The sequence below is a fragment of the Eretmochelys imbricata genome, chromosome 13, assembly GCF_965152235.1.
Source record: "Eretmochelys imbricata isolate rEreImb1 chromosome 13, rEreImb1.hap1, whole genome shotgun sequence".
NCBI classification, from domain to species: Eukaryota; Metazoa; Chordata; order Testudines; family Cheloniidae; genus Eretmochelys; species Eretmochelys imbricata.
The window spans coordinates 18,328,953-18,905,668 of NC_135584.1; the positions used below are offsets into that span (position 1 = coordinate 18,328,953).

At 41.5% G+C, this 576,716-nt stretch overlaps 5 protein-coding genes and 1 long non-coding RNA gene across 26 annotated transcripts; 3 read left to right on the plus strand and 3 right to left on the minus strand.

Annotated features, from left to right (window-relative positions):
• The first annotated feature begins 10,467 nt into the window (after window positions 1-10,467).
• On the plus strand, window positions 10,468-100,992 carry SULF2 (sulfatase 2). The gene is made up of 20 exons (XM_077831859.1): window positions 10,468-10,712; window positions 21,677-21,916; window positions 40,094-40,245; window positions 44,571-44,740; window positions 49,388-49,538; window positions 52,572-52,747; window positions 59,054-59,182; window positions 60,139-60,195; window positions 61,196-61,325; window positions 72,370-72,577; window positions 81,937-82,180; window positions 84,712-84,808; window positions 86,227-86,321; window positions 90,425-90,484; window positions 92,182-92,351; window positions 94,575-94,717; window positions 95,554-95,677; window positions 98,092-98,122; window positions 98,396-98,452; window positions 100,208-100,992. Exons 1-20 carry the CDS (start codon window positions 10,520-10,522, stop codon window positions 100,236-100,238), a joined length of 2,658 nt encoding a protein of 885 aa, XP_077687985.1. The 5' UTR covers window positions 10,468-10,519; the 3' UTR covers window positions 100,239-100,992.
• A 1,661-nt stretch (window positions 100,993-102,653) lies between these two features.
• NCOA3 (nuclear receptor coactivator 3) lies at window positions 102,654-272,291 on the minus strand. 7 transcript variants are annotated; one of them, XM_077831628.1, is made up of 25 exons: window positions 272,165-272,291; window positions 257,510-257,583; window positions 212,588-212,680; window positions 164,670-164,745; window positions 142,249-142,375; window positions 140,206-140,378; window positions 138,180-138,280; window positions 134,586-134,760; window positions 132,727-132,915; window positions 132,390-132,491; window positions 131,453-131,593; window positions 127,014-127,161; window positions 125,942-126,330; window positions 124,687-125,567; window positions 122,731-122,866; window positions 120,921-121,115; window positions 120,154-120,390; window positions 116,742-116,868; window positions 115,758-115,929; window positions 114,301-114,597; window positions 112,617-112,721; window positions 111,889-112,117; window positions 109,867-110,041; window positions 107,164-107,305; window positions 102,654-105,830 (listed from the first exon to the last, which is right to left on the minus strand). In XM_077831628.1, exons 5-25 carry the CDS (start codon window positions 142,335-142,337, stop codon window positions 105,819-105,821), a joined length of 4,215 nt encoding a protein of 1,404 aa, XP_077687754.1. In that variant the 5' UTR covers window positions 142,338-142,375; window positions 164,670-164,745; window positions 212,588-212,680; window positions 257,510-257,583; window positions 272,165-272,291; the 3' UTR covers window positions 102,654-105,818. The 7 variants fall into 7 exon arrangements, 6 of the variants coding, with proteins under 6 accessions (XP_077687754.1, XP_077687757.1, XP_077687753.1 ...); XM_077831631.1 differs by lacking the exon at window positions 212,588-212,680 and having other exon boundaries at window positions 111,889-112,114; XM_077831627.1 differs by lacking the exon at window positions 212,588-212,680.
• Window positions 272,292-272,780: 489 nt separating this feature from the next.
• Window positions 272,781-291,279, plus strand: LOC144273878 (uncharacterized). 3 transcript variants are annotated; one of them, XR_013347805.1, is made up of 4 exons: window positions 272,781-273,180; window positions 288,666-289,097; window positions 289,984-290,096; window positions 290,961-291,279. It is a non-coding gene; the product is annotated as an uncharacterized LOC144273878 (long non-coding RNA). The 3 variants fall into 3 exon arrangements; XR_013347804.1 differs by having other exon boundaries at window positions 288,666-289,092; XR_013347806.1 differs by lacking the exon at window positions 288,666-289,097.
• LOC144273877 (translocating chain-associated membrane protein 1-like) lies at window positions 278,134-331,283 on the minus strand. 4 transcript variants are annotated; one of them, XM_077832580.1, is made up of 11 exons: window positions 331,066-331,283; window positions 311,753-311,813; window positions 304,297-304,415; window positions 303,043-303,159; window positions 302,895-302,953; window positions 302,188-302,272; window positions 301,880-301,950; window positions 297,383-297,487; window positions 294,278-294,421; window positions 286,799-286,959; window positions 278,134-284,869 (listed from the first exon to the last, which is right to left on the minus strand). In XM_077832580.1, the coding sequence occupies exons 1-11, from the start codon at window positions 331,183-331,185 to the stop codon at window positions 284,796-284,798; spliced, it is 1,116 nt and encodes a 371-aa protein (XP_077688706.1). In that variant the 5' UTR covers window positions 331,186-331,283; the 3' UTR covers window positions 278,134-284,795. The 4 variants fall into 4 exon arrangements, with proteins under 4 accessions (XP_077688706.1, XP_077688707.1, XP_077688708.1 ...); XM_077832581.1 differs by lacking the exon at window positions 294,278-294,421; XM_077832582.1 differs by lacking the exon at window positions 311,753-311,813 and having other exon boundaries at window positions 331,066-331,071.
• Window positions 331,284-331,616: 333 nt separating this feature from the next.
• Window positions 331,617-457,266, plus strand: ZMYND8 (zinc finger MYND-type containing 8). 9 transcript variants are annotated; one of them, XM_077831660.1, is made up of 23 exons: window positions 331,617-332,636; window positions 335,690-335,781; window positions 368,419-368,489; window positions 394,565-394,713; window positions 399,729-399,947; window positions 400,835-400,948; window positions 404,016-404,108; window positions 405,205-405,292; window positions 405,976-406,031; window positions 407,062-407,139; window positions 408,362-408,477; window positions 409,771-410,249; window positions 425,411-425,551; window positions 431,832-431,984; window positions 432,934-433,440; window positions 435,921-436,292; window positions 440,349-440,539; window positions 442,741-442,821; window positions 444,510-444,588; window positions 449,985-450,224; window positions 450,384-450,541; window positions 451,881-451,970; window positions 455,809-457,266. In XM_077831660.1, exons 1-23 carry the CDS (start codon window positions 332,574-332,576, stop codon window positions 455,908-455,910), a joined length of 3,732 nt encoding a protein of 1,243 aa, XP_077687786.1. In that variant the 5' UTR covers window positions 331,617-332,573; the 3' UTR covers window positions 455,911-457,266. The 9 variants fall into 9 exon arrangements, with proteins under 9 accessions (XP_077687786.1, XP_077687788.1, XP_077687787.1 ...); XM_077831661.1 differs by having other exon boundaries at window positions 331,618-332,636; window positions 399,804-399,947; XM_077831665.1 differs by lacking the exons at window positions 331,617-332,636; window positions 335,690-335,781 and adding exons at window positions 357,641-357,842; window positions 358,024-358,246.
• A 10,058-nt stretch (window positions 457,267-467,324) lies between these two features.
• EYA2 (EYA transcriptional coactivator and phosphatase 2) lies at window positions 467,325-563,692 on the minus strand. 2 transcript variants are annotated; one of them, XM_077831851.1, is made up of 16 exons: window positions 563,584-563,692; window positions 561,587-561,628; window positions 558,027-558,072; window positions 556,898-557,040; window positions 553,100-553,216; window positions 530,938-531,005; window positions 527,378-527,555; window positions 525,462-525,589; window positions 524,864-524,947; window positions 493,958-494,047; window positions 484,676-484,734; window positions 480,707-480,867; window positions 478,379-478,493; window positions 477,634-477,755; window positions 474,520-474,620; window positions 467,325-467,405 (listed from the first exon to the last, which is right to left on the minus strand). In XM_077831851.1, the coding sequence occupies exons 1-16, from the start codon at window positions 563,690-563,692 to the stop codon at window positions 467,325-467,327; spliced, it is 1,644 nt and encodes a 547-aa protein (XP_077687977.1). The 2 variants fall into 2 exon arrangements, with proteins under 2 accessions (XP_077687977.1, XP_077687978.1); XM_077831852.1 differs by lacking the exon at window positions 561,587-561,628.
• Between the last annotated feature and the right edge of the window lie 13,024 nt (window positions 563,693-576,716).

Here is a 576,716-nt window from a genome sequence, read left to right on the forward strand (position 1 = left end):
AACTACATCTACAGGAGGAGGATTGTACCGCTTTAACTGTACCAATATAGGAAAATGATATCCTGTCCATTTTCAGCTCTACTGGTATAGCTTAAAGCAGATCAACATCCTGTAACAGAAGGGGCGTGTATCTATTAAGCCTACCAAATAAAGTCTGAGTTAAGGCTGTCACCAGGTTAGTGGGTTGGTGTTTGGGGTTGTGGGAGGCAATGCATTCGGTTTATGTACGGTTTGAACATGAATCTCTTGTTAAAACCCTACATGGCTTTAAAAATATTTGATCATCTCAGTCTCTAGTTCTTTCTGTGTCTCAGGGTTTTGAATTGCCGGCTATCACCATAGTGTTTTGAGCACTTTCTATATAGAATAGATTGGCACTAGTGAAGTTCTTGGTAGACTTCATGGAATGTATGGGTTAGTACTAGCTAGACATTTTCTTTGAGACATTTGTAGGAAATATCACTGTTTTCTCTCAGCTTGATCCTGCTTCCATTAAATTAATGCATGTTTTGCCATTGATTCAGTGGGAATAAGATAGGGTCGTCTTGCTCTAACCTGTTGCTTATTCCTGTTCTTTCATTAATTGTTCTCTTTGAACAGGAAAATTATATCATGCCCATTTTCAACCACATATAAATCGCAAATGTAGCACTATTTTATGGGAAAAGTATGGTAGCATGTTAAAAATGAACACAGAATGTCATTTTATTTTCAGATGCATATATTTGATGCAGTTTTCAGCTATGAATGCCAGTTTAAGATAGTGAAAATTTATTCACATATAGGTTTGAGTTTCAGGTCTGGTCTCATTTGCAGTGAGTTCAGGATGAGATTAAGTAGCAAATGCTATATTGTTTTGAGATAAACATATAACTGTATACATTGCAGCATAGGGATGCTTGAAGGCCACTTTGAAAACAGATTAAAAGAACATTTATTAACACAGCGGATCTATAGTTAAGAACCACTCATCATGGGATATACAGCATATCCAGTAAAAACTATTTAATATTTGTCACAGTAGTGTCCAGATATTCTTATCAGAATAGTGTTTTCAGTGTTCGTACAGTGCCTGGTGCATATACTATCCTACCTGAACTATCTTACTCAGGATTTTTAAAAATTTACAAACATTGTTGGGTACCTTAATTTTTACATTCCTAAAATGAGACACTCCAGAAAGGCCTGAATTTCAGAAGGTACTCTTTGAAAATCAGGCCTCTTTCAAAGGGCAATTTAGGCATCCTGAAGTGCTAGTCATTTTGGAATATTTTAGACTAAGGGTTCTGATCTGGGAAATACTTACTCCTGTGGGTATACCGACGTGAGCAGTCCACTGAACTTAACTACTCACGTGAGTAAAATTAGACGCATGGCTGTTTGCGGGATCAAACCGTACCTAGTACATTTTTGAAACACAAAGCAGATAAAAGCAGGGCAACGGCTTTAAATAGCCTCTATCTTTTTTGTGCAGTGCCATTATCCCTGGGTGCCAGACCCAATAAACTCCATCAGTGCTTCGACTACTCAACTTGTTCTAAAGGCTTTGTCTGTTCTGCTGCATTAACGCCCTCCCACCTCTCTCCTTCCGAATGGAAAACGTCTCTGTTTAAACTCTAATTCGGCCGCGTGGGTGGGTGTCCGTGCAGAGAAACGGAGACTGAGCGAGCAATCTTGTCTGTTGGGTGAGACGAAGCCAAGTCCGACAGAGCTGTGAGCGGCTGGACTTTGAACAAGTGCTGGTGGAACAGGTTTCCTCCCCCTCTGAGCCGCTTGGCGATTGCGTCAGTGCGGGGAGGAGGATTCTGGAGCTAAATGAACTTTTTAAATAATTTAAAAAACAAAACAAAACACCCCACCCACACCTCTTCCCCTCAAAGGTTGGTTTGGAAATGGGCTCCAGCTGCTGCCCTGTGCCGGGGTTAATCACCTTCTCCTTAGCCCTGCTCAGCACCGCCAGGGCCGTGGCAGGAGGACAGAGCTGGCTGCCGCGCCGGGGACCTGGCTCTGCTGCGTGTGATATTTAAAGCCGGCTCTGTGCAGCAGCCTGGAGCATAGCTCAGCCGAGCTCCGGCGGCCGAGCAGCCGCCCAGCATCCGGCGCAGCGCGTGTGTGTGCGCGCGGTGTGGGGGGAGCAGGCAGGAGGCAGCACCGGCGTGGGGGGTGGAAGGAGCCTAACCCTCCGGCGGCTGGGGGAGGCCATGCCCGGCACTGGGGGCTCCTGGCGGCCGAGCCCAGCTGCTGCGGCGGGGGGGCTGAGCTGCTCCTGAGGCGGAGGAGGCGCCGGAAGGGAAGGGGACATGCAGCACCCAGCCGCCAGCTGCTGCGGCGTTTTCACTGCCCGGGTAAGTGGGGCAGGGGGGTGGGTGAGGGGGAGCTGCCCAGAGCCTCCCTTCAGAGCCGGGGAGGGGGCGAGCCCAAAGTTTAGCGGAGCTGCGGGGGAGGTGGGGGAGTAGAGGGTTGGAGGATGGAATGGGGAGCTTGGGGACAGGGAGGAGATGAGAGCAGGGGTTGGGTGGGGGATAGGGGAGGAGATGGGAGGGTTGGAGAATGGGGCAGGGCGGAGATGGGAGCAAGGGGTCAGGGTGGGGAAGGAAATGGAAGCAGTTGTGGGGTGAAGGGACGGGAGGGGGGAGGCTGGGAGGTACTGCCAACCCTCCAGGATTGTCCTGGAGTCTCCAGAAATTTAAGATTAATCTTTTAATTAAAGATTATGTCCTGTTGAAAGCTCCAGGAATATATCCAGTCTATATTGGCAACCTTAAGGGGGAAGATGAGATATAGGGGTAGGGTGATGACAGATGGGCTAGAAGACAGGTAGGGGCTGGCAGGTGGGTCAGACTGGGTAGGCAGGGAGCAGCCTGGGCACTTGGCCCCAGCCTAATGGGGGCAAGAAGAGATGCTGCTCTGCCTCCTTCGGCAGGGTGCATCGGCTTCCCAAGGGCTGGGGGTCTTGTGCCCTGTAGAGCAGGGGTCTGGAGCTGTGGGCTTTCTGCACAGCCGGAGGGCACCTGGCTAGCGCTGTTGGGGTGCCTGTCACCCTGCTCAGTGCTGGTGGAGTGTGGTTAGCTGCATGTGGCAGTGGTGGGACATACTTAATCTGATCTGCCCTTGATATAGCCCGGCTGGGCTTTTATAAAAGCCTAGTGTCCTCAGTGATTAAAACTTGTACTGAAAGGGGGCTGCACAGCGTGCAGGTCTGCACCCTCAACACTGGGGAACGGCTGGGGCGGCAGGAAGCCGGGCAGTTTGTTTGTGCTGTATTTATCTAAAGATTCCATGTTTAAACCTTCCCTGGTTTGGGATGAAATACCAGATGTTGGGAGGTATCTGTGCAAGAAACAGTTGTTTGTAAAACAGCTGATGCCTTGACACTTAGTTTTTCATTTAATAAATTCACATGTGCCTTGGGGTTTAAAAAACCAACCTTGCATTGAAAATCTAATTTTTCTGTATACAGTAATATAAAATCTTTAGTCACTGAATAGATTTGTCTCTGTATGTTTGTTTAGTTTTTTTAGACTATCTTTTTTGTGGCATACTGGTTCTATATTCGTTCACTCTTCCCTTGTGGTATTTTCAAATCTCCCGTTAGCTGCAGTAAATATTAATTTTTTAAATTTATTCTTAAAAATCAGCCTAAAGTTGTACTTAATAAATATGCAAATATGGGTGTATTTAGGGGAAAAATAATACTCGTCCTCTCTGTTAATTTGTTCTTGGGACAGAAGTGAATGTGCTGTAGAAAAATGTTTATTATAATGGACTTCAGTGGACAGGGGAGCAAAATAAAACTCTAACCTTATATGAGGACTAGCTCATAACAGAGAACCTTAGTGTGAGTTCTTTATATTGTAGCTCTACTGAATACTAATATAGAATAATGTGGTATTTAACAGTAAAGCACTTCTTACAAAAAATGTAACTGAACATTAGAGTCACAGGAAATTTTTATTTAAAATAAAGGTTAGTGTGTGGAGAAAGATTTCCCCTTGTTAAATGCTTAGCAGTTTGAGCCCTGGTTGCCATGCTCACCAGCAGAACAAAAGTAATTCAAAACAATCTGTTTAAATATGTAATTTAATGTTCTAATAAGCATTTGGAGCTGTGACAATGTCCTGGCTCTCTAAGGAAATGTTTTCACAGAGAGGTCAGATATAGAGCGATCAATCAGTCCTCATCCTCAAAGTAAACCTGCACAAAACTTTCAAAAGCCGAGCCTGGGAGCTTAAATTCATAACTTTGCTAGACACTAAAAATCATGGTCTTAATAAAAAGAAAAGGGGGACTTGTGGCACCTTAGACTAACCAATTCATTTCAGCATAAACTTTTGTGAGCTACAGCTCGCTTCGTTGGATGCATCCAATGAAGTGAGCTGTAGCTCATGAAAGCTTATGCTCAAATAAATTGGTTAGTCTCTAAGGTGCCACAAGTCCTCCTTTTCTTTTTGCGGATACAGACTAACACGGCTGCTACTCTGAAACCGGTCTTAATAAAGAGATGATTTATAGTTTATTACAACAATCTGCAACCCACTAACCCCCCTGTTTGTCCTATGACTACAGGTGTGTTAGTGGGCCACTTCACCTTGAGTGGTCCCTTAGTTTAGAATATGTGTTAAGGACTTACGCTATCTGTTCAACCTTGTATTTAGCTGCATTTCCTTTCCCAGACCTCTGTGTAACTCAAAAGCTTGTCTGTCTCATGAACAGAAGTTACCTCACCCACCTTGTCTCAGGAAATGTTAGACATGTAGCCATAGTTCATGCATGTGCTATTGATGTAACCTTCAACGGTCAAGGTTAGCACTGGGTTTGGGCTTTGGCTTTTTGTATCCTCTTTTAAATTTAAATTCATGACTTTTTGAAAAAATATTTAGAAAATGTGAATAAAAAAAAAAAAAAAAGTAGTCTGATGTGTTGTGAGATTACAGCACAAATCATGATTCGGTAGGATTTTTTTTTTTCCGTGAGCCTATTTGAATGCAAACAAGAATCCTCCCTGTCTAAGTGTAAAATGGAATTTTATATGTAGGTGATATAACTTGCAAAACATGGTCTTAAATAAAAATTGTAGCTGATTGAAGGCATCAGTGAGAAAGAGTTGTTCTGCATGAATGCAAGGATCTGCAACAGTGGTCCAAGAGTTAATAGACCAGAGGTACAGTTGAAACCATTTAAATGGCAACCTGATAAACAACATGCTTATTTAATTGGGAAGGCAGGTAGGGAATGGATCCCACACAATGCATTTCCATGACTCTAAACACTGAATAAGGGAACACCTAAGTCTGCTTAAATAACATACCTGGTGTTGGCTCCAGACACATTCAGAACAGTTATCAAGTGTAAGTTACTGTTTGCTAGCATATTTTTCCCATTATGCAGCTACTCTTTGTTCCTTACACGCTGTTTCCCTGTTTATGGCTGCTAAATGAGTCAAACATGCCTTAGCTGCTTTTTTTTTAATTACTGTTTTGCATTATGCTCATTTTTAAAGCAGTCTAATAAATAAAAGTGAATCTGAGATGCAGTTACTTTATAAATCTGCTTCTAGTTATATGTCAAATTAATGGCATTATAAGCTCAAAGAATGGTTGACATGTATTGTTTCTTTTTTCATAACAAAATAATTTGTTCCATGTTGTATATTATGTCTTTGGCAGTACAACATGAGCCAGATTCTGTTCTTAGTTGTGATGGGGGTAAATCCAGATTTGTGTTTGGTTTTTTTGTGGGGTGTTTTTGGTTTTTACTTTACTGGAGTTACAATAGTGTAATAGAGTATTTATGCTAGGTACAGTTGAAATATTTCCCCACTGTCTCTAAGGCTGGTTCAGTTGCACCATTGGTAACTGCATAGAGAGTGCTAGGTGCATATAGCCCAGCATTATCCACTACAGTTTTCAGCAGAGTAGCTGTTAGACTTTTGCAAAGTAATTTTAGTCAACGTGGTGTAAAAAAACCAGCATTTGAAGTCAGAGTTAATACTGGTGCTCTCAGGACTGCCGGGTTGATGATTGTGGTGGAGGGACATTTTTCAGAAATTTCTCTAGTGGAGGCAGCCCTCAAGAGCAGAATTTGGATCTGTGTTCTGTTAATAGAATAAACACACTAAAAGAGCCCCTTCCTGTCAACATTTATAAATGTGACTTAGTGCAGGTTCTCAACCTTTTTCTTTTTGAGGCTCCCACAACATGCTATAAAAACTCCTGGGCCCACCTGTGCCACAATAACTGGTTTTCTGGATGTAAAAGCGAGGATCGGTAGCAAGCTGGGCAATTGCTGGGGCCCCATGCCACAGGGACCCCCACAAAGCTACATTGCTCAGGCTTAAGCTTCAGCCTGGGTAGCAGGACTCTGGGCCCTGGGCTTCAGTCCTATGCAGTGGGGCTTCAACTTTCTACTCTGGGCCCCAGTGAGTCTAATGCTGGCCGTGCTTGGTGGCCCCCTGAAACCTGCTCGCGGCCCCCCAGGGGGTCCCGGACATCTGGTTAAGAATCACTGACTTAGTGGTAACATTCTGCATTTCCAGACGGGAGAACTGAGTTTGCCTGTAATCTTGCTCCCCAACTGGCAGGATCTTAAGAACAAGGGAGGCATCTGTATCCAATTCAGTCTATGAAGGGAGGGAGTGATTTGTTACTGCAAATAGGGTGGTGGTGAGGGGAGAACATTCTTCTTCTTTTCTTTTCTTTTTTTTCCCCCCTGGGCCTCTCTGTGTTGGAGATGCTCACAGACTTACAACAGCTCAGTTAGCTGTCTCTTCTGAAAGAAAAACTTCTAGGATTTTGATGGTACTTGCCTATAAACAGGGCTGATCAAACTTTGCTACATTTGGATGGGTAATTTAGGAGAAACTAGGAGGCACACCTAATTTCATAAGAAACAACACAGATTAGAGCTGTCCCCATCTGTTACCTGGAAATGTGGCCTGCAGCGGCTACAGGTCTCAGCACATAGAGAACCAGAACACCTGGGCCGTTGAAATAAAAATGAATCGCTACACATAGATGCACCATATTAACGATGAAGGCAGACATGGCAGATGAAGGCAGACATTGTAGAATTCCGTGGGCCCCTCTTTGGCCAACATTGATACACACAGTAAACCAAACCTCCAAACAGGAATGGGAAAGAATTTTAATAACTTGCCTTTGCCTTTGACATATTGTTTCTTTCACCAAGTTCACTAATAATTGAAGAGACATTCTCAACTGTGACACTTTGCTAAGTATTGTCACAACTCAAAGACTACATCTGACCACTATGAATGTGAGACACTTCTGCTGCCATTTTATAAGCTACTTAAAGCTGTTCACTCCACACTTTCTGTGAAATCTAATTAGCAGTGGCCTATCTGTCTTGTATGAATACACACATTTCAGAAAATAGAGGATTATTTTGTAAATTGCTTTAATTTTTTTACCCTGTTATGAATATGAGTTTTGGACATAATGGTATACTTTGAGTTGGTTCCAGGGGGTATCTATGAGGAATTCTTATCCTGATAACAACAGGGACATAACCTATGATAATAGTTTAAACATCTGGAGCAGAGAGGGGCAAATATGAAAAGAATTATTTTGGTAGAGATTGCCTGCTGAACTTAATATGCAGTATTTTTCATATCTTCTTGGAGATAAGGGTAACTTTATAACTGTCAATACATTTTTGTAGCTAGAAAAGTTGTGGAGACACCTCTGTATTGGTTTTTTTTCTCCCAGGATCCCAAAATATACTAAGAATTTTATAGGAAGACATAGTTCCTGGCCCAAAGGGCTTACTGTCTCATTTTAGAGGTGATGCAATGAATGAGGGTAATAAATAGTAGGGAGGAAATGGGCTGGGGAGTGGAGGAGGGAAGAGGGTACAACAACGAGGTCATATGGTTATTCCCATGCTTTTGTTTTAACGAAGAAAGAAAATGCAAGATACACTTGTGTATAAATCCCATATCCAGTTAGGGGGGAAAGGGAAGCATGGTCAGATACAATAGTAACAGACAGCCTTCAGTTGGCTAGTCCCAAGGAAAAAATGAAATGATCCCTTGTAAATCCCATGTCTTCAGAAAAACACTAGCTGTATAATGGGAATGGACAGATCATCAGTTTTGTTGGGGGGGTTTTAATACACATTTCTGTTTATGTGTCTTCAGGAGGGAATATCTCTACTAATGTGCACCTCCCAACCTTTTGATTCCTCCTCCCCAGTGAACAGCTCTAGGGTCTGCCTCTATCACTGCTCTTGACTTTCCCAAGTAGTAGCTGCACAGTGAAACTGGCATGATTCTTGCCTGTTTCACTGCTGCAGCAGAATTCTGAACATGAGCAAGGAAAACTGACAAGAATGGTCAGTGTGTACTCTCATAGCTTGGCAAAGCTCTGCGCGGAGCCAAGGTACTAGAGCTGTCAGCCTGCAGTTTTAGAAGACTTCCCCCTCCCCCCCCCCCCCACCACATGGGCTAGAATTTGTTCTTTTAAATAAAATCTTAGATTCTGCAGAAATTGATTTTAATTCACTCATAAATCCGTAAAGAAACTTGCTGGAGTGAATAATTAGGTTGACTTTTCAATCCTGGTCTATGTATATGAATTGGGAAATAGCCCTTGCTAAATATTGCATCAAAGTACAACTAGATATCTGCTGGTTTAAATATAAGAATCTTGTGCTTTCTCTCCCCCACCCCCCGAATATAGAAACTGTGTGTAATTTCTCAGACCAGTGGTTTTGTCATGGCTTGAGAACAGTCTTAATCAAGGTTTATCCCAAGAAACAAATTCTGGTAGTGATGATCTGATGATATTGCTATGCAATAATCTGCTCGGAGGGACAATTTCTAACTTGCTTTATGGACAGAACATTAAGCTTCTTTCATTGAGTAAAGCATACTGTGCTGGGCTTTCTCTACTCAGCCACTTCTGGTCTTTACAAAAGGCAGATAGTTTCTCATGTGTTACTTTTAATTGATTTCCACTGCATTATGTGAACTCACTGGCACAAGTCCAGAGAAAGCCAGTACATAGGGAATTAATCAAAAATTGACTCATTGATCACTTGATGGGATGAAATAATTAGCTCTTAATATTCTCTGTATAGTTTCTTACGGGTGCTTTGACTTCCATTAGCAAAAGAAAATTCCTTTAGGCCAGAAGATTATCAACCAGCATTGAAATTTAAGAAATGTCTCAATGTTCATTCATCTAGGGCAGTGATTCTCAAAGCCAGTCCGCTGCTTGTTCAGGGAAAGCCCGCTTCCCGCAGCCCCCACTGGCCTGGAGCGGCAAACCACGGCCAGTGGGAGCCGCGATCGGCTGAACCTGAGGACGCGGCAGGTAAACAAACCCGTCCGGCGTGCCAGGGGCTTTCCCTGAACAAGTGGCGGACCAGCTTTGAGAGCCAGTGATCTAGGGCATGCCCCTGCTTGCTTAGAAATCAATGGGAACTGTGCTGTTGATTCCAGTGGGAGCAGGATCAGGGTCTTAGGAACCAATCCTGTAAACAGTTTACCTCTGGGCATAATCCTTACTGCGTGCCATGAACAGTTCTAGGCAATAGGACAATTCTCAGTGTGTCTAGTGATAAGAGTTTGCGGGACTAGGCCCTTAAATTGTAAATACAGAACATGCTTGTTTAGTACTTTAACAGAAAAACAACAACGGCAACAAATTTCTGTAAAACCTCCATATCCATTTTGAAATAACATGATTGCCACCCACAAAGCCAGGAAGTTCAGAGTTAGTGCTGAAACACTAGCCTGAAATCATCCTGTCATTTCTAGGCACCTGCAGCCAAATTCAGCCCTGGTATAAAGGGACATGCTTTCCAGTTGAAATCTGTGAGTTGCAGCAACTTTTGGCAGATCTGAATTTGGCTTGTAGATCATGACTTCACAAGACAAACTTATTGTTCACTCAATAGGTTTTACTACAATCTTGGTAAAAATCTCTATTTAGATAAATTGTTCCTTTAAAGGTGATTTTTTTTGACTCAGTAAATAAAATTACATCAGTCAAAAGTACCCAGAGGGCCTTAAATTTACATTATGGATAAGTACCCTGCGCTGTTGTAGCTCCCAGATCCAGTACTCTCTGTATATCGTTTTAATTTCTGATTAGTTGCACCTGGCTAAAACATTTTTAAATGATTTTGTTTAAAAAAAAAAAAGTTCTTTCCCTTCTGGGTTCCTTGAACTTTTTGCCAACTTTCAGCACTCAGCAAAATGTCTCAAGAAATTTAGATAAACTCTTGAAAATTGTGAATGTTTCTACTTCTAACAGGTACCAAGGTGAAAAACTGCAAGTAACTTGTTTCTCATTTAGAGGGTTTAGGGTATTTTAGGTATATGTGGCTTAGCCTTTTAAAAGGAACCTCCTTGTTCATTTGAAAGATTTTGATAAATGGGAACATTTTTTTTATTTTATTTTTTGCATAAATGCTTACCTGCTTTCCCTCTTCCCATGTTAGATCTGCAAGTAAAGAGGAAATAGAAGACATTAACCCACCTTGTTTGGAGAGAATGCAAAATCAGCACAATATGGCACAGTCTAGCATTGTCCTTGGATTATTCATAATGACTGTTTTATCAATGCTGGATGGAAGTTCAGCTTTCCTATTAAATCAGCGTCTGAAGGGAAGATTTCAAAGGGACCGCAGAAACATCCGTCCAAACATCATTCTCATTCTTACTGATGATCAGGATGTAGAACTTGGTAAGAGCCAAACAAAGGGTATTTTAGTTCACAAATATGGCATTGCTTTTGCTTGGGGCTAGATTCTGCTCTCAGACACTCTAGTGTAAATAGAAAAGGAGTACTTGTGGCACCTTAGAGACTAACCAATTTATTTGAGCATAAGCTTTTGTGAGCTATAGCATCCGATGAAGTGAGCTGTAGCTCATGAAAGCTTATGCTCAAATAAATTGGTTAGTCTCTAAGGTGCCACAAGTACTCCTTTTCTTTTTGCGGATACAGACTAACACGGCTGTTGCTCTGAAACCTGTCTAGTGTAAATGTACATTTTGACCAGTGCAGCAGAGAACAGGATATAATCCCTAACCTGCAGATGAATTTTTTTCTCTGTGAAATGTACAATAGAAGGAACAAGTGGTGAAATATTGTGAAAATGTGTGTGTACATGTAATATGCTAACTCATTGACAGCAAATGTAACATCAGTTTAAGATTTGATACATTCTGTCTCTGGGGTTATATCCTGCTTTGGTGGGGAAACAAATCTCTGATTTTTAATGTTTATCTTCAGTTTGCTTATTACAGTTCTGTGCACAAGCTGGGAAGTTGCACACAAAGATGGTAGGTTTAAATACATAACTGGCTATTCATGTAATTACCCAATTTCCTTGTGAAACTGCAGTATTTGGAGTTTTTTTAAATCTCTAAATTCCATTATTAAATAGTATTACAAGAAATTAAAACTAATTTAGGGATTTTTCCCATGAAGATAAAGTATTTGATTACTGCCAAGATCATTTAGAATCATAAGAGTCTACTCTCTTATTCAGCTCTGATCATCTGTTCCACTAGTTGAAGTTGCAATTGTTGAGGAAAGAAGATTAAGCAAAGAAAGTTTGTTTAATCTTAATGATTTGGCATAACGATTAAGTTGAGAAGCTTGCTGAAAAATTAACCTATATCTTTGCAGAATCTTGTGTATAGTGAGAAGCAATTACCAGAAAGGAGTTTTATATGAGTAGTTTTTTAGGTACATTTAAAAAAGGGTTTATGAAGCCCATATTTGTTTAAAAATTGAGGGGATAGAATCTGTTTTATGTTTCTTTTGAGCACCATTAAAGCAAATTTCCAGTATAGTAGACTAGAAAACAAATTATGGGGAAAAGGTGGAGCATCATAGTAAAATGAAGGAGCTTTGATTTATGCAGGGACAGCTGCTGTTCTAAACCAAAAGCGTATGATGGCATAATGACAATGCTTTTATAGATACTTTCTTTTTATCTGTGTTTCTGCATGTCATAAGCTATATTCCCAATTGTCACTTGGTTCGAAAGGTAACTAGAAAGTTTTCCGGTGTGACAGGATAAGAAATAAAATATTAGTTTTAAGTGAGGCAGGTTCAGAAGTTTGTTTGTTTGTTTGGAGTGATGGTTATGTTTTTCACAATTAGACAGACCAGTTTCAATAATGCATATCCAAAAAAGCCAAGTACATTATCTCTCAGTCTCATGTGACCAAAATCCAGAGGGTCGTCCTAAAAAATTTATCACTTTCTATTTTATGCTCGCCTGCCCGTCTCTGATGCAATTGTTAATGTCCTCTGGGCAGTATACTTCTTTTCTCAGGTAATCTGATGTCTCTTTCCAATTTCAAGCACAGTGGGCAACTGTCCACACAAATTAGGGTTGGGCTGGAGAAAATGCATTTGATGAAGCTGAGATTTGATATTTATCATATTCCAGATAATGGCTTCATGAGACCAAATGTTTGTTTGAGGTCATTTCTTATTCTTAAATTGGCCAACTTTATCTATCCAAACTGCTGTTTGTGAGTATTGGAGTTAATGCATTCAGGAACATGGAAACAAGATGTCAATTGCAGTTTGGTCTACAGATTGCAAATGCAAGCTAACAAAAATTTGAAAATTTTTAGAAGTGCAGTTTAGAAAACTGAGCACCGCAAAAATTACCAGTATTTCTGAGGAAATTCAGAAGGAAGCTGTGCTTTTGGTGGGCAGAGCTGGCATGTGACTTCTCATTTTGTTTTTCTGCTGAGATTGTTTTGTGGCTATTTCTGATGTGAAAGGAGAGAGGATACAATCTCAAGCTCTCTAACAGCCCCCCCCTTATTTTAACCTAAGGTGAGTTTAACAATATAGCAATAACAGGTGTGGATGCATAGCATTCAGGAAAGAGGCTTAACTTCCCTTTTATTTGTTCTGCTGTTAATCATGAATTTTACTCAGGAAACCAAACCCTAACCATGGATTGAAACAAGGGAGGATCTGATAAAAAGACTGCCCGATGCTTGGGTCAAAGGAGTTGGAGTGTGCTGTGCTGGATATAAACGAGGAAAGATAACTGCTTTCTTCTGACCTCTCTTTACCTGAAGACCAAGAAGAAGTTTAGTCAGCTATTGGAACAGGCATGCTTAGTGGCTTGTCTTCCTAATTATGAGAATTGTACAGAGTAGTGAACAAGTTCGTACATGAGTAAGAAGAGGCAAAATATACTGATGGTAGAAAAGACTTAAATTACACCCAGAGATTATTTTTCCAGTTAGATTAATGAGAATCCAAGCTGTCCTAGTGCTGATGTCCAATGCATTATAAATCCCAGCATCTCCAGTTTAAATTGGACTGAAGTTTGGATATCCTATTACTGTAGTTACAGTAGGTCAGCGGTTCTCAACCTGCGGGCTGCTTGTGGCCCAATTAGCACACAGCGGTGGCCCATGTGATATCCTCAGGGCCATAAATGGGGTGGGGCAGGAGGCCAGGGTGATTAGCACCTTCCACCCTGCAGGATCATGGATCTAGTGACCTCCACTGGAGCAGGCTCCCCGGCACTAGGACTGCAGGCAGGCAGGCAGGGTAGGTTGCATAGCTGAGCTACCTGCAGCCGAGGTAGGAAGCCATGGCAAAGGGGGTGCAGCCAGTGCATGGGGGACAGACTCTAGGTGGATGGCTGGGGGCAGTGCCTGGATGGGGAGCTAGGTACTGGGGCATAATCCCTGGATGGGGGGGAGGGGTTGAATGCTGGAGGGGGGGCTGTTATTGGAGTAGGCTGGGCGGGGAGGGGGGGACCAGTCCCTCCAGGAAGGGAGTTCTGATCTGGACAGAGCACCCTGTCTCTGCAGGACAGGCACCATGAGCGATATGTAGTGGAAGCGGCAGGAGGCTCAGGGGGAGCCGAAATAGGGTGGGGCTGCTGGGAAAGGGCAGAATGGGGAGGGGCCATGGGCGGAACAGGGGAGAGGTTCCGGGTTCACCGCTCCAGCCAGGGCCACACTCCACATGGCCTTGGGTGTGGCCGGAAGAGGTGGGACAGGAGGCTAGCCTCACTAAGAGGAAGCTTCATGTGCCGCCCATGGCAGGCACGTGTGCTTACCCAGTGTTGGGGTGGTCTGGATGCTGCAGGGGACAGTGCCAGCGGGGTTGGGTGATGGGGGGGACATTTCCTGGCCGGGGGACAGTCTGGGGAGACGCTTGGGGGCAGCCCCTGGGTGCAGATGCTGAGTGCATGGGGGACGGTCCCTAGCTGGGTGCATGGTGGGGCTGAGTGCATGTGGGATAGTTCCTGGCTGGGGGGCACCCCACACCAGGCAGGGCTTCCCATCTTTTCAGGCAGGCTCCATAGCCACGTTCTCTGGGCGCTCAGCCCAGCTGCACTGCCAGCAGCAACGCGGAAGTGATGGTGGCAATACACCATGCCAATCCACCCTTACAGTAAATTAATTAATTTTAACAGTAATGTTAAATGACTTATTTTGCTAATTTAAAATGCTCTTGGTAGACATTTGCTAGTGTTGAAATGAAAGGTAGTATATTGATTTGAATCATATTGCTGCCGTATAACAAATACTAAACCTTATTTTTGTGTGTGTGTGTGTGTGTAGAGTGTGGCTATGGCCCACGTAACACATAGCTCCATATGTGGCTCACAATGGTAAATAGGTTGAGAACTAGAGCCCTGCACAGATACAGATTTATATCTGTGGTTATAAATCGGTATCCGTGGGACTGCAGCAGTGAAAGGAGAGAAACGTGGGGCCGTCTCTCCCGGGAGCCAGCACTGTACCGCCCCAAGCCCTGCTCCATCCCTTCCATGTAGCTGTCTGGGTCTCCTGTCTGGGGAGCGGTGTCGCTGGAACACAAGAGAACAACCAGGGACAACTGCCAGTGATCCTGGTGCATGCCCCGTGGGCAGGGCTGGGGGCGGTACAGCCGCGCTGGAGGAGCTGCCGGCGTGGGATGCTGGCTCCTGGAAGCTGCGGCCCCACGTTCTGCTCCTTTCGCCACTGCAGTACCACAGCTATGGATTTATATCCACGGATATAAATTTGTATTCACGCAGGACTCTGTTGAGAACCACTACAGTAAGTCATTCGGGTCAGCTTACATAACTATCTCATTCATAGACAGAAGTGACCTAGCTGCCTGGGAGATGCTTCATTTACGTTAGTGAGATCGGAGTAACCTGTTGATGTATGATCCATTGAATAAGTACAAATCTGGAGCAAGAAGACAATGTGCTTGGCAGTTTTCCTACATAGAGAGGTGACCTGTTAGCAGCTTTTAAAAGAAAGAAGTACAAAGAGGGAAAATTGGGGAAAAATAGTATGTAAGATAGAAATAGAAAGCAAGCATAGTGTTTATGAGAGCATTCATTAACATTCCAGAGGTTGAATAGACATGTCCACCTACAGGTATCTCTCAAATTTAACTTCAAAACAGGTGAAGTCACTTGGGGATTAATTCAAGCTCTTTAACAAGTGGAACTGCCAAAAACTGATGTTAACTGCATGATCTCTGACAATAAAATGCTAGTTAATGAAACATTCAATATTAGCAAAAAGAAAAGGAGTACTTGTGGCACCTTAGAGACTAACCAATTTATTTGGTTAGTCTCTAAGGTGCCACAAGTACTCCTTTTCTTTTTGCGAATACAGACTAACACGGCTGTTACTCTGAAACCATTCAATATTAGATCTTCAAACAGCTGCTATAAGTTATTTATTTAAGTTGAGCAAGTTTCTACTATTGACTTATACTGAAGAATTCACAATAAATCCTGCTCCTGCAGACAACTATTTAAATTCACAACCAGGATTTTTATATTTCTCTTTTCAATATTTATATATTTTAAAGATGTTAATGTATTTTAACAAGTAAAGGGAAATCTAATCTTTAACATTACACACCATTATTGTTTAGCTGGAGAGACTTGACAGGATCTCACTATCATAGTACAGGAAAATAGTTTCTCATGCACTAATATTTGAATTCTTGTATGACATACTCTGTGTTTTTGTACGGTGATCAGATCTTTTGCAAAATGTGATCACAGAGATAAACTTTGCAATCGGTATGTAATAGTGAATGTACTTGGACAAGTCTCTAGAAGATGGTCCAGTCATAGTGTGAATATTTAATAAATACAAGCAAGCAGGGGATGTGTGGGAAACAGTATGCAGTGGGGCATATTTTTAAGGCGTGGCAAAAGGTGTTCACAAAAACGTATGCAGTTGTATGCACAAAAAGCCTGCATTTGCGTGTTTTAATCTCTTATAACTACCTGTCTTTTCTGTAGTCTTCAGGCTTGTGCACAAATGCCAGTTGTCATAGGAAATGTGAGGTTTTAAGAAGCACCTGTTACAGCCTGCTCAGTTATTGTTTCAATACAACAAAGCACTCTTTCTTAATATGCTGTGTCATGGAGTAGTGTTTGAAGAACTTTTGATAAATGTCCTACATGCACACTCCTGGGATTTAGTGCTTCTGTCGGCTTTACCCTATATACTTCCTTTGCACTTTTCCTCATAATCTTTGGATGGATAATAGAGCCCTTCTGTGACATGCATTTCTCAGATTCATTATATCCCTGAAAGATGCTGCAGGGCTCATCATAAGACCACCATCTACTCTGAATGTTAAATTGTGCTGCTGAAAATTCCTACAACTGTCATCTTAACATATACGTTTCCTGGTGCCTGGGATGTCTGCATCTCTGTTCTGACCACAATAGCTCTTCTGTCCTCCATTTACAGTGGAGGAGAAGATAAGGGACTCTGACACACAATGCAGGGAAAGCTTCCTTCTCAGATGGTAGGGGATAATTATTAGTACACAAACAGAGTTGTAAAAACGAATGACTTCTCAGTGTTTGCCACAGAGCTTGCACAGTTTCACAGTGTTTCCTCAATGTCAAGGCCTCACTCAAAGTCTGTAGAGAGTTTGTCTGTGAATTTTCCACATTATAATATCAGTCTAAACAGTGACAGCAGCAGTAGAATAAACTCTGAAGAGAGATCAAGCAAAACAACTTGTTGCAGCTGATGTCACATGAAGTCCAAACAGAACTTCAGCTTAGTGCTATATATCTTTTATGCTTCTCTTTGTCTACCGAACAGCTGAATGCATCAAACAGATGACTCTCAGCAAATCTTCACCATAGATTTTCTTACAGTTCTCCAAAAAGCACAGAGTTACAAATAAGGCAACTTTATTATCTATGATTTTAGACTTGTAACAGAGATCTTTTTCTGAATAAAATGTTAACACTTCCAAGTATAACCTCTCTTAGCACATCAGAATCTAACTAATAAAATCCTGGAAGGTTTTCCCACTTGAGAGAAGATGGTTTGCAGAGATTCAAATCCCTGATTAACACATAAGTGATGTTCTGCCATAGAAGAATATAATTTCTATTTTCCTTTAATGTCTCCAAGTTTGTGTTGGAGGCAGGATGAAGAAAATAAGTTTTGGTTGGCTGGCTCAGTGTTGTTCTAAAATATTTAAAGCTGGCCTACTTAAGATTGCATGGAAGGGTATGCTTGGTTTTTGCCTTCCACTGATCTGTCACTCTGCATTAGTTCTCAAGCTGGGGAAGCAGATTAGATCATATGTTTTTGTATTAAAGACTGTTGATATATAGGCTCTTGTCATTACAGCAGTTTTATTAAAGAAGGTTACTGTCCCCAAGGGGAGACTTAACATGTAGGGTTATTTATGCACATATGCCTCTGTCATTTAAAGGGGTTGTTAAAATTGTATTTTAATAGTGGAATGACAAAACGTTCCTTCAGCCTGCTTTATTTATTTTTGAATTAGCTCATAAGACAGAGCGGTGCTAACATTTGCAATTTTTGAGTCCACCTACAGTAAAATTGGCTGTAATAATTGTAAGTGAAGTTAGAGGCTTTGAAGAGGGATGCTGCTCCCAAAGTACAAACTTTTCTATTTTGTGATTGTAAAAAAGGTCTTGTCTATTTTTTTTACGATACTACTTTTTAGTATGTGCGATATAACAGGTTCTTTTACAGGGGAGTCAGTCTTACAAATGGCGTTTCGTTCCTGTGATGAAGAATTACAAAGAGGAGTTCTGATTAGCTTAAAAGGTTCCTAGCAAAATGATCTCAAGAAATCTAATGCCATGGTAATTTTAACATGAAAAGACTTGCAGTAGAAATTCTCCTTCAGGAACCAGGGAGTCCGATTTCCTACATGGATTTCAACCATTCTCACCACCCTGTAGATTTTGAGTCATGGTTGTATCAATGTGCCCTGTATCAAATCAACTCACTGTTGCAATTTCATAATGAAGTCCATTCCTAAAGAGCTTAGAAGAAACCTAAACCCATTATTGACAGAAACAACGTACAGTTTGTGCCAGATGGTTGCAGCATACATTGATTAAAGCTGAACTATTAATCCAACTCAACCTTGGGTAAGTTAGTCCCAGCTCCACTCCAGCATGAAACCTTATGCTAATCCTGATACTATCTGTAAGGTACTTTGCTCCCATTCATAACAGGATGGGTTTGATGATATGTAAAGTTTTGTATTTATGTGGGATTTTTTTAAATGCATGTCATGCTAGTGGCAGGTGCTAATTAAACTTCCTTCTAGATCAGGTATAGTCCAAGCAGTTTTACAAGTTTTCCCCATCAATATGCTTTAATTCTAATCTAGAGGGACCACCTTTACGAGTCAGAGGGAAACTCATTCTCCATGTCTTTTCAATCCTTGATTTCTCTGCACAGAGAGACGATGAGTGCCAATTGTGATGGTGGCTTCTTCGAAGTGGATGCCTCCCCACCAGGAACTGGGTTGAGTCCAGAGGAATATGTCACCTAGGAAACAGGGTAGCCATTGATAACAGTGGCTTTTGGTCATTGTTGACCTTGGTTGTATTTGAACCATTGAAGGAAGGAATGAGAGCAGCAGAATAAGGACAATTGACTTCAAAAAAACAGACTTTAACAAACTCTGAGAACTGGTAGGTAAGGTCCCATGAGAACAAAATCTAAGGGAAAAAAAGAGTTCAGGAGAGTTGACAGTTTCTTAAAGAGACTATATAAAAGGCAAAAATGCAAACTATCCCCGTGTGAAGGAAAGATAGGAAAAATAGTAAGAGTCCAATAGTAAGGCTCCATCAGGAGTTCTTTAATGACCTCGAAAAGGAATACTACCAAAAAGTGGAAACATGGATGAATTGCTAAGGAGGAATACAAAAGAATAGCTCAAGAATATAGGGACAAAATCAGAAAGGCTAAAGCATAAAATGAGTTACCCCTAGGAAGGAACATAAAAGAGGTAATAAGAGGTTCTTTAAATACATTAGGAGAAAGAGAAAAACAAGGGGAAGCGTAGGTCCTCTACTTAGCAGAAAAGGAGAACCAATAAGTGATGACATCAAGAATGCTGAGGTGTTTAATATCTGATTTGCTTCAGTCTTCACTAAAAAGATTAATGGTGGCCAGATGCTTAACACAATTAATATTAACAACAAAGGAAAAGGAGTGCAAGTCAAAATAGGGCAAGAACAGATTGAAGATAATTTAGTTAAATTAGATATATTCAAGGTGGCAGGACTTGCTGAAATTCATCCTAGGCTATTTAAGGAACTAGCTGAAGCAATCTCAGAACCATTAGCAATTCTCTTCGAGACCTCATGGAGGTAAGGTAAAGTCCTAGAGGACTGGAGAAGGGCAAACATAGTACCTGTCTTTAAAAAGGGGAACAAAGAGGGTCTGGGGAACTATAGACCAGTCAGCCTAACTTTGATACCTGGAAAAATACTGGAACAAATTATTAAACAATCAGTTTGAAAGCACCTAAAGGACAATAGGGTTATAAGGAATAGCCAGCATGGATTTGTCAAGAACAAATCATGCTGAACCAACCTATTTTCTTTCTTTGACAGGGTTACAGGCTTAGTGGATGGGGGGGAAGGGGTAGATGTGATGTTTTTTGTTACAGTCCCACATGACATTCTCATAAGCAAACTAGGGAAATGTAATCTAGATGTAATTAGTATAAGGTGGCTGCATAACTGGTTGAAGGAACATACTCAAAAAGTAGCTATCAATGGTTCATTGTCAGACTGGGTGTCCCACAGAGGTTGGTCCTAGGTCTGATACTAGTCAATAATTTCATTAATGACTTGGATTAGTGAAGTGAGCTGGGTGGGGTAGCAAGCACTTTGGATGAGAGGATTGGAATTCAAAATGACCTTGACGAATTGGAGAATTGGTCTGAAACCAACAATACAAAATTCAATTGTACGTGCGAAGTACTTCACTTAGGAAGGAAAAATTGAATGCACAACTACAAATGGAGAATAACTGGCTAGGCGGTAATGCTGCTGAAAAGGATATAGATTACTGTGGTCCCAAATTGAATAGGAGTCAACAATATGGTGTAGTTGCGAAAAAGGTTATCATCATTCAGAGGTGGATTAACAGGAGTGTCACGTAAGACGCAGGAGTAGGTTATCCCACTTTACTCGTCATTGATGAGCTCTCACCTGGAGTTCTGTGTTCAGTTCTGGGCACAATGTTTTAGAAAATTGGAGAGAGTGCAGTAGAGAGCAATAAAAATGATCAAAAGTTTAGAGAAACTGACCTATGAGAGGTTTCAGAGTAGCAGCTGTGTTAGTCTGTATTCACAAAAAGAAAAGGAGTACTTGTGGCACCTTAGAGACTAACAAATTTATTTGAGCAAAGCTTTCGTGATCTACAGCTCACTTCATTGGACTGAATGCATCCGATGAAGTGAGCTGTAGCTCATGAAAGCTTATGCTCAAATAAATTTGTTAGTCTCTAAGGTGCCACAAGTACTCCTTTTCTTTTGACCTATGAGAAAAGGTTAAAAAAAACCTGGGCATGATTTAGTTTTTAGAAAAGACTGATAACAGTCTTCAAATGTGTTAAAGGGTTGCTATAAAGAAGACCGTGATAAGTTGTTCTCCACGGTCACTGAAGGTAGGACAAGAAGTAATTGGCTTAATCTGCAGCAAGGGAGATTTAGGTTAGATATTAGGAAAGTTTTTCTAACTATAAGGATAGTTGAGCTCTGGAATAGGCTTCCAAGGGAGGTTGTGGATTCCCCGTCATTAAGAACATAAGAACAGCCATACTAGGTCGGACCAAAGATCCATCTATCACAGTATCCTGTCTTCCAACAGTGGCCAATGCCAGGTGCCCCTGAGGGAATGAACAGAACAGGTAATCATCAAGTGATCCATCCCGTCGCCCATTCCCAGCTTCTAGCAAACAGAGGCTAGGAACACCATCCCTGTCCATCCTGGCTAATAGCCATTGATGGACCTATCCTCCATGAACTTATTTAGTTCTTTTTTGAAGGTCTTTAAGAACAGATTGAACAAACACCTGCCAGGGATGGTCTAGGTCTATTTGGTCCTGCCTCAGTGCAAGGGGCTGGACTTGATGACTTCTCAAGGTCCCTTCCAGCCCTACGTTTATAATCTTCTAGTAAGAATCTATAATCTGTAATATTGTATTCAGAAATCTTGCATTCCTTATTGGGCTTGTTTTGTCTAATAGATGTCCTTGCCCACTTGCAATTTGTTTTCTCCTCCTCTGCCTGACACTGGTAGACTTAGCACGTGAGCTTGTGGCTTCTTCTTTTAACTGAAAACAAGAAAACCCTTTTGTAAGCTGCTGATGTTTTTCTTCTTTTAGGTTCTATGCAAGTGATGAATAAGACGAGGCGGATCATGGAACAGGGAGGCGCTCACTTCATCAATGCCTTTGTGACAACCCCAATGTGCTGCCCATCCCGCTCCTCTATTCTCACAGGGAAATATGTTCACAACCACAACACCTACACCAACAATGAGAACTGCTCCTCTCCATCCTGGCAAGCTCAGCATGAAATACGTACCTTTGCAATATACCTGAATAACACAGGATACAGGACAGGTAAGACCCATGTACCTAACCATCTCTCCGGCTGCTGACTTGTGAACAAAAAACACCAAGCACAGACCTCACAGCAAATAGAGAACCCAATGTCCTATCTCTTAGTTTATTCTTGCAAAAAGCCACAGTTTAGCAGGTTGGGGAGTTAGAAATAGGAGGACTCACTCCAGGAACAGCATATCTTTTGGCATGGAACTGCACCCAGGACATGACATACCACATACAGCGCTTACTTACTGTACTGGTAAATGATACTTTGCTCCTAAGGTGGATAAGGCAGAACCTTCAGTGAAGAGGAAAGAAACTGTGAGAGCGCCAGGGCCTAGACTGAGGGAAGATGGAGTTCCTCTTAAAACAGATAAGTTATTTTAGTAAAACTAGGGAAAGAAGAGAAGAAACATCACCTTGGTCAGTGTGTGTGTGTGTGGATTAGGGTGGGGTGACTGGTTACTATGGAGATGATTTTCCAAATAGAGGATTAAGAAAAAATTTGAGCTGAGGACTAGGCAGCAGGAGCAGATGAGCTCTTGAGAAACAAAAGATCCTGTTTGCATGCAAATTTAAAGAGCCTGGGAAGAGGAATGCAGAAAGTATGAGATGTTGCATCCAGCCCATTTCCTTCTGGTGTCCCCAAACCCTGCAGTGCAAGACCTCGCCTATTACTTTGAGTTTACTAGCACTGAGCTGCTCATTAGCATCTTGTAGGTCAGGAAGCATGATTTCATACAAAATCCTAGGCCAGCATACATTAACGTAGCTCTTTGGGGCAGGGACTGTTGTTTACCGTACGTATGTATAGTACCTAGCACAGTAGATTCTTGATCTGGTTGACGCTGCTAGGCACTTCTGCAATATTAATGTTAAATAGTAGCCATGATATTTTCTAACCACTCACATGGGCACTTGGTGCTCAGACAGCAGGGAGCGGTCTTCAAACAAACTGGGTATTTCCTTGCTTTGTTTTGCTCAGATAAAGGCTTGAATTAGTCTTGAAATTGGGGAAGTGTGGCTGCCTAATTACTCGATAGAATTTCCTTTTATTTATCACTCCTGGCATTAACATCTATGACCCTACAAAATGCACATGAAGCTAAGGTCATGCTTTTCTCTTTATAATGCATTTGTCCTTTGTTTGCTGCTATTAGATCATTGTAATTGTTGTTGTAATATTCAACGGCCAAATCATGAACACTTGCCATTCTTATTGACTTCAGTAAGAATCACAGATATTCATCTCTGAGGATTTGGACTCACATTTAAATAGGAAGCTCAAGTAAAAATAGTCAGTTTTAAAATACAGTAGACCTAGACACAGTTTTCAACCTGTCCCAGTTTCAAGCTGTTCCCTGGTACAAGCCAAATTTATTGTAACATCTGTTGACAAGCAAAACTTACCACTTTTGTGAATGCAAATAGAACAACTGTGTGGCTGACTTTCTGGTATGAATGAAATCCCCATTTATGCAGATAAATGCAGGGTTTTGTTCATAGAAGCAAATTCGACAGTGGCCACTAACGAAGGCTGGCTGAAACTCTAGACCATGCTGTTCATTTATGATTGCTGGCTTGAATTTACTGATAAGGAGGTGTATCTGCTGTGTGGCAGTGCATTTTACCTGCTTCTTCCAGAGATCTTACCAGATTTATCTGCTTCACTAACTCATCTCAAGGATTCACATTTTAGAAGCTTTGCTATCACGCTCATTATCTCACATTTCAAGAAGAAGCTGCTTAGGAGGGTATTTTCAGCTGTGACGAGTAAAATTTTACTGCTGAAATGTGAGGTCCTGTTTGAAAATGGCTGCAGCCCTGAACAAAGGCCCTGATTCAGGAAAGGCTCCCTGTTAAAGAAATCATGTAAGCACATGCATAAATCTCATTGAAGTCAAAGGCAGTAACACTGATTTGCTCTGAGACTATATGATTTTCGTTTCATGTTAGACTTTTCATTTGAGGGGGGACCTTAAGGAAGGAAGCTCTCGTACATTCACTTTCAAATGGGGAGATTCAAAACTTTAAGGGGAGGTTTTATTTTAAATATTTTATTTATTTTGTAGTTCCTTTTAGCTCCCAGTCCAGTCTTTCTCTCTTTTCTTTATAATTTCTTCCCTCCTTTCTCTTCTTCACCCTCTTCTCTCCTTTACCTTCCTTCATTTCCCTGCCTCTCCCCTTTTCCACCTCTCTAGTTTCTGTATGACTTTGGCCCTCCCCATTGTGGTTTCAGTGTCTGTCCCTGCATTATGTCCCTGTTGCAGACTAGGGTTCTCACCATTCTGTGGGATCTTCTCTGACCTGCACTGTGGTATTTTCCAGTGGCAATAGAAGCAGTGGTTTGGAATTGTTCAGACTCATGCAGTTCCGGACAGATTTATGCAGCTGCTGCCGACACCCCTGGAACAGTGCCACTTAAGTGCAGACAGGAGAACCAGCATGACGCAGGATTCTCCCACACTAGATCGAGTGAAAAAAGTGTAGGAGGGCAAGAGAACAGCATGATAGTCCCACAATCACTTCCTGAGGTTCAGTCTTTGTTTGTAGTTTTTAAACTCTCTCTACCAATCTATCGTATTTATAGAGCACCAATCAACATTGCTTGAACGCCATAAACAAGACAGTGAAATCCAGGCTGTATTGAAGTCAATGGGTGGGTGTTTTGTTACCGAATTCAGTAGAGGCAGATTTCACTCAGAGTGATAAGATTCAGGACTGAGCTGTGTTTCACCCTTCTGTGAATCAGTTAAAATAAGCACTGGGACGGTACAGAGCTTGGCTTTTCCTTTCCTTTCCTTCTGCCACCAAGCATGTAGCAACTAAGAGAATATATGTGTGTCATCATGAGCATTAATTTGGCTTGCAGTCTGGAAAATGCTGGTGTCGTGAGGGGTAACTATAAAGGCTGCCTTGTTCTGTCTGTGCATCTCATCCATGCAGACAGTGAGTTCCTGCTCTCTGTACATCAAACAGTCCAACTCAAGAGCTTCTCATATCATTGCCTTATTACACATTGTGGGAAATTATACAGGAAGGACAATTTAGGTAAACACATTAAGTCAGTTGAAGATTCATTTGTGGAAAAGCATGGTGAAAGCTGTGGTGCCTGAATCATCATGATGTGAAATAGTGGGCACTGAGGCTCAGACCCTGAGCAGGAGACGTCTAGAATGGAGGGAAAACAAAGAGATCTTGTGATAAACATTTCTGAGTGTCTGAGAATTGACTGCCAAAGATTCCGTGTATAAACATTTACAGAAAGAAGGTTCTGTTTTCCATGAATACACACATCTCTTTCAAGGAAGCGGCACTTAAAATGCAGGATCCACTGTTGTGGAGGTGTTTTTTTTCCTAGTAACAAATACCAAGATATTTGATTGTAACACTAACCTAAACTTTTTCTCTAGACATTAATGAAAAAACTTTTTGTTTTTGTTTGTTTGTTTTGTCTTACCGATTAGGTCTTAACATTGGTGACTCATTCCAGAATATTGTAGGTTTTTTCAGTCTCATCTACAGCCAGGAAATGAAAAGGCTTGTGCATCTAATTAAATTCATCAGAGATAGGGACAGTGGGCCAAATTCAGCTCTGGTGGAAGTGGGTATTGGCTTCAGTGGGAGTTACGTTCACTTACATCAGCATTTAACTTGGTCCAAAATGCAGCAGGTGCAACAGACATTTATATATATGGGCCAGATTAGGGTATCCTCATTCATGTTAAGTAGTAAACTACTGCACATATAGCCCAGTGTTTTAAGTGGGGCTATTCACACAATAAAAGGATACTCATTTTGAGTCAGGATGGCAGAATCTGGCCTAGTGACATTAGGCTCATACTTGAATTCTACAAAAAAATTAATAAATACCAGTTTACATCATTCATTTTTTATGAACTTAGAGAAATATCATTTTAGGAGGCCTAGCTCTGCTATTATTTGAGGTTTCCTGGGAATAAAAGTAATAATCATACTTAGCACTTTCGCAGGCCTTTACAATAATTAACTAATTAATTCATTAAAATTCAGTCACAATGTTCCATTTCCTCCTGTTAGTATTAGACTAAACAGATACAGTAACTGACTGCATTCAAATAATTATTTTTATGCATCACTATCTGAGGCTTTGACATTTCAAAATAACTTTAACATAAATTTAATTCTTAGAAATAGAAGAAATGCTATTGGTAAATGTTTATTATGGGAGGAATGAACCCAGAAAAAATGACTGGATTATAACGGCAAAATTTTCAGATTCTCAGCTCATCCCTGCAGCATCCTGCTTTCCAGTATTGTTATTTATTACTTCTATTATAGTAATACTTGGAGACCCCAACTGAGATTATACAGTGCCTGGCACAGTGGGGTCACAAATGCGTAGTAAGAGACAGCCTGTGCCTTGAGGAGCTTATAGACAAGACAGACAAAGTTGGGAGGAAAAACAGATGTCAAGTGATGATGTGACCATCCCAAGGTCACTCAGCAGGTCACTGGCAAAGCTGAGAACAGAAGCAAGGTTTTCTAGCTTGCAGTCTGGTGCCCTAGCCACTAGACCATGCTTCCTCCCACTGGGAGTTCTGTGCATGTTGGGAAAGAATGTATCCCAACTCAGATAACTCCCTGAACCCAGGAAAGCAGAATTTTGTACTAGATGAGGAACTTGGATTAAAATTTTCAATAGTGCCTAAATCACGTAGGTGCCTAAATTCCATTCTCAGATGTCACTTAGGCACTTAAGTTCCTAAGTCCATTGACTTTCAATGACTTTCAACTACTATTTGCCTAAGTCACATTACTCTCTGTTTTGAAACATCCTAGCAGGGGCTGTCAGACCAATAATACCCCATTTGTAGGCAGTTTTGGAGACCTCTATGCTTGAAAATAACTTGGATGGAGGATTTTTGCGTATAAAATTTACTATGGTAGCAGTTATTGCAGGGAGCAACTGGGTGCCATGTTAAAAGGAACAGAAGTGAAGGGCAGATCTATAGCCCATAATCCACTGCCTCTAACTACGTTATCTTCTCTGGCAGGCAGGGCCTGTAGCAGTGCAGTATAGGGAGAAATTTCTGCAGGGAAGTTAGGGAGAACAAAATCTTCTGGGAACAGGCTCTTGGATTTCTGGTCTTCTGTGTATTGGAGTCAGGAGAGTGGCTCCAACTCTCGCCTTATGTAACTGACTAGTGCGGAATCTGGCCTCCTCCACAATGTATATCAACAGGGCTCTGAGCATTTGTAACTTATTATGTAAATGTACTGTGAGCTCTTATGGAATTAAGAGGGAACATGCTATCTGGAACTCTGTTTCCCTGGCTCCTCCCCCTGACTGAATGTCCGAACCACAGCTGGGCTTCATGCAGAGGCTGCAGAAATGAGGCATCTGTACACTAGAGAGGATTCCACTGCATAGCCACCTGTCCCCTCTGGCTACCTCCTATGACTAAGTCCTACAGGCTTCCCTAAGCATTCTGTAGAAGAGAGGAGCATATGCCCTTCTATATATATCTTTCTAACTTAGATCCACAGTGTAGTCAGGGTCCAACAATGCTTGTCTCTGTACCTGACATGAAAACATCCATGGCTGTAGAAGTAAACCAAAAAAAGTATCTGTGGTTTCCTTTTGCCTAGCCACATATCACTGGCACCTCTCCCTTTCCCTTTTGCCTGACTGTATCTGTTTTCAGCATTAGATATTTTAGATTGTCAGAAACACCTCATCTTTTTTCCAGTAATTTACTCTTATGATAGGATGCCAATTCTAGCATTTAAAGTATAATGGCTTTGTCATATTGATTTATCATTTCTGCCAAGTAGCAATTTTTTGTGTGTTATTTCTTAAAAATAGGATTCTTATCTCATAGCCTTCAAAACAGCAAAATGCTAAATAGAATATTTGCACATTATCAAAATGCTTTCAAAATCCATGTTACATCATTTAGGACCATAGTATTTACAGATTGAAAAGACCTATCAGATTGTTGTGTCTAACAGAGCATGCACCAGATATTAGGCAGGATCTTAGCCAAAAGATTGAGCAGAGATTTTCCCTGTATTGCTTAGGATCTCTGTCCATCTAGGCATGTATTTCGCACCCCTCATTATGATAACTGAGTACTTTCTTTCTAATGGTATTCTCCAGAACTCTGTCTTTTGCAGAACTGTCATTCAGCTTTTCAAAATCATATTGATGCACAACATCTCTAAGACACCCTTATTTTTTATGACTGCAGAGGCTAATCCACAGAGTGGTAAGGTTACAATCAAACTCCAAGCAACAACTCTAATGCAGCTTCTAAAGACGGCTTTTCTAAGTGCTCAGACTGATTGTATGTGGCCCATACTGTTTACAGACTCATCTAGCGCAGCAGCAACATGTGGTTTGGTAGGGTAGTGGGAAAGTTTGACTTGTTGTATCCAGCTCAAAGACAAAGCAATAGATTTTTTTGAAATCTCTTAATGGAAGAGTCTAGCAGAACAGAACATGGTACAGTAACTCCTCACTTAAAGTCGTCCCGGTTAACCTAGTTTTGTTGTTAGGTTGCTGATCAATTAGGGAACATGCTCGTTTAAAGTTGTGCAATGCTCCCTTATAACGTTATTTGCCAGCTGCCTGCTTTGTTCACTGCTTGCAGGAAGGGCAGCCTGTTGGAGCGAGCTGGTAGGGGCTTGGAAACAGAGTGGACCAGCAGCCCCACTATCAGCTCCCCACTCCCCTAAGTTCCCTGTACGGCAGCCGCCCAGCAGGCTATCAATTGCCAGCAGTTCAGCTGTCCTTCCCCCCACTGCCATGTGCTGCTCCTGCCCTCTGCCTTGGAGCTGCTTCCGGGAGCCTCCTGCTTGCTGTGAAGGGGAGGGGAGAAGAGGGGGGGCTAATTTCAGGGTGTCCCCTTGCCCCCTACTCCTGCCTGCCCCTCCCCCCCACTTATCCCTTCTCCATATAGAGCAAGATGGGCACAGGACAGAGAGAGATTGCTGGTGCAGCTGGTATCTCAACTTCCTGATCTTTTTAAAGGCAATGTACTTAGAATGGTGTCAGGGGCAATGTGCATCTCTCTCTCTCTCCCACTATTTCACATCATGATGATTCAGGCATCACAGCTTTCACCATGCAAAGAGGAAATGTTACATCTGAAGACTGGAGGATAAATCCTAAGAATGTGATTCTTTTTGGGCTTGTGTTGCAAAAAGAGGTAGTAATGCCATGTGGTCAGTTTCTAATGTACTATGCTTTGAGGAGTTTGGGGAGGAGGGCAGAGGGGGAAGCATTCTGGGAAAGTAGCAAACTAGAATAGGCATAGCTGGCCGTCAAGATCTGTAAAGGTTTGAGTGGACTGACCTAGTGGCAGGGCATTGCATTGCTAAATTGAGTTCTGAATTACATTTCCAATGTTACTGCTTTTCACCTCTGGCATCAACTGAGGGAAACAATGTAGTCATGTTTCAGAGTAACAGCCGTGTTAGTCTGTATTCGCAAAAAGAAAAGGTGTACTTGTGGCACCTTAGAGACTAACCAATTTATTTGAGCATAAGCTTTCGTGAGCTTATGCTCAAATAAATTGGTTAGTCTCTAAGGTGCCACAAGTACTCCTTTTCTTTTTGCGAATGTAGTCATGACATTCTTGGCAGTCTCCTATCTAATTTTAAAACAAACCATTTTGAGAATATGGCTGATAGGGCTTTTCTCCATTCAGCATGTGCTGGCTTATTTCAGGAAAAGGGATCTGGGCCTTACAAATGTAATCTTGCTTCCTTTACTTGAATAGTCCCATTGGTTTTAATGGGAGCACACTCTGTCCTATTGTTTCCATTGGGCCTACCTACCTGAGAAAGACAAACAGGAGTTGGCTTATTATCTGCATTCTTCTGTTTTAATTCCTTATTGACCACTTCAAAATATTTTGGTAAAATTCTTCTCTTTTAGTTGGCTCCACTCACCGCCCCCATCAGCCAGCCTGAGCCAGTAAATAACCACTGGGACTGAGCCTTGGCTGCAGCTGAGGAATGTGCATTACAGACTCAGGAGGGTGCACAAAGATATTGTAAAACGTACCTTTATGTTCCCTTAGGTGTGTACCAGACCCATCCCCTGGCATAAATTAGAGCAGTCTAGTGGCTGCTGTAATTGCACTGGCTGCCGATGGCCCCCTAGGTTTTTTAGAGCAATCAGGAATCAGCGGATCATCGGGATATCCTTTTTCACTCCAGCCCCAAATTCTAAATCAACTTCTGGGAGAAGGGGATGGGTATGGGCCCTGACCCCTACTCAAACTCTAAGCCAGTAGAGGTTTCTCTGCAGTGATGGGCGGGGTACACAAGCTTTAGGGCGGCTTTGTGCCGACAGCATACTGTAATGCACAGTGTGCAACAGACTTTTTAAAGAATGCACCTAATACTTCTCTTTCTTTAATTCTAGCTGACTGTTAAGTTCCTCAAAGATTTCATCATTTTCAAGGACTATGTGGCAGATGCACTAAATCTCTGATTTCCAGCAAACATTTCCTGGTTTTAAAAAAAAATCCCTGTGAGCCAAACTGTGCCATTGCTTGTACCCAAGAATCAATGGAGTTGGATGGGGTTTGAGGTGCAAAATGTGGCCCTAAACTCTCCTTTTCATCTTTCAAAAAGGATTTTGTGTATAAGAACCTATTGTATATTTTCTATGGCTCATAAGATTTATAACTATTACTGAGCTAATAATACTTATGGCCAATATTTTAACTTTTTGCGGCAGAGCTACAATTCCTATTATTGCTAAATGCTAAGGGTCAGATTTTCAACTGGTCAGTTCAACACAATTTTCAGAAGAGCTCAGGAGCTCAGCTTCCATTTAGGCACCTAATTGAAGGCCAGATTTTCAGTAGCGCTACCTAATGTACTGAGGTCTTTTGAAAATCTGGCCTTTTATTTTGGTGCCTAACAGAGCTGAGCTCTTCTGAAAAACTGTCCCTGAGGGACAGATTTTATACTGACTACCATTGGAGTAAATGGCCACATTCTTAACTGAGATCTATCAATGTTACACCACTTTAAATCCATTCACTTTGTTGGACTTAATCCTAGAGCACACTACCAGTGTGAGTGCAGAATTCGGTCCGATGTGAGTTCTGAACTTGACCTTGAGAGTTTGTGCTTGTTAGTCCACATAAATACCCTGCCTTGCTGAAAACTCTCTCACTTAGAATCATAGAATATCAGGGTTGGAAGGGACCTCAGGAGGTCATCTAGTCCAACCCCCTGCTCAAAAGCAGGACCCATACCCAATTAAATCTTGCACGTGATTTTGTCTGAATGCATTTTACAAAGCAAGAAAGTATTACAAAATAATTTTGGCTAGATACATAATAGGAATCGGAGCAGAAATGCTGCTTTTCCATTCAAAATTGAATAGTTGCAAATTTTAGTTCAAACACTTGACCTGGAAAAATTAGAAAAAGAAACAGAAATTCAGAGGAATAAACAAACTCATATGGCAAACTTTCAGATTGGCAGCTAAAAACCTTAACAAATGGTTGGAAAGACGGCTAGTAAAAATATATCAGAATGAACACAAAGTTCTACAAAGTACTTGACACATGATATCCGATTTGGAATGTAGAAGGTTAATGGTTATGGCACAGAGGTTTGAAGTTAATTACTGCAGGTGTATGCAGTTTAACAGGGTGTTAACTGGGTAGCAGGTGGATATAAATAAGTAGCACAGGGGGTATATAAAGAGTTTTGAGGGGAAGAAGTAATAGTATAAACTCTTAGCTCTTGTACCCCGTAATAAGGAGAAACCTGACTTTGCTTTTCTGAGGTTCAATCTTCATTGCACTATTTTGTTAACAAAACTATTTAGAAATATAAATCTGTATGCTAAAATTTGGGAATCATGTAAATTAAATTGGAGATGAGAGAGCCCTATTAGGCTGTTTCTAGGTCATTCAACCCAGGGCAAGAATGCTGCTTATAATATATTTTTCTAGTGCATAATCCCACTGTAGGCTTAAATATCATAAGAGATTTAGCTTCCACTGCTTCTCATGGGGGAAACTATTCCATAATGTAACATATCACCGTCAGGATGTTATTAATGATATTCCCCCTGTGCATTTGTTTCTTAATTTCATCCTGTTTTAAAGGAACATAAGCACTCTGATTTTATTGTTAAACTGAAGTGCATAAAGATTCTTGATCCCTAGTTAACAAAAACTTATCTAAATAAAAAAGAAACTATGATTATATAGCACTAAATATGACTTGAACTCCATTGTCAAGGCGAATGAGTGAAGAGAAGTAACTGTGGCCTTGATTCTGTCTCTCACCAATTTTACATTCATGAAACTCCATTGATGTCTGCAGAATTACTCCCAATCTAAACTGGAATAAGTGAGATTAGACTCAGGGTAAATCTACACTACGAAATTAGGTCGATATTATAGAAGTTGATTTTTAGAAATCGATTTTGTACAGTCGATTGCGTATGTCCACACTAAGCGCATTAAGTCGGCGGAATGCATCCTCACTACTGTGGTTAGCATTGACTTACGGAGCGGTGCTCTGTGGGTAGCTATCCCACAGTTCCCGCAGTCTCTGCCACCCATTGGAATTCTGGGTTAAGCTCCCAATGCCTGATGGGGCAAAAACATTGTCGCAGGTGGTTTTGGGTACATGTCGTCAGTCTCCTCTCGCTCCATGAAAACAACAGCAGACAATCGTTTCGCGACTTTTTTCTGCGCAGACACCATACCATGGCAAACGTGCAGCCCGCTCAGCTCAGCTCACCGACACAGCCGCTGTTGTGTCCTGGGTGCTGCTGGCAGCAGACGGTGCAGTAGGTCTGCTAACCATCGTCATTCACCGCTTCCGCTGCAACTCTGCTCTCCTGTAGTTCTGGTCCTCCTGGGTACTGCTAACCGTCATCATACGCTGCTTCCGCTGCAACTCTGCTCTCCTGCAGACGCCATAACACAGCAAGCATGGAGCCCATTCAGATCATCGTGGCAGTTATGAGCTTTGTAAACACCTTGCACATTATCCTGCAGTATATGCAGAATCAGAACCTGAAAAAGCAGGTGAGGAGGCGACAGCAGCGTGGTGACAAGAGTGATGAGGACACGGACACAGACTTCTCTCAAAGCACGGGCCCCGGCAGTTTGGCCATCCTGGTGGCAATGGGGCAGGCTCATGCCATGGAATGCCGATTCTGGGCCCGTGAAACAAGCACAGACTGGTGGGACCGCATAGTGTTGCAGGTCTGGGATGATTCCCAGTGGCTACGAAAATTTCGCATGCGTAAGGGCACTTTCATGGAACTTTGTGACTTGCTTTCCCCTGCCATGAAGCACAAAAATAAATAAACACGCTTGCTTTTAAACCATGTATTATATTTACAAAGGCACACTCACCAGAGGTGCCTTCTCTGGCTTCATGGTCCAGGAGCCCGTGTTGGGAGGGTATTGGCTCCAGGGTGATAAACAGTTCCTGGCTGTCGGGAAGAATGGTTTCTCCACTTGCCTGCTATGCGCTATCATCGTTGTCCTCCTCCTTCTCATCCCCAAAATCCTCATGCCTGCTGCGTGAGAGTCCCTGCTTGCAGGTGTCCACAGAAAGGGTGAGGTAATAGTAGGAGTTGCATGCAGTTCATCATAGAAGCGGCATGTGTGGGGCTCTGACCCAGAGCGGCCATTTGCCTCTTTGGTTTTTTGGTAGGCTTGCCTGAGCTCCTTAATTTTCATACAGCATTGCTGCGGATCCCTGTTGTAGCCTCTGTCTATCATACCCTTGGAGATTTTGGCAAATATATTGGCCTTTCGTCTTTTGGAACGGAGTTCTGATAGCACGAATTTGTCTCCCCGTACAGTGATCAGATCCAGTACCTCCCGTTCGGTCCATGCTGGAGCTCTTTTGCGATTCTGGGACTGCATGGTCACCTGTGCTGATGAGCTCGCCACACTGGCCAAACAGGAAATGAAATTCAAAAGTTCCCAGGACTTTTCCTCTGTACCTGGCTAGTGCATCTGAGTTGAAAGTGCTGTCCAGAGTAGTCACAGTGGAGCACTCTGGGATAGCTCCCGGAGGCCAATACCATCGAATTGCATCCACACTACCCCCAAACTTGACCCGGCGATGTCGATTTCAGTGCTAATCCCCTCATTGGGGAGGAGTACAGAAATCGATTTTAAGAGCCCTTTAAGTCGACAAAAATGGCTTCGTCTTGTGGACGGGTACAGGGATAAATCGATCTAACGCTGCTAAATTGGACCTAAACTTGTAGTGTAGACCAGGGCTAAGTCCCTTTATCCTTAACTCCCAGTGTTGCGCCTTGGCATCACAGCCCAGGTGGGATGAAATGAGATGAATAATTTCCCCCATCATTCTAATGATCCGGCTAGGAACAGCCTCTTAATTTCCACTTGAATTTAGAGCCATGGAAAGAGATTTGAATATCCTTTCTGTTGTAACATTTCATTTTTTGGAAATGTATCCTTAAAATCTAAAAATGATCATAAAAAAGCCTTGTAAGAATGGGTAGGGAGGAGCATTGACTTGAGAGTTTGCCATGATCGTAAATGCACTCTTTTAGATCATTTTCAAACTGAGAAGTCTGTTCTTTTGGTTTTGCTCTGTAGACTGCTTGTTGTCAGGCCAGATTAACTTTTTAAACCATGAATTTGGGGACCTAATATATTTATAAATTAATTGTTATCAAAAGAAATCTTTATATCCATCCACAACAAGCAGCAAATTATTATGTGCTCTGTTCTTGTTTTTTATCCTTCAGCAAAATGTTTCTTCAAACTCTTGCTGCAACTCCAACATGCACTGAAAGCTGTTCCAGGTGGTTGGGAGTGGCGGAAACTTTGGGGAGCCGAGAACTTGGTGGGGTCATAAAATCTGGCAGGAGAGGTTACCTTGTATACAGGACTTGTCATTTAGTTTCATCCTATCTGCCGTAGACCCTGCTTCACCTATTCATGGGAGAGACTATGTTGTGTAGTCGTTTTTTTAAACCCACTTTATTATTACATGTATAAAAAGCATTTAAAACCATCTGGATATATTTTTACAGTTACTTCATAGACTGGATGTTGGAACACAGCTGTGCATATATAGCTGTGGTCCCTGAAAATGTTTGCTAATGAAATCCTGGAGCAGTCTTGAGCTGGATGCACTGAAGGCTTGCATTCTCCACTGAGCAGCTGTCTATTTTGATGGGCTGGACTGAAGCAGAAAAAGAAAATTGTGTTAGACAGAAGCTTTACGCTATGAAAGCAAAATCTTCCCCAGCAGAAAAAGAGCTTTACTGTAGCTCCATATTCTGTAGCACAAAGGAGCAACGTTCGGAAGAGTTTAAATAATGAGCTTTTTAAGGTTCTTGAGAAGAAGGAACGGAGAAAGAGAGATGTGAAATGGAAGGTTAGAAACAGTAGAGAAAATTACTTTGACATCCATGAAAGATTATAAAGCCGTCCTGAACATACAATGGTGGATATGCAAAAGGTGCTGGAAGGAACTTCCCTCCGACTTTCCTTTAATGCCTCTGCTGAATGACAATGAAGTAATTCTTTGCAGAGTCCTGCTTTCCTGCGTTCTTTAGCTGGCTCAGCCAAAGGCTTGAGGAACTGACTGGTAAACTGGAAACTGGGATTCCATGAATGGGGTGAGGAGCGGTGCCAAATTTAACTCTGTTTGGATATAATATATGGGTGAGGCACAAAAGCCTTTAGACTGCCTTGTACATACCTGTCACGGTAGACAACAGTCAATATCTCAATCCATTATCCCCTGATACTGGGCCAAAACAAAACAAAATCTCCTGCTCTGTTTAGTTACCCACATATCATTGTGGTTTGCCTTTCACTTTCTAAATATTGGATGTTGCTCAGAAAGCAAAGTCATTTGAGAAAGTATTTGTGCTGTACAACCCTCTAAAACAGAGGTGGGCTTAACTAAGGCCCTCAGGCCCCATCTGGCCTGCGGGAACATCCTGCCTGGCCCCTAAGCTCCCAGCCAAGGAGGCTAGCCCTCGGCCCCTTCCCTGTTGTCCTCCCTCCCCCGCAGTCACGCTGCCGTGTGGGCAGCACTTTGGGCAGCGGGGCTGTGCGCTGCTGCAGGGCAGCGTGGCAGCATGTCTGGCTCCAGCTGGGTGGCGCAGCTGCCAGACATGCTGCTCTGAGCAGCATGGTGAGGGGGCCGGGATGGGGAGTCCCAGGGGACAGTCGGGACGGGGACCGGGGGGATTGGATAAGCATGGGAGTTCCGGGGGGCCTGTCGGGGGCGGGGGTGTGGATAGGGGTGGGGAGGGGCAGTCAGGGGACATGGAATGGGGGGTTGGAGAGGGGGTGGAGTCCTGGGGGGGCCGGTTTGGGGAGTGGGGTACCGGGAGGGGGCGGTCAGGGGACAAGGAGCAGGGTGGGTTGGATGGGTCAGAAGTTCTGAGGGGGGCAGTCAGGTCAGGAAGTCGGAGGGGTTGAATAGGGGGCGGGGGCCAGGCTGTTTGGGGAGGCACAGCCTTCCCTACCTGGCCCTCCATACAGTTTTGCAACCCCAATGTGGCCCTTGGGTCAAAAAGTTTGCCCACCCCTGCTCTAAGAGGACGTGACAATTTTTATCCATTTACAGTAAAGTGGATTTTGCTTTGCTAGTTGCTGTCATCTTAGTTTGTCTGATTTTGGTGACTGTGGTCTCATTAAAGTGGGAAGTGTCATCTGTTAATTAGAACAGGGGAACTAGAATTCTTCACAATGCTGCTGACTCGGTCACAGACTTACAAGAGAGAAGGTGGGTGAGGTAATATCTTTCACTGGAGCAACTTCTGTTGGTGAGGGAGACGAGCTTTTGAGTTTATACAGCCCTCTTCGGCAGTTCTGGGAAACATAGGGCTTGTATTCACCTACAGAACTACAGCAGTGCAGCTGCACCACTGTAGCACTTTAGGGACGACACATTTATGCCAGCAGGAGAGCTTCTCCCGTTGGTGTAGTTAATCCACCTCCCTCAGAGGTGGTAGGTATGTCGACAGGAGAAGCTATCCCATTGATGTAGCTCTGTTTACACAGCGGGTTAGGTTGGTATAACTGAGTTGCTCAGGGGTGTGGATTTTTCACACCCCTGAATGATGTGTGTATATGTACCTATACAGATCTATGGTGTAGACCAGGCCTCACTCATGTCAGCTAAATACAAAATAGAACAGATTGTTTAGCATAAATAACTAACACACATTTCAAGGGCCCATTCAAGGTGAAGTGGCCCATTAACACCCTCGGAGAGAAGAGGAAGTGGGGAGGAAAAGCAGAGGGGCATGGTGGGGTTGTTGTAATAAGGCATGAATCCAGAGTCACTATTCAGTCCATGATTTCTAGTGTCTAGCAAAGTTATGGATTTAAGCTCCCAGGCTTGCCTTTTGAAAGTGTTGTGCTGGTTTCCTTTGAGGATGACAACTTATAAGTCTGATATAGAGTGATCGCTTTGTGAAAAGTGTTTTTTTTGTCTTTTATCATTTTCCTGTGTGAGTTCATTCAAGAGCTCAGTGATTGTCTGGTTTCACCCACATAGTTGCTATCGGGGGAGGAGATGGATAGCTCAGTGGTTTGAGCATTGGCCTGCTAAACCCAGGGTTGTGAGTTCAATCCTTGAGGGGGCCATTCGGGATCTGGGGCAAAAATTGGGGATTGATCCTGCTTTGAGCAGGGGGTTGGACTAGATGACCTCCTGAGGTCCCTTCCAACCCTGGTATTCTATGATTCTATGATTTAGTGCACTGGATGAGGTACACTGCGTGTTGTGATAGGCATGTGTAGGACCCATGGATCTTGAAAAATGTGTTGTGGAAGTTGTTGATCACTGTAGTAGTGGAGATATGACTGCAGGTTTTGTGCTGTATCTGGTACTGCATTGAGTTGGTGTGTCTTGGTCTGTGAGGAGCTTGCTTCTGATGATGAGCTTGGAGAGGCTGGGGGGTTGTTTGAAGGCAAGAAGAGGGGAGTCAGAAAAGATTTCTTTCAGGATGGGGTCACCCACCTTTCCTGTAATATTCTGGGATCAACATGGCTACGACACTGCATACAGACTTACAAATCAGTTAACCCACCTGTGGCTCAGTTATTCATCTGTAAAATAACAAAAACGATGTTAACCCACGTTTGAAAAGTTGTTTAAGCTCCTAGGATGACTTGCAAAATATTTACTATATTTATTCATTCATGTCTCTTCAATGGATCTTCTATCTCCACATACTGTCTTCTGTATATTAGACCATAATTCTTTCAGCACTTACATCTGTTTTAAAAGATCTCAGATTTTGACTCCATTAGTCATGGCTAGGGAGACACATTACTTGACCACCTTAATTTTCTGTTGAAGAGGATGATGGATAAGCTTTTTCCAATTACATTTTGAAATTCTGCTGTAGCTCTTCAGGTCAGTCCTTATTCACTAAATGTCCCTGGGAAGTTGTCCATTTATTCACTGCTTTGAAATATTTCCATCTTTATTGCTAGTCCCGTGTTCCCCATCGTGCTAGTTCCACTGAGCTTTTGGGTCAGATTCTCAGCTGGTGAAGTCAGTGGAGCAATGTCAACTTACGCCACCTGATGATCTGTCCCTTTGTCCTCGGGTACATCTTTTACCCATTATTTTTTTTATCATATCTAGATTGTGCACTTTAACTTCTGTGTCTTATCCAGTAGGAACTGTGCTATTGGTGGATGATAAGGGGATCTCTCTCACATTGACTTAATTCACTTTGGGAGAAATCCTTAGATGGTGCAAAAAAGCATATTTCCATTGACTTCATTGTAGCTGTAGCCATTTGCACCAGCTGAGAATCTGGCCCACCAATTTCATGAAAATCCTCCTGATATGCACAAATATAAGGGAGGTCAGAATCAGGCACTATTGCTAAGATTTTCAAAACTGCCTGAGGAATAGGGAATCCAATTCCCAACAAAAATGTATGGGAATTGTGTGTCCAAATCCCTTAGTCTCCTTTGAAAATCTCAATCTATAGCTTTAGGGGAAAATGCTGATCTCAGATCACTCCACTGCAATCTTCTGCTCTCTCTGCATACACATACATGTCAATTGACAAGAGCATCATCATGAGTTGCCACATTCATTGTTGAATTCTGGGTTAAAAATCTGTAGACTCTAAAGAGGAATGAGTGTGATAGTCTCTGCTTAGCCCACTGTGGGTGTCTTTATTCATATAGCAAAGCATTAACAGTTGAGATCCATGGGAATTGAATATGAAAAGTGAGTGGGACGTCATTGTCAAGATCCACTCTGCAGATTTGACAGCAGAATATTGCCATAGACCTTATCAGAGTGGATAGAACATTCGTGCATTTCAGTACAGGAACCTTACATCTGTGCAGTAATTAGACAATATGTAAATTATTTAGTGAAAATTGTGTGCTGTTAACTTTTAACATATAAAAACTGCTGTACCAGGATAGCATCACTGGGGGTATTATAACATCCTGGTGAATTTGTGCTTTTTCTGTATAATATTAATATTTTGTATTTTTCTCCTCCATTTTCTGTTAAGTAATTTGTGTCAGTGCATCTGAGGCTTACAGGAGACTGGTCAGTCTAAATAGCCATTCCAGGAGGAAGACTCTCACACCTGCATAGCTTTCTTTAGTGTCTCTTATACTCTTCATTTCTTCTGCCAAACAGGCTGCTGGTCCATTTCTTTTAAGCCTTTGGTTTGAAATTTCATCACTTTGTGAACCGCCTCATTTGTTGTTGGGTCTCCCACACCAGCCTGATGCTGCTGAGCGCTCCCTTAGCTGGAGATTGCTTAAATGTGTGTAACCAATAAGAAGAGGGCAGCTAAATTGGGTTGTTCAGGATAGGATGAGGTAAAGTGGCAATTGACATTATTTGAGACATGTTATGCTCAGTTTCACTGACCCTGAATGTGTCAACCACTGTTATAGGTACTTTAAATGCAGTTTCAGTTATTCGTTTGGTCTGGTTTATTTCTTATACAAGTGGTGTGTAAATGCAAATGACCTATAATGTTAGAGAGCTCTGAAATTCAGGGAAGGCTGTACAGAGAATTTTGTAAGACATCTCACTATGTGCAGTCCATGTTAAACGTACCTGGATGAAGACAAAAACTGAAGTGCGTGGTAAAATGTGGTCTCTGAGGTGTTTGTATTATACCTACTTATTCTAGCTCTCCTTTCTCTCCTCCAGCTTTCTTTGGGAAGTACCTTAATGAATACAATGGTTCCTATGTGCCTCCTGGCTGGAAAGAATGGGTTGGATTACTTAAAAACTCTCGCTTTTACAACTACACACTCTGTAGAAATGGCGTGAAGGAGAAGCATGGATTTGACTACTCTAGGGTAGGTCCTATTGATTTATTTTGAATTTTTTCCTTTTGGACATGATTGCAAGAAGAATACAAACACTTTATGGATTCAGTCTAAATTAAAGTATTCTTTTCATAATTGAAAGACAGTGCTAGTAAAATCTGCTTCAGCCCCTAAGGCAGTTCCTTTGGACCATACATTATCTCTTCACTTCTGGTGGACAAGTTATTTAAAATGTTCTTAGCAACTACAAGAATATAAGTTACACGTCCTAAGGCTGTAAAAACTTCTATATGTCTTACAAGCTGAGAAATGGATTTAATTGCATCAAGACTGGTAAATTCCACTGCTCTGCACTTCAGTTAACACTCATGGGGCCGGCCTCTGGCCTGTTAGTGGTGTACAGCTGGAGAAATAAAACTGACTTCAGTGGGGTTTCACAAGTGTAAATGAAATTAGTATCTGTTTCCTTCTGCTTAGGGTGGGTGGGTGGATTGGTTTGTTTGCAGGGGTGAAAGTAAGTCGAGTGACTGACTTACCGGTACTCTGGGGCCAGCGCCTAGGGCGGAAGGGGCGGTGTTGAGGGGGTCAGAGCCAGCCCCAGCCCACCCTGTAAGGTAAGTCCCCCCCCCCCCCCCCGCCCCACCGGGGTAGCAGCAACTGCCCGGGACTCCGGGGGCTATTTAAAGGGCCCAGGGCTCCCCTCTTCTACCGCCCTGGCCCTTTAAATTGTCGCCGGAGCCCTGGGGAATTGGTGGGGTTCCAGCGGCTATTTAAAGGACCGGGGCAGCAGAGGCAGCTGGAGCCCCGGCCCTTTAAATAGCCCCCGGAGCCCCCGCTACCCCAGGGCTCTGGGGGTTATTTAAAGGGCCCGCGGCTCCCCTGCTTCTACCGCCCCGGTCCTTTAAATAGCCGTCGGAGCCCTGGAGTAGCGGCGGTGGGGCTCCAGCGGCTATTTAAAGGGCCTGGGCGGTAGAAGCAGGGGAGCCCCAGGCCCTTTAAATAGCTGCCGGAGCCCTGCAGTCGCTACCCCAGAGCTCCAGCAGCGGGGCTCTGGAGGCAATTTAAACGGCCTGGGGCTCCAGCCACCGGGGTGTACCGGCTTACTTTCACCTCTGTTTGTATGTGTGTATTTATTAAGTGAAAGCCTGTTTCATGGTCACAGTATGATAATTTTGGGGAGTCCATAGTGCATCACACATTAAAACTGTCCTTGCTATGTGAATGCTGTGGATGTGTAACTGTTACATATATCTCTTTCTAAAGTACTTGAGGATACTCTACCTTGACTTAGCTCACTAAAATGTTCAGCACCCATCTCCCCAGCACAGGCCCCACCACTTCCCTTTCTCATCTCACGCTGTATAATGTCTACTAACAAGGAGAATGTTTACTTGAGCAAAATGCATGCATTTGTCAAAGCCGCCAGCTTGTGTGATTTCCTAAAGTGGATTGCAGAATCTCTGATTTATGGCTGTAAATAATTTATTGGTAAACTCCTTTGGTTAGAAAAACTGGAACCTGAAGGAAACAGTTCAAGAGTGAAACAGGGCATTGTTTGAAGGAGGGGGGAAAAGCAAATGGTTGCTAAGTGACATCATGTGGTTCTGGATTTAGAAGTAAAAGGTTATAATTATAGTTAACTATAACTATAATTAATTCTCTCTGTAAGATCATAATCATTTGTAAGATAGTGGTGGATTGATCAGTATTGGAAACATGCTACTGTATGTTTCCTTCCCTCCTTTTATGTTTTTCTTTTAATAACTAAATTGTCCACTAAGAGACAAGTTGAAGTATCGTGACTTCAGAGAGATTGTTTTAATGACTCTTCCACATCATAAAACAAATACCTTTTTGTTTCTAACATCTCTGCTCCACTGGCACATAAGTTAGCAAAGCCCAGTTTGGTGCTTCCTTGAGCTATTGACCTCTTAGTTGTACAAATTAAATATTTGAGATCCTAATTTAATACAAAGTTCATATTAAAGGATAACTGTCATGTTAAGAATTATATTTTTAAAACAGATATCCTTATTAAAAATACCGTTAAAGAAAAAATCCCATTTTTAATATTATTATGTTAGTTTACTTTTTGTTAACTCTTATTTTAGACAATTAAGACCACGATTTTCAAAAGTGAGTATTGGGCACTGTTCCCTCTAAGCTGTGTGCGTGTGTGCACACGCACACAGATCCTAAACCCCGCGCACATGGCGAAACACCGTGCGCACAAAAATTTACACAGAAGCATAACAATTTGCACAGAAGAAATTTTTTGCGCACACAGCCTGTCAAAAATTAGAGGGAACATTGGTAGTGGGTACATGCTCTCTGAAAATCAGGCCCATTAAAAATATTTCAAGCTTGGCACCCTACAAATTGATGCAAACAAAATCATTATTCACTTTTTACAATCTAAATATTAGCCAGAAAATGTACTAGTCAGTTACACTTTTCCTATCAGTTTCTTATCTATTTAACTTTGTATGCATTAGCATAATTTCCCATATTTAGGTTTTTTAAAACATTGCATTTAATTTTTGAAATCTCTCTTAAGTGGAGGCTTAAATAAAAAATAAATTCATGGCAATATTTCCATTTGGTCTTAGGTTTTGCAAATGCTTATTTTTACAAAATTTTAATTTGAGGGCAATTTTCCATATTCTCTTCACAGGCCAGACCCAAGAACAAAAGGTCTTTCTGTCTTCATTATGTCTTACAGCAGGCTTAGAAAACACATATATGTTTTAGTTAAATGTGAGTATATTATTACTCCAGGGTTCCCTTTTAGAATGTTGACTTTCAGTTCCTTAATGGACATAAAGAAGAGTTTTTCAGATATAGAGGGTCAGGTCCTCAGCAGATAGGCCTGTGGTTTTTTTGGTGGAGTTATGCTTATCTACACAGGCTTTCATAATTGAAATGAGTTGGTGGTGTCTGCTTTGTTCTCTGTAGATAGTTACTCATATCACGAATACACCACATAATTCAGAACAGAAGGCAGACTTGGATAGGGTACACCAAGGATTGGAATAGCAGGAATGCTTCAAGTCAGGACTGATATGCAAAGGTATATATTGGAGACTGGTCAGCCTGGTTCTGGGAGAGGCAGCAAGCAGTTGTGCTAAGTTTGAACAAAGAAATCAAGTGAGAGAGGCCCCTTTTGAGTAATGAAAGCTGACTTTCTCTTGCACCTCCATGGCAGGGGTGAAGAAGATTGAGAAGGCACTGACTGTACTATACTTGATTTGTTATATAGCAAAACAGAGTAGTTCAGTCTCCAGGACTGTCAGTCTGACGCCTTTGCATTTCCTTTACTCTATAAAAGGGAGGTGCACTGGGAAGCAAGGGACTGGGCTGATGAAAGAAGGCTGTGCTTGAAGGGAAAACCAGGGAGGTATTCCATCCTCTGTGATGTGAACCACACTCATACTTGGTGACTTGACAAAAGCAAGACACTGCATGTGGTTTTATTTTGGAGGTGAAAAGCCAGTCTCTTTTGTGCTTGTGTTGTTTTACAATAAATAATACCATGCAGGTGTCTGAAACTTATGTTGGTGTATAGAGTTTTCTTGATATGCAGGGAGTGTCACAAAGACGCTGTCTTCAATCCACATGCTTCCAGTATCACAACATGTACTTGATATTTTATAGGATTACCAAGGATGTTCAGTTTGTTTTCCCAGGGGACTCTACTGAGTTTTCAGATTTGTTTTTTAATGGAGACGTCTACCTACCTACCTTTACATTCTTATGCTGCACCCATCATTATGGTATCTGAGTACCGCTCTTATATCTGCCATGCTGAGTCAGACTATTGGTCCAACTAGTCCAGTATCTGGCTGCTAGCCTTAGTAACTGCCTGATGCTTCAGAGGAAGGCAAAAAAGAACCCCCACAAATCAGTTGAGATTTCCAGAGCATTCTTTCAATAGACAATGTGCCTAAATCCTCTTGCATGCTTTGAAAATCTCAACCTCAGAACACAAACAATCCTGTAATTATACATTACCTTTAAAAAATCTAGCCATGCTATTTGACTGACCCTCTGAACTAGTGAGTTCCCCAGTTTGGTTAGACAAGTGTGAAGAAGCTTTCCTAGTTTTTCTAAATTTAGCTGCCCTTAATATCTTGGAGGGGCCTGTTGTTTTTTCCATACCATTGGATAGAGAGGAAGGAATGATCTGTTTTTTTTATTTATTGTTCATAATTTTAACAACCTAAACTTAGTCTCTCATTACTCTTCCTTTCCAGACTAAATAAGCTGGTTTCCCCTGTCTCTGGTGATACCCAAGACTATCTAGGACTCTAATTGGCTGTTGGAATATTTTATTCAACTTTTTTCTTCTCTTCCAGGATTATCTGACTGACCTGATCACCAATGACAGTATCAGCTTCTTCAGAATCTCAAAGAAGATGTATCCCCATAGGCCAGTATTGATGGTTCTCAGCCACGCTGCTCCTCATGGTCCTGAAGATTCAGCTCCTCAGTATTCACAACTCTTTCCCAACGCTTCACAACATATGTAAGGAAAAATAAAATCCCTGTATTTCCAGGCACAAGAAAAAAGAACTGGGTACATCTGCTGGAAAAACATACTTTGGAGTCCTTAGACTCTTGGCATGCGTTTATCACAGTTAGTAAGAACAGAAGAGTTGGGAATTTTTATATGCATATTCAGAATACTGTAAGCACCTTCAGAGTAGAGACCGTATCAGTGGGCCTGAACCAAAGCTCCTTGAAGTCAGTTGAAAGATTCACATTGATGTCATTGAGCTTTGTGTCAAATTCTGTGGCCCTGATTCTCTAAAGTCCTTTTACACTGCTCTGGCCGTGTGTATCTACACAGCCTGTGACAGTGAGCATCCCATCCTGGGTCGAGAGACTCAGGTTTGCAGGGCTTGCACTAGCAGTCTAAAAATAGCTCTGTAAACCATGCTTTGGAGTTGCAGCTGGGGCTGGAGCTTAGGTTCTGAAACTTAAGGAAGGGGGTGGGCTTCAGAGCACTATCATCAACCCCGCAAGCTCAAGTCAGTTGACCCAGGCTGGGAGGCTCGCTGCTGTGGCTGTGTAGACATACCCCAAGTGGGTGTAAATTTGACTTCAGTGAGACTACTTGGGAGGTACGGTGCTATTCAGTGTGTTTTAAGGTGAATCAGAACATGTCCCTTAAATTGTAAGCTCTTCAGGGCTTCAGACTTTACCTCTCTGTGTACATGTGCAGTGCCTAGCATTTTGTGGGTGTTACCATAATACAAATAATAAGTAATGTTTATTATTATCCCCGTTTAACATTCATACTGTCAGCATCTCAGTTTCCCCGTATGACTTGCCAAAGTCACACAGGAAGTTTTCAGCAAAGCTGACAAATAATTTAGGTCTCTTGATCTCTAGCCTTGTGCTGTAAACAAAATTCAGCTTTCTTCCTGTGTGGTCAGATAACATAGTGATTTTAGATTAAAACTAGTTTGGCCCACTTAGCTTTTAGGGGCAGAGTAGTTCATTTCAGCTTTGTAGAGGAGGCAAGGATTGACTCTGTAAGCTGATCATCAAACAGTAGTGGAGGATACCTACCTCCTTGCAGGATTGGGCTTTGGAACAGACTCTGTGAGAGACAGGGTTTTCTTTATTTTAGTTTCTGGTTATTAGAAAGCTAAGAATTGTATATTTCGTTCTGCCGCACTGTGCCACTAAAGAGAATCTCTCTCTCGGGCCTGAAGCAACACAGTATTTCATGTTTAAGTTGTTTGCAATCCCATGCTCAATGTTTTTCCTTTGAAATGAAAATTACATAAGCTCAAAATGAATAGTGTCTGCTATTGCTCGTACACAGAGTTGACCTCAACCTTATTAGGAATGCTTATGGAAGACACTCTTATCTCAAAGATATAATCATTTTCCACACAATCCTGTACAGCAATTTAATTATGATGATGCAAAAGAGAAAGGGGTGAAGGGATCTGGGGAAGGAAGGGGATGAAATGCATCTCTGTATGGTTTTTTCTCTTTCACATTGTTTACTTTTTCCCCCCACCCCAGTCTAGTTTATTTTCCTGACTGGAAGATCTTTTTTATGGAAATTGCTGCAGGATTTTATATCAGCAGTGAATTTCATTATTACTATTATTAATAATAATAATCTATTAATTTATAGACAATAGTACTTTGCAAGAAATTTATTAGTTCATAAAAGATTACATTATCTCAATAAATTAAGCATTTTTTTCTTGTTTTAGATGTGCATATTAAGTAGCCTGCATTATGTGTATTTATACAGAGAAACTGTCTTCGGTTATTTTAAACACTTTTTATAGCACAATATGAAACTTAAGCTGTTAATAAAAAGGAACACCAAGCAAAGTGTTGCTTTCAGAAATGCATCAGTATCTCAACAGAGCCAATCTGCTATTAATGCATTTACATTTATTAAATTTTTAGATATTTATAGAATATCTGTGTATTGTATTGAGTATGTATGGTCTGATTTCCAAATTAAAGTTACATACATTTGCTTGTCTAATTGGAGTGCACAGTCCCCACAGCTGCACATGCAAATCAGGTAACTGCACATACAAATTAGTCATCTTGTTTCACATTCCCTCCCTCTGACCTCCCAAGCTACCTGGGAGTTCGCAATCCCTGGGTATTGTAGTGTCATCATAGCTGTTCCTGTGCCATCCCTAGGGCACGGTCAGTGAAAAGGTGAGATATGGCTGGAGCACTACTGTGCAGCTTGAACCAGCCTCGAAGCCGCTTTAAGTTGCACTGGGGATTGAACTCAGTCCTTCTCTAGTCCCAGAGCAGGAGCAACATATGCCCCCAGCTTCCTCCTGCAGCTGTGTCAGCTGAAACACTAGAACAGCTGAGGATCTGGCTCTTAGTGTGCAGTTGCAGTCTTATTTTAATTGAAAATCTGTCCCATAATTTCCCCCCGCCCCATCTTCCCAGCAAATCACTGAACTACATTAATAGTTTCCCTTTTCTTCTCCTAGACTGATAGTTAAACAGGATGGAACAGCTGGGCAATTTCATATTGGCCTCTAATTTTATTTCTGTAAAGAGTACATGTTTTATCATGACTGTTTTCCAAGGTCAAATACAATCAGGATTTGTAGAGCAATCAAGGTAGCTTTCCCCCCATCCCTGACCCCCCTCCTTTTGAATGGAATGTGAAGGGGTTATTTTGTCCAGCTTCCAAGGATGTTATATCTTGTGTATTTGGCTAGGAGAGAAATAAATCTGTTAAGTGTAAGAGGGTTACATTTGTAGTAATCAAAGAAAATCATGGGCTTCAGGTGGATTAAACAGCAGGAGATTTCAAATCAGCCAGGAGATCACAAAGCAAGCTGAAAAGGAGTTTGCCATTCTAGGCATTACATAGCAACAGTTTCCATAACTGTCAGCATATTCATAGGAGCAATGTCATTATTTCAGCCACAACAACATTCTGAAATTCAAGAGACTATTAGCAATGCACAGAGAATAAACAGAGCAGCCTCTCTTCCCCAAACAGAGAAGCTCGCTTCCCTGTCTAAGTGCATTTTTCAAATAGGCTCCCACATAAAACGTTCAATTGAAAAAATTGTGGAAATTCAGTTATTATTTTCATGTTTATTTCAAACGTGAATTAAACTTTTAGGAGCATTTAGCACCAATGACATTCAAAGATACGCTGGGTACATTTCAAGGAGCAAAGTTTTCAATTTATGTTACTATTATTTATCCTAATGATTTAAGTTACCCTGCTGCTCTGTTGTGTGCACAAGGCTAGTAGTGGCTTTTGTCAAGACGTAGGTATAATTAGCTGGAGATTGAATATTGGGATTTAGAAAGTAACTTGAGCAAAGTCTGCAGCTCTTTGCTGTCACAAGGCCACCATCTTGGGTTTTACAGGAAACTTGTGACGTGTTAAACATTAGCACTGATCTAATATTTTGAACAGAAAGAAAAATCTGAAGAAATCTTTCATTTGGGTGAAAAAAATCTCTATTTGTGAAACTATGCATGGTTTGTACCAAGCCAATGTACCAGCTAATGCTTAAAAACAATAAAAAAGGGCCCTTAGTCTTAAATGGTGGTAAGATAGATAAATAAAACAATAGCTTCTCTTGAAAATGTAAGACAAAGACATATGTAAAGCGTACCAACCATATTATAATATAGAAAAGCAAGTCCATTGTGGGCTTTAGCTCTAGTTAGCGTGGAGCAATGTAGTTATGAACAAAAAAGCAAGCTCCATAACTCCCAAACAAAATGAAATAAAGGACCATCAATGATGTCCCTGCTCATTGTTAACACTGATACTTTAATGGAACTACAAGATCATTAGGAATTAAAGGGGCACTAATGCTCTCGCAAGGTCATCAAATCCAGCTCTTGACTTCTTTGTCAGGGTCCTAAATTCTCTTTCCATAATGTGCATTCATCAGAGTGTAATGTGAAGGTTTCTAATGCTCTCAGAAGAGTTAAGGCTAGAAAGTACCCAAGTCCCATTTCCCCCCACCTCTGCTTTTTTTTTTTTTTTTTTGGGCAGGTCTTTAAAATGCAGCTTTGTATCCATTTCTGCTTGCCATGAGCTCACATGCAATTTAATACCACCAGGTAGGGTACCTGTGCTCTCCTGGGTATGTGAGTGCTGCAATATTAACGTGGCCGGTCATGCTGAATTCAACACAATTGTTAAATAATCTAGTGGAATCTTTTCAGCAAGCTGGACATTTATTATTAAGAGCCTGATCACGCTGTAAGAGCCTGTGTTAGTATGAGCAAAATGAAAGTGGAGCAGTTACATCAGTGGAAACTCAAGGGCATATGTTCTTGGTTCAAATAATGCTTCCCAATTATGGTGGTAGACTTCTAAGGCTAATCTGGTGGCATTGAAATGTATCCCTACTAGTCTGGAGGATACCGTTAAACTAACACGGCTGCTACTCTGAAACCTGTTAAAAACAATGTATATTTACTCTTTCAAATAAGATTTTACTTCTAACAGAGTTATTTCCATGCTCCCACCTTTCATATAAAGCATAAATGAAATTACAAATGTAATTTTTCCTACATACCACAGAAAGTTAGTCTTGCAGTGGTGGTCAAATAAAGTTTATTGGCATGCACTAGTTTATTATTTTTTCATAATAATGTGGTGGTCTCCGTTTCCCTTATTGCTCCTTAGCACTCCCAGTTATAACTACGCTCCCAACCCAGACAAGCACTGGATAATGAGGTATACGGGTCCCATGAAACCTATTCACATGGAGTTCACGAACATGCTACAGAGAAAGCGCCTACAGACACTCATGTCTGTGGATGACTCCATGGAGACGGTAAGATTGGTGGTCCTTTTTTCAAGCCAAACAGGTACTTGTTTCTTGAGTTAAACTCCAAAATGTTTGCGCATTTAAAAAAAAATAGTATATTCCTACTCTGCATATAAGTTAAGCACTGCCAAGCTAAACATGGCTTCTTTTTACCACTACCTCCGAACTGACAGCTCTCCCAGATTCTCTGGGTTTGTGGCATTGTTGTTCCAAGTGAAAAAGGAACATAATGTAAATTCCAAAAGCTAGCAGAATGTTTCCAGATACCTACTGTTGTCCAGTTAAAGAAAGAAAAATGAAACATGGGGGAAAAAAATTGTAAAGCATGAATTTGATTTGAATTAAAAAGCGTCAACTCTCACCATGTACTAGTTGGAAATTAATAATCCGAACTGCAGGCATAGTGCACTTCTGCGTTATTGCCTCTTTGTCCAAAAAGTTCCAGTGAAATTAATGGGGTTACATCGGTGGGGAACCTGAGTAACTAGAGTATCTCAAAAGGACTTAGGTGCCCAGCTGCCACTTTAGGTGCATAAACCCAGAATCAGGCCCCACTGAGATTCAGAAAGACCCCTCTCAGCTGGCAGCAAACCTCAGATGTGGGGCTTCTTCAATCGCTCATGTTGAATTGTTTCATTGTGAATAAATCATGAACAAGTCACTGGGCCAGAGAGAGTAGGCAAGCCTGAGACTGATTCTGCAGCCTTATGGTTAGAGCACTCACTTGGGAGGTGGGAGACACCCAGAATCTAGCCCCCCTCCTTCAATGACTTTTTAAATTGTTTATCCAAAGTGGAACAGTTTTTACTTCCAAGACTGAAGGAGCCCCACATCAGAATATCCTGCAGCTCAATGGGTAGGGCACTCAAATGAGAGGTGGTACAGCCCTGTTCAAATCCCTTCTTCCCCTCAGGCAGAGGGAGGCTTTGAGCTGGATCCCAGGTGAGTACCCTAACCACTGGGCTGAAAGTTATGGGGGAGCTCGTCTTCCTCCTCTCCCCTCCACCCCCCATTTAGGTACTGAACGCTCTGAGAGGGGTGTGGCTTATGCATTCCTCCCTCCCCCTCTTGGCATCTTTCGTTGACTAGCTTAGGTGGGGAGCTGCCTAGCATGCTGGCTTTTGTGAATCCCATTCTGAGGTGCCTGTTTCTCCGCATTCATTGTACAGGGAACCTAAGTGCTTAACTCAGGCTTTGTGATTTTTTTAAGTGCCTAAAAGTTAGGCATGGTGACACAGCATTTCCACAGCCAAGTTCCTTTGTGAGTCTAGCCCACAGTGGCACATTGATTACACATATTTTAAAAAACACAGGCAGACTGTCTAGATTGCCTGCATTGTGTAACAATAAGATTCCAGAAACCTCACAGTGCAAGCTGTGTGACAGTGGGCCTCGAAAAGGAACCCATGGATCAGCTGGCTGCTACTGTGAGAAAAGGATGGGTTTATTTCAAAGTGCAGAAGGGCTAATCTTGAAGCAACTGCTTCATGTCACCTGGAAATCTTATCCACAAAAGATAACAATAAGGGGAGTCCAATAAGGCAAGGATGAGACTTATCTGTTAGTAATGTATTATAATTACTAATACTTAATTGGGCATAATAACCCAGGAAAATATGCTCGCTCCTGGTTGCTAACAAATATGCTTTGGTGGGTCAGACACCAGTTTTAGAGAAGCCATGTCACAGAGTCACCTGCTAGCACCAATGCATTCAGGGTGTGCTAGTTAGCAAGGTGGTTTCACTCCTGATGATTTTACTGGGTGTACATTTCACTCCAGACTGAAACTTAATCTTTTGTAGTTTTAACCACAATTTTTAATGAAATTGTACGTACCTAACATCCCTTAAAATGTCTGTTCGTATTTTGAGCGCATGGCAGATACCAGTGGCTCTAAGAGGTCACTGTGGCTTATTTAAACAGATTGCAGTCCAAACGTTTATATGAATTTGTCATTATGTGAGTCTATACCATTTCCTCATGGAACATCAGACACATTGATTCAGGCTACATCTCAAAAAGGGAGTCACATTTTATCTTTAACATTTTGTCCATATTATCACATACTATACTGGTCTGACTTCATTTACTCTGGGTTCACACTGATGAAACTACCTTGACTCCAGTGCAATTTTTCCTGATACACACAAGTTTGAGAACAGAATCCGGCCCATATTTTCTAATAACAGATCTCACGTGCGGGACAGGGAGTGATATTACCATACAGAAAATCTGCTGTAGAACCACATTGCTAAATCCGCATGAGATGATAGAAACTGACTAAACCTTGAAGATGAAACATCAGGTGATAACCGGTCATTAGTGCTGTGCATTGATACACTTCCGTATTCACTTAAAGAGGCCCATTTAACCCCCCTAAGAACAATAGGATTCAGAGTTAAGGTTGAAACACCTACTTTACCAGATAGCAAGAGTGAATGGCAGTATCTGCTGTTTAGTTGGGAGAGTTTGCAAACATTCTATGTAAATGGGACTCATTTGAATGGTCGAGTGGCATTTAACCAAGTATTAAATAGGTGTGAAATTCTAAATGGTGTCATTTTGTTAAGAGAGGTTGCCAAATACAAATTTAAAGAAGATAAAGGGCTAGAATTTCAAAAGAACTCAGTATGCAACAGCTCCCAATTAGGCACCTAAATAAGTGGCCAGAGTTTGAAATTTCCAATGGAAAATGTCGGGTGCAAAGTACTTTTGAAAATCTGTCAACTCAAATTAGATCCCTACATAGGAGCTGAGCTTTTTGAAAGTCTGTCCTGAAATGTGTAGTCGCTATTTTCATTCAGTAAAGTATTATTCTATTGCATTTTAAGTATTTATAGATGGTTCTTTCAAAGAAAATGGCCTCTTCTTTTAATCAGGATAGTTGCTTAGTGAGGGTGCTTGGATGTCTATTGGGATTTCCTAGTTAAGAACATCCAACTCTGTTATACAGTATATATGTGTACACTTTTATGCACAGAATTATTTCAAATATTATTTATACTGTTATTTAGTGCAAAAATGTTCTTTTTTTTTCAGATTTATAATACATTGGTTGAAACAGGTGAACTAGACAATACCTATATAATATATACAGCAGACCATGGCTATCATATTGGGCAGTTTGGACTGGTGAAAGGGAAGTCCATGCCTTATGAGTTTGATATCCGAGTTCCTTTTTATGTGCGAGGTCCGAATGTGGAGGCCGGCTCCTTGTAAGTCTTTGTTTTTCAGCTCCTGAATTGCTTTTGGTTTATTGGTCTGATAATCATGATTGATATGCACAGGAATGTGAGGTCAGTGGCCATGTACCAGGGGCTTAAAAACACATGCAATGAAGTACAACTGTGCAATCAGATTTAAAAATGTGCTGAATTTGAGACAAAGAAAGATAGAACCTTTGTTTTTTGTCAGCTCATTGGGCTTGATAGTTAGGGGAGTGTGTAGTTCACTTCCTTTGAGTACACCAATGCGAGCTTTGAATGGACATAAGAGATTGTGACATTAGGCACATCCCTGAGCATTGGGTAGCTCAGAAACTGCACTGCCCAAGGAGGCATTGTGACTCAACGGCTAGGTCTCCATTTCTGCAGGCATAGCTATGTCAGTCAGTCAGGTGTGATCCTGAAGGCACAGTTGTGCCAACAAAAGCCCCAAGTATTGATGCAGCCATACCAGCGAAACTGTACACTTTTACTAGTATAACTTATAATACTGTCTACTGGCAAAGCGCTCCTAGTGTAGACCTGGCCTAAGAGAAATTCCTGCATCACAGTCCCTCTCCTGCTTCCTTCTTGCCCTGTGGGTGTAGTAATTTGCTGTTGTCTGTACCAACTGTGAATTGACATCCCCTGCACTCTCTCAGCTGCACTGGCCTGTGAGTGGGGAGATGGAAGGTTCTGCCCTTCCTCATCCACTCCCTGGTCACCTCCTACATGATTCAAGGACCGGTAGCCCATTCTAGTATATAACTGGGTTTTTACAAACTCTGGTCCCTTGCCCAGGTGAGTGGTCCAAGTCGCTGTGCAGCCCTTTGGCTGGCATCCAGTCCAAGTTCGGTGTGATATTGCATGGAAATGCCTAGTCATTTCTTCTGTTCATTTCAGTCAGTTTCTAGGCCATGATATTTGCCAGGTAGCCTTACTTTATATGTTCACTGCCACTGTAGATAGTTATCAGAGATTAATTAATTGATAGAATAGAATCACTATGCTCTCCTGTTGCAGCTTGTAAAGAAAAATGAACGTAATATTTTCCATATATGACCTCTACAGAAAGTTTTCCTTTGTTTATCCTTTGGGATTACACAGTTAAGCTGTTTGTCCGTGACACACGAGAATGCAGAATATGACTGTTAATTAAAAAGGTAGCTTTGATCAGCTAAGAAATTATGTAAATATACTTTCTAAGCAATTATTTTAATAGCAGATATTTTCACTGAAGTAATATTTTGGGACAGAGTGTCATAATTTTCTGCCTTTTATTTATATCAATGTGCATGTTTTAGCATAATTACCACATATAAAATCTTCCTCCCACAAGTTTTTTTCCCTTCTTCTACAGAGGAAATGCTATAAGCAACTAATATTAAGAATGTAATAGAGTAGCAAGTCTCTTTAAAAATATCTTAAAGGTTTTATTTAGTTTGCTGATTAATTCATAGTATGAGAAAAAAGGTAAGAAAGTTTTAAATATTCTAGGTGTCATGCCAAAATTCCTTGACATGGAATTATTACTTATTTCTGCAGTAGTTGTGCGTGGTCCCTGTCCCAAAGAGCTCCTAGTATAATTTAGAGATTATTTGAAAGCTAGTACTTCAATAGCAACACAGTGGCCTGATTTTCAGAGGTTCTGGGCAAACAACTCTGTGAAAGAAATGGGTTTTAAGAAGAGATCTGGTGGAGTGATGTGTCTGTGGAGCAGGGTCACAACCACAATTTGCATAAGGAAGGGGACCAGAGCTCTTCCCCACCACACCCTTTCCCCATGCCCAGTCTTTAGTGTTCCCCCTTTTGCTCCCAGGCCTAAGCTCTTGCACGTTGCTTCCACTCTCAGCCACATGCTCTTCTCTCCCCACCACCACTGCCCCGCACCCGGCTCTGAGCTCTCCTCCCTGTACAGAGCATTTACCCAAGGAGCTGTTCAGACTGAAGAGCACCATCCCCACCAGGGGCCAGGCTGTTCTGGGAGCCCCAGGTCCTATTCGCCTTCTACATCTCTGCTCCCCCAGGAATCACCAAAAGCCCAAATCCAATCTCCGCTCCCCTCCCCCTGCTGACTGGGCATTCTGGTGCCCCCGCTCCACTTCTCTCTGGGGATACTGGAAGGACTGCAAAGGTGGAGGGCATTTGGACCAGCTGCCCTTCCATCAGGGTGGGGTGGCTGTATCAAATTTCCAGCTCCGGTCAGTAGCTAAGGTGGGGTTCTCCCTTCCCTCCTCCCAGTTGTTCCCCTGCTGTAACGAAGGAGGGGAGGATGAATGGGGAAATAGAAAGCTCTTCCAAGCTTTTGAGATGGTATGAAGGAAGAGGTGTGAGGCCATGAGTGTGGGGAGGAGACCAAAGGAGCAGTTAGGGGAGACAGGCTTGAGAAGAATGTAAAGCACAGGAAGAAGAGTGGATCCTCATCTCTCATTTCATACCCAGAGACTCCATGAAGTGCATTAGGGACTTTGCTGTTGATTATATGTGTAAGGTGCTTAGATAGTACAGTGCTGGAGGACGGGGTGTAAAAACCATAAGATAGATAGAGGAAGCCAAGCCCTGTATCACTTAGAGCATTGACTGGAGAGTTGGCTGTGTTAAGATTGTGCAGCCTTTTTCCACATTAAACAGGGCAGGCCTCAGCACACTGCTGCTTACATACATTGGGATGTTAGCTGGCACCACTTCCTCTCTACTATTAAGCCCTTTCCTTACCATTCCAGGGGAGGACCCTTTATTGTGTTATACTGGGCTCCACAATAGATTATCTAGGTAGTAGGGTTAGTATGTCTTGAAGCTGCCTTTTGGCTCTGATAATTAGGTAGGAAGGGGGGAGGATATGTGGCTTGCCTCAGTCTTAATACTGCTATTTCCTTTTGAACTTCCTTTTAGTCTGGTGATACAGATGCATTTTAAATCACCAGTGAATGACACCTCACAGAACCTTCTTCCCATTGGGTTTTCTGTTTGAATACCTTTTGATGATGGAAAATGTTTTTATTAGGAACACAGGAATCAGACACTGAAAAGACTTAATAGAGCAGAGTTCATCCCCCTAAAAGAGAAAAATGAAGTCCCATGGAGAGAGGCTGTATTAGATAGGAAATTGATGCTGTCATTGAGCCTGTATTTCCATATATAGTAGAACTTTTTTAATCTACACTTTGCTAATGAATACATATTATTTTTTTACAACATAATTGCATTCTCTCCCCTCCCTTATCAGCAAAGTTTAATAGCAGTCACTGTAGCAAGGTGTCATTACTAAGCCTTCATTACTACCACCAAGTATCCTACACAATATTTACTAGTAATTAATATAAAATGACATGTATCAAGAAAATGAACAAATGCAACATCCTTACTCTTGTCATTGTCTTTTCTTTTGCTAACTCTCAAAATTCAGTAATTCTCAAGTGGTCTCATTCACTCGTGTGAATTAGCAAGGTTCTGCTGTCCTTTATTTTAAGCTAGAAATCTACTCCAAGCCTTGTAGCTGCCTTTATGGTACTATCCTTATTGTATTTTGTCTGCAAAGCATGGGGACAGTAATTCCTGGTCCTCAAAGCCACAAAAATAAATTTTCTGCATAAAAGCATTTTTGCTTTTTTTCCACTTTTTTGTAGTCTCTCCATTTATTTTTTTAAAGTGATGCCAAGTGTACATAAGAATAAGAAATGATGGGAAAGCAGCAAACAGTACATGCTTTCATGATATTGTAATTATAACAAAAGTGGGTCTTAAATGTATTTAAAATAAAAGTTTATTTTCTGAGGTGTGGCACCATTCAGTTAGTGAGAAGCACTCTAGTGATGCCTACAGAACCAGGTTGAAAGTAAGAACCTAAGAACGGCTATACTGGATCTAGCCCAGTACATGGTCTTCCGACCGTGGTCAGTGCCAGCTGCTTCAGAGGAAATGATCAGAACAGCACGATTATCGAGTGATGCATCCCCTGTTGGCCACTCCCAGCTTCTGGAAGTTTGAGGCTTAGGACACCCAGAGCATGGGGCTGTGTCCCTGCCCATGTTAGCTAATAGCCATTGATGGACCTCTCCTCCATGAACTTACCTAATTCTTTTTTGAACCCGGTTATAGTTTTGACCTTCGCAACATCCTCTGGTAACGAGTACCACAGGTTGACTGTGCAGTTTGTGAACTAGTAGTTCCTTTTGTTTGTTTTAAACCCGCTGCCTATTAATTTCACTGGGTGACCCCTGGTTCTTGTGTTATGTGAAGGGGTAAATAGCACATCCCAATTCACTTTCTCCACTCCAGTCATGATTTTTAGACCTTGATCACATCCCCCCTTAATAGTCTCTTTTCCAAGCTGAACACTCCCAGTCTTTTTAATCTCTCCTCACACGGAAGCTGTTCCATCCCCCTTGTCATTTTTGTTGCCCTTCTCTGGACCTTTTCCAATTCTAAGATACATTTTTTTGAAATGGGGCAACCAGAACTAAATGCAGTATTCAAGGTGTAGGCGTACCATGGATTTATATAATGGCATTATGATATTTTTTGTCTTATCTATCTGTTTTCTAATAGTTCCTAACTTTATTAGCTTTTTGGACTGCCACTGCACGTTGAGCAGGTGTTTTCAGAGAACTATCCACAGTTATTCAAAGATCTCTTTCTTGAGTGGTAACAGCTAATTTAGACCCCATCATCTTGTATGAACAATTGGGATTGTTTTCCAGTTGTTAGCCAGGGTTTTCAGAACCCACAGCAGTGGTATCTTAACTGTTTCACTCCAAGGGATGTCAGGAATGACTTAATGGGAACAAGTAAGCGTGCTCTTATCTAAAACTACAGTTTATTAGATTTAAGCACACACAGATGCATGCAGTAGGTTTAGAACATCCCATATATTTATCTAAATTCTGGGACGGTATTGAGTAATTGACAGCAGGTGTGCAATGGCCAGTTGCTTACCCGCCGGGGAGAAAAGGTGTCGAAAAAAGTGTCTCTTAGGATAGCTTCAGAGGACTTCTCCAAAGCACACTATATTATCTAGTCCTTTTTATAACTAACTATTACAAAACACAAAAATCATAGTGACCCCTACTGGGTCATCACTTTTCCTACCTTTCAATAAACTATTTATCAACAAACATTCCTAACAATCTTAGTCATAATAAACTTTTATATCAAAGGCACCCAAATTCAAGGTTCTTGTCCACTTATCCTCTTTCAGTCTCAATTGTTGACTTTTTTTCTCTTCCCTCCTCCCAGTCTGTTGAGCGGAAACTGCAGCTGGTTTTGACCTTGCCTCCAGAAACCCTGCTTTTAAATTAACCATTAACTATGTGGTGTTCTATTTTATTAATTCATGGTGGCTGAGTGTACATAATATGATTGCAATTGGCTTAATCACATTCTGGGGTACATGCACCCCTCAAATCCAGGGTGAACACAATATGCTTTACTTTGCATTTATCAACATTGAATTTCATCTGCTGGTTTGTTGCCCAGTCTCCCAGTTTAGTGAGATCCCTTTGTAACTCTTTTCAATCTGCTTTTGGAGTGAGATGAAGGGGTACATTACTAAATAGTTTAACTGCCCTAGTGACACTGAATGCCTGGCTGTATCAGTACTTTGCGGAATGGAGAGGCTGGTATATAGGATGACTCTGTTATTACATTTCACAGTTGGAGTTATTCTGCTGTATTTTCCTTTTGCCTCCATCTTATCTATCTTTTGTCTCTCCCTCCCTCTCACACACTCTTAATTATAATAACCAACCCTTTAGCTGTTCCTTTTGGGTAGTGAGACAGGATATTTCTTCTCTCCACTCTTTCTGTGTAACAAACAGTTTGGCGCCATAGGCCCAGATATTTGTTTTTGTGATATATGTTGAAATAGACAAAGTGTGTTCTATTTGCCAGGCTTTATTTTTAATAAAATCATCACCTTAGACAACTTACACATTAATTCTCTAAGACACCACAGGAATTATGTGCTTTTTCACATTTCAGAATAGTGTTGAACCCTTCCTTTTACTCATTAACTTATTTTGCCTTATAAACCTTTTTTCATATTCAGTCTGAAATGCTTTTGCTTTAGAACTAAATCTTCACATTAGCCTCTCTTGGGGTTATGCATCTGGGGATCATTTAAATATTGTAATATTGTATATGTTAATCCGTTTCAATACCCCGACTTGATTGGATAATATTTCCCTTTGTTCTGTGCTGATGTCACAGATTAAGCTTTTTTTCAGATCCCATATCCTCTGTGGAGGGGCTGGGGTTAAGATGGTAGTTCACAATTTCCACAAAGATTCTCTAAGCAGGGTCTTTATATATTTCTTTCAGGAATCCTCACATTGTATTGAACATTGATCTTGCTCCTACAATTCTAGATATTGCAGGCTTGGACATTCCACCTGACATGGATGGTAAATCCATTCTAAAACTTCTGGATTCTGACAGACCAGTTAATAGGTAAAGAAAAGAAGTTTGTGTCTCTGTGTGTATCTGTGTGTCTGTGTTCAGCCATCTGCAGATAAATTTAAGGGGAAACCAAATGAATTACAGATATAGACTAGACACGTTTCACAGAAAAATCTACAGACCTGTTCAGCGCTATTTAACTGACTTCAATTTTTTAGTTGGCCAGATCAATCTATTAGCTATATAGTATTTGCCTTTCTGATAGCAAAATATAATGTGTGTGAGTGTGAACTGGCCTTTGGTCATGGGGATATTTCTGTTTTGCATGAGTTACAGATTTTAAATGTGTCTGTGGCATCATTTATAGCTATGTCTTTTAAACAAAGCCTTTATTATTGTTTAAACTGTAAAAAGTAATCATACATTGATGCTTTATATAAAGTCAGATTCTGTGTTGTTTATATCGTTATATTGGAAATACATAATTATTTTCTGAGACATACCCTCAACACCTCCACCTGAAAAAGCTGGGGGAGAAGATTCACATGGGTGCTTGTGACAGACAATAGTCTGAGGAAAAAGCAACTGGAGGAGGAGGAGAGAGGGAGTGGGGAAATGTGCGCTTGTGGTGGAGGAGAGCATTTGGATAAGGAAAGGGCTTTCGTCAGGGCAGGAGGTTGGTTTTGCAAGTAAGGCACTGACCTGGGATCCAGAAAATCTAAATTTAATTACACACTTCCTTTGTGACCTTGGGCAAATCACTTAATCTGTCAGTGCCTCAGTGGTTTTTGTATAGAAACTGTGACAATAGTCTGTGGCTCCATTGTGGATTTTGTTCCCATGAGAACAAATCCGTCCCACATTCCTTCGTGATTAGCACTGATGACACACATCTGTCTGTTTTGTACAGTTACACGTTCCTGCGGGAGAAGTGGGTTGTGTTTCTGGAGGAGCAATGGGGAGGAAGGGAGGAGAGGCTGGTTTTCATGAGAATTTTGTTTTTATAGGTTCCATTTTAAAAAAAAGATGAAGGTGTGGAGAGACTCATTCCTTGTGGAGAGAGGGTAAGGAAAGAGTTAATCACAGAGCCAAGTTGCTCTAAATAGGAGAATCCTGCATGGCTGGAGCCTCCTGTGAAAGCCCATAGCTATGATCACATCCCTGCAATGTTAGTGGCATTGCTGTCATACACCTAATGCCAATGAGTCTATGATAGGAGAGACTGTATGGTGGCTTTGTGCTAGCCCTGGTCCCTGCACACAGCCGGCATAAGTGTGCTGTGCATAGAGGGGTTTGGTGCCAGTTCTGGGGTGAAAAAGAATGAATCCTTGCCCTCCTCCCTCCCTGCAAGCCACAGAGTGGGAGCAGCTCCATGACTGATATCCCACACCCTGCATGCAAAGAGGGTGTAAGATGATTGATCTTCCTAGTTGCAGATCGACTAGCCCTGCCCCCACATCGGTCCTGCCCCCAACTTCTGTGTTCACGTACAAGGATGTACACCTAGCACTTGCAGAGTGTAGCTCCATGGTACCCAGGAGGGTATGGTCGCCTTGTATGGATTCCCTGCACCCACCTTGCAGTGAAACAGTACCTCTGCAGATCAGGCTTTTGTGGTCAGCTGGGTGTTTGAAAGGACTGCATCATTTTATTAACACTCCTAGCTAGAGAGAGGCATGAACCAAGCTTCTGCTCTGCGTTTGGGGTCTGGATTTTGAAACTCCTCCTTCCACAAAGTGTGGGGATGTTCTGATTTTAGGGTTCTTCCATGCACCCAGCTCTGTTAACTCTTGTAGTTATGTATGCTCTTACTGGGTTAATCAAATCTCCCACTTGAGGAGGCAGCATGGTCTCACCTTCCCACATTTGCAGGGTAGCTCTAGTAGCCTGGTGCATTTTCAAAGCAAATGGGAGAAGTGGAGTGGATTCAGTTTCTTCTGGAGCATTAGATTTTGGCCACTGGGAGACGCAGGACACTGACAGGGATGGTCTGAGCCACTCCGGCAGACCCTGTGTAGTATTTCAAATGAGTCTTAATGGAATGCACTGTTTCTTCCCCTCCAGTAAATTACTGCATAAGAGAGAGAATGAGAAGGTGGATGCTCAGGAAGAAAACTTCCTGCCCAAATATCAGCGTGTGAAAGACCTCTGCCAGCGAGCCGAGTATCAGACCGCCTGTGAACAGCTTGGGCAGGTGAGGCATATTTAGCACACAGTGCAAGAAGTTAGATCAAGAGCTAAGTTTAACACCACTTGCAAACTGTGATAACGTCCTTCACCTCATTCTCAATGCCGGCTTATAAATCAAGTGACTCATTTTTGTGGCCTTTGCTCAGAACTGTATTACAGCATTTATGAGATTGACTGGCAGTCAGGAAATTGCTTATTCAGGTGCCTATGTATCGATTCCCAGCTACTGTAAAAGAACGGCCTTGATTATTTTAACGTTCTGTTCCCCAAACGGAATGAAGTTCAAGATACATTAGTGTTGAGAATTCACATTGAGCACCACAGGAAAAATTATTCCAAATGTACATAGTTCCCTTTGCTATGATCTCGTATGTATTTTTCTAATTATTTGAATTTGAATTTAAATATACTAACATAAATTCTAATCTGGGCTCCATGTGCCCCTGTCACTAATACAAATATACAATGAAAACCATAGTTTGCATACACAGTTACCATGACTGCATGTGTTAACTGTGTGTGAGAATGAACGCTTAGCTGTCTGATTGGTCAATTGTGTCTGTGGTTTCTATGACTGTTACGTAGCTCTGCTATACAAATATGAAAATGTTTTCATGTCACGGCCCAGACCCAAATTACATAGGAGAAGCTCGGCAAATGATTATAGTACACCACTAGGAACAGAAGGCATATCCTCAGCCCCATATAAAGTTGCTTTGTGCCCACAGAGTGGTGCAAAGGTACCACAAGCCTGTCCTAAATAGGATTCCTCCTGGTGTAGAAGCCAGAAGGGGGTGCTCCCAGGGCTAGGATGCACTGTTTCTAGTAACAGGTTTAGTAAGTTTCACCCGAGTAATGGCCACTAGGGGGCCAGTATGAGTTGGTACATGTTACATCAGCCCTGTGGATGCTTTAACTTGTGCCAGGGGGCAGTCCTAGGATCAGGAAGGACAGTAAAATGTAGTGTAAAGCCACCCTTAGCCACCTCCTGCCCTACTGCCAGCTGCACCAATCTTGTGCTCAGTGCACCTGTGAATTGACCCACAGTTTCTCAGCTGTTTGGATCTGACTCAGATGATCAGACACGTTCAGTAAGAACCTTTCCCAGAGCTGATTTTCCAGGCTTCCTTTTCCTCCTGTGGCTTCATTTTTAGGTCTAACTGCACGAGAGGTCATATTCCTCTCTTTTTCAAAGTCCAAAGTACTGAAGTCTCACTGGTATGAACTTTGGTGCAGCGGATTATTGCCATCATTTCTTTTGAGCTGGCACTCCACATGAATAGGAACAAACAGTAGATATTTAAAGTTGTCAGGCTCTTGAAGAAGTCAGAGGGAATGTTAGCTATTTCTGTTACAAAGTTTCTGGGGAAACTTATCTGTTCTGTTCCCATCACTATGTATCCTACGAGGGCTGTTTCAACTTCTTTCTTATACTATTCTCTTCCCTGTGGCTTGGAACTTTGTAGTAGGGATTGAAGGGTCAAGATTTTTCACATAGGTTCAGATAGACACTGGAACTGTCTCCTTGTAAGAGGTTACATAGCTGTATGCAGGGCTTTTTTCCCTGAAATTACTGCATGTCACGGTCCTTGGTGGGGAGGGGGGGGGTCAGTCTCTGTACGGTAACACATATGCATGTGCACACACTTACATTTTTGTGAATAGTAAAATACTTCTGACATCAAGCAAAGTGAGAAAAGGGGTCAGATCTCTACCCAGAATTCTTGGTAAATTGAGAGGAGAGGTGTGATACTGGGAGATGGAAGGAAAATAATTGTTTTCTGCATTTCAGTAAGATGTAATTGGAAGTAATGGGATGATATTGAGCAAAAGAGAAATTAAGTTGGACATCAGGAAAAATTGCCTGACAGCCAAGTCTTTTAGACCCTGGGATGCTTTCCCCAGGGAATTTCAATCCAGTTAGCCCTTGCTATAGAGAACACGCCCTAGTGCTCTGTCTAGACAGAAAGTGCAATGGGAGATGAATGTGTTGTCTATGGGCAGAATTTGTCCCTAAATATGGGTGCATCTAAATGACTTCAGAATGAAGCAAGACAAACCTTGAAGGGGGCATATTATTATTTGTTTGGGGCTGTTGATCTAGACAGCCCTACACGATAGGTAAAATATGCCAAATGCTTAACAAATCCCAGTCCTGAGAAGTTTAAAGTGTAGGTGCAGTAGTTACAGTACAAACACAGGGCTCTTCTACACAAACAATTAGTTTTCAGCAAGCTGGGGTATGAATCTACCCAGTACTAGCTTGCTGCAGACCAGCTGTCCATGTGGACCCTGCTGCCGTGCATTAACCATTCATTTAGTTTGCTTTGATCCAGTCGTCTTTGATCTGGGACTAGATCAAAGTGAAGAGGACTAGATCAAAGCAAACTAATGAATTGTTAGTGTGTGGCAGCAGGGTCCACATGGACAGTGAGTCCACAGCAGGCTAGTGCTGGATAGATTCACACCCCAGCTTGCTGTGAACTAAATGCTCATGTAGACACGCCCATGGTCCTGGTCCCATAAGGTGGATTCCCAACGAGAGGTTGAGGGCATTTAATACTAAGCAGCTCCTAGTAGCCAGAGTACTTCATAGAATAGGTGGATTTTTTCAGATCCTATTATAAAGGATGGAGGGATATAGCTTGGTCAGGATTAGGGCCTTGGCCAAAGCCCACTGAAGTCGTTGGGAGTCTTTCACTGAGTTTTGGACCAGGCTGTTAATAAGAGAGATGCTCCAAGCACAGAGGATAGTAGGAAAGGTGGTAGGAAGTCTTGAGTAGGAGAAGAAGACAAAAGAAAAGCTAGAAGAGAGGCACAAGCAGATCATCAGGACCAGGCAGGAGGCGTACAAGAGGAGGAGGATGGAGTTCTGGATGGAGGGGAGGTAAGGAGAGTGTTGAATGCAAAGTGGAAAGCTTATAATTCTCCTTTGTATACACAGCTACCATCACTACAAACAGCACTTCCCGCCAGTCCCTGCAACCCTGAACTGTTAAAGGGTTGTCATTTTTGTCAAAAAACTGTTAAAACTGTCATTTCTCCCCCTTACAAAATTCTCCTTGAACTGTAATCAGGTTAATAAGAGGGCACTGAGACCATTTGTGCTGTTAAAACCCTTGATACAAAGTCTCTCTTGGGGGTGGGTCAGGTTGGGTTGGGTTGGGTTGACTTGACACTATTGAATGCAAATACCCACAGAGTGTTATGGGAACGTGTGTAGCAGCCTTCCAGGTTTTCTTTTGCAGCTAGTGTTGCATTAGTTACATCCAACAAAGGACAACTGTAGCCCCAGATGAAAGAACAATTCAGAATTCATATTCAGAGATCTAAAGGGGGGATGAGCTCTTCCTTCCCGCATGAAATAAAAAACATTTATCCTAACACCTAATGGCTTGCACACAATTTCTTTCTCTTCTTTGCAATTTGGCCTTACGTTCTATATTGACTTGGTAAGCGGAAGCTGACCCACTTTTATCTACCGGCCTGCATTAATATGCTTTTGTGGAAGCCAATTATGATATCAGCATTGCTCTGTGGAGTAATCACAGCAACTCCTCAGTATCATCATAACAGTTGCACAAAGGACTCCATTTGAGTAATTACACACATTTGCTTAGCGTGTTTCACCCACTCAGCTAGAAGATCACTAGAGTGAATCTAGTCCATGCCTTTAAAAAATAGCACATTTCCTTTTTAAATAATGTGATGTGGGATAATTGTGTTTAGCCATTTGCTAAGAAAAACAGATGTCTGAGTTGGCAGTATTTCCTCTTCATCCCCTGCTCTTTCTTTGTTGTGCTACTTGTTATGGCTCAAAATGTCTTTGTGTAGGGTTAAAAAGCTTCCTTTTGCACTGCCGTTTTCTCCAGGAGAATTTAAAGTCCATCTCCAGTTCCCTCCCACATAACAGTTCTGCATGTGGAAGGCTAGTTGCTCATCCCTCCCTCTGGCTGTTTTGTGCTATGCAGTGGGTGCTTTAGATTCCCCTCTTGCAGAGGTTCTCAAACTTCATTGCACCGTGACCGCCTTCTAACAACAAAAATTACTATACGACCCCACGAGGGGGGACTGAAGTCTGAGCCCAAGGGTTTCAGCCCCAGTCAGTGGGCTTTGACCCGGGCAGTGGGGCTTGGGCTTCAGCTTGGCCCCAGGCTTTGGCTTCAGCCCTGGGCCCCAGAAAGTCTAAGGTAGCCCATTAAAATGGGGTCCCGACCCACAGCTTGAGAACCGTTGCCTATTGTAAGGAAATACTCAGGTGGCATAAAGGTGACCAGAACATGCTGTAGTAAGATGATCCATGGCTGGCAGAGCACTCCCTAGGGTTTTATTCCTGTCAGCATAATTATTATGTTGGAAGCTGAACTGGCCCTTGACTGGCCCCAGGATTAGGGAAGTAGAAAGGTGGCTTAGACCTCCCTTTTTCCCTCTGTCCGGTGGTTCCTGCACCCTGGGCAGAGCACATCTTGGCTAGACTTGGGAACTGGACCATAGTGCACAACACTCTCCTTCAGTAGCTGGAAAGAGTATACACAGTAAGGCATCTATTTGTCTGCCTTTGTGGTGCTCTGGCTCGCGGAGATGAATCCTGGAAGTTACTCAGGAATCTAGCATCTGTAGCAGTATGGCATTTGCGACCAAGTGAGCTATCAAGCCATCCGGAATCTCCTCTGAAGAGTTTCCGAGATCCATGGTGCTCAATGCCTCATAGGATCTGGACCTTAATATGTGATTAAAACAAGAAATAATTTGTTCAGACATTAAAAATAATGAGGCATTGTTGATTGTTTCCAGTCCCTTATTGAAAATTAAAATCACAGAGATTTCCTAAATGTTGTTTTCAAGGATTATCTATCTATTTCTTATTGCAGTATATGATTAGTGGGGTTGGGAGGAATTATCCCCTGGGTCAGATTGGCAGAGACCCTGGAGGTTTATCGCCTTCCTCTGCAGCATGGGGCACGGGTCACTTGCAGGTTTAAACTAGTGTAAATGATGAATTCTCTGTAACTCCAAGTCTTTAAACCATGATTTGAGGACTTCACTAACTTAGCTGGAGGTTAGGGGTCTATTACAGGAGTCGGTAGGTGAGGTTCTATGGTCTGCAATGTGCAGGAGGTCAGACTAGACGGTCATGATGGTCCCTTCTGACCTTAAAGTCTATGAATCTTTTCTGTTTAGCCAGAAATAGCCCATAATGATATATCCTCTGTTGATAACCATTATATTACTTGTGTTGGGTTTTATTGTTGAGCTTAACTGCTTCATGGAACCTAGATAACGTTTGTACCTCCTGTTAATTATGGGATGTGTTTTTGAATCCCTTTCAGTAAAGATAACAGGAGCAAGTTACTGGCTGAAGTCAATATAATTCAGCAACAACAAAACCCAAATACCCTGACACAAATAGCAGTGTGGTGCAGTGGACAGCACGTTGAGCTTGAAAGTCAGGCGATGAGGGTTCTAACCTCAGCTCCATCACTTGCCTGCTGTGTGACCTGAGACATGCCACCTCACCTCCCTCTGCCTGTTTCCTCTCCTACCCTTGGTCTTGTCTATTTAGATGGTAAGGTCTTTTGCTTAGGGGTTCTCCTTCATTGTGTTTGTCCAGCACCTAGTTCAATGGGAGCCAGTTGCATTTGGGGCTTCTTGAGATTACCATAGTACAAATACTAATAGTCTTAATAAATTAATTATAGAACGACAATATTTAAATTCAGACAGAGTTAAATTTTCATTCATGGTCATGTGTTGATATAGCTGACTGTAGCTAACGGCTGTTTCATTGTTATGCCAAGAAGCATCCTAAATTTCATCTTCCTATCTGTAAGTTTCCCTTCATTCATCTTGTAATTTTAAAGTTTGAATTATATGCAGTGCTTGATGAAGCTGAATTTGAGCTCAGAGGCTACTGGTCAGGAGTTTCACAAGTTGTCAACCAGTGTAAGGGAATAGAAGCCAAACGGAATGAAGAGCAGGAAGTATTATTTCTGTACTGATGATTTGGAGGAAAGGAAACTCAATTCATCCTTTGCTGATAGAGAAACTGGTGGGAGTGCACAGGAGAGCAACAGAGATAAAAGGTTTGGAAAATAAGACCTGTGAGGAAAGGTTAAGGAACTGGACGTGTTCAGTCTAGAGAAAAGATGGCTGAGGGAAGAGATAACTGTCAACAAGTATCTAAATAGATGCTGTACACAAGACAGACCAATTATTTTCAATCAGCAAGCACAGAAGAAGAGATAATGGGTATGAGATAGAGCAGGAAAAATTCATTTTAAGTATTAGGGGAAGCTTGGTAGCACTTGGGCAACAGAACAAAGTGCCAGTAGAGGCTGTAGAATTACTTACATTGGAGATATTCAAGTGAAAACTAGAGCTGTACGGATTGTGCATGATTTAGGAATCATTAAATCAGTCCTGCACAGGAGGGTGGACTAGGTGACTCATTCCCGTCTAGCCAGAGGATTTTGCCATATTATCCTGATTAGTCCAACCAACCAGGGCGGAAGGCTTGTGGCTATCTAACTGATCAGAGCTGGAGCTGCACTTTTCACTTTACTGCCTACTGGGATTTCATCCCTTCCTTCAGCAAAAGAAGAAACCCCTGAGACACACAATGCTGACTTGAGGCTTAGTCCTGGAATCCATGGGCTTCAGGGAGAGTCTCACCTGATAAGGATTGTGTGATCAGCCCCTTTTTCCAAAATAAAAACATTGTAAATTGAAAGAGAGATTCACTGAGGAAATAAGCAAGCTGCATGAAAAAACCTACTGTGAAGGTCACAGCTATTTATTTCTGATTGGAGCCCCAAGTAATGACTTTGAATTAACACCTGTAATTGCTCTAGTGGCAGGAAAGCTCTGAAGCACAATAATGCAAAACCACTTGATGGTGGTAGGGAATGGGATGGAAATTAAGAGTTCTTGATATGAATACAAAATACAACATGCATCTGCCACTAGGGGTTACGTACATGTTAAAAGAGGATAGCTTCACTGAAGAAATCCAAGACATTATTGTCTGCATGCGTCAAGGAAAAGTATCTGTTCCTTATACATCTGCTGCTAGATTTGTGTTTTAGTGCCCAGCTATTTCTACATGTAGGAGATACTTTGGGCCTTTGTGAAGGGATATTCTAGGATCACTTTTCCATAACACTGAAGTTGCCCATTCAACTGTGGGCTCGGTTTCTCCAAATCATGACTGCTGTGATTAGTACATGTCGGGGAGGGGCTGAGAGCACTTGAGTATGCCTACCTAAATAGGTGGCAGTGGGCACCGGCGGAGCTGGTTAACTGGCACTGTTGCCCAATGTGGGCAATAGGAATTCCTCTACTAGAGCAATATGAAATGAGAAGTATGAAGAGTTGTTAACTTGATGGCTTCCAGGCCACACTGCAAAAGCCTCTTATTTGAATGTGTGTTCTGTGGGAGTGCACCCTCACTGACCTCACGTTAACTAACTCCTAGTAAGTAACGTGAGCTTAAAATCCTAGTGAAGACAGGTCAGTTTGCAGGGTTAACAAGTATCAGGTCATTGTAAACCTTAGGCTCCTGCACAGCAGGTTGGGATAGACTGTAGGGGAGCCTAGTGTTCACAATGACCTGCTAATGTTGGTTAAAACTACAAACTGCCCATCTTCAGTAAGGTTTTTAAGATGTTAGTTACCATGAGTTAGGTCATATGAGTTAAGAACATGCCGGCTTTTTCCTCGTGAAGACAAAAAAGAGGGAGTGGTAAAAGGAGGTGTTTTGCTGCTTGGATTTATTGGCTAGCTGCATTAACCCATTATTTGTAAATGATTATATTTTGTTGCTGGGTGGTCATCATTTGTGACTGTGAGCCTAATTAATTGTCAGGGCACCTGGTGCTCTTTGGGTAGTTTGAATTGTTTAAATCGCCCTCCACTCAAATACAGAAAGTTGTACTCATTTCCCTCAGTATGAATGTGCTCTACAGCAGACAGGAATGATGGCAGCTGCTATTATTCCTTGACAAAATGGGTGTTAATGCTTAGAAGCAGGCTCAGGGTGCATTGCAGGATCCATGGGGAGCATGCCACTGAGTACGCACACACATCTCTGGAAAAAATAGAAGCAAACTATTTCTGAGCATTTCTGGTTTGTTCTGAACTTCTCTCTTTGGTGCAATTGTCCAATGTATGTTTCTAAAGAGTTTTGCTCAGTATCTTTGTGCATTTATTCAGCAGATAGGCCTATTGATTACAAACATGCTTTTGTAACAAAGCCTTCCAGTGACTTTCACAACAGCTCAGAACTCCTCTGTGAAGATTTTTAAATGCACCAAATTAATGTAATTCTCCCAGTTCACATGGAAGGAGAAAGTTGGGCATTTCTTGCTTTCTTGATGAGAGATGAAGGAAGAAGAGAATAAATTGTATTGGGGTACACATTGGGGCACTTATATACAGCAGTTACCATCTTGTCATATTAACTTCCTCATTGCTGAATCTATGAAAAAGGCTCTCTTTACTGATACATCATTTTTCTATAGCTGAGTTCTACTAAGCAGGAAATGTAGCTGGTCTGTATATTTTCCAAAACAAGGTTCAGATGAATCAAAATTATTCAAAAATATAGCTTTCTCCAATATAAGAGCTGGTATTAAGCAAACAGATTTCTTAATTTAAACTCGGGTAGTTACATTTTATCACATTAAGTAATTTTAAAAATACTTACCTGGCGATTTAATCTTCAGAGCTTTTTTCCTCACACACCCTGGGAGGTAAATTTATCCCACTTTAACAGAGGAGGAAACTAAGGACCCAACCCTGCAAATGCCTAACTTTACAAATCTGAGGAGTCCCATGGGATTCTACATGTACTTAATGCTAAGCAGGTGCGTAAATCTGAGTAAGACTGGGGCCTAGGACACACACACAACTTGTCCAAATCCACAAAAGGTGTCTGTGTCCAGGCCATAATTACAATTCAGGAGTCCGTAGCTCCCAGTCCACCAGACATGCAACAAAGTCTTGAACTCTTAAAAAAAAAAAAAAAAAAAATTAAAGCATATGTTGAATGTGGAGAAACAAGCTCTGGTTGGCCAGGACTGTGCAAGATCTCTAAACTAAGGTGCCACAAGTACTCCTTTTCTTTAAACTGCCTCTGTAATACAAGCACTGGGTTGCTGTTTTCTGCTTCGCTGTTGTGCAAATAGTGGTATAAATTTCAAAGGAAAATGAAAGCTTTGTTCCCAAGCTCCAGAAGCATCTCTCTGTGGGAACTGAGTTATTCTTCCTCATAGAGCGGCAAGTTGGTTGTAGAATATTCTTTCACTTGAGAGCTGCTGCTGGTTTGTGGGTTGTTTTTTGTTTGTTGTTCCTTTTGAAAATGTCCCAAAGATCTGGTGAGGCCTGGAGGCTCAGATCTAGAGAGCCTGTAACAGAGAAAAAGTGGAATTTTTCTCAAGAAAAACTACAAGATGAATGGGGGTTTTCCAGTGATGGTAGATTTGGGACAGTAACAGACACCTTTACATGTTTTAAAAATGAGCCCTTTTCTTTTGCTTTATTGCAAGTTTGTTGTATTCCCCCCCCCCCCCCCCCCCCCCCGATACCTAATTCAGTGGTACCAAAAGGCTCTACAGGTCAATTTTTTACAATTTGAAAATACACAAGGGCTTAAATAGAGATTGGATGGCATGAGATTGTATCCGTCTTGGGTGGAAATTATGACTCTCACTTTATGGTTGTCCAGCCCAGCTCCATTGACTTCAGTGGGAGGTAGATCAAGCCTAAAAGGTGCAGTTGAACACGTTTTCATGATCTTCCTCCAGTGCCAGAGGTCTGAGAGAAGTATTCCTTAAAAAGCTACTGAGATACATGCTTGGTCAGGGTGTGCCTACACTGCAAAGAAAAACCCTCGGTGTCCTATCTCAGTTGACTTGGGTTCAGGGGGCTTTGGCTGCGGAACTAAAAATAGCAGTGTAAATGACGGATTCAGAGCCCAAGCAGGAACAAACTTGGAATCTAGGCTGTAGCCCAAGCGGGAACATCTACATTGATATTTTAAGCCCTACAAGCCCAAGACTATTGGCCTAGGCTCTGAGATTTCGGTGCCTCAGGTTTTTTTTTTTTTTTTTTGTAGTGTAGACATATCCACAGGTGCATAGACTGTGGGAAGGGAGGTGGAGGTCTCAAATAAGTTGCTTCTCTTGTATTGTGTGGGGTGGGGCTATGATTACACACAGGTTGCCCTCCTGGACTGATGAAGTAGTATTCTGTCAGGCTGGAGAATGCTGTGATTCGTAGGAAGGGAGAGCATTAAAGGAAATAACTTGCCAGTCTTTTAAAGTTGGGACTAAACTTCGCTCCTCCATTGCCACGGTCCCAAGATTTGTTCTCTCATTTCTGGGACTGGTCTCCCTGTTGTGGGTTATTTTGTGTAAAGTCCACAAGGAAACGGGCAGCAGGCTAGAAATTAGGGAGTCCCTCTGCCAGACCTGATAGACTGTGCATTCCAGGTGTAAAGGACAATCGTATGGAAGGCAACTGGCCAGTTAAAAAAGCCTTCTAAATCTTTGATTTATAACTGTGATTGTTTTGTTACATTACAGTAATAAGCCAACTGTCCTCAAGCTAAATAAAGTGCATAGAAAATATGGCAACTCCCTTCATTCTACTCACCCAAAAAAGCTTGCCTACAAGCAAAATCAAATGCAAAAACAGAATAAAGAAGATATGCGTTGAAAATGAGAAGGTTGCAACAACCAGTGTATTTTGAGTGTAGATAATTTAACGAAGTGGCGATTTATCCTGGGCTGTTTTTAGCTTTTTGGTGAGTCTGGTAAACCTGTGTTGCAGACATGTTGTACTTTTGCATTTGTTCAGATGTTGCTACAGACCCAGCCTTTTGCAGATACACTTATATGGAGCTTTATACTTTTGGTAAGACCCTCAGCGACTGCAGTAATGGGCACAGTATTGAAAGATAGTTTTCGCTAATGACTAGCTCTGTCTGTCTCTTTGTATCCTGTCTGTGGCATGGTGGCAGTGTTCTAACAACCAAATGTAACTTACAGAAATGGCAGTGTATAGAAGATGCCAGCGGGAAGCTCAAGCTGCACAAGTGCAAAGGGATGGCTCACCTGGCAGCTGCGAGCAGCAGCAAGGGGCTCTCCAATCTCATGCCCAAGTATTACAGCAGGAAAAGTGAAGACTGCAACTGTGAGGAAAACGAATACAAGCTGAGCCCTATTGGACAGAGAACGAAACTCTTCTCTAAGAAACGTAAGTGACCGCGCTGCCTCTTCTGTCTCTGTGTCATAGAAAAAAGGCTTGCTCTTTGCTCATAGAACATTCTCAAGCTTGGGTGCCTGATGTTAAAGAGCCTGGATCTGTATGTAGGCACCCGAATAAGTGATCTGATTTTCAGAGGTGCTGAGTTCCTGCAGCTGTCACTGAAAATCAGGCCACTGATCTGTACAAATACAGATTTAGGTGTTTAACATTAGACACCCAAATTTGAAAATGTCCTCAACCTGTGGAACACAAGGATTCTTTGGGAGTAGAATGTTTTGATGCTTTGCCATCCAAAGCAGGGCAATACGGTGTCTTCAGTGGGACCAGGAATTGCCCCTCAGCATTTAGTGACTGTGAATTTGTTTGATCATCCTGTCTGGGTGGAGCATGTATTTTATGTACATCCAGAAGCTTCTCTTAGGGATGTGGTTATGGCTATCCGCTCCTTGGATACATATTGTGGCATGAGAGAAGCCTAATGGGTCTGATTCCCCACTGCCTTCAACTTGTTTAGTCACTTACACCCATACAAATGGAGTGTAAAGCACAGCCATTTGGATTCAGCAGGGTTTGTACCTTGTTTGCTCAGGTGCAAAGCCTATACGAGGTGTAAGTCTGTGATGATTCAGGCCCATTGCCTGTAGCCTGTACATTTACACTTCAGAAAAAACCTTCAAAAAAAGACCAAGACTGAGCCTGGGTCAACTGCTCACAGAGCATGTATTATGGGACTAAAAATAGTGGTGTAGATGTTCCTGCTCAGGTTGAAGCCAGGGCTATGAAACCTGGCGAGGAGGGTGGGTCTCAGAGCCCAGGTTTTGGCCCGAGTGGGAATGTCTACACTGCTGTCTTTAGCCCCATAGTGCAAGCCACCAGCCCGGGTTTACAATGGTGCCATGGAGCCAGGCTCATGCTCAGAAAGGGCCTTGGTCTGCTCCAGTTGGATTGCGCGCCCCCCCCCCCCCCATCACTTGCTCCTCTCTTCCTGCCAGCCTGCCAATGACTCCTCCGACCCCTGGCTGGACCCCAGTGCACCTCCAGCTCCAGGCAGTCTCTGCTTCCCACCACCTGTGGGGCCCTGCCTGTCTCCCCAGAGCTGAGCCACTTGGGACTGGTGCAGAAGCCTGGCCAGTCTCACCAGTTGGGGTGGGGCTGGGAGGGCTTAGCTGGGCCCCTCCAGGCAAGTGGGTCCTAAGGAAGCCCAGCTGGGGCAGGCTCTGGCCTGGCTGACCGTGCCACTCCCAAGGGGCTGGAGCGATTCCCCGCCCCGGGACCAGCCCTGGCTGCGCTGCTGGTGTAGTATATTAAACTGCTCACCGTAGGAATGTGCTCTACTGGTAGCAGATGCTGATACACGAGATTGTAAGAAACTGCTATTGTACAAAACTGCTGCCTGAAGTAGCGAATGCAGGTAGCAGTTTCTTGCACTATAGTATGTGTGAAATTGCTACACTAGCTCAGCCCGGCAGATACAGCAGGGCAGGTGAGTGCAGCCGGGGGGCAAGGTGTGGGGGAGTGGGTCTCTGAGGGGTCTGGGGGGGTGCTGGGCTGTGAGGGGGCAGAGAAGATGTGTGCTGGGGCACTAGGGATTAGGGGGCTCTGTATGGGGTGCTGGGCAGTTGTGAGCTGGGGGGCGGTGGGCAGGGGTGGTGTTGTGCAGGGCACTGTGCATTTGTGGAGGGGGTGGGATGGGCATAGCAGGTCTGGGGGGGGCTCTGACCATAGGGACTCGGGGGGGTGTTCGTGTTGGGCAGGGGGGAGCTGTGTGGCACAGCAGGGGCCCACCCCTGAGGGGAACGGGCATGCTGGCAGCAGAGGGTCAGGTGGGCCACTGTGTATCTGGCAATTGCCAGTTTGTAAATAGTGCCCTTGCACTGGGTTGGGTGGAGTGGGACTGCCCGTGCCATGTCATGCACCATTGCCCCTGGCTGGCTCCTCACTCTGGGGCCTGGCCTCCCCGTGCCATGGTCCATTGCCTCCATGGGGGCACACAAATATGTTTGGAGCCAGGCCCACAAAAGGTAAATCCGTCTATGCAAGCCACGTGAGCCTAAGTCAGTTGACTTGAGCTCTGAGATGTAGAGCTGTGGGTAGTTTTTGGCAATGTAGGCGTACCCTCAGAATGACAGTCAGTAATACACCCACCATTGTGTCTCCTTTTGATGCCTGAGCTGGTGCTGCGGGGAAAATATCTGTTTTTAATCCATTTTTTAAAAAGAATTGTAGTACTAGTGAAGGCACTGTCCTCACAGCTATGGGGAATAAAATTCTTTATTTATGCACCAGCCAAGAAAGGCACTCGACGCTCATGTGCCTGAGGACCAGCAGGGAGAACTGCTTTGTGCTTCTCTGCAGTCAGGCCTCCTGACCCTACTCTGATGAGAGCACCTCCAGGTCCTGTCCCCTCTTGATCTCTCTGCAGCCACTGCTAATTAGTTCTAATTGTTTGTGCTTTTAGTGATGAGGACACGTGTCCCAGTGGAGATTTGCACTGCAACCAGTTTGTTGATTTTTATCATTCTTTTGAAAAATACAGTAGTATAAAAAAGAAAAAATAGAAAAGAAAAGAAAACGTTCAGCTAATCCATTGAACATCAGAGCGACTGTGCCTCAGGGCCTATGCATTTTCAAATGGCATCCATGATGCTGTACCATATGTTTTCTTTACTACATAAACTTTTTCAGGGAAAAAGTATGTGTAATGACCCCCACTCTCTTCTACCTCTGCCATGGGTTACCAACAGAGAATGAACCTGGGACCTTCAGCATTAAAAGCCTGGGCCTTTACCACTTGAACTAAAGGAGTAACTCTGTTAGCAGTAGTAGGTTTTTATCCTCTTCTGTACAATAGTTACTGCAGTAATTTATTTTTAATAAGGGTGTGTATCTTCTTCGTTCCAGAAGCTGCTTGCTTCTAATGTCTTTTCCTCACGCTCAACCAGTGGTGCCAGGGTTGACTCTTAACCAGAAATTGAATCCAAAGGGGGTGATTCCATTTCTGGTTTCTTTGGCACAGATCAGGTGCTTTTCCACAAAGCCCATTCACTGGCTCTGGTTTAAACCTGAGTCAGACTAATATATATATTTGAAGTACATAGTCTAATTATAGATTAGAGGGAAACGGCAGCTCAGAATTATTATTCGTCTGTAATGTTGCTTTTGTCTCACTCCACAAATGCAGTGCCTTAATTATTTAGCAGATTAGTCTTTCTGTATAATGACCTGCTTCAAACAGAGAGTTTGAATTGATTTTCTCCCATTATATTTGGCTTGCAAGATAGTTAGTAACTACTAAGCTGATTTTTAGGTGAATGAAATTATTGGTTCCAGGATGAAATTACATAGCTACACTTGCTGTTTAAGTATGTGGCACAGCAGATAATCTTTAAATAATACTAGAAGTTGCAGCTCAATTAACTTTTTAAAGGCACAGAAAAGAAAGAGTTCAGTTACAGGGACAGGTTGAAGGCTCTTAATATGGAGAACAAAACAATTCTATTTAAGTGGGGACAACATAATACTATTAAGTACATCTGCACAGTACTTCATAGACATTAACTAATCTTCACAACATCCCTATATGCTGGTTAAGTGTATAATTATATCTCTTTTACCGATGAGAAAGACAAAGGCAAACAAGTTAAGTAAGGTTAGGGTAGAAGGGAAGTTGGTGTTAGCCCTGGGATTAGAACACTGGAGTTCTGGTTCCCAATGATATGCTCAGAAGAGGGAGAGTTTTTACTAGATGTTGAGTGATAAGACATGAAATTAAAGTTAAAAAAGGAGAAATTTTAGCTTGCTAACAGAAAACACACTTACCGACACAGGTCTGGAAAATGTATTACAGTTCTTAGGAGGTGCTCAGAATGAGATGGATAAACTCATAGAAGGAGTAGAGTACAATCTCCCTAGTGCAAATGAGATGATGGACAAGTTGAAGCTAATTAGATCACCTCTGAGTCAAGAGGACATATTGAACTTCTTTGTTAGCCCAGTGTGTCCAGGCATAGGATATAGAATCCAAGTTTAGGAACATAGGCCCCAAGGCAGCAAAGCACTTTAGTATCTGCTTAGGGCAATAATTCGTGATTCCCCCCACCCCCCCCAATCCTTCTCTTTATTTAAAAAAAGAAACCCCACATGACTTTAAGTTCAGGTATAGTCATAGTCCGGTATAGTCATTGTTTGAAAAATGAATTGTTAATACAAAGGATTTTTTTTTTAAAAAGTGGAGTGGGATTGTGGAAGTGGAGACTCTAGTGACTTCTCAAGTAAATGGGATCATTTGCAATTGTAAGGCCATTTACATTACTGTAGGCCTCAGTAGGGAAGCACAGTGACTATGTTTTCAAAATAATCAGCCTAGGGAGACTAACTGGAGTATAATGATCAAGTTATCACTTCTTGTTTCTTGAGTAAAACAACCGGGCTCCGATGCTTTACATTTCCCACAGCCAGTCTTAGCAGGGCATGATGTTCAATGGAACGGGTGAGCTAGGGTCAGTTGACATGGACTGTCTGGAATGGCATCAGGAATTCTTGCACATGCTGTCACAGTGTGATTTATTAGGTAATTAATGTGTGAGCGGGCACAAAGTGACACAGGCCAATGTAACTTTCCAGTTTGTTATTTTAAACAGCCCAAGTGGAAAGCTGGCTCATTGGATTGAAAATGGTTAGGGCAGGAGAAAATGGTATAATCGAAAATTGAGCCTTTCTCTCCTCCAAATTGGTAAAATGCTGCAAAAAGTGTGATCCAGATGCTGGTGTTGGGTACTTGGATTTTTATGGCATATTTCATGTTTCTTAGGATGGGAACTGGAAAGAATATGTACTCTTTGACACACTGGGCTGGGTAGAACGTTAAATCATGAGGAACAATTTCATCTGATGAAGAACATGTACAGAACTATTGGGTGCCCAGGGCATGCAGGATCAGGCTCCAAGCCCATTCCAGTGCCTAGCAAATGCTGCTCACTAAAACAGAGAACACAAGTTAAAAATTAAAACAACAATTCCAAACTGAATTAGACACCTGACTTACCCTGTCATCAAGAGCGAGTATATTCTGGGTTGGTGATACTCAGCTGCTAGGCCTAAAATCAGTCTGGGGGCACCTATACATTTATAGCTAACCTGAAATTCCTTCATATATTGGGAGCAAGGAAAAAGGACTTTCAGCAGGGTGTGCTCTCTGAGTGTACCTGCTTTTTAGTGTAAGTCGGGATGTTCTTTGAATAATTTGTATTTCTCTGTCCTCTTAATTTCCTTTGAGTTTTAGATGGCTTGTGATTTTGTATTAAGAAATATGAAACAAAGCTTTCTGGAAGTAAGAACATTTAAACAATAGTGAGACTATAATAAGCAATATTACACAATTGTCTTGTGATGTATAATGTTACTCTGTATAACAAATGTGGTATAGATCTGTCCCTACTGTGATGCTGAAATGCATATGAATAATGGCAGTTACAAATATGCATGGTCTACTTCCACTTTTCTGCCTATAACTTACTAAACAGGAAGGAAAGAGCGTTGTACAAAACATTAGTGTATTTTCATTGTAACTTCCATGAGATTTGTTTTGCTTAAAGGTCAGATTCCACTGCTGTGGCAAAATCCCAGTGTTTTAAGACAGTCTGATATTATTAGGAAAAAAAAACACCTGAACATCAATTACTTAGAGACAAAAGATTTGGGGTAAAATTTTCAAAAGCACCTAAGTCACTCGGGGCCAGATTTTAAGATATTTTGGCCCTTAAAGATGCAAATAGATGCTTTTGAAAATTCTACTAAGCACCTAATTTCCCATGGAAAATCTCAGTAGGCATCTAACTACAACTTTAGATACCTAAATAGTTTTAAAAATCTGGCTCTAAGAGTCTAAGGCACTTTGACAGGTTTCAGAGTAGTAGCGTGTTAGTCTGTATCCGCAAAAAGAAAAGGACTCCTTGTGGCACCTTAGAGACTAACAAAGTTGTTTGAGCATAAGCTTTCCTGAGCTACAGCTCACTTCATCGGATGCATGTAGTGGATCCGATGAAGTGAGCTGTAGCGTACGAAAGCTTATGCTCAAATAACTTTGTTAGTCTCTAAGGTGCCACAAGTCCTCCTTTTCTTTTTAAGGCACTCTGGTACTTTTGAAAATTGTACCTTTCTCCAAAACTCTGTTAAAATATATTGATAGTAATAGGAAACATTGAGCTGGCATCAGATTTTTTTTTTCCTTATGGGCCATTCAAATAAAATAAATTCCCCATGGTTAGAATCCATTAGCAGAATACTTGCTCATAGTAATAACCTAAAAGACTTTTTCCATGGTCATTTAGGAAATGGAAAATACATCAGATCCAAACTACCGATGCAGAACGGGTAGCAGCAGGGAAGTGCAAGTGCTTTCGCCCTTTCACTAATGCCTCTGCTATGTAGCTGGGCTTCTGCTTTGGAGAAGTTGCCACATACAGCAGATACAGTACGCAGTTATCCTTGAGAGAACTATCATTCCGAAGTGATCTCAGTGCTAAATCATGACTTTGGCAGGTGGAAACTAGTAATAAGGCTTGAATGATGGCTTGAGGGAAGATAATATAAAGCTGAAGGCTGTGCGTGCTTATGCCAGATATGAAGTTTATGGTTTTATAATAAAACATTACCTCATTTCTTTATGTAATTGAATAATTATTCCAGGTGCTGCAGTGCATGCTCACCACCCATTGCTGAAACCTTAGGTGCTGCTACTTTTTGCTACCAAAAAATAACTCATGAAAGAGTCGACTGGTTTAGTCTTCAGTCTGGCTGAGGCAGACCTAGCTGGAGTTTTGTACCTGCCCCCGAGAGAGAGAGACAGACCTATGCTGAGGGACACAAGAAGAGAAGGATAGCTGTTGTGGAGAGATGGTGCAATGATGAGGGATTAGCTTCCTTTAGCATAGATCGATTTTCTCCAAACTCAGTTTCTAGATTCAGCTTTGAGGATGTAGCCATATAATAATACAGGCAAGATATCAGCCAGCTTCTGAGGAACAGAGAAGGAGAAAGAGGTGTGAGATTCCTGGGCCTTCCTGGAGCAGAGGCTGCAAAACCTGGTAAGAAAATTATGATGACAAGGGATTGTAGGCATTTAAGGACTAATAGTCAGAGGCCCTGCACTCACGTGTGTGTGTATACAGGCAAATGAATTGGAGAGCAAAACTTGGAAGTTGTGGGAGCAAATCAGGTGGTTAGACATGTAACTATCAGAATTTGTGCTCACAATTTGCTTTGCAAACAGGGAGGCCCAGCTGAAAATTCCTCACTTAAAATATTTTAACCATTCCTCTTGGAATAGATGGCGTTTGGGACAAATCACAGTATTAAATGCTCTGGTCCAGCACTGTGGATAGTGAATGACAAAAACATGACTTGATTTGTGAGCTCTCTCATACCAGATTGATGAAGAATGACTCAGGTGAGACTGGGAATGGCTGCAATGGAGAAGTTCTCTCCTGCATTCTGAGTGTAAGAGGATTCTTCAGGGATATGTGTAGGCTGTGGTTCCCTGCAACTGCATGCTAAAGGCCAGTGCACCAGGTTGGGTACATGAAGTTCACAGGGACTAGAAACTCTTGACTGGCAGAGAATAACAAGATGAAATAAGAGAGCAACTAAAAAAAGAAGAGTTTGCATTTTGAGTCTAATCATTAGGGTGTAGCTTTTTGGAACATCCTTCTGGTACTGAAAAGATGGGAGTTTCCTCCTCTTATTCAAACATTTCCTGAATTAGAGCCTAAAATGTTTTTTTTTCTTCTGCTATGATTCACCTGGCTCAATATCAGCAATACATTTTGAGCCCCAGGTGTAAAAAAGTGCAGAGCTAGATCATCCAGCTGGTATTCTGCTTTCTGTAGCACATCAACTGGAATTAAATGCCAGAAACCAAAGGTTAGCACTGGGAGGAGAGAGACGTTTCTCTTGCTGTTGAATGCCCACCAAGATTCGTGAATGGGTCCTGAACCTCCTGACCAACTTCACCAGGAAATCCAAGATGGGCCCCCAAAACAGGTCCTGTGTCAATTATAGGACATAACTCATTTGAACAGTCCACCTTTTTGGTGAGACAACACACTGGTTAATGTTTCCCGTTTTTTTTTTCTCCTCTTCTGTATGGGGGTTTCCCCTGTTGAAAGGTCTGTTTTGAGCATGTGGGGCTAGTTTCTTTTCATGCCACAGCAGCATATCTCTCTTCATCAGACTGAAAAACAAAAGTCTCATTCTTGTGGGGCGCACTCTGCTAGCCTTCAGCTTTGGACAGAGAGGAGGAATCCAGAAGAGACTTGATTCCGGTGAGTCCTGAGACAACCATGAGTCCCTTGATGCTCAGGAAAGGATCAGGCACCAGCAAGGAGAGGGGCCATTCCGTGGTGGCTTCCAGTCAGGTTGTGCTTCTGTCATCCTTTTTTCTGCAAGGGCAGGATCTGGATGTAAAACTTGGATCCATCTCTAGAATCCCTTGGGTTTTGAGCAGGGAAGAAGAATCTTGGAAAGCAGCAGTACCAAACAGACTGACGAGTGATTGTGGGCAGTTCATAGTGCTCAATGGTAACCGTGTGAGTTTGCGCTGCGTACGGAAAGACAGTGTGGTATAAGGGACTGCGTGGCACTGGAGAGACTGTAGAAGAGGCAGTCAGCTGTGGGCACCTCAGCATCAGAAAGATATTGGCAAACAAGGGAATTTAGGGACAAGGAATAGAAATGAGGAAGGGCCAGGCAGGATTGATTTGCAGGGAGAGGTTAAAAACTAAAATAGCTTGTCTGGGAGGGAAAAAGGTGAAATTGAGACAAAGGGTCAGTCTGAATGCTGGGAAACCTTTCTGAGCTCCGTCAAAATAGTCTCTGTGGGATGTAATGGGAGTTCAGTTGTCTGGGAACTTTAACGTAGACCGGACAAAGCCCAGGAGCGCATGCTGAAGGGAAAAGCTGTCGTGGCCTGCGCAGGAATGACCTAGTACAGTGCAGCTCTTCCATTTCTACTGATCCGGGTTATTTTTTGAGCTTTTGCTGCCACCTGGTGACTCTCCCAGTAAAAACAATTTTAAAAAATGAACTATGTTCTCGCTAAACCATATTGCAGATCTTCCTCCCCCCGCCTTCTCTGTGCCCATCTGCCCTCACTCTCTCCTGCTCCCAGTTACCCATCTGCCCATGAAAGTGCTAGTGAGACAACAGCTCTGAGGACAGCTGCAGCAAACACCAAACCTGGAAGATGGGCCAGTTAATTCCAAATGTCACAGTCTGGCTGGTGTCTGAGGAAGGACCCTGGCTCAAGCAAGATCAGATTATAGCACACATTCTCTCTCCCTGTCTTCCAGAATACAAGCCAAGCTATGTCCGGAATCGCTCTGTTCGCTCTGTGTCCATTGAGCTGGATGGAGAGGTTTATAATTTGGGCTTAGAAGATGGCTACCATCCTGTCTTACCAAGGAATATCACCAAAAGACACAAGACAGAGGGGGAGGCTGCAGGAGCAGAGGAGGATAAGGACATCGGAGAATACAGTGGCACGGGCGGCATCGCAGAGTATATGGCCCCTAATTTAATCAAAGTGACTCACAGGTGAGTGTGTACAGTGTGTGACATTTGCCCTTGTCACCCATGGGCAGGTTGAGAAAGAATGGGTGCATTTCTTTTGGTGAACTAGTAATTTGGATGCTGACACCTGGCCTCCGACTTTCCAGCTTGGCAGAGTGAAACTGCTGCAGAAACCGTTTATTTGGGGAGGAGGGAAAGAGCAGGAGAGGAAATCTGCCTGGGTTCAGCCAGTGTCCCTGCAGAGTGAGGGCTCGGAGGTGGGAATTTTCCAAAACTCTCAACATTAGCCTAGCTTTGCTCCCATTGAAGTCAGTGGTATAACTCACATTGATTTCAGTGGGCATTGAGTTACACCTTTTGAAAATCCCATTCTGATTGTACATTTAAGTCCCTCTTTCTCCCTTCTCTGAAGTCCCCATCCTTACCCTTAGTAGCATTAGCTTTTCACAGTGGATGATTTGCCATCACACAGGGAATGGTGTGTGGCTGCAGAGGGCTGTCCCATGCTCTAAGCTTTGTCTGCACTGGAGACTTGCCGCCATTTCACTCATCAGTGATTAGCCAATTCAGACCTCTAGTGTAAACAAGCACAACTACTGTTTGCACCAGGAATGCTCATCCTTATTTGAGACCAGGATAAGCTGTACAGTGGAACTCATAGTGATTCACCTGGTCTGTGAAAGGGGGTTGGCTGTAACTGGGGCAAGGCCCTAGTTGAGTGTAACTGCTTATTCCAAGAACGCAATTGGAGTTCTAGGGGAAGCAGCCGCCTTTCGCACCTCCCTCTTGCCAATTTTGGGAACGTGAATGCTGGACTGAGGGAAGAGAAGCATTGTGAGGTGGAGCCTTGGAGGGTGGGGAGAGGGAATTATCTGGGCTGTGAAGACACCGTAACACCGCTGGGAAGAAAGAAATCTACTCCTGTGTGTGTAAACTCTAGAGCTGTTTGCAGCTAAATTTGTGTTTGATTAGCTTAGTCACGGTCTTCTTATGAACTTTCCTCAGACAGACATCCGTTATCAATATGTTCGTTATTTTGAATTGTTCACTGATTAGCTCATGTAAACACGCTTTAGTTCCTGCTTCTAGGGCTAGCTCCTCCGCTGGTGTAAGGTGGCATGGCTCCATTGAAGGTAGTGCAGTTGAGGATCCCTATCTTTGTGGTCCTGAGTCAGAATGCGCTGTGTGAGTGGCCTCCTGAATCAAAGGGTGTTCATCCTGCTCCCTGATTAGGTGGCTCCCAAGTCCACGCGAATTGCTGGTTGTGCAACCACTGCTGCAGACATGTACCTTCCTGAGGAGTCCTACTGCTTCCTTATCCACAAACTTTCCTGTGAAAGCCGTGGCAGGGAGTTCACAGCTTTTTGTCAAATGACATTTCAAAAATACCCATCTGTGGTATTTACTAAGCTCCTAGTGTAAAATTTTCAAAAATGCCTAAATCCCATTTTTAACAGTGACTTGGGATTCTAAATCTCATTAAAAGTCAATGGGACTTAGAAGCCTAAGTCACTCCTGAAAATGAGACTTAGGCTCATAAGTCACTTACGTGTTTTTGAATTTTATCCCGTTGTAAAAGCTGTAAACGTTTCTTCTCTTTGAAGCCTGACAGTTTTTCTGGGGAATCTCTCATGTCTCTTTCATAGATCATTCAGTTAAGTGTTAACGGATTACTGCTTCCGAGAAGCTTTTAGAATTCGTTACATGCTTGATAAGTAATGTAATGACATGCTACATGCTTGATAAGTAACTTAGAAGTCTGTGTAGCCCAGTCTAAGAGCAGCAATAGGAAATAGCCAGTATATGATAGTTTACAAGCAGGGCTGGCTCTAGGCACCAGGTAAGCAAGCTGGTGCCTGGGGCGGTGCTGTTGAGGGGGCGACACTCCGGCAGCAGCCCCAGCGGCAATTTGGCAGCAGCTCCTCTTCATTGTTTCCCGCAGCAGCAATTCGGCGGCGACTCTTTTGACTTGGGTTTTGCCATCGGCGGCAATTCGGCAGGTGTTTTTTTGCTGTGTGGGGCAGCAAAAAACGTAGAGCCGGCCCTGTTTACAAGGATATTCAAAGTGATTGATTGTTTATTACCCTCCAGTTAGTTTTCACATTGGCTGTGTGTTATCATGGTAAATTTGTAACAAATCCCCCCCACCCCCAGTAGATTATTTAATGTTGTTGAATTGGTATCATTTGCTTTTTGGAGCTTTAGAACTCAGGCCTTGTCTACACTACCGCGGTAAGTCGACCTAAGTTACGCTACTCCTGCTACATGAATAATGTAGCTGGAGTCTACGTAGCTTAGGTGGATTTACTGCAGTGTCTATACTGCGCTGTGTTGATGGGAGATGTCTCCCATTGACTTACCTTACTCCTCTCATTCTAATGGAGTACTGGAGTCCATGGGAGAGTGCTCTTCATTAGACTTGCTAAATCGACTCCCACTGAATCAATTGCAGCAGCATCGAACCCGGTAAGTGTAGAGATGGCCTCAGAGTTATCAAAAGCAGATGTTTCTGTTGCTGGCTCCTCTGTAATAAAATTTTATTTTCCTGTGGACAGATGCTATATCCTGGAGAATGATACTGTTCAGTGTGACACAGATCTGTACAAGTCACTGCAGGCTTGGAAGGACCATAAACTTCATATTGACCATGAGGTTAGTGATCTTGACAGCTGTATGTATGTAATATGCTGCTTTATTTTGTTATTTTTAACTTTTGCATTTGGGAATTGGATTAGTTTTTCCTTGGTTTGTGGAGATGAGGGATTTGGAAGAGAAGTTGTCATATGAGGTCTCCCTGCAGGCCCATGCATTCAGGCCAGTGAATATTTAGCCAGTCATTGGGGCACAGGGAGATGTTGGGGAGAAAAAGCTGAAACCCAAAAACATCGCAGAGAACAGGAAAAGGAGCTTTTGTAATCACTCAGCAAATCATATCTAGGAATGCTTTTACACTGCAAATCTTGCACAGGCCATGGGAGATACTGAAGACCATATTAGCTTTGGTAGTACACTAAGGGGCAAGCTAAAGTCAAGCTTCTTCAGTATCGTCTTGTTCCAGCTCTGTTTTTTAACAAGCATGTGCAGTATGGAATGCAGAAGAAAATTGCCTCGTCTCATCTCTCTCCTGTCTCCTCTATTTCTTGTATAGGGTCACAGGGCAGGATCCTTTGTGTACTCCTCTTGAGTTCTGGGTCCACCACATGTATGCCAGCCTGTCATGATGCAGCTGCTATTTAGTGGTGGTGGGGTAGTAACCTTTTGCTCAATCCTGGATGATATGTTTACATTGTCTCCCCATGTAAAGAGCCAAGGTGGGAGCCCTAGACCCATCTCTTGAGCATGTATGTGCACTGCCAGCTAGAGTGAACAGTACCAACATACTAGCAACGTTACTGCCTTCAATTACAGGGAAAGAAGCAGATAATGGTCTGGCACTTCGCTCCTCTCCCACAAATGCATATGCCAACGTAATCAAACTAACCACTGTCCTGTGCTCCATGCAGCCAGAGGTTTCAAATGATTGTAATGTAAAATGGTGGAGACCTGTCACTTCCTCTTGCAATCCTAAAAGGAGGGAAATCTGTTCCTGTTTCAAATTCACAATGGGCCATACCTCTCCAAAAGGCTTCAGTTGGACTTTTTCCTTTTGCTAGGTAACATCCAGCCTTTTTCAAATCTGAATGATGGGAGGAAGTTGTATGCAAATCAGAACATAGCCATATCTTTCCCCTACCAGAGCTCAGTATGGTGGTTAAGACCTGCCCTAAGTAGGTCATGGCTGGTATTTTGGGAATAGAAAGACTGACTTTCCTATAGCTCCACGCTCAGGTTTCCATCCTAGGCAGCCAGAAGAAGGTTTGCTCCTGGGCTGTAGCGGGGGGAGTAGTTTTGATAATTTTGATCCTTTGGCAGAAGCCTAGAAAAGTATGTACAGGTGCATCAGAGGAGCTACTGCAGTCTGCGTGGGGTAGGAGCAAGGTAAGAGTGGGGAAAGAAAATTTTTTATTGGACTAGAATGGATGGGAGAAGATAGGAACCCAACCAATTCATTCTGTGATTTTTGTTGTTAGATTGAAACACTGCAAAATAAAATAAAAAACTTAAGGGAGGTCAGAGGTCATCTAAAGAAGAAGCGACCAGAGGAGTGTGACTGTAACAAGATAAGGTATCTCCACACATACATTAAAGTAGCAAGTTGTAATATGCAACGGTGGCTGATATGAGTCTTGGCAGGCAGGGTAAGAATCTGTTTTACCAGAGTTTATGCTGATGATGCTAACAGGAGCTCTTAATCCAGTGCCCAGTTTAGCAGAGGCTTCCCTCCCACCTTTCTGTTACACAGGAATGGTTATGAATCTGAGATAGTCAAAGTGACGCTCAGAGAAGCACATTTTAAAGCTGGTCACTAAAGCAAAAGGTGGGGACTTGTTTTACAAGGCGATAGGTCTTGTCTCTGGCCTCCTTCTGTCCCTTTACTCCAACACTTGTAGTGTTCGACTGGGGATGTCCTGCTCGTAAGAACTCACTTCTCTTACAGTGCAGAGCTAGCAGAACTCAGGCATCTCTGTTTCTCATGAATTAATTCAGGACTAATTAATGCCATTTAAAATGATGGACAAGGTCAAGCTTCTAACTAGCTTTTAAACTGCCCCTGTGGTCTAGTGTTGGTGACCTAAGGTCATGGGTGAGGCTCCGTGTTTGTCACAGATTCTGTGACTTCGTGTGACCTCCGTGACTTCTGCAGTGGCTGGTGTGGCTGACCCCAGGGCTGCGCGAGCAGCTGCCCTGGGGTCAGCCACACTGGCTGTTGCCGGAGCAGCTCTGCAGCCAGCCACTTGGACAGCCCCATTAGTCACTGCTCTGCCAGCCCGCCCCAGGGACCGCCTGAGCAGCGGCTGATGTGGCTGGCCCCGGGGACCGCTTGAGCAGCAGCCCTGTGGGTGGTGGGAGCAGCCACAGCTCAGCGGCTCCCAACAGTGATCCGGGGCGGCTGAGCAACGCCTGGCCATGGGCTCCCCGCCCCCACCCCATGGCAGCTGGAGCAGCCGCTGGCCTCCTGGGGTTTCCCTCCCTGCCCAGCAGGGGCGGTGGGAGCAGCAGTGGGCCCCCAGGCACCCCCCACCCCAATTCAATCAGAGTAAAAGTCATGGACAGGTCACGGGCCCCTGATTTTTTGTTTCTTGCCCGTGACCTGTCCATGACTTTTACTAAAAATACCCATGATTAAATCTTAGCCTTCGTCATGGGTTCAAATCCAGCTGATCAGATATAACTCTGTGCTCAGATGCAGTGGTGGTGGGGTCATCTGAGAACAGAGATGATTTATTAAGCACATTGTTCTTACTTTAGACTTGCTTTTCCAAAGGGAAGCAGTGTCACTTTCTCTGCTTTCAATAAGTATACTGCACAAATGGAATAATACAAAGGTCAGATGAGAGCAAATTGCTCCCCCTTCAGTTTAATCATGGGCATCGTAATCCATTTCCTCAGACACCAGCAGTAAAACATACAGCAACTGACAGGTTTCAGAGTAACAGCCGTGTTAGTCTGTATTTGCAAAAAGAAAAGGAGTACTTGTGGCACCTTAGAGACTAACCAGTTTATTTGAGCATGAGCTTTCGTGAGGTACAGCTCACTTCATCGGATGCATTCTGTGGAAAGTGTTTGTGCTGGAAATGGCCCACCTGGATTATCGTACACATTGTAAAGAGAGTGATCACTTTAGATAAGCTATTACCAGCAGGAGAGTGGGGTTGGGGGAGGTATTTTTTCATGCTTTGTGTGTATAAAAAGATCTTCTACACTTTCCACAGTATGCATCCGATGAAGTGAGCTGTAGCTCACGAAAGCTTATGCTCAGATAAATGGGTTAGTCTCTAAGGTGCCACAAGTACTCCTTTTCATATAGCCGCTGCTAGCTGGAAGAAACAGGCATTTTCCAGCTAGTCGGGAGCACCTGTAGCTGTATAGCCAGCGCTGGTTTAAACGTACCCAAACTTTTCTTACTAACTGAATTCTAAGTGCAGTAGTTCAATGTCAAAACCTTGATTGTGCGTCAGGGACTCTGCACAGTTAGCTTTCAGTGTGCCCAAGAATTTCCAAAAGAATTGTAAGGCAGCACACACCTTGCATAGGGAGAGCATTTAAGAGCTTCCTGAGGGCTTCAGGCAAACAAGCATAGCAGAGAATCTTGTAAAATCAGTTGTTAAAGTACTTGAATAAAATTTGCTTTCAAGAAAGCTGCTCAGCAAAGCAACTTAAGAGTGCCAGAAACAGCTGATAATACGGCTACTGTTGAGTTTGCCAATGAGCCAGGTGTCACCATGGGAATATCAGCCATAGATCTGCGGTGGTATTGTGTGTGCTCTACAGAGCAGATGGAGCAGGCCTGTATATTTAGAGAAACCAGACAGCAATCCCACCTCCCATTAATTAAAGTAGCTCAAAAAAGGTTTTTCAAAGGTTATTAAAAGAAAAAATACTGTGAGATGTGCCCTATAGAGGCCTTCGGGGAGCGGGGGGGAGTTCTTGCTATTATGATAAACAGGCATCTCTGCCCGAAGAGATGGGCAGGTTTGACACATCCCCTCTCTCAGTTGCCTCTACAGGATGAGCTGTTCAGAATACACCCTTCAGCTCCCTGGGTTCACATTACCTGCTAGCTAACAACTGTGAAGTGCACAGTCTGCATAGCGTTTGTTAGCTGGTGACTCTGCCGTGCAGTGGCTTGTAGCTGAAACTATACAACAAATGTAGCACCGTTGTTTAATATTCCCTGGTGTCGCCAAATAGTACGTACAAGTGTGGCATACAGTAGGAACCTATGTAATGCTGAATGAAGAATGAGATTTGTGTGTAATCTGATATATAGTGATGTAATTCTAAGCGGTACAAACACTCCCTCTTATATGTGTAATATTTTCCAAAACACAGTATGAGTCCGTGAAAGCTTACATAGCCCTATAAAATCACTGGTTTCAAAGAGTTACATTTTAAAAACTACTGTGAAGGACAGATTTTCTTTTAACATTTACGGATGAACTTGTTTAAGTGCAGAATGTTCACACACTTCTGCTCTGCAAGCATTTACACAAGTGCATATGTGATCCCACTGAAGTCAGTGGGACTACCCGTATGAGTAAAGTTTCAATTATGTAAAGCTACAATTCTACAATAAGAAAATTTATCGATTAAGAATTAGATACATACTTTGTGTGTGAAACGTAAGCTTGCAGAATCAGACTAGTTATTTGATAGTAATAGTTACCTTATGTTGACAATTAGCCTTTTTAAAGCTCTGTGGCACTCAAAGATATATTCTAACATTTTATTTGAATTACATTACTTTTTTTCTTTGTCTGTTGAAGAGTCTATTAGAACCTGCACAAGTCTGACAGAATTCAGTCTGCTACACTATTTAGATTAAATTGCAAAACTTTTTAAATTAGCTTCTGATTTGCAAGGCTGCTAATGGAGGGCATGACAATCGCCAATAGTGTTACAATTAACTGAGCTTTTATTCATTTTAAAAAATTGTTTTATTTTGTAATTTGTGTATGCAAAAATCACAAAGATCACCTTGCAAAAACTTGAATAGCCCTAATTTTTTATAACACAGGAAAGGGAGTTCCAAAAAGAGATCTAAACAGTAGACTAACTTGTTTAAAACCCAACACACACTTGCCAGAATCCTGTTGAGTACACAGAGCTCCAGAATAAATTAGACACTGGTAGAAGCCAGAATGTTTGTCACAACACTACCTTTTATCTATTTCCCAGGCACTGCTAGTCCGTAACAAAACAGCAGGCACCTACCAGTCCATTTATATTGATATATATTTTTAACTACAAGGGAGGAAAGATTATAGGCATCTGGCAACTCTTCTATTATCAAAATAAGTTCATAAAAATTTACATGAAGAAAGTACTAAAAGTGGAAATCTAATTGTTTTAGCTGACATGTATAATTTTGGCTCTCATATGCACAGAACAGGTAACGTTGAAGCTGCAGTATCTGAAATCACTTGCAGATACATGTTGCAACACACCACAAGATGTCCCTGTCCTCCCATGATTTTGTGGAGACAGCAGAAAATGCAGAAAAATGCTTAGAAGGGTAGATTCCAGTCCAGCTAGGTTGCACATTGATAGTGAATAACTCAGCAGAAGAGGTGACATTTTCTATTTGAATGCAGTGTGCAAATTCTGTATAAACAGAAGCAATTGTCTTTTGATGTTCTTGATTGTGAATGTGTGGTTTTTTCCCAGTTACCATTCCAAACACAAGGGCAAACTGAGGCACAAAGGATCTAGTCTCCATCCTTTCAAGTAAGTGCAGGCCTCCTTCTTTGGAAGAAAAATGCAAGATGCTCACAGGTTAAACTTCGATGAACACACACTAGCCAAGAAGCAGTCAAACACAACAATACTGCATCTCTTCTGTATTTAAAAAACATTTTACATCTAAAGAAAGGGCGGTGAATAAGAGAGTGGGGGTCTAGTGGATCAAGCATGGGACTAGGAGCTAGCAGATTCTGAGATCTAATTCCCGCTCTGAAAAGGACTCTGAGACTTTAGGCCAGGCAATTAACCTCACTGGCTGTTTCGTCTTCAGTAAAATGAAATATTCTTGCCAGCAAGTTAAAGAAGTATGGGCTAGATGAATGGACTATAAGGTGGATAGAAAGTTGGCTAGATTGTCGGGCTCAACAGGTAGTGATCAATGGCTCCATGTCTAGTTGGCAGCTGGTATCAAGTGGAGTGCCCCAAGGGTTGGTCCTCGGGCCGGTTTTGTTCAATAACTTCATAAATGATCTGGAGGATGGTGTGGATTGCACCCTCAGCAAGTTTGCAGATGAAACTAAACTGGGAGGAGAGGTAGATACGCTGGAGGGTAGGGATAGGATACAGGGGGACCTTGACAAATTAGAGGAGTGGGTCAAAAGAAATCTGATGAGGTTCAGCAAGGACAAGTGCAGAGTCCTGCACACTTAGGATGGAAGAATCCCAATCACCACTACAGACTACAGGGACCGAATGGCTAGGCAGTAGTTCTGCAGAAAAGGACCTAGGGCTTACAGTGGACGAAAAGCTGGATATGAGTCAACAGGGTGCCCTTGTTGCCAAGAAGGCCAATGGCATTTTGGGATGTATAAGTAGGGGCATTGCCAGCAGATCGAGGGACGTGATTGTTCCCCTCTATTCGACATTGTGAGGCCTCATCTGGAGTACTGTGTCCAGTTTTGGGCCCCACATTACAAGAAGGATGTGGAAAAATTGGAAAGCGTCCAGCGGAGGGCAACAAAAATGGTTAGGGGACTGGAACACACGACTTATGAGGAGAGGCTGAGGGAACTGGGATTGTTTAGTCTGCAGAAGAGAAGAGTGAGGGGGGATTTGATAGCTGCTTTCAACTACCTGAAAGGGGGTTCCAAAGAGGATGGCTCTAGACTGTTCTCAGTGGTAGCAGATGACAGAACAAGGAGTAATGGTCTCAAGTTGCAGTGGGGGAGGTTTAGGTTGGATACTAGGAAAAACTTTTTCACTAGGAGGGTGGTGAAACACTGTAATGCATTACCTAGGGAGGTGGTGGAATCTCCTTCCTTAGAAGTTTTTAAGGTCAGGCTTGACAAAGCCCTGGCTGGGATGATTTAGTTGGGGATTGGTCCTGCTTTGAGCAGGGGGTTGCTGAGGTCCCTTCCAACCCTGATATTCTATGGTTCTATGAAAATGGGGTAATAGAACCCACCTACTTCCTGAGCTGTGATAAGGAATGAGTAGATCATGTCTCAACTGTTTTGAACAAGAACAGGGCTGTAATTACCAAGTATTGTCTCAGCAGGGCCTTTTGGAAGGAAGGCTGTTTCTTTAACAATATGAATGATTCATTTTCCTTCCAGTTTATGAAGCAAAGCCCATCAATTTTGTAAGCGACTTTCAAGTCCACACCGCCCCCCCCCCCTTTTTTTTTTTTTTTTGGAAGAGTTGGGTGCATTGTCCTAACTTTTCTTGTCTCTTGGCTGTAGGAAAGCCCTGCAGGAAAAGGACAAGCTGTGGCTGCTTAGAGAACAGAGGCGAAAGAAGAAGCTGCGCAAACTGCTGAAGAGAATAAAAAACAATGATACATGCAGCATGCCTGGCCTGACCTGCTTCACCCATGACAACCAGCACTGGCAGACTGCCCCCTTGTGGACATGTAAGGATCCCAGTGACTGAGCAATAACCAGGAAGGTGCAGGTCACTGCCTGGGACAGGATTCTGTCCACCAGGCAATGCCCTGCTCCCTCATTGTTAGCATCAGTCCTGTAGACAGCACTTTATAGTATATGGTATATTGACCAAGGTGTCAGGAATTTCCTCATAATATACAGCAATGCATTTACGGTTGGTATTACCAATCCAACAGGATGGGGAAAAAAACACCACCTTTTTCTGAAAAGGGAGTTAAAAGTGGAGGCTAAAAATAATCTGTTTAAATCAAATGGGTGTTTTTTACCAAGGTTTTCAGATAATGGGTCCAGTTTTGCATACGAGCCTCAAATAGAATTTGGTGTTCTTTAAGTATTTGCCTTACATGAATAACTAATCCTTAGGAAACTGGCCAGTTTGTAGTGGCCTGGCACATGGGGATTTGCTCATTTCCACGGTTGGGGGAGAGGTGAGAATATAGGTGGGCCAATTATTTATTTCATTTTAATTATTGCAGATAGCACATTTGCCAAAAATGCAGTTTGATTGACTGAAGCTGCAAATTCAAGCTGAACTCAGGAAATAGTTTCAGCTGCAAAAAAGTCAATGCTTTTTCATTTCAAAGAGACATTTAGTTTTGAAATTTAGCTAGATTTAACTTCAAAACAAAAGTGTAAAAAAAAAAAAGGGGGGGGAGATAAAAACCACTGAAAGCCAAAACAACCCATTTCATTTCAGCCAAAATGAGGGGTATTTTTGGTTTTTCATTTCACTCAGGAAAAAAAAAATCCAGATTTTTTCAGTTGTCAATGAATTAAAAAAAAAAAAAAATTATACACCCAGCTCTCATTGACACTGCCCTCTATAAGAAGATCCTCTTCTTGGAGAACAGAAGGGCCCCTCTCAAGAACTATAGTATGGCAGGGAACATAGAGAAGCTGTCTGGGAACATTCACATTCTACAGGTGGAAAAGGCAGGACAGAATAGAACAGAGCATGTGCACAAGTTTCAGATTGCTAGCTGTGCCCTCTGCCTAATTTTTGCATAGGGCAACAATATTCCTGAAGTGAGGCAGAAGGAATGCTACCTGAACACACAATTTAGAATAGTGTCTCACCAAGCTGCCATAGAATTTTGCTATAAGCTGGGGCACAGAGAAGGAGAAAGACCTGGTCGAGGACTATGAGCCACCAATATGATCCAGTTTTGAGAGAGCCTAATGCAATACTAGGATGCATCAGGTATTTTCAGTAGGGATAGGGAAGTGTTATTACCATTATACAAGGCACTGGTGAGATTAAATCTGGAATACTGTGTGCAGTTCTTGTCTCCCATGTTAAGAAAGGTGAATTCAAACTAGAACAGGTACAGAGAAGGGCTACTAGGATGATCAAAGGAATGGAGAACCTACTTTACAAGAGGAGAGCTTGGCTTGCATAGCCTAACCAAATGAAGGCTGAGGGGAGATATGGGTGCTTTCTATAAATACATCCAAGGGATAAACACCAGGGATGGAGAGGAGTTATTTACAATAAGCGCCAATAGAACAAATAGATATAAACTGACCAAGTTTAGGTTTGAAATCAGGTAAAGGTTTCTAACCGTTGGAGGAGTGAAGTTCTAGAACAGCCTCCCAAGGAGAGCAGTGGGGGCAAAAAATCAAACTGGTTTCAAGACTAAGCTTGATAAGTATATGGAAGGGATGGTATGATGAGATTGCCTACAATGCCATGTGGCCTGTCCATAACTGATAGCAAATATGTCCAATGCCTGGAGATGGGACACTAGATGGGGAGGGCTCTGAGTTACTAAAGTGAATTCTTTCCCAGGTGTCTTGCTGTTGGGTCTCACCAAAATGTTCAGGATCTAACTGATCACCATATTTGGGGTTGGTGGAATTTTCCCCTGGGTCAGATTGGCAGAGGCCCTGGAGTTTTTCACCTTCCTCTGTAGCATGGGGCACAGCTGGTTTGAACTAGAATAAATAATGGATTATCTGTAACTTGAAGTCTTTAAAACATTATTTGAGGATTTCAGTAACTACAAGGTTATGGGGTCTGTTACAGGAGTGGGTGGGTGAGGGTCTGTGGCCTGCAATATGCAGGAGGTCAGACTAGATGATGATGATAGTCCATTCTGACCTTAAAGTTTATGAGAATAGTGAAATGCATGCCTAACACTGGCTGAATGCTTCTTATGGTTTTAAGTATCTCAACCTTTCATTTGCAGTGGGTCCTTTCTGTGCCTGTACCAGTGCCAACAACAACACATACTGGTGTATGAGGACAATCAATGAGACACACAACTTCCTGTTTTGTGAGTTTGCTACTGGCTTCCTGGAGTATTTTGATCTCAACACTGACCCATATCAGGTACCTGAACAGAGAGCAGAAATGGAAATACTAAAAACACACTAGTAAACTCTTTTCCCCTTTCAATATGAAATTACTTCTTTTGAATTGCTAAATAAGTAGCTTTTCATCAAACAATGCACATTTGAAAGAAGTCTCCTGGTATACACTAAAACAGTGATATAAGGCAGTGACTTGATTAGGAGCTAATAATTCACATCATAGCAAGGCAGTCTTTGTTCAAGAAAAATATTGCACTTTCCTGGTTAAAAGTGCAAGTGGCATTGAAGCAGACAATTGTTTTCTGGGGCAAGTAAAAGTAGGGGTGGGGGGTGCCTTCTTCCTGCCTTAAGGGACTAGAGCTGGCTCTGCACTGACGACATTCTCTCACATCTGGTCACAGATCAGAAATAGGGATGAAAAGCTTCGTCTTATGTCTGAGTCCTTTGTCTCACCCTGGTGTAAGCACCACTAGTGCCAACCCCTACCATAGATACATTGAACTGCCTTAAGCCATGACTTCCACCCGTACAGTTTACCCTGGTTTTGAACCTCTCTTCTGTATTTAAATATCTGTTTGTAGAGAGAATGGCTATAATTGATTGTGTGGAGCTGGGTGCCAGGAAGCCCAAGTTGAGCCACGTCGTTGCAAAGTGCAGCTTATATGTTCTAGGATTGCACGGCTGAAGCAGTGCTGGTATAAAACAAGAGCTACTTCATTTGACCTGAGCAGCTTTTCCTTGGTTTGTTTACTTTTGGAAACAAATCATGTGTGTGCTTTGTGTGAAGCTCTCTCAACTTTTTTAAGAACACCAACAACCCATCCGTTGTTAACAAGAACCTTTATTTATCCTTAGTTGATTAATGCAGTGAACACACTAGATAGAGACATTCTCAATCAACTGCACATCCAACTCATGGAATTAAGAAGCTGCAAAGGATATAAACAGTGCAACCCAAGAACTAGGAACATGGATCTGGGTAAGAGTCTTCTACTTACATTCTCCAAATCCCCAAGTGAAAAGGGGTTCCAGTATACCAGTACTAATTTTACACAATTGCAAATGGATTTCTAATATTATGACTAGTCGCCCAAAAAGTTAATATCCTGTTAATTGTGGACTCTCTTTAGGTTCATGGTTGCATGCATTGGATTGTGTCTCAATTTGCTGTACTTACAGCGTTTAAAGAACTATCCATTTCTGTGAATTTCATAGACATCGAGTTAGTGTACTGAGCAAATGTAAAGCTGTTTTGTTTACTTTCCTAACATATTAAGTAGTAGATATTTGAGGGGAAAACTGAGCAAACAGTAGAAGAGTACAATACTAAACTTAGAGAAGCTAAAGATCTCACGAGTTGAACTGTCTTGTAGAAATGTATAATATCCCATGTGTGTTTAGGATCCTCAGTGTAAGTCTTGTATTACTTTATTCCCCTTTTACCTATACAATCTTTAAAAGAAACAAACAGTTGTTCCCAACCCCCACAGCACATGCTCTGGTACCACAGAGAAAACTAGCTGGAAATTTTCCAACAAAATATTTTTCCACTGGAAAATGTTGATTAATTAAAATCTACAGGCTCTCAGGCTCTGTGGCAGTCTGCCAGGTGGGCTACCATGGAGCCAAGTGCCTGGGAGACAGGACTTCCAAGTTGCTGAGTTGCCAGATACCTGGGAGCTGTAGTGAGGGGATGTGCTCCCAAACTTCCTGGCAGCTTGTTTGTAGGGATGATACTATCTTAGGGACCTAGGGCTCCCAAGCAACCTGGGGAGCACATTTCATTTAGGAAGTGTTCCTAGTGTGTCTCAAATGAAATATTGCGGATTTCCAGTTTTGGCAAATTTTGAGTATTCATCCTAAATCAGTATGGCGAACTTTCCAAAAACGCCAAAAATTTTGAGGAACTGGAAGTTGGTTTCCTAGCCAGCTGTTATAACAGGACACAATAGATTGGAGAGCCATTTATCCTTGTGGGAGTTTTTAAAATGTGGTGAAGATTTCTAGACTGATAGTACTGGAGACTTTTGTCTATTAGTTATCAAAAGAAAAGGTACACCCCAGGAGTGCACTGCTAGAGAGGAAAAGGAAAGTGCAGTCTCCTGTATCATTCAGACTTTGCCCCCTCTTTTGCTACAATGAGCATGAGAGCCAGATAATGATATGCACAAAACTGATAAGAACTGGAAAGCAATAAGCAGCCATCTGTTAATGGTTTTATCCCCACCATAGTGCTGGTAGCAAAAGCTTCTCTATCCATTTCAATTCACCCACTTTCCTGGATTAGCAATCTTGTATTGTTGCTACTGAGATGACTTTTCTTATTCTAGATGACCATTATCTTCATCACCTTCTATTGCTTACATTGTCTGATTTACTGAGAAAACTCAGCGTTCCCCACAACTGCATTTCAAATACAAAAAAAAAAAATTATATATATATATATATATATATATATATGACAAGTGTGTTTAATTCCTGCTTGTGTTTTTCAATAAGAAATTCAGGTCTTGTTCCCTCTAGAACGCACTCAAGCTATTATATGAGTAAGCTAGTGAAATCTCAGCAGTTAAGAAGGAAAGGGTTTTTACACCTCAGAGAGAAAACAAATTTCATTATATAATAGGAAAATTATTTCATTAGTGGTAGGCTTTTACACCCATGAGTGTTAAACAAGTGTTAACCAAAGCATTATCGGAATCTGCTGCAGTAGTAGTTGTGAAAAGTTTCAGCTGCCCAGTCACTGCACTGAGGTATACATTTGAAACCTAATATTGACACTTTTTCAAAATATTTCTGCCATGTACCAGCAGTACCATAACTGAAAATGTGTTTATCCTAAACTTCATCCCACCCTCCTGGTGTGGGGGATTAAAAATAGCATAGGGGCTTCTATACTGATTGTGTATTTAATTATTTGATATTTCTACTACATTTATTTAAATGAACCTGCCTGTGAATTACCACGGTGCTGCAAACTCTAGTTCTGTGTTGATGTAAAGTAGAAAATGCTTTGATTCTGGATAATGATAACAGATCAGAGTACATACTACCTAATTTGAACTTTGTTACATAACCCCAAAAATGGCTTGTGAATTAAGGTTAGCACGGGGTTCTCAAACTGGGGCTTGCGAGCTGTCAACCACCACTGCCGAATCCCGCTTTGCCTTCAGCATTTATAATAGTGTTAAATATAAAAAATTGTGGTTTTAATTTATGGGGGGGGGGGTTGCACTCTGTGTGAAAGGGTCACCCGTATAAAAGTTTGAGAACCACTGGGTTAGTAGGTAGAAGGTTCTGAGACATCACAATTTTTTGCATTGTGCCTTAACCAATACCTTATTCTTTTGCAGGCATCAGTTGATAACTCGTTTTTTTTTTTTTCTTATTTAGGGCTTAAAGATGGAAGCTACGAGCAGTTCAGGTACATTTTTATCAGGACACACTAAGCAATGAGGAATCTGGGGTTGGGAAAGCAGAGGAGGGACTCACCTGTCTGTCAGGGATACCTTTGATGCAAACTCTCCCTCCAGCCCTGTTAATTTGAATTTCTGTAGTATTCCTATTTATTCACGGGCAGAGCATGTTCTGTCATTCAGATTCAAGCTAAAATAGTTTCCCATCTTTCAGACCATAGTGCCGGTGGTTTTCTTGGTGATGGTTAACTCTTTTTCTCCTTTTGCTGCTTGATAATTAGGCAGTTTCAGCGTCGAAGGTGGCCAGAAATGAAGAGACCTTCATCTTCCAAGTCGCTGTGAGTTGGGAGTTAGTTCATGAAAAGCTTTAGCTTAACGTTTATTTTTCTCTCTCCTTTTTGCATGCAGCATCTATTCTCACTGTTTTCAAATAGGGGATCCTCACTCTTAAAGATAGTAGTATGGTTCTGTTAGTTTAAGTCAGCATTGTGTTCAATTAAGGGTTATTCTAAAATTGCTGCAGTGAAGGAGGTTAAACATTCAAACTAGCAACATTATTTTCTACTATGCGCACTTGAAATGAAGGTACACAACTTTCACCAAAAATCTTCAGACTTCTGCCTCCTTTCAGTTAACCTAGGGAACTAACTCAATATTTGCACTAAGAGAAAGGTGCTCTATGACGAACCTAGCACCCAAACCATTTAAAAGGTTAAAGCAAGCACCGTAAATTACATTTAGAAAGAAATTAGAAGGCACTGCAGAGCACAAATGTAACACACTCCCAATAAGAAATGCCACTGACCAAGAGGGCAGCCCTATTCTGTACCAGCATGTTTCTGAATAGTTTCAGTTTGCAGCCCCATAAACCACATGCAGTTTTTCAGTCTTGAGGTGACACAGATGCAGTTCACAGCTCTAAACTCTGAATCCCAGATGAAGGACTGCAACCTTTTTGCCAAACACAGATACCTAAAATCCCTTAGTCACAGCTGCCTTCTGGGCATCCAGAAGCAGCCAAGGATAGCAGAATTGCAAACATAAGCATATGAAGACAGGCTAATTCCCTCAGTTGAAGGATCAGATTTTTTTCCCCTGGTACTAGCATAATCTCAGTCTTGTCTAAATTAAGTCTCAGCAGCTCGCTCACTCTCTAAGCCATAAACTCAGACTGGCCCTGGGCAAGCCTGTCAACCACATGAACTGGATCTGACAAAGCAGTGGCTGACGTGGGCAAAAAAAACCCCTATGTCTCAGGAGCCGGTACAATCTTACTATTCCCCCAGTGGCCTCATGCATACTATGAGCCGGAGGGGTCAAGACTGAATTACCCAAACTATTCAGGAAAAATAACTTAAATATATTCTGACATTCTGCTAGAGCCCAGGGTTTTCTTTTTGTTGAATGCATCTTTCTCCATTAATGCAGTACTGTCAAACCTCTCAATCTACCAGAGTCTGAAAGTGGGGACTGATCTGCAAGAAAATTTAAAATAGCATGAGGTTTCTGTATGACCTTGGGCAAGTCACGTAGCCTTTCTGACTCAGCTCCCCATCTGGGAAGGAAATAGCGATAATAGCACTTCCCGACCTTGCAGGGATGTGAAGATGATAAAGCCCTTAAAAACTGTGAGGCACTCAGATACTATGGCAGTGGGGGCCATATAAGTACGTTCAATAGATCGGGTTAATTCCTAACTCTACCCTTAGTTTTGTGATACTTTGTCACCATTTTTTTAATTGCAAGTTAATTACATCAGAAATAATCAGCTTTTGAACTACAAGGATAACAAGTGTTGAAATAAGGGCCAACTAAGAGTACTTTGTTGAAGAATGTTTTAAACTTAAGCTTCAATTTAAGGGTATATGATCAATATGACACTTTATTTTAGTAACAATTTTTGGGCCTCGTTTTAAGAGGCTATTTAGCTATACTATGTTCTCCACACAACTGATTTTAGGTGGTCCACAGATAAGTAGCTCCACTATCTTTCCTGCATGGCACTACTGAGAAGCAAACGTCCATTTGCAAATACTTCACATCCCAGCATATGAGAAGACACATACACTAAAATATGTTTATTTTATTTAAAGAGGACAACTGTGGGAAGGATGGGAAGGCTAACCTCCTCCAACTGCTGGACCTCAATGAGGAATCAAACCATCCAGAACTTGAATCCTTGTACAGACTTAATGAAAATGTATATGATTTCAGAAAATTATAATGTTAGCCTGGAGGACTGGATGAACTTTGAGGTTGAAGTAGATAGAATGTTTGCACTGTTGAGTGAATTAAATAGATAGTGAATTTTGGGGAACTACTGTCAGGAATATAGGTCCCTTTTTGAAGTCCACAGTTGCACCTGCTTTTGCTTTGGATTATACTTCACAAAGTCACTACTAACACTGTTCAAGGGACTGATGGGAGAGAAAATGTGACTGACACCTCAAAGCACAGAGCACCCACAAAATTATTTCAGTGGGAACAAATTAAAAACCTCTCTTCGCCTCACCATTGAATGTCGTTAGAACAGATGCAAAGTTTAAACAATGTGGAAACTTTTGCTTTTGACTGGGGCAAATTAAATGAGGACCGTGGTAGAAAATTATTATTTAGAGATTCAGGAATTCAAGCCAGCAGCACTGAAGAAGCAGCAGCTGAAAATGTTCAACAGCACAATACTTCTTTTCCTCTAAGGATATCATTTTAGTTCACTGTCTACATAGTCAAGATTTTTCTTACGGCTGGCAATAGGGTGGCTAACAAAAAAGCAGATTGACTGAGTGGTTCTGTAAATACTCAATGTCTTGTTCAAAAGAAATTCCTTCAAGGTGTGAAGAATTCTGTTAATAAAAATTGTGGAATGCCCAACTCTCATTTCTCAGAATGGTCCCTTGTTACTTAAACATTACATAATAAATTTCAGAATTCATCCATTTTTAAAAGTACTACAAAATTTCAGTTAATGTATGTCTTGAATTTTAATGAAATCAGATTTGTATGAAGTCTTTTTATGTGGTAAAATGATATTGTATGTTCAAAATGAAAACAGTTTGTTTGAGAAAGCACATGTTCGCTTAGTGGTATAACTTTTACATTTGTAAAAAGCAACAATCTTGGCCAATAAAAAAAGTTATAGCTCAGTGTACAGGAAACTAGAACTTTTGATTTAATGTCTATAATCTGCAGTAAGTATTAGGAAGGGAAAGCCCCAATCATTTACTAAGTAATTTAAGTATCTGAATATTTTCATAAAGAGGCGGTTATTAAATACACTCCAAACAGGATCTGCAAATGCACTAAAGGTTAGTTTTCATGTTAATCATATACAAAACTTGAAATGGGGTGCTCACCATAATAGATGCCGTGTGTTGAGTATAAAATTAAGACCAACAGAAGGAAAAATCTGAATTTGTTGAGTAATTCTTCATTCTGACTACCCGAGATTTTCAAAACAAATTTGCTTATTATGTTTAGGGGGCCAGCTGTGCGAAGTATGTGGGCACTTTTAAAAAAACTAATAGGAAGCTTCAACAGAGATTATTCGGTTATCATATAATGTCTGTGTCCCCAGCAAGTAAAGTATTGGTGAATGTGGAAAGAGACTCTCTCAAGGGTGACACTAGTCTGTTGCTGTATGTTTTCAGTGAAGCTAGGAAAAGCAAATTTGGTTTAAGCCTGTATTCATCTCATCCCTGGTCAGATTTAATATATTGTCCAAAACTGTCTTGTCAGAGTTTTGTACTTCAGAAGTAGAGTATACGTGCTGGGCTAGGAAATGCAATCAGATATTAGCTTATACTGAGTTTAAAAACATTCGTGGATTCACCAGCAAGAAAAGACATTTACAAGGATGATGGAAGTCTGATATAAGTAACTGGCAAATGGTCTCTCTGCAGAATGTGTGTTTTCACTGTTTTCCAAACCTTTCCCAAAGAAGAAAGCATATGTATCTGTATACAATTCCCATTTGGGAGAAGAAGGGGTTGTACTTAACGTTTTTCTGGCAGCAACCTTTGCAGATGGGAGAATGTGAAAGATGGAATCCTGGAAGAACAACTAATGTTAATAATGCTGCTCTATATCCATCTGAATATACATTTCAGGAAAAAATGGCAAAGTATATTTTCAAAATGTTATACAAAAGTTGCTTCAGCCTGTGGTTCTTCCCTATGACAGAAGGTATATATTATAGCAAGAAAACTTCTGTCCCAAACCTTTGGTTATTCCCAAATTCTTTTTATTTCCCCATCCTTTCTTCTAGTTGTCAGTTGTGTGTCAGAACACTATTTTTAAAGCCAGAAAGATTTTGTATCAACTGCAAAGTTGCCTATATCTTCAGCCCCTGAGACATACCTAAACCAAGAGTTCTTAAATCATTCCCCAAATCTAGTCTCTCTCACATAATAGTGTTATGTTATCACATCTCTCAAGAGTGGCTATATTTTGGTTTGGTGGGGAAATGCTAGATTCCTGGCCTTGTTAGAATATAATTGGCACCCTTCAGAGCTTAAACAGCTGACATACTAAATCACCACATTCTGGTTTTAAATAGAAACCTTTATTTACATTATTATTAACATCAAAACACAAAAATCAGGAGAGCAGTAATACTTTATAACCAACCCTTTTATAAATCAGCCCACATGGTTTTTTGTTTTTGCAATGTAAAGATACACACATTTCAAGCAGTACTTAATGTAAACTAAATTTAAATGCTATTCTCAGTACTGTATGCCTTCTCCTGAGAATTTTTTTAAAATATTGCTCTCAGAATTATATGGTTTCATACTTGCTGTATCATTCTATCAGTCTGCACTTAAAATCTAAAATAAAAAGTGTGCTAATTGGTGCAACATTCAAATAGTTTTGTTTATAGCTTTAAAAAATGTTCCTGAATTCCTCACGTTAAAAGCACAAATTTAGGATGAGATTGAATAAAAGACTGCTTATGGATTTTATAACACATGGTTTCTATAAACAACAGGAAACCTGGCAGGCATGTAGTGAGACTGTGTCTGCAATGCAGTAATGATGCAACTGGTTATATTAGTAAACTGTGATCGTACTGTCAAAACCAGTTATACAGCTTCTTGAATCATTCAAAAAACACAGTTATTGGAGATATCAAATACCACCAAAATCAAAGGACTATTTCGTTTAGTAAATTAAATATTTCACCTAGGTGAAATATTTAGATTGTTGCCTTTAAAGGTTTCAATAACAACTAATTTAAAAAGGTTTATCTTTTTATCATATTTTAATTAAAACAAATCTTTGGATTCAGCAAGAAGTAATTTCTGGAAAAAACCAACATTCTAAAAGCAGATGAGGGAAGAAGGATCCTTTGTAACATCCATCAGGTACCACATTTTAGAAGTATAAATAGAATCATTCAAAAAAAAAAGTTAAAGGGCAAAAAGCATAAAGTAGTACTTATCCTGAAGATGTCACTAGTCAAAGCAATCAAGGTTTGCAGCTTCCATCAATATAATGACAACTACAAGATATAAAATCATTCTATTCTGATTTAATATAAAAAGCAAAGGATTGTTGCCTTTCAACTCCATTACGTTGCACTGACTCAACCAGCAGGTGGATTCTAAAAAGCAAGAAAGGGTAAAACAGTTCCTTATGCTTTTAAATGTCATGCATTACAACACAGATGAACCAGACTGAGAAGTGGAAACAACTAAATTACTACAGCCAAATCTATGTTCTCAGTGCTGATTCTACAGACTGGGCTGTATAAAAAGCAGATTTTTATTGCACCTACCTGCCTTGTGGAGTAGGACTGCGGCTGTACATTTAGGATGAAAGTTATGGGAATTTTTGCACTGAAAATTATTTTCATTAAGATGGAAGAACATGGAAGTTCCTTCAAATTACTGCGAAACAAAATATGACTTTCTAGTTATAGTACCAAAAAGAAAAGATCAGAATCACTGATTTTCACTCACTCAGGAGAAGTCCGTTTTCCATTATACAGTGAACAACAGAACAAAAATACCACATGCCTTAAACATTTCTGGTTCACACCCTTATGGAAGTTTCCAGGTTTCAATCGCCATCTGTCTGAAAGTGGATAATCTGGAATAGCATCTTTGTTTTATGGACAAAAAAATACAACCTGTCAACTGATAAAGATGAATAGACTTGTAACCTAACATGAATACGGATAGTAGAGACACTTGTTTGGAAAATACATTCATTACAATAGAATAATCCTCAGAGGTGCAGAGATTTGGTTAAACGGTGGTTTAATATCCATAAAGATTTCTGGATGTCATGTGCCAACAAATGAGTTGCTTGCTGTAAGATGTGATGGTGGTGAAGTAAATAACAAGAAATACTTAGCAATAGGCATCTTCTCTATAAAAACCATATGAACTGTTATGACAAGTAATGACAGTTTACAATTTTTTGTCAAATTGCCCTATATAAAAAATGAAATGTAACAAAGTGCTCACTTAATGTGGAGAAAGCATTAACCAATTGCTTAACCCTAAAGAAATGATCTTTTAAAAAAGTTATATTAAAGATATAAAATAAGTGGCAAAGAAGAAAAAGATATGGGCCAAAGTCACCCAACTCCAAGGTCATTAAATTAAAAAAAAAAAATTGAAAGGTCTTCTATCTAGACCTCAACTAAGATGAGTTTACAGAAATCAACTGTGTTAAATATTTAGCTTCACAAACTCTGCAAAAATGAGTTAGTGACCTACAAAAGTCATATATATAATACAATTCTTAAAGATCATATTTACAAAATTTATTCACACAAAAAAAAACTGCAAAATTCTGATTCAGACTGCAGTGCCTTGCCTTGATTTTTCTGAAGGTTTTTTCCCCCCAAAAACCATGAAGGATTATTGCTCTAATTTCCAACAACATAAAACATTACAGTACACAGTCTTTTCAATCAACAATTCTTAAAAGATTGGATTTGAAAAAGAACATGAGTACACCCTACCTTTCGGTTTATTAAATCCTTATCAAAGATATTGCATTAATCCATTATATAGCCTTTTATAAAGTGCACTCAGCTGCACATCAAAATTTAAATATTAGTCACGATTATGTTTAAATAATTTTAATTTATTTTCTCTGTAACCCCCCTTGGCATCAATGGGCAGGATTTTGGAATATTACATGCCAATTCATTCTGCATTGCCACTATACTTGGAAATACTGACTCCTGGGGATAAGAGGTTAAAAGCAGCATTCGTATTCAGGAATTAATATAAAAGAGTCAAGGCTAGGAACTACATTCTCTGTCAGATATTCTTACTAGAGAAATCAGAATTCTTATCCACCATGACTTCTCCAGGCACTTTGGCCTGCCTGTAGTTAAAGGGCTTTGGATAGCTACAGTAAATAGAAGTGGTATACATAGAGTCTATCCATCATATTTACTAAAATGCCGTTCCCAAATTCACATTTCTAGAGGCAGAGTGCCAAAAATATTTATGACCATTGTTTTGTACACCACAATATACAGTAATACAGAGACTCTGCGTCTACTAAAAAAAAGTCTTTTTTGTATGAAGTCACTTGGGACATCTTGGTGATCAGCTAGAAAAATCAGTTATTTCCATAAGGCCAGTACTAGTTGCCACGAAGAATATGTAGCTTTTCTTTGTAATACTAGTGCATCGTCATTAATAGAGATCACTCTACTTTGGGAGATCACAGTTTTAAGTGTCAGCAGTATTTCTGTTAAACAAAAAAAGAACACGTATCAGAAAAACACCAGGATGGAATCACAAGGGGCACTAAGGAACTTATGTCTCACCATATCGTCACTGCTGGCATTCACAAAACTGTTGCTCAGCTGCCACATAACCCTGTAGGCATCTAAGTTTCCACCATTAAAGTCCTGAAGTTGCCTAAATATTAGATGGCTGTGTGCTTGTCCAGCCAGCAAGTTCTGATGCTGCTTAGCAGCTAGAGGCCTAACTCATGCCTAAGGCCCAGCAGGATTCACAAACTAGGTGTTCCCCTGCCTACTTACCATCAGGGCCCAATCCAGTGGCATGCTCAAAGCAAGTCTAAACCCACACAAAATGGGGGAAGGAGAAGATGGTGGTGCTTTTATTCCATTAGTTAGAGCACTCACCCAGGATGTGGAAGACCCAGATTCAGTTCCTCCCTCTGCCTGATGTGAAGCAAGGATTTGAACTTGGTTCTCCCACTTCTCAGGAAAATGCCCTAACCACTGGGATGTGGGGTATACTAGGACCAGGTCTCTCTCAGTGTCTCCTGATGGAGCTGCTCCGTTGTGGATAAATATTCATTGGAGCAAACGTACTGGAACCTGGGTCTCCCACCACCCAGGAGAATGCCGTAAACACTGAGCTATTGAGGCATTTTCACACACTGTCTGGCGCAGTGTGTATTTTGAAGATTAAAGTATTAAGACAATCCATTTTTAGGGAGAAGAGTGGCCTTTATTGGACTCTGTCTAAAAGATCATAAGAACTAGCACTTCTATTGCACAACCCTTTTTGTCTCCAAACACTTGCTTTACAAGTGTTAACTGCTTAATCCTCACAGTTGGTCAGTTTAGTCTAGTTGAAACCTTTGTTCTTAGACGTAAGATGGTCTTGCAGACAACTTGCAAAATCTCAGAAGATATAGTTGCCCCTTTCAAGTATTTTGGTCTCTGGAATTTTCCCAAGCTCAATAAAACTTTAAGTGACCCTTGTGTCTCTTGAGCCACAATCATGAGATACCTGAAGAGAAACAGCTAACCTAGAAGCAGACTGCCAGGCTTCAAAATGGATTTGGTGAAATATCAGCAAAGCTAGACAGAACCTATTGGAGCAAAATGAAAGCTTTATCCTCAAATGGCTTAGGGGACAGCGAGAGCTGAAAACCGGTGCATGAGAGGAAGTCGGCCATCTTGAGAACCGATTGTACTCAATGGGAAAAGAGAAGCTATGGACCTATAAAAGGATCTTATAATTACCCAGACGTTTAGGGCTAACGAAGCCTCTGAATCTCTACAGAACTGTTCATCACTGGAGTGAATTGTTAGTTATCTTACCTGGTCTGGACCCATAGGCATGCCTGACATAGGCATGGTGTTAATATTCATTTGTCCAATATGACCACTGCTGCCATTCATATGCATCAGATTATAAGTTGTAGGGCTCCCTTGATGACTGAACTGCTGCTGTGGAAAAGAACTAGAGCACACAAGAACAAATAAAGTTACCTTCCATAAAGTTTGACTGATATTTTAATGCACTGCCATCCTTATACAAGCCATAAGTGATTGATATGGCAGAAAGAAAAGAAATAGATTTACATCTTTACATAATTACCAGAACCAGAAGGTACCCCATTTGTTATTTTTACACATTGGATAGACAATATAGAAATACCGGTACTCTGATCAGTTTTAATTTTTATCTGAAATTTACAAATCAATTTACTTTTCAGGAATCTGATAAGTGTTCTTACTAATTAATGGATATAAGCTCTCTCTTGTAGCCCTTTTAGAGATTCCAGTGATCACAATAGTCCATCATCATATTGTTGTGCACAATTAAATTTCTTCCAAGGTATTTTGTCAATATTCCTAGACTAAATCTGATTTCTAATTATAAAGATATTAACTCTCATGAATGTTAGGTGAAAAATCTATTCAGTCATCTATTCATACCTAGCCAGGACAGGATCAAGGGCATAACAGACACTAATTACTACAAGGACATGATCTCTCTTATTTGTTGGTTAGAAACTCAAATGTTCAGTTTATCTTCAACAAAATCCTTTTCTGCTGCAAAATGTAAGACATAGATTTTACATTCAGGTGCAATGAAAGGCAATTTCTGGGTCATGAATAAGAAAATGCTGTAGCAGAAGTAAGAACATGTAGCTATTTGTAATTCACGTTCCCAGAATTCAAAGCTGGTTGAAGCAGAATACAAAAGACAAAGCCATGCAGTGGATTTATATTCCCAGTAGATGTCCCTCTAGATGATTTACATTGAAAGAATCATTGCCAAAATTCCAAATGGAAGACAATTTCACGTTGACTGGTGTACTGGTGAAACGTGTACTTTATCTTTCCTTTCTCACCACTGCTAAATAATAAGAAGTGTGTATGTGTATTTAAGTAATGGAAAACAACACAAAAAACAACAAGAAAGCTTTGAAACACTGGTAAAAAGCCCACCAAATACACTAAGGCCTTGTCTACACTACAGGGAAAAATCTATCTAAGCTACGCAATTTGAGTTACGTGAATAGCGTAAGTCAAATCAACGTAGCTTAGATCTACTTACCGCGTGATTCACACTACACAATGTCAACGGGAGACGCTCTCCCGTCAACTCCCCCTACTCTTCTCCATCCAGTAGAGTACAGGAGTCAACAGGAGAGCGAGCTGCGGTTGATTTAGCGGGTCTTCACTAGACCTGCTAAATCGCCCGGCGATGCATCCATCACCATCCATGGATCCCCCGGTAAGTGTAGACAAGCCCTAAGAATTATAAAGACTTTGCAGATGAGAAAAATGATAGAAAGTTAAGCTTACCGGCCTAAATACTGTTCCTTAAAGATTCCCATGAAACCTTTAATCTTAGCATTGAGGGGACAAGGGATTCATGGAAACCTTAAGTCAGAATCTCCTTGCCTGTGCATCTTTGGGTTAGAACAGGGGTGGGCAAACTTTTTGGCCCAAGGGACACATCTGTGTATGGAAATTGTATGGCGGGCCATGAATGCTAATGTAATTGGGGGTTGGAGGGTGGGTGGGCTCCAGCTGGGTATGCGAGCTCTGGAGTGGGGCTGGGACCAAGGGATTCGGAGGGCAGGAGGGGGATCGGGCTGGGGCGGGATTGGAGCATGGGAGGGGTTATGGGGGGCTGGCTTCGGGCAGCGCTTACCTCGAGCAGCTGCCAGAAACAGCAGCACGTCCCCCCTCCGGCTCCTATGTGAAGGTGCGGCGAGGTGGCTATGTGCGCTGCCCTGTTCGCAGGTGCCACCCCTGCAGCTCCCATTGGCTGCAGTTCCCCAATGGGATCTGCAGGGGCAGGGCTTGGGGCGGGGGCAGCGTATGGAGCCCTCTGGCTGCCCCTATGCGAAGGAGCTGGAGATGGGACATGCTTCTGCTTCCGGGAGCCATGCGGAGTGGGGCAAGACCCCGACCCTGCTCCCTGGCTGGAGCGCCAGAGCGGGGTAAGCCCCGAACCCCGCTTCCCGGTGGGAGTTCAAGGGCTGATAAAAATGTCTGGATGGCCGGATGTGGCCCCTGGGCCATAGTTTGCCCACCACTGGGTTAGAACCTTAATGTTATTTTTACTATGTGTGGGCATGCATGGTACACACATACCTTTCATTACAAATGTGTGTGTGTAAACCACTAACATTTATTGCGTTGACTAACATGAATATAGGTTTTGATTACTTAGCTTTTTTTTACCACATACACTTCGAGATTCTGCGTGTTTATTTAAGAAATATGGTAATGATTTTGTAAAGCAACTAGTGATTTTTGGTGTTCAACTTCAGAGAGTTTAAAAGAGACCTGGGGTGACATCCTGGCTGCACTGAAATCAATGGCAAAACTCCTATTGATTTTAATGGAGCCAAGATTTCATCCAGGATTTTCAGAAAGTGCTAAGCATCCACCCTCTGAAAATCAGGTCTCTTTGAAGTGTTTTAATTTGGCACTTAAACTGGGACACCCAAAATCACAGGTCACACTTGAAAAACACTGACCTAAGTCTTTCCTGCTCACCTGCTCCTGGCCATGTTTCCTGATGACCAGCCTTTCATCTCAGGGGACTGGTACATTGCTGCTGTCTGAGAGTGCTGCATCATGGGATTTTGGGAGGCTCCAATTCTTGATGACATCATTGGGTTGGGAGGGCTTGCTACTCTACTGAATGTGGGATCAGGTTGTTGGCTTATTCCTTATAAGACAAAGAACAAACAAAGCAGATGCTCATTGTCATCTTTAAGCATTTTTAGTCTATCTCCTTGCAATGGAGGATGAAAAATGTCTCATCACATTAACAAGCGTGATGAGTCCTGAACCCTCAGAAATTTACAATTGTTCTTAAACACTAGTCTGCATTTCCCTTACGTGCACATTAGATTTGTATGTGCTCACATGCACATTTAAAACTTCGTTCGCTTCTGCAGCTTATTGCCCATCTGAACTCAGAATTCTTTCCACAGCAACTAGCTGTGATATCAAATTATAACTCAATGTGACAAATAAGCAGCATGAGCAAACAAACATTTTAGCAATAAAATCCTGTTTTTGCAAATAGTCTCAGTAATATTGCAAAAGGGAAGGGCAAAGACACATATAGGTTATATCAGCAAAATGATTTATAACAAGATATTTTTGGTTTTCCTTAAGTTTTCAGCAGTGTTTCAAAAGTTTTTCCTCCAATACTTGAAATAGGAGCTATTTACATTTTCCTCATAATTCATGTGTGAAAAGAAACAGAAGATATTTTCCTCCTTGGTATACAGTATCATAGGTGTGCATGAGACAAATTAGCTAACAAATAAGGAGTCAATATAATATGCAATATTCATCTTGGTAATTTAATCATTTAATTGTATCAGGAATGTCTCATATTCTAATAAAATGTCTGCATTTAAGAGAATGCTGCAGAACGCTAGTCACATAAATTGCTGTAGTGTTCTGTAGCAAACAGGTTAGAGAATTTACTTGGGATTATGTATCTGGATTCACAATAATGACTTTTCTCTGTCAAAACTGGATTTTGACGGAAGCCAGATAGTAGGTACATATAGATGCTGCATGAATTCAAATAAATATTCATTGCTTTCTATGAATGAACTACTGAACAGCTCTATGGAAATCATGACAGTATGGAATGATCCAGGCAAGAAAGTTATCAAAACAGAAAGGGGGGAGGGGAGGAAGAGTAATAGAATCTGTTACATCAGGAAACAATATATTGATAAACTAATTATATAGTAAACAAACAGGAAGCTCATTGGCAGCACATTTAATGGTGTTTTAATTTTTTGACTATTTAAATGATACCCAAGGGAGCTCCATATTTATATGGTAATAACCATTTCCTGGGCTGAATAAATGCTGAAACCTAAAACAAAAATTCTAAGGAATTTTTTACCCCAGGATGGAAACAAGCTACACAGGTTAGCAGCTTTCCCTACACTCTCATCTCATCCCTGCACTCTGTATACTGGAGATCACTGTGCTTAGACTGTCTATAACCAACAAAGGTTTAGCCATCCTAATCCTCTCCATTTCCTTTAACTTTCACTAGCTTTAATATATCTGCAGGAAGGGGAAGCTGAAGCAGCCATTTTTATTATGGGCAGCATATGGCAAATTCTGGAAGCAGCAGCCAGAAAGCTTTGCATAACAATTGTATAGATACTGGAAAATAACCAAACAATGATAATGTAAATTCTTGGGTTCTCATTGTTTATACTGTATCTTCACAAATAGAAATGACTTGCATGTATATTTGATGAAATCATGGCTAGTATGGGAAATAAATGTTCAACTATGGATAAATAATTGTATAGCCTCCCTGCACTCTGACAGAGAGAGTTCCATTTAATAATATTTGGTTACACAGCGTGTTCAGGATCTCTGAAAACCCCTCATCCACCCACCCACCCACTTATAAGAATTTTTTATCCCAAGCCTCACTGTGATCTGGAATATTTAGGTAGATGAGATAAATGGAAGAAAGGGAAAATGGAGTGAGGGAGAGAGACAGAGTTGAGATGTTAGCATCAGTACCATAATTAGGTGGATATGGGAATTGCTGTGAAGGAACTTGAGCCATTGGGGGACCTGCCAGAGAACTGTCCATGCTTCCTGAGGCAGTCACATTTGGTGGTGGACTGAAGGTCTGAGGTTGTTGCTGCTGCTGCTGTATCATCATTGCCATCCTCTGCTGTCTGATATGATGACTTATTAGCTCCCTGTTGCGCTGAGCCACCATCTGAGCATTAAGAAAACCTTGCTGCTACCCCACAAACAAACAAAAAAAATGTATTGGATGATATTTAACAAGTAAAATTAAAGGCATGCCAGAGAATCAATCCATGTAAATATTTTGTACCCACAGGACCCAGCACCTCAAGGGCTAGCAATGGAATTCATATTAATGAAAGCCAGCCAGCAGTGTTAAGTTTGCATTAAACACTCTTATTCATGCTAAAAGCTAATGCAGGATGTTCTTTTCTTACCACTCATTTCGTATGGGTAAAATACTACTTACACTCTGCAACTGTAGCATATCATAACAGATCACAGGTACCAGTGCCCACAAGTCTGCAATTTCAGAATTGTGGGGGTTATACCCACTTGATAAGGAGGATCATTCTTGAGCCACCAAAGAAAATAAATATACCTGTGGAACCATGAGAGAAGGCCTGAATTCTATAATTCTTGTGTTTGACATGTTTGTTCCCCGCTGTTTTACAACATGCTATTTCAGAAGAGTGAGTGCGATGATTACTCACCTGTGACCCCACTTGTGGCTGCATGACTGGCCTCATGACTGGGGCACCACCAGTACCTGGGTTTTCCATTTTCATCTCAAGTGCTTGACGGGTCTGATTCAAAAACTTAGGGAAAGACAATTAACAGCGTGTAAGTGGGCTGTATTAATCTGCTTCAAATAGGAATCTTCAAAAACACCAGGCTACAACAACCAAACCAAATAACAGCTGAACTGTTTATGTGGGGGGAAAAAGAAACCACCTTTCTGCAAATGTAATTTTTTTTTCCATCTAGAATCCAGAGATTAGTGTTTTTACCTAGTTAGATACATAAAAGCTTAATCTTTAAACTTGAACATGAACAGTTGTTATTCACACATTCAGATTAAGTGGCCTGGCATTAAAAAGCTTTACTATCTCATAAAATATTTTATAACCAAACTTATTTGAAGCACAGTATAGTAGACCAACGCTTATACTCTTAAGTTCCAAAATATAATTAACTACAGGTTTCATCTCTGTTTCAAGGGTGGATACTGTTAAAGCTACTATTATAAAAAGACATGACAGTTGCTCCATAAAGCCATAGCCTAATTCAATGTCATGGCACAGCCAAGAAGAAAGGTATAGGGTGGGAAGTGCTGAATACTACACTCTTTTATAGTATAAACCACTACATTAATTCTCCCAGCCTCTATCATCTTACACTCCCTATTATCCAGAACTTGGTCACAACCCTTTACATTTATTACAATAAAAATTTCATCTGCTATCAGATACTTTTGTTATTCAAAACATAGTCAGTGTTCCCCAATGACTTATGGATAATAAAGGTTTTACTCGACTGAGGCATACAAATTACATTTCTTAACAGAATATTTCAATTTAAATCAAAACGGTGAGACAACAGATAACCTTTTTAAACCAGCACTTCTTTGGCACAGTGTTAAAATCTATCTAGTTTCTTATACTGTGCCTATCACCATAACATCAGGGTATCTAAAATGGATCAGATTCATAAGGGAGAACAAACAATACTTTAAAAAAGTACCACCACCATTCACTTATATTTTATTTAACACAATCAGATCAAGTGATATCTGAATACCTCTATTCATAGAGGGAGTGATTGGTAGATAATAGCACTTTTAATATTTGTGAAGTCATTGTTTTGAAACAATAAAAGTTAATTAATTTGAAAAATAAATAAGTTAAAAAGGTATTTATGCCTTAAAAAACAAAACCCAGATATATTTACTGTGGAACTCACTGGGGCCAAGTGATTAACAAGACTCTGAATAAAGATTGGACATTTGCATGGATAATGAGATCATCCAGAGTTATATTAAATAGGATTATTTTTAAAAGAACAAAAATGTGGATGCAATATAAGCCTTTGTACTGCAGGGCCAAACCAACCTCTAACTGGGAGGTTCTAGGAAGAGACATCTCCTATGGGCAACTTATTCCATCGTTGACCAAACTGAAGTTCTTGCACTTTCTTCTAGAGTCTAAAGTATCCGGTCCTGGCCACTGTCAGACAGCATGTTTGACTAGACAACTCTCATGTGAACGGATATGGCAATTTCTATGTTCCCTTTATTCTTCTGAAGCAATATAATTCACTATACCTCTCTCTCCACTGCAACAAAGTTTTCTATCTTTTGGAATAAGACAAAAGTGAAAGCACAAAAGCAATGATTACCTGCTGCCCCTGAAGCCTCTGCTGGAGTTGCATTCTGAGCTGCTTTGGTGTATTGGTTCGGGGTCTCATTACACTTGCTCTAGGATGCATACTTTGCAGCGGAAAATTACTCTGTTGGCTCATCTGATTCATCATTGAATTAAAGGATTGTTGTTGTCCCTGCATGTTAGTAAAACCCCCTGGCATTGCTGCCCCTTGCCCCTGATAGGGCTGACCATATAATGGAGGCTTCTGGTCAATCATAACTGCAGATTCCGGACCTTGAAATGAATCTTGCTTCGGTTCCAAAGTTTGCCCCTTTAACAGACAAAGAATATATCACAAGTAGTAAATGCTGAAGTAATCATAAAATTAATACATCAAATGATCCAGCAAAAAAGATTGTGATCATTGTTGAACAGAAAATGTGGCATTTGTAGAATGCTATTTGCCTTGGTTTTCACTTCCTGCAGTCTTATCTGTCTGAAGTGATGATTATAGTTAATAAAAAATGACTTTTCAAAACACTTTTGAAGAGCCCAACACACAGAATAGTTACAAAGGCTGCTCCTTTTGTCATAGGTGCTGACTCCATGGCTGCTCCAGCCCCATACTAGCTCCCTCACAACCCCAGTGCCTCCCACCTGCCAGCAGGCCCCGCGGATCAGTGCTGCATCTCCCGCCCACCACAATCAGCTGTTTCGCACCGTGAAGGAGGCTGAAGGGGAAGGAGCAAGAACGCAGTGCATTCGGGGAGGGGGCGGAACTGTGTGGGAAGAAGCAGGGCAAAGGTGGAGTGGGGGCAGGGCCTGGGGCAGAGCCAGGGTTTGAACCCCCACCTCCCAGCACTGTGGAAAGTCGATGCCTGTGCCTTTGTAGTTTAAAGTGTAGTTTTGCTTTGAAAAATGACTTTGTAAAAAGGACAGTACAGGGTTCTGTTTCTGAATGAATTCCAGATCAAGTGTGCTCATTCTACAAGATTTTTAAAAATATTTTTTATATTTTTAACAGCCAGCCATGCAAACTCAGTCTGGGATCTGAAAGCCATACTGAGTTCTTTTGTACTTGCACATCATTGCCACTAAAGTATTCTCCAATCTGAACTCTGTAGATGATGCATGAATCACAAGAATCCAATTCACTCTCCCACAGCTGTGCTACTTCTGCAGTGCTAACAGGAATAAATAGTAATATATAATTGTTTGTGTTAATATTGTAAGTAGTCAGGAATTGGAATATATCCATGTCTGTTATGCTAAAATGGCACCTTCTTACGTGTAATATTTTTTGAAAAACATAAAACAAGTTATTTTGGTATAATGTTTAATGAATACTGGTTAGTATTTTTCATCAAATAGGGATTCATGAAGCAGATTTTAAAAGGTTGAGATATTATGCTTTTTTTTATTCACTTTCCAAGTACCAAGATCATACAGAAAGCAGGAAAATAAATGGTTAAAAACCTCTTGGTTACTTACTTGATTTACAAGATCAGGAATTCCTAATGCTCTGTCAATTTCCTCCAGTCCTGTGACATCTGTGTTACTCAGCAACGTGTGCAGCTGATCTAAAAGAGCCCTTTCATCACTCTGGCCTTCCATGTTAGGAGGTGGACATAAGAAATCATCCAAAGAACTTCTAACTAATTGTCTATAAAGCAACAAGTTTAAAACCATTAATTATAAAAACATGTGGCATATATCACCTGCAGAGAGCAAACAACTTTACAGAAATGGGTAAGTATTACCCATATTACAGAAGGGTAAACTAAGGCATAAAGCTTAACAGATACAGGCAATGTCCCAGTAGCAGAGCTGTAAACAAAAACTAACGGCTTGTCTACACAAATACATAGTTCATGGCAAGCTGAGGTAGCAAGCTAGAGCAGGGTAGATTTACAGCCTAGCTTGCCATGAACTGCTAATGTAGACAAGCCTGAAGTCTTTACTCCCAAGTCCACTAATGCATGCACTAAAATGGAAAAGACCTATCAAATCCAACTATTATCAGTTTATGAATCCATGATAGCAAGAGAGATGAGAAATTTTCAGAGTTAGAAAAGAACTTTCAAAGTTCACTTCTAGGAACTTATGTGGCACTGCCATATATTTTCATAGTATATATATATATCATCATGTATGTGTTTATAAAAATGTATTTAAAACAATTAAAACACAGCTTAAAATTATCCTCAAAGCTGTTAAACCAGGTTATTTTAACATCGGCTGTAAGCCATATTGGTGGTGGTGTTAGTGTTCTGTTAGGGCACAGGCCCATTTTTTGATGAATCTTCTGTGTCAGCTGGTGCCCACTGCTCATGGAACAAAGGGCTCAGCAAGCGCTTAATGGGTTCAGAAAGTCATATAACAGAACAAATACTATTCCAATTTTTAAACTCTTCTTGTAGCAGAGATTAGTCATATTCAATGTATGCAGCTTTCGTCAGCCATTCTAAACCCTACCTGTTTTGTGACCCTCGAGGTCCTTGCTCCATGGAGAGCATGCTGTCAGGCCATGATCCTGGCTGGTTAGATGGTCCTGGCTGCCCGTAAGGATTACCTCCCATACCCATATTAATCTCAGTAGGCCCTATGAAGTAAAATTAATTTTTTTATTTTTTGAAAACAAAGGTAAAATTTAACATCCTGCTTTACATGGGAAATAAAAGTTTGTGATTCTACAGATTGTGTGTTATGCTGGTAACTTCAATATGTTAACAGTCTAATTAGAACTAAATACTTTAAACAGCATGTACACACGTACGTACACACACACACACACACACACGATATGAAGGACGAGAGCTATTGCTCTCTACATGATAGGATTTTGATTTCTAAAATCAGTCCCAAATAGGAACAATATGAATGCAGTAACCTTATAAAATTCAAAAGTGATTTTTCAGGGTGGGTTCATTTAAATCAAAGAGATTTAAATCCCCATTTTATTCATGATTTAAATCAGCAAGCAGAAAACCTTATTTTAAATAATTTTAATCTCATTTTGCATTTGAATTTTTTAGTTATTTTCCTAAAGAAATGTTAACTGTCACTGGTTGGTAACCATTAACACATGTTGATTTGCAACTAAATCTAGCCTTTACACTAAATTTGTTGCTACTTCTTGATAACCAGGAGAATACACTATATCTAAGCACATTTATGTAAGCAATTATCTAGCTTAATTTACATTTATTCAGATTTTTAATGTTTACACTTTTATTATGGTAGAAAATGGTGAATTAGTCATTTATTTACTAAAATATTAATTTTTTACTTGTGATTTGTGTCAAGCTCTATTTGGATGAAAATTAAAGTTCAATTAAACATGAAAAAAAAAACAGCATTTTAAAATGGTATTTTTATTAGTTAAATAAAACTACCTTAAATATGCTGATACATGAGAAAATATGTTTGGCGTTTAAAACTGATTTATTAGCCAAAGGAAGCATTGTTTGTAGATAGTGAACTAAACTGATTGTTTATAGTTACCATGACCTTCAAGATTTTAGAACTAGTAGACCTCATCCTCTCAGACCCAGATTTTATTAATAGATTGGAAGAGGAAAAGGATAACAAGCTTTCCTGCTTTTGCAACTCACATTTGGCTTCTTAACTTTGAGCTAATATTGAACTGAACTAGTTGAATAAACTGAAATTAAGAAGATATTTTCTCTGCATCTGTAGAAGAGGCTACTGCTGTCAAAAGCTGCTTTAGCACATCAACAAATTCTGGTTCCACCACACTGTGACTTCCACCAACTCAGTGGTTTGACTTTCTTTAAAACTTGGCAACAAACAAGTACTGCTTAATATTACTCATATAATTAATTTAAATTTTAATAGATTATAAAAGTTTAGGCCTTAACATAGACTGTCATAATTTCAAATTTAATTTTGAATAGTTTAGATTTTATTGCAATAACCTGTATTCAATTTAAATTAAAAACTGATTTAAATTAAAAAACTTTTTTTATTTAAAAAACAAACCAATTTTTATCCAACCCGCTCTTCTTGCCAATGAAGTCAGGACACTATCAATCATGCACTGTAATACTGACATGAACACGTGACATTCCAAAGACAAGTACAAAATAAGTTACTTATCAGCAACTGGTTATTTGAGTGTGTTGCGTCTGCCTTACCCATTCACCTTTCCCTCTTACCAGAAGTTCTACTCTCATCGAATTCTGGTTTTTAACAGAAAGAACTGAGACGGCTGGGGAAATCACATCACCGTTTAACATCTCCAAACACACAGTGCAGTGTGGGGGCATTTGTGCTGTCCCAACAAGCAATACTTTTCCCAAAACTCCGCAGTATTCTGCATATTTCCACTTATAAGAATTCACTAGAAATACAATTTCCAGCAACATGTTCTAATTAAACAAGAACTGCAGAACTGTCCTCCCAAATTGAGCATCACATCCCAATGTCAAGCTGAGACAGTAGGGCTGAAAAAAAGGTGCACACAAAACTTCAGGCAGTACGTTTCTATGATGGAAATGTTAGAGAAATGCCACTGATCCTGCCTTAGCCCTGGTGGTGTGAGCCCTCAGACCCTTGGGTACTAACCCTCGCTGAAGTATAACAAGTTTGAGGGTCCAGTCCAATTGACTTTGAGAGGTGCAATGTGGAAATGGCATTTCCTTTACACTGACCCCAAAATGCTACAAAAATCATGGAAGTTTTCTTTAATGGTTGAGTTCTATCTTAATTAAAACTTAAGGCACACTTAACATTTTGGGCATGAAGCTTAGTTTCTGTCATATGAGCATCATGTTTTAAAAAGAACAAAAGGGCATTAATAGTCTGGTTCACATGAAACTCAGACACTACTTTTGATAAAAAATCTGGATGCAAATGCAGGGCAATTCTGCCCTCTGGGAAACAGCGATGAGAGGATCAGGTACCAAGTGGTCAAGAACCAATATGGGTCAAGTTTAAAGAAGCATCTTCTGAACACTGTATATGATTTCTTCTTGGATCAGCTAGTTTTAGGATGACAAAAGGGCATGAGATCACCATTTAAATCCGGTCTTTCTCGTATAGGTCTTTAGGTGCTATATGAGACATGACACCCTAGAAAATAGCCATAGTAGGTCCAAGAACTTAAGTGCATGATAGTGCAGAAAATTAAAAAAAAAAAAAAAGCTTTTTATCAAAGGTAATTGTAACCTGAAAAGCTATCTACATACTAGTAAAACCAATTTCAGAGTGGTGGCTGTGTTAGGCTGCGTCAGCAAAAACAACGAGGAGTCCTTGTGGCACCTTAGAGACTAACAAATAAATAAATGCCCAAATAAATTTGTTAGTCTCTAAGGTGCCACAAGGACTCCTCTTTTTTTCTTTTTTTTTTTTTTTTTAGTAAAACCAATAACTATTACTAATTAAAATAGTTGTTTGTTTTAACCTAGATTTCCTAAAACTCCTGATACAGAGTCCCTACACCTGCAGCTAACTATAGAGCAGTTCCTAGAACTTTGCATTTCACAGGCGGGAATATGTAGAAGCCATCTCCAACAAGAATATAGAGCTAGATTATCAATATATGAACTCCTTTTTTTTTTTTTGCGTGATAGGAGAACAACACCTCCAATTGGAAATATAAGCAAACATATGGACTAATTAATTAATTAATTTAACTAATATGGAATTCCTTAGTCTGAAATTATTCATTAAGATTAAGGAACTTTCTACAGTGTGCCTGGCACTTTCCAAGCACAAGAGGAAATATGGAGCTTGCCTCAAGGAATTAACTGTCTTTGAATGTAAATCCTGGCATTCAGAATAAAGATCCTTTTAATTTCAGTACCTGATCAACAAACAACTATGCATTTTATTAAATAGGTTTATACAAATGTAAAGAACTTACTCATATGAATCATTTGCTGTTGTAGCATTGGTCTTGTACCAGTTATGCTATTAGACCGGATGGGCAAACCAGGCATGGAGCCACCCACTGTAGGTCTGGGAAGCGATGGGTTATAATCTGGTCCTGGTCTCACCATTGAACCAGAATTTGTAGGTTCCAGTCTGTTAACCTTTGAGCTTGGCAAAACCCAGTCTCCTGCTGAATGCTGATTCATAGCCATATTTCTGTTGGGTCCACCTAGTACAATGAAGAGCATATAAAAGATTATTTCTCCTATAGAACTTATGATAAGTTTTGTTATTGGAACCATTTCTATTTTCTCCCTAATTACACTGACAACAGCCAATGAGCAGAGAACAGATTACTGAACTCCTATTAAATCTGGCCATGGCAGGCTTCATTACTTCTTACAAGTATATTAATTTAGCCAAAATTAAGAATATTAAATTTTTTGACTGGCTGCTCTCACAAACTGATCTGGTCAACCACATATTAAAAAGACACTTCAGTATTTCAAAACAGGTTTTTTTTAATAATTCAGCTAAAACAAAGTCCCAGTAGAACACATGACTGGATATAACTATAACCTAATAACTCCAGCTATGGGCAATAATAGTTACTTAAAATCAGTTTAATGATTTAGATGGTAAATGTTAAAGATTAACATGCCTTATTCTTATATATTCACATTTTAACTAATTTCAAACACATAAAATTTTACAATATTTTCAATTATAATGAGATCTCTTTGTATGTAATCAACAAACCCATGTTTGATCCAAAATTTTCCTGGTTCTCAATCATTCTTGGATTCCCACCCATCATGTTTTGCTTTTGTAACATGGAGAATGCATTGACACTCCTCACTGGAGGGCTTGAACCCACAGGTATAGGGCTGTCTAAAGACATGGCTCTGTTGAAAGGAGGACGGGTAGTCTGCACAGACTGGGGACTTCTCATACCTGTTAAAGAATTAAAAGATGTTTTCAACTGTACCTCTTTAAACAAGAAACAGAATGTCCTACTGATGATTTATACAAGTTATACCTATTTTTGAGCAACTACACTACACATTTAACAAGTCATGAATAGTTATTTTTATTTAGGCATTTGTCCCTGCAGATGAGCCATGACTGGAAAATACGGTTAGTTGAACTTTCTCCAAACAAACAAGTTCTTGGACCCTAAGTGTAATATGATCAAACATTTTAAACTACTATCTAGGACTCTTTGTCTAGGTGTTCTCCTGGCATATACTGTATTACAATTTCATGATCACTGTGCATGCCTCTTGATATATTGGTGTTGGTCTTCAGTTCTTATTTTATACATCGTATATTCTCACAAAACTTGGTGTGTGTCTGGAAAGTACTGTCCTTCCAAAGTAAGTGTACAATTCACCTTTCATAATAATCTTAACTGCAAGCAAGGTTCTATTCTTCACCCTTAGAAAGTTACAATTCTCTCAAGCATCTTAATCCCATTGGGCTCTCCAGCCTTATTCACATTCAGGTTACACCTCTTTTGCTAACACACCCTTATCCTACTGTGTAATACCTGGAACCAACTTGCTCTATCAAAACCCATACTGGTTCCTACTCTTTGGTTCACCCATGATATATATACCAGTTACATACATTGAAATGCACGAATTATTGCCTCAAAGCAAACAGAAAGACCCACAAGGTCCACCTCCAGTATGAAATTTGGTCATCTCTGACACTCCTCAGGAGAGCTTGAAAAATATACTAGACATCTACTAGTCATAGGAGTAAACTTACTTGCCAGGAGATATCTGTTTTAAGCTTTTGTAATGTGCTTATCACTATAGTATCTATGCACTGAGACAGATATAGAACACAGCGATAGTGGTAATGATGGCATCCCACAAGTAACATTAACCTTCCCTCCCACTCCCCCTACTGGTAGGGGTGGTCAGCCCTTTAGAAATAAAATTTGGAGTATTCATTAGATGGTGCAGGCCTGAAGGTATCTGGGTAGAGCAGTAGCAAATCAGAAGCTTGCCACTCATCCCTCAGTCTTTCCCTGGCCATCTGCAAGCTTCTTTTAATCTGCAATTGCCCCAATTCATAACAATATATTTTCCCACTGTGTTTGATATGTGGATTTCTAGAGTGCAACATTAGAGAAGTGCAAGGAGGACCATAAGATGGTAAGTGAAGAGAAGTTAACTTTGCTCAACATTTGTAAGGAACACAAAGTTCTTGAAGCTGCTCTTTGTAATGCTAGAGTCTGGACATGCCATTGGCAGGGCCCACAATTCAGATACACAGCTCTGTATCAATTTTTATAATTTAGTATAAATCAGATGCTGGCTGAAAAGGGATTTTCAATGTCCTCTGATTTTTCATAATACTTCTTCATGCTAATTACAGAAATACAATCTACCAATGGATAACTAGCCCTGCACATGACTTATTCCTGTAGACTGATTTCCTAGCAAATCAGAAACAAAACATTCACCAAGCAAAGGAGTTAAATGTACATTACATTGAAAGCAAATCACACAATAACCCCTAACTTTACAGAAAAGTGGAATTAAGTGAACTTTCTTACCCAATGGGGCATTTCCTTGAAATGATGTTTGCTTAGTTCCAAGATTACTCCCATTTGTAGACACAGCATTATTGTAAAAATCAGAACTAGTCAGATCACCCAGTATTGCATCCAAATTATCCAAGTCTCCACTCATCTAAGAGGAAAAAACAAACAATACTACTCTCACATTGTTCATCCTTTAACTTTTCATTTAGCCCCTCACAAGTCTTAACAACCCTTAGCAACATATACACTCAAACGCTTTAGTTCAGTTATGACATTTCAGGACTTAATGCTGACTTCCAAAGAATTCTTCAGACATCATTAAACTATTTAGTTAATGCATTTTGCTTTGTTGGTTTTGGGAAAGCAAAACCTCAGGGAAAAAGTAGATACACAAAAAATTCACCTGAATGCAAATATTTTTAGCATCTCAAATTTGAGAGACTTCTCTGCATTAGTCTCAAAAGTTTGAATGGTAAAGCAAAGCACTACGGGCATGTCTTTATTTCATAGTCACAATTATTATAATTGTACATGCCAATACCCAGTGCACCTAATTGATAATTTGTGCACACAAATCTCAATAACCACATGTGCAAATTAGGCACATCTTTTGCAGGGTAATTGCATGGCTACCTTTCTTTTAAAATTTGTCCCTGAATCACACAGTTTGAACAAAATAGATCTATGTTAGTTTGCTAGATGATAATCTCACCATACAGGTGTTCCATAATTATCAGAGATTTAAAGAGCACTTGTATATATAAGCTACATAGCAGTTGGTAATTGTCTTCATATATGGTACAGAAAACTCCAATGGCAATAAAGTGTTTAGTTTGCATCGACCTTTAGTAAGTGGTCACTAAGAAATGTAAAACATTTTTTAAGACGTTCGAATGATTATTGAAAAACTGCCCTATGAATAATCAACATTATTTATATTGCAGTAGTTCCCAAAATGTGCTAGGCACTGTACAGAAATACACAGTCCTTCCCTGAAGAGCTTTACAAGGCCCCTGTGCCTACCAAGAGCACCACTAACTTCAATAAGGAGCCAGCCCAGGCAGAGCAGTTGCAGGATCACGGCCTAAATTCAACTGCTGTTGATTATGAAAGCATCTATTCAGATATATTTAAACACAGTTGAACACTTTCAAATAGTGTTTTAAATTGTGATAAGAAGTAACATTTGAAGACCAAATGGGTCTCCGTTCAGGCACAGGGGTCTGCCTGTACGGAACATTTTAAAGAATCAGCTTTGGCTATTGTATGTACATGTAACTCAAGTTGTTTGATGGCACTTCCTCCCCAACTTCCCGAAGATTTTTTTAAACATCTCAAGTACTGAAAAGCAGAAGTCGCATAATATATATTCAGTTATAGACTTCCTTTACAGGATTCACTGGCATTATTCTCACGTTTACACCAATGTAATCAAGGGCAACGTCACTGGAATCATCTCTGTGTAAATCCAGTGTGAGAAACTAGCACCCCACATTTTTAAACTGAATTGCATATAGAAAATGGATAGTTTCCACTTATGTTCATTTTCTTTTACTTCCTACTGTAGCACCCACAACTAATTTATTGAGTCAGCTAGCAGCTTCATTTCCAAATGATCCATGAAAATAAATATATGCTATGTAAAAATTGCCAATTTTAAAGATTTAATTTTAAATAAAATAAACGAAATATACTTTGCCTTAATTGTTTGATAGCTCAACACTAATATTATTCAAAGAACTCCAGTATAGCACATTTTGTTACAATACATACTCTTGTTCAAGTTAAATGTAGTTTGTTAACTATCATAAAACTAAACATATGTTTTTATGCTGTGGTTACACAGTACTGTTTTGGAAATAATCATACACAAAAATTGAATGGTCTCCTTTTTTGGTTGTTAACTCTAATAAGAAAAATATTGGTGAGTTCAACAACAAAACTCCTGTACAAGGTTAAATACTCTACCTCTTCAGAAGGTTCTGTTTTTATTTTAATCTCTTTTTCTTGACTTGAAGTAGGAATAGTGGAGCTACTGCATTGTCCCATTTTATTATCCAGACCGTCTACCTTAGGTTTCATTTCTTTTGATAGTGGATCCTTTATATCATCCTTGTCTAGTAGGTATCTGAGTAGAGCATTGTTTTCCTTCTTCTTAGGACTCAGTTGTTCCTGTTTGATAGTTCCTTCCACACAGGGGGCTGTATTGCTGGAATCATGGTACGTATCTTTACCAGTAGCTTCAGCTGTGATCTTTGCTACTTCTGCTGGAGAATTACCATTCTGCAACAATTTATGCAAAATCCTGTGCTTTTCTTGTAGCAGGGACCCATGCACGTTTGATGAGGAAGAGACCCCTCCAGATGTAGAAGAGGAGACTCCTGAGGGACTTGTAACATTGGTAGAAGATTCTTTACAACCAGACTCCAATGGTGAGTTTAACAATGCAGAATGCCCTCTCTCATCTGAGGAGCATGTGAGTAACTGAAGGAGCTTTTTATGACCTTTGCTTTCATTTGCTCCCCTCTGACTCTCAGACCCTTCCAGATTTCCTTCTTTACTGTCTTTGTCACTAAGGAGGTCCCTGTTGTTTGACTGGCACATAGAACTCTCCACTTGACTTTGTTCACAATACAAGCCAGGAGGACTCTTTGCGTCCGGGTTGCCCATTTTACTTTGCTGAGCTATATTCATATTTGGGGAATTATCCAATTTTGGACCCGGTGAGGAAAGCGTTGATAGAAGGGAAGTTCCAACCCCCTCGCTAATGGCTTGAAGGGCACTAAGGGAACTGCTAGAGAAGCTGTTGTTGCCAGTGTTGCTAGCAGATCCCATTGGGGAGTGCATACCTGTATCAGAGTTATTTTGTTAGAGTTATTATATAACAGAAGTAATATCTACATTTGATTTTTTATTTGCCAGGTAACCATTACATACTGAATAAGTCTATTTAAGCATGCACATTAAGAAATGAAATACAGATAGCAGAAACAAGAAATACTGTACCACTAATTACTGTACCTTTAAATATATCCTCATAATAAAATTAGCACTAATTACTGTACCTTTAAATATATCCTCATCATAAAATTAGGTATTTTACACTTACGGTATAGTAGTTCAGATGTTATAAGACCATAATATATTAAAAAGAACAAAAAATTAAGATAAAAAGGGGCAAAAAGCAAACCCTAGAGAAAAGTTTATACCAAAAATAAAATACCTGCAACTGGAGAAAACTGGTGTGAACCCATTTTTGGACTTCCACGATTCCTAGGAGAAATCATTAAGTTCTGTTGGCTGGAAGTCAAGCTGGGACTACCATGTGGTGGACTACTCATAGTTAACCCATAATTGCTGTTCTGATAAGGAGAGGACTGCATTCCTGGTCCAGAGTTAATGGTTCCAATATTACCAGGACCTATGTATCTAATGCCGCTCATCTGTCCCATCGCACTGGGATCTCCCATGCCATAGTTCCTGTTCTGCATTGGCATGCTTTGACCTGGTGACATGTTCATAATAGCACCAACAGAATTTGTGCTTCCAGCTGTAGATGCTCTGATGTTTTGTCCCACTGGGTTGGGATTTTGTCGGTATCCATTCTGTTCTCTGCAAATTCAGCATCCCGCCACCCCACCCCACAGAAAAATATTTAAAACTTTATAGGAATCAAGTTCCACATAAAGAGAATTGATAACATTATCAAATAATCACTGAAAAAAATTAGCAAGATATGTATAAGCTCCATCCACAAAGGTCACACTAAACTTGAGTCATCGAGTGGCAATACTGCTCATTCATTCACATAGTATAAAGGAGTAAAGGTCATTTAATTTATGGGGGAACTCAATCTTATCCCATTAAAGCATTTTATATCTCTGGCCGTTATTTAGATTTATGCATTTATCATTTTGAACATCACCCTTCTTGTATCACTTTCTTCCCCGAGTCAATGAATGACAGCACTCCACTCGTTACAGAAGAAACAGTTTAGTATTGCCATCAACAATCTCAACTGCTCATTGACCAGAAGCTGGGAGCACTTCTCCAGTGACAGGCACAGATTACTTCCAAAGTGCCTTTCAATTAGTCTTGCAATCAACAGGACAAGTCACAGGAAGTGGCCAAACTGTGGCTCGTTAGCCATACATAGCTCTTTTACAGTTAAAGTGAAGATTATTGTATGCAGCTTGGAAGTTCAATAAGTTTGGCAACTCCTGTTATATAGCATCAAATATCAATACAAAAAGCTACAATATTTAAATCTGCCAGATGAACATTGTTAATTTCACCTTTGAAGGAAGTGGGTGGAGACAAATCCATGACGGTCATTAGTTACTGAACTTCGTAACAGTTTACTCTTTGTTTGTGCTGTCACTATAGTACCATCTGCTAAGGAGAACCGATACAGTGGAGTTTCAGCATGGCCTTGCATATAAGCTGTGAGGAAAAACACAATTGCACAGTGGTAATCCGCTTGTATTTCAGATCCCAAAGAGCAAGTAATTTATGTAAACTTTACTATAATTGTTGAACAAAATACTCAACAGATTAATATGCTGAAAAACAACATTAAAAGCAGACATAAAACAGACATGGGTATCCAAAGACTTGGAACATACTGCTACAGTTCCCAAAGACTAAAGCGGGGGAGGCGGAGAGACAGCAAATCAAAATATAGACTCTCAGAAGTTTAGGACTGGAAGGGGGACCTCAACAGGTCATCTAGTGTGGTCCCATGCACTCAAGGCAGGACTAAGTATTATCTAGACCATACCTGACAGGTGTTTGTCTAACCTCCTCTTTAAAATCTCCAATGATGGGGATTCCAAAACATCCCTAGGCAATTTCTTCCAGTGCTTAACTACCCTGACAGTTAGGAAGTTTTTCCTAATGTCCAACCTAAACATCTCTTGCTGCAATTTATGCCCATTGTTTCTTGTCCTATTCTCAGAGATTAACAATAACAATTTTTTACCCTTCTCCTCGTAACCACCTTTTATTTACCTGAAAAATCCCTCCCCTCCCCCCCCAGTCTTCTCTTCTCCAAACTAATTGAACCCAATAGTTTCAATCTTTCCTTGTAGGTCATGTTTTCTAGACATTACTAATTTTTGTTGTTCTCCTCTGGCCTTCTGCAGTTTGTCACATCTTTCCTGAAATGCGGTGCCCAGAACAGGACACAATACTTCAGTTGAGATCTTGTCAGCCAGGAGTAGAGTGGAAGCATTACTTCACGTATCTTGCTTACAACTTTCCTGCTACTACATCCCAGAATGATGTTCACTTTTTTTTGCAACACAGTGGTACACTGTTGACTCATTTAGCTTGTGATCCACATAACCCCCAGATGCCTTTCTGCAGTATTCCTTCCGAAGCGGTCATTTATCATTTTGATGTGTGCAATTGATTTTTCCTTCCTAAACTGAGTACTTTGCATTTGTCCTTATTGAATTTTCATTGAATTTCATCCTATTTACTTTAGACCATTTCTCCAGTTTGTCCAGATCATTTTGAATTTTAATTCTATCCTCAAAAGTGCTTGCAACTCCTCCCAGCTTGGTATTATCCACAACTTTGTAAGGGCTTGGCTACACTTGAGAGTTACAGTGCAATAAAGGAGCCCCGGGCGCACTAGCTCACTACCCATCCACACTGGCAAGGCACGTAGAGTGCTCTGACTCCATGGCTACAGCGCTGCTGGTACTCCACCTCGGTGAGTGGAATAACGTTTGCTGCCCCCCGCTGGAGCGTCGCAGCACCAGTGTGAACGAGGTGTTGCATTACTGCACTCTGATAAGCCTTCGGAAATGTCCCATAATCTCCTTAAGTCAAGTGGCCACCCTTGTCATTGTTTTTGAATCGCTGCAGGAATGCGGATATGGCCTTTGAAAGCTCCGTTTCTGACAGCTGGCTGCTTATCTGCTCCGAGACAAAGCAAGCTATTAGTGTTGAATGCTGTGGGGGGGGAGGGGGAGAAGGGTCTGTAATGTCTGAACTTACAAAACAGCATGCTGACATGCTCTCAGCCCCCCCCAACCCACTCTCTCTCCCCCCACATACACACAACACACTCCCTGTCACACTCCACCCCACCCCCCATTTGAAAAGCATGTTGCAGTCACTTGCATGCTGGGATAGCTGCCCATAACGCACCGCTCCGAATGCCGCTGCAAGTGCCGCAAATGTGGCCACGCCAGCACGCTTGAAGCTGTCAGTGTGGACAGACTGCAGCATTTTCCCTATTGCGCTCTCCGAAGGCTGGTTTAACACAAAGCGCTCTACATCTGCAAGTGTAGCCATGCCCTTAATGTACTCTCTATGCCATTATCTAAGTCATTGATGAAAATATTGAACAGAACCGGACTCAGGACCGGTCTCTGAGGGATCCCACTCAATATGCACTTTCAGCTTTACTGTGAACCACTGATAAACTACTCTCTGGGAATGGTTTTCCAACCTTCCTTATAGTAGCTCCATTTAGACTATATTTCCCTGGTTTGTTATGAGAAGATCATGTGAGACAATATCAAAAGCCTTACTCAAGTCAAGGTATACCACATCTACTGCTTCCCCTATCCACAAGGCTTGTTACCCTGACAAAGAAAGCTATTAGGTTGGTTTGACATAATTTGTTCTTGACAAATCCATACTGACTGTTACTTATTACCTTATCTTCTAGGTGTTTCCAAATTTATTGCTTATTGCTCCATTATCTTTCTGGGTACTGAAGTTAAACTGACTGGTGTGTAATTCCCCAGATTATCCTTATTTCCCTTTTTATAGATTGGCACTATATTTGCCCTCTTTCAATCCTCTGGAATTTCTCCTGTCTTCCATGAGTTTTCAAAGACAATCGCTAATGGCTCAGATATCTCCTCAGTCGGCGATTTTTGAATAAAGTTTTTGCTGCAGTTTTTTGTGCTGACTGCACAGAACTGTCAGAACTCTAAAGATGCTGATGTATTTATCAATAGTTTGCTTTGATTCCAAGAAAGAGGTTTAGACATTTCAATCTTCAAATCACCTTCAAATGTGATGCAATAATTAGTATCTATCAGAGATAGTACACATTTTTCCAATAAAACAACTTTCATCGAAAAATTCAAATGTTTCATGGGAACTTACTGATTTAATAGAAATTTTCAATAGGAAATTATCTAAACAGTTCATTTTAATGAGGTTGAAACATCTGATTTTGACTGTTTTATAGTAAATTATAATGTAATGTATAAATCAAAACAAAATGTTTCTAATAAGGTCATCTCATGAAAAATTCCAAGATTTTGATGTTTTGTCCCAAATTTGGTCTCAGAATTTCCTGAAGGGTGGAAATTCCATTTTTTTCAGCCAACTCTAGTATTTAGCTATTTAAAATTGCTTGTGTCTCTGAGAATTCCCCAGACAAAGTTGGGTAAACATATAATTAATTCTCTTCGCCCCATTAAAGTTAAAATTTTCAAAAGGACAGACTCCCTTTTGCAGTGACAAGTTGTATTGGCAGTTGAACTGAGAGTCCAAATCCAAGTACTTGGGCTTCATATATCTCACTATAGGTACAGTTTACAGCTACAGAAAAGGAGACTGGGCATCAACCTACTGAAACAAACTCCTAAATTTTTATTCTATAAACACACATGCTTTATGCATGTTTACATCTTTGCTTTGTTCACATAAATAGATTTTTATTCTCTCTATAGAATTAAACTTGCTGTGTGTCATACACAATACAGTCACTCTAAAAATTGTGTGGAAACGCAGACTATGAAGGGACTGAATCACAGAGATCCTAGCTCTCAGTGTTTAGAACTGGGCATGAGGCTAGGACTCAAGAGACTTGGGTTCTATTCCCAACTCTGTCATTGTCCTGCTGTGTGGCTTTGGGCAAGTCACTTTACACCTCTGTGCATCAGTTTCCTATCTGTAAAATGTGGATACTGATATTTAATTCCTTTGTAATATGCTGTACAACACTGTGAACTCTATAATCAAAGTAGGAACTAGGTATTTTTATTATTAAACAGATTATTTGGCATGGAGGGGAAAAGGTTTAAATGTGATCTTTCATCTGTAGCTCTCATATGAATGGGACAAAGGTAATTAGTGACCAAAAGACATTACCAACTAAGGGCTATTCATAGAACTAGATAAAATGACTTGATGTCATAGACACAAAGTATGTGTGGTAATATCTTTTATTGGACCAAGTTCTCTTGATGAGAGACAAACTTTCAAACTTACACAGAGCTCTTCTTCAGGTCACAGTCTATTTCATAATAGGCACATCGCCCTTCTTGACAAAAGCTAACAAATGAACTACTGTATGCTTTTTTTTTGCTAAAAGTGGACCCCTCCAATCTATGTACAGCCATGCTAGCAGCTCATTAAGGAAGCATGGCTTAATACGCTGCTTTCCAGCTGTACCTGTCTTGTGGACAAACAGGTAAGTCCAATCTACAGGAATGTCTGTCATATATTTCATAAAAACTGTCATAAACACCAATGGACATACTTGAACAACAAGGCAGCTGCTACACCAGACATTCCTTACTAGAGATCTCATCATCCTTCAGTTTATAAATATAGAAAGAGTGTTTTCCAATGGTTCAAGACATGGAAAAGCATGTACAATCGCAGAGTTTAGTGGTTTTCTCTCTCTCCCCCTCACACACACACACAAAATTGCAACTAGCAAGAGACACAGTATACTGAACGCTGCAATCTGAGCTACCTTCTTGATAGTGGCGTTTGTTTGACCAGGACTGTCCATCATTATGGCATAAAAACCTTTGAATACACCGACGGATTGTATCTTCAAAGCCAGGTCTCATAGAAGACCGTAATGAGTTTGTATCTATGTTTACGAGTTTACCTGTTACAGGAAAGAAAAACTTAAGATAGTCATAGAGTCCCTATCATTTAAAATGTAATCCTAATATTCAAAATACAGAATAGTATTTCAGAAGTCACCAAATAAAGTCTATATTATGTTTTTATAATGTACCCATCACCGTAGCATCTAAGCACTGAAGTAGTTTTCTAAGCATCCATCTAAACTTTTTACTTACACAAAGCCTCCCATGCAAAAATCTCGAAGTGCTTTATGAACATAAATTCTGAACTCCCCAGTGAGCTAAGTTATTACCATATCATTTTTACAAATAAAGAAATCGAGGCACCCAGAGGTTAATGCCAGAATTCTCAAAAGCATATAACAATTTTGGGTTTCCCTGGTTTTAGGCAACCGAAAGGAGACGCCGAGGGCATGGTTTGCACAGATTATAACAAACTACACCTGAAATCAATAGTTGCTGCAGGTGATTGGCATCTGAGAGAAAAAACAACTGCCCAAAAATGTGTTTAAATATTTAAACACAGCAGACTATAAAGGTTTCATGATGTTACAGAAGGAAAGGAGAAATTATCTCAATGAATCTTCATTAACTTGATATATGATTAGAAGTATTTCTAAAGTGTTTATTAGAGGAAGATGTAATGTAAATAATTTGAAATATTACCTAGTTAAAGGAAGAGAGGCAACAATATAAGTAGTACTAGTTATTTCACGTATTAAAGCTTATTTGCAACAATTTACTTTATACAAAACAAAATAAAAACAACAACAAAGAAGAGCCATCCATTACCTTCACCTCAAGTATATTTCTCACCTGAAAGGTCATGTCTCGTAATAAAGCTTTCTGGGTTTGCTGGAAATACCCTTTCCACTGTAGTGATACGACGTGCCACACAAATCATACAGGACTGCAAATCTGCAATGAAAGAGTTATTTTCCTCTGTGTCCTATTTATTCTATTATTACATTTCTTATAAAGGAGCAGGACTCTTGCAATATTAAGATAAAGGCATAATATGGGGGACAAGATTTGAGGATTTTGCATTTAACGCATAAATTATTCAAAATATGAATTCTGAGACCCCAGGCTTCATACTATAGTTACTTACTACTTAACGTATATTAAGAGGATTTTCCTGTAGAAAAATTACCTTCCCCTTCTTCCATCATAGCTCTTGGCTGAGATAAAGCAAAACACTGCATGGTTTCATATCTCTGACGTGAATCCTGGTTGCCGCCCACATCATCCAAAAGATCATGAGATGTTTTTACCATCATGCGGCAATTAAACGTATGGCTCTTCTGTCTAGGTGTTTCATTGGTCCAAGCAACTCCATTAACTAAAAGAAAATAATCATAAAAGTTCACAAAGATTTTAAAATAAAATTAATTCTTAACTGCCTGATTTCTGAAATATGCAGTGTTGTTGTATGTGTCCATCCCAGGATATTAGAGAGAGAAAGTGAGTGAGGTAAGATATTAACTCACCCACCCGGTCTCTTATTTTTGAAGCTCAGATACCATAACATTTTTAAAAGATTTGTTAAAGGTCATCATATTGATATTTTGGGGATAGTGTTCTTCACGGCCAGTTGAAAGAACACCATCCCCTCTAAGGTATGTTCAGCCTCAGTCAAAAGGGAGTGGAAAAGTCATTCTGTTGTCAAAAAAAAAAAAAGAGCAGGTAGTTCCCATACTGATCCTCTGAAATCATAAACATCTGTTAAGATTTGTTCACTGACTTCAAACCTCAGCTGTCTAGCAACACAGTTATAAGATATTAATTGAAACCATTCTATCAGCTTTTTGCTTAAAACTACAGTATTTACACAATTCAGGAAGGCAGCTTCCGCATGAAATGCAAAAGGTCTAAAGAACCTAATCATTCTGCTTCAAAATGGGGAGACACACTTCAAAGCTGAATTGTTAACAGATTCCCAGAACGTCATCAGGATGTGGAGAGAATTTGTGTAACATTATTTTAGGGCTTATCTTCACGAGGAATTCTGGAATAGCTATTCCTGATTAGAGTATCTTATTCTGAAGTAGTTTACTTGAAGTGTATTAAGCAATTTCAGAATAAATCACTCTTATTCCAGAATAAGCATGTCCACCCCCAGAGTTATTCAGGAATAGTTTATCCATGAAAGTCACACTTCACTTTATTCTTGATAAATTTTCATGTATAATTAAAGCTATCTTTTAGTCCTGGGTATTTTTAGTAAAAGTCATGGATAGGTCACAGACAGTAAACAAAAATTCAGGACCTGTGACCTATCCATGACTTGTACTATATACCCCTGACTAAATCTTGGGTGCTCTGGGGCAGGGGGCAGCCCAGGACCACAGCTGGTGTGGGGCGGGGGGAGGCAGGGGCAGACTGAAACCGTTGCTGCTTTTGGGTGGGGGCGGTGTCTCAAGACTGACCCAGTAGTGGCCTGTGCAGCTATCCCTGGGGTCAGCAATTCTGGCTGCTGCAGAAGTCACAGAGGTCCTGGAAAGACACGGAATCAGTCACTTCCATGACAGACTCAAGGCCTTATGTATAATCAATCCCTTAGAAACAGACAAGCCAACCTCAAATGTCCATCCCTCTTTCACTTTATCAGAGCATAGAAACATGCAACTCCATAAACCTAGGTATTTGTTTGCTACAACCACAGACCATGAATATCTGCACCTAAGTTCTGTTAGTTTACATAATTTCTAGTTTGAAAGTAACATTTTAAATACTTAGATCAAGAGGATATAGATTTAAATGGGAGTCCTGGTGATGGAATTTTGTTTTCATTCTTCTGCTCATCTGCTAACAGCAAAGAATGCATAATCAATTTCACAATATTCCCATTAATTTAATGTTAAAAGTTAATATAAGAGTCTGATCCTAAAACTCAAGACAAGTTGCACCATAAGAAAAAGATTTGTTTTGCAAGGTTATTAACTTTGGAGTTTTTTAGTTTTTTTTTTTTTTTTTAAAGAAGTCTGAGAACCTAAGTGAAGACCCTATTACCTGCAGATTTAGGTAAGTTTTTAAGGAAGTCCTTCCGGTCCTCTTCATGCAAGATGCTGTAGACACTTGTATTAACCAAATCCTCTTGTTTATACTGCAGATATTGTGTGACATTTTCTGATACAAATACAATGTTCCCATCTCGATTTACTACAAACAGGAAACCATCCAATGCCTAAAAATACATTGCAATGACACATTATAAACACACACACAAAATTCCAGACCTGCTAAAACAGTTCATTTTAAAAAATAAGTGGGTGATACAGTGTTGCAGTTTAGGAGAAGAATCATTTAACTTTTCTGGTAGAAGAACTAAGGTTTCAAGATTTCCCTAAAAGAGAAACTTTCATAGTAAGGAAAGGTTTCAGAGTAACAGCCGTGTTAGTCTGTATTCGCAGAAAGAAAAGGAGTACTTGTGGCACCTTAGAGACTAACGAATTTATTTGAGCATGAGCTTTCGTGAGCTACAGCTCACTTCATCAGATGCATACCGTGGAAACTGCAGCAGACTCTATATATACACAGAGAATATGAAACAATACCTCCTCCCACCCCACTGTCCTGCTGGTAATAGCTTATCTAAAAGCCATTTCCAGCACAAATCCAGGTTTTCTCACCCTCCACCCCCCCACACAAATTCACTCTCCTGCTGGTGATAGCCCATCCAAAGTGACAACTCTTTACACAATGTGCATGATAATGAAGTTAGGCCATTTCCTGCACAAATCCAGGTTCTCTCACTCCCTCACCCCCCTCCAAAAACCCACCCCCATACACACACAAACTCACTCTCCTGCTGGTAATAGCTCATCCAAACTGGCCACTCTCCAAGTTTAAATCCAAGTTAAACCAGAACATCGGGGGGGGGGGGGTAGGAAAAAACAAGAGGAAATAGGCTACCTTGCATAATGACTTAGCCACTCCCAGTCTCTATTTAAGCCTAAATTAATAGTATCCAATTTGCAAATGAATTCCAATTCAGCAGTTTCTGAATTTCTGAAACTGCTGAATTGGAATTCATTTGCAAATTGGATACTATTAATTTAGGCTTAAATAGAGACTGGGAGTGGCTAAGTCATTATGCAAGGTAGCCTATTTCCTCTTGTTTTTTCCTACCCCCCCCCCCCGATGTTCTGGTTTAACTTGGATTTAAACTTGGAGAGTGGCCAGTTTGGATGAGCTATTACCAGCAGGAGAGTGAGTTTGTGTGTGTATGGGGGTGGGTTTTTGGAGGGGGGTGAGGGAGTGAGAGAACCTGGATTTGTGCAGGAAATGGCCTAACTTCATTATCATGCACATTGTGTAAAGAGTTGTCACTTTGGATGGGCTATCACCAGCAGGAGAGTGAATTTGTGTGGGGGGGTGGAGGGTGAGAAAACCTGGATTTGTGCTGGAAATGGCTTTTAGATAAGCTATTACCAGCAGGACAGTGGGGTGGGAGGAGGTATTGTTTCATATTCTCTGTGTATATATAGAGTCTGCTGCAGTTTCCACGGTATGCATCTGATGAAGTGAGCTGTAGCTCACGAAAGCTCATGCTCAAATAAATTCGTTAGTCTCTAAGGTGCCACAAGTACTCCTTTTCATAGTAAGGAAAGTTTCAAGTATCAGAAACCTGCTGTTCATTTGTTCTTCCAATATTGATCTTAACATGGTGATAATCAAACATTTGGTTTTTAACTCTTTTAGCCTGGAAACATGGCGCTGAATCTCTGACATCTCAATAACTTCTATAACAATACAATGAAGTCAAAGTTAGGATTATAAATTCGCCACAAGACCTTTAAGAAGTAGAAGTGGAGTGTGAGGGAAATAGCCTTCTTAAGAATATATTTTCAATAGCAATGAAGGACAAAAAAAAAAAAAAAAAAGAGAGAGAGACTATCCACTTTTTGAAAACCAATGTACTCATTCCCAAATCAGAAACAGCATTAGAATATCTAAGACAATTAGGTTTGAAAGTACTTCAAAAACTGACTCAAAATAGCAGCCTACAACATACTGAACTACTTTGTGTACTAAGCAATAGGACTGGTTTCCTGGTTGTTAAAACTCCTAATAAATGTTACCTAAAGTGATTCTTATGTAATTTGGAGTCTCAACACATGAGGGCAGCAGCACAACTGATTTACTGCATACAGCAGTGGTCATCAAATGGTTGATTATGATTGACTGGTCGGTGGCTGCTGCTAAGGCAGACTCCCTGCCTACCCTGGCCCCACACCGCTCCTGGAAGCAGCCAGCACAACTGTGTGGCCCTGGGGATGCAGGGGTCTCCCTCCACGCGCTGCTCCTGCCAGCGAGCACTGCTCCTGCAGCTCCCATTGGCCTGAAGAGCTGCGGGGACGGTGCTTGCAGAGCGGGGCAGCATGCAGAGCCATGTGCCCCCAGACCCCCGCACCTCGCAGGGGCATGTTGGCCCCTCCAAGAACGGTGTGGGGCTGGCGCAGGCAGGGAGCCTGCCTTAGCCTTGCTGCACCCACCGCCTACTGGGAGCCGCCAGAGGTAAGTGCTACCTCGTGGGAGGCTGCATCCCAATCAGTCCCCTTCCCTGAGCCCCCTCCTGGAGTCAGCACCCCATACCCCCTCCTACATCCCAAGCCCCAGCCCTGAGTCCCCTCCTGGAGCCAGTATCCCATACCCCCTTCTGCACCCCAAACCCTCTCCTGCACCCCAAGTCTCAGCCCTGACCTTTCAGAGCCAGCACCCTGTACCCCCTCCTGCACCCCAACGCCCTGCCTGATCCCTGACTCCCCTCCCAGAGCCCGCACCCTGCACCCCATCACTCTGCGCCAGCCTGGAGCACCCAAACTCCCTCCTAGAGCTTGTACTCGTTGCCCCCTCCTGTACTCCAATCCCCTGCCCCAGGCTCAGCCCAAAGCCCCCACCCCTCCCAAACCTCTGCCCCAGCCCAGTGAAAGTGAGTGAGGGTGGAGGAGAGCAAGTGATGGAAGAGGTGGGGATGGTGTGTGGAGTGAGTGGGGCTTTGGGAAAGGGGCAGGGCCTCGGGGAAGGGGCGAGGTAGATGCTGGGTTGTCCTTAGATTCAAAAAGTGATCTTGGGCTTAAAAAGGTTGGAGACCACTGGAATACTGGAACTGATCTTAAGAAGCACCATGCTGCACCTGTAATTTCCTCTTAAGACAATGGGAATTCAGGTGCTCATTGCTTCCCAGAATCAGACCCCCGGTCTTACAGACCATCATAAAGCTACAAAAGTGGCCCAAAGTCCTTCATGGTCATTTCCTGAGGTAAAGAGGGGAAAAAATCTTGAATGCGGAGTCTAGTTAATGTAATCTTATTAGCCATTTATTGGGACTACTACTACAAAAAAAAGAACAGCATGCTAAGGCACACCCAAATGACATCTGATTTTGAATCCTTCTAGACTGCTTCAGCAGAGTTGAGAAAACAACGATGGATTTTCTTTTTTGTCCTTTTATAAGAATTTTCTCCATTGCCCTTGCATGCTAGTTTTTGTTGTAGGACTGCTGGCATTTCTCAGTGTTGTAATCCTGTCACATAACCTATTGCTTAAGAATATGCAATATCAAATCCCATTTGGTTTTACAAGGGCATCCTTTACACTTGCCTGTAGTAAAAGAGGTCCCAATGAATCCTTATCAATAACCCCTTGACCTGTAGAAGATACGTCAGCCTTCTGTACATCATCATCACTGGATGCTGTTTTTCCTAAAATGAAGAAGACAAGTTTTCAAAAAGGCACCATTTTGTGTTTGGAAGCCTAGAAATATATTTTTGAAGTTATGTGCTGCATTCCAGAAAGCCTGAGAACAAGCAATGAAGCTGTAATTATAGGATTCCATTTTACGTTACAATTATATACACAGAGGGAGCACACTTTTTTTTATACGGCAGAACTTCAGGGCAGGGATTGTGTCTTCCTGTGTGTTTTGAAAGCACCTAGCAAATTTTGGATTCTGCCATACCACCACCACAAACAGTTTCCATGACAAAACTTCTTCCACTGGGAAGATGATTACTTTATGAAATGACTGTCCTTTGGTCACTTTTGGCTGGCCAGCACAAACTTTTCAATAAAAGGAAAAGCTTCCTAATTCTTCTCTTCTTCCTTTACAACCGTGTGGAAGATAAACATTTTAAATCATGTTAAGACTTAATTTGGGTTTTAGTCTAGAAAGCAATCCAATTTAACATGCAGAATGTACAGTTTGCTCATTTAATTGTGTTCTTGGATCCAAATCAAAATACAAGACTGGAAACAAATTCTCACTTGGCCTTCTGCACATTATTTAATATCTGATTCCAATAATTAAAACACTTTTTCAGTATTTTTACCTAAAATATACACTGAATAAAAAGTAAACGTTTGTTACAAGGAAAAAAAAATAAATAAAACCATGCAGTAAAGGAATGGAAAACAAGCAGTAATCCCTATTACTGTGGCATCTGCTGGCTGTTTAAGCAGACCACAACAGGAGTTTAATGTACCAAAGGAAGATTATCAACCAGTGAAGTGCACAATGAAGTGACAATAATGCCACCAGGAAAGTACTTCTAAAATAGCAATTAAGTGCTACTTTAAAAAATAGAAACACGTTCCAACATGGCAGACAAAGCAGAATTTGGAAGTTTACCATTCCAGGTAAAGTGTGTGATATATTCCAGCAGGCTTCTAACATAATTTACTACTGAGTGGAAATTCACTGAACTGGCATATACCTGATGTGTAATCTATTCTAATTTTTCTGAAGTCACTTCTACCAGCACATGCCTCACAATTATCAGAGGTTTAGGGGAAAACAGCAAATTTAACAATTATATTTGCCTGATTTGTTTAAAAAACTACTATTGTTACAAGTAAAACCTAAAAACCATACTATAATTAAAGTATTAGCAAAATAGATGTTCCTCTATATTTTCCCCAGTTTATTCTGCATTTGATTACATTCTGTGTACAGTTAATGGCACTTTTTAATTGGTTACATGGCCAGCTAGTTGCAGTCTGACTGTATTGGACCCCACTTATTTTCCCTTGCTAGAAAGGCTCTCAGACATCAAAACAGGAGCAGAAAAGACAGAAAAAATTAAAAATAAATAATTTAAAAATTCAGGACATAACACTGCAAGGATGCTCTATAAGAAACTGGGCTTCTTTTATAAATTAGTTTCAAACAATCCAGGGTGGCAGGGAACCTTTAATTGATAGGCAGTAGATGGACTTCTTTACTCCAGTGGGCAACTAGTCCATCTGTGTTTTGAAGAACAACTGCTTTATGACCTATTTTAAGCTTTTATTGCTTGTTTAAGTAGTCTAAAAAAGCTAATAAGAAATGGTGTACTTTGAATGCCCTAGTACTTTAGGCCCTGATTCAGGGAAGCTTCCCAATTAATAAAGGGTGTTAAGCACTTGCTTAACTTTAAGCATTATATTTAAATCCCATGAAGCACATGCTGGGAATATGCCCTGAACAGGGATGGATTTAAGCATGTGCTTAAGTGCTTTCCTAAATCAGGGCCTATTGTATGAAAATTTCATTGTATTGTCTCAACAACTAAGTATTGTTTTGGAGAGAAACTGCCTCCTGACAGAAAACCAAATATTCTTCCTTATGATTTAAGAGAGAAATCCTTACCTTGTTCCTTTATCTGCCGGATCTGTCTTACAGTTTCCTTTAAAATTGCACATTTATCTGGTTTGACATTGAAATTGTCAATGTCACTCAGATTAGCAGATATCAGCTCAGCTAGCTCCTCAATATATTTACTTTCCTGTTCACGTCGGCGTTTCTCACCACTACACATCAGACTAGGAACAAGAAGCAGCATTTAATGTACATAAAATTCAGCATAGACAAGAACTAGGATCACACTGTCATCTTTGATGCACTTCAGATACCACTTATCACATAAGTTTAGCTTGTGGACATTCATCTTGTCAATTTACACCTGTAGATTTTTACAGAACCATAAAAAGGAATGTAACTTCAGAGATTATGACAAGATTATTATTCCAAGAATAACTGTTGTAGTTATTTTCTTATGGAATTTAATGAAAATTCCAACTATTATAAAACTAATGTATTTGTACTATATAGGCATTTTAAGGTGGAAAAAGCTGCAGCACTGTTTTGCTTGGCCAATAAGCTATAAACAAAGTTTTACATCTAATTCAATGGCATTTCTCTGTCAGTAATACAATAACTTTGCACCACTGCACCCATCAATTCCAGAATTTGAGAAAATGTTCTAGATATCAGTGGGCACAAGTATATTGATTTTAAGGCAGATCAGAACACCAGAAAAGCTTATTTCACGGGAAAATCAGGCCTCCCAGAGTGACCGATGTTGCAGGCAGAAGAATCTCTCTGCTGTCCCTGGTGGCTGTCTACACATACCAGAGGCAGCATCTTAACCGGCTGCATAGGGACAGCCTGTAGTTTGGATCATCACAGAAATAAGAAAGCCTTACAAGTAGCAGAGAGGACCTAGGTGGCTGGGGGTGGAAGTAGGAATCTAGGGGGCAATGGAGATGGGGAGGGAAAAGCAGGGATCCAGGGAAAAGTGGAAAATGGGAACAGCGGGGAGGGATCTGTGTCAGCAACCTGGAGAAGGAGGAGTGGACATGAGTAGGACCCTACCAAATTCATGGCCCATTTTGGTCAATTTCATGGTCATAGAATTTTTAAAAGTGTAAATTTCATTATTTCAGATATTTAAATCTGAAATTTCATGGTGTTGTAATTGTAGAAATCCTGACCCCAAAGGAGGTTGTTGGGGGCGGGTGAGGGGGGGTTGTCACAAGGTTATTTTAGGGGGATTGCGGTATTGCCACCCTTACTTCTGCACTGCTTTCAGAGAGTGGTGGCTGCCGGCCGGGAGCCCAGCTCTGAAGGCAGAGCTGCTGCTAGCAGCAGCACAGAAGTAAGGATGGCATGATATGGTATTGCCACCCTTACTTCTGCACTGCTTCCTTTAAGAGCTGGGCCCTCGGTCAGCAGCCACCTCTCTCCAGTTGGCCAGCTCTGAAAGCTCTGAAGGCAGCAGCATAGAAGTAAGGGTGGCAATACCACAATTCCCCTAAAATAACCTTGTAAAAGTACACAAAAGACCAGATTTTGGGTGTGTGTGTGGGGGGACGACCAGATTTCCGTGGTGCGTTTTTCATGGTTGGGAATCTGGTAGCGCTATGGGGGAAAATACAGAAACCCTACATGAGGGGAAGGGAGGAGGCACACAGAGAATCCGGCATGGGGTAGACAATGCAAGACTTTGGTATCGGGGCAAACACTGAGACCCAGGCATGGGAGGAAAAGGGGGAATGGAGGTGCACACAGAGCCTCTGCCACGGGGGGAAGGATATGGGCACACAAAGAGCCCCTAATATGGGGAGGGTGAATAGGGGTCAGTGGCATGGGGGGCGGGGGAGGAGAAGAGAACATGGCGTACACAGAGCACCTAGGCATATGGAAGACGGGACTATGGGGGACATTCAGAGCTTCTGGCATGAGGGTTAGGGAGTCCCTGAAAGGATTTTATCAACTGAGTATAAATGAATGGCAAAACTCTGTTAATATTCATTTCAATTAAAAGCTAAAAACAAAACACCACACTGCACTATTTATAATTTTATTATGAAAAATCTAATAAAAACAGTGAGGAAAATGTGTTTACTGTACCCTGGTCCTGGGGCATCACAGGGCAATGGCTTGCGTTTCCTTGACTCATTGGTCAAGCTGTCCAAGGAGTTTTCTCCCAATCCACTCATCTTGCTTGAGCAACAGCTAACTGAGTTTACATGAGCAACTGAAGTGTTAAAAATAATATAAAAAAAGAATCACAAACTGATGATGCTCTCTCAAGATATTTCAAACAATTAAAATAAATTGTTTTATAGTATTCTTTATCCATTTTACCGTGAGACTATCCAGATAAGTACTAAATAATAATTTATAGCAGCCTTGCAAAATTTTAGTCACCCCAGGATGCATGATATTTTTGGGACCAATGTATAATATATTGCTTTAACTATCAGTTACCACTTACTGCTCTACATGATACAAGAACTTGGAGGATCAAAGCTTGAGGAACTCAAAGAATATCATGTGCTTAAATTATTGCTAAGGAAAAAATACTGTAGATTACTGCACATGTTCAGATGCAACATACTTTCTAAGCACTATATAACCAGAGCAGTATACACAATCCATATTTTAAAAAAAAGTATCTCCCAGATCTGTACCACTTGCTAGAAAAATCTACGATATAAAAACATATTGAGCAGAATTAACAGCTTCTTCTGCAACAGATACATAAAATATCACTGTCAAGACAGAAATGTTACCACAATTGTTACACACTGACTTTGGCCATTGAATCACCATCTTAGTTAATGAGTGTTTTCCAGGGAGCATTAAGGAAGTTACACTCAGTGCTAACTAAGAAGTGCCTTTAGATAAAAAGTAATTTTTGACTCATAAAACACTGGATCATTAAACAGCTATGCAAACCACAGGCACAGAGCATGTTTTTTAAATATTCTCCAAAACAATTCTCATGTCTGTCAACAAATCACAAATTCTTGCAATCACATACTATAAAAATGTTTGCTTACCTGTACAGTAACTGTTGCTCTTCAAGATGTGTTGTGCACATAGACATTTCACTGCGGGTGCTTGCGTGCCCAGAGCATTCGAGTTGGAGACATTTCTCTCCAGTACCACTAGGCAGTGCATGCTCTCCTCATGCTGTCAGCATAAAAAGGAGCGTGGTTGCTGCCTCCCTCTCCATTACTTTGCAATGCTATATGTGATGTCTGAAGCAGCGGGAAAAGTGGGAGGGTCAGGGAATGTATATGTGCATAATACATCTCAAAAAACAAGACAGGTAAGTAAACTTTCCCCCCCTTTGAGTGATTGTGCACATATAGCCCTGGTCTACACTACGAGTTTAGGACGAATTTAGCAGCGTTAGATCAATTTAACCCTGCACCCGTCCACACAACGAAGCCATTTTTGTCCAATTACTTGATATCTGTGCTCCTCCCAATGAGGGGATTAGCACTGAAATAGACATCGCCAGGTCGAATTTGGGTTAGTGTGGATGCAATTCGATGGTTCTGGCCTCTGGGAGCTACCCCACAGTGCTCCATTGTGACCGTTCTGGACAGTGCTCTCAACTTGGATGCACTGCCCAGGTAGACAGGAAAAGCCCTGCAAACTTTTGAATTTCATTTCCTGTTTGGCCACCATGGCGTGACCATGCAGAGCTCATCAGCAGAGATGACCATGGAGTCCCAGAATTGCAAAAGAGCTCCAGCATGGACTGGATCTGATCACTGTATGGGGAGACGAAACTTTGCTATCAGAACTCCGTTCCACAAGACGAAATGCCAAAATATTTGAAAAAAATCTCCAAGGGCATGAAGGACAGAGGCTATCACAGGGACCTGCAGCAGTGCCGTGTGAAACTTAAGGAGCTCAGGCAAGCCTACCAAAAAACTCAAGAGGCAAATGCCTGCTCAGGATCAGAGCCCCAGACATGCTGCTTCTATAATGAGCTGCATGCAATTCTAGGGGGTGCCTCTACAACTACCCCACACCTGTACGTGGACTCCTGCAAGGGAGTCTCAAGCAACAGGGATGAGGATTTTGAGGACAAGGAAGATGATGAGGAGGGGGAACTTGAAGGTAGCACACACCAGGCAAGCGTAGAAACCGTTCTCCCCAACAGCCAGGAACTGTTTATCACCCTCCCATCCTGGGCTCTCGGACCTTGAAGGCGGAGAAGGCACCTCTGGTGAGAGTGTACCTTTGTAAATATAATACACAGTTTAATTTGCCCTGAAGACTTGGGATGCATTCGCTGCCAGTACAGCTACTGGAAGAGTCTGTTAACGTGTCTGGGGATGGAGCGGAAATCCTCCAGGGACAGCTCAATGAAGCTGTCCTGGAGGTACTCCCAAAGCCTTTGCAAAAGGTTTCTGGGGAGGGCAGCCTTATTGCGTCCTCCATGGTAGCACACTTTACCACGTCAGGCCAGTAGCACGTAGTCTAGAATCATTGCATAAGAAAGCATGGCAGCGTGTGGTCCCAGTGTTTGCTGGCATTCAAGCAACATCCATTCTTTATCTCCCTGTGTTATCCTCAGGAGACTGATATCATTCATGGTCACCTGGTTGAAATAGGGGAATTTTATTAAGGGGACATTCAGAGGTGGCCATTCCAGACGGGCTGTTTGCCTGTGGCTGAAAAGAAATCATCCCCGCTGTTAGCCACGCGGTGGGGGGAGGGGTGAAGCGATCATCCCAGAGAATTGGGGTGTGGGGGGGAAGAGGGGGGTGGTTACTTGGGTTTGTGCTGCATGTTAACCCGAAAACATCAGCACCTCCTTTTAAATGGCCAATGTGTCTTTTTCAATTTTACTCTCCCTTTTTTTCCTCCCGCAGCTGCAAATGTTTCAATGCTGCCACTAGCATCTCTGTCCCAGTAGCTAGTGCAGATAAGGCAGCGAAAAAAAAAGCACTTGCAATGAAATGTTCGCTGAGCTCATGCAGTCCACCCAAACTGAAAAAGCCCAGCAGAATGTGTGGAGGCAGACATGGCAGAGTCCAGGAAACCACAAAATGAGCGCGAGGACAAGAGGGATGCGCGAGAGGACAGGTGGTGGGAGCAACAGGAGAGGTGGCGGGATCAAGAGGAAAAGTGGTGGCAGCATGATGAAAGGAGGCAGGATGCACTGCTGAGGCTACTGGAGGATCAAACTGATATGCTCCAGCATATGGTTGAGGTGCAGGAAAGGCACAGACTGCCACTGCAGCCCCTATGTAACCAACTGCCCTCCTCCCCAAGTTCCATAGCCTCCTCACCCAGACGCCCAAGAACATGGAGGGCGGGGCGGGGCGGGGCGGGGGAGGCGCCTTCCGGGCACCCAACCACTCCACTCCAGAGGATTGCCCAAGCAACAGAAGGCTGGCATTCAATAATTTTTGAAGTGCAGTGTGGCCTTGTCCTTCCCTCCTCCCCTCATCCACCACCCCACCTGGTGCTTCCCTCCTCACCCACCGCTCCTGGGCTACCTTGGCAGTTATCCCCCTATTTGTGTGACAAATTAATAAAGAATGCATGAATTTGAAACAACAATGACTTGATTGCCTCTGCAAGCAGTGATCAAAGGGAGGTAGGGGAAGGCCGTTGGCTAACAGGGAAGTAGAGTGAACCAAGGGGGCAGGTTTTCATCAAGGAGAAACAAACAGAACTGTCACACCGTAGCCTGTCACGAAAGTCACCGTAGTCAGCCACGAAACTGGTTTTCAAAGCTTCTCTGATGCGCAGCGCGCCCTGCTGTGCTCTTCTAACCACCCTGGTGTCTGGCTGTGCATAATCAGTGGCCAGGAGATTTGCCTCAACCTCCCACCCTGCCATAAATGTCTCCCCCTTACTCTCACAGATATTGCGGAGCACAAAGCAAGCAGTAATAACAATGGGAATACTGGTTTTGCTGAGGTCTGAGTCAGTAAACTGAGCCAGCGCACTTTTAAACGTCCAAATGCACATTCTACCACCATTCTGCACTTGCTCAGCCTATAGCTGAACTGCTCCTTACTACTGTCCAGGCTGCCTGTGTATTGCTTCATAAGCCATGGCATTAAGGAGTAGGCTGGGACCCCAAGGATAACTATAGGCATTTCAACATCCCCAACGGTAATTTTCTGGTCTGGAAAGTAAGTCCCTTGCAGCAGCTGTACATACAGACCAGAGTTCCTGAAGATGTGAATGTCATGTACCTTTCCCGGCCATCCCACATCAATGCTGGTGAAATGTCCCTTGTGATCCCCCAGTGCTTGCAGCACCATTGAAAAATACCCCTTTCGGTTTATGTACTGGCTTCCTTGGTGGTCTGGACCCAAGATATGCATTCAGTCTATTGCACGCAGTTAGGGAATCCCATTTCAGCAAAGCCATCCACTATGACCTGTATATTTCCCAGAGTCACTACCCTTGATAGCAGCAGCTCAGTGATTGCGTTGGCTACTTGGATCACAGCAGCCCCCACAGTAGATTTGTCCACTCCAAACTGATTCCCGACTGACCGGTAGCTGTCTGGCGTTGCAAGCTTCGAGAGGGCTATCGCCACTCGCTTCTGAACTGTGAGGGCTGCTCTCATCTTGGTATTCTTGCGCTTCAGGGCAGGGGAAAGCAAGTCAAAGTTCCATGAAAGTGCCCTTATGCATGCGAAATTTTCGCAGCCACTGGGAATCATCCCAGACCTGCAACACTATGCGGTCCCACCAGCCTGTGCTTGTTTTACGGGCCCAGAATCAGCGTACCACGGCATGAGCCTGCCCCATTGCCACCAGGATGGCCAAACTGCTGAGGTCCGTGCTTTGTGAGAAGTCTGTGTCCATGTCCTCATCACTCTCGTCACCGCGCTGCCGTCGCCTCCTCGCCTGCTTTTGCAGGTTCTAGTTCTGCATATACTGCATGATAACGCGTGAGGTGTTTACAATGCTCATAACTGCTGCAGTGATCTGAGCGGGCTCCATGCTTGCTGTGGTATGGCATCTGCAGGAGAGCAGAGTTGCAGGGGAAGCGGTGGTTGGATGACCAGTTTTGCAGACCTACTGCACCGTCTGCTGCCAGGACACAACAGCTGACCGGTCTGCATGCTTGCCGTGGTACGGCGAGACAAGAGCAGCTGAGCAGAGTTACAGCGGAAGCGGCCCTGCGAGACCACCAGGAGAGCAGAGTGCCAACGGAAGCAGTGGATGATGACGATGGTTTGCAGACTTACTGCACCGGCTGCTGAAAGCAGTATGGCACCCACATGGAAAAAAAGGCGCAAAACGATTGTCTGCCGTTGCTTTCATGGAGGGAGGAGCGACTGACGACGTGTACCCAAAACCACCCGCGACAATGTTTTTGCCCCATCAGGCATTGGGAGCTTAACCCAGAACTCCAATGGGCAGCAGAGACTGCTGGAACTCTGGGATAGCTACCCACAGTGCAACACTCTGAAAATCGATGCTAGCCTCGGTACTGTGGACGCACTCTGACAACTTAATGTGCTTAGTGCAGCTGTTTTCTTGGTGGAAGAGAGACTTAGCAAGATTGTAGCAGCGCTTACTGCAGTTAAAAATTCAGAGCGAAATTCACTGAGATGACACTGATAGAATTATGGGTCACTCATCATAGACTACAAAAAGCCTGGGGGTAGTCTCGAGTCATCCAGTTAGATTGCCAAAGCTCTACAAACATCCAAGGTCTGAAGCGTTTCTTCATCTTCAGAAGAATGGGGTTTTGGGAAAAAACAAACAAAAAAACAAACAAACAGAAAATGAATATTTGATTCAGGTGGAAAGCTGACATTACCTCAGGCATAAATTTAGGGTGTGGCCTAAAGGAAATCTTTTCTTTATGGAAAACTGTGAAAGGAGGATCACCCAGGAGACCCTGAAGCTCTGAAAACCTCCTAGCACAAGTGATTGCCACCAGAAAAGCTGTTTTTGTAGACAATAACAATAGTGAGGCGGAATCCATAGGGTCGAAGGTGGGCCCTAGGAGTTTGGAGAGAATTCAGTTGAGATCCCATACAGATGCAGGATCAGACACAGGAGGGTAAACATTGAGCAGATCTTACAAGAGTCTCAGAAAAAGAGAAGATGAGAGAAAGACGGAAAACCCATCTACTGGTGGTTGCAGTGCAGAAAACAGAAGCCACATGACCCCTCTTGGAACTAACTGAAAGGCATGATGATTTCAGATGCAACAGATACCTCAGTGTGACACTACGCCCCATATTCTTCATGGGGATATTGCTGTGATATGAATATGGTCTAACTAAGATACGTTTTACGTATGGTGAGTGATGTGAGATATCATTGGAAAAGTTATGATTTACTGAATATGATTATCCTATTTGTATGCATGTATCATTTCTGTATCTGAAGTTAGGAATATTGACTATGTATTGATCGCAAAAGTGCTTGCACCTGGGGAATGCCGATCAGATAGTAGGCAATCAGCCTGGATGGGTCATTAGACAAGATAATAGGACTTTGAAGTTACTAATCTCCCGCCTTCCTGAGAAGCTTCCTGGGATGCTGCTTTGACACTGCAGGGTCATGTGATCATGTCACCTGGTACTGGACCCCATCTTAAGCCTGCTAGTATTTTTCCAAAAAAGGGTGGAGACCAAACTGGGCAACGAAGGATTCCTGCCATATGTAAATCCTATTTAAGGCAGGGAAGTGAGTTAATCAGGGTTCTGTCTTCACTGAATCCCATCCCCGCCCAGGATGACTGCTGGAAAATTTAAGAAACAAGGACTAAGGGAGGGAGAAGAGCTGAGCCCGGGGCCAGAAAAGGTGTCTGGCCTGTGAAAGAAAGACCTAAAACAACATTTAGGGTGAGAAATTACTACTTGTAACCAGTTTCTTTAGTGTACCGAGCTTAGTTTGCACGTGTGTTTTATTTGCTCAGTAATCTGCTTTGATCTGTTTGCTAACCCTTAAAATCACTTAAAATCTATCCTTTGTAGTTAATAAACTGGTTTTGTTTTCTTTAATCCAGTTTGTGCAATTAATAACCGGGGGTGGAGGGGGGAGGAAGCTGTGCATATCTTCCTCCACACTGAGGGATTTTCATGAGGTTACACTGTATAGATTTCTTTGCAGTGCAAGACAATACAATTTTGGGTTTACACTCCAGAGGGGGTGTGCACTTAAGTCCTGGGCAACTCCTGAGTGGAGTCTTCCCACGCAGAGCTGATTTTCAGTGTCAGTGTCTTTCTGCAGATGCGTGTGTCCCCACGTGTGTGCGCGCGCGCACGCGCACTGGAAGAGGCTTGAGGACCCTGGCTCAGCAGGATGGGGTACCGGGACTTCCCTGTAGGAAGACCAGTCCTGACCTTTAGGTCTTGTAACAAAGATCAGCAAGATGATCTAAAGGATCTCAAAGGTGAGACAGGTTCCTCCCTTTCTGAGTCTGAAGAAGAAATGTAAGCTTCCTCAAAATAGGGAGAAGCAGTTCCTGTTGGGATTCTATGTGGCCTGGGTTTTTGGAAACACATTAGGATCCAAAGGAAGTAAGGGTTACGGTGTGCAGAAAGCCAGCGACGTGATCAGTGCTGGCGTAATTGGTAAGAAAGATGACTAACAGAGATGAAACAGAAGGTTCATTGACAGTGCTGGTGGAACCAAAACACACTGAATCTACTGAAGGGAGGAGGACGATTCAGCATGGGTGAAGACACTTGTCTCAACAGCACAAAGGAGCCAGAGTCGATGGTGCTGCCTCAGAGGGGACTGATGAGCGCTTAGATTTGTGAAGCCTTGAACCAATATTAGAGGATTTACCAGAAGATTTTCTGGGAGAAGTCCGAGACATAGTGGTCTTGTCTGGGTCAGAATGCTTGGAAAAAACTTTTAAGCTGACAGAGAAGATGAAGCGTGACATTTGCTTGTACTTCAAATCAGAAGCAGTGTGTGTGTGGCGGACTTCTGGTTGATTTTGAGATCAGGGCCTGGCTCTAATGCAGGTTCCACTGCCTCTTTCATGAGATGAAAGTCCTGATGGGGAAGGAAATACGAATAGGACATTTGTCTCTCGCACAGCCCTCACCCAGAAAAATCAAACAAATATCGAGTCCCAGCTCAGGAGGAAAGCATTGTTCTAGGAGACTGGACTGAGACCTCCTCAGGAGCAGAACAGCTGACATTTCTTGTTTTCTCTCATGACTAACAGGTTAACTGTCAGAATGCCCCAAACTGCAAAGATGAGCCATAGGATGCTGGGATTCAGAGATCACTCATAAGTCAGGGAGAAATTCCTGCTGAGGTGACCTGCCAGGTTGTTGTTGGTCCCAGATAAGTGATCGGCCATGGGGGGAATGTTTTCCTGAATGCAACCTGATTGCCTCCCAACAAAGCACACTGGCATATGCTCCTACATGTCTGTTCATATACTATATCATGGTGGTATTATCAGTGTGTATGAGAACCCCTGAGCCCCTGATGTGACTCTGAACGGCCTGAGAGGCACTGTAGATGGCAGGACGCTTCAAGACTTTAATATGAAGAGAAACTTCTCATTCTGACCACAGGCCTTGAACTTGTCCAGATGTACTTCCCAACCTATTAAGGAGGCAACAGTGACTACAGTCCTGGTTGGTGAAGGCCAATCACACATCTGAAGAGGACGCAGGCACCACCTGGTATACTGAATTACCTGTGTGCATGCAGCCATATGGCCTAGCAACCTCAGGCATACTCAGTCTGTGGTTAAGACTACAGCTCCAGACATAGGTGGTGGATTGCCTGGAATCACTTAGTCTGTAAAAATGCTCTTGAATTTGTGGAGTCTATCACGGCCCCAATGAACTCAATTCTTTGAGTTGGAACCCAATGTTGACTTTCCACTGGTTAAGATGAAACTTAGACAATTGAGCAGGTGTAGCGTGAAAGGAATGAGAGAGAAGACTTGCACTCTGGAGTTGGCCCTCAGTAACCAATCACCCTGATATGGGAAGATATGAATTCCCTTCTTCCTGAGGTATTCTGTTACCACAATCATAAACTAAATCATTGCTAAAAACCTGGTGGGACAGAAGATAGGCCAAAAGGCAGCTCAGTGTACTGGTAGTGCTGGCCAGCCATGATAAATTTAATGAGAAGTGTCCCTGAAAAGGGATGCGGCACAGAGGTGGGGAGAAGGGACAGAGAGGAACTTCATGGCATAATCCAATCTGATGGAGTTTAGGATTATAATCGAGACCCAAACATTGTAAAAGTGGGCCAGCCTATACCTGAACATGGAGGACAGAGGAGAGGTTACTACTGAATCGCTGTCCTGAACACAAGAGTCAAAATGGGCGCTTGGCTAAGGGTGGCCAGCTGGTTAAATCCAGAATCAGAGGACCTTCTCCTTTGGGATCTGTGGCTCTTTCTGGAGTATTCCGGCTGTCACACAGGATGGGAGGATTGTCTGAAAGAATGCTGTGAATGGTATTGCTGTTGTGGCTGCTGACTGCTAGAGTGGCATCTATTTATGGCCAGAGCATATACTCCTAAAGCATGCAAAGTAGCTCCTGAGTCTTTAAAAGAATGCAAGGTCTTATCAGTATTTTCTGAAAACAAAACCCAGCCATCAAACCTGAAGTCCTCAATAGTCTGCTGCATATTGGGCGCAATGCCCAAATTCTGCAGCTATGCACTCCTCATGGTCACAGCCAATACCATAATTCTGGTCACAGGTTCTGCCACATGCAGAGCTGACTGCAATGAGGTCTTGGCTATCATATGGCCTTCCAAAATGAATGCCATAAACTCTTCCCTAGAGGGTTCTGGCATCCTATCTGCGAATTTAGACATGGCCTATCAATTGACAGTCATATTGAGAGCAACATCTGCTAGTTCGTTAGCAAGGCATATTTGCAGAGAAGAGGAGGTATAAATCTTCCTCCCCATTTAGACCATTCTTTTGGATTCTTTGTCCTTCAGGGTGGATTTATATCTGTCCTTTTCAGCATTTGGTTTTGCTGTAGTCACTTCTAGGGAGTTCGGGGGCTGGGTGTGAGTAGAAACCCTCCAACCCTTGCCTGGGAATGAAGTATAATTTCTCCCAATGCTTTGGTGTAGGGGACAATGACATCTGGGTATTCTACAGGGCTTTTGCAGGCTCCAGGAGAGCCTCATTTATCAGGAGAGTTAATCCCCCTGGAGCTGATGGTTGGAGAATATCCAGCAGTGTGTGTGTATTTTCCTGCAGGAATTCCTCCTGGTAGTTGCCATATGTCTCAAGAGGTCCTGATGCACCTTAAAGTACTTGGGCACTGAGGGAGAGAAAGATTTGGGCACAGTATAGTCACCAGGGTGGACAAAGCGGCGTTTTGCACCACATGGTCGATTGGGAAAAAACCTATAAGTCCAAGAGGAAGGGACTCAGTGGTTACTTGCAGTTGACATGGTGTGGGAGTGGGGGGGGGGGGGGTCACCATTGGGACCAGTGATCTTACTCTGGAGTGGGTCGAGAAGCAGGACGTCAGGGACAAAGAAGCATCCCAGGGATTCCAAGGAGGCCACAGGGTACATGGATAAAGCAAGAGTAGCCAGTAGGCACAGGGCCAAGAGCCCTTGTCCCAACTGTGGGACAGATGCCAATTTCAGCACCAAGAGTGATCCGAGGATCTGGTGCTTATCGGACCAGAACGATGACCCTGACCTGGATCTTGAGGAAAACCAAAGTTCTCTGGTGACAAAGAGAGTCAGCCCTGATGGGGCAAACAACTACTTCTCTGAACCTCAATAAGGGGGCGGCATTAGTGCCAAAGAGAAGTGGGGAGTTGCACAAGAGGCACTGAATGAGACACACTCCTACCCAGTACCAGGAGAGGCATCAGCACCGAGGCTGGTACCAAACTCTATGATGGATCTGTCACCAAAACAATGCCTGTGCTGAAGTATGCACCTGGACTGAGGGGGTTTTCAGTGCCAGGTCTAGCCTCAGCTCCATAGTCTGCAGACCAGGTGGTGTGAGCTGCAGTGCTGACGGAGCCATTGGCTTTGCAACATGGTCAGAAGGTGCCAATGGCACAACAGAGGATGAGTCAGTAGAAGGATTAGCACCAGAGAACTCCTGAAGAAACAGATAGTCCAGGATCGAGAGAAAAAGCAGGTCTGATGCTGCCTCATATGCCATCAGCATGGATATGGTTGATGCTGGTGCCGACATTACAGGTACCGGACTCAGGAGACACCAGAGTTGACAATACGGGCCCTCATTGCTCTCGGCGTGGTACTGAGGAGCGGTTGGACAGACCTGCTCCATCCTGCATGCCGGATGAAGAATGGTGCCAGTCAGCACTCCTCCTAGAAGAGGAAGAGGAGTCTCCCCAAGCCCTGGAATGGTCCTGACTCATTTTATGGGACCTCTTCTTCATCGCACTAGAGGAGGGTGAACAACTCCTCTTCCTCTTGGGGGAAACATCAGAGTCCAAGCACAGGGTGGCATCACTTGTGGATCCGAAGACAACTGCTGATCAGAGGGCTTAGGTGCCAAAGCAGGCCTCAAGGCCTGCTCCAGAAGGTACTGCTTCAACCCCAAGCCTCTTCCCACCTGAGTCCTCCTGGGGAATGACTTGCACATGGAGCACCTCTCCTTAATGTGTCCCTCACCAAGACACAAGTAGCATCTTGTGTGGGGATTGCTGTTGGGGATAGCCACCATACATGACAGACAATGCTTGAACTCTGGTGAAGGCATCACAACAGGGCATCCAGTCACTCTACTACCACAAACTAAACCTAAGGTACTACTACAATATACAAGAAAAGCTCTCAGAAAACAGAGAAAGTGTGAGGTGAAGATGCCACACAGAGCTCTGACTCTAGCCACAGGCGGTGAGAAGGAACTCAGGGGGTTAGGGTGGTGCTGCCCTTCTATGGCCCAGGGAGGAGCTATGGTCATAGGGCATGAGTGCTACCCCTATGGGTACTTCTAGGCAAAAGTTCTCTGGCTCTGGTGCACGCACACACCCACATGGAATACACAGCTGCATCTACTCAAAGAACTAAATTAAGTTACTACCATTAAATAATAACTATATACGAACTATAAAGTTCTGAAATCGGGCTATCCGAAGCAAATGCTACAGGGAGCTCCAACTCTCACCACAGGCAATGAGAATGAACTGAGAGGGAGGCAACCATCACATCCCTTTTATGCCTTTGAGTGACAGCACTGGGGCACATGCACCACCTATTGACACTGCAAGCAAAAGTCTCTAACTCAAGTGCACTGGACACACAAACACTGGCAGTGGAATGTATATAAGCACAGTCACTTGAAGGAGAATTAGCATATACCATCGAAGTGAGTGTTTAACAGTTAATTGTCTATCCTCCAACAATAATAGGTTTCTATGCATCCTTTGGGTCCTCTCACATTTCTGTTCTGCAAAGGAAACTTTTAGATGGAAAGTGTCACATGGCGGGAGGAGAAGCATTAGGGTAAGGGGTTTAGTATAACTTCTGGTGATTTAATAGAAATGGCACAGTAAAATTTGTGTATCTCTTTCAGATTTTACCCCATAGTGTCAGATCTCTGAATCAATTATTTTATTCAAGTATCAAAACAGGACAAACTATTAAAGCCAATATTTCATGTTATATCTGGTATCCTGCTTCTAGCCTCGAGGGCAAATAAAACATCTACCTCAACATCTATTCCTTTCTTTGGACTGGCTTTACTTTCTGGCATATTTCTCTTCCAGCAAAGGTCAAACCAAAGTCTGCTTCAAGAAATGGAGTCATTTCACTAACTCTTGCAAGACAGTTTGGATCTGTGCAGTTTTGTGCGCCTCAAATCATAGAATCATAGAATCATAGAATATCAGGGTTGGAAGGGACCCCTGAAGGTCATCTAGTCCAACCCCCTGCTCGAAGCAGGACCAATTCCCAGTTAAATCATCCCAGCCAGGGCTTTGTCAAGCCTGACCTTAAAAACTTCCAAGGAAGGAGATTCCACCACCTCCCTAGGCAACGCATTCCAGTGTTTCACCACCCTCTTAGTGAAAAAGTTTTTCCTAATATCTAATCTAAACCTCCCCCACTGCAACTTGAGGCCATTACTCCTCGTTCTGTCATCTGCTACCATTGAGAACAGTCTAGAGCCATCCTCTTTGGAACCCCCTTTCAGGTAGTTGAAAGCAGCTATCAAATCCCCCCTCATTCTTCTCTTCTGCAGGCTAAACAATCCCAGCTCCCTCAGCCTCTCCTCATAAGTCATGTGTTCTAGACCCCTAATCATTTTTGTTGCCCTTCGCTGGACTCTCTCCAATTTATCCACATCCTTCTTGTAGTGTGGGGCCCAAAACTGGACACAGTACTCCAGATGAGGCCTCACCAATGTCGAATAGAGGGGGACGATCACGTCCCTCGATCTGCTCGCTATGCCCCTACGTATACATCCCAAAATGCCATTGGCCTTCTTGGCAACAAGGGCACACTGCTGACTCATATCCAGCTTCTCGTCCACTGTCACCCCTAGGTCCTTTTCCGCAGAACTGCTGCCTAGCCATTTGGTCCCTAGTCTGTAGCGGTGCATTGGATTCTTCCGTCCTAAGTGCAGGACTCTGCACTTATCCTTATTGAACCTCATCAGATTTCTTTTGGCCCAATCCTCCAATTTGTCTAGGTCCTTCTGTATCCTATCCCTCCCCTCCAGCGTATCTACCACTCCTCCCAGTTTAGTATCGTCCGCAAATTTGCTGAGAGTGCAATCCACACCATCCTCCAGATCATTTATGAAGATATTGAACAAAACCGGCCCCAGGACCGACCCCTGGGGCACTCCACTTGACACCGGCTGCCAACTAGACATGGAGCCATTGATCACTACCCGTTGAGCCCGACAATCTAGCCAGCTTTCTACCCACCCTATAGTGCATTCATCCAGCCCATACTTCCTTAACTTGCTGACAAGAATACTGTGGGAGACCGTGTCAAAAGCTTTGCTAAAGTCAAGAAACAATACATCCACTGCTTTCCCTTCATCCACAGAACCAGTAATCTCATGATAAAAGGCGATTAGATTAGTCAGGCATGACCTTCCCTTGGTGAATCCATGCTGGCTCTTCCTGATCACTTTCCTCTCATGCAAGTACTTCAAGATTGATTCTTTGAGGACCTGCTCCATGATTTTTCCAGGGACTGAGGTGAGGCTGACTGGCCTGTAGTTCCCAGGATCCTCCTTCTTCCCTTTTTTAAAGATTGGCACTACATTAGCCTTTTTCCAGTCATCCGGGACTTCCCCGGTTCGCCACGAGTTTTCAAAGATAATGGCCAATGGCTCTGCAATCACAGCCGCCAATTCCTTCAGCACTCTCGGATGCAACTCGTCCGGCCCCATGGACTTGTGCACGTCCAGCTTTTCTAAATAGTCCCTAACCACCTCTATCTCCACAGAGGGCTGGCCATCTCTTCCCCATTTTGTGATGCCCAGCGTAGCAGTCTGGGAGCTGACCTTGTTAGTGAAAACAGAGGCAAAAAAAGCATTGAGTACATTAGCTTTTTCCACATCCTCTGTCACTAGGTTGCCTCCCTCATTCAGTAAGGGTCCCACACTTTCCTTGGCTTTCTTCTTGTTGCCAACATACCTGAAGAAACCCTTCTTGTTACTCTTGACATCTCTCGCTAGCTGCAGCTCCAGGTGCGATTTGGCCCTCCTGATTTCATTCCTACATGCCCGAGCAATATTTTTATACTCTTCCCTGGTCATATGTCCAACCTTCCACTTCTTGTAAGCTTCTTTTTTATGTTTAAGATCCGCTAGGATTTCACCGTTAAGCCAAGCCGGTCGCCTGCCATATTTACTATTCTTTCGACTCATCGGGATGGTTTGTCCCTGTAACCTCAACAGGGATTCCTTGAAATACAGCCAGCTCTCCTGGACTCCTTTCCCCTTCAAGTTAGTCCCCCAGGGGATCCTGGCCATCCGTTCCCTGAGGGAGTCGAAGTCTGCTTTCCTGAAGTCCAGGGTCCGTATCCTGCTGCTTACCTTTCTTCCCTGCGTCAGGATCCTGAACTCAACCAACTCATGGTCACTGCCTCCCAGATTCCCATCCACTTTTGCTTCCCCCACTAATTCTACCTGGTTTGTGAGCAGCAGGTCAAGAAAAGCGCCCCCCCTAGTTGGCTCCTCTAGCACTTGCACCAGGAAATTGTCCCCTACGCTTTCCAAAAACTTCCTGGATTGTCTATGCACCGCAGTATTGCTCTCCCAGCAGATATCAGGAAAATTAAAGTCACCCATGAGAATCAGGGCATGCGATCTAGTAGCTTCCGTGAGCTGCCAGAAGAAAGCCTCATCTACCTCATCCCCCTGGTCCGGTGGTCTATAGCAGACTCCCACCACTACATCACTCTTGTTGCACACACTTCTAAACTTAATCCAGAGACACTCAGGTTTTTCTACAGTTTCGTACCGGAGCTCTGAGCAGTCATACTGCTCCCTTACATACAGTGCTACTCCCCCACCTTTTCTGCCCTGCCTGTCCTTCCTGAACAGTTTATAACCATCCATGACAGTACTCCAGTCATGTGAGTTATCCCACCAAGTCTCTGTTATTCCAATCACGTCATAGTTCCTTGACATTACCAGGACCTCCAGTTCTCCCTGCTTGTTTCCAAGGCTTTGTGCATTCGTATATAAGCACTTGAGATAACCTGTTGATCGCCCCTCATTCCCAGTATGAGGCAGGAGCCCTCCCCTCACAGACATTTCAATCAATACATTTATCTGATTTAAAGCTTGTATTACTGAAATTGCACCTATAGCATAATGAACTGTGTTCGCTATTGAGTTCCCAGTCCAACATCATGTATTATATCAGAATGAAGTCAGTAAATATTGTAGTTCATGGCCATATTATTTAGCCAAAACATTCTCATTGTATAGGCACTATTCGCATTGCACAAGATATGACAAGAAATTACATTACTACCAACATACACAGAAGAATGGTAAGGTTTACACGAAGAAGGATGGCAATGTTAAAGAGCACATATATCAGAAACACAAACCACTAAGGACATGTCTACAAAGCCCAGGGAAGCCTGGGTCGACAGACTAAGGCTAGTGGGGCTTGGGCTACTGCTCTAAAAATAGACAGCGCTTTGAAGTTACAGCTCAGGCTGGAGCTCAGCCTCAGAATCGGCTTCAGAATCTGAGCCACAACTTCACAGTGCCATCTACACAGCTATTTTTAAAGCACTCACATGAGCCCCGCTACAGTTAAAACTTCTGCGTACTCTAAGTACTATAGACCCTAAGAACCCACATTTTGTTCTTTAATCTTATTTGTTTTGACTATGTTCTTCAAGGACAGGAACCATGAATGAAAATTTGCATTTTACTTCAATGGATCAGGATTTCACCCCATGTCTTTATTTGTTATAGAACTGAAAATTACTTACTGGTAATGCTGTTTCTTGGGGCTTGTCTTCACTACTGGGGAGATTGATGCTGCTGCAATTGATGCAGTGGGTGTCTATTTAGTGGGTCTAGTGAAGACCCACTAAATTGATGGCAGAGGGCTCTCCGGTCAACCCCAGTACTCCAGCTCCCTGAGAAGATTGAGGCCTGTCGACCAGAGAGAGTCTCCCGTCCATGCAGCACAGTGAAGACACCAGGGTAGGTCGACCTAAGCTATGCTGACTCCAGCTACATTAGTCACATAGCCGGAGTAGCATAACTTAGGTCAACTTACCCCGGCAGTGAAGACAAGCCCTTGTAGTCCTCCCTTTTTCCATCCTGTCCAGAAACAGTCATTACAGTCAGCATTATGGCTCCATCTCAAAGCACCAAAGAGGTAAAAGATCTCTCAATCAATGCCAGAATATAAGTCAATTTTCCCATTTCATTTCCAGTGAGAGACTTTCAGAGCAAAGGAATAAAGAAGATAAAAGGGGGGAAAAAAAAATCAAATGACACTTCCTGAGGGGGACCTAGGAGGGACGTAGGATGGGAGAAGTGAAAACTACAAAAAACAGAAAGACCATTAAGTAATTGTCCTTTGCTGTATGTCCCAAATTTTCCATTGCTGTATGGCCAATAACTGTCAGCAGTCAAGGACAAATTAAAATGGTAATGCAGAAAAAGCTGTGAAGCAATAACTAGGTCCATATGAATTTAAAGAAGGTGATGCTTCCACTCTCTGAGCCCAGGAAGTTTCCATGTCTCTTCCAAAATGGAACTTTATATGCAGCAATTTGGCTTGTTCAGAGGTTAATAGAGTACAATCCTTAAACCAACAACATGCCACTGTAACCTTGATGACCTAACATCTCTTGTTATAACTTTCAAAACTGACAAACGTAGCTTTTTAAAGCTATGAATTGAAGGTAGGTAAACATTTCAGAACTCAATGTTACTTCTGCTGCAACAAAGATCTGGACACAACTTGGGCAAAACACCTTTGTGAAATTCCAAGAATGCTGAACAAAGATGGATTACATATTCACCTCTTTCTTTTTCAAAGAGGGGAAGTAAAGTGTGTTAAAACTGAGAAAAGGAGCGAGACATCAACCATACCCTGCTATGTTACACAAACAGTAACCTCCTTGGAAAAAACTTTGGTTACACATCTGCACTGCTCTGTCCAAATGCTGCTAAAACCAAAGTGTTCTAGGTTGAAGGACAGGATTGTAGCTGAGAGAGGAGATCCAGTCCAATAGAAATGTGGCACAGTTAGGCTCATTATGTACTAGAATCAAGGAGGGCAGGCCCACTTCAGGTCAGAAAGGTTGTCTTCACGTCTATCTTTTTTTCAGGATTTTCCAAATTAGGGGTGGGGTGGGAAGCAAAACTTCAGTTCTCTGTCCCAGTGCTATAAGAATGTATGTTACAAGAATTGGTGTCAAAGGATCAGGAGCAGAAACAGGATAGTTATGCCAACTGGCTGGACGCAAACTATTCTATCAAATCACAGAGCCCAGATGCTGGCAAATCTCCTGGGGAAAAAATGGGTCTGAAGACTCCATTTGCCAAGAACCACTATTTGTGTTGAGCCAATCCACCAGCAGTCCAGTTTTCACACAAGTGCAAGCCACTGATACAAAGGTTTCCAGGGCTGAAGGATCAAAGCTGCAGGAGGTTTATGGTATGGCTGCAAAGTCAACACTATTGGAAATGAAGGGGGACAGAGACCTGGGAGAGACTAGCTGTGAAGTCCCTGCAGCTAGGGATTTCTCCTTGATGCCCTTCCTCTCCCTTTTCACACACCATACCCTACCCCTAACATCATCCACACTTCTTATTCTCTTGCAACTGGATTTTTTCTTAAGATTTAGGAGATGAAAGAGAAAAGATAGAATGGGAACCAAGAACTGAGTCATCATGAGACTAAACTAAATGCTTCCGGGACAAGAGGCCAAAAAAAAAAAAAAAAAAAAGTGGGTGGATTGCTTCTGATGTACTAACCTTGACTGACTTGTCTTTTGCTTTTTGCTTCTGGGAAACCACAACACTGTCTGTTCTCGCTCTTGCTAGCTAAATTGAGAGGACAGAGATACACAACAAAATTATTGTGTGGAGCAGTTGCTATTATGTTAGGATGTTGGTTGTGGATGGAGAGTTCAAAAGGTCATTCTTCACACAGCAAGGCAGATCTCTAATGATTGCTGCTCAGAACAGAGAACTACCTGGCTCAAACCAGGAGCACGCTTTGGATTGCTGTGAACTCACTGTAAAGTTAAAAAATATATACATCTGTTTACACACACACTCTCCATGTGTTAATATGAACACTACCACACTGTTTAACACACTTATAAAATATTATAGTAAAGTAATATTTACAAACACCACCACCAATTGATGCATTAGTTTTGACTGGAAAGGGATTACTTCAAAACTAGATAGCAGATTAATACAGTATTTAAAAAAATTAAAGGGCAGTGAAAAAAGATCAATACAAATGTAGTATAGCTCAAAATAAAACTATTCTCAAAAGATGTCTAAATATACAAATGTAGCCAAAGACTCCACTGACAATAAGCCAGGAAACATTTATGCTCCAAATTCTGATTCAAAATACAGTAACTCCTCACTTAAAGTTGTCTCAGGAGCCTCCTGCTTGCTGTGTGTGTGGGGGAGGGGGGGGCACAACAGGGCTCAAGAAGGAGGGAGCTTGCTGGCAGCAGCCGCTGATTCAACTTTCTGATCTAAAAAGGCAGTGTACTTAGAGTGCGGTCAGCATACTTAAAGGGGCAATGCGCATCTCTCTCTCAAACACAGGGTTTGTGTCTCTGTCTGCCATGCTGTCTCCCCTCCCTCCCTTTATGCTGCTTTGTACAGTATGAGGCTACATTAACAACGTGTTAACCCTTGAGGGCTCAGCTGAGTTCTAGTTCATCATTTAGCAGTAAGGCATTCCCTGGGAAATATCCCACCCGCTTCCACACTCCAACTTCATCATCTCAACCAAGCTTCGCAATCATCATTGCTGTGTACAGTATTAAATTATTTGTTTAAAACTTATACTGTGTATAAGTGTATAATATAATCTTTTGTATGGTGAAAAAAATTTCCCTGGAACCTAACCCCCCACTATTTACATTAATTCCTATGGAGAAACTGGATTCGCTTAACATTGTTTCGCTTAAAGACGCATTTTACAGGAACATAATTACAACATTAAGCGAGGAGTTACTGTAGTTTATAACTACCTATTTGACATACCATGTCAAATTAGTGGAGGCAAATCCCAATGTTTGATGACTGTGGAAAAGCAAACATGAGGAAAGTCATCCTTTTTGAAACCAGATGTTCATTTATGGTACATTTATAAAATATAATACATTTAAAACAGTGACACCTTATATGTGCCCAAGAAAAACAAATGATGAGTTGTCCAATTGCCACTAGATGGCAGAATATCATCAAATACCTGCATGAATAGTATTTACTTCAGCTAAATTGCAGATTAAAAAAAATGTTAGGAAGTTAGTTCAGCTCATCTGAAAAAACAAGAAGCTTCAAATTTTAAAAAGTAATTTATGTAAACAGTATGATCATGCAAAAATCTAGGATTAGAGTTATCTGAAGGTTACACTCAACACTCAGACTCAAAGTCCTAGGTCTATAATCCACATAGCTACGAAAGAATCAAGTGTTGTTTGGCAGGTGACACATATACACACTAGGTTTGGTGCTGTTCTCCCAGCAACTGCATTCCAAGGCAGAAACATACCGCTGCAATGCTAGAAGCTGCTATGGAAAGAGAGAGGAAGTGCTTAAAATAAGATAAAGGGTTGAGGATAGCTCAGGAAGGGTGTGGGCACAACAAACATATCAGAAGCACAGTGCACATTTCTTAATTTAAAAGAAGCTACCAAAACAGTTTAAAATATTTTAAATTGCTGAACATAGCCTGGATATAAAATGTGAAATTTCAGTGTGATGCAGTTTAGAAGGTGACATGATAACAGGATTGAATTTAGCAATTTAGAATTTATACTAGAAATATCATTTGATTTCAGTATTACTTAAAGTAGCATATACCCATGTTGCTAAAAATGAAAGCTAGTAATTTAATTAAATAGAAAAATATACAGACTTTATATGTTATCTGAAAAACCTAAAGAATTAGAGTATGTAACACTATGTCTATTCCGGTAGTTTTAAAAAGGGAGGATTTTTTCTTAAGCTACAATGCTTGGGTTATTGGGGGGAGGAAGAAAGAAGAGCAGAGAATTGTTTAAGCAGAGCTCCCCACCTCCTTATTATAGCATATCTATCAATTATTTGGGGGCCATAAAGATTGTGGCAACTTCTCCAGACATAAGCCTGAAACAATCGCCTGTGTATGACTTTTTCTTTCCCTACCAATATTACCATCACCCCTAAGGAGGCTTGGAAAAACATGTAATGCCTAAGAAGGCTTTGCAGTTTCTTAACCAAGTAAGCCCACAGAGGCTGTACAGGGACCTACCATGCAAACTCTTAATAGCTACCCTGCACTATTCCTCAAGCTACAAGAGACCTTAGCAACAGAACCAATTATCCAGTGAGTTATTAATGTTAAAATCACAAATTAAAAACACAGCAATAATGCTGTTTATCCAACAAATATGAAGGTGCAATTACTACAGGTGCTTCATGTTTTTCTAAAAAGAAACTGGATATTTTATTGAAGTGAGGCACTACTTGGAAAAGTGTCTCTGAAAAAATGACATTGTGAGTTCCAAATTTGTGTCTCTGAACAGAAATCAAAACTTCCTCAGTTTACTAGTAAAATAAAGTTTGCAAGTGCCGGCCAGTCCTGTAAACTCAACCTGTGAGCTAAAACGTGATAGCTTCTTTCTGGCGCATGCTTCAGTAGTGCTAACCAGTAGGATTCCACAGGGAAAATTCTTCCCTCAGTTGCACCTGTGCAACCCCATTGCCTTCAGTGGGCCATTTTTCAAAAAACCACCAGGCTTGAACATTCTTTGGCTTATGGTTTGTTAGAATTAAGAAACATTTCATTAAATATATTACTAAAACATACAAGATAACTTTCCCTAACTTCGTGCATAGTACATTTACAATACAATTAACAGAATAGCACCCCTGCACCCCCAAAAGCAATATGATATACAGAAATTAAAAGGTTAAAACAACATGGTAGTTTTCAATGAACAGGAGTACAAAAATGTTGAGCTTGGTAGTTTCAGCTTTATTTATTTTGTAGTCATGCAACTTACAATAACTACTGAGGAACATATTTTCAAGCCAAAAAATTGTAAATGGCTTTGTTATAAAGGTTTAACTTGTGCAGGAAAGTGGTTACTTATGCACACAAAATTGCAACTTTAATATTAATTTTAAAATTCTTATCCATCTATAAACACTTTACTAGAAATATGGATTTGTAGCATATAGTGTTATAGTAAGTAGACTGTTCTAACATTTAAAAAATTCAGAGTGAAGAAGGCACAGCAAGGCTATCACCATTCCCGTTATGGCCAATTATGAAGAATCACATGGATACTTTTCATCCAATCTCTAGGAAGACCATCTTATTTTTAATTTTTATATCAATAAAAATATTAAACAATTCACTCTCTAAAAAACCATGATATAACTCAGACTAGCCCATTAATATCTAAATTGTAAGATTTCAGTTTGTTTAAAAAAAACAACCCACAATCTCATAAGTCACCTCTTTCAACTTTGATTTAATAATCTAATATAGAGAGAACTATTGGGAAATCCATTAAGAAATTTCATTCCTTGTTATCCACTTCCTTTGAAAACAAGTATGGGTAAATAATAGCACCACAGTTTTCCAATGACACTGACTAAAAACATTATTCATATAACAGAAAACAATTTGTATAGTTTTGGATAGCCATAGATACAGATGATGTTCTATTTATTTGGATAAGATTCTATAGGAAATTGCACTTAGAGGACACTTTCTGGCAGCAGTCAAGTGGTTAAATATTGTGAGTACAACTTTTATGGTCTTTGTAGTTACACTTGAATTTAATAGCTTTAAATGAGGAAGGAGGAGTCATTTTTCAGCTGGATATAGCCAGGATTTAAAAGCAGTCACTTACTTGTCCTTAACACACATTCAAGCAGAGAAGAGTTTTCAGTGGACCATCAGGATCAGTAATCATTGTAAATCACCTCCTGGAAAAGAAAACCTATGCATAAATATTGCTTTTTTTATTTTATAGTTAATATTAAAGTTCAACATGAAGTGTTTAAAATTTTAAAAAACCTTTTATTTATTCTAATCTGGAGATTTCCAGTTTGAAACCTGCTTCACAGCTGTTGCTATTCTTTACTGTAATTGTTGGACAAGATCACATTGTTATTGGAACATTTAATTTTCCAATTCCAAAGTTTATGTTGCATCTCTAATAGTACATTAAGATAAGTTACGTTTTACTTTTTCCTCCTTTACATTTTTTAAAAAGGAAAAGAAAGAAGCCATCTGTGATGCTCTCTTCATAAATCCACAGGTTTTCGACTCTACCACTTACTATATACACAAAATAACAAAGCGATGTTACAACTGTTTACAACTACATCATTTTAAAAATGTATTCAATTCTTGTACATACGAAGGTCTAGTCACTTGTGAAGTTTGTAATTTTAAAAGTTCATCCTTTAGAACTATCAGTGTACAAAAGAAGTCTTAAATTCCTTTTAAAAGTTGAAACATTTTCTTTTCCTTCATTCAGAAAAGATAATTGCTACAGCCAGTTTTTCAGTTTTAATTCTCCTTCAAAACACACATCCAAGACCAAGCATGGAAAGTTCCAGGTCAAAATGAGAATTTTTGTAACATTATGACCAGCCAATAAAAACTGAGCCTACAGACACATCTTCCCTGTATATGAGCACACTGCCATGTGCATCATGCAAGAACAGCAAACTGTTTTCAAAGCAGAAGGAAAAAATGTAGATTGTCAAGTTCCTACTGCCTAGTTTTCCTGTGAAGTTCTGAGAATAAATATTCCATTTTGTGGTGCATATTGTACAAGGTATGATTAAGTGTACTAATTAGTGAGCATTTCTGGGTCTCTATTCAGAATTACAGTAACTTAAGGAAAAGTTTCAAACAACAGCTGCGTGATTGAATTGATTTATTGAAAACTGCTTGAAGCACTATGTAAAGCAGAGGCTGTTCAAGCTAATTAGAAAAACAAATTGCTCTTGGGAAATATTTATGAGGCATTCACATGTAAAAGTACACACTATAGTCCTATCCAAAATCAAGAGTTTCAAAATTGATACTTCTACTCAGACTACTTAGTAGATAATCACTAGTAGTCAGGTGAAGAGCTTTATCCAAGCAGATCATTTCTTAAGAAATTAAACTGAAGCCTTTCAGATCAACTGGGTGTGTATGAAGTCATCTGCTGTTTTAACCACTTCTTTGACAATACTGACTATAGCTTTATTCATATGAACAGACTTACCAATTAGAGGGGTGATTGACAACGTGGTCGCATAAGAATAAGCATCAGGAGTAAACTGTCTCCTAATTAAACACCTTTGTAATAGTGTTTTATGCTAAATCAACCTCCACAAATCACAGAAACTAGAATGAAGACCAAAAAAAGTGAAAAAAATAATTCATAATAGTGCTAAGCACTATTTGCTCCATCAAAACCCCTTAATTACATTTGGACGTTACAGAAAATGAAGCCCTTCAGATGGGTATCTCAGTAAAAACTCAAATCAGCCTTATTACTGACCAATTACTGACTATATTCAATCTTCAATGGCATGATATTACCCCCAAAAGGGCTACAGAGACCACTTATAGAAGTTCTCTACTGAAGAGACCGTAGGAAGAAAACGAGAAGTGAAATTTGCATTCAGATGACCAAATAGGTTTGACAAGACATCATTAATTATTTTAGAGATTAATATTAAAATTTCTAAATTTTAAGTCAAGTTTTGATTTTGTTAAGTGATTGTGAAGTCACCATAGTCATCAATCTCAAATCAGTTTGGAAAACCTGTTGGAACTAAACACTGTCCAGCAGCGTCCATTCTTCTTCAGAATCCTGCAATAACTGATTTTCTTCCAGGCAAATCCGTGCAAGTACCGATACAGTTTGCCTAATCACCAAAAGAAATCCCAGTGAACATCTGAACCACTGACACGGACTGGACAGGGTTGACAGAGAGTCACTTACAGAAGAAGTCATCTTATGGAAGAGATTTGAGATCTCAAAACATGTTCTAAAAAAATGAATAGTTTTGAAATGTTCAACTGCTCAGGCACATTAAGACAGCTAAAGTGTTAAATACTTTGCAAATATTAATTTTCCATTTAAGCAACTGTTGCAATTACCATACAGCTGTTATGAGATTGAAAATGGAAAAACTGAAAATGTATTAAGTAGTGGTCCACACTATGAAAAAGTTTGAAAACTCTGACACATAAATTGCTTACAATTAATTCTAGATAATTTTAGATTAAATTTGAAGCTTTGGTGACTTTTGTTCATAACTGCCATTCACGCAACAGCCCCAGCTATCACAAAACAAGTTAAAAGCTTTAAGAGTAAACTGTGTATAGATTAACCAATGTTCAGTCATTGTCTATCTACCATTCCCATTTTCAGCATATTCACAACATTAGTAATATGGGCGAGTCAAGACAGAATATACCGATTTAGCAACATTTATGCTTCATTCACTAATTATAGTTTAAAAGAATTTAATACACAGTCATCTATGACCTATTTCTGTATTTATGCCCCATCCTGTCTGTCATTACTGATAACCAGGAAGAAATAGGTGGTTGATAGGTGGGCTGAAAGAGAAAACAGTCACATAGCCCAAAGACTGGTTTAAGCTGACTTCCAGGCTGCTGTGTTGCAAGTCTAGGTACGATAAAGAAATATATTTTGGTAACAATCATTGTCATTTTTTGGTGGGGAAGCAGGTTTATAAATCCTGTTTGTAGGCAGAGGGTGCACTGTATGAAACATCAAATCCACTGCATCACAGAGAAAATTTAAAAAAAAGAACCCCTATATATATCAAAGTTATTGGGCACAGCAACTTTGGCAGTATGCCTGAGGGTTAGTAACTGGTTTGGTTGTAGCACCAGTCTGCGCTTTCCAATTCTGCCCAAGTAGACTACGAACTAGAATGTAAACACATGACCAGTTTAAAAGGGAAGATGGAATATAGTTTCTGAAAGAAGTCTAGTGGTGCAGAATAACTACAGTTTTTGATAAATCCTACAGGAAAGTCTTTCCAGTGTAAAAAGACTATCTAGATTAGTATTTTCATTAATTTGCTCTGGCCAGAAACCTTACAGGACCACCTTTCCTGAATGACAACTTGGAATGGTCTTTACTAAGGCACTGTAAGTCCTACTGCATGGAGAAGAGCTAGAGTAATGTAAAAAACGAACAGAAATGGAAATTTTGGTTGATAAACGAAAGCAAATATATAATCAAACTGAATATGGTAAAATATTACCACATATCAAAAGGGAGTGAGCACATTATAACTCAGGTCAGTATTACTCTATGTTTATGTGAAATATTTTTTAGCTGATATAATAAAGCTATTAAATAGTGACTTCATCATTTCAGACTTTTCACTGAAACATATACCTTTCCTTTCACTAAAACCTGGCTATTCTCATGCTATTGAAAACCTACACTGTCACATCCTGCAAGGTGCAATTCCATTATTCCTATCCTAAAACCAGAGGCTTCCTCTTCTGATCAGAGCAAGGCCATTGCACTGTGCACCATCTGAAAAGTTGCAAGTTTATTTCTTGATGATCATCTAGTGTATTAGTGTGCTTTATTACAGACACTATAAAACTAAGCTAATTACTGCACGTAACAGGGTGGCTCGCCCCTGATTACAGAATGAACCACACATGGGAGAGATCAGGGTTAATGTCCTATAAAGAGCAGCAGGAGCCCACAGTTAAGGGAAAGGGAGTGGAGACAAAGGAACCTCAGTAAACTGTGGAAGGGTCTGACAAGAGTGAGGAAAGCTCTCCAAGCAGGGAGGCCTGGGAGCACAGGCACCGACTTTCCAAAGTGCCAAGGGGTGCTCAACCCCTGGCTCTGCCCCAGGCCCTGCCCCCACTCCACCCCTTCCTCCAAGGCCCCACCCCTGCCCCACCTCTTCCTGCCCAATTCCACTCCCTCCCTCAAGTGCCCCACATCCTCACTCCTCCCTCCTCTGCCTCCCACTTGCCGAAATACAGCTGATTGCGGTGGTTGGGAGGTGCGGGGAGGCGCTGATCTGCAGGGCCCGCTGGCAGGCGGGAGGCACTGGGGGTGCTGAGGGGGCACTGACAGGGGGTGCTGAGGGGGGCGCTGATAGGGGGCTGCCGTTGGGTGCTCAGCACCTACCATTTTTTTCCCCCGTGGATGCTCCAGCCCCACAGCGCTCATGGAGTCGGTGCCTATGCCTGGGAGACATCCTGACCATGCAAAGCTCCCTGGAAGTCTTTGGAGGAAGAAGAGAAACCTTGTGTTGTGTGGACTTAGGAACAGATTGGTTCTGGGATTTTGAGGGTTTTTTGACAGCTTATTTTATATTAATAAACCTAGCCTGCAAGGAGGGGTATTTTTGACCCAAAAAAAGACTTGGTGAATTTTTATTTGAATACTCCAAAAAGGGAAACTGAGGTTGGTTGCTGGTAGCGTGACCAGTGCTTAATTTGCTCCAGAGCTTGCTAGGACTGAGCCCTGGCACCTCTAGGCTTTGCAGTTCATAGTCCCAGCACCTCTGGGCTTGCTGCATCCATTATGAATATTAAAAAAAAAAAAGTGCTTGAGCCCCGGCACCTCTTTCATCACAAATTAAGCACTGAGTGTGACCGTAGGCTATTAGAAGAGGCACACAGGAGGCACCTGGCAGAACAGAGAACTCAATCCCAGCACAACCCCAATTCTCAAAACTTGGTACCTGAGTCTCTACAATCAATGTCTCTGCTAAGTCTCACAACACCAATAGCACCTTCATCATATGAGTCTTCCATTTCCTGTCTACAAAGTATCTGTGTTCAACAGTAAAGCGAGACTGTTTACACAGTCTGGTATTCACTTATATAGGAAGATCTTTATGTGTGCTTTCATCTAATTACACTTCTTGACACACTTACATTCAGTAGATTGCCCTGCTTTAGCTACAGAAATAATGAATTTATACCCTACAGTAACAAGTCCTATTCTATTACCTATAAACCTCAGTTTATATATCTCAATTATCAAATGTAAGACCACAGTCAGTATTCAGTCATAAGATAGAAGAAAACTTTTTAAAAATGCTAAAGCAAAGAAACTTTCTTTAGAGCTAAAGATGGAATGGTTAAATGAGGAGGACATAATATAAAGCCTGGTCTCAGAATTCACAAGCAACAGAAGACAACCTTGCTGGAGTTCTTATGTGAGCTCAGATAAATAAAAGATACAAAATGATTAATTTAAGTTACCTCCAGGAGCAAATACAAATGATCACATCACCTGACAGGTGGGATGTAACCATCATATTCAACATATGTGGGAAGTGAGTAGCCAATTTCAAAGAAATGGGGAAATGGTCAAAATCACAGCAATATACTCATGGAAGAAGAAAGTTGGTCATGAATCTGGAGCAGAAATGGTGGTAGCAGCTGAAGGATAAACTTCAGTCACATCAGTCTTAGAGATGAGATAAAATTGAGAGGTTACCAACTTAGATACAGTTTTAACAGAACAGGTAAGACTGTTAACCAGCTACAGTATTGTTCGTGGCATAGACAGCAGCTATATGAAATTTGACTAGAACTGGATGGACTGTTTTAGAAATTAAAAAAAAAAAAAATTCATAGCAAATGAACCAATGTATGTTAAATCCAAATTAGATACCAATTTTTTTTTGTAATTATATAGATCGGCAAAAATACATAAAACCCTTTTCATCTCCTGCTTTAAAGATAGCTAATAAGGCATTTAAGAAGACAATAAAATACAAGATAAATGCTAATCTTTAGACCAATGCAAATTAGAACAGCTTAGTTCTAAATCCCTGAAAAAAAAAAAAGGGAGCATGCAGTGAAACTACCACTGAAGCCTTAACTATAGCTTTGTGGATATGACAGTATGCTATGTCAAAGCTATGCAAATAGGTAACAGAAAATAGGTAATTACTATGGGCTTTAATAGAGCACTTTGGTGCAATATAACAAACTGTTTTGTACCAGAAAGGTGCAATATATCTTTTGAGACTAATGTATCTGTCCTTGCATCTCAAGGGGAGAAACAATACATTTTGCCAGTTGTACCTACACAGCATTATCCTAATTTTCTTGCACATCAGTCAATAAAGTAACTCTTTAACATAAGACTCTTTCAAAATATACAAATTTAGTTTACTTCCCTCCCCCAAGCTATTTAGCAGTTAAATTATATAGATTAAAGGGGCAGGGGGAGGAGAAGCCTGGTAATACAATTCACTGAAACGGGGCTGTCACTAAAAGTAATGTGGACAGAGGTTTTAGAATCTTGAACTCCAGCAATGTACCCCTTGTTGCAACATGTTAAATACTCCTAACCCAACACACATCCTTATTGTATTCGCAAAAAGAAAAGGAGTACTTGTGGCACCTTAGAGACTAACAAATTTATTTGAGCATAAGCTTTTGTATTATTGTATTATCACACATCCCGTCTTAGGGAGACGATGGATTTTGTACTGGTCTTGTCAGGCTCCATTTACCAATTTCCCAGCAATGTTTAGTAAACACTATGCACATGAGGCTGCTATTTTTCAGATATGACAATTAACTTGCTTCTTGTTCACTTTGCATATATTAAAATGACAGGACAGCATTAAAAAAAAACTGTATGCATTAGAATGTTTTGAATATTTCTCCCCTTCCCCTAATGTGTCATTTGTGTTCCCTATTTCTGGAAGCTTCTCTCTCTCTCTTTCACAGTGTGTGTCGGTGTGCGTGTGTGCACAAACACACGCATGAGAATGACTACATAGCCTGGTGGTTAGAGCACTGATCTGGGAGGTGGGAGACCTAGGATCCAGTCACCCTGCTTCAATGAGTAATAATTTATCCAGAGTGCAACAGCTTTGACAATAGAGAGACTGAGGGAAGCCCCACATCAGAATATCCCACAGTCGAATGGTTAGAACACTCAACTAACAGGTGACAAATCCCAATTCAGATCCCTTCAGTGGAGGGGCGACCAGCCACACCCCAAGTGAGTATCCAAAACACTGAGCTAAAAGTTATGAGGGAAGTCCTCCTCCAACCCACCCCAGCTGTTTTGTGTGAACTTACCTGATAGGCTCGATCCAGTAGGCGGCCTCTGAACATGCCTACCGGATCAGTCTCACACACAACTTTAAGCAGCTTCCTCTGCTTTGTGAATCACTCTGGGGTTTAGGTGCCCAGGTGCCTAGAGGTAGGAAGCAATGTGCATGCTCAGAGGCAGAAACTTAGGTGTCTAGGGAACTTTTATTGCAAAATCTTGGGTGCCAAGCAAGTTAGGTGCCGACAGGCTTCAGTAGGAGTTTTATGCATCACAGTGGTCCCAAAATTTGGACTTAGGCTCCTAACTCTTTTTGAGCATTCAGGCGCTAGACTTCCTGGACAATTAAATGCATAATTCTTTTTTAAAAAAATACATATGTTTCAAGAAAACTTTCCTACTTCAAACACCAAAATACAGGATGTGCTGTCTAGGCCAGTATAAAGGGAATTGATAAACCAGATTAACTGGTAAGAAACCACTGCTCACCAACATCCTTTTATATCAGTCCAGATAGTTCAACAGCAGCATCTACCCTCAGAAAAGACAGTAATAGACTGCAGCATGTCGGGCTGCCTGCTCAGATACTACTAAATCAGTGTCTAATAAGAGTCTACAAAGGAGCACCTCCTTTCATCTCACACTGAGAAATAGTGATGATTATTGTTGAATTAGCTTTGGTACAACATCTTAACTACAAGCAGTGTAAGCTTCCTCAGTGCAGTCCCAACCACAATATGACTCAAAACTTGCACATTCTGGTTTGTAAACTGATCACATGCTATATAAAAGTCACTAACGTAGCTTAAAGATGAAACAAGATGTCATTTTACAGTCACTTTTGTGACTAAAAATACACTTAAATACCATGTTCTCTGACCATTTGACACACATTGCTTCATAAGCCACAATGTAGCAAGAAAGAATACAGGCTCACTAGTACAAATCTACATAATACATTCGACATAATAAATATTCTAAATCAATAACGTAGTACAACTCATAATAGGGATGCACACAAGCTTGAAAGTTTAACTTCATGTCATTAATCCTAGCTGCAATATGGATATAAAATTCAGAAGAATGTAACAATTAGTGCCAGAGTACAAAAACAATTTATGTTCATACAGATTTAAATGCAAAACCTGAAAATACTGCCATATGACTTGTGTTTTGTTTCCTTAGTTAAATGTTTATTACTTTTAATTACTTCTAGCTCTGTTTTTATTTAACTAGTCACACCCAACTTGGTTGATAAGAAGGTTCATTTTATACCTTTGGAATTTTTAAGACATCCATCTTCATGCCAACCATGAGCACCGCCTTAGCCTTTGCAGTGATTTGATGTCTTTCACGATATATGCTGTAGTCACTGTCACATTACACAGAACAAGTCCCACTTCAGATTACTAGCTCTAAGGACCAGTCACACAAATTAAGTGACCATCACTTTAGCTGCATCTGAAGGGTGACAAATAATATTTACACATACTAGATAGGATCCATGGCACCAGAGTGGAATGTCAATTTATACGAGGGATGATTATAATTTTAAATTAAAGGAAACAATAAATTATATCAAGCTTCAAAATGAATGAAATCTCATTAAAAGAACTGAGGTAAAGCTTAAAAAAAAAAGCAAACATGGTAAATACAAAGATAACTTTTAAAAGAAAGTCATTTTTCTTTTACCCACATCATAAGTTTCAATGGATTGAAATTTCTCCCTACTACAGTGGAATCTATTGGCTTTCATGCTACCCAAATAGGTGTCCAACGTAAGTACTTGGACATTATAGACAAAATTAGACCGTGTTATATGATTATGTCAATGGTATGTCATTACCATTGTTGTAGACTGACACAGAAGACAAGACAACAGTATTTACAACAGCGTAAGTCCAGTTAGATCAGTGTAGTCAAAACAGGACAGAAATTACATTTACATGATTTATTTACTTACAATAACTACATACAGGATAATTTGTTTTTAATATAAATGACCTGTGTTAAAATTTGTATTCTATGTAAGAGAAATATAGGTTTTAATATATAATTTTCAGATTTGACAATTCTGGACATAAAGAGCTTTGAAACACCTATTTTCGAGAAATATATGATTAATCTGTGATTTACATTCTAAGTGTTTACTTGCATTTCACTCCCACATGGGAATTAGAGTTGGGACCCTCAGCTGTCAAAGGTTGGAAGCTCTGCCGAAACAAGTCTTTGTCCAAAATACACATATGTGCCTAATGGGGATTTTTGAGGGAAAGAATAAATGGTAAAAGTAATGTGGATTCCTGGTCCCCCACCCTCAGCTGTACAAGTTTTATTTTAATATTTGATACTGATATTAATAATTTGATCTTGCTTTCAAATAGCCAACTGAATTGTTTAAAAAAACCCAACAGAATCATCTCCCGTTTCTTTTCATAACTTTAATGTGGATAAAGACACCACTTGGATTAGTATGCAAATGTATGCCAAATGATGGAACATTTTAAAGTTTGAATTAAAAACATTAAATATATAACTGGGGATTTGTTTTAAAAATTCAGTCTTCACAAGTTTTCATTTTTTTCCTTTTACTCATGCAAAAAGTTCGCAAATCTTCTAAAATTGAAGTTTATGGGAAGACAAACAATGAAGATTACTGTCATTATGCACAGCAGATGCTTTGTTCTTATTCCTGAAATTTTGATAACTAGATCTTTAAAACAATGTAATTTTATTCATTTGTACATTCCTGACAAAATGTTTAATATCAGAATAGGCATACAATAAACACCAAAACCTTAATACTGCTCCATTAATGAAAGCTGATGCAAATTAAGTGATTACCATATTTTCATTATCTTCTCACACAATCCATTAGTTCCTGTAAGACATTGTTCTTGACAGAGACATTTTTCTACATGCAAGCTGATACAGATATGAGAGCTCTTACCTTTTAACCAATCAGCTAGGGAAATATTTTTCCCTTAAAAGGGAGGAGGCAATCTTCCAAATATACAGTTTCAGTACAGTTAGAGCTCAGTCTGCCAGTTTTCAACAGCAACCATTATCACTTTCTTCTTGGAGACAGCAACATACCATCTAACACTTACAAAAACTGAGAGCACTCATCAAGTTCCTGGTGAAAACAGGAAATATAATCAACTAAACTCATCAGTTTGTTTCACTAAATACACGTGATCCCTGCCCAGTCATCAGCAAGTCCATTCCCCCTCCTGAAACTCTGAAGATGTCAGAATGTATATTTTTGTTCTGCAATTCCACTCCGCCAAATGTCTCGAGGGACCTAAGGAAGCTAGGATCCAACATACCCTGATAGATTGCTTCTTAGATCTCCTGAGAATGGCAGGTTCAGCATTACCACAGCATTATAATTAGCATTAACTCCTTCCAGTCCTACTTCATTGTTATAACTGAATCACTTGAAGATGCCAAATGGACTCATTACATGCAGACTACAGCATTATATAAATACGTGGTTAGATTTTCAACTGATCTCATTCTAAGTTTTCCATTTTGGTAAGGATTATAAAACAGGGAAAATTTAAGAAATGTTTTTAAAAGCTTGTCACCCACATGTTTAGAATCAGTGATTAAAAAAACAAAAACAACCCTCCTCCCAAGAGCTGCATTTAGTACCCGTTTTAGATTAAACAAACAAACCTGCAACAGAGGTCCTGGGGGAAAACTGACTGCTATGTTCAAAATGAAACTTACTTGACACACGTGATCTGTGTCAGGCAGCCAACAAATTTCAGAGCTAGCTTTTAAACTTGTCCAAAAATAGCTTTCAGTAAAAACATTCCAAGAAATATATGTTCAAATGATAGGCATTCCATTTTCTGCATGTAATATCATCAAAAGTCAGGATGTTCAAAAACATATCAACTAAATCTTTAAACTTTAGTTTAAGCTTTGTATCAATTAAATCTCAGAATTTATGTACAGTTAGGGGCAATGGAACGGATGGGTGGGGGGGTGGGAGAGGGCTAGTGCCCTTGCAATGGAAATATTCGGGGGATGCAAATCTATGTTTCTGCCCTCGCTGCTCTTAGAGGCAAGAAGTGGGAGCCAGAGATAAAAGCATGACCCAGAGGAGGGACTGGATTGATTGCCATGGCACAGAAGATTGAGCCAGCCGCTAGGGAGCAAGTAGGACTTGGAGCACCCACGGAAAAAAAATTAGGGGGTGCTTAGCACCCATCGGCAGCCACCTGCTCCCCTGCCCCCAGTGCCTCCCATCTGCCAGTGCCCACTCCCACCATCAACTCCTTCCCCTCCCTCCCAGTGCCTCCCTCCCACCTGCTGCAATCAGCTGTTTGCAGCGTACAGGAGATGCTGGTGGGGAGGGGGGAGGAGTGCGGATGGAGCATGCTCAGAGGATGGGGTGGAACTGGGCTGGAAGGGGCGGAGCAGGGGTGGGAAGAAGCAGGGCGGAGGTGGGACCTGGGGGAAAAGGGTCGGGTAGGGGTGGCTCTTCGGGCGGAGCAGAGGGTTGAGCACCCCTAGGGCCCAAAGAAAGCTGGCGCCTGTGATACCCACTATTTAAAAAGTGAGTCTCTTTCAATCAACATATAGGAAACCTAGCCTTTTTACAATAGTGACCCATATACCTTGGTCACAGCTTTGTCTCTCCATTCTACTTTTGCCATCAGTTCTCAAAAGCTGAGATCTAACTGATGAAGGCACAAAGAAAAGGAGTACTTGTGGCACCTTAGAGACTAACCAATTTATTTGAGCATAAGCTTTCATGAGCTACAGCTCACTTCATCGGATGCATGCAGTGGAAAACACATATCTCTTACAACAGCTCAATCAGCCCATGCAACCAGGACATCAGACTCATCACTTCCTCCTCCTCTCTCTAGTGCTTGAATAATAACATTATAAACATATATAGTGTTATCAGCTGGAAACTGTGGCAAACTCCAGCAAAGAGCTGTATTTGTACAGAATACTCAAATCACCTATCCTTTGTGTCTCATTTCCCTATGTATAAAAGTATTACCTTACCCAGTACTATTCAATGGTGTCCTGACACTAATATTGGTAAAGCTCTTTCATATTCTCAAAAGAAATGCACAAGAGAAGTACACAATATTCTTACTTCCACCATATATAATTCTCCAGTGGGGATTCTGTAAATTTATCTTAAGGATTTAAATTTTGTTATTGTTGCTGATGTCTGGAGAAAACAATTTCACCATTACTGCCTGATCAAAGCAAGCCTTACACTCAACCTGATGGCATTTCTCAGTCTTTCTGTAATGTGATAACTTTTGAGCATCACATTTGATCAATTCCAAAATTTCAGGGAATATTCTAGGCATCAATGCACAGAATCCTATTGACTCTACTGAAAATTGTAAAATCTAGTTTCCGCTGGTGTGAGAGGAGAATCAGGCACACCCATTTGGTGCTGCAGGCATAGGAATGTTATTGTCTACACATATTGCAGGCAGCAGTTTAATATTCTGCTCTCTCTCTCACTGGGTGTACAGTTTGGTTTACATAAGTAACAAAATAGTTTCTCATCTTAACTTGAAAAATTGCAGTCTCTGGAGAGTCTTACTGCACAAATACTTGCAAAACACAACAACACAGGTACTGCTAAAGGAGACTATAACACAGTAGAAGGACTAGAAGCTAAGTTGTATGGTGAAAACAAATTTGTGGGCAGGAAGAGGACTAGTCAATAGCACTTTTCGCACAATGACCAGCAAAGTATATGAACAAGGGGCCAGAGCATAAATCAATGGAAGATATGCCTGCAGTAGTTTGTGTATTATTTCATAAATACACAGGCCTTTAGAAAATATAGTACCCATACCACAAACTACCTGGTGCTGGAAGACAGGAAATGTAGTTTGCTCTAGCAGGCAATTTCTTTTGATTTTGTCTTGGGCTGTGACTATTCCTAAATTGCAGAGTCTCACATGATTAAAAGTTGTTAAAAGTTTTCAACGGGCCCAAACTTTTAAGGGGATTATGTCTGATCCTAGATTCAATTACCAACCAATACAAAATATAAAAAATATGAAACTGAAATAACAAAAAAAAAGAGCATCTTAGATGACAATTTAGGTTAAATGGCTATGTGCTGTAAAATTGCTAGAGGTTATAAACCATCCACAGAATCTCACTATATATGTTCTTTTTGGAAAAAGTGAAAAGCCATTTGCACTTAAAAAGTTGTATAGCACACAGAGCTGAGCCTACATAAGCAACGAAGTATATTTTACATGCCACATTAGTTTTAACTGGAAAACCCAGTAGACATCCATAAAAGGGTATGTATGATACAGTTCAGGGCTACTAAGGGAGGGCATACAAAATAGTTTCCTGTTTTTGTAGATATCTGATCTTTCTACACTTAAATGGCTTGTCCAATGGGTGTGTAATTAAGAAACTGTTGATATCTGATATTAAAGATTTTTTTTAATATAAAATGTTGCCGAATACAAGAGAGTACTATTTCTACTCACACATACACATGCATGTGTGACTATTTACTTTTTTTACCTTACTACAAAAATGTAATTATGTAGTAGTCGATTGATATATTTCTCTGAATTCCACTAGTTCCTCTGCTATCTGAATTTTCTCTTGAAAAATATCCATCTTGAAGAAGATACAGTGCCAAAATAAATACCTGTATGTTTAAAGTGCAGTCTGAACTTTCTAAACCTTCTTGCTCTTTAAAGAGGTAGCATGAGGACATGTCCTGTGTGTACACTTTATGTACCGGATACCCAAACACCTAGAGATGCATCTCGGATAAAACAGAGAATGAGAACTATTTTTGTAATATTCTGTATCATTAAAGTGTTTTCAGATCTATTTTATATAATAAACACAATATTTTAATATTTACCTATCTTAAAATGAGAAAACCACTGAAAATAAAAGGACTTTTTTTTAAACTCAAACTTTATGAGGCATTCTTGGAACGTTGACGGTATATTACTGGTACAGGTAGACAGAAAAACAACCAGCCATCTTTTACTCTACAGCTTTAGTTAAAGTATTAAAGCTATACCTATCACTTTATCAACTGCACACTTCTGCTTCTACAGACTAAAAATTTACACTGCTATTGTTGTAGAGTCAAGCCTATCATAATTTTTTATAGAACTGGTAGAATAATATTTGTCTCAATTTTGCCATATTTTTAATACATTTAATGAATAATTTTTAAAAAATCAGCCAGTTTTCCTCCTCTAGCTCAAGCAGAATACACTTAAGTTATTTGTGACCTAAATTCCTTTTTGTGTAGCCTACTGCAGCTTGCCTGAGAAGGGAATCAAAGGAGCAATGGCCATAATAGCTTGAAGACAGAAAAGAATTCAGAAGAGCATACACATCTGTGACATCTCAATATGAATGGAAACAATAGACCCCCCCTCCGCCCCATAAAGCTATTATGGGAGTGGAAGGGCAAACCTTTTTTGACTGCAATATGAAGGATATGGATAATGGTCTTGAATGCAGTTAGGAGGCATGGTGAAGTGGCATTACAAAAACTGGTTTCATTTCTTGCTGAATATGATGGTGAATGCAGGGAAAATGTTAGATGAGAGCCAAGAGACATTAAGGACAAATACAGGGAAAGAGAAACAGGCAAAGAAGAGGAGAGAAGAAAAATGGTCTTCACGGAAGGAAGAATCACCAGCAAGGTATGATGAACTCATTTTTTACAAAAGCCGTCAACTAAAAGCATATTCATGGAGCACACAAAGCCTACCATTTTATATGGACCTCAAAACACACCATTGTCTGGGCAACAAGGAAGATAGAAAGGTAGAGTTCCTTATTTCACTTTTGCTGAAGCTCAGCAGATGCAGACAACAGATTAAAAATTAGATGTTTTGATTTAATTTTGCATTTGAAATAGCCCAAAGGTCTCTCTACATGAGCAGAAAAAATGCTATTTAAAATTAGTTAGCTAATATGATTTGAATACATCTACATTAAATGTTAAGGGGTGTTTCAAATCAAGTTAGCTGGTGATGGGGGTTATTAATCATACATACAGAGTAAGAGATTGGCAAAGGTGTTAGTTCTCAAGAAAGCCAGTTACTGGTAATCTCAGCTAGAAGAAAAACGTCAAAGTGTGCTAGTGAAGAAATACAAAAATGACAGCAGAGTGCTAAGCCAGTTCAGTGACAGGAACAGACATCTGATACTGCACTGCAACAGAACTTTGGAACAAAGCAGTTTTACTATTCTTCAAGAGCAGATTGGGTAAGTCTGCCAATTCACCCACATTTTGTAGAAAATGCCAACAAGTTCAGTCTTCCACAAACTTACCATTCACACTTTACTCATCCTCCATTTTGAAGTGTTTTGGGATTTTATTTTATTTTTTAAAGGATGATCTGAACACATCCATGCTCCAAATTAAGTCTTCTGCCCAAGGAAGAAAGGGTTTAGCCACTTTCTCTTTTCACAGACCTACAAAAAGTCCTGACTATTGTTCTTACATCCCGAATTGCAGATACCCCAGCTGTCTTAATCTTTGCCAACTTGAAGTGCGGGCTTGCTGATTCTCACATGGCATTAATATTCCCTTCAGCAGAAGTAATACACAGAATTCCAAGGTGGCAGTGCTTCCTCCTCCTGCAGGTACCAGTCTGTGAATGAAGCAAATCTTTGCCATATTATTCTCTTTTCTCCTATAGTTTCTTTCTTGCTCGCTACAGAAACCAGCGTAAGAACAAAGTGATGGGAAAAGAGGGTACTGGGAGAAGAGAGAAGACTGAAGACCTGCTCCCCATAACCACTCTCTTTGGATGCTATGCTACACATCACCCTCCTCTTCTTGATAAATTGACAAGTATAGGTAAGAATGGTTAGGTTTCCAATGACAAATGAACTAACCTTGCCTCCATCTGATAAGGCAAAAATGTAGACGACTCTTATTGTGTCCATGCTGTACACAGTGTAAACTAATTCCCGCATGATAAGATTGAGTCACATTTGTACAGTGAATATTTCAATCTCAAATAAGTATTTCATAGGCAAATACTAAATCAATCTCCCCTTCACTGTCAACATGTTCATCATAGGGTTACTAGAGACATTCAAAGCTAGATCTCTCAACAGAAATGTGAAAATTGGTGTGGGAGACACACCAGACATGTTTCTGATATCTTCCATAGCACATCTTTTTTCATACTGTTTTTTTTTCCCCCTTCAGTTTTTGGGGGAGAGACAATAGAAGTTGTCTGAAATCCAGGTTTCTGTCATGAGCCAAATAAATCCTTGGTAATACTACACTGAAGCCAGTGAAACTACATCAGGAATTAATTTGCCCAACTGTTCATATACATGGTATATAATGAAGGTAAACTTAAAAGAATGTAATTATTTCAATTACCCCATCTAATATCGGCATAAAGTTCAGACTACACTAATTTCATTTAAACTCTGTAGTTTGAGCATTTCTGATTAATCAGATTTACTGAAGTGACACCTTGCTATAATACCAACATCATCTACAGATTTAAAACAGTCAATTGATTCCATGAATACATTAAAAGGAAACAAAGACAATTCCTGCTCAGCATACAACTTTATCCTCACAGTTTGTTCTTCTCATCCAAATAACAAATAGTGTTATGGTGGAGAGGGAGAAAATTAAATTGTATCCAATTAAAGTATTTCCTGGGAAAAAATAAAAATTTTCATGTTGAAAAATAGGTTCTAAAAAACGGTTACCAACCTTTTCATAATTGTTGTTCTTCAAGATGTCTTGCTCATGTCCATTCTAGGTGTGCGCGCGCCCACATGCACAGTTGGAGATTTCTGCCTTAGCAGTATCTGTAGGGTCAGCTATGGCGCCCCCTTCAGTGCTGTGCTCATGTGTCGGTACGTTAGGTGCTGCCAGCCCTATGCCCTCTCAGTTCGTTCTTGCCGGCAACTCCGACAGAGGGGCAGGAGGGCAGGTAATGGAATGGACATGAGCAACATATCTCGAAAAACAAGAGTTATGAAAAGATAGGTAACAGTTTTTTTCTTTGAGTGCTTGCTCATGTCGATTCCATTCTAGGTGACTCAAGCAGTATCCTTGGAGGTGGGCTCAGAGTTCACGGTCTTCTTGCTCGTAACACTGCTCTACTGAAGCCAACATCATCCTGGGCCTGCTGGATAAGCACGTAATGGGACACGAATGTGTGGACAGACAACCAGGTGGCTGCCCTATAGATGTCCTGGATCAGCACTTGGGCTAAGAAAGCTGCTGAACAGGCTTGCGCACTGCTTCAATGGGCGATTACGATTGCTGAGGTGGCACCTTTGCCTGATGGTAGCAGCAGCGAATGTAGGCAGTGATCCAAGAAGAAATTAATTGAGCAGATACTGGACAATCTTTCGTCCTGTCAGCTATAGCGATAAACAATTGCATTGATTTACGGAATGGCTTGGTCCTTTCCACATAGAAGGCTAGTGCCGTTCTGATGTTTAGGGAATGCAGCTGATGCTCCTCCTGCGACACAGCTTTGGAAAAAAACCAAGTAAATATATATCCTCAGTCCCTGGAAAAATCATGGAGCAGAGCCTCAAGGAATCAATTCTGAAGCACTTAGAGGAGAGGAAAGTGATCAGGAACAGTCAGCATGGATTCACCAAGGGCAAGTCATGCCTGACTTATCTAATTGTCTTCTATGACGAGATAACTGGCTCTGTGGATGAGGGAAAGCAGTGGACGTGTTGTTCCTTGACTTTAGCAAAGTTTTTGACACAGTCTCGCACAGTATTCTTGCCAGCAAGTTAAAGAAGTATGGGCTGGATGAACGGACTATAAGGTGGATAGAAAGTTGGCTAGATACTTGAGCTCGACGGGTAGTGATCAATGGCTCCATGTCTAGTTGGCAGCCGGTATCAAGTGGAGTGCCCCAAGGGTTGGTCCTCGGGCCGGTTTTGTTCAATATCTTCATAAATGATCTGGAGGATGGTGTGGATTGTACCCTCAGCAAGTTTTCAGATGACACTAAACTGGGAGGAGAGGTAGATATGCTGGAGGGTAGGGATAGGATACAGAGGGACCTAGACAAATTAGAGGATTGGGCCAAAAGAAATCTGATGAGGTTCAACAAGGACAAGTGCAGAGTCCTGCACTTAAGATGGAAGAATCCCCCATGCACTAATACAGACTAGGGACCGAATGGCTAGGCAGCAGTTCTACAGAAAAGGACCTAGGGGTTACAGTGGACGAGAAGCTGGATATGAGTCAACAGTGTGCCGTTGTTGCCAAGGCGGCCAATGGCATTTTGGGATGTGTAAGTAGGGGCATTGCCAGCAGATCGAGGGACGTGATTGTTCCCCTCTATTCGACATTGGTGAGGCCACATCTGGAGTACTGTGTCCAGTTTTGGGCCCCACACTACAAGAAGGATGTGGAAAAATTGGAAAGAGTCCAGCAAAGGGCAACAAAAATGATTAGGGGATTGGAACACATGACTTATGAGGAGAGGCTGAAGCAACTGGGATGTTTAGTCTGCAGAAGAGAAGAAAGAGGGAGGATTGGATAGCTGCTTTCAACTACCTGAAAGGGGGTTCCAAAGAGGATGGCTCTAGACTGTTCTCAGTGGTAGCAGATGACAGAACAAGGAGTAATGGTCTCAAGTTGCAGTGGGGGAGGTTTAGGTTGGATATTAGGAAAAACTTTTTCATTCGGAGGGTGGTGAAACACTGGAATGCGTTACCTAGGGAGGTGGTGGAATCTCCTTCCTTAGAAGTTTTTAAGGTCAGGCTTAACAAAGCCCTGGCTGGGATGATTTAGTTGGCGATTGGTCCTGCTTTGAGCAGGGGGTTGGACTAGATGACCTCCTGAGGTCCCTTCCAACCCTGATATTCTATGATTCTATGATCTTGGCCCATATGAAACTGAAACCACCTTGGACAGGAAGGCCGGGTGTGGCTGCAGCTTGACCATGTCCTTGTAAAAGACTGTATAGTGCAGTTCTGAGGTAAGCGCCCTAATCTCAGAGACTCTGCAGGCTGAAGTTATTACAACCAAGAACGTGATCTTCCAGGAAAGGAGGAGGAGAAGGAGGAGGAGGAGGAGGTGGTGGAGGGAGCAGAAAGGCAGAGGCTCGAAGGGGATCCTGGACAACACAAGATTCAGGTCCCACTGAGGGACAGGGTCCCTGAGGGGCTGGTAGAGGTGCTCGAGGCCCTTGAGAAACCTGACAGTCATCTCTTGGGTGAAAACCGACCTGCCCTTGAGTAGCAGATAGAAGGCCGAAACAGCAGCCAAATGGACCTTACTAGATGAAAGGGATAGGCCTTGGAGCTTGAGATGCAGAAGGTAGTCCAGGATCAACTGCAGCAAGACCCACTCAGGTTGAACCGCTTCCATTTGGCCAGGTAGGTTGCCCTGGTGGAGGGCTTTTTCCTGCCCAACAGGACCTGCTGGACGTTGGCCAAGCGCTCCTGCTCCTTCGCATTCAACCATACAGCAGCCAAGCTATAAGGTGCAGCGCTGCAAGGTTCGGGTGCTGCACACTGCCGTGGTTCTGGAACAGCGGGTCTTACCAGAGTGGTAGCTGTAATGGAGCAGCCACCGAGAGGTCCAGCAGCGTGCCGAACCATTGTTGGCGCAGGCAGGCCGACGCTATGAGGATCACCTTCGCCCCTGTCCTGCTTGATCTTCATGAGGACTCTGTGGATCAATGGAACTGGAGGGAAGGCATACATCAGAGCCCTCAACCACAGGAGCAGGAAAGCATCTGACAGGGAGCCTCTGTCGAGCCCCATAATGGAGTAGAAAAAGTGGCACTTCCTGTTCTACCTGGACACAAGCAGGTTCACCTGGGGAGTCCCCCCACTTTCGGAAGATGATGCAGACCACCTCCGGATAGAGGGACCACTAGAGGTGAGACGAGACAGTCCTGCGGAGGCAATCTGCCAAAGCATTCCTGGCCCCGGGGAAGTGAGCGGCCAGGAGATGGATGTCATGTTGTACACAGAAGTCTCATAGCCTTAGGGCTTCTTGGTAAAGGGGAGACAATCTGGCTCCACCTTGTTTGTTCATATAGAACATCACCACTGTATTGTCCATCAGGACCTGGACCACCCTGTTTTTTATGTGACATAGGAAGGTGTGGCAGGCCAGACAAACCATTTTGAGCTCCCTGATGTATAGGGAGCAAATAGAGACTTGACCAATGACCTTGCGTGCTGAGATCGCCCAGGTGGGCTCCCCATCCCAGGTCAGAAACATCAGAGACAAGGCCAACCAATGGGGGCAAGGCCAGAAATGGAACTCTCTTCAACACCGATGCAGGATTTTTCCACCAGGCGGTGGTCCAGGATCTTGACTACACAGTTCATGCTGTGTCTCTTGGAGATGTAGACTGATGCCAGCCACACCTGTAGCTGCCTGAGGTGGAGTTGTGTGTGCTGGACTATGTAAGTACAGGCTGCCATGTGGTCCATGAACCACAGGTATGTGTGAGCAGTGGTGAGAGAGTGGGCTTGCATGCACAAGAGTAGGTTTGCCATGGCTCGGAACTGGGTCTCGGGAAGGAAGGCCCTGGCTTGAGTAGAGTCAAGGACTGCTCCAATGAACTCTACATTCTACACTGGAACTAAGGTTGACTTTTTCTGATGTATTTTATTGCCAGCCCCAGGTCGCGGCAGGTGGAGCAAACCAGGTTGAGATGACGCCATACCTGATCCCGGGATCAGCCTTTTATTACCCAATTGTCACAGTATGGATAAATTTGTACACCTCAGAGCCTCAGGTAAGTGGTCATTGGCGCTATGGACTTTGTGAACACTCTCACAGCTGACGAGAGACCGAAGGGCAGTGCCGGGAACCGAAAATGGCAGTGGCCCAACATAAAACGGAGATTATGCCTGTGCCCAAGGAAAATAGAAATAAGTGTCCTTACAGTCGAGGGCGCCATACCAGTGTCCCGGATCCTGGGAGAGGATAATAGAGGCCAAGGAGACCATGCAAAATTTAAACTCCTTGAGAGACTCTTTGAGGTGGTGCAGGTCCAGAATGGGTCTGAGGCCTCCCTCTGCTTTTGGGATTAGGAAGTAGCAGGAGTAGAACCCTTTCCCTTTCATGTCCCGAGGGACCTCCTCCACTACCCCAGGTACAGGAGATTCTCAATCTCTTAAACGAGGAGTTGCTTGTGAGACGGGTCCCTGAAGAGGGACAGGGAAGGGAGTTGGGTGGGAGGGTCGGCCAGGGTTTAGCCCAAAGATGATATGTCAAGCACCCAATGGTCTGAGTTCAGCTGCGACCAGGCAACCGGAAGGGGCGCAGGCAATTGAGGAAAGAGTAGGAGGGTGGATCCTGAGAAGTGAACAGGGTGCTGTTCTAGGGCACACTCTCAAAATGCCTACTTCTGGCTTCCTTGGCTTCTGGAAGAACCAGGCTGGGCAGAGGAATGGGAAGATGAAGGGTACTGCCACTTAAACCCCCTGTCTTTGTCCTTTTTCCTGTAGGTGCTTGTTCAGGGGATGCCCTAGGAACTCAGCTGAGGAGGCAGAGAATGGAACGGCTTCCTACCCTGCTGAGGAGTGTGCAGGCCCAAGGAAAGGAGGGTGGCAGGGGAGTCTTTAAGGCCGTGGAGCAGTGCATCAGTAAGCTCAGGGAAGAGCCCTGTTCCCTCAAATGAGAGGTCCTGCAGAGTGGTTTGCATCTCCTGGGATAGCCCAGAGGACTGTAACCAGGAGCTGCACCCCATGACCAGTGCAGAGGCGACCACCTGGCCACCGAGTCTGTAGCATCTCGGGCCATTTGGAGGGCGCCTCTCACTACTGCTCTGCCTTCCTCCACTAAAGCAGCGAATTCTTGGACTCGATTATGTGGAATGGCCTCCTTGAACTTTCTGATGGAATCCCACAGGTTGAAATTGTACCTGCCTACTAGGGCCTGATGGTAAGACACCCGAAATTGCAGGCTGGCAATCGAATAAATTTTCCTGCCAAACAAGTCCAGCCTCTTGGTGTCTTTATTTTTTGGTGTACCACTCAGCTGGCCCTGCCTGTCCCTCTCATTGACGGCAGACACGACCAAGGATGCTGCTGGAAGGTGAGTGTACAGGTATTCAAATCCCTTTGCAGGGATGTAGTACTTCTTTTCCACCTTCTTGGAGGTGGGCGCAATGGAAGAGGGGGTCTGCCATACTGATTTGGCAATTTTAAGGACCCCTGCTTGGAGTGCACCAGAGTTGTTGGATCTGCTAGGTCTGTGGAGAGAGGAGACTGTGCAGTCCCAGCTCTACTCCAGCTGAAGGAACTTCGATACCTACAGTCAGATTACTTCTGGCAGGTTGGATAAAGGCTAAGAACAGGACATGCAGCAGTGCCGTGTGAAGATAAAGGAGCTGAGGCAAGCGTACCAGAAGGCAAGTGCTGCAGCAAAGACCTGCCACTTCTATATAAGGAGCTGGACACCATCCTTGGTGGCAACCCCACCTCCACAAGCCCCATGGATACTTCGTGGGGGGGGGGGGGGGAAGAAGAGAGAGAGAGAGAGAGAGAGACCGGTGCGGGCTGGAGCCAGCAGACTCAACACCAAGGACGAATTGGTGGACGAGGTAGTGGAGCTGGACGATGAGATGGGACAGGCAACAGGGTCATCTGGTAACATGACGAGCCAGGACCCCTTCTCCACCACAGAGGGTTTCAGCCAGTCCCAGAACTCAGTCTCTGGTGTGCACGATGAAGAAGGGTGCTCTGGGAAGTGCTCATTTTGAGTGGATACTGCTCAGTTACATGAGGTAGAGCTGTCCTTTGCTTTGTTATATGCCAGAGGCGGATTGAGGGATAGAAACGTACAAAGACTAGCTGTGTTTGCATCTGCATCACATTCTCCTGGGCAGCTATGCAGTAGGGGCCCTGCAGAACAGTGTGTTAATGCAAATCGAGATTTCACGGGAATCCTTCAGAGAGATCTTGAGGAAGCCAATCCTCTGCAAAGGGCTCCTTGGCAGAGTTGCTTTGTTCCTTCCCCCGTTGCAGGAAACTTTCCCATGCCAACTGGCAATCATTTGTGCAGGGATCAAAGCAGCACACAGGTGAGCAGCATAGGGACTGGGTCTGAAGCCACATGCATGCAAGAGATGCACCCTTGAATCCTTGCTTACTCTCAGGAGTGAGATATTTGCTTCAATGACCCCCCCGCCTCTGGAAAATGGTGGCAGAATTTACAATATTGTCCTTATTTGCTCGCAGTGATCCCCTTAAAAAAATCACCAAGAGCCTTTGCCCCATCCTGAACACCACTCTTCACCCCAATTTACCATGTTTAGGGCATTTGCTGAGCTGTGTGCTTGCCAAGTGACAGCGAGAAAGAGGTGTATTTAACTATTATTATTTGATGATGTTCGTGCACTAACAATATGCTTCTGTTTATTGTTTCCTGTGCTTCTGCAGATGTGGTCTTCAGAGCATCACCCTACACACCAGTGCAACACCTCCGCCAGATAAGGAAGCAACTGAGGAGGAGCAAGGGGGACATGTTTTAGGAGTTGCTCCAATCCTCTAATGCTGCAAGAACACAGGGGATGGAGAGAGATACTTAGTGAACATTTAAAAACAGATAGGCATGAGAGGAATCAGGAGCAGGAGTGGATTATAAAAGTGATGGAGGAGCAAATGGAGATGCTGAAGTCTCTAATAGCATTGCAGGCATAACACATGCATGCTCGCCCCTGCTGCAGCCCATGCAGAACTGTTTGCTATGCCCTCTCCAAACTTCTCCCACACGTTCCTTCCATCTTCCAGGCCCAATCACTCCACCACTTTGCAAATGAGAGCTGGAGTTACACACAGCTATAAGCCTCTATCAGGAGAGTGCCCTTCTAAGTGTTATGTTCCTTTCAACAATGCATTTTTCTGTGTGTTTATTGATATTTAATAAACAAACACTCTCTGAAACCATAATCAATCTTTATTTGTCTCCTATACACTGTGGTTGCTGCTGGAATTAATACGCAGTGGCAACTGGCACATTTGCAGGCTACAAATCATGGTCAGGAAACAAATCATCAAAATTTCGTGCAATGCAGCAAGTTAACAAAGTATGGAAGAATGCTTTATAGAAATACTCCTGGGGGAATTCTGCGCCACTGCACATGCAGAACTTGTGGAGAAATTAGTATTTTTTGTGAAGAATTTCTTTTTCCTCCACAGAAATGGGCTGTAGAGCCACTGGCTGCCACTAGGGGCTGCTGGAGCCAGCAGAGCACAGCTTGCAAGTAGAAGACACTGCTGGGGAGAGGAGGAAGAAGCTGGAGAATTCCCGGCAGCTGCAGTTCTCAGCACACCCTGAAGTAAGGAGGCAGTGTGCAAGAATTTACACACACTGCCCAGGACCTAGCATCAGGCTGTTTCTCCTTCTGGATCCCTGGGCTCTGAGGAGAAGGGGGTGAGAGTATCTGGGTTGGGTGGGGGCCTGCGAGTTTCTAGGGGGGGGCATGCATCTGGGGCCTGGGGGCAAGGGAGTGTGGGTGTCTGGTGTAGGGGGCACCCTGCAGCTGGTTTCTGAGAAATGGAGGATAGGGTGCGGGTGCACGAGTGTCTGAACTGGGGGGGCCTGCAGCTGGGCTCTAGTGGAGAAGGGTGCATGAGAGTGTCTGGCCTTGGGGGTACCCTTGCAGCTTGGCTCTGGTGAGAAGGGGTGTGGGTGTCTGCTGGGCTCTGGGGAGGAGGGGGAAGAGAAACAGGAACTGGGTTGTCGTAGGATTTCCTTACCTCTCTACTCCTGGAGGAATTTTTTTGTCTCTGTGTATTGTTAGAGACATAGTTGCTGATAGATATTTTGAAATAAATTACCAAAAGAATTTAAACAGGCGTGGTTATACAGTGTCATTTTGACAAATATAATATGCAGAATTTTAAAATATTGTGCACAGAATTTTTAATTTTTTGGTGCAGAATTCCCCCAGAAGTAATAGAAAGACACATTACTGGTGCTCATTGTTAAGATGTTGCCTCAAAGCCTCCCTGATTTGAATAGCCCCCAGTAAGCCCTGATAGCTGGCTGCTCAAAATCAGCCGCCAGGCAGTCCACCTCCACCCCATGGAAACTTTTCACCTTCAGCCTCCCAAATACTATGACAGGTTTCAGAGTAGCAGCCATGTTAGTCTGTATTCGCAAAAAGAAAATGAGTACGTGTGGCACCTTAGAGACTAACAAATTTATTACAAGTGAGCTGTAGCTCACGAAAGCTTATACTCTAACAAATTTATTTGAGTATAAGCTTTCGTGAGCTACAGCTCACTTGTAATAAATTTGTTAGTCTCTAAGGTGCCACAAGTACTGCTTTTCGTTTTCCAAATATTATGGAGTGCGCAGCAGGCTGCTATGACGATGGGAATATTTTCCTCATTTAGGTCTAATGTGCCATAAAGGCAGTGCCAACAAGCTTTTAATTTGCCACACGCACATTCAATGATCATTGTGCACCTGCTCAGCCTATTGTCGAAGTGCTTTTTGCTGCTGTCCAGGTTTCCCATGTAAGGCTTCATGAGCCATGGGAGTAAGGGGTATGCTTGGTCTCCCAGGGTCACTGTGGACACTTCAACATCCCCCATTGGAATCTTCAGGTCTTGAAAGAAAGTCCCTGCTTGCAGCTTTCTGAACAGACCAGTGTCCCTGAAGAGGCATGCGTCATGCACCTTCCCTGACCACCTTGCGTTGATAGTAGTGGAACTACCCTGGTGATCCACAAGCACCTGCAATACCATAGAAAAGTACCCCTTTCTACTGATGTACTCCATCACAAGATGGTCCGGGGATATGCGTGTTATCTATTGCCCTGCTGCAGTTAAGGAATCACATTGCCACAATGCCATCTACTATTTCACACACATTTCCAAGAGTCACAGTCCTTCATAGCAGGATGTGATTAATGGCTCTGCACACTTGAGTGAATGCAACCCCACGGTGGCCTTCCCAACTCCAAACTGATTTGCGACTAACTGCTAGCAATCTGGAGTTGCCAGCTTTCACACAGTGATTGCCCCTGCTTCTCCACTGAGAGGCCAGCTCTAATTTTGGTGTCCTTGCACCACAGGGCTGTGGCGAGCTCCAAACAGAGTTCCAGGAAGGTGGCTTTGAGCATCCAAAAGTCCTACAGCCACTGCTCCTCATCCCAGACCAGCATAGCGATGCGATCCCACCACTCAGTGCTTGTTTCCCAAGCCCAATAGCGATGGTCCACTGTGTGCAGCTGCTCCGTGAATGCCAAAAGTAACCTGATATGGTTTCTTTCCATGGCACACAGCAGGGCAGGCACCACAGATTCTTGTTCAGATTTGGAGCTCATGATATAATGCAGATTCAGCTGCGTTGTGTTCATAACACTGACCACAACAATACAGAGCAGTGCAGGATCCACCCTCTCAGGCAGAGATGGCGGGCGCACAGTAAACAGGGGCTATGGAAAAATGGTGCAAAACAGTCAGCATACCATGAAACGATGGGACAGAAAAATTGCATCATGGGGCGTTGAGCCTGCAACCATGATGCACTGCGATCCACAACTCCTAGCTGCAGAAGGTGGCAAGTTCCACAGTGGAACAGCTACCCACAGTGCACTCCTCTCACTGTCGATGATAGAGCACCAACTGTGTACGCACTCCGCCGACAGAAGGAGCATTGTATGAACATGCACAAGCAATGTAATTATAGAGATTTATGATCATCGGCATGACTTGAGTCGACTTAACTCTGTAGTGTAGACATAGCCTAAGTTAAACAGACAGATTATGGTCTAGTCTACACTTAGACCTTTTTCCACAATAGCAATGTTGGTTACAGGTGTGACTTTTTAAAACAAAACAAAAAACCCTATATTTTTATACCAGCAAAAGCCTTAGCGCAGACAGAGTTATACAGGCAAAAAAATGGGGGGCATGGATCAGTGTTCACATCTTACTCCCTGTCAGTACCTGGCCCGGGCTGGGGAAACTAATGATCCAACCAGGGGACCAAATTTGGTGATGAATCCTGGTCACGTGAGAGCTGAGGCACATTGCACATATGCTAAGAAGGCAAAAAAGTCCTTTTGCAAGTATAAGTTGCATCTAGACTGGGAGAGTTTGCCAGTGTGGCTATACATTGTGCATAGCTATACTGGCAAACTTTTTCTTGTGTAGACTAGGACTAAGAAACCCCCAGTCAGGAGGTTAAATGTCTAATATTAGAACTTGATGAATTTACCAGACAGTCCTAGACAAAGGCCAACATAAAAAAGGGAAAGAACACAGCAGCAAGGTCCTGGTACCAAAAATTCATAGCAGGGGGCTGTTCCTGTACTCTGCTCCACTTTTTATATCATCCCTTTTCTAGTAGGTATGGTAAACTCAAAGCTCACACTTCTTGTCCTACTTTAAAAAGGAATGAGGTTTCTATTTTCACTGCAAACAATGAGCTTGATGATCTGCAATGGGGGAAGATCCCCTCTATCCTCCACCACCTGAAGTTTTTGACTCTCCTACAATATGAAGAGCTCAGTGCCTTCTTCTATTAGTGCTCATCATTTTCCCTACTGGAAGAATACATCTCAGTTTCAGTACTTCCCACAGGGTTCCAAATAGCAACAGCAGAACTTCTCAGTTTCCCTCTGAGGAAAAGCTTTGAGCAACAGCCCAAATTCTGGAACCCTATGCAGACTCATGGAAAACAGCACAGCAACACTCCATTGTTTTGAGAAGTTGCCTTTGTAACCATAAGAACTAGATTTTTTTTTTTTTAAATAAAAGCTTAACTTCTGCAAAATTATATGGCTTAAGTAAACTGCCACCACCAAGAAAGGAATCCTAGTCACCACTGGTGAAGAAACTGGTCAAGCCATGACAGAACCAGTTAGTGAAAAGCCTGTAAAAGGGTCATCTTGCAACATGTTCCGCACATAGTGGGAATGAATTCCAGAAACTACTTAGAATGCTCTACTTCCAACTCCTGCAAGCTTAACTCTTGGGACAGCTACTGTAGCTTAGGTATTTCAGAAACACAGGTGGTACAGAGCATAAGAATAGGAGAGGCAGACTCTAAGGCCTGGTCTACACACGGGGGTGGGGAGAGCTAAGTTGGTCTAAGACCACATCTACACTACCCGCCGGATAGGCGGGCAGTGATTGATCTATCGGGGATTGATTTATCGTGTCTAGTGTAGACGCAATAAATCGATCCCTGATCGCTCTGCCGTTGACTCCGGAACTCCACCAGGTGAGAGGCAGAAGCAGAGTCGACGGGGGAGTGGCGGCCGTCGATCCTGAGCCACGAGGACGCGAAGTAAGGGATTCTAGGTCGATCTAAGATACGTCGACTTCAGCTACGCTATTCTCGTAGCTAAAGTTGCATTACTTAGATCGATCCCCTGCCCCTAGTGTAGACCAGGAATAAGTTACGCAACTTCAGCTACGAAAATAGAGTAGCTGAAGTTGACGTACTTAGAGCTACTTAATGTGGTGTCTTCACTGCGGTAGGTCGACTGCTGATGCTCCCCCATTGACTCTGCCTATGCTTCTTACTCTGGTAGAGTACTGGAGTCGATGGGAGAGCTCTCGGTGGTCGATTTATTGTGTCTTCACTAGGCACGATAAATCTACCCCCACTGGATCGGTCGATCTGCAGGTAAGTGTAGACATGTCCTAAGATACCATGGACATAGACAATGTAGGGCTTTGAATTCCACCTGGAAGAGGATTGGGAACCACTGCAAAGTACAGTGTACAAGCGGATTGGTCACTTATTAGTTCATTTAACTCAGAAGGTGGATCACATTATGCACTTGCTCATGGGTTCCCAACCTGGAAGTCACAACCCTAGTATTGCCAACTGCAAGCAGTCAAGTACCATGAGTTGGGCCCCAAAATTCATAAAATTAACTTCAAAATCATGAGGTGTTTTCTTTTATACAAAATTTTAAGTTCTTTTTATCTGCTTTCTGGTTTTTGAGCACATAGGGTACACTCAATTAACATTTTCAAACTTTTCTCCACAACCATGAGTCGAGAAACTTATTTATAGTTTTAAATGAAGCTGAGATCTGTATGCAAATCACTTGATTACCACAGCTGGGGCTAGGGAAAAAAACCACCAAAAATAATGAATTGCAAGAGTTGGCAATAATACAACCTGCAACAGTCACACACAGTTAACAAGGGATTGTGACCAACCTTCTCCTCTTGCCCTTCCCATATTGCTAAATTAGAAATGTTGTAAAGGTTATGAAACACTTCAAGGTGCATCTCAGCTACAGCACATTGCAATAATCTAGTTTAGAGGCAAAGTAAAAGAGGGAATGACCATAGAAAGATTTCTATTATAGAGGAAGGGGCATAACCTTCTGGCTAGCTGACAATGAAAACAGGAGTTTGATCACGGATGAAATGTAGGAATCCAGGCACAGAAATCTAGTAAAACCTGTGATCAAGGGCTTGTCTACACAGGAAAATGTACCAGCATTACTATACCAGTACAATTAAACTTAAATGTAAACTACCAAAAAAATAAGGGGAAAGCAGCATTTTTCTTCTGTATAGTAAAGTTTCAAAGCTGTATTAAGTCAATGTTCAGTTGTAAACTTTTGAAAGAACAACATAACATTTGGTCAGAGTTACGAACAACCTCCATTCCCAAGGTGTTTGGAACGCTGAAGTTCTACTGTATCTGTGTATCTTCCCATGTGGACACTGCTATTTGGAATAACATTGGCCTTTCTTTTTTGTTTTGTTTGTTTTATTTTATGATGCTTTGGAAGCAGTTTAAGTTAAACTAAAAAAAGTCAATGTTATTCCAAACAAGATCATCCACACGGGGAGTTATATTGGTATAACTACAACAATATCATTATACTAGTATGGTAAGCAAGCCTTAAGAAGCACTTTTTCAATAGTCAGGCAAATGCCTTCAACTGAGGGAACAGTAAATAGAATTTGCCAGATTTTCAAAATATTCCTTGCGCCAATCAGCATCACCTCCATCATATCTGGACTAATCTTAAAACAACCAACCGGTTTTTATCTCAGGAACGCTTCAAACTGGAGAAGTTATCTAAGATTATGCAACCAATTAACGAGAAAAACTGTTGCAAACAAAACAGCCGTGAAAGCCAAAGGACACCAGAGAATTTTTTTTAATGTTTCCGTGATGCTGTAAAATGAGTTTTGTATACAATTACTGAAGCAGTAGATGGCACAGCAACAGGTTTCATTACAGCATACTAGCCTAACTGTGCTCTGTGCTGTATAATTTGTTGCTTGGTGCCAGTGATCTGTGTTGATAAAAGGATAGTTTGGTGGGCCCTTTTACTTCTGTGTAATGCTTCTCTATACAGTGGCTTCATAAGGCTCTATTCATTATCCAGCATTTAAGTTTTAGACAATATGGCTTAGAGCACTTAAAAAAAAGGGGGGGGGGGCAGGCGCAAAGGAATTATGATAAGTTTTATGGGGAGAATTATACATTGTTTACAAAATAAATGTGAGCATATATACAAAAAAGTCTTACAATGTTAAACAGGGTAATAAGTTTAAAATTTAGTCAGATGGTAAGGTTCTTGCCAGATCTTCACTTCAGGGACTTTCTTTCTTTCTACATTTGCAAAGCACCTACTATACCATGGGCAGTACTTCAGCATTACCATACACAATGTGAATTTCAAATATTCTCATTACAGTATATAGCACAAAAATTGAATTATTTCAGCATTTCTGAACTGAAGACAATCACAAATAATTATTGTCCTCAGCAGTTTATTCTTGCTGATTCTTCTAGGACCAAAAAACACTATCCACTATAGCATCAAGGTAATTAATAGCAGGTGTCTGTCTTGTGTACTGCTTTGGATATTTATGTTACTGCTTCGGAAATTTATGTCTCAGTAATGTAACCCAGTCATAAGCAAGGCAGACCAAGAAACAAGTTGGATGGGCAGACTTCATTTCATTGCAATGAAGGGTCTTGTTGTCCAACTTTGATATTGAACCCTAATTAGCCAATGCAAAGAAAAATCACCATGAATTCAGGCAGAGATTTCCTAAGTTACTACATTAAAAAAAGATACTACAGTGCTTGAAGTTTTTTTGTTTGTCTGTGTTTTATATATGAGACCTGGTAGCTACTCAGAGAAGGAAAACAGCAAATAGACACAGGATGAACACAGAATAATGTAATGTGATAAGGGGGAAAAAGTTAAACTTAAACCAGACACATTTGCCAGGGTTCCATATACAGTACAGTAGACAAATGATTGGCATACCAATTCTTAAATAGAAAACTAAACTGAAGACATCTTTATGGGCCTTCTGAATGAACTGTAATGCACAGACTTTTCACAGATAATTAAAAAGGACGGTATTGCCCCAAATATTCTAATCACTTTCCCTTCTCATTCCTTTTCCATTTCACAAAGTAGAACACAATACAGCACAACTTGTCTGTGAGACCAAACTTAAAACTGTAGCTTGATGTCCTGCTAAGTGTCTTCAAGGTGCTATGTATGTAATGTTAAAAAAATATTAACTTCTGCTCTTACTTCAACATTTTCAAAATATGTAAAACATAAGAACACATGAGCAGCCATACTGGGTCATTTAGCCCAGTATTTTGTCTTCTGACAGTGGCTAATGACAGGTTCCCCAGAGGGAATGAACAGAACAGGTAATCATCAAGTGATCCATCCTGTCACCCATTCCCAGCTTCTGGCAAACAGAGGCTAGGGACATGATCCCTGCCCATCCTGGCTAACAGCCATTGATGTACCTATCCTCCATGAACTTATCTAGTTCTTTTTTGAAACCTGTGATCGTCCTGGCCTTCACAACTTCCTCTGGCAAAAGAGTTCCACAAACTAGCTGACATACTAAATCAGGATAATTTCATTTGCAAAACTGCTAAAACAAAATATAAACATATATGCATAGGAATATGCCTTTCCCCAGGTAAATAATTTGTTTTATCCTGTTAAATGCAATTTTAGAGAGTGATAATACTGTTTATTTCTATTCAGACAAAACAGCACAGGTTGCACAAACAAATCATCATTAAAACACTATGAGCTAACAAAATGTTCAGGGGAAACCTGGATATTTACGAAGGAAATTCTGGAATGTTAAATGAACCATGAACACTTTTTAAATGCTTAATTTTATGTGCGCGCACACACACACACACACACACACACTTCCCAGTCACTCAGATCAGGCTGGCATCTATGAAAATAGAGTTGGGAAGAATCCCGAAGATGATCCCTTCAGAGTTTGACGTGTTCATCCACCGGACCAGAAATGTTTTTTATTGCAGACGGAATTGAGATGCTTTGTTCCAGATACTCTCTAGAACAGGGGTGGGCAAACTATTGCCCGCGGGCCACATCTGGCCCACCAGCCGATTTAATCTGACCCTCAAGTTCCCGCTGGGAAGCGGGGTCTGGAGCTTGGCCCCTCCTGTGTGGTCAGGGGCTGCTCCACGCGTGCATGCCGCAGCTCCTGGAAGCAATGGCATGTCCCCACTCCAGCTCCTATGTTCAGGGGCAGCCAGGGGGCTCCGCACGCTGCCCGTTCACAGGCGCCACTCCCACAGCTCCCATTGGCCAGAAACTGCAGCCAATGGGAGCTGCACGGGAGGTGCCTGCGGACAGGGCAGCACGCAGAGATGCCTGGCCATACCTCCGCATAGGAGCCGGAGATAGGACATGCTGCTGCTTCTGGGAGCTGCTTGAGGTAAGCACTGCCTGGAGCCTACACATCTGACCCCATTCCTATGCCTCAACCCCCTGCCCCAGCCCTGATCCCCCTCCTGCTCTCCGAACCCATCAGTCCCAGCCCGGAACACCCTCCTGTACCCCAAATCCCTCATCCCCAGCTCCACTCCAGAACCCGTACCCCCAGCCGAAGCCCTCCCACCCCCGCACTCTAACCCCGTGCCCCAGCCTAGAGCCCCTTTTGCACCCTGAACTCCTCTTTTCTGGCCCCACCCTAGAGCCCTCACCTCCACCTGAACCCCAACCCCAATTTTGTGAGCATTCATGGCCCGCCATACAATTTCCATACCGAGATGTGGCCCTTTGGCCAAAAAGTTTGCCCACACCTACTCTAGAAGGATGAAAGGAAGGTTGTAGACACTGCTGGAGAGCCTGGAAGTGGAATTGGGCCCAGGGCACCAGACTCTGGAAGGACACCAAATTTCCTAAAAGGGACATGCAGTACTTGATGGACATGGTTTTGTTGGACTGGCAGGTCTGGAACAGAGAGTGGAGCTTTTAGATCTTTTAAGGAGAAATAAGTTTTCCTAACTTTCTGTCCATGACCACTTCAAGATGCAGGCGCTCCTAGATAGAGGTCAGAGAATTCTTGGTCTGATCTATCACCAGACCCTTTGCCTTTAACAGGCAATTTGCACAAGTGGCTTCCTGAAATGACTGGACTCAGATGAGTCAGTTTTTCAGGTACAAAAATAGATACAGTAGAACCTCAGAGTTCCAAACACCTTGGGAATGGAGGTTGTTCGTAACTCTGAACAAAATACTATAGTTTTCTTTCAAAGTTTACAACTGAACGTTGATTTATTACAGCTTTGAAAACTTTACTATGCAGAAGAAAAATGCTGTTTTTAAACCATCAATTCAAATTAACGAACACAGAAACAGGTTTCCTTCCCTTGTCATATTTTTTTTTAAACTTTCTTCCCTTTTTGAGTAGTTTACATTTAACATAGTACTGTACTGTATTTGCCTTTTTTTTCTTTTTCCCCTGCCTCTGCTGCTGCCCAATTTTGTACTTCCAGTTCCAAATGAGGTGTGTTGTTGACTGGTCAGTTCATAATTCTGGTGTTTGGAATTCTGAGGTTCTACTGTAGGAGATAATCTACCTGGGGGCAGCTGCAAACACAACCACAATTTTAGCTGAAGTCAACCCCAAACTGTTGTGGAAATACAGTAAAAGAAATCTCTTATGGGCAGGAGTCAATGTAAGTAAGAGTTTTTGAGATTAATAGATGCTAAAAAATCCCCTCTGACTGCTGTTCAAGTGGAGCAAAGAGACTATGTCTTTACGCTAATATTTCATGAGGACCACAAAATCTCTCTTTGTCTGGGAAGAGCGGAACAATGACTCTGAACTTGACCAAGTGTGAGAGCGTGTTGCAGCTAAGTTGGAGGTCTCCTGTTCTGTCAAAACTGAGAGGGAGAGAGAGAAGTAACAAGGGACGGAATTTATGCAATGGCCAGTTCGACTATGGCTGTGCCTTCACTAGAAAAATAGGTATGTTTTCTTGAGTTAACCAACTCAAGGCAAAATCCTAGTGACAATAAGGCAGTTTTCATACAAGTTAAAGGTTGAGTTAAAGACCAGGGTCCCGCAGATCTATAAAGCTGTTGAAAGGGAGACAGGTACTGGAAAATGGTAACTCCCATATACAGTCCTCAGCAACTTCCACAATGAGTGGCTTTGAAGAAAGTTCTTCTTTGGGCTGAAGGTGACCTGAGGCTATGCTAGCCTGTAGCAATGGAGAAACAGCCTGGTGTTTGATCTGCTGCCAGAGACCACTGCTGTCTGTTGGACCTAGGCTAGTGTCCTGGCAGGAGCAGAAGAAATCCACCACAGTGCACACAGATTTCCTCTGATCTTCAGTGATGCAGAAGAGTTGGGGAACCAAAGGGAATGAGGGAGATAACCAAAAGTGTAGATATCCCATTTACCAGCCTGCCTGGTTTGAAGAGGAAGACCTGCCTATTGACTGTGTATCTTGTGACGCTGGCACATCAGGTACCAGCTCATGCTGAAGTCCCAGGCCAATTCATTTGTGTATTAATATAGATCAAAGTGATTGTTAAATGTATAAGAGTATTTGGTGTTTAAACTTCATGAAAACTAATGGGATGTTATGTGCATTATTTTCATCTGCATCCTGTTATAATATACTAGTAAACATTTACATCATGTATACTCCTGTATCTAAATAACCCATCAAAGGAGAAAGAAGTCTTGTAGAATGCAAATGAAGAACTCTAAGAGAAAAGAGCTAATTTCAAAGCAAATGGTCATTTTGAGTGACCAGAGGTCAAAGACTCAAAATGCATTCCTCACTCTGTCATCAAAGGAAAACCCCATGTGGGTAGTGACCCTGTCAGCTTATTTTCGGTGATAAGAAGCTACAAGTACGGACCAGGGAAAGATCTTTCATCTCTGGACTGTTTGGAAGTGCAAGTGCAACTTCTTATAGGGAAGTACAACAGATGCAAAGTGGAGTTCCCCACAGACAATCTGGTGACCCTGAAAAGACTTTTGGGAAACTGGCAGTTTATTACATCACTGCCACTATTTGGAATTACAAACTTAGGTAATAAACCTTCAGTTACTTTACTACGGAGTTGGCTGCCAGTGTTGTCTTTGGTGCAAGTTCTAGAGTACCAATTGATCGGGGGGAAATAACTGGTCTCTTGGAACTGGGAGCAATCTGATGTAGTGTGATTTCTGGTTTAAGTGACCTTTTATCATAAAGTCCAGTTTGTCTGGGTGGCAAGATAGACTCTCCAGTCTAAGGGGATTGTCTATGACTCTATGGTAAGACCAGTATAGTGATCCAGGAGTTCACATTTGGTACTGGGTTGGTGAAATCTAATTATAGAACACCATCAGTTTGTGGTGTCTGCCCTGTTTTCTGACTGTCTGTCCCGAGTTAGGCACTCACTGTGTGACATACCTATTATTAAAATTGCAATAGCATTCAGAGGCCCAAATCAGGAGCAGTGCCAGATTGTACGAGGCTCCATGCAAAGCAATAATTGCCCAATAATTTACTACCTAAGAAGTGTAACTGGTCATAACTGGGTCTTAGATTTATCTTGAGAATATAGCTTATTTAAAAGGACACTGATAAAAAGAATAAAGGAAAATATAAGAACCATTTGCAAATTACTCTGATATTAAATTATGTATTCCATATTTTACCTATTTTCCCTTGACATAAAAGTTGCCAAATTGTAGCTCATGGACCCCCAATGGCCAAAGATGAACTACGGTGCGAGCATCTCTTCCATTTTAGATGAACTATATTTTATTAGATGACAGCTAAAAATACATTAAATAAATCCTTTCCTACTATTGTTTTTCCATGTAGCCAATTACTGGAGTTGCTTGAAATAAAAGTTATACAAGACCTCAGACAAGAAGAGGTGATTTTACGTGACTGCAAATAGTGAAGTGGATTTCCATCAGGCAATCTTTGCATTCAAATGTGATCCATACTGAAAAAAAAGTTTGACATACACTGGGCTTAAATCTATGAGGAATTTTATGCCATTAAGAAATAGTTCTCTTTTGTGAAATTTGATTAGTTAGTACACAAAATATAAAAAGTTCCTAGTTCAGCTCCAGCTTTGGTTTTTAATTGTAGAATCACAGTTTGCATCATAAGCACGTTAATGACAGAAAAAAGGTAAATAATAGAAGGGGGAGATTTGGGATTAAAAAGTAACAAATGGGAGCACAAAATGAGGGGCAGATTAATATCCTCAGGACATCTTATATTCAGCGTTCAGGTCTCAATGCTTACATGAATGTTGATGTGGTTAAATAAACTTGCAGGAGGGTTTTTACATGATTGCTAGGTGGTCAAGGAATTTTAAAGTTATCTCATGGCAGCTTTTAAACAAATAAATAAACCAATAGATAATGGCTATCTTCTACATTTAATTATTTGACTTTTCATTTTTAGTAAAGCCCTACAAAAAGCTTTACATTGTCCCATATGCTGTCCTTACTAATCTCACAAACATTCATTTAGCCTGTGCTTTAAATGGAACTGAAACTTTTTGTTTGTTTGGTACACTGCAACAACTTACATTTGCAACTTATTATACTAAAATCAAACACTAAAGTTTCCTCCCCCCCCATCAACAGTTGCTGCTTTCTTTAGAAGGAGCAGAGAAACACCACCTATCCTGTTTAATCATGGCCAGCATTTGAAAAAGACTCTGATCACAACTGTACTTCTCTCATTTATCTTTACCAGTCACCTAGAGCTTCCGGTTACCTTGCATCAAGTCAGTGTGCTCTGCCTATCAATACATTGAGTTACTGCAGTAATAGGAAATTGCTACCCTAAAAAACAGTCAAGTTACAATGAAGCAATTACTTCTGCCAGATAATTTTAAGGGAAATATTCGGCAAGAGCAAACACATAATTTCTACTATTATAATAAAATCAAATTGGTGATTGAGGATTTTTATTTCACATATGTAGTTTTGGCCATTTACAGATAAAATAGGAAATAAATTATAGCCAAATTTCTGAAACCGTATCAGACATTCAACATATTTCAGTTATTGTACAGGTATGCTATGTACTGTCAGAGCTTATTAAAACAAAAACAAACATTTGCTATGGAAGAGATTTTTTAAAAGCTTTGAGTGTTTCATGTTGCTCTTTATATTTTGTATCAGTTTACATAAAATTAATACTGTGCACAAGTTCGATGCATGAGGCTCATTAAAGTTTTATACTTTAGTCCCTTGTGTTAATGAGCCAATATACTTCAGAACAAAATGTTCAAAGCTTAGACACATATGTTGAACATGTGTGCACACACAAAGATTTTGAAAGCTGCTTAAAAATGTGCAAATGAGTAAAGCACCCGTTACGCTTGATAAATGTCAGCTGTCATGCAACATAGCCCAATACACACTATTTTTCACAAACCGCAGCCCCAGAAAAGGCAATTTTGATTTCACCAGCTGTATGTAATACATTATACATGGTAATATCTACCCAAGGTCAAGAATTTAGAGGTTTTCAAATTTTAACTTCTAAATGGTCAAAGCTACAATGTTCGAGTCACATGCAGTAAAATGTTACTCCTGGGAGTGATCCCACTGAAGTCAATGTGAGTATTCTGGAAAATAAGGGTTTACAAAAATTGGTCCTTAATTAAATATTATATCCTAAAAATATACTCTGTTACATAAAAGGACCCATTCAGTTTGAAATCCAGTCAATTAAAAGACAGAAAGAAAGAAACAAATAAGAGATAAGCTAAACTTGCTCTTTATTTCCCCTGCCAATTTCTGTGGTTTTTACAGTTATATTTTCAAACACATGCACACCATGCTCTTCCCTTTTGATGAGTGGAAGGCCCCACACCATCAGTAGGGGAAACTGTGATTATTTGGAGGAAAAAATGTTAACCTGACTATTCAAAAGAGCCTAAGTAAATAAATCAAAAAATATTCTCTCCCCTCCTAGGAGATTTATTTATAGTAATCTTAGGTAAAATGTTTTTAGACGTGGCATTATGTTTTACACCTGCGCAGGTAAAAATTCCCACTGTAGTAAATCACTAATTGCAAACCTCTGATTGCATCCAATGGAAGTTTAGTTAAGTAAGGCATGCTGAACAGGGTCCTTAAACATTAATTTGTATACTGGTGTTTAGAAAGATCAGACTATCTCCATCAGCAGCTTTTCACTGAGAGTTATTTACAAAAATGATATAAATAAGCTATCCTTATCTACAATGCACTTTAGTTTTAAAGCTGCTAATTCGCCATGCCCTCCATCCGAGACCAGATACAGTTTATGATTGTGTATGTATGAAATATGATTACTTAGCTACTATTACTGAGCCAGAAAAGGAAATGTGTTAAAAGTTTTCACTGTAACTGTCACAACAGGCAGGTTTCTTTTCCTGAAAGCTGAATGTAAGAGGCTATTATAGTCTTTTGTGGATTTTTAATCACAGAAGATGAGTGGTAGCTAGTTTCACTTAGCAGATCAAACTCAACGTTGAAATTGGCAAAATACTTCTCATGTTAGCCAAGTCTTTTCCAAGTCCTCAATGTTTATGAATTGAGCATTTTAAGCCACTGTAACTTAATATACTTAGGTTGGGATTTTCAAAAGCATTTAGTATTGGCCTAACTCTGCTCCCACTGATTTCAGTGGGACTTTTACCACTGACTACAATGGAAGCCATTAGGTAAACAGTGAGCATTTTTGAAAATCCCATCTTTTAGGGTGCAAAATCTCTGTCATGCTTCAGAGTTTACCTGAAAAGAACATATGAAGGGCCAGCCCAGTGACTTCGCTCTGCCCTGTCAAGGACATCTTGTTTTTATTCCCTCTTGATTGTTCATTAGGCTAGTTGGGAATAGAAGCACTGCAGAAGTAGTGTACTCACTGCCAAGTAAAACCAATAAAATGTCTCCTGTGGCTCTACAGCCACCTCTCTGGCATGTATCTGTACAATGATTCATGTTAAAACCGGATTCCTGTAACTGTATAAAATTGTGTAGCCTGCCTTAAGGTATTCTGTACTCCATTTTACGCTCTCTGTTCTGTAAAAATATTCATAACAAAATTTAAAAAATGGAAATTAAGTACAGCAGCAGTAGTCACCTTCTACCAGTAAAACCACAATGATAACAGTTTCTAGAGGAAAAAAGTCAGACCACAGAAAAATTGAGTATGGAACTGAAATTTTTATATTTAATAGGTGCAATTCAAGTAACTTTCTCATCTCTCATGTGAAGAACTACACAGTAGTTTGAAGATTCTAAGCACTAACTTTATTGGAAACAACAGTAACAAATTTACTAACTGGAGTTATTACAAACTGAAGTATTTATAACAATGTAAATACCACAGCTATGTCCTTGGTTGAGTAGGTGGTTACAAGTCAACTGCCAGGTTTCAGCACAATATACTAACTCACCTTCAAGATCTCCTAACCTCTGCAGAATGGGAAAGATGAAAGGAAAAAAAGTGATCTTGCACCTGTGATATTCTAGGACTTGGTCCTACACCTGTGAAAATGGCACTGGTGCTGCTCTGTTATAATTGAACTTAAGGCAGAAAGACTAGTGAAAAAATAGAAACTTAAAATAAACTAGGTTGCACACTTTGCACCTACTGTAAGCCAATCTTATTTCACACAGTAGGGGCTCCTTGCATCCCTCCATTTCTCTCCTTATGTGCCACCCTCCCATTCCTCTCTATTTCAGGGACTTTCTGCAATTCCCCACATCTCTTCCCTCATGACAGGTGTTCTGTCTGCCCCCCATTCTCTCTTCCATGCCAGAGGCTGAGAGAGCCAACATGCTCCACTTTTCCTCCCCAAGTTCCCCATACCAGGATCTCCTCCATTTCCTCTTTCCACCCTATACCAATGTATCCCATTCCCCCCAACGAAGGGTCTGCGTACAAACCCATTCCCCCTCAAACCAGAGTTCCACATTCTCCCCACTCTTCCCTAATTATTATTTTTTTCTTATCTGGGAGATAAGTAATTCAGAGTGTCATCATGTCATCTACTGGGAGGATGGGCAGAGAGGAGACTGGGGTACTCATGTTGGAAGGTGTTAACTGGTGTCAACTACTAGTTCTTTGATCTACAGACAATTGCAGAGGTGCTTGAAACCTTGGTTCTGCTAAACAGATGGCAGGGGCTCAGAGTGTCCCCTATTTTCCCCAATATCTATGAAGTTCTGCTCACTGATGCCTGGAACATTCCCTGATATTTTGGAATTGACTGAATGTGACATTTAAACATTATTGCATGACATCCAAACAGAAATGCTATTCAGTGGAGTGGAAAGCCTTGCAAGCTCAGCCAATAAACTACCAAAACTAAAATATCAAATACCATAATCACAAATGCTTAACAAACACGCCACTGTCACCAACTTAACTTACTGTGAGATAACCATTGCCAGCTAGGAGATAGCGCATTTACCTTCAAATTATAGTGTATTTCAATACATCAGTGGACATTGTAAGCAATGTTTGTCTCATTCTCCTATATAGAAATACCACTTTCAAACCTTCTGCATTATTATTATTAAACTAGAATACATACACTGAGAAATCTGGCACAGAGTTTCAAGAGTTTTTGGTGCAACATTTTTAGTACTATTTTTTAAAAGATATGGAAGTAGAAAATAATTTGTAGAATTACCATTTCATACTTCATAATGCTGTACACATCATCCTACCAATAACTCAGAACAGGGGACAGCTACCTTGAAAGTGAAGAGTAACTAAATATCTCCACATATTCCTTCTTCATATGCCTAAGAAAACTTCTAAAATAGGGGTAAGTAGGAACTGCAAGAATCGTCAGAAATTCAACAGAACACACACACAAGATAGAATGTCACAGTATAAACTAAACATACAAGTAGCATTCACTGGGAAAAATAAGCTGTGGAGTTGAGAGGTAGAATAGTTAATGCAGTTTAGTTATAACAATCTGACTCTGAAGCCTTTAAGACTTACAAGAAGATGTAATGTTACAGTGGAGAATTTTGCAATTTTTTTTCTTGTTCTTCAGACAGACGTTCTCATTTCCCCTTTATCCTAAAAATGCTTAGAAAAGTGGCTTGATGATATCTTTTCTATAAAATGGGATTTGTGTTTTTGTCTCTTAACAGTCATAAAAGGAGCACAATTGACAAAAATGCTTTAGTTCTTTCTAAGAGTAAAGCATTAAAGCAGAGTATCCCTCTGGTCTTTTAAATGTCAGCCCCAATCTCAAAGAGATGCAATTTGAAAAACAATTTTTGTTCAAAACCATCTTTCAACCCCAAAAGCAGTGTTAAGTTTTTGGCTTTAGACATGTCGACAAAAAAATGCTTTGCCGGTATTGCAATACCAGCAGAGCTCCCTGGTGTAGACACAGCATAAGCTGACAGAAGGACTTGCCAGCATAACTAAATCATCTCCCAAAATTACATTACAAGGCATAGTTGTGTCTAAACCAGGGGTTTTGAAGTATAGTTCTGTTAGCTAGAGGGCATAATTTTTTCACACTCCTAGCTGACACAGGCCAGCAAAACTTGGTAGTGCATACTAAGCCTTTATCTCACCCCTCCATCCTAACAAACTGACTTTGCCTTATACAATTGGTCCAATATGACAACGTCATTCCTGTTTCCAATTTAAAATGCTAACCTAAAGTTTGGTGACTGAAAAATTCCATGGTCAGATTTAAAGCAGCAGTTCTGTATTATGTAGAAGGGTGGGACAATTTTTAATTTGTTCTGTATTTCTGTGAGAAAAGTTTATGTGGCTGTAATTTGGGGTATATGGGCTGAACTGAAAGTATACAGTTGACTGGCATCAGTGTAAAGCAGGCAAAAGTCATAATGTAGCATAGCCTCTTAGGATACTGTTCTTCCAACAGCAGAAACAGAACTTTCTGCCAAGTGATTTATTCTTATAGAAAAACAGAGGTATACCCTGAGATTCAGGGACGAACCTTGTCATGGAATGTTACAAAAGAGCATTTCAGAGGAGACAATTCAGCAGTTAAATCAGTCAAACTTCAGGTTATTTATCTAATTGCTTGCAGTTATGATTTCAAGGCACATGGGGAAAATGTTATGTGCAGAGTTAACTTTACTCAGTGAAAAGTAGTGTAGACCCAATGACTCTTGCAAAAAAGCAAGTCCTCAGTTTTCTGGAATTAAAGAGTTAAATTCCAAGAACTGTGAATGAGATCATGGCCTTGGAGTCTGAAAAGGCAGGAATGCTGGAATTTTGCAATGAGCACAGAATAGTTATTTTTACTGCCATAGGAATAGCAAAATTTTCCAAGTGCTTTAAAATTCGGAGGCCCCTGCCTGAGACACTATCATAAACCTTTTATTAGGTCTACCAGTCCCCAAAACAGAAAATCCCTTCAGAAATAACAAGCCCCAAGACAACAGATAATGAAATGTGTTAAAATGTATAGAATATTTCTCTAAGTTTCCCATAGGCAAAATCCCTAACTTCCTGTAGTTTTGCAGCCATGCAGACTATGTTGAAAGTTAATAAAGAAGAATTGCAACTTTCGGTATTTTGCTTTTGGAAACATATGAAGCGGCCTTTCTGATCCAAAAGAGCCACAATAGATGGTTAACGTGACGCCCAAGACAGAGCAGAAAAAGAGAAGTGTTATTTCATTTAAACAATGCTGCTGCTGCTGCCATGAGCTTTTTAGAATTAAGATGTGTTTGTCACAGGAACACAGAAATTGCCATTCTAGAGGCCCATCTTGTCCAATACCAGAGGGAGGTGCAAAAACCATAGTATACAAATTATAGAATGATCTGCTGAAGGAAAGTTTCTTTCTACCTGTCCCAAATGAGCTAATGACTAGTTTAGGCCCTTCTTATAAAGGTTTATATCTAGGGCTGTCAAGCGATTAAAAAAATTAATCGTGAGCAATTGCGCTGTTAAACCATAATAGAATACCATTTAAATATTTTTGTATGTTTTCTACATTTTCAAATATATTGATTTCAATTACAACACAGAATAAAAAAGGGTATAGTGCTCACTTTATATTTATTTTTTTTACAAATATTTGCACTGCAAAAAACAAAAGAAATGTATTAAGAGAACTGAAAAATACTAACTACTGCAGTGCAATCTCGTTATGAAAGTTGAACTTACAAAACGTAGAATTATGTACAAAAAAACTGCATTCAAAACCAAAAGAATGTAAAACTTTAGAGTCTACAAGTCTACTCAGTCTTACTTCTTGTTCAGCTAATCGCTCAAAGTTTCATTTACATTTGAAGGAAATAATGCTGCCCACTTCTTGTTTACAATGATACCTGAAAGTGAGAACAGGCGTTCTCATGGCACTGCTGTAGACGGTGTTGCAAGATATTTACGTGCCAGATGCGATAAAGATTCATGTGTCCCTTTATGCTTCAACCACCATTCCAGAGGACATGCACCAGGCTAATGACAGGTTCTGCTTGATAACAATCCAAAGCAGTGCGGACCGATGTATGTTCATTTTTCTCATCTGAGTCAGATGCCACTTGCAAAAGGTTGATTTTCTTTTTTGGTGGTTTGGGTTCTCTACCTTCCGCATTGGAGTGTTGCTCTTTTAAGACTTTTGAAAGCATGCTGCACACCTCATCCCTCTCAGATTTTGGAAGGCACTTCAGATTCTAAAACCTTGGTTCGACTGCTGTAGCTATCTTTAGAAATCTCACATAGGTATCTTCTTTGCGCTTTGTCAAATCTGCAGTGAAAGTGTTCTTAAAACGAACAACATATGCTGGGTCATCATCCGAGACTGCTATAACATGAAATATATGGCAGAACATGGGTAAAACAGAGCAGGTGACATAGAATTCTCCCCCAAAGAGTTCAGTCACTAAGTAATTAATGCATTATTTTTTTTAACAAGCATCATCATCAGCATGGAAGCATGTCCTCTGGAATGGTGGCGGAAGCATGAAGGGGCATATGAATAATTGGCTTTGAAAATATCTTGTAATACAGGCTACAAAAGTCCCATGTGAACACCTGTTCTCACTTTCTGGTGACACTGTAAATAAGAAGCAGGCAGCATTATCTCTCGTAAATGTAAACAAAACTTTGAGCAATTGGCTGAACAAGAAATAGGACTGAGTGGACTTGTAGGCTCTAAAGCAGTGGTCCTCAACTGATTACATATTGTGGGCCACATATGCAGCCCATAGTGTGTTACCTGGGCCGCAGGGGTCAGGTGGCAGGACAGCAGCAGCCCCGACCCTTGCTGCGCAGGGCAGCTGGCACCCGCCCAGGACCGGGACCTCATTGGTCGGCCAACTGGCTGCCCCGGACCCCAGCATGCAGCTGTCTGCCCCGACCCTGGACCTCGTGGGGCCAGCCCAGTGCCCCGGACCCAGGAGCTTGCAGGGGGTCTGAGGCAGCGGGCTGGCCCTGAACCCCGGAGCTTGTGGGCCTGGGCGGCTACCCAAATCCCTACCACGTGGGACGAGCTGGTGGACCCGGACCCGGACCCCTGACCCTGTGGGGCCCCGCCACCCCGAACCCAGACTCCCTCCGCGGCGTGGCAGCCAGACCGCACCCCTCCGCACTGGGCAGCTGAGAACCAGGGACCCCACGTTTAGCACACACCTGAGGTGGGCTGCAGCTGTGTACTGATTGGGCCGCATGCAGCCCGTAAGTTGAGAACTGCTGTGCAAAACTTTTACCTTGTTTTGGTTTTGAGTTAAATTGTGTAACAACAAAAATCTAGATTTGTAAATTGCACTTTCACGATAAAGAGATCGCACTACAGTACTTGTATACGGTGAACTGAAAAATACTATTTCTTTTGTTTATCATTCTTACAGTGCAAATTTTGTAATAAAAAATAATATAAAGTGAGCACGGTACACTTTGTATTCTGTGTTGTAACTGAAATCAATATATTTGAAAATGTAGAAAAACATCCAAAAATATTTTATAAATTCTCAATTGGTATTCTACTGTTTAACAGTGCGATTAAAACTGTAATTAATTGTGATTAATTTTTGTTAACCACATGAGTTAACTGCAAGTAAATCGACACCCCTATTTATATCCCTTAAACATTTACCTATCTAGCATAACTGCAGATGCTTCCATAGCCATATAAATGAATAATTTTTTTAATCCTGCTAAGTTCTTGACCTCAAAATCTTGTAGCAGTAAGTTCCACATGTTAATAAAGCATTGTATAAAAGTATTTTCTTTGATCAATTTCAAATTTGTTGCCTTTAAATCTAAAGTCTACCTTTAATTCCTGTACTATGAGAAAGGGTACCTAGGAGCATCTATTTGTTATTCTGACTACTTTTATCATGTCCTTTTACAAAACAATATCTCTCTAAACTGAACAGTCCCAGTATTTTTACTCTCTTCTCATAAGCCCCCCTCTGACTATTATGGTACTCTTAAGATGGTTCCGAAGTGAGTCTTGGGATTATAAAGTTTTCTCACTTTTGACTTGAGGGTCCTTTTACACTAAACTAGATTCTTCATGGTTTTGAACTCCCCAATTTTGGATTCATAGCACTTTAAGGCCAGAAGGGACCATTGTGATCTAGTCTGACCTCCTGCATATCACAGGCCAGAGAACCTCACCCATCCACTCCTGTAATAGACCCATAAACTCTGGCTGATTTATTCAAGTCCTCAAATCCCGATTTACAGACGTCAAGTTATAGAAAATCCACCATTTACTTTAGCTCATATGAGCAAGTGACCCATACTGCAGAGGAAAGCCCAAAAACCACAGTGCCTCTGCCAATCTGACCTGTGGGAAAATTTCTTTCCAATCGCAAGTATGGTGATCAGTAAGACGCACCAGCCACACACCTTTATAAGTGCTGGATATAGGGGTGCTGCCGCACCCACTGGCTTGAAGTCGTTTCCATCATATACAGGGTTTACAGTTTGGTTCAATGGCTCTCAGCACCCACATGATACAATTTGTTCCAGCACCCCTGGACACCTGGGAAAGAATTCTCTGTAGTACCTCAGAGCCCTCACTGCCTAGTGTCCCATCTTCTATTGTGTGTCACAATAACACAGTGATCCAATTAACATAATAAGATCCAAGATGTTGATATTAAATGTGCTAGGAAAACAAGATGGAAAGATGGGGGATTTAAAACAGAGGCTAACTGCACCTTCCCTGCCTTTTCAGTACTTGCCCAGTGAGGCAAAAGAGGGTTAATCACTACTAAACAAGACAACTTTCTCTCTCAGCACTAATTTTTTTTCATGACTTTCATTTGACATTAAGTCATGAAAGAACTTTCTCAGTTTCAGATGTTGCACAGCTTTTTCCCAACAATGTTATAATTTAAGGCCAGAATCTAAACTGGCATAAATTCTTGGAAAAAGACTACAGTGTTTGAAATAAATTAGATAAACCTTGAGTATGGGAGGCAAAGAAGAAATGTCACTACATTTGTCTTTTGAAATTTTTACCTACTCTCTACATGTCTGCAAATATATTTTTTAAAATATTCATTCAGAATATCCAAAATCCTTTAACAGACAAGAGTAGTAAGAAAAATTATCTGTGTTTATCTGAACATTTCCTTTCTATGGGTAACAAGCTACATAGATCTGTTACAATGGGTACTTCATCCTGCTTGCAGGCTGGGTATAGACTCAGATCTGTCAGTCACCAGCAGCGGAGAGTAACCCTTCTTCTGAAGTCCGTCTGTCTTGTCCCTTCTTTCCCACTCTCCCCACATTGAGACAACTTTCACAGCAAGGAAAACTCAATTCTACTTTCCTTGCTGTGAAAGTTGTTCTATGGTCCACAGATCTGTTGCAACTGGATTTTCACAGCAGAGCGATTTTCCAGGATGGTAATCAGGATCATCCTTTAAATATGGATATCCAAAACAAGATACATTATGTATCCTTCAACTTCCCCTGGGCACTAAGACATGCAGAAGATTTCTGCCCAAAAATGACTTTGGCTAAAGACTGGATAACTGACAGGTAGAATATTAGTGAATTTATCTTTTGATGACCATGTGGCTGCCTAGTAGATCTCAATACGAAAGATACAAGTTCTCTGCCTTCTCCTAAGAAAAAGCTCTGTGTACACTCAAAAGCTTGGGTCTGTCACCAACAGAAATTGGTCCAATAAGAGATATGACCTTACTCACCTTGTTTCTCTAATGCTCCTAAGGACTGGGCTTTGACACTTAACAGAAAGAAAAATATTTCTTGAATTTACTTTGGGAATGTATGTTATGACAGATGTAAGGACTATTCGTTTGAGTTAGAAGTACAAAACTGGATCTCCTCTGAGACAGCTCAACTTCAAATTTTATCTGATTGAAGATAGTAGCTACTGTGAGGTATGCTTTACAGGATACAAGGCAAAATGACATCAGCAGCTGTTCAGTCTGGATAGTACTGAACCAAAATTAGGTGCCGAGAGGTCTCTTACTACCTGCTTGTTCTTCCACATCTGGGCCGCTGTCCCTCTCATCAGTCCATGGCCAGTTGCTGGGGGGAAGAGGAGATGCTTGCGAGACATGGCAGCCTGCAACAGAAGCTGGGTATAACAAACTGGTCATTAAGACATGGTGACCTTCAGTGGCAGCTAGGAATGACAACCCAATAGGGCATGATGACCTGAAGCAGCATCTAACAATCACAATCTGATATTTCTTTTAGATGGGGGCAGGAGATCCCCAACCACTCTATTACCTGCAATTCCCAGGGAGAATGATGGGAGATTTACAGATATAGCTTGTGCAGGGCAGCCGCAGACGTCCTAATCATAGTTCCACAGTACTCAGTACTCTGCCTGGAATACAAGTTTCCAGGATGTTTCTTTGTTATTTTGTTGTTTCTTCTTCTCCTCCCCCTTTATGCTGGTTTCAGAGTAACAGCCGTGTTAGTCTGTATTCGCAAAAAGAAAAGGAGTACTTGTGGCACCTTAGAGACTAACCAATTTATTTGAGCATAAGCTTTCGTGAGCTATAGCTCACTTCATCCAACGAAGTGAGCTGTAGCTCACGAAAGCTTATGCTCAAATAAATTGGTTAGTCTCTAAGGTGCCACAAGTACTTCTTTCCTTTATGCTGCTTTTCCTGGTGAGGATCATGGCAGCGGCATGGAGAACAGGGAAGACCAGACCTCCCTTTCCTCCCGCAACAGGTTCAAGCTCCTCCTGAGGGATTCCCAAATGTTCCCAGGCCAGCCAGGAGATATAATCCCTCCGGCACAGAATTTTGTTTCTAATATATAAAATTAAAAATATACACTTTATATTTTGATGCCCTAACTCCTGATTTGGTCGGCTGGTCTTCCTCCTCTAAGGAGGAAGAATTCCCTTTGGCGTGCGTGCACACTTTGGAGAATCACCGCATCTGGGGCTTGGCCTCTTCTGTATTGATCTGCTGCATTCCACGAGGTCAGCAGGTGAAAATGGACTAATTTTATTTATTTATTTCCCCTTTGGGAATTTGTCTGCAAAATACTGCTTTAGAGGGGGAAGTGAAACAGGGCTTGGGTTCAAAGGATGGACTCCTCAAAATCTCTACCCCTCTCTTGCTGGCCCATGTTTACCTGAGGCTGTAGCTCTGTCTCACCCTTTGAAGTCCCACCTTGGAACATCAATAATGAACCTGGGAGGCCTGTTACAGAAGTGGCAGGAGAGGAAAGGAGCGAGGCTAGAAAGCCCCTTACCACCAACAGCAGATATTGTGGTATCTATTTTGTGCAGTACTCTCCATCCACAGCCTGAAGGGTGGCAGAGGGAAGACAGACAGATATGCTCTGCAATCAGGAACTCAGCCTCTTAGTGTAGGCTCTAGGGAGTCAGGCATGATCCTGCATCTGGCATACTGTCCTTCTAGCATTGTCTCCTCATGAATAGGGGTGGGGGGGCGGAGTGTACTGCTTGCCCCAGAGACATTTTCCAATTCTGCCTGCCTCCTTTTTTCTGACTGGTGAGGGTAGGGGCGAGTGCTCCCTGCCCAGACTGGTCTATATGAAGGGGGGGGACTGCATTTTCCCCACAGAGTCCACTAGCTCTTGAATTAGATACTCCATAAGGGGATAAAGTAGTAGATGCAAAAAAAATCTCTCTTTTACTGCTGGCTTTTCCAAGCCCAGCTCTCTTCTTGAAGCCTACAATAGCATCAGCTGGTGAAAACACCTCAGAAGATGGAACTGAGGGGACGATCTCTCCAGAAGACAAGTGCAGCCATGAGAAAATGCTGGGAATTAGGTGGATTGTTGTGCCAAAACGTTAGAGACAAATTTCAAATAAAGTTTGGAATTTCCTTCAGAAAGCTCTGTAGCAGGGACAGTTGGATGAGCCAATACTTGCTCTGCAAGCTGAAAAAAGTGGAGGGAACTCCAGGGAGAGTGCATTCTCCTGCTGCCAACGACTGACAGGTATGGATCTGTCCCCAAGCTGCAACCAGACTACGGACCCATTGTAACAAATCTCTGGGCCTCAGAGTGATGGAGAAAGTATTTGTAAATAGTTTCTTCAGTTTATATGTAAAACCCTGCATGCTATTTTAAGGTTAGAGATTGCACTAACACTAAACACATGCTACTGTTTAATAAAATAAAGTAAAAGAAAAAAAGAGTCTAAAAGTTAAGAGTTTTTACACAAACTATTAATGATGGGCATCTTTAAGTTCAACTATTTTCAAGTGGTTATATACTTCTCATTAGCAGCAGTATTTGCAACTCCAAGTGTTTAAAAAAAACAAACAAACCCCAACAGGAATCAGGTCCCAAAAAAATAATAAAATCTCATGATTTCTAAGACTAATACATTTTGGGAATTTTTGTACTTGAGCCTTTAGTACTCATATTTTCATGTCTTTCTTCACTCCCACAAGGGCCAGAAACTCGTTTTTTTAAAAAAGAAAAAAAATGAAAAACAGATTCTCACATAGTCACAGATTACAAGTGTTGGGAGGTTCAGAAAAGTAATAGGAGCCTTATAACAAAGCTGCAAGATTTAGCAGAACTGAAGTTGCTACTGCAGCTTTAAGTTTTAGCAATATCTAAGTATTCTCCTATCTTATTGTTGGTACACTGCAATATTTCTAAAGATTATCTCTTTTCCTGAAATTTCACTACCATTTGATATACATTTTCTTAAAAGCTAGAACACAAAATGTTAGACTAATGCTGAAAATAGAAGTTTATAGCTTCTTTGAAAAGAAATCGTTCAGATGAAGTCCCCCAAGAGTTAAAGTTACCCAAATGACAAACAAATATTGTTTGCAGTATTGTTGCACCTGTATTGGTTGCAAGACATTAGACAGACAAGGTGGGTGAGATAATGTATTTTATTGGACCAACTTCTGTTGGTAAAAGAGACAAGCTTTTGAGCTTACTCAGATCTTCTTGAGGTGTGGGAAAGGTACTCACAGTGTCACAGCTAATTACAACAAGGTGGAACAGATTGTAAGAAACTATAACTACTTATGTTAAATAATCTGTTCCCCCTTGTAATTTATGTGACACAATGAGTACCTTTCCCAGACCAGAAGAAGAGCTCTGGGTAAGCTCAAAGCTTGTCTTTTTCACCAACAGAAGTTAGTCCAGTAAAAGATATTACCTCACCCACCTTGACTCTCTAAACTTAAATATGTATTGTATGAGCAAGGATGCAGACACAAAGCATATGAGGAAAACATTTTACAATAACTGAAATTACACTCTTCATGCGTTTCTTAAATGCTGCTGCTCAATTATAAAAAAAGCTTTTGCTCATTTAAATCATTGTCATGATCTTAAGCACCATATATCCTTTTAATAAGAGAAAGGTATTTACTCCATTTATTCTGCTTGAAACTTTATCTCTAATAGTGACAAAAACACTGTGGCATTGATTTGTGGATAAAAGTTTATTTCTTCAGAGTTGTTAGTAGCTGGCTTGCGTGTAGAATTCTACACAATTTCAATCTGTTTCCCTTATTAAAAACTTGCATGGGATTACCCAGAGTCTCTCTTTTCCATACAAGGCCCTGATGTGTGGTATGATTTGCGTACAAACCAGAGAAAAATCTTATGAACAATGAAAATAGCCAACACACATACAAGCATAGAACAAAGAATCAAGTGAAAAAAATAATCAAATTATATAATAGCTGCTCTGCTTGGGAACACTGACTGGAACAAGAGGCCACTGAATATCATTATGAATGTGTTTTTCTAGAGCTACTGCAAGGGGAATTGCACACAAGAGGGGGCAGGGACTCTGCTATTAATCATATTATATTCATTGTTCCTTTGATGCTGCTGGCAATGCTTCAGGGGACTCCCTGCTCAATTCCCAGATAAAACTGTAGAGAGGAAACAAGAGTCTTTGAAGCAGAGATCTGTACCCACAAACCTTCACAATGTTACTCCACCATGCCAGCCCTGGAGAACTACTGAGTGTTGAACCCATTTCTGACACATTTAGAGCTGCTTATTAAGCCCATGTTAAAAATCCTTTTCATACTAATATTCTGCTGGGGTTTATTTAAGAAAGTTCTTTTATTACATAATATACTCTATTTTAAATCTCAGACAGAAAAGTGTTCTCAAGAGCAGGCTAATAAGATAATCAGAACGTGATCATCCAGTAGTTGGGTTTCAAGTTCTGAATTTGTGTTTCCTTTGGGCAGGCAAGAATTGTGAATGCCATCTTTAACTATACAATTTATTGAATCTTTGATTTTAAAGTAACATCTAAGAATGTTCAGTAAACCATGCCTCTCAATTAGAATATTGAGTCAAACACGTCCAGCGCAGGGGGCGGGGAGAGAGAAGAGGAGATATCAGCTGATGCACTGTCAGGGTGAGCAAAAATAGTTTAAAGGAAAAAAAAAAAAAAAAAGCCTGTACCAAGAATGCCAATCTTTATTTTGCATTAAAGAAAGTAATGCTGATAGTTCTAGTTTACCTCATGGCATCACCTAAACTCCCACTGTAAGAGCATGTCATCAAATGCAGTTAGCCTGTAAGACCATGGAACGAAGGTGAATTTTTAAAGAACATCAAAGTTAAAGTCCTGATTTTCCTCCCACTTAACACCAATGTAAATCTCTTGAAAACAGAGTTACACCAGTAAATATCTGGTGTAAAATCTGTGAGAGATGAGAATCATGCCCTAAATTCACTCCACTAATGTAACCAGCAACCAGTTCACAAACTAGATTGTGGCTGTCATTGTGCACCACCTGCAAATCGCAGAAGAACCAGATTGAACTGGGATCACTTTATTTCCATACTCAAACACACAGAGATGGGTTCAAAATTTATATTCCTCCTCCCTCTAAGAAGAAACAGAGACAAAAATAAGATAATTACAGTTGTGGGTCTCAGCTAGTTGGAATGCTGTTAGAAACACCACAACCTTGTGAATGGAGAAAATAAATTCTATTTATTATTAAGTGCATCTCTGGAAGGCTTTTCACACAGACAACAGAAGCCACTTCAATCTTTGAAGAAAAAAAACTTTATTATTAGTTTAGTTCCTAAAACAAAGAATTAAAACATTTTAGCATGCCAGCATCCAACTGATGACTCATCCTTGGAGTCGCGTCCCTGTTTCTAATTAATAGCAGTACTCAGCCTTCATTTGGACTTTTTACATACAAAGGAATATCTTGGGGGGTGGGGTGGGGGGGAGCACAATTCCTACTTGTTTACAGAACAAAAAAAATTAAAAACAGTTGGTGTTGCTAAGAAAAAAAATTAAACTTTGCCATTACTGGAACATGCAAACTACTTGCTTGTGCTTGTTCTCCTTTTCTCCCTCCTCCCCCTCTCTTGGAAAAGCTGCATGCAGCACTGCACGATCACATAGAATAAAGACAGGACAGGAAAAAACCTCTGGTCTCTGCAAGTGGTAGGCGTTCCACAAGAACTGCTACAGGGTCAAAAGTTTACAGTGGTTTCAATTTCACCTTTTAGCAGCCAATCAGAAAACAGAGGTTCCAGACAGCTCTTCAGGCTGCAAATGAAAGTTAACTCGTTGAGTACCAGATTTCTATCCATACACTAACTTTTTAAATTAAAAAAATCCTAGATAACGGCCACATTTCCCACCCATCAGAACTTTGAATTTTTTTTAAATCTTCATCTATATTTTTGTTATTTTATATTTACTTAAATCAAACAAGCTGGAGTGCAATCTTGTTTTTTCCTGTCTTCTCCTTCCTGTCTTCCTCTTCAAAGATTTCCTTTGCAATATTTTATAGGTGTTTATCATTCTTTTTAGCATGAAAACAAAACAGAAAAACAACTTTTCTGATGAAGATGAAGAGCATCTTTTATACGAACTGTACCACAAAATGCTTCACAGCGTTAAAACGATAACAGCAGAAATAGAGAGCAATTACAAGGCATAAACAGGGGGAAAGAGCTGTTTTCTAATTTCAGCTGAAAGCAGAATTCAAAGTGGTAGCAGTTGCAGAGGAGAAACTTCAATCAACGGTGCTGTATAAAGGGACAGACGAGAGGTTTTTAAGACAAGAGGGCAGAGAGAGATTCTCCCAAAAGGAGCAGTCCAGAGGTAGAGGGACTTATAAGAGGGACACTTTTGATCACAGTCCTCAGTATGGCCAGTACAGCCGGAGTGGCATAGTACATGCGTACTGGCCTGGTTGCTGCTGGTCAGCCCAATGCTGCTCATCTTCTCTGTGGTAAAGTGCCCTGTGAGAGGTCTCTCTTATCGGCTCTAGGATTGTGCTCAGACAGTAATGATGAGGCATCCCTGCCTGCTCCATGCTAGAGAGATGGCGGAGTATGGTGATGGTCAGGAGGAGTACTATTCCTTGAATTGTGGTGCTGAGGGATGATATCTTGGCTCCAATTCCAGAGTCCAGTGCCACCCTGATATCTCCAGAAGGGATTTTGACTGTTCTGAGAGGGCATATCTCATTCTTGTAACTGGTAATTTTGAGCTGGAACCAACGGAGCCACTTGAAGATGGTGATAACGTAGCTATAAGTATTATTTACATTACACAGAGAGCGGGAGAGAGAGAGAGACAGACTGACAGAAAACAACATCCCCTCTCCCCCACAAAAAATATTAAAGTAATTGATACTAAAGGTGCAGCTCCACAATTGGCAGCAATATGGCAAGCATTAGTGTAGACACTGCACAGGTATTTTTACTGTCTATGGTGATAAGAATGCATGACCCCTGTCTCCATTAGCAGCTTAGCACCCATACTGCTGCATCATTGTTGGCTATTTTGGGACTATGTTTATTAGTTTTTCTAACATGTAGAATGAGAAGGCAGGCAGCATTTAGTGCACCATAGAGAAGAGCTGCAATGGTTAAGAAAAGAGGGATGAGAGCATAAATGAAGAATTCAAAGGTGTAATGGAGTCAGAGTGATATGTGTTACCAATATTGGGAGTGAGCGATGACTGATATCAAAAGTAATCTCAAGTCTGTCCCCTTACATAGCTGCGTTACTGTGTGATCTTTCACTGTATGATCATAACACTAGGTAGTTATTTATTCAGCTTTGATTTTGTGCTAGGCACTGCACAAAACAAAGATATGGTCCCCCTGCTCGGGGACTAGCAATTTGTAAGGTTAATATTTTTAAGGTTAACATTTTTAAGGTTAATCTTTACAGATGTCAGAAAAAGAAAGAAATTTAAAAGTAAAAGTTTTGATCTGAAAGCACAGTTCTGCACCAAGAGGAGTACTTTGTGAGAGCAGAATCATGGATCATGCCAGCCATTATTTTATCATGGAGCATGGCCCTTGTTTAAATTAACTCTTTGTACTTTAATGGGATAATGACCGGATTTTTACCAATGTGGGTCAGCACTGGTGAGCTTCTATAAAGAAAGCAATATGGGGCAATATAAATGAAAAGTACTCAGGTATCTGGCTCACTCACAAACTGAGTTCCAGGCTATGAGGCAGAATAAAAGAGGGTATGAAAGTAAAAAGAGACAGATAAAGGTACAGGGAAGTTTGATTCCCTGGAATAAGGAAGGCAGCAAGAGAACAGTAAGAGGAGAAATGTAGGAAGGGGTATAGTTATGTAGTGCATCAGAGGTGGATGATGAGCAGTTTTAACTTGATACTAAATGTAAGAGAAAGCTAATGAATACATTTGAAAAGGAAGACAAGTTGATGCATTTGATCAGTGTTGCAGACAAGGAAGATGAGTGATGGCTAGGATAGAGTGCATTGGTTCAAGGATGCCAGAGAGGAGGAGGAGGTTTACTCCTGAGGGAATTCTGCACCAAAAAATTAAAAATTCTTCACACAATATTTTAAATTTTTGCAAAATTTTGCATATTTTGTCAACAAATAATGTGGAGCCTCCAGCATTGCAGTGGGGAGCACAGGCCACTGTGCTCACGGAGGTGGGAAATCACCCTGCAACTACCCCCCCCGAGACAAACTCGGCAGTGAGGCTGCATCCAACCCTGACACAGCGCAAGGGCCGTGCCTGCCACAACCATCACTACCACCCCGGGCTCAGTGGGGAGAGGGATAATGGTGGGGTGGATGGGACTTAGCGGGGGGAGTCTGGGTACAAGGGGAGTTCCAGATGCAAGGGGTGAGGATCGGTGGGGAGGTCTGGATGCAAGGGGGTTGGGTAGATGGTGGAGCAGTCACCCCTTCCTGCCCCCACAACTGAGGAGCAATGGGGGCAAGAAGTGAGGGAGGGAAAATGCGGAGCTTCCTGCAGTTGGGGGAGGTTTCTGGTAGCAGGTCTGACATGACCCCGGCCATTCCTTGCAGGGAAAGTGGAAGTCCCATTCTCCCCTGCCCCCCATCCCAGCTGGAACTAGCATCTGAGCAGGGTAGGAATCACAGGCCAGTGCTTTCCCCCTGCAGTGATTTACCTCTCCACTGGCTGCTCTGGGTGCCTGAAATGATATGCCCACACTGCTGGGGAGGGGCACATGACTGCTCATGGCTTTCCTTTGCTTCTCCATCAGAAATCATTTTTCCCCGGGGAAGCAAAGAAATTGGCGGGAGACATGAATTCTACACTTGCGCAGTGGTGCAGAATTCCCCAGGAGCAGAAGTTGCAGTGTTCAAGGCAACAGATAACTAAAAACATGAAAAGTAGGAAAAGTTAGATTTCTGACCTATACTGTGGGGAAAATACGATAGGGTCTAATGAAAGCCTGGATGTGTGAGGAGAAGACAGGAGTAAAAAAAAATGCCACCAAAGTGGGGAAGGTCCTGGTGCTGTAAATAGCAAGTGAGAACACAGAAATCAATTTTTTCCATGTTAAAACTGAGCTGATGGCAAGATGTCCAGGATAGTATACACAACTGGACATAAGGGAAAAGTATTATTTGAATCATAAGCATGGAGAGGTCTGGTGAACCCATGTTAAATGAAAGAGATTATCCAAGGACAGAGAGATTGCAGGTCCTGGCAGGAGCATGGGCACTAGCCGCTGGCCCCAGGGTGGGGGCAGAGGGATCAGCACATAGGGCACCAGCCACAGAGGTGGGAAGCACAGGTACCAGGCACTAGCCTTCCAGGAATCGTAGTAGGAACTACCAGAAGTGCACTTCTGAGTCTAGAGCCGGCTACTTGCTCCCACCCTCCCCAAGTCTCAGTAGCTCTCCTTGCTCCCCCTTGGCTCCCTCTATTCACAGGGAGCTTTTGCTTTCCTCTCCACCATGAGAGGAAGTCCAAGAGAAGGACAATACAATCTGCTAGTAAACAAATACCACAACGCAAGTAAGGCCATGTCTACAAAGCGAGCTTACAGTGGCACAGGTGTACCAGTGCAGCTGTGCTGCTCTAAGATCGCTTGCGTAGCTGCTCATGCTGGCCGAAGAGAATTGTCTTCCATTGTCATAATAAAAGCACCTCCATGAGTGGTGGTAGCTATATCGGCAGGAGAAGCTCTCCCACCGACACAGTGCTGTCCACAAAGGCGCTTCTGTCTGTGTAATTTAGGTCACGCAGGGGTGTGTCTTTTTCATGTCCCTGAGCGACAGAAGTTAAATGGACAAAAGTGGTAGAGTAGACATGGCCTAAGACCTTCCTATACTCCAGTAAGAATGTAATTAACAGTGTACTGCTTTGTTTAAATTGCACCTTTTCCCATAACCTTAGTTGCACATGCAGCATCTTGTATGGACTACTGCACACACTGCTGTATGTGGAAGATCTATATATAAATCTGGAAGCCAGGAAGAAGGTCTATCTCCAGCCCTTCTGCATAATTCCTATATGACTGTGGGCAAGTCTCTTGTTCACTCTGCTTCAAGTTTCTTAATCTGTGAAAATGGTGATAACATCACTTGGCTCACAAGGCTATTATGAGATTAGATTAACCACTGTTCATAATGTGTGTTGAGATCCATGGACAAAAAGATGCAATAAATTATTAAATGATTATAAAATATATGGAAAATCAGAATACTAAAGATGGTATATGAATCTTACCTCTGAATTTGATACAGTTTAAATCTCAATTACCCTGCATTTTTTTCTTTTAATAATGCTATCGCAGAAGTGAAAATCAATGGTGAAAAAGAATACAAATTGAAAGAGCTTTTTGTCTATTTGTAACTATTAGGATTTTATTTGTTATTCTAAAATGTAAGTTTGCTAGTAATAATTCGTAAGTCTTAGTTACCTGCAAAAAAACAAAACAAAACAAAAAAAAAAACCACACAAAACAACCAAAATGTTACTTCCATTCACATACACTACACTAAGATGGCTTAGTTATTTTAACTTCTCTAAATATTCTGTATGTTTACTGAAATTATTTTAAATTGAGATGTCACTTAATATATTCTCTTTTTATAAGATGGCCTCATTTTAAAGAGAAAATGGATGCTATAAAATTTTACATCAAGTCAGCATGTTACCAAGAAGCTTTTCTGTGTGTTCTGAATTTGATTAATACAAGCCAAGGTCACTTCCTGAAAGATGCCTACCACTGCAGTTGCAAGCAAACCAGGCTCCTCTGAGATCTAAGACTGGGGGATGGGAATGGGCACTGGATATTTCTAATACCAAGATAGGTCCCAAAGTATACTATACGCAAACCCTGCTTGATATCTAAAAGGCAAAATAAATAAGTCCATCAGCACATATACACAATGAGCAAACCGTTCTGTCACACAAGCATTAAATAAAAACCTAATTCTGTGCAACAACCATATATGTTCTCATGCACAAAAAAACAATGCCACAGAGAGACTTTAAAAAGATACATTCTGGTATGTTATAGTGAGATAATACAATAATGGTTATCTACCTGAACCCTTTTTAAAAATTCTCTTGAAATAAACACAGAATACAGACAACCATGTATGCTTTTTATGCAGCTCATAAAGCTCAGAGAGGCTCCCCTTGAATTAACAGCATGCCTCAATCCTTCAGAGACACTGAAGCCCATCCCATCTACAGTGTCTTCTCTGAAACCATTTTTCAAAAATTCATATTAAATGGGGTTAGCTAGCAAGGTTTTGCCACAGCATGGACCAGGCATAAATTCTTTCAAGTTTCTGAAAAGTGTCCAAGATTACCTACAGGTTTACAAAATCCATTAAAAATAAGTTACGCTCATTGACATATTTACAATATTTTTATGAATAATTTCAAAACATGGTACATTTGCATCACATGAGGCCAGGCACAGATATAAAATCTTCCTTAATTCCAGGCACAATTAAAATGTTCAAGTAATGAAAGTAAGTCCAATACTCTGTACCATCCAAAATTGCCGAATGCTCAATTTTTGCTTCATGAACATATAAGCAATACAGATCTAAATAACTTTGAGTTTAGAAGTTGGTGGTTTCCTGCAGCATTGTGTTCACAAGCACTTCTACAGTTACCACCACAAGTGGGGCCAAACTGTGGGATTTGAAAAGAAAAAAAGAAAAAAGGCTATTGTAGATGACCTCATAAAATGTCTTGCTTTACAGGGAAAGGGTATCCCCAAAGTTTTTTATTTTTTAAACGCTAAACATTCTTTAAAAAATTATTTTTAAAATAAATTCTTTGTATGCCACATGATGTGATATGGACATGTCTTAGCATTTATTTTGGATGACCTACATAACAATTAAAATTATTATTAGTTTCTGGAAGAACCCACAATATGCTAAGCACTTTTCAAATAGCAAAGGAGAAATTGTCCCTGTCCCAAGAAGCTGACAATCTGAATCTCTCAAATTCACAGATATTTATAAATAAGCTTTTGTACTATGGCACCCAGTCATATGTTCCATATCAAAGGCAGGGAAGGTAAGTTGAGGTTGCCTAACACTTTTCATTAAAAGACCCTATGTTCAGTTGTTCTTGACTTTGCCACATACAATGGTTGGGCTGAAGTTTTCCATGCCAGATGTCTGCCTCAGGCTGCCTTTTGTTGGAAACTTTCAGGGTTCAGTCATGTCTAAAACCGAAGTTGGCCAAAACAATGTTCTTCTCCCTATCTTAAAAAGAGAAGGAGTACTAGTGGCACCTTAGAGACTAACCAAGGTATTTGAGCATAAGCTTATTTGGTACATAAACTACAGCTCCTTCATCGGATCCATATTAAAAAAATGCATCTTAAAAAATCCCTACACTGTTTGGGAAGCTCGGACATCTCCATGCTTCGGAGCAGGGACTTGATATTTAGCAGATGTCAGGGATGAACTTTTCCATGTCCCTGTGAAAAAATCTGCCCAAATCTGGCCAATTTATAAGCCTCTGAACAATTTCATTTTACACATGCTCAGAGTTTTGTTAAAGGTTGGCAGCTAAATTCTCCAAAGATTCCATGAGCACAGAGCATGCTTTGTCCCCACACAGCAAGCACATGCTGACCGGACTGAGCAAGAGTCATCTTGAGAGAGTGACTGAACGTGATCCATCACAGCATGGTAGAGATTGAGGAGGACTTCCCTGCAATCACTCCTTCCAGCTGCTGGGTGCTGCTGTGGTGCCTGGCACTGTAACTGAGAATAAAGAGGCTTTCTTCTGTGCTCTTGATGCTCTGTCCACCCAAAAGACCACACACACACACCCCGCTAGCACCCATGCTACACGGAGGAGAAGGAGTAGGGTCAGGAGGCAGCACATGGATACTACCAAAGGGAGACTGAGATAGAGTGTGGATGGAGACTAGAGCACACTCCTCTACAGGTTTCAGAGTAACAGCCGTGTTAGTCTGTATTCGCAAAAAGAAAAGGAGTACTTGTGGCACCTTAGAGACTAACGAATTTATTTGAGCATGAGCTTTCGTGAGCTACAGCTCACTTCATCAGATGCATACCGTGGAAACTGCAGCAGACTCTATATATACACAGAGAATATGAAACAATACCTCCTCCCACCCCACTGTCCTGCTGGTAATAGCTTATCTAAAAGCCATTTCCAGCACAAATCCTGGTTTTCTCACCCTCCACCCCCCCCACACAAATTCACTCTCCTGCTGGTGATAGCCCATCCAAAGTGACAACTCTTTATACAATGTGTATGATAATGAAGTTAGGCCATTTCCTGCACAAATCCAGGTTCTCTCACTCCCTCACCCCCCTCCAAAAACCCACCCCCATACACACACAAACTCACTCTCCTGCTGGTAATAGCTCATCCAAACTGGCCACTCTCCAAGTTTAAATCCAACTCCTAATTGAACCCAGCATTCCCGAGTTCGCTATCTCTTCTGCTACCAGACAATAGTTCTCAAGAGTATGTGTCTCAACCCTCTCTAGTAGCTGGTGCACACAGACAGGATAACAGCATACTACTAACAGGTTTCAGAGTAACAGCCGTGTTAGTCTGTATTCGCAAAAAGAAAAGGAGTACTTGTGGCACCTTAGAGACTAACCAATTTATTTGAGCATGAGCTTTCGTGAGCTACAGCTCACTTCATCGGATGCATCCGATGAAGTGAGCTGTAGCACACGAAAGCTCATGCTCAAATAAATTGGTTAGTCTCTAAGGTGCCACAAGTACTCCTTTTCTTTATACTACTAACAGTCACTTCATGTGCTCAAGCGGTAGAGGTCTGTTCTGTGGAATTAAATGTCCCAACCTTGACGACTCATGTGGGGAGTCAATATGATTCCACATGATAGAAGTTTTTTTTCTTTAAGCAAATTGAAAAAACAAATTACATTCAAAACCCTATGTTAAAAGAACAGGAGTACTTGTGGCACCTTAGAGACTAAAATTTATTTAAGCATAAGCTTTCATGTTTTGTTAGTCTCTAAGGTGCCAGAAGTACTCCTTTTCTTTTTGCAAATACAAACTAACTTGGCTGCTACTCTGAAACCTGTTAAAAGAATGTTAATGTTTGCAAACTCAAATACGCATAAACCAGGAAATTCCAGAATGAAGGCTGATGGTGAAAACTTAATTCAGCGCCACTGTACATATGCATGATGATTAAGGCTAAGATTTTGTCAAGGATATTTTTAGTAAAAATCACGGACAGGTCACGGCTTTTGTGAATTTTTCTTTATTACCTGTGACCTGTCCGTGACTTTTACTAAAAATATCCTTGACAAAAACGGGGATCTACGGTTCCCCACACAGCCTGCAGTGGGGCAGTTCTGTGGCACTGCCAGGGCCAAGAGCTGCGGGGGTTCCTCCACCACCCACGGGGGCCGCCAGAGGTGGCAGGGATACCTTGCAGTTCCCAGCCCCCACAGGCTGAAGTCATGGAGGTCACTGGAAGTCACGGATCCCATGACTTCCGTGACTAAATTGTAGCCTTAATTATGATACAGTCTTTAAATAAATGATCATATACTATATTTTCCATAGGATCCCTGCCTCAGGTAGTGCACAGAATGGACCTGTTCTGGGAATTAATCAAGATTGTGTAATGGACGAAGTCATTGTCTGTATGACTTGCATCATTTTTGCAGAAGTTGAAAGCTATGTAGTGAATGCAGCAAGTGAAAGGATGGTCTTGAGGTTTAGGGAGTTGAATGCTGCCCTGGAGAACTGGATTCTATCGCTGCCTCTGCCACAGTTCATACAGGATACCTGGCAGGTCACTTCAACCTAAATTTTCAGAGAAAGGCACTAATGGTTTTTTTCTTCATTTTACTGGTGCCCAACTTAAAACCCTGGGGCCAAATTTCCAGAAGTCAAGTCCTCAGAATTGTAACTGGACCTATGTTTGAACATATAAAGTGATGTAAAAATGCTAAGAACTCCTTGGGGAAAAAATCAGGCCCTACAAGCCCTCAAGTTGTGAATCCAAAATTAGTACATACTTTTGAGAATTTCAGCCTGCAAAATGGAAATGGTGAAACCACCACCTCATCTGACAGGTTTATTGCAATGGTAAATTCAATACAATTTGTGAATCACTCAACTATTAGACTGAGAGCACCAAAAAAAAAAAAAAAAAAAGCCAATGGGGAAATTAATAATTTTATATTCAGCTCAAGGCAATAAAGATGGCATATGGTAAAAAAGATCAGGATCAACACAATGAATGATGAAGATAAAAAGAAATATTGAACACCTCCCTATTCAGAGAAAACTGTTCAACTTGTGCACTGAATGAGGTGGGGATGCCGTGGAGAAAAAAGTTATTATGATCATGACATTTAAGGTTGTATCATAATGCACATAGACAAGGTGGCTGAATTATGGTTACAGTAGCAATGTTAATTCTGGCATTTCCTAAGTTTTGCACCTAAATATGTTTAATATATTTTTGTACTGATTATATAGTCACAGGAAGAGCTGGTAAGATGCCTATAATTAAGGTTGCCTAAAAGTTTCCACTGTAAGCCCCTGTTTTCAGTTTCTTAATAGCTTTGCCAAATTTTAATCATTTGCACTGAAATTTTCCATGCTTTCTTTCTGCCTCTGCTGTAAAAGTTTTTGTTGTTTTTTTTTTTTAAGAATCAGCTAAACTGTTTAGCTGTTTCAAAAAATGAAATTGGGGAAAACATTTTTAAAGCATTGGCAAAAGTTTAGTCGGAGAGTTGCCTTCTGAAACAATTAAACATTTGGAACAGTCAGTCTTTGAACATCACTATTTGCATATGCTCAGTATAGCTTTAGAGGTTTGCTACTAAAATCTCTGAACATTCCATCTGCAATGAGCCTGCTCCCAGTGTCCTACAAGAACTCTGTACATACCAGGTACACTGAGGCCCCAACTTCTTTGTTAGGCACAGATATAGAGCTTGAGATATAAATAATGTACAGGCTAGGGAGACTGAAGGAACCCATACATTCTAGTCTCAGCTCTTCCACTGACTACTGGATAGGTTCCCAGGCTGTGGGTCATGATCCCAAATGGGGTTGCACCATCAGCAGATGGATTTGTGGGTCTAATGGACCAGGTCCAGACCATGAGACTATGCTGTCTGCCCCCAAATGTCTCCAGATTTGTTCCACTAATGCCACACCAGAAAAGCCCCATTTTGATCTACAAATGCCTTTTTTCAATAAAATTTAAAGTCTTATTATATTTTTCAAACAGACCATTGGACATTGAAAAGCTAGAAGTAACAGGCCTGGCCTACACACAAAAATCTGCTCAGTAGTTATGCTACTCAGGGCTGTGAAAAATGTCTTGCACACCGTAATTAGATCGACCAACCCCTCAAAAAAGTCGAAGGAACACATAGAATACATGCTAATTACTTATGCTAAACTATCTGTTTGATCTTGTATTTACTGTGACACCCTTGTACCTTTCCCAGACCTGAAGGAGAGCTCTGTGTAGCTCAAAAGCTTGTCTCTCTCACCAACAGAAGTTGGTCCAATAAAACATTATATCATCCACCTTGTCTTGCTAAAATCCTGGGATTGACACACAGCTACAACACCACTGCATATATACTTATTTCTGGCATTTCGTAACTTTAAATTGCTTGAACTTGCATCATTAATGTTCTTTCAAAAGTAATTTTCTAAATGTAATATTACATATAAGAACTCTGTCGAAAAGCTCTCTATGAATAAATCACATTCTGGACAGTCCATGAAGTCTTACAAATGAACACTAATCTTTACTTTTCCCAATTACATATTTTGTGGGAAATCTGTGTCCAAAACCCTTTTTTTCAAATCTGTTGTCATAAATTATTACATTTTCAATAATAAAAGAGTACAAAGGCTATTAGATTATCTTCAGCTGCATTGCTGCTCCCCAAAAAGAAGGCCAAATTGGATCATCATAATCAAGTAAAGATGGTACTAGTTTCTCTCTCCACGGTACATTAACAGAATATTTTAAATAATTTCTTGAGATAAAGAACTATTTCTGGTTTAAAAATTCCCCTACTACAGAATGATAATTACAGTATTTACGAAGTATATAGTCTGCTAAAATGTATGAAGTAAGAACACAAAAGCCTTAAAATAGATACAATTTTGTTTTGCATAGTGACAGGTTTCAGAGTAGCAGCCGTGTTAGTCTGTATTCGCAAAAAGAAAAAACAGTACTTGTGGCACCTTAGAGACTAACAAATTTATTTGAGCATAAGCTTCTGTGAGCTACAGCTCACTTCATCGGACACATTCAGTGGAAAATACAGTGGGGAGATTTATATACATAGAGAACATGAAACAATGGGTGTTACCATACACACTGTAAGGAGAGTGATCAGGTAAGGTGAGCTATTACCAGTAGGAGAGCGGTGGGGGGAGAGGGGGAGGGGAACCTTTTGTAGTGATAATCAAGGTGGGCCATTTCCAGCAGTTGACAAGAACGTCTGAGGAACAGTGGGGGGTAGGCAGGGGAATAAACATGGGGAAATAGTTTTACTTTGTGTAATGACACATCCACTCCCAGTCTCTATTCAAGCCTATATTAATTGTATCCAGTTTGCAAATTAATTCCAGTTCAGCAATCTCTCGTTGGAGTCTGTTTTTGAAGGTTTTTTGTTGAAGAATTGCAACTTTTAGGTCTGTAATCGAGTGACCAAAGAGATTGAAGTGTTCTCCAACTGGTTTATGAATGTTATAATTCTTGATGTCTGATGTGTGTCCATTTATTCTTTTACGTAGAGACTGTCCAGTTTGACCAATGTACATGGCAGAGGGGCATTGCTGGCACATATCACATTGGTAGATGTGCAGGTGAACGAGCCTCTGATAGTGACATATCTATTCAGGGGACACCATCATAGGGCCTAATCACATCAGCCACACTATCAGCATTTATAACAGTGTTAAATTTTTTAAAAATGGGTTTTTTTTTAAATGGGAGGGGAGTTTGCACTCAGAGGCTTGCTCTGTAAAAGGGATCAGCAATACAAAAGTTTGAGAACCACTGAACTAGGATAATGGAAGAAATCTTCCATTGACGTAGCTGCCGGGGCAGTGGATGGTGGTGGTTAACCTAACCTACCATGATCAGGACATGATAGTTTTCACAACCCTGAGCAACATAGCTAGGTTCACCAAATTTTTAAATGTACTTTTACTTCTAGCTTTTCTATGTCCAATGGTCTGTTTGTAAAATTTATTGGGCACTTTAATATAACAAAATCTGAGACCAGAAGCTTAATATTAAGAATCCTACAATGGACACAGTATAATAAAAACTGCTTAAACAACCACTGGGGGGTGGGGGGGAATCCATGGACAAAAAGTGGTCATAAAAATAACAATGGCACTATTCAAACACTGGTGTTTGTCTTCAAAACCTTTCAAAAATTACACTATCCATGATTATTAGTACAGAAATTTCATGCCATTTTAAGAGGATTTGGGGTCATACTGGAAGTAAGTACAAGAGGTCAATGGCTGCTGAATGGGTCACATCCTTCCTCTACCAAATGCCAGAAATGTTTGTAATGTTTTGTTCCAGACCCAGTTGTTTCCTTATTTGTATATAAATGGCTAAATAGTTACATAATTTGACAACATTAGGAAGCAATTTTATACATTTTTATAAACTCTGCAGAAGAAGTGTCAGGACAGAGCTACTGATTATTTTTTATTCACTGCATCTTTAATTCTATACAAATGTGTCAGCTAAACTGCATTTTAGGTTAAACAAAACCCTCAGGTGAGGAACAGACTGTTAGCAAATGAAACATATGTTATAATAAATGTTCATGGAAGAGTTAGTCATCACAAATTTAAACAAATACTGTCTCCTTTTGTTAGATCTGGTATATCAAGCAGAGTTTCCACTTTGAAACTGAAGATTAACATCACTATCTCGTCACATGTTATATCTAAAAACAGGTTATATATATTCAATTTCGGTGTTTCCTAGTCATGCTAATTATCAATTTAACATCATATTAGAATCACAGGGCAATTCGCTGAAAACATACAATACTGATTGTGCACTAGTGTCATTCATAAATGTTTCTCCATGCCACAACAGTTAAAGTACCTCAGTGTGGATTACAATTCCTCATGTGACTTTTTCTAATTTGTCATTAGTATATTGTATTCAGTTAATTAAATAAACATCTGCCAATATGGTGCTTTACAAGGAAAATAGGATGACAGGATTCCTACCCTAAGGATCTCACATTGTCTGGCCCCATCAACACAAGGGAGTTTTAGCAAAAAAATTTCCACTAATGCTACCACTGGTTCAGCTGCACTGGTGGGAGATCTAGCAAACACATAGCTGTAGCAGCTTCAGGTCTTTTTGTTGCATTGTCAGTTAAGACTGATTTAGCTAACACTGTGATAAAAATGGTATAAGCCACTGGAGCCTTTTACTCTAGGGCTCCAGCCAGTGGGCTTTTGTTTTGTTTTTTAAACTTCCTTGCAAAGACACAGGCTATAAATAATAGGGTATGCAAATGTTGGTGTGGGTGAATGTAGAAGGGAGAAGAGAACGAGAAATCTATTAAGACAGAGACAAGTTTTAATTTATTAAACTACTTATCAGGTACGCTAAAACTCCTGAATTAAAAGTTATGGAGCCGACAGTCTCAAGTCTTGTTGCAATTTTTGATATTTTCTAGGAAATGGTTTCTAATTTTTCCACTCCAAGTAGCTGTCATAATGTGATTAAGCATACTGTTTTCCTGTTAAACCAGCCAGGCAGAAAAATGTCTCCAGCCAAACAATAGCAGCAAAAAAGGTGTGAACTATCTACCCCTCTTCCCCACTACACACAATTTGCCTCACTGTGGTTTTAAACTTCAAAGCATAGTTGTAACCATTTCAGTGCTAAATTACTGAGAAACTACCAAGTCAAAGCATTTTTAAAATATCCCTTTTATGCTCAAACACTTCACCCAAATCACAAATTACTCCATGATGGCTGTTTGCTGAATATTTTCCGAGACACATTGGATCATTCTGTATATGCTGGAAGAAGACTGAAGTTTTCCTTGTCCATTTAGCCTTGGCATTTTCTCATTTTGTTTCACAACCTCCCCTTCCTCTCTGTCCATGTCTACACTACCAGTTTTTGTCAGCAAAAGTAATGGCGACACCCAAAAATCGCAATCTCATGTTCACACTTGCTCCCTCTGTCGGCAGATTGCATCCACAGTGGGGGCACCATCATCGACAGTGTGAGCATTTCACTGTGGGTACCTATCCCATAGTCCAGCTTGACACCTTCTGTCGCTAGCTGTTGTGGGAAGGTGGAGCGGATCGCGGTGCATCTTGGGACCTGGCTAAATGTCCTGTGATGCATTGCTTTGTGACCCAATAGTCCATGGGCTTCTGGCTTTCTTTCATGGCATTTTTGCAACAGCTATTCTCTGCTGTGCAAACCGGCATCTTTGTGGGAAGGGATGGATCCTGCACTGCTCTCCTATGCTCTGTTAACGGTCATGAAGGCATCACAGATGGCAGTGCAGTTAATCGTCAAGTTCCTAACTGAAGATGACGTTCAGGCACCAGGCATTTTGTGTGACATGGATAGGAGCAACTTTAGATTGCTTTCGGCATTCACAGAGCACCTGCATAGGGTACACCGTCGCTTTCTGGTTTGCAAAACAAGCACTGAGTAGTGGGATCGCATCATTATACAGGTGTGGAATGAAGAGCAGCGGCTACAGAACTTTCAGATGCGGAAAGCCACCTTCCTGTAACTGTATGCGGAGCTTGCCCCAGACCTGCTGCGCAAGGACACCAGAATGAATTCGCAAAAAGAAAAGGAGTACTTGTTGCACCTTAGAGACTAAAAAATTTATTTGAGCATAACCTTTCGTGAGCTACAGCTCACTTCATCGGATGCATTCAGTGAATACATTGAATGCATCTGATGAAGTGAGCTGTAGCTCACGAAAGTTTATGCTCAAATAAATTTTTTAGTCTCTAAGGTGCCACAAGTACTCCTTTTCCTCTTGGTAGAGAAGCACATGGCAATTGCTGTGTGGAAGCTGGCGACTCCGGACTGCTACTAGTCAGTCATGAATCAATTTGAAATGGAGAAGACCACCGCTGGGGCTGCATTAATGCAAGTGTGCAGGACAACTAATCACATCTTGCTACGAAGGACCATGACTCTGGGAAATGTGACTGAAACAGCAGACTGTTTTGCAGAAATGGGGTTCCCTAACTGTGGAGGAGCAATAGTTGGAACACTTATTTCAATTTTGGCACCAGATGACCTTGCGACAGAGTACATCAATAGGAAGGGGTACTTCTCCATGGTGTTGCAGGCACTTGTGGATCACAGAGGGCGTTTCACTGACATCAACGCATGATGATCCGGGAAGGTGCATGATGCACACATGTTCAGGAACACTGGCCTGTATAGAAAGCTACAAGCAGAGACTCTCTTTCCAAACCAGATGATTACAGTGGGGGATGTTGAAATGCCCATTGTGATCCTGGGAGACCTGGTGTACCCCTTACAGCCTTGGCTCATGAAACCTTACACGGGACACCTGGACGGCAGTAAGGAGCAGTTCAACAACAGGCCGAGTAGGTGCCAGATGACAGTTGAATATGCCTTTGGCAGATTAAAGGTATGCTGGTGATGACCTTTATGGCAGACTAAGCCTTACTGAGGATAATATTCCCATGGTCCTAGCTGCGTGCTGTATGTCACATAATCTCTGTGACACTAAGGGTGAAAAGTTTGCTCAGAGGTGGAGCGCTGAGGCAGACCGCTTGGCCGCTGATTTTGAGCAGACACGTGAGGAAATGAGCACACACTGTCCCCGGAGGAGAGTGGGGGGGAAGAAGGAGGGCAGGGAGACTGTGCCACATGAGGAAATGAGCACACACTGTCTTGGGGTGCAGCATTCTATGGGGGGAAAAATCTAAAATTCTCCCCCACTTTTCCACAGGTGGAAGTTATTCTAGCAGACCTCTCACTGCGAAGGGTAAGCAGGGAAACGAGGGTACATCTACTCCATGCTTGTGGCTTCCGCCCTGCTCCCTATGCTGCTCAGGTCCCTGCACAAGTGATTGCCGAATGGTGTGGGAAAGTTTCCTACAGTGGGGGAAGGAACAAAGCTGCTCTGCCATGGAACCTTCGGCAGAGGATTGCAGAGTACCCCCAGGAAACTTTTTTCAACTTAACTGATTTCCAATGAACTCACGTTAGTTCACATGTTTGTAAACATTAGTCTGGACCGCCCACCCAGGGCTGACAGCTGGAGCTCTTTAAGAAAATAAAATAAAAAGTCACATAGCTCGCACCTCCACTGACACATTCCTGTGTCTTCCTTAGGAGACCTGCCCCATAGTTTGAGAATTGCTGCTCTGGAGGGACAGTCGCCCCCCAAATCTCAAGTATACATAAAGGGGCAGGGAGGAGGGCTGAGATGCTCCTGAGGGATAAGAGCCTCCCCAGATTGCAGCACATATGGGAGGAGAGCAGACATGACATGCAGGGAGAGCACGTGGGATCATGTGCCACCCCCCCAGTTGCTGATTGGCTTGTACTGACTATGCTCGCACAGACTGAGCATGCTCAGTAACATCTGCTGAAGGCACTGCCCTCACTCTGCCTCCCATCCCCCACTATTGGCAGGTACAGGTAGTCTCTGGAGGGGAGAATGTGGGGCTGACAGGCACCTCTGCCTCTAATCCCTTCCATTTAGCCTGCTATCCACCTCGTCACCCCTCCCAGTGTCCCACTCTCATTCCTTGTCCTGACCAGAGCCCCCAACTACTTTGACTTCCCCACCATACATCTCCATTTCTCCCCCCTGCCCAGAATTTTCTCTTCCCTCCCAGCAAGCATTGGTATGTGTGGTTAATTTTCTTTTCAAAAATAGTTTGAGCACCTTCTGGATTTTCTGCCTGACTAAGATTACATTTCTCCTAAATAGCTCCCACCCCAAAACAAAGACCTTTGGCAGAAGCAGGGTATAGCAACATGCCTATTTTTTCCCACTGATTTTTGCCAATGTCCAATTTACAGCACCTGTATGTAGGGTTGCCAACTTTCTAATTTCTGGAAAACAGACACTACAGTAGGAGCTCCGGAACTCCCCCCCAGCTCACTTGCTGCTCTCCCCCCTGTCCCTTTCCTCATTGTCGCTTGATCCTCCCCACCCAGGTTTCATGAATGCCAAAGAAGCCTATTTAACATACAGAATGCTATGGTATGGTGAGGTATGAACCACACAGTGTGCAAAACAATTAGAGAGTTTAAAAAAGTTTTTCTGGTATTACTTTAGTAAACTTCCACTTTTAAAAAAGCCTTATGCCAGGGTGTACACTACAGACCTATACGTTGCTCAGGACTGTGAAAAATCCACACCCGAGTGACAGTTATACCAACCTAACCCCCTCAACCCCTCCCCAGGTAGACAGTGCTACGTTGATGGGAGAATTTCTCCATCGACTTACCTACCACCTGTCGGGAAGGTAAATTAACTGCACCAACAGGAGAAACTCTCCCATTGGCATAATAGTGTCTTCACTAGTGCAGCTACACCACTGTAACACTAAAAAGAACGAGGAGTACTTGTGGCACCTTAGAGACTAACAAATTTATTGTAACACTGTACACGAAGACAAGCTCTTAGTTAGAAGTCCAACTGCACAGACCTCAGAGAATTAACTAATATATTTGATTTCTGAACTCCTAATCACATGTTTTATTCCCCAGGAGCAATGTAATATTTGATGAGAGATTAAAGATCAATAAGTTATTTCAGCTAAATAAATCAATTCTATAGTTTCTGTATTAAATGCTAGTATTTATTCACAACAGGAACTTTAGTTAAACTATTCAGTTACCCAAAACTCTGACCAAGTATGTGAATAAAATTAATATTTTACAATATAACACTTACTATATATGAAATCAACCATTTTTGTACTAAATATTTTAAGCATGCAAATAAAAAAATCCCTGTTCACTAAGTAGCAATTGCTATCTAATTTGCAACTAAAGAGCATGAAACAACAAATAAAAAGTTACATGGTACTCATGCAGCCTCAAGGCCTGAGGATACAGGTCAAACCTCCCAAATAAAAGATTTAGACTCCCCCTTGGTTGAGATTACAAGAAAAGAGACCAAAGATGAAATTAAGATACTCTTGGAATTCAGAGTTTCCCCTGTACCACTGAACTAAGTGCATGACTCCACTAGCAATCCTGCTATAAATTCTGAACACCTTCTGGGGACTTGAGAAAACTCCTGCACAGACATCTGTTCTGAGAAGCATTTGACTTGGATGAGCACTTCACTAGCCCACACCAGTCAAAGTGGTAAACGACAAACCTTCCAGACATCTTAACGCTCCAGATAAGCATAGAAAAAAATTAGGTCTTGAGAGAGTAGAGCAAAAACTTAGTATAGAGGTGAGAAAGGTCATTTGTAGAACTTTACACACACACAAAATCAATCTCAGTACATAAACAGAACAAACCTAAAGATTCAGTGATCCAGCATTGACAGATGGTAGCGCAGCAGACGCCCAGAAACCTAGATGTCTTAAGACAATAGCAACCTTGGTATCTTCTAAGTCTTAGACATTTTCAGAGCCAACAAGTGGTACAGCAATGAATATAATTCAGTATGCGCTCAGGGGTGACTGTTAATATAAGCCTCGGAATGCTCTTCCAAGGTCTCAGTGCTCAGGGTATCTCAGCAGCCAAGGGCATCTGTGTTAGGAATTCAGAGCCAAATGAGGTTGTTCTAGGTTCTATTGGGCCTAAATTAAATATCCACAAATTCTGGGCGTAAAACTATAGCTAGATATCACTTTTCAGTCATGTTATGAGATCAGGCTCAGAGGCACAGATCTAAGAGTATCAACTCAGGATTTCCCAAAAGATCAGGACACTATGGTGCCATTTATTTTAAAAAAAAAAACACACCCACACAGAATGAATGACGCTTGGTTCCCAAAGAGATCCAGGGATCCCTCCATTGCTTCAATTGTGCTGGGACCTAAGCACCAAATCCAGATTGATCCAACACTAAATTTGGTTAAGTTACTTCAACAGTGCCAAGATCTCCGTGCAGAATCAGGTCATTCTGTGGGCCTCTGACCTGAATCAGGTTGATACAATGACCTCAGTGTCACTCTGTTGATGCCAGGACATTGACACCACATTGGGTTCCTTTGGTCTGCCTAAAGCCCTTGGCACTGGATTCACGCAGAGAGAATGTGGCTTTCTCTGGGCAAAAAGCAACTTAGGCTAGTGGATATCAAAAGTTAATCCTGGACAATGAAACAGCCCAAGCCCTGCGAGCCTTAAGCCGGTTGGCACACGCCAGCTGTAGGTGTCTAGCTGCTGTGTAGACATACCCTCAAAGAACTTTAGCTGTCCAGAGTGATAACCAGGTGTGTTATTTCCTACCAAGAGAGAGAAGACACCCCCTGTAGGACTGTTGCATGGTTGAAATGGCAGACACCTAGAATGGAGAACAGGCACCATTTTGTTTATAAATAAAATTAAAATAAACCAAGCACCACCCATGCCAAAATCCACGTATAACTCATAATCTCTCCATATCCAAAGCATTCTGGCTAAATAAGGCATTCAGTCTTCTTCCAATGTTCAGCTTATGCCTTTAAACTAGTTTATAGCTTAATGTTAACTTAAACAGCACCATATAGCCAGTCCTCAAGCCAGAAGAACAGCAGATGTCCAAACAATTTTGCCATTTCTCCCTCTCTCAATCCTGCAGGTGTTTTAGTCCTATTAAAAAACAAATTGAGTTTTGCCCAGCTGCTTGTATTGACGGGTAGAAAGGAGGCCATGCAAGCAGATATTAAGGGAAGAACTGCATAAATCTGTCTCTAATATTTTCTTTTAAATATCCTTGGTTTTACAAACGCAACACCACATATGCTTCACTTGCACAGTCACCTAGATATTGTACTTCAGCATTTGCTGGTATGTCTGTATTTTTATTATTTATAACCTGAAACATCAAGAAAGCCGCCTAAAGCATGAGGGCAACTGCAGACCAAAAGTTTCTGCTATGTTATTAACTCTTTGTTACTGAAACACTAGAAGTTCATAATCAAGAGTGGAAATGAATGCTCTTTCTACTAATGGAGGTATTACATCTAAGAAATTCCAGTTCACAATCTTGTCTCTCTCTGGTTAGGGTTGTCAGGCATCCGCTTTTCAACTAGAATGCCCATTCAGAAAGGGAACCTGGCAGCTCCAGCCACTAGAAGTCCAGTTGACAGCACAGTGGGGCGAAGGCAGGCTCCCTGCCTGCCCTGGCTCTGCACAGGTCCCGGAAGCAGCTGGCATGCCCGGCTTCTAGGTGCATGGGCGGCCATAGGTGCTCCACACACTGCCCCCACCCGAGTGCCTGCTCCCAGCTCCCATTGGCCAGGAACCACAGCCAATGGGAGCTGCAGGAGCAACGCCTGTGCGCACAGGCAGCGTGCAGAGTCCCCTTGGCCCTCCACCTCGGAGCTGGACATGCCAGCCGCTTCTGGGAGCCGCCTGAGGGTGGGAGCCGCCTGATTGGAGCCTGCAGCCCAAACCCTCTCCCAAACCCCAACCCAACCCCCTCCCAGAACCCACACGCCAACTTCCTGCCCCAGCCCTGAGCCCCCTCCCACACCTAAACTCCCTCCCAGAGCCTGCAACACATATCCCCTCCCACATCCTAAAACCCTGCCCAGCTTTGAGCTCCATCCCAAGCCCCAAACCCCTGCCCCAGCCCTGAGCCCACCCCCCTTTGTGGCCACACCCAGAGCCCTCACCCCCTCACACACCCCAACCTCCTGTCCCATCCCAATGAAAGTGAGTGAGAACAAGTAACAGAGAAAGGGGGATGGAGTGAATGGGGGCAGGGCCTGTGAGAAGGGCAGTAGGACAAGGGTGTTCAGTTCTGTGCCATTAAAAAGTTGCCAACCTTATCTCTGGTAGCTATACTTCAAACTGAATAGGCACAGAGGTGTAAAATCAAAGGGAACTGAGAAGTGTAGCGAGCAGGAGGGGACAATTATCTTCCTTCATCAAATACAAAATTTGTTCTAAGTCTTTCATAGACTAGAAGTTAAGTATTAGGAGAGATGGTTATATCTTGCCATTTAGTATTAAGTTGAATTCTTATAGTGAATTTAATAATCAGTGTTCATCAAGTTATATAGCTTGGTAAGGGACACGCTGAACAATTAGTCTGGAAAAGGGGAGCATTGTGGCAGTTTGTGTAAAGCAATATGCACTAGTAAACTTCTATACCAGCTCCCAATATTCACTTTGAGTGAGAAGGGGTAAGAAGAATATTTATTAAAAGCAAATTAGAATTCAGGTAAACACTGAAAAAGAAACACACCTAATATGAAGTCAGTCCACCTTCACTTAAAGATACCACATGACCTATTGTATCAAAAGAAAAACATGGCTATGAAACTAACACTTTTATTACGGTACAGGAACCCCAAAGATAATAGGTCTCTTCCACAATGGAGTACTAAATTAGGTAAATGCTGTGCAATAGGATGCTTTAGGACCTTGCATGGAAGACCAATAATTTCTTAACTCATGCTGATCAGTGGGAGCATATTCACTCCAATGTAGCAAGGTAGAAAGCTACGTAACAAATATGAGAACTAGACAGAAGGGAAAAAAGGTTTTGTTTTTAAAAAGAGAATAGGCCCTAAAAGTGACTACTTGGTGTGAAAGTTGAAACATACAACTACTCGGGTCTCAGCTGTGTTTGTTTTTAAATCAGAGCTGTCTGAGAGGAATGTGTTAAAGAAATTGCAACAGCCAAAATTTTTAAACTCAAGTCTTTATATAGGCACCTGCCGATTTTCCACAGTCTTCAACAAAGTCTTCACCCGCCCCCTCCCACTTTTGAATGTTAGCTAAATTAAGGCTCTTATTGAACAATTTTATTTTAGGCACAATATAGAAGCAAAGGGAGTCTATCAAAAGTGTTTCCTGGGAGTTGAGAGTGCTCACCACTTTGCAAATAAAGTCAGGGCCTAAACTTATGTGTAAAAATATAAATATATTATATATCAGTACAGGTAGAAGAATGGGGGCCCAAGCCTATCAGGTGTAAGACCTATAGCTATACATGCCAAATTTATTTTATAACCATTACATCAAGAATCTAGCAATGCAATCCAGCGTCAATACATTTCTTTTCACTCAGGGGTTTTCCTTCCTTGGAGACAGCATATACCCAATATGAACACTTAACTGTCACTTCATGCAGTGTAGTAGTATTTTGGCTGTTTTAACATCTGATCTTGACAGCATGTTAGAGTGGGCAACATGAGAGAGGAAGAATTCCTAGAAATAGTCCAGAGATCGAAAGCATCTTTTTTTTTTTTGGGGGGGGGGGGGGGGGGGGGAGGAAGGACAGGGCACGCCACAAATGTTACATAATGAACCATGAAGTGATGCGGGTTAGGAAGAAGTCTCAGAAGTTATTTAATTCCAGGGTTCCGTCACCTCCCTCTAAAACATGTGGAACTAAGATACAGACTATTTCCCCACCCCCCACTATGGCAACTTTAGTTAAATGAATTTTTCAGTGTAGAGAGCATGCTAAATATATAAAAAAGGGTACTTTAACTTTGTATGGAGTAACCTGGTCTGCACTAAGTAGATGTTAATTATACTCCAATATAGACAACAGCTGTCAAAGAAATTTCCCACATATAAGCAGGAAGTTCCCAGAACTATAGTCCATGGAACACTGGTTGGCAGTCAGCTGAGAAAGTGTAGGTGACATAGTACTAGCTGCTCTCCATTTCCAGATTAACCAGGATAGGGTTGTGCTTTTCCTTCCCTGTACGCTCTGTGTGTGAGAGAAATTAAGAGCAAGAGGAAGTAGTCTAAACTGTTTCCATAAGCAACATTTATTGCATTACAACCAGCTAAAGAAATACTACTTTCCTGTGTAAGCAATTGCTAGAGCAGACAGATGGTTGTCATAAGTCTCACAGCAGGTGGAAAGGTAGCCTAAAGTCTTTATATTAAGACCTGACCCACAGAGAAGAGTGAGAATGCCCACTGCTGATCTCATGTTCTGCTTAAAGTATTTTTTTCTAATGGATCTGTCAGCCAGTCAGTAAAGGAGGGCAGATTAGATAATAGCCAAATGGTAATATTGCAACAATTCAGGTTTCAAAGTTTAGTTTTAACAAATGGCCCTTATTCTAGGCATACAGCCAGGCTTAACCCACAATATAGGGGTGTAAAAAGCAGACATAGAAAATGGCACATTACTATTTGTAGCTGTGACATGAGAATTCCTAGAAATCTGAAAGAAAAATGTGTTCAGATAATCGTGTGACTGTTTCAATACCCATAGCACAGGATCAGCTTAACGGAACAGTAGGAAAACCTTTATTCACATAGATATCTTGTGTTTTGTGCATGTGACTTAAGAGCCAGTTCTATATAGTCAGGTTAACCAAATGTTAAACAGGGAAACAGAAATAAGTTGTCTTTTTTTTTTGCAATTAAATATCTATTGTATTGCTCTAGTTTAGTAAAATCTGCAGCTGTTGAACATTTAAAAAAAGACTCCCCATTAAAAATGTTAACTACCTGTACAACAGAGAAGCAAATACAGCTTCTGTCTGGTTTGTCAAGCCTACCATGAGAGACCAGCATTCCCTTTAGAAGAGTTCTGGGTCTGCTGAGTGATTTTAGCTTAGTCTTTCTCCAGGAATGTTTTGTTAAGCCAGGTTAAAAAGATGTTATGCCTTTGTATAAGCAGTCAAAGTAGTTTAAATTGTGACACACCAACCTTTCCTAGTCTAGATATCTCAGAAGTGTTCCAGCTCACTGTATTATTTTCAAATTATTTAGACTACAGGATAGATTAATTATGACTCACCCCTAAATAAGGACATGCTTCCCTCTGAAAGTATCAGAAGTTGGTGGATAGTTGCTTCTACAGAAGTAGGTGATTTTGTTTTTAAAGAGCAGCATAATTGCTTGTTAAACTACACTGGTAGGAAAACCAATGTTATTCTAGCAAGTTAAGTGTGTATTTTTAATCCTTTAAACATCTATACCAAGTAATTTACCATAAACTTAGTGTTGCTTCCTTGTGTTAGTAGAGAATCAGGTGCACAGCCAAGATAACCAAAATGGTCTTGTCACATCTCTCGAAGGAGGATTTGATTTTCAGCCTAATGGCTAATACATTTTCCTCAGAGATTTTGTTTTGGGTCTCCTCTGCTCCAGTACTCCATAAAAGGTGATGGTTGGACTAACAGATCATTTTCACAGGTACCAAAGAAAAAAAAAAGTGATCCCTGACCAAATGTGAGGGGGAAACATTTTTAGCAGAGCAGACAGTTTAAGATCTACATTCCCAATTAAGTGCTCAACATTATACAGAAAAGTCTGTTAAGACCCACTCTTTCCTCTTCCATTATCGAGTGATGAAACTTCTACTCCATTCTCTAATCCCACTCACAGGAGGCCTCCAGCAGAATTTAGAAGAGACTATATTTCTATTTAAGGCAGACCAAAATTGTCATTATATCCTGTTTTTCAAAAACTTCTAAACACCTTTTCAAAAGATCTTGCCAGCTAACAGGCCAGACATTTGTAGTAGAGCAAGTCTCATCTTCCAGGGTTTGTTGCGAGGACTTCTTGGGGCTGACATACACTTTGTAAACTTTTGTAGCTTTACTGAAGTTGTGGTTGTGTGGTCTCTAACAGAGGCCTTTTCTTTTTTCAAAAATTTGTGCAAGTATTAGAATTAGACCCAGAAGTTTGGACTAAAATCTGAATAAAAATTCCCTCCTCCCAACAATGCATTTTCACTAATAAGGTTGTTCGGGCCTTGTTATTTCTGAAAGTTTCCCATGGTTTTTGTATAGAAACTAGGGCTGTTCAGAGTTAACTCACATGTTTAACTCAAAACTAACTGCAATTAAATTTAATCACGATTAATCGCACTGTTAAACAATACCAATTGACCATTAAATATTTTTGGATTTTTTTCTACATTTTCAAATATATTTATTTCAATTACAACAGTATTTTTGATTACAAATATTTGCACTGTAAAAAAAATTGTATTATTCTATTCACCTCATACAAGTACTGTAGTGCAATCACTATCATGAAAGTTGAACTTACAAATGTAGATTGTGTGTGTTTGTTACATAACTGCACTCAAAAACCAAAAAGTCCACTCAGTTCTACTTCAGCCAATTGCTCAGACAAGCAAGTTTGGTTACAATTTGCATGAGATAATGCTGCCTGCTTCTTGTTTACAATGTCACCTGAAAGCGAGAACAGGCATTTGCATGGCACTGTTGTAGTGGGTGACACAAGATGTTTACACGCCAGATGCGTGAAAGATTCTTATGTCCCTTTGTGCTTCAACCAACATTCCAGAGAACATGGGTCCATGCTGATGACTTGTTCTGTTAGAGAACGATCCAAAACAGTGCGGATCCGACGCATATTCATTTTCATCATATGAGTCAGATGCAGCCAGCAGAAGGTTGATTTTCTTTTTTTGGTGGTTTGGGTTTTGTAGTTTCCACATCCGAGTGTTCCTCTTAAGATTTCTGAAAGCATGCTCCACGTCTTGTCCCTCTCAGATTTTGGATGGCACTTCAGACTCTTAAACCTTGGGTCGAGTGCTGTGGCTATTTTAGAAATCTCACATTGGTACCTTCTTTGCGTTTTGTCAAATCTGCTGTGACAGCACTCTTAAAGGTAACACATGCTGGGTCATCTGAGACTGCTATAATGTGAAATATATCTGGCAGAAAGTGGATAAAACAGAACAGAAAACATACAGTTCTCCCCCAAGGAGTTCAGTCACAAATTTAATTAACGCGCATCAACAGCGTGGAAGCATGTCCTGTGGAATGGTGGCCGAAGCATGAAGGAGTATATGAATGTTTAGCGTATCTGGCACAAATCCTTGCATCACTGGCTACAAAAGTGCCACATGAACACCTGTTCTCACTTTCAAGTGACATTGTAAATAAGCAGACAACAGTATCTCCTGTAAATGTAAACAAACTTGTCTGAGCAATTGGCTGAAATAGGACTGCGTGGACATGTAGGCTCTAAAGTTTTACATTGTTTTGTTTGAGTGCAGTTATGTAACAAAAAAAGCTACATTTTTAAGTTCAACTTTCATGATAAAGTGATTGCACTACAGTACTTGTACGAGGTGAACTGAATACTATATCATTTTTACTGTACAAATATTTGTAATACAAACAGTGAGCACTGTACACTTGTAATTGAAATCAATATATTTGAAAATGTAGAAAAACATCCAAAAATACTAATAGTATTCTATTATTAACAGTGTGATTAAGTGCCCAATTAATTTTTTAATTGTTTGACAGCCCTAATAGAAACAATTTTGCAAAAGAGACTTATTTGAATAGTTCTAGTCAATCATTCCCAGTCACCAATGTCTAAACATGTATTTCTAGAACAGGAAAAACTGCCAACCATTTCAGGTCTTTATACACCAGAAAATTTATGTCACTGATTCTGCTTTAACATAGCTCTACAGCAAGTTTGATTGGTTAGAGGGAAAAAAGCCGTCTTTAACAAACTTCTTACTAACTTCTGCTTTGTACCTCCCACCCGCAGAAAGATATTCTGAAATGAGGAACTGCAGCAATAAAACTGTCAGTTAACAGTGCATGAATTGAAATATAGCTCTCTGCTGATATTAGCATAGAATAAGTAAGCAAACACTATAGGGAATATGCCACAATGACCATGTTAACAAGGTGCAATTTTTATCCAAGTCAATATTTTTTTTTAAATAGCCTTACTTTTTACTAAATGTTTAACTAGATTTTTGCAATGCTAATGTTTGCAAGTTAGGGTTGTTTTTGTTGGGTTTTTTCTTCTTTTTTAAGAGTCTCCTAGCCATTTCATTCTCAATTAAGAAACTTCCAGAATAATAAATCTCAACCCTTCACAAAACTCTTCATTCAGTTGGCCATTCTGAGAATTCTCCTCCTTTAATTGCCTCTGAATCTCTTCTGCACTGTTCAAGTTTTACAGGTCTTCCTCTGACTAGTAAGTTTCAAGATTTAATCCTCTGAACTAGAATATAAGAGCAGCAGTGTCTGTTTACACAAGTTTCACATATATAACTGTATTGTTGATATTCTGTAGCTAGAGAAACTATTGTGTATATTGAAATTTCACACAAAACATCTTGCTCATATACTGCAGTGGTGTTCAGAAGAAAGATACAAAGCTGCTTTAAACCATCAGTTTCCTTCCCATTTCTCATATGGAATCACTTTGACAAGAGACACTTATTAGCTGATATGATATTTTTTCCAGAAAACCTACTAACTTGGGTTCTTGATGCAACACTGCGGAAAGAATTAATTATACTATTTGACATTTCTCCTCTATTACTTTTCCTTGGCTGTTCTCCTGGCACAGTCTCCACAGACAATAAGAACTGCTAGAACATCTGCTCCCTCTCTCTGCCTGGTTTACCCAGCATACGAAATATACACACTTGAAACACCTAAATTTGACAAAACTAGAGAGACAGCAGCAGAAAGGCTAGAAAGAATTCAGAAACAGAACAAGAATCAGATAAATCAATAAAGAATACTCAAGAATAGGTGAAGAGATGAAGTAAATTTGGGTAAGCAAGAGACAGTGATGCTTAAGAATTAGGATCTACTGTTCAGCAACTAGTTTAGAGTAATTTAAGTATTTAGATATGCTATTATCCACCCAGATTTGACTGATCAGAAGAATTGTAAACCCTTTCTGGGGAAAAAGGTTAGTTTCTGACAGTGTCTCAGCCATTTTTATTGTTTTGTCTAAAGGGGGATATGATAGCTATCAGAAAATAGTTAATTTTATTACTTGCAACATAACAATGCTGATGTGACTATTTACTAAAGGAGGGGGAGAATGGTGGAAGTGAGTTTGTTCTCAGACAGAAAACAGCATACATTTTATATATTCCATGCAGTCAATGACATGGAAATCCACCACCATAATAAATGGGCTAAATTATGGAATTCAGGTAAAATATTCCATATTTGTGCCTTTTTTTTTTAAATTTCACAGAATCAGGATGTGTATAAAGCTGGTGATCTTTAAGAATTATAATACAAAACTGCCCCTTGTAGTCAAAGGAGGATGTAATAGAGTTTAAGTGAAGAGTCTTAGAAATATGGCATAGTAAGTATAATACCAAGTGACTAGACAGTCTACAGACTTGCAAAATTCTATCTGCCTAGCAACAGTGATTTCTGATGAAAAAGTACACAAGTTTTTCATTCAGTAGTCCTCGCCAACCCTGTACTAGTACATTTTGTAAATGTTCAGCTATATACACTTATCACTTACTGCTTGTGCAGACTAGCACTTACGTCAGTATAACTTATGTCCCTCAGGAGTGTGAATAATTGCCCCTCCCCCACAATCGATGTAAGTTACACCAACCTAAACATCATTGTGGACTGTGCTATACTGGCAGAAGAGCTTCTCCCACTGACATAGCTGCTGCCTCTTGCAGAGGTGGTTTTATTATGTGGATGAGAAAGCTCCCTCCATCAGCATAAAGTGCTTTCACCAGCTGCGGCACTTCTAGTGTAAACTAGCCCTTAGTCTTCTATGCTGTAAGGACAGGTATAGAAGTGTTTGTTACTCAAAGTAGTCACATTGGTTACCTGCCACAATTACTAGCTCTAAAAATAGAATAAATGGCTGTTACTGAGAACATGCTGCTGCCTCACTTCCCTCCATCATCCCAGAAATGAGAAATGTGCTGTCAAGTCTGAAAGCAAATTTTGAGAGCTGCTAATTACAGAAGTTTAATGGTTTACAAGCAGCTTGAGATGCAATCTTCTTCTGCTGCTTCTTTTATCACTGTCCTCACTGCCTCAGGAATGTGGGCAGTGGGGCATTTATAGGGGAAGTTTTGTAAGGTGAAGCCATTACCTATTGTTAACACCAAAGCATTCAGAGGCTCCAAGCAAGATGAGGGCCCCACTGCACTAGGCAATGTACACACACTGCCTACCTGGAAGGCCTTACAATCTCTGAGCACATCTAAACAAAAAACCAGCAAGACTCCAACCCAAGTGGGAACATCTACATTGCTATATTGAATCAGTTGACTCAGGCTGAGACTTGCTGCTGTGGCCTTCTCTCCCCACAAAGTGCAGATGAACCCTAAAACAATAACAGATGGATTTAACTATTCCTCTCTGCCTGCTCCCGCTATGCGTTTACCTACATTTGCAATTTTTAGAAATTATCTAGACCAAGTGTCAAATTCCATCTCCCATTCAAGCCATTGCTAACTGGCTGATTTCTTACAAAATTGACAGACATGGTCTTGTGACGAGGTATGAAGCAGAGAATAGCAGTTATTCAGATTAACTAGGGCAGGCAGTTAGTTCTAGGAGTAGGAGCAACATAGAAAATGGCACAGAAGTATGACCATGACAGATATGGTAGTACTGGAGAAATGGAGGCTGGAATGACAATAAGAGCCGACACCTAGGGATGGACAATCATGAAAGGGTTCGCTGCTGAAGACAAAAGGCCTCGATATAGTAAGAGGAAGGAGTTAAATGGGGTTTATATGATCAGAAAAATGGGCAAGGCAGATTTTAGCAGCTGTGCTTAGTATGGAATTGTTGGGGGCAATTAAGCAATCTAGACAGAAGATGAGGGCCAGGGTGAAAGTTTGGATGCCTGGACAGAAAAGAGATCTTACAAGCTGGGGGAGGGAGGGAAGTAAAGGAAGAGTTCTAGGATATGGCTACTGCTTGAGCATGTGAGGCTAGACACACACACACACCCCCACTTATTTTCAACACCTATCCAGAGTACTCAACATGCATCTGGGGAACAAATGAGACAGATGAACAATTATAGTAGGTCAGATGTTACAGGATATCACTATTTAACTTATTTCTAAGGGAAAAAAGTCTCCATGGAATTCCCATCAGGATTCATGAGGGAGAAACAAAAAGGGCATGTATCGAAGTCCACTGAATGCATCCAATGAAGTGAGCTGTAGCTCACAAAAGCTTATGCTCAAATAAATGTGTTAGTCTCTAAGGTGCCACAAATACTCCTTTTCTTTTTGTGAGTACTTAAATCTTTACAGTCTTGTCTTTTTCTGAGATTTGACCTGTATAACGTGGCTTACTAGGTCATATGTATGACACAAACTTTAGGTGACCAGTTTACTCCTACCTGTAGAATAGAGATTAAATTGTGACAGTTATTTTAAGATGAATAGTCAATCTCTTCCACTGAAAAAATTCCAAAGTCTGATATTCCTTTTTAAAAGTATATTCTGAGTAAGTTTGGCAGAGAGTCTGATTAAATACTCAAGCCCTCAATATTTGGATATTTAAGGAACACTAAATGCCTTTCTCCACATATTACACTATATGTATCGGTTGCTGTTCTCCTTTCTAGAATACAGACTACTCACAGCTATTTACAAGTTAGCTCATGCTTCTATGTACTTTATTCATATTTTTATCGCTATTTTATTGGTCAAAAAAGTTTACTAAAATTAGTGATTCGGTGACTTGGAAACTATTTGAAAGTATTAGAAGGAAAACAGTTAGTTTATGTTGAGTAAAGGAATCTGTTTGCTTATGCCTGATAGTGGTTACCTCCGATTTAATTATAAAAAAAGACTTCTATTTTTCCTATAGTTCTCTAAATTTGAGAACTTTGTATTATGTGTTCACATCTGGCATGATTAGTGAGATTAGCCTTCTAAGAAAATTATGCATCATTTCAAGTTGCACTGTTGCTAAATTAAGTGATACCTAAATATAATTACTTTTAATCCACAGTTTTCTTCATGTATCTAGTCTAACAAACAAACAGTTTGTATAAAGCAGCAAAATGATCATTAACTGTATTATCTGTTGGGCACTGATCTTTTGTTTAAGAAAATCCACACTAAGCTATGACTGATGAGTGACCTTGAAGCAGCTGCGGAAGGCAGTTGCCATAGCAACACACCACAAAAGTGGTTCATCCTCAGGGAAAGCACCAAGTTGGTGCATAGTGTTACTGATACAACAAACAGGTATACAGTAGCTCTACTGATGCATTAATATACAGTAGGTAATATTTTAAGATAGCCATTACTTATGTTTTAATCACTTTGTTCCACCCACAGAGAATGGAAATGAATGCTATTGGAAGTAACTACTTCCATCAAGATATAGTGGGAAATGGGTGGCCAAATGACTAAAGTCAGGTTATTCTGGAGTGCAACACAAGGAACGGAATTATGTCCCAAGCAGATGCCTTACTTCCCAGGGTCATCAGGTGCCAAAAACATTCCAGAGGTAGCATATCACCACTTCTGAATGAATTGCTTTAGCCAATGCACCTGGAGTATCCTTAGACAGAAGCTGAACTAATGAAAGGCCTTTGAAAAGGGAAACCATCTCCCCACCTGTTCCTCAGCCCCTTAAATAAAGCCAGCATGACCAACTTGTTTTGAATATTAGAGTCATAAAACCACTTTTCCTCTTCTGCCATATAGTCAAGTTACCACCTTTTCCCCCATATATGGTTTAGTTCTGAGACCTTTCTAGACGAAATCTCAACCACTAGAGCAGAGGTGGATAAACTATGGCCCGTGGGACCATCCTGCCTGGCCCCTGAGCTCCTGGCCAGGAAGGCTAGCCCCTAGTCCCTCCCCCGCTGTTCCTCCTCCCCCAGTCTCAGTGCACCATGTTGCCGGTGTAGTGTATTAAACTGCTCCGCATAGGAATGTGCTACTGGTAGCAGTTACAGAGAGAAATTTATTACACTACACTGGTGCAACACTCTGGGCGGCATGGCTGTAGTGCCGCCAGCCACTGGTGCTCTGTGCTGTGTGGTGGTAAGGAGGCAGAGGGGTTGGATAGAGGGCAGGGCAGTTTGGGGTGGTGGTGTGGGTGTGGATGAGGTCAGGGGATGAGAAGCAAGGGGGAGGTGGATAGGGGGCAGGGGCACAGCCTCCCCTAACTGGCCCTCCATATAATTTCTGAAACCCGATGTGGCCCTCAGACCAAAAAGTTTGCCTGCCTCTGCACTAGAGGATCACATGTTAATCTTTCATAGAAGATATAGAATCTTGTATTGTGGTATGCAAACTAGTGCATTTTTGTGAAATAGTAAAAAACCTATTTACATTGTGTTAGGGTAATATGATTTAACACAACATGAGATTGAGTATAAGTATTTCAGTTTAGAAAAAAACACTGAAGGATCTACTCTGAAGAATGAGTCTGCTGAAGTGGCATTCTGAAGTTCCATGTTTGTCTGATTCCAGATCAATTCTGCTCATTTTAACTGTTTTTCTAACCATCAACCCTACAAACTCCCTGTGGGACTTGGGCATCAATTTGTGCTGCGTCACTTCTTAATAAGAAATTCTGCAGGTCAGAAGATCGTGTTATACCTGTGCAATCCTATTGTCCTGAGTGGAGTTTCACAAGCGTAACTGTCAAAATTCTACTTGGAACTGAACAAGTCTGTTGAGGCAAACACAGAAGAAACTCCTCCTAGCTTTTGTGAGCCCTGCAAGAGGATAAAAATAGTAAGACTGTTACCAACATCCTCAGATACAGGATACTCCCGTTTATCCAAATCCCATTATCTGAATCCCTTCCTTGTCTCCCACCATGCGACATAGCACATTATGTTCCAATTAGCACATTAGCGGCATTTTTTTAAAAAAATGCCTACTCAGTAATTGCTGATTAGCAGCTACTTAGGAACAGCATAAAAATCAAGCAGTTAAATTCATGGATTCAGAAATGTTCCTTAAAGTTGACAAAACACAAACACCCCATGCTCAATAATGAGCAGAAGCCAAGAATATTAATGTGCCTTGACAACAGGGAGTGGATTGTAGATATGGCCCATCAGTTCTGCATCAGCAATGCCACAGTGCACAAGAAGTTGAGAGTATGCCCTCTACTATGGATTGCCCGGATGGTTCTGGTCACTGCAAGAACATGAGGGGCAAAGACGAGGCACTTGGTTTATTCAAAATAGGTCCACAAACAGGTGTTCCGTTAGATACTACATTAAAGCAAAAAGCTATTTCCATCAAAATATTAATGTGGATGCTGCTTTTGGTGGCAGTGAGGAATGGCTAAGTCATTTCAAGAAGCAGCATGATACAAGTCTGTTGCTGATTAACTGTTGTCTTCCTGCACAGCAAACATTGCCCCATTTAGAAAAAGGTAAGTCTATGAATGCAGTTAAAGAGGGTCTGAAGCTGACTAGACCTATAATGAGGTCAAAGCAGACATTCTGGAAAATGCTTCCAGAATGCACTTGCATGTTCGTCTGAGAAGTTCATCCCTGGTTTGAAAAAAGAACAGACTTAATGTGTTGTTGTACAAATGACACAGCAATACATGGTCTAAAGTGGTTTGTGATCAGCAAGTCCAGGTGTCCCCAATGCTTCAGATGCAGATATTTCCTGTGTCCCACACTGCACAAAGTGAATGCCACCATTTATAAAATATTGGTTCCACTCCAACTTTATGCTAGCTGTCCAAATGGGTTTGTGGTCTTTAGACCTCCCACAGCATAATATTCTTTTTATAGACAATGATTCTGATCAGCTCACTGAAGCTGATTGTGTCTAGTGTTTATTTTTGCCTACTTACACATCAAAACTCCAAACTATGGATCAAGGAACGTTTGCAATCCTTAAATATTTGTACAGGGCTAATCTGTTGGCTAATGTCCTCACTGCACACATGCTACTGACCCTCACAGATTAAATTAAGATGTTAACAATAAAAGGCGACTGCTATCTATTAGGTGGATTGTGATCCAGGCTTCAGCAGGAAAAAACTGCCAGTGTTGGGGGAGAAGAAAAGGTCTTACATGAACCCAAAGTGGAGCTGGTTAGAGTATCCCAGGAAATTGAGGATACAAGATGCCCTTCATGCAATTGCTGAGCAGACAAGTTGGGAAACAGAGGATGTCCAGGAATAGGAGGGCTGTGATACTTAAGATGTGAATATTCCTAAGATCAACAGAATTCATGACACAGCTGAAGAGGATAAGGAGGAGTTGACAAAGGTAGCAGCATCTTCGGATCAGGTACTGACAGCCTCTGAACCAGTTGCTGCGTTTAACAGGTTTTTACTTGGGATGGAGAGAGAGTCAGGAGAACACTGACTACATGCACACCTTGCTTCTCTGAAAGTTACGCATGCAGGCAGCAGAAAATTAAATAGCACAAAAAGAGAAAGCTGCTATAACCAACTTCTTTGCCATATTATAGCTGATTACTGTGACTGCTTTGTGCAAGCTAGCATTCTCTAGTAAAGTTCATGTTTGTCTACTTTCCAATAAATGTAGATTTTACAATAAAATACTGTGATAGTCTGACATCTTACTTTTGTTTCCCATGCTCCTTATTCAATTCCCTTTTCATTATCCAACTAAAATCCATGCCTTGCCATGCTATTTGGATAAATGGGAGTATACTGGATATCTGTTGAGTTAGGCTGTACCCTGGTTACCTAGTCTCTTTCTAGAGCAGAACTGAATTCTTAAGCAAGACTAATGGAAAGAATCAGGTTTCTTTTTGTCTGTTTAAAAATCATATGCTCATTCAATAAGTTTTGTAAAGTGTTTTGGTTTTTTCTCTTTTTTGTTTTAAAACAGCACTTGCAGAAAGACCTCCCTATCTTTCTCCAATCTGAAACAAGGAAGACTATTACATTCATCAGCTGTCAGTTTTATCTAAACAGCATGAAAATAGTGATTAAAAACCCTAATTTTAGCAGCAGCATTAACGTAGTGTTTCTGGAATCAATTCAATTTCAGTAATTCTCATTTATATGAATTAACAGAATTACCCACCTGTTTTCATCCTACAGTAATCTCATGCACAGACAGGTTTAATTGTGTTAGTTGCCAAAAATATATTTACTCTGTCACAGCCAAACTTGGTTACTAAGAAAAGTAAGGTTTGCTAGTCCATCCACTGAGAGATTTTTAAATGCTAATATTTTAGTGAAGCCATAAGGTGTCATTCTTACAATTTCTAAAGCATGCTGTAGAAGTTGAGAAATTTCAAGGCCATTACAGGCATTAGTAATTCACATTGCCATGTCGTAATCCCAGTGATTCTCAGTCCCAGCCTCTTGTGGGGGAGGGATAGCTCAGTGGTTTGAGCATTGGCCTGCTAAACCCAGGGTTGTGAGTTCAATCCTTGAGGGGGCCATTTAGGGATCTGGGGCAAAAATTGGGGATTGGTCCTGCTTTGAGCAGGGGGTTGGACTAGATGACCTCCTAAAGTCCCTTCCAACCCTGATACTCTATGATTCTATGAACCAGAGACTGGTGGGCCTGGGTGTGTTGGAAGTAACTCCATCTCCTTCCCTCTACCTAAGTATGTATCCTCATGTTGCTCCAGAGCAAGCTCAGCTGATTAACTTGCATTGACGTGATTTAACATGAGTCCTATCCATTCTGTAGCTAGGACAGTAGCTGAAACCTGGGATTTAAAACTGATGATTGTGTAGCAAGAGAACACTAGGGGGTTGAATACAATGTAGAACTCCAAAATTCCTTCCAGGGTAAGAAAAGCCTCAATATGATTTGACAGTAGAGTTGCAACCCATTCTTTAAAGTCAGATTGAAGCATATACCTCAAATATGAAACACCACTACTGTCAGAATTCCTTTCAAACATGGGACTCTTCAGATACCCAATGTAGTTAGTGGTTTTTGCATCTTAATTCTACCCATTTTATTCCCTAATCTTATAAAATAGGTCTTGAAAAAGAGTTACCCGAGTGATACAAGCAAGAGGACTTCAACAGAAAGCTGTAGTGCCTGCATTGTTGTTCATAGCTCTGTTGGACTCAAAATGACACCTGCTTTCTACAGGCAACCTTAATTCTGGTATTTACTAACTCGAGTGCTGACTTCGCAAACAACCTTCTTTTAATGTCGGAATGTGTGTAATACATGTCAGCTCAGCTGCACTTAACATTCAGGTGATTGCCTTTGACTGAAGATATCTGCAGGAAGGCTGGAGTGACTATTCCTTGCAACTTTCTCTGTACTTTACTTTTTAGAAGCAAGGACCATCATCTGTTCATCTGAGGGTTTAACTTTAAAATAACTTGGAGTTCTCTGAAGTACCAGTACCACTGAAAGGAACAATCAAATGACAAAGTCTGCTCAACTGAAAGCTTACTATTTCTCTTGAAGTTATACCACCACAAATGAGAGACCCACCATAATCCCACAGCTGAGCTCATTCATTGATAAGCAGACACTCCTGGACAAGTACAGAGAAAAGTAAACTAGTACTCACATTTAAATAAAAAAGCGATTTAGCATAATTAAGCTACCCATAAGTGCCAGGTCATCCTCAAAACTTGAAGAAAACAGATGCCATTCACTACCGTTTGCTCTCTGTTCAGACCAATTTTATTTCAAGTCTCGCTAGTAAGTTATTTTTCTGGGAATTCACTTCATTACTTTAAAAAAGAAGACTGGTATTCAACAGCACAACATTTGCTATCAGAAGCCTACTGAAAATTCATTTTGGAAGGAAGAATTTTTTCCTGAAAGCCAAAAACTACTTACAGAATCATGTACATAGCTTGCTTGTGGAAAAGAAAAATGGGACTTCCAAATATAATTAGAAGTTAATTTGTGAGGAAAATACTGTCCCCAAATCCACAATTAACTTGTTAGAAGTGTTTTAAACTAACATTTACACTGCAAAAAGCAAGCTATGCAAAACAATTCTTGAGGGACAAAAAATGCCGTCTCCTAAAATAGGATTTGGCAAGCTAGTATGGTTAATCTAGGCACACACTGCTATTTTAAGTACTAGAACACAAAATTAGTGCTGTTATAAAAGTTGAAAGAGCTGTTAATATTGTACATGTGCTCTTCTCATACATCCATCCTGCTTTGAGACACTGGATAGCTAATTTAGACCTCACAAATTAAATGATTTTTTCAGTATAAAAGCTCAATGAACAAACCACTGAAGACTTTTCTACAGTAGAATTTAGCAACTGTCAAACATGTTTGTACATGCAAGTCTGAACCACAAGTGTTTACACTGTATAACTTAGGACAAAAAGTCTGGACACTGCACATATTTGGCTTATCCTAGGAACCTGGAGGTCTGGACCAACATATAGAAGCATATTAGCTAAATCTAGTGAAGACACACCTGTTGGGTCGTCTTCACTAGGAAGAGAGTTGTTTTCTTACCATACGTTACCTATCACAGCAACTAAGATGGTAAAATCCTAGTGAAGGCAAAGCAGTTTGTAGTTTCAATATGTGTTTGCAGATAAACTATAGGCTCCACTGGTACAGCAGAACAATTGACCCAGAGAACACCCTATAATAAGGTTGCCCCAACTGGGTGCCCCCTGCAGAACATGTGTGCCCTACTTCAGTTTTCCCTTGGTCTAGCCAAGAACACAATCTCTCAAGTCAAAGACCCACCTATGGGCATGACTTATTCATGCAGGAGTGCAGTAATCTAAAAAAACTAATGATCAAACCCAAATTTTCCATTTCTGCAGTAAACATTAAGACAGCAATTTTCCATATCCCTCTCCAAAGGGATCTTCCAGAACACCCACCCATGAGTCCACCAGCATTTGGTTCTCAGTTCCTTTCTGTGCTTGTTCTAGGACTCTGTTCTCCAGGCCATCCATCTGAGTAACCAGTCTCTACTTCTATCCAAACAGTCCAGCCTGCCAGCACAGGCTCTCTGGTTTTTCCAGCCTTCAGCAGTTGCTCAGGATGATCAGTAAGCTAACCTGCCCCCTCGATCTCTTAGCAATGCCTCACTATTTGCAATGAGGTCCTGCAGATGTTCCCACTCTCTGCAGCTTCCCTGTCTATCGCAGGCAGCTCTCACCCAATCCCTTCTTTACTGGCTGGCTCACCCAGCCTCCTCCACTGTAGGATTCATGTGCCTTCTTCTAAGCCCACTTAGGAGGCAACTAATCAACCACAGGTGCACTAGACCAAGTTCCCTCTTAAAGAAGCCAGTTACACTGTGACCTCAACTCATCCCACAGCCCCTCCAACCCAAAATGTTAAGCATTTAGCCTTCAGATAGGTAAAAAAGTAACAAATAAAATAATTCCCAAAATTAGCACAGGTTTAAATATTTAAGGGGAACAAGAAGTTCTTTGAAACAGTGGCTTTATATAAAGTTTCAGTTCAACATGTGCATGTTACAATATTATGTTCACGACCATTTACTTGGGTAATGGGAAATTATGAAAGCTTCTACAATTATCTTGCCAGTCAAAAGTTGCTTTGTTAGGGTAAGGACTTTTCTATATGTGAAAGCTGCATAGTTGACATAAGGGCCGATTTCAAAACCAATTTGGTTGAACTAGTGAAGAAGGTCACGTGGACTATTCTCAGTTTAAAGACAGGATTGTTTCAATTTGGCTTAAGTCAATTAGGAACAGTTTTAAGCTGAACACAAATAAGCATCTAAAGATGGGTATACACCAGTTTATTTTTAAATTTAAAAGTTGTTAAAACTAATGCACTCTATATTTAGTCAAGTGCTAAAAGAAGGATGTATGAGAGAACACATTATGCCTTTATCATCTTTTACTCAGTGAAATGCTATCAACAAAGACTAGGCACTTATATGAAGCCTGGTGTTCACTTCACACAATTACTCTATATGGGGCTGTCACCTTGGGAATATGATGGGCCTCGTAAACTCAGGAAGTGTTAGGATGCTCTGGAATAGAACATGGAAAGGACATTAAGAAAGTGGGAGGTGGAGAGGCTGTTGACAGCTTAGGGTGGGTGTGGACAAACCCTTTCCACTGAAGCTTGGTGAGACTGCTCTATAAGGTCTCATTAAGATTGAATAAAGTTGAAGTCACTTGGGCAAAAGTAAAATAGTCACTCCTCACTGGTCCACTTCCTCATATTTTACAAGGCATCATGTAAGTTTCCATTGGTCTGTTAGATTCCCTCTTCAAAAAGGGCATTAAGAATATCTGCTTGCTCACTTACAGTTACACAGACATATACACACTGGAATTAGTGTTTCAGACACAGAACTTTACCTGCTTTTTTGGTGTTCAGAAATAGTGTAGTGGTAGCTTTCTAACTTGTCTTCTCAAAATACTTTTCATGAGTGCTGAAACAAACCAGAAAGACAACCTTTAGTATTCCAAGCCAGCCAGAAGTTTTATTTTGAAGGACAGACCAGCACAGCAAAGGCTTACTCAGCTCCAGAGTATATTTTTAAAATGGGGCTATTAGGAATTCATTTCTAAGCAACACAAAAGTGAAATTTACTAAAAAAGTATTTTATGCAGAACCACTGAAGAAATTCAGTTTTCAATACATTTCAAATGGTCTGATTTCTTAAATGTTCTGCAGTATTCTAGTAAATAGATATAGAATTGAAGTGAAATTCAAATAGGAATTTTCATTCAAATGAGTGGAGTTATTTTTCAGTAACTCTTACATACCTTAACTTTGATATATATAGTTTAGCATTTTAGGATTACTACTATATTTAAAGAAAAATTGAAGAATATTAAATACCACAAGATAGAGATCTCTAAAAACAGTTTCACATGATAAAACAGGAAGGAAACCTAGGTGTTATACACACCTCAATGAGTCTTGCTCCAGAAGCAGATGAAGCCACTCTACTTTTGGAGTACAAGTCTGTTCTAGATATGGCCAGACTTTGATTGCATTTATCAACTGTAGAACATTTGCTCTCACCACCAATCTACACTTATGCAGTTTATATCTGACTTTTAGTGCTGAGTAAACTCAATGTTTTCTAGCCGACACTGGCCCTCCAAGGCAGTTACAGTCTCACCTTATACAGCTGGCCATATATTGGATCTAGCAGACTTATAACTTCCAAACCTGTGTCATGGACTGACCATTACCTCCTGCATTTTGAGGTTGGGGTTTTGAGAGCTTGTTCTTTGAGGCTAATGTAAGCAGATTGTCAGAGCCTTCTAGAACACAAATTTTGTTTTGACAGACTGACTATTCTTGACTTGGTGGATTACAAGATGTTTAAGCACTAGGTGGCCCTTAAGCATCCTCTTCTCTGGGCTTTTGTTCTCATAAAGCACCTTCACATGTAAATAACCTGCGACAAGTTAAACAAGATGGTAGATGAGAGTCAGTGGAGGAAATCTTGTGCTGAGGCAGATCAGTTGCAGAATAAAGATTTCTTATATTGTGGCTGCACAAAAGGAAAATAAAAACCTCTTGCAGACAGCTCAATAGCAACCTCTGCTCAATGCACAGTTGTGGTCAAATAAAGGAAAAAAGCTGTTCAGTTATACAAGGAATGGGCTAGTGAATAATACAGAGAATATGAAAATGCTGTTATATAAAGTTAATGTTGTGGCCTGATCTGGAAAACTGTGGGCAGTACTGCTCACCCTATTTCAGAAAAGGCATTGCAGAATTTAAGATGAGAGGGTAGACTAGGAACTTCTGTTCTCCCTGTCTCATAAAAGGGGAGAAGGGACATTCAGTGAAATTAAAAAAGGTGTGAAATTCATCAGGTAAGAAAAGAATACTTTTTCCATACAATGTGTAATTAATCTGTGGAACTCATTTAGGCTAAGAACTTAATATTCAAAAAGGAACTGGACATTTAGTGGGAATATCAATATCCCGAGTGATCATTAATGACAAAAATTACATAAAATTTATTCTCTTCTACTTCAGTATTTAAAACAGTATTATTAGAGATCTGGATGAGGCCTAATATGGCATCCTCCAAAGCCTCTTGTGCTTTCTGATGGATCTTAGGCCACGTCTACACTACCCGCCGGATAGTGATCGATCTATTGGGGATTGATTATCTCGTCTAGTGTAGACACGATAAATCGATCCCCGATCGCTCTGCTGTCAACTCTGGAACTCTACCACTGCAAGAGGCGGAAGCGGAGTTGACGGGGGAGCAGTGGCCGTTGATCCCGCGCCACAAGGATGCAAAGTAAGTGATTCTAAGTCGATCCAAGATACGTCGACTTCAGCTACGCTATTCTCGTAGCTGAAGTTGCATATCTTAGATCGATCCCCAACCCCAGTGCAGATCAGGCCTTAGGTCTATTCAGTATGGAAATTCCTTCTTTTCTGACACAATATTGGGCAGCAGATTTGTTCTGGGTCAGATTAACCCATGAGTTAAGCCAAACTACTTTTGCTCAGTAGCTTGTCCTTTCCTTCCTTGAACATATTACAGAACTGCCAATCAAATTTCCAGCGATGCAATTTAAAACATGAAGGATTTTATATTATAGCTTAGATTTGACATCCAGATTTTCAAAGGAAGAGAAAAAGGGGTAACCCCAAAGATGGGTATTTACACTCTGCACAGATCCAATACTACTTTGATTTTGTGTGATTATAATTTGTTTCACCTATTAATTACAAGCATTGTTACATAGGAACTTAGTGTTAACTAGGAAGTGTAAATGTATTTATGCCTTGCACTCTGTAAAGCTCTGGCCAATCATTTCATCACTGACTGAGAAGCTTGAATTTCTACTCAGTGGAACTGCTGACCGAAATACGAATAGCATAAGCATGCCTGCATGTTAAAGGAACTAGTGGAAAATTTCACAGGCTGACATCCAGAATGTCTGTGGTTCCTTTTCCTATCTCTCTTCCTATAAAGCATTAGGAGACCAGGACCTCAAATCTATTCTTTGTGAATCTTGGAAATTTCCACTGCTTCAGAGATCTATAAAAAATTCTCAAAACTAAACCCTAACCAACTCTAGAGTTCTGACTTGACAGAACCCATAATTTAAACAAGTTTTTTTGGGATAAAAGCATCGCCAATAGCAATAAAAATCCAGAGAACTGAACCAGAATGAGAGAAGTGTTACATAGCCATTTTGAAACACATGCCACATTGGGGAGGGAGATAGTAAATTAATTTGAAGTCCAGATAAGTATGTATATTTTGAAGGGACTTTCAAAATGATATAGAACCCTTGGAAGCTCACCAAGTTAGTACAGCTATGTACACAAAACTAGATCGAATAAAGCAATCTGCTAAATACAATATAAGTCTACTAGTTCAGCCTTGAATATCCTTCTTTCCCTTAATAAGGACATTCTTTATATTTATTAAAGAGAAGAGGGTAACTTTGTAAAGTGCTGTTTTGGACTTCATTTCCCTGATTTAGAGCCATGTTTTATCATTAAGATCCAGGCCAACAAATAATATTTATATTTGACCAAATTTTAAAAAAATCCTTAATTATGTTCTTAAGAAAGCTGTTTCAGATGAGAAGTTTTAATTACAAACCAAGGCTTTTAAACAAGCTTGAACATAAATAGCTGTATGTCATTGGTTTACAAATGAAGAAAGTATACCAGTGCATGATGCCATGTAATGTTCCTAGCATCTAAACAAGATTTTTAGGTTATGTTTCCTCCCTTTATACTTTGTTTTAAAAATGTTACCTATTTTAAACAAGACTAATTTTAGCCTGCTCAAAATTATACATCTGCAATTATAGATTTTAAAAACTGATTCTGATTAAAGTACAAAGTTTTAAAATTAGAGGATTGCAAATATAGTAAACACCAGTTACTGAAAAATACTCAAAGTAGAATCTCTTTATTTTGCAGACTTCATAAACTGCATAAAAGTTGATGACCTCACCTCCCAGATATTAGATACAGTAAGAGCTGCATTAAGATTTTGTATTTTGTTAAAAACACCATATTGAATGTAGGCATATAGTTCCTATACAAAGTGCACGATACTGAATGTAGTAGTATACTCTGATGGCCGAAGTTGGACAGCAATTGACAGTCAGTTACATCGTGATGCTATCTTTGCTTTTGTATTGTGTTTGAATTCAGTTTGAAGAGTAAGGCCACAATTGTTCTCCCCAGCCATTCCATTGTGTTGCAAGGATAAATGCATTGGGGGCGGGGGAGAAGATCAGAAGAGAAAGGATGCAGAATATTCAACATACATAACAGCAATGCATTTGTACCATCTACTTAAAAAAAAACTTAAGGCTAGAAAGGATCTCAAGAAGCTTTACCTCTGAATTGGACAAAGCCTTCTGTATTACTACTCCAATATGCAAGCACTACAGAGAATGTGTCTCCCTGGTGTGGAAAGACTGTCCAAAAGTACATCCCCAGAGGTATCAGACACACATACATGGCTTTCACAACAGACAAGCCAACAAGATTAAAATTATTTGATTTGGATCCCTTTGGTGAAAAAAAGCTATTAGACTCAGCAAAATGCTTATGAGAGATTGGAAAGGAGCAGCTGGAGAGAGAGAGCTGACTGAAACAAACCCTGTGCCATAACAGCAAACAAAAAAAAAAAACAAAAACAAAAAACATGACAGTCCCTCTTCCCTCCCACCCCATCCCTGGTCACAAACTGATGCATTATAGCCCAAGTACATTCCCATAGTCTCTCCCAACCAAGTCACATACCAACTCATTCTAAACAGTAAACCACAAAGTAAAGAATAGAACGAAACAAGCAAAACTTTGCATACTCCCTAGAGGGCAAAGTCCACAATGAGCAGCTCAACACTGAAGAACTGAACATAGCCATAAAAACCCTAATTGTGGGAAGCAACTACTATGTATCTAATGAACTATTACCACACTTTTTTTTTTTTTTTTGGGGGGGGGGGGGGAGTACAGAAGTGGTTTCTTGACTTTAACTCTTGGATGGAGACAATGAAACACTCAGGCACACCAAAGTGGTTGCTTTGCTCAATTCCAGAGTTACCATCCAACATCTTTACTCTGCTTAACCTATTAGCTATGTGAGCAGGTGATAATGGTAGCCTAGCACCAATATTAGAAGGGCAGCTGATGACCAAGCCAATTTCTGCCCAGGACATTCACATGGTCAAGTTGTAAGCTTAAGTCAATTTATTGAAGATGGCTTCAGAACCAGCACAAATACAGGGGCTGTGTTTGTTAATCTATGGATTGCCTAGAACAGAAAACCTTAGAATATCGATAGAAACGAACAATGATCTTTGAGAAATGGCAAGATGGTCCAAGGTATTTCCTCCCTGCTCAAGAATTTATTTGTAGACTTGTCTGACCATCCATCCTGACAACATACTCAATTGAATGGACTGATCCAAGGCTGTTTAATGTCTACGCAAGTTAACCAGAATCTAACATGTAAAGATTAAATTTATGCAGATAATCAGAAATCTTTGAGGACACTGAGTACACTTAACTAGCTCCCCGAGTATACTTGGAAAATACCATTGCACTTCATACCTGAATGTCAACCCTTGCAACACACATGTGCATCTTCCACCTGTAACATAAGCAAGCCAAGCAAAAACTTCAAATAGCACAGGTTGGTACAATCCTTGAGTACTACAGTCATCTGTTGTATCATAGGGTCACATTAGATAGAACATTGACATTCAAAGAGCATGTCAAGAAGCTGAAAAAGAAAGTGAACTCCAGGAATTATATACTTCAGCAACTGACCAATACAAAATGGGGAGCTGATCCCAAAACACAGAGCAACCAGTCATGCCCCGTGTTAATCAGTTGCAGAGTACTGTGCCCCTATATGGTCAAACTCAAGCCAGGTACACAAAACTGATATTGAAATCAATCCTGCAGGGCTATCAGAGGGACTTTGAAGCCAACTCCCACATCACCACTATAGTACTTGGCTGGGATTGCTCCTCCATCAGCAAGGGAGGATGCCCTCAGTTTAAGACAAAAACAGGTACATGAGCCAATACATCCACTGTGTGGACACATTCCACCATCTGAGAGAAGGAAGTCCAGAAAGTACTTCACCTCAGTAAAGTCTTTGTAGCTTTCCACATTGTATTTTGAGGAAAGCTGCAGAGTAACAAAATGGTGAGAAATCATCCTGGAGAACCTGGTTCCTTCAGAACAATTCCCTGCAAGCACTGAACGAAAACACTACTGTACTCTAAATCAAGCAAGAGCCGCAGTGTCAAAGACTGAGGACGATGAGACCAAGAGAAAGCTGAGGAACCCTAAATATGAATGTGGAAAGCCTAAGTAAACATTTGAATGTTGTTTGATGCAGTGCCTCTAACATCCTGAGCTCTAAAAGAACTATTGGAGGTGAGTGACAGCACCAGGTCTTGGCTGCAGTTTTGGAGCAATAAGCTAGGATGATCTATAGTCCAACTCCTGCACTTAGAGACAAGTACACCTAGATCATCCCTGACAACAAGTTTCTTTTGAGAACTGGACAGTTAATAAAGTATGCAGTGTGATTTGTTTATACTCTGCTACCTACACCTACCACCCAGGGAAGGAGAAAACTTTTAACTAACAGTTTACCACCAATTACAATGGGAAGTTTAAAATACTGATGACAGAGCACTTATTGTTATCTAATTTAAAGATTAGTACCTCTACAGTTAGACTATTAAAAATACTGCATAGCAGTACTACTTTGTGGTGTATACAGTCTCAATGTTAATTTTTTCAATATTGATATTATACCCTTCCTGACATTGACTACATTTCCGCAATCACTAAATAAACGTGCAAAAAGAAAAGGAGTCCTTGTGGCACCTTAGAGACTATCAAATTTGAGCATAAGCTTTCGTGAGCTACAGCTCACTTCATTGGATGCATGCAGTAGAAAATATAGTGGGAAGATTTATATACACAGAGAACATGAAACAATGGGTGTTACCATACACACTGTACCCCCCCCCCTTTTGTAGTGATAATCAAGATGGGCCATTTCCAGCAGTTGACAAGAACATGTGAGGGGGGGGGGGGAAGAGGAGAGGAGAAACATATGGAAATAGAATTTAGTAGTCTCTCGGAGTCTGTTTTTGAAGCTTTTTTGTTGTAATATTGCCGCTTTTAGGTCTGCAATCGAGTGACCAGAGAGATTGAAGTGTTCTTCAACTGGTTTTTTAAAAGGTTCTAATTCTTGACGTCTGATTTGTGTTCATTTATTTTTACGTACAGAGACTCTCTGGTTTGCCCAATGTACATGGCAGAGGAGCATTGCTGGCACATGATGGTGCATATCACATTGGTAGATGTGCAGGTGAATGAGCCTCTGATTTGATTAGGCCCTATGATGGTGTCCCCTAAATAGATATGTGGGCACAGTTGGCAACGGGCTTTGTTGCAACCGCTAGTGGTGTTCTGTTACTTTCTTTGTTGGGCCTGTCCTGTAGTAGGTGACTTCTGGGTACTCTTCTGGCTCTGTCAATCTGTTTCTTCACTTCAGCAGGTGGATACTGTGGTTGTAAGAATGCTTGATAGAGATCTTGTCAGTGTTTGTCTCTGCCCGAGGGGTTGGAGCAAATGTGGTTTTATTGCAGAGTTTGGCTGTACACAATGGATCGTGTGGTCTGGATGAAAGCTGGAGGCATGTAGGTAAGTATAGTGGACAGTAGGTTTGTGGTATAGGGTGGTGGTTATGTGACCATCACTTATTAGCACAGTAGTGTCCAGGAAGCGGATCTCTTGTGTGGTCTGGTCAAGTCTGAGGTTGATGGGGGGGATGGAAATTGTTGAAATCATGGGGACAGGCTCAACAAAGAAAACAACAGAACGCCACTAGCCGTCACCTTCAGCCCCCAACTAAAACCTCTCCAACGCATCAAGGATCTACAACCTATCCTGAAGGACGACCCATCACTCTCACAGATCTGGGGAGACAGGCCAGTCCTTGCTTACAGGCAGCTCCCCCCCAACCTGAAGCAAATACTCACCAGCAACCACACACCAAAAACACTAACCCAGGAACCTATCCTTGCAACAAAGCCTGTTGCCAACTGTGTCCACATATCTATTTAGGGGACACCATCATAGGGCCTAATCACATCAGAGGCTCATTCACCTGCACATCCACCAATGTGATATGTGCCATCATGTGCCAGCAATGCCCCTCTGCCATGTACACCGGCTAAACCGGAGAGTCTCTATGCAAAAATAAATGGACACAAATCAGACATCAAGAATTATAACATTTAAAAAACCAGTCGAAGAACACTTCAATCTCTCTGGTCACTTGATTACAGACCTAAAAGCAGCAACATTACAACAAAAAAAACTTCAAAAACAGACTCCAGTGAGAGACTGCTAAATCGGAATTAATTTGCAAACTGGACACCATTAACTTAGGCTTGAATAAAGACTGGGAGTGGATGTGTCATTACACAAAGTAGAACTATTGCCCCATGCTTATTCCCCCCCCTTACTGTTCCTCACATGTTCTTGTGAACTGCTGGAAATGGCCCACCTTGACCACCACTACAAAAGGTGGGGGGTTTTGTGTTTTGTTTTTTTCCCCTCTCTCTCGATCTCTCCCTCCTCCCCTACCCCCTGCTGATAATAGCTCACCTTACAGTGTGTATGGTAACACCCATTGTTTCATGTTCTCTGTGTATATAAAATCTCCCCACTGTTTTTCCACTGCATGCATCCAATGAAGTGAGCTGTAGCTCTTGAAAGCTTATGCTCAAATAAATTTGTTAGTCTCTAAGGTGCCACAAGAACTCCTTTTCTTTTTGCGAATACAGACTAACACAGCTGCTACTCTGAAACCTGTCATAAAATAAATGTGATTTGTCTCTATTAACAAGAGCCCTCCAAAAAGAATTACCAAATATTTTCTCAAATCCTTGTCAGCTCAATTATTGAGTCAGAGATAGCATTAGGGAGACAGTGTTTTTGACTAGTACTGGCAGTCATAAAAGTTAAACAAGAAGTGTGTCAATCAACTTTCTATCAAGTTAGTTCACAAGCCATCTTGTCACCAGGCTTTTGGGGCTGAATCAGCACTGGAAGCTGCACTTGACTTTACACCATTATCTGAATGTAAACAGCTAAGCTCATTCAACATTTGGCCAATGGGACTGAATAACAGAGCTTTAGACCCAGGCAGTGTTTAGACTCCTCTCCAGACCTCAAGTGCTATTTGACAAGCAGTTCTTGGGGCAGTTTTCCCCCTCAATTTAAAGTTTCTAAAAAAGTTACACAATTTAGAATATAAAGAAAATCTGCTTTTGACACATGCAGATCTTAAAGAAATTTAGGAAGACCATTATTGTGTCTACATATATTAGGAGAAGTCATAGCATGACCATATTGTTTTAGAATTTAAAAATATATTACATGGTCCTGCAGTAGTGTTCGCTACTGCATTTGCAGGAGTATCAATTACACTTAATTAGAATTACTTGTTTTCAGTAGCTTATGAACAGATATAAAACTATCCACAGTAGTGATGTGGTGGATGCTTTACGTTCTAAGCAAGTAAAATTAAAAGCAATGACAACCTGATACTAATGGCCATAGAGCTTCCCACTTCCCTGACACAGCTTCTACATTTGTTTATATTACCATTTTCCGATTTGTAAGCACCAAAATACAACTGCAAGCTTCCTGCCCACTACTTTAGACAATTCTCAGGATTTTTGTTTGTTTTCAGTTGTAAATTTAAGTATTCATTCTGTATGTATATAACAAAGTTACTGTAACTACAAAGTCCAAGTAAGAAGTGGATAACACCATCTATCCTATGTCAACAGCTACAGATATGGGCAATCCAGAGAGCTCCTCTGCAGTTTTTACTTGGATTTAAATTTTTAGAAACCTTCAGAACTCAGTGTTCATTCTTCTTAGGATTGATAAACTTTCAAAATAGTGCTTGAACTGCCTTGAAATTCCCTCTCAGATTTTCCCTTCATGGAAAAACTACCTTAAAAGAATGATTTCCAAAGTGATTTGTTAAAACACCATATCCAATGATAATCCCTAGTGTTCACTAACCATTCTCAGAATTGCTGCCTCTTAAGTCTCAGGGAAAGGTTTTCACCTAGGGAAGAAAAGTATCCCATTACAAGGACATCTTAATGAGACAAAATGTCTTCTGCAATTTGTACAAGTTTAGAGCAGGGAAACAGTTTCATGATAAAATCATGAGAGCTGGCAATGCTACATTTAAGTGTCTCAGTTTGGTGTTTTTCTTAAAAGAAAGCTGCTAGAAGCATCATCGGAGAATGCCAGATTTCATTAAAAACAATAAATTGTAACCCTCATGGTTGCAGAAACAAGCTTGAGCACATGAATCCTAAAGTCTCAACACAAGACAAATCTTTTTTTAAAAATGCTTGGGTTTAGCAATACTGGATATTTTCTAGATGTTTTGACGTATTGAAACATTGAAAGGAGTTTAGTTGGAATTCTCCACAAATGGACAATATTTTATATTTTGTAAATGCTGCTATCCCTTGCCCACTTATGCCCCTTCAAATAAGCTTTAGAGCAGGGGTGGGCACACTACATCCTGGGGGCTGCATCCAGCCCTCAAGCTTCTGCTGGGAAACGGAGTCAGAGGCTTGTGCTTGGCAGCTCCTGGAAGCAGCGGCACATCCCCCCTCCAGCTCCTATGTGTTTGGGCCATCAGGGGGCTCCGTACACTGCCCCCGCCCCAAGAGCTGCTCCCACAGCTCCCATCGGCCAGCAAACGGGGCCAATGGGAGCTGCAGGGGTGGTACCTGAAGAAGGGGCAGTATGCAGAGCCACCTGGCCATGCCTCCGTGTAGGAGCCAGAGGGAGGACATGCTGCTGCTTCTGGGAGCTGCCTGAGGTAAGCACCGCTCGGAGCCTGCGCCTTGACCCCCTCTTGTGCCCCAACCCTTTTCCCCACCCCTTCTCCCATCAGCATAGGTACCTTACCTACCTGAGAGACGGTCGCAAGATCAACAGGAAAATTCACTGGAGGTTAGGTCCAAACTAGAATGCATCCCTCCTATCAGCTTAGGTAGCGTCTTCACTGAAGTTCTACGGTGGCACAGCTACACTGCAGCAGCATTTTGGTTTAACTGCCTTTAATGTAATCTAATTGCTGGTTTAGACAGCACTAGGTTGATGGGAGAATTCTCTCATTGATCTAGCTACTGCCTCTTGGAGAGGTGTATCATGGATGTTGATGGGAGAATCCCTCCCATTAGTGAAGACACTAACTATACCAAAGTGCTACGGCGACAATTGCAGAAGTGCTGCTGCGGCATTTTAAGCTTAGATAAACCCCAAGTTTAAGCACATTAAGACTCAAACTCCAGAAAACCAAGACCACTTCACTCCTGAATTAAGCATGTTAATCTCCCTTGTGGATGCTCTAATTTCACATCTTTAGTTAACATCTTAACTTTCCTGAGTGCCCCATCAGATATGACCTCAGCAGAGTTAAGCACACTGTCACAGACTGGCGAAAAGATTGTTCAAAGATATGGGAACATAAGAAACTGGTCAAATTCTTTTGTCTTTCCCTATGCTTTTTCAGTCATTGATCCCCAACATGCCTCTGGTAAAGTCAGGGCAAAGCTGCCATATAGTTTAAACACGTAGACAAATCCCGCTGGAGACTTATTTAGGACAACTCCTTTCTCGTTATCTAGACCAACTCTGAACCCAAATCTTTGTTTAGCAAATTAAAAATATTAAAGATTTTCAGAGCAAGGATTGAATTTAGCATTTTTAAGATTGGGAAAAAAAACACTTTTAAAACTAAATTTAAGACCACTGGAAGAGTTAAGTCATGCCACTACCTGTGCTTAAAGTGATATTCTCTAAGGCAATCCATTAAGTAGGCTTTACAGAAGGGTAACACTGTGCAAGTTAGTGAGAATGGTTTCACAAACAAGTTAGTAGTATTGACTAGTAGAATAGTTCCTTATAAAGGTTTCTTGAATTTAGTAGGCATATCAAAAAGCATGAAATGTGCTCTTCTGCATTGTGAAATGTCAATATTAAAACTATCAGTAGTCATTTTGTATGTTTAACAAAGAATTTCTTTAACACTACACTAATTAGATTGAAATCAAGTTCATTTAATTTTGTCTACCTTTTAAAAAGTCAGTTTATTGATAACTTGTCGAATTACATAAAAGTAAATCCATTCTTGAAACTCTTCCATTTTAAATTAAGCAAGATATTTGGAGAGAATTGCATAAGCTTTCCATTTTTTAAGTGCGGAAAAAGCCATTCAATGCACCTTTGTTTAGTTATTTGGAATATAATCTGTAGCAGACATTTGATGTACAAGATGAAATTGAGAATTTACATATAATGATAGTTTTCAGAGTTGCACCTCAATACAGTATTCAAGTTGAAATCAATAGATTTAAAAAGTGTAAAAATGAACAGGCGGGTCTTATCAATAGGCATTGTCTCCAGAAATCAGCTTTAAGGACTCCCTTCCATTCTCTTATATACTCTATGTCCAGTATTTTTCTAGTTTAAACCATTTCATTTCCGTCCTCGGGCCTTGGTCATTTTTTTTTAAAATCTCTGCAATGAAATTTCTCCTGCAGCTTATACCAACACAAGGTGTGATGCAGGATATTTTGCAATCATAACATCTTCGATTACTGTTCATTTAAACGCAGGACCCGAAGCAACCTCCAGTGTCAGACTACAGTTTCCTATATCATCTTACATGGAAAATTTAGGTAGCCTGGGTGTCTTCCTTTGCTGAAGCCTCAGTTTGTTTTCTCATACAGCAGTACCACAAAAATCAGTAAGATAAAGGTTTGTCTTGTAAAGTGCTCCTCTAGTTCAGCATGACTATAAAAAGGCATAGGACTCTAATAGAGAATATTCTATTGTGGTCAAGCTCTTTCCTCTCCCATCCTGACTTTTCTCTTAGCTGTACAGTGGGTGCCAGATAAGTGATATGCACTGATGAAGTGAGCTGTAGCTCACGAAAGCTTATGCTCAAATAAATTTGTTAGTCTAAGGTGTCACAAGTACTACTTTTCTTTTTGCAAATACAGACTAACATGGCTGCTGCTCTGAACCTGAAAATATTAACATACATTAATATAGCCACAGACAGTATATGTTATATCTCCCTATTAAAAAATAGAAACCTAGACTTCAAGATAAAGCAAGGCTGGAAGCAGCACTTTTGCACTAAGTAGTTGCTTGTTGTTCAATACTGCATATTTCTCAGGTGTGGTGGTTGAGAGAGTTTCTTGGCGGAATTTTTTTTTTTTTTTTTAATTAGTCTGCCACCACTCTCTCACCTTTAGCCTCATATTCCTGCAGCAAAGGTGCTGGTATTTACCTTCCTGTTTATTTACATTAACAGGAGAACAACAATGTTAACTGTAGCAATGAGGGGCTGAATGATATGCAGAAGCTAAAGCTTATGCTCAGATAAATTTGTTAGCCTCTAAGGTGCCACAAGTACTCCTTTTCTTTTTGCGGATATAGACTAATACAGCTGCTACTCTGAAATCCATCACTAGTTATTGACTATTAAGGAGTACTGTAATGTTCATATCAGACACTTTCTAGTGAAAGTCTTGTTTGTTTTTCGCACCCTCTAAACACAATATATTACACATTGTGGCTATCTGCAGTACCAAAGAAAACCCAAACCCAGAATGAAAGCATCTTTGTGTCATGTACAGCAAAGACACCATCAATACTAAGTACATTTTAACATTAAAAAAATTTACTTTCTATTAAAATGTATGATTTAACAAATTTAAAAAAATTCTATTTGAAGTTTTTGGGGCTGAACAGTACTATAAAATGGACAAGTGTCTATACAGTTTCATCTAAAGATCCACTTCAATTTTAGCCAGGATACCATTTTCTTTCTGTATTAACTTTTAGACAAAAGTATGCATGCATTAAATTGAACTTCCTTCTAACAGTTTAAAAGGGAAGGAGGAGCCATCTGAATGAACAAAAATAGCTTTAAAGGCTATTTTAATTGATGGAGTTGGCAGAGTAAAGTGCGGAGCTTTAGGAAGCAACAGCTTCCACCACACTGAAAAGCAGCAGCAAGACTAAGCAAGCACAGAATGAATAGGGCACTGGAATTATTTCAGCCTCAGACAGCACCGCACAGAGCCAAGCACACCAGTAGCCCACCACCACCACCCTTAGCCTTCTAGTCATTACACTGTTACCTCACTACACCGGAAGCTGCTTCTTGCCTCCATCTCCCAACACCATACACTCACCACGGTTATGAGGCAGAAGAGGACAAGACAGACACGGAAATCACCTCAAATTGCCAATCCCTCCCATCCATTCCAGTGTTTCCCGAGGGAGACGACAACGACTAGAAGCCACGCTTGAAACTTACCAAAACAACAAGAGCTTTGAAATCATCTCACATCCAGACGGGCCCCCGGCCCCCACCCACCGAGCCCTATTCATCCCAGTTTACCTCAAGTAATTCACCGCCCCCCACTCAGCGGAGGCGAGCAGAGAAATCCCCGAGCACTCCTGTAGTTTCGGCTGTCCCCAAAAGGGACCTCCACCCAAATTGCCAGGGCGTGTACTGATCAGGGACAGTGATTTGGGGAGCCCCTCTATCTCCGGGCCCCACAGCCTCTACTGCGGGCTAAGGGAGCGCCCTCCCTGCCACACAAACACACCCCTCAAACTTCTCCTGGCAAGGGGAGGAAGAGAGCGCTCGGACCCGCGGGTTTAGCAATCCCTCAGCCCCCCAAAACGAGAAGCGCCCTCCACCCCAGCCGCCAAGGGAAGCACGCCCAGCACAGGGGCTAGAGGCGCCCCGCAGACCCTCGCCCCACACTGTTACCTCCCCTCCCAAGCAACAGTCCTGCCCTGCCACCGGCCCCCCAGATCTGGAAGCGGAGGAGAAAGAGCGAGGACTCAACCCCCCACCCCTGCTGTGACCTTTCGCCCCCCCGCGCCGTACCCACCAGGGATGGGAGCCAGAGCTCGCTAGCGTCTCCTTCTCCCTAAGTCCCCCGCACTCAGCTCCTCGCCGCCATTTTCCTCCTTGCCTGAGTTTAAATAGGAACCAGCCTCTCCGAGAGCCGCCGCCAGCCACAGCCGGACTCAGCCCGGCCACCGCGGTGCATTATGGGATGTGTAGTTCCGACGCGCGCCGGATACCACGGGACCTGTAGTCCTGACGCGACCCTACCCCTTCACCGCGACTCACCATGGAATCTGTAGTCCTCCACCGAGCCACACACCCCTTTTAAACTTCTTCTCCCAGTGGCCTCCGCGGCTCCCCGCCAATCGGTGGCCTCGATGAGGATTTTTTTTTCCCTTAAATCATTCTGTTTCCGGCATCCGACTTCCTGGTTCTGGGGAGTTAAATAAGAACACCGGTACCGGGGCGGGAAAACAGCGTTGTGTGAGCGGTGTGCCCCCCACGCCAGTGGGACCTTGTCTCGTACACCCCCCCCCCCTTAACCCTAGCTGAGACCACCGCACAGAGGCCGGGCAGCCGTCCCAAAGGAAAAGGGACGTGCCGGCACGTAGGCTGCCTAGCTGGCCCGAGCGCCTCCGCCCTGCCCAGGGTGCGGGGGGAGCCGTGTGGGAGGGCCCGGCGGCGTGCAGCCCTCTTGTAGGAGGGCCCCCTTTGACAAGCAGCCAGCTTTTGTCTGTCTCTTGAGGGTTCTCTTCAGGTTCGCGTCGGTATCTGTGTTACTAGGACTGTGGCTCGCTTGATGGCCACAAGGGGCTCAACTGCCTGATAAGGCGCCGACCCTGCCAGGGCGCCCCCACGGCTCGCAGGGACCCAGTTAAACAGAGGGGTACGTGTTCGCCGGGCTGGAGCTGAAGAAAGTCACTCACCCCTGGAGAGCTTTTCTTTTGGGGTCAAGGAACTGAAGGTGGGAGGGGGCTCATCCAACATTTCTACAGAATTCAAACTGGCGTTTCAGACAATCACCCAAACAGCTTAGCGGCGTTGCTATTGTGAGTGGTGAGTGTCGCCCCGCGCTGCGGGAAGAGAGCTTTGCAAGTGGCCATCGCCTCTGCGATTATCTCAGCGCTGTTTGCTGCATCTCTTGGAGTAGGTCAGATGCGTAGTGGATTATGAAGGGCTGCCCCTTGCTACGTGAAGGGTTATAGCAAAAAATGTGGACAGCTTCATGGGGGAGAAAAGCAGCAGCCACCATCTCGTTTTTATAACGTAGAACTGCAGTGATTTAAGTTACAACATGATTTGAGTGCATTAGTACAGGGACCAGATCTGCCATAGCTCACTCAGTTTTAGGATTCATGTTAAGGCACTGTTGTGTTGACGGAGAGTTTCCCCCCAAACACACACTGTGCAAATATTGACATGAAAAAGTGATTTTATGGCAGGTGATCTGCCCTCTTATTTGTTCCTTAGCAGTTTCCTGATTGAGATTAAGGCAGGGATAAGGCTCCCTTATCTGGGGAAAAAGGTCAGACTATACTCAAAAGGTTAAAAAGCAGGGATAAATGATCCAATTAAGACTGTGTATATGCAGGGGAAAGGAAAACCAACTTTTTTCATTAAATGCAGCTACAGCAATCACAAAATCACAATTATTAACACTGGAACAATTTATGTTATTTAGAAGAAATAGCATGTGGCATGTAAGTTAAGTCCTACATCTGTCTATTACCAAACTTACTTTTATCTCTGAATTTCAATTAACTAGGCATAGACAAATACAATCTTGTATATTTATATTACAGTAGTTCAAGATATGGAAATTATATGCATCTTGTACTTGAAGATAAGCCTTCTACAATATGCAAGGCAGTTCTACAACTTAAATCTAAGTCATTATGCGAGGTAGCCTATTTCCTCTTGTTTTTTCCTACCCCCCCCCCCGGATGTTCTGGTTTAACTTGGATTTAAACTTGGAGAGTGGTCAGTTTGGATGAGCTATTACCAGCAGGAGAGTGAGTTTGTGTGTGTATGGGGGTGGTTTTTGGAGGGGGGTGAGGGAGTGAGAGAACCTGGATTTGTGCAGGAAATGGCCTAACTTCATTATCATGCACATTGTGTAAAGAGTTGTCACTTTGGATGGGCTATCACCAGCAGGAGAGTGAATTTGTGGGGGGGGGTGGAGGGTGAGAAAACCTGGATTTGTGCTGGAAATGGCCTAACCTGACGATTACTTTAGATAAGCTATTACCAGCAGGACAGTGGGGTGGGAGGAGGCATTGTTTCATATTCTCTGTGTATATATAAAGTCTGCTGCAGTTTCCACGGTATGCATCTGATGAAGTGAGCTGTGGCTCACGAAAGCTCATGCTCAAATAAATTGGTTAGTCTCTAAGGTGCCACAAGTACTCCTTTTCTTTTTGCAAATACAGACTAACACGGCTGTTACTCTGAAACTTAAATCTTATTAGTATATGGTGGAAAAGAGTAAATTCCACTTCTAAATTTGTATCAGTGTAAATTGGTAATAAACCATTTACCTAATTTAAAAAAAAAACTTTTCAAATTGAAATTTTTAGAACACTTAGAGCAACTGATGACTGTATTCTAGTTAGAAACAATTCTATTTAACTATTGAAAAGTAGCTACATATGATAAATCTGGACTACCAATGAGAAGATTGGAAAGTGCTTAACACCCAGCTTCTGGGATTCAGACCAATTTAAATTGTCTCAGGTTAGAAACCCAGAAATATCCAAAATCACTAATTTTTTTTAAAAATAGGTCTAAATATGGAATGGTTTATACATTCTTGAGGAGGATAGATCCATTTGTCAATATTGTAAGGGTAAGAAGCCTTACTGCAGTAGGACCTACTAGATTATAACACTAATTTGGACAGCAAATCTGCATAATGTTATAAATAATATATGTATTTGAATTCACATTCTGGTTGAGGATAATTCAGATGCTGTAGAAATATAATTGAGAATTCAAAATTCAGGGTAACTATTGTAGATGTATTTTAGAGACTTTCACTGTTTAGAGGTTAAATATGTAAAATCTAAATATTAATGTTTATCAATATTAATCCTGTAATTTACAACAAATGAGCAGAATTTCACCTATATGGAGCTCCATGGAAGACGGAGGGGCTGCATGTAAATGTAGAAGACTATCCACACCGTATAGCTTGCCTTAGATTCAGAGAGGGGCATTAACTCTTTATTTTTATGCATCTTTAAGTCCTGATTGCTTATATGTTCTGATTAAGGAATATATACCTGTAGGCAAAAAGAAAAGGAGTTCTTGTGGCACCTTAGAGACTAACCAATTTATCTGAGCATGAGCTACAGCTCACTTCATCGGATGCATACTGTGGAAACTGCAGAAGACATTATCTACACACAGAGACCATGAAACAATATCTCCTCCCACCCCACTGTCCTGCTGGTAATAGCTTATCTAAAGTGATCATCAAGTTGGGCCATTTCCAGCACAAATCCAGGTTTTCTCACCCTCCGCCCCCCCCCCCCCCACACACACAAACTCACTCTCCTGCTGGTAATAGCCCATCCAAAGTGGTCACTTGATGATCACTTTAGATAAGCTATTACCAGCAGGACAGTGGGGTGGGAGGAGGTATTGTTTCATGGTCTCTGTGTGTATATAATGTCTTCTGCAGTTTCCACGGTATGCATCTGATGAAGTGAGCTGTAGCTCACGAAAGCTCACGCTCAAATAAATTGGTTAGTCTCTAAGGTGCCACAAGTACTCCTTTTCTTTTTGAGAATACAGACTAACACGGCTGTTACTCCGATACCTGTAGGCATATTCCTGGGAATAATGTATACTCCAAATATAAATGTCAAAAAAACCCAACACATTTATGCCTCAGCATTACTTGATGAAGCTACAAACTTAGCTTGAGAACACCAGCCAAATTGCTGCCTCAAGAGCATGTTAGAGACATCCTTTTCAGAAACAGAGTAAGACTCCATGCAGCCAGATGAATTAAGGAATGAGAGTTTCATTTGAAGTACTTTCCAATTCCATAATTGGAAGTAAGTAGAGCCCCACCCTAACTACTTTTCAGGAGGTAAAAGGATAGTAAAAGTAATTACTAAAAAAAGAAAAACGATGTCTTTTCAATGATTTATGGTCCTATGGATAAAGTTACTGAACTCTTGTATATTAAACACCCTCAAGTACAAGAAAATGGGCTCTCCTTGCCTCGGCTACCAGCAAGGACTGGGCAGACAGGTCATGAGCCCTTTACACACTTTCAGTAATTGTACACATTCATCACCTGATAGTGGTAGACCAAATAAGTATCCAGTTCTTAGCTGGAAGTTGATTCCTTTGTCAGAACCCCAATTGGTCAGAAATAAAGTAATTATGAGTTACAGTAATCAGTAGCCTGATCACTGTTTAGCACCTTCCAAAAGACATGTTTGCCTACTAGGGTAGTGCTTACTCAGATGAAGTTATCCTTCATAGAATCAGCTCTGGCTCAGGTGCGTCAACCAAGGACTATCCACATACACATACTTTACAAGGGATGATACTTTATGCTCCTAGAGGCCTGACATTTTGCTCAAAGTTCTGTCAAATGTTAATTAGCAGCTGTATTTATAAATACTATTACACGTTAGCTATTTTAGTATCTAATTTTCCAGAGCTTCAGGAAGGCTCCTGGGAAAAATATTTGTTTCAGCTTAAGAGGCAGATCAAATAGGAATCTAGAAAAAGTTCTAGAACTCCACAGGTCCCAGTAATAAAACCTGCATCTACCCTTCCCTCCTCTATTCCTAAAACATGAGATTTAATTCCCCCCCAGACTGCACATTTCCTTAATGTTGCATGGAGGATTCTCCTTTAGTTGACTCCACATCCATTTTTAATGTATTACTTAACATGCTTTCTGCAATTTAGAGGGGTGTTTTCTTTCCTGGAATCAAACATAATTTTCTAAATTTGAAGAAATGACTAAGTGCAGTTTTGTTGTAAAAAATGATGTTTGTTCACTCTACTTTGCAGTCGATTTTAGTTGGGCTCATGCATTATTGACAAAATTTTACTATGTTCTTCCTGCAAATTCTATAGTTAGTGCTGCATGAGCAAAAAAGAACCAAATAGATTCCAGGTGGAAGATGGGATTTTCAAAAAAGCCTATGAGCACAATTACAATTGAAAGTCAATGGGTCAGGCTCTTTTTTGGGGATGGGAGTGGGGAAGGTCTCACCATGCATATACTACACTGAGTTAACATTTGCAAAGCACTGTATATATAGTATTATTTGCATATAGTAATTGGGAAGATGGCACCCCTTTGCATTGGAGTTAGAACTCTTGGAGAGCCTACAGTTGTCATGCAGGCATAATGTAGATGCAGCCTATGCTGATGGAACTTTTTCTGTAGGTTTAGGAACAACACATCCCCAAACATTACCTATGTAGACAGAAGCACTCTTCTATCAACATCACTGCATCTACCCTGGGGCTTTTGTTGGTATAGGTATGTCACGCAGGGGTATGGTTTTTCCCCTACATATTTGCATGGGTCAGACATAACTTTTAAGTGTAAACAAAGCCTAAATATAGACATGCTGCACAGCTGTAAAAATTGCAACTTACCTGCTTTATATTGGTGCAAGTGTCTACGTAAGGGCTTAGCAGCAATACATTTGTGTAGCTGCACTTCTGGGGGGTGGTGTGTAGGGAAGGGGAGAATCAACCTAATGTAGAAAATTCCTCATAACCACTGTCTGGACCAGCATAGAAGGATCATTATGTGTACCATGGAGACAGAAGAAAGAGGTGCCTCCTGTCAGCAGGCACTAAGCAAAGATTATCACCAGGAAAGAGATAAAATGTTGGAAAATGGGAATAAACCCAGATGCACTTTGCATGGTTATGTGCACACTTGGTATAATACTTTCTCCATAGGCACTGTTAGTGCTTTTCAGATGGCTTGACTACTTAATTGACCAAACTACAAAAAGCAACTGATTTAGTGTAGTAATAAAACATGGATTTAATGGCAACAAAAAAAATTAAAATTACAGAATTATAAAAGTATCATAAATACATTTCAGAAACAGTTACAGAATACCAGCAAAAAACTTTCTATGGAGCAAGGTCTCCTATTAGACATTTTACCAAGCAAATGAATAATCACTAGTTTACATACATCAGAAAACATAGCTTTTGTGCTATGTTTTACAAACAAACAAAAACAAACAACCAACCAATTACATAAACTTTACAGGGGTCAAAAGTAAAATAACTGATGGTGTTTTAGCACAATTTTAGCCTATATAGTGGTGGATAAAGAGATGTTTTAAACAGAGTAATTTTTCTTGATGCATTAGAAAAAGCAATGCATTTCAGCACTCAAGTAGATTAACTGGAAGAGAACAGACAAATCAGTTAAATTAAACGGAAAGTACAGTTTAACATCAATTAAAAAACCAAGCTTCCATATTTGTTGCAATCAGACAGTTCCACATTAATCATGGTTCATGAGCAATATAATATGGAGTACATTGCTGGTTTAAGTGTAGAGTCAACTCTACATAAGAATTTTACTGGATAATTGTAAAAAAATGTTAAGACACTATTACAGTTTGTAAACATTACTCTCTTGTTTATGATAGTTAAATCCATAGTTTCAACTTCTGAGGCTTAAAACTAGTAACAAAGAGAGGTTTAATATTTATAACTTTACCATTTACAGTATTGAGGTCCTTTTTAGCCAACAGTTCTCAGTACTAGCATATATTACGTTTTTTTTGGGGGGGGGGGGGAAGCAGCCAACATTCAGACAGATTAATGATTGCATCAGAGAGTGTATTCCAAGTAGCAATGTACCTCCAACTTAACTAGATATAGCAGCCATTCCAATAGGTAACGTTGGGAGACAATCAGATGTAGATGTAGTTGCATCCAATGAAGTGAGCTGTAGCTCACGAAAGCTCATGCTCAAATAAATTGGTTAGTCTCTAAGGTGCCACAAGTACTCCTTTTCTTTTTGCGAATACAGACTAACACGGCTGTTACTCTGAAAGATGTAGATGATACATTTATAAAAATCATAGTTCATTGCTCCCTCTGCCAAATCATCTAATAGGAAACCCAATTAAATAAATAAATTTATAGCATGTGAAGTACCACTGCTTCATTATTTGACAATATTGTGCATTTAGAAGTTTTTCTCATATACATCTTGGAGCTAGAGTGAAGCAAACTCTGAAAGAAAATATGTACCATTAGGGCCTGATCCAACTCCTGTTGGGAGTCTTTTTGTTGACTTTAATAGTTGGATCAGGCCCTAGTTGAAGTACTGCCACAAAAACAGCATCAGTAAATCTGTACAGTGGTTTTAAATAACAGTTCAAAATTTAAAAAATACAAGTTTCATGTTCTGAGGGTTAAAATAAGAGGATCCAATTTTGGTTTCACAATAAGTTATTTGCACAGTAAGTTTTTTCTATTTGAAACTGATAAGAGCTTTTGTCAGGTGACTTTACTAAGCATGCTCCCCTCCCCCAAATAAACCTTACCTCTGAAGGACTCCTGACGTGCGACTGAAGTCTAAAACTATACAGGACAGGACAGAACAGAAAATTGACTGAAATGACTAAGATTATTTATGATTTAAGTAAAATGCTTATACAAATTAATAGGACTATTCATAGAGTTGTCACAGCACTAGAGAGTTTTTGCCTCAGATTTTGCACTGAGATCTCATACAACCTCAGCTAAGTCAATGGGGCTGAAGAAAACATAGATGCAGAACTTGGCCTTTAATGTATTTGAAGTTTATAATACTATTAAAATGAAAAATATCAAACTAGTTTTGTGAAGGTCTGACAAACCTACAAAAACAAGGAAATTCATTACTTGTGATAAAATACATGTTGTTAGTGTATGATCTTAAACACTTTGGGTAATATTTCCAGAAGTGCCTAAGATCCAGATTTTTAAAGGTATTTAGACATTTAACTCCCACTGAAATCAGTGGGGAATTAGGCACCTAAATACTTTTAAAAGTTTGGGCTTATTTTATTTAGAAATACAAGGCCCAGATCCTCAAAGATATTTAGGCCTCTAATGCCCCTTGATTCCAAAGGGAGTTTGGGGCCTAAATACCTTTGGGTCTCTGGGCACAAGTCCTAAGTGCTCTTAAGACATTTAGGCACTCTGAGAATTCCACCCTTGACACCAATGTGCTTTAAAGATGAAGAGGCAGTATGCACTCCCAACCGTAATCCTGAATTAAATATATTTGAGTTAGGCCCCAATGTAGCAAAGCACTTATGCACATCAGTCTCATTGAAGTCAATGAGAGTTAAGTATGCTTTGCAGAATTAGGGTTTTGTTATAGCTTCAGAGATATAGATTAGTTTAGTATTTTGGTTGTTGTTTCAAAGATGGTAGAAGAGGTTGTTGGACAATATGTCCAAATGTACAAAATTTAAAAAAAAATCAATGGTCAATCACTTGGAAATTTGTAATTGCTGACCCCTCTTTCATAGCTTCCTCCTAAGTATTGTGCTTAATACAAGTACATGAGTCCTGAACGTGTCACAAAGTTTCTTCCCACCATGGAACAAAACAAAGTGTGAAATTTTATTTGGCAGTATAAAATGAATTCAAGACAGGCTGCAGTGTACAGAGATTGGGTTCTTATTTTTGAAGATTGTTAAAATTTAGTCTTTCAAATACAATAAAAATTATTATTAGGTGGGTTCAGGGCTTTGTACTCATAATCAAAAGGGAACATTAGTACAGTTATTTATTAGTCTTACTAGTATCCTAACTTCTACATCCCTAACCCATAATCTTCCCTTCCCCCTTACATGTTATTGTCACCCACGCTCAAATCAGGTAGAAAAAACCAACAACCCACCTCTCCAAAAAACAAACAGCAACAAAAACTGAAAACAGAAATAATCAGTCTACATATTAACCTACACGGAATTTTGAACAATAAGATCAAGTTACTATTTTTAGTTATTACCACTTCTAGTCATCACACAAAAGTCCCTGCCTCAGAACAGCCAGTTCAGAGTCTGCTCCCTAATGCAAGTCACACTTGCTTTGTGTGAATAAGCCACATCCGTCCCATCTCCAACTTTCCATCTTCCATTATTTGATATTCCAAACAGTCACTGAAACATATGTAGAATTACACTGTAAAGTTGTCAAAACACATTGCATTAAGTGCAAAGAACTTTTTTTTTTTTGCTGCAAGTTGTTTAAAGTTTACTGAAATGTCTTAATATTAAGGCACAGACCTAGTTCATTTCACGCATTTTGATATTCCACAGTGAGCATCCAAAAATGCAACAGAATGACAAAAAACAATGATTTTTACCTTTAAAAGAAATAGTGGGAGTTTCTCTCGTGCTACAAGACTGAGATTCCTATCTTTATTTTACAGATGTTGTACGTGCGTATACACACAATAATTATGCGCCAAGGACACTTCAAATGTTTCACTTAAATTATTTGACTTCAGAAGTGTAGATTCCTTAAAGTGTCCATTATGTATGACATGCAACAAGAATAGCATTCAAGTACATTTTGTTCAGTGAATTCATAATCAGGGTGCTAGAAATGTACTTTTCCATAATATTAAAGGAAAAAAGATTGGGGCTAAAATTTTGAAAAAAACAGGACCCTAAAATCAAGTTACCACTTAGGCTCCTAAATAAGTGGCCAGAGTTTGAAGAGTGTTGAATACTCTGCAGTGTCCATTCTGGGAATCTGGCTACTTAATTGTAACTGCTGGGGGTTCCATGCTTTGGAAAATCTGTCCCCTTTTTAGGTGCATAGGTATAGATGTAGCCTAATTTTAGTCTCCCCCCGCCCCTTTTTTCTCCCCCGGAAAATCTTGGTCTGAATGTTTTTGCGATGGATGGGGGAAAAGGAAAAAATTCTTATTTAAGAAAATATTTGCATCTGTAATGTAAAAGCAATATAACTTTTATCCTGTATTCACAGTGTCCTTAGTGTAGGAATTCCCTTCTCGGGGTAAAAGATTTTACCTATATAATAACTAGTTTTTGGCCATTTCAGCTGGAAAGTGGCCCAAAACCTAAATGTACGGTATACTTACAGTTGCAGTTACTTATCAGAGAAAGCATTGTCTTGTGAGCAGTATGGTAGAGAGACTAAGCAGGTCACACCAAAACTGCTCATAAGATGATACTTTCATCAAATGAGGCATTCATGATTATACAAATACATTTATTAAAATTGTTAAAAAAATATATATTTTAGTTCCATGGTAAACATTTTTAGTAGAAATGTACAGGTTTATGAGAAATCACACATGATACTCCTACATACCATTTGCACATGGGAACAGTTAGGGCAAATTAGAAAATGGGTTCATAAGACTTAAATAGCATTAGATATACCAGTCATGACAATGTAGGTAACTTACAAAAATATCAGTTATCATAGTCAAACAAGCGCTTAGATCAACGTGGCAACACCTAAGATTAAGAAATCGGATGGCTCCAGGGATTGGTAATACGATATGGAACCTTCAGTCTCTCACTCGCTTGCTTTTCACAGAAGTGTGGTCAGCAGTCAGGTGTGATTCATTCACTGGACTAGGAATTAGGAATCCTGATTTCTACTCCCAGCAGAGGCAATGATCCTCACTGTGTCCTTGGACAAGTCACTTAATCTGTCAGTTTCTTATATACTGAGAACACTGCTATTTACCTGCCTCACTGGAGGGTTATGAGGATTTATGCTTGTAAAGTGCTCTGAACATGCTGTGTGATAAGTTGCAAATACTTATATTTAATGGAGTGTAGCTTAGGTGAACATGCCAAAAAACTGTTTCTACTGTATGTGAATGCATGGGTCAATCTGAAATGAATAGGTGGTCTATAGCCAGTTTCTAGTGGGAGAAATTGGGTAGATACAGCTGAACTTTTTACAAGTGGCCCCTCAACAGTCCTACTAGATTCTGCTTCACTTCACTAAAAAACTAAAAGACACTGCACTGCTTCAAGGAACACAAGATAGGGTACGAGAAAGAACCTGGTCAGCCAGTGAAGGGAGGGAGGGGAGAAATAGTATTAAAGAAAAACCTACATATGGATAAATTTTAAATAACTATTCTTTCAAGAAAGTTGTATATATGATATTTTGTGGCATTAATACTTAAGGAACTGTAAACCTTCTTCCTAAATCTTAACCACAACAGACACTTCAGAACATGTGACAGTGTAATTTAATGCACATCTCTAGTGTTTTATGCACCCAAGGCATATATTATAAAGTCAGCTCTACTGCATAAGTCAACTGTTTTCTGAACAGAATTTTGTGTGCTGGAGAAATAGGATCCAATTGGCTGAAAGGATGGCAAGTAGTACAAGAATCCATACAAAACCGATGCCATTGGTTGGGGATAAGAGGCCTATAATGCAGTGTTTACTAGACCACTTAATTATACCAGCATCAGACTTTAGTACTTCTGAAAAGACATTCTGAAATGGTCTACAGATTTAAATATAAATCATATCTAAAAAAGTGTTTAAGTAATGAGCTATGGAGATATAAAAACTTAAATCTGAATTTGAAACCAAAACAAGTGGCAGCCTAATGTAAGTAATTAAAAATCTTAGCACCTTAAAAAAAAAAAATTGCAGTTACAGAAAGTACATTTCCTGAACTCAATTTCATAGTCTTTATGAAAAAGCCACGTGTAACTTTCAAACAGGTCAGTGCCAAAATTAAAGAAAAATTACCAGGGAACATTTTCACAAAATTTGGCCATAGGGTAAAATGCTGGCCTCACTAAAATCTATGACAGCTTTTCTACTTATTTCAGTGGCACCAGGATTTCACCCTAGATGTTTAATTGGCAACTTGTTTCCAAACAAGACATTACAATCTATTTCAAAACTCCCTATGTACACTGGCAATTCTGCAAGGCGACTGCATCCAATAATCTGTGTGTCTACCGAAAATATCACAATCACCTAAGAGGAAGTTAGGTATATTAAATCAGAACTTGATGAACAGGTTATATAAATCAAGTTTTATATATTCTTTGAAGGGAAGTAGATGTCATTCACTTTTTTTTTTTTTTGCCATGCTAACATGTATTTCAGACATACTATCTCTTACTCCAATATCAGAATGTGATAAAAAGAAGAGTCTGTTGTGCAAAAGTTTAAAGTTAAACATACATGGTCAGATATTTTTGGTCCAGAATTTAGGTTTTGTAAAACCACCAGTTTTCTAAACCGTAATATTAATGAAAATGTTTCCAAGTTGTTTTTTTTTTAAATTTCAAATAAACAGATTGTTTAGACTGAAATATCCCCTGAAATGTCTGTCACTCAAACATTGCAGAATTGTGCTACTAAGAGCCAGAAAGTGCAAGTGATTTGTCTATTTTCATTGTCCAAGTTGAGTGAAACTGAAAGAGGCAAACACTAATTGTAAAGTAAATTAGATTAAAAAGTGACCAGTTTTCATAAGTTATGTATTAATAAAAATGTGTTTAAAATATATTTTAACTTGATAGTGTCCATTTAAATCATAACAAGACAGACAAATAGCCTATGATTCTGCAGTGACAGATATTTTTTAATCACAGTTTTCTGTCAATATGTCATCTTCCGATTTCAGCTTCCATCTCATAATACTTTTGATTTTCTGGTTCTGGGCGATGCTCCATCTTCTAATTTTACTGCTCCATTGACAAAGTTAGCTGAAATTTTAAAACAGGGAAAGCTAAAGTACAGGTAAAATGCTATTTGCCTCTGTAGAACAAAAAGTTGATATGCAAACCTAAAAACATCAGGTGACAATATTCAACACTAAATTTAGGCAAAGTTCTGGGGTCTTCCAGTAGAGAGGTGGAACAAGGTAATGTTTTGAAGGACTTATAGAATACTTACCTACTAACTCTCCCTATCATTCCTTTTGCCAGTGGAGGATGGAACCTGAAGATTTTTTTTTACTATAGTTGTTTGTGAACTATCAATGCTAACACAATAAAAGTCTATGGTAACCTACGATATTTGTCCCATAGTATTAAAATCTCGTGCAGTCACTGCGAATCAACCTGTATGAGTTAACTTCAAGCTAGCCTGGATCCCTCTATTCAGAGCTTGAAAAATCCACTCACTCTAAGCAAGTGGGAAGCTTGGCCTGGGGATTTAGGGGACCACCACCATCAACTTCAGCAGAATCAGATTTAAACAAACCAAAACAAAAACAAACCAAAACGAAATCAAACCAAAACAACCCTCCCCCACCCCACATTCTAGCCCTTATGATTGCAAGGGTAAGGGTAAGTGTAAACCAATGCAGTGTTGTCCTCCTGCACCTACAGACGTTCAACCTCTCCTGGTCATTGATTTTTCCACCTACAGCAGAGTGTGAAGTCCACAAGATTACAGTTTCACTGTTGCTATTTAAAATACTGTGGGCAGCTGTGAAGCTCAAGAATAGTGTCAATTTCATGCTTCTGTATGGAAAAACAATAAAGAGCAGCAGTGTAGTTATACATAGGAAAAAAAGAGAAGGATCCATAAGGCTGGAGGAGAAGTAGAGAAGCAGACACACTTCTTTTACAGCAGCTTGAAGGCTCTGAAAGGTAGTGGAGAGTAAAAGCTGCTTCTCCGACACCCATTAAGATCAATGGGAGTATTTCCATTGACTTCCAGGGGCACTAGAGTATGTGCTTAGTAGCGTATCTAAATCTGAAGTACCACAGCCTCTTAGGTACAGAAAGATATGAACAAGGGAGCTCCCAAAAAGGGTCCAGAGACAGCATCCTGGTAGAAATTCCAGCAACTGGTAATAGGCTTCTCATGAGAGCACTGTACTGGATCTTACAGGTGAAGACTCCCAGCCTACTTCTGCCAAATAGGGTTAGTTCTCCTACTAGATGTAATTTTCTTCCAAATCTTGCCTATGCACTATAATAGGAAATCTTTGTTCATTACAGGTCCCCTAGTGATTACAATTTAATTTCACAGTAGTTTTTTTTTTTTTTAAAGGGTCCAACTGTCACTATAAAAAGAAGTCTCTGTAATTTGGTGTTGAATTTAGAAGAATAAGTGACAGCAATTTGTTAATTACCTAAAATTAAATAAAAGTAGAATTTATGGTCATCGAGAAAAAAAACGGCCACCTTAAAAGCCTCACTAATCAGGATAAAATAGACAACGTACAGTTTTTATTTGTAAGCATTTAAAAAGATGTATTCTAAAGTTGTAACAGAACTTTTAAGACTAATTTTTTTAAACTTTTCAACCTAGTAATATGCAGAATTTGTGGAATCTGTATCTGTGCAGAGTTCACTAAAGGACATCAACTCTAGAAAGAACATTAGCTCTGTGGGCTTTTGTTAATTTAGGTTTTTATTATAGTGCAGTATTGTCTTTCTGCTGGCTCGAGTTAGCAACATGCAATACAGCATACCATGAGTAAGTATATTTTGAAGGAAACTATTTTCTAACTTTGAGGAACTGAAAAATGACATCTATTTTCACCATATAATAAGAAATGGACCACAAGTTAGCTTCCTTGGGAATTGATACAAGGAAAATACAAAAAGATTTCAAGAACAAATCAAGCATAAATATATTTATAGTATATATCTGAAGTGAATTAAAAAAACCCTACTGACCTCTGTTTGGTTCTTTTTTTGTTGATTTACTCTTTGTGTAAGTTATTTTTTTCTTAGGAATCTGGTTCTGGATATGCTCTCTCCATTTCTTTAGCTGGAAATTTATAAATTTCCACATCATCCAGGCCTGTGTTAGACAAATTGCAGCCAAGCAACTAATCCTAGAAAGTTTCAGATTAAAATAAGAAGTTAGATAAAAGTTTCAACTATACATTGTTACACAACAAAGCAACACCAAATGTCCATCTTAAAAAGTTGCTGATCACTCCTAGAAAAGACAGTTACCTTTTCCGTAACTGGTGTTCTTCAAGATGTGTTACTTACAGCCATTCAACTTAGGTGTGTGTACTCGCCACATGCACCAGTGCCGGAAGTTTTTCCCTCAGCAGTATACATAGGGGACTGGCTCCAGCACCCCCTGGAGTGGCGCGCACGTGCTGCGGTATATAGGGTGCCACCAGTTCCCCCCACCCTCAGTTCCTTCTTGCCGGAAACTCCTATAGTGGGGAAGGAGGGCGGGTTGTGGAATGGACGTAAGCAACACATCTCGAAGAACACCAGTTATGAAAAAGTTAATGGTCTTTTCTGCTTCGAGTGCTTGCTCATGTCCATTCAACTATGGTGACTCCCAACCAGTACCCCTCGGAGGTGGGTAGGAGTTCATGGACGTGTAGATTGCAGCACAGCTCTGCCGAACCCAGCGTCGTCCCTGGCCTGCTGAGTGATGGCGTAGTGGGCCGTGAACGTGTGTACCAAGGACCACGTCATGGCTCGACAGATGTCCTGGATCGGGAAGTGTGCCAGGAAGGCTGCCGAAGATGCCTGCACTGTGGTTGAGTAGGCTTGGACGATTTGCGGCGGACAGACTCATGCCAACTCATAGCAGGTCTGAATGCCAGAGGTGATCCAGTTAGAAATCCTCTGTGTGGAGACCGGGAGGCCCTTCATCCTATCAGCTGTAGAGAAGAAAAGCTTACAAAAAGGCTTTGTCCGATCTAGTTAGAAAGCCAGGGCCCTTCTTACGTCCAAACCATGAAGGTGCCTCTCTTCACTAGTCTCATGGGGCTTAGGGAAGAAGACCGGAAGGAAGATGTCCTGGCTCATGTGGAAAGTAGACACCACTTTGGGAAGGAAGGACAGGTGGGGCCGGAGTTGGACCTTGTCCTTATAGAAGGCTGTGTATGGCAGTTCTAAAGGTCAGGGCTTGCAGCTTGGAGACTTGCTTCACCACGAAAGCTACCATCCACAATAGGTGAGACAGAGGGCATGAGGCCAAAGGCTCAAAGGGTGCACCCATGAGCCTGGACAGAACCAAGTTGAGATCCCCCTGAGGGGCCAGGGACCGAACTTGAGGAAAAAGTCTCGAGGCATCTGAGGCACCTGACCGTCATGTCATGGGAGAACACTGTCTCCCCTGGATTGGAAGATGAAAGGTAGAAATGACCACCAGATGCACCCTGATAGAGGAGTGTGCTGGGCCCTGGTTCCTCAAATGAAGCAGGTAGTTTAAGATTGCATTCTTTGGTGCAGTCACAGGGGAGATGCCCTATTGGGCTGTCCAACAGGAGAACCTCGTCCACTTTGCCAGGTACGTCTGTTTAGTTGAGGGCTTTCTACTCTTGAGGAGGACCTTTTGGACCCCTTTCAAACAGGCCTGTTCCTCGGGGTTCAGCCATGCAACATCCAAGCCATGAGGTGGAGGGACGCGAGATTGGGATGCAAGAGTCGACCATGATCCTGTGACAGCAGGTCCGGTCAGTTCGGCAGGGGCCATGGAGGGATCGCTGACAAGCTTGATAGCGTCCCAAACCAGTGCTGGTGAGGCCATGCTAGGGCGATAATGATAACCTCTCTTGATTTTTGCTAGGACCTTGCTGATCAGTGGAATCAGAGGGAATGCATACATCAGGCTTCCTGCCCACAGCAGGAAAAAGGCATTGGAGAGGGAACCCTTGCCCAGACACCAAGTGGAGCAAAACCCGTGGCACCTCCTGTTCTGCCTGGTGGTGAACAAATCCACTTGGGGAGTTCCCCACCTCTGGAAGATCATGCCGGCTACCTCCGGGTGGAAAACCCACTCATGGTGAGAGGAGAAGTCCCTGCTTAGGTGATCTACTTGCATGCTCTTGGCACCTGGAAGGCGACACGCTTCTATATGGATTCCGTGGCCGATGCAGAAGTCCCAGAGACAGAGTTCCTCTTGGCAGAGGGTTGAGAATTGTGCTCCCCCTTGTCTGTTGACGTAGAACATCAAGGCTGTGTTGTTTGTCAGGACTGACTACTCTGCCCAACAGGTGAGGTAGGAAGACCGCGCACACTCTGCGCACCACCCTGAGCTCTTGGATGTTTATGTTAGTGTCATTTCCTCTGGGGACCACATACCTTGGGTTTGGAGGGTGCCGAGGTGTGCCCCCCAGCCAAGGTCCGAGGCGTCCAAAACCAACTTGACCACAGGTGCCAACTTTTGTTGGTGCTGGTGGGTGCTGGTGGACCCCCCCCAGCCCCACCCCAGCCCCAACTCTGCACCCTCCCTGCCCCTATTGGATCCCTCCCCAAATCCCCACCCTGGCCCTGCCTCTTCCCCAAGCACACCATGTTCCCCTTCTTCCCAGGCTTGCAGCACGAAACAGCTGTTTCGCGGTGCAAGCACTGGGAGGGAGGGGGGAGAAGCAGGACACGTCAGCCCACTCAGGGGAGGCTGAGCAGAGGCGGTGGTGAGCTAGGCTGGGGAGCTGTTGATGGGTGCTCCGCACCCACCAATTTTTCCTTGTGGGTGTTCCAGCTGAGTGAGGAGTACTGATGAAGGGAACTCCTTCCAGGACTTTCCTGGGGTTGGTCCACCATCGCAGCGAGGTAAGTACCATCAACGGGATGGGAACAACCTTTTCCAGGAGGTCCCTGGACTAGGAGTAGACTGTCAGCAGCCATTGCTACAGGGGTCACATCCGGAGCATGGTGTGGTGCACCACATATGTACATGCTGCCATGTGACCTAGTAGGCACAGGCAAACCCTGGCCGTGGTCAGGGGAAATGTGGAGACTTTTGCAATGAGGTCTGTCAGTGCCCTGAATCTTTCCAGCAGCAGGAACACCTTGGCGTAGATCAAGTCGAGCACCGCTCCGATGAACTCTATCCTCTGTACTGGAACTAATGTGGATTTTTTTTGTCATTTTTTTGTCAACAGGCCAAGACGATGGCAGGTGGCTAATAACTTCGCAACATCCCTTTGGATCTGGAGCTGCCCTTGACTAGCCAGTCGTCGAGGTATGCGTAGATCTGGACACCCCAACATCTGAGGTAAGCAGCCACCATCGACATACACTTGGTAAATGCCCGCAGTGCCAAATGGAGGACCGCAAACTGATAGTGTTTGGGACCTACCGTAAACTGGAGGAAGCGTCTGTGTCCCTCAAAGATGGCGATGTGAAAGTATGTATCTTTCAGATCACGGGCTGTGTACCAGTCTCCTGGATCCAGGGAGGGGATGATGGAGGCCAGGGAGACTATGCGGAACTTCACCTTTGCTAGGCAGCAGTTCAAGTCTTGCAGGTCCAGGATAGGTTGCAGACTGCCTTTGGCCCTCGGGATTAAAAAGTAGTAGGAATTGAACCCCTTGTTCCTGTACTCTGGAGGAACGACCTCCACCGCACCTAGCTGCAGTAACCCCTCTACCTCCTGCGCGAGGAGACTCTCGTGAGAAGGGTCCCTGAAGAGGGAAGGGGAAAGAGGGCTGGGAAGGAGGAATAGAAAGTAACTGAAGGTGTAACCCCACTCCACTGTACTGAGGACCCATCGGTTCAATGTTATAGATGCCAACACAGGGAGGAAAGCAGAAAGGCGCCTGGCAAAAATAGGTGAGGAAGGATACTGGGAATAGTCCGGTAGGTTGCCCTTGGGCATATCCTCAAAACGAGCGCTTGCCACCTGATTGAGGATTGAGCTTGACTGAGAGGCCTGCAAAGGCTGTTGGCTAGGATGCCGCTTGTAGCCTCTGGATTTCTTACAGGGAGGCTCCAGGTGAGGGTGGCTTGCCTGGCTCTGAGGTTGCTGCAGCTTAAACCGCTTGCGGGCAGGGCCAGAAACATACAGGCCCAGCGTTTTAAGGGTAATGCGGGAGTCCTTTAGGTCATGGAGCTTATTGTCTGTCTGTTCCACAAATAGGGCTTTCCCATCGAAGGGAAGATCTTGCATCAACTGATGAGCCTCCGTGGACAAGCGAGAGAGGAGCAGCCAGGATGCCCGGCGCATGGCGATGGCCGAGGCCATGGTTCGGGAGGCAGTGTCTGCCGCATCCGATGCTGCCTGGAGCTTTGCCCTGGCTGCAGTCGTGCCCTCCTCCATAACTGCCTGGAACTCCTTCCTAGAAGCCTGAGGAAGAGAGCCCTCGAACTGGCCACATGTTAAAATGATAGTGTCCCAGGAGGGCTTGATGGTTGGCCACCCTCCACTGGAGACTAGAGGACAAATAAATCTTATGCCCAAACAAGTCTAGTGTCTTCGAGTCTGTTCTTAGGGGTAGCCCCGGGTTGACCTTGTCGCTCCCTGTGGTTAACCGCTTCTACCACTAGGGAGTTGGGAGCAGGGTGGATGTACAGGTACTCATGGCCTTTGGATGGCATAAAGTACTTGTGGTCAGCCCCCTTGGAGATGTGTGGCAGGGAGGAGGAACTTTGCCATAGGGCATTATTGATCTTAGAGGCCTCATCATGAAGGGGTAGAGCCACCCTGGCTGATGCTGTGGAGCAGAGAACATCAAAGAGAGAGTCTGAGGGGTCCTCTAGGCTCCTCCACCTGAAGACCCAGGTTGGCAGCGACCCTCTTCAGTAGTTCCTGGTGCACTTTAACGTCATCCAGAGGAACTGAGGGAGGGGGCCCTGTTATAGCCTCGTCTGGTGCCGTAGGGTCCCCCAAAACCACTGGTGGCCCAGTGGCTTGTTCCCCTGCTCCCTCTTGGGCCTGCAGGGTCCTCGCGCCCAAGGCTTTGTGCACTGGAGGGGGTGGGGGGGAAGACAGAGAGGCAGCTGGTCTCTCTCAGGCTCCCAGCACCAAGTGGGTGGACTGGGAGAACCCCGCAGGTTCCCTGGGTACCATGGCACTGGCCACTGCCTGAAACCACGGGGCCGGTTTCGGTGCTGACAATGTAGCCGTACTGCTGGTATCGGAGCTTGTCCCACCATCAGGGAACCTCACTCCGAACCAGGGCTGGATCCTGAGCAGTCACTCCCAGGTGACCAGGACAGAGCGGAACAGTGGCTCTGTCCCGACTGATGCCGGTCACTCCACCTGGAGTCTCATCTGGAGCGGGGTCTTAGGGACCAAGTGGTGCTTGATGGATCCGTGACAGCTTGTCTCACGCTTGACAAGCGGTACCAGGATGAGGAGCAGGACCGGGAGTCGGAAAGGGCCCGGTGCCGGGAAGCACCTGCACGCAGTGATACCCTCCTAGGGGTATTGGCAACGGTCCGAGGATCGGTTACATTGATCCATTGACAGGTCCCTGGAGCGGTACCGCGGTCTCGGAGATACCAGGTGCCGGGACCGGTACTCCTGCCGGGGGGCGCATGCCTCTAAAGGTATGTGGCTGGCGACCTGCACCTTGAGCCTCTCTACCCAAGGTTCATGGACCAAATGGGGCTGCACTGCATCTGCCTTTTGCAGTCAGATGCATGGTGGCTACTTGAGGGCAAGCATTTGCAGGACATCCCCCACAATGGGGAATGGTGCTGCTGACATGGGGACCGAAGCAGTCTGAATGCAGGTTTACCCCATGACCGGAGAACTGCAGGAGCCGGTGTGGGCAGCACAGGGAGGGACATGATCTCCTGTGCTGCCTGCAGTGCCTCTGGCGTGGACAGCACCCGGAGCTGACGGAGGCCTCTGCTGCTATCTGGGGTAGCTGGTGGAGTGCAGGTTGGGCTACATCGCTCCACCAGAGCTTGGGCCTGAGATCCTGACGTCAGTGAAGAGTTGCCCGGCCTTGGACCTTGATCACACCTAGTCTTATCCTTTCCCTTGCGGGAGGCTGGAGACCAACCTCGCACCGCCTTCTTGGGCTTCTTGGTAGGAGCCATGGATGGGGACCAGTGCCGGTCAGTGGATGGTCCCGGTGGGGTGCTGTGTACTGAGGTCACTGTACTTGGTGCCTAGTTGGAGTGTTACTCCAGTGCTGGGGTGAGGGCCGACTCCATAAGGAGTGCTCTTAAACGAATATCGCACTCCTTCTTAGTCCTTGGCTTGAAGGACTTGCAAATTTTGCACTTCTCACTAATGTGCCCTTCACCCAAGCAACGCAGACAACTGCTGTGTGATCACTAATGGGTATGGGCCTCTTGCAGCGATCACAGGCTTAAAGCCTAGGGACCAGGGCATGCCCCGTCCCGAGAAAAAGTCCCATTTGGGACCTACAAAGTCTCTAACTATAGCTAATGGATTTATAAACACTAAACAGAAAACCATATACACTACAATACAAGAGATAACTAGTTTGTACGAACAAGCAGCAACAGCACTAGCTGAAGCAGCAACAATTCCAGCACCATCACTGGCATCAAGAAGGAACTGAAGGGGGGGAAAACTGGCGGTGCCCTATATACCCTGGCATGTGCGCACCACTCCAGGGAGCGCCAGAGCCGGTCCCCTATGGATACTGCTGAAGGAAAAACTTCCAGCACTTAGTTGTGTGTGCTCGCCACATACACAAGTCGAATGGACATGAGCAAGCACTTGAAGAAGAATTTAAACCTCTCACACTGATGGAAACCAGATCTGGCCAAGGAGCACATCTAAGACAGGGCATATAGTCTGCATTAAATAAATGGGAGCTCCAGGTAAATACACCAGGGGAAAGTATCCAGGCTTATCAAGGAAATATAACAGACAGCCTTCAATGGCTGATACCAAATTGTACAATTGCAGCCTCCTCTACCAAGTGATCTAAGAATGAGATTTAATGATGACAAAGCATACAAATTCAATTTCCTTTCCACCTACTGAATGAACAGATTGTTGGGATACAGGTTAAACAGCGGAGCTCCCAGTGAAAATTAATGTGACTTCAAAAATGAGCAAGCAAGAACGAGCATATTAGAAGATTGCTTGGGTTTTTCTAAAGAGTTGTTGATCAAAAGTGAAGCATTGATATCTCAAAATTACAGTATTTTCATAATGACCCCAGGGAAAGTTTAAAGCAAAAAGCTCACACGATGTTATGCAGGATCTTTTGCACAGTAGTCATATCAATTCAATTATAAAAACACTGATAAAGAAAAGCAAAGAGATTTCTTATGTTTAGCACGTATTTTGTAATAGCAGTCCCTGCTTTGTGGAAAAGATAAAATTCTTCCACCCCAAAAGCCTGGGAAAAAAGCCACCCAGGAAAATTCTCCATCAAAAAGCTCTACCATCTTGGAGAGGTATATTGAAAGCATTCTGAAAGTGTCACTTTACTCAAACATGAATGTCTACTAGCTTTATTATACCTCACAGTGAGTACATTGAAGTTTCCGTCTGCTATGGAAAAACCTGGATTCTCTACTCTTGCCAGACCAAATCCAAATGTGAGAACAGATAAGGTTAGGGTCAAAAGACGAGCCATTACAAACAGTAAAGCCCAAAAGGTAAATCTGAAAAGGAAATAATAAAATTAATGCATCTTCCCCCTTGGTTAACTGTACAAAGCTGCCTTCTATTAAGCTTCCTTGAGCACTGAAATTTAAGATGAAAAGGAAAGGTATATTGAGATGAACAACAATTACAGGAATTCTACATCTAGTTCTCCACCCACAACAGTGAATTCTGCCACCCATCCATATACACTCAATTATGCCTCCAATAAAACTTTTCCCCCCCCAATATAGAAGTTAAATTTTATTTTCAAATGCGTGCTTAGAAATTTCCAAATGTGGGGTCTATAATGGCAATTACACGTATTGCCACATGAAATGCACGTAGAATGCACTACCTTTCTACTTTGTAGGTAACTTAGAGCAAAGTGACATCATTTTAATATCCAAGCTTGCAGAGAACACAAAATTTGGTGGATAAACATTGAAAAAGACAATGAAAAGTTACAGGCATCTATTATGAATTCCCCAACTATTTTTCTTTTTAAATTTTAGTTGGCTGTAAGATAAGATCTCCATTATTTTAAAACATTAGCATATTTCAGTTAAAAACACAATTAAAATAAAAAAGTTAGATAACTAACTAAACTTTAAAGTCTTCCTCATCAACCCTCATCCTATATTCTGGAGATCTTCAAGATAGCCATCACTAGAGACACTGCTGAAGCCAAGAGCTGGAACCAGAGGCATGCCCAAAGGGAAAAAAAAGACACTACCATTGCTTGTCCCACATCCCTGCCAGTAGCCAGGATCAAGAATTTGAGGTCCTCCAACGTGCAGCAATTTTGGGAGGTAAGTAGAGATTACTGACTGATTTACATTCTGAACGCTGCTGTCTCAGTGAGGATTGATCAGACCTCTCACAGAAGTCAGTAAGGGAGAAATTCATCTATTACCAATTTGGAGAGCAAAAGCTTTGGTTTCTAACCAGTTGAACAGGACGTGGCCTACTGATATGGTGACACTTAATCTAGGAGAATACCATGAGAACAAACTATAGAAAGCAGTTCTCAAAGCTTTCAGCAGTACAGAAGTTTTTACATCATGCCACTTAAATTATTATTGGATAAAAAACTGGAACTATTTTCAAAATGAAAAGTGCATTCAGAATCTCAATTCAAACACAGCTTGTTCAATTAATCTCAAACTTAAAAAGAAAAATACCCAACACTCCTATACTCAGCCTGTGACAGCTCAAGCAGAAGTTGTTGGGTTTTTTTCCTCCTAGGAAAATAAGCCAGGGTTTTTGGAAAGCTATGAGAGTGGGAATTTATAACCTTAAATACAAAGTTACTAATAGCCTGGAAGCCCGCATGGAGAAATGGCTCTTGATGGTTTATTGTTCAAGATTATTTTTATTATAAACAGCAACATTTTAGTTCTCCTAAAACACTCAAAATGCTTCTCTAACTCATCTTTTAAGGCGATAAATAAAAATAAGGAATGGAAACCTAAGATTAGGGTAGCACACAAAGAATGGTAAGTGTTTCCTAATCCAAGGAAGCCTGTCCCTATCCTGAAGAACACATTGTTTGATCAGGCAGAACGGGGAATACAACATAGTATTTGTATTACAGTAGTGGCCAGATGTCCTGATCAGTACTGCAGTCCTGTTACATTGGGTGCTACACAAATAAAAGTAGATAGGGTCCCTGGTCTGGAGAACTTACAGCCTAAGATGAACAACTTAAAAAAAAATGGGGGAAAGAGTTGTTTGTTTGTTTTTACTTTATTTGCATTAATACATATTGACTTTCTCCAAATGACCTTCAGCCTAATTATTTAAATGCTGGTGTTAGGAGTTGAGACAGAAACAGGTCTTGGGTAGAGATATGGAGAAGAGAGTAGTAGCCTTACAGATTAGTTCAAAGAGGACTGTGTATGCATAAGAGGCTGTGTGGAAGAAAGCAAGATGACATTTGTAGAAGTCTCACATGAGTGGGCAGTCAAGTCTTGCACAGCTAGGAGCGTGGAGGGAGACACTACAAGAGATATGAGTGGAAAAGTGGAGCAGAATTGCAAACAGACATGAAGGTTAGGATTTGAGTAAAAAGTGTTCAGATTGATGCAGAGCATCCCTCTTATTAGTTACTTACTTCTTTCTTGTAAGTTTCATCTTCCTCCCCTTTGCTCTCACAAAAAGTTCATTTCCTCCACCCCCATTCTACAAACCAGTCCTCTTGTCTTTCCCCTTCCCAGCTTTCATGCAAGTGTCCTTATAACTCTACATCTCAAAATAAGTGAGCAATTCACTCAAGATATAGAACAATTTTACTTTATATGCTGTTCGAAACTGTTGCCTTCCATAAATTATAAGTATTTTACTTTCACTTCCTGTCCACCCCTTGCAAAGAAAGAGCAGAATATAAAACTGATAATGCAAAGACTGATTTTCTTCCTATCATAAAAGTAATACACATTGTTTAGACTGTGCATTTATTACTATAAAATACTGGTATAATTCTGTCAGTTCTTTTGTTTACAATATTGGTTTACAATAATGAACAAAGTTCAAAAACACAAATAGATTCTGAGAGAAGTGTAGTGATTTTGGTGTCCATGTTACTTTTATTCTAAGGTGCACTTGTTTTTAAAACAAAGATCTCCATAAATATACTTGCAATGAAAAATATATTGGAGCAGGTAGGCATTTACAACAGAGATGGCTAATATGTACCCTAGACACGATTTTAACAAATATTACTTGAAAAATTATTATGATCATGAAGTGACAGATCTGTTTCCTTGATTCTACATGATGACACTGGAACTCTCATGGAACTCCAACCAAATAGTAATACTGGGATCACAGATATAGCTTAGGATGTGTGATGTCCTAACATTTGCTTTTTGTGTTACGTGCACACAAACATGTTTATGCCAATAGAAATCGCAATAAAGCTCTGAAAATTAAACACAGAGGTAGTAAAATAAAAATAAGATAGTACATGCAAAAATTACCCTTTCTGCTTGTTTTCATCACTGAAGTAGAAAAGTCGTGAGGCATGAAAAATGAGCTCCACTAGATAGTGAGATACCAGCAAAATTAGCCCCAGGCGTTGAAGGCTGTAATGGAAAATGAAGGTTACTTATTTGTAACAGAGATTCTTCAAGATGGCCCTGTATATTCACACTTGTGGGTACTGTGCTGCCTTATCGTAAAGCCTTCTTTTAGCAGTGCCAGCTTCAACGCTCCCACTCCTACTTCTACCCCCCTCCTCAGCATCACAACATACCCAAGATGAACATAGGAGATAGAGCACCCTCATCAACTCAATTCCTTCCACCACAAAGCCAGAGATACAGAATAAACAAATATTCTGACAGAGAGGGGAAGGCGATAGGAAATGTGAATAGGCAGAGCTCTTTTGAAGAACCTTGGTTACAAGTAAATAACCTTCATTTTTTCCTTTGAGCAGCTCTGCATATTCCCATTTATGGAACAGACTGATAAACAGTGCTGAGACTAACCTAGAGGTGGACCCAGACTCCTAGTTGAATGGAGACAAGCACTGCCTTGCCAAATCCAGCGTTTGCCCTAGAAGCCGAGTCCAGAGCATAGCATTTAGTGAAAGTTTCCATCAAAGTCCAGATTGTAGCTTGCAACTTTCAGCAACAGACACCTACCTAAGACAAGCAAAGGAGGTAGCCGCACTTGTCTAATGGTCTAATTGCAGCAGACACAAGAATTTTTGCCAGTAGGTAGCATTCAGTAATACATTGTTTAACCCTCTGAGAAATAGTTTGGGAAGAAATCATATACCCCTTATCATTCTTGGCATAAGACATAACCAATCTAGATGATATACAAAAAATTTAGTTCTTTCTAGGTAATAGGCCAGGGTCCTTCTGACATCCAAAGTATGTAGGACAGATTCTCACTGAATAGAGTGCAGCTGCATGGGGGAAACCTGGCAAATTAATGGTCTGCTTGATGTGGAAATGAGACACCATGTTAATTAAGAATCTGGGATCAGGTCTGAGAACTACTTATCCTTATGAAAAGACGTGAAAGGTGGATCAGCCATAAGGACATTCAACTCACTCCCCTTGCTGATGTGATAGCAATAAGAGAAGACATTTTGATAGATAAATAGTAGAACACTCAACCAGGGGTTCAAAAGGCAATTTTACCAGCATGACAAACACCAAATTCAGGTTCCAAGAAGAGACAGGATTTCTAACTGGGGGATACACATTTGATAAGACCTTCATAAATCTTTTAACTGAACAAGCAAAACAGCAATCTACTAGACAGAGTATGATACACTGAGACGGCTGCCAAATGAACTTTTAATGATAAGCTAGATAATGTACTTAAAGAATCAGGGGTTAAATACTCCAGAACACAAGGAATGGAAGCCAATGCAGGGGTATCAGATCTTCCCTTCATGCAAGCCTGAAATCTAGAAGCTGATGCTGCTTAAAATGGACCTGTAGACTGTATTCAAGAGTTAATTAGTATATCCTGTACAGATGAAAAACATGACTGCTCCAGAGTAAAGTCAAAGTCTGAATGCCCACACTATTTGGTGAAGTGATTGTGGGTCTGAATGAAAGATCCTGTCCTCCTGCTAGGACAGAGGAAAACACAGGAAGACTTCCAGGGAGTTAAAGGAGATTGGTAAACCACTGCTGACATGGCCAAACTGGGACAATGAGTATCATCTTTGCCATGCCCTGAAAGCTCTCTCACTACCTTCTGGATCAATGGAAAACAAGAGGAAAGCATACAGCAACCTCTTTTCCCAGTGCAGAAGGAAGGCATCTGACAGGGGCTGACTGTTCCTGCCTGCTCTTGAACAGAAGAGAGATCTTTTGTTGAACTTTGTTGCAAACAGGTCTACATCTGGTTGACCCCAACTGGAGAACACAGTCTGGACTAACTGATCCTTTAGCAACCACTTGTGCACCCAAGATCTGTCTCTGCTTAATCTGTGAATTCATTGTTTTCCTCTGCCAGAGGTAGAGCAATGGGATAAACTTTGTGACTAATACACCAATCCCATAGACCTATAACCTCTGCACACAGGAGAGTGGAGTGAGCACCTCTTGCATGCTGAGGTAATACATCACTGATATATTGTCCCTGACTGGGCTGCACAACCCTCCCCTGAAAGGTGAGGAAGAAACAATCTGAGAGCCAGATGAATAGCCCACTAATAAGCTCATGTGCAGGTGTAACACTGAGAGACCCGGTCATCAGCGGGCGCGATTGAACCGGGGACCTCTGAAGCTTAATACATGAGCCTCTACCACATGAGCTACAAGCCAGCTGGCTCTTAGCTAAGGCTGTAGAGCAGACTCATTTTAACACACACACACACACACACACACACACACACACACACGATGGAACAGAACACCACACCCAGAAGGTGTGTGCGTTACACAGGGGTCTCTCCTGCACAGACCAGTGCCCTTGAACTGTCAAATGGAGATGCTCCACCTAACCTTTGTTTGATGTAGCTGAAGTTACTGTCAGGGATGACTGGAGCACTGAACTGTACACCTCTGAGCATATTCACCCTTACAGACCACCGTTATAGAGAGACTATAACATTCTGAGTCATGGTGATCAACATCTGAAGGCTGTTCTGGCTTGGTCTGTAGACATGAGATATCCAGTGATGCAGTCTCATTATCAGACAAGCAAATGGAGTCACAAAATGTAGCAGCTGCCATAAAGACCACAAACCCAAGAAGAATTTCGTTCTCTGAGAGGAACACTGTCAAATCTTTTACATATGCTTGCTCATTTTGAGAAATCTGTCCTCTGGGAGAAAAGCTCTTCCTTCCACAGAGTGCACTATGGACCCTATAAAGACAATCATTTTAAAGGGGCAGAGAATTGACTTCGGGCAGTAGAAAAGTAGCCTGAGGTCTGAAAAGAGATTGATTGTGAAGACAATATGATTTAACAGGTCTTCATGCACAATGCCCCTCAGTAGCCAATTATCCACATAGGGATAATGAAAATACCCTGATTGCTCAGATGATCCCCTATCACAGAGAGGCATTTTGTAAATACCTTGGGCATCATGGAGAGGCAAAATGGAAGCATCTTGTACTGGAAATGATGCCCAGCCACTATAAATCAAAGTACTTGGGATAATTGTGATTAACAGAAATATAAAAATACACATCCTTTAGATAGAGAGAGTTGTGAACCAATCCATGAGCAACAGTGAAGGGATTTATGGAGGCCAAAGTCAACACCTGGAAATGAAGCCTTTGAGCATATTTGTTCAAGTCCCTTCATCTAGTATCCAATTAAACCCCCACATCCTTCTTTTGAACCAAAAAATAAAAGGAATAAAAGCTCTGACCCCTTAAGTCAGGAGCCTCCTCGACTGCTCCTAAAAGAAGCAACTTTTCCACTTCAAGAAGAATCGCCTCATGAGAGGGGGGTCCCTAAAGAGTGAGAGGTAGGAGAGATGGGGGGGGGCAGCTATTTGAACTGCATGGCATACCAGGGGTAGTCAATTGGCAGACTGTGGGCCAAAACCGGACTGCCAGACGCCTCAGTTTGGACACACCAATGAAATCCATCTTCCTGGAGCCAAAAGTGAACACTGAATCTGATCCTAGCCCTGTAGCACAGGAATTCGACAGGATCAGTCAGTTGCAAATCATGAAGTATGGCACCAGTGATGGTGGCCAGAATCTCTCTCGACTACTCCACCAGAGTCAGGACAGCTGGAGCCAAGTGCATGGCCCTTGGTTCAAACACATGTAGCCTTGGGAGCTTGACTTCGGGGGCATCCAGCCCCAACATAGGGTGTGGATTCTTGGAACCCTTCAGTCCTTTCGAACTACTGGAAACCAAGACTGGCCTCTTAGAACTTGGTTCTGAGGACTGTTCAGATCCAGAGGGTCTGGCCACGAGAGCTTTCTTGAAAAGGAGGAGCTGTAAGCAAGTCTCTGGGACTAAAGGTCCAGCAGATCAAACACCTAGAAAAGGAATGAGTTTCTCCCAGGTACTTGAGGCCCTGAACATAGTCATGAAATGCTGGGAAGATAGCCAGGCAGGAAATGTACCTTTTGAAACCCAGGTTCTTCTGTTTCTTCAATTCTGCCATAATGCAGAACTGGAAAGAACTGCTAACTAAACTACATACCAACAACATTAACTACATCAAGAAAAGAGGCTCTGGTTCCAAAAAGACCAGAGAGGTTCACATCTGTCCAGGCATGTGGAAGGATCTGAGGTGGTGAGGTTGCTCCGACCCCTATATAGCCTTTGCTTAGTATGTCCTGATGCGAGGGGAGCGGGAAAGGTCATGAGAGCGATCTAACGGACACTGCTATTAGAAGGTTTTACCGTAAAGCACCACAAGGTGGCACAGTACCCATAAGTGGGAATATGCAGCGCCACATGAAAAATAGTAAAAAAAAAATTGATACTGGAATAATGAAGTAAAGCTTTTCAGTTAGTAACAATTTACAGATACTTACTTCAATACATAGGCACCACATATGTGAGCAATGTAAAGGCAGATATAGTATAGCTGTCTTGGTATATCTTCCTAAAATTAAGAGAAAACTTGAAGTTAAATTTTAGCTAACCTGCTTTAAAACCCACCATACTGAAATGTGTCAACCTTCCTTATCTTCCTCACTGCTGTACTTCTCTCTGTAAGGCAAAGGAATTCTATTTGAAGTGTGCACCCCATTTAAGTTTCCCACCAAGATTACATTACCAAACAAATCAAGCAATTCAAAATGTATTTTTAAAGTAAAGTAGCAAAGCTTTCAATTCATACCTTTCGAATCTTTTGAAAGTACAATTCTGGGAGTGCATGAAGCCAATAGGCAATCTGGCAGACATAGAAGAATTTTACCTGAAAACTAAACAATAATTTAGAAGGGAAGAAGTTTAGGATGTTAAGTGTTTAGGTTTTTAAAGGATACAATATTTTACCTCATTCCCTCAGAATAAGAAATGCTGACCTATAATACGCTATCCTATATATCAAAGGAATTGCAAACAGAAACTGCTTTATCAGATACTATCAAGTCAAGAAGTAATTTCTTGAATAAGTGTTTACAAATTTCCTTCCTATTTGCAAGTTCTAGATCACCTTTTGGATCGTTTTTTTGTTTTTGTTTGCAGAGTGGAAGAACACGCACCTACCCACCCAGTTCCTTCAGTGGAAGACAGACAGGTTTAGTAATACTGAGTCAGGCAATAATCCTCTAAACACTTCTGCATATGCTTAACTTTACACTCATCGAAATCTGTGTGGCTACTCACATGGTAAAGTTAAACACTGGTATAAGCATTTCCAGGATGGGAGCCTAACACCCCCCCGCCCCCATGCACACTCACACTTGGAATACAGAACAAAGGATTTTCAGCTATTGGTCACTAATACAAATGAAAATGGTCTACATTGTTTATATTACCAAAACAAATTTCTGGTAGCCAACTGTCAAACAGTTAGAAAAAAAGAGAATAAAAAACACTTACAACATGCGAGAATGGGGATAGTCTTTCCATAACAAGGTAGGGTTTGTCATGAATTCTTCCTGGAAAAAAAGTTGTCATTTAAGAACTTTCATAATAATTTAGATGTGTATTTTTAAAACAAATACAGATAGCAATTTGACTTACTTACTGCAGTCAAAATACTTGCTCCCCAGGCAAATGAAAACAAATAGAAAAATGCTAGCTGCCCCGATTCATTGAATTTGCTGTGCTTCGTTTTTGACAAATGGAGACGTCTATTAATTTTCTGAAAACAAGGAACACATTTGGGGGTATAAAAAACAGATTAATATTTTACTTTATTGTTATTGGTAGAGGAAAAAAAAGCAAGCTACTTGGCACTTAGCCCTCAATTAAATAGCCGTTACCTCCAAGATCTTCCATTCCTCATGTTAGGCTCTGATCCTGAAAAATATTACATGGGTGCTTAACTTTGTGTGTGTGAGAAGTCATACTGATGCCTATATGAGAAGTGCTTATGTACTTAAATTGAGTCATGTATTTTTTTTTTCAGGATGAGAGCCTTATTACTTAGTTAGGGTCTGATGCTGCAGGTGTCATTGTAAGGCCAGATTGACCAGGCCCTTTATATTTCATATTTCCGGGTAATGGAGCTCTAGCATGCATATACAACAATGAAAATACCGGAACCTTAAGCAAGTCACAAATCTGAGAAGTTATTTGGCAAAGAGGCAAAAAATGAAAACCCAGAAGTTTACAGTCAAAACCTAACTCTGTAGATTTACAGCGATTGCAGAGGAATGTCAATGGTCACCATTAAAGACTGAGGTTAAAAAAAATTGCGTGGAAAACAAAAGTGAAAAAATTCACTAAAGAAATTCTTATGTTCTGCTTTTTTTCTCCCTCCCCCCCCACCCCCAGCTTTAGATAAAAGGAAGAGTGGAAAGTACATTTAGATATTAATTCATATTAAATCAAGACATTTCCAATAAAGCAAAATGGAGGAAGGGGGACAGCATTTTTTATTTATTTATTTATTTTTAATTTAAACAGTTTCTATACTGACTTCCAATTTAAAATTTTAGGGACACGAAGGTTCGATGTAGTAGACAAACTCCTGTTTTTTCCATCCACTTACTAATGGAGAATACTAGAAAAGTCAGAGAAACTGTGATTAAATATTATTTCATTAAATATATTGTTATATAGACACATTTCCAGAATCTAATAATATTTATATCGAATGACAAAGGAACCACCAGCATGTAACGCGTAAATACACCTACATGGTTTTATTTTATTTTGCAACATGACTTATACAAGTGCTGGTGTTATCTTATGTAAGACTAGCAGAACAAACGTGTACAAAACAGCCTAAATAAATAATTTACATAAGTAAATTATATTCCCATGGTTAACTTACATCTAGTATGTATTCTTGGATCACAGCATGCAGAATAATGGCTATAAGCATGTAGAAGAAGATGGTGGCAATGTCTTTTGGACCATATTCATAGAAATGAATGGGTTCACTCCTGTCATCTGAAACAAAGTTTTAATTACTCCAAAAATATCTATTTGAATAGAACGCATTTACTTATGAAATGTTCTATGCAACAGAGAAAGGATAAATACCTTATCTACTTGTTCTCTGGCACATAGTATCCTATGTATCCAAATTCTTGCATCTTTGGCAAATGAATTCTGATCCCCCCTCAAATAGTTTGGAGTATTCCCCACCCCAAATGCAAACAAAATTATAATTGTAAGACTGGAAGGGAAATGCTGTGGGTAGTACCATTGTGTGTCAGCCTCTATCAGTTCTTTCTGGCCTACGCCATAGAAAATATAGAGACCCAGCAAAATTCCATCTCAAGAAGTGTAGCTGTATGGAGAAAGGATATTACCATCAATGTATGGATCTATGTAGCTCAGCTTCATGGATCAATTATAAGTAAGTAATTTACCCTCTCTCTAAAAAGGGCATCTTACATATCCACTGAAATTTAAAAACCTGTTCCATACTTTCCCCACCCATACCCAACAACCCTCGAAGTTCGCAGGCTCTTTCCCAGCAATTCACTTCCCTCTCCCTCAGCTTCTCCATTAACCCTAACTTCCCCAAGCCTTTGCACTGCTTCTGAGGGGTGCGGGAAATACGGTTCTGTATTGTAATTTAAATGAATTATTACTCAGAGTTCTGTATTAATATGCCTAGTAAGGAACCTATTTGTCAAAAAACATTTCCTGAATCTTTTGTGTTGTCTGTATTGTTACAGACATACTTGTTGACATGTATTTTGAAATAAATGACAGAAAATAATTGAAACTGATGTGCTTACATTGTGTTATTTTGAGAAATAAAATATACAAAATTTTGCAGAATTTTAAAATATTGTGTGCAGAATTTTTAATTTTTTGGCACAGAATTCCCTCAGGCATAAGTTTAGTGAAAGAATAAAGCAGAATCCCATTGCTTACAGCAGAGCACATTTATTTCCTCCCCCCCCCTTTTGGGGGAGGGAAAGAGCATCTGCCTACAATTCAATGGTTCTCAAACATTTGTACTGTTGACCCTTTCACATACCAAGCCTCTGAGTGCGACCCCCCTTATAAATTAAAAACATTTTTTATATAGTTTAACACCATTATAAATGCTGGAGGCAAAGCGGGGTTTGGGGTGAGGCTGACAGCTCATGACCCCCCAATGTAATAACCTCGTGATCCCCTGAGGGGTCCTGACCCACAATTTGAGAACCCCTGACCTACATATTCCATATCCATCACTGCTTGCAAACAGTAATGTATGAAAAAATTAGCTGGGGGTTTCTGCTAATCAATGAAGCAAGGTTGGTGAGGTAATATTCAATTACAAGCATAGAGGCTTTTGCCCAAAAAGATAATGAGCATAGTTGTTTTGTTTTTCCTAGACTTGGAATATTTTGTTTTCTGTAAAAACAGCAAATTTAGTAAACACAATATGAAAACATTACGTAAAGAAATACTGAATGCACAGGGAGGGTGCAGAGAACAAGTGTAAGGTCCTTTCAACACAGGCGCCGACTTTTGAAAGTGCCAGGGAGTGCTTGACCCCCGGCTCCGCCCCCACTCCACCCCTTCCCCCAAGGCCCCACTCCTGCCCGCCTCTTCCCGTCCCTGCTCCACCACCCTGCCTCTTCCCACCCAGTTTTGCCCCCTCCCCTGAGAGGGCCGTGTCCTTGTTCCTCTCCCCTTCCCCACCAGAGCCTCCTGCCTGCATGCCACGAAACAGTGGATTGCGGCGGGAGGGAGGGAGGAGGAATTGATTCATGGGGCCCGCCGGTGGGCAGGAGGCTCTGGGGAGGGCCGGGGGGGGGGGGAGCTGACTGGGGGGCTGCCAGTACCATTTTTTCCCTGTGGGTGTTCCAGCCCCAGAGCACCCACGGAGTCGGCACTTATGCCTTTCAGGCATAGACAGGTTATTCTTATTATAGGCAATGCATGTAGCAAAACCTGTAGTTAAGATTGTCTGACACTTACCATTTAAAGAGCCTGTGTTCAGTTGCTTATTACTATGTTTCCAGACTTTAACTGTTCAGGCTGAAGTTTCCCATGGCAGGTACCTGCCTCAAGCCGATTCCCCCCCACCCCAGTGTTTCAGATAAAGTGGTTCAGTGATTTCTAAGGATGAGATTAGGGAAGTATGCTATTTTGTTCAAATTAAATAAATCTTATAACCATTTTGTTGAGAAGCTCTAGTGTTTCGATGCATCGGAGATGTGGGTGCAGACATGTATTCAACTCAGCTGTCCACACACCCAAGTCAGGGTAGGATGGTGCTCGTCCTCTTCCCTCATAACCCCTCTCATGGCTACATAAGGGCAGCACTGCCCGGACCCTCCGTAGTTCCTTTGAACTCCGTAGTTCCTCACAGCTGGAGACTCTGATGTGGAGGGGCAGAGCATGGGTCATGCCATACATATCTGCACCCACATCTTGAAGAGCAACAGTTACACAACAGGTAAGCAACAGTCTCTTCTTCGACTGCTTGCAGAGTTGTATTCCACTCAGGTGACTCACAAGCTGTTCCAGCAGGAGGTGGGCCAGAGACTTTAATCAGTTAGTGCGCAGAAGTGCATTCCAAAAATTTACGTCCAATCTTGATGCCATGGTGATAGTGAAATGCCTAGCAAAAGTATCCACAGAAGACCATTCAGCTCTGCAGATATCCACTGTTGAGACATCACTAAGCAGCACAGCAGATGTCCACTAAGCTCTGGTTCAATTAACCTGCAATGATTGTAGAGGTGTCAACTGAGCCACTACATAAGCCGTGGTAATGCAGAGAGTAATCCCCTTGGATATGGTCTGCATGGAAACAGACCTGCATGGCCTTCATTTGCTCAGCATAGGACGCAAAGATTCAAGGTGATAAACGAAATGGCTTATTTCTCTCTAAATAAAACGCTAAACACCACCTGACATCTAAGTTATGTAGATGCTGCTCCTTTGCACTTGAATGTGGTTTGGGAAAAAAATATAAGTAAATAATCTGATTAAAGTGAAACACAGATTCCACTTTAGACAAAAAATTGGGTGTAGTCTTAAAGCACTGCCTTGACCTTGAAGTATACAGAGGATCTTGAAGTGTACAGAGGATCTGCCATTAAGGACTGCAAATCACTAACTCTTCCTGCAGTGTTATAACCACAAGGAAGGCCATTTTCGGAGAGAGGAGAGCATGTGAACATGTTGCTGCTGACTTAAATAGTTGACTCATCAGCGCTGCCAGGACTGTATTAAAGTCCACAATGGTACTGTTTTTTTCACAGGTGGGAAAAAATGGATAACACCCTTAAAAAAAAAATTCTCACCATCACAGGGTGTAAGAATATCAATTTCACTTGAATAGGAGAATGGAAAGAGGAGATCGCCACCAAGCGAACCTTCAAGTAGCTCAGTGAGAGACCTGAAGATTTCAAATGCAGCAAATAATCCTAAAAGTGTCCTGAATCTGCACTAATGTGGGCTGAATGTCTTTGGATGTTGCCCAAATCAAAAACTGTTGTCCACTTAGACAAATAGGTAGAGTTTGTAGTTGGTTTTCTACTCTTAAGCAGAAAATCTCTAACTACCTCCAAGCATTGCTCCTTCCTTTGATCTAGCCAGGAAGCCTCCACACATTAAGGTGCAGACTACTCAATGCTCGATAAACATTCTGGCCATGACGTTGAGTGAGAGGTTTGGGAGGTCAAGCTGACAGAGAGGGGAGGTCAGAAAACCAACGCTGCCTCAGCCATGGGAAGAATAGCAGCCAGGGTAATCATGCAGAATCTCATGTACTTGCTTATGTTTGTGGAGAGCGTGGAGACTGAGGATAGGTCTCATTCCTCCCTTGAATCTAGGGGATCAGGAAGTATTGGGAACAAAACCCCTTTCCATAAAGATAAGGAACCTCCTCTATAGTTCCTAGAGTACACAGGGTTTGTACCTGCTGTAACAGCAGTGACTCACGATAGGGGTTCCTCTAGAGGGACAGGAAGATTGGAGGGTGGAATGGATAGGAACTAATGGCGTAACCCAATCCCACAGCGTGTAAGACCCATCTGTCCATATTTATTGTCTCCCAAGCACTGTAGAAGTGAGACAGCCTATCCCCAAATATTTGGAGCATGGATATGACATTGACAACAATGGTGCTGCTCTCGAAACGCCACTCAAATAGACTGTCTAGCTGAAGAAGGAAGAGGACAGACCATTTGACTAAAACTAGACCAAGAAGGTTTCCTCCTCCATGATTTGTGCCCCTTTCTAAGGAAATCTTGCTGCCTCATGGGGTAGGCGGACTGATGAAAATATCAGTGAGAACAATATTGCCATTGTTGGTTCCCAAAATGCAGTCTCTTTGCGGCTTGGTTATAAATCTCCAATGAGTGTAGCATGGCCTGCAAGTCCTTGAAACGATGTACTGTCTCAGCAGTTGCCTCCGAGGATAGGAGATAGGATAGCTGCCCCACAAGAAGGGCAATGTTTAAACCCCAGTCAGGGCATCCCACAGGGAGAAACCATCTAAGTAAGGGTACTAAACTATAAATATGTACAAAAAGTTACAAAGAGCTGTGAAGACAAGTGTGAAGAAAGATCACACTAAGCGCTGCAACTTTAGCTGGGGGCAGTGAGAAGGAACTGAGAGGGGGTCAGGCAGCACCACCCTTATATAGCCATGGGAGGGATTATGAAAGGAGGAGCATAAGTGCTGCCCCTACTGATACTGGTAGGCAAAATTCTCCAACTTTGATGTGCTAGGCACACATGCGCCTGAGTGGAATACATGTCTTAAAACTACTCAAAGAACACTGTCTTGCCTGTGCTCTCACTGCTTCTGTTACTCGCTTCCAGGCAGCATGGAGGAAAAGGAGGAAGTCTAACAGGAATGCAGAAGGGTGAGAAAGGAATGTTGGGGTGGGAATGGGAGCATGAGGGTGGAAAGAGGATTACAGAGGTCTATAACCACTAAAAAAAACCACTCCCCTTCAGAATATGGAATTAAACCCAAGACTTGAGTCTCTATATTCCTCTGCTCTATATTCATCTTCACTTTGCCCTATTGATAAACTGTGCGAATCATCCCCTGCTTGTGGCTGGCCCACATGGAGATAACAGTCTCTTACTGCTACCAATTACTCTGTTAGTTCAAGTGGTGGATATCTGTAGAGTGGACATAAATGTCTGAGCCTTGCTGGTGACAAACTAGGGTCAAATTCTGCTTTTTCAGTGTTGTGGGGTTGTTGGATTATTTTATTTATTTATTACACCCAAAATACACTATGCTGAAGGAATGTTAAGATTGCAAAATTAAGTACTGAAGGGTGCCAGAATTAAGGGTGCCCATAAAACCATAGTTCAACCTCCTGCTGTGTATACATTATAATACAGTCTTTAATTACATGACCATATGCTATTTTTTCCCACAGCACCTCTGCCTCTGTCAGTGCAGAGAAAGGACAGTGCTGTAGGAATGAATCAGAGTTGTACAGTGTATGAGGCTGTTGTCTATAGGACTGCTGCCTCATTTGTTGCAGGAGTTGGAAGATGTGAGGTGTCTCATAGACACAGAGAGAGGAAAATGTGATTACACCTACAAAAATTGGTAACAGGACTCAAGGGCAGGTGTAGTTCCTGAAGTTATTTTTTAAATATATATTGGATAGATTTCAAGTCAATTGTGTAATTTTAAAATAAATTTATCTGATGGGACATGAAGCGAGAAGTATTCTTGTCAGCAGGTTAAAGAAGTATGGGCTGGATGAATGCACTATAAGGTGGGTAGAAAGTTGGCTAGATTGTCGGGCTCAACGGGTAGTGATCAATGGCTCCATGTCTAGTTGGCAGCCGGTGTCAAGTGGAGTGCCCCGGGGTCGGTCCTGGGGCCGGTTTTGTTCAATATCTTCATAAATGATCTGGAGGATGGTGTGGATTGCACTCTCAGCAAATTTGCGGATGACACTAAACTGGGAGGAGTGGTAGATACGCTGGAGGGCAGGGATAGGATACAGAGGGACCTAGACAAATTGGAGGATTGGGCCAAAAGAAATCTGATGAGGTTCAATAAGGATAAGTGCAGGGTCCTGCACTTAGGACGGAAGAACCCAATGCACAGCTACAGACTAGGGACCGAATGGCTAGACAGCAGTTCTGTGGAAAAGGACCTAGGGGTGACAGTGGACGAGAAGCTGGATATGAGTCAGCAGTGTGCCCTTGTTGCCAAGAAGGCCAATGGCATTTTGGGATGTATAAGTAGGGGCATAGCGAGCAGATCGAGGGACGTGATCGTTCCCCTCTATTCGACATTGGTGAGGCCTCATCTGGAGTACTGTGTCCAGTTTTGGGCCCCACACTACAAGAAGGATGTGGATAAATTGGAGAGAGTCCAGCGAAGGGCAACAAAAATTATTAGGGGTCTGGAACACATGACTTATGAGGAGAGGCTGAGGGAACTGGGATTGTTTAGTCTGCAGAAGAGAAGAATGAGGGGGGATTTGATAGCTGCTTTCAACTACCTGAGAGGTGGTTCCAGAGAGGATGGTTCTAGACTATTCTCAGTTGTAGAAGAGGACAGGACAAGGAGTAATGGTCTCAAGTTGCAGTGGGGGAGGTTTAGGTTGGATATTAGGAAAAACTTTTTCACTAGGAGGGTGGTGAAACACTGGAATGCGTTACCTAGGGAGGTGGTGGAATCTCCTTCCTTAGAAGTTTTTAAGGTCAGGCTTGAGAAAGCCCTGGCTGGGATGATTTAATTGGGGATTGGTCCTGCTTTGAGCAGGGGGTTGGACTAGATGACCTCCTGAGGTCCCTTCCAACCCTGATATTCTATGATTCTAAGTATGTGAGTCAGACCTCTGATATCTTATGCCATTATTCAGGATCTAGCTATTTTAGATAGTCATCCCTGAAGTAATGTCTGTAACTTTTAAAGACAAAAATAAATTAATCCATTTAAGAACATAAGACAATGTGTGATTAAAAATGGGAAACATTTAGGAAACCACGTTCAGAGTTACAAAATATTCTACTTGGTATGAAAAGCACCAAGTTATAAAAAGCAAGTGGAAGGCACACCATGCCTAATCAAGTGAAGCTGTGGTGCAATAGCAGTATTAACTATAGCAAAAAAAATCAAAAGTGGTAATTGCTTATCACTAGTGAAGAACTAGGAGCTTAGGTGTTATAGTGGTGAGAACATTAGAAATCCCCAAGACAAAAAAGAAATAAGAAAGATTCTGTGAAATGCAAGTGAAATGAGTTAGCAGTAAGACCATTATTATTTATAAATGGAGAACTTTTTATAATTGGGTTGTTATGCTATAGAGAAATAGACGGTGGATTTGCTTTATTCTTACCAGTGGTGTAGGTAACGTTGTACTGCACAGTAATAAAGATGATGACATACTTGGCTGTGACCTGAAATTTAAAAAAAAAAAAAAGAGAGAGAGAGAGAGGAAAAATAGAAAAATTGGCCACATTAACATTCAAAGTTTTAAACCCACACTAAACTACAAGCATAGTAATTCCAGAGCCCCTAAATGCTCCTTCTCAGATGAAGTCTATAAGGAAGAATATGAAATCAATTAAAATAAATTTTGAGGGAACACAGTTACTTTAATGCAAACAGTTATTAATATTTAAATATATTTATGAAGCAGAAACATATAAAGTTAAAGTAACTGGAACTTGGCAAGGAAAGTGGGGATGGGTCCCACTCAGCCAGTCTTGGTTAAAGTCTATACTACTTGCTGATAGTTGATACCATCCACCATTAATGATTTCACACACTCATATCCACTTTTCAAATAAATCATTTAACATGTGTGTCTATGCTATATGGGGCCATGACTTTACTTCTGTGCAGGTGGTCAGACTAGATCATCATGACAGTGCCTTCTGGCATTAAAGTCTATGAGTCTATTTTAGCTTAAGGCTCAATGTCATCCTTCTCACACCACTTTACAAAATATTTTAAATGTTGTTTTCAGTACAGAACAGAAGGTACAGAAATTAAAATGACTTTCATTTTCTCCAAAAGTAAAATAGATTCTTTAAATCCTATTAATATGAGTCAAATGAGTAAGTCCAGCAGACTTTTAAAACTAGATTTTTATAACATGCCCATCACTGTAGCATCCAAGTACCGAGGCCTCCCATAGCAAATAGATCTATCTGAATGTATGTATTCAAATTCCTGGGACATAAAGCCAGAGATGGATACCCACGAATCACTTGTGAATTTGAATGAGAGAGAAGCACACACACTGTTGTAACATGCACAAAGTGTAATCCACTGTACGCTCTCTTTTAAATTGACCGGCATTGGAAAGATTTATAAGGAAATATGAGTCATACCAGAAAAAGCTTTTCTCATGTATTATGAAATCTATAATTTCTAGTAACATGGATATAAGGATGCACAGAAATATACAGCTATGTAAAATATACACAAACTCAACTAGCACTGAGGAAGCTGCAGTGGCATAACAAATTTTTTAAAAAGTAAACATCCAAATTTAACGAATGGGTCAAAACTGCACATGAATCCCTTGTGTGAATAATTAAGTTATACTGTTTGGGGTACATACATGTGAACCTCCTATACCAGAAGACCTAGAATGTAAAGGAACTCTCTTTTAAAAACAGTTCTCAATGGGAAAAAGGAGTTCTGTCTTTTTCTCTTGTGAAATGACAGTTTGACTTGTCTCCCTGCTGTGGGAATGGCAGCCAAGTGTCTGCTACCAAAAGACAAGTAAGAAGAATATATTGCCATGTAGATGCAAGTGCCAACAATACCAAATTAAAAGGAAAGAGGCTAGCAGAGCCCTCCCATGCCCCTTAGTGAGCCAGGCATGGGCCATGACCAAAACACCATCTGTTCCAGATCACTACATAGGCTGCAGCACTGTAATTCCCAGAGGGTGGTACCTCCCCTTCACCTGCAGCAACACCAGAAGGCAGCTCCTTTACAGCCAAAGGGAATACTGAAGACATCAGCAGTTCTGACATTTGCATGTGGTTCTGTGGGGTTGGCGTACTGACTGTTGGGTGGGGGAGAAGTCTGGGCACTGGGCTTCAACTGCCACATTCCTTCATTTTCAGTTTTTACCAATTTTCCCCCAATTTTTTTCAAGTTTTTAAATAAAACCCAATAAATTCCTGGGAAATAATTAAAAATCAAAAACAAAGGGCCTTATCCATAGTTGAGTTCTGCACTTCCAGGGATTCAGCCTTTTAGGTATGAGAGTGTGAAATATAGCTTATCCTTCCCCAAGTTATAGCACGTAAGAGTGGAATCCACAAAGCAACTTAGGCTCCTGACTCCAATGGAAGTTAAGAGCCTAAGTTGCTTTGTGGGTTCAACTCTTAAGGCCTGTCTACACTTTGAGGTGCTACGGTGGCACTGCTATAGCACTTCAGTGAAGACACTACCTATGCCAACAGGAGGACTTCTGTTGGCATAGGCAATCCACCTCCCCAAGAGGCGGTAGCTAGGTTCCGTCAACCTACTGCTGTCTAAACCAGAGGTTAGGTCAGTTTAATTGCATTGTTCAGGGGTGTGGATTTTTCACACCCCTGAGTGACAGTTATAGTGATCTAATTTCCTAGTGTAAATCAGGCCCTTGATCTCTTTGTACAGAAAAAAAATGGTCTGAGAACTTACATGTAAATTGGTTAGAGTTAAAGTTTTCAAATGGGTCCTTTAAGAAATTTAGCACTGTCTGCCAAAACATTCCACACCCACAGCCCCCACAAATGATTTAATTGCAGGCACTGTCTATCTACACTAACAATTGTCCAGTAATGTAAATTTTGGGTAGATCTGGTAAAATGTAGTTTTTTTAAGGATTTAGGAAGAGTAGTCATTTTTTCCCTTCTTTGTAACTGGAAGTTTTTCCTTCAAAAGAAACTGAAGAATAGTGTTCTTAAGAAAGCTTCAGAGGAGAATTTACCTCTTTCAAAATGGCTGCTATCTCATACTGTCCTCAAAAGGGACTGAAGCCACAGGCTTTCCTTAGTAAAGATGTCAACTGACTCTATTCATCTACTCTTTCTTGCCTTCTGACTTCATAAGAAAATTCTATCTTCTCTGAATGTAACTTGTCTTCACCTTTGCCCTTCAGGCCAGAGACGGTCTTTTTCTTTCTTTGCAGAGCACCCAGCACAATGGGACTGCCGTCCTCCTAATTTGAGCCTCCATAATATAAATATTGACTACTGTTAAATGCAGCCAGTGGCCTCAGTCCCATTAAGAACAAATGGTGATGGAAGGTATGAGTTTCTCTGAAGAAGATTTTATGTGCCAGCCTACGCTGAAGGATAAATCTTTTGGTTATAAAGAATATTGGCAAAAAAGGAGGACAAAAAAAAAACAACAAAAAACAAAAAAAACCCCAAAACAAAAATAAAAACAAAAACCCCCCACACCTTAATTTTAAAAGTTTCTTTAAAAAAATTATATATATATATATATATATATATATATATATATGAATACACACACACACACACACTTGTTGCACTGTATCTACTCAAACAGGCGGGGTAGGAGTATGACACTGGGGTGTGTGCACACAGGGAAGTGTAATGAAAGATGTGAGAGCAGGAGTGAGTGATGGGAAAAAAGAATGGTTACTTACCCTACAGAAATTGTGGGGTTTTGAAATGTTATAGTTAGTATGAATCCCACTGAAGGTGCCCATGTGCCTCGTGTGTGAGATCAGATATTTTTCAATAGCAATCTCTGTCAAGGCCACACATGCAGCCTGTGCCTCCCCATGCTCCGATATGAGGGCACAAAAGGCTGTGACCCTCCCTCAGTTCCCTTATAATTCAAAGCCCATGTTGCAAAGAACTTCAAAAAGCAGGAATAAGGGGTGGGTCATGGGAGCCACATTGACTACATCATCTCAAAAAACAAAACAAAACAAAAAAAACCCATCACACAGTTACCACAGAGAAGTAACTTCATTCTTCTTTTTTCAGAGTAACAGCCGTATTAGTCTGTATTCGCAAAAAGAAAAGGAGTACTTGTGGCACCTTAGAGACTAACCAATTTATTTGAGCATAAGCTTTCGTGAGCTACAGCTCACTTCATCGGAGCTGTAGCTCACGAAAGCTTATGCTCAAATAAATTGGTTAGTCTCTAAGGTGCCACAAGTACTCCTATTCTTCTTTTTGTCTCAGTTTGGATCCCACAGTAGGTGACTGGTAAGCAGTATCCCCACCCGGATGCTGGACTCGAGGAGTGACAGCGATATCAGTCAAATAATAATTGAAGTTGTTCCGAATTTGGCATCAGACTTAACCACTGTGTCAAGGGCATAATGACAAGTCAGTGGGCTGTTCCTTGTTGCTGATTCACATATCTTAGATATCAGCATATTTCTGAAGCAGGCTGAAGATGATACAAGTGCCCTGGTGGAGTCTGCTCCAACATTTGATGAGGAATATCAATATGTTGAATGCAAGACTAAGTACAATTGTATTGGCGCATAACCTGCTGATATTGCTGCAAGGTGAATTTTGCAAGAACTAAATGCTTATAGTTGAGGATCTGTGGTATGAGAGTCTCAACTGGGTCCAGATTATGTCAGCCTACCAATATGAAGAACCATTTCCATTTCAAGAAGTTCTTCCTACTAGTGGCTTTCTGCTCAGTATGTGGTTTCCTTGCACTTGTCGAGAAGAGCCTTTGTCAGCCATGCTCATCCAGGCTGCCAGCTGCAATGACTGCAGATGTGGGTGCAACATCTGGTCGTGGTTCTGTGAAAACACCCCCACGTCTGGGCAAATCAGGACATAGATGGGAGACCAAACTGACATGTGCAAGAGATCTGATGGCCACAATTACCTCAGCCAACAGGAAGCTGTCAGAATCAGTATTGTTTTGTCCCACCTGATTTTAGATATCATCTTGGAGGACCAGGAAAATCAAAAAGTCATATAGGAAGGTTGGAGATCATTGTTATAGAAAGGCATCTGGTAACTATCATGGGCTTGTGCCTCCTCTAGAACAGATCTATTGAGGGAATTTCGCATTGGCAAAATATTGACTCTATAATGGATGTCTGCAGCATGCGCTTATGGTTAGTTACCACGTGCCTGCTTGGGAAGCGTGCCAGATCATTGATAGTACCTGGAAAGTGTAAGGCCAGTGAGGTTACCCTGTGGTGACACCAAGTCCATGATCTGAAGGCTTCCTGGCACAGAAGGGATGATTATGCATCACCCTGCTTATTAATGTAACGTATTGTGGACATGTGGTCTGTCAACATCAGCACCATAGAGCACTTCAGGACAGACAGCAATGCCACACAGGCCAGTCAGATGGCCCTGCACTTCAGAACATTCAGATGCAGTTTCAAATCATCACCAGATGCCCTTCATCTGTAGATGGTTCAGGTGGGCACCCCAACCTGCCCCAATGCACCTGTGATGAGAGTCACAGAAGGGGGTCAACTACAAGATAACCCTATTTCATAAATTCTTTGAGTCCTGCCACCAAGTGAATTCTTGCAGAACCTGGGGTGGAACCCTGACTCACTTGAGCACATGATGCTTGGACAGGGAGTACACAGATCTCAAGCAACTGAGGGAGGGTTGGCATTGCCCCACCCTTTATGCCCATGTACCAGAACATGAGGCGACACAAAGGCATTTGTGCAGCCTGGATAGACATTGCTTTCCAAAAATATCCAGTTGCACATGCCTGAGATGCCATGTGCACCTTAAGTGGGATCCACACTGACACCTACGTAGAGAAGAACTGAAATGTACAACTCTGGTTTCTTAATGTTTCTCTGGTGACACAAAGCAGTTGTAAACCCAGGTTAAACTAGCACTGATGCTTTAGCAGTCTGGCTCTGCCCCAGAGTGGCATAAAGCACTTAGAGTGTACTGGTGAATCTAGCCCTAAAAAAAAAGTTGATACTACATATCTTCAAATCATTAGGAATGTCACACTGTAGTATTTTCTTTAGGTTTCTCCTTTAGTATTCACCTATAATTTTTTTAAGAGCTTAAAAGTTAAAAAAAAAATCTTAGACAAAAACCATAGAAGAAATATAATATGTCAAGATATGGAAATGTGTTGTTAGACCAACAAACAATATTAATTCTTACCTGCAGTGACACCACTACGGGGGAAAAAGTGTCTTTAGAAATCTGTTTAATCTAATCTAATCTAGGACCACAAACACCAGAATGCATTAGAGTACTCATAAATGAATTCCTCATCATTACCAGTAAACATTAAGGTTGTTTACATGCCCTAATCGTGCATTTACAAGCCTTACGTTTGGATTTCTTTTAAATTTAAACTTACCACTGAATTTGTGGGCTTGTAATTACCTCAGAAATAAGCATTATAACATCCCTGTTATGGTTTTGCCCTAAATTAAGAGATATGTACTCTCAACCCTAACTCTACTTAAACAATTTGTGTCTCAGAATTATTCATTTAGATTTATAATAAAAGAGTGGGGGGGGGGGGGAAATCAGGTGGCAGTCACCTAGAAGGTTGCAGTCCAGCACTGCAAACAGTCAGTTCAAGGTTGGAAAATCCACAATGGAGACAGTTTTCATATGAAGGTGCAAGAATATTAAGCATATCCTGCTGCACAGGATTGAGACTCAGGGCACTGTCCAAGAAATAGAGGGATTTCAAGCAAGGGGCTTCCTGAATTGAGGTGGGGTGATTGATGGGATGCGTATCCTGATTCTGACCTTGCCACTAAGAATGTGATGGGAAAGGGTTACTCTTCAACGCTTATACAATCACAGCTGGATCACCAGGAACATTTTTCTGACATTGGCTGGTCAGGGAAGAGCATATTTAGGCATACAAGATTTTTGCAAAAGATGAGGCAGGGACAGTCTTCCCTTACTGGCATATTCACATTGATGGCTTGAAATGCCAGTAGTGATTCCAGAGACCCGGCCCATCCTTTGTTTCTTTGGCTCACTAAAGCTTACTCTGGACACCCAGACAGCACCAGGATGACTGCTGAATGTGCAAAGGATGCTGACAATGCCTCATAACTAGGCTGGATCTCAGCCAGCCAAATATTTTTGTATATTATTGCTGCATGTTGTGTATTACACATTTGTGAAAGCAAAGGAGGAAACATTACCGGCAGCATGGAGGAGGTGAAATGGAAAGACTGCCTATTTTGAACAGCCAGACATAAGGGCAGTTACAAGAGCCTACAAAGAAGCTGTATGGCTCAGGAAGGCCTTAAAAGAGTGTGTCATGGTATTGCAGTTTGCCATAGTATATCAGCATGCTGCTTTTGTGTACTTTGTATATTTGGCTTCAATGGCAATATTTATAAATTCCTGCTGTGAATCTGGTGAGAGGGGAGTGGTGTTTTGGCCTATGTCATTTCTGTTTGGGGACACCAATACAAATACTGTTATTTTTTAAAAAGACTGAGTGCAAAAAACAAACAGTAAACTCAAATAAAACCTTTATTACATGCATGAAAGCAAAGTTGTAATCAGAAGTCGTATTAGTCATAGTTTTTATTTTCCACGGGTATTCAACAAAAGGGATAAAGTTATGCCGGAGTCTTTTTTGGGGGGACTGGGATGTGTATATGGTCCTGTGTGTATATAGAGTTGTCCATGGAGTGCACCTGCTGATGGGTGGTGGTATTTGGGCATTTTGCTCCAGATTACTGTGCAACACCTGTGTTTGGTGCTTGAACAGAATCATAACATTTCTTGGAATATTTCTTGGGGCACTTCTTGGTCCTTCTGCTTTTGCTCGGTCTCGATAATGCCATCTGTCCAATGCCTATTCTCCCCATCAGCAACATATGAGGACTGGTTAGGCTCAGGATCAGAGTATCTCCTAGAAAATGTCTCTTTTGTCCTCTGTAACAATCTCAATGACATCATCTGTGTACAGTTCAACAAAATTCTCCACAAGGGAAGAAGGGCTTTCCCCACTGCCTAGTTCTGCAAGCTAAAGAAAAGTGAGCCCCCTGAGCAATGAACACTTCCTCCATACCGCAGGATGATTTGTTTTGTTGGACTGGGAAATCAGACTTAAAACCAAATCACTGTCCTCTGCAATGTTTACATTATATGTGTACTGTACAAGTGTATGCTTAAAAAGCAGGTATTCCAACTGGACAGACACCGATTGCTTTTTAGGCTCAGATATCAGTGTTGGTATCTTTCTGTTCATTTGCAATGACTTGATATGTAGTGTTTTATAAAAAAATTTCAGCCATCTTGGTATCAAAACATGTTGGCTACTAAGCTATTAATTAAAAAAAAAAACCTGGCTATTGTAAAAGCCAATTCCTTTGTTCTCTGACTGTACACTAATGGCTGCCATTTTGAAAGGGGAGAAGAGGGCCTCAGAGGTTTTGGGCACCATGAAGAGGGGTTGGGAGGGAAGAGTCATGCATAAAAAAAAAAAAAGTGCAGCAATACACCTAAGCTCCTTTTCCCTTCCTACACAGGCTCATCTGGGATTGTCAGGGTCTGGCCCATTTCCAGCTGTATTTTGAAGAGCTGGTCATTCTCTGAAGGGTCTGCATGCTCCTTCCTATTCCCCTTCTTGCTGGGCACTGTAGGGGTTTCCTCCTCTAGATCTTGAAGTGTGTCCACTGTCACTTTTGGGGTGATGGTGGTGTCTCTGCCACATGTGGAATGCAGCTCAATGTAGAACTGGCAGAACTGTGGAGAGGTCTATGCCACCTATGAAATGGAACTCATTTTAGAAGTGGCAGATTTATGGGTGGACCCAATTTTTTGTTCTGCTCCCTTGCCTTCTAGTACAACTGGTGAAGGTCCTTCACCCAGCATTGCTTCTTTCCCTGTTGTAGCCCAGGGCTTGCTTTCGCTCTTCAATGTCTGCATACTAAGCCCTATTCCTCTGGTTGCCCTGCAGCTGGACTTGTACAGCCCTGTCTCCCTGCATGCAAAGAAGATTCAGGACCTTCTTTTCCTGATCCAGACAGGAGAACAAGATTTAGGTGATGCTCTATCTTTGCACTGAGCCATGCTCTCTGTTCAAAAAAAGGTGGGTTACTGGCTGTGACTGCAAAGGTAAGGTAACAGGAAAAAGGTATTTCCAAAACACACTGGGAATTTTAAAGCGGTCAGGTTTCTGGTCACTGTGACTCCTGGGCAGTGAGTTCAAAATTGTGACTGGTGTGGTCACTGTCGCAGACAGAGGGCATCATGGGACTGTTGCTGGGGAACTCCTAACTGACACAGGCAATGCAGTATCCACACTGGCATTTTGACCGCTGAATTATGTCTGCTGAGGACTTTCATTTGCAGAAGTGGTTTTATTTGGGCAACAGAAAGGCTGGGTTTTGTCAATTTACATCAAATTTGGGTGTGGATGCATGCAAACCTGCGGCAAAAAAGGCAGCTTCTGTTGACAAAAACTTAGACCAGGACAAAAACTGCCTTTTTGTGGTTTAGGATAATCCAAGGCACTCTTAATGCGGAATAAAAATGACCATGTGTAGAGTAGATATTGTACTTAAATTTCACACTAATTTCTCTAAATGTCCCATGTAGACAAGCCCTTAGTAACAATTCCTAAATATACATAAAATACAGTACTTCTGAATATTAGGATGCTTTTTCACTTGATAAATAATGATCAACTTTCTAGAAAGATATTTCTATTTTAGCAGCTACTTTCAAAAATACAGATTAATCAGGAACTCTTTTTGAGTTTCTTTGCTACACTTGGCTATAAACCACTGAGTATGTTAATACTTCAAAATTCTCAACACCAACTTCTTTCATCAATAAAGATGCAGCACTGACTGGATCCAGATAGATTCCAAGGCCAGAAGGGACCACTATGATCACCTAGTCTGCCCTTCTGTGTAACAAAGGCCTTTGAACTTCCCCAAAATAATTCCTAGAGCATATCTTTTAGAAAAACATCCAATCTTGATTTTAAACTTGACAGTGAGAGAATCCACCACAACCCTTGGTAAACTGTTCGATTAGTTAATTGCTCTCACCATTAAAAATTTATGCCTTATTTCCAGTCTGAATTTGTCTAGCTTCAACTTCCAGCCATTGGATCATGTTATACCTTTCCCTGCTAGAAGAGCCCACTATCAAATATTTGTTAGACTTACAGACTGTAATCAAGTCATCCCTTAACCTTCTCTTTGAAATAGACTCAGGGAGCTCAATCTATCACTATAAGGCATGTTTTCTAATCCTTTAATCATTCTTGTGGCCCTTCTCGGAGCCCTCTCCAATAGGCCTTTCACAGTTATCCTGCAATCAACATCCTTCTTGAATTGTTGACATCAGAACTGGACACAGTATTCCAGCAGCAGTAACATCCTCTGGCTAAATATAGAGGTAAAATAACCTCTTTACTCCTACACAAAAATCCCCTGTTTATGCATCCCAGGATGGCACTAGATCTTTTGGCCACAGCGTCTCACCAGGCAGTTAAGTGCAGCTGATTATCTACTACAACCACAACTACGAGATTTTTTCAGAGTCACTCCTTCCCAGGATAGAGTCCCCCATGATGGAAGTATGGCCTACGTTCTTTATTCCTAGATGTATACCTTTACTTTCGGCATATTAAAAATGCATATTGGTTGTTTGTTCCCAGTTTACCAAGCAATCCAGATTGCGCTGAATCAGTGACCTCTTCTCTTCATTATTTACAACACCCTCAATTTTGGGATCATCTGCAAATTTTATCAGTAATGATTTTGTGTTTTCTTCCAGATCACTGACAAATATCATAGGGCCAAGAACCAATCCATGCGGGATGCTACAAGAAAAATCCTCTTAATAACAATTTCCCATTTACAATTATATTTTGAGACCCATGAGTTAGCCAATTTTCAATACACTTACCATGTGCCATGTTAATTTTATATTGTTCTGGTGTTTTTTTAAAAAAAATCAAAATGTCACGCAGTACCATATCAAACACTTTACAGAAGTCAAAATGTATTACATCAAACACTGTCACCTTTAATCAACCAAACTTGTAATCTCATGAAAAAAGCTATCAAGTTAGTCTGACAGGATCTATTTTCCTTAAACCCTTGCTGATTTGCATTACCGTTCTTTAATTCTTTATTAATAATTTCTCATGTGGGCAACTCCACTATCTTGCCCTGGATAATGTCAGGCTGACAGGCCCATAATTACATGGGTCATCCATTTATCCTTTTTAAGGACTGGCACATTATCTGTCTTCCAGTCTTCTGAAACTTTCCCAATGCTCTAAGACTTATTGAAAAATCAACCTTAACAGTCCAGTGAGCTCCTCAGCCAGCTCTTTTAAACTTCTTGGATCCAAGTTATCTGGACATCCTGATTTTAAAAAACTTTAGCAGCTTCTGTTTAACATCCACCAGAGTTACTCATGGAATGGAAAGAGTATATCATCACCATATCATCTGTTTTTTTTCCCCAAATACATAACAAAAATATTTGAGTGCTTTGCTTTTTCTGCATTATTATTGATAATTCTATCATTTCCACGTAGTAATTCTACAACTAGTAATCCATCTAGAATCCTAGAACTATACTCTGTTTTAGTGGAAAGGACCATAACCTATTTGAGAAGTGGAAAACGTGGACAAACCAAAACAAAGTATTTGTTGAAGTTCTCATGATCATTCCATTCCATCAGAAAAGGGAAAACAATACAGTTACAGTAGGAAATCTTAGCTAGAGAAGAAGAGCTTGATAGAGTGCTGTTCTGATGTATAAGAGAACTGTCCTTTGATATTACGTGAAAAGTTTTCCAAGTCTATGGCAAGAACTCCTCTCCTTAATGGTATATTTAGAACAGGGTTTAGACTGTAAAGCATGTATATGCAGCTGGTAGTGACACCTAGAGTTAAGGTTACCTAATACTTTCCATTACAAGACCTTATTTTGAATTTAAACTTTCATCCAGGCTTTTCCCATATCAGTCCTCTGCTGCATATTAACTTTTTTAAACAACAATAATTGTCTATGCAAAAATATTCAACAGTTTCTCAGGATGAGGTAAGGGAAAAATATGTTGTTGTACCCATGTTTAAAAATTCTTATGACCGTTTTGTTGAGAAGCTCTAGCACCTCCATGCTTTGAAGCAGAGACTTAACATTTGGCAATTGGACAGGACATCACATTAGTGTCAAGGATGTGCCTTTTGGCTATCTCCATCAAAATCCACCCAAATATGGCCAAGTTAAAAGCCGCAGAAAAGTCAGAGTTTTCACATGTTCAGTAGAGGCTTCTTAGTTTGACAGATAAATTCTCCAAAGATTCTGACTGTACTGGGCATGCTCCAGCACAACAGTCCAGAGGCTAAGCAGGACTTCCCCTACAGTTGCTTCTCCTGATTGCCAGGGACTGATGACAGAGGCATAGAAATAGCCAAGCTTCAGGGGTATGTGCTGGGGAAGAGGCAGAAGGGGTACAGAGGATGGAGAGGTAAAGAAGGGTCTACAGCAGGGGTGGGAGGGAAACCTTTTTTCTATCGGGGGTCACTGACCCACAGAAAAGGAAAAAAAAACCCAAAAACACAGCACACAGGCCGCACACAGGGGGCACGGAGCTTCTCCCAGACTCCACAGTGGGGCCAGAAATGAGGGGTTCAGGGTGCAGGAGGGGGCTGTGGGTGGGGGCTGAGGGGTTTGAAGTGTGGGAGTGGGCTCAGGGTTGGGGTGGGGGCTCTGGGAGGGTGTTGCGGTGCGGAAGGGGGCTCATGGCTAGGGCAGGGGGTTCAGGGTGAGGGGTCTGGGAGGGAGTTGGGTGCGGGATGCAGGCTCTGGCCAGGTGCTGCTTATCTCACGCTACTCCTGGTCAGCTGTGCAGTGGGGCTAAGGCAGGCTCCCCCCGGCCCTGGCTCTGCACTGCTCCCGGAAGCTGCCACGATGTGGCCAGGCAGCTCTGCGCGGTATGCGCTGCCTGTGCCCAGAGCCACCGCCCCCGCAGCTCCCATTGGCCACAGTCCCCGGCCAATGGGAGTGTGGGGGCGGCACCTGCAGGCGTAGGTAGGTGCATGCGGACTTGGAGCTTTCTTGATCGCCCCTGCGCCTAGGGGCTGCAGGGGCAGCCAACCAACTGGCCTGGCACCCTAGCTTCCCCCCGCAGCAGGTCCAGCCAGAGTTCATGTCTCCAGGCCCACAGGGAGCGGGGGGGGGGCACCAAAGCTCAGGGCTTTCAGCCCACAGCATGGAGACTTGCCGTGGGACAGATGAAATTAAGCAGGGGGCCAAATTTGGCCCACGGGCCAGAGGTTCCCCACCCCTCTTCTATAGCCACTAGAGAACTCTGTTTTCCAGAGCCTGGAATAGACCGATGAGTCTTGAGTCTCAACATTCCTGTGCTGTCTAGCAAATAGTTGTGAAACCCACTGGCAAAGTGTGTATTTTATTCGCCGCAGGGGCTGGTTCACAGAGGATAAACAGCCTTTTACTGCCACCAGTTATGCTGTTAGCTCAAGTGTCAGAGATGTGTGCTGTGGATCTAAAGGTTTCTATCTTGCTGATGACTCATGGGAGGGGGGAGGGAGGGGAGGAGTCCATATAGTTGCACATGATGTATTAGGTCCTAAGTTTAACAAAAAAAAAAAAAAAAAAAAAAACCCAAAAAACCCCAAACATTACATTCAAAACCACTGTATTAAAAGAAAATTAGGGTTGCAAAGTCAAGCAAAGGTTGCAAAGTCAGATGTTATGAAATGCCAGAATTAAGGCTGCTTCTGAAATGCATTATGATAATCTTTAACTACAGTATCATACACTATTTTTTCTCCACAGGATCCCTGCCTCACTCAGTACACAAGATGGGCAGTACTCAGGGAATGAATCCAGTTTATGTAGTAAATCAGAATTGTCTATGGGACCCCTGCCTCATTTGTTGCAGAAAATGAAAGATGCACTGTGAGGCAGGGGACTGCAGGAAGACAAAGGATGGCCTTATGGTTATGACAACTGAATGACACTGTGAATAATTAGATTTTATCCCTGTCTCTCCCACAAAGTTCTTATATGATGCTGGGCAAGTGGCCCTCTGCAAAGTGGTCCTCTGCAAAGTTTTTGTTTGTGTGTTCCTTATTTTATTAGTGCCCAACTTGAGAAACTTGGGGGTAGATTTACCAAAGGGCACTCACAGGGCATTCAGTTGCAGCTGAAGTCAAAGATAAATGTGCACAGAACATATCTAGTGCTATAAAAATGCTAGGGACTCTGAAAAAATAACAGGCCCTAGGTGTCTCAGGTTGGACACCCAAAATTGACACATTTGACCTTTGTTTCTTTGTGCCTCGTTCCCCATCCACACTTCAAAGGATATGTTATGAAGATAAGTTTATGGTACTGAGTGCTTCATGATCAGTACCACAGAAAAGCCCATGAGGAAATCAACAGTTCTGTATTGAGGGCAGGGTTTGGATGCTGTGCAGTAAATATGGCATGGAGGACATACACCAAATAATGAGAACAAAGAGAATAGATAACCATTCAGCAAGCACTGTCCACACTGTGCAATGAATAGGGCAACTGTCCTATTAAAAATAGTACATGGTCCTGTAATTTAAGATTGTACATATATTTTATGGTACAGTGTATGAGCAACCTTAATTCTGGCATTTTCCAACTTTTGAGTGCTTGACTTTGCATCCTTAACATTTTTAACATACGTTTTACATGGGATCTAATAGAGAAATATGCTCTTAATTTTCTTGTAAAAGTGCTGGATGTGAACAGGAGTTTTATCTGTCTGACAGAAGAAAATTTGGTACACCCAGTATGTTTCAAACCCTTTTGTTTGAAGGCATCTAAGTTCTACAATTACAGTGTTAACAACTTAGCTTTGACAGACCATGCAGATGACCATACTTCTCTTTGCAGCATTAATATAATACAAACTTTACAAAATGGCCCTCCATTCCTTCAGAAGGCTGGAAAGAGGTAGCATAGATATCTGAAAACCAAGTTACTATAAATAGCAGTCAGGACTCTGCCAATAAATTCTCAAGCAGGTCAAACTAACATTAGTTTTCTAAAACTCATATTTCCTTCTAATTAGCAGGATGGATTTCACATCTTCAACAGTTATTTGAATCAATTAAAGGTAAATATAAAATGTAATGAGGCAAGAAACAAATGGGCCTTTCACAGTTATCCTGCAATAAACATTTAAGCAGCCTAATCTCCCATTACATAAGAAGCATGCACTTTGATAAGAGTTTCCTTGAGAATGCAAATACAAGTAGACATTTTACTTTTGTAGCAACCACAATACGATTGTAAGAACATAAGAATGGCCATACTGGGTCAGATCAAAGGTCCCTCCAGCCCAGTATCCTGTCTACTGACAGTGGCCAATGCCAGGTGCCCCAGAGGGCATGAACCTAACAGGTAATGATCTAGTGATCTCTCTCCTGCCATCCATCTCCACCCTCTGACAAACAGAGGCTAGGGACACCGTTCCTTGCTAATAGCCATTAATGGACTTAACCTCCATGAATTTATCCAGTTCTCTTTTAAACCCTGTTATAGTCCTAGCCTTCACAACCTCCTAGGCAAGGAGTTCTACAAGTTGACTGTGCGCTGAGTGAAGAAGAACCTGTGTTTTATAAAATTATAAGGAACACATGTCCTCAAAGCAATGAGAGATAAGACTAACTCACACTTCCAGTTCTGTCATTAATATTTAGGGTGGTTGTTGTTTTTTTAAAAAGGTCAATCAGTGGGCTTTAAATAAGTGAAATACAATCTATTTCTACCAAATACATTACTGAAGAGACTAAAGACAGTAGTTATTTTTTCATGGCACTTTAAGATACATGCAAAATTCAGAGACCATAACAGGAAATACTGTCTGTAAAAAAAACTTTCTAAGGACACTTATGCAGGGAGATCCCTGGGGCAGCAGCGCAAGCATGAGAGGGAATTTGAGGAAATTGAATTGAGGCAATTTTGTTGATTCAATTCTGCAGCTGCCTACCTTCAGACTCAGGAAGAGGACACTACTGTTTTACAATCAGAATGCTACCTTCTGAATTATAAGGGCTAGAAACGTAAGCATTCATTTGAAATTCAATTAGTAAATTGTTAGCATATATTTCCTTACCCATCAGGGCCAGTTCTCATTTTCCTGGATAAATAGATTTTTCAAACCACGATCTCATCAACAACTGTGGAGGTCTAAGCACCATCAAAACAATCAAGTGACCCTGATCTGAAATCTTCAGATCTTCCATGACATTGACAAGCATAGCCCACTCCAACTGAAGGCCAGAGTGGATCCTATAATAATGTTTGTTCATGGTCATCAGGAACCAAGTAGTTACAGGTTTCTCAATCAACTTTCCCCAAAATTATCTTGCTACATAAGATCATTGTATCTTTGCCTATGTTGTATAATTTGAACTGACTGCAGACAGGAGGACATATCAGAAAATATTGTTCACTGAATGCAGCTGATTATTCCCAGTACAAACTACACTTAGAGCTGGTCTACACTTAGAGGTTTTGGATTGGTATAGCTAGGTCAGTTAGGAGTGTGATATTTTATTGATATAGTTAAAACTGGTTTAACCTCACTATTGATGCAATTATACTGGTGCAGAAGCGCTTATACATCTTCCTGTACAGGAATAAGTTAGATCAGTATCACTGTGTCAATTATACAAGTCTGTAAACATTTGTGTTTACACAAGACCTTATTGCATTTGGACAAAGATTTATAAACAATTTCACAAACTGTGTTTTTTTAGCAACCAAAAAATAAACCAGTCTCTTTAAAACTGGTCCTTAAGACTAAAAAACCCAAACAAAAAAACTCCCCTCCCTTCTCTCCCACACCTTGATCCCAGAGCTTTAATTTATGTGATCTAGAATTCTAACTTTTGACCAATTTCAGAGTAACAGCCTGTATTCGCAAAAAGAAAAGGAGTACTTGTGGCACCTTAGAGACTAACCAATTTATTTGAGCATGAGCTTTCGTGAGCTACAGCTCACTTCATCGGATGCATACTGTGGAAATTGCAGAAGACATTATATACACAGAGAGATCATGAAACAATACCTCCTCCCACCCCACTGTCCTGCTGGTAATAGCTTATCTAAAGTGATCATCAAGTTGGGCCATTTCCAGCACAAATCCAGGTTTTCTCACCCTCCACCCCTCCCACACACACAAACTCACTCTCCTGCTGGTAATAGCCCATCCAAAGTGACCACTCTCCCTACAATGTGCATGATAATCAAGGTGGGCCATTTCCTGCACAAATCCAGGTTCTCTCACCCACTCACCCCCCTCCAAAAACCACACACACAAACTCACTCTCCTGCTGGTAATAGCTTATCCAAAGTGACCACTCTCCCTACAATGTGCATGATAATCAAGGTGGGCCATTTCCTGCACAAATCCAGGTTTTCTCACCCCCCCCCCCACTCCCATACACGCACAAACTCACTCTCCTGCTGGTAATAGCTCATCCAAACTGACCACTCTCCAGCAGGAGAGTGAGTTTGTGCGTGTATGGGAGTGGTGGGGGGGTGAGAAAACCTGGATTTGTGCTGGAAATGGCCCACCTTGATTATCATGCACATTGTGAAGAGAGGTTTCAGAGTAGCAGCCGTGTTAGTCTGTATTCGCAAAAAGAAAAGGAGTACTTGTGGCACCTTAGAGACTAACCAATTTATTTGAGCATGAGCTTTCGTGAGCTACAGCTCACTTAGTTGTCACTTTGGATGGGCTATTACCAGCAGGAGAGTGAGTTTGTGGGGGGGGGGGGGGTGGAGGGTGAGAAAACCTGGATTTGTGCTGGAAATGGCCCAACTTGATGATCACTTTAGATAAGCTATTACCAGCAGGACAGTGGGGTGGGAGGAGGTATTGTTTCATGATCTCTGTGTGTATATAAAGTCTGCTGCAGTTTCCACGGTATGCATCCGATGAAGTGAGCTGTAGCTCACGAAAGCTCATGCTCAAATAAATTGGTTAGTCTCTAAGGTGCCACAAGTACTCCTTTTCTTTTGACCAATGCATCCACTTTATCTCATACTACTGGGTTTCACATTAAAAAAAAAATCCCATTAGTCCTTATAGGCAAATCAAAGTTTTTCCATCTGAACTGTCCTTCTCTTTCCCCACCTCCAGCCTCCTCTTGTAAGTACTGATTCTCCACGACTGCACTTTCTATCCCAGCGTTCAAGTTCTGCATCATATAGCCCCTTTAATTTGTACCACTTCTGATGCAGCAGACAACACTATCACCCAACTTAGCATCTGTCATTTATTTGGAGGAACATTATTTGATGATCAGGACTCCGCTCTCCACCCTCTTCCAACATAATAATGCCCTGAAGTCTACAGGACTAGCACAGCAGTAAAGAAGAATGAACCCTTAAAGAGAATATTACTTAGCAGTATATAGTACCTTTCAACCAAGTATTTCAAAGTGTTTTCTCATCTTTAAAAAGTTTCATTTTAAATCTTGCTCAAGTGATGAGTGATGTTGAGATTGTTTCAGTAAGATACTTACCACCTCTCCCAGACACCAGTTGTCACAGTTTGGAAAACTATGTCTCCCTCCACAGCCCTGCCAACTCCCCTTCCCACCTATCTCCATAAAACTCCAAACAAAAGGCAAGCAATCTGCCTTATCTGTTTCACTGAGTAGTCCCATTCTTGAGAGAGACAGTAAAATCAAACTAACCATCTTCCAGGTTGACACAAGGTACACATACAACATCATGACACAACAATTTTATCCCAGAGAACAAAGCCTAGAAGATTCAACCAAGGCACCAAAAGAGGTTGATGAAAGGGTGACACCTTCATTTAATTAGGAAATCTAACTTTATTAACAGAACTCTAAAATATATAAGAGAGGAGGGATTTGGAGACAAGCCTAAGGCAGTGTCTACACTAGCATTTTTCTTCAGATTCCCCATCATTAGTAGACCTGAGTCAGTGAGAGCAACAGAAGCAGCAATAATAGAGGTGGACTGCCAGTAGCCTTTTAACTGCAATGTCATCCAACTCTGCTCAGAACAGGTCAAGACAATATGGTGGTTAAAACAGCAGTGTCCACCTGGAGCTCCCTCTCCAATAGCACTCTTACCCATGTTTCCACCTCTGGAAAGTTTTTAAGAAAAAGTACAAACCAAGCAGAAAAGAAAGGGCAGATCTGGCTCCAGGAGAATCGATGGGAATGAGGGGCTTGTTGGGAAGGAATACGGGTGAAGAAGATAGAAAAGGGGGCCGGCAAAAAAAGTTGTGTGGCAGTGGGGATCCAGGAGAGCAGGGCGAGGACTAGGGGAGGAGAGTCAGATGGAATTGGGGCGTATGATGTGGGGTCTGGCAGATGGAGCAGAGGGAACGAGCGAGCATGGAGGATCCAGAGGGGGAGAGACAACAATGACAGTGCCCCACTCTGGGGGAAGTGAAGGTGGGAGATGAGAGCCGGGGTGAGTCACAAGGTGAGGCGCTGGGAAGGCAGGAGAAGCAGGGGCGTGATTCAGCCCGAAAGGCAGGGGAAGAGTAAGAGGAGAGCGGGGAAGACAAGACAGGGTCGGTCGGTCGCTGCTCGGAGAACTGCAGGGGTGGGGCAGGTCGGAAGTGCCGGAACGGCTCAGTTGGGGCGGGTGATCCGCGCTCGGCAGCCGCAGGCAAAGCCCCCAACCCCCGTACCTCGAACATAAGCCCCAGCAGGAGGCCCATAGCCAGGCAAGACACGGCGTCCGCATGGTTCTGGATCACGAATTCATGGCTTAGCACGGGCGGGCTCTTGTTCTTCCTCCGGAGCCCCATGGTAGTGGTAGTCCCCGAGGGCCTAGGCAGTGGTCCCGGTCCAGAAAAGAGGTGGTGGTTCTTTCTCAACAGCCTCCTCACCTCACGCACAGTAAACACCGCTGTCCCCCCCCCCCCCCCCCAACTACCCACCCACAACCCAGACTCAGCCAGTCACATTCCAGGAGCTCTATGATTGACAGCTTTACCGGTTAATCGCTGTGCCACCTGGAGGTGTGGCTTCCAGGGGGAGCGGGGCATAAAACGCCGTTAGATGCTCGGAACGGCTGTCAGGGTCCTCGTGAGTGACATTGACTCTAGCTAATGAAATGAGTCAGGGGGCGGGACCTGTGGGACTCCACCTGCAGTGGGTGGGGCTTACAGAAGACAACTAAAGGCGACCCTTCGGGGGAGGGGTTGGAGCGGTCGCTAAGGGTTGCCTCCTTCTTGTGGGTGGAGCTCTGTGCGCGCGCTGCTCTATACTGTCCTTGTATCGGTGTGGCTGCAGCAGGCCTCAGTGCGCTGCTTCACCTCAGTCCTAGCAGCCGGTGGCTCCATGGAGGCGGCAGGTCCTAGTAGGCAACGCTCTATCTCGATCCCTATGTTGGGGTGCCCCTTCTGGAGCTGACAGACCCATCCCAGTGGGAGGCGGCTCCATGGAGAAGGCAGGTTTCACTATGCACTGAGCTATCGTAATCGCAGCCGGGTGGGTCCACCTCAGAGGCCGGGTGGCTCTCGGGCTGCGTGACACTCATGAGCTGAGTGGCCTAGGTCTCTTCCTTACCGTGGGAGATACGCCGACGCAGAGCTCGGGTCCCAGCCAGCAATGCTCTGTCTTAAAACAAGCAGCACCGCAGCCACTACAAAAATACAACAGCTTGTTCCAGCCTGCAGCTCTTCCTATCTGGGCTAAGCGGCTGGGCTTCCAGCGCTGGTGCTGTTGTTGACAGACAGACCTGATTGAAAAATGGGACTGCTGGGTGTCTGAATTGTGAAACTCTACTTTTCTCAAATGTGAGGAGGAACTTTCATTTAGATGTCAGGCTTTTTTCCAACTAGTCAAAAATTCATTGAAACTTTTGAAGAGTTTTCAAGGGCTGTAGTGTTGGACAATAGCTCAGAGGGAACGTTCTGGAATTTCCCATACTGAACTAAGGAAAACCATTGTCAGTTGACTGAGAAGCAAACAATGGAGTCTTGAAAGGGCATCCTAGAGAAAGGCTTGAGTGAAGGATGCTTCATCAGTATTGTGAAATAATTCAGGCCATGGGGAAATAAAAGATTTTTGGCCCCATCCTAAAATGAAATAAAGGGTGGAGCCTTTCAAGCCATGCTGAACTTGAACTGACTTCAGTGAACCTGTGTGGCAGCACAAGGCTCCACTCACATGAATCCAATGGTGAATTTAAATGGGAAGTGAAAATTTTCAAACAAGTATTTGTAGAGGGGAAAATCTCTTCAGCAGTCCTAAAGTTAGTATCTCTTTTTCCATCATTTATTACTTATCAAATGTTACATACATTCCAATTAATATAAAAGTACTTATTTTGGGTCCCTGAAATTCCTTATTACTAAATCTGAGTGATATTTCTGTGAATATTCAGCTGCATTTTTAAATAAATTCAGTTTGGACATGTTCATGCCTCATTTTTGGTCCGTGTCTAAGTTTCAGGCATATGTAGCCAGATAAGCTTAATTTTATATTTACACTCACAGGTATGCGCTTCACAAGTACTTGTATGTTCATTTGTTTGGGAAGTAGAAACAGTGTTACTTGTCTCAACAACCCAAAATCAGTCCAATATCAAGTACTCTCAGTGAACTGTTTATAAATCATGATCAATTTACAGTGAAAAATATTTGCAAACTTTTGTTGTGTTTACCAGTTTTTGTAATTTAATCACAAGTCTTGTGATATTTGGTAAAAAGAAAAAGAGTACTTGTGGCACCTTAGAGACTAACCAATTTATTTGAGCATAAGCTTTCGTGAGCTACAGCTCACTTCATCGGATGCATACTGTGGAAAGTGCTCAAATAAATTGGTTAGTCTCTAAGGTGCCACAAGTACTCCTTTTCTTTTTGCGAATACAGACTAACACAGCTGTTACTCTGAAACCTGTGATATTTGGTGTTTTTCTTAAAGACCCAGCTCTTTCAGGTGTAAGAATCTCTGGTTTCATGGAGGTTTTTTTTAATCTTCTGTGATTATGGAGAAAAAGTTGGAAAAGGTGAACCCCTATGGCTCAAACAAAGAAAGCAAATAAAAAGACCTAATATTTATTATTTTAAAATGGTTAAGTTAAAATAATTAATTTTGGGGGGCTTAAATTATGATTTTTGAGCGCTTGAGTCTGGGAGTACTGAATGTATCTGAAGAAAAGTGATCCACTTGCAGGTTTTCTGGTAATGGAAGAAGAGGCTGAACTTTTGCAGTATATTATTTATTACAAATTATTTGTTCAGCTATACTGAATACAGTAACTATTTTAAAGTGTCTTTTGAAAGTAATTAATTTTTAGCATCAAAAGCAACTAGTAGATTGGCTTAAAAATAAAGTTCTTGTTTCTGGTCTGAGCAGAGGTGAGGTTGCTATTATTACCATAGTATGCAGAATGAGCACAGTCTTTCTGAGACACTTTTACTTGATACAATAGCAATTGGTCATATTCTGCTATGAGTAAGCAGAAAGGACTAATACTGAAATTGTTCTGACCTAGGAAAACAATCAGTGACATTTTCCCTTGCTAAATTATGTCATGGGATTCTGTATGCTTTCTGTCATTGGATCTGGTTTACAAATAAAAAGATGGATTTTTCTAACTGCCAAGTACTGCAAATTTAAAATAAGATCTAAATATCCATTCACATACAACACTATCTGCCTCTGGCATTATCCCTATTAATAAAGAATGCATTAGCAGAATTTAACTGACAATTTGCTAGATGATGCTTGAGACAGAATAGAATATATATTGCTCTTTGTTAGTTGTATTCGTTCTAAAAAGAAAAACAGGAAAAGAAACCTGTATTTTTCTTTAATGTATATGCTGATATTTGACAGATAAAGGAATCAGATGATTAAGAAGGAGACATTTTTACAAACATAGGCCTGCTGCTTCAGCACACTCAAGTCTGTACAGTGGCATGAAGACTAACTGATTTCACTCGGTCCTGTGCCAGCTCAGGGTCTACCCTGGCAGAATTTTTTCCAGCATTGGAGCCTAACTTTTCTGACCATCTTCACATTTGAATAACCTTGTACTTAATTTAAGCCATGCAGAACTACAGTGTTATCATTAACATTTATACAGTTATCTTTTATTATCATAGACATTGTGCAATCAAATATGATAAGAAAGCTACATGAAACTGATATTCTTCATTTATCTTAATATCTTCCACCTATTATTTTCCTGACATTTGTGAATGAGAAGTGGCATAAGCCTGAAACCTGCAAACACTTAATCACACATGTAACCATTCACATGAGCAGCGATACTGAGCTCTACTGGAGTATTTATGTGGGAGTTAAGTTACACATGTCCGCAAGCATTTGCAGAATGGGGCTCTAGATTTTTCTTCCTAATTATCTATCTATCTATCCATCCTGATAAATGTTAATTCTATGCCCTTTTCTGTGCTTCTTGGAGACAACTGCAAGAGGATTAAGATCCTTTTTAACATTTCTCAAGTAACATTTTCAAAGACAATCGAATCGTACAGTTAAAACTATATGTACGGTCACTTTTTTTTAAAGGGAGAGTGTTTTTTAAGTTAGTTTATACGTGGCCCAATATTTTAATGACATAGGCCCCAATCAGATCCTCACAGGACTTGGACAAATGTTCAGTCACATGGATCCAGTTTCAGGAGCTAGTGCAAAAAAATTTACAGCGGGGACAGAGAGATATCAAATTAATGTTTAGATTCAGGACAGTTTCTGGTGGAGTCCCCATTTCTCAACCCAGCATGACAATTGGTCCCCCTATTGGTAGTTTCAGTAAAGGCCTAAAATGGAATTGGTATTGAAAATGAACAACCTCATATGCACTTACAGAGGTTACAAGTGGATTAGTGGTAGAGCAAGGTTCCCCCTCTTCCCTTAATATGCTTTAATTGTGACATGCAGTACCAATTCAGTCTTAGACTCTATGTTGAGACTGCCACTAAAAGGGCCAGTTATGATCCTGGTTTGTGATACAGAAATTTATCCACTAGAAAATAGATTGAGACTACAAATTCATTTAATGGAGGTAACAAACAGGAATGAAATTTTTAGCAGTTAAAATCCTGGTCTGCATTTGAACAAGTAACCTATATGTGAAAGCCTCTTAAAGTCATTCCTAGTCCTTGAGTCATCTGCTCTCCTTTGAAAAATCCAGTTTTAATGGATCAAACTGAGAAACTGGTATATTAAATACACCAATATGGTTTCACAGAAGTAAGAAATGAATGAGGCCTGTTAAAAGATTTTGTTCACCCTTCCCTGCTGTGCAGGATTATTTTCTAGTTGTTTTTGTTTCAGAAAACAAGAATTAGCATCCAACATATCTCAAGATACAGCTACCGGAGGAATCTGGGAACAGACCTATTCAGTATCATTTTATCAGAAATTCAGTAAGTAATGTCAATTTCTAATATTATATCTTTGGTTTGCAAATAATAACTAGCGAGGCACTGCAGGATCTTGGCTTTTAACTATCAGTGTTTTCACTGTTGCTATATATAGTTCTTGCTATACTCTTCCAGAATAAGAGATATTTTGCGAGGTTTAAGGGCTGGAATCACTGAAAATCTGTTACTCCTGCATTTATAATATCTTGCCAGAAAGAAGATCAGGAATGAGTCCTGAGATAGTTTGTACCAGGTGTGAAAGACAGTGGACTAGGAGGTGAGTGTTATAGTTCAAAGTGTTGTCTTCCTCCCCTTCCACTTTTATAGGAGATGGAGCATGTTGCTTCTGCACTGTGCTCAGAGCACATTCCTAGGGGATCTGGAAGTTAACCTTTGAGGTAAAGGAACAGGTTCTTGGCTATCACTTCTCTTCCCCTATGGGAATTGATGCATATTACACCTGTAGTGAGCTCAGTGAACATTGCTAGAGGCGTGGACAAAAGTGGATCCCAAAGTGGGTGGGAGTGTGGAAATTAGCAATACTGAGAAATGCTAATTTAAGGACATGATTTTTGCAAGTTGGGAGACACTCACGTGATGTAAATACATACAATTTCTCATTCATTTGCAGTAAAGAGTGGATAGGATTTCCATTGGTTAGGAAGATGAAGATTTTCTGGGGGTGTAGGCTATCAGCAGTTCAGGATGAGGCAGGAAGGGGCTAAGTTATTGTGCTGTATTTGGATGGCTCCTTCTTTCCAGCTGAATTTAAAGGAACTGTAATTAAAAGGTTCAAAATGTCTGGGTTCTACTGAGAATTTAGCTGGAGTTTATGTTACAGATGAGATTGAGATACAGTTAACTTGAGTTATTTATTGCTCCTTCCTCCACTCTCACTTCTCTCAAAAAAGTACTACTCCAGTTTGCTCTTTTACTCTGAAACTGAGCCAGAGCAATTTGGTAGCAAGTAGCCTTTATCACTCATCCAGCCACATTTGCCTTTATCCATTCACTGGGAGTTAGACTACTTGACATATCTTCCTTCTGAATTATGATATTACTCTGGTTATCTTTTGCACAGGTTTACATTAACGCTTGGTGGGCGTTGCCTGAGACCAGCTCAGGGCTTTACAGTACTGTCAAACAAGGTGGATCTACCTGTTTCAAGAAATAACCAGTGCATTATACTTTTCTAGTCACTGTAACTGTACCAATTTTAATTTCTAAGTAACATAAAGGTATGTGCTGCATGCACAGTAGAAGACGGCATTTGCCCAAATTGAGTTTGTGTTTAATTAGCAATATTTCTGTACTCAGTATTCCATGGAAACACTATACACATGTGTAAGGCATGTAAAAAGAGAAAAATAAAGAAAAGATAATAAAAGACAAACAAGATGGTGGGTTTGTTGTGGTAGAAGTGAAACTGCAGAAGGCTTATTTACCTGCTATACAACTTGACTGCAAGATTCTGTTTCCCCTCCAGCAGCTGACAGTGATATCATTATGCTCAGGGAAGGGAAGTGCAATGACCGTCTCTTCCCATTCTGTATATAGTCTGGTCTTACAGGAAAACCCTAGAGACCTGAACTAAATCTTGGCAGGTAAATAAAGGAGAAAATTATTTGCAACTATCTTGTTATAAAACATGTATTTATTTGTATCACAGTAGTGCCTAGAGGCCTCAGCCGTATTGTTCAAGACGTAATAAATATAAACAAATAAGAGACAATACCTGCCCCAAAGAACTCAATTTTATTTAGTTATTGATTTGGGAATCACTCCAGTTAAGTGTTTAGAGTTGTATGCTTGGACTAATTGCATGGGGCTGCTTAATCATATCCTAATTACCTTTTGGTTAACCTTTTCTTTGCTTCTTCCTTTATAATTTTATAACTCTGTAATTTAAATTGTTTCTTTGTTGTCAGTTGAATATCTGGCCCCATCTCAGAAGTGAAGCAAAAACAACAACAAAAATCTTAGCCCTTGATTCTGCAGCTACTGTTTTATCCTGGGTCTCCTCTAAATGGTGACTATAGCAGTGCCTCTTTTTTTTTGTAAAGCGGACAGAAGTTAATTCTTCTGTGTCACCAACTTCAGAACTGTTCCGTGAGTTGGTTAACAGAGTAGGAGTGGAATGCTCTGATGTTTTCTTTCATTCCCGCTCACAGGCCCAAGCTCATCATCTTTACAGTAAAGGCCCTGTCTCTACATGGCTCACAACAATGTTTAACAATCACATATTATCTTATGTTAAGACCCAGGCTAGAATTTATTTTACAGTACAACCTGAGTATAACACAAAACTAGGATCACACAGCCTGGCTGATGAAACTTTGTTATTACCCAGTTCAGCCAGTATGGTCAGGAGTTCTATGTAATGAGTTGCTAATATGATATCTAAATAGATAACCCTGGTCTACAAAGACTAATATATCATCCTATATTATATGCTCTGCTACGGAGAAACTGATGCGCAGAAGTGCTTGAGACTGTGAACTAGATCTTTTTTAAATTTGATTTTTTTCTTTTATTTCGGTGGAATTTAATGTCATGCAGATCCCTTAATTTTTAGGTTACTAAAGATTGTTCCAGCCAAATCAAAATTTATAGGTACACTTAATCCTCTCTGTCATTTGTTTTGTTTTGCTGCAGGTTTGCTAGTATCCATGTATCGACAGTTCAACATATTGCATTTAATGTTGTTTAGTTATGAAATCAATTGGTAATGACTTCATAGTTCAGGTTGCATTCTAAAATGGGCTTACAATGGGGCATAAATTAATGTTTTTCTCTAAAAATAGGTGACCATTTGATGTCCAGTTTAACTCGGGGCTAGTTTGTATGCTCTTTGATTTTATGTGTAGTTATTGTCTGGTTTCTCTTCATAAATTTGAATTTGGGCTGACTTTTTTGAGGGGGGAGGGAGAGGGCAGGAATCCATTGTTGATCCATACTCCTTTAAAAAAAATTATATATCTGGATAAAACACTGGCCCCTGCTGCTGCATGAGTGCACCTCAGTCTTATTCTACAACAGTTCCTTCTAAACTAGGTCTTTCTGGTAAGTGTCTTAACTAATCTACTGGAATTAGAAGATGCAACTTTATAAGCAGGTAAACTTGGCTGCGCTATTGGACTACAAAACTGAGTAATTCTCTTCGGCTTGATCAGCATAGCTATATTGGTCAGGGGTGTGAATAGAACACACCACTGACCAATGTAGCTATGCCAACATAACCTCCAATATAAATGCAGCTCTGTCGATGGAAGAGTGTTTCTGTATAACTAACATTATTTGGGGAGGTTGTGTTACAACACTGACAGAAAAATCTCTTCTGGTGGAGTAGGCTGTGTCTGCACTCAGGGTTGTGGGTGTATAGCTATGCCAATATAGTCACTGAAGTATAGACATACCCTTAGGACTTGTCTACATAAGGGGGTGCTGCACACTGCAGGGGTGTGAATTCTAAAGTGCACTTACATGTTGTGCATTAATTGGTCTGTTAAGAGCAGTAATACTCAGACCTCAGTGGTTCAGGAGCCAAATTAGTGATTAGCATTACCCAAAAGAGTCACAATAGAGTGAATTAATTGTTCATTTACTATTTATAAATTATTCTCAGAACAAAGTGACTGACCAAGTATTATTTTATCAACTACAATTGGTTAATAACATAGTAAAAGAATCCCAATAGGGTAATAACTTAGATTGGTTAATAATTAAATCACACAGTGTATTAATATCATGTACTGCAAAGAGCTGCAGGAGATACATTAATGAGCCACTTGCGACTCGCAAGCCTCAATCTGAGTATCACTTGTGTAGACCCTTCTGGTGTGCACTAAAAGTTCCCTGTACATTAAAGTGCACTAGAGAACTTTTATTGTGCAGCAGAGGGTCTCCACAGACCAATTACTGCACACCAAGTTAGTATGCATTACTCCACTGTGTATACAAGCCCTTATGCTGCCTGAGCTGTGTCTATGGAAACTGTAAGAGCCTGTGTTCACTGCCTTGTTAATTTGAGCTAATTCAAATTTTGCCCCTAACCCAACTCCTGTCCACAAATCACTAGCTTGAGTTAAGTGGTGCTTTAAACTCAACTAGTTGGCGTGTGTGGGGTTGGTTAAAGCTTAAGTGCCGCTGATGATCAAGCTAGTAATGCAGTAGCTCAAGTGACAACAGCTCAACTGTTAATCTGATCACTGTGATGTTAACCAAATCACTTTGTTTAGTGGGAGTGGTGTTTTGCAGTATATTCACTCTCTCGAGGTAGGCTAGCTAGAGTGCAATAGCTTGAGTGTACTAACTCAGGGCTAAACTGTTGCAGTGAAGACAAGCTGTTAAGTAGTTTACAGACTACTTAGGAAGCACTTCTAGTAGTGTAGTCAGAAGTGTCACTTAAATCTACTTTATGAGTGTAATTGTTACATCAGTTCAGCTGCCAAAGCAACACAATCATGCAGAAAGAAAAGGAGTACTTGTGGCACCTTAGAGACTAACCAATTTATTTGAGCATAAGCTTTTGTGAGCTACAGCTCACTTCATCGGATGCATACTGTGGAAACTGCAGAAGACATTATATACACAGAGACCATGAAACAATACCTCCTCCCACCCCACTCTCCTGCTGGTAATAGCTTATCTAAAGTGATCACTCTCCTTACAATGTGTATGATAATCAGGTTGGGCCATTTCCAGCACAAATCCAGGTTTTCTCACCCTCCGCCCCCCCCCCCCACACACACACACAAACTCTCTCTCCTGCTCACTTCATTGGATGCATTCAGTGGAAAATACAGTGGGGAGATTTATATACACAGAGAACATGAAACAGTGGGCGTTACCATACACACTGTAAGGAGAGTGATCAGGTAAGGTGATCTATTACCAGCAGGAGGGTGGGGGGGGGGACAGGATGACCTTTTGTAGTGATAATCAAGGTGGGCCATTTCCAGCAGTTGACAAGAACGTCTGAGGAACAGTGTGGGGTGTGGGAGGGGGAATAAACATGGGGAAATAGTGTTAGGCTTGAATAAAGACTGGGAGTGGATGGGTCATTACACTCCCATGTGAGTTCGGATCACTATTTGGTTGGCTACACAAAAGTGGTACTTTCTGGGAAGTGAACCGCTCTGTCCTCACCTGGCTGTCTCGCAGCATTAGAATAGTATAGTTGCAACAAAATCTGTAAGAAACTAAGTGTTTTATCTTTACTGGGATTTGTGTGCACACTTTCAACTTTGGTCAGACTGTGTTCATACTTCTCCAGTTCCACCCTCCTGGTCAGTTCTAACAAAATATAAATCTAAAATCATAACTCAGGGGGGTTGGGGACCAGCTGAGTTTTACCTAGTTTCATGTCAAAACCATGGATTTAACATTACTTAGATTCAAAACCATAAAATCAATTACTATGCTTATTCAGAAGTTAGTTAACGTTAGCAAATCTTTGGATTAACTTGGTCTTAGTTTTTAATGATATCGGGGGTGGTTCTTTGAGGGCCTCTGTGCATTGGCACTCTTCAGACAGTGTCTCAGAATCTTGAGCTTGTACATCCTTCTTGAAAGCTATTCATTGGGGCTTCATGAATACCCTCTTGTGGTGTCAAACATTTGGTGTCCCAGACACTATTAGGCACTTAGAGGCCTCAAGGGCTCCCCTTGATGCCAGAGCCATGTCTGGACTGAGATCCAGAAGAGATTTTAAATGCTGTGCAGAGAAAGCATGGAAGGCAACAGCACAGCCTTCTGCTTGTTCCATGACAGGTCCAGAACAGCTAGTGTTGGCAGCAAAGCCACAGTTCTCTCTGCTGTAGACTCTGTCCTCAGGATTTGCGCCAACCTTTAGATGGGGCTCAAATGCAGGGTCTTCAAAGGCATTGACTCACTCCCATCGTTCCTGACGTAATACAGAGGCATGTGGTGCCTCTTGCACAGAAGCCTTATCTTAAGACTCCAGAAGGGTCCATGCCAGCCCCCTTGTATGAATACTTAGAAGCAACTCTCAGATAATCTCAGTTATTGGGCAGTAACCCTTCTTTTTGTGTTTTGTTGTGAACATTTTACACAGCATTTCGACAGGTTTCAGAGTAACAGCCGTGTTAGTCTGTATTCGCAAAAAGAAAAGGAGTACTTGTGGCACCTTAGAGACTAACCAATTTATTTGAGCATAAGCTTTCGTGAGCTACAGCTCACTTCATCGGATGCATACTGTGGAAACTGCAGAAGACATTATATACACAGAGACCAAATGTGACTCAGTTCCTACATCAGAGTTCCTACTCTGATGCAAAAACTCTTCTGGGTAGCATTCTCTATATGCACATTTATATAAACTTGTTTTATATGTCAAACAGACATTCAGCAGGCTCAGTTTGAATAGATATTGCCCCATATGAGCATGGGCAAAACTTTCTTGATTTCAAATTGATATCAATGCACTGCTTCTTAAAAGAACACTAGAGGGTGCTGCATTTCTATTCAAGTTAGGAAAAGATGCAGACAAAATGTTAAATTATTAAACTCGTGCTCTGCTGCTCCCTTCTACACATACAGGGGCAAGAATATGTTTTGATAATTAGTACAGTAGCAGTAACAAATTATAGTGTAACTGGGAGGATGGAGGAGGCTTACTTTTCAATTTTCAGTGCTTGTCTAATAGAATTCCTGTGTCAGAAAAAGTCCTTATTTCTATTTAAGGATACACCTGAAGTTGTATTTTTCATTCCTTTTTAATATTTATATTATAGTAATGGTCATGATCAGGGCCCATTCTGGTAGGTGCCATGGAAGCACATATGAAGACATGGTCCACATGCTACAAAAAGCTTGTAGTTTAAGGCCCCAAACTTCTTGCAAACCACTCTGAGGCCTAAAGAGGAGCATTTATAGGGAGAGACTGGTGCTTATTCAGCAAATATTGCTCTGCCTTTTAATAACTTCCCTAGATTTACGGGTACTTATGAAAGTTGTGCACAACAGACAGAAATCTGGAGATTTAGTTGGACAATTATGTAAAATTTCATCCTCTTTTCACTGTGCCCAAAATCAAATAACTCTAACAAATATGTGGGAGGTAAGCATTTTTTTGTTTGTTTGTTTTGTTTTGTTTTTTAGTTTAAGTTCCTTAAATAATTAAGAAGGAAACAGGAAATGGCATATGAAGAATTTGCTAAGAAGAATTGAAAAAATAAGCTTTGCCAGTAAAAACCATTGGAAAACAGATATTTTGTAAGGTAAATTTTATAAATATGGTAAAGGTGTAAAATTAAACAATATGGTAATTTTTTTTAATGCAGTTATATACTGGTTAGGGGTTTTATGGTGGTTTTTTTAAATTGCATTTGGGGTTATTTAGCTCTTTATAGTATTGTAACGAACACTGGAGCTTACCTTCAGTGTGAATTTAGTAGTAAAGAAATGTGCCACACTGCAGCCAAAATCTGCCATTTGTAGAACAGGTATGCCACAGACAGTTACATTACAAACTTCCATTCCTTACCCCTCAGGATACATGAACACTATTGTGGATTAAACAAGAATGCAGTCTTCATGACCCATTCGATCCTTGCACTCTAGACAAGGCGTCGCCAAACTTTATGAGACGAGGGCCATATTAGATTTTTGAAGGGGCTTTGTGGGCTGAAGCAACTGTGAAAGAAATCAAATATATGCAAAATTGTTAAAAAAAAACACTACTGTGTCAGTGTTGCGTTACATTCTAAATCAGGTATAAAAGTTAATCGATGCAGGTACTGTAAGTTGGCTCCCCTTTTTGGGTCTGCTCTGCCCCGGGCCTGCTCCCTTCACCGTGTGCCTGCTAGGCGTGCCTGCTCTGCTGAAGAAAATGACAAAGGATTGAAAGTTTGGCTGTACTTTGGTAAGAGAAGCCCAGGTTCCCATTGTTGGTTGAGACTGTTTAGTTCTATTAGTGCTGTAGTTAAAATTTAATCATTATGAAATTGTTAATTTCTGTCTTCTTTACTACATTTATTGGAGATGTAATTAAGCATCTGGCTTGTATTTTTACTCTAAGGCAGGGGTCCGTGCCTGCTCGGCTGCAGCAGCAACTCTTCCCTAAGTTGGCTCCCCTTTTGGGGGGACACTGGCTCCCAGGGGCACTCACCCCACTGCACAGCTCAGCTGAGCTACCCCTTTCCCCCCGGCCCCGCATGAGCTGCTGTCGACGGCCCCTCCCCCTGCCTGCTCGAAGTGCCTACTCAGCTGTTTGCTTCTCCCCTGTTGGTTGGAGGGCCAGATAAATGGAAGCCCCGGGCCGCATCCAGCCCATGGACCGTAGTTTGGAGACTCCTGCTCTAGACTGCTCGCAAGGGTGTTAATACCAATTGCAGGGAGCAGATTGAGACTGGTGGTGGTGGCATTCCATGCTACCCTTCTTTCTGTTTTCATTGGCTTCTAAGCTCTCATTAACATATCCTCCTCCCCCCCCCCGCCCCCCCCGCAAGATTCTAGTTGCAAGTATTTTGTTTTGAAAGTGAACTGATGCATTGCTGACCCTAGCAGGGTGAAACAATAGTTGTAAGGGCCAAATGCTGAAATGCTCCCCACCCTCATGATAGGAATGGAAAGTCTGAAGCCCAGCCAAACCATCATGGATGAGCAGAGCAGGCCATATAGGAAGACTTAACCTAGAGGAATCAGGTGGCAAACCAGGAAAAGTACAAAGGAATGGCCAGTACTCGTAATTTTTATGTCATGGCAGTGTCCAAAGGCCTCAGTCAGGATCTGAGTTACATATGCATATGAACACATGATCCCTGTCTTGAAGAGTCTTCAGTCTAGGACAGTGGTTCCCAAACTTGTTCCGCTGCTTGTGCCAGTTTGGTTACCTGCCGCGTCCACAGGTTCAGCCGATCGCGGCTCCCAGTGGCTGTGGTTCGCTGCTCCAAGCCAATGGGAGCTGCTGGAAGTGGCGCGGGCCGAGGGACATACTGGCCGCCGCTTCCAGCAGCTCCCATTGGCCTGGAGCAGCGAACCACTCTGCCACAGGTCCTGCCCCAACTCCATCCCTTCCCACCCCCTTCCCTCAGCCTGCACTGGCCTTGCTCCTCCCCACCCCCCCAGAGCCTCCGGCCCTCCACAAAACAGCTGATCGGGAGGTGTGGGGAGGGAGTGGGAGATGGTGATCGGCAGGGCTGCCGGTAGGTGAGAGGCGCTGGGAGCGGGTTGTGGGAGCTGATGGGGGGCTGCAGACATATTATTGTGGCTCTTTGGCAATGTACGTTGGTAAATTCTGGCTCCTTCTCAGGCTCAGGTTGGCCACCCCTGGTCTAGCTGGTGCCATTGCAGCCCCCTGGTGGTCAGAAGATGCACCTACAGCCCAGTTTGAATGAGTGATGTTTGAGCTAGGCTACAGGGATGCATGAGAGGGCTGACAAATGCATGTCATGTGAGTTGTGTGATCCTTGGCTGCCATGACTCAGTCCGGAGAGGGAGCATAAGCAGCTCCCATTAATCTCAGTGGAACGTTAACTCTGAAACATAAGAGTGAGAATTTTAAATTCAGCATTGTTTTTTCACAGTTTATCATTTTAGCAGAAGTATCCAGCTACTTCGGAGTTTTGTGTGAATTTGAGGATTGGGGCAGTGCATGAGAAGAGTACCTCTGATTTTCTGTCTGAGCAATTATGATGATTTATGTTCTTCCTGTCCTCTAGGAACTGAGATAACTATTGCCATTAAAAGGTTTTTTTTAAATGTTCAAATTCAAAACAATTAATGTAGCTACATTGGCAGTCCTTGACTGTTGGTGTAATTTTTTTTCTACATTTTAAATAGGTCTCTATCATAATATAGTTGTAGGGGGAAGTGGACACAGAAGCATTCATTTGCATTACTTAGTAGTAATGAAATTCAGATAATAGTATTTGCCTGGATCATGTTTATGTAGGATTACAATGTTTGGAGAAATCCAGTATCCAGGATGAGCTAGATGTTATCTAATTACCTTTTTGCATTCCATGCAGGAGAGCCAATTATGGTTCTCCTGAGGGCATTCCACAAAGACACAGGAGGAATTTCACAACAAGGGCAAAATGCAGGGGGAGGAGCTGAGCTGGAATGGAGAGGTGTAGGTCAAAGATAACTTGCATGACAAAAGTGAAAACTGAATTAAATGCTAGTTTCTGTGCTAAACTCATCCTTTACCAGCCTGTGGACAAATGCTGCATAAAAGTGGTTTTGACTTTTTGTTTTGTTTTGTTTTAAATGAGTCCCCCTTCCCTTCCCCTGCTTGTGAAATCCTCTTGGTACTTCCAATGAAGTGAGCTGTAGCACATGAAAGCTTATGCTCAAATAAATTTGTTAGTCTCTAAGGTGCCACAAGTACTCCTTTTTGCGAATACAGACTAACATGGCTGCTACTCTGAAACTTGGTACTTCCTGATTCACTGACTATAACCCAGAATGTATCATCTTCTGACCTCACAGATAGCATGGTTTCAATAAGCCTTCTAGCACTTGGTATGTTGCATTCTGGGATCACTTCAGAAACTGGGAAGTATCAAGAGTATTACACAGAAGAGAAAACAATTCTTTACAAAAACCAAAAATCAACACCACAGGTAAACTCACACGTGCGTCTGAATGTCCCACAAAGCCTGATATATGGGACTTCGTACAGAAATCTGCTGAATTCAGTTTTAATTTTTGCTTTGCAGCTCTTTGTACAGTTACAATGTTGTATACAATGCAACTACTCCTATGGACCCAATAGAGTCTCTGGCCCTTCCCCACCCTATGTGACTTGTAGAATTATGTAAGCATATTGCAGTTTTAAGAACAAAGTCAAATGCATTGAATAAAAGAGCTTGAATACTAGTCGCACAATTCAAGATTGCTACTTATGTAGTCTAACTAATGAAGGTAATCATTCTGAGCTACTGCTCTTGTTACCTTATTAACAGATAGCACTGTTGATACAACTCAGTTCACCCCCTGTTCTCTTCTCCCTACTTTTGTGCCTCCACCGTTTTAGAACAATGGCCTTGATAAGGACATAAACACCTTCACAGCAAGCCCAGCTCTGACTTTTTTCACTGGGGCCTTGTCTACACTGCCACTTTACAGCGCTGCAACTTTCTTGCTCAGGGGCGTGAAGAAACATCCCCCTAAGCACAGCAAGTTTCAGTGCTGTAAAGCGCCAATGTAGACAGTGCGCCAGCGCTGGGAGTTGCACCCCTTGCTCCCAGCGCTGGTAGTTACTCTCCTCGTGGAGGTGGGTTTGTTTGTTTTTTTCAGAGCAGTGAGAGAGCTCTCTCCCAGCACTCAGCCACTAAACAAGCCACAGCAACACTTTAACATTGCCAGTGTAGACTAGCCCTGGGTTGAGCTCAGGAAAGCATTTCATCATAGTCACCAGGTACCACTTAGTAGTAAGAAAGCTTAACAAACATTGAGTACGTATCAGACAGTGCAAGAACAGAGTATATCACCATCTTCTGCAAAAAGAAACTCCATAGGTACTGAAATGAATATAATTGTGTGTGTACATGCTAGTTACTGAGAATGAAATGCATGCTAATGGCAGGCCAGCCTTCTACTTCTGTTGTGAAGCCAGGTCTCCTGTATCAGGGAAAGGCCACAAGTAGAACAAGTGGTGCTTGTTCTCAGTTTTATATTGCAAACTCATTATCTTCTTCAGTCCATCCACAAACATGGAAAAGACAAGGTCCCAGCCCCAAGGATTTTAGTGTCGGTTAGGCATGTGCAATACATTACAAAGGCCGGAAAGCATGGAAACATTGATGGAGATATCAGAAACTTTGTGAAAGTGGTTTTATGATATATTTGATGGAGGAGAGGTAGAATGATTGGCACACAGGGCATAAGAGGCTGTTCCAAGTGTAGTGGTGGCAAGAGGAAAGTTGTACAGCCCAGAGTGGGAGAAGGAGACAAGGAAAGTAATTAGGAGAGAGGATTGGGAATAATATAGAATGAAGAGGAGGAACTGCAGGTGTGAAAAGCCTTGAAAGTCACACCATAGCTACATTTACCATGCAAAACAAGGAGTTGGTGACGAGATTAAAACTGGGGATGAGCTGGTCATGATTTGTAGAGGTGAGTGGTGATGAAGTCAGAGATTGGAAGAGGAAAGGTTATGGTAGCAGCAAATATTTTCCATTACCAATCCTTGTAATTTTTTATTACATGGCTTATGATATTTTAGTGTGCTTCTTGAAGACGCCGGCTCCTGCAGTCTTTTGAATACATGAGAATCTCCACTTTTATTTAAAAAAAGAAAAAGTAAGTTTATGGCTTCTCATGGTTCCAGAGAAATGCTTGAAAACATGTAGCCTGAAGGATCAAAAATTACAAGGTAGATGAAAATAATCCAAAATGTATCTTATTTAATTTATAAATTTAAAAACAAAAACCAATCTCATGATTGTTGGTGACCCTGATTCATGATTTTTGAATGTTATTGCAGTACTGTATTTTGGATAGACTTGGAGCGGGAAGTCCAGAAAGGAGGTGGTTACAGAAGTCAAGACAAGGTTTAGCCAACACAGAGAACTTGGTTTAGCAGTAGAACTGGAAAGGAAAGGAAAGGACAGGACATTTAGAAAGATTCTCATGCAAAAAAATCCCCAAATGTCCAAAGACATGGTTGAGGTGTTTGTTCGTTTGTTTGCTTGTTTTTTTAACATAGAAATCTTGGAACCAAGATCTGTGGATAAACTGGAGCCTTAATCACCAGCATATAAAATAATTAATTGTAAAACATTGTCAAGAGAGATGTCAGCTTTTCTTGGAAGGACCCACCCAGTATTCTAACACCTACATGGGCTAATGGAAAATAAAATCAGATGTGCCCTCACACATAGACTAATGATGCACTGGTATAATAGCATTGGAGCCAGAGTGTTCACTCACACTCAGTCAGTCCCAAACCACTCTTTTCTGCTTGGGGAGTTTCTCCCCAACTTGGATATTCCTGTTTCTGCACAAGATATCCTATTACGTACAGGACAAGTCCTCCACGGGGCCTCAGAATCCTTTACACTGGCTGCTGCAGCACCTTCTTTGAAACACCACTGCAGCTAGGAATCTAGCATGCTTTGGAGATTTAAGTATGTCTTTGGCAAATGACTGAGCATGAACAGAGACATTCTTTAAGAGGAGGACATGCATATTATTTCAACATATGAAAATTTCTGCTGAGAACTATTATTCTCTTATGCCCTGCTTTAATAACATGGCAAATTCTTTTAACACCTATTACAAATAAATAAATAAAATCAGCCTCTCCAGTCTGCATACTTAATCTATAGTGAGACAAGGAAGAATCAGTATGAGCTATAACAAACAAACCAAACCAGAAGTGTTACAAAAATATTGTCCAGATAGACAAGTGAATGTACATCTGGCCACTACAGAATGTACATCTCTCTAGCTTGGTGGCAAATCAGCTCATCTCAGTCACGTGGCCTAGGCAGACTCTCTTTGTGGGCCTCTGACAAAAGTACCAGCTCCTCCAGCAGGTCAAATAGATGAGCCTCTGGCAGTAATTCTAGAATTGCATTGAGCTCTAGAGTCACCTCTAGACCCATTTAGTGAGATGTTTAAAACAGGAGCTCCAGGGTGGGGACAATTTGGAAACTGCTGCTTAGATTGCAAATCTCTAGCTCTAGCCATGATCTATAGGCAGTTACTGGCACTGCGGCTTGTTCAGAATAAAATGGGGAAGGGGAACAATCTCTGTCAAGGGAAGACACTGAATTAGTGTTTAGAATTCCATGTTCAGAAGACAGGCCTCTTGCTCAGAGACTTAGAAACCCCAAGTCAGTCTACAAGCCTTTTAGTGCAAGAGAAATGTAATTTCCTCCCTCTCCCCTTTCTGCTTTTCCATCGGGAATGTGACTCCTCTTCCATTGTGTGTGTTTGTCTCTCTCTCTCTCACACACACACATGCACACACGCAGGACTGTGACCTGTCTGTCACCCGCTGGTCCGTCTCTCCTTTCCTTGTGGGTTTTTAATCCATTAGGCTTCTCTTCTGAGGCTGTGAACAACCCACTTATTTCCTTATGGAGTGTATATCCCCCCCCCCTTCAAACACCTCTTCCCTATTGGCTCTCTTTTACTTTTATTTCCAATTGTATTTCTCATTGTATGTTGGGGGATTGGAGACCTGTCTCGGGCTGCTGCGATTTTCTCTGCTTGAATGAGACCTCTGCCAGTGTTAGACAGAAGGTGTGGTGTTTGAGGCTCTCCAGGAAACACTCCTCTTGCCCATAGTGAGCAGTGGGCAGAGTTTCTGGAGGTCTCTGGAGGATGGCACTCCCTGCCTTTGGTAGGTGCCTCCAATGGTCCTCTTAGGATGGGGTGGGCAAACTTAATGGCCTGAGGGCTACATCTGGGTGGGGAAATTGCATGCAGGGCCATGAATGTAGGGCTGGGGCAAGGGGTTGGGGTGTGAGAGGGGGTGCAGTGGGCAGGAAGGGGCTCGGGGCAAGTGGTTGGGGCGGAGGAGGGGTTCAGGATGTATGAGGGGGCTCAGAGCAGGGAGTTGGGGTGCAGGAGGGGGTGTGGAGTGTGGGAGGGGGCTCAGGGCAGGGGGTTGGGCTGCGGCAGGAAGCTCAGGGCAAGGGGTTGGGGTGCAGGAGGAGGGCGGGGTGCAGCAAGGGGCTCAGCGCAGGGGGTTGGGGTGCAGCAGAGGTTCGGGGTGCGGGCTCCAGCCTGGCGCCGCTTACCTGGAGTGGCTCTGGGGTGGCAGCGGCGTGCGCTGGGGCCAGGGCAGGCTCCCTGCCTGCCTGCCCTGGCCTGTGCCACTCCTGGAACTGGCTGGCACCACATTCCTCTGGCCCCAGAGGGCTCCACGCGCTGCCCTTGCCTGCGGATACCTCCCTCAAAGCCCTAATGGGCTGGATCCAGCCCGCGGACCATAGTTTGCCCACCCCTGTCTTAAGAAATAGTGCCTCCTACCTGTAGTGGGGCGCAGTTTTGGCACTCTTGATGGATGGCATATCCTGACTGGAGCTCTCGGGGGGGGGAAATAGCTTCTTGCTTCTGGCAGGTGGGGGTGAAGTTTGTGCAGGATGAACTCTGCCTTTCTTATTTTTCTCCTTTTCCCGCATCTCCTCTTCTCCCTTCCATCTACATATGAATGGCCATACTGGGTCAGACCAAAGGTCCGTCCAGCCCAGTATCCTGTCTACTGACAATGGCCAATGCAAGGTGCCCCAGAGGGAGTGAACCTAACAGATAATGATCTAGTGATCTCTCTCCTGCCATCCATCTCCACCCTCTGACAAACAGAGAATAGGGACACCATTCTTTACCCATCCTGGATAATAGCTATGAATGGACTTAACCTCCATGAATTTATCCAGTTCTCTTTTAAACCCTGTTATAGTGCTAGCCTTCACAATCTCCTCAGGCAAAGAGTTTCACAGGCTGACTGTGTGCTGAGTGAAGAAGAACTTCCTTTTATTTCTTTTAACCTGCTACCCATTAATTTCATTTGGTGGCCCCTAGTTCTTATGGGAACAAGTAAATAACTTTTCCTTATTCATTTTCTCCACACCCACTCATGATTCCATATACCTCTATCATATCCCCCCTTAGTCTCCTCTTTTCCAAGCTGAAAAGTCCTAGCCTCTTTAATCTCTCCTCATATGGGACCCATTCCAAACCCCTAGTCATTTTAGTTGTCCTTTTCTGAACCTTTTCTAATGCCAGTGTATCTTTTTTGAGATGAGGGGACCACATCTGTATGCAGTATTCAAGATGTGGGCATACCATGGATTTATAAAAGGGCAATAAGATATTCTCCGTCTTATTCTCTATCCCCTTTTTAATGATTCCTAACATCCCGTTTGCTTTTTTGACTGCCGCTGCACACTGTGTGGACGTCTTCAGAGAACTGTCCACGATGGCTCCAAGATCTTTCTCCTGATTAGTTGTAGCTAAATTAGCCCCCATCATATTGTAGGTGTAGTTGGGGTTATTTTTTCCAATGTACATTACTTTACATTTATCCACATTAAATTTCATTTGCCATTTTGTTGCCCAATCACTTAGTTTTCTGAGATCTTTTTGAAGTTCTTCACAATCTGCTTTCGTCTTAACTATCTTGAGCAGTTTAGTATCATCTGCCACCTCACTGTTTAATCCTTTCTCCCAATCATTTATGAATAAGTTGAATAGGATCGGTCCTACGACTGATCCTTGGGGCATACCACTGGTTACCCCTCTCCATTCTGAAAATTTACCATTTATTCCTACCCTTTGTTCCCTGTATTTTAACCAGTTGTCAATCCATGAAAGGATCTTCCCTCTTATCCCATGACAACTTAATTTATGTAAGAGCCTTTGGTGAGGCTTTCTGGAAATCTAAGTACACTATGTCCACTGCATCCCCCTTGTGCACGTGTTTGTTGACCCCCTCAAAGAACTCTAATAGATTAGTAAGACACAATCTCCCTTTACAGAAACCATGTTGACTTTTGCGCAACAATTTATGTTTTTCTATGTGTCTGACAATTTTATTCTTTACTGTTGTTTTCAGCTAATTTGCCCAGTACTGACGTTAGACTTACCGGTCTATAATTCCAGGATCACCTCTAGAGCCCTTCTTAAATATTGGCATTACATTAACTATCTTCCAGTCATTGGGTACAGTAAAGGATTTAAAGGACAGGTTACAAATCATAGTTAATAGTTCTGCAATTTCACATTTGAGTTCTTTCAGAACTCTTGGGTGAATGCCATCTGGTCCCGGTGACTTGTTACTGTTAAGTTTCTCAATTAATTCCAAAACCTCCTCTAGCGACACTTCAATCTGTGACAGTTCCTCAGATTTGTCACCTACAAAAGACGGCTCAGGTTTAGGAATCTCCCTAACATCTTCAGCCGTGAAGACTGAAGCAAAGAATTCATTTAGTTTCTCCGCAATGACTTTATCATCTTTAAGTGCTCTTTTTGTATCTCGATCGTCCAGGGGCCCCACTGGTTGTTTAGCAGGCTTCCTGCTTCTGATGTACTTAAAAAACATTTTGTTATTACCTTTTGAGTTTTTGGCTAGCTGTTCTTCAAACTCCTTTTTGGCTTTTCTTATTACATTTTTACATTTAATTTGGCAGTGTTTATGCTCCTTTCTATTTACCTCACTAGGATGTGACTTCCACTTTTTAAAAGATGCCTTTTTATCTCTCACTGCTTCTTTTACATGGTTGTTAAGCCACGGTGGCTCTTTTTTAGTTCTTTTACTGTGTTTTTTAATTTGGGGTATACATTTAAGTTGAGCCTCTGTTATGGTGTCTTTGAAAAGTGTCCATGCAGCTTGCAGGGATTTCACTCTAGTCACTGTACCTTTTTAATTTCTGTTTAACTAACCTCCTCATTTTTGCATAGTTCCCCTTTCTGAAATTAAATGCCACAGTGTTGGGCTGTTGAGGTGTTCTTCCCACTACAGGAATGTTAAATGTTATTATATTATGGTCACTATTTCCAAGCGGTCCTGTTATAGTTTCTTCTTGGACCAGATCCTGCGCTGCACTCAGGACTAGATCAAGAATTGCCTCTTCCCTTGTGGGTTCCTGTACCAGCTGCTCCAAGAAGCAGTCATTTAAAGTATCGAGAAATTTTGTCTCTGCATTTCATCCTGAGGTGAAATGTACCCAGTCAGTATGGGGATAATTGTAATCCCCCACTATTATTGAGTTTTTTATTTTGATAGCCTCTCTAATCTCCCTTAGCATTTCATCGTCACTATCACTGTCCTGATCAGGTGGTCGATAACAGATCCCTACTGTTATATTCTTATTAGAGCATGGAATTACTATCCATAGAGATTCTATGGAACATGTGGATTCATTAAAGATTTTTTATTTCATTTGATCCTACATTTTCTTTCACATATCGTGCCACTCCCCCCGCACCTGACCTGTTCTGTCCTTCCGATATATCTCTTTCACTTGTTTTTCTTTCTCTTCCTGCTCTCATCCTTTCCCCCCAACCCCACCCCCACCCACTTCCCCATTGTCTCGTAATATCTTACCTCTTCAAAGCATTGTACTGGCCAAATGCTAGCTCAGGGGTGCCTAGGGTGACCAGATGTCCTAATTTTATGGGGACAGTCCCCATATTTGGTGCTTTGTCTTATATAGGTGTCTATTACCCCCCACCCCGTCCCGATTTTTCACATTTGCTGTCTGGAGGCCCAACATATGGCTTGCGGGTTGTACACGGCCCATCAGTGAATTTCATAAGGCCCACGGCCTGCTTCAACACACTATACTAATGGCTGATTCATTATCATTTTGTTGTCATGTGTCTCTCGCTCTGAGACAAACTTCAGCAAACTGGTTTCTGAGAAACAACCTCAGACTTCTAACTCAGAAAATAAACTCTTTATTTGTGATTAGGGAGAAGGTTATGTGTGTTTTCCTGTTTTTCCCCCCGTGTTCTTTAATTCTGATACATGTTTTATGCACTGATTTCTTTGTTTTTAAATAAACAATACTATACATAGAAACAACCTTTCTAAATACATACGAAACAAGAAGAAAAGGAGTACTTGTGGCACCTTAGAGACTAACCAATTTATTTGAGCATAAGCTTTCGTGAGCTACAGCTCACTTCACAAAAGCTTATGCGCAAATAAATTGGTTAGTCTCTAAGGTGCCACAAGTACTCCTTTTCTTTTTGCGAATACAGACTAACACGGCTGTTACTCTGATACAAAACAAGCTGAACTTAAAATATAAATCAATACAGGGTGACTTTAAATCTTATTTAAAAACGTAGAATCTGTTTAGCCCACACAAGGGTGTGCTTAGGTTTCTGAGGCCCTCCTGTGTAATAACGTTGTGCACCTTTGTACTAGCTAATTTTATCTCTGAAATCGCTCTCTCTCTCTCTCTCTCACCTTAACAAAGCTCTTTCATTTCTTCCCCTCTTCTTTTTTTTCTTTGCTCTTCCCCACCCAAAACATTCACAACTCCCATGAAAGAGAATTGGTCAAGCAGCAGTAGGAATTGTCTTTTGTTACAGGATAACAGACATCATTTACTGATTGCACCCCTGGTTCCTGTAACTCCTTAATTTGAGCTTCCATCTACTGTAGTAAAATGTGTCTAACAGGGCCAAAAAAACAGAGAAGCATTCTCCTTCCTGATTTCATATTTTTAAAATAATGGACAAACCCCAATTCTGAGCAGTACACCCTTTCTGGGTTTTGTTCTTGTTTGGTGGCTTATGACCAAAGACAAATAGACCAGTCTTTCTAGTCAGGCCTTGAATAAAAAGGGTAGAACTTTAGGCCTCCTCTAAGGCTGTTGCTGTTGCCACTCTGTGCATCAGCCAATAAGTTACTGTCTCCTGTGTGGCCGATCTTCTCCCTAAGGACGAGTGTGTCATCTTGGCGATGTGCCCAGGCCCAGCCACCATCAGCACCATTGCTTTCACAGAGCCACGTCTTGCTTAGCAGAGAGCATTGACAAATACTATGGTCAGTTTTATTCGTTCACTGCACTTCATAGGGAGTTAAGTTTTTTGTTTGTAATGTGAATGATATCAGAGCCACACAGTTTGTTGTCTGTCTAATGAGAATACATTTTAGTAATTGATAATTCCCTTTCTCTTATAGCTACTGCATGGAAAAAACCAACACCTGCATATTTATGCATCAGAGGAAATAATCCTTTGCTGCACAGTGTTTTAGGCACACAGTGAGAAAGAAACCTGCTTTGAAGGGCTTGAGCTATTAATAGAATACTGCTGCAAATGCTCACTTGAATGTCATGCATTTCCAATGTTTTGTTGCTGCTGTAGTGGGCTGTACGTTTCCCTTAATAGAGGCATTCTGTTTCTGCTACATTCCTAAAACAGAACTAAACTGCCCGTGTAATCCGTGAGCCTTCCTGATCTCTGCCCTGAAAAATATTGCCAGGGTTAAAAGGGAAAACGCTTCCAGCAGAGACTCCATAATTGGTTAGGAAATAAGTGAGCATTGCACTTGGGGCTTTCAGTCTGCTGGTACAGCCTAAAATGCAAGTGCACTGAAAAATATACGCTGTTTTGTGACATGGTGGGTTGGGATTTCCTCTTAAAAGGTGCTTGTTGTCTCAGAAACTACTTTAATTCAGCATGCAACACTACAGCCTAGGATTATTTTTTGTATTGAATTGCACATATGTGAGTCAGCAGATTCACAATGGAAAAGCATTTATACTCGTGTGGTAAACTGATTCTGTCCTTTCAGGTGGTGTGGTGGGGTTTATTAGCTTTATTTGTAGAGGTTGTTTTAGGAATCAATAACTCTTAAGGGCAAAGTAGGAAGTCTTGTGCGGGCTTCACTGGCAACTAGACTTCCTCCTAATTTCAGGGAGAGGCTTTTTACTGCCTGCTTTTGTACAATCCTGTGTTCTGCATCAAATCCCAATTCAGTATTGTAAGAATGTTTAGCTTTGCTTTGGTTATTTTAGTTCATTTTCTATTTAATGTTTAAATCTTAAATCTGTCCTGTCCCTTCCCTCCTCCCTCTTTGTTTATGCAAAAAAAGTTTGTTTAATAAAAGGTCACATTTTCATAATCAGTCTCTTTTTGTCTATAACGTCCATGAGCACTGTAATTTGCAGGTGCCTATAGAATTTTTTTGCTTCCCAGTTTTTCAGGTGCAATATTTTGAGTACAAATGTAAAGACTAGGCCGAGGCCTTTGTGAAAGTTTGGCCCTTAACATCTCCATCTGATTGTGCCTTTCCCTCTCTTGGCATAGTGAGAAATCTGCTACTCCTCTACATTCTGCAGTAAGAAAGAGAATTGAATCACAGGATATTTGGAAGAGGATGAACGCTCATTTTATTTTAGTAAAGTGATTGAGAAATGGCTCTAAATCAAACTGATTGTTTAAATGGATTGCATTTTAACTCAAATCATATTCTATTTTTTTCAAATTCCTTCATTCTGCAAAGTCTTAATCTAGGGTAAAAACCGAAGTAAAAAGCTGTAAAATCTAGAGAGCTGTGCTGATGTTCATGCTTCCATCTGAAAGCAGACTGGTATTTTTCCACATGCTGAAACCCATGTCTTCTTCAGACCTACATCTTAAAAAGTACTGAATCTGACAGGGTTAATAGACAGGAAGCGGCAGCTGCAGCCGACTAATACGGAAGTCAGATTTTTGTTTAACTGACAGATTTGGAAGGCCTGAGGGGTGGGGGAGGGGGAATTGGAGAACATAGTATCTGGTGTGATATTGACAATTTGTATTATTTTCTGCAGCATTTTGTTTTTAAATTAGGAGAAAGGTAGATGTGTGTGTAATGAGCTCCCTACTCTATAATCTGAAATACATTATACAATAATTTTTGTAGAAATCAAACATTAACTATACTGTTTACACTAAGTATTTAATGGAATTGTGCTCTGTGTATCTGACTAGTGGGTGGGTGTTTGGGTTTTTAAAATGTAATAAATGATTCCTCCTGATCCTTCAGTATTTGTTTAATTTTGTTCCCTCCCATGCATGTTCTGTTTCTAGATGCGCTCCTCCCTTTTCTAATCATGCCTTTCACTAGGTGGGCAACACTTCAGAACGGCAGCAAAGTGAATTTAGCTTTTCTCTTAGAAAGAATAGCTTTTGTGACCTGGATGAACCTTCCCTTCTGCAGGTTTAAAATATCTGAGTGCAGTCAGCATTGCTAGTTGAGGCACACTGCTTTATTTGAGCAAGCAGTTAGTGATCACTTTCCTCTGTTTGAAAATCTGACTGTTTTGTACCAGGGTTCATGTATAGGACCTCTTTTTAAGTTTCTTTGCTGAAATAGGCCTAGCTTAGCCTGTCTTCTCTATGCACAGGATGGCTCCTGCTTGCCAGAGCTGCACAAAGATAATCGCTCAGGAAGTGTTTCAGCCAATCCCCTGAAGCTTTACATTCAGATTTACCAAAGTAGCCAATCCAGGATTAGCTTTTATTAGGAAGACAGATCATCAAGCTGAAGTGCCAAGCCCTTTCTGTCTGAATACTGAGAGCCTGTCCTCCATGTTTTATAAGTATTGACATAACACTGTGTTAACAATGCATCCACAGAGGTAAGCTTTACTTTTTACATTTTTTTTTCTCTAAGACCTATGAGTTGTGGGTTAACAGTGTGATTCTCTGTGATTTGTTGCGCAAAACAGACACCACTGCACTTTATTAAGTTGAAACTGTTTAAATTTGCTTTCTTGGGTCACATGGTTAGTAGCCATTAGCCATAGCTTTATTTTGCAGACTGGCAAAACCTTGGCATACCTACTTCTTCACAGGAGGATGGTGTTTTTAGACTTTATCAAGATCCTGGTATTCCAAAGAAGCTTTCTGTCTCTGAGCAGTTTGCCAGCACTATTGTCTGTTGTGTCACATGCCTGCTGAAGAGAAAATGGAAGCTAGGGAGCAGATGCATTTAACTGCCCTACAGGGAGTCAAGCAGGGATAATGGCAGACAGCAGAACAGGCAAGTTTACCTTTCTAAACAGTGAATGGAATAGCGAAGCTAAGTTATCTCTGAGAAAATATGGGATTTTAAAAAACCTGGACATCAGCAAAAAGTGCTAATGGCAGATTGTAGATATTGGGCCTAGGTGGTATTGTGCTGTTGCATCATGTTTTTTATGCAGCTTATCTTTACTTGAAATGGATATTGAACTTTTTTCTTACAGGAGTAGTTAATACAATGTGTTTCTCTTTCTGAAGGACAATGTATGGTTAACATTTTGTTCCTTTAAAAGAAGTTTCTCAAACTGCAGGTTTTAGATTTAGTTTTTTGGTCAATAAAATGCAGCAGTACATCTGTTTAAATTCCTAATTCTTCAAAGAAAAAATATTTTTCGACTCTTAGCTTCCTTCTCTTGCATAGTTAAAATAAATTTATGTACCTTTTATCTGTGCCTTTTTGTTTTACTCTGTAGCAGCCTCAGTTCTGTGTTGTGGAGTCCAGGAGATATAAAATCATGTCTGGTTCTTAACAGTATTACATGTTGTTCATTTTTGGTTATAGTCTTTTTTTGGGGAGAGGGGGTCTTTATTTTGATTTTGGTTTATTGCTACGTAATTGTTTCAAAAATTTCCCTTTTGATCAATTCCCAAATCTGCCAGCCTGTTGTATCTTCTTAACTGTGGAAAAATGAGATGGTTGCTTGAACAGTTGGTAAGTAAGCAGTGTGCTGCTCTCTGAACATTTTTAATAGTTTAACAATTTTTGGTTTTAACAGGGGGCCACTAGTCCAGCAGATGAAGTACTGTCAGTGGCTAGTCATGTAAAAAAATTGGAGCTTTGATCAGTATCTATTTTAAATGACTTGTTCAAGTAAGCTGTGTTCCCTTTTGAATGTACTGTTTTTCTGATAATATGCTGCTAAACTTGAAGCTTAAGCTTCCTGTTTACCTGTGGCCAGTGAAAATTTTTTTACTTACGCTTTGTTCCTAGATCCTTAATTAACATGTTTGGAGGCTAGAGCTCCGTTTGGTTGTTCCTCAGGCTTTTGAAGTGTAATGAAAGTGCTAGTACTCAGCAGTACTTTACTCAGTACTTTACACAGTTAAAGGGATATTTCTTCTTAAGTCTGTGTTTTTGAGATTACATGAAATATCACCTAAAATCAGATTTTGTTTGATTTATTACTAATTTTGAACACCTCGTGCCTTTGTTTCATAGTTGAGATGTAACACTTGTATGGATATCTTAAGTTGCTTTTCACTGCACATTTTCTCATAGCAATGTAATTATCAGAAACATCTTATTTGGTGCTTTTGATCTAATTTTTGCAGTTTTATAGTAGTCCAGACCATACAGTGTTAAGAATGGACACAAATCTAATGTGGATCTAGAAATGATTATACTTAGTCATTGTAACTTTTATAGAAGGGTCCCATAGATTGATAACATACTGTAACATAGCCATTTAACTCTGGTTTCTTCTTTGCCAAGATTAATATCTTTCTTGAAAATGGAAAAACCCATAAGATTATTATATGGTAAAAAATGCTTAATGCAGATCACAATCTAAACCATTGCTGAAGTGTACTGTTGCTTCATGTTTTTATAGTACTTACAAATGACAATATATTTTTCAGCATACGCAAAGGTGATAATGCACCTAAGAAATAATGAGTTTATGCTGTTTTTATTCTGTGATTGCTAAAACGAGAAATTGCATTTGGGCATAGTTTTCCTAATAACAGTATATACACATTAGCAATTTGGTCTGGAGTCTTAAACATTGCATAATATTATATTTAATATGAGGAAGCAGGAATAAGTGAGCTGCAATCAAAAAGCTTGCATTAAAATGGCTCCCACAGGTTTTGTTAAACAAGGATCTGTTTCAAATCTGCACCTCCTGACACATTGTTGACAGTGAAGTATATTTGTATAAGCTGCCCTTGTGCATGTAATGAAACATAGCATTGTGAATCTAAGTTCGCTATTTTTAATCACTCAAATATAATTCTTTTATAGTTCACAAAAAATAAATGTCTGCATTGCAGCAAGATGTCTGAGGCAAGGTAGAGACAGCAGTGTTGTTTTACAGATCAGCCCAATCACGCTGCTCCATGGAGTCCTTGAGCCAATAGAAACAGAGTGTAGGTTAAAGATTGACAATTGCAGTGGCAAGACTGAGAAAGGCCTTCTGGAAATTTCTACCATCTTTGTTCCATCTAAGTAGAGCAAATTCAGCTAAGCTGAAGAATTTCATGTATTTTTGGTGCTTTGTCAAGGTATGATGCGATCACTCACTGTTATAGACTGCATAATAGGAAACACTGTGTGCTGTTTTTCTAATGTTCAGGCCAGATGGGGTGTGGGGTTTTGTTTAAGTGACGGAGACAGGGAAAAAAGCATGTATTCCTTGTAGCCAAAGATTTTACAGGGCTGATTCTTGTTCATTTCACAATTACACTGAACATGCATGAAGCAATGTAGTTGAGGTATATACCATTTGTAGAAGGTGGCCATTGTTCTGGTGTAACTAGGATTTAATCGTATAATTGCTCTTTAAATTTTTTAGCAACTAAAGAGTTATTTTACTTGTCCAGGGTGAATATGATTAGCCATTATTATTTAGTGGCAACATCCAGTTACTTTTGTAATTAGCTATACAAAGAATGTAATGGGGAGAAACAGAAGAGTGATCTGGATTATAAATAAGGATGAAAACAATAGCTTTTTAAAAGCCACATGTCCCTTTCATACTTCGTAGGCAAACTATTTTAGCTGGGAGTTAAGTAGTGCTAGGGAAAAATTAGTGACTTTTTGAAACCGGTGACAATATGTAGTATACCCATAAGGAAATGATGCAAAGTACAAATAACTTCAAATCTGATTTCTTTTCCTCTCTCCTTCAGGCGTCTGAGTAAAAATAGGCTTCCCCCTCACTTCATTGACCTTGGAAGAAGCATATGCTAAAGGGACTTTCACCTTCACAGTACAAAAATTAGTATGTAAAATTAGCTCCTCCATGTTAGTGTCCACTGGCTTCATTTACCTTTTCTCTCTGGGCTGCTTGCCAGTGAATAATCCCACTTCTTTCTTGCTTTCTTTCATTTTTCTTAAACCTTGGACCATGTTTACACTACAAAATTATGTCAACCAAACTGAATTATGTCGGCATACAGCCGCCACATTTATTAAATTGCTTGTATGCGTACACACTTGACTCCTTGTGTCAGCGATGTGCATCCTCACCAGAAGCGCTTGTATCAATTGTATTGTCAGTTGAGGCAATACAACTGGGTGGCTCCTGAAAGCCAGTAATAGTTGATATAAGCAACGCAGTCTCTACACTGACACTGCGTCAACCTAATTACATCGAGCATGACTGTACACGGCTCAGGGAAGTGGTGTTATTAAATGGGGGTAGAGAGACACTTACATCAGCAGGAGCCAAATGTAAGTGAAGACACTTCCACAGCTAGGTCGACACATGGCAGCTTACATTGATCTAACCCTGTAGTTTAGATCAGGCTTTAGTAGCCATGTTCATCCAACAGGTGGGACGTGATAGAGCAAGGCACCTTAAGACTGGTGCCATCCAGAATCATCAACAAGGGGGTGATAAGTCTCAGTAAAGACTGCATCCTGTTTCTTTTTCCACAGGGAACGCTTTGTATCACTTTGGAGCCCCAGATGGCACCTTGAGGTTTCTGAAGTTGCACCCAAACATGGGCACTCATGTAGCAGTGCATAGTGTTATCCATTAGGCCAGTGATCTCCAGTGATCCATTAGGCATGCCCCCCAGGGGGATGTGAAGGAATGTTTTATGGGGGGCGTGGGGCCTTGGCCAGTCCCCTGGGGAGGGCAGGGAGGGAGCGCCACCCAGCCCTGCTCTGCCCCCAGACCAGCTCCGGCCCTAACTGGAACTCCACTCTTCCCCCAGATCTGCCCTGATTTCCTCAACCCCAAGGCCAGCTCCGCCTCTAGCCCCAATTCCACCCTTATCCCAGTTCTGCCCCCCGCTCCTCCTTCAGCCCAAGCTTCTCTGCCAAGGACACCTTGGCTGTGCAGTAATGGACGTGGGATGCAGACAGAGTCCATTACTGGTAAGGGGGCTGTGATAAGAAAAGTTTGTGCACCACTGAACGAAGCCATTAGCCTGATCTCTCAAACTGGATTTAGAAAATATTTCTATTGTTAATAGAAATTATGTGTCCACTTTCATATCCAGTTTGGAAGTGTAGTGCATAGAGCTGAGTTTCATATACTTTGCCACAGACTGAAGTTGTCAGTCTTATAACTATTGCCAATTGTCATAGTATCTGTGTGTCTCACAGTGAGATTAAAAGTGTGTGATAAGCATTATACTAGCAGCATTAATATAGATAGCACTGATCTTTATTTACAAACATTACCAAACTGTGCCTGTATGTTTTGGAGGTCTAAGCCTATAAATATCCTATTTATATTGATTGGGCCTCAGCTGTTTATCTCCCATTTTGAGAGAGATTTGAACGATACCACATCTTTTTTACTTGTTTTTTTTTCCTTTGTGCTAAGCTATTTTAAATGTATATTGTATAGGACAGATTTTTTTAGAATATCCTAAATGTGTGAAATAAAATAAAAATCGAGTATTGCATTTTGGCATAGGTACCTAGCCTAATTGTTGCCCTATCTATACAGTTGAACAAGCACTATTTACATTATTTCAATTACTTAATACAAGTAATTGGGCATTTTGCAGGGGACTCAGCATAATAAAACATCAAATCTGTGAGATTCACACTGAAGACTGAATCTGAAATTGAACAATTTCCTTAGTAACCTGTGACTTCACAAAACTCCCAATCTTGTGCATTGCTAGTTAAACATTTGGATGTCAGGTGTCCCTTTGTCATCCTTTACCATTTCTGATATTTAGATGATTGCTTCGAAAATAGCACTGCTGTTTAAACAAGAGATATAGTTATTGAATAAACTGCTACCATTTTAGCTACAGTACAGGAATGAGGCAGTGCAGTGCTGCCAGACGCCATTTTAAGAATCCTGCATAAATAGCATAGCTACCGATGAGTAAGAGACTGTTATAGGTGAGTGCTTATACAAAGCTGCTATTTATTCAGCAATGGCATGCTAATATTTTTTTCCAATTTTTATTGAATGCAGTTTTTTTGAAATCATGATTTATATTTGCTACAAACAAGTGTTATCTAGAGGAAACAGGAATTATCTTTAGGATAAAATTTAATTTTAGTCCTTCTGGTCTTAAAGCAGTATTTGTTTTAATTAAAGGGGAAAAAAGACTTCCATAAATGTATGGTTCTTGGGCTTAAAATAATTCCCATACGTATACTGAGAATATTGTGCATGTTGGCATGGGCTGTTCTAGGTGGTTTTCCATATCCATCAGATTTTCTTGGTTAAATGTCAAGGTGCAGTAGTTCATCTGCAACTTTTTAATTATTCTCTGTAGTTACCATAGGTTAAGCCCAGATGTAGATATTTTTACATATGTACATTTTGAGATAAATATTACTAATAAAAGGAAGATCTTCCTTTGTAGAACAGTTTTTTTTAATTGTATGAAATTAACAATTTGAATTGCATAAGTGAATAACTCTTTTATATTAATAAAGGAAAGCATTATTCAGTTAACTTAATAATGCATTTTTCTGTTAGGTAGAAATAAGTCGTATTTGTAACCTTCCCTTTTTTCCTCCTCTCCTCCAGCTTCTCCCCAAGAAAGAGAACCTGAGCCCCAAACCCCCCCGTAATCACACGTTTAAAAATAGTTTGTGTGAAATGAGTTTGGTTTTCTTTTAACATTTTTGGTGACTGAATTTCATTTTTATAGCAACCCTGTCAATACAGGTATGGCAGGTCTTAAATGAGTAATACATGTTTTTGCCAATTTTATTGTTAATTGACTAAGCGTATATTTCAGTTACTAGTTTTTTATAATATGTTCTGTTTGTTTTGTCAAGGAAATAGGAGTTAGTTGCAGAATGACTAAGATAAATATTGTACTCAGCTATCTACTTAATGGAGTATATGCCACTATCATTTCTGATACGTAACCCCAAACTATCATATTCTTAGTTATACATAATAGTAATGCATCTGATTGGAACAAAAATGAAATAACAAAAGCAATCAGTACTGTAGAAATGAGGTCTTTTCAAAATGTGATGTGTCTATATGATGGTCTAGTCTCATCTCCTAGTTACTGTGTGTTCCTACAGAACTTGCTCTTTGTTTGCATTTATACTGATGCAAAGATTTTTCTTTTCCTCCCTTTTTTGCTATGGGAAACAGTAGGATACTTGTCACTAGGAGCTTGCAGTCATTGAATTATTGCACTTGAAATCCTTTTCTGAGGAAAAGCTGATGGTGAGATTACTGAGATTGGAAGGTTATGATGCTTAAAGCACGTTCAGAATATTGCTTGTTGCAGTGGAAGAGAGAAAGCTTAAAAGATGCATAAATTCTGGGAAAAGTTACCCTAAACTAGCTGTAAATATTCACATACACCCCAGCCAGCAGAGTGATTGGTCTATGTGAGCTGTAATGTCCTGCAACAAGCCAAATAATGCAAGACATCTCTGAAGTAATTTCATTATTGTGAATCTTTAAATGTCTTTCATAGTTATATTAATACATTTATACTTCGTTTCTGTTTTCCTCATACTTTGAATTTTGTTCAGCAGCAAGTCAGTGTTTTCTTCATTGCTCAGGATCTTGTGAGTTTTTATTTAAATTTTAGTATTTTGGGTACTTCTTATTGAGAGGGATGAATTGTTAGTGTACATTGTGGGGAAAAAAAATACATTCTATTCTCTAGGGCTCGACCATACATAATTTCATTTCTGCCACCAGTCCATGTATGATGCAGCAGGTATCAGTTAAAGTTTGTTTTCAGTTAGAGTAAAATAGAAGTATAAATATATCTAACAAAAATGCAAAACGATTCTATCAAGTAGTGAATTCATTTCAGCATTCAGAATGTTCTATTGATCTTCAGATCTTAAGAGAGAAACTGTCATCAGACATCACCTTTATAGTACACAAAAGAGACATGTCAAGTCAAGATATTTTGTTCTACTTGGAAACATTTAGGAAGAATATTTTTCTTGGTTTTATTGATGCATGAAAACTTTCAGGCTGCGTCTACACTGGAGAGCTTACAGTGGCACAGCTATACCAATGCATCTGTGCCACTGTAAGATCTCTCGTGTAGCCACTCTATGCCGACAGGAGAGAGCTCTCCCGTCGACATAATTAATCCACCCCCAACAAGCAGCAGTAGCTATGTTGGCAGGAGAAGCACTGTGCACAGTAACACTTATGCCGGCGTAAATTATGTTGCTCAGGAGGATGGTTTTTTCACACTCCTGAGCGACAGCATTTTGTAGGCAAAACTTGTAGCGTAGACATGGCCTTTCACCTTTTTAAAAGGGTACAAAGAGCTTATGTGAAGTTAGTGACCTTTCAGTTTTCATGAATGTAAAAAACTTGATAGCATTAGCTAAAGACAGCCATGTTTAGATGAGAGCTGAGCAGATCTCACCTATTGGAACTTTTATACATGCCAGTACTGACCAACAGTACCCTTACTGTTGCAGTCGTTGGTCCACAGTCAGGGACATATATAATAAGCCTTTGCTCGTATATCTTTATATTGACTTCCAACATCTGTTTTTCTAGTTGACTCATACACAGTTCCTCTATATTCTTTATTATTATTTATATTATCATGGCACCTAGGATCCCTAGTCTTGGACAAGAACACTATTGTGCTAAGGGTTGTACAAACAAAACAAAAAGCCAGTCCCTGCCCCAAGCCACTTACAGTCTAAGACAATAGATGGATGCAGACGGACTGATGGGAGAGTACAATGAAACAAAGAGACCGTACTTGTCACCATGGTAGGCAGTGACTTCAGTGCAACTGTTGTCTAACCATTGTCAAGGTTTTTTTGTAGGCATCGTGTAAAAAGATGGTTTTAAGGAAGGATTTGAAGGAGGATAATGAGGTAGCTTTGCAGATGTTTATGGGAAGCTCCTCCCAGTCCTGAGGAGCAGCGTGGGAGAAAGCATGAAGGTGCATGTTTGAACATTTAACATGTGGGTAATGGAAGCTACTATTATGGGCCAATCAGAGGAGACAGCTGACATTTCAGTATTGAAAGAGATGATGATAGGTAGGGTGGGGTAGGGTGTGAGTGATGGGCCTTGAAAGTGAAGACGAATAACTTCTGTTTGATGTGGTAGAGAAGTAGGGGCAGGTGAAATGATGCAAACAGAGGAGTGATGCAGTCAAAGTGATGGGCTAGGAAAATGATCTTCGCAACAACATTTTGAGGATATGAATGGGCAAGATTGCACTTGGCAAGGCCCGAGAAAAGGATATTTAAGTAATTTAGATGCAATATGATGAGAGCCTAGATGAGAGGTTTTCGCTGTTTGGATGGACTTGAAAGGCCTTTTCTTAGAGACATTAGGCAGAAAGAATTGTCAAGATTGAGACATAGCCTGGATATGATGACCTAGAGAGAGGTCTGAGTTCAATAAGATGTGCAGATTACAGGCCTGAGTGACATACAAGATGGTGGTGGTGTCTACAGTGATGGAGAAAGAAGGTAGTAGAGCGGGTTGGTAGTGCGGGGTGAGAATTAAGTGCTCTGTTTAAGCCACGTTAAGCTTGAGCTGATGTCTAGATAGCTACTAATCAGAGAGACAAGCTGAGATTTTAGTGTGGACAGAAAGAGACAGGTGTGGACAGAAAGAGACAGGTCTGACCTACAGTGGCCCCCACTGCCTTTCTTTTTTCCTGTTTCACCAAATTGTATGTAGTTTTGTGATCTGGACAAATGCCCATTGGAAATTTGACTGAGACTATTAAAGATTCCCATGGCCCAATCCAAATGTGAACCTGGATCTACCTTTTTGAAAGCACAGATCACCACCGTATTCCCATACTGGCAAACCACCACTAAATTGGACTAAGAAGCATATTGTATATAATAATGTGAAGTGCTATTTCTGTCACTATTATCTTTACATTATTATGTACTATATACTCTTTATTCCAGTTTGGTGGGGGCACTTTAAAAGATTAACCTTATTACAAAGAGAGAGAGAAAAAAACAAATATAGCATTTCCTACAGAAAAACAAAGCAAAGCACATGTACCACCCATGATGGTAGTAGTATACAGCATTGTTATCAGTGCTAGATGGATTTAAATGAGCACAGTTTTCAAAATCTTGGATGATGCGTTAGTCTGCTGACTTCCAGCTGCACAACAATATCTTGAAAATGTATTTATTAGGATTTTTCCTTAGTTTGTCTGTACACAACAGCCAAATCTCAAAACCTTTGTGCAGCTGGACGGTCTTATTAATTATATTCCTTCTACCTCCCTTCCACAGCTTCATCTAAACCGGTAAAATTTAGATCCATATTTCTTCATTTAGTGATATCAACGTGGAAGTTATAATGCAGGCAGGTCAGAGGTGTTTGTACTACCTTGTCATCTAATCTTACTCTGAATACTGTAGAAGTGCCTGGGTAGGGATGAATGACATGGTGGTAAAAACACCTGTGTTCAGTCTACACTATATCTCCTGCCATTGCTATTATTGGTGGAGTTGCATGGAGGTGAATTACACAATTGATTTTTTTCAGATTGTAGAGCCTAATTTTAAAATCCTAAATTTTAACCCTTGTCTGTAAAATTACATGTTAGGCCCTAATCCTGCAAGCTGTTCTGCAGAGAAAGATCTCTTCACTCTGTGAAGTTAGTAAGGTGCTAACATATGCAGGAGTCTGTCCATACAGTTTGTAGGATTTGGACCGTAGATTATAAACTCTTTGGGACGGGAACCCTGTCACCTACTTGTCTATCAAGTATCATGCATATTTATGGTTCTGTATAAATAATCTCCCATAGATGTTGGAAGACTAACTCACATTAAAATTAATGAGTGAAATTTGGGTAAATACCCTGTGTATCAAAGGCAAGATAAATTCCCTCTCTGTTCAGATAGCATATAGTCCACTTGAGAATGGACCTTTAAAGTTATATTAGATTTCTGGCCGTAAGTATTTGACAGTGTCACTTCAAGCTTTTGTGAATGAACCTAAATATGAAAATAATATATTCTAAATTTCTTTCTAACTCCTGTAGCTTGGCTGAAGAGGAAATAAAAGCAGAGCAGGAGGTGGTGGAGGGGATGGATATCTCCACTCGATCCAAAGGTGAGTGAGGAAAAGTGTACTTTATCTGTATTCCAGAGCACAGGAGGAAATTGGAATTCTTTGTTTAAAATCAGCAGTGCAATTGGTGATCTGTAATGCAACTAACTAGACTGAAAACATGAATTCTTAAATGCATATTGGCTTAATTAATGGAAAAATCTCCTTTCTCTAATTCTTTGGGTTTTTTTAATATTGTATTTGAATTAGGCTATGGATTATCCCTTGGTTTTATCAGGTATAATACTCTGAATACATTGTATCTGAGAACATCAATTTCTTTTTGACGTATAATCTTCCAGTAATCAAAATTTGATCCATACTCTCAAGATATGTCAGCTTCTTGTGGTCTTCCCTACTCACCATGCCTGGTTTTCCTTGGAAGTCATCTTAAATTTGGAATGGCAAAAAGGGATTAAAAAAGAAAAGATGTCACCATGTCCCAAAAATGCTTAATCATAACTTCACTAAAAATAACAGGGAACATGAAATTTTCCCTGTCCACAAAAATTGGTCTCATGAGCACGAATAATTTCAAGAACCCCTGCAATATGCATTGATTATCCTGACAGGAAGCCAGGGCAGGCTGCAGAATTCTAGAGAACTGAAAATCTCCATCCCTGTAGTGTCTGACTGTCCTATGGATTTTGAACTGGATTTTGAAACCCTGGCTCAGGCCATCCATATTCTTATATATATATAATTGGGAGTTTGGATGGGCCAACGTGATTCTACAGCTGAGATAGCTGTAGTGTTAGGCCCTGTCTGCACTAGTGAACTTTCCTAATTTTTGTTTCTTTTCATTGCTGCTAACAGTTCAGCTTTTGGAGAGCAGTAGGGTCAGGATTTTTAAGGAGTTCAGGACCTAAATAGTGTACTTTTAAAAAAAAAAAAAAAAAATTTGGATCTGGTGTATATGGGGTTTGCCCACATTTTAAACACTGTCATCTAACTGCTGCTCAAATCAGGTCTGCAGTACTTAAAACAGTGGCCACAGTCAATGACCTGTCTCCACTAGGGTTCCCAATGTTGTTAACACCAGTGGGGCTGCACTGAACAGGCCTTTGTGAACAGTTATCACGTGTAGGGAAAGATAAGCCTGGTGCAAGACAAACTGTTAGGAGTGTCCACAGAGAGATTTACATCTGCTTAACTAAAGTAGTTTATGAACCAGTTGAAGTTAAACTGTACCTTCTGTGTGTAGTCAAGCCCTTTGTGGCTGTGTCTTCTGGTGTGGTTTTTCTACAATGAGAGGACTAATATGCATTATTTATCTTGCTGTAAAAACACACCTTTTTGCCAGTGAAGACATAGCCTGTGAAGAAACCATGAGACTGTTTGTAAGTTAACCTTTTGCATTCCATGATTTTTTAATGATTTAACTGCAGAAATTTAATGTTGAATTAGCCTTGTCTTGCTGCGTTTAAAAAAACAAACAAATTAAAAACAAAGAAAAAGAAAAATAGCCAGCAGAAATATCCGCTGCTTAATAATATTGACATTTAAATTCTTTGTCCCTGATGGTCACACCTCATTAAGATGAGTGGGGTAAGAGTATGGCAAGTTCCCATTTCCCAGGCTGCTATTATTTGGTTGAAGATTGTTTCTTTGTCATTTCACGTGACAGCTGTATTTTCACAATAGAAAAGATGACTAAATTAATAAAACCCTTAGCATTTGAGAAAGCAGCAAAAATTGTGACGAGATTCTAGAACTGCTGGGTGGTCTTGTTTGTTTTTGGCTTGTTTTCTCTACTTATTATTTTCTACTGTTCTGATGTTAATCTTACAGAGAATTTGGCTTTATGTTTTAGTGCCTGTCTAATTTGGGAGATTGACCAGCTGTTATTCCATTATAGCTATGCCGGTCAATATCCCTTGGTGTCACAGTTAGGCCATGACAACCCTAGTACTTTTGTGGGTATAACTTACTTTGCTTAGGTGTGTGAAAAAAAACAACCCTCTGAGCGGCATAAGTTACACCCACAGAAGCACCAGTGTGAACAGTGCTATGTTGGCAGGAGACGCTCTCCGTACGACATAGCTACCACCATTCTTTGGAGGTAGGTTAATTATGTTGATGGTAGAGCTCTCTCCTATCGGCATGGAGCGTCTGCATGAGCAATCTTACAGCCAGCTGCATCAGTACAGTGGTTTAATTACAGCAGTGGCTGTAGGTTAGTGTAACTTGCATTGACAAAACTCTGTAGTGTAGACAGGATCTACTCTATCAACAGTTTTTCTGGTATAAGGTGCATCCATACTAGGAGAGGTTTGCTGGTATAGTATACAGGTATACTTGTATTTGAAACAGGGATGTGTGCAAGTGGGGCAGTCTTTATGGGCACAGAACTTCTCTGGCCCTAGGGTCGTGGAGGAAGGGAAGATCGAGCGACTAGCTCCGGCTGGGGCTGGGTGGAGGGAGGGAAGATCAAGCTCCTGCCGGGACCCAGTGGAGAGAGGGGCAGGGAACTTCTGTGCCCCCACCAAAAGGTGTCCAATTTAAATTCCTGCACGTGCCCCTGATTGGCAAGGCACTGGTAGTTTAGACCTGCCTAAGAATGGTTTATTTTGATTTAGCATAATCTAAGGCCTTGTCTAAACTGCCACTTTATAGCACTGCAACTTTCTCGCTCATGGGTGTGAAAAAACACCCCTTTGGGTGCTGCAAGTTTCAGCACTGTAAAGTGGCAATGTAGACAGTGCGCCAGCCTGGGAGCTACTCCCCTCATGGGGGTGGGTTTTTTACAGCACTGGGAGAGCTCTCTTCCAGCACTGGTGCTGTGACTACACAGCCACGTTAAAGCGCTGCTGCGGCAGGTAGTGAAGACACACCCTAAATCAGTTCACGCTAAACTGAAATAAAACTGGTTTAAACCAAAATAAGAGTGTCCACACAGCCTTTTACACTGGTTTAAGGGTTTGTCTACATGAGGAGTTAATCTGGAATAGCTATTCCTGGTTAAGACCAGTAAAACTATTCTGGAATAAGAATGCCAACATGGGGAATTAATCAGGGATAGTTGTTCTGCTTTAAATTCACTGCCTACCTAAATTCGAATTTACTTTCCTGTGTAGACAAATCCTGTGACCCTATATGACATCACACCTTTAAATCCCAGAATAGACAAGTTACCTAGCTCTATCTCAGTAAAATCTTCTTTGGCCATGCGTACACTTACAAGCTTACAGTGTCACAGCTGTGCGACTTTAAGAGCGCTCATATAGCTATGTTATGCCAACGGGAGACAGTTATGTCAGTCAGTGCGGGGGGGGTTCACACCTCTGAGCAACGAAAGTTTTGCTGACCTAAGTGCTAGCGTAGACATAATCTAAAAGACAAACCAATTGTACTTTTGAATGTGCTAACCTGGTCAAGTTTTGGCTCTAAAGTATTACTGTTTTGTCCTGACTAGTGTGGGGAGGTGAGCTGGAGGAGGAGATGGGGAACAGCCAAGTGTGAAGAAGTTGAGAGGTGGGGAATAATGGAGCCAGGGCCCCTCCACATTTGACAGGGGCCCTGCCCCCTTCACCTCCTCTTCTCCCCAAAGGCCCCAGCCACCCACCCCTGGCCAGGTCGGCTGCTGGAGCCAGGTTAGGGGAGCCCAGACAGTTGTGGGTCACCGTGAACCCTCCACCTGCCCAGGGTTGGGGGGTCAAGAGCAGCCCCCGGCCTGTGTCCCCACCCCGCAGGGGCTCCCCATCGCCATCCAGGGCAGGAGGGTTCACGACATCCCAAAGCTACTCGCGCGCAGCTGTTACATGGACCCAGTTCTGGCTGGGAAACCGCAGCCCAGCCATGGTAAGAGCCGCGCGGGGAGCTGTGGGGAATTGCAGACCCTCCTGCCCTGGGTGGGGCCACAGGCCAGGGACTGCTCTTGGTCCCCCCACCACAGGCAGGTGGAGGATCTGCGGCTCCCGGACTGCTTCAGCTTCCGGCTTGGCTGGGGGTGGGGCCTCAGGCAGAAGAGGAGGGGCAGGGGGCCTTGGCCGCCCTTGGCTAAAAGAACTTCCTTCCAAAAGAGATGAGAATAACCACAGCCTCCCCACTTCTAGAACTAAATGTAAGACTTCTTTCTTAGACTTAACCAGCAGAGCGGCGGTACCTTTGGGGTAAATTGAGTGCAGTATTTGTATTGCATGCAAAGATACAACAATATGGTAATTGGCCTCAAATATTAATTAGTGCAGAAAATGTGTTATTGTTATATTTAAACAAAAATACCTTCGAACGGTAATGCTACTTTTATGTAGAAGACTAAAGTAACTGATGTTTGCAGTGGAAGGTCTAGTTAGGAGGGTATAATTACCTATCTATTATTGCTAAATATAAATATCAGAAAACTTTATCAGGAAACCAAACCAAACCAAATCTTTCGGTGAGAACTTAATGGATATTTGTAGTACATGTATTTAAAAATGTAATGTCAACTTTGTGTAGACACACTTTCTCTTCGTAACAAAGAGTTTTGATGTGAAATGGAAACTACTGATAACAAATCAGTAGTTCTTGGCAGTATTAGCTAATTTAAAGAGTGTTGTCTAACTGGACAAGATTTCCTTGTGTTTTGAAGGGTCTGTAGTGACTTTTTCAGGCTACTTAGCAAATGATAGAAGCAATCTAAGATCCAGCTTCCAGATATTATAGTGATGGGCACTGAAACGATGTAGACAGACAAGCTAATTGAGATGAGAAAACACTCCACAAATTACTCCTTGGGGAATTCTGCACTACTGCGCATGGGCAGAATTTATGTCCCCCCAGATTTCTTTGCTTCCCCACAGAAAATGATTTTCTGACAGGGAAGCAAAAGGAAGCCACAAGAGTGGTCATGCAACCCTCCCCAGCAGTATGTTTCAGGTGCCCAGGCAGCCAGCAGAGAGGTAAATGACTGTGGGGCAGAGGGCGGGATTGGGGAAGACCCGGTTAGTGGCTCCTACCCTGCGCCAAACTCAGATGCTAGTCCCGGCTGAGCTGGGGAGGACGGGACTTCCTCTTCCCCTGCACAGCATCTGGGGCTGGATCAGACCCATCCCCAGCTTTCCCCCCCAGCTGCTGGAAGCTCTGCAAACTCCCCCCACCCACTTCTTGCACCCATCACTCCTCAGCTACAGGGGGAGGGATCCCTGTACAGGGAGCTGCTCCCCCTTCTGCCCAGCTCCCATGCATCCAGACCCCCCTCATACTCAGACCCTCCCACGAAGCCTCACAGCCCCTTGCACTCAGAATCCCACATCCCCTGATGAGCCCCACTCCTCCTGCACCACCCCAGCAAGCCACCCGGATCCCCACCCCACTGAGCCCCAACCAGCTGCATCTGGGTCTCCACCCCACTAAGCCCCACTCCCCTACTGAGCCACCCCCCACAACCAGACCTCCCCTACTGAGCCCCAACCAGTTTCCCCTGGACCCCCCTGCAGAGTTCCATTACTGAGGCACCCAGAACCCCCCAACAACCACTGTGCATCCAGATCCCCCCCCTGCACCCAGATCCTCCACTGAGCTGCCTGCACGCAGATTGCCCCACACAGAAGCCTCTCAACCCACACCTGGATCCCCCCACACTAAGCCCCTCCACATTTGAATCCTGCCTTGCTGAGCCTGCCTGCCAACACCTGGTGTACCTGGTATGGAGGGGTGGAGCCCTGGGGTTTTTCTGGGGCAGGCCTGGACCTTGTGCTGTGTCATAGTTGGGTGCAGCCTCACCGCTGAGTCCATGTCCCAGGGTGGGAGCTGCATAGTTATCTCCCATCTCTGTGCAGCCAGTGGCTTGTGCTCCCCAGTGCCATGCTGGAGCCTCCACATTTATTTGACAAAATTTGCAGAATTTCAAAATATTGTGTGCAGAATTTTTAATTTTTTGGCACAGAGTGCCCTCAGGAATAACAAATACTTACGTGTCTTTGAGCAGTTCATTTATAACATTTGGTCCTGTTTATTCAGTGACCTCAGCCTCTGCTAGTAGTCTTAAGTAGTAAAGGAGTTAAACTCTGTCAGTAATTTAGTGTAGGGGAAATGTAATGTCATCAAGATAAGTGTTTTTAAATGAGCAGTAGGGTCCTGGATGCTGAGAGATCTTGACCCTTATTCTTCCACTGCAAAATACAAGGCACTTTGATTAAAGTTGTTGTAATCTGTCAGGGAAATTGCCTTTTGAACCCAGCCACATGAGGATTTGAATCCACAAGCTCTAGCATCATCTAGATCCCTACACTGCTGAGCCATCTGTTCCTTATAGGAAGGACTGTGCTGGTTAAGCATGAGGCTTCATTACAATAGCTGAATGGCTCCTCAAGGATCAGAACCATTGCCAAGCATCAGGCCAGACCTGTGACACCCCTGGCCTAAATTGAAGAGACCCTTATAATATAGTCTCTAAGGTGCCACAAGTACTCCTTTTCTTTTTGCGAATGCAGACCAACACGGCTGCTACTCCGAAACATGGCACTTTATGTATTCACAAGCATGCAAGTGTTTGTGAGAAATCCAAGGAACTAGACTCTCATGACATGCTTTGTATTTTACAAAGGCAAAATTAAATTTTCTGATCCCTACCAATTCAACATTTAGAGGAGGATTAAATGCGCATACAACCTGAACTACCTCTTTACCTGTAAGAGGGTTTTCTCAGTGTTAGGATAAAGCGTGGGGGAGCTTGAGTTAATGTTGCTTATAGTGTGTTTGTTTTGTGAACAGAGGACTTCCATGTCCAGGATTCTTAAGATAGCATCTTTCACTGATGAGAGCACACCCAAAATTAGATGGAATTCAGAGAAGAATGGAAATGATCGAAGAATTGATTTATTTAGTCACATAACTAATTTATAGATTATTTTTCTGAAGTAGCAATAACTACTACTCGCCCATAGTTTCTCTGTATGTATGTGAAAATCTATATAGGCTAGTATTAGGGAAGAAATTTATATTGAGAGAGCTCATCTGGTTTTCCAGGTGGTTTTTGGGAGGGATGAGAGAAAGTGACAAAACGCTTTCGTAACATTACAACCACTATCTGCAGTATAATTATAAGTGTCTAGAAAAAGTGTCTAAAACTTGGCAAACTAGTCGTTTTCCTTCCCACTTCCCATTCTAACTATCTTTCCCTCTCAGTTGCTCTACTTTCGTTCTCTTGTTGGTGATTTAATTTCACTGATTCTCTGACAACTAGAGATTCTTCCAGGTGACCAAACCTGAATTTCCTGGTTTAAAAAGCAGTTGGGAGAGAGAACTGATCCTTCGACAACCTTTCTCACTCTCACACACAAACAATTACATAAACCAAATTTTGACTATTTGCTGGTCACCTTTAAGTCTGGGAGAACTGTCCACTCTTAAATTCATTCAGTACATAAAATGGAGGCATACCGCTAACTGAGTTTCTCCTTGTGATCCCCATCACTGTAATATCTGAGCACCTCACAATCTTTCATGTATTTATCCTCACAATACCCTTGAGTAGGGCAGTGCTATTGTTCCCATTTCACCAGTGGGGAACTGAGACACAGGGAGACTGGGCCAATATTTTTTAAAAAAGAAAAGGAGTACTTGTGGCACCTTAGAGACTAACCAATATATTTGAGCATAAGTTTTCGTGAGCTACAGCTCACTTCATCGGATGCATACTTCATGACAGTATGCATCATGACATAGGATGTCACTTCATGACAGTATGCATCCGATGAAGTGAGCTGTAGCTCACAAAAGCTTATGCTCAAATAAATTGGTTAGTCTCTAAGGTGCCACAAGTACTCCTTTTCTTTATGCGAATACAGACTAACACGGCTGTTACTCTGAAACCTGTCCATATTTTTAAAGATATTTAGATGTAGTTTTGTTCAGCATTGCAGTACCTAACTGATATAGGAGCCTAAATATAATTTTTAAAGGGATTTAGGCACTTGGGAGGCAAAATCCCGTTGAGGGTCAAGCATAGCCATCCCTAAATACCCTCAAAATCAGGCCCTAAGTAACTTGCCCAAGCAAGTCTCCCAAGTCTCCCAAGTATTGGGCTAGCCACTAGTCCCTTCACCATTTTACCATCCTTTCTCTAAGACCAGTATGATGTCTGTGAAGTAACTGAATTATCCTCTTGATCATTATAAAATTGTATATATTAGGTACATAAATGTGTAAAAAGGGCAGCTTTCTTCATGTAGAACAGTAAGACATTCCCATTTTATTGTAAGTATTCTAGCCTGTTCAGCTTGTTCTTGGCTGCAGATTTATGTTGAAGGCTTTTGTCTTAGGGGGATGTTGTCACATTTGGAAGATAGCAGTAAACTTCTGAAAATATTTTGAATGTGAAAGTGAAGTGACTAGTGAAACAGGATTTCCAGAATAGAAGATACATTTTGTGACTGTTGCTTAGCAGTACGCTGTGTATGTACTGATCATGCAGTGATACCAAGTACTTAATTACAAAGAGATGATTAAATTCTCACCTCTGTGTTAAAACGTATGAGATGAGACCTAAAACATATGAGAATGCAGTAGCAAGAGTATCTGCAGCCTGGGGTTGCTGTCCCCTATGGAGAGGCCTTGTCACTAAGGGTATGTCTTCACTACCAGCATTAAAGCACTTTAATGTGCAGTAGCAGCACCAGCACTGGGAGATAACAAAAGGGAAATATACATCACAAAGCTGTGATGTATATTCTGCTTGGATATTGCAGGTGGTATAATTGGGAGGTCCCCTATTTTTGATATCCAGATCTGTTACATGTTTCTTCAAGTCTGCTCTGCCAAATCAAACTTTGATGATATTTTTCAGAGTAACAGCCGTGTTAGTCTGTATTCGCAAAAAGAAAAGGAGTACTTGTGGCACCTTAGAGACTAATCAATTTATTTGAGCATGAGCTTTCGTGAGCTACAGCTCACTTCATCGGATGCATACCGTGGAAACTGCAGCAGACTTTATATACACACAGAGAATATGAAACAATACCTCCTCCCACCCCACTGTCCTGCTGGTAATAGCTTATCTAAAGTGATCATCAAGTTGGGCCATTTCCAGCACAAATCCAGGTTTTCTCACCCTCCACCCCCCCACACAAATTCACTCTCCTGCTGGTGATAGCCCATCCAAAGTGACAACTCTCTACACAATGTGCATGATGATCAAGTTGGGCCATTTCCTGCACAAATCCAGGTTCTCTCACCCCCCTCCCAAAAACCACACACACAAACTCACTATCCTGCTGGTAATAGCTCATCCAAAGTGACCACTCTCTCTACAATGTGCATGATAATCAAGGTGGGCCATTTCCAGCACAAATCCAGGTTTTCTCACCCCCCCCACCCCCATACACACACAAACTCACTCTCCTGCTGGTAATAGCTCATCCAAACTGACCACTCTCCAAGTTTAAATCCAAGTTAAACCAGAACATCGGGGGGGGGGGGTAGGAAAAAACAAGGGGAAATAGGCTACCTTGCATAATGACTTAGCCACTCCCAGTCTCTATTTAAGCCTAAATTAATAGTATCAAATTTGCAAATGAATTCCAATTCAGCAGTTTCTCGCTGGAGTCTGGATTTGAAGTTTTTTTGTTTTAAGATAGCGACCTTCATGTCTGTGATTGCGTGACCAGAGAGATTGAAGTGTTCTCCGACTGGTTTATGAATGTTATAATTCTTGACATCTGATTTGTGTCCATTTATTCTTTTACGTAGAGACTGTCCAGTTCGACCAATGTAAATGGCAGAGGGGCATTGCTGGCACATGATGGCATATATCACATTGGTGGATGTGCAGGTGAACGAGCCTCTGATAGTGTGGCTGATGTTATTAGGCCCTGTGATGGTGTCCCCTGAATAGATATGTGGGCACAGTTGGCAACGGGCTTTGTTGCAAGGATAAGTTCCTGGGTTAGTGGTTCTGTTGTGTGGTATGTGGTTGTTGGTGAGTATTTGCTTCAGGTTGTGGGGCTGTCTGTAGGCAAGGACTGGCCTGTCTCCCAAGATTTGTGAGAGTGTTGGGTCATCCTTTAGGATAGGTTGTAGATCCTTAATAATGTGTTGGAGGGGTTTTAGTTGGGGGCTGAAGGTGACGGCTAGTGGCGTTCTGTTATTTTCTTTGTTAGGCCTGTCCTGTAGTAGGTAACTTCTGGGAACTCTTCTGGCTCTATCAATCTGTTTCTTTACTTCCGCAGGTGGGTATTGTAGTTGTAAGAAAGCTTGACAGAGATCTTGTAGGTGTTTGTCTCTGTCTGAGGGGTTGGAGCAAATGCGGTTGTATCGCAGAGCTTGGCTGTAGACGATGGGTCGTGTGGTGTGGTCAGGGTGAAAGCTGGAGGCATGCAGGTAGGAATAGCGGTCAGTAGGTTTCCGGTATAGGGTGGTGTTTATGTGACCATTGTTTATTAGCACTGTAGTGTCCAGGAAGTGGATCTCTTGTGTGGACTGGACCAGGCTGAGGTTGATGGTGGGATGGAAATTGTTGAAATCATGGTGGAATTCCTCAAGGGCTTCTTTTCCATGGTTCCAGATGATGAAGATGTCATCAATATAGCGAAAGTAGAGTAGGGGCTTTAGGGGACGAGAGCTGAGGAAGCGTTGTTCTAAATCAGCCATAAAAATGTTGGCATACTGTGGGGCCATGCGGGTACCCATAGCAGTGCCGCTGATCTGAAGGTATACATTGTCCCCAAATGTGAAATAGTTATGGGTAAGGACAAAGTCACAAAGTTCAGCCACCAGGTTAGCCGTGACATTATCGGGGATAGTGTTCCTGACGGCTTGTAGTCCATCTTTGTGTGGAATGTTGGTGTAGAGGGCTTTTCTACATCCATAGTGGCCAGGTTGGTGTTACCAGGAAGATCACCGATGGATTGAAGTTTCCTCAGGAAGTCAGTGGTGTCTCGAAGGTAGCTGGGAGTGCTGGTAGCGTAGGGCCTGAGGAGGGAGTCTACATAGCCAGACAATCCTGCTGTCAGGGTGCCAATGCCTGAGATGATGGGGCGCCCAGGATTTCCAGGTTTATGGATCTTGGGTAGTAGATAGAATATCCCAGGTCGGGGTTCCAGGGGTGTGTCTGTGCGGATTTGATCTTGTGCTTTTTCAGGAAGTTTCTTGAGCAAATGCTGTAGTTGCTTTTGGTAACTCTCAGTGGGATCATAGGGTAATGGCTTCTAGAAAGTGGTGTTGGAGAGCTGCCGAGCAGCCTCTTGTTCATATTCCGACCTATTCATGATGACAAGAGCACCTCCTTTGTCAGCCTTTTTATTATGATGTCAGAGTTGTTTCTGAGGCTGTGGATGGCATTGCGTTCCGCATGGCTGAGGTTATGGGGCAAGTGATGCTGCTTTTCCATAATTTCAGCCCGTGCACGTCGGCGGAAGCACTCTATGTAGAAGTCCAGTCTGCTGTTTCGACCTTCAGGAGGAGTCCACCTAGAATCCCTCTTTCTGTAGTGTTGGTAGGGAGACCTCTGTGGATTAGTATGTTGTTCAGAGGTATTTTGGAAATATTCCTTGAGTCGGAGACGTCGAAAATAGGATTCTAGGTCACCACAGAACTGTATCATGTCGGCCTGCGCCGCTTCCAGCAGCTCCCATTGGCCTGGAGCAGCGAACTGCGGCCAATGGGAGCAGCGATCTGCCGAACCTGCGGACGCGGCAGGTAAACAAACTGGCCTGGCCCGCCAGGGGCTTTCCCTGCACAAGCGGCGGAACAAGTTTGGGAACTACTGTTCTAGACCATCCCTGACAGGTGTTTGTCTAACCTGCTCTTAAAAATCCCCAATGACGGAGATTCCACAGCCTCCATAGGCAATTTATTCCAGTGCTTAACTAGCCTGACAGGAAGTTTTTCCTAATGTCCAAGCTAAACTGCCCTTGCTGCAGTTTAAGCCCATTGCTTCTTGTCCTATCCTCAGAGGTTAAAGAGAACGATTTTTCTCTCTCGTCCTTATAACAACATTTTATATACCTGAAAAATGTTATGTCCCTCCTCAGTCTTCTCTTCTCCAGACTAAACAAACTCAATTTTTTTCAATCTTCCCTCATAGGTTGTGTTTTTTAGACCTTTAATTATTTTTGTTGCTTTTCTCTGGACTTTCCCGTTTGTCCACATCTTTTTGAAATGTGGCACCAACACAGTACTCCAGTTGAGGAGCACAGAGTAGATCGGAAGAATTACTTCCCGTGTCTTGCTAAGAATACTGCTGCTAGTACATCCCAGAATGATGTTTGGGGTTTTTTGCAACAGTGTTACACTGTTGACTCATATTTAGCTTGTGATCCACTGTGGCCCCAGATCCCTCTCCGCAGTACTTCTTCCTAGGGAGTCATTTCCCCTTTTGTATGAGTGCAACTGATTGTTCTTTCCTAAGTGGAATACTTTGCATTTGTCCTTATTGAATTTCATTCTATTTACTTCAGACCATTTCTCCAGTTTGTCCAGATCATTTTGAATTTTAATCTGATCCACCAAAGCACTTGCAACCCCTCTCAGCTTGGTATTGTCCACAGACTTTATACATGTACTGTCTATGCCATTATCTAAATCATTAATGAAGATATTGAACAGAACTGGACCCAGAACTGATCCCTGCAGGATCCCACTTGATATGCCTTTCCAGCTTGACTGTGTACCACTGATAACTACTCTCTGGGAATGGTTTTCCAACCAGTTACGCACCCATCTTATAGTAGCTCTATCTAGGTTGCATTTCCCTAGTTTGTTTATGAGAAAGTCATGTAAGACGGTATCAAAAGCCTTACTAAAGTCAAGATATACCACATCTACTGCCTGCCCCCTTCCCCCCCACCCCCAAAAGAAAAAAAAAAAGGCTTGTTACCCTGTCAGTGAAAGCTATTAGGTTGGTTGCTGACTGTTACTTAGCACCTTTTTATCTTCTAGGTGTCTGCAAATTGATTGATTAATTATTTGCTTATTATCTTTCTGGGTACTGAAGTTAAGCTGACTGGTCTGTAATTCCCCAGGTTGTCTTTATTTCCCTTCTTAAAAATTAGCACTATATTTGTCCACATATCTATTCAGGAGATACCATCATAGGGCCTAATCACATCAGCCACACTGTCAGAGGCTCATTCACCTGCACATCTACCAATGTGATATATACCATCATGTGCCAACAATGCCCCTCTGCCATGTACATTGGACAAACCGGACAGTCTCTACGTAAAAGCTACTCACCAGCAACCACATACACACCACACAACAAAAACACTAACTCAAAAGGGGTTTTTTTTGTTTGTTTTTTTCCCCCCCTCTCCTGCTGGTAATAGCTCACCTTACCTGATCACTCTTGTTACAGTGTGTATGGTAACACCCATTGTTTCATGTTCTCTGTATATATAAAATCGCCCCACTGTATTTTCTACTGCATGGATCCAATGAAGTGAACTGTAGCTCACAAAAGCTTATGCTCAGATAAATATGTTAGTCTCAAAGGTGCCACAAGTACTCCTTTCCTTTTCTTTTTGCGGATACAGACTAACATGGCTGCTACTCTGAAACTAATGGCTCAGATATCTCCTCACTCAACTCCTTGAGTATTCTAAGATGTATTTCATCAGGTCCTGGTGACTTGAAGACATCTAATTTGTCTAATTTCTAACTTCTTCTTTCCCTATTTTAGCCTCTGATCCTACCTCATTTTCAGTGGCATTCATTGTTAGATGTCCAATTGCTACTAAACTTTTTGGTGAAAACTGAAACAAAGAAGTCTTTTAGCACTTCTCTCGTTTTCACATTTTCTGTTGCCCTTTATGTCTCTATCTAGTTTAATCTTGTTTGTGCCTTGGCCTTTTTAATTTTGTCCCTACATGCTTGGATTGTTTATTTATATTCATCCTTTGAAATTTGACCTAGTTTTGACTTTTTGTAGGATTCTTTTTTGAGTTTCAGATCATTGAAGATCTCCTGGCCAAGCCATGGTGGTGTCTTGCCATACTTCCTATCTTTCCTGCGCAGTGGGAGAGTTTGCGCTTGTGCCCTTAATAATGTGTTTTTGAAAAACTGCCAACTCTCTTGAGCTGTTTTTCCCCTTAGACTTTGTTTCCTATGGGATTTTACCTACCTCCCTGAGTTTGCTAAAGTCTGCCTTCTTGGAATCCATTATCTTTATTGTGCTTTACTATTTATTTATTCTTCTCTTCCTCTGATTTCCTTTTTTAAATAGGTACTCCCAAACTTTTGTAGAGGGGGAGAAGAGAAAGTAGGAGGAGGGAAATTTCATACTCTTAATTTTTTGCTTTCTATTCTTTGTAATATCCTACTTAGAAGTGTGAAAATAACTTCATATTGAGCAAACATGAATTTCTACTCCTGACTTCCTTTTAGGGGTAAACCATTTTTGTTTTATAAACAGTGGATGTTGTCACTTTTGTTCTTACATTTCATGTTATCAGTGGTGGATTTAAAATGGAAGGAAGACAGAGTTCCCTAGAATTTAGAGGACTGGGATTCCCCATTCAAGTATAGAAAGTTTAGGATAATTGGTTAGATTATAGGTCATAATACTCTTCCTTTTTATTCCTAGCATTTTAATTTAATTTATAAAAATGCATTCTTCCTTCCAGCCCCATTTTTAAAAAGGATAATTGTTTAATAAAAGTCTGGAGTTCCATCAACTCCAGACTTTGGAACTCTTTTTTTCTGTTGCTCTTTTTCTAGGGATAGTTTAGAAAATCATGAAATATAATCAAATCAACTTGTCCTTGCTTTTCCTAATCTGTTTGCGTCTCATCTCACTGACATTAACTGAGGCCATGTCTGTATGTACACTTGCACCAATGTAATTAGAATGGTTTAGTTAAACCAATGAAAACTGTGTGGACACTTTTTTATTTCAGTTTAAGAGTTGCTTATTTCAGGTTAGTTTAAACATGTTTCTAAAAAAATAAAGCCCGGTCTACCTTTACACGTTTTACAGGCAGAGCTAAGTCTCTTACGGGTGTAATATTTTTTTCAAAAAAGCTATGTCTTTAAAAGCAAAGACAGTTATACCTGTATAAAACCGTATAGCTTATTTTGCTTCCCTGAATCGGAATAAGTTATACTGATATAAGCACTTTTTTATACCAGTATAACTGTGGCTATACTAGGGAGATTTTACTGTTTTTACTATGCCGACATAGTTGAAATGGCAAGCTTTTCAGTGTAGACAAGGCCTAAGCTAAATCCAAAGAAGCCAGGTTTAAAGGAAAATAAGAATGTCCATCCCAGCCTTTTGCACTAGCTTAAGTAAATCATTTTAAAAATCACATCTTAAGTTAAACTGGTGCAACTCTGTGATGCATCCACTAGGAAAAAGTTGGGGTTTTTTAACCATGTGTAATATAGACCCTCTTTATCAGTGGTTCTTGACCCGCAGGCCGTTTGCGGCCCAGTTAGCACACAGCTGTGGCCCATGAGACATCCTCAGGGCCATACAGGTAGTATATATATTGTGTGGATGTGGCCCACATAACACATAGGGAGCTGCATATGTGGCCCACGCTGGTAAATGGGTTGAGAACCACTGCTCTATGTAGACAAGTCCTGACATCTTTAGTGCTGAGCAGGTCATGGTGTGTTCCCTGGTCATGTGACTTGTTTGTGTCACCTGACTAGTTTTTTGGGTGAGCATCATTGGAGAACCAAGAAGAAATTACATGTTTTTTACATCGGCACTTGCTCACATTGAGGTCAGCTGGGCTTCTATTATTGACTTCAGTTGGAGCAGGATGATTATTGTTGAGTGATGGCAGTGTGTGTATGCTTAGTGATGTACAGAACACAGAGGAAAACATGATAACTTCCTCTGAAACTTTACAGTGCAAGAAGATCAGATCTGTGGAATGTAATTGGAAGGATATTCTGTTCTTCTGTTTTATAATCTAGTTCCCTGCACTGTTTAAACCATATTACCGTACCATCATAACTTGTCCACTCGAGCTGGATTACTGTTATGTAAAATTGGGCACCTAAGTAATCATAAACTGTGAAGATTAGGTTGCTTCAGGGTTAAGTATGTTTTGTTCTGTCTCATGGGGGCACAAGTTACTGCTCCTTCAGCCACATGATTACATGTGGAACTAATGGTTTTAACCTTTAGGTATAAGCAGTTTGATTTCAGTCATTCCCCAGTGGATGATTGAGGAGAAATTTGTAGGCGCCCATGTCAGCACAGGCAGCATTAGGGAGTAGTTAATAATAACCCAATGAAAAACAAGAAGTGGGTTTAATAGGAGAATTTAGAAGGGTGCACGGCAGTGTCTATTCTAAGTCTCATCTGAAAAAAGCTGTGTTAAAAGAACGTTAAGATTGTGAAGTCAAGCACTCAGAAGTTAAGAAATCCCAGAATTAGGTTTGCCTGTGCAACCATAATTTGACATCCTCTCCCCGCTCCATATGTGTGATGACACAGTCTTTAATTACATGTTCACTTACTGTTTTCTCCACAAGACCCTTTCCTCATTCAGTGCACAGGATGGATGGTGTTAACTGAATGGGAAGCCATTCAGTGTTTCTTTTCACACTTATCATTTGTGTAGCCATATGGCTCATTTACTGCTTACTATTTAAACCCTACATTGAATGCAGACATATTAATTTCTTCATGGGTTTTTCGGATCATGGGCACTCATTATAAACCCTAATAAATTTATCATTACACCATCCCTCTTTTACAGATGGGCAAACTAAAGCACAGAGAAATTTAAGGCCAAAATTGTCAAAAGTTTTCTTCTGATATTTGGTGTCCAACTTGAAAAACCTAGCTTCTGAGTACTCAGCATTATTATAGTACTTTGTATGTTCAGAAAATAGCTGGCATTGATTTCACTTGCAATTCTGAGTGCTCAGCACATCTGCAGATCAGACCCCAGGTATCTCAAGTTAGGCATCCAGCAAATGAAAAGCACACAAATTGATGGCCACACATGAAAAGTTTGGTTCAAGTGATTTGCCCAGCATGACAAGAACTTTGTGAGAGAGTCAGGGATAGAATCCTGGTCTCCAGCATATTAAATTGCCTCAAACTTGAGACCATCCTTTCTCTGTCTGCAGTACCTTGGCTCATGCACTATAAATCTTTCAGTTTCATCAACAAATAAGGAAGGGGTTCTACAGACTACAGCTTCCTTCCCAAAACACCCCTGAGTCATTTGCTGAGCATGGTCCATGTATCCTGTGCACTGAATGAATGAAGCATAGGTCCTGTGGAAAAAATAGTATGTGATTATGTAATTAAAGACTATATCATAATGCATATGCACAGGCATTCTTAATTCTGGCATTTGGAAATGTTTGCATGTTTGACTTTGCAATCATACTTTTCACATTTTTTGTTAAAATGCCATCTTCTGAATTTTCAAATCAGCCAACTGAAAAAGCAGAATTTTTAGAATGTGGAACCATACTGATTCCCATGTGTATCATCAGCTGGTTTGGGGCCTTTAGATCCACAGCACAGATCTCTGCTACTTCAACTAATCATAGAATCATAGAATCATAGAATATCAGGGTTGGAAGGGACCCCTGAAGGTCATCTAGTCCAACCCCCTGCTCGAAGCAGGACCAATTCCCAGTTAAATCATCCCAGCCAGGGCTTTGTCAAGCCTGACCTTAAAAACTTCCAAGGAAGGAGATTCCACCACCTCCCTAGGCAACGCATTCCAGTGTTTCACCACCCTCTTAGTGAAAAAGTTTTTCCTAATATCCAATCTAAACCTCCCTCACTGCAACTTGAGACCATTACTCCTCGTTCTGTCATCTGCTACCATTGAGAACAGTCTAGAGCCATCCTCTTTGGAACCCCCTTTCAGGTAGTTGAAAGCAGCTATCAAATCCCCCCTCATTCTTCTCTTCTGCAGGCTAAACAATCCCAGCTCCCTCAGCCTCTCCTCATAAGTCATGTGTTCTAGACCCCTAATCATTTTTGTTGCCCTTCGCTGGACTCTCTCCAATTTATCCACATCTTTCTTGTAGTGTGGGGCCCAAAACTGGACACAGTACTCCAGATGAGGCCTCACCAATGCCGAATAGAGGGGGACGATCACGTCCCTCGATCTGCTCGCTATGCCCCTACTTATACATCCCAAAATGCCATTGGCCTTCTTGGCAACAAGGGCACACTGCTGACTCATATCCAGCTTCTCGTCCACTGTCACCCCTAGGTCCTTTTCCGCAGAACTGCTGCCTAACCATTCGGTCCCTAGTCTGTAGCGGTGCATTGGATTCTTCCGTCCTAAGTGCAGGACCCTGCACTTATCCTTATTGAACCTCATCAGATTTCTTTTGGCCCAATCCTCCAATTTGTCTAGGTCCTTCTGTATCCTATCCCTCCCCTCCAGCGTATCTACCACACCTCCCAGTTTAGTATCGTCCGCAAATTTGCTGAGAGTGCAATCCACACCATCCTCCAGATCATTTATGAAGATATTGAACAAAACCGGCCCCAGGACCGACCCCGGGGCACTCCACTTGACACCGGCTGCCAGCTAGACATGGAGCCATTGATCACTACCCGTTGAGCCCGACAATCTAGCCAGCTTTCTACCCACCTTATAGTGCATTCGTCCAGCCCATACTTCCTTAACTTGCTGACAAGAATACTGTGGGAGACCGTGTCAAAAGCTTTGCTAAAGTCAAGAAACAATACATCCACTGCTTTCCCTTCATCCACAGAACCAGTAATCTCATGATAAAAGGCGATTAGATTAGTCAGGCATGACCTTCCCTTGGTGAATCCATGCTGACTGTTCCTGATCACTTTCCTCTCATGCAAGTACTTCAGGATTGATTCTTTGAGGACCTGCTCCATGATTTTTCCAGGGACTGAGGTGAGGCTGACTGGCCTGTAGTTCCCAGGATCCTCCTTCTTCCCTTTTTTAAAGATTGGCACTACATTAGCCTTTTTCCAGTCATCCGGGACTTCCCCGGTTCGCCACGAGTTTTCAAAGATAATGGCCAATGGCTCTGCAATCACAGCCGCCAATTCCTTCAGTACTCTCAGATGCAACTCGTCCGGCCCCATGGACTTGTGCACGTCCAGCTTTTCTAAATAGTCCCTAACCACCTCTATCTCCACAGAGGGCTGGCCATCTCTTCCCCATTTTGTGATGCCCAGCGCAGCAGTCTGGGAGCTGACCTTGTTAGTGAAAACAGAGGCAAAAAAAGCATTGAGTACATTAGCTTTTTCCACATCCTCTGTCACTAGGTTGCCTCCCTCATTCAGTAAGGGGCCCACACTTTCCTTGGCTTTCTTCTTGTTGCCAACATACCTGAAGAAACCCTTCTTGTTACTCTTGACATCTCTCGCTAGCTGCAGCTCCAGGTGCGATTTGGCCCTCCTGATTTCATTCCTACATGCCCGAGCTATATTTTTATACTCTTCCCTGGTCATATGTCCAACCTTCCACTTCTTGTAAGCTTCTTTTTTATGTTTAAGATCCGCTAGGATTTCACCGTTAAGCCAAGCTGGTCGCCTGCCATATTTACTATTCTTTCGACTCATCGGGATGGTTTGTCCCTGTAACCTCAACAGGGATTCCTTGAAATACAGCCAGCTCTCCTGGACTCCTTTCCCCTTCAAGTTTGTCCCCCAGGGGATCCTGGCCATCCGTTCCCTGAGGGAGTCGAAGTCTGCTTTCCTGAAGTCCAGGGTCCATATCCTGCTGCTTACCTTTCTTCCCTGCGTCAGGATCCTGAACTCAACCAACTCATGGTCACTGCCTCCCAGATTCCCATCCACTTTTGCTTCCCCCACTAATTCTACCCGGTTTGTGAGCAGCAGGTCAAGAAAAGCGCCCCCCCTAGTTGGCTCCTCTAGTACTTGCGCCAGGAAATTGTCCCCTACGCTTTCCAAAAACTTCCTGGATTGTCTATGCACCGCAGTATTGCTCTCCCAGCAGATATCAGGAAAATTAAAGTCACCCATGAGAATCAGGGCATGTGATCTAGTAGCTTCCGTGAGCTGCCGGAAGAAAGCCTCATCTACCTCATCCCCCTGGTCCGGTGGTCTATAGCAGACTCCCACCACTATATCACTCTTGTTGCACACACTTCTAAACTTAATCCAGAGACACTCAGGTTTTTCTACAGTTTCGTACCGGAGCTCTGAGCAGTCATACTGCTCCCTTACATACAGTGCTACTCCCCCACCTTTTCTGCCCTGCCTGTCCTTCCTGAACAGTTTATAACCATCCATGACAGTACTCCAGTCATGTGAGTTATCCCACCAAGTCTCTGTGATTCCAATCACATCATAGTTCCTTGACATCACCAGGACCTCCAGTTCTCCCTGCTTGTTTCCAAGGCTTTGTGCATTCGTATATAAGCACTTGAGATAACCTGTTGATCGCCCCTCATTCCCAGTATGAGGCAGGAGCCCTCCCCTCACAGACATTTCTGCCTGTGCTTCCTCCCGGTATCCCGCTTTCCCACTTACCTCAGGGCTTTGGTCTCCTTCCCCCGGTGAACCTAGTTTAAAGCCCTCCTCACTAGGTTAGCCAGCCTGCTGGCAAAGATGCTCTTCCCTCTCTTCGTAAGATGAAGCCCATCTCTGCCCAGCACTCCTCCTTCATGGAACACCATCCCATGGTCAAAGAATCCAAAGCCTTCTCTCCGACACCACCTGCGTAGCCAATCGTTGACTTCCACGATTCGACGGTCCCTACCCAGGCCTTTTCCTTCCACGGGGAGGATGGACGAGAACACCACTTGCGCCTCAAACTCCTTTATCCTTCTTCCCAGAGCCACGTAGTCCGCAGTGATCCGCTCAAGGTCATTCTTGGCAGTATCATTGGTGCCCACGTGGAGAAGCAGGAAGGGGTAGCGATCCGAGGGCTTGATGAGTCTCGGCAGTCTCTCCGTCACATCGCGAATCTTAGCCCCCGGCAAGCAGCAGACTTCTCGGTTTTCCCGGTCAGGGCGGCAGATAGATGACTCAGTCCCCCGGAGAAGAGAGTCCCCGACCACCACCACCTGCCTTCTCCTCTTGGGAGTGGTGGTCGTGGAACCCCCAACCTCAGGACATCGCATCTCATGCCTTCCAACCAGCGGAGTCTCCGGACTGACTGGTAGCAGTAATCAGCTGTTAGTGTCTATCTGGGCCAGCAGGGAATGAAACATATTTGGCCAATGGGTTTTACATCAGAGGACTGTAGAGACTCCAGAATCCTGGATTCCATTCCCAGTTCTGGATGGGAATGTGCTCTAGCGGTTTCAGAACCTTCTGCCCCTGTCTCTTGGCCTTCCCCAAACCTGACCCCTTCTATATCTTGTTTCCCTCAGTCTGTCCCAACCTTACCCCTCTACCCATCTTCCCCTGACTCCTGTATTTTTCTCCCCATCTTTTCCCTCCCTCCCCAAACTCGGTATCCTCACAGTTTTGTTCTTGGAATTGGTTTTGTTGAAACTATTCAAAAACATTCAGGGTGAAGTTGACATGGCATGTAAAATTTTAGAATAAATTATTAAAGTTTGGCAAAATTGTAAGGAACTGAAAACAAGCACTTTTTGTGGTAGGTCTCAGGCAGCCTTAACTATAGATGTCACCATCAGCTCTGCTTATAAACAGTTTCTACATAGACCTCAGTTTTGTTTCAGTGGCAATCAGTTGCTCTAAATTATATTGATATATATGTGGTGGGAGCGTGTTTACTGCTTGGAGGCGCCCAGTCTGTTCCTGACTCTGACTTGCTCAGTTGCTTCAGGCAAGTCCCTCTGTGCCTCCATTTTTTCATTGTCAAATGAAAATTATAATGCAGCATTTACGTACCTTATGTGATGGTTGTGAGATATCATTACTGTTTCCACAGGGCAGAGGCACCGCCTTTCCAAAGTACCGGGGGGTTCTCAGTGAAACCCGGCTCTGCCCCAGGGCCCACCCCCACCCTTCCACTAAGGCCCCACCCTCACCCCGCCTCTACCCTCCCCACCCCCACCTAGCCTCTTCCTGCCCAGTTCTGCCCGCTCCCCCAAGCACCCCGTGTTCTTGCCCCTTCCCCCCTGCCCAGTCTTCTGCACACTGCAAAACAGCTGTTTGCAGCGGGCGGGAGGGGGAGAGAGAGGGAGGGGGAGGCAGTGATCTGTGGGGCCTGCCAGGAGGCACTGGAAGGGGTGGGGGGCATCTGATGGGGGGGCTGCTGTTGGTGCTCAGCACCCACCATTTTTTCCCTGTGGGTGCTCTAGCCCCGGAGCACCCACGGAGTCGGCACCTATGCTTCAAGACACTTCTCAGTATTCACTAAAGAATATTCTCAGGTGTTGTGTACACAAGAAAGTTGCACTGGTTTAAATTAAATTGATTTTTAAAACAGTTTAGTTAAACCAGTGCAAACCCTTGTGTGGTCATTCTTATTTTGCTGATTAAGAGTTAACTTAACCCTATTCTTAGGCAGTTTAAACCAGTTTTATTTAGTTTTTTGTTTAAATAGACTAGGAATCTATTTAAACTAAACCAAAATAAACCACTCTTAAATCAAAAGTGATCACACAGCCTTTTGCACTAGTTTAAAAGAATATCTTTAATTAAACCAGTGCAACTTTCTGATGTAGGTAGGGCCTCAGATGAATAGTCCTTTGAACGTGCCTTTTCTTGGTTGTACCTTCCTCCATCTGATTTTCTTGTTTTTGCATGCGGTGGTTTTATTTTAAATGGTTATTTTATTTCATCATGTTGTTGATTGATAATCACTGGCCAGAGATCTGCTACAGCGCTTGTGGGCCTCCTGGGAGATGCCACACAGCACTGTACCTGTCCTGGGAAATAACTGCCCTGTCTAGAAAATTCCAGATAATCACTTTCTGCTGTACTGCCTCTAACATTAGAAGACATATTTAGTTCCAGCAATTAACTCCCACCATCCTCTTCGTTCTCAGTTAATCAGCCTATCATAATTACTGTTGTTTGATTGACCCCGGCTGAGAAGAGTTCATTGCTAATTGGGATAGATTCTGTTGGTGTTTTCATAAATATGTTTGGGCTAGCACAAGCACCTTCTTAGCCAACAGTTTCTCTTTTCCATAGTTGTTTATATTCTTCTCCAAGTCTGTGATGTGTGTGCATTATCCAAATACATCCCAATATCATAGACATACTTTCTGCTGGTAGTACAATCCTTGCTGGAGCATTTCCTGAACTTGCACAATGAGCAAACTTAATTGCTTCAGCCTCTCAGTATTTATTTTCTCAAGCTGTTGGTTTCCTGAGATCAGCAGCTGTGTTAAGATTCTGCACGTATTTGTGACTGGGCTTGTGGCCAAGAATGTTCAGTTACATGAGCAACTGTCTGTAACTGTCTGGGGCACATGACTTTTGTAGCTGGTTGGACACCATTCTACTTTTTCTAGCTAGTCTGATTGCTCATGGCTGTATAAAACACACAATCTCTGTCAATGACATTTAGAAAATTAAATATGCAGACATACGTTAGTCTTTTGACAATGATCTGCATAGTTGTGGCAGACCAAGATTTAATTCCCAGTGTCACACTTAGGCCTTAATGTCTCGATGAGACTTTTTTACACTGCTGTAAGTTCATCAGTGCAAATCACCTAGTCTATACATGCTGCACCAGAGTAGTGCGGCTACACTAGTTCAGTGAAACCCAGCATATTATTACTATGATTTTATTGCCATAGTGCATAGGAACCCCATTCATGCTCCAGGACCCCATTGTGCTAGGCACTCTACTAGCACAGAACAAAAAGACTGTCCTGGACAAGGTGTTAAGCATTGATAGTGCTGTGGAGCTAGTCCATTCTGCCTCAGGTTGTGAGAGAAAGAGAATGCCTTGTGTCTGAACAGGTTACATCTTTAGAAATGTAAAGGTAGATATTGATGAACTAGGAAGGAGATCTTACCTTTCCCTTGGAGGAGGGCGGCTGCCACACATACCCTTGTTTACGCTAGCTGTATTGGCAAATCTTCATCATGGAGATTAGGCTTATATTGGCAAAAATATTTTTTAAGAATGGCAAAACTTTTTTAGACTAGACTAGGCCCTACGGGGGTGGATGTTAAGGGAGTGTGTGTGTGTGTGTGTCTGTGTGCATATGTGATGCAGGAAGAGGATGGATGGACTTGCTGATGAACAGTAAATGTTACTCTGGAGTTCATTTTGTCCTGCCATTTCAGTATGAACTCTGTGACGTGATGTGCAATATCATATGAATCTATGTAATTCTGTTGCATCCCTCTGGATCTAAACAGGTCTCACAATACAGTTTAGTTAAGAGTGCTACATCTTTTGGGATGTTTTGTAAATCAGCAAAATTGCTTCATGTTAGAAATGGTTAGTGTTAGGCCATGTCTACACTATAGCCACAGCTGTGGTGCATAATGTAGACCCTTCCTAAGTTTTTCTGTTGATATAGTTAATCTACCTCTCTGAGAGGTGGTACCTAGGTCAATGGAAGAATTCTTCTTTCGACCTTCTCGCATCTACACCAGGGGTTACGTCAACCTAACCGCAGTAATCAAGACACAACATTTTTCACAGCCCTGATTTTTAAGTATAGACCTGTCTCAGTTTGGCAGGCATTTGTATGAAGGGGAGAAGTGACTGAAGAGACCCATTGGAAAAGTCTCCCAAACTTTTTTTTAACCTGTTTTGTTTCAGACTTTTACTGCTCTGTTTGTTCATTTAAAAAGTTTAAGGAAAATTTAAGCCAGTGTTAAATTAAGCCTGTTAAGTAATTTGACAAACCAAAGGTGAATGCTAGACTTATTCAGTAAGAGCTGATTGTCTACTACGGCTGATCACTTAATTGTACCTTCTAAAATATGGCAGTAAATTCTTTGTAACCCAGCCAAACTTTCCGTGTTCATTAGAAATCAATTCAATTTGGTAACAAGGAAAAAAAATCAAAAGTCCTCATATATTGTGTTTCCACCAGTATCTTTTGACTCACTGTCAGTCCTTTCTCACAAGAGACAGTTTAAATACAGGTTAACCTTTTCTTGACCATAAATAATTCCTCTTAAAGATCTTAATCAAACACAAAAATCGAGGCCAAGAATAAAAACGGTAATAAATTCAAAATTTATAATAGGTCCTTTGAGGATCTCAAACCTATTACCTAATTTTTCAGTGGGGAACAGATAATGCTTAAAATCCTGGTTGGAGGCTTCATTTGTTGGTAGCTGGTTAGTTTGTTTTTTAATGTGAGAAAGAAGGCTCACTTGATGGGTGTTCATTTAAGCAAGCTGGTCAGGTTGTTTTAGGGGCTGAATCTTTCTTCCCGGTCCCTTCACATTTTTGCTTGGTTTTCACAGATACAGTTATAAGCAGTTTGAAGGAGAATGTTAGTAGGAGGAACTTTGTTTGAGAGACAGTGTAGTCTAGTGGTTAGAGCAGTTAGGGTTCTATAGTTGGTTCTGCCACAAACTTGCATGATGTTGGACAAGTTACTTCATCGCTTAGTTGTGGCTTATTTAGTAGATACTTCAACAGGGATCTTATGATGTTAAAAATTCATGTTTGAAAAAGTTTTGAGATCTTGAAATGATATGTGCCATAAATGTACAAATATTACTGTTTTGGGGACATATGTATGATATCTTTGGGACCAAAGAGACAAGTGAAATTTTCCTAGATCAAAAATGTCAAAGGTTTATTGAAATAAAGGGAAGAAAATCTGGACTACTCATTTACCACATATTAATTTGTGACTCCTATATTCCCCTTCTTCAGCTTTATAGCCTCTGGTTCCCACTGTGTTACTTGACCTATTGCTATCAAGAATTACAAATATCGGTGTATCTTTGCTTCTTAAACTTAAGGTATAACCCTAGTAAAGAACTGTTCACTGCTACGCTTCATCATTGTATCCCGTATGCTTCAGAATTACTCATGAAAACAAGAAAAGTTTATTTTAAATTTAATCCTGAGTGTAAGCTGAGAGCTTTCTAACAGCATGTATGAGCATTGCATAGCTATGTCCCAGCTATCAGTTTTATCAACTACTTGTAGAAGAGAGATTGAGAAATAGTGCTCTATTCAGTGAAACAGTAAAGAAATGCAAACTGCAGAGCTATGTAGGTCTTGATTGGATGCATTTTCAGCAGACATTTCAGGAAGTATATTATGGACTCTTTAAATGTGTTAATGTATTCGTTATAGATCCTGGCTCTGCCGAACGCACAGCACAAAAGAGGAAGTTTCCCAGCCCTCCACACTCTTCCAATGGCCATTCCCCGCAAGATGCATCTACGAGCCCTATTAAAAAGAAAAAGAAACCTGGCCTATTGAACAGTAACAATAAAGAGCAGGTAACGGAACTCATTGTCTTAATGCGATAATAGCGTATGAAATAATTAAAGGCTGTGATGAGAATGAACCTGAGCTTTCTCCTCTTCACTCAGTTTCATTTTGTACTGCAGATCTCCATTAGCTGATTGTGGTGAATGTACAAGATAGCTAATAGGCCTTTGTCTTCCCTAATATCTGTGGAAACAAGGGGCACGCTGTGAAGCCAAAACCCAGGAAATTTAAACCCAATCAAATGAAATGCTATTTTTCTTAGCATATTGCCAACACGTGGACTTCTGAGCAAAAGAAGTTATTGAGGAATATATTATAAATTAATTAATTTAGCTGGATCTTTTAAAAGGACAAAATATATTCATAACAATATTTGTCATCATTAATATGGAAATAGTATCAGGAAAATCAAAACCCAGGTCTGAGAAGGATTTCCTCTCCCCCCTTACCTCTGTTACAAGCATTGACAAGTATCCAGGTGCTTTTCCCCTGAATTCCCCCGGAATTTTTCCCCGAATCACTGGTTAGTGGCCATTGCCTAAATCAAACCAGATGAATCAAAGGGTCACCCTCATTGTGGGTATTTTTATTTTCTGTGTCCAGGTGAAATTACAGGTGCACCATATGATACTGTTCAGAGTTTACCTGATCTGCTGGAACAAATTCAGAAGGTGGTTTGTGTGCCCTCTGAAAACTGGGCTTCTGTGCACTATCTCCTTATTAAAGTTTCATTAAGGCTGTAAATTAATGGCAGTTAATTCAAGTGATTAATGGAAAACAAATTAACTAGATTAAAAAAATTAGTCACGATTAATCACAGTTTTAACTGTTAAAAAATAATAGAATACCAATTTAAATTTATTTTAAATATTTTTGGATGTTTTTCTACATTTTCAAATATATTGATTTCATTTACAACACAGAATACAAAGTGTACAGTGCTCACTTTATATTACTATTTTTATTACCAATATTTGGACTGTAAAAAAGGTAAAAGAAATCCACTCAATCTACAAGTCCACTCAGACCTACTTCTTGTTCAGCTAATCACTAAGACAAACAAGTTTGTTTACATTTGTGGGAGATAATGTTGCTTGCTTCTTATTTACAATGTCACTTGAAAGTGAGAACAGGCATTCTCATGGCACTGTTGTAGCCAGCATGGCAAGATATTTACATGCCAGATATGCTAAACATTTATATGCCCCTTCATGCTTCTACCACCATTCTAGGGGATATGCTTCCATGCAGATGATGCTGGTTAAAAAAAATGTGTTAATTAAATTTGTTACTGAACAACTTGGGGGAGAATTGTTTGTCTCTTGCTCCGTGATTTTATGCGGATTCTGACATATATTTCGTATTAGGGAAATCTTGGATGATGACCCAGCATATGTTGTTTGATTTAAGAACACTTTCACTGCAGATTTGACAAACGCAAAGAAGGTACCAATATGAGATTTCTAAAGATAGCTACAGCACTCAACCCAAGGTTTAAGAATCTCAAGTGCCTTCCAAAATCTGAGAGGTACAAGATGTGGAACATGCTGTCAGAAGTCTTAAAAGAGCAACTCCGATGTGGAAACTACAGAACATGACCCACCGAAAAAGAGTATCAACCTTCTGTTGGTGGCATCTGACTCATGATGATGAAAATGAACTTGCAATGATCCACACTGATTTGGATCATTATCGAGCAGAACCCGTCATCAGTACTGTACACTTTGTATTCTGTGTTGTAATGGAAATCAACATATTTGAAAATATAGAAAACACACAAAAATATTTAAATAAATAGTATTCTGTTATTGTTTAACAGTATGATTTAAAATTGCAATTAGGACTTTTTTTTAAACTTGCGATTGATCATGTTGAAATTTTTTAATCATTTCACAGCCCTAAGTTCCATTTTAAATATTAGATGCTTTATTCTTTAATTTTTACTTTCTCGTGCCAAATAATCACTTCACATTTATCTGCAAGCAACTAATGAGAAATTTTTTTTCTAAAGCAGTGGAGTCCAAAAGCCACCCTGAAATTAATGGGCATTCTTGATTTCTTTCTTGTTTTTGATAAGACAAAACTGGGGATTTGTAGTGAATCTGTTGGTCTTATTGCTGAGCCACTCTGAAAGTGAACTGTTTACCATGTAAATTGACCGCCTGTCCTATTAACCCTTAAAGGTAATCTGAAGACTGGTGTAGAAATTTGTTTTATACCCTTTTTGCTGCTTTATAATGTACAAAGAAGGCTGAGAGTATGTTGAATTTTAAGTGGTCCATTTCTGCTTGATGCCAATGTTAGAATTGTTAGAATAAAACATATGGAATATTCTGTTTTTCTGAAAGATAACATGCTAGAAATTATTTTGGGAAAGTTTTATGGCCTGTGTTATGCAAGAGGTCAGACTAGATGATCCTAGTGGTCCCTTCTGGCCATGAAATCTGTGAATCTGTAACCAAAGAGTTATGGAGTCAGAGAACATGTATAAAACAGGTTGAAAAATTAGAGCTCTTAACTAGACAGTTATCACATAAGCCTTCTTGGCTGCAGCTCATTTTTCTAGCTAGCAATAACTCTTTTTCACACAACTGGGTAAAGCATCATATTGATTTTTCCAAATCGGTTTGTAAATATTACTGTAGTTTTCTTTAGTTTTTCTATTTTATTAGTCAGCTCATGTTAACTTAATATAAATACAGACTATAGGCAATAAGCAAGCCCCTTTTAAAACCAAGAAACTAGGTACTCGAGCCTGACTTGACTAGCTGGGAGAGCGTGGAAAGCTGCTGCTTTAACTCATAGAGAAAACAAGTTTTTCGAGAGGAGGGTTACTACTATGTTCAATGCTGAATTTTAATATATTAGAACATTTTGCTATGGTCAGAAACCAAGTGTGCGGATGTCTTTTTTTTAGGCAAATGAGTCTGTCACTTTCAGTCCTTCAGGCTCTTTTTTTGAGCCCCATGAATGTATCTCACTGGTCAGCTCAGCTGCTCAGCCTGGCTCAAAGGAAGGGAAGTGATGAATGTTTAAAAGATGCAAGCACCATCATGTTAACACTTAGTTGCCCATGACTTCTAGAAAACTGAAACTTCTATTTAGAAACAAGAAAAGGAGTACTGGTGGCACCTTAGAGACTAACCAATTTATTTGAGCATAAGCTTTCGTGGGCTACAGCTCACTGCATCGGATGCATTGAGTGCATGCATCCGATGAAGTGAGCTGTAGCTCACGAAAGCTTGTGCTCAAATAAATTGGTTAGTCTCTAAGGTGCCACCAGTACTCCTTTTCTTTTTGCGAATACAGACTAACACGGCTGCTACTCTGAAACCTATTTAGAAACAGTTATGACAATTTTCTTATGTCTTTCTTGGGTGTGGATTTCTAAGGAAGTTTTTATGAAAACAGTATCTTTGCTCAGGAAATTTATCTGCTGCTTATTCCCCAAGTGAAGTCATAAGGTATTTTAAATTACATTGGGAATTTGCACTTATTTCAGCTGTTGGTGATCTGTACTCAGAGTAGCTGGATGGGTGAAAACCCCAAGTGTACTCTAGGAAAACTAATTTGCACCCATGCGCCCTTGCTCAAGTACTAAGTATGTTTTAGCAGTGCAAATTACAGCTTTCCCTTTGCACTTGGGGTTTTCACTCTCACAGCTACATTTGTAGTTTGTTACAATTTCAACAACTGACAGCCAATTCCTAGTGTATATAATGCCTTCTACAGTATCTCTAATCCCACGATTTCAGAAGTCTTTACTAGTATATGTATTACATATGCATAACCTCTAATGTTATATTACTGTATATAAAAGCATGTGAGCAGGGGGAGCCACTTAACCCATCTCTATGGTGGAAACCCACAGTACCTGTTTAGCAGTGCACAGCAGTGCTGCATATCACTTAAGGATAGAAAGAGATGAGTAGTACCAGATTTAATTGAAATCTCAGGTGAATATAATATCAGCCATACTGGAAATTGACTAGGATAGTATTGTTAAAACCTCTACCCTTGCCAAAAGTGCTGTGGGATATTTAGAGGCTAAAAGTGATCTGTCTACATCTCTGGAAAAAAAAGCACCTTCAGCTGGAATGATACAGAGGGAAGAGTATTACTTCCTGCACCACCTACTTTGTCCTTTATTCAGCTATGTAGCTTTAGAAATCTAACAAGATCACAATCTGAGTTGATGAGACTGATGGCCTTTGTGATATTAGTCATGTCCAGAGCAACCAGTTATGATGTCACACACAATATTATGGTTTGACTATAAATGAGGAATAATAGTGAATAAACTTTGTCTAAAATTAGGATAACTTTTTTCAAATTATCCCTAATAATTAATGAAGGTGGAAAAGAATAGAAAATTAAGTGCCATCAGTGGAATAATTCCTAATGGAATATTCTTTTCAATTTCCCAGGGCATGTTAGCAGCTCTTCAACAAAGGACTAGTAAATTTAGGGAGCGTGGGGTCAGTTTGGCCCTGTCAGGCATGCTTTTTGAAATGCTATTGATGATGATTTTGCCGTGAACTATGCCAGCACTGAACTACTTTCATTTATAGTTAAGGGGATTTTTGTGCAAACAGTTATCGCAACAGTGCCAATTCCTGCTGTAAGGAAAGTTGTGGAGACTGCAAGTCTTAGCTTGCATTGCTCCTTATTGGGAGACCTGTCACCTCTAAAGGGCACATCTCTGTATTGAATATGAGGGTATCTACAAGTTTTGTTACTGGATTATGTCTCCTACACGCTGTATCCTTGTTTCCCTCTATCTCCCCAATTTGTTTTCAGTCATAAATTCAGTGTGAGCCATTAGTTTGCATATCAGTAGAGAGTAAACCTATTTACAAATATCCTTTCTGCATTTAATGAGATAATGTACCTGCACAAATGCTAAACGAGCTCTGTAAACTGCTGTTTGTTTTTTATTATGAATATTGTTGTTTATTTATTACTTACTTGAAAATACAGATTTGTTTTGAAACCAAACCTGTCTTTCTTGCCTACATTTCAGTCAGAACTAAGACATGGTCCGTTTTACTATATGAAGCAGCCACTCACCACAGACCCTGTTGATGTTGTACCACAGGATGGACGGAATGATTTCTATTGCTGGGTTTGTCATCGGGAAGGCCAGGTCCTCTGCTGTGAACTCTGTCCTCGGGTTTATCATGCTAAGTGTCTGAAACTGACAGCGGAACCAGAGGGTGATTGGTTTTGCCCAGAGTGTGAGGTTAGTTGGATATAAGGACCTGTGTATGTGTCTCGTGTTCTTGAGATTCGAGGGAAATTGTCACACAATCAGAATTAGTTCTCCTTTTACTCTGTTTGGACTTCTGTTATTGTGAGTGCACCTTGGAAAAGGTAGTAGAAGGGGTAGTACGAAGACCCTTCTGTTGTCTTGAGTATCTAGATAACTTTCGTTTTCTAACCTGAATCTTCAGCTTCCTTTGTTTTCCCGTCTGGAGAGAAGCTACATTTCAAAGAATTATCACTTTGTCAAGTACCTCTAATTCTGCAGAGTTTGGCTAATTTAACTTGTGCTCCCTCCGTTAGTGAGCAGATCAGCTCTACAGCAATGCATAAAAAATTGCTCTGTTGGGCCTACAAAACAGTGGGTATTAATATTATTTTTTCTTGAGAGGAATAAGTAAACATTTACTCATACTTTTTCAGTGATTCTTGGGAACAGAACTGTACATTGTCTCATTATTTCAATATTAGTAAATCCCACATACCAATTTGAGCATTTATTGGGTTAGAACCTGGATAATTTTCTTAAGTATTCATATCATAATTCCATAGTCAAATTTGGGAATTGAAGTACTCCATATTCACTTTAATAATAATAATAATTAATTAATAATGTAGTAGAAAATGGATATAATTTTCTTGTCTTTTTAAAATTTTTCTGATATATTCAGCTTATATGTTGTGTAAAAGAAATTTCTGAGAAATAAGTTATATTTGTTGTGTTACACTGTCAGCACTGTAGTAGTTTCATGGGATGGCTCTTACCACCTACTTGAATAATGAAGGGACATTTTAATGTAAAATAGTCATGAAAAACAGTCATCAAGAAGTTTTTTCTGATTAAATATTTGTAATCTTAATTTGTAGAAAATTACTGTAGCAGAATGCATAGAAACGCAGAGTAAAGCTATGACAATGCTCACCATTGAACAGCTATCATACTTGCTCAAGTTTGCACTACAGAAAATGAAACAGCCAGGGGTAAGGAGAATATTTTTTATATTAGACTTGTATGTATAATTTAATTCTGCATAGTTTGTTTCCTTTTATTGATCTTGATTATGGCATAGCTTATTGTATATTTGATTTTGAGCTAGTTAGTCACCCACATATATCTGTAGTTGTTGATGGTAAACAGCAATGTAATTTATTATGGTGATGGGTAATCTGTTGGTATGCATGTAAAATGAAAGATTTCCTGGTATCAGTGTAGACAGCATCAGTATTAGCACAGCTTTGGATGATAATGTTGTTCTTCTGCTTAAGTATTTTATTTATAGTCTTTGATATTCACCATAGAGTCTGAATGATCAAAAACCTCACACTATGTGTAAGGTGTAGGCCCAATTTTATAGATGGAGAAACTGAGGCTCAGAGTGCTTAGGTGACTGTTCCCAGATCACCCAGGAAGCCTGTGATAGAACTGGGCACAGAACCTAAATCTCATGAGTCCCAGTCAAGTTCAACAGTCCTAAAGTTTTTCAGTTGCTGTATGAGATCCAGGGATTAATTGAGGAATAAATTGAAGGAAGAATTAAGCTAGCAGTTTAACAATATTTAGAGTAGATATAGTGAAACTACAAAATAGAATTCAACACTTCCCACTCAACAAAGGTGAATGGGAAATGAGGGCCTAAGCCATCAATTTCTACACAGTCAAAGCTTGCTGCTGCTTTTTTTTAGCAGCAAAATCGTGTGCTTGAATGTTTCTCCAGGGCTTACGGGAAGGAATCCTTTCTAGCTATTCACTAGCGGCATTGCTGCTCGGTGGCTACAACTGTCGGCATGGCCTAACCACAAAGTTGCATTGATTTAATTAAAAGGGTGGTGGTACATTGGTTTATATCTGCTTTGTATTGGTTTAGTTTGCAACTTTTCTGTACATGTGCAAGATAAATTTAGGGTCTAGAGTAGTCTCCGCAGAGGGCATGTTTCTACACAATCTTGCACTTGTTTAGTTAAACCAGTGTGGATCCCCGTGTGGACAGACGTATATCAGTTTAAAACTGTTTTATCAGTTTAGCTTGCTCCCGTAAATTTACAGAGGAATCTGAGATTGGGGAGTGGTATGGAGCAGACTTGTCATGTCATGCTTAATCTTTGCCTGATCCTGGGTCTGGCCGGGGGATGATTCAGAAACTGACAGAACTCAGAGCAGCTTTAAAATTGTGCTTGGCTGCCTTTGGCTCCAAGGAGCTACTCTAACAGCCAGAGATTATCAAATTGCAAGTGTGGTCCAGCCATGACCCCGTTTTCCTAGCAATTTCTTCTGTTCTAAGCCAGCAGTACACCACCTGCTGACGGAATCCTCAGAAGGCTGGTTAAGGTGGCTCTGACATGCAGGAGTCTGTCTCGGCGTCTTAGTTTTATCCCTCAATTGCCTTAGGTCTGGAACTTTTAGGAGGCTTCAGTTGTCACCTTCATCCCACTCTCCCTCTGCAAGCCTGTGCGGATTTCAAGGACTAGTGATAAAGAAGTAAATTTGACTAGGATCTTCTAGATGATTTGTCAAGGATTGTTTCAAATCCTTTGTTAATAAACTGCTTTCCATTCCCATTCCTACACAGACGATATTATAGAACCGGAAACTCAGAAAATGACTGTGGGTCCACAGTATTACAGTAAGAAGTAAGGTTGTGAAAACAAGAGTTTGAGTCATTGGCTCTTACCAGTTCTGATCTCTTTTATATAAATACTTTAGCAAAACAATAACAGCAGTTTCTAGGAAGACCATCATCTTGAGTATTGTTGAGTTTTGTCCTTTGAAAATCTTCTAACTCTGGTGTTGTAAATCTCCTGCTATTATAATGAGCTATTAGAAATTATAACTGCTGCTTTTCAGAAGCAAAATTACATTGTTCGTTTACAAAAGAGTATGCCAAGAATTATTATCTATGCATTTTGAAAATGCAGCTAGAAAGATTTTGCTTAATGAATATATTTGGGGTATTTCCTCCTTCAGGCTTGTGACTAACACCTGTCAATCAAGATATAGTATTTTTAAATTGAAGCTGATTATCTCTGGAGTATTATAGTCCATATATTCTAGAAAAATATGGTACTGTGTGCCTTTTATTTGTTAGGATTTTTATTATTTATATCCTGAAATATAAAATAGATGGTACAACAAAATGCTCACTCGCTCTCTCCGTGTGTGTGTGTGTGTGCGTGCGTGCGTGCAATAGGATCCTCCTAATCAGGATGACCCAGTCTAGAGAGTTTTGCCCTTATTAAGCAGAATTCAGTGTTAAAATAAAATGCTATTTTGTATTGGTTCCCTGTTTCTGTAATTCAGTCACAGGAAACCAGTTGGTTCATGAAATAATTAAGGTAACGCAAATCTGTCTGAATTTCTCCCTCTTCCCTGCAAACTAGGATAAAATTTGGCAGCTGGAGAAATACAGAGCCACCAAGTTTCTGAGGGATTTTGTGGTACTGGGAGATTGAAGTGGGCTAGCTGTAAACAGCATCTAATAAGGGAGAATTAAAACAGTTCTGCTTTGTTAAGCCACCTTTGATAAAGGTATTCTGAGGAGAAATGAGGCACTGTCAGGGTTTGAGTGTCAGAAAGACCAGAAATCTTTCAGGTATCTCAGCTGAGCAGAATTACTGTCCTAGTTGTGCAACAATCCTTATATTGGGTTAAATTTGTTTCTCCCCCCTTAAGTGGTTTGTACTGTACATAACATCAGTCTATCCCAAAAAAGCCTGATGGAAAAATACAATATCTGATACTTCCTAATTGTTTTTAGAAAAGCGTAAGTTGGAGGCCTTATGCTCTTATAGCTGTTTCTAAAAAAATGATTTAAATCCAGGCCTGTGGCTACCAGAGGCTGAACATACCATGAAATGAACCCCCTTTGGTCCATTCTGTTCTGTTGTAGCCTTTTTCTTCTTCATTAATTGTATTATCGGTAGTTCCAAAGAAGTACTTTTGCTCAGACCTCCCAGTTAGAAGTAGGTTTAGGGCAGGAATTGCAAATGTTGGGCTGGTGAAGCTGTTTGGTATTGGTAATATGTGGTTTGCTTGTTTTTTTCTTTTTAACAGACAGAGCCATTTCAAAAGCCAGTTTCACTGGATCAACACCCAGATTATGCAGAATATATCTTTCATCCAATGGACCTTTGTACATTAGAAAAGGTTGGTTTGCAGCTAGGGGAAGAAGCTTTATTTTAAAGTTCAGTTACTTTAGTTGGGATTGTTTTGGTTTTTTATACTGTTTGTAAGTATTTTGGTACTGATTTGTGTTAATGATACCTGTTTCTAAAATCAGTGTAATACCATTTTACTATTTAATTAATCCTCCTGCCCTTACTGGGTCCTTGTCTCACTTTTGTGGGTAAATCTGCAGATAGTTACTGCATAGTCTTTACTGTATCTGAGCTCAGCTTGTTCCCAGGGGAGAAGGAAGGCTGCCAAAGAATCAGTCATGACCCCCTGATTCTCAGTCGGTTGGCCCCATCATAAGTTAAAGTTTCAGAAGGTCAGCTTTAATTTATGCCACAGAGGTGAGATTCCTCAAGGTTTTTACACCAGAATAGAATTGAACATGGCAGAGGCCGCTCCACCATGCCCTTTCTTTGCCATGACACACTCCCTCCCTTCCTGCTGGGAGTGAGGTAGTGGTTTTCTGGCTCAGAGGGCGGTAGATCTACCTCCAATGATGTTCTGTAGGCAGACGTTTCCCCCTATACATGGTGAATTCTGCGGCACACATCTTTGTCTGCTTTAATTTCACTTTGTACCATGGGTGGACCAGGGAATCCAAACCACTGTATTGTATTAGGTATGCTATAACATGGCCCCTATCTTTTAAAACTCTCTTGACCCATTAACCCAGTAATTGCAGGTAATGTAAAGTGAAAATTGGGGAGTAGAGGAAACTGGAGACTGAATTTACTGCATACAGATGTATACCATATACACATCATACCAGGGAATTACCTATTTTTTAAAATTTGAAATAATTATTGAATGCCTCTTATACATTTTTTTTAATTATGTGAAGTACATTTTGATAGTGAATGTCCTTTTGGAGTAGTAAAAAAGTACCTGGGGCATGTTCTGATTCTGAAAACAGTTCTTGCATATTTAACAACCACATGATTAATTGTGTTCACTAACATTTATTAATTGGGTGGTTGATAAGAAAAATAGTTTAAAAAAAGGGGGGACGTGCTTTACATTGATAAATTATCTCTGCTTCCTCATGTATTTCTGATTTTCTTCTTTGCAGAATGTTAAAAAGAAAATGTATGGTTGCACTGAAGCATTTTTGGCTGATGCCAAATGGATTTTGCACAATTGCATTATTTACAATGGGGGTAAGTGTGTGCTTGCTTCCAGGAAATTAAAATTGTGAAAAGAACTGTAATAGTAGAGCAGTTTCTAGATTCATAGTTGGTGAATGCTGAAAATATCTACCTGTTAACTACTCTAGTGCCTAAAGAAATAGAGTTATGTTTGGAGAACTGTCACAAGAGCAAATACTATCTGTGCTCATTATGTCACCAACAGTCCCAACTTAAAATGTGTGTTCTTCAGGGGCATGCAGAATGGGGGGTGCTTTGTAAAAGCTTATTTGAGGAAACTTTATATTTCATGTATCAGTTAAAAGAAGCGCCTCAACAATACAGTTGCACTGCTATTTAACAATCTCCATGCAAATGCTGGAACAGACGAGAGAGAATTCCAGACTGAAACATGACTCTGAATGGTATCCCTCAGAATCATCCCAATGCAAACTGACTGGGAGGGGGTGTTTAGAGAAAACCTTTCACATAGCTGTTGCCATGTTATGCATGGATTAAGGAGGAAATGATATCATATTGCTTTCACACGCACTACATTTATACAGACTTTAAAATGCTTTTTTAGATGTTTTTCCTTTCAAATGGATCTCATTTACCTGAATATTTAACTTTTTTTAGAAGGAAAATGTAAACTTTAATCTAATTTTAGGACAACAGTCATTTTAGTTGATCCTCTTTCCTTATCATTCCCTTAGGAAATCACAAATTGACACAAACAGCAAAAGTCATAATCAAAATCTGTGAACATGAGGTATGTGTTCCCCAGTTAACTTAATTTTTCTGGCTATATCAATTAAAATGGAAAGGACATTTTTATAGATTCATGTGTGAAGTATAAAATGTTTTATTTAATCATAGTTTCAGTCTTTAAGTATGATAGTCTTAAACTTGCTGAATTAAATTTGCTAGTCTTAACTAGTCAGATGTGTAAATGGTCATTTGCAATTGCATTAACGCAATGGCAGTTCTGAAAGTCTGGGCCTGAGCATTTGGCACTAGAAAGTTAAAACTGAATTTTGTAAACGTAATTTATTTGACCCACAGCAGTTGCAAATTGTCTAATGATCTGACCCTTTGTATCTAAACTCACCGATTTCTACACCTCTGGGTCATCCCATCAGTGCCCCCAATTCTTATAAAGAAGTTCTGAAAACTTGGTGATTCTGAATAATACAAATTAAAAGCATGGTGTCTGATCTTCTTGAAATTCTCCATTTGTTTATTTAAAAAAACCTTTTACATGAGGAATAAAATATTTTATATCTGATTATGAATGAAGTGTCTTCTCTCCTTCTCAAACTAAGATTTTATTTTTGTCACTGGGACACATGGCAGTGATAAAATATAATCTGAAGAGTGATCTATGATATGACAATTTATTTTATCAACTCTCGGGTCCACCTATGATGCGTAGAGAAGTATTACATTTTACTTTAACAATGGTAAATTTTTCTTAGTTTTAGTTTAAAAAGAAGTATATGGAGCTTAATCATGCTGATTCATCTGTCCTGAATAATACCTCATCAGAATCCTTCAGTGTATCTTTCACATGTAAAATGTTCTGTATGATGTTCCCGTAACCAAATATGGGGAAGAGCAAATGCTTCTCAAAACCATGTTGTAATGACTTGGCAAAAAGTATAATTATCTACAGAGTGATCTGTGGCTGCACATTTTCCTCCTAACAATAGCAGGATCCTAGAAAGAATAGAATAATAATGTTTTAATCACAGCTTAGATTGTTTTGAACTCTGCAGTAGCTGCTCACCTTCTTGTTGCAGATGAATGAAATCGAAGTGTGTCCAGAATGTTATTTAGCTGCTTGCCAAAAACGAGAGAACTGGTTTTGTGAGCCTTGTGTAAGTCAAAGATTTTTGTAGTTTAACACTTTTCTTAAGCAAAAAAGTTACCATTAAGTGTGTATGAATATATTGTTTCGTGTGCCCCTCGTTTTAAATCAGTGAGTGGTTATGGATCTGGACCAAGGGGAAAAGTTTAAAAAGCTGCTTATTGTGGCTGCAATGGATATGAAAAGTCGAAAGTTGAGTTACTTGTGCTGTTTTGCACATCCGTACTCTTCATAGTGGGTCCAAATGGATTTCTCAGTTCTGGGGAACAAACACAGAAGTTAGGGATTTTGCTAAACATATCTTAATCTTATCAGAGATGCTTGACTGTCATACTGTGCACTGTTACAAAGGATATGTACAGTCTGATGATTACAGGTGGTGTTGACATCCAGTACTGGATGATGGAAATGTTTTAAAATTGACTTTTCTCCTGCCTATTCCCTTGGCCGCCAAAGAATATATCCTTATTCTTGGGTCATCTGTGCTTACACGTGACACTTGGAGGCAGGTCAGGATTTTTAATATGTGAATATGCATTTCTGGCCTTGAAAATGTAGCTTGCATGTCTTCTGATGATGACATTTTAAATATTACACCAGGTATGCATAACCTATAACAGACACAAATTAAGACACAACTTCTCAAGGAGAAACCTATAGTCCAAGAGCCTGACTCTTCAAGCTTTCTGCATGCAGAATTCTCTTGGCTTGAGGGGAAATGAGAGCTTGCAGGACCGGCTCATACTTAGACAGAGTGCAACAAACATTTAGGACAGGGAAAGGAAAAAAGATATCAGAATATCCAATTTGAATGTGTAGAAGTGCTGGTGCTGTTCCAAAGAATTGCTGCTTACATTATTTTGATGAGTTTACTGTGATTTCTCATAAGTACATATTATATTTGGTTGACATTTTTGATTTTTAAAAATTATAATTACAATTATTATAAAGGCTCATTTCTAATTGCTGGGATATGCATAAACCTAAAAGCTGCATAATAATATACAGTTTCCAGAATAGTGATTGGTTAATTCATGGAAATAATCATTGAGTAATAAGCTCTTCCAGACAGGGATCTATCTTCCTTCTTATTTGGAAAGTGCTTGTGCATTGTGGGCCTTGTTGCAATCTAAATAATGAATAAAATGAAAAACCACTCTGTGTGTCAGAAATTGGAAAATAATATGTTGCTTACAATATTTTCTCACTGTGTGCTGTGCATCTTCTTCTAGAGCAATCCCCACCCTTTGGTCTGGGCTAAACTCAAAGGCTTTCCATTCTGGCCTGCTAAAGCACTGAGGGATAAAGATGGGCAAGTCGATGCCCGTTTCTTTGGCCAACATGACAGGTGGGAATTCAATTAAAATATGTGTGAATTGGCTGTGCTTTCTAAATTGTTGTGATAATTCTGCACTGTCAGAAGTTGTTTACACTATCCTGTCTTTGAATGTTTGATGGTAATAGCCGGAACAGTACTATTTAATGTATTTATCTGATCTAATCTATCTAAATGTTTTTAAATTAAGATTTTGTCACATATTAAAATTAGGAGATATCTTTCATATCCATGTCCTTAGTAAATTGTTAAGATGATGGTTTTGTATGGCTGAAAAATCATGGATGTTAGAGATGGAAAAGGCCTTTTAAGTGGCTGTGTCCATTCTCTGGCCAGTGTAAGAATAAATGCATCATTTTGGATGAAAAACTCACATTGTAAAATGTAGTATCCTCATTTAAAATGCCAGTTTTGCTCCAGAGAGAGTTTGGTTAATTCATTTTGCTTAGCCTGGTCAGAGCTCTACTAGATAGAGGATACAGTGACCACTAACAGTGGGTTTAGCAAGAATTGAAAAACATGAATCTACAGGGCTGTATGAGGCCGTGCATTTATATACTCTTATGGCTATGGAATAATTAAGTCAGAGCTCCTGGAATTTTACAGTCACCTGTGGGTTTGGTGGGTCTGGAGTTGAATAGCTACATGAAATCATGCAAAATAAAATAAATTCTCCAAACCTCTCTACTGCACCTGTCCTGATAGAACTTCAGAGTATACTACACAGTATTCAGAGTAGCAGCTGTGTTAGTCTATATTCTCAAAAAGAAAAGGAGTACTTGTGGCACTTTAGAGACTAAGAAATTGGTTAGTCTCTAAGGTGCTACAAGTACTCCTTTTCTTTTTACTACACAGTATGTATACAGTTTTACACTGTAAAGAATGTGCATGCCACAACTGCTAAACAGTCCTTTTAAAACAAACTCTATGATAGGCTTTTCTGCTTTGTCCCTAACCCCAGCTAGTCTAGATCTGAAGATTGTTTTTTAGGGGATCTTTTTACAGACTTAATGAATTATCTAGGTAAGGAGTCATTTCACTGGTTGTGTTTCTGAGTCAAAAAATACATTAGTGGTAATCTAAAACACAAATTATTTACCAAAAAACCCTACTAACTATGCAAGATTAATTAAAGTAAGAGGACATTCAAAATTTTTAGAAGATACATTGTGTGCTGGTCTTCGGATGTTTTGATATTAAAACAAATTAATCTGGCCTAAAAACTAGCAATTTCAAATAAACAATGCAGAATTTAATTTTATACCTTTCCTTTTTACTTTTTGTTTTTTACTGTTTTGTATGTAGGGCCTGGGTTCCAATAAATAATTGCTACCTCATGTCTAAAGAAATTCCTTTTTCTGTGAAAAAGACTAAAAGCATCTTCAACAGTGCAATGCAAGAGATGGAGGTTTATGTGGAGAATATTCGTAGAAAGTTTGGAGTATTTAATTACGCACCTTTCCGGACACCGTATACTCCCAACAACCAATACCAAATGTTATTAGACCCTACAAACCCAGCAGCTGGAACTGCAAAGACAGACAAACAAGAGAAAATCAAACTGAACTTCGACATGACAGCATCACCCAAGATTCTAATGAGCAAATCTATGCTGAGCAACACTGGTCGAAGGATTTCCTTGACAGATATGCCACGGTCACCAATGAGTACAAACTCATCAGTTCACACTGGATCCGATGTTGAACAGGATGCAGAGAAAAAAGCAACCTCCAGTCATTGTAGTGCAAGTGAAGAGTCCATGGACTTCATTGACAAGAGTTCAGGTAAAAGCTAGGGAAAGACGGATGCTGCATTTGGTTTAAAACATTTTTTTTTCTTAAATGTAATTAATAAAAACAAGCTTTTTTGCCTGGCAGTTTACAAGGAAGTTGTAGATGAAGGGAGCAGTTTAATTTTATCCATCAAAAGACACAGAAAAGAAATAATAGAATTAAATTGCATCAAGAAACATTTATTTTAAATAGCAGGATATTTTTGTAACTGTCAGAATGAGAGCTTATGCACTCGCCATCACTGGAGGTATTCAAGTTGAAACTTGACAGACAATTTTTAGGACAAATTTAAGAATAATAACGTGTACACTACTGTGTGCCTGATTCACCAATACATTACTCCATTGAAGTCAGTGGAGTTACACCAGTGTAAAGCCCTACAGTGCCAGGAGGCAGACTGGATAAGAGGAATCCTGATCAAGTGCAAGGGTCAGCAACCTTCAGCACACAGCCCATCAGGGTAATCCGCTAGCAGGCCGCGAGATATTTTGTTTACGTTGACCGTCCACAGGCACTGTCCCCTGCAGCTCCCAGTGGCTGAGATTCACCATTCCCGGCCACTGGGAGCTGCAGGGGGTATGCCTGCGGATTACCCTGATGTGGCATGTGCCGAAGGTTGCCAACCCCTGGTCTAGTGGTTAAAGCTCAGGACTGGGGATTAGCAGGTCTTTATTCTGTTTCCAGCTGTGCCACAGAGTTGAGCAAATCACTTAACCTGGATTTTTTTCTTCCATAAAGTGGGGTAGATCACATGCACCTCACGGAAGTGTTGTTGAAATTGATAATTAATGGTTGTAAAGTTCTTTGTGATTCTTGGAAAAAAGCAAAAATCATCTTTGCATCAAAGCAGCTGCTGCTGCAATTGTTGGCTAAGATTTTCAAAAGCGACGAGTAGTTTGGGATGCCCAGTATTTGGGTCATTAACTTCAGACACCTTGAAAATTGCTTGCTTTTCAGAGAGGACCTTCTTAAAGAATCATTTAAATACTGGCACTAATACTAGGTGTAATTTCAAGGGAGCTAATAACTTTAGTTTTTAAGGGTGGGGGAAATGACCTATCTAAACGATATTCAAAAAGCAGTGTAAAGGATTTCATATAAAAATTTGGAAACTGTGGAAAAACTAGATAACACAGCTTTAGGTATAATAGTAAAATGGAGTGAATTCTCAAATGTTGCTCATCTTAAACACAGAACTTAATTCAAGAAACTACCATTCATGTTTCTCAATCAAAAGAGGAGCCAAGCGTATGGGAAATAAATACATGAAATATTTTTTCCTTGTCCTTAGATTTGTTTAAATTTCTGAGTTGCTCTTCTGCCTCCCTGTAGAGACTTTTATCTTGGATAGACATGTGAGAATTCCATTTCCTTCAAAATAATGTCTATTGAACCTGTAAAAACCTTTCTTAAACCAGTTTGTATGTTGTCAGAGGGACTCAGCTTTTTCGGTGTCTGTGTGATTGCACTGATAATATACACCTTTCTGAATCTCGTATTGTTTAGTGATGAACTCTAGTAGAACATCTGCTAGTGCATATCATGAACAAGAAGGAGAAACTTCTGTACTAGCTGCCTTTTGGTTTAGAGAGCAGGGTTGCTGATAGCAGAGTCAGAGCTTATAAAGACTGGGAGTGGATGTGTCATTACACAAAGTAAAACTATTTCCCCATGTTTATTCCCCCCCACCACTGTTCCTCACACGTTCTTGTCAACTGCTGGAAATAGTCCACCTTGATTATCACTACAAAAGGTCCCGTCCTCGTGACCACCCCCCCCACCCCCCCGTGCTCTCCTGCTGGTAATAGCTCACCTTACCTGATCACTCTTGTTACAGTGTGTATGGTAACACCCATTGTTTCATGTTCTCTGTGTATATAATTCTCCCCACTGTATTTTCCATTGCATGCATCCGATGAAGTGAGCTGTAGCTCACGAAAGCTTATGCTCAAATAAATTTGTTAGTCTCTAAGGTGCCACAAATACTCCTTTTCTTTTCACTGGTAGAGTGTTCATCATCTTGTGAATTGCCACTCTCCTTTGAAGTCCCTGAGTATAAGGAATTGTAACACGAGTCCTGTTTATTTCTCTTTTTTTGGGGGGGTTCACTTTTTGGGAAGTATTTCTCTTCATGGAGAAACATTAGTTTGTATTTTACAATCACTTTTTTTAAATTGAGGAGTATTTGGATCTTCTTGCTAGTCGTGCCACCGTATAAGTGACATTGAGTCCCAGTCTTGCTCCTATTGATTTAGTGAGATTAGGATTGGGCCATTTATTTGCAACTCTGCCAGTTATAGCTACAGTGTCAGAAACAATAATCCAGTTTCCAACCTACTTTAAGCACTTCAAAAGGAAATTTTTAATTATTGAACAAAATCTTTACTATATAAACTCTTTGCTGGTATGCTGCTCTTCCTGTAAACTCAGCAGAGTCAAAACATTCAGAAGCATAAACAGAAGTCCAGGATTTTTAATTTATTGATGTTGCATAACTCCACCTGATCACTTGATGTCTTCAGACATGATGTGTTAAGCTATTGTGTCAAGGCACCTCCTTTCTCTTGCCAGCCCTAGCGCTTCCCCTTCTGGCGATGGTGGGCCTGGGGTAATCAGCCCCACTCAGACAGGGTTTGCCTTCTCCCTTCTGTGCTCCCTTGGTTGTATTTTCAGGGTAGGCCTGAGGGGTGATCCTCCACCAAACAAAATGGAAACAGTCTTCTAAACAAAATCTGTGGGGGCGGAGGGGGAGGGGTACCTTAGGTGTCAGTTCTTCTCTTAGCAAGCACTCAGGTTTGGCTGTTTTGCCCTTTGGGAAGGAGCACAGCCTCTCACCCTACAGCAGCCTATTTCCCTGCTGTCACTAGTCTGGCAGCAGCTTGTCTTTCTCTCCTCCCCTCCCCCCAGCCCCGCAGGGGTTTTTAAAGGCCTCAGGCAGCCCTTAATTGGATTCAGGTGTCCCTGATTGACTTGAGGTAACCCCTTCTCAGCTGCTAAAAAAAGGGCTAATATATCGATCTTCCAGGACCCTATTGCTGCCGTCTGGCCTGACTTTGTCACACTATATAATAATTTTATTAAGATGATGTTGAAGTAAAAAGAAAACGGTACAGAGTTTAAGCATAGACGTTTCTGGTTATCAGGGAATAAGGTACAGATTATCAAGGGGTGCGAAATTCGGTTTAGGAACGGGTGGCGTAAGGAATACATAATCTGTAATCTTCTCGATTGGGGGTAAAAGTTTAATAGGGCAAAGTACAGACATTGAGATATGGGGGTATGTTGTTCATATAATGGCTATGTTCAGGTGTGGACTATAATGAGTGGATACGATGATGAGAAAGGATTTACCGTCATTTGGTGGGATTTAATGTTCATTGAGTTTAAATGTACATGCTAAGTGTCCTATAGTTACCAGGCCCTTAAAGGTTAAATATCATAGGGCAACAGAAAACCTCTCTCTCGTGCTACTTTACATTAAGTCGTCATCAGGTCTTCAGTTGCCTTTGAGTGGGGGGATCCAGTTACAACACAGTTCCAGTTTGTGGAATAAACAGACTCTTAAGTGTTTAGAACCAACCCAGATTTGGTTGGAATGCTATCAGGGATCGTTCTGCACTATAAAAGGAAATGGTGCTGAACCTGGTTCTTCTTTGAGGAGTGTCCCTATGGGTGTTCTGCTTTAGGTAACTGTGCGCCGTGTGACTCTAGTCAGAGAGTTTTGACAGCATTACCTGTGCTGTGCATGCACTCTCCCCATCTTGCGCCTGTGTCGGCACTTGACTAGCACTGCGCGGCCACCTCCCCTCTCAGTTCCCTCTCTACTGCCCTTGATCCAAGTCAGAGCCCTAGCAGAGCGCTCACCTTTTTACCTCAGAATTAGTTTAGATAGATTAGTCACGTAGTTTTAGAGTAGTTAGGTTAGTTGATTCCCTTTTCTTCATTTTCTCCCCACTTAAAAAAAAAAATCCTTAAGTGACATTGTTTTCCCTCAAAATGCCAGCGTCTCCTGGCTTTAAATGCTGCATTTCCTGCCGGGAGGCAATTCCAATTTCTGACTGACACTCACAGTGTGTCCGGTGCCTGGGGGAAATTCATGTGCCCCAAAAGTCCAAAAATTCTATAGTCTCACGGCCAGATCAAGAAAAGCCAGAGACCTTAAGCTGAAACTCCTCTTAATGGAGAAGTCCCTCTGTCCCGCTTCAGACCTGGGTTTGCAGACTTCTCCGGCAGCCCTGTCACCACATGCAGCTTCTGACAGACACCCCTCCTCCACCCCACAGGGAGGGGACCTGTCTTCTAAAGGATGTGGAAAGAGGAGAGCTAACACTCCCCCCTGAAGACCACGCCAAAGAAGAAGTGTCTCTCGACTCCATCTGTCGCTTCGGTACCAACCACGCTGCAGCGTAGTACCTTTGAGTCGGCAGGGACCTCCGGCACTGGCAGTGCCTTTCAAGCCGCGGACCCTAAGCTGGCAGGCTCTAAGAAGGAGGGAAGGGGGAAGACCGCCTTCTCTACCTCAGGACCGACAACACACAAAAAGCGCTCAGTACCGAGTGACTCTGTACAACAAGCAACACTGCCACCTCCTGATATTATGCTGTATTGCACAGATACAGCACCGCAGATCCCCGCGCTGTCCTCGGTGCAATCTATGCAGGCTCTGTTCCTTCCGACACAGCAAGGTCCCCTAGTACTGCCACAATTCTCGGTATTGGTATCTCCATCAGTACCACAACAGTTTCTTGCTCCAGAAGACTTGACAGTTTCCCTGGTACCAAATCACCTCTCTTTGGTACAGATAAATTGCTTTGGTAGTTTCACTGCCGCTCGCTCCAGCGACAAGAGCAGCTACTCCTGAGGATGTGGAAGGAGAGGCTTTCTCCTCCAACAGTCTTTACCCATGCAGCCAGTGTTCGGTCTGCAGTTCAGGAGCACCCCAGCCTCCGACTCAGCCTGATTTTCAAGAGTGGTATGGTCATCCCTGGGGACCCCTGCCTGTGCCCTTCCCACCTCAGTGGGCATTCTGAGACCTGTGGGCAGCTTATAGATAGTTTTACTCTTAACACCACAACTGCCACCATGGAGATACACAGACATGCTATACCAAAATCCACAGTTCCACCAGATGCACCTCCCAAACAGAATTCTGAGGAGGCGGAAGAAATCTTAGATCAGGAGGCAGCTCCTGCTACCTTCACCTGACTCTCACCAGATCAGACTGTTATGCCTTCTACACCTACTGCTGGAGATGATCACAGGAGCTTCCAGGATCTCTTCAGACGGATTGCTGACACACTCCAGATAACCCTCGAGAAGGTCTCCAAATCATGACACGAGCTCTTGGATATACTCCACACATCCACCTCCTCTAAGATTGCCCTCCTGATTAATTCAGTGCTCATGGAACCTGCTAAGAACATATGGCTGACCCCCACTACCATCCCTCCCACATCTAAGAAAGCAGGCAAAAAATTCTACATCCCTTAAAAAGGGATGGAATTTGTATTCACACATTCTCAGCCAAATTCATTGGTAGTTGATGCAGTTAATGAAAAGGGCAAACAACATTCCTCCAGAACCACCCCTTCTGATAAGGAGTGGAAATGACTTGACTTCCTTGGCCGCAAGGCCTACATGCCAGAGGACAAAAGGGAGCAGTTGCTCATTTCTGAGGGTCATCTCTTGGCTAGGACAGCCCTCCAGGCATCTTTGGACTCTGCTGACAGGGTGGCAAGGACCATCACAACCACTGTAGTAATGCGCCAGGCATCCTGGCTTCACCTGTCAGGATTCCCCAAGGAAGTCCAAGCCACGGTAGCGGACCTTCTGTTCAAGGGTCCAAAACTGTTCTCCAGCAAGACTAATGAGTCACTTCAGCTGTTGAAAGACTTGAGCCACTCTCAGATGTCTTGGCATTTATATGTTTGCAATAAAACATAAGCAAGACCGGTATTATACATTGCAGCAACCCAAACAAATCCCATACACACAGCAACCGAGACAATATGCTAACCAACAGAGTAGACAGAGACCAATCAGACACGGCCCAAACTCCTCCCAATCTACCATCTCTCAACAATCAACATCCAAACAGCAGATTTGAAGGTTTGGTCCAGGGCTTGTCCGACCTCTCTCATCTACTGCTGCCATCATTACATCCCATCAACCATCCCTTCACCAAACACCTGATGCCGTTCTGTCCAACCTGGTGAACCATCACTTCTGGCAGACAGATTCTGGAAATCATCAGGACTGGCTACGCCATCCAGTTCTCTCCATCCCATCTACCCACCCTCCCTCCCCATCCCTCTTCAGGGACCTCTCTCACAAGCCTATCCTGAAACAGGAAGTGGCGCATCTCCCACAACTGGGAGCCAGTTCTGGTACATCTCAGAGGGAATTCTCTTTATATTTTAACACGAAAGAAATCTGGAAGATGGAGACCTATCCTTGATCTCAGGACATTAAACAAATTCATCAGAATGCAACGATTCACGATGGTTACATTATCCACAATCGTTCCAGCACTGGAACAGGGGGATTGGTTTGCAGCCCTCGACCTGCAAGATGCATATTTTCACATTACCATACGCCCAATGCACATGAAATTTCTTCAGTTTGTACTGGGATAGGATCATTTCCAATATACATTACTACCCTTTGGCCTTTCCATGGCCCCCCGGATATTTTCTAAACTTCTTGCTGTGGCAGAAGCTCATCTTCGCAAGCATGGGGTCATGATATGTCCCTACTTAGACAACTGTCTAATCAAGGCTCACACTCAGGAAGAAGCCAGCGCAGTCACGCAGCAGACTGTATCATTTTTTACCAGTCTAGGTCTACAAATAAACCTCCAAAAGTCCACATTAACACCAGTTCAGTAACTGGACTTTATCGGCACACACCTAAATTCTAGGGAAGCAGTAGTATCATTACCTCCTGAGAGATTTACCGTTTTAATGAACATCATCGATACTTCGGTGCACAGACCCAGGATATCCGCTAGGATATGTCTCCAGCTACTAGGTCACATGGCGGCGACCACATATGTGTAAAACACGCCAGGCTGCACATGCGTTGCTTGCAGGGTTGACTCAAGACGATGTTCACACCACACAAGCGCAACTTCAACAAACTTCTAAGCATACCAGTGTAGCCTGCATGTTCCACATAAACAGGGAGGTGCGAGGTCACATAAAAATGTGGACATGGTGTATACATCACAGCATCACCATATCAGCCACATATCTACCAGGGTCTCAGAATGTCATTGCCAATGCCCTAAGCCAGAAGTTCTCGAACGATCACGAGATCCAAAGCATATTCCACCAATGGGGGTTCCCCGCATTAGATTTGTTCACCACGAAAAAAAAACAGCAAATGCACAGTCTTTTGCTCCAGAGCAGGTCTGGGATCGGGATCCAGAGGTGATGCATTCTTCATTCCCTGGGACTCATCCCTTCTTTATGCCTTCCCTCCCACCCCATTGCTGTCCAGGGTCCTGCACAAGATCAGAATTGATCAAGTCAAAGTCATCCTGATAGCACCAGCATGGCCCAGACAAACATGATACCTATACCTGAAACAGATGTCCTCATCCCTCACCCCCTCCCCCCGGCATCTCCTCACATTTCTTCCCGATCTCCTCTCTCAAGATGTGGGCCACTCTGCATCCAGGTTCCAGGGTGAGGATATAACTTGTTCTGACGACATTAAAGACCTCCTGCTAAACAGCAGGAGGCCCGCTACACGGGCTACGTACTTACATAAATGGAAGAGATTCCACATGTGGTGCCTAAACAAACAAATCAACACCACCACCTCAACTATACCAGTGGTCCTGGACTACATGCTCTACCTTAAGAAATGCAGCCTTTCATTGAGTTCACTGCGGGTGCATCTGGCAGCCATTACAGCATTCCACTAGAAAGTGGATGGTGTTTTTGTCTTTGCTCACCCAATTACCAAAAGGTTCCTCCAGGGAGTGCGCGACCTCTACCCAGAACCCAGAGTCCCAATGGCACCATGGGACCTGACTTTACTGCTTCAGTCTCTCACAACTGCACATTCGAACCCCTGGCCACATGTTCCCTTCTACATCTTTCCATGAAAGTGGCCTTCCTAGTTGCCATCATGTCTGCGAGACGCATCGGAGAAATTGGTGCTCTTATGGCTGGACCACCCTATACAGTTTTCCTCAAAAATAGGGTCACTCTCAGACCTCACCCCAAATTTTTGCCTAAAGTTCCTTCTTTCTTCCACATCAACCAGCCTATCCATCTTCCCGCATTCTTCCCTAAACCTCACAAGAACAGACAAGAAGCGATTTTCCACACACTAGACGTCAGAAGGATGCTAGCCTTTTATTTCGAATGGACTAAATCACTTAGGAAAACGCCTAAATTGTTCCTTTCCACCATGGAATGCTCTAAAAGCAAACCCATCTCTAAACAGAGATTCTTCCAGATGGATTTCAGATTGTATCCAGGTCTGTTACTAACAACATGACCTGCAACCCCCCTCACGGGTCCAAACACACTCCACAAGATCAATAGCCACATCGGTTGCCTTCTTACACAACGTGCCTATTACTGACATATGCAATGCAGCTACGTGGACACCGCCACATACATTCATTCAACACTACATCATTGATCAGGCCTACCCATAAGGGATATGGGTATCCTTATGGGAGGCTACCCATAAGAAGGGGAGGTCTTTGGAGGGGGAGGGATAGCTCAGTGGTTTGAGCATTGGCCTGCTAAACCCAGGGTTGTGAGTTCAATCCTTGGGGAGGTTATTTAGGGATCTGGGGCAACTATGGGGGATTGGTCCTGCTTTGAGCAGGGGGTTGGACTAGATGACCTCCCTTCCAACCCTGATGTTCTATGATATTCAAAACTGCCTAGCAGACATGTTTACCATTTGTAGAAGTCAGCCCACTTATTTAGAAGGCTAAATCAGGATTTCAGAATCTAAATTTGGGGGGAGGGATAGCTCAGTGGTTTGAGCATTGGCCTGCTAAACCCAGGGTTGTGAGTTCAATCCTTGAGGGGGCCATTTAGGGATTTGGGGCAAAAATTGGGGATTGGTCCTGCTTTGGACTAGATGGCCTCCAGAGGTCCCTTCCAACCCTGATATTCTATAATTCTAAGATTTACAGTCTCTGAAGACTCAACCTCTCAGTTTGGTACTGTTGAGTCAAGGGACTCCTTCTCCGGTACTGGTAGAGCTGGAAGCTTGAGGGAGAGACCTGGCTCTGACAGTGTTTCAGTACCCTGTACCAGGGACAAGGAGGGCAAGTATAAGCACCCCGATCTAGTACCATCAAGCTCAGTCGTGCCATTTGAATGTATCTGTTTGACACCCTCGGTCCCGAGCAAACAATGGCACCAGAGTCCATTGACATCCACATCAATATGCCTGCCATCAACAGTACTGTCATTTTCGGTTACCACATCGGTAGTGATTCCCTACTCAGTACCACAAGAGTTTAGATATGTGAGGAACCTGTCCATAACAGATGAGCTGGAATTTCTGCTCCTCATGAGTATTGAGTGTCTTTCGGTACCGAGACCTTGGTCTCCAGACTGCTACCATTCCTAAGTACCACAAAACTCTCCAACCTCTTCTATGGAGGCTCCTGCATTGGACGATGTTGAGTAGGATGAAGGGGACTTCCAATCAGTCTCTTCTATTTCAGTCTAGGGTTTCCCATCATATCCTGTCAGTAATCCATTCTTTCACAGTCACAGGGAAGATCGTGACTGTCATCAAGGATGGTGGAACCAACCCTGCATGCCACCCACACTCCCATGTGTCTGTCCCCTCCCCCTCCTCCCCCCCCCAGTGGCCATACAGGGATCCCTGGGCTGCTTACCAACAACAGTTCTCCACCGGTACCATCTCAAGGGGAAACTAGGCTTGTTCAGTTCTCTCCTCCCCAAACATCCCGACCCTTCACCCCTCCCCTCCCACCCCCAGAGGAGAAGACGTTTGAGGAATAGGAAGGCAGGGCAGATACATGGGCCACCTCTCAAACACCCATTTCATCCTCATTTCCAGATGAAGCAGTTACCCCTCCACCACCTTCCAAGGCTGACAATTTTCAGCAATTTTAAGACCTCATAAAGAGGGTAGCTGATACTCTTCAAATTCCACTCATAGAGGTCAGAGATTCACAACACAAGATTTGGATGTTCTGCGGTCAGCAACAACCTCCAGGGGTGGCATTACCTGTCAGTGAGGCACTCCTGGGTCCAGCTAAGACTGTATGGTAAACACCTGCTACTAGTCCACCAACATGTAAAAGAGCAGATAAAAAGTATTACAATCTCCCTAAGAATTTTGATTTCTTGTTTTCTCACCCCCCACCTAACTCCCTTGTAATGGATGCGGTAAACGAGTGGAGCAGGCAGCACTTCTCCTGGTCTGCTCCACATGACAAGGACCAAAAGAGACTGGATCTGTTTGGCCGGAAGTCCTATTCCTCAGTGACCCTGCAGGTCAGGTTGATGGACTATCAGGCTGTTTTGGCCAAATACATTTTCACAAATTGTAATAGTTTCCACAAATGCATCCGATGAAGTGAGCTGTAGCTCACGAAAGCTTATGTTCTAATAAATTTGTTAGTCTCTAAGGTGCCACAAGTCCTCCTTTTCTTTTTGTAATAGATTGATGGCCCATATTGAACACCTGCCACAGGAACATAGGGAGCAATTCCAGGCCCTCATTTCAATTATTAGCCAGAACCACTCTTCAAGCATCCATGGATGCTGCAGACACTGCCACCAGGTCCATGTCCAGAGCTGTAATTATGTGCAGAGTATCCTGGCTCCAGCTCTTGTGGTTTCAGAGAGAAGTACAGTACACTGTTGAGGACCTCCCTTTCGATGGTTGTAGGCTTTTTTGGAGACCACAGATGAGTCATTGCATATGCTGGAGGACTCTAGAGCCAGTTTATATTTCCTGGGCATATATACACCTAGAAATAAGAGATTGCCTAGAGGTCATGTCCTGCTCAGTTCTCTGGATTCCATAGATCCACTCAACACCACTACCCCCCACCCCCCAAGACATAAGTTTCAAAGAAAGAGGGCTGCCCACCCACCCTCCACGACTACCAAACCGTCTCCTAAGCAGCAGTTTTGACAGTGCACCTCTGATTTTACAGCTGCACCCATTTGTTCACCACCTTTATGGACCTCCTTTCCCATTTCCAACATGTCTGGAGGTGGAGTACTACAAATAAGTAGGTCATAGAGGTCATAACATCAGGCTGTCATTCCAACCCTTCAGCTCCCTTCTTGAGCTTGTATTAAGATAAGAGGTGAACACTCCTCCAGTTAGGCGCAATAGAGTTGGTCCCTTCCTCTCATGTAGGTGTAAGGGGTTGTATTTGTAGTATTTCCTTAGATCAAAGAAGGAAAGAGAATAGAGACTCATCTTAGATCTAATATTTCCAAACAAGTTTGTAAAACCTGAAAAGTTCAGGATGGTGACTCTGGTAGCTATAATTTATTCACAGGAGATGGGGGGATTGGTTTTTGGCCCTTAACCAACAAGATGCCTATTTTCATATGCTCTTTGGACAGGAAATATATACAATTGATTATAGCCAGGATCATTTCCAATACCTAGTGCTTCCCTTTGGTCTCTCCTCTGCCCCAAGGGTGTTCTCCAAAGTTCTGGCAATAGTGGCTGCTTACCTCTGAGAGGAGGCTAATCCTGGTTTTCCTGTACCTAGACGTCTGGGTGCTCAAGGGCCGTTTTTTACAAAGTAGTGCTATCTTCCATCGGGACAGCCCTTGCTCTGTTCCAAGAATTGTGATTCAGAGACTGAAATAGTAATATAGTTTGGTTTTCATAGCGCTTCTCATTTTAATGGTGTTTTGCAGAACTATAAGGTAGATACTGCTAGTATGTTAACAGTGTAGGCAATGGAGCAGCCATTATATGCTAACAAATAAATTTGTATGCAGTCCTTGTGTCTTCTTCTTACTTCTAGTAAACCAGATTTGTTTTTCCTAATGTTAGTTAGATGTGTGTTTCACTTAGAGAATCACCAGAGAAGAGAACTTTTTAAGCCTCTTCTTAACATCTATCATATCATACTCCCTTACCTCTTCCCAACTACTGTACTTCAGTGTCAGCACAGGGTATGTAACCGAGTTGTGGTATAGAAGTCAAATTCAGAATTTCCTGTCCCACTTCTAAAAGTGATGACAAGTTAACCATGAGAATTTTAAGTGATTTTGAAATCAATGAATTTGCCAGTAAAATCAGTGAATTTGCCAGTAGGGCAGAGTGGTTCTCAAACTTTTGTACTGGTGACCCCTTTCACACAGCAAACCTCTGAGTGCGACCCCCCCTTATAAATTAAAAACACTTTTTATATATTTAACACCATTATAAATGCTGGATGCAAAGCGGGGTTTGGGGTGGAGGCTGACAGCTCGTGACCCCCGCATGTAATAACCTTGTGACCCCCTGAGGGATCCTGACCCCCAGGTTGAGAACCCCTGCAATAGGGGAAAAGTGCTTGTAGAAATAATCCACTTAACAGTTATTACTTTCAATCCAGTACAATTTAAAAAATAGAAGCAAATTGAAGGTCATAGAATTTCCATCGATTTCCTGAGCATCTTGCACAGCCCCCAGGACAAATGCTTGCAATTTTAGTAGAGCTGTCAACTGATTAAAAAAAATTAATTGTGATTAATTAATCATGCCATTAAAAAAATTAATGGCATGATTAAACAATAATAGAATACCATTTATTTAAATATTTTTAGGTGTTTTCTACGTTTGATTTCAGTTACAACACAGAATACAGAGTGTACAATGCTCACTTTATATTTTTTATTACAAATATTTGCACTGTAAAAAACAAAAGAAATAGTATTTTTCGATTCACCTAATACAAGTACTGTAGTGCAATCTGTTTATCATGAAAATCGAACTTACAAATGTAGAATTATGTACCAAAAATACCTGCATTCAAAAACAAAACAATGTAAAACTTTAGAGCCTACAAGTTCACTCAGTCCTACTTCTTGTTCAGCCAAATGCTCAGACAAACAAGTTGTTTACATTTACAGGAGATAATACTGCCACTTCTTTTCCACAATGTCACCTGAAAAAAAGAACAGGCATTCACATGGCACTGGTGTAGCCGGCGTAACAAGATACGTACATGCCAGATGTGCTAAAGATTCATATGTCTCTTCATGCTTCAACCACCATTCCAGAGGACTTACACCCATGCTGATTATGGGTTCTGCTCGATAACAATCCAAAGCAGTGCAGACCGACGCATGTTCATTTTCATCGTCTGAGTCAGATGCCACCAGCAGAAGGTTGATTCTTTTTTTTGGTGGTTCGGGTTCTGTAGTTTTCACATCAGTGTTGCTCTTTTAAGACTTCTGAAAGCATGCTCCACATCTCGTCCCTCTCAGATTTTGGAAGGCACTTCAGATTCTTAAATCTTGGGTCGAGTATTGTAGCTATCTTTAGAAATGTCACATTGGTACCTTCTCTCTGTTTTGTCAAATCTGTAGTGAAAGTATTCTTAAAATGAACAGCGTGCTGAGTCATCATCCAAGACTACTATAACATGAAATATATGGCAGAATGCGGGTAAAATAGAGTCGGAGACATACAATTCTCCCCCAAGGAATTCAGTCACAAATTTAATTAATGCATTCTTCTTTTAATGAGCGTCATCAGCATGGAAGCATGTCCTGTGGAATGGTGGCCGAATATTTATTAAGTATATTTTAAAATATAAAGACATTATATAAATAATATTTAATACATTTCAGTTGGTATTCTATTGTTTAACAATGCCATGAAAACTGATTAATTGGGATTAATTTTTTTAATCAAAATTAATTTTTTTGTTAATCATGTGAGTTAACTGCGATTAATCGACAGCCCTAAATTTGAGTAAAGTTTGCCATGCTTTTTTATTTATAGTTGATAGAATTTGATATATGATAGTCCAGCTGTAAGTTGCTGTTACCTATTTAAAATGATTCTTTCAGGGTGGATTTGATGTAAATTAAATTGATTTAAATCACTAGTTAGGAAGACTTGATTTAATCATGGTTTTCGACATAAAAGTGCATTCTTGTTGGTTGTTATAACCTTAATACATATTCTTCACAACTCAGATATAGATGTAGGTTTCATTTTTAGAAGGTACACACTATACATTTTTAAACAGTGATTTATTTTGAAAACTTTTCAGATTAGTTTTACAGCTATATCAGAAAATGAATTATTGATTATTTCATTTACATTTCATTTATTTAAATAAACATGATTGTACCTTAACATACATTCTCTCCCAGTTTTGCTACCTTTTAGGAATGTCAGGATGCTCTATATTTCTTAAGGAAGAGCTATGAACTATACCCTTATTAATATTCAATAGTGTGTGTAAGTGGTGTATTTTCAAAGCATTAAGCAGAGATTTAATCAGATACCTCTCATTGAGAATCCTGAGTCTCATATGTAATGTCCTATATATGCTTCCTTTCCCAACCTATCTCCCTATCCCCAAAAAGTGGTCGTTTTTGAAACATTTAATTCACAGATAGAATGAAGCCTCTCAGAGCATGCAATTCCACATACTCCAGAGATATATGGGAATGTCTTGTTATCTTGTGCTAGGGGAATTGATCTGCTACTGCTGTGCCGCTTTTGTTGTGAATTGTGCTTTTAATTCACCTTTAATACTCGTAGAGCCTGGAACAGGCATCTTTTTATACTTGCTTCTAAATAAATAAAATTAGATGCCAATTCAGTTTGTCAAGATCTTATTAATATCTAAAATACACAGAATCTTGACATCTAGAAACACCCAATAACTTGTATCAGAGTTTGTTATCAGAGCCAAAATAATTATTTGATTTAAAAGAACTGAATCACAAGTAAATTATTTATTTTAGGATTTCTTATTTAATTAGCTAAATGAAAGGGTTGTTATAGCTTTAACAGAACTGTAACTTGCACTGGCAGCTATTAAAAACCTCTCCCTGACCCTACTTATGTTAGTTGAAATGAAAAGCCATTTCACCACCCCCTGCTTTATTCTGGCTCATTTTGTTTTTAAATATTTCTCTACCAATTCTGTACTTTTTCAGCTTCTCCAGCACCAGCAAGGACGGGCCAAACAGGGAGCTTATCAGGCAGCCCAAAACCTTTCTCTCCTCAAGCCTCAACACCTATTGCTGCTAAGCAAGAAAGAACTTCCACTCCAGGAAGCATTCTGAACCTTAACCTTGGTTAGTTCTAACTTTTGAAAGTCTAATACTGTTATAATAATGTAAATTACAGTAGAATGGATGTGAGAGAGTAGCAAATTGCATGTATGTGTATTTAAATGACCATAGTACTGAAGCACGTGTCACCATTGTTTCATCAGCAGAGCTATGCTATATTGTTTGAAAAGCTGGAAATGAAAGGTACATTTTTAAAAACACTTTTTTTCTTACTGATGAAAGGTAATAGTTAGTAGATTATATTTAGCTGGACTCTCAGAAGGCTAAACGAACCCTTAGTGCCAAGGCTGTCAGTACTGAGCTTCTCTTCTACAGTAGTGGATCTGCTTATTGTAGCTACTATGTACTTCAGCCAAACAGAGAATTAACCATAAGAAATAGTTTCTGTAATAGTGGAATAGAGTATGTGCTAAAGGTGAGAGTCAATAGCTGGAGTGTGGTAAATTACTTAAGCCAGATGGCTTGGATTCTTAGAAGGTGAGGTTAAGGGTTATGTAGGGAGTTTTAAATGAAATGCTTGGCTGCCTATAGTTCTTGTTGATACAGATGGAATTTTAAATCTGACAGTGCTTTCTGATTGACCTTTTAACATAGTTGTCTGAAGCTTTTTAGCTGGAACATCAATTATCTCTTCAGAGTTAGGAAAATGTACCTTTGTTAAAATGTCAGTTTTGCCAAGAGTGAAAACAATGGATGGACTTTTTGTGATAGCATCAACTGTGTCAGATATGGATTACATTCCATCCTGAATACAGTAGTCTTCAGATGTGACTCATTAGGTCATATTGCCTTGTTTGAAGCATTGTGAGAATAGGGATCCTCTCCAACATGACTGAATGAAAGGCAAGAGAACGGCAGCAATTCATATGTTTCATGCAGAGAGCCATGTGGTAGTTCTTCCTTTTAAGCACTATGTTCACCTGCTTAGTCAGAGGAAATCTACTGAAGATAAGTCAACTATAGATACTCCTAGGTTGGCTGAAGTTATACTGCCAGTCAAGGATGGGGAATAATGAGCAAAACTGTTTATTGATGTTCTCAGAGCAGAGATCCTTGGAATCAAAATTGGAACTACCTTTAACAGATTGTATGTCTGAGGGAGAAAAGAGGAGACCCTTGTCTTACCTTGTTTTACGTGATCTTTGCCTGCGCTTACATCTTGTCATGTCCAAATAATGTTATTTGTCTATGGGTAAAATTATTGCAGCAGAGTTTTAGTGATTAGTTTTCTTTAACATATTTAGGGTCCAATTTTCAAAAGTTCAGCACCCCGCTGAACAATGGGAGTTCCTGGGTGCTCGCCATAGTAGTAATGTGTTACTTAATTCCTTCATTCTGGTCATCCATTACATGATCCTGCATACAGTGCAGTGGTGTTCCATAAATCAGTGCAGTACTGGGGTACATAGTGAAACTTTCTGTCTGTGTGTACTTAGAACATTTAAGATTAGTCAAGTGATTGATGACATAAAGGTATTCTTGGGGCATTACTCTTTCTAGCTGCAGAACAGTAATGGAAAAACAGAGGAAAGTTAATTGTCCAAAGAGCTATACAGTGTACTGCATTAAACTTACTTTTTTTTTAACACATACTTAGACCTTGGTGACTTATTTATATTTTTACCAAAGCTGAAAAAGAGCATCAATCCAAAGCTCTGGACACCCCAGCAATCTTTTAAATTACAGAGTTATGCAAACAAATATGCTTCCTTGATAACTTCTTAAAAGCAATACCTCTATCACAGCAAAATTTAAGTCCACCAACAGAGTCCCTCCACAATGCAGCCTCACCAGTGTAAAAGCCAAGGACAAGAGATAAGCATTTCAGTTTACCCTGAAGGCCCAGAAACCAAAGCTGTTTTGATCATGGGGAGGGGACTAAATTCCAAAGCTGACCAGTCCTCCCAGAGAACACCTGTCACTTCCCTTTCTTACACCTGGAGGGTTCCAGCTCCAGAGCCTCCACTTGAGTGCAACTCTGACACTGTGGCTCAGGGACAGAAGCAATCCCTGAGAGGCTGTAATACGTGTTTTGGTACGAGCAAATTAACATCTATTCTGGGAGAAGTTCAACATCTCCTAAATGTAATTTTGCTTCAGCACATCTTTGGGTATTACTGTTTTAATAGAAGCTCAGATTTCTAGACACGATTTGTGTGTTTCTCGGTTAAATGTACTAGGTGAAGATGATGAATTTTCCAGGAACTGTATATTGTACTCTATTTTGGTTATTTATATCCTTATTCTGTTCTGTGTCAAAATAATTATGTAAAAGCATAAATATAAATTTTGAATTTGTAACAGATGTGGATTTGGGTCCACTTCTCTGTTGAGCACAATGCAACGGTTACTGGTGGGGAGATAGAATAGATGTAAAAAGTGAAGAGATAGGCATTGCAACATGCCCTGAACACCCAAAACCCAAGCTGTTTTGACCAAGGGAAGAGGGACAGTTTCAGAATTTTTCAGTATACTTTAACTATTTTGTTGTTGCTTTTTGTGCTGCGTGTGCAACATAGATTTCTTTAGCCTTGTCAGGGTTTTCCCCCCATACACGCTGAACTCTGGGGTACAGATGTGGGGACCCACATGAAAGACCCCCCCAAGCTTATATTTTACCAGCTTAGGTTAAAACTTTTCCAAAGGCACAAATCCCTTTCCTTGTCCTTGGACTGGTATTGCTGCCACCACCAGGTGATTTAGACAAAATATTTAGGGAAGGGTCACTTGGAATCCTTATTCCCCCAAGCCCCTTTACCCCCTTTCCTGGGAAGGCTTGTGAATAATATACCTACCAGTTGCCTTAGCAACGTGAGCACAGACCAGACCCTTTGCCTTCAGGACACTGAAATCAATCAGGTTCTTAAAAGAAGAACTTTATTATAAAGAAAAAAGTAAAAGAATCACACCTGCAAAATCAGGATGGAAGGTAACTTTACAGGCTAATAAAAGATTTAAAACACAGAGGATTCCTCTCTGGGCTCAGCTTCACAGTTACAAAAACAGGAATGAAACTACCTCAATAGCACAGGAAAAATTCACAAGCCAAAACAAAAGATAACCTAACACATTTCCTTGCCCTACTTACAATTTCTGTGGTTTTAGATCGATTATTCCAGGTACATTTCAGGAGACATTGTACCTGCTTGGCTTCTCCCTCCATCCGGAGAGGGAACAACAAAAGAGAGCCACAAACAAATCCTTCCCCCCCAGATTTGAAAGTATCTTCTTTCCTCATTGGTGCTTCAGGTACCAACTAGGTTAATTGAACTACTTAACCCCTTACAGGTAAAGCAATCCAGTACAACTGCCAAGGAGGGATTTTATGCTACTGCATACATAAAGGTTGCTGTCCTTCCCTCTATATTCATGACAGGTCCATATCATGAAATTGCCACTTGGTGACTATGAAAGCAAGTCTCCTTGCTGAATTTTAATGGAAAGCTTTTTCTGAAATCCTAGAAAGAGATTCAAGGTAATGATTTTCATATTAATCAGTAACAATCAAACTGAGTAACTGAAAATCAGCAGGCACGGGGGCAGTGTCAGTCATCTGAATAATATTCTCCATGTGGTTCATTGTCAAGTTGCTACTGCCTTTGTCTGGCTCCAATAGTGTTATCTAGTCTGGTTTCTTACAAAATCTATGTTTCACATAATTTTTTTGAATTGGATTGGTGTTTTCAACTCTCACTGATCCTGCTTAGACTAATTGGCTATCGAGTGCCATTTCTTGATGCAGCTAAATCCATTAGGGCTATCCATGTTCTCATAATTAGTTCACTTTACCAGTAGAACCCCTCCTAAAACATTATTAAATGTTAAGAAACCAGTGATAGCAACAAAGTTCTTGCCACAGAATAATTGGTATGGTCCCCTTTTACAAATTCACTGTTCCTAAAACTATAAATTATATACTGTGTATTATCCATAGCAGTAGGGATATATTACAGACTACCTGACCAGGATGTTGATAGTGACTGAAATGGTCAGGAAGATTAGAGAGGCTATTAAAATAAAAAACTCAATAATAATGGGGGATTTCAACTATCCCCATATTGAGTGGGTACACATAACCTCAGGAAGGGATGCAGAGATAAAGTTTCCTGACACCTTAAATGACTGCTTCTTGGAGCAGCTAGTCCTGGAACCCACAAGAGGAGAGGCAATTCTTGATTTAGTCCTAAGTGGAGCACAGGATCAGGTCCAAGAGATGAATATAGCTGGACCGCTTGGTAATAGTGACCATAATATAATTAAGTTTAACATCCCTGTGGTGGGGAAAACACTACAGCGGCCCAATATTGTAGCATTTAATTTCAGAAAGGCAAACTTGACAAAAATGAGGAGATTAGTGAAACAGAAATTAAAAGGTACAGCACCAAAAGTAAAATCCCTGCAAGCTGCATGGAAACTTTTAAAGACACCATAATAGAGGCTCAAGTTAAGTGTATATCCCAAATTAAAAAACATAGTAAGAGAACCAAAAAAGAGCCACCATGGCTAAACAACAAAGTAAAAGAAGCAGTGAGAGGCAAAAAGGCATCCTTTAAAAGTGGAAGTTAAATCCTAATGAGGAAAATAGAGAGGAGCATAAACTCTGGCAAATGAAGTGTAAAAATATAATTAGGAAGACCAGAAAAGAATTTGAAGAACAGCTAGCCTAGCCAAAGACTCAAAAAGTAATAGCAAAAATTTTTTTAAGTACATCAGAATCAGGAAGCCTGCTAAACAACCAGTGGGGCCACTGGATGATTGAGAATGCTAAAGGAGCACTAAAGGATGATAAGGCCATTGCAGATAAACTAAATTAATTATTTGCATCGGTTTTCATGGTTGAGGATGTGAGGGAGATTCCCAGACCTGAGCTGTTCTTTTTAAGTGACAAATCTGAGGCACTGTCCCAAATTGAGGTGTCATTAGAGGAGGTTTTGGAACACATTGATAAACTAAGCAGTAATGAGTCACCAGGACCAGATGGTATTCACCCAAGAGTTCTGAAGGCCATTGAAGTTAGCTGGGATATTTCATACTCCAGAACTAAACTCTGGCCTCGGTCACACCCGTGCATGGCTAGAGATGAACATGAGCGGTGACTTGAAATAAACAAAGCTCTGAAACACCAAATGTCGTCTGTAACCTATCATTTAAATCAGTGTCGGTACCAAATGACTGAAGGATAGCTAATGTGATGCTAATTTTTAAAAAGGACTCCAGAGGTGACCCTGGCAATTACAGGCCAGTAAGCCTGACTTCAGTACCGGGCAAACTGGTTGAAACTATAGTAAAGAACAAAATTCTCAGAGACATAGATGAACATAATTTGTTGGGGAATAGTCAACGTGGTTTTTATAAAGAGAAATCATGCCTCACCAATCTACTAGAATTCTTTGAGGGGATCAACAACCATGTTGACAAGGGGATCCAGTGGATATAGTGTATTTAGATTTTCAGAAAGCCTTTGACAAGGTCCCTCACCAAAGCCTCTTAAGCAAAGTAAGCAGTCATGGGATAAGAGGGAAGCTTCTCTCATGGATTGGTAACTGGTTAAAAGAGAGGAAACAAAGGGTAGGAATAAATGGGCAGTTTTCAGAATGGAGAGAGGTAAATAGTGGTGTCCCCTAGTGGTCTGTATTGGGCCCAGTCCTATTCAACATATTCATAAATGATCTGGAAAAAGGGGTAAACTGTGAGGTGGCAAAATTTGCAGATGATACAAAACTAATCAAGATAGTTAAGTCCCAAGCAGACTGCGAAGAGCTACAAAAGGATCTCACCAAACTGGGTGTCTGGGCAACAAAATGGCAGATGAAATTCAATGTTGATATATGCAAAGTAAATGCACATTGAAAAACATAATCCCAACTGTACATATAAAATGATGGGGTCTAAATTAGCTGTTACCACTCAAGAAAGAGATCTTGGAGCCATTGTGGATAGTTCTCTGAAAACATCCACTCAATGTGCAGCGGCAGTCAAAAAAACTAACAGAATTTTGGGAATCATTAAGAAAGGGATAGACAATAAGACAGAAAATATCATGTTTGCCTCTATATAAATCCCTGGTATGTCCATATCTTGAATACTGCGTGCAGATGTGGTCACCCCATCTCAAAAAAGATATATTGGAATTGGAAAAGGTTCAGTTAGTCTGCATTTTCATTTCATTCTAAAATTAAGTAATTTTTCTACAAAATTTTCATTTATGAGGACAGTGGTGGTTCCCCTCGCCCCTTAAAGTATCTTTCTTAATTAAAGAATTCTTTTTATAATGTCTTTTTAGATCGCAGCAAAGCTGAGATGGATCTGAAAGAACTGAGTGAATCAGTCCAGCAGCAGTCCACACCTGTGCCGCTAATTTCACCAAAACGACAGATTCGCAGCAGGTTCCAACTTAATCTTGACAAGACAATAGAGAGTTGTAAAGCACAGTTAGGTATGCCCAACGTCCATTAAATAAGAGGAGTATGAAACCTAAACTCAAAGGAAACTTTGATTTAAGGGTTGATTTTGTTTACAAACTTAAAAAGTATTTTTCCATGTTGTAAAACCTTAAACACTTTATACCCTAAAATGTAAAATCAGATGATGATGTTTGAATACTTAAGGGAATACATTTTGAATGTGTTAAGATGGAACAATCTAACGTATAATAGAACCTGCTGTTACGAATCTCTCTTAAGAGCTTGCACGTTTTAACCTATGTTCTTTGCACCTTTCTGACCTAGATTAATATACTTATTTTTGTGGTCTTATTTTTCCTTGTAACATGAAAAATTAAAGAACTGTAACTAGTTCACTAAACACTACCTGGTATTAACATATCCAGTTACACATGGTAAGGGGTGGTGATACTATTAAATATTTGTATTGCACTATTGCTTTGCATGGCACTTCATAGTGATTTAAAAAACGGCACCACTTCTCCTTGGAAAATCATCCTGTCTAAGGTCCTGATTTGCAAACATGCATGTAAGTAACTTTAGTCACATGGGTGGTCCCATTGATTCTAACGTGATTGCTTTTGTAGTTAAAGTTACACATATGCATGTTAGCCAGATTGGCCCTAGGTTAGACAAATTTAGAACACGAAGATAACTGATAAACGAGTAGGCAGGGAAAGAGGGCCAAGGGTTAAATCCAGTAAAAGTGTAAATCAGATTATAGAGAGTGACATTCTGACATTCTGAAATTCTTAAATAGAGAGTGTGGTAGGACACAAGAGGAGGAGGATGTAGCTTAGGAATGGAAGTCAAGGTAGTAATACAAATGTACTTTCCAGTGTATAGAATCATGCAAAATATTTTATTTTTCTATCAAATCACAAAGTCACTATCCAGTTTATGGGGAATAGAGTACATTTGTTTTGTGTTTTTCTGTTTTAGGAATCAATGAAATCTCTGAAGATGTTTATAACGCAGTAGAACATAGTGACTCTGAGGATTCTGAAAAATCAGACACTAGTGACAGTGAATATATCAGTGATGATGAACAGAAATCAAAGAATGATCAGGAAGATGGAGAGGACAAAGAAAGTGGAAAAAGTGACAGAGAGTCGCTGACCATGAAAAAAAAACCTAAACCCTCAGCTCCAGCTGAAGTCAAAGAGGAACTTAAAAGCACAAGTCCGGGAGTGGAGAAAACAGATGTCCCTGTCAAAGAAAAGGCGAATACAGACTCTGAGAAAGACTTTTCTGAAAAGGGAAAAAATTTGCAGCATCCTGCAAAAGAAAAACTGAAAGGTAAAGATGAGACAGACTCTCCAACTGTGCATCTGGGTCTGGACTCTGATTCAGAAAGTGAACTTGTCATCGATCTGGGGGAAGATCCTTGTGGGCGTGAGGGACGGAAAAACAAGAAAGAATCTAAAGAACCACCTCCTAAGCAAGATGGTAGGTTTAATTTATTTTCTTCTTTCATTTATGTGACAGACATAAAAGCAATGAACCCATAGTTTTCAATAATTGCTGGTCTCAGTGAATGATCGTTCACAGGAGATAGGTGCCTTTCACTAGTGCTCAGTATTGTAGCACATATACTGTACAACCTTGCATGAATTTGGAATTTAATTTGCAAGTTTTTCAAGATTTTTGAATTTCAGCCATAACCATCACTCTTCCGTGAGCCCCGCAACAACATAATGATCTGGGAGATATTAGACTTGATCAATCACTCCCAAATGTGTGTAATCCCACTAAAGTCAATGTAACTGCTCCCATTAGTAAAAGTCATAAGAGCAGGTCTATTATGTACAATGTAAGTTCATGTTATCCATGTGTTAATCATGGTAATTGTAAATTGCAATTAGCCATTAAGAAAAGTACTTTTCGCTAGCTGTGCTCGGCATTATAGCTGTTAGATAAAAAAATATTTGTCTAGACCAGTCAGTATTGTGGTAAGATGTGTGGTATATAAACCTAGCTAGATCTTATATTTAAGTTCTTTATTTTTTATATTAGAGAACTTTCTTTTTTTCCTCTTTGATTTTCTATCTTTTTACATAGTTTAGTAGCATGTTGAATCAAGCATCCTATCTAATGAAAGCTCTATAAGTGTTTTCATTCAGATTGCTAAGTATGGTCGAGAAGATGGATGCTTATTTGGTTCTTTTGGACTTTGAATCTTAAGACATGGACTATAATAGATAATTGTCACTATTAGCAAATCAGGGAAGCTGAGAATGTGTGTTGAGCTAGAAAGCAGTATATGATACACTTTCAGATGTGGATTTAATTTTTGGACTGTTTATTAGTTACCAAGGTTCTTGTTTAATTGAACAGTGGTTACTCATGGCACAGATTTATTAACTTCAGAACAGTTATTGAGTTATATATTAGTTAATACATTAGAAAAGGTTATCAGTAAAATGACTAATACTGAAAAGCTATAATTTTTCTTATAGATGCAAATTATATTTAACATTATTGAATTGAACATTTTTGCTGATTTAAAAATAATGTAGTATACAAAAAGTATATAAACAGCAAATAATTGACTTATGAATTGTTTACTATTTGTAACAATTCTGACATACTTCCATCTGCAGGTGATTCAAAGATTAGATTCACAACTTTTTTAGTCAGGATAGAGTGGGGCTTTCTTTCACTTCAGTGCCTGGGAAAATTTGCTTTTTGCCAGTCCTTTAATGAATGGATCATAAATGGGTGACATCCTTCTGTTCTTCTTTTGATTGAACAGAGATCTCACACAGTGGTTGCCTGTATTGTATTGCCTTTACTATTTGCTCTTGCTATAGAGCTCCTGCCTAGAGTAGGAAACCACACATAAATATTGAATGATGTCAGAATTAGTCTGCAAAATGTAGATTATCAGACTGGGCCTCACAGTAAATCTTTTCCGGTCCTGTTATTTATGATTTGGTGACCAAAGGAACCATTATTTTGTTTGGGACTGACTTTTGCCGTTGCATCAGTAAAACGTCTGACTTGACAATTCCAACCATTGTATGTAAGAATGGGATATCCTGTTCCAGTTCTGGGCTTTTGACACTACACTTCTAAATAAAGATAAGTCTTCCTCTCTCAGTCCATCTGTAAACACAGTGGTCTTCTGACTGACATGTTTTCTGATAGGATGCCACTCTTTTCTTTCTGACTGGTTGGCTTAAGATGGAGTTACCAATTGCAATTAGATTAGGGAGAACATTTTTAAAGTAAAGTAATTGGTCATGTCAAAGCAATCTGTGTAAGGGCATGCATGTCGGAAACCTGAATAAGCAATGATGGTGGTGAAGAGTTTATTGCTTTCTTAAATTAGTGTTAGTTTTTCTGTGTCAGACTGCAGAATAAAGCAGTCTCTTCTCCCCTAAGAGAGTAGACGGATTTCTTAGTGTCATTATTGTCAAAGATTCATAGTATCTGCATAAAAACTGTTGTGATCCAATAAGAAGTTGTGGGAGATTTCCAATGTATGTTGAACCCATAAATCTCCAATGTGCTGTACACAATACATTAACTTAGAGAATTGACAGTCCACTTTTGATTCAGGTGTTTTCTGAATACCTTATTCTTTCATTTCTTTGGCTTTGCCTGTCTTCAGAAAGTATTCTGTGGGGTAAAGTTGCATTCCCTTTAGTTGATATTTAGATTACCACCTACATCCTAGCAGAGGCTAACTTGTCACATTTCTATCATAGTGAAGGCAAGAGATGTTTTATAAAATGTCTAATAGTTGTGAGTTGACTCAAAATACAGGTATGTGGGAAAATGCTTGGGGATGTGAATTTCACATACAGGAAAATAATTTGTTTTATTGGAATATGCATGTGTGTCTCTTCTTTTCCAAAACTGTGGCTAGAAATAAATAGACCAGAAATCTCAGTGAAAAGTCAATATTACATTTTATTTTTAAGTTGTAGGTAAAGTTCCACCGTCTTCCAGTGCAAGCAGTCAGCCTCCACCTGAAACTCCTGTGCTTACCCGGTCTGCAGCCCAAACTCCACCAGCTGGAGTCACAGCTACTACCAGTGCTACTTCTACTGTCACTGCTCCAGCAGCAGCCACAGGGAGCCCTGTGAAAAAGCAGAGGCCACTTCTACCTAAGGAAACAGCCCCTGCTGTGCAGCGAGTAGTGTGGAATTCTTCAAATAAATTTCAAACGTCGTCTCAGAAATGGCACATGCAAAAGGTACAGAGGCAACAGCAGCAGAGCCAGCAGTCTCAACAGTCACAACAACCTCAGTCTTCTCAAGGGACAAGATATCAGACAAGACAGGCAGTAAAAGGTAACACTTGTAACAATGTGTCCATGGTGCCCTAATTGCCTAGTAGTGTTCATGGTGATCCAAGCCCTTCTAACCAGGAATTCTACCATGAAAACCAATATCTCAAAGTATGGCTCCACTCTGAAAAGTGACTCTTTAAAAAGGTAACAGCTTACTAAACTTATTAGCTTCCTGTGGTATGTCTTTAGAATCATTAACCCTTACTTTAATTACAATAAGTTTGCATACTTGTGCCACTGTCAACCATCACAGCTCTAGAAGAGTGAACTGAATTATTTTCTGGATCATAGAATCATAGAACTATAGGGCTGGAAGGGACCTCAAGAAGTCATCAAGTCCAGCCCCCTGTGCTGAGGCAGCCATCAGGACCAAGTACACCTAGACCAGCGATACTCAGACTGAGGCTCGGGAACTGCAAGTAGCTCTTTAATGTGTCTCCTGCGGCTCTTTGCAGCTCATGATATTAAAACATTGTGTGATTTCATTATTAACCAATCTAAGTTATTACCCTGTCAGGATTCTTTTACTATGTTATTAAACAGCTGTAGTTGATAAAATAATACTTGTTCAGAATAACCAAGACTATCTAGATAGGCAGTAGTAAATGAAATAATGAATTCACACTACTGTGGCTCTTTTGGGTAATGTTATTCACTAATGTGGCTCTTGAACCACTGAGGTCTGAGTATCACTGACCTAGACCATACCTGAAAGGTGTTCGTCAACCTGTTTTTGATAACCTCCCCTGATGGGGATTTCACAACCTCAGTGGAAGCCTATTTCAGAGCTTAATCACCCTTGTAGTTAGGAAGCTTTTCCTAGTATCTAACCTAAATCTCCCTTGCTGTAGATTAAATCCATTACTTCCTTTCCTACCTTCTGTGGGAAGCGGCACCTGCAGGCGAAGGGGCTGCAGGGACGCTGCTTCCCACAGCTCCCATTAGCCAGGAACAGAGAACCGCAGCCACTGGGAGTTGCGGGGGGCGGGGGGGAAGGTGCCTGCAGAAGGTCAACGTCAGCAAAATGTCTACCGGCCCTCAATCAGATTACCCTGATGGGCCGCATGTGTGCCGCAGGTTGCCCACCACTGCTTTAACATATTTGAAGATTGTAATCAAGTCCCCCTTCAGTCTTTTCTCCAGACTAAACATGCCCAGTTTTTAATCTTTCGTCATAGGTGAGGTTTTCTAAACCTTTTATTATTGTTGTTGCTCTCCTGGACTCTCTCCCAATTTGTCCACTTCTTTCCTGAAGTGTGGCACTCAGAATTGGACACATGATTCCAGCTTGAGGCCTCACCAGTGCCGAGTAGAGCAGGACAGTTACCTCCTATGTCTTACATGTTACATTCTTCTTAATACACCCCAAAATGATACTTGTTTTTTCACAGCTGCATCACATTATTGACTCTTGTTCAATTTGTAATCCCCTGTAACTCCCTGTAACGCCTCTGTAACTTTTCATTGGTGCTACCACTTAACCAATTATTCCCCATTTTGTAGCTGTGCATTTGATTTTTTCCTTCCTAAATGAAGTACTTTGTATTTGTCTTTATTGAATTTCATCTTGTTGATTTGAGACCAATTTTTCAAGGTAATTTTGAATTCTAATCCAGTCTTCCCAAGTGCTTTCAGTCCTGCCCAGTTTGGTGTCATCCACAAATTTTATAATATATTCTCCACTCCATTATCCAAGTCATTACTGAAAATATAGAAGAGTACTGGACCCAGAACTAATCCCTGAGGTACACAAGATACATTCTCCCATTTTGACAGCAAACCATCTATTATTACTCTTTTGAGTACAGTCTTTCAAGCTGTTGTACATCCACTTTATGATGATTTCGTCTAGACTACATTTCCCTAGTTTGTTTATAAGAATGTCAGGTGGGACTGGATCAAAAGCCTTACTAAAATTAAGATATATTACTTCTACTGTTTCCCCCATCCAGTAGGCCAGCAGCCCTGTCAAAAAGGGAAATTAGGTTGGGTCTGCATTATTTATTTACAAATTCATGTTGGCTATTCCTTATAACTTTGTTATCTTCCAGGTGCATACAAATTGATTGTTTAATAATTTGCTCCAGTATCTTTTCAGGTATCACATTAAGATGACTGATCTATAATTCCATAGGTCCTCTTTGTTTCCCTTTTTTAAGTGTGTTTGCCCTTCTCCAGTCCTCTGGTATCTCCCCCAACCATCAGGAGTTATCAAAGATAATTGCTAATGGTTCCGAGATTGCTTCAGCTAGTTTCTTAAGTACTTTAGGGTAAATTTCATCAGGCCCTGCCAACTTGAATACATCGAACTTGTCTAAATATTCTTTAAGCTGTTCATTCCCTATTTTGGAGAAATATTTTCCCTATATGTGAACAGAATTGTCAACTATATGTTCTAGTTGCATGACTCCCTTTGTGTCCCCTTTGTCGTCAAATTGGGCCTCAGTTACACCTGGACAAGCCACAGAAGGCTGAGTCACACATATGTAAATACATGTTGCACATATGTAATTTGAGGATATGATTGCACAGGTGTTAAAAAGGCAGCATTTGGTTTGTGGAATCATTTTTGCTGGCAATGATACATGAGCCAGGAAGAACCCAACTTAAATCTCAGATCCCAGGCTGAGTTCGTGACACCGTCAATTAAAAATGTGAAACAGAAATAACTTTTTACTTGTAAACTGAGCAAATTTGATACAGAAAATTCACTGAGAAAAATAAGTATGGAACCCCTGTGAAATCCTTATTTTTTAATAAAGAGTAGAATCATACTTAAAAATTAGTGCTTAATGTCTAGATTAAGTTTTAATATTCAGCATATTTGGACAAGATCACAAATTATACCCAAACTATTTTTGTTCCATTTTACATATCCTGTGTTAGAAGTATATTGGACTGGAAATTATTTTTGGTATACTAATTTTGATGTATATTAAATTGGCACAGGTAAAAGAATGCTGCACAGAGAAAACTTGGCAAACTTCTTTCAGTTGTAATGGTTACATTTTAAACAACGTAGGGGTCCTTCATATCAGCAGTTGTTCTGAAAAAAAATTAGGTTTGAAAACTTTGTCTTAACAAAAAGGATTGAAGCATCTTAATCAGCAGGGATCAAATTGTGATACCCTTATTCACATTGACGAGTACTTATTCCTGAAGAAGCCCCATACTAACAAGCATGAACAAGGGTATCTCAAGTCTGGCTCTAGGTTTACGGTATAGAAATTAGCAATTTTGTGTTTAATTCAGTTACATCTGACATCAGAATCCCCACTGTTCAAGCAGTTGATGGCCAAACTAGCTCACTGTTGATTTGGACTTAGATATGGCAAAAATCCCTCATGAAGGGGTACTTAAAACTAACTGCTGTGATGATGGTGGCATTAATTACAAAGGAATGGAAGTAATGTCAGGAAATGAGACCAAAGCGTGCTTGAGAACGTGCTGTATGATGGCTCAGAGAGCATGTTTTCAAAGGCAAAAAAATCCTGTCAGTCAGCATTTCTGAGGCAGTTTACTGTGGCTAACAAAGCCTTGTACCAGAGACAAATGGATACTAGAGCGTGCAAACTTCAGGCACCCTTTACAGTGATTCCAAGATGGAACTTTCATATTGTATATATGGTGGTAGCTGCTGGAAGCACAGCAGGCTGGAAATCTAGTAATTGGGCCTCTGAGAAGCAGGTTGAGGGAGTCCTGGAAACTCAAGTGGGACACAGATTCACAGGAAAGAATTGTACTGTGACCAGAATTGAAAGTGGCAAGCCTCTAAGCTGTGTCTGCATATTTAACTATAGGTCACATATAAGAACCGAGCAAATGATTAATAAGGGCACTGGAGCATTATTTCATGAATATTACAGTTTTATAAATAATAGTAGCAAAAGCATTCATAACTTAGATTAGTGAAATGGCTAGATGCATCCATTTACTTAAGGATGCCTATCATCAGCAAGCTAATAACCAGTTTTTTAGCTGTTTGCCTATTAATTAACTTATTTAAGTGGTTAATGTATACAGTGATTTAGTTTATTTGTATGTTTTATTTTCTTAGCTGTACAGCAAAAAGAGATCACCCAGAGCACTTCCACATCAACTATCACCTTAGTTACAAGTACTCAGCCTGTTTCCATGGTTACCAGTTCTGGATCTTCAAGTACACTTTCTTCTTCAATTAATACAGATTTGCCAATAGCAACAGCTTCAGCTGATGTGGCAGCAGATATTGCAAAGTACACTAGCAAAGTAAGTTCTTGAGCAGGGTTTTCTTCAAAAAATTATTTTGAAATAATTTGTGTCTCAACAGATTGTAAGGGCCTTATTAAAAGTGCTATAATTTGCTGAAATTCAGAAGAATGATTTATTATCTATTTCAGCTGGTATTAATAAGGTCACAAACTAAAATCATCAATCGTACTCAGAAAGATGAATTTCAAACGAAGGTTTTATTTTAAGCATGGTGAGTTACGTCATATCATTCCCCCCTTGAATTCTCAGGACACTGATCTAAGCAATATGGACCAGGTTTAATTTAAAAAAAAATGGGAGAGAGAACAAGGTACACTAAAGATTTATTCCTTTTTGTTCTTCAGAGGCCAAATTCTGGTTCTGTTGACTTCAGTGGGACCAAAATTTAAGCCTAAAAAGCTTGTCTCCAGTGCAACTAAAAGTCATCAACTTTCACCAGAGGTCTTAATACAGTCCTTTACCATATGGCTAAAAACCATGTGTTAAGTCTTTGAGTCTGATTTGCCCCTCCTGCATTTCACTTTTGTGGGACTACTCTTGTGCGTTCTAAAGAGGGGACAGATTAACCAGTAACAGAGAGCATCATGATCCAGTGGCTAGGGTACTGAACTGGAAGTTAGGAGACCCCAGTTCTATTCCTGGCTCTGCCGTTGACATGTATGAGTATGGGCAAGTGAATTCAGTGTTCTGTCCCACATTCCCTATCTGTAAAATGGGCACATTTTGCTTCTAGTTTGGTTCAGCAATCTGTAAATTTTAGCCACAGATCATATACACTGTACACTACAGTTATTTGACTACCACACTACTATTACAGTAGTGTCTCCTCCCATATCCCCATAACTACTCTCCTTTGTTAAATGATAGGCAATCTAGACCATATTTTTTATATTTCTTCATAGAAGAGTAAATCTATAATCAATCTTAAGAAATAATTCTCATTAACACTGTGGAATTGACTTTCTGTAGATCTCTGTTAAATAAATAAATATGTTCCTATTTTAAAACAATGTGTATTTTCATTATATGGAAACTTCATTCAAGGTATAGGTTGGACATTGCTCAAAGAATGAAGGAGTTATGAGTATGTGTGCGGCCTTATTTGGATGTAATTTATGTATACAGTAGAGGTTTGTACATTCGATTGGTTTGATTTGATGAAGAACAAAGTTTCTCTTCTAAAAGAAGCATGAGACTAGAGCTTCACATATATTAGTTGAGAAGAAGTGCAGTATTTTATATATTCAACATTATTTCTTATCTTGGGACTAATACATATGATAATGCATAGAGATTGACTTAATTTTAACTACAATGTAAAATGCAGTTAATATATACACTGTACTTGCGGATTTCTTTCATGTTATTCGGGAATCAATGCCTCTAGTTACTTGCCAAGATGAAACCTCAGGGCTCTATGGCATTCTTACAACATGTTACCACCAAAGCTGTTCGATTCATAATTAGGCTTCCCATCTCTACTTCTCTGCCTTTCAGGTCCATTCTGCTGAGTGCATTAAAGAGCACGATTTTTATATACTTCTGTATCCTGCCTTTTTGTAAGAAAGGAGCCAGCAGTCAGTATGGGGTGTGGTGTGATGTGATACACTTGTTGTCATAAAGAAACCAAGCTCACGATGGCATTTTGTTGGCTGATTGTCCAACAGAGCGGTAATGATGCCATCACTACTACAGCCATCCTTTTTAAGAAACTGATGGATATTGCAGGTTTCAGAGTAACAGCTGTGTTAGTCTGTAGTCGCAAAAAGAAAAGGAGTACTTGTGGCACCTTAGAGACTAACCAATTTATTTGCGCATAAGCTTCCGATGAAGTGAGCTGTAGCTCACAAAAGCTTATGCTCAAATAAATTGGTTAGTCTCTAAGGTGCCACAGTACTCTTTTTCTTTTTATGGATATTGCAGAATCAGTTGGACAGTTAAAAATACTGTATTTCAGCCTTTTTAAAATCTGGGCTCAGTTTTATATCCCTTGGAAAATCATTTCAAAATCATGATCCAAAATCTCTTCATAATCCTAACTAGAAGTTTTTTTAAATGTACTCTGATAGATGTATATAAAGATATGTGGCATTGTTGACAGCAGTATAAGTTCATTCATGCAAGGGAAAAAACGAGTAAAATGAATGTATTGGTCATTAAAAAATAGACTTTGGAAAAAAGTGATTTCTCTTTTTCAGATGATGGATGCAATAAAAGGAACAATGACTGAAATATATAATGATCTTTCCAAAAATACCACTGGAAGTACAATAGCTGAGGTCAGTATTGCTTTCATCAGAGCATATTGCTTTTTTTAAATCTTAGATAATCATCAAACATTAAAAAAAAATACTTTATTTAAATAATAGGGAAAACTTGGCCTGTATCTATGCCTAAAAGAAATTTTGAACTAAGGCTGCCTTTGGACCCTAACTTCTTTGCTGTCAAATCTATAACTTTTGTCACAGATACAAGTACCTTTGTTGTTGTTCTGTGGTAGCACCTAGGCGTCCTTGTTAGAGACCATACCACATTATGCTAGGGACTGTACAAACACAGAACATTACCATTAAAAAGTTGAGCACTTCAGCCTAGCTCAAGAGGAGATTTTTTTCTTTTTTGGCTGATTTAAGTCCAAAACTACGCTCTGTTGTAATGTAGCATTTTATGTTTAGTTTCATTTTGTTTTAGACACTTACACTTTCCCATGATCACATTGTAGAAACCGCAGTGTAGCTTTGATATTTCTCTCCAAAGACTCCTGATTATTTTATCATCATTCATCGTTTATTACATCGGATTTTTCTGTTGCAGTGTAAAACTCTGGATTTATTAGATGAAAGGATTGTATTTTGTGTTAACTGCTACGGTTAGTAGTTATTTTCAGAGGTGATATCTCACTGCTTTTATGTGTTTTCTTTTAAAAATTGAACAAACTTTATTATGTAATGCAAACTGCCTTAGAACATAAGCAAGAGAAAACTCTGGAGCAGGAGTGACTTCTTTTAACCCAGAAGTGGAGGAGTATGTCTACACAACAACAACAGAAAAGCCCAAGGCGGTGAATCTCAGAGCCCAGTCAATGGACTCAGGCTCGTACTTCGGGGCTAAAAGTAGGAGTATAGATGTTCGGGTTTCAGCGGGACCCCGGGCTCTGAGACCCTTTCCCCTCATTGGTTTTTGGCTGGAACCTGGGCTCCAACCCAAGCCTGAATGTCTAAACTGCTGTTGTTAGCCAGCTAGGGCAAGCCCCAGTCAGTTGACAAGGGTTCTGAGACTTGCTGCCACTGGTCTTTTATTTTTTGCTGTGTAAAAAACATATCCAAAATCATCCATTTGAGTGATTATGTCCCCAGTCTCTATGCTTCTTAAATTAATAAGAAGCATACTTTAGAATACTTGGGCCATTTAAAAAAAATTATAAGACATAAATAACTACAGTCAAAACTGAGGGATGTGGCTTAGGTTCAGATCAGATACATTTGAAGCCTGACAAATTTTAGTCCAACAGTTTTTAGAGATAAGGTGCCTGATACTCCATTTTCTTACATTTGTGTTAAATTGGGAATGACTCCATTGTTGTCAATAGAGTTATGTTGGTGTAAAAATAATGGAAATAAGAGAAGAATAAGACCCAAGTTGAGCAGCACTGTTTTGAGTTTTAAAACAAGTCTCGCCCTTGTTTATGGTAGGAAACACCCGCAAGCAAGAGTTTGCTTTGTATCTCTCTTATTGATGCTTATGGATATTCTGGAACCTTGGTTAATTGGTCAGAATGCTTCAGGCCTAATTCTCATTTACACTTAAGATCTCTTTGCCAGAACAATGTAAAAGAGGCCTTAGTGTAAATGAGAATCAGGCCCTTTGTCTCTAAGCCCAATTTTTCTAAATGATTAGGTAGCTATGTTTTATATACACCAAATTTGTATTTTCCATTTTATTAAATCTTATCTCTTCGATATTTCAGATTCGTCGTTTGAGAATCGAAATAGAGAAACTTCAATGGTTACATCAGCAGGAACTCTCAGAAATGAAACACAATCTTGGTATGAAAAGTACAGCCTAAAATAATATGATTTCAAGAACTCTGGTGTATGTTTGGTTCATTTATGCAACAGTACAAATTGTCCATGTGTGAAGGGTTAGAAAATAGAACAGAACGTGCTGTGCTGATGTTACTGGGCATGTACCCAGTAATTTAGACAGTTGCTGTTTTACTGAAAACAGCAGTTAAAAACAGTTTTGAGTTTAACCAGTGAAACAGAGTTAAGTTTGGGAAAAGGTTTCTGAGAAAGAGTATGTAACCTGGTCCTCACCATGTGGATCATTGGATAACCTCTGTTAAGAGACCTAACTTATTAATGAATGTTTTGACCTATTTATTTTGGGCTATCTGTTCACAGACACAGTACTAACAGTAATTAGAGCTATGCAAAAAAATTTCAGCAAATAATTCACCAAACAGGCGCTTTTGGTGAACTCAAAACCATTTGCGTATTGGTGTTGAATTAGCTGAATTGTTTCAACTGGACCAAAAAAATTGAAACATTTCAGAAATATAAAAACAAAATGTTTTGTTTTGACCTGACTCAAACTATTTCATTTTGATGAAAGGAGAGGAAACTAGATTCACAAAATGGCCAGGAGTGGGGGAAGGGCCTCCCCTATAACGTTTAGCTGAGTGGTTAGGGAACTCACCTGGGAGACCATGGTTCTGTTCCTCTCTCTGCCTAATGTGGAAAAGGGATTTCAGCACTGGAGGTGAGTTCCCTAACCACTAGATTATCGGCTGTTTGGGTCTTTCTCAGTATCTCCTGTGGACACTGTTCCACTTTGTATAAATATAAATAGTTACTGGTTCAAGGACTTGAACTTGGGTCTCCCACATTCTAAGTGAGGATCTCATTTTCAGCCAGCCTCCACTAATGTACCCACAAGGTTTGGGCCTGCTCGCAATGAAATTGGTGTGTGTGGGGTTATTGGTGACTTCAGATTCTTTTTTGACTCAGTGTAACTGACTCTGCATGCATTCGATGAAGTGAGCTGTAGCTCATGAAAGCTTATACTGAAATAAATTTGTTAGTCTCTAAGGTGCCACAAGTACTCCTTTTCTTTAGACTCTAGGACAGTGTTTCTCAAATATGGCCACCAGGGGCTTTTCTTGCAGCCACAGCCTCCTGGGTGGTGTGGGGGGGTGGGGGTGAAAGCAGTGGTTTGGGCCCTGGCCACTTCTGGAGACCGAAAAGCTGGAGGAGCAGACAGCCAGTATGTGTTCCCCACCTTCCCAGGGGTGTGGGGTTGGATTTCAGCCCCGGGGTGGTGGGTGGCAGGCTCCACCCGTGGGCCTTTGGGCTCCATCCCCGGGCTCCATCCTCAGGCATGGGGTTTTGGGCTCCATTCCCTGGCTGTGAGGTGATGGGCTCTGGCCCTGAGCTCAACCTCTCCAATCACCCTTGGCCCGAGTGCCTGTCCCAGTGCTGCACTGCCTCCGTAACCACTTCCCCATTCAGGGCTTAATTTGTCTCTGGGCTTGCTGGGACTGAATAAGTCTGCTGTGAAAAGTGATATTTGTATTATGGCTGTTGATTAACCACAGTTAACTCACACAATTAACTAAAAAAAATTAATTGTGATTAAAAAAATTAATTGCGATTAACCGCAATTTTAATCGCACTGTTAAACAATAGAGTACCAATTGAAATCTATTAAATATTTTGGATATTTTACTACATATTCATATATATTGTATTCTGTGTTGTAATTGAAATCAAAGTGTATATTATTTTTGCTTACAAATATTTGCACTGTAAAAAACAAAAGAAATCGTATTTTTCAATTCACCTCATACAAGTACTGTAGTACAGTCTCTTTGTCATGAAAGTGCAACTTACAAATGTAGAATTATGTACAAAAACCCTGCATTCAAAAATAAAACAATGTAAAAATAAAACAATGTAAAATTTTAGAGCTTGCAAGTCTACTCAGTTCTACTTCTTGTTCAGCCAATCGCTAAGACAAACAAGTGTATTTACATTTGCAGGAGATAATGCTGTCCTCTTCTTATTTACAATGCCACCAGAAAGTGAGAACAGGCAATTGCATGGCCAGGTATTCAAAGCATTTGTATGCCCGTTCATGCTTTGGCCACCATTCCAGAGGACATGCTTCCATGCTGATGACGCTCATTAAAAAAAGAATGCATTAATTACATTTGTGACTGAACTCCTTGGTGGAGACTTGTATGTCCCGTGCTCTGTTTTACCCACTTTCTGCCATATATTTCATGTTATAGCAGTCTCAGATGATGACCCAGCACATGTTGTCCATTTTATACTGCTGGCGGAATTTTGCACCAAAACATTAAAAATTCTGCATCAAAAAATTAAAATTTCTGCACATGATATTATAAAATTCTGCAAAATTCTTCATACTTTATTTGTCAAAATAACACAATATAATCACTCTGGTTTCAATTATTTTGGTAATTTATTTAAACTACTATAAAGTGGATGGAGAATGGAGGTGGGGCGCATTGGAAGAAATTCCGAAACCCCCTTGCCTAACAGTAATGTAACTAGGTTTGACTCTTTATCTCTAGTTATTAGTCAACAAATATATGCATCCATATTGTCAGTGTTACATCATAGTCAACTGAAGACCAAGGAGGGCTGGGGAATCAAACTCACATTGCAGTTCAAAAATTTAGACCAATTCTAATCACTAAAGCACAGTCAGCATTTATAAGGCCATCCTGTCCTTTACACCACTCTGGCAATGTAAAGGAGCTTTAAAACTTTTACACCTATTTTATACTCCTGGGGGAATTCACAAAGAGAATGGGAGCAATTCACTAAGAAGGCAGGTTGCTATATCCTGCTCTGCCTGAGGGGACAGTGCCTGTCCCACACCTACCTCTTCAGAAACACTCCGAAGCCCTGCCCCTCCACACCAAATGTGCTGCAATAGCGAGCAAGAGGGACAGAGTATCTCTCTCTCACACACACACACACACACACACACACACACACACACGACTGCACAGCCCCCCTGGGTGGTGATTTACATCTCTATTGGCTGCTTGGAGTGCCCGAACCAACCTGCCTGTGCTGCCTGGGAAAGGGCGCATGACCGTTTTTGCGACTTCCCATTGCTTCCCCATCAGAAGTCATTTTTCTGCGGAGAAGCAAAGAAATCTGCAGGGGACATGAATTCTGTGCATGCGCAGTGATACAGAATTCCCCCAGGAGTAAAAATTTTAAGAACACTTTCACTGCAGATTTCACAAAATGCAAAGAAGGTATCAATGTGAGATTTCTAAAGATAGCCTCAGCACTCGACCCAAGGTTTAAGACTCTGAAGTGCCTTCCAAAATCTGAGAGGGATGAGGTGTGGAGCATGCTTTCAGAAGTCTTAAAAGAGCAACACTCTGATGCGGAAACTACAGAACCCGAACCACCAAAAATGAAAATAAACCTTCTGCTAGTGGCATCTGACTCAGATAATAAAAATGAACATGTGTTGGTCCGCACTGCTTTGGCTTGTTATCGAGCAGAACCTGTCATCAGCATGGACACATGTCCCCTGGAATGGTGGTTAAAGGATGAAGGGACATATGAATCTTCAGCGCATCTGGCATGTAAATATCTTGCTACGCTGGCTACAACAGTGCCACGAGAACGTCCGTTCTCACTTTCAGGTAACATTGTAAACAAGCGGGTAGCATTATCTCCTGCAAATGTAAACAAACTTGTTTGTCTGAGGGATTGGCTAAACAAGAAGTAGAACTGAGTGGACTTGCAAGCTCTAAAATTTTACATTGTTTTATTTTTGAATGCAGGGTTTTTGTACATAATTCTACATTTGTAAGTTCAACTTTCATGACAAAGAAATTGCACTACAATACTTGTATTAGGTGAATTGCAAAATACTATTCTGTTTTTTATAGTGCGAATACTTGTAATGAAAAATAAATATAAAGTGAGCACTGTACACTCTGTATTCTGTGTTGTAATTGAAATCAATATATTTGAAAATGTAGAAAACATACAAAAATATTTAAATAAATGGTATCCTATTATTGTTTAACAGTGCAATTAATTGTGATTATTTTTTTAATTGCTTGACAGCCCTAATTTGTATGTTTGTTAATATCACTTTTCCCAGCAGACTTACTAGCTAGAAAGTCTTAAAAAAAAAAAAAAAAAAACAACCAGGAAAAAAAAGCAAAAGAAACAATAAGAAAAAAGAAAAGAATGTACAAAGCACTTTGTGTTTCTATTCTGTTCAGGATCAGCAAAGAATAGAGACAACTGTACATTATTTTTATTACTGAGTCTGCAAAAAGAAAACCCTCCCTAAATAAATTATAATGATTTGGACATGTATATGTGCATATTTATTTGTTTTTCCTAAAGTTAATTAAGTATTTTAGGAAAAAATGTCAGAGCAGCCACCAGCAAGAGTTGGTAGCTACACTCTGAGACCACCAAAAATTTGTTGAGAACCCTTGCTCCAGGATAAAACATTTATTTTAAAAACTGACTGACAGATACTCATCTCTTTATGCTACTCTGGCATTGCAAAGGGGCCAAAACACTGACTTAAACCAGCAGTTGAGGATTCCGCATCATGGGAGATTTTCAGTAAGAACAGAACAAGCATAGCTGGCTATAGGACACCTCTTCCCAGTCCCCACATCTCCACCACCATGTAGTCCAGGAAATGAGGGCATGGTTAAAGTACTGCTGTACTTCAGTGATCATTGGCTGATGTAATGATTCCTGGGGGAAACTTGCAGCAAAGCACAAGTTACAGAATTCCTGAATCTCTTTTAAATAACATGTGGTGTTGAACTGGCCTGAGGTCCAGGGGACAAAGTTGTGTAATAGTATCTTATTTCATCCCTTTGTGTCCTGTGAAGCTGTGCTGGAAATAAAGGTTGGGGGATTGAATTTTGGCAGATGCATAATTCTGTGTGTTTATCTCATTTTATTCATCGAAGTAAATATGACTTTCAAAGCTTTCTGGAACCATTTTGGCTTTGGAACTTTAACCCTTGTTACAGTTATGTCCTGGGAGAGCCATGTTTGCGAAGACATTCAGACTCTTCTGTCTAAAGGAGCCAGGATACAGAACTGATGGATTTGTGTTTCTGGGAGGGAAGAGTGTGATCCATGGTCCTGTTTATTTGTTGAAAACTAGTTCACAGAGCAGTATTGAACTCTTGGCTTCTGAGGCCAAAGGCTGTGCAAGGCAGCTGCAGCAGGTGGGGAGTACATTTTTATACCACATGCAGCACAATTGAGGCATCAAGGAGCTAACTGTAATAGAAATAATAAATAATAATAGAGGGTAAAAATGATGGCCCAAAGATTTTGAGCCTGGTAATTTGCACCTTACCGATGGAGAAATATACACTCATCTTTCTTTGTGTCTCAACTAGAATTGACAATGGCAGAGATGCGGCAAAGTCTCGAGCAGGAGCGTGATCGTTTGATTGCTGAAGTAAAGAAGCAGCTGGAGTTGGAGAAGCAGCAAGCTGTGGATGAAACCAAGAAGAAGCAGTGGTGTGCCAACTGCAAGAAAGAGGCCATCTTCTACTGCTGCTGGAATACCAGCTACTGTGACTACCCCTGCCAGCAAGCTCACTGGCCTGAGCATATGAAATCCTGCACACAGTCAGGTAATCTGCCTCTGGGAAGCCTACCTCTCAGCTGCTCAGAGTGATGAAATATGGGGCAGTGGAATTGGTGTCCGTTTATGTGTGCACAGATGTGCCAGTGGGGAGGGGTGAATGTGGATTCCAATGGCTATATTGTATAAAACTTTTTTTTTATTTTAGCTACTGCAACACAACAAGAAACAGATACAGAAATGAACTCAGAAACATTAAATAAATCGTCCCAGCCCAGCTCCAGTGCACAGCCTCCATCCACAGAAACAGCCAGCACCCCAAAGGAAAAGGACAGTGCAGCTGATAAAAACAAAGACTGTGTTACAGTGAGTATCACTGCAGTCACTTCAGCCTAAGAATGTGTCTGATTTCTCTTAAACCTGAGGCTAAGGCATCCTTGGGACATCAGTAATTTTTGGCCCCTTGTACATTTCTAGAGGGTCATTTTGTGAGTGAGATAGGAAATAGTATTTTTCCTCCATCTTGACAAAACTATTACATTTGGAGGGAGAGAAGCAGGATGTCCTCCAGGATCACCCCTTCCCCTCCACTCATCCCCAGTAAGACCTTACGTTGACTTGACATCCTTCCAGCCAAGGGGGACTGGACCTGTCTCCCTCCAGGGCCCATCAGTGTTGCTTCTGGTCTGGATCTTTCAAACACAATACAAATTGCCTTCTGGGCTGAGCAATACTGACTGCAGCACTCACAAACACTGCTGGATCTACAGTTAAGAGAACAGCATGCAAGCATGAAATCCTCCTTGCCATCTACTCTGACAGTGTTCCGCAGGCAAGGGTGAGCAGGTACTCTGATGCAAAGGGCCCCATCACTGTATATACAAGATAAATGTCTATAATAAGGATTCCACTTTATAGGCGGGTTTTGACTAATAACCATTTCAACAGTAATGCTCTTCCTCCCTGCCAAGAAAAGGCTATTAAAGCAACAACTTTATTGGGGGCTGGCCCCTCACAATATCTCCCCCACCCATTCCCCCACTTCAATGTATATCTCATTGACAATGTCTGAAAATGTTACAAACAGAAAATATTATGTTGTAAAGTATTGTGATTCCAGCATGATATCTCATTGAGCTAGTCCTCTAGAGTGGGAAGTGTGGTGCACTAGAGAACCTGTGTTCATTTCTGGCATCATTGGTAACATCTGGAATTAGATCTCCAGGTTTGATGTGGTTTCTAAGGGAGTAACTTGGGGTGGAACCATATTTGAGGAGAGAAAAAGGCAGTGTGTGTTTCACTTGAATGCACTAGTAAAACTGGTGAACTCTATTGAGCTTCACTGGCTCAGTTGATGTCCGTACACATTGTTTGTGTCAATACAGACTTCTTTATCATGCGGTGTTATTGCGGGGGAGGGAGGGAGAAAAGTCATTTACCTAAGACTTCTGCCATGGAATGTTCCATTTTTTAAATTTAGAATTTCTTTCACATAGTTGTTCTACCTGAAATATCATGCTGTGTACATTGATCATGTTCATAATTTGAATTTTGTTTTAACAAAAGTAACCTGTGAATTCATTAAGATGCAAATTTTTAACACAACATCCAACATAAATTTCATATTATAATAGTAATAATAAATTAGGTGGAATTTATGTAAAAGCTGAGACTTTTACTGAGGTTACCTGTGCTGTCTCTGCAGATAGCAACAGGTGTGACAAGCAACCAGCCTATAAAACTGGTCCAGGTACCGCAGACCACCACCTATATTCCAACTACTCAGCCCACAATTGTAAGTACATCATCATCATTTAAAGTCTGCAATAGAACTGCTCCTGGCATTAAAATAGCTCAATATCTTTTGGGGGTTGTTTCCTGTCTGTTGCTGTATCAGGATATGAATTCACTGGTATCAAGTCTCAATTTGCAGTGCAAAATGCCTTATTTTGCTGTGCAACATTCCATCTTTCTCATGCCTTCCATTTTCATCATTTGGTTATTACAAGGAACTGGGAAAAGCCACTGGGCATATATACGTAAGGCACTGAGGATAGTCAGACCATCGTCTGCATTAGAATGTTAATGTTGTTTACCCTTTTGATTTTGGTTATTTGACCAAGACATCATGGTAAATATAGCATTTATTTTATGTAGCATCTTTTCCTGTGGTATCCTAAAGAGCTTTGTATAATATTGCTATATTAGAGTTCTAGCCTTATGTTGCAGTAACTATGAAGGCAGAAGGAGCAGCTAATCTGCATTCATCAGTATTGTGTCTCAAATGTGTGTCATCAGGACCTGTGTAACTGAGAGAGGGAATGATGGCTATGTCACTGGGATTATCCCCACTTTTCTTTTTTACGCTCCAAATGTGCCAAAGGCACTTTAATCTTCTCCCGGTGCACCCATCAGAGATGAGACAGAATTGAGCTCCATTTAATGTTTAAAGCTCCCTAACATAGCACTTTAAATTCCATGTAATGCTCCCTAATGCTGCACTTTGATTTCAATGTGGAATCTGAGCTGAAGTTCATCATACCAACAGGGAAAAATGCTAGTGTCTCACTGACACTTAGCATCATATATTCCCCATTTTTGGGTGGTGGACAGTAAAAGTAACTCAGCCAGTGTTCATATAGCTGGTTTAGTTAATTTTCATACTGTGATCTTAATGGTTGCTTTGTTATAGAAGTTATTTGTGTTTTTTCATACAGTGTTGCACAACCATCGTGTCCCATCCATTAATTCTGTCATTCTGAGGATATTCTTGCTGGATGTCATGATTTACAAAAACAGAAACCCCTTCCCAACATCTGTTTCATTAATTTAATCACAACTGAGGGCACTCAGCACCTCTTAAGAAAGTACTTAGCACTATTGCAAGGTTGGCCCTATATTACCCTGACAGACTCCCAGAACCAGTGAGAAGCCATGATAACTGTTCTGAAATCAGACTGCAGGCATCAAACCAAGTTAGTTTCTTTGTGAAAAATGCCAATGCTCCAATATCCTAAATTGGCCTCTTCGACCATTCAGGAAATGGCAGTAACTTCCACAATTGACCTACTGAATATGGAGTGTGTATGTGACTTGAATAAAAAGGAATCTGAAAACCCTAAAAGGTTTTAGGTTCTTGCTTGTACGTGCACATACTTGCATCTGCTCTGCACAGCTGCAAACAACTTGTGTGTGCTAATACAGCCACGTATGCTTTAAATAGTCTAATGCCTGAGCATGCACAAATGTGTACTTTTGTGGAGAGGCTTTGCTGAAAATTTAACTCTGAGGAAATAACCACAATACATTTAAGGAGTCTTAACACATACCACACCTTGATCAGTAAAATAGGGATTAAAAATTAGAACTATTCCCATCTGAATATGTGTTTTTAAAAGATCCAGATAGCAAATTTAAGTTCCTTACTTTTACTACTAATAGACACTTTTCTAGGGGCGTTCTCAACTTGCTCCAGAATTTATAAATTACGTCAACATAGCTACATCCATCAGGGGTGTGAAAGAACCCACACCCTCACCAACGTAGCTATGCCGACCTAAACCCCAGTGCAGCTATGTCATTGGAAGAATGTTTCCATCAATGTGGCTAACTTCATTCAGGGATGTGGTTGGTGTTTCTACACTGATGGACAAACTCCTTCCATCGATATAGGCTGTGTCCATGCTACAGGTTAAGCCAGCATATGCTGGCGCAGGCTATGTCTACACTTGCACTTTTGTTGGTCAGTGGTGTGAAAAAACACACTCCTGCCAACATAGCTACTGTCACTCATTGGGGGTGGTTTAATTATGCTGATGGGAGAGCTACACGGAAGACCTTACAGTGGTGTAGCAGCAGCAGTACAGCTGTGCCACTATAAGATCTCTAGTGTAGACATAGCCATAGTCTCTGTAGCATAGACACAGTCTCACTTTCTAGTTCTCTAACTACCAATTGGTTTCCCACTTGAGGGTCCTTACTCTGAACGGCTTCCAATAAACCTTTGCACATCTAAAGTCATCCTGATTACTAAATGGCTTTAGTCTTGAGTTTACTTAGCAAACTTACTCCATGTTTGGTTTTTTATTCTTCTTGGAATCAAAACAGTGCTAAATCTGTCATCTTTCCATTTCTGCGGAAATGTTGCAGCTTCTGCAATGAACTGAATTTATCACAAATATTCCAGCTTTTGAAGTCCTACCTAGCCAGGACAATAGCTACATTTGCTGAATACTACCAAGTCACCAGTATAAAACACTGTGGAAAATGTGCATTTCTTTTTCTGTCTTCTGTGGAGTTTTATATCCCATGTCAGAGGGAAGACTTGTGCATCCCTTTCAGTTCCCCAAAAAGCCTTTGCTCCTTGTTTCTTTCTCTTTAAAGCCTTCTGAACTGAAACTGATACAGCTATTTGATCAGCAGTTGGGCTTCAGGAGAAGTGTGTCAGAACATACTTTACAGATTGCTCAGTACTGCAGCTTCCAAACTGACTTACGTTTCTGGAGGAAGGTTAAAGTACAGAGATCTGGTTCCCAGGTCTGCCAGAGATTTGGTGTGACCTTGAGCAAGTCATTTAACCTTTTTGTGCCTCTGTGTGTCTAGCTATAGAATAAAATACCTACCAGACAGGGTATCATGAGACTCAATTTGCAAATGTGTATAAAGCACTTTGACACCTTCAGTTGGAAACCGTGACAGAAGTTCAAAGTTTTATTCTAAATTAATGTATTTACTGAACTGTGTCTACACTATGGACCGTACAGCGGCACAGCTGTACCACTACAGCTCTGCCGATGTAAGGTCTCCTGTGTAGCCGCTCTTTGCCGGCAGGAGAGAGCTCTCCTGCCGGTATAATTAAACCACCCTCAACGAGCAGCCTTAGTTGTGTTAGCAGGAGACACTCTCCTGCCTACATAGCGCTAGCCACACCAGCACTTTTGCTGGTGAAAGTTATGTTGGTACAGGGGTGTGGTTTTTTAACAAGAAAAGTTTTACCGACAAAAGTGGTAGTATAGACAAAGCCTAAGAGTGGCAAAAGGCAATTCCCAATAATAGTAGGGTTTTGTTATTAATTGATCTGTGCAAAGTATGTTTGCAGTATTATAAATGCTATTGTTTTTATCCAAACATATATTTTTCATTCTCACCTGTGTGTAAGCGCACACGGGGGGGATCTTTTCTGGGGAGAACAGTATTAATGTAACTGTGAAACCCTAAATGCACCTGTAAACTCGTATGTTTTGTATTCCAATTTGATTAGTCACAAATATGTTTGTCCAGGTAACAAAGGATTTTCACAGTCCCCTTCTGTATTAGTTTCGGGAAATGTACCACTGGATGGGCTAACTACTGAGAACTGAATTCTTCAAGAACAGGCAGAATACTTACAGTACCCATAGGAACCACCTGTCCCTGTATCTGTGTATAGTATAATAATTGGCTGTAGGGAAGTTGAGGAGATGTTACACTCTGCCTTTTGGTGGGGCAAAAATGTGGTAAGAAAAGGTGATAAATCCTAAATAAAAGATCCTACTTCTAGTTTTTCACTGGAAAATAATGGGCTCTATTTCTGTGGTGGTGTGAATGTGACCTTTAATATAACAATATGTGTTTTGCTTGGTTTTAATCCACAGACCATTCCTGTAGTGGTAAGTCCTTCTGCTGGGACAGTGGCAATGAGAACTGGAGTTCAGTATGTTCAGACCACAATGCCAGTCCAAGTACGAAGAGTCTAACTACTAACAAGAAGCCCAGGCGACTGTTGGAATAAATAACTAATAAAAATCTGTCTAATAGAAATGTGAAATAAACACAGTTCTTTGGATTAACCTCAAAGGTTCAGACTTTAGCTTTGTATATGTGTACAAAGCATTAACTACACTACATTAATGTAAAGCATTAGCGCTGGCTTTAAAAAGCTGAGGACAGGTAAGATCCATGTTAAATCTATGCTTCGGTTGTAAATAATGTACAATTTGTGGATGTCATTAAAGTTAGAGTACCATCTCCTTTTTATATTTGTATTGACTTTAACTTATAAAGAGTGTTTGAAGTTGGTAAAGGAAAGACTAAAACAGCCTTATCATGAATGAACATTGAAAACTGGACTTAAGGAACTGCAGTTGCACATAAAATCACTTATTTTTTAGTTATCAAGAGAGAATCTGATCTTCTTAATTTGCATTTGGTAATTAAAACAATTGTGCACTTTGAAACTCAATTAAAATTTCTTTTTGTGCAACTAAAGTTAAAAATGTACCTTTTAAAAATTCATTTTATTAGGCAAATTATGAAATTTCCAATCTGTGGACCTGAAGTACACAAAGAGGGTATTTTTTGTTTTTTACAGTGACCAGACTGTTAAAAATGATATTGTTTACAGGAAACCAGCTTAAATTTCATTCAGCCTAACAGCAGAAGAGTAGAAATAATAATACCAACTAGTTGGTAACATGATTTCTGATCAGTAGTATCAGATGTGAGAAAGGTGGATTTTTTTCCTATGGTTCATAGTTCAGTTTTTTTTAAAATCCTCTATAAAGAACTTTGAAATGCTTTTCAAATGGAACAAGAACTTTGATTTGGAGAAGACTATGTATCAGGAAACATGGGCAAAGGACTTTTGATGCTGGGCTAGAGCATGTATTATTTATATGATGGAATTTATGTTTTTATGTAAGCATGAAACAGTACAGTATGAGAGAAAGTAACCCATGAAAATTCTGTCTGTTACACTTATACTGTAGTATCATTTTGTATGTTGTGTAAAACGAAAGCATTGAACAAAGCAAAGGTGATGTATGTATATGAGAAAATTAATTGTATTATATCATTCCAGTACATTTTGTTGTACATTTTAGTCATGTTGATTTCTCCCATTGTTTATAAAAGGATGCAGTTTGTACAGTCTCCAGCTAGTTACCCACATTAGAGGAAGAAAATAATGGAGAACAGAATATTCGTGAATTGCAGTTGTGTCAAAAATAGCCTAGCTGGCCTTATTTGTGAAGCATAATTGCTTTTAGCATATGGAAGTATTTTTTCACATTTTCTTTGTATAAAATTTGTATTAAACTTAAATATCTTTTTGATTATTGTGTTTCTTTGTGACTGAGACAGGTGACACACTCTATGCTTTGGGTTTCCCCAGTTTTTCAGGAATCGTCACAATTTTTTATTAAACTGTTTTAGAAAAATGGTTTGTGTTCCTAGATCTCCGGTTTCCTTCTATCTGGATGAATGTTTATTTCTGCAGTGTCCAGATCATGAAAATTTTCTTCATGTAGGATCTTCAGATTGAGAAATTTGGCGGCTTGACCAATGACCAAGTCTAGTCCAGGATGAGAACAAACAAAGTTATGTTTGCAATTTGTCCAGTGAACAAGGGGCCACTATGCATAAAATGTGCAGTCACCTTAATTTTTAATAGAGGTGTATGCCAGGGAGACTACAGGCCCCAGCATTAATTGTTCTAACACCTGATCACTTGGATCAAGGCTAAGCATCACATGCCATTTATTGTCTCCACAAATTGTATCCATATGTTTAAAAATGAGGGTGGCTGTTGGTTATATTGCAGAACTTGTAGGGGAAGCCGTATTTTGGCAACCCAGCTTTACAGACTTAATGTGCTCACTAATTGCCATGTCCCAAATTAATATATTAAAAGAGCTGCAATGAAACTGAGTATAATTAAGAGAAACAGTCTTACCAACTCATGATTTTGTGAGTCGCACAGTATTTGTTGTCTGTTTAAAAGCACCAGTTTCTGGAGTGATATTACACAAGAATGTCAGCTTACTTTTTAAAATAAGTGTCTAGTCCTCATGGTCTCAAAGAAAAGCGTAAAAGCGTTTAAAAAAGTGAACCCTAAAGGCTCAAAAATCAGAAGGCAAATGCCAATCCTTCTCCTCCCCCCCCCCATTACTATTTTAAAAATCACATTACTTTGAAGCCAATTTCATGTTTTGGGGCTTGTCTCATGATTTTTAATTGCTTAAGATGGATAATACTGTAAAGTTGAAAGAGTTCCAGAAAGAGGAATGCATTAGCAGGTATATTCTAGGCTTCCACACAGTTTTAACTTAACCTGGTAACATTTTAAAACTACCAACTTCCTTGTCTTCACTAAGATTTTAGCTCATGTTAGTTAATATGAGGTAGTTAAAAATCAGAGCTATCCTTCACTCGGAAAAAAGGTATGTTCCTATTACTGAACAAAGTCATCATGTTGCCTTGTACTAATGTGTGAAAAGGAGAAGGTTGGGCCAGTCTACACTGCAAAGTTGTGTTGGCATAATCATGTCGGTCAGGGGTATGAAGAAAAAACCCCACTCTTCCTAGCTGACATAACTGTGTCAGCAAAACCCTTGCTGTAGACACAATTGTGCTGGCAGAAGAGTGTGTCTGTCAGCAGAGCTAATACCATTTGGGGAGGTGGTTTACTATGCCCAGTGAAAAATGGACCCTCAGCACTGCTGACCAGGTCATTAAAACTCCAGTCTCAGCAGGGCTAAATGGCTATGCATGGCTCCCAGAAATGGCTGGAACGTCCGGCTTCTAGGCACAGGAGCAGCCAGGGGGGTTCTGTGCACTGCACCCACCTTGAGCGCAAGCTCTGCAGCTCCAATTGGCTGGGAACCACAGCACCTGCACGCATGGACAGCGTGTAGAGCCCCTTGGTCCCTCTGCCTAGGAGCCGGACATGCTGGCTGCTTCTGGGAGCTGCCTGAGGTAAGTTCCACCCAGCTGGAACCCAAACCCCCTCCTGTACCACATTCCAGGTGAGAACCCCCTCCTGCACCCAAACTCCCTCCCAGAGACTGCACCTCAGCCCTTCACCCCCTCCTGCACCCCAACTCCCTGTCCCAGGTCAGAACCCCCTCCCACACCCTAACCCCCTCCCAGAGCCATCACACCCCCCACACCCTAACCGCTGTCAAGTCCCCTCCTGCACCCAAACTCCCTCCCAGCACCCACACCCTTCCCCCCGACACACACACGCTGTAACCCCCAGCCCTTCACCCCCTCCTGCACCCCAAACTCCTGCCCCAGTCAGACTGAAGTGAGGGAAGAGGGAGTGGGCGGCGCCTCCGAGAAGGGGCGGGGCCGCGGGGAAAGGGTGCTCCGTTTTGTCTGGGGTGAGAAAGTTGGCAAGCGTCGGGCCCGCCCCTCAGGGGGTCGCTCTTACCTCCGCACTGGCCCGCCGGGGGGCACCAAGTCCACGTACAGTAAGTGGGTTTTGCTGGTTTTATTTTGAACCCGCCAGGGCCGGGCCAGGCCAGGGCTGTCAACCCGGGCAGCTGCAAGGCGCTTTGTCTCGCCAGAGAACACTACCACCCCCTGGACTGCGACCCCCGAGCGGGTGAGGCGCGGCCACCCCGGCAGACGGAGCTCGGACGGGCCTCGAGTTAAACACCGCCCGCCCCCGGCGTTTCCCGGCTGCCCTCGGGGCAAAGCGCTCCCACGAGCGGGCCCTCAGTCGAGCCGGGCCCAACCGAGGCCGCCCGCTCCCACGGCGGGGGAGGGGGGCACGACTGGGCGCGTGAAGGTGGCGGCGGCACGCGCCTTCCCAGGTGCTCCCCTCCGCCCGTCCGGGAGTGCTCCTGCCCCGCCCACCCAGACGCCTTGATGGGCTTGGGGGGGGTTAAGAGCGGATTGGGCGATTGCCCTGGTTGGTTGGCGGGAGGGCGGCCCCGGCTCGTTAGCGGCCCCTGCGCGCGCGGTGGCTGCCCTGTGGCAGCCTGTCAAGTGCTCCGCCAGTCCCTCGGCATCCTTCGCGCGGCGGCGCCAAGCTGGCCAGGGAGCGGTTGGGTAGGGCCCCTCCCTGCAGGGGCCCCGCTGCCTGGCGGGGGGGGTTTCACACGGCGGGGCTAATGATGGTGTTTTGTTGCCATCATGTGGCTGCATGGGGGAACTAAACTAAAGTAAAAGCGCGGCCAAAAAAAAAAAAAAACCACACAAAACCTTTATAAGGGAGAGATGGAAGGCAGCAACAGCCTAAAACTGGGGTAAATCCAGGGAACCCCCTTTGCAAATTTTTTATTTTTTTTGCAAAGCATTAGTTAGCTCAAAAGAAGCAATTTTGTATATCAACATAAGAATGGCCATACTGGGTCAGACCAAAGGTCCATCCAGCCCACTATCCTGTCTACTGACAGTGGCCAATGCCAGGTGCCCCAGAGGGAGTGAACCTAACAGGTAATGATCTAGTGATCGTTCTCCTGCCATCCATCTCCACCCTCTGACAAACAGAGAATAGGGACACCATTCTTTACCCATTCTGGATAATAGCTATGAATGGACTTAACCTCCATGAATTTATCCAGTTCTCTTTTAAACCCTGTTATAGTGCTAGCCTTCACAATCTCCTCAGGCAAAGAGTTTCACAGGCTGACTGTGTGCTGAGTGAAGAAGAACTTCCTTTTATTTGTTTTAACCTGCTACCCATTAATTTCATTTGGTGGCCCCTAGTTCTTATGGGAACAAGTAAATAACTTTTCCTTATTAATTTTCTCCACACCACTCATGATTCCATATACCTCTATCATATCCCCCCTTAGTCTCCTCTTTTCCAAGCTGAAAAGTCCTAGCCTCTTTAATCTCTCCTCATATGGGACCTATTCCAAACATCTAATCAGTTTAGTTGCCCTTTTCTGAACCTTTTCTAATGCCAGTATATCTTTTTTGAGATGAGGGGACCACATCTGTACACAGTATTCAAGATATGGGCGTACCATGGATTTATATAAGGGCAATAAGATATTCTCCATTTTATTCTCTATCCTTTGTTAATGATTCCTAACATCCCGTTTGCTTTTTTGACTGCCTCTGCACACTGCGTGGATGTCTTCAGAGAACTATCCACGATGACGCCAAGATCTTTCTCCTGAGGAGTTGTAGCTAAATTAGCCCCCATCATATTGTATGTATAGTTGGGGTTATTTTATCCAATGTGCATTACTTTACATTTATCCACATTAAATTTCATTCATCAGTATTCTGAATTAAATTTGTGTTGAGATTATTCACACGCTGGTGATGGGCCACAGTTTGGTTTCACAAAATCAAAAGCAGAGGTGGTTCAGCTCTAGATTAGGTTTTAATTGAATGATTAGCAACTTGTGGAGAGAGAGCTAATAAAACATATTTCTGGTTTTGGTACCTCTTGCCCAACTGTTATATGTGATTTAAGCACTATTGCTTGGCCCTATACAATACGCAAAGCGTTTGCTTGCTGCCTAAAAGATGCAGTTAAGTGAAGATGTATGGATAGACCCTGAGGATGATGTCAGTTTAGGAAAACTAGGTGTTGCGTGCATTTGAGTGTTCCTGAGGCTCACAGAAGAAGTGGCTCTTTAAAAGGGATTTGAATAAGAGGGTTGGGGGCTTTCGGTACTGGGGTTAGGAGATAATTCTGTGTATAAACAACATGGAAGGAGGTGTAAAAAATGGAAGTGGGAGAAGAAAATAAAGGTGATGGAGGGGATGGTGTCACCAGTTGAGCAAAGGAGACAAGAAGGGGAATACAGTAAGAAACTGATACGTAAGCCAGGGTGGAGCTTTGTAGGGTCTTGAAACTGAGAACTTAAAATTTGATGGACTGGCAAAAGGAAAAGCAGGGGAGATATTGGAAGAGTAATGACAATGGCTGTTTTGTGCTGAATTACACTGTAGCCAAAGGCAGTGTTTGCAAGGAGGAGGTGGGGAACCAGGCTTTTCTGCTTATGGTCCCTCTCCTCCACCCAATAGAAAAACTACCTGAAACTTGGCTCTTGGGGACCACATGGATTCCAGCCTGGCCTGGAGCCATGCTGAGCTGAGAATCCCCCTACAGCTCTGGCACTTTTAGCTGCACTTTTATCATCCATAATTCTGAAGACAAGGTGCCACTTTACATTGGCGACAGTTTGGCCAGTTACTTTGCATTGTTGGGGGGGTAACAGATGTGCTCAGAGCTACTCTTACTGCTACTCTTACTCATTTTTCCAAAGAAAATATTAATAAATACCCAATTTGGGACAAGGTTTGGGTTTTTTTTTACATTCATTTACACAAAATGCCCTAACATACACAATACACTTGTTATATAACTTAGCATCTTTGTTTTTAAATACTACTACTATTCATGTTTAGAGTCATGGCATGCAGGTAAACACTAGAGTAAACAATGGTAGAAAAGATATCTATGTCATTTATTACTGTAGTGAAAGTCTGTGCACAATTATTGTAGTGAATCTTTTGCATGATGTCCCATGTGTCTGTTGAATACCTGAGGTGAAGACCTGTGCCCTATTGAAGTTAGTAGAAGTTTTGCCACTGCCTTAAAGAATGAAATCCTGGTTCCACTGAACTCTGTAGAATGTGGACATAAGAACAATTAAGTAAAGAAAGTCCCAGCAGCCAGAAAGGATATGGGGGTGAACGAGGCATAAATTATCAGCCAGAAAGGAAGGAAAGCACTAATAAAATAATACTTTGGCACTCATTTTTTGAAGCAGAAAGATTAATCCAGCCCTAGCAATCTGCCTTTTAGGATGACAAGCTGTAACGTATCTGTCAAAAGTAATTTATTTCATTTTAATTACAGTGTTTCCCAAGTCTGTTACAGTCCTGCAGCACCTGTGCTGCTCTGGTAGGCAACAGATTCAGCAAAACACCTACAATAAATCAGCATTTACAACCTTCATCCCACCCAAACTATGTAACAGCTGAATGATTGCCCTTAATTGCAGTAGCATCATAATACAAGTTCGAACTGGATCACAGAGTTTTCTTCGCAAGACCTCTGAGAAGCTTAATGAGGCTTGAAGTAAGGGACCTACTACTCTGTATCACCCACAGTCATCATTTGCTTACAAACACTTATTTCTGTGTTAAAAATGCTTACAGCAGTGGCCCCCAAGCCCAACAGTAACAGTGTTGTGAGGATATAGCATGTTGGTCAATAGCTCTAGAAGACTAGTATATTCTTATAAAGTCTGCATCCAGTTTAAAATAAAGCTGACAGTAATGATCAGACATAATCGCAATTTGTGGATAAAAAAGTATTCATCAAGAACTTTTTTCATTGTTAAAAATATATTTTGGTACTTACGCAAATGCCTTGGCTCCTGAGTCTACGGAGAAAGTAACTTTTTGGAGGCATGAATCATAACCCACTGAAGTCCATGGGAATTTCTCCATGGCCTTCCACAGGCTTTGGGTCAGGCCCTTTGTGCATGTATGTTTATTTGAAAGGAGCAAATTGACAGCTTATACAGCTAACTATTCCTGCTTGTTATATAACACCCATGTTTAATAGCGTGTTATCGCAATCTCAACTATAAATGGTGCTATCACTCCACTTAAATAACCCTGATAGGTAGTTTAAATGCCTGTGGCTTCTTTGAATTTAAAATATGGATATATATTGCTCACTTCTTGACTTCTGGGAGCGGGTTCCTCAGCCCTGCTGTTTTGCTGCAGTGGGAATGATTAAACTTCTTTGGGAGTTCCCATGACATAAGTGCACTGAGCTAGAGGAAGGGCGGCGGGGGTGGGGGGGTTAGTTTAGTAATTACTTAGCCTATTAGCCAAGATAATGGTTTAAGGCCCAGTTTGCAGCTGGCATAAATAAATGTATAACCCTGAAGTTAATGGAGTTTGCCTACTTACTCCAGCAGTCAAGTTGGCCCTATAGGCTTCATTTCATGACTGACACTTGAGAAGGGCTCTCCACTTCCCTTACAAGATATTTTAAACTTTGAAGGAGAAAGTAATTTTCAAGCTTGTGCTGTGGAGTGAAGGTCAATATAAAAGGATTATTTACTCAACAATAGATGGGAAGATACAAATTCTTCTAAATACAGTGCTACACAGTAAAATAGGAACACAGCCTGTGCCTAAATAATGGAACAAATGGTTTCTCTGGAAATGCAAGCCAGTGACTAAACAAGACACAGTTTAGTGCAGCTTGTTTTTCTCTATGTTTGGAAAGGTATTTTGCTCCCTGAAGTGTTAACAAGTAAGTGGCAACAGCGTTTGCTATATTCTGCAACTCTTATAGTCCTATTCAAGTTTTAAGAGGCCGGAATATAATCTACCATATAGGATAGCTATCTTCCACTGCCTCGGTTTTACTTAAGAGGATGGTTCAGAGGGAGGAGTGCTGACCCTCTGTAAGTGGAGAGGCTCTGATTATTAGCAGTCCTATATTAGTAATGTCATCAGTATGTCTGTTAGGCAAGGCTCGGTTTAATCACCCAGGGCTGAGAGGTGGCCTACATTACACTTGACTCAAGGGTCTTGGTCACCTCATAGCTGCCACTCACCTGGTTGCTAGTGTAGTTTAGAAAGGCTGCAACAATGTTTGAAAATATTTTTAAACATGACTATAAACAATAGTCTGGACTGTGCCTGGGGTATGGGTATTCCCAACTGCTAACCCAGGACTGATGTATATTTGCCTGTAGCCAGCTATTTGCAGAACAAAATGTTCCTAGATTCCCTCAGACAGGGAAGACTAAGGCCACGCTTTTTAGTGAAAAGAGGACACCTGTCACTCCGCGTCTGGAAGCTGGTGCATGCCAGGTCTGCAGTACATCATTGCTCTTGCTGGCATATGCCACTCAATGTTACTGGGGCATAGAAGAGATGGACACAGCCAACTAGGAGAGCAATGAATGACTATGGAGAGAGCATATGCAGCAATACACAGGGGAGAGTAAGGGTGTGTGTGTACACATATGAGAGAGACAAAGCCCTAGAACTCTGTTGGGGTGGGGGGTTGGGGGTGATGGAGGTTGCAGGGAAGGAAAACCACAAGCACATAAGCAAGCCTGAGAATGTCTGAACATGTTCAGAAAGCAGAGTCTCTTAACTTGCTTCAGCAAGAATGAGCTATTGGGTAAAATGAGACAGCCAATGCCTCTGAATTCCGTGAGAAACAATTAGTTGATTGGCAAGTTCCTAAAAGCTGCAGCTTCGCTGTCTGTCAGTGGCCTACAATTCCCCAGAGTCACTGCCTTTTGAAGGTTTTACTCACACGTGTGTTTATCTCATGGGAACCTGTCTGTCAGTCAGACTTTCCCTCTGCCCCCAATTTCTCTGATTTCTTGTGCTAGTTTTGTGGTCAAATTTAATCTCTATTTATGCCAGCCAAACCTATTGCAGAAAGACTTTGCTTTGTCCTAGATTCCCTCTCTCAGCAGGCCATAAGGCTAGAGACTCCTCTGCTGGAGAACCACCCTTTGTTTTTGTTTTGTGCTGTGCCCAGACCCGAAACAGATTTTTTTCCCCCTCCTGCCTGCTGTAGGGGAGTGTGGATAACTTACTTTGCAGCTGCTGAGTGGCTGATACTTTTAAGCCAGATGCTGAGATTAAATTACTCTGTGGTCAATACTCCACGCTCACCCTGCAGGAAACTCTCTCGCTCAGAGCTGGCAATGGATCTTTATTTCTTGAACTGGCTGTTTTGAGATTCTCATCAAAGGCTTTAAAGCTGTAGCTGTTGTATCTTTAAAACCTATTTAGCTTCAGTAAACAGTAAATATGCTGCATTGGTACTGAGGCCAATACATTGTCACACTGTCTCTCTTTTGGGGAAATGCCCATTTAATATCTCCCATACCTCCTTCCTCTAAACCTTCCTCTGCTGTGAAATCTACATATTACTCCCATCTGGCATTGGGTAGGCAAGGGGCAAACCTTGACTTCTGTTGATCTGCTAAACTTTGTTTTATTGTTACTATCTCCTCCCAATCAACATCCACCCAATTTGTCTGTTTTGTACACCAGTGGCGTCCTGTATGACATGTAGATTGTGGCCTCTCGGGGGTTGGGGTTGTTTTACTTGTCATATGTCTGTAGAGTGCCTGGCTCCATGAAGTCCTGATCCTTGACTGGGGTTTCAAGGTGCTACTGTAATAGAAATAAATAATAATAAAATCTGTATAGAGAATTAGAGATTTATCCAAGCCCAGGGAGCCAAAATGTTTGACATTGAGGGTTGCCAAGGCAGCTCAGCAGGAGCTTGTAGGCTGAATCTAATTTGCATATGCATTTATTTACATAAATATTTTTGTCAAAAATAAATGTGCCGAGCTGTAATATTTGCTTGCACTTTATCTTCCCTTGATAGATGAACAGATGTTGTTTGCTGGCCAAGTTCTCTGGCACTTAACATTCAGGTGATTGTCTTTGCTCCTCACGCTGCCATCACAGGGAGCTCCCACAGACTTTAGTCTTTGCATCTCCAGTTTAAGTTCTCCTAGTCCATCTCTAGCTCAGAGGGAAAGCAAGAATTCTACACATCTGCTAGGCCCAACAATGCATGGAGAGAAGAGAAGGCAGGTGTTCTATTTCCCCAAAATGTAAACGTAGTTTTATTTAATGCCTTTCATTCATCGCAAGCTACTTCTCCCACCCACCGAAAAAAAGATGGCAGCATAAGGCACCGTTTAGACACATGCACAGTCCACATACCATCTAGATCAGATTTAAAAAACATAGCTATAATTCTTACCAACAGTCCCAAATGTCCTCAATACTAATGTACACAATATGATTGTCCACAGAGTTTATCGTGGAGAAAAGAACTATTAAATTAGAATTGTAGGACCCTCTGCCCTCCCCCCAAAAAGAAGATAAAAACAGATACAGAGCTTAATACCAGAGTAATAGGATTAGTTCATAAATTAAAAAAATACAAAAACCCCCAACTATTTCACTCTTATTTTCAGAAAGTCCCACATAATGTAATGAAGAGTCCAGTGAGCATGCCCAAAATTCCATACTGTCCTTTCCCCCCCTTTCAAAGCAAGAAAACTGACAAGTAGACCCAGGACTTCTAGTCTTTTGTGTGCTTCAAAGATATTCACATGGCAATAAAACAGTCAAGAGTCCAGTATCAGCTCTAAGAATCCATTTTAGCCATAAAACTGCAGGATCCCCACTGGGTGATTTGAAGGTTTTTCCCTCCATCCAATGGAAGAAGGATGTGATACATTGCTTTCCTGATGCAGATTCTTAAAGGCTTCCATACAATGGGTTCCCCTTGAAGAAAGATTACTGCAATTGTTGTAGGATCAGTTATATAAAATACCAAAGAATACGTTGAGCTGATGTCTCTCTGAGTGAAGCTTGCCCAGCGCTGAGGCATTGGGGTCTGCTACAAGTACTCAAGTTCCAGGGCGTGCCTGAGAGCCTCCAGGTCAGCATGACAGGAGATTCTCCAGAATGGCATGTTGTGCTGGAATGAAACCAAAATATATTTTTTAAACACAAGGATCAAAAGATCTTTCATAGTTTGCACCCTGAACAATGGAACGTTACACCCTTAGCCGTGAACTCACAATATTGCTACAGAGATAAAGGATCATCTTAGAAATTAAAAGAGGGGGGTTTGGTGTCCCCTCTGCAGTTATGTGTGTGTGCGTCTGTAGAGACTAAAAAACATTGCAAAGTGCTGGAAATTGCAGAAACTTCCTGAGTTTATGAGGCACTTTCACATGCTGTCCTGCTTCGGAGGAAACAAGTGGAGCAGGGCAAGTTTCTGGATGCCTGCAAAGATTTTGTATTGTTATACACGAAAACCTTTACTTCCCATTTTCCCACTGGGTTTAGTGTGAATGTTTCTAGAATACTAATGTTCTTCGAAACAAAATCTTGCTGCTCCTTCCTGATGCCTAAAATCTATTGCAATAGGTGCCTTAGCAACATGACAGACAAGTGCTATGAGATTCTGCACCCAGCTCTGCAATCCTTTCCTATAACACATGCTCCAGGCCATGAAAACTACCTTTGAGTTGCCACCTCCCCATAGACTAGGAAGTTATGCAATAAAATGAAGTTGTTTACATAATCAAAAGCATGAACCATAAAGCAGTTGGTTTTATAACAATTACAGTTCACTCTGCAGGAAAGACAAACCCCACAGCAATCCGTAGGTACATAGGAATTGCCATAATAGATCAGGCCGGGGTCCATCTAACCCACTACCAGCTGTTTTAGAGGAAGATGCAAGAAACCTTGCACCAGGCAGTTATAGGATAACCTCTTGGCATATACCAATGAAGTGCTCCTCGTGGCCCAGGACCCAGGAGACCTGGCATAGGTGGAGACTTGCCAAGCCATCTATTCAGCAGCCTCCTCCACCCCAAGTCAACTGGGTCAAGAGCTCTGGCCTGATGGTTGGGGAGAGGTGCCAGACTGGCTTCCTCCCACTCACGCACCAGATCATCCAATGGAGATACGGGTCCATTGTTCTATCTTGATGTGTACCTGTCTGCCACTGATCCCTTCTCACTAGAGAATTGGATCGATCTGGAGGCCAGGGTGTCTGACCAGCTGTGGAGATGGACATGTGGAGTTTGGCATGGAGCGTGCTCACATACATCTTCCTCCACTACCTTTGAGGGTGTCAAAATAACCAGCAGCAATTCTCTCTCTTCACCTGAGAGGTCTCCCTCCCGACCTCTCTGAGCTGCCAGTCTTCTACCAGGTCCTCCTCAGGTCCTGGAAGCTACTCTCAGCAGCCAGGTCTGCAGCGCACACTGAGGGGGGAAGATTTCCTAACAGACCCCTGCTATACAACCCACACCTTCATGTGCAGGTAGTAGAGTCTCAGTGCACCAAAGAATGTTCCTGGCTGAGGACACCAGAATCTGAGACCTCCTGGACTACAGTAAAGAGGACTCTGCAGCGCTTGCCTAGCACATGGGGTTGCCCACTCTGCATGTCCCCCCTAGTGTGCTCCAGAAGGAGCAGGCAGCCTTGCCCCCAGCTTCTCTCACCTTTCTCAAGCGAGTCTTGCAGGAAGGTTCTCCCTGCCCACCCCTGGCCCTCTGGAGCTCATCATTGGCCTCTGCCCCACAAACCTCTCCAGTCCCCCCCAACACAAACCACCTGAGTTGGCTGAATGACATCTACTGGGCCTGTCTCCAAACTGCATCGAGAAAACACCTGTACACACTTGTACTTCATACCATCTATTTCCTCGCCCTGACATCCTGCCCCAACTCCAACCAGTGGAGACCTGCTGTTCCACGGCCTACCAGAGGTATTAGTTGGTGGCTCCTTCTTGGAGCTGTGAGCAGGGCCTTGTAGCTGGTGCAGTTCATGGAATCTCCCAGCACCTGCCCTTTCTGCAAAGAGAGGAAGACCCTGGCACATGTCTATGTAACATGTCTCAAGTTGTAGCTCCTATTCTAGAACTGCCTTCTGAGGTTCTGGCTGCACTTCGCTCTCCCCCCTCCTCATTTATGCACACCCCATTCATGGCCCCATGAAGTCATGAGACCACCTCCTCCTGGCACTGGCTAAGATGGCCATCCATCACACCAGGAGGAGGAAGCTGGATGGGGGTTGCTCTGCAACTGTGAGGCCTATTTCTGATCCCTTGTTATGTCATGCCTCTGAGTGGAGGTCTTCTGGGTGGTATCCACTGACTCTTTAGACACTTTTGAGGCGCAGTGGGTGCTGTCGGGGGATTCTTGGCTTGGTGTGCCCTTCCTGTGCCTTGCTTTTTTAACCTTTGACTCTCACTCCGTTCCTGTTTTTTCATTTATTTGTCGTCTGGGTTCAGTGGTTGAAGGGGCAAACTTTAGTTCTGGGCAGGCTTCGGCCTGCCCATCCCACTACCCGTAATAGGTACAGGATAACCCATCCCCAAGGAAGCTTCCTCCTGACTCCCATTTGTCAGAGGTTGGCTTATGCCCTAAAGCATGAAAATCTGAATCCTTTTCCAAACCCCTTGTTTATTTTTTAGTATTTACTATTATTACTCTAAATATGTTTGTTCTCCATACAATTATCTAAGTCCTCGCTGGTCCTTCTCTATTGAAATATCCCATTTAAAAATACAGTAGAACCTCAGAGTTATGAACACCAGAATTATGAACTGACCAGTCAACCACACACCTCATTTGGAACCAGAAGTACACAATCAGGAAGCAGCAGAGACAAAAACATTAAAAGAAGGCAAATACGGTACAGTACACTACTGTGTTAAAAGTAAACTACTAAAAAAATAAAGGGAAAAGCAGCATTTTTTTTCTGCATAGTACAGTTTCAAAGCTGCATGAAGTCAATGTTCAGTTGTAAACTTTTGAAAGAACACTCATAACGTTTTGTTCAGAATTACAATATTTCCGAGTTACGAACAATCTCCATTCGCAAGGTCTTCGTAATTCTGAGGTTCTACTGGATTCAGCTAAAATGATGTGACCTTCTTGCAGTCACCTTATTTTATTATGTCTCATTTAAAATAATGGAAACTATTCTTATGCTCTTTTGAAAGCCAGATTTATGTTTCCAAAAGAAAAAAATGCCAACTATTTGTGGGTGCCAGTAAACAAGTGATGTTCAAACACCAGGTGGGTCTGGTTAATATTCTGATAACTCTGTAGGTACAGTTTTGACAGTTGCGACCTGTGTTTAGTATTCTCTGTAGTTTTTATGGTCACTTCAGTTGTAAGGGGTGAATCTCAGAAGATCTGGAAGTTACATTCAGATCTTTATGCAAACTTCTTTGATTTGCTCTGTGTGGCTGAAGGTTTGAGTCGGTCCTTTTCTTAGCCAAACCAGTTCACTCATCCTAAGTTTGTACCAAAGACTGAGGCCTGGTCTACATGCACATTTTGTATAATGTGGTGCATACTGGTTTAATGGGCATACTGATATAATGATGTCAGTTAATGCGAAAATAGTCTACCGCTACAGTCCCCAGCTTGGGTTATAGAAGTATGAGCCTGCCTTAACTGGTTTAGCTTACTCCCCTTCCCATATAGGAATAAGTTTAACTGTGTCACTAAGGGGATTGTACCACTTTAACTGCACCCATACAGATAAAGCGGTCCAACTTGTGTGTCTAGCTAAAGCCTTAATCTGGTTTCTTAACATTACACATTCTCATTTCCCAAGCAGACAAAATAGTTGAAGGAAGAGGATCCTTCCTAGGGCTACTATCTGCTTAGGACACTGTAGTGAAACCAGATGTTCATTTTACATGGTGTCTATTTACACTCCTCTCTACTTAAATACAGTTCAAGCTCCTCTCTGCTATGTTGCCTATCAGTAAAAAAAAAATCTTCCCTTGATGCTGTTTATCACTTTGTTTGTTCACTACACACAGCAAGCAAACACAGGGGCATCTGCAGTGACTACAATGCATTGCTCTGCAATTTCACTTTATAGGGGAAAAGTTATTTCCTCTCCCCCTCCCTCAGACCCCTGGTGGATATAAAATCCCTTCCACTTAAATTATCTACCTTCCTTTCTTTAAAAAGAGGAAAGCTTGGACACTCAGCCACACCTGCTGTTCAGCTCTTGCAGATTTATCATTTGTGGATAGGTGAAGAAAAACGACTCACTAAAACTGAGATATTATCAGTGCTGCCAGCAAAACAGTGAAAGGCTCTCTGCCCGCCCCGTTTTTTGTATAAAGTCAGGTGTGTAGCTAGCAGCCCTGACTAATGATTGTCATCAATCAAAGGCTGTGACAGCTCCAGCAAAGAATGTGTTCTCCTAATGGGAGAGTTGATTAAACTAGGAGACACTAGCAAGAGGCCTCTTGAAACCCTGCCTGTAGAAGGCTGCTGAACCTTCCTGATGCTTCATACTCCCATGGAGCCTGGCAGCCTTTGATGCAGTCATGTGCACTGACCCACTACCTTTGAAGTCTAGTGCAGGGCTGTCAAAAGGGCAGGCTATTATCACTTCACTTTCAGTCCATGCATTTTGGGTTCTTCGTGGAGGGATTCTTAACCCTTAAGGAACCAGCTAAACACCTGGAATCTGGCTAATTTCCAGAGTTTTTTTTGTTGGTGACAGGAATTGATGTGCCATGGTGGAAAAGGTTTTCTGGCTGCTTCAAGGCTGGACTGGGTTGAGACCCTGGGGACAGAGCAAGTGCTGACCCACCTTGTACCTGCTGGGATCCCCTCCTCCCTGAGCCTGTGCTTCCAATGTGAACAGCCTCGCCTGGCTGCTGCTTCCTGCCTCCTCATTCAGCCTAGGAACCAGCCAGGGAAAGTTGGGTTACATAGGATGGTCATGCATGGAGCACAAGAGTCTTAGATGGAGCTGCAGGGGGAAGCAGGAAGACACCCTGGAAAAGACGTGATCTAATGGTGTTTCTGGCCATGTTGAAACCAAAACAGTGGCATTTTTCCCATCACGTTTCTACCCCACAGAAAGTTCAGGACACCTCCTGACTCAGGGGTTCTTCTCTGAACTGTTCAGGGACTCCAACCTCCACTAACAGCCAGAAACCCTCAGAGGCAGTAATCCAAAGATTTGCAGTTTGATTTCCCTTGTCTGTCAACAGCTCCACCATCCTCACCCAAACTCACACAGCCTTAGTGAGTGGCATCCATGACTCTTCCCCCCTGTGCCCGAAGTTTCTGACTATGCCCTGCCATATTTTCTTATTTATCTTAGTTTTTTTCTACTGTGAAAGTCACTGTAGTATCCTCAGCCTCACCTCCAAATCTATCCTTCCTCATCACCATAAACCTGGCCTAGCCCTTGATCTTCTCATGGTATGCTATTGTTAGCTCTTCTCTCTGGCATCCCCACTTCTCCTCTCTCCGTCTTCCAGTCCACACAAAATGCAGTCACCAGGATGATCTTTCCTTCTCACTACTCTGATAATATCCACAGCAGCTGTTAGGCATGAATCATACAGGCAGTCTACACAGGGCACTGTAAGGGCACCTCTGGTTCAGCTGTCCTCCCACCCTGCATTACCTGGGAGTGGCACCAGTATGGCTGCAGCCCCTTCCTGGGTGCCCACCACCCTGCATCAGTAGCACATGAGAGCTACAGTACAAGCACAGCTCCAATTCAGCTGCCTCCCCTCCACCACAGCTTTTCAGAAGGGGGAGACGTATGTCTCTTTAAGGGCACGCTCCATCCCCAAAGACATACTGTACCAGCAGCCAGGGCTCAGAGCCACTGCACCACCCCAGCACCAGCACCACCACCATTCGTGACTGTCTTCACTGCCATGATGAGAAGGGCATTTCCTAATAGGCTGGAAAGCCCACAAGAGCCCATGTTGAATGCCGTATTTCAACAGTTTGGCATCTGGTGCCAGTGGAAAGCAAGAAAGAGAGACATACAAATATTTTAAAAGTGAAGAATCAAAATGTTTTGAACTTCAATTAAAAAACAAATCAGTTTTGGATTCAGTTAGAAATCTGGGCAAAAGTCTAGATTGCATCTTACTGTATCTGAAATGTTCTGCTGATCCCTAACTGGAAGTCTCATCTGGTACCTAAAATCAGGTTGTGGCTTGCTTGGACTTTCCCAGTCAGCTGGCATGTGATGCAACAAACACTGGCTCTGCAGTTCTCTTCAGGATGCCAGTGACAAAGGGCCGTGTCTGTCCAATGAGTATGTAATACTCTCAGGATTCTGGTTTCAGAGTAACAGCCGTGTTAGTCTGTATTCGCAAAAAGAAAAGGAGTACTTGTGGCACCTTAGAGACTAACCAATTTATTTGAACATGAGCTTTCGTGAGCTACAGCTCACTTCATCGGATGCATACTGTGGAAACTGCAGAAGACATTATATACACAGAGACCATGAAACAATACCTCCTCCCACCCCACTCTCCTGCTGGTAATAGCTTATCTAAAGTGATCATCAAGTTGGGCCACACACACACACAAACTCACTCTCCTGCTGGCAATAGCTCATCTAAACTGACCACTCTCCTTACAATGTGCATGATAATCAAGGTGGGCCATTTCCAGCATAAATCCAATTCTGGGTTCATTATCCCTGATCATGTGACTTTCAGATCCTTCCATTTTTGTTTTATTTGCATTTGATGTGCCTCCCAGTTTTTTGTTTGTTTTGGTTTTTTGCTTAAAATTAATCAAATGGCTCTATAAAATCATTAATGAAAGAAAAACAGCCACTCACTATTAGTCTCCTTGTTATTGACTGTGATAAATCACTCCTGAGAAATTCTGCTGGAGTTTGGAAATTATAAGAGTGTGGCATATAGATCAGAAACTCCAGAATTCACCATGCTTGCTTCAGCTGATATCACACAAGCGGGGTTTGTTTCTTGTCATGTGTCTAATGCCATCTTTATTAATCAGGAACTGTTCCTGGAACATGTAATAGAAACTAGCAGTGCTTGAGACCACCTGAAAGGCTGCAATGGTTGCCAGGGCTATGGAAGTGGGATTTGCAGTAGGAAATTGCTCAGGATGCTGTGAGGATTTGCAAACGGGGGAAAGAGCCTAGCTGTAAACAACGTGGAGGGGAAGAAGTTTCATTTAATGCTTAGTTAAATAAAGAGCCATTGAACTGAAAACTTGAAGAACCCGGAATTGTACATACAACTGTACCTTTTTTGCTCCCTGTTCCTCTTCAACACCATCTCCTATTACAACATACACGGCTTTCCTTCCAAACCTCTGCATTATCCGTTCAAAACAGCTCTCTTTCCCTGAGCAACAAAAAAGAAAACGTGTTAGTTATCTAAGAGAACTGGGCAGTCGGGCTGGAATTCAGCTTTGAGGGCTGGGACAGGGCCTGATTTAATTTGTTTCTTTGTATTTGTAATCTGGTTCTCAAATTAAGATTTAGGCAACATTCTCTGAGTTGCCATTACACAAGTTGCAGCACCTTCTTTACCCACCTAGTGTTGCCAGCTCCCTTGTGTTTACAACAAGTCTTGTGATTTTTGGTGTATTTCTTAAAGCCCCTGCTGCTGGAGACATGCAATTCTCTGAGAATCTCAGGGCTTGTCTATACAGTGAGGTTATGTGCACTACCGGGGGGGGGGGGTGTGATTTCTAAAGTGCACTAACATGTTTTGCATTAATTGGTCTGTACAGACCATGCTGGTGTGCACTAAAAGTTCCATAGTGCACATTAATATATCTGTACTATGTTAAAGTGCACTAGGGAATCTTTAGTGCGCACCAGCAGGGTGTACACAAACCAATTAATGCACAACATGTTAGTCCACTTTAGAAATCACACCCCTGCCTCCCCGTAGTGCACATTACCCCACCATGAAGACAAGTCCTCAGCTTTAATTTTAAAAATAAAGTTTCTAGTGCTCATGGTTGCAGAGAAAAGCTTGAAAATCTGAACCAAAAAGGCTCAAACATTAGACTGCAAATAAAAATAACCCAACATTTATCATTTTTAAGTCTCTTGATTTTTAAACCAATTTAGTGTTTTGTGAATACTTGGTGTTGGCAACATGGCAAACATGCTTTAGGGTTTAAGTCCAACAACCTAGGACAACTGTGAGCTATCCAGTAGGGCTGGCCAAAAAATTTCCACCTAAACTTTCTACTACACAGAATTTTTCATGAAAAATATCTGCTTTCTGCAGAAACATTTCAATTTTTGTCAAAAAGTATTCACCCGAAAAACTTTCAGCTTTTGATCATAATTTTTTTTTAAATTAACACTTTTTTGTTTGTTTGGGGTTTTTATTGTTGTTGACATTTTCTACTTTCAGCCTTCCTTGCAAGCTAGTGCTGTTGGGGTGGGACAGAAATGTCATTTTGAGGGAGTGCAAGAATCTAAGAGGTGCTAGCCACAAAGGTATGTCAGAGGTTCAGGGAGCTTCTGGGTATCTATGCACCACAATATAAAAATAATTAATAATATCACAAAAGGGCAGGAAGAAGGGATGTACAGCCTCTGGAGGAGGTTAGGGATTTTTGGATATTAGGCCTTGTGTAGTTCTTTTTGGCTGGATGGTAGTGTGGAGTTGTGAGAAGCTGAAATTCACATTCTTATCCATATTTTTATCGACAAAGGGAAAGCAAATAGGACCATCTGGTCATTCCTGATATGGCAATATGATATACTAGTGCTGCTTAACATACATTTACAAAACAAATTAGAAACATTAATCTTCACAGCACCATGGGAAGTAGAGAATGATCATCACCTCTTTACATACAGGGAAACAGGGACCCCCAGAGATTAAGGCCAACATTCTCAAACTTTTTTAAATTTTAAAAGTTTTAATTTAATTGATCTGGCCACGGTCACACAGTGAGTCACAATGGCAGAGAGAGGATGAGATCTTGGGAGTTCCTGGTTCTTAGTCACATACTCAGAACACTAGACCATCCTGCTTTCTCTATAATCTCTGCATCTTTTTACTGCTGGTCACTGTAAGAATGTCCTCACCAGACTCCTGACCAAAACTTTGGAACAATCAAAGAAGTCTCCCCCCAGAAAATCCATCACAGGTTTTATATTGAGCCTGGTGTATGCAGGGGGAGGAGTTTAGTGGGTACAGCAGGTATACTAGTGTGGTGCAGATGTGATCCATGAAATTCATAGTTTTGTATCTCAGCACTGAGTCCATATGCTTTGATTTAAAGGAGCTCCCAGTCAGCTATCACACAACATTAAATATTCTATTCTGCACCTTCAGAGCTTCTCTTTATTTTATTTATAGGCATTTCTTTTGGTGCTCACCAAGTGTCTCAGCCTTACAAACAATGAGCTTAAATGTCCAGCACTGCTGTGAGGTAGGTGAGTATTATTAGCCCCAGTTTAGCGATGGGAAGCTGAACCACAGAAAGCCTAAGTGACTTGCCCTGGATCATACAGAAATTCTATGGTAGAGTCAGAAATTGAGCCCAGATCTCCTGTTTCTCAGTCCAACACCTGAACCAAAAGACCATCATCCTTCCTTCCTTCGGCCCTGTGTACATTCAAAGATTGTAACCAGGTATAGCTGTAAACCTGGTCGTGTTAGCAAACAAGATTGTTAATACCTGTTAGGTTTCAGAGTAACAGCCGTGTTAGTCTGTATTCACAAAAAGAAAAGGAGGACTTGTGGCACCTTAGAGACTAACCAATTTATTTGAGCATGAGCTTTCGTGAGCTGTACGAAAGCTCATGCTCAAATAAATTAGCTCACGAAAGCTCATGCTCAAATAAATTGGTTAGTCTCTAAGGTGCCACAAGTACTCCTTTTCTTTTTGCGAATACCTGTTATCAATCACAGCACATAACCATGGCTTTTCTATCTTGATTCACGGTTGCTTTTCTGTAACTGGTCCAGTTCACTGTCCAGCCCAGCCCCCCAGTGTAAACAGGTCCTTTAGCCATGTTTATGTAACAGGTTCGATTAGCATTCCTTCCTCTCAGATATGTGAGATAGGGTGTTCCAGAACATATGGCCCACAGGCTGCTAATGCTGTTGGGCGTGCATGTCTCCTAGGCACTGTATCGCCTACTGAGGTACTGTGGGAGAGCTACCTTGATTCTTCCTATGCTGCACTGATACAAACATGGGCAGTTAGTATGTTAGATGTGGAGGCACCAACAGGAGGATCATGTGATTCTATTGTGAATAAAGCTGCTGCAGGAACACAATTCAACCGTGCTTGCTGTAAGTGGGTCAGATGCGAGGGCCACAACCTGGTCACAAACAGCCAATTGCACTTTAGACGAGGCCTTAGCTGCATTGCTCTTACCTGTCTTTGTTGCACTATAGATGTTTTCAATGGGGAAAACTGTGCCCAGTCCATATAGCAGCACTTTAGCAAGAGCTGGTATGAGCTGAGTTGTGGTGACCAACACGTTTACACAGTTAGACCTAGAAAACAAAGTGGTTAGTTGAAATTGCAGTGAGTGAGGCAATCTGTGTCCTTTTCTCCTGATAGCCTCTGAGCTGGGAGCACAGGGCAGGATACAACCCGAAAAAGCTCCGGAGAAGTTGGTGACTATGTGATGGAAGGTGACTGAGGTTTTTTGTACACTCTCTTTATTAATTTATGAGAAATGAAATAATTTAAAACAAACCAGTGACAAAGACAGAGACTTTGCATATCGCAACCAACCACTGAGGTGCTTTAAATGGTGGTAAATCTCCAATGTCATTTACACTGTGTCCCTTGGGTGAACTAAGTCAGGGCTAGTAGTGCTTCTATTTCCCCTTACTTGCAAATCTGTTTAGTACCTTCCTGGGAATGCTACAAATGAGATATCCAGCAGCAAGGCAGGAAAACCAGCTGATTTTCTTTTGTTTGGTCCTTTGTATCAGATTGAGCTCACCCCTACCCTGGATAATACAAATCTGGAAAACATGTGCAGATGGGCCTCCCACATATTTGGCCAGCAAAATCCTATAAACGTGCCCTGGTTTGTTTGGAGGAAAAGAAGAGAAGCAAAAGAAACTCTTGGATCTCATATGTAGGTGATTCCTTAAGCTGTTCTTACCGGGAATGTATCAAATTCAGAGCCTTGAGAGCATGAGTGAGCCAGAGATCAGTCAGAGCTTCCAGTTCTGCTCTTAACTGAAGCCAGGTTTCTCTCTTAGGAGCTCCTATTAAACCTGCAAGCAGGGAAATTAAGCAACATTATTTGTAGCTGCACGGAAAGGGAATGACTTGCACAGCTTAGTACACAGTACACTAAATGGCCTCCTGCTCTCTCCTGGCCATGTTTGAATCCTATCCTACCTCAGTCGAGCTGCTCCTCTTTCATTCCTGGTGGAGACTTCTTCTAATCCTGCTGCTATAGAGTGTGTCAAGGCTCTGCCCTGAGTCACCTTCCCTTCTCCCTCTGGAACCTGCTGCTAGCATTCTTTTTGGACATCGCTTCAAAGTAGATGATGCCCTGAATGCTCCCAATATTTCTCACTCCTATTCATCCACTTCCCTCATTCCGCCTCCTGTCTTGACCCCAGTCTCTTTTGCAGAAGTCACAGTTGAGGGACTTTAATCTGTCACTGGTCTCTGCTTCAACCCACTGAACCTCTAGATGGCTGCTGTGCAAAGTGTTTCACGACTAAGGCCCTGTTGTATGGAGAAACCTTCTCTGAAATACATTAACTGGTGTGTTAGTTAGCTCTGGCACTTTAGCCAGTATTTTGCTCAGCTCCGTCTCTGTAGTTAGCAATTTGCATGGCTCAGTTAGAATACTTTTCTGAAATTTCCCATAGAGTTTATGTACAAACTAAGCAATAATGATTGAGGCGCCGGGCATTTCCTGAGAATTAACGACCAGTGCGGAGGAGATAGAGGTCAGAGCAGAAGCAGATGACTGTTGGGTCCTGCTGATCATTAATCCCCCTGAAAATCTGTTCACAAGGTCGCTATTCCTAGTATATATGGGAAGTAAAAGGCAAATATTTAAAATACCTTTAGGAATATTATTATTTTTGGTTATATGTTATTCTGGCTCTAGCTCTGGGACACCTGCGCTGACAAAATCCCACCCCAGCCTAAGAGAGAAACTAGCTTAGCTAAATTGGATGTTGTGAGATCAAGGAGGCTAGAACATCCCATTGTCTTGTGATATCGTTTTGATGGGATGTGGGATAGGGAACTGCGACTCAGGAATACTCTTTCCTTCCATATACACAAGAGCTCATCTATGCATTCCTCTGTGTGAGATTCGAGATATTGGTTTTAGGTTGTTTGAAGGGTGCGTGTGTGTTTTATTTATTGTATGTTTGGGGAGGTGATGAACGTAATGTTTTCTGCACCAGCTCTGGTGATAATTTATTGGGTCACACAGCTTTCTTTTGGCAAAGATATGTGGTTTTAATTGTATTTGTTAGGGATCCCATGGACTTTGGAGATGGGGTGCCCTTTAACGAGGTGCACAAATATCAGCGTGAATGAAATGTATATTTTAAAAATATTTGGTTTTTTTATTAACCTATTGCCAGGTTCATCGCATGGATAGGGAATTAGTACCTAGACCATTATTATTTGAGTGCTGAGTGTGCTAGGCTCTGTACAATAGAGAACAGAAATTAGCCACTCCTGAAAGACCTTACAATAATTTCTGAGCCGCATTTAGAGTAGACACAGCACGCTGTGTATAAGGCTCTTGAAGCAGGGCTTGATTTCTCCTCTCGTGTACAGGGGAACAGGCATGGGGAACACAGAACTTTACAGAGCCCTCTTAGGAGCAGTAATATTTCATTTCCTGCTAATTAGAGATAGACCTGAACTACAACCTCTTGTCTGATCAACTTCTGACCTTGAGAAGGGTGTGTAAAATCTAGATCCAGATTTTGTAGCTTGGTCCACTATCTCTAATGCCTTTCCCGGGACCTCAGAGCACTTGGCAAAAGCTAACCAAGCCTCACAACACACCCATGTGAGCTAGGTATTAGCCCCAGTCTGCACATGGGAAAACTCTGTTGTAGACAGGCTGCAACTTACCCATCCTGTTACAATGTGTCAGAGATGGGAATAGGGTACAGGAGCAGTCTTGATTCCCTTGCTCTAACAATTAGACTGCATTTCTCCCTATAACAAATGAGTTTGCGCCTTGTTTTTGGAGTGCCTAGGCTATTCTGTCATGACCATTGTTATTTAAGGATAACACTGCTTAATTCTGCTGAAACACTTGCCTAGCAGTTCAGTTCTCCAAAGATCAAGGTACACTGCTCGCTATAGTACCTAAGTACTGCTCGCTATAGTACCTAAGTACGCTGCTTGCTATACACCTACCTTGTAGTGTTTATCCTGCTGAACAGAGAGAGTTTTTATGAAAGATGAAAGGGGCCATTCCCTTGCTGGAGACACTCACCTCCTACATTGTTTTTGTAGGTATTGTACATCTCTTTCACCCGCCGGTAGCGGAATGCTAATTTCCTCATCCAGTCAACTCCCCCGTGAACTCCAGAGCCCAGACACAGATTTGCACCGGCAGTTGAACTGTGAAAGCCATCTGCTGAGAAGTTATATGTGCTGGTGGGGGGGAAGCAGGGGAAAGAGGAGGAGGAAGAAACAGGAAAGAGTGTTAGTGCAATTATATAATACAAGGTTCCTTCCAACAGGGTGTGGAAACAAGTGAAGGGGGCAGAGGAAGAGGGACACCAGATGTTGCTGGAGAGTAATGGAGGCAGCTGGTAAAGCACAGGGGGAGGAGGAATAAATCTCTTCTTGCCCCTACCAGTGTTTCTGCTAATACCTATCAATTTGTGGTGTGCTAATTTATTTGTTGGGCTAAATCTTCAGTCAATTTTCATTACCACTCCTGCTGAATTTGTGGGTACACCTATTTGCATGCACAACTCTTCCCCCAGCCCTCCAACACGTACTTATAAAAGCAAATTAGGCAGACTGACAATTTTTTATACAAATGCGGGTATGTAATTGCATGTGCATTTTACACACAATTGTGCATCTGACGGTGTTAAACATCTGGCGCGATAATGACAGATATGTACAATAAAAGATATGGTTTTCCATGTGCAACTGGATACAACTACTGATCCTATAGGGGGATTAATGGGGTAAACATTTTGGCCCATTAATTTTGACAAGAAAAACCTATTTTCAGGCATGAGGAACCAACAAGATTGCCAGAGGTGTGGAGCCCAGCGCTGCTCCCCTATCTTCACGTGTCTAGTTTCTACACATCTCTGAAAACAATGAGGAATTTATGGGGCACAAATGGTGAAATGCCTTCTCATGAAGACATCGTACATGTTGGTTACTACCACGCATTCATTGTGAGAGTCTTAGAACTACCTTAAACACAGAGAAAAACAGGACTGTCCTCTACATGAAAATCACAACTGGGCACCGAATCACTACGCATGCCTGGCTTACTGAAACACAGCTGCTAATGCAACTATCTGTCTGCATAAATACTCAAATCCTAAAGAAGGTAATTCTGATGTAGACCTTTCCGATTGTTTGGCATTGTATGTTAATACTGGGCTTTGAGCCTGTTTTAGAACAAGAAAAGAATTAACAGTGGAAGGAAAGGGCAGTGACTGCTTACAACATGGTCATAAACATTCTCCACCAAAATCCCTTTTATGCTGCCCAAGCAGAGCCCAGAAGAAGAGAATAAAATGGATATGGCATATAGGAAAGATGACAAAGGCCTTGTCTATGAAGGAAGTTAAGTCAAATCAACTAAAGGTGAGAATTTAAAGCAGGTTAAACTCCTGTGTGGATGCTCTCATTCAGAAATAAAGTGACATTTTATTTCAATTTAGCTTAATTCACTTCCCAAAATGATTTTGGCTTAATTTCCCTAAGCATATGAGAAGTTTTTGAAAAGCAACAGAGATCTTTTGGGCTGGGGCTTGTTGCAGGATGAAAAGAGATGCTGTTAGCAGATTGCTTGCCCATATACTCTCAGAACAGGATTATTTGCACTAATTTACTTAAGGTAAAATCCAGTTTATCATTTGTATATGTCTGCACTCACACCTGGATTTGCTGTGTAGTAGAGCCTGCTTACAGACTAATAAAACAGCCTGAAAGTCTCCCATTCTTTCAATGCTTTGCAAAGCACAAACTACAATCCTAAATGACATGAGACCTCCTCGCCAGGGCCGGATTAATTTAGGAGCTTTAGGGGCTGCAGCCCAGGGCCTCGGGCTAAGGGGGGCCCTGCAGGCCCACGGGTCAGATGCGGCCCACTGCTTCTTTTCATCCAGCCTGCGGCAAGTCTCACCAGACATCAGTCCCTGAGCCTCAACGCCTCCCCTGGGGCTAGCGCCACAAGCGCCAGCTCGCTGATGTGCCCCTGTGGCCCCTAGGTGAGGGCATTCAGGGAATCTCTGCGCACTGCCCCCACTCCCAGCGCCGGCTCCACAGCTCCCATTGGCCAGGGACCGTGGCCAATGGGAGCTGTGGGGCAGCGCTTGCAGGCATGGGCAGCATGCACCGTGCAGAGCGGCCTGGTCCCTCTGCCTAGGGGCTGGACGTGTCGGCCACCTTGGGGAGAAGAGCAGCGCAGAGCCAGGGCAGGCAAGAATCCTGCCTTAGCCTTGCTGCGCCGTCAACCAGGAGCTGCCTGAGGTAAAGCGCCTCCCAGCCAGAGCCTGCACCCCATCCCCCCCCTCCTGTACCCCAAGCTCCTACCCCAGCCCAAAGCCCCTCCTGCACCCAAATTCACTCCCAGACCCCGCGCCCCCTCCTGTGCCCAAACTCCCACCCAGAGCGCACACCCTGAACCTCCTGCTGCATCCCAATCTCCCTTGTCACAGCCCTGGCCCCACCCCAGAGCCCACCCCCACATCTGGAGCTGCACCCCCTCCCACATCCCAATCCCCTTCCCCAGCCCTGAGCCCACTCCTGCACTCCAAACGCCCAGGGACTCCAGAAAATCTAATAGCACCTGGCCCACAGGAGAGTTAATCTGGCCCTGCTCCTCTGAGTGAAGCTTTTCTGTGTGGGGAAAACTGCCTTCCCTATGAGGCTTCCACAGTACTCTGTACTGAGTAGCTACATCCATTTATCATATAAACAATCCATTGGAAAACAACTGAGTGTAAGCACAGGTCCCGGTTACCACACAATGTAGGTGAACAACTGCACACCCAATTTGTACACACAATTACTGTGAATGTACATGCACACTTGGCAAATGCACATGCAAATTTATTGTGTGCATGATTACCTGATTTACACAGTATTGGTGTATGCAAATCTGGAGTAATATTTCCATGACAAAGCCAATTTTTATTGGTCTACCTGCCATTCAGAATGTAAGATTGCTGGACACTAACAATCACTCCTTTAAATCAAAGAAGACATTTTATTGTGACACTGAGTTCTGACTGTACCATTTTGTGCTCTGTGATGGGTGACAGATAAGCCTAAATTGCAGGGTTGTTTCCCTGAGGAATATGTCTAACACCATCATGAGTTTCTGGTAGCATTGATCAAAGGTACCACTTTTTTGGGAATACTATTCAGTGCAGCATGAGTCTAAAACGCAGGACTAAATTTTCAAAGTACTGCACAGTTCTTAGCCATGAAGTTCATGTCGGGCGTAATCAATGCTGTGACCATGGAGTTGTCAACATATCCCACATAAAGAAATGTCACGTGGAAAATAAGTAGCTGGGATGCATAGCTGTTACAATCAGAGGACAATGCATTGAGGCAATTAATTCTCAAATTATATAGCAAGTAGAATAGGGTGATGTGTTAATAGTACAGTTGCCACAGTAACCTTGAGATCTTACAATAAATAACAATACTCTAACCAGGAGTCAATTCCAGTGGAAAATATGATAATTATATTGTAACCCATAACCATACAATTTCCTTTTAATACCACAGAATATGGGGATACATATAGGACCATCAGCTGCAAAAGTGGGAACTCTCCCATTAGTTTTGGCAAAGCTCCTGGGAATTCTGGGCCTGAGTTTCATACAGTCCAGACACAACACTGCACAAGTCTAAGGCTCAAGAATGGTTTTGAAATGGTTTGGTCCAATCTACGTTGGCTGGCCAAACCATATTTGAAACTGGTGTAGCTGAGCTGAGTTCAACCCATTTTCAAACTTGTTTTCCAGTATGGTTTAAAGCTTAATACGGACAGGGCGTGAGAGTAAGGCCTGGGCATGTTAGTGTGAGAAAGAGGAGTTTTGTGCTCCTATGTGTTGATGAATGCAAGGAGTATGGAAGGGGAAAACAGCAAGATCAAGAATGTTATTTATATTATACCATTGCTCATCCTCAAGCCATTTCCAAGGAATTGTGGAATGTTTGAGCTGGAGATTCCAGTCCAGAGATTACCTACCTTAGATCTTGTCCATTGTCATCTGATGATACATCATCTATGTGTATTTGGTCACAATCCTGCAAAGCATAAACAAACAAAAACAAAAAAAACCAAATGAGTCAGAAAATGACATTGCCTTGGAATAACAAATTTGAAGGAAGAATTTTATCATTGAATAATCATAGAATCATAGGACTGGAAGGGACCTCAAGAGGTCATCTAGTCCAGTCCCTGCACACTGGAAGGACTAAGTATCATGAAGTGAAAAACACATTAAGGGCAGATATTAAGGTAAAATCAGGTCCCCCATGTATTGCTAATACTTTCAACAAATTCCAGTCAATTAATTAGATTATAAGCCAATTTCAGATGCTGCTTGGCCACAACATGAATAGAATTACTGTGCATAAGCAAGAACTGTCTGAGATCACAATAGTTCTTGAATTGCACATTAAGGTGCTTCCTGGTCATACAGAAATGCGTAAAGCTCATGCAAAGGAACTTGTTTGTCTCTTGACCAGTAAAACAGAGAAACATTAGTAGTTTACATGCATTGTGTGGTATCAGAATCAGCAGCCTTCCCCCATTAAAGAGCATTACTGTACCAGTAAGAAAAGGAGTACTTGTGGCACCTTAGAGACTAACAAATTTATTTGAGCATAAGCTTTCGTGAGCTACAGATCACTTCATCGGGGGGGGGGGAGGGGGGGAGGAAGAGAGGGGAGGGGAGGAGAGGGGGAAACCTTTTGTAGTGATAATCAAGGTGGGCCATTTCCAGCAGTTGACAAGAACATCTGAGGAACAGTGGGGGGCGGGGGGGGGAAATAGTTTTACTTTGTGTAATTACCCATCCACTCCCAGTCTTGTCTACAGCCAAGCTCTACGATACAATCGCATTTGCTCCAACCCCTCACACAGAGACAAACACCTACAAGATCTGTATCAAGCATTCTTACAACTACAATACCCACCTGCTGAAGTGAAGAAACATATTGACAGAGCCAGAAGAGTAGCCAGAAGTTACCTACTACAGGACAGGCCCAACAAAGAAAATAACAGAACGCCACTAGCCATCACCTTCAGCCCCCAACTAAAACCTCTCCAACGCATCATCAAGGATCTACAATCTATCCTGAAGGACGACCCATCATTCTCACAGATCTTGGAAGACAGGCCAGTCCTTGCTTACAGACAGCCCCACAGCCTGAAGCAAAAACTCACCAGCAACCACACAACAGAACCACTAACCCAGGAACCTATCCTTGCAACAAAGCCCGTTGCGAACTGTGTCCACATATCTATTCAGGGGACATCATCATAGGGCCTAATCACATCAGCCACACTATCAGAGGCTCATTCACCTGCACATCTACCAACATGATATATGCCATCATGTGCCAGCAATGCCCCTCTGCCATGTACATTGGCCAAACTGGACAGTCTCTATGTAAAAGAATAAATGGACACAAATCAGACATCAAGAATTATAACATTCAAAAACCAGTCAGAGAACACTTCAATCTCTTTGGTCACTCGATTACAGACCTAAAAGTGGCAATTCTTCAACAAAAAAACTTCAAAAACAGACTCCAACGAGAGACTGCTGAATTGGAATTAATTTGCAAACTGGATACAATTAACTTAGGCTTACACAAAGTGAAACTATTTCCCCCTGTTTATTCCCCTCCCCCGCCCCTGCTGTTCCTTAGACATTCTTGTCAACTGCTGGAAATGGCCCACCTTGATTATCACTACAAAAGGTTACCCCCCATCCCCCCCCCACTCTCCTGCTGGTAATAGCTCACCTTACCCGATCACTCTCATTACAGTGTGTATGGTAACACCCATTGTTTCATGTTCTCTGTGTATATAAATCTTCCCACTGTATTTTCCACTGAATGCATCTGATGAAGTGAGCTGCAGCTCACGAAAGCTTATGCTCAAATAAATTTGTTAGTCTCTAAGGTGCCACAAGTCCTCCTTTTCTTTTTGCGGATACAGACTAACATGGCTGCTACTCTGAAACCTGTACCAATAAGAATATTCAGGCTTAATTTAAGGAAAAGAAGAAAACCCCTTTTTCTAGGTCTTTCCACAGAAATTTCTTGTCTGAGACATGTCTTGCTCCTATAGTGTTTCCCCAGTGCTTGCTGGGGCTTTACCCTGTCCTGCCCATGCACCAAGAGGAGAAGGGACCCTTTTATATCCCCATTCCACAGACAGAGTTAAGAAATAATGCACATAAGTAATAAGGAAATCAATACACAGGAAATTTAAACTGAATAGATTATGCACTTGGAGCATGAAATATGCACTCTAGATCATATCATCTAAATTCTTCATTGTTCGAGTGGTGATGGCTTTACCTCAAAATCTCAATAAATGTTATTTCTATGGTTTCTTTCTCTGACTTGACACTGTGATTAAAAAGGGGATGGGAAGAAAGTCAGGAAGCCCTTTTCTCTCTCTTCTTTGACTCTAGCAGGGAAGGGACAATGTATCTTGCAAAGGCCCTTGGAAGTCAGCAGATATTGTTCTGGTTTTTTGGCTGATCTAGTCACTCTTTGTTATCTACCCTATGAAGCTTGTAGTAATCTCTCTACACAGCCAAAGATGTTCTATGAGCGAATTAAATCCACCCCTTCTGCCCACACACACAAAATCTTGTGGCTAGATTTCCAAAGGGTGGACATCACAGACGTGCCTTCAGAAATGCATGTGAGACAGTTCTGTTCACAAATCCTACATTTCTGCAGATTGGGTAAAAATTTCAAAATCACTTAAGTGACTGAGGCCATTTTGAAAGTATAACTTAGGCTCCTAAGTCCCATTTTCAAAAGTGATTAAATCACTCCTGTGCTTTTGAAAATTTTACCCACCATCCCTATCAGGAGGACAGAGTTTCCTGAGCTGCAAATGCACTTGAGGGTTGTAATGCGATAGAAGTACATATAATTTTGTGCACACACTTTCCTTTGAAAATGTAGCCCTAAAATTTCAAGAACCATCATGTCAGAGATGTATTAATCCTGCTTCCCTTATGGTATAATGCTGGATCCCTTATGATACAATTCCTGACTTTTGCTGAGTAGGGGTTTCTAAAGTATCTAATCCAATCCACTTCCTATCTCCTCTGTTTCTTGCTTTATAATTGACGCCAGTATTTTCAAGTGAGCGCTGACTCTACAAATGAGAGCTGAGAAAATAAATTAATAACAGATCTCTGCTGGCACACACCCCCATTCTAAAATTAAAAAAACATTCCCAACAGTGGTTGTGAGCTGTGAAAGCATGCTGGAATAATATTGTCATAGCCCACTCAGCTACAGTTGCATTGTGCTGTGCATTATGTAAGGGGAAAGGTATTTGTGGGGGATCTGCTTTTCTCATTTACGAATGAATTGTTCTGTACACTGAAGTGTGACAACAGTAGCTATCACATTTCTGACTTAATAAAATACCATGACACTTGGTGAGACGCTACCTCATAGTCCACCAGCCGACCTATCATGTTACTGGGTAAAACACAGAGAAGCTGAACAAGGCAAGAATGTAGACTGTGCTTTACTACTTGGTTACCAGACTAATTTTTCATTCTCACTGAATTTACTTGAGATCTTAGTGAGAGAGGAAGGAGGACAGGAATATCTGGGCAGCTGAACAGAAGATCCAGATTGTTTGAATGAAAGTCAGCAATGAGGACATTTCCGAACCCTAGTTTTCACATCTGTTGGCTTTTTTTAAATGATTCTCTGTGATCTCGTAGAGCTACATGATTAGTGTGGTGCATACAGGCTATACCTGATTCAGGAAATATAAGGCCCCAACCGCCTCTGAGAACCAAACCTTTTCTGAAGTTCTGAAATGTTTGGACCATTCTTTTATTTACTTCTGCATACAGGTGGGACTTGATGCAGACAAGTTAAAGTAACAGGAAATAGTCTGTGTTCATGGTATGTCCACATTTTACAAAAGGCTCAAGAGGTGATATTTAGGATATCCTTGGTTACACAAACAGCTATCCCTCACTGTGGCAACAGGGCCACTGAACAACACTCGGAATGCTTAGCCCCCAGGGATGGCTTCAAAAGGTAGGTTTATAAACACTGTACTAATCTCTCTGACACCTGTTTTTCTGTTTAGCATTTTCTAGACTGCCCACCAAACAAATGTGGAAGAGAGGGATGCATATCTTTCTAGATAGAGATGCACAGGGAGCCAGCAGGGTCTAGTGAAATAAGCATGGAACTTGAAGCCCAAGACACCCAAGTTCTAATTCTGCTCCTACCTCATTATATTGCTTTGAACAAGTCACTTATCCTCTCTACTCTTCCATCTAATAAAATGGAGAATGGATAATACTTGCCTCTCAATGGGGGTGTGAGAATTAGTTCGTGTGTGCAGTGTTTTGAAGAGGTAAAATGCTATGAGGCCTATATATACACAATATACTGTGTCGCCTCCATTTTTAGACTGCAGGCATATAAACACGGGCACCCAATTTGTGTGCATCACAGTAACTGTGTGTGCGGATGATTAGTTACACATCTAACCAGAGAGACAAGGTGGGTGAGGTAATATATTTTATTGAACCAACTTCTGTTGGGGAAAGAGACAAGCTTTCGAGCTACAGGTCTGAAGACATGAAAAAGAGCTCAGTGTAGCCTGAAAGCTTGACTCTTTCACCAACAGAAGTTGGTCCAATAAGAGCCCACCACCCCAGCTGGAGCTGCATCCCCTTCTGCACCCCAATCTCCTGCCCCAGCCCTGAGCCCAACTCCAAACACCCCGGGGCCCCACAAAATCTAATAGCCTTGGGCCCACAGGAGAATTAATCCGACCCTGCTCCTGGGAAACCACTAGTAAACTAGTAAAAAGACCTTGTATAGATGAATCAAAAAACCTCCTGAAGTCCAGTGGGGTAACTCCCAACTTCCTAATGACAAACTGGCCTCCACCCATTGGGCAGAGGCCTGGTTTGCTGCTGCTTCCTATCTCCTGGTCAGCTGCACATGGTAGAAGCTTCAGAACTTGGAGCACTCTAGCCTCCATGCCTGACTGTGTGAGAATAGACTCAGCTGCTATAGCAGCATATAATGCGTGCAATTGTTTGGAAGGTGAACACAGCAGCAGCATTTGGAGGCTCAGCACTCATCCTGAACTGCTAGTTCAATATAAAGCTAGGCAGGAAGGTTGTAGATGGAGGAGACCTTTGTGCAAGGGGAAAATGGGAGACAAGGAAAGTACCCAGCATCAAAAAACCCCGGAGGGGCTATTACAGATACATTCACCAACAGCTGGGAACCACTGTTCTAATGAACTCACCTTGCCAGGAAAGAGGATGGGGTGAGTGTATACAGCACACTAGTCTGAATTCTCTCTCTGTGATCTGATAATATCTGTGGTTCCAGTACAACATCCATATGCAAGTCCTGCAGCTGACTGCAGGGAAAATAGGGCAATCAGAAGCTTTGCTGTGCCATTGCCTTCCTGGAAATAAATAGATGCTCTTTGTGGACATTGTACTACCACTAATAAGCTCCCTCAGTTTCTTCATTTGCCTTAGGGCTGGCTCAAATAAATGGTTAGTTTCTGTTCCTCTGGCCTTTTTCAGCTGTGCAGAAATGAAGGCACCCGTGCTTAAAATGGCTGGCCTGAACACAAGTTCTCTTGCTCTGGGGCTTAACAGTATCAGATGTCACATTCACCTGTTCCCTGCAGTTTTCTTGTTCCTTAATACAAGCTCTCACTTTGCCTTTCTTCTGTACATGCCTGAATGCAGGGCAGCTCCACGGGCAGTTTCAGCATTGTAGCATGGTTTGGATTGAGCTTACTGAGCCCTGGTCAAGTCATCATTACGCCACTTGGTGGGGCTGCTGTATACTGTAATCTCAGCAGATCTAAACCTGAGTCAGTCTCTCTGGGCTTGTTTTTCTGTCTCTCTCTCTCTCTTTTTTTTTTTTTAAACGGACTATTGTTCATTGTATCTCCTTCAAGCCCAACAGTTGGTGCCCATACAATCCTCACCTATCACTCTGCGAATCCTCTGGCCTGAAAGTCATTACTTTATCAGGAGCGGCATGGCTAGTGAATAAAGACACTAAAGTTGAATAAAGTTCAATAAAGTTGAAATTTTTGTGTTGCTTTTTGAGGCGTGGGAGGAGTACGGCAAGGCAAACATTTTTGTCAAAAGTTTTCATTTCTTCTGAAAATTTCGGTTTTTCAATGAACAGTCTAATGCTCCCTCTTCCCCCCCCAAAAAAACGGAGGTTGTTTTCATTTTAGAAAACTGGGGAAATTCTGTAAAAAATTTACAGAAAGAAAATAAAATTTCATGGAAAACACCTACTGCTTTCCAACCGGCTGTAGGACTGATATTTGTTGACAATAATCTTCAAAGTTGTCTGATAAGCCTGTCTCTCACCTCAAATCCTCTTTGGGTAGTTAAGGTTAGCTAGGGAGTAACTGTTCTCAGAACTGGGTTCTGAACAATTCATGTCCTGCAGTCAGACCTTCGATGCTGAAGGCTCTTGTACTGCTATTCACTCCCACTGACAGATACATCAAAGCCATGATGCAGTTTTTTATTTTGTTGTTCTTATGTGTTACACTTCTGAAATAACACAGTCAGACTGACAAGTGCTATAGAAATCAGTAAAAGCATTTATTTTCACCAGCACACCTGGATCCCATACTCACACAACTTTGCTATGGATGCGCCAAACTGGCTCAGATAAAATAAAGTTACTCCACAAGCCCAAGAATCAAGCTGAAAGTTTTTAACAGCACAGGTCTGCTGCTCCAGTGGGCTTGGACTGTTTGGAGAGGGAAGTAGCTGGAGTCTTTGTGCATTTCTTCATACCAAATCGGACCTTTTTGAGGTTTATGCATCAACATGGAAAGTGACAAAAAAAACAACAGAATACTTCACTCTTTGTGAATTTAACCTGGAGCCAACAGCTTGTGACTAATGTGGACAAACTTAACAGTGACAGAACAGTACTCAGGGGAATGGTTTTAATTAGGCCTGGTCTACACTGAAAAGTTATATTGACATAACTACATCAGTCAGTGGCGTGAAAAAACACACACCCCTGACTGAGGTAGCTATGCTAACATAACCCCCTGTGTAGACACAGCTATGTTGATGGGAGTGGCGTTCCAGCAACACAGTTAACTTCTTTTGGGGAAGTGGTGTTCCTACACCCTTCTGTTGGTGTAGGCTGCATCTATGCTACGGCGCTATGCCAGCGTAGCTACGGCGGTATCGTCTCCATAGTGCAGATGTAATCTTAGCATTTACGTAGTCCCCTCCACCTTCACAGGGATTATGGAGATATTAATTAATTACTCACAGTGCCTGTCTGAGGTAGAAGGGTGCCATCATCATCATGATCTCCATTTACAGATGGGAAAACTGAGGCAGAGAGGGGCAGAGACTTACCCACTAGGTCACACAGTGCATCAGGTCTTGCAAGGGCTACAGACCAATTCTAGAAGTTTTATAGCCCTTCATTAAGGCACCAGAAGCTAAGACTGGAAATCTCAAATGCTGGGTCACTTTAAATAAAATATTTACCTTTTTCCAGTAGTTATAGGTGAATTTAAGAATTTTTCACCTGCCAAGACCTGACCTAAGGATTCTGTTCTGCTTGCAGCAGCTGAAATCCTCAGGGACATTTGTAACTGTAGTGGCAGTGACATTCCTCACCCTGCTCTGAGGTGCTCGGCAAACCATCAACTGAATTCAGGTCTTGAAAGATAAGTAAAACAAGGGGGGAAATGTTTCAGAGTAACAGCCGTGTTAGTCTGTATTCGCAAAAAGAAAAGGAGTACTTGTGGCACCTTAGAGACTAACCAATTTATTTGGGGAAATGTTTTCAAATGTAATGATGTGCAAGTTTTAGTCTTTCACAGCTGTGGTACAGGTCTAGTGGAATGAGCATGGTGCTGCTGCAGTGCGAGCTTGGACAAATCGCTTCCCCCGGCCTCAGTTTCCACACATGTGAAATGGAGTTAACACCATCTACCCACCTCAGATGAAGAGTGTTGGGTATGTGCTAAATATTATCACTTTTTACTTAGTGCCTTAAATAGTTTCTTCCTCTTTTTCTCTATGAAAGATTTTCACTTCACACTTTATGTATCCCCATCACTAAACACTTCTTTGGAAAGCTGGGAGAGGAAGGAAATGTCAGTTCAGGTGCTACAGACCATTTGTCTTTCAAGGGAAATGAAAATTCTTAGCAAGTGAAGTCCCAAATTCTATAGAGAGCCGTACAAGGAAAGTTTTTAACTCCTTGTAACCCACATAGCAATTCAATATAGCTGAGAAGTGAAGGACAAAGGAATTAGAAGCCCTCATGGGGCCCATTTCCCGCAGGCTCTGGAACAGTTAAATTCTTACTTTTCCAAATGAATAAACAGACTGAGGAGGGATCTCTGCCTATGGGATGCAGGCACAGAACTGATGTTTTTTCCCCTAGACCATTCCAAGCAATTTCCTGAGTGTATTGTGCCCAAAGCACCTGAAGAGAATTCTAACTCATTCCTTTCAAGGAAATGTCGTCCGGCCTTAGAAAACCCTGAACAAAATTATGTAACTCATTTAGGCCCATTCCTTATGATGGGCTGGTTACAAGCTCAAAAAGCTTTTCATCGACACTGCATAGCTAGTTGCTCAGCTGTATATACGCTATCTTTTCTTGAGCTTCAGCACCTGTTCTAAATGACCTTTGGTGTGTTTTACATCAGTGATGGTATATTTTTACCGGATGCTTCATCATCAGAACTGGCATTCCCTCAGTTAGGGAAGACTTTCTGGCGTTAGTGCAAAGATGCACACATGCTCTCATTCGTGCCATGAGTTTGACAGTCAGGAGCTCTTCACTTTACCTTTTGTGTGTGCAGAATAGAGCTTGTAGAGGAACAGAGACCCTTTCAACCGCTTCTGTATTGGCTCAGAACTAACTGTAAACCTGCCCCCATAAGATCTGTGCTAATTTAGTTTAATGAAATTATTAAATAGCAAATTTCAGAAGGACAAAGCAACATTGTCCTCATTATTACATTTAGTAAAACTACCAATAGACATCACTGTTACTTTGTTGTTGTTTTTTTTAAAGCTTTAGCAAAGCAAAGATGTCAGAGAGATGTGGCAAGGTATGCTTCCAATAAGCCATCTTAGGCCCACTTCTTTGGGTCAGTAATGAAAGTTTCAGGACCAGAAAACCAAGGGTTTCTAAATCAGATGCAGATGATTAAATAGGAAGATGTTAAATAAAATATGCGGTTACATACCTCCAGGTCATTAAAGAACAGATGTGTATCTGCAAGGTTGAAAATCATTTCTTCCATCATAAGACCTATCCGCACAGACGTGGTGGTGTCCTGTTCGATAGAAAAAATGTGTGCAGTCTTTAGTGATTTTAATCATCCTCTTTCCCTGATTTCTGGCTATTGGGAGTGAATTTGGGACCTGTCCTACTCATGCAGCCACTGATGTAATTTACTTCTCAAATATATTTATCATAGGTTTCTACTCTCGAATTTTACTCTGATATACGGTTGAACTCTGTCCTCTGGTGATGCATGCAGCTCCCTTTGAACATTAACACCCTGTACTTAGCACATTTCAGATGAGGACAACAGGAAGCTTTAAAAACTTTAAGCTTCCAGGCTCATAAGGGAAGTCAGTATTGTTCCTCATTTTACTTGTAAATGAGACTTATCTAAGGTCAAATAACAAGTCAGTGAACAGAACCCAGGAGTTCTGACTTCCAGCCCCCCTGCTCTAACCATAAAGTCAGACTCCTTTCTCTACAGGGCATAGTCACATCATTCAATCAACAAAATGTCTTCACTGCACAGTTAACCTGGGTGATAGGCACCTGAGTTAGGCTAGCCTGGATATGAGCATCCCCACAGCAAAGCCAGACCTGCATCACTATGTCCTCACTGTTTCTATATTTACTCATGTGTGTCTGAGGGCATATCCCATGGTTCTTTGCTGAGGTACTCTAAGATTCTTTCCCAGTCAATTGTGTAGGAGAACTTGTTTGTCGTTTGGAGGAATTGTGGGAAGGGCACTGGAGGACTTTCTGCACTTGAGTGATTTAACCTGCATCCTCACTACAAAGTGGGTGGGTTCTAGCCTGAGTTAAAGGGTAGCCTGGGTTTTAATTCACACCTCCAGCCAGGTCAAGGCACCTCCAAATCTGAGTAAAAGGTTTGTGCGCGTGGATGGGGAGAAAGAAGGGAAAGGGGGGCTAAAACATGGTAAAAGCCAAGGTTAACTCTGAAGTGAAGATATACCCTTAGTTCTATTCTTGAAATTCCCACCAACTGCAACGGGGATCTGGTGGTCAGACTAAGTGTTTCTTTTAGGCCTCATCTACACACAACAGTTGAACTACTTTAACTATCCAAGTACAGTTAAACCCCCTAGTGCAGAGAGAGTTATATCAGTGTAAGTGTGCTTCTGGATAGAGTTATTCCCATACAGCAGTGGTTCCCAAACTAGGGGAGCCCCTTGTTCAGGGAAAGCCCCCGGCAGGCCGGGTCAGTTTGTTTACCTGCCGCATCTGCAGGTTTGGCCGATCGCGGTTCCCACTGGCTGCGGTTCGCCACTCCAGGCCAATGGGGGCTGCGGGAAGGGCAGCCAGCACGTCCCTCGGCCTGTGTCGCTTCCCACAGCCCCCATTGGCCGAGAACAACAAACCGCAGCCACCGGGAGCCGTGATCGGCCGAAACAAACTAGCCCAGCCCGCCACAGGCTTTCCCTGAACAAGCAGTGCCCCTAGTTTGGGAACCACTGCCATACAGAAAGCATCTTTCTACTGCTATATCTGCATCCACACTACAGTCTGTACTGGCCTAACTATAAAAACACATGTGTAAACCAGACTGGTTATGCTGTGTGTTAGAAATAGCAATATGCCTCGGACACTGCATAGTCAAGTTTGACCAACCCTAAGATGTTTTTTTTTCCTGATAACTTCAAATATCAGTAGTACCACTAACAGTAATGCTTAGCTCTTGTACAGCACTTTCACCTGCAGATCTCAAAGTGCTTTACAGAGGAGAGGCTCAAGTTCCCTAGCCACAGGTCACGATGCCTCCAGCTTTTAGAAACAAATTTATATCAGTGAAAATTACACACAGAGAGTTATCAAGAAGTCCACATAAACATACATACTCCAGGCCCTGATCCTGCCACCAATGAAACCAGTGGCAAAACCTCCACTGAGTTCAACTACAGCAGAACTGTGCCTCCTCTGGCACTATTATAACCTTCATCCTCCCAGTTCCCCAACTTTGTTTGTTGCTTTCGTTCATTGCATCATATCAACCCTTAGATCGTGAACTCCTAGGGGCAGGGATCGTGTCTATTTTCTTCCTGTGCAGTGCGTTGTACAATCAGAGCACTGTATACATCAGAGAAAAATTCCTCCTGGTCACACCATTCTACCACTTGGAAAACAGTAAATGTTACCAAAACAAAATTAAATGAAATAAGATAATCACTGATTTTTTGTATAATTAATTTTAAACCAGCCTTGGAAGGAAGCTCCTCTCATCAGGTAAGCAGTCCCACAGTATGGGACCTGCTGTCCATTTGTTGGGAATGTATAACTCCTGATAACCACTTAGTTTATTAGTTCAAAACTGACAAACAAGCACCTGACACAGCCTCTTCTGTGATTTGTTGCTCCACATGGCTCCTTAGGAATCTGCTGTGACCTATACCTCAACCTAGCTCTCCACAATATTAAATACAATTCTGTCATTTTCCATGTCACACCTTCCCACACACAGACCTTCAGCCCCAAATAATTAACTTGCTGCTCCAAGCCCAGTGTGAAATAATAGAAACACACATGATGTAGCAGAGTCTTAAGTGCTATTCAGGTGAAAATTATTTTCTTAATCACTAAATAAATATTTCTACAACACAAACAAAAATACTGTTGTTAATTTGGTAAACACCCTCCTAGCTCAAATGGATTTTGCCTGATCAAGTTAAACAGAAACAGAAAGCTTGAAAAAGGAGAGCTTCCACAACAGGCTTTCATTTGTAATTCATCTTTATTAGGTCAGGGATCTCTCATCTTTGTGTGCCTTGAGTGTACGTGTGTGGTTTTCTCCCACTAAAGTTACAAGTCCTGCTATGACAGTACAGATTTATATGTGGACTTTGCCCTAATTTTCTGCAGATTTCTGTGGAGTCATGTTATTGCATGGTGAGGTCAGTAATGAATTAGTTTGGGAGGTCTACCAGGGAACACAATGTTTGGAGGCTGACTATGTTTCAATCAACCTTTGTGGCAGATGCTGTTGACACGGATGGTGTATCACACAGTAACCTAATTATTACGTATTCTTGGTGTAGCTCTTTAATTAGAGGACAATGGTTGTGGTTTCAGCTTTATGGATGACTCATAGGGACTGCACTAAACTAGAGAAAAGCTCTGTCACTCATGCTTGAACATGCTTACCACTGCCCTAGAGAGAACAGCACTTTCTCCTATTGGGTGGAAAGTAAAAAATCAAAAGCTTCTCCTTAAACACTCCTGATCCAAAATGTTGTCATCAGAAGTCTAAGTCACTCACCTGCAACATCTTACTTTTTTAAGTATTTGTTTATTTCATGACAGTGCAACAATTTCTCTCTGAGAATATTTATGTATGGGGATCAAGGATCAGAGTAAGAGCCAGGTCTATGCTGGTGATTTCAGCTATTGGAGTAGCTGCCAGCAGGTGAAATCCTAACAGAGACTAGCAAACCTGCTGTTAGTGACCAGGATATAGCTGGTCTGACCTAGGGGTCAGAGCAGGAGCCAGGTCTCATGCGTGCAGGAGGCATCCAGGGAACAGAGTTGAGGATTAACACCAGAACCAACTGCTGATTGCCAAAGTCAGAACCAGGAATCAAAGCTGAGGGTCAGAACTGGGATTAGATACCAGGAGTCAAGCCAGAGTCAGAGCCAGGACTGGTAAATGATTGGCAGAAGTGAGGCATAAAGCCAGGAACCAGAGGAGAAGAAAGGATCAGGCATGGAGCAGCAGCACAGTGGGAAACAGGAGCAAGAGCAGGGGTAAGGAGCAGAGTAGGAATCAGGAACAAGATTGAATGCAGGCACCAGTAGGCTCCAACACAGCAGCAACAGGCAATCACCAAGTTGCTCAGACAATTTCCTGTGCCTCCCTCTGTCTTAAATAGCATGGCTGGACCAATTGGTGAAGCCAGGCAATCCTCCAGTCAGGACTCCTGTGGGTGGTACCTTGGCTGAGGCTGTAGTTCTGCTAGCTCATTGGCCCACGAAGTTTCAGCAGACATCAGGTGGTGGCCAAGATGCGGTGGCTCTCTGGGAACTCCCAAGCCTGGGTTTGAGGACTGGGACATCACACCTGCTATAAGTTGTGATCTGCGCCAGTGCAACTTTACCTCTGCTTGAAACTGGGGTAAGACGCACTGTTGCAAAACGTGTCTTAAAAAGGGCATTGCCTGCCTACTCTAGGAGTTCACATCAATGCACCTACCTATGTCAGTACCATCAATGGTTGAAATCAGAGCAAATCATCAGCGTACATGGCACCATCACATAGTGACACAAGTTAGAGCACATTAATTCTCTTAAGCACACTGGGTGCTTGGGAGGCTTTACTTAATATTCTGTGCATGTGTTTTGGCTATCATAAAAGCTCTACATGAATAACACTGAACTGAATTTTATTATACAAATGAAGTTACTGTCATGGACTAGCACATAGGCAGCCATATCTGGTGGTCATGCCTAGTGGTCAGAGCAGGAGACAGGTGCCTGGAACCAGAGGCAGGGGTCGGAGACAGAGTCAGGAGTCAAGCTAAGGGTCAGATCTGGAGTCAGCAGCCAGGGGTGGAGGTGTAGAACCAGGGATCTGGTACAAAGCAAGAACCAGGAGTAGGGCAGGAAGGCAGGAGTCAGACAAGGTCCAACATAGCAGCTAGGCAGGAATTCATCTAGGTCCTCAGATAACTTCTTCTGCCTCCTTCTAGCTTAAATAGTGAGTCTGAGCCAATTGAAGAGGCCGGATGTCTCTTCCAATCAGGAGCTTCATGGGTAGTGCCTCCATTTTGAACTACAATCCATCAGCCCACACTCTATGTTGGTACCAACAAGCTGCTAGGTGATGGCTGCATCTGGGGTAGGGGTGCCGGATCCTTCATGAAAGTGGGGGGCCATGAGGCCATGCCCCCTCCATGGCCCTGCCTCTCCTCTTCCCTCTGAGGCCCCACCCCCAGGTCAGAAGCCAGAGCCTGGCCAGGATAACAGCTGCCCAGGCAGCTGTGGGGAGCCCTGGACCCTCCACCTGCCCTGAGTGGGGGGCCCGAGAGCAGCCCCCAGCCCATGTCCCCATCTTCCAGGGCCCCCCACGGTAGGTGGAGAGTTCGGGGCTCGCCACAGCTGCCTGGGTTCCCTGGGTAGCTCTTACCTTGGCCCGACTCCATCTTCTGGCCTGGATGGGGCAGAGCCTCAGGGGCCGAAGAGCAGCAGACAGACTGAGGTAAGAGAGCCTGGGGGGCCTGGGCTACTGTGGGGAACCCTGGACCCTCCGCCTGCCCTGAGGGGTGGGGACATGTACTAGGGGCTGCTCTTGAGACCCCCACCTAGGTCGGATGGAGGGTCCAGAGCGCCACACAGCTGTCCGGGCCCCCAGCCAGTTCTTATCTCAGCCTGGCTCCGGCTTCCGACCTGGTCAGGGGGTGGGGAGGGCGCTCAGACGGAACAGGAGGGGTAGGGGACCAGGGCCTGTCCTGAGAAGTGGACAGGCCAGGCTCTCCCATTTTCAAAAGGCCTGGGTTCAAGACACACAATCCCTCAAAGTTACATCAAGGGAGCTGTTTTGGAAGAAAGACGTTGCTAGGAAGTAATCAATTTTTTGTTTTAATGAAGCAATTTATTTCTTCTATACACCAAGGGCCACTGCCTTTTAAACCTCTTTTAGCATATCTTGTTCAGTATCTTTCATTTGGTTCTTTTATTTGGGTCTGTTTGCAGCTTTACTGGTATCAATAGCCAAATTGGAGTGGGGAATGTTTGTTCAGAGCAGTGTATGAAGTTCACTTTCTCTTAAACCAAAACAATATGTAGATTAAACTGCAGAGGAGAAAAAATCTTTCCCTTGAGATAGAGAGTGTGATGGAATGAAAATAAAAACAGAAAAATGGGGAAGTCATTTGGGGAAATAATTTGGCACTAATGCATAGGTCTGTACGGACACTTCCTCTACAGTGGGATTCTTTTCCAAGTCTTAAACAGCCTGACAAAGTAAAACAGGAAAATCAGCACTCCCAGTATCATTTATTATATGTGTTTGTGCCCAGAAGCACCAGTCAAGGCTTATTGTTTTTACATGTAGATGCATGGATTTGAATTCACACAGAAATAAGGCCGTTCAATATCTGAAGACAGGACAAACTCTGTCCTCCTCTCTGGGAGGACTTGAGTTTCCGGAAGATCACTTTGAACAAGTTGGAAGCACTGTGAGCTCAGTATCAAGCAGATACGTCTAGGGTAGGACACAAAATCGGTGTCCAGATACAATTGTTTGAGACCCATGTAAGCCTATGTAAAGAGTTTGAAGCTGATGTCAATATAGGTATCGGGACACAAAGACAGACTTAAGGCCCATAGTAATTGTCATATGGAGACTTTGCTCCACAGCCAGCTTTCTCTTTGCACTCCCTTCCTACCAGGACAGGCTGAGAACTGGACTCAGTCCCAGGCCTGCTCTCCTTTTATGTTGGCTGGCACTGAGCCTAAAGAGCTGTTTCAGCAGCCAGTAATCGGCCAGGCTTAAGGGAGCACTGGGTTTTGGGAGAGCAGGTATCATAGAAGCCGTTACAGTGGCTCTGCGTTACCTGAGGTTCCCCTTACGCTGTAGGGGGATGCTCTAGTAGGTGGCTAAGCCAGCTTTCGGGCAGCTTTGTATCAGCAGAGGAGTGCAAAGTTGCCCTAATACTCTGGAATGCTGAGCCCTATAACTCTCAGGGATCTTTTACTTCCCCAGTGTGTTATGCTCATGTGCCCTGAGAACAATTAACCCAAATTGCTCAGTTCTAAGTGATACTTTCACTTTGCACAGGAACCCACTGGGGAGACTGGGCCCTCAGACTCCTAGAAAATGAATCTCCTCCCATCAACCAGACCTCACACTGAAAATGAATTAAACGGGAAATACAAGCCCTGAGTGTTTGTTTAGTAACATTAGACGAGCGAAGTCCTACCTTTTTACTAATCTACTGGTTATGCTTTAGCAAAGAAGAACAATGAGAAGGTGGGATAGAAAACAAGAAATAAATCCCTTATAAAACCTAGGCGATCACAATCCATCCCTGAATGTGTCACCTCACCTCAGCCATGCACAGCTGCTGGAGCTTCCTAACATGGTAAAATTAAGCAGCCTCACTCAATTTTTTTGGAGGGGGGTGAGGGGGTGAGAGAACCTGGATTTGTGCAGGAAATGGCCCACCTTGATTATCATGCACATTGTGTAGAGAGTTGTCACTTTGGATGGGCTATTACCAGCAGGAGAGTGAGTTTGTGTGGAGGGGGGTGGAGGGTGAGAAAACCTGGATTTGTGCTGGAATGGCCCAACTTGATGATCACTTTAGATAAGCTATTACCAGCAGGACAGTGGGGTGGGAGGAGGTATTGTTTCATGATCTCTGTGTGTATATAAAGTCTGCTGCAGTTTCCACGGTATGCATCCGATGAAGTGAGCTGTAGCTCACGAAAGCTCATGCTCAAATAAATTGGTTAGTCTCTAAGGTGCCACAAGTACTCCTTTTCTTTTTACTCAATTACCTGTGAGGCTCGGTTGTGGCACTAGGAGATGATCCAGGAGCTCCTAGGGATGTCAGCTGCTGTGCCACCATTGGATGTAACACCTGCTCCTTCCCATGGGATTGGAGCCGCTAGCCACAAAGCAGCATCAGTCTGGAACAGTCTCTTGTGCACTGGGGAGTATAATACAAGGACTGAAACTGTGCCCATCTAATGCAGGAGGGAAGACCCTTGCACTCTTACCTCATCTTCCTCTCCTGCCTGGGGCTGGGCACCTGAGCGCTTAGCTTGTAAAGAATAGGGAGGTTAATTACACACTCCCACTGTCAAACACTCTTCTTCAGTGTATTTCTCAATGGGCAGGAAAATCTCCAACTCCTTCTCTATGAGCAAGGTGGGCTCCCAAAAATGGAAAGACACAACTTTTTTTTACAACAATTTGGACTGGTAGTATTTGAAAAGTGTATTAAAACTGTCTCCTTGTGATGTGCTCAGCCATCGCTGTTATTTCTAGCCAAGGAGGGCTTCAGGATTACATGCTATTGCACAGTTCAAGTCAGGTGCCTGATGCTGTGAGATGCCTTGCATCCGCTATTCCTATTGGACTAAAGGCATCCAGACCCTCCTAGGATCTGGCTCCATTGCTCTGGGGGAATGATGTTTTGTTCTCTTGCTATAAGAGCAGCCATACTGGAGGAGACCAATGATCTATCCAGTTCCAGGGCTAGCACAGCTTCAGAGGAAGGCAAAAAATGCTCAGTCCATCAGGATGAAGTTTCTTCTTGATCCCACTTAGTGATTGTGGTGTTATTGTGACTTTATGAGAATGAACAGACTCTTCAGGGAGTGGAAGCTGATAATCTGAGGAGGCAGCTGGTTTTAGGTTAGACTGATAGATTGACCTGTATATATGTTATGTTACAACAGACTTTATTAGATATATAGTTAAGTTACTAGCAATTAATTATTATTAAGACTAGTGAATTACTTGAATATAAAACAATACTGATCAGCTAATGCAGCTACAGAGGTTGGGGGGTTGTTTGAAGCTACCAGCAGACCAGGACACACCACCTCAAAGCGGCACCAAACCCAGCCAGAACAACAGATGCAAAACCTGTAGACATAGCTCCACAGCTCCGATGATCAACACACCCCACCACAACTCACCTTTCAAGACCCAGGGGACCCACTCATGCCCTATCACAACGCACGGTGTACCTCATCCAGTGCACTGAATGCCCCAATAACAACTATGTGGGTGAAACCGGACAGTCACTAGGTTCTTGAATGAATTTACACAGGAAAATGATAAAAGACAAAAAACACCATATCACCTATGGGTGAACGCTTTTCACAAAACGATCACTCTATATCTGACCTCTCAGTCCCCATCCTCAAAGGAAAACTGCAAAACACCTTCAAAAGATGAGCCCGGGGGGTTAAATTCCTATAATTTTGCTAGACACTAAAAATCCTGGAATGAATAGACACACTGGATTTACTGTTTACTACAATCTGTAACCTACTTAAACTACCTCCCCAGCTTTTTTTTTTTTTTTTTTTTTTTGCCTTTCCCTCCTATGACTGGAGAGGTGTTAATGGGCCATTTCACCTTGAATGCTCCCTTGAATATGTGTTAACTACTTATGCTAAATTGACAGGTTTCAGAGTGACAGCCCTGTTAGTCTGTATTCACAAAAAGAAAAGGAGTACTTGTGGCACCTTAGAGACTAACCAATTTATTTGAGCATAAGCTTTCGTGAGCTACAGCTGTAGCTCAATAAGCTTATGCTCAAATAAATTGGTTAGTCTCTAAGGTGCCACAAGTACTCCTTTTCTTTTTACTTATGCTAAACAATCTGTTCCACCTTGTATTTAACTGCGACACTAAGTATCTTTCCCAGATCTGAAGAAAAGCTCTATGTAAGCTCAAAAGCTTGCCTCTCTCACCAATAAAAGTTGGTCCAATAAAAGATATTACCTCACACACCTTGCCCTAAAGTATGCATTAAAAATTCATGTATTTGTTACTACCTGCAGCTACTACCCCTCCAGTTGGCTGGCCCATCAGAGCCAGTTACCTTCTACTTTAAAGCTCTTGGTGATATTGTAAAAGGAAGTGAGTAGGCAGTTTTATCTCTGGCAATCTCTCAAGTGTAAGTCATTCTCTCCTCGGTTTCTGGTTCCAAAACATTCTAGTTCCAAGCTTCTGTCTTGCAGGTAAATTGTTCAGACTTGCATGCCATTAGCAAAGGAGCAGAGCTGGCTGCTTTGATAACACATCCAGGATAACACATTGAGGCAGCTTGTTGTCTGAGTTTGTCTCTGTTTAGATATGTGCCAATTAACCTGACACTCTGGATGTTAGGACAATGTAATTCTGAGCCCACATTTTGAATTCAGATTTTTTTTCCTTAAATAAAAAAACCCAAACCCTAGTATTTAAAACCAATCAGACTTTAACCTCCTGCCAAATACCTATTTATGCTGTGAACAAATAATTACTTTTCTACAAGGAAGAAAGTATTAATTAAGAGTATTCATCAGACTCCTATTCTGTGAGGTTTATCTGATGGAGGTGTCAGCCAGAGGTGAGAGATGGATTAGTACACAATCAAGGACTTTCCAAGTTAAATCTCCTCCTTGCGGTTAGCTGTTAATAATGAAGTTGTCACTAAAAGAAAGAATTTAATGGTTTTAATTGGGTTTAATTACTTGGAAACTCCCGGAAAATGGACCAGTTTGTTTGATTGCAATATATAAAAAAGTGAAGGTTGTAAAGAGCGAGAGAGAGAGAGAGAGAGGGATGGGCCACATGTTTGAACAAAGAAAGGTTGTAAGAATCATTTATTTTTTGGCTGTTGAGTTGCATGCCCTGATCAGAACGTGACGGATGGATGTGGCTTTCTCATCCATGAGTAACCAGCAGGGGTGTGCATGGGTTCTGTTATTTCTAGTGCAAGTAGGTGTGATTTTTTTGTATTGGGCTTTGTGCGGGGGGGTATCCTTCAATTTTTTCCATGGCAATTTTTTTTTTAAGTCCGGGGCGGGAGGGGGCATTTACAGAGCTGGACTAATGCTAGATGTAGTCTTCTCCAAGCCTTTCGGCTCCTAGATGGTAGAGCTATGATAAGATGGGGGTAAAATTTTCAAAAGTGCTTAAGTGACTTAGGAGTCAAGTCGCATTTCCAAGTGATTTAGGAGCCTAACTCTTATTGAAAGTCAATGGAACTTATTGAAAATGGGACTTAGTCACTTAAAAATTTCACTCCAGATATACAGTAATAAGTCACTAGGACCAGATGGTACTCGCTCAAGAGTTTTGAAAGAACTCAAATGTGAAATTGCAGAACTACTAACTGTAGTTTGTAACCTATCATTTAAATCAGCTTCTGTACCAAATGACTGGAGGATAGCTAACATGACACCAATATTTAAAAAGGGCTTCAGATGTGATCCCAGCAATTACAGGCCAGTAAGCCTGACTTCAGTACCGGGCAAACTGGTTGAAACAATAGTAAGAATAAAATTGTCAGACACATAGAAGAACATAATTTTTGGGGAAGAATCAACATGGTTTTTGTACAGGGAAATCATGCCTCACCAATTCTTTGAGGGGGTCAACAAGCATGTGGACAACGAGGATCCAGTGGGTACAGTGTACATAGATTTTCAGAAAGCCTTTGACAAGGTCCCTCACCAAAGGCCCTTAAGCATAGTGACCTGTCATGAGATAAGAGGGAAGGTTCCTCTCATGGATTGGCAACTGGTTAAAAGATAGGAAACAAAGGGTAGGAATAAAGGGTCAGTTTTCAGAGTGGAGAGAGGTAAATAGTGGTGTCCCCCAGGGGTCTGTACTGGGCCCAGTCCTATTCAACATATTCATAAATGATCTGGAAAAAGGGGTAAACTGTGAGGTGGCAAAATTTGCAGATGATACAAAACTACTCAAGATAGTTAAGTCCCAAGCAGACTGCGAAGAGCTACAAAAGGATCTCACCAGACTGGGTGTCTGGGCAACAAAATGGCAGATGCAATTCAATGTTGATATATGCAAAGTAATGCACACTGGAAAACATAATCCCAACTATACATATAAAATGATGGAGTCTAAATTAGCTGTTACCACTCAAGAAAGAGATCTGGGAGCCATTGTGGATAGTTCTCTGAAAACATCCACTCAGTGTTTGGAGGGGAGGGATAGCTCAGTGGTTTGAGCATTGGCCTGCTAAACCCAGGGTTGTGAGTTCAATCCTTGAGGGGGCCATTAAGGGATCTGGGACAAAAACTGGGGATTGGTCCTGCTTTGAGCAGGGGTTTGGACTAGATGACCTCCTGAGGTCCCTTCCAATCCTGATATTCTATGAATGTGCAGCAGCAGTCAAAAAAACTAACAGAATGTTGGGAATTCTTAAGAAAGGGATAGATAATAAGACAGAAAATATCATATTGCCTCTATATAAATCCCTGGTATACCCACATCTTGAATACTGCATGCAGATGTGGTCACCCCATCTCAAAAAAGATATATTGGAATTGGAAAAGGTTCAGAAAAGGGCAACAGAAATCATTAGGGGTATGGAACGGCTGCCATATGAGGAGAGATTAGTAAAACTGGAACTTTTCAGCTTGGAAAAGAGACGACTAAGGTGGGGATGTGATAGAGGTCTACAAAATCATGACTGGTGTGGAGAAAGTAAATGAGGAACTGTTATTTACTCCTTCTCATAACACAAGAACTAGGGGTCACCAAATAAAATTAATAGGCAGCAGATTTAAAACAAACAAAAGGAAGTATTTTTTTACACAATGCACAGTCAACCTGTGGAACTCCTTGTCAGAGGATGTTGTGAAGGCCAAGACTACAACAGGTTAAAAAAGGACTAAAGTTCATGGAGGATAGGTCCATCAGTGGCTATTAGCCAGGATGGGCAGGGATGGTGTCCCTAGCCTCTGTTTGCCAGAAGCTGGGAATGGGCAACAGGGTATGGATCACTTGATGATTACCTGTTCTGTTCATTCCCTCTGGGGCACCTGGCTTTGGTCACTGTCAGAAGACAGGATACTGGGCTTTGGTCTGACCCAGTATGACCGTCTTTATGATCTCTCATTATGCCGACCCCATGACCATCTCCCATAAGCTAAAAGGGCCCGTGAAACACATACACATGTATAGATATTTGCTTTACCTGAACTCTGCAAAATTCAGGTTTATTAGCCATCCTGTGGAACCTGAATGAACAGCCCTAATAACCACTACCACTGTAAACTTTGCCAGGCAAAAGTAAATGCCAGACAGAAAAAAACCTTCCCTGATTTCTTTTATTCACAGCTACCTTTTTGTATATCCTGCTAATGTGATTTGGGAAGTAACAAAACAAACCCTGACAGGTTTCAGAGTAACAGCCGTGTTAGTCTGTATTTGCAAAAAAGAAAAGGAGTACTTGTGGCACCTTAGAGACTAACCAATTTATTTGAGCATAAGCTTTCGTGAGCTACAGCTCACTTCATCGGATGCATACTGTGGAAAATGTAAAAGATCTTTTTATATACACACAAAGCATGAAAAAATACCTCCTCCCACCCCACTCTCCTGCTGCTAATAGCTTATCTAAAGTAATCACTCTCCTTACAATGTGTATGATAATCAAGTTGGGCCATTTCCAGCACAAATCCAGGTTTTCTCACACACACCCCCCCCACAAACCCACTCTTCTGCTGGTAATAGCTTATCTAAAGTGACCACTCTCCTTACAATGTGTATGATAATCAAGGTGGGCCATTTCCAGCATAAATCCAGGGTTTAACAAGAACATCTGAGGGGGGAGGGTAGGAAAAAACAAGGGGAAATAGGTTACCTTGCATAATGACTTAGCTACTCCCAGTCTCTATTCAAGCCTAAGTTAATTGTATCAAATTTGCAAATGAATTCCAATTCAACAGTTTCTCGCTGGAGTCTGGATTTGAAGGGTTTTTTTTATTATCATACACATTGTAAGGAGAGTGGTCACTTTAGATAAGCTATTACCAGCAGGAGAGTGGGTTTGTGGGGGGGGGGGGCAGGGGGTGTGAGAAAACCTGGATTTGTGCTGGAAATGGCCCAACTTGATTATCATACACATTGTAAGGAGAGTGATCACTTTAGATAAGCTATTAGCAGCAGGAGAGTGGGGTGGGAGGAGGTATTTTTTCATGCTTTGTGTGTATATAAAAAGATCTTCTACACTTTCCACAGTATGCATCCGATGAAGTGAGCTGTAGCTCACGAAAGCTCATGCTCAAATAAATTGGTTAGTCTCTAAGGTGCCACAAGTACTCCTTTTCTTTTTAAAACAAACCCTGCTAACATCATCCAGGGCACCTGACAGGTACCTAAATACCAGCAGTAAATCCCAAGGCAGCACTGAATTAAATAAGATGAGATGTTCTTTTTGATCTGTTTCATACAATTGACTTGGCTCCTAAAATCTTTTTCTACGGTGAATGTCTAATGGAAAGTTAATACAGTACTAAAAATAGTAAGATTTTTTCAAATTCATTTTAACAGAGTTGCCCATAGTACAAGCCAATCTTTATGTCTGTATCTTGAAGCACTGCTGAAGTGCTTCTTGTGCGGATTTATTCCAGTCCAGCCTCTACTGCTTTTCTTCACGGAACTTAGAGTAAGAACAGCAAAGAACAATTTTGGGTAGAGATCGGCTTCGTTTTAAACACCACTTTGTCACAGACAGTCCTGATGTCCCCACGAACGTTCCACAACCTGCAAGTTTGGCTTGCAAAGTATAAAATAAACATCTTCAAACATCTTTGGGGCTGAACTGACATTGTGATGTCTTGACACTGAGTTGCAATAGGATGATGCCAATGCCAAGATATCACAACACCAGAACACAACATGGTGATGTGGTGACTTTGCCCGAAGAGGCAATGTTCTAAAGATCAATTGATTATTTGTATTACAGTAATGGCTAGAGGCCCTGACCAAATTCAGGGCTCCACTGCTAGATAGTGCACACACACACACACAGGTGTGCACACACCAGGCCTTTACTAGACTAATACTTTCTAACTAACATAACTGCAAAGTCTTGGGTAGACAAGGCAAGCAGCCTTTAACATGTGCTAAGCTGATGGGGTTAGCTGGGGATAGGGCAGCCTAGACTTTAACTTGACCATCTTAGCATACATTACAGTATGCACTGCCTTGTCTACACTGCAATTTTTCAAACACGTTAGCTAACATTGTAACATCAAACCTTTAAATCCTAGTGTAGACAAGGCCACAGTGAAAGTCACTAACCACCCCAAGGAGCTTGCAATCTAAACAGACAAGACTGTAAGGGTAGGAGGAAAAAGTAGCATTATTATCCCCGTTTTACAAATGGAGAACTGAGGCACAGAAAGACTTAGAGACCTAGTGACTTGCCCAAGGTCACAAAGGACATCTATGGCAGATCAGGGAACTGAATTCAGATCTCTTGCCTCTCAGTTCAGTGACTTATCCACTAGACCATACTGCCTCTCCTGAAGGTATCCTCCTTAGTCTGTCATCACTAACTATAATACAGAGAATGTCCTATTGAACATTAGAAAATCACTGATTTCTGGTTGCAGTCCATTTACAGGTCTCTTACTATTGGATCCCCCATTCACAGCTTATTCAGCATATGATGCAATTCAGGTGAGCCTTCAGAGGAACTGATCAGCTTGTCTGGCACAATTCTGCTGTGTTCTTTTCATATGGAGTTTTGCTGGCTGGAGACTGTTCGTCAGAATGTAAATAAAGCTGGTGCTTCCCTAAGACTTGCATCTGGCCCCAATGCTGTTTTGGTTATACACATTACTGCTCCGATTCTCTCGTATTGCATTATTTGTTTTCACTGTGATCTTGACAACAAACATTGTGAAGGATCCATTCCTTGTAGGGCTTAAAAACTGGACCCTCCGATTAAAAAAAGTCCTGCATACCTTTTTGACATAAAGGAGAATCTTCAATATTGGTCAGCAGTAATGTGGAATCCTGCCTCTAGGCTCTGGCCACTGGAGGGCAAACCTGCTGGAATCCTGATTTCTCTTGCTTGGCTAGCAGCCTCCTCAATCTTCTGTGCCATCCTCAGTATACCTCAAAGGTGATAATATGGATATTTTCACATTGTTCAAAAGCAAATTCTGAAAAGACTCCAAATTACTGATGCTCCTGGATTTGTGTTTGACAAATATTTCCCATTGGAGATAAAATAAGAAAATACATTGTGCAGTTATACTTTGCTGCCAGAGTAAGATATCTAAAGGGGCAATTATAGATCCAAAAATAAATCTGGAGCCTCGTATTCAAGAGGTGATTACATCTGCCTCCTATAAACTGTAGGGCAAAACGAAAGTGCATGCTCTCTTTTATCAGGCAGCTGGGTGCACTGAAATTCCCATTTGCTAAGTCTTCAATACCAGCATGCCTTTCTTCGTCGCCTTCAGACTGCTGTTTGTGGAGAGCATAGTAACCCTTGCTGGCCACACATTGAGGAATAATGTAGGATGCATTATAAAATATTAATTGCTTTCAGAATCCACCAAAGGCTCATTTCAGGGTACTATCGCCATGTTGTATCCCTATGTCTCTGTCCTGCACCATTTTAATTTGTTTCAAAATAATTTCCAAGTGCCAGATGCAGAGCCATGGACATGAGACCTCCTACCAGAAGACAGGTGTATTTAGGGTCAAGTGACTTGGGCCAGGAAATAAAGTTCAATCTCTTACCAGCGGACTTGTGTGTCACATGTTTATTGGAGGTATGACCAGAGATGGGTGAGAGCATCTTCTCAGCGGGCAAAACCATTGAAGCTGCCAAGAGAAATCCCTCCTTCTCATCTTGGCAAAACTGAGGCCTGGTCTACACTAGGAGTTTAGGTTGAATTTAGCAGCATTATCTCGATTTAACCCTGCACCCGTCCACACGACGAAGCCCTTTTTTTCGACTTAAAGGGCTCTTAAAATTGATTTCTTTACTCCACCCCCGACGAGGGGATTAGTGCTGAAATCAGCCTTGCCAGGTCGAATTTGGGGTACTGTGGATGCAATTCGACGGTATTGGCCTCTGGGAGCTATCCCAGAGTGCTCAGTTGTGACTGCTCTGGACAGCGCTCTCAACTCAGATGCACTGGCCAGGTAGACAGGAAAAGGCCCACAAACTTTTTAATTTCATTTCCTGTTTGGCCAGCGAGGCGAGCTCACCTGCACAGGTCACCATGCAGAGCTCATCATCACAGGAGACCATGCAGTCCCAGAATTGCCAAAGAGCTCCAGCATGGACTGAATGGGAGGTACAGGATCTGATCGCTGTATGGGGAGATGAATCCGTGCTGGCAGAACTCCATTCGAAAAGACAAAATGCCAAAATATTTGAAAAAATCTCCAACGGCATGAAGGACAGAGGCTATAACAGGGACCAGCAGCAGTGCCGTGTGAAAATTAAGGAGCTCAGGCAAGCCTACCAAAAAACCAGAGAGGCAAATGGCCACTCCGGTTCAGAGCCCCAGGCATGCCACTTCTATGATGAGCTTCTTGCCATTCTAGCGGGTGCAGCCACCACTACCCCAACCCTGTGCTTTGATTCCATCCAAGGACTGGCAGGCAACACGGAAGCGGGTTTTGGGGGTGAGGAAGATGAGGAGGAGGAGGTGGTTGTAGATAGCTCATAGCAAGGAAGTGGAGAAACCGGTTTCCCCAACAGCCAGGATCTGTTTCTCACCCTGGATCTGGAGCCAGTACCCCCCGAACCCACACAAGGTGGGCTCCCAGACCCTGAAGGCAGAGAAGGGACCTCTGGTGAATGTACCTTTGTAAATATTATACATCGTTTAAAAGAAAGCGTGTTTAATGATTAATTTGCCCTGACATTCGCGGCCAGTACAGCTACTGGAAAAGTCTGTTAACGTGTCTGGGGATGGAGCGGAAATCCTCCAGGGACATCTCCATAAAGGTCTCCTGGATGTACTCCCAAAGCCTTTGAAAAAGGTTTCTGGGGAGGGCAGCCTTATTCCGTTCTCTTTGGTAGGACACTTTACCACGCCAGGCCAGTAGCATGTAGTTGGGAATCATTGAGGAACAAAGCATTGCAGCGTATGGTCCCAGTGTTTGCTGGCATTCAAACAACATCCGTTCTTTATCTCTGTGTTACCCTCAGGAGAGTGATATCATTCATGGTCACCTGGTTGAAACAGGGTGGTTTTAGTAAGCGGACATCCAGAGGTGCCCGTTTCTGCTGGGCTGTTTGCCTGTGGTTGCACAGAAATCTTCCCCGCTGTTAGCCAGGCAGTGGGGGGAGGGGTGAAGCCATTATCCCAGAGAATTGGGGGTGGGGGTGGGGGGGCGGGGTTAGTTGGGTTTCTGTTGCACATGAACCCGGAAACGGCAGCCCCTCCTTTTAAATTGCCAACCCATTTTTAATGGGCAACCCAACAGCTACTTTGTATGGGAAATGAGGGCGCTGCTGTTTGAAGCCATTCCCACATGTTATGAAGGTTAACAAAGCCAAAAGACTGTGGCTTACCATGGCTGCCTGCAAGCCGAATTCTGCTGCCCGGCCCTGCGTGAGTGATCTCTCACACCAAACCGGCATACCCTCAATAAGAGGCAAAATGCGACCTTGTAATGAAAGCACATGTGCTACGTAATGTTAACAGCAAGGTTTACCGTGAAAGAGTGTACCCATTGTTCTATAAAATGTGTCTTTTTAACTACCACTCTCCCTTTTTTTTTCCTCCACCAGCTGGATATGTTTCTCCTTCCCAGAGACTAGCGAAGATTAGAAGGAGAAAAAAGAGCACTCATGATGAAATGTTCTCTGACCTCATGCTGTCCTCCCACACTGACAGAGCACAGCAAAATACGTGGAGGCAGACAATCTCAGAGTACATAAAAACACAATATGACTGCGAGGAGAGGTGGTGGGCTGAAGATGGTAGGTGGCGTCAGCTTGCTGAAAGAAGGCAAGAGTCAATGCTCAGGCTGCTGGAGGATCAAACTCATATGCTCCAGTGTATGGTTGAGCTGCAGGAAAGATAGCAGGAGAACAGACCGCCGCTACAGCCCCTGTGTAACCAACCGCCCTCCTCCCCAAGTTCCATAGCCTCCTCACCCACACACCCAAGAATGCGGTATGGGGGCCTCCGGCCACCCAGCCTCTCCACTCCAGAGGATTGCTCAAGCAACAGAAGGCTGGCATTCAATAAGTTTTAAAGTGCTGTGTGGCCTTGCCCTTCCCTCCTCCACCACCCCACCCAGTGCTTTCCTCCTCCACCACCCCTCCCGGGCTACCCTGGCAGTTATCCCCCTATTTGTGTGATGAATAAATAAAGAATGCATGAATATGAAGCAACAATGACTTTACTGCCTCTGCAAGCAGTGATCGAAGGGGGGAGGGGAGGATGCTTAGCTTACAGGAAAGTAGAGTGAAACCGGGGCGGGGGGGCGGTGTTCCACCAAGAAGAAACAAACAGAACTTTCATACTGTAGCCTGGCCAGTCATGAAACTGGTTTTCAAAACTTCTCTGATACGCACCACACCCTTCTGTACTCTTCTAACCACCCTGGTGTCTGGCTGCACGTAATCAGAGGCCAGGCAATTTGCCTCAAACTCCCACCCCGCCATAAACGTCTCCCCCTTACTCTCACAGATATTGTGGAGCACACAGCAAGCAGTAATAACAATGGGAATATTGGTTTTGCTGAGGTCTAACCGAGTCAGTAAACTGCGCCAGCGCACTTTTAAACATCCAAATGCACATTCTACCACCAGTCTGCACTTGCTCAGCCTATAGTTGAACAGCTCCTGACTACTCTCCAGGGTGCCTGTGTATGGCTTCATAAGCCATGGCATTAAGGGGTAGGCTGGGTCCCCAAGGATAACTTTCGGCATTTCAACATCCCCAACAGTAATTTTCTGGTCTGGAAAGTAAGTCCCTTGCTGCAGCTTTTGAAACAGACCAGAGTTCCTGAAGATGCGAGTGTCATGTACCTTTCCCAGCCATCCCACGTTGATGCTGGTGAAACATCCCTTGTGATCCACCAGTGCTTGCAGCACCATTGAAAAGTACCCCTTGCAGTTTATGCACTCGCTGCCTTGGTGCTCCGGTGCCAAGATAGGGATATGGGTTCCGTCTATTGCCCCACCACAGTTAGGGAATCCCATTGCAGCAAAGCCATCCACTATGATCTGCACATTTCCCAGAGTCACTACCCTTGATATCAGCAGCTCAGTAATAGCGTTGGCTACTTGCATCACAGCAGCCCCCATAGATTTGCCCACTCCAAATTGATTCCCGACTGACCAGTAGCTGTCTAGCGTTGCAAGCTTCCACAGGGCTATCACAGCTTGCTTCTGAACTGTGAGGGCTGCTCTCATCTTGGTATTCTTGTGCTTCAGGGCAGGGGAAAGCAAGTCACAAAGTTCCATGAAAGTGCCCTTACGAAAGTTTTGCAGCCACTGGAAATCGTCCCAGACCCGCAACACTATGCGGTCCCACCACTCTGTGCTTGTTTCCCGGGCCCAGAATTGGCGTTCCATGCCATAAACCTGCCCATTTGACACCATGATGTGCACATTGCAGGGGCCTGTACTTTGTGAGAAGTCTTTGTCCATGTCCTCATCACTCTCGTCACTACACTGCAGTTGCCTGCTCCTCGCCTGGTTTCGCTTTTCTTGCAGGTTATAGTCCTGCATATCCTGCTGGATAACGCACGGAGTGTTTATAGTGCTCATAATTGCCGCAGTGATCTGAGCGGGCTCCATGTTCCCAGTGCTATGGTGTCTGCGCTGAAAAAAGGCATGAAACGATTGTCTGCCGTTGCTCTGACGGAGGGAGGGGCGACTGACAACAGGGTTTATAGGGTTGGCTTACAGGGAATTAAAATCAACAAAGGGGGTGGCTTTGCATCAAGGAGAAACAGAATGGCACCCTCAAGGATAGAACTCAAAACCCTGGGTTTAGCAGGCCGTTGATTTCACAGAGGGAGGGAGGAGAAAATGAATACAAAACAAATCTGGTCTATTTCTTGTTTTGATCCACTTCATCTATCTTTATACATCTTGCTGGCAGAAGACGGTGCAGTATGACTGCTGGCCATCATCGTCTCCCGGCTGCTCATTAAAACACAGTGCAGTAGGACTGCCGGCAGGACTGAATCGCCATGAGACAAAACTTAAAAGGGTAATGACCTGGCTGAGTCATTCCCATGTTTGCCCAGGCGCCCGACCTCACCGAGGTCGTTTAAAAGAACACTCTGGAGTACGTCAACGATGGCTACCAGTCATACTGCACTGTCTGCCGCAAAAGGCAATGAATGGCTGCTGTATAGCAATGCAGTACCGTGTCTGCCAACACCCAGGAGACATACAGTGACGGTGAGCTGAGCAGGCTCCATGCTTGCCTTGGTATGGTGTCCACTCAGGTAACCCAGGAAAAAAGGCGCGAAACAATTGTCTGCTGTTGCTTTCATGGAGGGAGGGAGGAAGGGAAAGGGGAGCCTGACGATATGTACCCAGAACCACCCGCGACAATGATTTTGCCCCATCAGGCATTGGGATTTCTACCCAGAATTCAAATGGGCGGCGGAAACTGCGGGAACAGTGGGATAGCTACCGACAGTGCAACGTTCCGGAAGTCAACGGTTGCCTCGGTACTGTGGATGCACTCCACAGACTAAATGCTGGATAAATGCACTAAGACCATTTCTGTGGGGACACACACAATCATCTGTATAAAAACGCTTTCTATAAATTCGACGTAACTTCGTAGTGTAGACATAGCCAAAGTGAAACCTCTTTTTTCCTTGTGTGTGTGTGTGTGCACGCATGGCAGTGGTGAAACCAAAAGGCAGTTTCTTTAGATGAAAAACTCTTTTTTGCTCTTTTGTTATCCAAGCAGCAGATTTAATTTGGACACGTGGAGGTCAGATTGAAAATGGCAGTATCGTGCTATCCATCCTGTGTCACTTTTCACACAGCAGCAGTATGTTGAAGTCCAGTGCAGCACTACATGTTAGGTATTAATCGCATTTATTACAGTAGCGCCTGAGGGCCAACCAAGAATAGGGTCCCATTGTGCTAGGTGCTGTACAGACACTGAGTAGTAGATGGTCCCCGCCCCGTAGAGCTTTCCATCTAAATAGACAAGACGGACACAGGGTAGGGAAAGGGACAGAACACATGGGCAGGTGCGGAGCGAAGATGAGGCAAAGAGACAGTGGAGGAGGGAGAGGGCGAAGATGGGAGCAAACGGTCACTCAGCACAGGGCAGAAAAACTCCAGCCAAAATGATGGAAAGTTCTCTAAATGTCCAGAGGTCCCTGCTTGTGCTGCTTCTGGTCCTTCTGTCTGGCTCCTCTCCTGCAGTTTTCCCCACAGGCCACATTATGGGAGTGGCATGGGAAGACACCCTCTGGTTCCTTGTACCCACAGATTGGAAGGGTCTCCCCAACTCAGATCTGGATCCAGAACATGCTTGGGGGAGGATGGGCCCCAGCTGGACTCCATTTTGCCCCCTGCTCCCCAGTGCAACAGTCCCTTCTTTGACTGCTTCTGGTCCCACTGGCTGGAGTCTTACATAAGAGTCTTACATAAGTCTATCCTATCTTTATAAGCGGGTACCTGTCCAGATATAGTTGGGGACAATGCCTTGAAGCTGTTCTACTTTTTATCAGAAGATGGATAAAGTTCATTCATTGAGCAGATAGAGCAAAAGCGGATGGACTACTGGGCCTGTCAACAATAGCCCCAAATATGTTCCTGCTTTAAATGTGCAGCTTATGACACGGCGACAAGAATTTCATGGTAATTCAAAGGATCTCTGAGCAAAACCCCGGGAGTCTATTGATCAGAAAAGAATCTATCATCAGAACTGCAGAGGCAAATGGCTCTTAAGCGCGATAGGAAATAATTCCTGTTATTAAGGTATATGAACGGCTTATGCCCACAGGTTTTGTCAGTCTACAATTTATTTCTCATCACCCTCCCTTCTCCCTCATCAGGAATGTAAAATAATTCTCATCCAAATCCCCACACAAAGAAAAGGGCCACATTTTCTCAAGCAAGCCCCTAAAGGTCACATGCAAAACAGCGTGCACCTGGATGGAGACAGGTAATAATGGACACCAAACATTTACAACAGGTGTATTACATATAGAATTACCTGTTTGTGCCTGCATTTTACCTGAGGAAGTTAAGGTTTTTAGTACGTGCCCCTAAAATATCAGAAGAAAACAAAATGTCATGATTTAGAGATGCTCAGGAGCAGGCAGGGCCAGCCCTAGCCATTTGGGTGCCCTACGCAGCCCCCCCCCCGGCCTCCTCCCAGGGTCTCGGAGGCAGGAGCTGTGGGGGGGGACTTTTGGGGGCCCCACAGGCCCAGAGTCGCCCAAGGGATTAGTGTGGGGCCGGGCCCAGCCATGTCAATTGGGGGAAGGGATCCCCCCGGCAGTCACCAGCAGTGGTGGGAAGTGGAGCAGCCTGGCCCCAGCCACCTCTACTCCGCCAGCTCCCAGCCGCGTCGGTCCGCTTTCCACCGTCAGTGAGTGCGGGGAGGTTGGGGAAAGGATGCCTGCCGCACTCCCCGGCGGCGGGAAGCGGAGCGATGCAGCCCCAGCCCGCTCTGCTTCCCTTGCCCCGGCCCCAGCCGTTTCGCTCTGGGGTAGTGGGGGGGGGTAGGGAAAGGTTCCCCCGCCCCCTCACGGCAGCGGGAAGCAGAATGCCGTGGCTCCAGCCAGCTCTACTCCACCAGCTCTCAGGGCGCGGTGCTCCACTTCCCGCCACCGGATGGGGGGGAACCTTTATCAAGGTGCCCCAAATTTCATGGTGCCCTACGCAGCTGCGTATGCCTAAGGACAGCCCTGGGAGCAGGCCTCCTTAGCTAGCACTGGTTTGACAATCAAGCACCATTTGTGAAATGTATTTTATGATAGAAATAATCCTTTAATACTCCTGGATGCCACACGTGCACTCTGCTTGGAAAATCCCTGGTTTACGTAAACTCTTCAACAAGAGATTAAATCTATAAAAGCTCTTCAGAATGTCTCCTGTGCCCATTTTTCAAACTGTCATGGGTCTGTCTTCCCTGTTTTGTATTCCTGCCTCCCATCAGCAGAAATTATTAATGTAGAAGTTTGCTCCCGAAATACACATTAGAAAATAATTGAATCACTGCGATTATTTATCCTTATATAGTCTGCCCTCCCACCAATAATGAACTAATAATTGATACAATGACATGTCTAAAATAACAGACTCCTTATTACCTGAAATGACTGAATGCTTTTCTTATTTAACTTTAAAAGGGCATTAAATACAAAGTTTAGCCTCCAGTGGGTAAAAAAAACTCTTCAACTTCCTCAGAAAATCCTTCCCAAATTGTATTCATCTTGACTTAATCCAGGATCTACTGAGTGAATTAGGCTGTATTTGTTTTGAAAATCTATTTTATAGAGTTCCAGGGACTCTGTTTTCCTTAGGAAGGGCTTATTCTGCCTTTTTGACCAGGATGCCTGCTAGCAGGCTCTAGCCTAGGTCTCTGCAGGTTGTTAATGTCGCGAGGTACCCAGCACATGTGACTAACAAAATGAAAATAAACACAGCTGAGCCAGGGAGAAATTGGAAGGTTTTCTCATTAAAGAAATAAAATAAACAGATGTCCCTAAGCACTTTGGCTCATGTTTGTCAAAGGAACGGAAAACTCTTAGATGTTTGAACAGCAGCAGTGATATAGGGCCACATCTCAAGCAAAAGAAGACGAATGTGGGGGGAGCCCTTGGCACTTTGAATTAACTAATAGTCCTCAAGGGAGAGTGCTTTTGATTTGAACCTTAGCAACTTCTACAAATAGTTTTTAACTGCTAAGTAATAAAATGGCTTTTTATTCCTTCTCAGTTTGTAAAGTAGTAAAGGACAGATCCAGCCATTAGAACCATGAATCACCATCAGATTTGATTAAATCCCTATGGTGTTTCAATTGGATAGTAGCTTTGGGGGCCTGTCTGAGCACATGGCAATGCACAGCACATTAGGCATAAAAGTGAAGGCAGAAAGAAAATCAGGGCTGGGATTTTGAAAGGGCCTTGTGTGCAACTGGTCGGAAGTTCTTTAATGAAATATTTTTTGTCTGAAAATGCCAATTCCCTTTTGTCAGGAAGGTTTCTTAGGTCCAGGATGGAATTTCTGGACAAAACAAGAGACACCCACCCACCCCAGGATAGCCAATAGCCCAGTGGCTAGGGTACTCACATGGGATGTGGGAGGACACCCACGTTAAACTCTTGCTCCAAATCAGGCAGAGCAGGAATCTAAACACGGGTCTCCCACATCCCAGATGAATGGATTACTCGCTACTCTGGGGGAGGTCTCTCTCCCTTGTTTTTCTGTGAAAAATTTTAAAAGATCTCAAGCTTGTCCCAATATGAAACCAAATGTCAAAACCTGGAAATTCTCTGTGAAACAGAATTTGTGTTTTCTGGCCAGACTTAGTCATGAGAGAGCTAGGCATCTAATTCCCACGGAAAGTCAATGGAATTGGGCACCTAATTCCCCAAGGTCCCACTGAAAATTCCTTAAAGCTGGTGTTGGAGTATAAATCTCAAAAGTCAATCAAGCACACAAGAGACTAGGAAAACCCAGAAATATACTGTAAGGGGTGTTGAAACTCTGGCTCAGGTTCTCCCTCAGACTTGAACCTGTCACTAATGAGGTTACACAGAGCAGAGACTCTGTGGATACAGAGGATTATTCCCCACAGTATATTTCCCTAGTGCTTTTCCCAGGCTAGTTTTAAAGTGTCCCAGTGACGGAGCTTTCACCACTTTCCTCAGAAAGTTTATTCCACAGTCGAATAATGCTCACCAGGAAGACACTTTTCCTTTCAGAGTGCTGGAATTCTCCGTTTGTGCAGTGTTCCTAAGCGAAGCTGTACCAAACATGCATAGTTAAGCTGCAAACCACTTAGTTTCAGGGTTTTATTTTAACTGGAAATCTGGCCATGTTTATCAAGGTGCGGTGAATCTATGCTCAGTTTTGGGCAAACTTGAGCCAATGTATAGTTTTGGGTGGAAGCTGTATAAAACTCAGTAGGTTTAACCTCACTTCAACTTGAACCTGGTGATTCCAGATGAATTTCACTGTGAAATACAGGGATCATTGTTTGAACCGAAAACACAGAGCAAGACAGCCAACCTTGCCTGTGTTATCTCATAAGATTAGCTGAAATGGATTCATTTCCGCAAAACACAAGTTTTTGACAGATTGACATTTTCCAATGGAAAAACATTCAATTAGAAAATTTCCAACCAGCTTTAGTATGTGCAGTGGTACAGATTACACCTGCTTAAAACTGGGGTAAATTCCACTGTGCTTTCCTTGCCTACCATATGCTTTGTACTGCTGGCTGCTGGCCACTGATGGCTGAAATTCAGATAAATCCCCCAGACAGATAAGACCTGTGATGGTATAGTATAAGAAAGATAGCTAATTTTAAATTCTCACATTCTAAAGAAACTCACATCCAGAAAATGAGTGTAAGAGCATAACTGTTTCTAAGTTTTTTTGTTTAAAAATTAGACACAATGTGCTCTGTTATGCATTTGCAATGGTGTCTGTTAAAATCCAGTCAATCGGAGATGCTGACTAATTCCAGAAGGTGATGTGTATCTTACGTTCAAATTTACAGATCAAAACCCCTTGTCGACAATATTAAAGGGTTGATGAAGATCCACCAAAATTCCATGTTCTGGTAGCAATGTCAGCTGTTTTTTGACATTTTCAGTTTTGTAATTCAGTGCTAAAACTAAATCCATTCCATTTCCCCCCAAGACTTGTTATATGGAAGGAGTAATTATAATACTAGATGTAGTTCACTAGTCACTACTAGATGTAGTTCACTAGTCACTTCTTTTATTACAGTAGCACTCAGAGACCCCACCTAAGATTAGGGCACCATTGTGCTAGGCACTATACTAGCAGGGTAGGAGACATTACCTGCCCTGAAGAACTTAGTCTAAATATACAAAACAGAAAAAGTGCGGGAGTAAGGAAGTATTATTATCCCCTACTTAACATACCAGCAGCTGGGGAAAAAAAAAAAAAACTTTAGTGTCTCTCTTTTTCTCTTTACCATTCATTAAAAAAGTGTTAGAGTGAACTATCAAATAATTGTGTTTCACTGCTACTGGGAAGGAATGCAGAAAAGACCCCTAACAACTGGAACGTGCAAATTAAAAAATCTGTTGACAATTAAGGTTATAGAAGCTATGAAGAACGGGTTTAGAAATTTCCCAAAATTTGGGCATAGGAAGAGGATAATAGGTCGATGAATTCTCCTGACAAGAGTATTTGCTATTTCCTTTACCAAGTATTAAATTAACAGCACGTAAAGAGGCACTTTTCTGCCCTGCATCTGGTTATTTCAAACCAAAACTTGGAACGAGAGGCCAAACCTGGTAACGTACCATCCTCCTGTCGGAGACCTCTGCACTGAATTCAGCTAAAGCTCTAGTAACATTGCAATTGGTTTTAACTCACTTATTTCCCCTTGTGTTTTCCTCAGAGGCCAGTACTTCGGTGTTCAGTTCTTTACAGACCTAATAAAGAGTGCAATCATCCTTTCGATTGCATGGAAGCTCTCTTTAATATGTGCATGAAGGGATTATATTAAGGGTGTATATTAAGCCATAAAAATGAACTGCTATGTCTATTGAGCATTCTAGTCTCACAACAAATACTCTACACCCATACTGTAAGCGGAAGCCTGTGGAACAGGTTTCTAAACTCTACTGAACACAATATTCAGGGTTAATTGGATATAGCGGTGGAACCTTGTTTTGCTCTGCATCCAGGGGCCTCCTGCTGAGAGGCAAGGGGGTGGAGAAATTTTCTCCCCATTGCCAGCTTCTCTACCACATTCAGATAGATCAAAAACTCACTTTACCTGCCCATGGAAGATATTTTGTTATTTTGATAGCTATTCCACTTCACAATGGGAACAGCAATGGCACATCCCCTTAATCACAAGCATGGCAACTGAGGACCAACCTCTGTCCTGACAGGCTCAGCTGGGAATTGTACCCTCAGCATATAAGGCTATCTTTTGACTTCCAGGATGACATGCTGACCCCTCACAATACAGACACAACTCATAGGTTTCCATTGTACTGCAAGTCTCACCTTTTCTACAGCTGCTCTTCCCCCAGCCCTCTCTCTAAGGCATAGGAAGCACTTATTTTAAAAACTTTATCCCACCTGTTGACATTTGTTTGTGAAAAAATACCGGGAAAGAAAAGAAAGGGAGACTTGGAGCTCACAGGCCACTTTTGATTTCCAACAGAGGGGATATGTTGCATGGACTGCATGAGAAACCCATTAAGATTAAATATCAGGAGGCTGTATAGTCTGCTGCCCAGAGCAGAGGACTGAGGCTGGGAGATAAGTACAAGCAGAAGTCCAGGCTCAGCCATTAACATGCTGTTTAACCATGGGCAAGTGATCAGTCCACCTTGTGCTGCAATTATGATTATTATTTATCGGTGCTCCTTGCTCAGTGCTTTCCAAACACTTCCAGAGGACAGTCTCTGCTCCAAGGAGCTCATTAGCTAAGGAATGGCCTGGCTTTGAGTGGGATGTTCCCGCCTTATAGTTGTGACTTGGAGAAAATAACTAGGAGCTCCAGCACTAGACGTGGTCAGAAAATTTCAACCAAAACAAAGTTTTGATGAAACCTGAAAAATACTGTGAATTTTTAATTATTTATTTTTCAAAAGAGGTTTTGATCAGCTCTACCCTACTAGTATGGTCAGTGAGGTACTGCTGGTAGAAGTGTGCGCTTTTGGAGGTGAGAGACCCAGGGTTCTAATCCCAGCTGCCCCAGTAAAAGAGGGAGATTTAATTAGTAATGTGTCTGTCTAATTAGAGGCATGTGTATCTTTAATATCAATTATGGATAAAGAGAATATATTTTAGGCCTGGATATCTGAGATTAATACTTTCTGTATTATTCAGGTATGAAATTTTAGAGCTCTATTCAACTCTGACTTGGCTGCTTCTCTCATATTTGTGAATTCAACTTGCTTAAACACTTCTGGATTGGGTTTATTATTTAATGGTTCCCATGACAGAAGTTTGGTGTGTGTTCCATTTCCCTTTTGACTTAAATTGATTTTGGATCAGGCTCTATTTCAATATGGGTCTTTAGATCAAAACCTTGGTTAATCATCGTTTTAGTTTGGAGCCATTTTCCTTATAGAAAAGTTCTATGGAATTCAATAGAGATGAAACCGGTAGGATCTGTTGAAATTCAATGGGGTTCTATAAAAGTTATTCAAAAAATCTTTTAGAACTTAATAACAAAGGAGAGCCTTTCTAACGATATTTTTAACCACCCCTTCAAATTCTATAATTCTCTATTCTACAGAATGCTTAAGAACTACCCTATGGAAAGGTTCTCACTTTATTTTCCATAGAGCTTTTTCATACTGGACAGCCATGTGTGTTTTCGTTTTCCTATTTTCTCCTCTCAATCCCTTATGCAAGTAGGTTTTCAAAAGTGCTCAGGATTAGCCTACCTCTGCTTCCATTGAAGTGAAAGGTAAGATTCCCACTGAAATCAACATGAGTTTTACCACTGAAGTCAATAGGAATAGTTATGTCCATGGTAAGTGCTTTTGAAAATCTTAGCCTAAAGTTCACTTTCTCGGTTCTCCCTAACCTTCGCATATGCTCTTTCAGAATACGCAGCCTATGTTCACACAGCCTCAGTTACAGCTCCCTGATCCAGAGACCAGTCTATGTTGGCCCCAGTGTGGTAGGCTCCAAGTCATCTCATCTTAGTAGAGGATCTGTACAGTGTAACTGAGCTCAACCACCACCATTGAATTACCTTGCCCCGACATACTTCCTGTACCCAGGATGGCTAGCACAGGAGCTGACTTTGCACCAGCATGGAGTCGCCCTCCATTAGGGAAATTCTCCATCAGCCGTTTACCACCAAAACTCAATCCTCAGTATGACTGCACAAGTTTATTTTTCTCTATCTTGCCTGTTCCTTTTCTATTTTTTGCATGCAGCCAGGTGAGAACTTACACAATGTCTGCTGCAAATTGTCTCATTCATTACATTCAGTGGGAAAAGAAACTATTCCAATTACCTGGTACAACATAGGCCTGAACAAATCCCTGTTCGGAAATGTGTGCTTGATTTTCAGAAGGTGCTGCTAGAAGTGTTAGTGGCATTCCAAATGCTGCAGTGGATTTCTGCACCACGAACACCATTTTATATCCTTTACAAGTGTGCACATCGAACAGCGGACAATAAATCTATCTCACTAATTACACATCCAGGTTGTTATAACCATCATAAATCAAGTACAGCTGGTAAAGCCATAAAATGATGTCAAATCATATTTCTAGTTTCTAAAGAGAAATAGGATTATTTGCCAGTCTCTCAATGAAGCTGCAACGTTAAAAGTCATATGCAGAAACAGTTGTCAGATAGGTTATCCACCTTTAATTAGGTAATGATATTGTCTTTTTCTCTCTCCTCATTTAAAAATGCTTGACATTATGTAAGTCAGTCATTTGAACAAGAATTTATAATAGGAAAACTCCCATACAAATAAATGAGGCATAAGTACTATTATTATTAAGTACCTGCTGTTTCAGAATTCCTTAGCAGCTAAGTTCAGTATATTTGAAAGCTTCCTCTATTAATTACAGATAGGGTTTGCTAAATAAATGCCGTCATCAGGTTAAACACCAGATTTTCAAAGGTATTTATGTACTCGGAAGATGTTGACTGGGGGGTAGTAGGCCCTAAGCACTTTTGAGAATCCTACTATGTGCCTAAATACCTTTAAAAAAATCTAGCCTTAAGTGGCCATCTGAGCTCATTAGTGGGAAGATGCAATGCTACACTTGGAAGGAACTTGGGTTAATCAATATAAAAAGTCTCTTAAAAAAAAGAAATCATTTGTCTGAGATTCTTATGAAAACAATAGACAAGCAGAAAATATTACTGTGTGCAGGCTAGAGTTACTATTTTCTGGCTGCTGGATAAGTTATTTCTCCTAGGAGAAAGGCCTTGAAAGAACAACAGCTCAGTGTCCTATCTAGCAGCAAATGAACAATGCAAGCTTTTGAAGAAGAAGGGCTACATACAATATAATGGGAAACTAAATTAAATTTTCACATGTTTGAGGGAAATATCACTGGACTTATTTATAACAAAATCTGTCTGAACAAAACGGGCAGCATCTGTTAGAAAAGCTGCCTTATTAACTGCCCCCACAATTCCCAATGCAATTTTGCGTGACAGACAATAATGTTAAAAAAATATGATTTAAATTTTACCTTCCCGTATCTGGATGCAAAGGTTCCCGTGAGTAAGGAGTGAAAAATAATTATCGTCTCATCCAAATCCCACACAAACACCCGCTGTGGTGAAAGACAAAGGGGAGGGAAAGAGACAAATACATTTACACGTTAAGCATTTTCAGGAGTGAATTTAATTAGAAAAAAATATTATGTGGCTTCATATTTTTTAAGGTAACAAAATCACTTTAAGCATTGATCATAGCTGCCTTTTTAAGGTTGGTAAAAAAAACAAACAAAAAACCCCAAACTCTGCTCTCCGATTCCATATCTGGTCTGACAATCTGCTATCCCAATATGCATAGAAATCCCAGTAGGATATTATGTCAGGAGAGCAAAATAACAGACTCCAATGCTGCCTTAAAAGCCAGAGTACAGAATTTTGCCTATGACGATTATACTGAGACAACAATCATTTTTCTTTTAAAACTACATCAGCCGTGGTGGCGAGGTCTCAAACATCTTGCCTATGTTTTGGCTCATACCACTCTCTGGTCTAACAGTGGATTATTTGCAAATCAGTGTAGCAATTTCTCTTGGCTGGATTTATGATCAGAAAAGGAATTAATATTGTTACCTCAATCTCATTGTCAACTGTAGGGGAAGGATCGTTGCTTCTTTTTGATCGGCCTCGTAACTTTCCATCAGACCCTCTGTGTTGCCTGTCTGTTTCTGTATCTTTTACTGGTGTGGTTGCATATTCCCCTATTGAGAGAAAAAGGGATCTCGCTGAAAGCCTAAATTTTGCAGTGTATTTCTTTTCACATGTGTTTCTTGCGATACTTTTATGTTATCCAAGAAGTATCTTTTAGCAAAGGCGTGACAACTGCTTTGGTATTTGGTACTTAGTTATTGCACAAGCCTCTTAAAAAAAAAAAGTTTGTTCCAAAGGTTAGTGTTTGAGTGGGTCAAACAATAGAAACATTTCACAAACATTTAAGAAAATATATTTTAAAGTTTAAAAAAAAAAAAACCAACAGATTTCATTTTTTTGAAAATTTTCATACTTTTTAAAATCAGGGTTTTTTTTTAATATTTTGGGGTTTCCTTTCTCCCTTTTTTATTGGAAATGGGGAAGTAAAAAAGCAAAATTTCAAAACATGAATTTTTTTTCAGTGAATTTTCATGATTAAAAAGGCCATTTTTCAACAACAAAAATTGTTTACAAAACCCAGCTCTAGAATATTCCCAAATACATGTGTGTTTTAATCCAGTTTAGCTGTTTATCAGAGGACAGAAGGTACAGCAGTTTAGAAACACTTCAGAATAATAAACCAAAGGTGAAGGTCACTGTGTAAAGCATCAATTGATAGGATTCACTTTCATAAAACTCTCTAGATATCACTTACGTTAAATTACAAATCCTTTTCAAACATTTTTCTTTTCACCTTGCTAACTTGTAGCCTCTCAATCCTCCTGGTAGGGACGCACTCTTCTTAAGGAGAGTTTGGGTTGTTCCTAAGAAGTCTCTTTGAAATCACTGTTTCTCAAGTAGACTGAGATAAGATCTAAGGAATAGAAAATCCTCCAACTGCTTTTAGAGCAATCTGCGATCACTTTTTAAAAGCAATATTAGTTTATTTTTCTTTTTGAACAACCACAGATGTTCGGATTTGTTCCATAAGTCAGCAGACCATACAATGGGCGTATATTGTGATCATCCACAAATTATGTGGTATTTTATATAAATGTTATTGCATGCCAATGAAAACTTTAGTGGAAAAGTGACATCTGAAAGCTGTATTCAGACAGTACATAGGAGGATAATGATCTGTCAGTAATTCCATAGACTGCTTGAGCCCTCAGAGTCTCAAAAGTAAGCACTCCAGGAGAGTCGAGATAATTTCAAAGGTATTGATGCCATATGTGGAATTCATAATTGACATTTAACACAACCTGTTTTCTCTTGATTTTTTTTTAAGAGAGAATCACTTGAATTCCTTTTAACATACTTACGAAGTCGGATGTTATGTTTATGGCTAGAAATTAGCTAAAAACTAGAAGGAGGCTGCAAAGGTAGGAACTTTTTAGATTTTGCATGAGTTTGGATATAGATTTTGGGTTGGGCTCATCACTAATAAAAACTATCTGTTAACACACTAGCCTGTTTAAAAGTCGTGATTAATAACATTTTCCCTTTCTAAACCATCTTTTATTTGAAGGTGTGAGACCACTCACACCAGGAACACATTTGGGCTATAGGAAGCAATTAAGAAATACTCATGAAAAGAACATGGCTTATACAGCACTTACATTTTCTGAATTGTTCTCTGAATTTGTGCCTGCAGTTGTAATGTCATCGGCCTTTGCCCCCACAAAGGACATATGCAAAATTGCTGGTGTAAGTAACAGAACTTTGCCATGAACTTTAATTTGTTGGTGTAAATTTATACACTCACAAATCAGACAGCAAAGTTGTATTATTTGTGCCCACAGATGATTGAGCCTGTAAAACAGTGAACTGGTTTTACATAATATAATGTATCCACCTACCAGACAGTGATTCTGTGCTTTGACTGGTGATGTTGTGTGAAGACTCTTGGAGAGAGTATGTGGATGTCGGGATGGCTGATGGACTGATGCTATTCGCCGATACATAAGGAGAGTTGTAGGAAGAGGTGTAATACTGAGAGTACTGGCTTTGAGGAAAGCTTGGATAGGACGAGTATTCCTTTGGGGGAAAAGAGACATGAGTAATCCTCCTGCATCACAGGCTTTTACTACACAGACAAGTGGGTAAGGTAAAGCACGTGGCAGATACCTTCAAGAGTTGTGGGATCTGGGCACACTTTTTCCAAAGACTCTTGTTCAGGCCACTCTGGTAGGTATTTCTGCTTCGCCCATGTCTAGTTCTGCTTCGTTTGCATCAGCAGAATTTACAAGGAGAGAAGAGTCATAACAAGCCCTGCCTTTTTCTGTGGGATTTGCTCACCATGGCTGGCCCTTTCTGAGCACAGGGTACAGCAATTTTATGCAGGGGAGTGATGTGAACTACTGTTTCCAAAGGGACTGAGATGCAACAGATGGCCACTGTAAGCAGTTCTAAGCACAAAAGTGACTAAAAGAACAGGTGAAAAATACAGAGCGGGGAAATCACAAAAATATTTGCAATTTTCCTCTACCTGTTATCAACGTTTTTGATCAGCTGTAGAACGGCTGACAAAATGAAAAAAATAATACTCCGCTTTATAGAGCACTTTTATCAGTAAATCTCTAAGCACTTTACAAAGGAGGGTGCCATTATTATCCCCATTTTACAGATGGGGAAACTGAGGCACAGAGGTGATGTGATTTGCCCAAGTTTACCAAACAGGCCAGGGGCAGAGCCAGGAATAGAGCCCAGGGCTCCTGAGTCCCAGTCTAGTGTTCTATCCACTAAGCCACACAGAAATGTCTAGAAAATATTTTGAAGTGTTTCCCAAACGGTTTAGTTAGTGAATGAATCCCTAAACAATCTCCCCTTCCCAAAGGTAAGTTAACTACATAAGAGGTTTCAGAGTAACAGCCGTGTTAGTCTGTATTTGCAAAAAGAAAAGGAGTACTTGTGGCACCTTAGAGACTAACCAATTTATTTGAGCGTAAGCTTTCGTGAGCTACAGCTCACTTCATCGGATGCATACTGTGGAAAATACAGAAGACGTTTTTATACACACAAACCATGAAAAAATGGGTGATTATCACTACAAATAATCACCCATTTTTTCATGGTTTGTGTATATAAAAACGTCTTCTGTATTTTCCACAATACGCATCCGATGAAGTGAGCTGTAGCTCACGAAAGCTTACGCTCAAATAAATTGGTTAGTCTCTAAGGTGCCACAAGTACTCCTTTTCTTTTTACATAAGAGGTGCAGATGATCTTTGCTGGGGCGGGAGGCGGGGGGGACAGGAGGATTAATCCCAAAACACCTCACTGGAACTCAATTCCTGGGAGAAACATTTTAAGCAATCTTAGGCCTGAAGTTAATGGGAAGTGTCCATTGACTGATTCAGTAGGAGCTGGATCAGGCCCATCACAAAAGTATCACAATAATAAGTTCCTTTGCTGAGTTCAGCATACAGCACATTTCTAGGCTCTCCACTAAAGTTGCAGGGCCTCTCTGTGAGGGATGAGTGTACTGTATGCTACTTACCACACTCTAGGATTTAATAAGACATATAAATTAATTAAATGGACAGCATCAAGGCCAGGAGATCTAAAATAATACCCCCAGCTGTGTTTTGCTTTTCAGGAGCACACATGCCCTTCATAGCCTCCCTCCATTCTGCCTATCTCCTCCTTTCCTGTGAGGAGGTGGGATATTGAAATACACAAGATTATTCCTCTCTGGGCACTTCAAAACATGATATTTTGTTGCTGTTGTAAATTTCAGAGCCTAGCATATTCACATCAATTGATCAGAATGGCATGACAAAGCAGTCTGCATGCACTTATGGTACGGGGATGCAGATACCAGTGACGTCCAAGCCACAGTCTAACACACTGGGGTGGTTGCTGGTAGTGTTTGACTGTTTATCGCCGCTGTAGCCCTCATGTTGGGAGAGCTGATGAGGGTTCCAAACTCAGGTAAAGCTATTTAAAAACACCATACTTTTATTTTTAATTTAAACAATAGTTCTGCTTTGGGTATTTCAACCCTGAAAAAACAAATCACAGGATCAAGGTGGCATACCAAGGTTTTTTTAAAAAAAATTTAAGTCTTTGCCCATTTTTGCTTCTTCATGACATATAACGAAAGGTGGAATTTTTTTGTTTTAAATATTTGTCAAAAAAATAATTTTTTTTTACTTCAGAAATAGCAAGAATATCAAACCCCATCTTCTCTGGCTGTTGTGCAGGACAGGGTAAGGGTCTCAGATGTATATTGTGAGCTCTCACTCTTTAACATAAGGGGAGGAATACTGAATTTTTAACAAAGAGGCTTTCTCAGAAATGTTCACGTGACATTGATTTTAAATAGGTGTTAACCAAAAATCCCTCCCTCCCTCAACTAATCGTGTTTTAGGCTGATGTGATAATTCCACTAGTTCTCAGTCACCTGAGAGTCCTCAAGGGCAAACAGACCTGAGTTTCCAATACAAAATAAAGTTGAAAAGAAAACTAAGGCTTTTTTCCTTTTTCTTAAGGTCTTTTTTATCCCATAATTAAAAAAAGAAGACACGAGCCCAATTATTTTTCCCTTTTGCATGTCACCTTCAAACTTCAATCAGGTGCATGTCTCTGGGCCTTTACTGACCATACTGTCCTTCAGCAGAATATGAAACGAAGAAACAACCCACTATTGTTTTCAGAAATACAAGAGCCACTATCAACTCCTTGCGGGGAGGAAATTGGAATTTACTGTTCCTTGGTCTTGCAAGGTGACTTGCTAAGGACAATGCCTTCATGTTTGGTCCAGACAAACTGAGCAACTGGCTATTAAGCAGCCTGAATTTTCCTATTGTGGCTGTGCCTTATATAATACACACACACTATATAAAGGTGCCAACAAATGTGAAGTGTGAAGCTCACAGACAGGTGTACACTCAGATAAGGAAGAGTATGGATGGCTTAGATAGCTCAGTATTCACCAGAGTCTGTGTATGACTCTTTCAGATTGTTTATTCATATTTATTACCTAAAGCCAAGAGACCAGAGGAAAGGGTACAAAGGGGGCGCTCTCTATAGCTGATGGAAAGACACTGCTTTTAAGAAAGCTATCATATGATACCATGGGCTCCCCATAAGAATTCTGAAATGCTTTCAGCATTGCAGCCCAACAACTGCCCAGGTCAGAGAACGCCAGCGGAGAGACATACAGTTTTGGCAGGGCTCTGTTGCAAAGATCCCTGCTGAGCCATTGCTGTGCATATATGTATCCATTTATTTAAAACACAAAAGGCCAGATGTTAGGTCAATCACCAGGCCAGGTATCCATGGAAATAGGTGGTTTCTGTGACTACATATACTATTAGCCTCCTTAAATACATGTGAAAATTGTGGCAGTCTCTCTAATCTGGAAGATCTTGGTCTTTAAAATAAGGGACATTGGAAATAACTACTGAGGCTGTACCTGATGAACAGTGCTGAATCCTGCAGAATTGGTCAGGCCATTGGCTCCTTGGTAAATCCCTGATGTGCCTGTGAAAAATAATATCACATTTACATATAACAGATTTCCTAAATATCAATGTAACACAATATGCTTACATCGACAGTCACACAACGGTAGGAATAATACATTTATCCTACAAAACAGTATGTGGCAAGTCAAGAAAGCTAGGGAATTGCTTCTAATGCAATTTTGGGCCACTGCTGAATTCAAAGGTAACCACAAAATCCATTTTAAAAATATGTAATGGAGCCAGGAAGTAGCCACACGCTAAAGCTGGAAAAGTTGGCTGAAAACAAGCTTGCAACATGGGTCCTTGTGAAACATGATTTGTATTTTTCAAGATACATTAGCACAGAACTTTCCAAATGTTTTCCTACACTGTGCCTCTAGAGTTTACATCTTTTCATCCACGTAAATACCGGCAATTGTACATCCCATCAGTTGTTTGTGCAAACAAAGACTTCAGGTGCAAGCCATATGCCCTGCAAATATATGTTTTGGTAAACCATGTTCACATGAAGTTTGAAAATTTGGACCTACATGCCTCTTTCCAGGGTTAGAATTTCATTGTCAAGTTTCCTGGCAATGCAGGGACTGGAAGCATTGGCACTGCTTAGTCCTGATGTTATTAAGAAGAGGGATGGATGCTTCATATCACCCTTGCATAGTTTCCTCAGGTTGATACTTGCATCTGCTTCTGGGGGGAAGAGCTACTGCATCTGCACTGCAGGACATTGTGTGCAGGGATGGGGTGAGGGGAGGATTGAGAATTCACAGCACAAGGACAGGAGGGGGAATTGGTCGTGGTGCAGAAACAGAATATCCTGAAGCTTCCCATCCCCTAGATCCTCCCTCCTGGAAATGCCTAGACTGTTATATTAACTGCAGTCTACAAAGTTTCAGCTTCAGGAGTTCTCTCTTCAAACGATTGGAGAACCACTTCCTGAAAGCTCTTCTTCCTTCAGCTTGTGTAGTGCGACAATAGCTCAGAACCATGTGTTTTGTCCCCTAATTTGTGAAGCAGTGCTTGCTCCCAGAGCTGGGCCCAATTCTGGTTGTAAACTACCCTCCTATCTAACACAGAGAGGCAATCTAAAGAACATATAGTGCTCCATCTTGATGGAAACCTCCAGCCAGCCTCCACAAAAGCATTACCTTTTGTGACCTATTATCTCTGTGGCAGCCTCAACTTCATATTAGTGGTGAGGACAGCTGTGATCTGTAAGCTAGATGTTATTTTGTGCTCCTGGCAGCTTGTCACTGTGGTCCTTGGCTGGGCATCATTCAATCACCCCCTTTGTTTTATTAGACTAGAACCTGAGGACCCTAATTGCAGATACACATAAGAGCGTCATTTTTCGTACTCTGGCTAGTGCCATGTGAATTTCTCTCTTATATATATACATATATATATATATATATATATATATATGCCCAGTGCTGCTCTAACCAGAAGTTGGAAACAAATGCCTCTCAGTGTCTTCACGTGGTGTCCTTTCTCCAAAGATTGACTTGTTTGTTTTTATTTTAAGACCCTAGATTAGCTGAGGAATGGACAGCTGAACAAACTGCAGCCCGCCAAGTGCAGTCACAAAAGCACATGCAGTGAGAAATAAATCTCATGCCAAAAAGAAACAAGGAGGAGGATCTGTCTTCAGAACTAATTTGTCGCCACATGTAGCCTTGCCTTACAAAAAAAAGTGGGAGGAGGAGGGGAAGGAGGATGGGCTGATCATGAGCTGAAGTTTTCTTCCAGTGCAGCCCCCTGTAGAATGCCAGACTCTGTCATTTCTTCATCTGGGGACCATCCCACATTATTACACACACACACACACACACACACACACACACACACACACACACACACACACACACACACACACACACACACACACACACACACACACACACACACACCCCAGAGGGTTCAGATGCCAGAGAAATACATCAAAAAGAACCTGCAGATATTAACAGCTTTTTTTGTATTCTGGTGAAACAGGTCTACCCCTACCCAGAAAGAATGTCACTGGGTAAATCAAAATCCAAGAGATTAATAGGCCGGGCCTGGTTTTCAAACAAGCAGTGCTGGTAATTGTGTGGGTCCTTGGATACACTCAGTGGTCCAGATCCTCAGTTTTTGTAAATGCTCCATGTCCACTGCTGGGATCTGAGCCAGAGAGTCATGCTCTGGTGGCATTAGAAGAGGAAGCGTCACATGAGCAAATTTCACCTGCTACTAGTGGTTTTGGAGGACGTGACAACTCACTGTCCGATCCTTCCCTCCCAAAATGATCAAGCCAGCCCTTCTGTAGCAGCCTGGAAGAGCATTTCTATACTACAGTACCCTCAGCTAGACATTCATCCCACACTCAGTTTTGTCATTTCTTCTTTGCACACTTTTTAAAAACAGGATGAATAGATTCCCCTAGTAACTAAGCATCTCTGAACAAAGTGTGAAAGAGAGTAATAGATCCCCAATGCTTACAGGCAAATACAACTTTCACAGAACACAAAACAGCTCTTGTACACCAGAGCTCAAAACAATACAGGAGGGAATGTTTGATCTTCCTCAGCTGTCAGTTTAAAACAATCCATCATCCTTTATTAAAGCTGTCAGGAGGGGGATGAGTTAGCTCGAGGGACTCATGCTCCATGTGTAAATTGTGATGAGAACATGTTTATTGCTGTGCTACTTGCAGATAATACTGTATCTTTCTGGTTTTCCAAATGATTAGAGGTAATTAAAAGTCAATATGTAATATGGGAATGAACTTGCATTGAACTTTGCACCTGCTGTGTAATCAAAGTGTGTGTTTGTGCGTGTATCTGGAGGGGAATTGCAGTAGTGTGTGGGAGGGTTGAGCTTCGTAGCCTCCTATCAAATTCAAGACTGGATTCTACACTATCGATTAAACTACTCCAAAAACAGTATAGTGCAAAAAGAAAAGTGGTGGAGAGTTAATGCCTCTTTGAGGAAATCTGTGCTCAAAACCACAAAAATATTCTGCACACAAGAGTATCTTAACAAGCTCTCTTCCCAGATGTGTACAATGCTGCTCCTTTTCCCATGGGATTTTAAAAGGGAAAACTTGAAAGGAAAACACACTTTCTAATTCTGTAATTTTATCCTTCAGTGAATTTAGGGAAGGCAGAAAGATGCTACATTGATAAATCTGGAGAAATGAATGCAGGGTAGAGGCAATGGACACTTCCCACATACATACACTGTCTCTTGTCAATGTGTCCCAACCGTGACTAGAAGCATCCACCTCTTGGAGAAAGGAGTTCAGTCTCCATTAACCATTCAATACTCAGCCTCTTCACTGAGACTGCCAACAAAGGCAGTGTGGCAAATTGCCAGTACGATTATGATGGGTCCCGTGCTTCCTCTTCTTGGGTGGGGGTTCAGGGCACAGTTTCCTGCCCCTGAACTAGGATATTTACTGTCCCACTAGTAATCCAGAGAACGGTAGTGGAGAGGGAGGGACCCGGGCCCGCCCTCTATTCCGGGTCCCAGGCCAGGGGACCTAGGGATAGTGGTAAACCACTTGAACTAGTGCTTTCTTTCCCTGGGCTACTTCGCTCTCCTGCTCTTCAGCTTGTGGGGCTTCCTGCCCTCTCTCTCTCTGCACAAGCCGGGTGTCTCTTTACCTAGGGTCTTGGTCTTCTAGCCAGTCACGGCACTTCTCCAAACTCTCCTCTGCTCCAATTCCTTCAAACTGCTCTCTGCTCCAACTCCTGTTTTTTGGTTGATTGAAGCAGGGGGGGTTTATCAGGTGACTAGCTTCAGGTGCTTTTAATTAATCTATAGAAACCTTTCTTTCCTCTACAAGGAATAAGGCTTCTCCTCATCCAGGGACTTACACATCTCTCCTATATCACTCTCCTGCTGCCTTCTGGCCATGCTGTATCACAGGCAGTTACTGCCAATTGTTGAGGAGGCAGAATTGACACCTGTCTACTGGGAACTGGACCAAGACTCATCATCTCATTGCACATATGCCACCAAACAGATTTTCACTGGGTGGTGTCTTTCAGTCAGTGGGCTGGATTTGAACCAGCGAATTAGCTCTGTATTCCATTCCTAAACTCTTGCGCATCGTTGTCTTAATTAGACCAAAGTTAACCATCCTGCTTCCTCTCCTATCATGCGTATCACGCTGTATGGGTAAAGCACCCAGTGGGTGCTCTGCAGATGCCCACTGAGCAGGGTCTTCTCCTGACACCCTACAAGTGGGGCTGCAGAAAGAGCTGGCTCCATCATTAGACACACCTGGCAATGCTCTTGTGACCAGTGCTAACAAAAAAATAAATAATCAAAATTTCCATTCCGCTGATTCACAATAAAGACTTGAAATATCAAAAACGTTTATGAAATGGAAAGTTCTCAAAGATTTGGATAAAAAATGTAGACACATTTAATTTCAGCTTGGTTCAGCATTACTCTGTGTTCTTCTAAGCTGCTGTGGGAGTTGTAGTTCAAATGGCTCCCGCTCCCATTCTCACCTATGGGCTGGGCTCTCTAGCCAGACTACATTTCCCATAACTTTTTTTTGGTGGTTTTCTTTCTAGTTAAACTGTTGTGCTGCATCATGGAAGATATAGTCTGGCCAGAGAGCCCAGCCCAGCGAGGAGATGGAGGGCAGGGGCACAAGGCACTGCAGCGGTTCACAAGAACACAGACTAATGGTGAACCCAACCCCAAATATTTTGTTTCAGTTTTTCCTGACTGAAAACTGAAAAAGTTCAGTAAAATCAAACATTTGCCACAGATAGTTTTGATTTTGTGGAAACTTCATTTTCCACAAAAAAAAGTCAAAAAATTCTCAAAAAGTTTCAGCAGTGACACTGCCAAATGACACCCCTTCACCCAGCCTTTATCAAGCACCTCCCTTCCATTCCTGTTGTTTCCTGCCACCTGTCCACTTATGTCAAACTCTTTCCCAGGTGGTAGGATGTGCTTCGATAACCAGCGATGGGCGTGAGCAGCTTCTGAAAAGTTTAGGTTGTGTGTGTGTGGGCGGAGAAAGGGGAGGTCTCTGGAGTCCTTGGGATGTGTCCCATATTTGCAATGCCTGGGCTCTCTCATCTCTGAACTGATGCTGCCCTGATGTGTAGGACTATTGCTTTTAGATGCTCCTAATGGATGGCACAACATCCCAACCTTGAGCTAATGGCAATTGGCTGATCTTTAATAGTGTACTTGAAAGTAACCAAGATGGGCCCAAATCAAAAATCTGGAGCCAAACTCCCCCAAGTTGTGACATTGTGAAATTCGAGCCAAACTCTATAGCTCCAGCCCATCTATAGGAAATACCAAGAGGAGGCACTTCCAGAAGCTGTATTAAAACACCAAAGCTTTCCTATGACTCCTCAGTCCTCCAGTACCTGATTTACTAAGGTCTAGGATTGCTATATGGTGGAGGAAGGGAGTAATACAGCAAGTCATGTTGTACACTGAAATCCTCAGCCATTCCTAATAATAATACTACCATTCTATAACACGGAAACACAAATAATTAAGTACCCATTTATTCAGTACTTCTCCCTTTCAGAGTTTCTCTCTCCCCTAATGGATACATTTACTGTATCACGGATGAGTGAGTGAGCAACATTTATCTACCTTGCTGGATCCGTGTCTCCCAGCTTGCGTTCGAACTCCCCACTTTTAAATCAGAAACACAGCCCAGAATCTCGCCCTTGGCATCTTCTCCATATGGAGTGTAGTTCACATCTGTGTTCAATCAAATCAGTTGCTAAATGTCACAATGCCCTCATTCACAGGTCGCTTAAAGAACATTTAGCTGGTAATAAAACAACCTGGATTCTAGAAGAGAACACTTCTTCAGACATACTGTACAGTAAATGTTCCCACCGAGTACATCTAGCACAAGCGAACACAAATGCAAAGACACCATACAACAGCTGTGCATGCTCTGTAAAAAAAAAAAATCTCTCCGTAGATCCAGTGCCATAGACTTTCTTGTGATGGGGAGAAGAGGGATACATTGGAGTGCACAAGGGCAACACTCAAAGTGAAACTTTAGTGAGTTTATTAATGTTACAGCCTGTCCCTCAGGGTAAATGGATTCCCTTTGCTATTCCTCTACTCTTTTTTAAAAAAATTAAAATAGATTTAAAAAATGTGGGCCATGTTCAGATACAATTTCATTTGTGCCTGAGCCGGATCGGGGCTGCAAGTAGCTGCTGAGAAAAAGCTTTCATACTGAGCATTCAGGCCTCAAGTTGACAGGGCAACTTGCAGGCCTGCCAGGTGTCCCGTACCTCATGCGACACTCACGCATGCAGAAATCCCCACGCATTCCCACAGACTGAATGTCACACATGCAGCTGGATTGCAGAAATAGTCTACCGTTGGGGTTGCTGGGGCACCTGCTGAGCAGGCACACAAGTGGCTTCTGTCTTGCTGCGCCCCTTATAAGAAATAAGTGGGGAAAGAGCAGCTGGGAGGGCAGCCAGGTGGCAGCAACAGCAAGTGGAGACAGGGACAGGTGGCGAGGAGCACCCAGTACTGGCCCCACGCTCCCTCCCACAGCCACCAATTTGACCCCTTCAGCAAGTCCCAGATTCCACCCAGCCCACAGCCACCCCACCCAGCTACCCCCATCTTCCCAGGTACCCCCTTAGACCCAGCTGTCTCCAGCTTCTCACCCAGCCATCCAGCTCCCTCCCTAGACATCCCACAAACCCCACCTACCTCTTCCCAGCTTCCCCAGACACCCTGAACAACCCCCAAACTTAACTCTAGGCAGCTTCTCCCTCCCACAGTCTCTAGTCCCAGCCACTGAGCTTGTCTCTTCTCCCCCCAGCCCTGCCAACACTCACAAATCCAGTTTCCCCCTCCAGTTACACCCACAGATCTAACTACCCTAGAGCTATCTCCCAGCCCTCATGGATATTACATAAGCGCAGCTATTCTGGTACTCCCCCGTCCTCTGAAAGCTCTCACCAATGCCCACCTACTCCCCAGACATCCTTCAGGACCTGCTAGAGCTGCCAGGTTTTGTCCTTCCCGCACCAGCATCTGGGGCAGGGAACAATGACTTTAAGCTGAAGTTTATGGTCAGTTACAAACATGTAAATTTTAATGAGTAATTTGCATGCTTGCAAATAAATAGGCACAAAATGTCCCATATGAATCTGCACAAAACTTGGCAGCTGTGAACTTGCACAAAAAAAAAAAAAAAAAGTAAGGCCCTCCAGTAGTAATCCTTTAGCTCTCCCTTTCAGCCACTAATGGATTCAGCCATAGGCTTTGAGAAGTTAATTGTGGCCTTTGCCCCTCAAGAGAGCCCCAACAAGGTTTCAGACAGGCTGTCAGTGGGCCCTGCCCATACACCTCTTCTGCTGCTTTGGTCCTCTTTGGAAAGTCTGCCGGTAACCAGCTGCCCTGCATTGATCCCAGTGGAGAGAAATGCAGTCCTTGGACCCAATTTACTACTGCATTCATCTAATTTCTATTTCAATAAAACCACCAGCAATATTGTTTATTTTCCTATGCTTTCTTCACTTATAAAATGTCTCCATTCTTCTCTCCTGTGCCTAACTCCTCACCTCCTTACCTCCAATAGCTTCTTGAAATCCAAAGACCACAGTAAACTGCCCAATCTTTTATGCAATCTCTCTATACTGCACTCCTGGTAGTGCTGGAATGCCTAACAAATTCTATGTGTTAGATGTTACAAAGTTCTCAGTTTCTCTCCCCATCTCATCTCCTTAATGGTGGGTTTTTTCCATCCCTTTTCCACTCGGGAAAGTAAGGATGACAAAGTAAGTTTGGCAATGAGATTGATGGCTGTTCTCAATGTTTTCGGGAGTGAGTTCCACCCAGGCACTATCAAGAAAACTCTGTCTCTGCACTTACATGGCTCACTCATGCTGCTGAGAGTTCCATTGTTTCAGAGGAATGTAGCTGTCATGGGATGCTACAGTTATTGTAAATGATGTGACCTGTTGGGTAATGTGGGGCAGTCCCACAGAGGGTTCTGAAGATTAGGGCTATGACCTTGAATTTGACAGTCTGTGGGGACCAACGTAGGGAGGAGAGCACCATGGAGATGTTCTCTCGGTGAGTACGTGAGCTGCTACACTCAGAACTAACAGGAGCTTTTTCTAGGTCATCCTTTCATTCTAGAACTGGATACACTGAAACAATCAAGTGTCACAAGAATGTAGATGGCCAAGTCTGAAGAGATGTTAAGTGTGGAACACGGCATTTTTCACAGACTTAACTATTTTGGTATACAGTAGCAGTGAGGAGTCCAAGAACACCCAAAGGGTGCACAATATCTAGACTACCCGTGGCCGCCTTGAGTGGTGGCTGATGTTATGGTGGTGACAACTTGCAGAAGTGGTTGAAAAGATATAACAAAATGATGATCCACTGATTCTTCCAGTTCACAAATGATCAGTTCCAATGAAAGATCTCTGAAAGGATTATTTTTTATAATCTCCTAATACTAATAAACTAAATGTCCCATGAAATGGTGACACACCAGGTTTTATAACCCTGCACAATGTGGCATGGGCTGTTCTACACAGTACATGTTGTTCAGACTTACATTAAAAAGCTGTTGCTCCTACAGGGAACAGTACTGGCAGTCAGTGATGCAAGGAAAAGTACCAGAATAACTCCCAGTAGTGTTTGCATTACTCTATTCTATGGCCAACATCTGGCTGGTGACTTCGGTGGTCATTCAGAAGGTTTTTTACAGCATTTAACCTCTCTGACAATCTAATGTTTCCTGCAGTAAATATTGCCTTCTCCAAGCTGATACTTTTTTAGATAGAGGTTAAGCACCTGTCAAAATTACCCCCCACCAACAATACTCCAGTGCCTTGTAAGATTCTAAATCCTATGACATCTGCCTGCATTTATTGGGCAAGGAATCTCATAAAATGTTACACTGCTGTCAGCTGGGAAGGTATTTCAAGTGAGTATCTGACCTGCTAAAGGAGAAGATAAACTCAGCCCATATGTACGCTGTGTCATACTGCTCAACTGTTTGCCATTAGGCATAATGATTCCTTCCACCAAACAGCCTGCCCTGTAATTCCCTCTGGAAGGACTTGGATACTACTGAGAAGAACACATTGTACAGACCTATATGGAAAGAGTGGCTCTGCACAATAGCACTGTGGCATTTTACTGCAGTAGCTTCTGCTAAAGCATACTACTCTTTTAGAAACACAATGAATCTTGCACCAACAAATACCTCCTGTAGAATACCCTGTTTTACGCCACCAATTTAAAATATACCCATGGGATTTCCACTATGATTTTGTTCAACCTTTGGTTTAGAAACCACCTCTACTAGGCTGACTGATTTTTGCTGGTCACTTGGGTGACTATTTAGGACATATTTCATTGTACAACGTTTCTGGACCAAAATCTCCTTCTTATGCTGCTTTGGGTCTGTGACCCATAATTCATTACTCACCCATGGCTGTAAAGCATGATGAACAAGACTGCTGTAAGGGTTTGGCTTTTATCTTCCTTTTCCTTTTTATAGGTGACCTGCTCCACATGACTCAATTCATTTTAAAGGTTTGAAAGTTCCTAGATTGCCTGTATTCACTAACTGGAGTCTGGTGCTGAGAAAGTGTCCCCTATATTATTTCTGAGAAACCGTTCACTCTAACCAGCTTTATAGGTGGCCGGCGCAGGTACCATAGGAAACAAAGTTACATTTTCTTTAAAAATGCATCACAAGGAAACTTTCTGAGCAAGTAGTAGACAATGCTGCAAAAAAACTTAGCTGAATTCAGTACAATTCCACATCACAATCTCCACCATCAAAGACCTCTTGTTGGACATCTCAGCAGAGAGACCAAATACTAAATAACCCTTTCATCCTAGTGGTGGTCCCTTGCATGGTCAAGTTTAGTAGGACAACATGAAATAAACATGTATTGCCACTAACTGTGCTGTACCTGTCTTGTGGTGAGAAGCCCTCAGTTTCAAGGGCTCTCTATCAGATACCTTTAGCTGGCACTAAAATCTAGTTACACCATCTAAACTTTATGTGGTGCATAATAGGCATGAATGTTATCCAGGAGCTGGTAACAAACCCTATATTTAGATTGCCCACCATTTTCTGGGGGCACCACATGGGATTGGAACCTAGCCAGGCGCCCTGCAAACACAAGATTGTACCCAATGGCCCCTTCCCCTTGGGGGCACCACATGGAGTAGGAGTTCCCCTAATTTATGGGGGCAAGGAGGAGAAGAAAGTGAGCACAGGCTCTCCCACCCCTGGACCCAGCACCTGGACCTAGTGGGCCATCCTCCTTCTAGGATAACAGTCTTCTCTTTCTATCAGCGAGTGTAGTTAATCCTATAGGTCAAGTGGTAGCAGTCTGTGCTTCAGTGCTGAAGTTTCAGGGTTCAAATGCTGCTGATAAATCTATCATGGGATTGGAATGAGGTATGTTATAGTGGTATATAATGTAGTTAGTTTTTATCTTTTTCCTTTAAAAAACGCTCCAGAAAATTACATTATTTTCCCTCTTTAAAAAAAAAAAAGACCTAAAAGAACGTTATTTCGGTTGTAGCATTTGAAAGTTAGGATATAGCAGATTTACTTGTTTGTGCAAACACATGTTGAGCCCCTTTGCCCAGATGCGGTGTGATAGCCTATAATCACACGATAACATTTTTTCCCACAGGATCCCTGCCTCATTCAGTACGCAGAATGGACGGATGCACAAGAGGGAAGAATTAAGATTACACAGGCCACCGTAAGTCTGGCATTTTCTAACTTGAGTACATGACCTTGCAACCTTAATGTTTCTTAATGTAGTTTTTTATATATAATTTTATCTAGACTATGTTAAAATTCCCTTTACTTGATAAACATTTTTATGAAAGCATTGTTAGGGTTCCAAGTCAAGTATTCAATGAACCTTGTGTAACTTTTAGAATATTCTATGCAAACCTAAAATTAAGGTGAGTAACCAAGAAAAGCTTCCTTATCTTCATTATCTTTCTCCTCTTTCTTCCCTCCCACTAAGTTATTTTTGGTACACAACATACTCTGTTGCAAAAAACAACCCCTCCCCCCAAACAAAACAATGCTCTCCACCCCCAAAGCATATACCATCACTCCCATCTTAAACCTCACTATAAACTTAGTCGAAGTCAGGAACACCTCGTGAAGGAATTCTGATTGGAGATGAACTTGCAGTAAGATCTTTGGAATACCAAAAGTCCTCATGCATAATGCCTGCAGAGCTACAGAGTTTCATGGCTTACAACTCTGTCTTCTGCTTCTGTTGCATCACTTTGTACCACGTGCTTGTAGACTGGCTTAATGATGCAAGTGTGGACTAAACACTGTTTTCTACTGTGATGTCAAATGCACATGAAAGAATAATCGATAATTTCAAAACTAGATGCCCATTCCCCATTCAGGTATTGATACTATATTCTGATCTGTTTTTCTTTTTTGGCAAATGACCCAAGAGGTGCAAGATACTCCATGTAATTTAATTCTGCCACCAGAGATTAAATTTTGGAATTTGAGTAACAACTCTTAAAATCCTGCAGTTTGGTGTCTTTTCAAGCTGTAATATGAATTTTGGATGTGAGCTGATTCAAGTATGTATTCACCTCTTAGCATTAAATATATTTCTATTAGCCCTTGGAAAAATATGCCCTTTTCCTGGCCTTCTTTTTATCAGTTATACATAGTTCCATTGCTCACTAGAAATGGGGAATTGAGACCTAAGATCTTCTGGAAATAAAGATATATTGTTTCCTTTAGGGCATATGAAATAATTTGGTTTGTAATTCAGATTGCAATAGAAACAATAGTATAGATTCATAGAAAGGAATCTCAGCATAAATCTTTGAAGTGCTATATACCTTAGAATTCTTTCAATTTCTTTTTAATTTTAAAGCTGCATATATATGCAAGAGTAAATATGGATGGTCAATACAGAATTCTATTGCTTTGGTCCAATGAATTAACAGCATTTTTAATCTAAATCCTGGGAAATTCGAACTATATCTGCATTTCTAAAGTACTCATTGGTTATGGTGCCTAGGCAGTCAACATGCCTTGTAATCAGGTGTAGGGGCTTCCAGACACTTTTCTCTGCATTAGAAACTGCTTTGTGATGGGAAGAATTAAGTGAACTGGGCTGCCTGGGTCCTGATGATCGAGGGGAAGTAAGTCAGATGTCCCTTTAATGGCACTTGCCAACTAAAACCAAATCTTAAAGTTGAAAATAAAAAGGTGAGCATAACGCAAACTGACAAGAGCCTGGAAACTCAGAAGTAAGGTGGGTTCCCAACCTTTGCCTATGCTATTGACAGGAAGAAACTGAACAGGTGCTGAGGATCAAGTGCCAACTTGGACTTCAAACATCCAGGACTTCAATGTGTCAAGCCAACACTATTTTGCATGTGTAGATCCCTGTTCTAATAATTGTCTATTGTCAACAGTTTCCTGGAAAACGAAGAATTTAAACACCACATTCCCCTGTAATATATAAACCAAATTCTTATCTAGGAGTGTTATATTCTGAGATGCCATAAGCAACACAGTAGTTAGGTTCTAGTTCACCAAATACCAGGTTTTCAGACTAGCCTCAGACAAGCCTTTCTTTTTGCAAGAGCAAATGTAACCACTTGGAGAACTGATGACCGAATCTGTGCTTGCAAATCAGTGAACAGTCCACATGCTAGTATTTATAGCCACAATTCATCTCAGTCACAGAAAAAAATACAGGCATTTTTTAATATTGAAATTAGTATAGGAGAAGTCATGTACAAAGACTTACTACATCTAGTTGCACTTCAACTTTATACAGTGAAATTCTATTGTTCCTATTCCAGGATTCAGCATTTTTGGAAAATATCTTCTTGTTTCTCAGTCTAAATTAACTCCTAAGTCATGGAGGATGGTGAGACTTCTGAATTCCATTTGTATATTGTCAGAACAGCTTTTTCTGATTTCTACCAGGGAATGAGATGCAAGAAATAAGAATATAAAGATCTATAAAGAACAGAAGTTTCTGTTTGCGATAAGCAGAGTCATCTTCTGGAGGGTTCCCGAGGAGAACAATCCTTTGATTCACTGAAGAATCCACATTCTGTTCCAACCATTTATTCAATATTTGTTGTATATTTTCCCAGGATTATTGAAGTTTCACACAATTCATAGCATATTTATGAAGTTTGCCGGTGCAATTTTTCCAGGCCAAACTGTGCCTGCAAAAAGACGAAGGGCTGTCTTTTGAAAATCTGGACCTTATGTCTTAAGCTTAAGATGTACAAACAGCAACCTCCAGCTGAAATTAGTTTTGGATGGTTCTTACTGCTCAGCCAGCGGCTGGTTCCTCTTATCTCTCAACAGAGCTGCTGCCCAAAGCCTACAAAGATCCTAATTAGTTATCTCATCACAGATACCATGTTATCTCATCACAGATACCATGCAGGACTTGTGCTCAGCAAGTCCAGCTACTGAATATGGGCTCAACTAACATGTCCATTCTGTGCCGCTGTCTGCTCCTCAGCTAGCAGACTAGATATAGGATTTTCCATAATTTCACACATTTTTAGGCCAGAAGAAACCATTAGATCTTCTAGACTGACTTCCGGTATAACACAGGCCATGGAATTTCATCCAGTTACTCCTGTACTGAGCCAAATAACTCATGTTTGACTAAAGCATATCTTCCAGAAAGGCCTCTAGTCTTTTTTGAGAGGAGGGTAGATATTTTTAAAGCATTAAGAATCAAGCTAAGTGAATTTCCATTTTTATTGCATCTTACTTAGTGTACAGACAATATAGTGACAACAGCCATTCATATATAGACGGGCTTGGAAGATTCCTCCTCTACCCTTGTCTCTGGAGGGATTCCTCTTATCTTCTCCTGAACATTTCAACGGATGATACCTCAGCCACCACCCGCAGCAAATATTCATCTTCAAAATTTATGACTATTTCTGGTTGTAGAAATTCTAAGACCAACAAAAACTGTTATTTTTAAATTTAACTTAGTTTTTGGCAGTGGGGTTTTCCCTGTTCTCATTGAGCCTTGAGAATCTGCTCCCATCCAATCCCAAACTTGAAATCTCATCCACTGACCCTGGTGCCCACCACAGATCATCCTTCCAGCCACTGGCCAGGACAGGTGGGATGGGTGTTCCAAACCATTTTTTTAAATTAATATCTGATTTAAAAAGAGTCTCGAAATTATGATCACCCATCTGTATGTCTATCTTTTCCCCTCCCCTCTATACCCAGTCACATCTCCCTCCCAAGTTCATGAAGACCTCATTTAATAAAGGCTTAAGAGTACACTTTTGTGGCCAAGTTACAACAAACAACAACAACAAAAAACATGAATGTGAATGCAAATGTCAACAACAGTGTCTCTACAGCAGCAAACCATGGCAGAGCTAAAGTGGGGTTTTCTCCCTAGGTAGCAGTAGCACAGATCCCCTTGCAACATATAGTGCAGCATTGTCAACACCTTTCTCTCCCCCTCCATTACCCCCCTCTGCCACAAAAATGCCTGGTTTTAAAACAAAGTAAATTTAGCACGGTCTGCATTTGGTGTTTTGAAACGTTTGAAAGGAAGACTGTGCTGCTATTCATGGGGAACTTGTATTTATACTGTAAAAAGTGAGGTCTGACCCCTTCTGATGAGAGGCCTCTCCCCCCTGAACTCACTGTGATATGGGGCACAGCTCTGCCGCCATAGTCTTAGACTGCGACTAATGCGAACCAGCTGGTGGAGCAGAAGACTTGAAAGGGGCTACTCATTTTCTAGGGAGGTTTTAATTTTATGAAGCTAAAGCATCTTAGTGACAGTTTGCTGAGAACATTCTCTCCCTCTCTTTCATTTTGGGAGACTTCAGATGGATTTATTGTCTACATTCTATAGTGTAACTCACATTACTCAAGTGAGAGCTTAAATTACCTCACCATATACTTGTATATTTCATCACTAAGCATTTAAGATGCTAGATTTTCAAATATTAGCACTCAGTTCCTCCTTGTTAAACACACATATGCACACCACTAATCACTTGTTACATGGGTCCACAAGCACCTATTTTGTACATGTGCAAGCGTTACATAAGTTTACTAGCAATTTAGGCATCCATTTTAAAATGTAGAAAATATTATCTATGTTGTACCTAAATCATGAGTTAAAAATGTTCCCTTCAGTAGAAAACCCACATCTGCCTACTAAATATATACTGAGTTTTGTTTTGTTTTTTTGGGGGAAAGGTGTTTAAGGTAGGGCAATATTTCATATCACAAATATAGGTAATATATGCAGTTAAGTCCAATGCAAGTCATCATTGCAGATATGAAATCTACTTATCTGTTAATTCGTTATGATATCTGCTATCTGTACATAGAAGCTACATTCTCAGCAGTAACAAAGAATTCCCATTTATAGGTTTTTGGCCCCAAATATACGTGCACAGAACTCAATACTGCCCTGTAATCTCATGGCAAAGACAAGTTATCATAGTTATGTAACTGAACTTTTCTTTATCCTATACAAAGTATTCTGTGACTAAAGGGATTTGGATTTTTTTGTTTTTTAAATGGTGGGCAAACACTTTCCTGCCCAAATAAAACATGTGGAATGGTCTTTGGCTGCAGTTTAAGTGTTGTGCAATTTCATTAGCACATAGTTTCAAACCAGCATTTCTTTAAACAATAATAATTGAAGAGCAGGGCATTTCCTGGGGATTAAGGACCAGCTGGGAGGAGATGGCCTGAGGTGCAATTAAGGGACCACACCCGCTCACTAATCCACAGGAAATGCCCTGCAGCCTGGTCCTTATTGCTGTTTCCACACAGCTGATGCATTGTATGTTAGCCAGAGTGGCTGCTGGAGTTGTTTCTCAGTATTCCACTCAGCTGATCAAATGACAATCTTGTCTTGTTGCAAAAGTCTCTTAAGAGTAAGGAGTGACAATTTTGCTTTTACAGAGGACCAGATTTTGTTCTGTTACATCAGTGAAAATCCAGAGGAAACTCCACTGGTGGAGTGACACCAGTGCCAAAATCCACAGTAACTGAGGGTGAAACCAGACACAGAGTTCCTTTCCCTCTCTCACACACAGACATGCGCATGAAGGGGCACCCACAGCAGTTGGCCCCAGGAAAAGGAAAGGTGGCACCAAAAGATACAAGAACAACCAAACGGCAGAAAGGGGGATGGAAGAGGGATGGAAATGAGAAGGGACACACAAGACTTGTTAATACACTTGGTAGAGCTGCGTACAGCATGGAGTGTTAGTGTTGCTAAGAGGGGCCGCCCTCATGTATTGGACGCCGGTGGCCTAATGGCTGTCAAATGTGGGGATGGATTCTGCAACAAAATGGATATAAGATCTGCTCAAAATTTTCCAAGTTTCAATCTTTTAAACATTTTGTCAAAATTCTGAATTTCAACAAAGGGGATGAATTAAAAAAAAAATAAAGTAATGGAAAATTTCTCCCATATTCTGACCAGCTACCATATTAGAGCTGGATGGAAAATTTGTTGAAATCTTGAATTTTGGGGGCGAGGGGAAGGGAAACATTTTTCCTATTTTTTTGATCAGCTCTAATGGCTAGAAGAAGATAGGAAGGAAATGTCCAAGATTTATTTTATTTTTTTGGAAAAATTCCCTCTGCTAGGATTGGTGGAACGTTCTTTTTTTCCCCTTCCTTGCTAATGGAACACCAAGGGTCAGATTTTTTAATTTTATTTATTTATTTATTGGCCAGATTAGGAGCCTAAATGCATGCACTACTGTGCACCTAATTTGTATATGCAATTACCACAGTTGCAGGCAAAACAGGTAACTGCCAATCGGACGCATTTAGGGATTTGCTCATCTGATGTCTGCACTCAGTTTTTGTAACTGCCCTTTTAGATTGTTTTGGGCATGGACTGAATTTAATCTGTGTGTCTTGCATCATGTTATCTGTGCTAAATAAATGATAATTTCATAAGCAAATTAGCACATCATTGTACTTCTAAAGGGTTTGAAGATTTGGCCCTAGAAGTAGTTTGTTAAAAGGGCACAATAACTCTTTTCTATTACCTAGTCTAGGATGTCATCTTTCTGGGAAAAGCTGGAAAGCTTGTCTCCCTCACCAACAGAAGTTGTTCCAATAAAAGAGATTATCCCACCCAGCCCTGTCTCTCTAATCTTTCTGGGAGTCAGTACCGAAGGTGTGTGCCTAGATGCAGGTCCACTGAGGGAATGGTATAGGCCTAAGGCAATGTTTCCTTCATGTATAAACACCTTAATTAGAGATTTCAATTAGTGAGCACTAGGGCACATTACCTTGAAAGTAAAAGGGTCTAAAGCAAGGCGCTCCCTCCTCTTTTCATGTGAAATTGCCCTGGGAGCAACTGGTACCCCCAAATCAGTCACATATCCTGGTCTCTCCCATTTTCCTATCTGTGTGTTCTTGAATTTCCTTCATCATGAAAAACATTTTATTTTCACAAAGATATTTGTTGCATGTAAATTTATATGCCAGTTACATAAATTCACTATTTTAGAACAAATATAAAGTTTCAGGGTGTAGCCATATAATTCAAAGATTGATCACACATTAAGATCGATTTTTTTACAGTGCAATTACATTAAAAGAGATTTCAGTTTAAAATATCTTTGTTATATATTTCATTTTATGCCATATGTTTGCAAGATGTGAAACTGCTTAGTCCTATCCCCTATGTTTTACATATATGTGTCACACTGTATCAGATATTTAGCATATGGATACTGGCACCACATTAGGGTTATTTTCATGTCAGGGGCCAGGCCCACCTTTTCTATTACATTGGGTTTCCCCCACTATGTCTTCAGAATAGTGTCCCTCTTATTCTGCATATCTTTAGTGACCAAAATTATTTTTTTACTCCTACTAGCACATCATGCACACAATTGGCATCTGGAGTTCCAAACGAAAAGTCAAATTCTGCCCTATAACAATGTCTAATGAGATTGCACAGGGAGAGCAGATTTTGGCTTCAAGAATCCTTATTACTTATAATGATGGACAAGGAGGAGAGATTCTGGCTTGCTTCTCATTATCCCAGGCTGAGGCTGTGCTGGCATTTGGGGAAAAAAAACCAAAATTTTAACTTGGGACCTGAGAAAATGTGATCTAGAGTCACGGTAAGACAAAGCATGTGGAGCTCACGATGGCATTTTTTACAGTCTTGATTGGCACAATACATCCATGGTATGCTCCTATTCCCTGGTTGGATGTGTGTAATTCTTAGAACCAGTGTTATGGTGTCAATTCTGCACGATTTGCTTAGAGTTCATGGTTTCACCAAACACTCCTGCTCATAAACTCATTTGCTAAAATATTAATGGGAAGTCAGCCCTAAATCCGGGAAATCACAGTTGAAGCTAATTCATTTACACATTTGCACTATATATATTTCAGTAATTTTACATCTTTTCCCAGGAGAACTATTTTTCTCACAAATTAAAATGCAGAACTGTCCAACATGGGGTGCTGTAAGAACCTTTCCTGATCATAGTCGTGCATGTGTCACTGTCTTTGAAGAGCCCTTTTCTCTTTTAAAATGATGTAAAATACTTTGTCCTTGATGCAGAGTTGAGAGTTTGACTTTTAAAGCCCTCCTGAGCTTTGGCTTTATAAAAAGTAAATAAATAAATTGTACTTTCAGCTGTTTTAGCCCATCACCCTGACTCACTCTGTGGGCTCAACAGCAGGGTGACCAGCGGGACTGATCTGAGCTGGGAAGAGATCCAATAAGGTCCTGGAGACAGAGTGAGCGTGGAAAGTCACTTGTTAATGTCAGGGAGAGAAAACAATCTGCCCTCACCCCCTCCCTCCCAGGAGCACTAGCGTGGGAAAGCGTGGAGTGCACATTCCTCAGTAGCAATTGGGGCAGGAAGGCTCAGAGCATCCCAACCAAACCTTTCACCAGCACTCAGGAAAGGTAAATAAACTTTAGGTTAAAGCCCTTGTGCTCCTGAGCAGCTAGGACAAGGGGAAACAGCTTATTTATTCCTGGACAGTTTTACTGAGGACCAGCACCTGCCACTATAAAAACTCTTTTTACAGTACCGGCTTTAAGAGGCTGCCTGAAATTGTCCAACTGGGGACACCAATAAAGCATTGTGAAACGATCTAACTGTACAGCATTGACACAGTGGACACTTGAAAGACTTCTGTGTGTGCAGACAAGCATGAAGTTCTTTCCAATTCATTTTAAGTATAATTTACACTATTTGCCTGTGTCAGTAGTTTTGGACAAGTAGCATCCAGTATTTGCATTCACAAGTGATAGTGCACAAGATTCATACAGATCTCCAGATTGCACAAAGAGAGGCCATCTTTGAAAATCTTGGTCCCAAGTGAGTAACGAGTACCTTCCAAAACAACTCAGATTTTTGTAGCTAATACAAAGCACATGTGCAGACCCTCTAAAAGGTCTGAGGAAACAAAAAGTGGGCAGGAATATTACCCGCCTTACGAGACACCATTGGAAAATGCCTGTACTTTGTCAATAGCAGTTTTACAGCCATTAGCATTAAATCTCACTGAAGTTAATTGGGACACAGTACAGCTGCTACTGCTGCAAGGGGACATCAGGCCCAGCATTTCCTGACCCAGATGAAGCTGCACTCAGCCCACGACATTCCCATATCTAGAGCTGATGGTAAGAACAAAGGGATGCTTTTCCAATGATACACAGAAAGAAGGGTCCTTATTGCAGAACAGCATGCTTATTGTTAAGAGTTATTTTAAGACTGAGATGCAGAAAGGAGAAAGTGGAAGCAACCATTAATCCAGTGACAAGGATGGTCAGGAAGAATCCTTTACATTTCAGGGCAGAATAAATAAATAGCTTCCAGGGATGTGATTAGCAGTTGATAACTTCATTCTGGATTCCTCCAAATGCCCCAGTGTGAACCTGATCCAGAGTTTGCTTGAGTCAATGGGAGTCTTTCCGTTGATTCAGTGGGCTCTGGATCAAGTACTAGATGAGGCTGATGTTTACAGCCAGTTTCCCCAGTGCTCCTGTATGTCCTGCCAGTGCTACTGTGGTTAAGGATTCATCAGTTTCTGCTGGCCCCCATACTCTAAGGGGTGTAGTAGCACCCTACAATAAAAACTGGCTCTGATAATCTTAGCATATGACATCTGAGCCCAGGATCACCTCTCCCTTCCCAACTTCCGTAGATTATTACTATATCTAAATTTTAAAAAAATCTGTTTACGGTTATATGTCTATTTAGGGTTTGATTTTTTTAAATTTAAAAAGAAAAATAAAGCAGACCAGAGGACAAGTTATACTCAGTGTGTCCGTCCACCCCTTCACGGATGGGCAGGAAAACAATTCCCTTCCTCTTTCTTTGCAGCATGTCCGTGGGTAGTTTAGCTGTAAACAGAAAAGGGCATTGTGGCCACAACAAGGCCATAGTCTAGAGATCAAAAGAAAGGACTGGAAGACAAAAGATGTGGGTTCTCTTTCCTCTCCACCACTAACTGATTATGTGACCTTGGGAAAGTCACTTAACTTTTCTGTGGTTAAGTTTCTAACATGTGTTGAGACTCTCAGATAAAGGGGCAAGATAAGTGCAAATCATTATCATCCTTTGTATTTTGCTTTCCCTCTCCCAGTTGAATCCTGGAGTGGTTTGTTCTGACTCTCTAAATGCTTATCCTTTCCCTTCTATAACTCAGCCTCCCACAGAGCCCACACCCTTGGCTTTTTGAAGCTTGCACAGGCTAAGAAACAGCAGAAATATTTTGCATATAGATCACAAGTCCTCTCAGCATCAGTCCCTTAATGTTCATTAGTTTCATTTAGTCCCAATTCTTCACATCACAGAGAAGTCACTGGCACTGTAAAATGTAGGTGCACTGAAGTCTAGTGAAGGACAAAATTCCAGGAGAGGAGGAGAAAATACTTTTTTTCATCCCGTCCAATTCAGTGCAACCTTCATATTGGACTCAAACTGGTATGTCACTACTCTAAGTGAAAATGAAGCTACTCTCCCCTTGGATATTTTAGATTACTTCATGTGTAGGAATGAAATGACCCACTTTATATCAGCAACACACTAATCAGTTCCTACACCCTATGCCCCTCACTGTAAAAAGCAACAGCGCACTGGTACATAGAACAGGAAATATGCCACAATAATTTCACTCTCCAGCTGCCAGTACATTAGATCTAATCACCACTGCCTGCAATGTTTTCTGGGCAAGCACTTTTAGATCCAGATTATTAGAGCTATTGCATAACCCAAACTGTAGTGCAGATTGCCCTCCTCCACATTTTTTTGCTTCCTGTAAGGATTTTGAAAATGAGAACACATCCCCCATCCTCTTGGTGAATGACACAAGGAAGTATTAGAAAATTAATACTATTCACTAAGGTCAGGGGCTGCAAATGCCACAGCATAAAGCAGACAGAATATATAAAGTATCAAGAAAGATACTGGAAGTGCACCACTTCCAATTCAGGTATCTGACTGATAGCACCAAGATGTTCAGCAAAAATCAAATTCCACTTCATCAAAAAAATGGGCTAACAAAAAAATCACAAATTAAATTCCAATATTTTAATGTACTTTATGAGTCTTAGGACTCCACATTGAAACCAACAAATAAAAAGCAGTGTTACCAACCCTTGTGAGTCTTATGATATCTGGAAGTCTCATGATATCTGGTGTTTCTCTAAAAGCCCCTGCTCCAGGAGTCAAAGTGATTAGGTTGAAACTCAGGTTTTACTGGGTGTGTGGGAGTGGAGTAAATTTCTGGCCCTCCCCTCATAATTGTCAAGAAAAGCTTGAAAATGTGACCCAAAGCTGTGTAAAAATCTCAAGCTTTTAAAGCCAATCTCATTATTTGATTTTTGGAGCCTGACTCATCATCCATGAACACTTGGGGTTGTCAATATTGAAAATGGTTCTTCCACACTCAGCATATTTCAGATCAAAATAACAGCAATTTGGTACTCTCCTGTTTTTCTTCATACTTCCAACAGATGAAACCTGATTTTACTGCCTGGTGCTTGGAGCTGCAGGCCTTAGTAGACTATAAACTGCAAGAAAATTAGCCCTACTGACCATGCATCTGGTAGGTGTACGGTGCTTGTCCTGTTGTTGGGGTACTGAAGGTGGATCCATAGCTAAGAAACCCACTCTGTCCTGGAGAATGGCTCAGACTATCTTCTGTTTTGATGCCTTTGGAGGATATAAAAGGAATCAAACGCACAATGTTAGGGTTCTGCTTGATCTCATCATATACAGGTATAACAAAAAATTTCAATGCCTTTGACATTTTAGCTAGAGTTGACACTGATCAAACTATTGTTTTTAATATTCAGTTTGGATTTAACCTTTTTTATTAGGTAACAAATCCCAATTTTTTAAAACATTTTCATTATTCACTAGTAGCATTAGCCAAATATTTTTCTGAAATAACGTATGGCCTATATGTTCACCACAAACTATTTGTGTTAACTATACTAAGTAGTCATTATTGGGTGATTGGTTGCCATGATACAGTTTCTGTTCTCTGAATGGATGACTAACTTAAAGACAGGAAAATAACAAGTAATCCACTTTCCAGAAAGATTTTTTTGACAACTAAACACTTGCGCCAAACTTCATTAAACTTTTGCAGTTGTGAACATACTGAGGGGTTCTCAGAATGCTGGTAATTGCTAACAACATGATTGCATGAATTATAGTAAACTAAACTCAGTTACTTCTATTCATGTAAACATTCATGATTGAAAGATTTTTTTAAATTAAATTATTTCATCAGCTCCATTTAGAATGAGATAACGCAATATTTGTCAGCAAGTCATATTGGAGGGATATCAGTTAGGTGTGAACACTAGATAGTCACATATAGTTAATAATTGTAAAGCTGAGCAATGCACAAATCCCTAGTCAAAATCTCCTTGGTACTAAAATCAGGCAATTAAAATGCATGTCAAATCACAGAAGGAGCAGCACTAACTGAATTTAACATTGCAAGATGGAACCTTCGCAGGCAGTGAAAGGGTCTGATATTTTATCACCCAGGCCAGCTGAGATCATGCTGCTGTATTTTTAAAGTAAATAGCTGAAAGGTGTGTCTTTTTTACAAACCTTTTGGGTCTGGTCCTCTGCCTCTTTGCATGTGTATTTGCACAAAACAAAATATGGTCACAAAACACACCCTGAGCGCCATGGTTAAACAAAGAGACTATTGATGGTCTGCTCTTGGATTTATGAGCTGCCCAGGTTGCTGCCATTTTTGTGCACTTCTGGGCAAACCATCCAAAGCAACATCAAATTAATTTGGCTTCAGCCAACCAAGTTGTTGCTGTCTATCTTGGCCAATTCCTTCAATGTGAGAAAGCACAGTGAGTCTGCACTCGCTGAGGGTGGGAGTAAATTTTACTGAATAGCTTCTCCTGGGACAAAGTCACGTATTTCTAAGGAGAAACAATCAATGTTAGATGAAATGCATGCAATTTAAATGCAGATTACCAATGGGATAACAACATTCCATACTGAAACCCAGGAAATTTGTTTGGACAATGAGCAAGTGCGGGCTGTGGTAGGTGTCAGGCTCCCTTATTGCTGGTAGAGCCTGTCTCCTAGGGGTTTGCGGGTGTGCGCAAAGAGAAACTGTTTTTCATAACATCACATTTGTTTTTCAATTACATCAGCACCATGCATGTGAACACTCAACCTATTACAGCCCTGATCACAATTAATCTTCAGTGACTGGGCCTTTCTGGAAGTCTAAAAATTGTTGTCAGACAGCGAAATAACTTAGCACCAAATTAATTTCCACACAATGCTCTGTTTTGTCTAGAAACTGGCCTAGTTTTATTTTTTGTGTCTAAAAACAATACTGCTTCATTGTTCTTGGTCGTCAGCCAGGTGGGATTTCTCATATACAGTATCATATATATTATTGAGGGTGGGGGCAAGGGAGGGAAACTACTCTTCAAGGATGGTAATAGGTAATCTACAGGATTTATAAGCAGTATGCGGGCCTGACATGTGTGTGCCCTAAAGACGCTAGCCAGTAGCAAATGGCCATATTTTCACCTGCTCTAACAGGGACAACTGTTCAGAGTTTGCCTTGGAAACCATCCAGCTGATACATTTGTGTTTGTAATTCCAGAAAATCAACTCAAAACATTCCTCTAATCGTCATGATAGATTTTACTTTCCCAAGCCTGTTACCCAGACCTTTCACAGATTGTTAGGTTGGAGTTTTCCTGAACTAAAAACTTTGTCAATAGCTGTGTAACAGGTTTGTGTTTTTATGGCTATATGTTGGGAAGCAATACTGTACTTACCAAATAAACAAGGGCATGGGAGCTCAAAGACTGTCAAAACTGATTGTAGGATTGGAAACAAAACCACACAGCAGTTTTGGGTAGTACTGAACGACCCAAAAGGGGCTCACGGTTTCAGCTGGGGATAAGCATCCACAAGACTGGATGTCCACCGTTTCCAAGCCATAGCTAAATGACATGAACCTCTTTGGTCTACAAAACTGCATAAGAAGTTTCCTTGGAAGAATCTTTCCCTGAAGGATTTTAGGGATTTCCACAGGGGGCTATGAAAACCAGTTTTGTGAAAAATATATTTGAACCTCAAAAACATGTTTGGGTGATGGTTCACCCTTGGTTCTAATTTTATCCAACCTGAATTACTAACCCAGACTTTGGTTGTTTAGGCATCTCTATCATTTTGTCTTATTTACAGTCAACTCTGAGTATGCTATAAGCATGTGAATAGCACAATTCCAGTAGCAAGTAGATCTACTGAAGCTTTATAGTGTGACTGAAAATAATCAAACCCACTAAATAGATCTCACATGACATCAATTTACACAGAATGGAGACTGGCTCCCCTACAATTTGCACACACAGAGGAGGTGGAACAGATTCTTAGATGTTGAAATGGTAAGACAGCCTCAGGAAAAAATCTGCTTTCCATTATCTTTACTATACTGTATGTCTGAAAACATTTATTGTATTTACATTTAGAATATATATGCAATATTTAATAATAATACCTTGCAAATGTATTAGTATCTCTAATCACAAAGCATTGTGTAGTACAGAGATCATTTCACCCACCACTTGTTAAATTTACTCATCTGCAGTGTAACAACCATTCTGTATCATCAGTGATACACACAAGTTTTTAGGAAGGAAATGAAGACTGGCCCATGTAACTGAAACTGCAAAGGGAACGTAGGGAGACAAAGCACAGTTTACAAAAGTAGATTTTTTTTACCACCCCACCTTCCCTCCCAATCTTGCAAGCCTGGACATACAGGTCTAGATCCTCTGCTGATGTAAAGCAGCATAGCTCCCATTGCAGTCCAGTGAGGCTATGCCAGTTTGTGCCAGTTGAGGATTTACCCCAAGGTCTCTAATGGTCACAAGTGGTCAGAGCCTTATTACAAAGATGGTACCTCCAAGAGAAAAGCACTTTCTAGGAGGCTGGGCTCAGTACTGAGTCACAGGAAACTTCACCAGCTACTGACTCCCTACTGTCATGCTTTGCAGCACCTGGATTTTTCCAGGATATCTCCTATTCTGCTGCTGCCCTGATCCAACCCTACTTAGTTTATAGGATTATAACTCAGGCTAGTATGTGCCTTTCCACTTGAGCTGAATATCTGGAGAGTACAGAGGAAAGTCTTTCTAAAACTTTTGACAAATCTGAATTTTTCTCCAAGCCACAAAAGAAAAGGAAAAAACCCCAGCCACTATAGAATTAAAGAGTTTTTGACTGGAAGGTTTAATCATTAAGTATGTTCTTTTTGGGTCAGAAGAATAAGACATTCTCTAGTGAAAGCAGAAGCTCTTAGAGATAACCTAACAAAGTAAGATTACTCACTGTAGGAGGGTATTCCATAAGGTTGTCCTGGTGGAGGGTATGCAGCGTAAGTAGCGGCTTGCTGGATTCCTGCACTGTACTGGGTCTGTCCATAGGTTGCCATTGTTGGAAAAGATGGGACTGTCACTATATGGGGATGATGTCTGTTCAGAACAAGAAAACAGGCTGTCTATGGCAATACTAATCGTATATAGTTTTCCAGAGTAATCTCACTAATCTGGCTGCAAAATCTTCCAGTGACATATTTGACTAGAATGGCTACACGTGGTGTTATGCTACATATTATAGGCATATAAAATATGCCACACTGGGTCAGACTATTTGCTCAAGTACCTCACTTCTGGCAGTGGGCTACAAAGATATCACTAAGTGAGAGGGCACAATGCCATCCTAATGCTTGGTCAGTGCTATAACCTCGGGCTGCGCAAAATATTTGTCACTTTTTAAAATTGTTGCAATCTGTGATTTTCAGGTTTCATTTCAAAGTCACAAAAATAATCCAGTTTCCTGGAACACCTTTGAAATGTCACATTTTCCTCTGTAGTCACTTATAAATGATCCTATGTTCAAAATGATAAGATCTGCTTTCCCGGGGTAGAAATGAGTTGTATGGAGAACCTCCAAGTCTCTTTGACTCCCTGTCCAACTTGATTAAGAAATGGTTTTCTGGGGCTAACACCAGGTCTACTCTACAAACGTTTGAAGGCACAGCTGTATTGGTCAGGGGTGTGGTGAGGAGTTCTCTGACTGACATAGCTGTGCTGGCAAAAGCCCCTAATACAGCATCTTGCTAAAACTGTACTTTTGTTTGTATAGTTTATTTGGTTCGGGGGGTGGGGTGCGTGTGGAGGGAAATAAGCTATACTGGCAAAAGCACAAGAAGCTTCACCGGTATAACAGCATCTACACTAGGGGTGATTTTGCTGGGATAGGATACCAGTATAGCTATGCCAGCCAGGGGCTCCTAGGGCAGATCTGGCCTGCGACTTGCAGTAGAACAGGTGCAAAGGCTGAAGGATCATGTTCTTCAGGCTTTTCAAGGTTGCAGGGGCAATGGTTAATCAAAATGGTTAATCAGCAAAACAAAGTTTATAATCTACAGTACTTGAACGCTGTCAGACACACTCACTCTGTGGAGTAGAGATGGAGAGGACACTGTGATGCTGCTTTGTTACCTGAAAAACAAAATTAAAGTGTCTCTGGTTTTCAGTAACATTCTGTTATATGGCTAAGTTGATGCCACTGTTCTGATCATTGCTAGACACAGAAATGTATACAATAACTAGACGAATATTTGTATTGAAATCCTCAAAGACTTTTAAGGCAATTATGAGAAACTACATGGTAACTTTCCATTTTAATGCTAATTAATAAAATCAGCTTTATGTGCACCCAGGAACCTATCAATTGATTGACTAATCTACCGGGTTTTTCTTGATGTAAGTATGGAGCCACATAATGATGGTGGGCCCAGTTCTGCAGCCATCAGCAGTCCCAGTGATTTCACTACCACTACCCATGTTGACTACTCAGCAATGCATGATATCAATAGGACTACTCATGTGACAAGGGTTGCAAAAGCAACCTCTTTAGTTGTGAAATGACATTTACACAACACACCATATTCTGTCTTTAAAATTTCTTTTGTATTCCCACCATTCGGTGTCCCACTTTTTTAAAATGTATCAGGACAAAGGTTCTTTAAGTTTTCATCTCTCCTTGTACTGGATCTTGGAAGACAATTATTGCCTAGCCCGTTGATTACAATATTAGCATAGCACTGAAAACTGGTAACACAAATGAACACACATAGGTTGCCTTCCCATGCACCATATGTTTATATCCAGGAAAATCAATAAAATCTCTTTTAGAGGCAAATTTAGGTTTAATTAAGACTAAAAAAAAACCTGTTAGGTTAACTTCTGAGTTGCCTGATGCTACAGGCATGCATTCAGCAGGACACACAACAGTGTGTCCTGCTATACCAGACACACATGCATTGGGGTGCACTCACAATGCCACCTTGTGTACTAAGCAGAATGCTTCAACAATGCCATCCAACGTGCTAGGTCCCAATTCCTAATTGAGGCCTTCAGATGTTACAGCACTATAAACAATAAATCATAATCAGTAATGTCAGGCAGGACACCTCTACCATGTTCCTGATGTCAACAGTGCTATCCAACATGCCAGGCTAACTGCACACTCTGCCAGGGAGTGCACATCTACTGTCATATAGCCCAGCGTCATTTAACGTGTCAGGGAGAACACGCATGACCATTACATTACAGGGGCAGCCCCAGTGCTGGCATTACTATGCGATTTGCTATGCAGGATTCATAATTCACCCAACTTGTCAGGCAGAACAGAACGCACCTGCACTGCAGGCCCCACAAACCAGAGAGGGGGCACCTGCAGCGCCTCCCAGTGCATGCAAGTTGCCATGTGACACAGGAGGCAGGAAGCATCTGCAGCACAATCCAATGCATCAGCTAGGACACACCCGCAATGCTACAAGAGAATTATCCTCATTAGGAAGTCACCTAAAATTATACGACTTCAGTGTGCTCAGTGATGCATAAATTAGTGAATTAAACATTTTAAACATGTTTTATTTAATGAAATATGGAAATATGTATAAACTCTAAATATATGGAAATAATCCTATGGGCTCAAGTAACTTGTCATTCCATTAATCTAGAGAGAACATTTCCAAAATATACAGTATGCTGTTATATAAAAGATTCATCTTTCCCAGTCCCCTCTCCAGCTCTCTCCTGGAAATTAAATTATCCTCCCCCGCCCCTCGCCGCCAGCTTTTTTCATGGTGGTTTATGTGGTTTTATCATTCTTGTTCTAAAATTCGGATTAAATTGAGGTATTAAGAAAAAAGACATTAAACCCAATGGAATTTTTTAATTACAGACTTAATTAAAAATTATTTGTATCTATTGTAATTTTTCTGTTTCCTTGTTTATGGGGAGCCATGAACATGTTAGCAGTGGAATGGGTACTTGAAAAACAAAATTATTATTAATAGTAATTAAAAGGGAAATTATTCTCTTTCTAAATTTTAAATGTGTATATTCTCCTTCAATAACATTATTACTACAAATGATTAAACAGATGCATTTCCTGAAAAATAATTATTTATTAGAGCTGCTCAAAAGATGGGAACATTTCTATGAACATTTTTGTGAACAATTCATTCCTTTTTAGGTCAAAGTTTCGAATAGTCTAAGAAAAGTTTACTCAAAAAAGTCAACATTCACAAAATGTATACAAATTATTTATTATTTACTCATCTGTCTATTTATGTAGTTGTGTCAATGTTTTTATAGAGGTTAGAAGTCAACTACTTTAGAACTTAAGTGACTGTACTTAAATCCTTATTGCCATATTTAGGCATCTAAAGGAAAGGTGCCTCTTTCCAGAGATGCTAGGGAAACTCCCCCTACTCTTCTCATTTGCTGTCACAACGCCCTATCATTCAGGCCCGAAACCTGAAGTCATCTTTGACTGCTCTCTCTCTCTTGCCCCACACATTGAAGACATGCCCAGATTCTCCCACTTCCCTCCCACACAATGTCTATGACACATCTTTTTTTCCCTATGTCTTTCAACCCCCCAATTTGATTCCTGTAACCTCTTTCCTTCTGGTTTCCTGACACATCACCTGCCCTCTCCACCATCCAGGACATAACAAGCATAGCTACTGAGATCATATTCCTTGCTAATTGCTCAGACCGTATCACCTCCCTCTTTGAATCCCTACTCCACTATGTGCCACTTTCTCCCCAACCTCTTCAGCATCTAATTCAGCTTCTTGTCCTTCCCTTCAGAGCCATTCCTGATTCCACTCCTCCCTACCATCCTCCACACCTCCCCTAACCCTCTTCCTTCTGCCAGTTATGTCACCCTTGACACAGTGAGTGAAATCCTGACTCCATTGAAGTCAATGGCAAAACTACCATTCACTTCAGTGGGGCCAGGATTTCACCCCACTCTTAGTTCAGTGCCCCCACAGCCATCTGCATCCAAGCTATCTGCCACATATGGAAAGCTCTTCCTGTGGTAACCCACAGACACTACCCTCTCCACATCCAAATCCACCCTAAAGGACCAGTTCTACCGTGATGTCTAGGAGAAACTTGTCAGCTGATAATGGCAAGGTAACTGTCGACTCAGGTCCTATGCCTTTTAAAAAGGAAAAACCATTGGGCTACCTGACATTGTATTTAATGATGCATCTTTTTGTCCTACCCCTCATTAGTCTGCCTGTACCTCTCATATTTTAGACTGTAATGTTTTCCAGGCAGGGTATAGCACATTATCTGTTTGTACAGCACATACTGCATGGGGCAGTATTGATGGAAACAAAATAACAGTAATAACTCCTCCAATGGCCTTGGACAAATCATTTAGGTTAAGGTGGGATTCTCACAGCAACCTAAAGGAATCGGACATCCCCCTTGGAGTTGAGCACCTAAATCCCTGAGGCTTTTTTGAACATCCCAGCCCTCACCTCTCTGCCTCAGTTTCTCCATCTGTAATATGAGGATGATACTTACCTACCACACTGGGGTGTGACTGTAAGGATTATTTCATGTTTGTAAAACATTGTAAAAAAGATGTATTAGTGACAAGGAGATATAGGAGAAAGATTCTGTTTAAAAAAGTAGGGCTTACCTGATTCAACGATTTCACTATGAGCAATTTGCTTGGACTTACCTGCAAGAAAGTTTTTAATACAATTAGATTTTAGATTTTGAAAATAAATTCTTACTCTTTCTATAGCCTAGACCCTTTTTCCCCTAATAACACTGTATTTTTGTAAAATACATCCTTTCTGTTTTTCATTTTTTAATGCCTTTGTGTTTGAAAATGGTAGGAGAACTAACAGGCCAACAGCAGCAGGTTTGTTTTATTGCTGCATATTTTTTAACATTAAAAGCAGGCTCAGGGCTGAATATGTATTCAATACATTCTTTCAGAATGAGAAATAGGCACTTATTCTGGGGGTATGCATGTCCATGTATAACGTGTTACTACACTGTTTTGGACCATTACTTTAGAATACTGTCCTTTTTTAATCAGATACTTTTATTACTTGTACTTTGTGTCCTAAAGGAAAATGTAAGGTCAATTAAAATATAAACATTTTGATCCAAATATTCAGGATTTCATACTCTGGGTGAATCTGCATGTACAATTACTATGATGTCACATCCAGTGACAGCAATTGCACACGAAAATGACCACAAAGACAGCTAACTGGACGTCTGCATGCACAAGCATTGCAACTGAACTTGCAGCTGTGACAATTCCATGTGAAACTCAGGCACATAAATTTGTATCCATTTTTGCAGATGAAACTCTGGAAATCTGCACCCTAACGTTTGCACAAATATTTTCATTTCCCCCAAATCAATAAGTAACATTTTCAAGTGAAAGAATATAACATACAATGTTGTTTCGGGGTGCTTCTCATAACATGCAAAAAGAAATAGCTACAATATTTCTGGTAGAAATCCATTAACATTAGCTGTCACTAGCACAACGGTGTTCAAGTGCAGAGCTTTTCCTGCAATGACTCTTATATAGCACAATAAAAGTTGGTAACACTTTACAGACATATGAGAAGAAAATGTCTTTGCCCCAAGGAGTCTGTAAGTTTTAGCTCCAACATTTCTATAAATATATACATTTTAAAGGTATTTCCTATAGATTCTGATCCTTCCAACAAAGCTTTTGAATTGGTGGTCATGCTATACATGCTTCGATCCAACTTAATTCCTAAAGGCTCAACAAACACAGATACAACATGTGGCTTCTAACACACGCAGCCAACATACAGTGGCTTCTAACACCCTGCAAATAAAGAGTTAAACACGATAGTTAAACATAATAGTCAGTGCCTTTTGCTAACTCTGCTCCAACAGGAAGGCTGAGGGATCCTGACCACAGCAAACAATAGCTGGAACTGTACTGGCGAGAACTAGTTTGGCTGCATCATTTGCCAATAATTTTAAAAACAGATTTAACATTCTTCTGTTTCCTTCACTTGAACAGTATAATGGGAGAGATGGCAGGGGGAGGGGAGGAGAAGGAGGAGGGCAGATAAGTTTCCATCATAGCCTCAACCACTGAAAGAATTTGCCCCTTGAAACTCCATACCACAGATCTGGGGACTGACTGTTCAGAAATGACAGCAATGATCTCAGCTCGACATGAAGTGTGGCACAGCAACTGCTTTGGTAAAATGTTCCTATTTGCATTCTGGGCGATTAGGAATGGCAGCCTCTGTGCTTTCACCCTTCTCTCCTCCGAACAGCAACACGACTACTAGGACTCGGGGTTCAAATTAATGCTACCCTTAGGGGCTGATGGATTGGTGGGGGCCAAAATAAAACAGCCAACGATGATTTAAAATACACTTTTATACACACATTATTCTGATGTGCATATATGTCTATGATTTCATTTCTAATTGCATTCAAATCAGATTCAAACATCACCGGACTTGTTACAAAAACATCAAATAGAAATTTTAACTGCTTCTTGCATCAAAGGACTAATTCTTACAAGCACAGACCTCATACCTGGTCAGTTCCTATTGTTGTTGTATATACCCCTGATGCTAACAGTCTAAAGTTAATAAACCGTAAGCAGAAGAGGCAGCCTACCTTCTATGTCATCTGGAGCTGTGGCATAAATGTTAGAAAGGTTAAGCTTCAGTCTGTCGGGACACTGTCTGTTTACAGTCAGGCTGGGTGATATCACTAGATCTAGCATTTCCTTATACCTGAAGGAAAACAAAGGAAAATATAATTTATTCATTAATTATGCATGCTTACTAATGATTCCATTTTATCCCTAAGAGAATAAATATTAAAGCTGATTACCTAAACCCAAGCTTCATATAAATTCTACATAATAACGTTCACTAAAGTTTTCATCAAAGGGAAATGCTGAATTAAAATGAAGTATTTGTTTCCTTGGAGATTACACCCATTTGATTAATGTTTCTCTCTCTTCCTGGATTTTGCCATCACAAAATTAAATTTCTGAATCTCTTAAATGCCGTCAGAACAAGCAGTATATTTAAGTATTAACCACACCTCCTTATGTGTGCAGTGGTATCTGATAAGGCTCTGGGAATAAGAATTATGGGCTGAATATTGAAGTTGAGGGCAGTTAACAATATTATCCAGCCTTAAGATATAACAAGAAGAAAGTTATTACTTGTGATGGGAGAGGTTCGAAGATCCAGGTTAATCCTGATAACTTTTGGATGTTTCTCCGAAAGCCACTCCAAACCTCTCTGTTCTGACCATCAGGTGGCAAAGTTACACAAGAACAGTCTCTCTCTTGAAAGTCACCTGATTTTGGTTAAGCTGGAAATGCCACAGGAGCAATTGCTGTCATGTGGGGTTTAAGTTTTCAGATGAAACCAGATATATGTGTATATAAAACATCCACACAATGGTAATATAATACATGATAACAACAGATCAGATAAACTAGTGCAGATAAAATAAGGACCACCACCAGGAACATTACTCAAAACTCAACACACACACACACAGAGTACGTGTGTGAATACCAACCTAAACACTACATTTCAAACTTAACTTCAAGCATCTACGCTTTCAGAAGTGCTCTCAAGACCTCCCTTTGAACTACAGTTGCTCGCCAACTTTGGAATTTCAGGCTTCTTATTTATGGGTTTAGGTGCTTAACTTTGGGCACCTAAGTTTGAAAATTTTGGTCACTGTGATCGGGGTAGACACAACTAGGGACCCATGTGTCACTTTAGAAAGGTGCAGGCAGTTTTACATAAAATAAGTTTCATAGACATCAATCTCCTACAAAGATCGGCAGTAGGAATAAGTCACTTGTTTCCTGTGCGTACATGGAAACCTCCCCTAAGTTTTGAACTTTGAAGAAATCTAGTGGCCTACGAGGGAAACCCAGTGGCCTTAAAAATTCCAGAGCTAAATGGGTAAAGATGAACTGTTTACAAAAACAGATCGAAGGATTCAAAGACACTGCACTATTTTTTTCCCTTTGCGCTTCGCAGCCATACAAGCAGCTTGCACCATTTGTCAGGCTTGTCCTCACTCCAGTCCCCCTGAGGCTATTGCATTAAGAGAAAGCATGATTCTGCTTTTAGAGAAGCGTTCCAGAGCAGGGACAGGGAGCAGAACCTGGGAGATGACAGCTGTGGGGATAGGCAGTGGGGGGAGGGGAGGAGAGGTACTTCAAAAGGCTCCCACTGCTGTGAATGGATCAGAAGCATACGGAGGGTCCCAAGTCAGGGTCTGAACCAGCTCACCTTTCTATTTACCGCTGAACACATTGTTCAGCTAACTCAGCTGCGGACTACTCCCTGCTCCACGATAACAATCTGTCTATTCAGTAGTATAAAGGCAGCAGATGGCATGGCAGTGACTGTGGAGCTGGTATTAAAATGCATAGTACAGTACATTTAAAATGGCACGACGTTAAAACTTAGCACCATACAAATCTGAAGCCTGGACACTGTACTTCTGTTAAACTAGCCTAGGCACTTCCATTTGGTCTATTGTATTTTCTTTTCTTTTTTGCTTAAGGGAAAATATCAGTATGTAAAGTGACCAGCATGGAGAGATCAAGAACAATAAACTATGTACTTTTCATCTGAGCATTTCCAACCACTTTACAAACAGCACAAGCCCCCTGGGAGGTAGGTTAGTATCATTATACGCTGGGGTAAGCTAGGCACAGAGAGGCGAAGTGTGTTGCCCAAGATCAAACAGCTGAGACTGAAACAGAATTCAGGAGTTCTGACTTCAAACTCCTCACTCTAACTACATAGCAACTGCTCCCCATCAATTCATCAAATCTATCCATTAGGGATGTGCACAAGGCCAACAATGGATACCAGATAGCTTGAATATCTGCATGGGATTTGGATACCAAAAATGTTCAGCTGCATCAACTCCATCTTCACAGCCCCTTCTCCCTTTTCTTCCTCCAACGTAACACCTTTGGCTTCCCCTCATCTGCCTCCCTGGACTGCCCATGCACACACGGATACCATTACCTTCTAGTACAGTACCTCACGCGCAGAATCAAATCTTGTGCTTCAGCGAAGCCACCTAACTGTGCACAAACTGGGTGAACTAAAATCAGCAGAAACTGGCCAAATCTGTATGTTCCCTGCTCCATAACTGCAGTGTCTTACAGACAATTTCATTAAAAAGAAAACCTCCCATGTATCAATATTTTGCATTCGGATAGCCCCTTTCACTTGAGGACCTCAAAGCATTTTACACAGCCTCAGAACAGCTGGGCAACCAAAGTTAAGTGCTATTCTTGTTTTACAGATGAGGAAACTGAAGCACAGTGAGACAAAAATCAGAAGGTGTGGGGGGGAGCTTTTAATTACACCCACAAATACTTGTCTGTGCAGTCAATTGCATTTAGATTTATCTAGCTATCTGAGTTATACGTGGGTGCAAAACTGGCCTCTGGCTTTAAAAATCTCTCCCTACGTGACTTGTCCTAGGTCACACAGTGAGTCAACAGCAGAGCTGGAAATAGAAGCCACCAGTCCTGACTCTCTAACCTACACAATCCAGCGAACTATCCCTACAAAGTCAAACAGCACACTTTGAAGAAACAGTGAAATATACCCTGGTTCTGCCATTGTTAACAATAATAATCCCATAATGTATAACAGGAGAGCCAGTTACATTTTTGCATGACACATACAAGATTTTACATTTTCCTTTGGTTAGCAGCGTGCTGATCTGCTGGATTGTATTACATTCACTTGCACAAGCTCAAGAGCAAAGGCAAACATGGGTTCCCTCGCTGCTTATGATACGAAACATTCATTTTACTGCTTTTCATAACAATAGTGCAAGCTCCCTCTGTGCCACTCCAGCAACTTAAAGGGAGGGGAGATTTCCTGTGATTCCCCCAGTTGAGGATTTCCTTAGTGGGAGAAACCTTAGCAGTTGGAGAGCTGGTATAGCTAGCACATATACTTCTATCCTGGCAATCTCTAGTCCAGAGGGCATGCCAAGGTGGGTAGGAGAACTAGCCAGAGTGTGATAGGCTCTATCTCCAGAAAGATGGCAAACCATTGGGAACTGTTGCCATCTTGTGCAAGTTAGAGCAGCTCCTAGGACTTAGGGAGCTTGTAACTGACTTTCTTGCAGACCACTCCACTCTGCTGTGCCCAGTGACAATACAGAATCTGTCCCTGAGTATTTTAAGAATGCCAGTGACCAGGAGGCAGAGTCCTGAAATGTACTGGATAAGTTTAAAATATGGAAAGTGCATCCATTAGACAAATCTGCAGGCAAAGCCTTTAGGTTACTGTATGTTGGTCAGGCTTTCTATTCCATTGTGAAGTGACATCCAACTGTCTCATTTATAGTTTAAAATCTCTACAACCGAATTGGGAAGGGGGAAAAAATATTTAGTTCCAGATCCCTGCCAAGATTGGGATGCTCTATACAATTTCTCAAATAACACGCACCCTTCAATGAACTCCAAAATCCCATTATTCATGACACTGCCCAGATTGTTGCCAAGTGAATGGGAGCAGATGTTTGGGGGGGGGGTGGATCTTTTATAATGATTAATGCACTCTAATTACATCATTGTTCAGGGATTTCATTAGCCATTGCCTGATTGATGATTTTTCTATTGTTTTTCCCCTGCTCGCTTTTGTAATACCAAAGTCATATCCCACTTCCCAGTATGTGCTCTTTAACTTTTTTCCAAATGTTTCAACTCCTGTTTTTCTTTAAATTGTATATTTTGGCATGTGCAAAAGGTAACTGCATGTAAAATGTGTATATGTGTGTGCAAGTTTACGCTTTTGAGTACTATTACCTCTCTCACACACAGTTACCAACAAGTGCATCTTGCTAAAACAACATCTAAATTTTGAAAATTTTATACCAACTATCTAAAGAAAATCTTCAGTAAAACCGGGGAGCCTGGATGAACTTGGGCTCAGCAAAATGACATCTGAGGGTGCAATCTGTGAAATGATGGGTTTTATTTATTTATTTAATACTGCAGACAACAGTTTCTGGGTTGAGTAACATACAGGAGAATCAGCAGTAATGGTTGCTGAATCTGCTTTGATTAAAACCATCAATGGTAGCATGTTCGGCTGAGACACATCTGGAAGAGCTTTTGGTTTTTATAATCTTTTAAAAAAAGAACCATGTGTGAATTTGGTGCTCAGCTTTTCCATTAGAATCCCCTTCTCAAAAAGCAATAGTTTGCCCCGAAAGTTGGCCCACAGTATCTCGGCCAAGAAGCAGAAACTTTTCTTTTACTGATGTTTAGAAAAAAAATCTTTTCGGTCATTTTGAAGTTAGAGAAGCCAAATTAAACATTTTAAGGTTTCAGATTCTTGGCTGAGGTGCCAGGGTAACTTACAAATCACATTTTCTTTTACAATGATGTTTGAAGGCTGCAAACCCAGGCCCCAATTCAAGGCATTCAAAAACGTGCCTAAGATTAAGTAAGTGAGTAATCCTATCGCTACTCAGCAGAGCACTTAAACTTGTGCTTAAGTGCTTTGCTGAATTGGGGCCACAGTGTGCAGACCAAGCCAGACAAGCACTCTACTACTATGGTACTGAGGATCAGATATATAGTATTCTGAAAAGGGGAAACCAAAAACCAGCCTATATATTGCAGGTCAGATCCAATTGCACCACAGCTCTGCTCAGCACTGCCGAAAGGGAGGTGTGTGGAGGAGGGTTGTGGTTCTTTTGCACTCCTTGGATCCCTTGGATTTGTTTGACCCTGGCATAACTTAGAGCAGCCCTCAAGATACTTTAAAAGTTCCACTGATTTTAACACCTGAAGCACCACTAAGTGAGGTTGGGGATGAGGGAGAGCTAGCGAGACATTCCTATCCCTCCCAGGAGAATATTTGGCTGCCTGTTTGTGCAAAGGAGCTGGAAAAGGGGACAGAATCTGGCTGTATGTGTCTGCAAACTTCACTTGCCTCTGAAATGCAGCTCTTTCAGGAGCGAGAATATAGCAGAGATTCTAGGCCAGCAGCTCAAAACAAAATAAGTTTAAAAGCATGTCTGCAGAGTTACCGGGGTTTTATTTTTTACAAGACAAACAGGATTTTGGATCCACCACAAGCAAGCGGGAGAGCAGTAGGGGGCCACGTTTTCACTGGGATGTTAGCAGTGACCAGGACAATAGGCTAAGAGCAGTGGCCCAGTTGCCCAGTGAGTATCGCACAGCATGAAGGGGTAAAGAAGGGCTGTCAACTGGTCGGCTTTACTATAGGTGCTTCTGTACCAGGGGGTCTTTAGGAGATCTGAATAAGGAGAGGCTCCTGGACCAGCTCAGGAAGGATATTCCATGGATACAGGGCAGCATGGAAGAAAATGCTGAGATGGTTGTGGGGGAAGCGGGGTATCGAAGGTGCTGTCAGTGGATGAGCGGATGAGGTGGGGACAAGACAGAAGGGAAGGAAGGAAGAAAGGTGGATCATTAGCTCTTTGAAAAACTCTGCAAGATCCTGCAGAGAGACGGAGGAGGGCACTGGAGCAGGGACAGGTTTTTAGGAGAGCCAAAGGTTGCAGAAGAAGCGATGTGAATGGTGGAGAAAGGCCTGCCAAGAGATAGCAAAAACCGTATGTGGGGATCCCCTCAAGAAATCTTAATTTTCTCTGGCTAGAGGCCAAATCCAAGCTGAAACCACCAGATTTGCCTAACTCCGTGCATGTGCCAGCAGGAAGCCCTGGGCAGGATCAGCACATGTCTAATCCTTTGCTTTGGCTTGGCTTGGGAGGGGAGGAATAGAGACAGAAGGAACATTTTTGTCTTTCTGCCCTGATTTTGTCTGGTTTTACTAACCTCGCTGATAAGTTTCACCTTCCCGCTCCTCCCGAACTGGGGAAAGGAGACTCGGCAGACAGTTACTAGCTGAGGACTACAGACTCGCAAGAGTTTGCATTATAATAACCCAGAGAGCTTGATCTTCTGTCTTGCTGATTTCAGAGGGAAACATACTCTTGCTTGAAATGCCCTGCAAAGAGTCCCTCTGATTTCCAGACCAGAAGTTCGCAGCAGCTGAAGCAGAGGCAGTCCCCTCCAAAATACACCCACACAGGTTTTTTACAAGACTCAGCATGTATCATCACAGGACAACTGGGAAAACTTGTCCGTATTTATTATATATATTGAAACGAGCATGGTGTGCTGTATGCTATACAGAAGAATACGGACCTCCAGCCAGGCCAAATGCTGTAACGATGCTGGATGCCTTAAAAACATCTAAAACAGGGATCTCAAACTCAAATCACCACAAGGACCACATGAGGACTAGTATATTGGCCCAAGGGAGGCATCACTGACACCTTTTCATATAAAGGTACAAAAGCACCCCCACTTCCATGAGGCCCCACCCCTGCCCCACCTCTTCCCACCCCTTCCCTGCCCCCATTCCAACCCCTTCCCCAAAGTCCCCACTCCAACTCTGCCCCCTCCCTGCCCCTATTCCAACCTCTTCCCCAAATCCCCACCCCTGTCCCGCCTCTTCTCCACCTCCTCCCCTGAGTGCGCGGCTCCCCGCTCCTCCTCCCTCCCTCCTGGAAAGCGCTAAGCGCCACGAATGAAGTGCCTGGAGGTAGGCAGAGGAGTGGGGACACAACGCACTCGGGGCAAGGGAGGGCGACGGGTGAAGGGAGCTAGGCAGGTGGCAGCAAATAACTCCACGGGCCGCCTTGTGTTTGAGACCCCTGATCTAAAAGGTGACATGCAAAAAAAGAAGAAAAATGGATCTCTGCTTCTTTATGATATATAAGAAGGCCTGAAAAGATTTTGTCCTTAAAAGAAAAAAAAGGCCAGAGGATCCACTTTCTTTTCCTTTCTTAAAAAAAAGTCTTGGTTAAATTTTTCAAAAATGCCTAAATGATTTCGGAACCAAAGTTTTATTTGTAAAATTGACTTAAGCATTGAGGCCCATATCTTCAAAGGTATTTAGGCACCTGAATCCCACTGATTTCAATGAGACAGGTTCCTAAATCACTTGTGAAAATGGGACTTAGCACTTATGAACATTTTACCTCATCTACACTGGGGGATTCTATGGTAGCTGGAGACCTGGTGAAATTACACCACCACAAAAAATTAAAATCTGAAAAGTTGAAAGAGGAAGAATTTTTTCAGGCAGACTTTAAAATTTTTGTTGCCTGTTTTTGTTAATGTATATTTAACTCCAATGCCCAATTAACTCTTGGGAGAAAGCGACATCTTTGGTAGAGATTCAACATCCTTCATCTTCGTTTAGGTGGGAGAGTTCACTGTACACATCCTCTGAGGCCCTCCCCATGAATTCCTCCAGCAAAACCAGGAGAGGGAAATACGGCTATTGCTGAGCATTTCCAAGATAAGAATGAAAACAAGAAAAAATAGCTGTAAATGCAAAAGAAGTATTCAGGCCTTTTTTCTGAATAGAAAAGCAGAGTAAAAAAGGGGTTCAGGCTCAGTTTTTATGTTTCCTTTCAAGCTCCCATTTCTTACAGAATTTTAGTTCATTAATAAAAGGCTCCCAGGAATCCAGGCGCAGGCATCACTCACTGACCACTACATGCATCACCATACAGCTCTCACATGCTTCTTTTAAATGCTTTGCTTCCTTGGATGACGCTGCAGCTCAGACAGCTTTTCTGGCAGGAACTGCCTTCCTAAGAGCTTGTAAAATTATCACACAGCTTGCAGCTTCTATGCAGTTGCCAAATTTCAGCTCCTCTTCTCCACATCCTCCCACGCCAAACAAAAGTCACCAGCAGGGAAAATCACCATTCCCCCTAAGACATCAGCGATGGGAGGAATTCCAATTCCCCTCTACCTGGACACATCACAAAAGGGAGAATCTCCATGATCTCAAGCCCACCTCCCAAGTTATCACCAGAGGGAATTCCCAGTACTGAAGGTATTGGCTTCTCACTTCCACACACACCAAGTGGAGGTGAGCAATCCTGTTTCCCTTGTTGCTATGTTCAATTATGCATCACTCTAATAGTTGCTCTCTCTGTAATAGACTCTCTGCTCCTTCTGCATCAGGCACTCAGCACTTCTGCAGGTGAAAGCATCTCTCTCTTTCTCTCTCTCTCTCTCATATATATGAATCGGAGGATCCCGTGATGGAAAAAGACCTATTAGCTCACGAAGTCCATCCCCCAATACAGCAGATAAATCCATGCACTAAACACCTGAACAAGCATAAATTTAAACCTGAGCTGGCATAAATGCTTCTTCTGCAAGACTGACAATAAGCTGTGATGACGAGATATCATTTCAAGATGACCTTGAGGGCACTGCAGCTTGGGCTGTTTTTATTCCTGAGAGATAGCTATTTTCTACTGTCATTATCAAACTTAATGCAGTGGCAGATTTTTTCATCTGATAATTTCCTGCACCATTCCAAGTAGTAAAAGCAGAGGTGCTCAGAGAAGCTTCTGACTATTCTATCGGAACACAGATATGAAATTGCAGAACTACTAATTCTGGTATGAACCTGTCGCTTAAATCATCCTCTGTACCAGAGTACTGGAGGGAAGCTAATGTGATACTGATGTTTAAAAAAGGCTCCAGAGGCGATCCTGGCAACTACAGGCCAGTAAACCTAACTTCAGTACCACACAAATTGGCTGAAACTATAGTAAAGAACAGAATTATCAGACATACAGACAAACAAGATATGTTGGGAAAGAGTCAGCACAACTTTTGTAAAGGGAAATCATGCCTCACAAATCTACTGGAATTCTCTGAGGGTGTCAACAAGCATGTGGACAAGGATGAACAAGACAATATCGTGTACTTGGACTTTCAGAAAGCCTTTGACAAGGTCCCTCGCCAAAGGCTCTTAAGCAAACTAAGCAGTCATGAGACAAAAGGGAAGATCCTCTCATGGATCAGAAAGAAAGGGTAGGAATAAATGGTCAGTTTTCACAAGGGAAAGAGGTAAATAGCAGCGTCCCCCAAGGATCTGAACTGGGACCAGTGCTGTTCAACATATTCACAAATGATCTGGAAAAGGGGGTTAACAGCGAGGTGGCAAAATGTGCAGACGATACAAAATTACTCAAGATAGTTTAGTCCAAAACTGACTATGAAGAGTTACAAAGGGATCTCGTTAAAGTAGGTGACTGGGCAACCAAAATGGCAGATTAAATTCAATGTTGATATATGCAAAGTAATGCACATTGGAAAAAATAATCCCAACTATACATACAAAATGATGGGGTCCATATTAGCTGTTGCCACTCAAGAAAGAGATATTGGAGTCACTGTGGATAGTTTCCTGAAAATATCTGCTCAATGTGCAGCAACAGTCAAAAAAGGCTAAAAGAATGTTAGGAACTATTAGGAAAAGGATAGATAATAAAACAGAAAATAGCATAATGCTACTATTTAAATCCATGGCATGCCCACACCTTGAATACTGTGTGCAATTCTGATCTTCCCATCTCAAAAAAGATATATTGGAATTGTAAGAGGTACAGAGAAGGGCAACAAAAATGATTAGAGGAATGGAACTGCTTCTATATGTGGAGAGATTAAAAAGTCTGGGACTGTTCATCTTGGAAAAGATGACTAAGGGGGGGTACGATAGAGGTCTATAAAGTCATGAATGGTGTGGAAAAAGTGAATAAGGAAGTGTTATTTACTCCTTCTTATGACATAAGAACTAGGAGTCACCAGATTTACAATAAACAAAAGGAAGTACTTCTCCACACAATGCACAGTCAACCTGTGGAACTCGTTGCCGGAAGATGTTCTGAAGGCCACAAGTTTATAAATGGGTTCAAAAAAGAATTAGATAAATTCATGGAGGATAGGTCCATCGATGGCTACTAGTCAAGATAGTCAGGGATGCAACTCCATGCTCTGGGTGTCCCTAAACATCTGACTGCCAGAAGCTGGGACTGTATCACAGGGAATGGATCACTTGATAATTGCCCAGTTCTATTTATTCCCTTTGAAGCATCTGGCATTGACCACTGCCAGAAGACAGGATACTTGGCTAGGTGTATCACTGGTCTGATCCAGTATGGTCGTTCTTATGTTCTCTCTTTTCCACGGCACAAAGCCAGGGCCTTGAGTAACTCTGTTGTGCACCACTAGTCTTTCAGCCACTCAAGCATTCTTCTCTGGGCTATGCCAGCCCTAGCTTCACCTTGCAGGTTAACAATAGGTGCACCCCAATCCCTGAGCCCCCCTTGAATTGTTCTCCTGTGATATCCAGCCCTTGACACTGGACACTCACAGAAATTCCAGATCCCCTGCACACAAAGGGGCAGTGTACCATAGTTTACCAGTTTTACCTTAAACCACCGCTCCTGTAAACCACACCAAACTTGTGAGCACTTATAATAAAACAAAATAAGGTTTATTAAAGGAAGAATACAGATTTAATTAGAAATCAGAGAGTATAGTGGAAACAAGCCATTACAATACAAAACAAAACATCAGTCGCAAACCTTGGTCTATATCTTTCCTATCTAATAAAGTAGATTCTCCCCTGAAAGTTCAGTTAGTTGCAGGGCTGGCTCATTTCCTAATAACCAGGATCCAAAAGTTCATGGACATTCCCCACTCCGCTACAGGTTTCCTCAGTGAACGGATCCAGAGTGTCTTTCCCTACACTCTGCTGTACTGAAATCAATATTTTGTTTCTATTCACAGCCAGTGCAAAGCTCTGTCTGGTGTAATGTTCCTCTCAGAAGTTTTGATTGTTTGGTGGTGCCTCTGATGGTTTTCCACTGATAGTTTTGGGAGGGAGCAAGGCTGCTCAGTCGAGCTGTGCATTATCTCACTGGCTGATAAGAGAGGAGTGACAACTCCCTCTTGCTTGGATGGGCCACCCCGGAGGCACATTACTTCTTGGTGATTGATTTCTACTCATAGTCCACAGAGCATATTTTCAATATAAATACTTTGTTCCTTATATATTACCTGTACATAAATCTTGCAATGAAAATTTTAAAGCCCTGTGTGATGTAATTAGCCTGACCTAAGCCCCACGGTAGACACAGTTTGGTTGACAGAAGAATTATTCCATCAACCTAGCTACTGCCTCTCGGAGAGGTGGACTTACTACAGGGATGGAAGAACCCCTTCTGTCACTGCAGCGTCTATGGTACAATGGAGCAGCTGCTTCCCTTTCTCTCCCTGTATCTCCCTTCTATTTCTTTCCTCCACAACAGAGGAAGGCTAGAGACAGCTTCCTCTGAGGCCAGTTGATCCTGTTTTTATATCAGTTGGGGGCAGGGGGGTACCTGAGAGTAATACAGAGTGCTCCTACCACACATCCAGGATGAGGTGCACTGCTTCTGCCCCATTCTGAACTCCTACCACCCACGGACTGCAGGACATCATGCACCCAGTTCACTGACAGGCCAGCACAATGACTTCTGCCAATACAAGTACAATTATGATGCCAATGGCAGCGTTTGTTAATAGCTTTCCTATTAAACAATTAAGTCAAGTACCCAGACAAAGTACATTCACCTGCAAAAAAAACCCCAAAACAAAAACCAGTACACCTGTCCAATATTTTTGAATATTAACGTTTGATAAGCATGTCTGGTCTGTTAAATATGATTAGGCAGAGATTTCACTCAATCTAATAAAAACAATAAAAGTAATAGAGATGTTATAACAATGCTCCAAAGGTGACACTGTGCTAAATAGAAAGAATGACTCTATTCCTGTATAATGCCTCTTTAAACAAAAGCTCACTCTTGTAATGATTGTTTTGTTTCTGATATTTACATGGCAAGAATTTATAAACTTGTTAGAACTTCCTAAATAAATAAATGTTTTTTAAATAATCAAGTTCCTACGGACTAAATCAAGAAAAGAATCCACATGAAAGTCTGTCAGTGCCCTCTGAATTCATCCCAGTGGGCCCAGATATTGGAGGGCATCCAATACAACAGGAAACAGCTCCCACTGCTCTCAGACATTTTCAACACCCAAGTATTCGGACAACGGAGTGCGGGTCTGCGTTTTTGTAACTGGCCTAATATTCATGTTTGGCCTTATTTTAACACTGATTTAAATATTTATTTGTAGTCAAACTCTTCAGGGCAGGGGACCATCTTTTATTTTGTCATGTACTTTACTGAGCACATTACTTTAATATTTATAATAATAATACTTCTGAAATTTCACAGTCAGAAGGAACATTTCACATTTCAACAGGAACAGAATGATAAACTGACAGCCTATGATTTAATATACCACAGCATTACTAACACTTTCTATAGACAAACTAATATTTTACAGTACTGCCAAATCATGCAATTTTATCACCAGTCTTGTGACATTTGGTATTTTTGTTAAAGCCCCTGTTATTGGAATAATGTGACTGCGAGAATCTCATCTTTCATTTTAATAAAACTGTACTTTTCTAGCCCTCATGTGAGTGGAGAAAAGCATCAGAACAAACTTCAAGGGCTTAAAAGCCCAAAGGCAAATAAAAAGAATCAAAAATTATCTAAAGTCTAGTAATTTATAAGCCAATCTCATGATTTTTGAATGGCTGGGGTTGGAAAAACTGATTGTACATGTCCCACCACAAGTAATGAATTTCCTGAAGCGCTGGCTTGTTTGCCTTAGTCACCTCTTATGATTCCAGACCACTTCCCTATGTTTACGTACATCCTGTTGCTTCTTGCCTCAGGCCTGTAGGTTAAACAAGATGGACAGTTTTTTGTGTAAATAAAATGCCCATCTTTCTTTCAGCAAAGCTACCTGGCACCCCTTC

Excerpts from the sequence above, each read along its gene's own strand:
- SULF2 (XM_077831859.1), top strand. The coding sequence starts at position 10,520 with ATGCAAAATCAGCACAATATGGCACAGTCTAGCATTGTCCTTGGATTA. Across the intron at positions 59,183-60,138 it reads TCTGACAGACCAGTTAATAG|GTTCCATTTTAAAAAAAAGA; the intron begins GTAAAGAAAAGA and ends TTGTTTTTATAG. Across the intron at positions 86,322-90,424 it reads TGTGACTGTAACAAGATAAG|TTACCATTCCAAACACAAGG; the intron begins GTATCTCCACAC and ends GTTTTTTCCCAG.
- LOC144273877 (XM_077832580.1), bottom strand. The coding sequence starts at position 331,185 with ATGGGGCTCCGGAGGAAGAACAAGAGCCCGCCCGTGCTAAGCCATGAA. Across the intron at positions 302,273-302,894 it reads TATCCCCATTCTCGCATGTT|TTTTCAGGTAAAATTCTTCT; the intron begins GTAAGTGTTTTT and ends ATTATTGTTTAG. Across the intron at positions 294,422-297,382 it reads GATGAAAACAAGCAGAAAGG|ATTTACCTTTTGGGCTTTAC; the intron begins GTAATTTTTGCA and ends TTTCCTTTTCAG.
- ZMYND8 (XM_077831660.1), top strand. The coding sequence starts at position 332,574 with ATGGGAAGTGAAAATTTTCAAACAAGTATTTGTAGAGGGGAAAATCTC. Across the intron at positions 407,140-408,361 it reads ACTGGTTTTGTGAGCCTTGT|AGCAATCCCCACCCTTTGGT; the intron begins GTAAGTCAAAGA and ends ATCTTCTTCTAG. Across the intron at positions 433,441-435,920 it reads ACCACCTCCTAAGCAAGATG|TTGTAGGTAAAGTTCCACCG; the intron begins GTAGGTTTAATT and ends TTTATTTTTAAG.
- EYA2 (XM_077831851.1), bottom strand. The coding sequence starts at position 563,692 with ATGCTAGATCTAGTGATATCACCCAGCCTGACTGTAAACAGACAGTGT. Across the intron at positions 531,006-553,099 it reads GTACACCTACCAGATGCATG|GCACATCAGGGATTTACCAA; the intron begins GTCAGTAGGGCT and ends TATTTTTCACAG. Across the intron at positions 484,735-493,957 it reads TGTTCTTTAATGACCTGGAG|GATTGTGACCAAATACACAT; the intron begins GTATGTAACCGC and ends TATGCTTTGCAG.
- NCOA3 (XM_077831627.1), bottom strand. The coding sequence starts at position 142,337 with ATGAGTGGATTGGGAGAAAACTCCTTGGACAGCTTGACCAATGAGTCA. Across the intron at positions 127,162-131,452 it reads CAAACGCCACTATCAAGAAG|CTTATATGCAAGGCCATGCT; the intron begins GTAGCTCAGATT and ends TTTTCCTCACAG. Across the intron at positions 125,568-125,941 it reads CCAGTTTTCTCCAGTTGCAG|GTATGCACTCCCCAATGGGA; the intron begins GTATTTTATTTT and ends ACTCTGATACAG.